Source organism: Plecotus auritus, assembly GCF_963455305.1.
Source record: "Plecotus auritus genome assembly, chromosome: 7".
In the NCBI taxonomy this organism is placed as follows: domain Eukaryota; kingdom Metazoa; phylum Chordata; class Mammalia; order Chiroptera; family Vespertilionidae; genus Plecotus; species Plecotus auritus.
In genome coordinates, this window is record NC_137774.1 from 129,566,332 (window position 1) to 130,143,047 (window position 576,716).

The 576,716-nt window shown below is 37.7% G+C and overlaps 1 protein-coding gene across 2 annotated transcripts; it reads left to right on the forward strand.

The window, feature by feature from the left end:
- The first annotated feature begins 67,341 nt into the window (after positions 1–67,341).
- EDIL3 (EGF like repeats and discoidin domains 3) lies at positions 67,342–464,447 on the forward strand. 2 transcript variants are annotated; one of them, XM_080682025.1, is made up of 11 exons: positions 67,354–67,981; positions 186,272–186,400; positions 207,479–207,508; positions 244,838–244,966; positions 286,661–286,774; positions 318,429–318,610; positions 350,815–350,970; positions 352,938–353,082; positions 357,673–357,857; positions 433,442–433,597; positions 462,740–464,447. In XM_080682025.1, the coding sequence occupies exons 1-11, from the start codon at positions 67,915–67,917 to the stop codon at positions 462,887–462,889; spliced, it is 1,443 nt and encodes a 480-aa protein (XP_080538151.1). In that variant the 5' UTR covers positions 67,354–67,914; the 3' UTR covers positions 462,890–464,447. The 2 variants fall into 2 exon arrangements, with proteins under 2 accessions (XP_080538152.1, XP_080538151.1); XM_080682026.1 differs by lacking the exon at positions 207,479–207,508 and having other exon boundaries at positions 67,342–67,981; positions 462,740–463,024.
- Positions 464,448–576,716: the final 112,269 nt, after the last annotated feature.

Sequence of the window (576,716 nt, forward strand, 5' to 3'; positions counted from 1 at the left end):
CCTCTAAAATGACCATTAGATTCACCTTTAAAAAGTGACTAAACTTGTGTTTATACTTTGTTAGTAAGTGTTTAGGGAATAAGTAGCTAGAAAGCTACATGTTGTGCATGATACAATAGATGAACAGGAAGCCCTGATGCTCTCTTTGTGTATGGGAGCCAGGAAACACTTCTGATGCTTGAGATTAGGTATATTATTGGCTTCGTTATTATTGTTAATAATAGAGGCCTGGTGCACGAAATCTGTGCACTGGGGGGAGAGGGGCATCCCTCAGCCAGGCCTGTGCCCTCTCGCAGTCTGGGACCCCTTGCTCCTTACTGCCTGCCTGCTGGCTGCTCCTTACCGCTCGGCTCACTGCTCCTTAGCGGTGCTGCGGAGGCAGGAGAAACTCCCGCCACTGCTGCTGCTCTTGCCAGCTGTGAGCCCAGCATCTGGTTGAATGACGCTCCCCCTGTGTAAGTGCACTGACCACCAGGGGGCAGCTCCTGCATTGAGTGTCTGCCCCCTGATGGTCAGTGCACATCATAGCGACCGGTCATTCTGGTCATTCCGGTCACTCAGGCTTTTATTATATAGATTTGTTGGGCATTTTCTTTATAATGTCAACATTTGTGACATTTTTATTGTTTACTGTATACTTAATGTTTATTTAAAAAAACATATTCTTCATTGATCCAAGGCACTAAGATATAGTATTTAAATGTGAAGTCTTATGGTTCCAAAACTGTGCATATAAGTCAGCATATTTCAAATAAAGGATGCACATTACAACCTCTGATTTCCAGCCAATGGTAAGTAAGCAGCCTAAGATGAAACAACGAATGACTTAGGGAGCAGCCTAAGTTGAGGGCTTTGCAAATGTCAGTTTGTTGTCTTCCTCCCTAGTGTGAAAGTGCCATGTGAAACTGCTTTCCTGATATGCCACAATTAGAGCAAAATATAGGAACAGCCATACTGCTGTACCTCATGCAACAATTCAGTGCACCAATAATCTTGCTCGTTTAAAATACCTTCTCATAAAAAAATATTGTTAATATTTTAATTTTTATACCAAAAATATAAAATGTGTGTTTCAATGCCTTTTGGACTTTTTTCTAATTAAATAAAAATGAGTTAACTTAAGTTGTATCTCTGTAGCTATAAAGTTTACTAAAAATTATTTCTTTTTCAATTAATTTTTGAAGACAGGCAATTTGCTGCATAACTTATTTGAAATAGTATTACTCTCTTCTGATAGTATTCTTTCTCCATGTTATAAAGTGAAAATGATCCTGGGGAAGCCTCCTGTGGTAGACAGAATGCTCTCGTGCCTCTAATTCTGGCTTCCTGGAGTTACATGCCCTTATAACCTGCTTGCCTACCAGGGAAAGGTTAAATGGAGACGGTGAAGAGATTTTGCATGTGGAATTAAGATCTTTAAACTGTTGACTTTAAGTTAATTAAAAGGGAGATTATTTTGGTGGTCCTGACCTAATCAGAATCCACTTAAATAAACTCTTAACAGTCAGAGACAGAAAAAATTTGAAACAGCAGAGTCCTTTTCTTATAGAAGTAAACTGCCAAATTGTGGGGAGACAAGGAACAGTGGGTGCCTATTAGGAGCTGAGGGCCTCAGTCCTACAGGCTCAAGGAACTCAATTCTGTCAACAGCCAGTAAGTTTAGAAGAGACCCTAAAACTTTAAATGAAATCACAGTACCAGGTGACAATTAGATTTCCACCTCATGAGACCTGGAGCCTATACTCAGAGTCCTCACCCAGGGAAACTGTAAGATGATAAACTTGTGTTGGTTTTAACCAGTACCTTTCTGGTTGTTTGTTACACAGCAATAGAGAACTCGTAGACCAAGCTACAACTATTTTCTCTGGTACTAAACAATAAAAGTTTAATGTGTGCTCTTTGTATTAGTGTAGGGAGAAAATCATCACAGGTGAACTTCCACACTCCTTTATTGTCATTAAGTAGCCACTCTTTTCACCTTCAGTGCTACTTATCCTTTTCCAGTTCACACAACAAAATGGTGTAATTGAAATTTTAATTCTCAATGAAGCCCCAAATCAGGAAACAGAAATATTAAAAAAGAATAAGAAGGAAAAAATGACCATAAAATCAGTGGTAGGAAGCCAATAATGTATATTAGTCCTCTATCCAGTAGGTTTAGGTCACATCCTGATTTTCTCCTAAGATATTTAACTGGAGATGGTTTTTTTGTTTTTGTTTTTGTTTTTTTCATTTCCAAAGTTCCTCAAACTATAAAATATAATATTGTCAAATACATTCATTTCAAACATTCAATTTCAACTGGACCAACCAATTCAAATGCCCCAGGGATTGATTACCGAGAGATGATAGGCTAAGGACATGATTAAAAATATGACTGACTTGTTGTGCTGAGAAAAATAATTTGTCCTTCTGTTTTCTAATCATGATAATATCTATGACTCACTCAATAATATGATGAGGGTTATTTTCTGTATGAGGATTCTGAGGCTACAAGGCAACTTCTAAGACATTTTTGAATTAAGCACTAGAATATATTTCTCAGTAGATTCTTTTTGTAAAAGCTCAATTTTGTAAATCAAGTATTATTTCTTCATTGATATTTTAAGTGCATTTTCAGAATGGGAAAATGAATATAAAATAATCAGACACTGAAAGATACAGTTGGTGTTGATTTTTTAAAAAGTCTTAATTTTAATATAAATAAAAAATTTGAATACATCTTTAAAATGACCCTAGGTGAGTATAATGTTCTGCATAAGTGACTATATCAAAGTCATATTAAATTATTTAATATGAAAATTTAATCTCAGACAGAATCAATTAAATTAATTTAGCTGCATTTCATTATGTCTCTATGTGTTAAATGATTTTGACCTGAGGAAAAGATTCTTTTGAACCCTGGTCTAGGTCAGGTCCTCAGGTACAAGTTCCTAAGCATCTTCTTCTATTTTAATAATTGGCTAACTATATTTTCCTTACTCATTAATGCTTACTGCCATTCTTCACCATAAACCTGGGAGGTCCATAAGGATAGAAACATATTGGTCTTGTTCACTACAGCATCTACCCAAACCAAAGAAATACTTGCTGGGGAGACTGTATGACCCAAGGAGGGGAAAAGAGGTTAGAGGAAGTGAGGGGAGGAAGAATAAAGGGAGGAAGAAAAGGAAGGAGCAAAACAGGGGAGAGGGAAGGACAGAAAGGGGAAGGAAAGCAGGGAGGGATGGGAAAATGGAGAGAAGAAGGAAAGAAGAAAGACTGGAAGGGAAGTAAGAGGAAAAGAAAAAAGGAAGGAAGAAAAGAACTAGTCCTGGCTGTTGGGGCTCAGTTGATTGGATGTCGTCCCATGCACGCAGAAAGGTTGCCATTTGGATTCCTGGTCAGGTACTTCATTATATTGAGGTGCATTCCCACTATACCCAGTTTGTTTAGAGGTTTTAGCACAAATGCATGTTGAATTTTGTCCCATGCTTTTTTTTTTTTTTTTTTTTTGCATTTATTGATAGGATCATAGAGTCAACAAGGTCCCCCTAGAGTCAACAAGGTCCCTCTCCTCAGTACCTGAAAGCATTCTCACAGTTCTCTAAGGTGGCAGTTTCTTTATTCTAATTATTTTCTGAGACAAATGATGTCAAAACGTGGTGTGAAGTAGGCTCCTTAGGTGTCAAAACCTTTTTATCCCTCTAAGGGCTGTACTTAGTGCCTTATATGTTCTAAAAACTGTCCAGTCCCTGCGCCACAGCAGTACCCAACAGCAGTGCTTGTGAGGAGCCTGATGTATTCTCTTCAGAAGCGCCCAGTCCATCTCTGTTTCACCTCCAGTGGGATTTTGGGGTCCCAACTTGCTACTTAGCAATGTCCCTTGAATAGTGACATTTATAGTGTATTTCCCTATTTCCTCATATTCATCAAATATGTGACATTTTCAGTTTCATTCTTTTTCTTTTTCATTCAGCTTTTCTTAGAATGGTTAGACCTTTCTTTTTTATTTTCTTTTTAAATGCATGAACAGTTCAAACATGAGTAAACAACCCTTAGATAATCATAACAGGCTAATGTTTCCTGGTGCTATCACTGATATTTTCCAGAATCCCACAGTGGCCCTTCCGTTCCGCTTGTGTTTTCTCTGTTGAGCCTCCCATCTACTTAGCAGGAACGTAGTTTGGTTGCTAAGGCTATCCTATCGTATTCATTTTATTCTTCTTTATTTCTTACTGTTTCCATAAAAATCTTTTTTTTTAATATATTTTATTGATATTTTACAGAGAGGAAGGGAGAGGGATAGAGAGCTAGAAACATCGATGAGAGAGAAACATTGATCAGCTGCCTCCTGCACACCTCCCACTGGGGATGTGCCCGCAACCAAGGTACATGCCCTTGACCGGAATCGAACCAGGGACCCTTCAGTCCGCAGGCCGACACTCCATCCACTGAGCCAAACCGGTTTCGGCTGTTTCCATAAAAATCTTGATGAAACATGCATTATCCACAGTCATGCACCCACAGATGTGAAATTACATTAATAGAAGTTTTATTTTTCTATCTGCTCGGCACGATGATCAATCATATTTTATCAGATGTAAACTTAAGAGCTCTTTAAAAATATATATTTAATGGTTATAATTATCAGCTCTTACCAGTTCTCTCTACTCCATTCCTAACCTAATCCTGGTCCAGACATCTTTGGGACAGATACGGATGCTGATTTCCCACAAAACGGATTAATTTGTTTACATTAACACAGGTGCTTACGAATAATCTCCCTTGTCAGCTATTTGGAGACAATGAACACATTGTTTTAGGGTCATTTACTCTGTGCAGGGCACTGTACTACGCTCCATGAGGGAGAGATATACTCTCATTGACTTATTAGTTCTATGCTGCTGCCCGCGCAACTGATAGGTTTGCTTCATGGGTGGAAGAGTGGAGCTTGGGAGAGGAGATCTAGGATCAGAGCAGCTCGGAATCCTTCTACTTAAAAAACAAACATTTAATTCATGCATAATAGTGTATACACTGACTTAACTCGCTCGTGACATTTCTGCTTCTCTGCTCCCATAATTAAATCCCCTTTTATTCCCTCTTATTTTCCCTGTGCAGCTGGGAAAGATGAACAACAGAGAAGGAAAAAAAAAAAATCTTCAACACTCAACTTTGCTTTCATCTCTCCGTCAGGACATATTCTGTTGCAGAGAGTAGGAACTCATTCCCTCAGTAACCTGCATTGTCAACGGAGGAAAAACATTCTTCAAACCGCTTCTCAGAGATCAAAAAGCAACCTCACTGGATTTCCACCCCATGTTAACACGCTGTCTGGATATCATGCTGCTTCTCTACTCACAATGAGAAGAGCACATAAAACACCCGCACAAAACACTAAATTTGGCAACTTTACTGATTCATTCGAAAAGTACAGTTTGAATGCCCTGGGATCACCTCGCAAGCAAGACAAACAAGGTCATAATTTTTATTAAATATTTGTTCCTGAGAGTGAGGCACAGTGGTTTTTTAAACAAATAAATAAAATAGCAGATAGATATACAAAGGTGACCGGTTTGCAGAGAGTTTAAACAGAGTGCTGTGAGGGTGTGAAGGGTGGTCCTTCCAGTTTGTGGGAAGAGGAGCCTCTCCGAGGGAATGGTCCTTTACCTGGGATCTGCACCATGGGAAGCAGCCAGCCTCTACCTTTTGCTGTAAGATCATTCTGAGGAGAGGGTAGGGCTAGTGCAAAGGTTCTGAGGTAGAGTGAGCTTATTATTGTTAAAGAATGGAAATAAATTAGTGTCCTTATAAGAAGGATGTAATCCCACCACGGGGGCCCCATCCTCATGATGTCACCTAAACCGAATTACCTCCCAAAGTTCCCATCCCCTAATATCATCACGTAGGATATTAGGACTTCAATATATGAATTTGAGGGGGTCACAATCATTCATCACATAACACATGCCCTTCAGGTTATTTACATCTATGTCCATATGGTAGAAAGTCTATTGATAATGGTATGATACTGTGCATTTCCTGAAACTCCATGCTCAATAAGGACATTTTGCCGATAACTTGAAATCAGTCAGGGTGAGCGTGTTTATGCCACAGAAAAATGCTAAAAGCTAGGCTCTTTCCCCTCCCTCCCCCAAATCCCTAGAAAACTTGTTTAACATTGGCTGGCATGTACTGTATATACAACACTGGGCCAAAAGAAGTTTTGTTTGCTTTTAGGATGTAACATACTCCTGGTTATTTATATGTTGATACTTGTAAAATAAGTCTTTTTACCTCTCTAGAATAATTCTCAGGCTTACCAGTTTAATTTTATCAAGATAAAATGTAAGTCAGTAAGGATGGGGTTCTTGAGAGAAAAACCATACAGGAGAATATCACAAAAGCAATGCTTTTCAGAGGGTAAGAGTAGATGGGATTCAGAACCCAAGTGAGATAAGTAAGAGGCATCTATAGTGACATTGAGAAGACCAGTGCAAGTCGTTTGATGTCTTGTACAGGTAATGATGGGGACATTGCTGTTTCTTTTGCTGGACGGAGAAGATATCCCTGCCAAGACCATATTTGAGAAAGACATCTCATTTTTGACCTAGTTACAGCTTCCATATCTCCCCTTACCTGGAATCATAATGTCCAACAGCTTGCTCACCGTTATATTTCCTCATTATACCAGATCTCCAGAGATAAAACTTATTCAATCAAGAGCATTCTTTATAATTATTTTTGAAAATTAGATGTCTTAGAAATGAAAATGCCAACCAAGACATATTTCCTACACTGCTTCTAAAAATGAATCTCTGAAATAATATGCAAGTCACAGGTCTCACAAATCCTCCAAATGTAAATTAGAAATAAACTCATGACAAATTTCTCTAAAGTTTATATAAATCCAAAAATACTGTCAATGTTTATGAGTGGAATGTTTAGGCCTCAATATAGCCGATGCTTAGAAGCTCAATTACAATGTAGAGCACTTGATAAAATAGTCTATTTCTTGTACCTAAATATAAAAATTAGAATCTGTTATCTTTAAAATGGAGCAATCTTCAGCCACTGTGTGACCACCAAGAGGATAGGTAATTTCTGAAATAATTAACCTCAAAATCCCTTAGAGTTTAAGCCTCATAACTGGAACTGGCTGTCAGAATAACTCAGTTGAGCACAGAGTAGCCAAAATGCATTTCCTGTTTCATTAAATTGCTTCTTGCTGATGACTAGAACCCAACATGGATATTATGATTCTACTAGAGGCCCGGTGCACAAAATTCGTGCACGGGGGGGGGGTGTCCATCAGCCCAGCTTGCACCCTCTCCAATCTGGGACCCCTCGAGGGATGTCCAACTGCCTGTTTAGGCCTGGTGGGATCGGGCCTAAACGGGCAGTCGGACATCCCTATCACAATCCAGGACTGCAGGCTCCCAACTGCTCGCCTGCCTGCCTTCCTGATTGCCCCTAACCGCTTCTGCCTGCCTGATCACCCCCGAACCACTCCCCTGCCAGCCTGATTGATGCCTAACTGCTCCCCTGTCAGCCTGATTGCCTCTAACTGCCCTCTCCTGTAGGCCTGGTCACCCCTAACTGCCCTACCCTGCAGGCCTGGTTCCCCCCAACTTCCCTCCTCTGCTGGCTTGGTAACCCCTAACTGCCCTCCCCTGCAGGCTTGATCACCCCCATCTGCCCTCCCTTGCATGCCTGGTCCCTCCCAACTACCCTCCCCTGCTGGCCTGATTGCCCACAACAGCCCTCCCTTGCTGGCCATCTTGTGGTGGCCATCTTGTATCCACATGGGGGCAGGATCTTTGACCACATGGGGGCAGCCATCTTGTGTGTTGGAGTGATGGTCAATCTGCATATTACTCTTTTATTAGATAGGATAGAGGCCTGGTGCATGGGTGGGGGCCAGCTGTTTTTCCCTGAAGGGTGTCCTGGATCAGGGTGGGGGTTCCCTTGGGGCGTGGGGCGGCCTGGGTGAGGGGCCTGTGGTGGTTTCAGGCCGGCCACACCCCCTGGCGACCCAAGTGGAGGCCGTGGTATCTGGGGTTTATTTATCTTCTACAATTGAAACTTTGTAGCCTGGAGCAGAGCCAAGCCTTCTGCTTGCTCCAAGGTGGTAGCCATTTCTGTTGGGATTTATGTATCTTCTATAATTGAAACTTTGTAGCCTGAAGCAGAGGCCTGGGCTGGCCAGGGCTGCAGAAGCTTGGCTTCCTCCATCGCCGGGGGCAACCCTAGCCTCCTGCTCTTTCCAACTCCATGGTTGCCGCCATTTCTGTTTGGATTTATGTATCTTCTATCATTGAAACTTTGTAGCCTTGAGTGGAGGCCTAGGCCGGCAAGGGCAGGCTGAAAGCTTGGCTTCCTCCATTGCCAGGGAAACCCAAGCCTCCCTCCTGCTCTCTGTGGCCGTAGCCATCTTGGTTGGGTTTATTTGCATATTTGCTCCTGATTGGCTGGTGGGCGTGGCTGGTGGGCGTGGCTGGTGGGTGTAGTGGAGGTATGGTCAATTTGCATATTTCTCTTTTGTTAGATAGGATGATTGTGATATAAATTTCCACCAGAAAATATTCTGATATCTCCAGATCACACACAAGATAAGCAACATAGTCTACATTGATTTTGAACTACTAGAGTTTCACATAACTGGACTGATTTCATTTCTTACCGATTTAATAAGAAAAATATGTCATTTCTCTGAGGAGAGGATTTTTAACACTTATCCTGTGTCACAGATATTGTGATACAAGTCACTAAGGGAGAAACTCATGAATCAAATAAGGTATCCCAGTAGATTGGTTACATTATTTAACTTGAAGAAATCCAGTTTAGCTAAAGAGAAGCATATTATACTAGAGATACATATGGGAGAGGAAAGGAGGCAGAATCTCACAGAAATTAAGTATCCTATATGATAAAAGAGTAATATGCAAATCGACTGAATGGCAGAAAGACCGATCGCTATGAGGCGCTCTGACCACCAGGGGCAGACACTCAATGCAGGAGCTGCCCCCTGGTGGTCAGTGCACTCCCACAGGGGGAGCGCCGCTCAGCCAGAAGCTGGGCTCATGGCTGGTGAGCCCAGTGGTGGTGGCGGGAGCCTCTCCTGCCTCCACTGCAGGTGGGCAGTAAGGAGTGAGGGATCCTGGACTGAGAGAGCCCTGGATTGTGAGCGGAATGTCTGACTACTGGCTTAGGCCCCCTGGGGATCAGGCCTAAACCGGCAGGAGGACATCCCCTGATGGGTCCTGGTCCTGGACTACAAGAGGGTGCAGGCCAGGCTGAAGGACACCCCCCACCCCCCGCCGCCCCCCAGTGAACGAATCTCGTGCACCATGCCTCTAGTAGGATATATAATTGGGCTGGATCTTATGAAGAAGCCAGTGTTCTGGGTTCAAAAGATTTTTCAATGTTAAGGGCAAGAGATTATAATCTTCCTTTGCAATGCAAATAGGATTAACCTGACTAACATATTATCTGTATGTCACCTGAGTTCTCCTCACTACCTGCAGGCTTCTTCATTCTCTATTGTCTATATCTCTTGTGTTTTTTTGTAGTTTGCTTCATTCCCCTCTTTTATGTGGCAGGATTGTGCATGGCAACAGTGAAAAAGACAGATGACTTTGCCCTCACAAAGTTTGCCCATAGTGAGCAAAATGAAGATTAACCAGGAATTTAAGGTAAGTGAGATGGGTATAGGTTATGAAAAGTTCTACAGGTTCATATAGGTTTCAAGTGCAGATTTCTATGATATAAGATCTGTATATTGCACTGTGTCCCTACCACCCAAAGTCATCCTAATAAATTTAACTAAAAAAATGAAAGAAAAGTTGTAGGGAGGAAAAAACTAGGACTTGCAGTTTAAAAAAGAGCCTGAGTGGAATAAAATGGGCATGAGTGGTGGGGATGATCAGTACTGCTGTATTTATTTATTTTTTTAAATATATTTTATTGATTTTTTACAGAGAGGAAGGGAGAGGGATAGAGAGTTAGAAACATCGATGAGAGAGAAACATCCATCAGCTGCCTTCTGCACACTCCCTGCTGGGGATGTGCCCGCAACCAAGGTACATGCCCTTGACCAGAATCGAACCTGGGACCTTTCAGTCCTCAGGCCGACACTCTATCCACTGAGCCAAACCGGTTAGGGCTGATCAGTACTACTTTATATATAGGGAGGGATTCAAAGGAGTCATCCATTCAGAGAGTTGGGGATTGAGTAAAGCAGCAAGGATGTGAAGTGGGAAGAATTTTGGCTTAATAATTATTGCAATGTTTAATCAGAACATCCAGCTTACTGATAGCTCATATTGGCAAAGCACATTGTCCAGTCATTTATCTTCCCCTCAGTTCTGGGCAGTGAGTGAGTTGACCTAGCCAGGGAAGCCCTGCATTTTCAGTTTAATTCCTTTATTGATCTTGTGCTTTACAGTTTCATAACAGACTAAATTATATGATTACTAGAGGACCAGTGCACGGATTCGTGCACATTGAAAGGAAATTAATTAGAAGGTGGCTGGTGAGGTGGGACTGAGCAAGACGGGCCAGACATGCCCTGGAGCCAACCTCCCACAGTCCCTCCCTGGCCAGCCGCACCTGGGGTGGCACCAGAGCTGGAAAGGCATCTGTGGAGTGAGTGGGGTCCCTCCGACAGGTAGAGTCCCTCGGCCTGGCCTGCGGGGATCGGGCCAAAACCAGCAGTCTGACATCACCTGAGGGGTCCCGGAGTGCAGGAGGACACTCTGCAAAGTTGCTGTTGCTTGGCAGCTCCTGCGTTGAGTGTCTGCCCCCTGGTGGTCAGTGCACATCATAGCTACCAGGTAGCTGGCCGGTCGGCCGGTCGCTTAGCCTTTTATATATATAGATGGTGATGTGTGTCTGATTTTGTTCACTGCTGTATCTCCAATGCCTGGAACACTCAGAACAAGGCAGGACTTAAGAAATATGTATGGAATTAAGGACTTAATAAATGACCTACTGGCAAATAGGTGGATTAGGGAATGAATTCAAATGTAATCAATCTACATAGTAATAATGGACTAGAGTGTCACTGAAGAGCTTTCTCCATGAGCGAGTTTGCTTGAACTGTCTTGGATATGCAGTTTAGATTTGCATGATGTAAAAAACAGTTTAACATTTCAATTATTGCTTGCCTTCACCTAGGTATATATACATGAAGCCATCAGGTTTCAAAATAAGTCAATGTATAATTTATATTTTAAAATTCTAAACACTGAATACAGTGCTTGTACTTCACTTAAGTAGCTGTTGAATAAACGAATGAATGTGCATATACTTTTTTATTTCTTCTATTTTAATGTTGGCTTGGAAATTTTATAATATGGATTTCTTGCTACCAAAATATATAGAAAACCTGAGATGGTTCAAGATCAAGCATACAAAATTTTTTCAACCATAGAATTAATTATATTGTTCAATTTGAGGTTATTTTCCCTTCCAACCATAACTTTTGAATGTTGCTTTCAGAACTTTTTGCAAAGTTATGTGTCATGTGAAATGAAAAATTATTAGCACAAATGTCACCCACGGAAAAGCAGTCACAGAGCAGATGAACCTTTAATTAGTTTTTTGATATATTTCTTGCACTATATCTTTTATTTATTATTCAGTTAAAAATAATTTTTTGATGTTACTCAGACCTCCACACAGTCAAATTCTGGTGGGGATATATGTTTTTCAGACTGACTCAGAAAGCAACATCTATTATAAATATATAAGAAAATGATTTTAAACTCAAACAAATCATGTTTTCTTTTGACAAATTGATGTAGGCTTTCTCTACAGACTCTGAACATTTCAGGTTGTAAATTATAACACAATGAGGCAACTTGTTCCCTTATTCTCTGGAGATAAGGATGCTAATTGGACTAATAATGTCTAGCTCCTAATCACAAATAAGCTCAGGACTAAATATCTGTTGCTGCCACCATTGGGAGAGAGGAGATGAGGCATACCAATAACCATCTGTCTGAAGGAGAATCTTACTTCTCAGACTGTCCAAACAGGGTAAGCACTTTGATACATGCTGCGGTTCCATGGAGAACACAATTGCATATTAACAACTTAACTAGCATTAAACTCTGCTTAACATGGTAGACTTTTAGCAACTTGTTCTAATAATAATTGAGATGATTTCCACTCACTCATTCACTTTATAAACCTCTGTTTGGTGTCCAGTCAATGTCAGACAATGTTCTAGGTGCTGTCTGGTTTGCTGAACATTTTAATTTTGGTCTGATTTTCGCATACCACCAGATACCAGTTTATAGCAGGGTAAATATATATATATTCTGACACCATCGTGGAAAATTAAAGTTGTGTAATTACACTATAAAGTCACAAATATGTCAAAATGAAATTTCCTAAAATAAAATTTTAAAGCATAGATGCCTCAGGCTTTCTTTTACTGAGATACTTTGAATGAACAATTCTTTAGAGCACCCTACAGTGTTGATAAGAAAAGTAAATAGTGATTCTGATTCAATGTCAATGTAATAGAGTGCTAAGTTAACAAAGTTACTGGATATGGAAAGACATTTCTTCTTGACCTAGACTTGGCATTCTGTGCAGGACAATGTTATCTAGCTGGATTCAATATTAATGCAAAACATTGAAATTTAATTTGCTGAAAATATTTCAAGAGAAACCCTCAATGAATGATGAAGTAAATGAAAAAGTGTAGTCTCATTAGACCTGCATTCATCTCAGTTATCTCATACTACTCAAGGCTTAGCAACTGTGTTCTTACTCAGAAATAAACCACATTTTGTTTTTTTTTTAAATCTTTGCAGTGTAACTTAGAAGTTGTCATATTTCCAAAGATCTTAGGTTAAAATATAAATATTAAATATTTAAACTTGTAAAGAAAATATCTAATATATACTAAAAATATCAAGTTATTGCAGGAAATATATTCTCATATACTTTTCATTCAATGAACAATTTTATTTTTATTTATTTATTGCTGTGCCATAACTCAGCAAGAAAAAAAATGATCATAATCAAAGATCGTCATCCCATAGATGAGTGAGATCATGTGATACTTATCTTTCTCTGACTGGCTTATTTCACTTAGCATAATGCTCTCCAGTTCCATCCATGTTTTTGCAAATGGTAGCAATTCCTTCTTTTTTAGTGCAGCATAGTATTCCATTGTGTATATGTAACACAATTTTTTAAACCACTCATCTGCTGATGGGCACTTAGGCTGTTTCCAAATCTTAGCTATGGTAAATTGTGCTGCTATGAACATAGGGGTGCGTATACCCTTTCTGATTCGTGTTTCTAGCTTCTTGGGATATATTCCTAGAAGTGGGATTACTGGGTCAAATGGGAGCTCCATTTTTAGTTTTTTGAGGAAACTCCATACTGTTTTCCACAGTGGCTGCACCAGTCTGCATTCCCACCAGCAGTCATTCCCACCAGCAGTGCACGAGGGTTCCTTTTTCTCCGCATCCTCGCCAACATTTGTCGTTTATTGATTTGTTGATGATAGCCATTCTGACAGGTGTGAGGGTAACCGAATTTTCATTTTGATTTGCATCTCTTGGATAATTAGTGACTTTGAGCACGTTTTCATGTGTTTCTTGGCCTTCCTTCTGTCTTCTTTCGAAGTGAAATAAGCCAGAGAAAGATAAATATCACATGATCTCACTCATCTATGGGAAATAATGAACAACATAAACTGATGAACAAAAACAGATCCAGAGACAGGGAAGCATCAATCAGAACGTCAAACCTCAGAGGGAAGGTAGGGGAGGGTGGGGATAAGGGGAAGAGATCAACCAAAGGACTTGTATGCATGCATATAAGCCTAACCAGTGGACACAGACAACAAGGGGGTGAGGGCATGAGTGGGGGGGAGGGTTGGGAAGGTAATGGGGGGATGAGGACAAATATGTAATACCTCAATCAATAAAGAAATTAAAATGGAAAAAAAAGAGATCATCATCCAAAGCCACTGTATTTCTTCCTAGAGGATGCGATATCCAGCAGGCTGGGAAAGGAGTGATGAAGTTATGCCTTCTGCTAGGATAAGTTCTGGCACCTTTAAATTCCTAAAGCTTTTAGTGATATTGGCAATAGTGGTAATAGTAACAATAATGAAAGCCTATTTGCAAGAGATTTTTAGAGTATAAATAGACATTAGAAGTATCTTTTCTAACCTTACTTCTTGGCAAGTAATGAAAGTGAACCTAAGGAAGTTAATTTACTCTCATGTTAACATAGAGTTTGAGGTTGACACTTTCTTAGCTTTCTTTCTAAATTCCACATTATGGTTATTTATAGTTATTTTAAAAGTTGTGTAATCTATTGTCCTCACTTTGAGGACAATTTTGCTAAGTTAGAGATGCAATGACTATGTTTTATGAGAAACAAAACCCCATGAAGAATTTAATAGTAATGAAATGATAAAATATTAAATGTAATATACTCTTTTACTAAAATGCAAATCAGTCCTAGCCTGTTTGGCTCAGTGGATAGAGCGTCAGCCTGCAGACTGGAAGGTCCTGGGTTTGATTCCAGTCAAGGGCATATGACTGGGCTGCTAGCTTGGTCCCCAGTGTGGGGCATACGGGAGGCAGCCGATCAATGATTCTTTCTCATCATTGATGTTTCAATTTCTTTCTCCCTCTTGCTTCCTCTCTGAAATCAATAAAAATATATCTTAAATGAAAATCAAGGATTATGACATTTCTGTTTATATCATGTCTTATTTTTAATGAATTTCACTTTGTATTTGTGTTGAGGATTTCTCATTGCCAGGGATATGAGTCTTAGAAACCCTAAACTCACCCAAGAGTATATTTCCATTACCGTCTTACCTAGAAAGCTCCTAGCCTATTTAGGAATTATTTTGGTTGACATAAAATGATATCCATCTTTGGGAAAATGAGTCATTAACATAAATTATGATCTTCTGAATAATATGTGGGGAACACAGCATGGCTGTCAAACCCACTGGTTAGCTGTACATGGCAGGGTTAACATTAATTATACTTTCTAAAATTATGTTATCTAAATTATAGTTAAAAATGATCAAATATATTATGTAAAAGAATTTTAAAAATTCTAGTTTTATTTCAAATGTATAATATGCTAAAGCACTTTGCACAGCTAAAGAAAAAATAATGTATATTAGAGTTATAACTTGTAAATTCTTCAGGACACTTGTATGTGAATTCATCTATTCATTTGATAAGTATTTATAAAGATACTATGTGACAGACACAAGGGACATGGAGGATAACCCTTTGAGGGATAAACATTTCTTTGTAGTATAAAACCTTCCTTTAAATTTATGAATACCTGGCTCAGGAAAGATTTGAATAGCCTAGAACAAGTTGTGTAAGAATTTTATTAAATGTGAACTTCCAGACCCCATTTGAGAATATTTGTGTCTCTAGTAAAACCAACCTTATGGCCATGAATGCATATGGGAAAAATACATAATAGTATTTTCTAACAATATAGATATACTTAAATTAAATTTGATGAGATACATTTTCATATTTTACATTGCTTCCCAATAATAAATCATGACAAATTATTTTTCCTTCACAAGGAGCTTCTTCTTTCACTGTGAATTTGTATAAACTAATTAATTATTTTAGATTTATATAAGGAATCCTAGATTACAAAACATAACACATTTTTGGCTTTAAAGGTGTTAAAATTCCAAGAGTCAATTGCATTGATTTTCTTATTAAAATGGAGATACATTTCTATAAAAAAATAATAAGCTGGAATTCCACAACTCACTTGATTTTAAATCCAATAATTTAGTTTCAAGTAAAATCAATTATTTGCCATAAGCCAAAAAAAATGTTTTTGCTCCAAATTTATTCTACCCTAATTTTTTTTAAAACAACTGCATTCAATTATTTAAACACATGAAAAGCTAAAAACAAACAAACAAAGAAAAACAACATTCATTCTAATCAGAAAGTTCCTTTTTTTCTTTTTTTTCTGAATTCTTATTGCAAACAAGACCAAATAAGTCCATGTACTTATTTCACCATTTCCTGGCACTGTTTATGCTGCATGCCCATAAAGGTAAGCAGAGTACTCAGCAAAATGCCTAGAGCAGCAGAAAGTAACCATAGTACAGTGTCAAGGACATTTGGTTACTTCCCAGGGATCCACTACTGAATGTAAAAATGAAAGTTACTAAATTTTTTTCAGTCTTGTGCATCTCATGTTTTGATGTTTTGATGTTTGATGGGTGATAACATAACCTTGAAAAATCCCTCAACTATAACAAATCTTTTTAATGTGGCCCTTTGGTGACTAAGAAATTTATATGTGTCTTTTTCCTCTTGTTAAAAATGTTTCAGAGTCATTCTACCAAAATTTTCCATAAGACTCTCAGGTTTATAGTGATGCTTGGCTTGGTGGTTGGTGCCCTGGAATCATTATTTCTTTCATTATAGTATTTAAATTATTATTTTTTGTCCTACCTGCTTTGGCTTAGTGGATAGAGTGTCAGTCGGCCTGTGGACAGAGGAATCCCGAGTTCAATTCCAGTCAACTCAAGGACACATACCCAGGTTGTGGGCTTGATCCCCAGTAGGGTCATGCAGGAGGCAGTCAATCAATAATTCTCTCTCATCATTGATGTTTCTATCTCTCCTTCCCTCTTCCTTCCTTTCTGAAATAATATATATATATATATATATATATATATATATATATATATATATATATTTAAATTATTATTTCTCATTCCCTGAGGAAAAATGTCTTGGTTCAATTGCTCTCAAAAAGTTGTGGAGTACATGTTAAAACCAGTTCAGAAGAAATAATAATGTTCAGGAAATTTTTGCAAAGACAATGGATGGACAACTAGGTCTAAAAATAATTATTACCTAGTTTTCCAAAGAAAACTGGAAATAATCACAACTGTATATAGACCAAATTTCAAATATCAATCTGATCCTCGTGATCCATCTGCCTAACCGGGAGCTTACCAAGAAGTTACACGTACTAGTCTCACCTTTCACTGAACTGCTTGACCAGGTGCAATTATTTTTGTTTTTGTATATGTTTTTTTTAATTCATTTTTATTGATTTCAAAAAGGAAGGGAGAGAGATAGAAACATCAATGATAAAAGAGAATCATTGATCAGCTGCCTCCTGCACACCCCCTACTAGGCATCGAGCATGCAATCTTGGGCCTGTGCCCTCAGAAGAATCAAATCATGACCTCCTGGTTTATAGGTCAACACTTAACCACTGAGCAACACCAGCTAGGAATGACCGGGCACAAATGTATAAATAGACCATCTCTCTAATTACTCATTGCATGTTTAAATCCTTTTAGGTTAGTTTAATGATTTCCATTGGATGGCACCTATCCCTTTGAGATCTCAATATTAGTCTAAGGATATTTAGCAAAATAAGCACCAAGTATGTAGAGCACACTTTGTTGTAATTGGTTAAATATGAAATGTCAAATTTTCCCCAGTGCCAAATTGTAGTGCTCTTTTAAGTGCTTAGGGAAGCACATCAAATTTTTCAGGTCACTTGGGTATCATTTAGTATATTGTAGCCATAATCATTTAGGAATAATTAAAAGCAATAACCTGGAAGTTTAAAAGGCCTTTGTTCCTATGGGGCACCTTTGTGTCAGCCCTCTAATTTTTTTTTTTTTTTTAGTTAAAATAAACTATATTATAACTAAGATAAATCATTGGCATCCTATATATAACAAATCATGGTATAAATGACTTTCTAACATTTGCACTGCAAGTATAATTCTGTAGTATATACTGTTAAAAATGTATATGTAGAAAAATTTAGTGTTTGGAATATGAGAGATCTAGAGGTATTTTCTTTTAGTACTAGAGGCCCAGTGAACGAAATTCATGCATGGGTAGGGTCCCTAGGCCTGGCCAGCGATCAGGGCCAATCAGATTCTCCACCTCCCTGTCTCCTCCTTCCCTTGCTCCCTCAGTGCCCCCACCACTGCCACTGGTCACCTGCCATGTTCCACGCCACCCCCTGGTGGTCAGCACACATCATAGCAAGCAATCAAACTCCCGGTCTTCCAGTCGAACTCCTGAGGGGACACTTTGCATATTAGCTTTTCATATATATATATATAGATTATAGGAGTTTTTATGTCACTAGATCTTTATCACATTATGTAATACAATATTTCTAGTCTTTTAAAATTTATTTTAACAAAGGAGAAATGCACAACCATGTGTATGGTTCCAGAGTCAGTTAATAGAACACAGATCTTTCTGATTTCTGTATAGTTGGGCTTTAATTCCTTTTCATAGTTTAATACACCATTAATTTATTGCTACTTGGAGATGAAATGGAAATAATTACGTTATGAGGAACAATTTTGATTAGATGATTTTTTTATTGGTTTCATTTGGTTGGGAACTATAAACTGCATCTTATTGATAAGTTAATGACCAAATCTAAGAAGCATAAACATTAATCTCAGAATAAACATGAACCAGGTGGATAGCTTGAGCTATTTACTTATTTCAGGCCTAATTCCATGGATTAAATTAATTAAGCCTGATAAATCCTTAACTCATTAATAAATTTTGGGATGAGTGATAGATTTCCTTAAACTTTTAAAATTACATTTTAAAGGTTAACCCTGGGACAGAATTATGCAATGCCTCAAAAATCAGTCTAACCTACTGTTGCTTTTCTTTGTAAATGGACAAGCTTAACCTATGTTTATATCAAAAATATTTTTAAAATTAAAAAATTTCTAATGTAATGCTGTATAGTATTATAAAGTAAAAATCAAAATAATAAATATGCTAATGTAGCTGAGAATACACATTCTATTTTAAATTTTTTGGAAGATAATGAATGCCTCCTGATATCACTACATTATCATTCAGCATCCACTAAGGAGCCAGTGTGCCTGCAAGTGCAGTGATCAGTAAAATTTCCTCCTCCTCTCCTCATTTTTTCCTCCTCCTTTTCCTTGTCATTTTTCTTATTCTCTAATCAAATTAATGCCACACCATCTATCCAGTCACACAGGGAAAACTCAATAATTACTTGATGTCTCTGCCCTGCAGCCAGTTAGTATTGGCAATTGCCCCTTGTCTTGGCAGTTTTGTCTCCTAAATATTTCTTTAATTTTTCCCCACTTCTTTATCACTGGTATTACTGTCCTTGTTGAGGTTAAAAAAAAAACAAAAAAAAAACCACCAAAAACACAAAAGACCCACATACCTACCCCGGACTACTTCAACATTCTCCTAATTATCTGTTTCCCCTGCTTCTGATTTTCTGATCTCAAATCTGCTTTCCACACCATTGCCAGGGTGCACTGTTTAAAACAGAACTATCTCTTAAAACTCTTCATTGGCTCTCTAATTTATGTAGAATGAAGTTAAAACTACTTTGTATGCCATAGCTAACTTACCTTCATCTTAACCCTTTTCTATCTCTCCAGACATGTCTTCACTCTTCTCTGCTTGAACTCTAATTTTTTTTAACCACATTGAGCTGCTTATAGTTCTCCACCTACATTATGTTGTTTTGTGTCTTCATGAGTGTTCAAATGAAGCTCCCTATGATGGGAATGCTCTCACCCAGTCCTTCATCTTGTAGGATAATTCCCATAAGTTTTTTTTTTGTGCTTTATTTTATTTTAAAGATTGTCTATTACAAAGTTTTCATTTTTAAATAATTAATTGTGGATATGTTTTCTACCCCATGGCATCTTACCTATCTTCAGCTCTCTAGAACCTACAATAGTGACTATAATAAAAACACTCAGTACAGCCCTAGCTGGTTTGGCTGTGTGGATAGAGCGTTGGCTTGCGGACTGAAGGGTCCCAGGTTCGATTCCAGCCAAGGGCACATGCCTGGGTTGCAGGCTCGATCCCCAGAAGGGGGCGTGCAGGAGGCAGCCAATCAATGATTCTCGTCATTGGTGTTTCTATCTCTCTATCCCTCTCCCTTCCTCTCTAAAATCAATAAAAATATTTTAAAAAAACCACTCAGTACATTGTTATGAATGAATGGTAGAGTTCAAATGAGTATATCAATTTCAAAATGTTTATCCATGTTAATGGAAAATGTGAATAATTCAACTTAATGTTCATAATTCAACCAGAATTTAGCTATTTGTTAATAATGCCAGAGTAGAGCCCAGGGATTATCATAACTCATTTACAACATTTTAAAACGTGGTCACTCTATGCTAGGTGAAGGAAATGTAAGAATGTGTTGCAAGTTTATCTACTTACACACGTGTGTGACATACTCTTAATCTGGTTGCTTCTGACTCCTGGCGATTCTATGAATGAGTGATGTCTGCAGTGTCCCGTCCTCAACAGCCCTGCTCAGCTCCTGTAGACTCATGACTATGATGCCTTTTATGGAATCAATCCTTCTCATTTTTGGTCTTCCTATTTACCCGCTCCTCCTATCCCCCCCCCCCCAGAATTATTGTCCTTTTAAAAGATCCCTACCTTCTCATGATGTGCCCGAAGTAACACAGCTTCAGTTTTGTAATTTTTGCCTCCGGTGATGTTCAGGCTTAATTTGCTGTAGTGCCCACTTGTTCATCCTCTGGTGGTCTGAGGTATCTGTAGACCTTTCTTCCAATACTATATTTTAAATGAATTAACTTTTTTTCTATTAGCCTTCTTCACTCTCAAACTTTTGCATCCATCTATAGTTATTGGAAATTTCTATGATCTTAGTAATTTGTTGAAGATCTTAGCCTTACTTTCATATAGGAGCATGCTATTCTGTGCTCTAAAATGCAGCTTTTAAACTGTGAGTCCTTTCAGGCTAAAAGCAAAGACCCTCATCTCTCTTCAGTGGACATATTATGTATTGATAGAATTCTTTCAAACTCAGTTGCAGATATATAGGGGTTTCATGTTTAAAAATACTAAAGTTTAATTATCTTTATAAACAAGAAAATTATATTCATTTAACTGTAGCTAAAATATTAGCTCTTTTCTTTCAATCTTATATTCTTTACTAGAGGCCCGGTGCACGAAATTCATGCATGGGGGGGGGGTCCCTCAGCCCAGCCTGCACCCTCTCCAATCTGGGACCCCTCAATGGAAGTCCGACTGCCCGTTTAAGCCCGATCCCACCTAAACGGGCAGTCGGACATCTCTATCACAATCCAGGACTGCTGGCTCCCAACTGCTCGCCTGCCTGCCTTCCTGATTGCCCCTAACCACTTCAGCCTGCCAGCCTGATCACCTCCGAACCACTCCCCTGCCAGCCTGATTGATGCCTAAATTCTCCCCTGCCAGCCTGTTTGCCCCTAACTGTCCTCCCCTGAAGGCCTGGTCCCCCCCAACTGCTCTCCCCTGCAGGCCTGGGTCCCCCCCAACTGCCCTCCCCTGCAGGCCTGGTCACCCCTAACTGCCCTCCCCTGCAGGCCTGGGTCCCTCCCAACTGCCTTTCCCGGCAGGCCTGGTTGCCCCCAACTTCCCGCCTCTGCCGGCTGGGTCACCCCTGACTGCCCTCTTCTGCAGGCTTGATCGCCCCCAACTGCCCTCCCTTGCAGGCCTGGTTCCTCCCAACTGCCCTCCCTTGCTGGCCATCTTGTGGTGGCCATCTTGTGTTCACATGGGGGCAGGATCTTTGACCACATGCGGGCAGCCATCTTGTGTGTTGGAGTGATGGTCAATCTGCATATTACTCTTTTATTAGATAGGATAGAGGCCTGGTGCATGGGTGGGGGCCAGCTGTTTTTCCCTGAAGGGTGTCCTGGATCAGGGTGGGGGTTCCCTTGGGGCATGGGGTGGCCTGGGCAAGGGGCCTGTGGTGGTTTGCAGGCCAGCCACGCCCCCTGGTGATCCAAGCGGAGGCTCTGGTATTTGGGGTTTATTTATCTTCTACAATTGAAACTTTGTAGCCTGGAGCGGAGCCAAGCCTTCTGCTTGCTCCGTGGCGGCAGCCATTTCTGTTGGGATTTATGTATCTTCTATAATTGAAACTTTGTAGCCTTAAGCAGAGGCCTGGGCTGGCCAGGGTGTGCGGAAAGCTTGGCTTCCTCCATCACCAGGGGCAACCCTAGCCTCCTGCTCTTTCCAGCTCCATGGCTGCCGCCATTTCTGTTTGGGTTTATGTATCTTCTATCATTGAAACTTTGTAGCCTTGAGTGGAGGCCTAGGCCGGCAAGGGCAGGGGGAAATCTTGGCTTCCTCCATTGCCAGGGAAACCCAAGCCTCCCTCCTGCTCTCTGTGGCCGTAGTCATCTTGGTTGGGTTTATTTGCATATTCGCTCCTGATTGGCTGGTGGGCATGGCTTGTGGGTGTGACAGAGTGATGGTTAATTTGCATATTACTCTTTTATTAGATAGGATTGAAAATTTAAATTCTCTTCATAAGCTTCAACATGTAAGAAACGTATTTATATATTTGAGGTCTAATCATATATCCCTTTAATAGTCAATATTATGGTCAACTTATACAGCCCATCAATTCTCTGGTCTCATCACTGCACCACCTTGGTGGCTTAGTAACATGTAAAACCATCACAATATTTGCTAACAGCTGTGGATAAGTGTTCCAGAATCTATGATTTTTTTTTTCTATCTGATAGAGGTCTTGCCATTTCAGATCTTAAAGGCAGTAGAACTTTCATTAATAGAAAAATGAGGATTATATAAAATCTTCCTGCCATTGTAACTGCTAAGGTTCTATTCAGGTTGAAATGCTCTTCGACAAGAAGTTAATGTGCCGGCTGAAGCGTTAGTACGACACAGCTTCAGCACAGAGCCTTTCTTTTCAGCTTTCAGACTATCCTGCAGTGAAGGTGTTGATGTTAGGGGAAAAAAAATTTCAATTCAAAGAAGAATGTTTAATTCACATAAGACTTTTATTTCTTGGTGAATTATGCTTTGTAGGGAACATGAATTGAAAGTTGAAGAAGTAAACTCTATTCTCAGCTATGTCACTGTCTTGTTGCTGAAGGTTATGTGAAGTCACCAAAGCAATTATCTTCTCTGTTTTGCCACATGTACAAATAAAGATATTAATTTTCCCACAAGTAACTAGAGAGAATTAAATTAAGGGATTGAGAAAAAAGAAATTGGTAGGAATTAATGGGAGTTCTACAGGCAATTGCTGAAGAATATATGAGCTGAGAAACTTTCTGGACCTTTTCAAAACAGCAGATAGAGCCCTGGCTGGTGTGGCTCAGTTTGGCCAGCATTGTCCTGCTTACCAAAAGGTTGAAGGCTTAATTCCCTGTCAAGGCACATGCCTGGGTTGCAGGCTCGATCCTGGGTATGTTTCTCTGTCACATCGATGTTTCACTCTCTCCCTCTCCCTTCCTCTGTCTTTAAACCTCAATAAGAACATTTTTTTAAAAAAATAGCAAATAGATGGGAATTTTAACCGTTTGTACCACTGGACTTGGGCCATTCTGAGAGAGGGTGCTCCCTGAGTGACCTCATAGTGCCCCTTGTCTATGTACCCATCTCCAAGTTACAATTCACTGGTTCAGGGATACTTTCCTAACTCAAGTGCTGAACTTGCAACTCAAAGTATCTAGTTTGACTTTGTTGCGCCCTTGAACTTGGAACTGTGGGCAGCCACATGTAGGCTAGTAAAGCTAAAATAAAAAAAGTTCATTTAGAAAGACAATAAAAGAAGGTATTTAATGATTAGCAGAGATGAGGGACTCTTTAGCCTTTGGGCTGCGAAGGTGGGAGAGATAGATAGGAAAAGAGACAGAGGCAGAGGCAGAGACAGAGACAGAGACAGAGACAGAGACAGAGACAGAGACAGAGACAGAGACAGAGGTAGAGATAGAGATAGAGATAGAGATAGAGATAGAGATAGAGATAGAGATAGAGATAGAGATAGAGATAGAGATAGAGATAGAGAATGAATGCCAATAAGTGGCAACTGCCTAACTCTGGGCCTGGGAAAATTCTTTTACTTGCAAGCAAATAATTTCTGCCTATAGCAATGGACCCTCACCTATTCAGCACTAATTTTTCCATGAAAATGCCAAACTATTTAAAAAAATCAGTTTAAAATTATCTCATGTCATTCAGTGATCAAAACACCTAATTATGAGCTAATAACTCCAAATATATAAATTGATAAGAATTATAATTCATAGCATTAGAGTTAAAAATGAAATATGTACTTCAGTGTTGTTTTCTTCTCTGCTTATTTCCTGTTTATCATTTCTCATTAAAACACCTAAGCAGGTATGGGAGAAACACATTAGTATTATTTAGTAAGAATTTAGCTTTGTTTAGAAAAATGAAAAGTAATGCCTTGCCTACTGAAATCCTTTTGGCTTTGAAAGTACTTTTTATTAAAAAACAAAAAGAAAAAAAAACCATGCACAACAACTTTGTTATAGACTTTTGAAAGTTATTTTGTTTATACCCAAAAAATGATAAATGAGGATTTTTATCCTACAATTCAGTTAAATGTTCTTTATTTAACAGATGTATCCAGCCCTGTGTTTTGCATTATATTAAAAAACATGACTGTTTTAAACATTAATATTCTCTCCTGGTTCTGTAAGAGATTGTATCAATTTCTATTCTACCCAGGAATTTTATCCATTGCTTTAGGTATAAATATACAGAATCTCAGAAAAGGTGCAATTTATTGATGTATTACTAGAGTTATAGCAGTGACAGCTTGTCATATGCTTTGCAAAAAGAGTCATTAGCCAAATGGAAATTTAGGTCAGCTAACAATTCTGAATGATATTTAGGGGATCACTGAAATTATTGAAAATGGGCTTCATATTTCATCATGCACATGTCAAACTCGATGCCTCATTCATTTATTTACAGTCATGCTCCCAAACTTACCTGAATATGCGACCAGAGAAGATCTATCATTTAATAGAGCTTTCCTCCCCCACAGTTCTGATTCTTAGCAATTCAGGTAAATCACTCCATCTCATATCTTTGAATAATCTCTCTCATTCTCTGGCACATCCAAGTAAATATTTATGCATATTATATATACATGAACACAGTGACAGGTACTAAATATATGAAAGTATAAGTACTTACAACATTTTCCCACTGATGCCTTTTAAAGAAAATGTATGATCTGTGCTGTATAATGTGGGATGATACAAATGGCGGATATACCAGGAGCTCCAAATTGCCTTAAGGTTTCATCAGGGTGACCAGACAACAAAAGATGTTAGTCAGTTAAGAGAGAGAGAAAGAGAGAGAGAGAGGTAAACTAGCATAAGAAGTAAATCAGAAGTAAACTAGATTTTCTTAAAGAAAATATAGATTAAAGAGATACTGTAATATTCAAGTTTTTCAGAGTCAGAATTATTTTTTTCTTTGCATATGTCTCCATGTATGATGTGTTAGCCTTCCATCATGCATGTGTCTCCATGCATGGTGTGTTAGCCTTCCATGCATGATGTGTTAGCCTTGACTCACAAAAAAGACCACCTAATATTATTTGGGATACACACATATGTATATGCATATATATTAATACATATGAATACACAGTATATTAGAATGATTTTATATGCTTTAATTTGAGTAAAATTATGTAAATGTCAGAAATTCCTATCAGTTCTCTCAAAGTATGGTAGGATCAGGGCAAATACTTCCTGATTATTTCAATCTTTCAGTAACTGATCTCTGCAAAATTCTGGTATTTGGTTACTTTGACTTTCTCATTTCCAGTGATCTTATTCTCCTTTCCTCAGTCAACTTATTCCCATGATCAATTTTTTTTTTTACTAATAATTGCACTCCTTCTATACTCTCAATTTTAAGCATCCAACTCTCCATTTATAAGCATTTATCATTCAGCTCATTCTCTCTAGTGTTCTGAATACAATAATTCTTTGACTCCATTGGAAACTCCAATTCATTGTTCCTACCCTATATTCATTCTCCCTCAGCCACATCTTTTCCTCAACCCCCTCTTTATCTGACTTCAAATCCACACCAATCATTATTATTACTCCTGTGCATGGACCCTCCACACCTTATTTTTATCCATCCAGATATTTGCTGAGGAAAATCTTGCCATAGTTTAATCTAACTATGCATTTCACATCTGCTTAGAAAAATACATACAAGCACACTCAAAATCAGTTTATGAGCACAACCCTGAAACAGATTTTCAGTGTGTCAGTCAACCCTACTACCCTCTCCTGGATGAGTATTGTCATGCTCCTCCCTGTGATCAAGCCATCTGTCAACAGCCTTCTCCTACCACATGACCCATTGCTTATCGCATTCTCTACTGTTTCACTGAGAAAATGGAAATGGTTACAAGAGACATTTTTCATCCTCTCGTCATCAAATTAAGTTCTTTAATACAGTGCCTTCTGATTCTTCCCTCAGCAGTATGTTTTATGAAAGTAGTTTGTTCTGTTTCTTTTTTTCACTTTGTTTCTGTGTCCCCAGCACCCCAAACAATGAAGGGCATATAGCAGCCCGTAAATAATTGTTGAATGAATTCAATATAATCTCTGATGCCCTCTATAGCTATGGTACTACCTTTCAATACCTATTATTTATTCTTTGTCTCATACTTTTAGTACCTAGAACAGTGCCAACACATGACATTTATTTGCTAAAATTTTTGAAACCTAAACATGTTTGAATATTCAGGATATTTAATCATAGCTATTCCAATAACATCAAGTAACAGCTCTGGCCATCTCTTACTGGGGCATTTTCTTATCACAGTTTAAGAAATTTGCAAAACATAAAAGTTGATCTTCAATTAATCATAAAATTTAAAGTATTATATTCTATTAGAATTTTTACATATTCAAGTTTAATAATTATGTTTATTTATAATTGATTTTGAAGGAAGCACTTCTTTCTTCAAGAGCCATATTATTTCATTTTATATATCCTACACTAGAGACGGAAATTTTAATGGCAATAGACAAAAACACAAAAGCATACTGAATAGGGGTCAGCTTCCTCCTTGTGGGTTCTTCTTACTTCTTCATAGACTATTTTTTTCATATTTACTAGTAAGAGGCAAAATGGAAGCTCACAAATCACAAAATTTATTCAGATTCCAGAATTCAAGCTTGAATTCATAACTCAGGCCTTAAAGATATTTTATAGTCTTTAAACTTTTATCTGTTTATGAACATCATGACACAAGATTAAACTTTAGTGGTTGATTTCTCACTGTAGCAAACTTTCTCATCTTTACACTTGATAGTTTCTAACTCAGATTAAATTTTCTATTGAATTCATTGATGAAAATAGCAGAAAAAGGACAACCTATGAGACTATCTTTGCATTTATTGACATAAATTGTTCAAAAGATTTGATTCAATAATAATCATTTGCAATTTTCTTGTTTTTCTCATCCATTTACAGTCCATAATGTTACAGACAATCAACATCATGTTATTCTGCACATAAAACTAAGAGCAAAAATGCACTCTCAATAAACATATTAAAGCAAGGCAGCTTGGTTTAATTTATATGTGTATCTAAAAGCAAACTCTACTTTGAAGGCAAAATGAAATCCTGGAAACCATCTTAAACATTATATTGAAATAAATTGTATCATATTTTTTCATTAAAATATTATACTCAAAAGTTTTGTGTCAAAACAAGGCATTGGTATAAATCACAGACATAAGCAAAAAGGGTAAAAAAGATATGTCGTAGTCCTGCTGGTTCAAGCAGCATGGAATGCATCTATATCCTCTTCCACATCATAGTGCTTTTCATATTTGAAGGACATTAAAATGCACTATCACCAAATATTCTGTGCTCCAAATGAAAAATCCACACACCCTTTCTATGCTGGCCTATCATTTTATGTGCTAGGATTTTACTCATCCTTTAAGATTCCGAAGGGTATAGCTGTAACTACTGTCTTGTTAAAGTTTTTCACTTTCAAAAAAATAATAGCCTCTTCTGTGCTTTAATTGGTACAACTCTAAAGTAGACGTTATTTCCCTCTGACCTTGACCTACAATTCCTGATATCTGTGTGGATGCTTTTAAGGCAGATTCTGTATCTCCTCATTCTTGTCCAAGGTTTAGCAGGGGACATATGGCACATAATAGATGAGTACTCAGCAGTGCAGGAGGCAACCAATCCATGTGTCTTTCTCACAGTGATGTTTCTCTCTCCCACTTTCCCCCCACTCCCTTCCACTCTCTCTAAAAATTAATGGAAAAAAATCCTCAGCTGAGGATTAACAACAACAACAAAAAGAAATATGGAAAATTTTTTGATGATATCCCCAAATAGGTTGTATGAATAAAGAGATGAAAATATTTAAGGTAGTTTAAATTTACTCCTCAAATACCATATTGAGTGAGAGTAAGAATATGTGGCTTACATTTTTCAAGGTAAATATTGGGAAAGAAACTACTACATTGTAGGTATTTATGTAGTAGCATTTGGGTAGACACTGGTGATCTTGAATGGCATTTCTTATGTGCTTTTATGCTGTGTTATTAAGATGATGATACTTACTGTGTTTTTAAAGTCTGATAACCTTCCCTTGTTATAACTTATTCCAATTTTTAGCAGCTCACACTGTCAGGAACATTTTCTTTATATCTAACTCACATCCCTCATACTGTTCTTAGAGTACACAGAGAAAAATATGTGCCTATATGAAGCCAAAGTGTTATTTCTTAGACCGAAGATTATAGTGGAACAGCTGATATGACTAAGAAGTAATTTCTCCAAAATATTTTAAAAGAACATAGAACATGATTGGGAGAAGAAGAACCGATACCTAATATTCAATTGATATAGTGTCACTCTACTCCCTTCTGTCACTGTCATTATTGAATTCTTCTTACGCAGAAAGTACTGTTATATACTAACAATCCAATTAAGTATCTGTTAATTATTTAACATGGATATGTAGACTAGTACATAAAAATTTACAGTTCTTACTAACTCAATCTTATGACTTTATACTGCTGATACCTTTTAAAGTGTAATATACTAAAATAGTTATATTCCTTCATTATGTTTATATCTGTATATGCATACATATAGTATAAATATGGGGTAGGTAAAATTAGGTTTACAGTTATTAAGCCATCGTTACCTAAAAGATAAATCATAAGTGATTATATGAAATAAGACAAATAATACAAATGGATAACAATAATAAATTAATAATAACACAAGAATAAACTATTTCATGTACTTATAACTATAATCCTACTTTTTCCCACTCCTGTATATACATGATAAATGTAAATTAAATAATTTATGCAGGAAACACATATTAAATGCCTTAAATATAGGGTACTTTAGTAGGTACTAATATTGGTATAAAGAAAAAACAGGTGTAATTCAGTATAGTTATCAGTATAGTTGGAACAATTTCATAAAACATTGAAATATACCTGAGAGATCAAGAGACCATAGATAGAAATGTAGTATATTATGAAGTGAGTCCTAATTTTACTTGTAAGAATGGGAGGCTAATGTACTTTACACACAAAAAGATAATTCTATAATATTATTACTTTTTTGTTAAGTAAATTAAAACATGTACTAGTAAAGCATTCAGGACAGAGCCTGGAGTGAAGTAGTTACTAAAATTATTTATTAATTGCACTTTCCATTAGTACCTCATACATCTCAAGTTACAAATAGCAAGGCACATTGATTCATCTTTCTAAAACATGTCTTTTATCATTTTATTTACCAAATCAAGATCTTTTTAGATCATTTCTTTTTTGTTCTAAAATCAAAGTGTTTTGGTCAGAATCCACAGCTCCCCATATTCTATTCCTCCCCAGATATCTAACATTATCTCTAATTTGTCTAACATTTGCTCTCCTATTCTTTTGTCTTGCTGCTTTAATGAATGCCGCATTCATTTCCCCTTCCCCACATTTCTCCACTTCTCCACCTTTACTCATGCTATTTCTGGTACCTGACATGCTTTCACTGTATAGTATCCATTCATGAAATCTTACTTTCAATCTTGTCAATCACAGTTTCTACCACTGTAGGAGAACATTTATTAAATATTTTGCTTGTAATCACCAAGATAATATTCAATATTTATTGAGCCATAAACATATGAAGAGGATTTGGGATGAGAAAATAGATTAAATAGTAACGTATTATTAAGTATGATTTTAAAAGTTTTCAGGAATAGAAGGAAAGAGATGAGATACTTGGTCATTCATTCACTCACCACCTATTAATTGAATGCCAATTGTGTCAGTCACTATTATAGATACTTGGGATTAAAATATCTGTCTATATAAGACTTCTATGAGAGGAGACAAATATCAACTAATAAGTATGAAAATTAATAGACTAATAAATTACAAATGATAAGTATTATGGGGATAAAAAGAGTAAAGTAGGATATGGGGAATGTAGAGCTGTATCCTGGTTGAGAAAGTTGAGCAGTGAATGAGTTATTTAAAAAGTAGAAATAGAATAAACAACTCTTTTAAGGAGTTGGACAGTAAAAGCAGAAAGAAATAGGACACCAATCAAAGAGGAGAGCAAACTTAGAAATAATATGTTTGTTTCTTTGTTAAAGTTAGGAAATAACTGAAAATATGGACTAATCTCAATTGTCAATTGGAAGTAGAGGCAGGATATATATTGATTAGTTCGACAATAGAAGCAGATACAATAGTGGGAACTGACCACACTGAAGCAAGTGACTATTTGACATTGAAATAAACAAAGCATGATATTCTGGCCTTGATTTGATCTTATCAATTTGTAATTGTGTATACACTTAGGTTTTTCCTCCTTTGTTATGTTATAAAAGGTTAATACAAGATAAATGAAGAAATTGAGTCTATGCACTATTCATGTAGACTATTGGCTCAGAGAACTTGTTAAAGGTAGTGAGAGCTGCAAGCACATTTGAATATTTTTCTCAAAGTAGGGATTTTGGACACATAAAAGCCTAGAGGCCAAAGCAACTCTGTTGACAGTGTTGAACAGTGTACACAGACGTTTGCCTAGAATGACAAAGTGTGATGCTTGCATCACTGTGGCGAATGGGAATCATGACCAGTAGGATGGTTTCCAGACTAATAACTGAATGTGTTGGCAGATTAGCAAAAAGGCACTTATGACCCCAAGTTCCAGTGCTAAGAATCTAAGTATAAAAGTATTTTTTAAATATTTTAATAAAATCCTCAACTATAGCCAAAGAATTTAGGCACACTGAAAACTTAATGAGGGACTGGATGAGCAATTACATAGATTGTTAAAAGATCAACCAGTAATTTAAATATTTCTGCAATGTGACTGGAAAATTCAAATTAAATTTAATGAATATGTACATTTCTTTCTGAAAGCTGAAGGGAGGCTTACATATCTATAATTTTAATAAGAACGCCTACACAGGGAAAAATAGAGAATGCACTATTTTTGGAATATTCAAAACTAGTATGGAAAAGACTACAGTGTATTATATTTGTTGCAATCAGACAGATTTGAGAACTAGTTCTGACTGCCAATTTGCTAACTCTAAGACCTTGAGTGAGTTACTTGGCGTCTTTGAGGTTCAGTTTTCTCATCTTAAAATAAGGATACTAATATTAATTGTAATACATATTAGTTATGAGAATGTATTGCAATTAGAATTCAGTAGTGTGGTCCATGTGAAATAATTTAGAGGCATTGTAACTGCATTGATAACTGTATTGATACCGGTGTTGGTATTTGCATTTATAGTAATGTTAGTGCTCATATTGGTATTGGTGTTGTATTGGTATTTGTGTTGGCATTGGTGCTGCTGGTGATATTAGTATTAGTATTAATGTTGGCATTGGTGCCAGAGTTAATATTGGTTCTGGTATTGATGTTGGTATTATCTTTGAGGTTGGTATTGATGCTGATGTTGATGTTGGTATGTGTACTCATATTGGTATCAGCATTGGTGTTGCCATTGCTATCACTACAAGGTGCAATCTGAAGACAACTATTAAGATAAGAGGGGAAAAAATTAGGCCCAAATTGTAGTCAAGTGTTCGAACTACTAAGAAATATTATAAGAACAACCCATCTTCAATAACCTGCGAGATGAAGATCTTTGCACTGAGAGTTCCCAAAGTCTGACAATAAAACTATATCAGGTTCTTAGGCACATAAAAGAGGGGAGTGTGAACTAAAATGCATATAGTTCATTTAAATTGCACTGTGGTCCTTTCATTTGAAAGGACCACAGTGCAATTTAAATGAAATATATATAGCAATGATGCCGATCACATGATAGATTATTATTTCCCCATCAGCCCGCTTTTGCCTATTTTAATTGATCTGTTCTTTTTCTTTCTACATCTAAAGAAAAGATTCAAATGCATCCTGTTTTTTTTCTGACACTGTTTCATTTTCTGTGGAAATAGGTTTTATTCATCCTCTTAAGAGTAAAAGAAGTCAATAAATATGAATAAAAATATAACAAATTCTGAAATCAAAATAATTTTAAATTTTTTTATATAAGGACATGTTCTTTAAAAAGGTACAATCAAGAGAAATAGCAACTATAAAACTTTCATTTATTCTCCTTTTCTTCACTAAGATGCTGAGAAACAAAGGCATCTGTTAATTTTTAAATACCTTAAACAAATTTGAAAGATGTAGGGGTAAAAATGTAGCTGCTCAGAGATCATTTCTAATTGCTATAAAAGCATGAATTGTTTGATTCTTTTAGAAATCGGGGAATACAGATCATGGATTAGAAATTTAGTGGATTTGTTAATTTCCTCCTGAAAGCTAAAAAATGGTTATGATTTTATTAGTATTGAAAGGAATAAATAAATTCATCTTTAGTTGCAAAAAACCTGATTTTATACTTAAAAAATCATTAAGTACCAGATAGACTTTCAATATAAATATGAATGATAAAATATTAAACTTTTAGAAGAAAAATATTAAACATTTTTAATATGGTGGCATAAGTAACATTATTTTTAATAGGATACAATAAGTACCAAACAAAAAATTGAGAAATTGGATTTTATTAAAATTAAGAACTTCTGCTCATCAAAATCTCCACTAAGAGAATGCACACTGGGAAAATATATTTATAATACAAATAAATGTCATTTTACCTTTGTATACTTCTCCTTTGTGGCACTTATCATAAGGCACAGTTTTTCATTCATTTGTGTAATTTTTAGGCTAATTATCTGTCCTTACATAAATCTTAAGTTCCATGAAAGCAAAAGTGTTACATGATTTTGCTTATCATTTTGTTCTATTGTCTAATACAGTGCTTAATGCATAAAAGGCAGTCAATAACTATTTGGTAAATGAATGAATTTAATTGAAAACAGTTACAAAATCAATGAAAAAATAAAATTAAATGATGTATTTGTGCATTTAATTAATTAATAAGTTAAATTTTATTTGTTAATTTCCATCACTTTTATAGCAAGAAAACTGAATTTATTTAAAATTTTACCAAAAAAGCAAAATGAATGGTAAAAAAGTTGGAGATAAGCCTGCAGAGTAAAGACATAAAAATTTGAGGACTTGAACTATATTATAAAGATTATTTATATTTATTGAAATGTAATGTACTTCTTCTCAATAATTGTTGAAAATAAAAAAATTGGCAAAAAACCTACATATCAAATTAATAAATCTAACCCAGACTCATTAAATTACTCAGTGGTAATTTAATAATGGAATAATATGATATTCATATTAAAATTTAATATTATACATAATCACTTGAGTTCAAAACAAAGTTTTTAAAGCATTTTTTGCCATTTAATATCAATATATGTCCCATTCCACTTACAGTTTAATTAGGTTTTTAATAGAAAATTGAAATGGAGATTTCAAATAATTATATAGCTTACGTAAACAACTAAATCAACATTGTCAAGACTAACTTAGATATATAAGAAAGTAAGATACAAGTTTCAATATAGCTTTTAATATTTTTATGTTATAACTAGTGGCCCAGTGCACAGATTTGCACACATTGAAAGGAAATTAATTAGAAGAAGTATTTTAATATAACTTTTTGCCCTTTCTCTATAATACAAGTGTCAGAGATGAAAGAAAATTAGTAATATGTATATAAAATAATATATAAATTAATAAATAAACAATATTCTGTCCAAGATGTCACTTTCTTTCAGCTTCAGAGATACATTGTGCCAATAGTCGTTCTTCAGACATATTCTGTTGATGAATGTCAACAAAAACAACCAAATTCATGATTGACAATGACAGATTGAAACACCCGCGTGCGATTGGCACCAGTGAGAACTTTATATGTATCGTGCATGCATGAATCAACGTTTATTTTTAAATCGCCAGTGCACATCCGACGTATGGCTGGTCACTTAGCCTTTTATATATATATAGATAGGGGTCCCGGAATGTGAGAAGGCACTCTGCAAAGTTGCTGTCATACAGGATGTGGAATACAAACACAAGTGTGCAGTAAACCAGATTCGGGCTGACAGTGCCTCAGCAATAACATAACCCATGGCCAAAGGTGGGATCGCGCAGGCCCGCAAGGAATCGGGCTCCCTCCTCTCTGGTTCTGGGTGTGTCACCCAAGAACCGCCGCTGCCAAGTCACCACAGCTTGGCAGCTCTTGCATTGAGCATCTTCCCCCTGGTGATCAGTGAGCATCATATGTACCGGACAGTCAGACGGTTGGATGGTCAGATGGTCACTTAGCCTTTTGTATATATAAATGTATTATATGATAGAGTATGATATTATATTATGTGGTAATATTTTTCTGCAACTGCTTGGAATAACACTGCCTATTAGGTGACATTACAATATCTATATATCAATATGAATTTTTCTGAGCCTATAATATTAAGTTGCAAAAAGCATTTAACACAGTGATATCAGCAAAATGGCTGAACACAACAACCCTTACACATATCTCCTCCTCAATAACAATAATTTGTTATCTGGACAAAAGCTCAATTATTTTCTTACTAGAGGCCCGGTGCACGAAATTCGTGCACTGGGGGGGGGTGTCCCTCAGCCCAGCCTGCACCCTCTCCAATGTCGGACATCCCTCTCATAATCCAGGACTGCTGGCTCCCAACTGCTCGCCTGCCTGCCTTCCTGATTGCTCCTAACCGCTTCTGCCTGCCAGCCTGATCACCCCCTAACCACTCCCCTGCCAGCCTGATTGATGCCTAACTGCTCCCCTGCCAGCCTGTTTTCCCCTAACTGCCCTCCCCTGCAGACCTGGTCACCCCTAACTGCCCTCCCCTGCAGGTCTGGTCACCCCTAACTGCTCTCCCCTGCAGGCCTGGGTCCTTCCCAACTGCCTTTCCCTGCAGGCCTGGTCGCCCCCAACTTCCCTCCTCTGCCGGCTTGGTCACCCCTAACTGCCCTCCCCTGCAGGCTTGATCTCCCCCAACTGCCCTCCCTTGCTGGCCATCTTGTGATGGCCATCTTGTGTCCACATGGGGGCAGGATCTTTGACCACATGGGGGCAGCCATCTTGTGTGTTGGAGTGATGGTCAATCTGCATATTGCCCTTTTATTAGATAGGATAGAGGCCTGGTGCACGGGTGGGGGCCAGCTGGTTCGCCCTGAAGGGTGTCCCGGATCAGGGTGGGGGTTCCCTTGGGGCATGGGGTGGCCTGGGCGAGGGGCCTGTGGTGGTTTGCAGGCCGGCCACGCCCTCTGGCGACCCAAGTGGAGGCCCTGGGATCTGGGGTTTATTTATCTTTTACAATTGAAACTTTGTAGCCTGGAGTGGAGCCAAGCCTCCTGCTTGCTTCGTGGTGGCAGCCATTTTTTTGGGGATTTATGTATCTTCTATAATTGAAACTTTGTAGCCTTAAGCAGAGGGCTGGGCTGGCCAGGGTGTGCGGAAAGCTTGGCTTCCTCCATCGCCTGGGGCAACCCAAGCCTCCCTCCTGCTTTCTGTGGCTGTAGCCATCTTGGTTGGGTTTATTTGCATATTTGCTCTGATTGGCTGGTGGGCGTGGCTGGTGGGCATGTCTTGTGGGTATATCGGAGTGATGGTTAATTTGCATATTACTCTTTTATTAGATAGGAGGATTAAGTTCTTAGAAATAGGTGTAACTTTCAGGACGTAAAGTAGTCTGGAATGAAAGTTTAAAACAAAGTGAAAATATGAGTGGTATTTTCACTTTTATTATAATGTGTAAAATTTTAAAGTCTATTGTTAGCAGTCTTTTCAATTAAGGGACACTGTTATAGTCTTTATCTTTGTATTCCCTGCATTTTAATCAACACTAATGGGCTTATCCAGGCACATCAAGGTTTCATTTGACTCAGTAAATATATTAATCACATCTTATTAAATCCTTACCATCTCACAGAAAGACTAAACCTATAGGAATGTAGCTTACTGACATATGGATGTGTATGCCCAAACACAATATATATCTATATTGTTCAGTTCTTAAATATTCCTTTGCTCTCTTTGCCATTGTAGATTTTTCTTTCTCTTTATGATCCTTCTGAGGAAACAGAGGAAGCTAGGTAGTCAGGAATTGGGACCATGTGGGGGAGGGGGGGAATAGAACCTGAAAACTCAGTTGGGTGGAGTTACTAAGACAACCAAACTGGGCTGGGAAAGAAGGGCTCCCATAAGAGACATGAGCTTTAAAATGTGTGAATGTTGCTAAGATAGAAAAATTGCAGATAACCAATCACAAGGCAGTAAGGTGTATAAGCCAATCCCAAGGACATTACTTAGGCAGAATTCTTTGAAAAGACCAATCAGGAGCTAGCAAGGCTTTCTCTACCCCCTAAATTAAAAATTGTACACTTCCTCTCACTCTCTCTCTTCTTTCTGGCATTCAGTGGGTCCCTGATGTTCGTTCCTGTGGTGGGGGAGCACATCCCTGCGCCCGTGTGGCTTATGACCATGTGGGTTTCCACATATGGACTAGTAGACTTTAATTAGCTTGGATGCTGAACTACTCCTGACTGTAACATGAAAAGGAAGCTCTGGCTACCAGGCTGCTCCTGGAACCTCAGCTACACCTTTTCCAGGACTGGCCTCTCCCAATAAACTTTGGTTCCGCTAACTCATTTTGTCTGTGACTTCATTCTTTTTTTTTTTTTTTTTAATATATTTTATTGATTTTTTACAGAGAGGAAAGGGAGAGGATAGATAGCTAGAAACATCGATGAGAGAGATACATCGATCAGCTGCCTCCTGCACACCCCCCACTGGGGATGTGCCCGCAACCAAGGTACATGCCCTTGACCGGAATAGAACCCGGGACCCTTCAGTCCGCAGGCCAACGCTCTATCCACTGAGCCAAACCGGTTCCGGCTGTGACTTCATTCTTTATTTTCGTGAGACAACAAACTCTGACTCAAATATCCACATTTTTGTATCACTTCTACACTACTGTACTCACCTGATAAATAACTTTATTTTAATTTTGTCACTACTTCTAAAGAAAGGACCTGAGTATCCCTATCTGTTTTACAAGTCTCTCATCTTTCTTAGGCCAGCATTTACCTGAGGCATGTTCTCACAGCCGAAGGCAGTACAAGAAAGCAAACTCAACCTCAAAATGATTTTCATCTTTTTTTTCATCATATTCACTAATACCTCGCAGGCCAAAGAAAGTCATATAGTCAACCTGACATCTGTAGGGTAGAAAAACATATTCTCCCATGACAGTGAAAGGAAGAGGCATTGATTATTTGCTGCAAAAATAATCTCATCTACCATACTTACTAAGCAAGGGATTATAGAAAATGGAAGCAAACACAGGAAGACTGCCCCTTTATTCAACTCCACATATCTGAAGGCTATTCAAATCCATAGTGTCTAGTACATGCTTTAGCACAAATTTAAACTCATCTCTTTTTACTCTAAGTTGAAATATGCTTAAACAAGTAGTAAAGCTAAAAATACTTTTTAAAAATGAGATAATTAAGCTCCCAACCAATCACCACATACAAAAAACCATTTTACCTCTTTGAAAAACAAGATAAGATCTATCATAAATAGGTTCATAACAAAAGGATAGTCAAGTGGTCAGTTCTAAGAAATTTCTCTATTTTTACAAAGAATTTAAAGCTGTGTTTAGTCAAGTAAATGCTTAGATAGAAGAATGATAGTTGGTGTCTATGAAACTTCAAAGTCAAGACAAGGTCATCCATGCTAAGAATTTATTTCTTTAGTTCATTTCATTAAAGACCATCAACTCATAATACAATGGTCTAGTTCAACTTACTTCTTAAGTTCTTAATCATTCTAACAATTTTATTTCTACATACAAAATGAAAAGTGACACAGAGAATAAGATCCTCTACAAGCAATAGATTTCTAAGCTTAACGTTTAGTTTGTTTTTGTTTCTTTCCAAAACATTATGCCATACTGGGTTTCTGCTACATGTTACTTGATTTCAGTACATATGATAAGTTAATAGTTTGTAATTTTCAGTCAGTCAGTATTCATTGAGTTGTTTACCTATCTTATTGCTCAATGATACATGAAAATCCAGGATAAATAATGGTTTCTGCCATCTTCACAGACTCTAAACAAGTATTTGAAAACATAGGCTTCTTTGGAAAAAAAACAAAAAACACTTTGATGAGAAGTTTTATTGGGCATATCCAATCTACAGTTTAGATAATTATTTGAAACTTTTAAGCCTGATTGATTTTCATTTCCATGCTATTAAGCAAGCACAAACTTCTGTAATAATATCTCTTTGCATTATTTTTAAAAACAATTTCATACTTACAAGAGAGTTGCAAACGCGGTACAAAGAACCTTTCCTTTTACTAAAACACTTCAGTGGACGCATGCTTCCCCCCAGAAGGACACTCTTACCTGACTCCCCTTGCCTGCCTTCCCCTCCACATGAAAGTCAACATTACTTGGTCCACCTAATTGCTTCAGAATGCAATTACTAAGAAAGGAAGGGGAGGAAACAGCTGTTATTATACCTCTGGATTTCTTCTTTAGTCATTTTGGTTAAAGAGTACAGAGTATGTCAGCAGTTATAGCATCATATGGAGGAACCTTGGGAGTTATTGGTCCAGAAAATAGCAATTCAGAAAACCTTTGCTTTGCTTTATGTATTTGGTTACCCAACTCTGAGATTTCCTACATAAACAAACAGCAAAATTAACTGTACAATAGCATAAATCATATCTAACGTTGAGTGCTATATATTTATGTATTATTTTAGTTGGCAATAGTCTAAATTGATAGTTTGTACAACATTGGAGATGTGCTCTGACCAGAATCGCACTGAGATCTCCTGTTTCATGAGCCACACTGCTGGGCTCTTTAAAAAAATTATCTAAATTCCAGATTATGTATACTAAACATTAAAAAATGGAAACATTGTTTATGGGCTTTTTTCCCCTCTGAAAAAAATGTTTAAAATGTAGTGTGGGACAAAAATAGGCTTACAGTTGTATGTGAAACAGTTTATTATTTTTTTAAATTTATCCTTATTGCTAAAAGTATTACAGATGTCCCCTTTTTCCCCCCCTTGGCCCCCTCCACCCTGTCCCCCCACACTAGTCCTATGGCACTGTTGTCTGTTGAAGCATGGAACAGACTAAAGAATCTCAGAGGGAAAGGGGGAGGGTGGGGAGAGATTAACCAAATAACTTATCTATAACAATAAAAGCGTAATATGATAATTAGACTGGACGTCCTTCTGGACATCCTTCCAGACAACCTTCTGGATGAAGCCAGGGCTGCAAGGGAAGCCCAGGTCCCAGGTGCCAGAGGGAAGCTTGTGCCGGCAGCCGGGGGAAGGAAGACCTATTCTTGCACGAATTTCGTGCATTGGTCCTCTAGTATGCATATATGCAGGTTAATTTATTTTAAATAACCAGTCTTAAAAGATGTTAGGTCTTAAATCAAATGTAAATACATAGGAGGAAAGAGATAGTCTATTCCCAAATAACTGTGTTTAGTTCTAGAAAAATGACCTATTTCTGTAACATCAGGGATAAGGAATAAGCATGTTAATCATACGAGGGGCATTTTCTACAAGTAAACCACACAGTGCGTTTGTGAATCAATATGCTCTGAAAGAAAGAGTTCAAAACCTATCCAGAGGGGAAATCATTTTCAAAGTCAAAGGGCAGTAGCAATGGACCATTTTCTTTCTTTCTGTTCAGATGCCCCTGTGTCTTTCTCCCTGAAGACAAAGGCGTTCGGCACATGGACCATGCAGTGCAGGAATAATAGCCCAGAAACCTGAGGCAGAGAGCATGGCCATGGAAACTGCTACAGCGGTGGGGTAATATTTGGTTTCCCTTTAATCCCTTCCAGACTTTTTAGAGATTTTTCCACTGTCTTGTATTATAACTTAGAAATACTTTCCTCCCATTTTTTATTCTGATTCTCCCTCAGTAACATATTTGTGTGTCGCAATTTTGATAAACAAAATCAGTATATATGTTTTGAAAATTTTTCTTCATTGGTTTTTATTAAAAGGCAACCGGGTAATGTATTTTACTTTGGGCAAACTGCACGTCAATATTTTTCTTGTTCTGTTGTGGGAAGGACATAAGAGAGGGCAGATCACTTTAGTTCAGAATCATCCAGCTACCAAGAATCTGGATTATAAATATTTAGATTGAACCATTATCCTCTGATCATTTATTCAGCAGGCCAACACTGATTGAATAACCGCCTCCGACATAGGACTGCAAAATGTCAGCCCGGGATCCCAGTGATGAATGAGAAAGTACCTAGGCCTCAGAGATATTCAGAGTGTAAATGGTGCCTCCACGGGGCAGCCTTCAAAATGTTTGGAGAATTAAAAGTGAAAGTCATTTTATCATGTTCTGTTAATGTCTATGAGAAGAGAGCATTCACTTTAGGAAGAAGTAAATTGTAAGCGTCAATGCACCTAGAAAACATTGATTAAATATTTATCAGTTTCTATGATACTTTGAAAAGAAGTATAAGTAGGCATCAACATTTGCTGGTCTAAATCACCAAGGAGCTTGAATGTTCAAAAAGTGGAGTTATAAATTCTCTCAATATAGACTTCTCTGTCTTAACATATGCAGTTGTATTCCAGCTGTCAAAGAATCCGAGAATTAATGCAATGGATGATGATTGACAACTTGGCTCATTCTAAGTCTCTTCTGTTTCCTTAATGGAGGACGTTTTGAAACACTTGCTTTTAACAGAATAATTGCTTTCACCCTTTGCTTTACTTTTCCTTTGTAGACATTCTGCATAATTGTCTGAGATGATGGTGTACTTCATTATATGTTTTGTTCATTTAAAAATACTGACGGAATATATATCTTCTACAAATAATAAAACTGTTTACATTCCATTTGGCTGATGGATAGCTTCTCTTTCACTTTTGCTGTTGTACGTCTCAGCAGAGTTACAGGTTTATAATGTCACTTTAAAAAATTAATAAATTTTGGATTGATTTTCAACTACTATAACTTCTTCCATCCTATTATATGATATAGTAAAACTAAGAAAATGTATCAGTTACATATTGCTGTATACAAAACCTCCTACCTCTTACAGATTTGAAACAAGAACAGTTTATTATTTCGTATAATTCTGTGAGTTGATTGGGAAATTCACCCGCTGATTTTGCCTGGACTCACTTATGCGGCTGAAGTCAGCTGGAGGTGACTGGGCTGGATGGTCCAAAATCGCTTCAGTGACATGACTAGGAGTTGGAGCCACCTCTCAGCTGGGGCACTGGTTTTCTGCCAGTTTGCTTCTCATCCTCAAGTAGGCTTGACCGCACTCCTTCCAGAATACTGTATTTCTTCATGCATCCATCCATTGAATGACGTGTTCTTTTGATATCTTGGCTATTGTGAATAATGCTGTAATGAATGTGGGGGTGCAGATACCTCTTCGAGATTGTGATTCCATGTCCTTTGGACATATTACCAAAAGTGGGACTACTGGATCACAAGGTAGCTCTATTATTAATTTTTTTAGGAAACTCCACGCTGCTTTCCAAGTGGTTGTTCCAAAGTACATTCCCACCAACAGTGCACAAGGATCCCATTTACTCCACATCCTCACCAACACGTATCTCCTGTCTTTTTTTGCAAGTGAAACAGCATTATGTTTTAATGTAGGAAATTAGTTTTAATCTCATTGCAAATGAAATTGCAAACTTCTTATCTAAGTATCATTTTCAAAAATTATACTTTGCCATGTTTGCATTGGACACATCTTAACAAGAGGATTTTCATTGTAGGGAAGTAATGGAGCATGTTTAAATATATCAATTCTTTCATGAAGAGCTGTGTGACAAAGAACTCACCATTTGGACAACTCTGAATATTGAAACCTTCTTCCCTTTACTGGAGTGAAATCTGTTTCCTGGTAACTTCTTTTCAGTATTTCTCCCCTGAGCACTTTCGAGAATGATATCCAAAATAGGACCCACAGCTCTCTATATCCCATCGGATGTTTCTTCCCTTTCCATGTGAAAGGAATAGTCTTGATGCCAGTCTTTATTCTAATGGTTTGAAAACTCTCGTGATGGAAGCTGATTAGGGTTCTCTGAACTTCTGGATATGCCCTTTGCTTTGGGCATATACTTAAAACAACAACTTTATTTTTATTGTTGGCACTATTACATGTGTCCCCATTCCTATCCCCCATCTTGTATCCACCCTCACCCATCCTCTGACCCCTTCCCTCTGGCCATCACCACACTGTTGTCTATGGCTATGGATTATGCATATATGCTCTTTGGCCAATCTCTTCACCTTCTTTCCCCCGGACACCCTTCCTACCTCCCCATGGACAGCTGTCAGTTTGTTCCATGTATGCATGCCTCTGTTTCTATTTTGTTTTTCCGTTTGTGTTGTTCATTAGATTCCATATATAAGTGAGAATGTATGGTATTGGTCCTTCCCTGACCGGCTTATTTCACCTAGCATAATAATCTCCAGGTTCATCGATCGTGTTGCAAAAGGTAAGAGGTCCTTCTTTTTCATGGCCAAGTAGTATTCCATTGAGTAAATGTACCACAGCTTTTTCATCCACTCATCTATTGATAGGCACTTGGACTGTTTCCATATTTTGGCTATTGTAAATAATGCTGCTATTAACATAGGGGTGCATATATTTTTTTGAATTGGTGTTTCAGGATTCTTAGGATATATTTCCAGAAGTGGGATTCCTGGGTCAAAAGGCAGTTCCATTTTTAATATTTTGAGGAAACTCTATACTGTTTTACAAAATGGCCTTATCCAGCCTGCATTCCCACCAACAGTGCATGAGGGTCCCCTTTTACCTACATCCTCGACAGCACTTGTTTGTTGATTTATTGAGGATAGCTATCTGGCAGGTGTGAGTTTTAATTTGCATTTCTTTGATGATTACTGATGTTAAGCATTTTTTTTTTCCATGTCTGTTGGCCATCTGCATGCCCTCTTTGGAGAAGTGTCTCTTTAGGTCCGTTGGCCACTTTTTAAAATTGGATTGTTTATCTTCCTGATGTTTAGTTGCATAAGTTCTTTATATATTTTAGAAATTAACCCCTCATCACATGTATAATTGGTGGGTTTCCTTTTCATTTTGTTGATGATTTCTTTTGCTACACAGAAGCTTTTTAGTTTGATGTAGTCCCATTTGTTTATGTTTTCCTTTGTTTGCCTTACCAAGGGGATATATCAGCAAAAATATTGCTACAAGAGATGCCTGAGATTTTACTGCCTATGTTTTCTTCTAGGATTTTTATGGTTTTGCAACTTACATTTAAGTCTTTTATTCATTTTGAGATTTTTAGTTTCATTTTGTTTGTTTTTTAAGGTTTGGGCCTATTTTTTGTTTTGTTTTGTTTTGTTTTTTATTCTACGGGGATATATATACCCCTGAGGTGATATTTAGAGCCTGAGAGATATTATCAGTTATATGATAACCTGTTACTGCTCAAGATGATATCTTAGAATAGATTTTTCTTAAGGAGTGGTTTATCAGTAGATAATTTGAGACATATATTAATTTTTAAAAGTCCTCTCTGAAGGTAAAAGTTTATTATTTCATGTGTATTTTTAAATGACAGTGAAAGATCTATTTTAGATAAACCAACTGGATTTAATTAAAAATAAGAAATAAAGCTTATTTGAATGATTATGAAACCTAATGAAAGAAATGCTCATATAAGCACATCTTCTAGAGAGAAAAAGGTCAGATATACATTCTGGAAATTCAGACAAAAACATGGTTAACAATTCTTTTATCGTTCCATTTCTTATATTGGCCAATAAAATTTCCCTTTCCATTTGTAATTTTAAACATCATATTCTTAAGTATAATAAAGAAGATGACTAAACAGTAAATGGAGAATTAAGAATCAGCATCTTGTGTCCTGGACAGAATTTCTTGAAGGGTCATCAAAAGTAGAATAATGAAGGCAATCACCTTTTTAGTATTCCTAAAGACATGAGAGATTGATCAGTTTTAATCTGAGCAAGATTGGAAGAGTATGAATAGGGCAGTCTAATCAAAACCTCGTATACACTAGTCTCTTTATACATATTACCTCCAATACATATAAGCCTCATGAACACTCCCAGGTAAACATTAGTCATTTCATTTAACAGATGCAGAAGTGAGGCCCAGATAACTAACATGCCCAGTTTACATACTTAACCACTTGTGAGAAAGATCAGCTTGTTTGACTCAAAGGGTCCACTGTTTCCTTGACACCACAAGCCAAGTTTCTGTTTTTCCAGACCCACACTAAGGAAAATCCAACAAATTCTGGGCTCATTTGTGGTTGCCTTAGCAGTGTTGCATGACAGCAAAAGCAGCGGGCAGTGAATCAGGTGAACTGATTTTGAATTTTCCTTCACTGAGTTGGAGGTTTCCATGAGTCATTTTGCATCATGGAATCTAGTTTTTTATATTTATGAAATACAAAGTTTAAATTAGATGTTTCTAAGACTTATCCCAGATTAGAAGTTCTGTGATTCTCACATACTTTTTAAGTTATATTTTCCTTTTAAAACAAGATTTATCTGCATTTACTGTATTTACTTTTTATGTCAGGTATTATAAATATTTGTAAATGTGATGAAGGTTTTACTATGCAAGATATTGGCATTGAACTGCAATAAACCTTTTAACATCATCTTATACTGATACCAGGTATTTGATATCAAGCTGAGCGATGCCTGACTGAAGGTCTTTTGATGTTAGTAATCCTAATTTTATTTGGCAATTGCAAGGTCTTTGGCTTATATATACAGTTAAATTTCTGAAGTAGAATGGCAGTGATCCATTTTATAAAATTTAGTGATTTGGTCATTGGAAGAAAAAGCTGACATTTGGTTAAAACTAATAATATAAAATGAAATCTCAAACATTTTTAGAAAGGAGGGGTTGTGCACATGTATATGCATACATATATGTGTATACACGTATATACACAAGCACACACAGGTAGGCCAAATCACTTTTTTTGGGGTCTGAAATACCATATTTCTCATAAATTTTAAAGGAGTAAAACTAATAAATTTCTCATACATTTTAAAGAAGTAAAACTATTAACACTAACATTTTTATGTCATTAAAATTAATTTTTAGTTTGTAACTAAAAAGTGAAGAAATTTTCCAGTCCCTCTTCCTATCATTATTTATTTTAAAATTATAAATTTTTAATTTTACAAAATAGAAAATATAGCTAAACAGAAAGAAATCTGCCTTTAACCCTATAATATAAATATAACCAATTTTGTTGTTGCTTGCTTGTTTGATTTTTAATCTTTATTGTTGAAAGTATTACAGATGTCCCTTTTCCCCTCCTCTACCCTGCACCTGTATCCCCAGGCCTTCACCACACTATTGTCTGTGTCCATGGGTTATGCATATATGCATATAAGTTATTTATAGATATAACCAAGTTTTAATTTCTTGATTCATATGCCTGCACTTCCAAGCTTTCTCTGAGCATTTTGATATATAAATACAATTACTGTTTTTTAAACCTGATTAATTTTGCACCTATTTCATATGAACAAATAAATACAAATTAAAATAGTCAATGTCTTTAAAGCATTTGACAATATGGATATAATAAAATTTATTAATTCTTTATTATTCATCATTTCATGATTTTTCTCATTTTTATATTATTAATAATGTACAATAAGTATGAATATATCCATCTGTGTTTGACTAATTTTTCCCTTTAAATTAATTTCAAGACATGAATTTATTAGGCAAAATGGTGAGGCAGTGTTAGAAGTTTTTATACTTATTGTTAAATTTCCCTACAGATTTTTAAAAAATCACTTTACATTTTTTTCAACACTCTTCCAAACACTGAAACCCACTTCTTTAAATACTTTGACTACCTTGTTAACATATTTCCATAAGTTCATACAAAACATACACCTATATGAATATACAAGTATTAAAGACAAAGCCCCTCAGTGCCTCAATTGATAATTATTTTGCCCCATGAAATGCAAGCCTAATACTGTATTTATTTGTTTGTTTGTTTTTGTAAGAGGACATTTATTGGGTAAATTACAGAGGTATAAAAAGTAATTCTTAGAAGCAATAGGCTTAGGAAACAAGTTATAGAGGTAAAGGAAGGGCCCTTGGAGCTTGTGAGTGAGGAAACGAAGGGTAAGGTGCCTGGGGCAGGGAGGAGAGGGAAGGGAAAGGAAGAGGCATGGGCATGCTCCCTGAAGAGAAAGCGCACTGGATCCTTGTCAGAAGGTTTTAAGAGTAGAGATTTTAGAGGAGGTCCCAGGAGATCTTAATAGAATATTCAGTAGTTTTCAGGTATGTCCATTCAGAGTTGTGGTCTCCACTGATTGATTGGCCAGCACCAGGGCAGAAGGGAGGGGGGTCATTATCCAAATGCATCTGGTGGTGTCAAAAGCATACTATTTTTTTTTAATCATCAAAAAACCATTTTACACTCTTTTATTTTCCTGTGGGGACTGACCCACCCTAACGTTTAGTTCAGCGGCCTCGGTGGGGCTGGTTCATTTCTTGTTTCAGGCTGTGTATGTGACCCAGGCCTCAGCCAATCAGTGCATTTCATTTACCCTTCAATAGAGATTGGTTCAGGGATGGGCACACTTTTTGATTTAGAACACTGACCATGAGGATTGGGAATTTGTTCAAATCGATGGAAGAAGAGATATAGTTTGAGTATACTATAACTGCCTAATACAAGGCTGAAAGTTCTGTAGCCATCTTTCAGCACATGGATGTACTTGTCTGACTAGAGCCAGTACATCCTGAGAGTGGCAGGCAAAATCAAAAGAATGGGAAAAGTCAGTGCATAACCCATGCCTGGGTTGTGTAAGATCCCTGGACTTTAACCACTAAAAAAGAAATTACCATTTAGGTTGAGTTTTTGGTTGCCTATAAGTTAAGGACACCAAAGCCAACTGATATATGTTCAAATAAAATTTTGAAGCTTTAAAAAAAATATTTTTTTTATTTCAGAGAGGAAAGTAGAGGGAGAGAGAGATAGAAACATCAATGATGAGAGAGAATCTTTGATCAGATGCCTCCTGCATGCCCCACACTGGGGATTGAGCCCACAATTTGGACATGTGCCCTGACCGGGAATAGAACCGTGACCTCCTGGTTCATAGTTTGATGAACTGAGTCATGTCGGCTGGACAATTTTTGAATCTTTAATAGCTCAGTCTTCACTACACATTTTCAGCAATACATTTATTACTAAGTCTTCCAAAACTTGGTGTTTCCTTCTTGTTTCTTTCTTTTTACAATTTGCGCTTCCAACCATATTAAAGATGCACATAGTTTTACTCCCTGCTCTATCTCCTCTCTCATCTCTGGATACTGAAACTGTTATATTTCACTCTTGGTAAAAACACATAAATAAACAGCAACAAAATGACAATGACAAAGCCCTCAAAATCTGTTGCTGAACTACGTTTATAAATTCTTCTAATTATCGCAAAATGTTATAGCTCCTCCACCTGCACACAGACCATGAGCTTTTAAAGAACAGGTTGTGATCCTTACATTTCTTTTCCTCAGAGTTTTGCTTTTAGCAAAATAGAAACTTAGTACAAAATATGCTGATGGATTGGAAACAAGAATTTAATGACAAAGGGAAGTAGCAAAAGAGGGTCTTTTCATAGGCTAGCAGAGACCCCTAAAAGCACAGAAATCCATATTAAAGATAAGATAAATTGAACAACCAAAGTCTGTAGGCCACACTGGCTATACAGTATATCAAAGAGGAGTAACATCATGTTTCTAAATAGTCACACATAATATAAACTATAAAAAATATAATCAGAGAATTACACTAGCCCAATTCTATTTGGGTATGTTATTTTATTTGCTTGTCTTTTAACTTCAAAGTATATTGCTTTTTCTTATCTTTGAAAATAGAAAAACAAATTTTACTGGAATCCTGCCTTGGTATATTCTTTACATTAAAATAAGTAAGTACTTCACATAAATTCAATATGTTATAAAGATATTATTTATAATCATATAAATAATTTATATAAATAATTTATATAATCATATTAGTAATTTATATAAGTAATTAGTTAATAAATGTTAGTCTGTGTTTAAAAAGAGTTCCATTTATTCACTCTAAACACATATTTTTAGAAAAGGAGAGCTGAAGCCTTTATTGCAAGCACAGTGGGGTTTTCACAATATACCAGGCAAGCCTCAGATTATCATCTGTTTTATCAAGATTTAGCTCAAAAAAAGTAGGAAACCCAGGGGCTTATCAAGACGTACAGAAGTGCTTTATGACTGATGCTGGAGTCAAATAACTGCTATGAAAATAAGCCCTGAATAACAGGAGGTTTATATGAACTAAAATGGATTCCTATTATACGAAACCTTCATATTATTATGTAGCTTACATACTGAGCATCATATATTTTATTAAAAATAACCGTTTTATAATTTTACAACATATTTCAAAAAGCAATCTATATACTGTTAAACATTTTTAATTAAAATATTTTTCAATTAAATTTTAAAATATTCATAATGACATGTTTTAGAGATAATTTTTGTTAATACTTTAATGAAAACTTTCTAAAATGTTTCCCATGCAACTATGAGCACAAAATTGCATTATTATGTATAATTTTGAAAATTGCCCTTTTGCTCACTGAATCATTATTTTTTTGTATTAATGAATATTTTTCTATTATACAGTATTAAGGGTCACATGTATCCCAATAGTGGGAGTGCTGTTATTTAATGAATCAAGCAAATATTTACCTGTAATTAGCCTGTTAACATTTATTAACTATTAGAAATAAAACTTTGATGAATAAAAGGATAAAGTTTCCATCTCTCATTAATGAGACTTGCTTTTGTTTACCTCTGTTAAGTAGTGTGGTTGGTGGCCAGCATGAGGCAGAATTTCTAGAATCAGTTTGTCACTTATTCTGCCTTTCCTTTCCGAAATGGTAAGAGTAGTTTCAGGTTACTCCACCAATTACTGAGCAACTAACTGACTGATTTATTCCTGGAAGGACAGAGCCATTTTATAGGTTGATCACAGTTCTCACTAGAGGCAGATTTACCTTGATGCTAGTGAAGGTTAAGTTTTAGGGATTCTCATTTGTACCAGCTCTTTCTAAGGTCCAGGGAGGGACCTAGCAATGTGTTCATATGTCTTATGCTATTTAAAATGTTGAAAAAAGAAGGTTTGTAACTGCTATTTCTTTCCATACAACTCTCCCTTTGTCAGCACCTTCCTTTATGAAGGGTGGCATTGGAGGGACAATGAGACTTTTGGAGATATAATTATGAAAAAGTTGAGTCAAGGATACATTTATTTTGGGTTCAGGGGCACATATTTCTATGATTTGTAATCACTTTTACCTATAGCAACTGCTCACTGTTGACATGTAGCCATGACTCTATGACCATTATCACCAGGGACTAGCCTGACTAACCCAGGGCTGTGGCAGGAAGCTAGAGGGCTAGACAGACCATCTGGAGGTAACCAGCATCCCCTCTATGTGGATAGTGAAAGAGAAACCCAGTTTGACAACTATAGATCCAGAGATTCAGTCTGTGGAATATTTCTTGAATTGTTATACCTTGTTTATAAAAGAAAGTTGATGAAGTTTTATTAACCTTAATACTAATTTTAAAAGATTTTTTATGTTACTGACTATGAGTTGTGGCACATTATAAAAACAAGAATTATGAATTTAAAAATTTTGATCACTCAGGCCTAACCAGTTTGCCTTGGTGGATACAGCATTGGCCTGCAGACTGAAGGGTCCCAGGTTTGATTCCAGTCAAGGGCACATACCTCTGTTATAGGCTCCTCCCCGGCCCAGGCCCTGGTTGAGATCAAGCAGGAGGCAACCAACACATCGATATGTCTCTCTTGCTTCCACTCTCTCTAAAAATCAATGGGAAAACATCCTCAGATGAGGATTAAAAAATCAAAAATATTTGATCACTCATGCTAGAGAAAATATCAAATTATTTTTCTCTTGTCTCTATGGAAACTCATATTTAAAAATTGGTAAAAAGAGTGACAGAATAGCAGACACATGCCAAGCTATTAATAAATTAAAATGTTTTATTTTGTGATGGTTGAAACTTTGAGATATAGTTCAGCTTGTTAAGACTTAAAAATAATCTTGGTCACTCTAAAGGAATAGTCACTTACCTATGTAAATTTTTTATAATTTTGTATTATGTTTTGTAGCGAGGGACAGCTATGTCATATAAGCTTTAAGTCCCACAAAATCTGGATCTACTTCTAGCACTCTCCCATTAGTGCAAGCAAGAGGAAAAAATGACTAAAAATAACAGCATATACTCTCGCCCTCCTTCATTCCTTTCCTATTACATGTATGAAGGAAAAATGATTAAGTGCTACAATGCACAGCTCAAGAGTGTAGCTAAGAATTACAGTACTCTTCAGATCAACAGGCATTGTCAATCTCCTTGGAAAGTAAAAGGCTTTCAGAAGTTTTGTTAGGGTTGGAAAGTGCAGGAACATATGACAAAATGCTAATGTCTGGACAGCTATCAAGTTACTTCTAAAGCAGGAAATACGCCTCAGTGTTTCTTCTAAATATAAAAGTAATATAGGTTCTCTTAGGTGGTTTTAAATACTGAATGTATGCAAAAGAAAGCATATATATATATACTCTGTCTCCTTTTAATCTATATAAGCCTAATATCCAAAGTGTCCCCTCTGGAGTTCGACCGACCGGGGGTTCGATCGCTCACTATGATGTGCGCTGACCACCAGGGAATGGTGCCTATCGAGGGAAGGCCCCAGCCAGCAGCCAGCAGCTGGGAAAGGGAGGCCCTGGCTGGCAGCCGCTAGGGACCCTACCTGTGCATGGATTTCATTCATTGGGCCTCTAGTCTATATAATATAAGAGTAATATGCAAATTGACCCTAATGGCAGACCTACTGGGAATGACCGGTCACTATGATGTGCACTGACCACCAGGGGGCAGACGCTCAATGCAGGAGCTGCCCCTGGTGGTCAGTGTGCTTCCACAGGGGGAGTGCTGCTCAGCCAGAAGCCAGCTCATGGCTGGCCAACGCTGCGGCAGTGGCGGGAGCCTCTCCCACCTCCGTGGCAGTGCTAAGGATGTCCAACTAACGGCTTAGGCCCGCTACCCGTATCCCCTAAGGGCTCCTGGGCTGCCAGAGGGATGTTTGACTACCAGCTTAGGCCCACTCCCCAGGGCCTAAGCCTTTAGTCGGACATCCCCTGAGGGGTCCCAGACTATGAGAGGGCGCAGGCCAGGCTGAGGGACCCCTCTGAGTGCACGAATTTTCATGTACCAGGCCTGTAGTATATACATATTAGATAATCTAACTTTATGCACATATGAATATATCATTTTATGAAATGCATAAGGATCAGGAGTAAAATAGTCTGAATTTTTCACTTAATTTTGTGCACACAATATCAATAAATGAAAAGACTGATGCATTACATAAAATATTTAAAACTTCTGTTCAACACATTAAAAAAAAAACTAAGAGACTATTGAGAACTACTTAAGAAAAAATATCTCCATTATATTAATTTAAAACTTCTATGGAATTATGTTGAAAACAACTTCTCAATGAGAAATGGACATAGTAATAGGTAATTCAAATAAGATGAGAGTTTTGGGTAAAAAAACACACAAATGGAGATGTTTAATCTTACTAGTAGTTTGAGTAACACAAAATAATATGGATTTTTAAAAATATGTTTTTATTGATTTCACAGAGTGGAAGGGAGAGGGAGAGAGATATAGAAACATGAATGATGAGAGAGAATCATCAGTCGGCTGACTCCTGCACTTCCCCTACTGGGGATTGAGCCCACAAGATATGTGCCCTGATGGGAATCAAATTTTGACTTCCTTGTTCAGGAGTCATCATTCAACCACTGAATCACACTGACCGGGTATGGATTTTTTGACTATCAGATTTGAATAACACAAAAAGCCTGCTCATATCTAGCATTGTTGGGGAAAATGGGTAATCAGGTGCACTACTGGTGAAAGGTTAACTTGATACAAATTTTCTGGGAAATCTACTAGAATTTAAAATATGTATGCTTTTTCACCCAGGAACTTCTCAAGTAAGAATTTTGCCTAGAGAAATAATTGCTAGAGTTTATAAAGATATATTTACCATACTGTTTGTTACAGCATTATCTATTATAGCAAGATAATCAACAACAAAAACAACGGACAATCTCAAAACCAATCAATATGAGATTGGATGATTGTGTTGTATTTGTCATACAAAGGGATGCTATATAACCATTTTTTAAAATTACTTTTAAACATCCAATGAGCCATAAATACATCAATGATATGTTGATTAATATATAATTAGAGAAGGAGAAGTGGATGATGATAGAAAGGGAAGGAGGAGATAATGTATACATATTTATGTATTCTGTTCATATACATTTAGGATACATTCCAGGAAGGTATATTGCAAAATGTTAACAGTCATTAAGAAGTAGTGTTGGATTATGGATGAGTTTTTCTAACACTTAAAAAAAATCTAGATTAGACATAAGCATTCACCTAATGTCTTAAAAACTAATTAAATCTTCATTTTATGAAGAGCATAAGATGATTTTTATTGAATTAGTTAAGATTACTTAACCTTTAGTTCATGCTGCATATTTAACTTATTTAGAATATTAAATATGATAAATAATGTGATACATATTATATTTGATATAATAGTCTAAATAACCACCTTTGTAACTGAGTTATAATCATATATAAACTATTAAGTGAACTCCAGATAAATTTATAGAAATTATTTTACTAGGTCTATGCTTATATTTATTTTTAAGTTTCCTCATCTATATTGCCAAATTGGTTTTTAGAAGGTGGAAGCAATTAACATTTCCATTAGTGTATATGAGAGTCAGTCATCACTGGGAAATATTCTTCCTGCTTTGATATGTGCATTATAATTCTATAATTTTATGTACATAATTTTTTCATATTTATGTGGATATAAATTATTTCTAACTAATTTCATTATTTTTATGTTTTTACTTGTTCAGAAATTAGATTAAAATATTGGCTAAACTTTTCTATTCGATGTCATTTAATAGTAAAGCTAATTAGATTGGTAAACCATATTTAATTTATTTTAATTATTCAAATATAATTTTTTTCATTTCCAAAAATACCTAAGCACTAGAAGTATGCCTACTTTATTTGATTTGCAGAAATGTTGAGTTATACCTGCATATAAAAATTGGGAAATTTTGTATTAAATTTCAGGGGCTGAAAATTTGGAGTCTGGCCCTGCTGGGCCCATATCTTTACAAGGCAACAGTTGACTGTAGTTGGGTAGCTGCTATACCCTTTAGATTGGGCCTGCATTTTCCAATTTTCCACCTTATTGTATGCTGCTAGGTCCATTTCACTTCTATATGTGGCTTGCCTCAACATAGTAAGCATTTACTGTAAATTTTCATTTTTAATAATAAATTAGATAGATATTCATAGAGAAGATTTACCAGGATTGACCTGAGCTTTGGTTTCCTTGTGAAATTGTGTTGTCCATAGTGTCTAGAGTTAAATGGGTTCCAATATCTGTTGCATTCAAGTGGATATATAGTGTTGGCTGACCATTGTTATAGGTATATATGTGGAGTATGAGAGCTCTACGCTGGTGAATTTAGTCAAGATGAAGAAGTTACTGGAATACTGGGGATGTACAAGATTACTAGTGAAAAAAAATCTTAGTATTTCACAGTCCTTAAAAATAAAATAAAAGGAACTTCTTAGTATAGTATCTAATAAAGTATCACTAGAGGCCCGGTGCATGAATTCATGCACAGGTGGGGTCCGGTCGGCCCGCCCCCATGGGGGCTAATCGGGCTGGGCTGGAAGTGGGGAGGGGATGCAGGAGGTTGGCCGGCCAGCCCCGTCCCCGATCCAGCTGGTTGGCTGGCCGCATATCGATCAGTTGTTCCGGTCATTCTGGTGTTCCGGTCACTTTTATATATCTAGATAGCATGTGATAAAACAATATTTTTGGGATGCACTAATGAGTAAATGAATGACTGAATGTCTCATGATTAGAATTTATTACTGGTGAGAGGAAGGTTAGTGAGTGTGAGAATCAATGTGAACTTCCTGAGAAAATGTAAATAGAACTCAGTAAGTGAGGAGGAAAATAGTGCAAAGTGACAGAGGAGCTGGCAATGCTTATTGTGCGCTTAACTCTGCAGATTGACTGAAGAAACAAACTGATCAGGAAATTTAATTGATACAGATGTTATTAGGTGACATTCCAAAAAAAGGAATATAAGATATAATGTTTAGGTCCCTTATGTTGATCTAATTTTGTGAGGAAGCTCATCAATGCAAAACCAGTTCCCTGTTCACCCTAAGAGGTATAGTCATAGTACATTTAACCATTTATTTGAGAGAATCAAACTTCTCTTGACATGTCAACAATGAAGTAAAATTTAGGAAAACAATTATACTGGATAACCAACAGTCCTCTTTGTAATAATTTTAATAGAGATGTATTGTCTACAATGAAGTCTAATTAGCACAAAATGATTCATACAATCTGAAATTTTCAGAATTCAAGTGAAAAGCAGGCAGTACCACTTTCACTATTTTAAGTTCCCTGGTGGTTGAAGGAGTGTTGTGGACACTAAGGCCTTTGCTTTCCATAATATGCTACCCGGGTGTTTGGCTTCCTAACATCCCTGAGCATTTCATTCAGGCCCTTCTAGGACCATGGCACCCCACCCCCCAGCTCCATTCTTCCACTCCAGTAGTATGCTGCTCTGAGAGCCAGTTATCCAGACATCAGCATCTATCCAGCAGGCTGGCCTTAACATTATGTTGGAATACTCCTTCTCTCTCCTGGGAAGACATCCAAGTGTTCTCCCCCACTCCTCCTCTCCCCCTCCTTCCTTTTCTACTTTGCCTGTTTCTAAAGAAGAGACAAAAATCAACCTAGAAATTAATGTCTGTTGTTACATCACTTTACCACAAAATTGTTTAAATGGTCTTAGAGACAGACTCACTATTTTTTTGTTGTAAAGATCTACATGAAGAGGTATAATATATCTCCCTTCTCAGCTTCAGATAGTTAGGAGGGTCCTGCAGGAGACAGAGACCAGCCAGCTTTCTATAAGTTACTCATGTTTGCACACCTCTGGCATTGCAGTTGGGCTAGCAAGCCACCAGAAGTTTGAACCATTGAAGAGTTATGTATATTTGTTTTAGAAGTGCTAGACAATGCACCTAGAAAAGTAAATAAAACAAAGGAATTATAATGATTTCCAATTTCCTTTTCATCCCATGTTGTGGATCGAATGGAAGGCTTCATCACTGTCAGAAAATTATCTTAAATTCATGGATTTGACTATTAAGGACTGAATGGTCCTAGAAATTAGAAAGCAACAATACTCTAGTCATTACCCTGGGCTGTCTGAGTTGATGCTTATTGCTCTCGTGGGAATGAGTCCTCAGCCAGCAGTCTCAGTGACTGCCAGGAACAGTGATTTAAGCTCTGCACTAACCACTTCCTCCACAAGACTGCCTTTTAGGGCAAAGGTGCCATCTGGGACTGAAAAAGCAGATCTGTTTTATAGCATTAAAAGGTATTTTACAGAACTAATTAGAAGCAAAGAGCTGTCCATCTCTCTTGCTGGGAATGTAAGCTATTCAGAGAATTCATAAGATTATTCTTCTGCATCTTAAAAAATTAAAATTAAAAATTAAAAAGCTGAAAGAAATATAGTAATAATAAAAATGTAAGTACAGTAGACTAAAAAGCAGATAAAACAATAAAAGATTTTGCTGTGGTTAAAAAAAATAGAAAAGTTAAAAAGGGCCAAGCAACTCCCCTTATTTAAATAATCCAGCTAAAAGTTGTGGATCAATAGTCTATGTACTTGTTATCAAAACCAATTCCCTTCTAAGGGGAAGACTTTCTGGTAGTTTCAGTCATCACTCAAGATCCCCAGGCAGAGTCTTGGACAGAAATGAGTCACCAGCTTGAGTCATAGCCCAGTGTGACACATTATTTAACAGAGGAAAGGAAAACGTTAAAATAGTACAAGGGTGTTTTCAGCTGATGCTGAGTCAGATCCTAGGCAATACTGGAAACACTTCTCTTCCACTATTATGATGTCCTCTCATAAATAGAACTACAAACTAGTTTACATATTAATATCACTGTTAATTGTATTTTAACAAGTAGAAAAATGCATTTTAAAACTTTTTGGCAAGAGTACCTGTCTTCCATTTGGAGGCACTTTTAATTCACTCATGTCCTGTTTGTCAGTTTAAGAGATCCTCTAAATTCATCATTTTATTTTAAAAAGTAAATGCTGATTGATTTTATAATATGTACTTTCAAATTCATGTTAATTTTTGTCATATTATTTTATAGTAAACATTCAGAAATGTATTCCTTATGATAAATTGTCAGCTAAATAATTTTTTACCAATTTTATCTGCTGATTGAATGAATGAAGGCTCACATTGCCAAATGTTTTTATATATAAGCTGCTACTTTCCAGTTCAAAATACCCATATTATTATATTTCAGATCACACATTGCACTACAAATCAAGTTTGCATCCCTATATATACTTTAAGGAAAAAAAAATTATTGAAATCAAACTAGATCCCTACCTTGTTTGGCTCAGTGGATAATGCCAGGAGCCAATTCTAGCATGTCATAATTACAAGAGTTTTATCAAAAGGTTGGTGAAACTTGGGGGATCAACAAGGGCTGAGTCACATATATAATCATATATGTTGGAATGGCTAATAAGCACTTCCCCCAAACGTGAATAGGATTATTGTTTGCTGCCAGGCAGCTCAGGGCATCTTAATCTACATGTTATTGCCTCTTGTTGGCCAAACACCTGAACAGCTGTAGGCTATTCCCCAATCTGACAATGCTTCTGTACCCTACCCTTTGAAGTGTATTATCTCCACCTTGCCTTAGGACAAATTGTATTAATAAAAAGCAAGGGGTCCTGAGACAAAGAGAATCTTTAGCTCCTTTAGCTGAAGCTCCTCTGACCCCCAATGCCTTTCAAAACTATCTTTCATCTTTGGACTCCTACTTAATCTATGCACAGCCTTTCTCCAGATTGCTGAACCTTTCATAATGCTGGGACAAGAACCCCGGCAGATAGAGCATTGGCCTGTGGACTGAAGGGTCCCGGGTTTGATTCTGGTCAAGGGCACATGCCCAGGTTGTAGTCTCAATCCCCATTAAGGGGTGTGCAGGAGGTAGCCGATCAATGATTCTTTCTCTTCAATGATGTTTTTATCTCCCTCTCCCTTCCTCTCTGAAATCAATTCATAATAATAAAAGGGTAATATGCTAATTAGACCTGATGTCCTTCCGGACAAAGTTGCAGTAGGCGGGGCCAAGGCACAGGCAGCAGCCGCAGCAAGCAGGGGCTGAGCCCCTTGCACGAATTTCAAACATCGGGCCTCTAGTAAAAATATATTTTAAAAAAAGAAATTAGCCCTGGCCGGCTTGGTTCAGTGGATAGAGCGTCAGCCTGCAGACTGAAGGGTCTCAGGTTCGATTCTGGCCTAGGACACATGCCTGGGTTGCAGGCTCGATCCCCAGTGTGGGGTGTGCAAGAGGCAGCTGATCAATGATTCTCTCTCATCATTGATGTTTCTATCTCTCTCTCCTTCTTCCTTCATCTCTGAAATCAATAAAGAAATATATATATATTTTTAAAAGAAATTAAACTAGAAATCTTTGAATTCTCTAAGGATGTATTGATGCAATAATGTAATTTTCCTTCATAGTCTCTTTAATATATATTTCATAATTTTGTTTTTGAAAATGAAAGCTTATTTATGAATCAAAGTTCCCAGGATCACCAAATAAAGCAAAGGAGGCATGCTGTCATTGTGCTGGGGAAACCTTATTTAACATCTCTTGGTTTACATGTGAACTCTGCCTGTCAGCAAGTCACTTGACTTAACTAATCTTGCTTTCCTTAGGTGAAAAATTAAGAAAACAATAGGATTAGCTATAAAGCACTGCTGAGAAGCTAATTAGGGTAGTGTACTTTAAATTATTTTATATTGAAATTATTTTAGACTTAAGGAAGACAAAAAATAGGTACTAATGCTCTCATATACCAGAGGTCTCCAATTTTTTTCTGTAAAGGGTCAGATTATAAATATTTTAGGCTTTATGGAAGAGATAGTCTCCTATTGTGCATTTTTTTTTGTTTTACCATTCAATAAGTGTACAGTGCTGTTACTTTGTGGCTTTAATTTGCATTTCCCTAATGAATCCTGTTGAGCATCTTCCTAAATGCTTGTTTGCTGTTTGTGTGTCTTATTTGGTAAAGTGTCTGTTCAGATTCATTGTCTACTTCATTTTTTGAATTGACTTTTAAGTTCTTTATATATTCTGAAAATAACTCCTTTATTGAATATATAGTTTCAAATATATTTTCTCAGTCTGTGGTTTGTCTTTTTATTTTTTTAACCATTGTATTTTGCAGGGAAAAAATTTAATTTTAATAAAGCAAAAGAAAATTCCTTGGTTTAAATTTTTATTTGGTCACTCTCAAAAGCATAATATCAAGATATTATAATTTTCTTCATAGTGAGGATCATGATGTTTCATCCTCAGAATTGTAATACAGGCACTATGGTTGTGCATTGTCTTTTTTTCATGGAAAATATGAGTTTAAAACATTTAAACAAATAGCTAACAATATGAACTAATTCAGTAATAATTTAAGACAAATTACTACTATATTATGAGGCATGCATGATATTTTATTTTAGTGTAATATTTAAAATTACTATGGAAGGAAAATTGGTCTAGTAGTATTTTATCTATGGACAGAAGTAACAGAATCAATGTCAGCATTAAACACAAAATTAAATGTTATTCTTCCCTTGGCTGAAGAAACAAACCATATTTTAAATTGGCACTTGCCAAAATACTATATATTGAAATATATTCTATTGGCATTTTCAATTTTTTAAAATAAAACAACAATTGTGAAAACAAATTTTTATTGACAGAGTTTTCTCATTAAATTGCAGTCCATTTTGGAACCAGGAAAATCAAAGAGGATCTAATGTATTCATAATCTTTACCATTTGTTTATGGATAAATATTTTTCTCTATGTTTTATTAGCTTTGGTCCAATTACTTTGCTTGATGTAGCAAACCAGAAATCTTGTGTAGTTTAAATAAACAAATCTCTGACTAAATTTTTAACAATGCTAGAAAAGGAGAAAGAGAGAGGGAAATGTCAGTGAAAACAATAAAAGGGGAAAGAGTCCAAGATTGTCCTTTGGACAGTTGCGACATCTCCTTTTCCCCAGTTAATCATATATTTAAACTAGAGGCCCGATGCACGAAATTCATGCAAGGGGCTTGGTCCTCATAGCCATGGCAGCTTGCTCAGCCCTTGCAGCCTCGGCTTTGTCCGGAAGGACATCTGGAAGGTTGTTCGGCTGTCCGGTCTAATTAGCATATTATGCTTTTATTATTATAGATAGCTATGACTGTGATGGGCATAAAGCAAGTTTTTGTCATTTTAAGTCCAAAGACACTGAGTGCCAGTGTTCAGTCAAAAGCAACCTCCAAGTTTACAGCATCCAATCCTGACAAATCTTCACAAGTGTCTTTGTCTTTCTGTAAAGAAAATCGTTTTTCTCTTACCCTGTCCTGTACATTCACAAGCACTTATTTCCTTTCTACACTGACAGTAATGGCTTGGCTCCTTAAATTTATTTTTCATTATTTTTCAAGCAAGCACTTGAAAAATAGGAAATTACTGTAATGTCTGCACTGGAGGCAGAAGACTAGAGGACATGTGCTGCGTCTGCAAAAGGTCACTAGACTGGTCACATTAGCAGGGGTCCTCAAACTTTTTAAACAGGGGGCCAGTTCACTGTCCCTCAGACCGTTGGAGGGCCGGACTATAGTTTAAAAAAAAAAACTATGAACAAATTCCTATGCACACTGCGGGCCCGGGACGAGTCGGCTGCTAAGCAGGACAGGCAGCGGCACCCAGCGGGCCGGATAAATGTCCTTGGCGGGCCGCATGTGGCCCACGGGCCGTAGTTTGAGGACTCCTGCATTAGAGTCAGGAACAGTACAAGTGTGTCCATTCAATTAGCACTTATTTAGCAGCAGTTATAAGAATGTGATTAGGAAAAGAAGTAACTATGAAAATCTGAAAAGAGGGGATAAAACAAATATTATTTTAGGTGATATAATTGTATATCTGGAAAACTCAAAATGAACTGAAAATCTAATGTAAACAGTAAAGATTTTGATAAAGTGACTAGGTATAATATTGGGACACACACGTACACACACATCCAAATAGTCTTCATATAAATATAAAACAGTCAGTTATAAAATATAATGGGAAAAAACTGTTATTAGATGGGTACATAAAAAGATAAAATACCAAAGTAGAGACCAAAAAGAGAGATATAAAGGAAAACTTGGATATATAGATAGGAATCCTAATATTATAAACATGTTTATTACCATTTCAGCTAGACAAATTCATTCTAAAGTTCACACGGGGAAAATAAGTATACAACAGTAATGAGGAAATATTTTTAAGACAAGTAAATAAGGGCATATTATCTTAGAAGTTATTAAAAACATTTTAAAACAACCATAATTAAGAGTATGGTGCTGGCACATGAATAGATAACCCAATAGGTGAGTCTATAAAAGCAATCAGTAGAGCCAAATATATGTTCACTGAGTGATTGAATTGGCATGCCGCATCAGTAAAGAAGACATGCTTTTTTTTTTTTTTTTTTTTTTAATGTAACTGGTAGTTTTCTGGAAAACAAGTAAGATCTATACTCCCCCTTACACAAAAACACATGAAACCATAATAACCATAGAAGTACTAAGAGAAAATGTAAGAGAATATAAGTGCAGAATAGTAAGAGTATAGTAAAACATAAAACCTAGAAATCATAAGCAAAGATGGATAAATGTTATCATTCCAAATATAAAACTTATAGCACAATAAAAATCAAGCAAAACAGCTATACACTAACTGGGGAATTTTTAATATAAACATGATACCCAATGAACTAATTTCTTTAATATATATAGAATTCCTACCGATCAAGAAATAGGTCAGCAATCCAGAAGATAAAAGATCAAAAGGCATGAGATGTCATGACATAAAGGTAATATAAATAATGTATAAATTATTGCTAAATATGTGAAAAGTCACTAACACCCAATCATAATAAGAGATATTCAAAACTATGTGATGCCAGTTTTCAACTACAAGATTGACAAGCCCCAAAATTGCAAACACACTGCATTGGCCAGGATGTAGGGAGACAAGCTCTCTGATGCATTACAGGTAGAAGAATGACTTCATACATCTTTATATGGCAAGATCCACCACAATTTTAATTGTGCATACCCTCAACCAACAATGCCCCTTTAGGCATTCTATTCTAGCAACTTTATTTTGCTCACGTGTCCAAAATATGTGTTCATTGAACATTGTTTGCAATAGCAAAAGATTGGAAACAACTTAGTAAACGTCCACTAAAAAAGATTTATGTTTCACTACCCTTGATATAATTTCAGAAATACTTATTTTTGTGATAAAAGCAAGATGCATAATGTTTATATAATTTAGTAATTGTTATGAAAAACATGTATGTATATATACATACACACCTATACCATATATACACATGCATATATATGTATACATGTGTTTATGTGTGCATGTATATAGTGGTATATATATTATATATGTATATATCTTTAGAAGGTTACACAGCAATAGCTGCTAACTATCAGCAGTTATTCTGGGGAAACAACCCTATTGTAGGAGGAATGGCACTAAGAGGTAAACTTTTATTTCCCTGTATGCTTGTGCCTTTGAACTTTCATTACATGCATGTATTAATTATTCAAAAATAGTTTAGGGACCTAAAAATTAAGTCACCAAAATGGCTGGGAAACCAGAGGGCAGGAATTAGAGACACCAGAAATTTCTTTTATCTGAGTCAGACTCTGAAGGCAAAGCTTATTCTCACGTAGTGACCTGCATGTTTTCTGGAGACAGCATCCCTCAGGGAATCAAGCCGGGGAATACTGGTAGCTGGGAATTTACTATAAAATGTGTAGTCTTAACAACTAACTTTCCTCGGTGCGCATGGTGGGAAGACTACAGAAATTTTAAATGTTAGCACTCTCTATGTCTATGGTGCGCAATTATCTTTGTGGCAAGAACTATTCACAATGCAAGCAAAAACAACTAAAGAGAAATCAAAAGTGTTAGTTCTAAGAAATGATGTTTCTGTTGTACTGGAATAATTTTGGAAGATCTTATGGGGACATTCAAATTCAGATATTAAAATTTGGAAGAGGTCCTTTCAGGGACTCATATCAGCATGAGTAGAGGGTTAGAGAAAAGAATTAGCTTGGTGTTATGGAGAGCAATGCAAAAAGTATTTTGAGTTATGCAAATATTTTGGATAATTTTAAAATGTTCTTGGAACTCTACATTCAAGCAAAGTATACTCTAAAATGATAGATCAAGAAAGTCAGAGAGAATGAAGACTACACTAAAAAATGACAATTACATATACTTTCTTCAATTGAAAATAAATACATACAGTAAGTTAGATACTTGTAAATATACCCTACAACATAACAGTTATGGAAATCACTCCTGGAATCAAATCAGGGCTCAGATCCTGGCTCCTGGCTCCATCCTTCAGTAATGCCTTAATCTTGGGCAAATTACGTCAAAGTTTTGATCCTTGATTTCCTCAACAGTTAAGTGGAGATAATAATAATGGTTACCTCATAAAGCTTGTTGGAATGATTTAAAGCAATATTACATGTGAAAATGCTTAGTGTTTAATATACAGTTGACCCTCCATGATTGCTGCCAGTGGAGTGTGGTTGGCTCTGAATTCAGACTGTTTAGGTTCAATTACTGGCTCCAACACTTACTAAGTTGAGACCATGGGCACTTTACCTAACCAATCTGTGCCTTATTCCTCCCCTCTAAAAAGGAGTAATAATAGTGATCTATTGTATTATTTTTTCCTTTCTGCTTAACAGGTTACTGCAAATTTACCAGATTAAAATAACACCAATTTATTAGCTCACAGTTATGTATGTCAGAAGTCCAGGTCAGGACTTGACTGGATTTTCTTCTTTGGGTCATACAAGGCTGAAATCCAAAGTTTAATCCAAGGACATTTTGGATATTAAAGAAAATAAAGTTTTTGAAATGCAAAACAACATTTTTAAATGCAAAATGATAAAAAAATCATAGTACCAAGTACCATTTGATAAAATAATCTATTAATAAACTATTTATTAATATTATTCAATAATTACAGAAATACATTTAGTGTTTTTTACTGTTTGACAAATTAAAAGGTGAGTTTAAAATTTTTCGATAATTTAATGGAGGTGGTGGATGGGGAATGAAGGCAATTAGTTATTGAGATAATTTTGTTTGAAATTCCATAAGGGGTTATTGTTGTACTCATTTTCTCCTCCTCCTCCTCCACCTCCTTCATCATCATCATCTCCATCATCACCATCGTCACTATTGTTGTCGTCGTCGTCGTCATCATCATCATCATCATCATCATCACCGTGAAGCCACTAATGGGCTAGGTTTTGAGACAGTAACCTATCACTACTAGTATGTGTTTAGTACTTTTATTAACTCCATTTTACAGATGAGAATAATAAGGCTTGCCAATTAACAGACTTGCCTATGTTAAAAGTTATAGTGGTAGAGACAATATTTCAATTCATATATGTCTGATCCAGAATCCAAACTATAAGCAAATAAGAACAATTCTTGAAAATCAGTAAACTTTCCACAGTTCCATTTTTGTTAGTTTTGCTGATACTTTATTCTGCTTTATTTTCTGGCAATGTTTTCCAAGTTCTTTTCCTTGTAGCACTAAGTGTACAATATGTTAACAGGTGTTCTGAGAAAAAACTTGTCCTAGTGAAAAAAGAAGTTTATAAAATTCTGGATTAAACGCTTCTGGAAAAGTTTCATAACCACAGGACCTTTCAAAGTTTCATATGCTAGTGTGCACCATGAATCCTCAAGATGCTGCTTTGATATGCAATGTTACCCAAATTATTGGACCATTACAAAATTTGTTTCCCCCCCAGAAACCTATTAATAACTTGGGGGAAGTAAGCTTGCAGAAAGTATTTGGGAAGTGCTGTCTTCAAATGATGTATAGATTCATTTTTGGTATTTTAGGCACATATGTGCAGAAGCTATAAAATGTAGCCTGGATCATATATGATTAGTAAAGGACCCTTAGCATTTTATGTGAGCTAAAAGATTCATAACAGAATTTTATCCTTTTACTTTTTCTTCTTTTTAAACTAAATCTATATCTTTTGGTCTTCTAACATTTCTTCTATTCCACTTTTGAAGAGGCTAGATATGAATATAGTTAGAGTGAAATGAGTGCTATCAATGTAAATTAGGTAAAGTACCTGGAACCTTCAAAATGAAAGCTGATTGGTACATGATCATTATCAATAAGTGAGAAAAAGGGGGGGTAACTAAGCACAGGGAGCTATGGATCTAAGGCTATGTATCAGAATGAGATAGGAAATGGGACTTGTGGAAGTAGAGGTATTAAACTGGCAGCATATATTACAAGTTGTCTCCTAGGTAAAACAGAATGGCATGTATAGTCACAACTCCAGGTATTTGGTCACAGAATATGCATTTAATGTAGTTTTATGCTCTCCTGGAGTTTTTTTTTTTTTTAAGAATTTAAATTAGAATGAGAAACCTTGCCCAGCTGGCGTGGTTCAGTGGTTGAGTGCAGACTTGTGAACCAGGAGGTCACAGATTGATTTGGGTCGGGGCTCATGCTCAGGTTGCACACTTGATCACCAGTTGAGGGCATGCAAGAGGCAGCCGAGCAATGATTCTCTCTCATCATTGATGTTTCTATTTCTCTCTCTCTCTCCCTTCCTTTCTGAAATCAATAAAAAATATATTTAAAAAATGAAACAAGAAAAACTTTTAGTAACATGCACTGTAGCAAAAAAATTATTTAACTTCTTAACATGCTTAATTAAGGTCATATATTATCAAAAAAGTTGAAATAAATGGGAATTAAATAGGAAAATAATATCTCATTACAGAGACACTGTTGTTCACTTTATATTTTCGACATTTAGTACTAACCTTTAGAAATAATACCTTTACACTAATACTAAACATCTCATTTCAAAAAAAAAAAGGTACCTTATGGTAGACATGCCATAGCATGACTGAATGCACACTTTCAAAATTCAGTAATAATGATGTGCTAGAAGGTTGGAATATCACTGTTCAAAACTTCTTTGCTGCAACTCTGGACAATGATGTCTTATTCTAACATCAGTGGCTTTAAGCATGAAAATAGACAGTGAATAAACGATTCTCCCTCCTTCCCTTAGCAAAGTCATTTTAAAAAAATGATTTTTTCACCAACTGGGTGAAAAAGGAGAAGGCATTGAGATGCACAGATTGGTAATTACAAAATAGTCATGGGGATGTAAAGTACAGCATATGAAATATAGTCAATAATACTGTAATTATGTATGGTTCCAGTTGGGTATTGGAAATATCAGAGAGAACACTTTGTAAAGTATATATGATTGTCTAATCAATATGCTGTACACCAGAAATTAATACAAAATAATATTGAATATAAACTGTAAACCCTATTCTTTTACCCTCCCACCAAACATATGATCTGAACAAACCTTGTTTTGAAAAAAAATTTGTTGCCATTGTTTTTTATTTGCCAGAGGTACAATACCTTAACTCTTCCATAGCAATATATATGATACTTTTCCATCAGTCTTTTATCCCTGATCTCACTTCAAATTCCAAAAGGAAGGTAGAAATTAAAGTTTAAAGAACCCAAACAGGCAAAAGGAGATGGAGTTTGCATGGCCAAATGTCCTGTTATCCTTTTCTTAGGACATACAGTCTCCTTTCATATCATTGCCTTCAAGAATATTCCCTTCAGTTTTTCTGTGTCTGTTTTTCTATCTCTCTTCCTACCACCCTCTCTGGAAGGAAAGAAGAAAACAAAACAAGTATTTCATTTTGGTACCTGCAACTGCCGAAACTGAATCCATGTACACTAAGCGATCATTCTAATCAGAGAAAGAGGAGAGCACTATTGTAAGCCAAGGGCTATATTTTGGTTCAGCTATTTTCACTGCCCAAACCAGTCCATTTATACTGTTTTTGTAGGTAGTAGGGTGATTTGATCCACTTTAGTGAGGCATCAAGAATCTGTCATTGCAGGGCACCCAAATTCGCCCCATATTTCTCATCTGAAACAGACGCATGTCTCCTGTTCCCTTGCCCCCAGCCTTCACCTTTCGGTCCCCTGGAGGAGATGGAGCCCACAGCCCTCTGCCCCAGCCCCAGGGCTAAGGCAAGTGCAGACTGACAGTAAAGCAGCCCCGTCTTAGCTGATTAGCTCTAGCTGCTCAACCGGTCGCATTTCCTGAGAATCCAGGACAATTGACTTTGCAGGGTTCTGTCTCTCCAGCAGCTTTGTGCCCCAAGAGCTACTTTTCAAAACCTCTTAACTTATTTTCCTGGCTGTGCTGAGAAAAGGACTTCGGGGGAATCCTTAACGTGGTTAATTATAAAGTCAGTGCTGGAAACCACGAGAATCTCAGACACCAAAGTTGCCTCCCTTTACCCCAGCATCTCTGGGGCGTGTGGAAAAGGTACAAGCTACACAGGGATGCAGGAACTTCAGAGGCGGTGGCAGGTGCCAGGGTGTGGCTGCGGTTGTCTCCCTTTTCCAGCAGAAGGAGCCACCTCCGAGTGCGAGAGACAGACAGACGGAGACAGAGAGAGGGGGGACTGGGTGGGGGCGGGGGCGGGAGACGGAGGGAGGGAGTAAGAGGGAGGACAGGGGGCGGGGGCGCTGGGGAAGCCTGGGAAGCTCAGGCTCACACGCACGCCGCCTCTGTTTGTACACAGTGCGCTCAGGCCGCCGGCTCGCCTGCTCCCCGCCCTCACGCTTCATTGTTCTCCAAGTCAGCAGCCCCGCAGCCGAGCCCCGGAGAGCAGCACCAGCCGCCCAGCGGAGCGGACAGTCTGCGATTGCCGGAGAGGGTGACCTGGAGCCCCGGGCTCCCCCGCCCCACCCCGGCCGGCTGCCAGCCTCAGCTGGGACCCACCCGCAGCGGAGGCTGAGACCCACAGCTTCCGAAGCTCGCCCACCTCTGCGCCAGCGCGCAGGCGAGAGGAGAAGAGAGATTCCTCTCTTCGGCCACCCACTCTTTCTCGCCCTCTCCAAGAATTTGTTGAAGGAAGCGCTGCAGGAAGAAGACATCTTCCTGAATTCACTGCCAGGGGCGGGGTTGCTGCTGCCCTGCGGTGCTACCTCGGGGACCTTGCCCCCCGGCTGCATCTCCTGACCAGCTGGGGTCAAGTCCCGAAGAAGGGATCATGAAGCACTCGGTGGCCGCTTGGCTCTTGGTCGGGCTCAGCTTCTGTGTCCCCCAGTTCTGCAAAGGTGAGGAGTCTCCCCCACCCCACCCGCGCCGCCATCGCCGGGGGCAGGACACAGGGAGGGGCGTGCTATGCCTGGCGCTGGAGATGCTCCCCTGGACTTGTCAGGGGTGGCGGGCTGCGCGGAAGAGGCAGCACGCCCTGGGTTCTCCTGAAAAGTGCTCCTAAAGTCAGAGCAAGTGCGTGGGGTTGAGCAGGAAAGAGGGTGCGGGTACGGAGGTGAGATTGAGGAAAGAAGGGAAAGAAGGGAAAGAAGGGAAGCAGGAGGGAAGGGCGCTCTTGGGCACCACAGATTCTTACTGGGCCCGCTTGAACCCCCCCTGAGCAGTGCCGGCAAAGGACAGTGCTGTCCAAAGCCTGCTGAGGGCACTGGGTGGGCATTTCCTGGGGTGGGTCTGGGTTCATCTACTTGAAAAGGGAAGTGGCTGGAGAGGCGCGGGACTGTGTGCCCCTGGGGTGCAGAGCTTTGGCACGAGACTGGGCTGAGCCTTTTGCAACCCAAACCTCACACTCGGAGTTTGGGCTGAGAGTGAGAGGGAGAACTGTCTGACAAGTCAGTTCCGCTTTCTTCCTCCTCTCCACCCTCGAAGGCAGCATCAGGTTTCAGAAAACCCCTGGGAATCCACCTCTCCTCTCATCCTCGGGGCCTCAAGCTCTGCTCAGCACTCCCTTCTGTACAAGCTTTAACTCCTGGAAATGGAAAATCATGCGGTGCGAGATGACCCTCGTGTTCCGCGCAAGAGCGGAAAAGTTGTAAGAGCTGGCCTGCTGGTGCTTTCCATGATTTGTGTGAAATAAACCAGCCTGTTGAAAAAAAAAAAAAAAGGACCAGGACGAGTCTCCTGCTGAGTTGTGACTTCCAGGTCCTTTGCAAGGGGTCGCTTATCCATACAAGCCCTGGGCGGGCCCCCTGTCTCTGCACCGGTGGGGGTTGAAGGGGGCATGGGAAAAGGGCAGAGGGAGCAGTGGGGTTTGGGGAGGCGAGGGAGGGGTTGCCCCTTGCTGCACTCCCGGATGCTGGCAGCCCCTTCTAAAGAGTCCTCAGCCTGCTTCGCGGAGAGCTGAGTGCCCTGCATGGTTTAAAATACTCTGCCTCTAAAAATGGATAGTTGGATGGAAAATGTGTTGACTAGAATTCATTTGAGGTTGTATACTGAATGAATATTCTGCACCATCCGTCCATGCACCCGTCCATCCATTTGTTTCCCAGGAAAACTGTGTACTCTTGGGTGACTGTTCGCCCAAGAAGCCCGTGTCCCTGGCCACATGCCCTCCCTGCCCCGCCAGTAGCTATGTGCTGCCTCTCCTTCCTCGGCCTCCCTCCCTCCCTCCCTCTCCCAGAATGAGGCTATTTTCCCCAGCAGGTAGGCATGTGTGTAGGTATGTACCTCCCTGCATTTACAAAGTGCCCTTCCAGTGATCAGGCAGAGGCAGCCACTCCACTGAAGGCTGCGGAATGGTAATGGCTCCATAGTTGCTTGGTCGAGTCCCCAGCGATACGAAAAAGACTGTGTTCCCACCACCAATATTTTTCCTTTCTCTTATTTCCCGTCTGAATTGCTTTTGCACTTTGATCCTTTAGCTGGAGGGAGGAAGGGGGAGCTGCAGGCACTCCGTCTTTCCTCCTCCCTTCCCCACCTCCGTCCCCGTTCCTACTCCAAACAGGAAAACACACACATTCACCCACTCACAAGCACCTACAAGGTGCCACCATCTGTCCCAGCGCTGAGGTGGAGGAGAGGGCGCCTTTAGCGTGTGTGGCCACTGTGCCACTGTAGCCTTGTTCGGTCCGGTTGAGGAGCCCTTGGCAGGATGCGTCCCCGTCCGCTGCAGCCCAGAGCTCTGCCTCCTGGGTACCAGGGTTAGGGCACAGTTTACCCCACCAGAGCAACCCACCTTGGTGAGGTTGCCTGGCCTCCCCATTCAGGCTCCTAGACAATGCCAGCAGCTGTGCACTCCAAAATCTTCAGTAGGTTTCTCTTTTTTCAGACAGCCTGTGGGGAGAGGGAAAGAGGGATTTAGGGAAAAACACCATTTTCCATGAGCAATTTATGTTAAACTTGCACATTTTTACTTTATTCTCCTTCAGCCCTGCAGAAGGCAGAGTGCAGCTTGCATGACAGCTCCAAATGATTAAACTTTGAGCAAAGTTATTAAGGCTGGTGCTAACACTTAGAATTTCCCTGCACCTTCCCCGCCACACACACACACACACACACACACACACACACACATACACACCATTTATCCAATGTATGCCTTTTAGAAATTGGAGTTTCCCTGTGTGGGTTGCAATTTCCATGCATTAATGCTTGGGATTTGATAAGAACGTGTAATTCCTTTTATTATTTTTATTTTAAAATTAAACCAATGGATCAGTCAGATTGAATATTTTATTAACTCTTAAATTATTCATCGTTATGGGTTGCTCTAAAAAATCCAATAACATGCATACAGTTGCAGCAAGCACATGACATCTTATGCAATCTGTCCCTTTGCCTGCAGTTTGTGCTTGAAGTCTTTATGCAAATGGCACTGTCTACAAATGTCTAAACATTTCCTAAATACTCTGAATCATCGGTATTTACATTTCCTTTTTTAAATAAATGGCAATTTTTAGTTAATTCTACGTGAAAATAAATTAGTAGCTGAGCGATCTCACTGGAGATAACAACACTATGCTTCTATGATTATACTAGTTTAGTAATATTTATGCTGAAATAAGTTTTTTTATGTGTTTTAAAATTATTACATATTGGTGTCTTTATTACCTAATTTACATGACCATTAATTTTATACTTTAAAAATACGTGCTAACTTTAGATTCCTGTTGAAACCTTTAAAAATAATTTTGAGATGTTGAAGTAATAATTAAGGGAATATTAAGTATCCTGCTGTGACTATTTCACACTAATGCAAAATCTTGGCCATGTCATCCACTGTCATGGTACAACGTACATCCCCCCCCCCCCTTCTGGGCATGAACATTTTTTCCTGAACATTATTGTTGAAATATTTCCTTATAAATGAAATGCATTTTGTTTTAAATTTATATGATTTGGGGAAAACATTTATAGTAATACAAACTAATGGTTAAAAAAATTGAAATGGTCTATTCTTCTCTCTAGGGTCTTGAAATAACAAAGATGTTCAAAACCAGGCAAATGTATAGCACTTCTCTAAATTAAAACTCTGTTGTAATTTTTCTCAAATATCTTAAGATTATTATTGATATAAAACATGTATTCAGGATTTAGGATATTTTAAATGTTATTAATAACATTTGCTTTCATTGCTGGATACATGATTTCTCCTCACAAAATTATAGCGGTATAAAGTATACATGACTAAAATAGCTTGGCTACTCACAACCATTATAAAATATAAGTTAATAGTTTTGAGAGCCTACATTTGTAGCCCAAACTCCTAATTTCACTTATATTAATTAAGATAAAAATGTTAATTAGGTAATTTATTTTTAAAACTTTTTATCTTTTGCAGGGTTTTGAATGGGATGGACTGTATATGTTATCATTTGTGCACTGTTTTAAAAACTTGCTAGATTCAAATTTCTAAAGCCCAAGAAACTAATTCTGATATTTGTTGTTCACTGAACACACTTGCAGGTGCAATATCATGGGGTATGATTTATGATGTAGTAGGTTCATTATGCTGTATCCTGGCCAAAACAAAACAAACAACAACAATGCAGGATTCAGAACGCAGTTCAAACCAGAGTAAATCAGAATGAATAGGTAGTGAGTAACAAATAAGTTTTGCAAATATGTAATCAATGGTATGGCTTCCATCACAGCTAATAAATTTACTCTTTATATAGTTGAGTTTATTGCCTAAGTAGTTTGCAAACTGGCATTGTGTTTTTGTGGCAGGGAAACAGTAGAAAATCAAAGCCAAGCCATTCCTATTATTCAGTTCTTATCTGCATTTTAATGAAGATGGCTAGTATGTTTTCCTCTTTTAAATCATGGCCTGTGTAATGACTTTAATATCTGTTGGTTAATCAAAGCAAACAAGTATTTATATACAAAAAGTCAAATGGTTACCCATGTCGAGTACTGAAAATTTTCTCATAGTTATGTGATAATGCTAGAAATTAAGTAAATACTTAAACTGAATGAATCACCACTTAATTGTCAATAAAAATACCTCCAAGAAGTCTGATTTGAGAGAGTTGTGGAAGGAAAAGTAGATTGGGATAAACTCTGCCCTTGCCAGCAGGTGTCAGGATAATCAGTGAAGATCTTTTAAAGGAAAGCTGGAGAAAATAAAAGAAGTAAACTAGTAAATGCTAATCTGCAAATCCACATAAAGGTAAAATGTTCCACACTTAATTTGTTAGATGAAGGGCATATGAAGTAATAGGTCAAGCTTAATTGTATGAAACTGGTGTTATTAGTTAGTGCTCCCCTGAAAAAGAGAGGACCCGCTGCTTGTAACGCGGGACTTTAACTTGGAAACAATGTTGCTCTCTGTGCCACAAACAAGCCCATGTCTAGGTTAAACTTTATATCTCAGGGGTCTCCTGAGTACATTCAAAGGAAATGCTTACAGATTTTATGAGGTGCTTACAGCAAAACAATTATTATTGAAATGTTTGGCATGCTTTTAAGCTTGTTCTCCGTACCAACTGAATGTATTATAAATAAAAATTCTGCTATAATGACTTATAGCTATATATTATACATATCTATAGTACTGGTAAGAGATAACTGCATATCCTTTTCTATCACAATAATGAAGTGTATGTTTTCTTAGAGTTTGCAACTTTCTAAATAACATAAGTCATGTGCCCAAAGGAGACTAAAGGACATGAAAAAGTTTTATTACCCATTTTAGCCCGTATGAAACCTTACATATGTGCCCATTGTGTATCAAGTTGTCAGTCAGTTGACATCATTTATTTGTTTTTAATTAATCCTTACCTGATAACCTTTTCTTCTGGCGTCTGCTGATACAGCCCTTAAAACCAGATTACAGATTCACCATAACACCATTTCTACAAGTTCTCTCAGTTTTTTATACAGTCGCTGACACCACGCAAACAGTCTGTCTCCAGTGGCATCTTTTCTGTCAGTCCTCCTAAAATAAAAATTTTTTCTCTCTCTCTCCACCTTTTGCCCTCCTCCCCCTTTACACCCCCAATATTTCCTTGCTTGATAGCATCTAGGGCATAGTATTCACTATAAAATTCTGTCATCATTCTTAAAAGATCGCAAATCTCCCAAACTAGAATTTGCAATTTATTCTCTTGTGAAGGGGGGAAAAAAAAGATGACAAGACGAAGCCCCTACTACTAAATCCGGAGGTTTAAAACATAAATGGAAATAAATTAGGATCTGAGTTACGGAGCAACTCAGGATTTCACACCTTGATTTTGAAATGGAATTTTTGGACTGGAACATGCGTTGTTCCTCTGGGCAGACTGGTTCCTGGGTTCTTTGTCCGTGGGAAACGAAGAATGACTCCACAGACAGAAGGTGGTATAGCAAAGCTGGAAATTCATTAAAGAATAAGTACAGCCGAAACCGGTTTGGCTCAGTGGATAGAGCGTCGGCCTGCGGACTGAAGGGTCCCGGGTTCGATTCCGGTCAAGGGCATGTACCTTGGTTGCGGGCACATCCCCAGTGGGGAGTGTGCAGGAGGCAGCTGATCGATGTTCCTCTCTCATCGATGTTTCTAGCTCTCTATCCCTTTCCCTTCCTCTCTGTAAAAAATCAATAAAATATATATTTAAAAAAAAAAAAAGAATAAGTACAGGCTTCCACATGGGGAGGGGGAAGAGTCCCACTGAGTCCCTATTTCTATGGTTTATAAAGGCTGTAGATCTTGGTGCCTTGATATCCCCTCTGATTGGTCACTATTTCCTTGGACTGGTTACTATAGTAACTTCTGAGCTCAAAGGTTGAACCTCATATGAGACATGTGAGGTTCCCTCCCTCCCCCCCACTTCCTTATCGTTTTCCTATTCTCTTTGGGGTTTCTTCTCCTTCTGGATGGAGGGCTTCCTTCCCTTTATTTTGTAAATATAGACCTTTTGCTGTTCCCAGCTCCCTCATTCTATGGAAATGTACCTGTTGCAGCTTTTCAGCTCCTCTACTCCAGAGGTCTGCCAATCTTTCCAACCTCAGGGACCACCAGCGGTCCGTGGACCACAGGTTGGCAACTCCTGCTCTATTCTATGGAAATATAACTTCTGCTGCTCTGCAGCCCTGTGATTCTCCCATGGTCCTCTTAATTTCTAAAATTCTAGAATTTCCTAAATCTGTCCTTATCACCCCTAAAATTTCTTGTTTCAGTTTGATCCCAGTGACCTGCCTAAATCTATCAGCTGGGCAAATATTTATATTCACTGTACTTGTAGTGAAGTTTTCTTGCTTTGCCTGTAGCACATAGCTAAGAACCTAGAAGAAAATATCAAAAAATTCTAAGCACCTCAAATAGATACGATATTAAGGCCTTAGATCATATAGAAGAGACTGTTGCTCTTGGTTTTTAAGTTCCTGGGCTCTCTTTCAACTAGATCCAGAGAATGAAGGGCATATGAAGTAATAGGTCAGACTTATTCAGAGCAATAAAAGGTGGCAGCTGATACAGGAGACTGAAAAAGTATATGCAAAAGCAGTGATAGCTTGCAGGGTGAAAACCTGGGGACATTTGTTGGGGGGTGGGTTTGGCTAAATTTAAAGGCCGAAAGGCATCACTATGTGAGAATATCATCGCATTTGGGGCCAGGATTGGTCTTGCATTCTAGACACAGACTCACTGCAATATGTTTAATATTTTGCAGTACAAAGGCAGTAAAATGTATGCATCATTGAAGAGATTTTGTAAAAAGTGTTTAAGCTTAAAAACCCACTTAATGGTGAAAGAGACAGAACTCTGAAGAATTTGTATGATTGAAAACTTTGTTTCCCATCATGCCAGAGAAAATGTTATTATATATTTTGTATTGATTTTCCCCCTACAGTAATGAATGAAGGTATCACAAAACATATTACTCAATTTTGTAGAGGAGAAGTGGGCCTCAGAATGCAGATAAAATGTCCCACACTTACTTTGTTATATTTTAGAAGAAAATGTACTGTTATTTTGTTGTGAAATATGTATTATTATATTGATAGTAACTGCGTAGGATTTGTTCAACAGAAGATTTAATAGTGCATGAAGCAGAATGGGAGATTTTATGTACAAGAATTTAAGTGAGTTTTTTTTAAGTACAAAAGCACTTTTGAATGTGATTATTAATATGGAAAAAGATTGACTCTATATCTTAGCTTTACTTTTTCAATTTTTTAAAACAAGCCTGTATCAAACTGGTTGATCTCTTTAAAAATAATTTAACAGTGAATAGTATGATATAAAATAGTATAACAGTGAATAGGTGGGAAGGCCAAGGTATTAACCTCTTGTTAGATGATATTGTGCTTGATTTGAAGGTAATCTCTTTAAGGTTTATGCTTGGTATTTGATAAAGTCATATATTTTGTGAATGTAAAATAATCTTCTTAAATCTCTTCTTGTACTGAGGTCAAGATGAACATTTACATTCTACTGATACTGGAGATTGTATGAAGACAACCAGGGTAAAATGGGCTCATGACTCTTGAGCAGAGAAAACTAGAATAGTCAAATGAACATTGGAGGATGTTTTTATTTGAAACTCAAGTTGACAAATCTCTCTTGGTAATGGCAAACAGTCTCCCACCTGTGTGTCTTCTATCTGTGCTCACACCTTTGATGCTGTTCTGTCCTCACATTTTTCTCTCCAAATGTGCATTGAACTCAGATTTTATCCATGCTACTTTTCCTGTTTGTTTATCCATCTTTTTCCTTTCCATAGTTTAACTATTGTAGACACAAGCTTTTTTGAAATGTTGTCTACAGACAAACAAAAAGCAAATTACCATTCAAAAATGCTTTAATATTTATATGCCAAGTTCTTGATTTATATTTTGTGCTTCCTACAGAACCAGGGCTTAGAACAGTATCAGGCAAAACAAACAACACTACTAAACAATGACAACAAAACCCAAAAGACACATTCCATTTATTGAAATGAATGGAGCTACCCTCTCTCCCCCAAATTAGTGTTCCTTACATATACATACATTTTAAACAGCAGTATATCTTTTATATTAAAAAAATAAACCAAAAGTAGTTTCAAGAACTTTGTTTTTCAGTTTTGATAATCTGTGTTGTAGATGCATCTACTTTGAAAATACTTCTCAGTGCTCCTGTGAGAGCTTGTTCAAGATGCAATGTTAACGTATAGGCATGACATGGAGTGCTTTTTATGTTCGTGATGCATCATCATTTAAAGAAAAGCGATCGCTAAGTGATATTTTGTTAGATACAAAGTTCTGACATTTCAGCTAACTTTAATTTTGACTTAGAAATTTTTTAGGTATCAGTTTCCCTTTTCCTTTCTTCTCTTTACTTGGGGACTCTCACTATATCAGGTTAAATATTTTGCTAGACAAGTTAACAAGGGGCATTCATTCTGATACATTTGTAAGTACACTTAATAAGTACAGTTTATAGTATTTATTGAGTGCATGCTATCTGTTTCATCTTTGATTCTCACAATAATTCTGAGGCAGATATTATTATTATTTACATGTGAATGGTATAATGAAGGGACAGAGAGGTTAAACAATTTCCTAAGAGAACGTAACTACCAAGTATCCTGTTAGAATTAGAATCCAGTTTAAATCTAAGCCTATTCTCTTAACTACTAAGCCACTCTGACACATTCTGTATGTCATGGGTATATTTTGTTAAATGATTTTATTACTTATAAAGCACACATTATGTCTAATTACTATGGTAGATTATTTTGAAAGGGGTGAATTATACTTATTCTCTTGGGACAATGTTTCTTAATTTTTCAAATTTAAGTTGGTAAAGTGTCACACTTTTCACACTCAGACATAAGGGTTGGAGTATATATACTCTGATCAGAAAGAGGTAATGTGTCTTTCACAATAATGTAACACTAGTAAGAATATGGAGAGATGAGAGCGCTTAGGAAGTGATTCAGAGCACATTGCCTTCAAAATCTTGCTACTCAGTTTTATTTCAACATGGTTTTCTGGGCGGCCAGTGGTCCTCGGCATTGTGCCGTTGTTACTCAATAAGATGTGGAGATTTCGCTTTCTCTGTTGTTTTCAGATACATAATGTAGGCCAGAGTGATCTTAAAGGTTAACAAGGTTTTTATTTCTGCTGATTAAATGAAGGTTTTTAATTTGTCTCACATCCCATCCTCATTTAATTTGATTTCTATGTAATTTATTAAGAAGTTTTAGCCAAACAAAAGCACCAAAGAGTCTCAAACCACATCAGCTAGAAAATTACATTTTCTAGTTTATTTTAATAATTACTTAACCAAAATATGGTTTATTTTTTTAAAAAACTAGAATTGGATTAACTTGAAACATTTTATAAAATAATGAAAATTGTGTCACCTACTAATAGATCACCTTATTAATATCTTTTGTAGAGCTGGTACAATATTTAATAGTTGAAATGGACCTCCAATGTTTTGTTATATTTATTTCCCAATAGTAGTAGTAATAATAATCCTATCTAGTAAAAAGGGAATATACTAATTTACCATCACACAATCACAAAGATGGCGACGCCCACAGCCAATAAGGAGGGAATATGCTAATTGACTGCCATGCCCTCAAAGATGGTGGTGCCCACAGCCACAAGATGGTGGCGCCCAGTAACCTTAGCCCCCCAGCTGCCCAGGGCCGCCTGAGGCTCAGGTAACCAGGGCCAGCTGAGGCTTGTGCTGCCGGCAGTGGCAGCAGCAGAGGTGTCATGGGGGCATCTCCTTCCCTTGATCACCGATTTGCCTCCTGCCCCTGAGGGCTCCTGGACTGTGAGAGGGGGCAGGCGGGGCTGAGGGTACCCCCCCTCCAGTGCATGAATTTTCATGCAACAGGCCTCTAGTAATAATAATAATAATAATACAATAGTTAAAAATTCTTAAGCATTTCATATTGTTATTCTAGGGAACATAAGCAGAGAAGGCATTCTTTTTTTTTTTTTTTTTTTGTCTTTTTTTAAATCCTCACCTGAGGACATGTTCATTGATATTTAGAGAAAGGGGAAGAGAGAGATAAAAACATTGTTGTGTTGCCTCCTGCATATGCCCCCTGCCTGCGTCTACCAGGGATTAAACCAACAAACTAGGTATATGCCCTGACTGGGAATCAAACCCATGACCTTTGGGTATACAGGAGGTCACTCCAACCAGCTGAGCCTCACTCTCCAGGTCCAGAGAAGGCATTCTTAATCTCATTTAACAAACAAGGAACCTGAAGTTCAAAAAGTCACATGACCTATAATTCAGCATGACCTGTAATTCAAGCAACCAGTGACAATTTGAACTTGACTCTACATGTTCTGATTCCAATGTATTTTTTACTCTTTTCTGTTATACCACTTCGCTTGTGTGAATTATAGTTGTGTTTTTTTCTCAGTTCTTGGACTCACAAAACGAGAAGGAGGAGTTGGTGTACTGCTATTTGCCTTTTGGAAAAATATTTCAAACTGCTCCTCAGCCCAACATTAGTACTTTTTTGCCATCAGCTTATACCACTTCCTTTCCCTTTGGAGCCCAAGTAACCATCATGATATCTTGAACTTCCTCAGTGACTTCAAAACCTTCTTTCTTCTCTCTAATATTTGTTCCCTTAAAAGTTTTAACACATGAATTTGTGACCCTTATAACATCCTGATGTTAAACTTCATGGAAGTTCCCAACACTAATGATGCCCATCTTCATTTTTAGGTACTTACTGGCAATGCTATTTCTTAGATTTTCTTATCAAGGGAGTTGCTCATGTACCAGTACTTTAAATTCATCAGACTTTCCATCTCTTATCAGAATCTCCTTTCTACCTCTTCTTGCCTTCATTTCTATTGAACCCAGTCTCATCACTGCTCTAATTTTCAGTCCTCCTTATCCCTCTTCTTTTCCAACCTAGTCTCTGTGGTAATCCATTTCAAGAGATATTCAACTATTTATGGATTTGTCAGCTGTGATGCTTTAACCATTTCTGCTTCATTAAGTTCCAAACTCAGGTAGTTTCCAAAGTCCCTTTCCCATTTCTGGCACCAGAAAAGTGGAGTGCTGCCAAAAGGTAGTAGGATCCACTGGAAACCCTGGTGGAGCTGAAAGGTTAAGTTGGGCTCGTAGAGGAAATGGGCAACAAAGATAGAAAGTAATGGTATGAGGAGTAAGATGATGGGGGATTGAAGTAATTACACTGGTTACAATTATTAATAACTATATATTTGGGAGTATGACCATAGGAGTAATGATTGAGGCAGGATAGAAGACCATTGGAAGAAAAGAGTCAAGACACAAATGGCCAGGTTTTGGAAAAATCATCTATGTGGGTATTGAAATTCCCACAAATTATGCCAGGAGAAATGTTGGAGAGAATGACATTGAACCAGGAACAGAGATCTTCAAGGAATGAGGGCATATGGTAAAGAAATCAGGAGATAACTATAATAAGGTGGTAGGTTTGGGGATTCGAGGTGTATGATGTGAGATTAAAACTGTGTGAGAGAACCTTCAGGAAGTCTCATTGAGGAGCAATAGGGACCTATGCCACCTCTCAGGTTTAAAAGCTATGGGAGAGAAACTAGTATTTAGTTAAGAGGGCTACAGGGTAAGCAGTGACCCAGGTGAGAGCTGAATTCCTCTAGAGCAGGAACACATATAATAGCCCAGTCCCAGGCATCATGCTCTTTGAAGGTCCTCATTCTACAGGGTTGAACACATTGAGCTCATTATAATAATTGATATGTCTCACTAAGGGGAACACATTTCAGCACATAAAATATGTTTTTGTATACAACAGCTCTTTTAAACCTCATAACTACCTCAGGGGTCATTATTTCCCCCCACTTTACAGATAAGGAAAAAGAGAATAGAATAAGTGATCTGCACTAAAAACAAAACAAAAACACACAGAAAAACAAAACAAAAAAGCTAGGTGTATGTCTTAAGGACGGAAGTCCAGGACGCTACTATAACACAGCTATAGGAGGATCCCTTCTACATTTAAAGCTCAGCAGGGTCTAGGAAGATTTCTGCAGTTGTGCCCTGACCTACTTTGTCCTATTCAGACAGGCCTCTAGGTAGTATTTTGAGGTCTGCATAGTTTAGGTTCCTGGGAATGTCAGTGTCTGCTTGGTGGCCTTAATCCTTGCCCATGTTTGAATTGCTTGTGGTCCTGATTGAAAAACAACATTATTACTAGGGGAATATTTATTTTTCAGTTTTAACATACTCATAATTGTGCAACCTATTACACAAAGAATTCTTTTTCCTCTAATTTACATGTTTCAAATACTTATAAACCATGATGTTTTTTCTTTAGTGTCTGACTGCTAAAGTCATACATATTTTTTTTCCCTTTAATCTGGCCTTGTAAGCCATTCCTCTCAACATTTTAGTTGTTTCATTTGCAATCTGTTCAAGTAGCCTACATATTTATTCAAGAGGTTTGGGAAAATCTCAACAAAGAATTCCAGGGATGTGTTTCCCTAAATAATGCCACACACGTTAGTCTGTACGTTTTATTTTGCAAATATATTCTTAATTTTTAATCTGTCGCTTTGCTAATTATGTCTTTCTATCAGAACACCTTTTTCCAAATAATACTTGTCCATGTCTTTTTTTCATGACTTTATTTTGCATTTCTTTCACTGGAATTTTACTTTAATTTTTTGATTCTGTATTTAGTATAATAGTTGTTACTATGATATGGTGAATGCTCTGCCCACAGAATCTCGCAATAATTTAACTTCATTTGCTGACAATTATACTAATACTAGAGGCCCGGTGCACAAAATTCGGGCACTTGGGGGGGTGTCCCTCAGCCCGGCCTGCGCCCTCTTGCAGTCTGGGAGCCCCACGATCGATTGCCTCACAGAGGGAGGCCCCGCCCACCTGGCCAGGGTTCCGTGAGTTGATCAACCTGCAGAGGGAGGCCCCACCCACCTGCCACAGCAGTGCCGGCCAGGGGGCCTGGGCCTCCCTCTTTAGGGAGATCACAGAAGCCCCCCAGTAGATCACCCTGCTGGCCGTTGGCCTGGGCCTCCCTCTGTGGGGCGATTGTGGGGCGGTGGCGGGGCCCTCTGACCAATTGCATCGCACTCACCTTGGCTAGCCTGGTGCCAGTGCTTGTCATAGTGTGGTTGTTTGGATGGTCGTTCTGCTGTTCGGCAGTTCGGTCAATTTTCATATTATGCTTTTATTATTATAAATGCTATTTATTGCTGTTTTTATGTCATGTACATAAATGTTCAATAATAATGTAATGCACACATTCCTCTCCTTAGTTTCCTTTTTTACATCTATTCCTTTTGAGGTCTTTAAGTATTTATTATTTTCTTGAATCTATCTTCTATCTCTATTTTTATTTTTTCCTACTTCTATATTTATTTCTAGCTATCTCCTTCTGTCTGTTGCCATTTTCTGCCCGTAGCTTCTTTCTCAGTTGAAACTACACACCTCCACACAATCTAATATCTCTGATCACCTTCTCCAAGTAATCAATGCTCCAACACATATACATATACACATCATATACCCTTTACTCTCTATAACTCTATTATCTTTTAATTATAGTATTTTTTTTCAAAAATCATAGTGATATAACCACTTTTGTATTAGCTTGTTTATTTTCTGTCCTGTTTCCAATATATTGTAAACTCCACATGGTCAGAACGGACATCCATTTTGTTCCTTAATATGTATTCAACTCCAAACATGGTGTTGTACACAGAGTAGGTACTCAAATGATATTTGTTGACTGAATTTACACATGTATCAATGAATGAAAACCATGAATGGAAACAACGATGCTGGTATATAAATCTTTCCCTGGTTAAAAAATGTGTTCCTTTGATAGATCCATTAACTTATTTAGTACATTCTTATCTATTTGATGCACTGATGCACTGACCTGTGATTTACGGCACAAGCGATACACTTTGAGAAAGCAATAAATACTTTAGTAGTGGCAAACTCTAAGAGCTGACTGAATAATGACCTACCTGTTTCCATAGCTGTCTGATTTATAAACACCTTATTAGCAAGATTCAGGTTGTACCTTAAATGAGCAAATTCAACAAAATAGTTGCAATTGTATATAGAAGATAGTAAGCTTTAGCCAGGGGTCCTCAAATTTTTTAAACAGGGGGCCAGTTCACTGTCCCTCAGACCGTTGGAGGGCCGGACTATAGTTTAAAAAAAAACAAACTATGAACAAATTCCTATGCGCACTGCGGGCCCGGGACGAGTCGGCTGCTAAGCAGGACAGGCAGCGGCACCCGGCGGGCCGGATAAATGTCCTCGGTGGGCCGCATGTGGCCCTCGGGCCATAGTTTGAGGACGCCTGCTTAGACTGTCATTGTATCATCAAGGGTTGACAAGAAAAATATGTGCAAAAAATTTAAAGCACTTGGTATTTTTAATTGTCAGGTGGGGGACCTGCAGGTAGTCCTTTGAGCAGCTAATTTTCCCAGTGCACCTGTGATCAATCCTATACGCCCCTCCAGCAATAACTGTCCTAACAACCTGTCCTCCAACTGTAACTTCTTACCCTCCTGCCACCGTGCATTCACACCTGCTGAACCCAGATGTACCTGGCAGAGGGGAAAAGACAGCACCTGGGAGCTGTCTGCTTGGGAGCCTCCGAAGCAGTGCAATGACAGTGTTCATGTCACGGCAAACTGCTGTTTATTTCCCTTTGGGCTACTCCATTCTACCGTTCTCAAATGCCTCAGTGGTTCTGAAACAATTTGTATGCTTGTGACCCCGTAACTGTGTGATTTCTACTCCTAGCCTGAAAGCTCTGAAAGCTACATGTCTCTTTTAAAACAGTATATACAGCAAGGGATTGTGTTGGGTAAAAATTGTAAAATCTAATGCTTTGCTCCTTTTTTATGTGATAGGGAAAACTGTTGGCAATTTATTTTGAGGAGCAGTTAATTTCTTATTCTTGTTCTAAAGTTTTAATTATTTTTAAACCTATAAATATATACTCATTGAGGAAAAGTTTTAATGGTGACATTTTGGTATCTCTATTTAGAGACTTGCTTCAAGTAATAAATACCTTGGATGGATCATGTCACATAGTTGTATAACTTATTTACCCAACAACTTTTATTGTGCAGGGATTGATGCCAAAGACTGTTCTGGGTGTTGATATTACAACAATAAACAAAACAGACCTAGCTCTCTTTTTCCCAGAGGGCTCACATCCTAATGAAGGGGAGCAGAGAATAAACAAAGGAAGTTAGTAGGTTACAAGGAAAGGCTACAGGAGTGGATTTAACTTTTATGTAGTTGTGCTCAAGTCAAGCCTCACTATTCAAAAAGTTAAGGAAGTGTGGTATATGTTGCAAGTATGTTGTCTTAAGCTTCATTTGTCTTTATATTGTATTTATTATTTTATGTGATGTTAAAATAAGTTTATTTTGTAAGATATATTCATATTTTTTCATTATGATTTGCCTTTGGCATCATATTTAAGTGCATATGAATTGCTCTTTGTTTTTCCCATCAAATGGTTAGCTATGTGCCCCAACACAAATTACATCAAATGTTAGGAAATGAGGCATGCATCATATATTAAATTCTATGATATATTTGAATCAGTTCAGAGACTTACCAGGGTGCTTCTCTATTAGTGTGACAGTAGCATATAGTTTTAATTATTCTAAATTTATAATGTATTTGTGCCATCATATACAATTATTTAAAAATACATATGAATATGGTTTGCTAGTATTTTGGTTGGGATGCTTGCATATATTTTCATAAATGATATTTTAAGCTATGTGTATCAGGCTCGGGATAGGGGGAATGCTAAATTTGTAGAATTAACTAGGAAATTCTGTTCCCTGGAAGACTTTAAATATAAGAGTTTTATGTTTCTTAAAGTTTTGAAATAAGTCAGCTATTAACGAGTCTGATCTGCTTGCTGGGTATTTTTGTGAATACTATTTCTAGGGTCTTTCTTAATCAATAGAGCACTCACTTGTTATCTATTTTCCATGTTTGATGATTTGTAATTTCTGAAACAATAGAATACTTTAAGGATATCATCTAATTGATTAGCATATGTTATATATAGCATTAAAATGTTTGTGAAGAGTTTCATATTTATAAGAACAAAACATAATATAGTAATCTATATATAATCTGATCATTACACAGCAAAAATCCTAACTAATAAAAGAATGATATGCAAATTGACCATCACTCTGCTACGTCCACAAGCCACGCCCACCAGCCAATCAGAGCGAATATGCAAATAAACCCAACCAAGATGGCTACAGCCACAGAGAGCAGGAGGGAGGCTTGGGTTTCCCCGGCAATGGAGGAAGCCAAGCTTTCTGCCTGCCCTTGCGGCCTAGGCCTCCACTCAAGGCTACAAAGTTTCAATGATAGAAGATACATAAACCCAAACAGAAATGGCGGCAGCCACGGAGCTGGAAAGAGCAGGAGGCTAGGGTTTCCCCCGGTGATGGAGGAAGCCAAGCTTTCCACACACCCTGGCTGGCCCAGGCCTCGCTTAAGGCTACAAAGTTTCAATTATAGAAGATAAATAAACCCCAGATACCAGGGCCTCCGCTTGGGTCGCCAGTGGGTGTGGCCGGCCTGCAAACCACCACAGGCCCCTCGCCCAGGCTGCCCCAGGCCCCAAGGGAACCCCCACCCTGATCCAGGACACCCTTCAGGGCAAACCAGCTGGCCCCCATCCATGCACCAGGCCTCTATCCTATCTAATAAAAGAGTAATATGCAGATTGACCGTCACTCCAACACACAAGATGGCTGCCCCCATGTGGTCAAAGATCCTGCCCCCATGTGGACACAAGATGGCCACCACAAGATGGCCAGCAAGGGAGCGCAGTTGGGAGGGACCAGGCCTGCAAAGGAGGGCAGTTGTGGGCAATCAGGCCAGCAGGGGAGGGCAGTTAGGGGTGACCAAGCTGGCAGAGGAGGGAAGTTGGGGGTGACCAGGCCTGCAGGGGAGGGCAGTTGGGGGGCACCCAGGCCTACAGGGGAGAGCAGTTGGGGGGGACCAGGCCTGCAGGGGAGGGCAGTTAGGGACAAACAAACTGGCAGGGGAGCAGTTAGGCATCAATCAGGCTGGCAGGAGAGTGGTTAGGGGGTGATCAGGCTGGCAGGCAGAAGTGGTTAGGGGCAATTAGGAAGGCAGGCAGGCGAGCAGTTGGGAGCCAGCAGTCCTGGATTGTGAGAGGGATGTCCAACTGCCTGTTTAGGCCCGATCCCGATGAGCAGTCGGACATCCCTCGAGGGGTCCCAGATTGGAGAGGGTGCAGGCTGGGCTGAGGGGCCCTCCTTCCCCCCGTGCACGAATTTCATGCACCGGGCCTCTAGTGTAAGCATAAAACAAGATAAAGCTCCTAGGCTCAGTAGTTAGGGTTTTCAATTTCAACAGATAACTAACCTTGGCTTTTGAAAAAGGAGAAAAAAAATGAGGATTATAATAATAAGGTCTTACTCTTAGTGTTATTGTGAGGATTTAATACAGATTAAGTGCTTAGAACAATGTCTGTAGCCCAAGGTGGGCCATTATAATGATCAGATATAACCCATGTAATATGCTTATAGATCCTGGCACAATATAAACCCTCCATAAACACCAGGTATTATTTTCTTAATTGTGGTTGGCTATTACTGTAAAGAGGACAGTTACCACAGGACACATTAAGAGGAGAATGATATACTAGTAAGGAGAGGGTGGGAACTTGGATCAGTTTGACAAATTGGCTGATCATCAAAGTTGAGCAATCCTTGAATTTATCTTAAATATATTTTGGTTATATTCTGGCTTCAAAATATTTAATTTTGGGATATTTGGTTGCCATAGTACATTAGGGTTGTAATAACAAAAAATTCCATAAACTGGGTAGATTATAAAGAAACAGAAATTTGTTTCTCATAGTACTGAAGGCTAAGATCAGTGTGCTGGAAAATTCAGTGTCTGCTGAGAGCCTGTTTACTGTGTCTTCACAAGGTTCATGAGCCAAGGGAGTTCTCTGCGGCTTCTTTTGCAAGTGCACTAATCTCATTTTTGAGGCCACCAGCCTCATGATGTAATCCCCTCCCAAAGGCCCACCTCCAAAACCCACCACATTGGGAGTTAGGTTTCAACAAATGGATGGAGTGCACAGAGGTCCATAGTATTGTCTTTGATAGAATATCCTTCTATGTCTCCTTACTCACCAGGCGGTCCTTGCTTCCTTCATATTCTTCCCACCTAGATGCACTTATTCTCTACACTGAATATAGGTTATAGGTGTGTCCTGATTTATAACCTGTAATAGAAACTTCTCAACTATTTTAGGTTATTTTTACCTCACATGTTGACTTAGCAGTCTCAATTGTAAATACTGCATATAAGAAAGCTGAGAGCCTGAAAGCTCTTTGTAATCTAGTTATTCATGACGAGAGTGTGTGTGGTCAGTACTTAGTATTCAGAAAACTCTACTATGTTTTGGCCTTTAAGCAGTTCAAAAGTGTTTAAATATTTTTACTCAAAAATAGATAAAATTAAGTTGATGTTGGGTTAAAGGTCTTAAAATAAAAGAATTCTGTTTGCATTTTAAAGAAGTGACTATTATTATTGCTCATCCCCTTTCCCCTGTTTCAGGAAAAGCAAAAGAAAAAAAAACTTTCTATTAAAACAAGACATTTAGGTCAAACACAAGATATAGATATGCAAGCATGTGTTAAGGATTAGAATAAAACTATATGGTTTTTTACAGAATGAATCAAGTGGTTTAGATGAATTAAGAAATAAATGATTATTCAGCCCAGGCAGCATGGCTCAGTGGTTGAGCTTCAACCTATGACCCAGGAGGTCCTGGTTCTATTCCAGGAGGTCCTGGTTCTATTCCTGGTCAAGGCACATGCCCAGGTTGCAGGCTTGATCCCCAGTGTGGGGCATGCACCCAGAGGCAGCTGATCAGTGATTCTCTCTCATCATTGAAGTTTCCATCTCTCCCTTTCTCTCTCTATTTTTTTTTTAAAGAAATAAACAATGATTCAGGGTAGAAGACTGCTAGGTCAATTTGAGTATTACAGGAGTGTCTCCATAAAGGAACAATTGCAGCATGCAGATTCAGGATTATCTTCCCCATTTTAAGCTAACTTTTGCATTGAGAGGTATCAAGAAATTGCTAATTCAAAAAATTAGTGATGGTTCATAAATAATTTTGAAATTGAGCTTTACAGAAACAAAATAAAGCATGCTTCCCTAGAAATAATTAAATTAAATAATACTGAGTAGCAATCTTAATTGCATACCAAGTCCTTTGCAATAGAACATAACATATTTAATGGACATAACACCAAAGGATAAAGATCATGGGACAAGAATTCCACTATTATTTATATGTACAATTTCATGTAGATATAGCTTTATGTAACTCTTCATCTGTATTAGCACCGTGGACTAGTTTAGGTATCAAAAAACTTAGTTTTGGCCCCACCAAGAACTCATCTGGTGACTTTAAGCAAATGCCAGTCTCTGAGCCTAGTTTTCTTTTTTGGCAAAAATCGAGATAATAGCCTCTATACTGTTTGTGAGTGGTTGTTTTTTTTTTTTTATTTTTGACCTATTATAATGATCAGCATGTAAATGAAGCGATATGTAAGGAGTTATTTTGAAACCTGAAAACTGTCATACGAATTGTCTATTTTGGTGGTGGCTTCAAATTCTTGCTTTGTTTTCTTTGCCTTTTATAGAATCAGCTAACACTGGAAGTCATGACAATTCCCAGTTTTTAGATGATATCCCCTCATTTATCTTTGCATGTTTATTAAGCATATTCTGATGCCACAAAAACATTTTTTAATTGATTTGAAAAGAGAGAGGGAGAGAAACATAGCTTTGTTGTTCCACTTATTTATGTGTTCATTGGTTGATTCTTTTTTTAAAATATATTTTATTGACTTTTTACAGAGAAGAAGGGAGAGGGATAGAGAGTTAGAATCATCGATGAGAGAGAAAGTGAGAGAAGAGATCAATCAGCTGCCTCCTGCACACCCCCTACTGCGGATGTGCCCACAACCAAGGTACATGTCCTTGACCAGAATCGAACCTGGGACCCTTCAGTCCACAGGCCGATGCTCTATCCACTGAGCCGAACCGGTTTGGGCAATTGGTTGATTCTTGTATGTGCCCTGACCAGAGATCTAACCTGCAATGTTGACATATTGGGACAATGCTCTAACCAACTGAGGTACCTGGCCAGCTGCTCCATGAAAACTCTTGATTACAATTATTTGGAAAAGGAACATAAACACACTTAAAAAATAACGACAAATCTGACACATAGGTAGTCACTGCAATGTGAGAGTTTAGCTGGTGAAGATCAGACTATGGACAGCTCTCACATGTTAAAATGGGCATATTCGTATCTGATGTCCCTCAGTGTCCATGATTTCACTCACACTTTTAAACCTAAATTGAGAAATGAAGTGACTGGCTTAGAAAATTCTTTTTTGTTCATACATATGCAGAAAGTTAAGTTATTCTTTTACCCCCACTGACAAAATTTCTATCTCCAGAGGGTCATCTTCTTTTCTGCTATGTTCCTGCAACCCAAAACTTCAACTTCTAATCCCAATGTCAGTCCACAATATGAGATTAATACGACTTTTCTTAAATATAACTATGTCATTATAGTGTTAAATATAACACTACTTAAAATATTTAACAAGTATTATTTAATTACTTCTAGAGAAACACGCCTTATTTTGTTTCTGTAAAGTTCAATTTCAAAATTATTTATGGACCATCACTTATTTTTGAATTAACAATTTCTTGATACCTCTCAATGAAAAACTTAGCTTAGATCCCAACACTAAAATGCAATCATATTATTGGGATCGCTCCCCCTCCTCCCCTAGGAACTGTAATGTGTATGTAGTTGTAAATTTCTAATGCTTTATTATAAATAAAAATATTTAGATAAATTAGAAAGATAAATACCTTAATTAAATGACCTCTTTAGTTATAGTTAGTAATATAATTCATATGGTGATTGCTTTAAAAATAATATTTTTTTGAAACCAAATTTACACAAAAAAAATAGAAGCAAAATTGTTGCAAAAAATAATTTCTGCATGTTCTTTGGGAAATGGCATAGATCAATTTGAAGAAAACTTTCTTGATTATTTCTAAAGGGGTTAATTTATTTTACTTTGTATTTCCCATAATTCAAGAGTGCCTCAAAGTATTTAAAATGTTATTGCTGATAACAGCTATATAAAAAACCAATCTAGGGTTGGAGGTTTTGGGTTGCTGATTTAACTTTAATTGGGAATATGTTATAAATTAAGTCAATTGACTTTGGAATAATGAGAGGTATGAGGAACTCTTCCAGGATTAATTGTTTGTGAAAGCAATTACTATGAGCAAAGCCTAGAATCTGAGCCCAGGCAATTGGAGCATACAAATTTTAATAGTGACTTCTCAGCCTCTTTTACCTTGGTGTATCAATCTTAAAGTATGCATTTTAAGATGAACTGCATTTTAGAAAACTTAATATTTAGGTAATTTGGCAATATTAGAAATGCAAACCATCACACCATAACATTTAATAGAAGGAATACATACTTATGCAGTGTAGCTTGGATCAACCATTTTTTTTAATTCAAGAAATCGTAGGAAGATACGACTATGAGGAAGATAGAATTCAACAATTTAAAGCTTATTCAGATGGTTCAATGGTTCCCTGACTCCTAAAAAAAAAAAGGGGAATTAAAGCAGAATGAATTGCTGTATAATTTGGTTGCACTCCAGGAACTTAAACACTGTTGTTTCTTTTGTTGGAGTAGTAACAAAGGTGTGCAGTAAAGCAAAAAGATACTGTTAATTTCCTTTCAAAGCAGGTAATTCAGAAATTAAAGTGGAAACCACCTCAGAACACTTATTAATAAATGTTTATAATTAAAACTTGGTTTCTTTGGCATTGCTGCTCAATTGGGAGTTTAGTTTATATGTATTCTACATTAAACTCATTTTGTTATATATCTATAGAAGCTTGTTACTATAGGGTGTTGTTACTCAAACTGCAGCTATGAAATAACATACAGGAAACTTGTGTAACCATAATATTTATGACTTCCATTTTAGGTTATTAGACTATTATGCTGAGATGCTTAATATTGGTTCTTTTGGTTTGTGAAAATCACTGATATTTCTACAATGACAAAATGGTACTATAAAATGTTAGAGGCATTATTGATACGCAAAATACACTTTCTATTTGTTTAGTTCAATGAGTTTTAAAAATTGTATCTCAGCACTACCTAAAACAAGTTATAGAATGTTTCCATAATTCTAGAAAATTCTCCCTTGTTATTAAAGTACATTTCTTTTATCCCTGAATAGTGTTTCATATGAATATACCACAATTTGTTTATCTTGTTCTCTAGTTGATGGATGATGGAGTTGTTTCCACTTCTTATTTATTATGAATGAATAAAATCTGAAAAGTCTTATCCTATATAATAAAGAGGTAATATGCAAATTGACCTTCACACCCTCACAAGATGGCTGCCTACGACCAGGCTGCCAGGGGGGTTAGTGAGGGACGACAAAACGACTGAACAGCAGGCTATGTGGGGTGACCAGGCTGGCAGGGGGTGGGTAGTTGGGGGCGGCCAGGCCAGCAAGGGGGGCAGTTGGGGACAACCAGGCCGGCAGAAGGGGCAGTTAGGGGTGATCAGACCAGCATGCAGAGGCAGTGAGGGGCAATCAGACTGGCGGAGGGGGGATGGGTAGTTAGGGGTGACCAGGCAGGCAGGCTGGTGAGCGATTAGGAGCCAGTGATCCAGGATTGTGAGAGGAATGTCCGACTGCCAGGATCGGGCCTAAACTGGCAGTCGGACATCCCCCGATGGGTCCTGGAATTGAGAGGGTGCAGGCTGGGCTGAGGAGACCCCCTGTGCATGAATTTCGTGCACCGGGTCTCTAGTAGAAAATATTGTAATATAATTTTATTTATATTAAATATATATAATTTTATTTCTCTGTGGTAAAAACCTAGGAATGGAGTTCCTGAGTCATAGGTAGATATATGTAAACTTGATGAAAAACTATTCAGCTGAGCTGCAAAGTGATTGTGTAATTTTGCCCCCTTTTCAGCTATGTACAAAGGACTCTATTGTTCCATATCTTCACCAAAATTTGTCATTATTATTATTTTGATTGTAGCTATTATACTTGATATAAAATGGCAGCTCACTGTATTTTTAACTTATTTTTCCTAATGATTAAGGATGTTTAGAATATTATCATGAGTTTATTGACCATATACTAGTATATTCTTTTGTGAAGTATTTAATCTTTTGCAAATATTACTTTTTTGTTATTGTTTGGGTATATTAAAGTTGATTTATGCTGTATATATCCTGAATATGGTTAATTTGCCAGATATATATTACAGATATAATTCCTAGTCTGTGGCTTGATATTCTTTTTCTTAATGGTGATTTTTGATGGTATCTAATTTTAATTAAGTGAATTTTATTGATTTTTTTCATTTACAGTGTTTGATATCATAAAAAGTCATTGTCAGTCCAGTGCCACAAATATATTGTCTCTTTTCTTCTTCTAGAACTCTCATAAATTATGATCCTTCTTGAGTCAATTTTTGTATGTATCACAAGGTATACGTTGAGGTTTATTTTTCTAATAGGGTGAATCACTTATTTCTGCACCATTTTTGGAAAGACTGCTTTTTCCATTGCATTGACTTGGTACCTTAGTTATATCTATTTCACATCTTTAATCTATTTCTCTGTCTTTATACTAATACCAGAGTGTCTTGATTACTTTACCTTTAGTAATGTATGAATTCTAAATTTATTCTATTCTATATCTTTTGTATTTTTGTATAAATTTTAGAATTTTCAATTTCTTTCAAAAGCTTGCTGGTATTTTGATTAAAATAGCATCAGACCCATTAAAGGATGAAATAACAAAACTTTTAAAACACTGGAAGTAGTTAACAGAATCAGAGATGTTTAAAATACCTATGATCACTTTAATCTCCTAGAAGTAAAGATTGTACTTAACTTTAGTCACTTTGGATAGATAAGTGACTCTTCTATTTATAAAGATACTAGAGACCCAGTGCATGACATTTGTGCACCCGGGGGAGGGAGGGTGTCCCTCAGCCTGGCCTGCGCCCTTTAGCAGTCTGGGAGCCCTTGGGGGAAGTCCAGCTGACGGCTTAGGCCCGCTCCCTGTTGGACATCCTTAGCGCTGCTGTGGAGGCAGGAGGCGGGAGAGGCTCCTGCCACCACCGCTGCGCTCCGCTTGTGGCTGAGCAACACTCCCCCTGTGGGAGCACACTGACCACCAGGGGGCAGCTACTGTATTGAGCGTCAGCCCCCTGGTGGTCAGTGCGTGTCATAGCGACGGGTCATTCTGCCGTTTGGTTGATTTGCATATTATCCTTTTATTATATAGGACTAGGGTCCCAGTGCATGAATTCATGCACCTTGAAAATAACTGTGAGCTACCAGGCTGTGGTAGGCACAGGGGCGGGTTTTGGCCCATCCTCCACACCCCCTCCTAGCCCCTCCCACCACGGTCCCTGGCAGCCCCGCTCCCATCACCACCGCTCCCACGCACTGACGGCGCCGGCCCCGCTCACACCCACTGATGGTGCAGAGTAATTGGGGTCAATGCCAGCAGCGGGTGCACGTGGGGCCAGTGCCGTCAGCAGGGGTGAGCAGAGGCTGCTGCCCTGATCACTGCTCAGGAGCAGGAAGTGGTGGAGAAGCCCTCAGGGGCAATCAGGGCCTGCAGCCACCATTTGCACCTGCTGATGGTGCTGAGTGATCGGGACTGGCGCTGGGCACCGGCAGCGGGTGCGAGCAGTGGCTTTGGCGCCAGCTGTGGGTGTGAGTGGGGCTGGCGCTGGCAGCAGGTGCAAGTGCTGCACTGGGTGGGACCACAGCGCATGGGAGCAAAGAATTTTCAGTAACCACCAGAGGCTCACCCTGATAACAGTGACCGGCACCCCGCCTTGGTCTGGCACCCCCGCTCACCTGCTCTATCATCCCGCTGTGGCCAATGTCCGCCATATTCCACACACATCCCCTGGTGGTCTGTGCACATCATAGCGACCAGTTGTTCGGTTGTTCCACCATTTGTTCTATTTGCATGTTAGCCTTTTATTATATAGGATAGGATTGGTAGTTATGGTTATTCCTAGCTTTTTATAGACTAGTCAGGCTCATGAGACAGGAAGACATTATGCAGAGCTTCATCTGGCTTTAAAGCTTAAAGAATGTGTGTGTGTGTGTGTGTGTGTGTGTGTGTGTGTGTGTGTGTGTGCGTGCGCGCATGTGAGTATTTTGATGACTATATCCCAGAAAGGTATTATCAGAAAGTTTTTGGTTCAACTAAATCTCTTTTGGTTCACATCTGGAGCAAGTCCAAACTAATGAGATTTTCTTTTAAACGGGTTAAGCAAAATCCAGTGATTAGCTATCTTTTTTATTACTACTTATGTTGCAGAATTGACTTAGGAAAGTGGAAAAAAGCTATACTGAAAAGCAAGATATATGCTTTTGAGCTATTCATTGCTGGCATTTTGCTAGCATCTTAAAAATATGTAACATGTTAATATGGTACCTACAACATTTTAGGAAAATATATTTTAGAAGAATCTTGCTATAAAACTCTAAGCCACTCTCCAAGTATATTATTTTTGCTATTTTATAAGAAAATTTATAACACTAGATTGGGTTATTGGAAAAGGGAGAGCATTCTTTGCATTTGAGAGGCCATAATTAGCAGCATAATTATATTCACTGCCTCATCCATGACTTAGACACACCATACATGATTACAGTGAAATGAAATAAAAATCTTCTAAAGGATCACTTTTTGCCATGCTATTCTGTTAGGATTTCTTAGCTCTGTACCAAGTTCTACTTTGAAATGTGCTTAGGTTTCTTTTCCCATCAGTGTTTACTGAGGTTTTTATTGAGATAATTACCATTCTGGAGGTTATAACCTACACAGGTGATGACATTATTTATTTCTTCTTAAGAGTCTAATAGGAAATGACTGATAAAGGGCATTCAGTTTATCTACTCATTTTATATTAGGAGATGTTTCTGGGGGCAGTGAATTTATTCCCAGGTTTCAAACACCTTGGCCTTTAAGTTGTCAAACTTCAGTCTTTAAGTGAATTAGCTGGGTTCTGACTGAAATAATTTAATTCAGAGAAGGCTGTACAAATAGCTGTTCCTATATTTCCTCACACATTTCTGTAAGGTTCAAATGGTTGGAAAGCAATTAGATGCTGAATTACTCAGTTATCCTTACAACACCTGTTCTTTGACCTCATAAAATCACCACGTTTTCTCTCCGGGAGCCCCTTGATCGCCTTCCCTTACTTTTCTATTCAGCTTCTATCACTTTGCCCCTTATATTAACCACTGCCTTGTGACTCTTTAGCTTCTCCGATCGATTTGTCTTGGGCTTCTCCTTGTTGGTCGTTGTTCTAGAAACAGAGTCCTAGAAACATAGACGATACAAAAAGACACATGAGATTTCTGGTCAGTTCACACATGAGATTTCTGGTTAGTTCACTCACTCCTGGTGGATCATGGAATTAGAAGAGAGGCATTAGTTGAACAGTTTGAATGTTTAATGGTCAGAGACCAAAATGGTCTGAAGTCAACAGGGACACATCTGTCCCACAGTCCGAGCTGCAGTCCCCATTCTCCCAGTCAGTGGCCAGTGCTTCGGCGGAGCCTCTACCTCTCTGGTTTGAGTGTCCAAATTACTGCCTAACCTTTTCTCCCCCAATCCTGTTCATCTACAGAAGCGCTTCTGACTAACACATACTTTCTTTGGATATGTTAATATGTTCCCTTAATTCCAAGTCAACTCTTGCTGTCCTAAAAAGTCAATCTTTTCTATCTGTTGGGATTTTATAATTTAACCATCAGATGGCAGCTTTATTTTTTCAGATTGCCAAGTTCTTAGGGGATTCCTAACCTGTTCAAAATTGTAAGTTCGGTGTTCATGAGCTATATAACCAAGACTTAAATCATGAGATTTAAGTCTTGGGTTTATTTATTTCAGAAATAAAATTGCATATTTTAGAAATGTATTTTGTACTTTTATGTTTAATGATTAGCAATGTGTTATAATAAATAATTTATCTAATTAAATGCTTATATGACCAAATTTTTGGTAAAAGTTGGGTATTAGAGAGGACATTTATCCAGATCCTTGCTTTGTTGAGTATAGCTGCCTTGCATGTTTTATGATAATGCTATAGAGGCAGACATGCTGGGTAATGTTTTATGCAATCAAATGGTTGATTTAAAATTTTTATTTTTCATGTTTAAGTCATCTTAGATTGAAACAACAACTATAAAATATAAATGTTAATTTGTATGGGATAGAACAGCAATAATATTAAAATTGCAGTTTTTAATAAACAAACTCAAATTCCTATACTTAACATAAGTATTCTCCTTCAAAGTAATTGCCCTGAGAGGTTTATCCCACCCCCCCCTTTTTAAAAAAAAAAAAAAAAGCTATACCATGATTGTTCAGTTGGTGTATTAAACTCCTTTTGAAACTACCTGCATAGCCATAGGGTAAAAATGGGTTCCATCTTTCTCACGCCACAGTTAGCTTCTATCCCAAAACTGCTTATCTTTAACTAGTTTAGTAGGTTTGATAATCAGAGATGTTTTATGTCTTTTAAAAATTGGATGTAATATCAAATGACCAAAATCTACAACTGTTTATGTTTTTTCATGTATTATAGCCCAAGCTGTGAAAGCAATTTCAAAAGGGAACTTCTTGCTCTTTTAGAGCAACTTCTATGACACCTGCTCACATCATATTTTTGTAGATATTTACAATTATGAATAACTCTTGGCTGTAGCCTTTTGACTTATATATGATTACAGGAAACTGGCCCATTTAGCTTGAATGAGAAGAGAAGATGAATAAAAAATTAGGTAAGATCAGATGTATTTCCAGAATGCAGTATCATTTGTAAAGCATTCACTGCAACTGCCTCTAAACCCCCATATTATGAGTTCCAGGGTATACCAGAGCTAACTATTGCTTGTGCAGAAAGTTTGTTGGCTTTGTGGAGGATTTTTGTGGTTAGTCCAGGTTTTCTGTGTGAATTCTGCTTTTCTTGTGGCTTCTGTCACTGATCTGGCTACCCTGGAGAGAAAGAAATGAGTGATGTCAGTATTCCTCGTGATTCTATATTTCCATTTTATTCACCAAAAATAAGAACCTGATGGGAGTTCTGGGATAGGGATGGAAGGCTACAACAAGAAATGGGAGCATACATCAGAAAGTTTTCACAAGGCCCAAAGAGCTTGATACTTGAAGAATCAATCCCTGAATTATTGATATAATGGACAGTAGAAGAAAATGAGCATGATGGGTTAGATCCAATATTATGTGGGAGAGGAAATAACAGCACTGTATTTATCTGACGTGTTAGGCAGAATAGTCCCCCAAAGATATCAAGTGAAATACCTTAAACCTGTGAAAAAGAAATTTTGCAGATGTAATTTAAGGATCTTGAGATGTGGAGATTATTCTGGATTATCTGGTAGGCCCCAGGGTTCTTAAAGCGAAAGAGAGAGGCAGGACATTCAGAGAAGGAGATGTGATGGCTGAGGCAGAGTCAGAGTGAAGATTGTGACTTTGAAGATGGAAGGAGGTGGGGGCACAGGAATCAAGGAGTGCAGGTAGCCTCTAGCAGCTGAGAAAGATAAGACAACAGATTCTTCCCTAATTCCCAGAAAGGCATACTGTCCTGGTGACACTTTGATGTTAGTCCAGTGCAGCCCTTTCATATTCCAATCTTATAGATTACAAAATAATAAATGTATGCTGTCTTAGGCCATTAAATTTGTGCTAACTTGGTACAGCAGCAATAGAAACTAATATACCGATGGAAGAACTTCTCTCCCAGTTATGTAATCCTAGCCATTCCTCTTTATCAGCATCCTTGCTTTGGCATACTAAATTAGGAGATAGTTTATTTTCACATGATCTTTTATGCAACTGGATAAGATTTTTAAAAAACACTCAAAGAGTGAATTCATCTGAATTAAAAACTAATTGAGAGAACAATATGTTTAAAATATGTTTATCAATTTATTTAAGATATGTAATAGTGGTGGTGAACTGCATTACAATTTTCACCCAAAAGTGATTCTTTTTCTTAATTTTGATGTGAAATTATGCTTTCTAATACTTCTGTAACTTCATTAAAATTATCTTTAAAATTGTCTATATAATTTAACAGTTCTAAAATAGAATATGTTTAATATTATTAGAGATAAATGGGCCATGTGCTCAGATTTGGAGCCAACCCGGTTAGGGTGTGGCAGGAGATTTTATCTCATTCTTTCAAAATGGTAGTACCTGCCTTTCAAGTCTTTATAATATAGATAATATAGATCTGGGCAAATGTATCTGAATGTATGTCAAAAAGAAAAGTAATTCAATTAAGTAGATATTGACTTCTTTCTAAATGGAAGGAACTATGGTAAATCTGCAAGGGCTAACACTTGTGATACATTATCTACCTGCAAGAAAACTGAAGTTTAATATTAGGCCAGAAGGTGAATATGAGGATGATTATAAGTGTGATATGTGGAATCAAGTGAAACAATTACTCCTATTATGGTTAGAATTTTCCTCACAAATTAATCCAATCCTGTGTTTAGAAGTTATAGATTGTATCTGAGATTATAAGGAAAAAAAAACAAAATATAGTTATGTACATTTAGGTAAGGAAGATCAATAGAAAGTCACCTGCATTTAGTTGTAGTTACTATAATTAATGAGGTGGGCACAGTGCATTATAATAAAATTAAAGGCAAATTTCTGCAAATGTCAATTAGCTATTCCCAAATGGAGCATAGCATTTCTTTCCTCTTATACATACTCAATTTTTGTCCTCTGCACAATGATACAAGAACTGTACATTTTTTAGAGCAGTGAGAGATGAGAAACTTTTCCAATAAGAGAACAGATAAAAATAGAACTTTGTATTTCATGTGATTTGAATAGATTCACAGTTTTACTATCTACTTAATGAGAATATTCATGAAAATACCATGATTAGCAAAATTAAATTGGCAAAACCAGTAGTTCAAAGATAGTGTAGGAATCAGCCAACTATGACCCTTGAGCCAAATTAGCCCTCACAGCCTGTTTCTGTAAATAAAGTTTTACTGGAACACAGTCAAGGCCATTGGTTTATGAATCGTTTCAGGCTGTTTTTGTACTAAATAGCAGGGTTAGGTAATATCAACAGAGACAGTATGACCCTCTAGTCTAAAATATTCTTTATCTGGCCTTTTATAGGAAAAGTTTGGTGACTCTGAAATAAATATTTAAGAGAAAAATGATAGAATTCAGTGGATCCACTTAATAGAGTAAATAAAATTTGTACAAGCATCAGTTTCTTTTTTTTAAATTTTATTTTATTGTTGTTATAAAGTGTCTCCCGTTTTCTCCCTTGTTGCCCATCCCCGCTCCCCCCAACCACTGTCACACCCCAGGCCTTCCCATGCTATTGTCTGTGTCCATGGGTTATGCATATATGCATATATGTTCTTTGGTTAATTTTTTCCTTTTCCTCCCCTTAACCTCCCCACCTCCAAGGTTTGTTATTCTGTTCCATGAATCTATAAACAACAAAATAGACAGTGTTTTTGAACCTATTCCAGGAGGCAATCTTTTTAAATCATCCCCTTCTGTAGTTCAGGAAATATTGCTGTGGTTGCATAGGGATTTGCTGAGTGAGATTCTCCCATACATTTGAGCTTATTCAATCTGCACCTATTTTTAGTAGTTTTGAACCAGCTTTTACTAGCTTGAAATTTATCTCTTCCTTTGTAGTTGCATTTGACTACATTTTATTGTTTGAAAGTTTTGCAAAATGCTTGGTTAATTTTACCATATTTTTATATACAATGATATATAAATTATTATAATACATAAATATAATTTTTTCTGACCTCTATTCATCTATGCATATAAATGAAAAAATGGAACATAGCCCTGACCAATGTGGCTCATTTTGTTGGACATCTTCCTATCCAAAGGTTTGCAGGTTCTATTTCAGGTCAGGTCACATGCCTTTGTTGTGGGCTCAATCCCCAGTGCAGGGCATGCAGAAGGTGGCCAATCAATATTTCACTCTCACATGTATGTTTCTCTCTCTCCATCTCCATACCTCTTTCTCTAAAAATCAATAAAATAATCTTTAAAAAAAATGGAACATAAACACATTACCTCTTTCTGTACCACCCTGAGTCCCACATAATTAGGGAGCAATTAATAATGTTATGATCTTCTTTTAAAAGTGGGCTGTCTATAGGAGATGCTCAGATGATTGATATTTTGTTACACAGTGACTCAAAGTCAACATTATAATCTGAGAGTCATAGTTCTACTTTAATTCACTTCTTAAATGGAACCTAATTGATAGCTTTAAGTTGGAAGAGTATCTGGCTTTTTTTGATAACTTATATTTTATTATTGCTGTTTATTTTTCCCCACAAAACCACCCTAAGAATAATAGGTATTTTGAAAAGAATATTTGAGTAATTCCTCTTTTTTTTTTCTTTCTGTAAGTAGGAGAACTCAAGAGGACATTACCTTGGCAGAAAGTGTTTCAGAGGTCTCTAATCAGTAGGGTTCCATCTTTCTATGGCAAGAAAATTAGTGGCATGTGTTACCCAATATTATAATTACAGAAGGATTTAAGTGGTTAGGTATTTCCTCTGCGGTGAAATGTGAGCTATTACAAGAGATTTATACTGTCCTGTAGAATTTTATCTGTGTGAGCCAAGAAAATGAGCCACAGGAAAAGATGAGAGAATAACAGCTTGGTTTTTCAAATGTTTATGTGAAAATACATAATCCTTTTAAGATACTTTGTAAGCAATTGCGAGAGTTTTTAGAATGGCACCACCAGCTTGCTTTAAGTGTACTATATGACTGATTTTTTGAAAATGCTATTATAATTTTGAAGCCATGTAAACTGTTTAAATCAAGAGCCATAGTCTTTGACATAGTACATAATTTATTATTGTCTCAGGCAGCTCTATTTAATAGAAATGTATAATTTAAATTTTTAGTAGCTACATTAAAAAACATTAAAAATGTTATATTATTTTTAATAATATATTTTAATGGCAACTATAGTTGATAATATTTTATTGTATAACCAAATTTGCTAAGAAGTAGAACTGAAGTGTTCTGACAGAAACAAAACCTTAGGTAACTGTGCAAGGTGGCAGACTCCATGAGGGTAGGGATCCTTTTGTTATCAGATCAATGTGTGGATGGTCTTTCTCCGTTTTTAGTGGGAGTGGAGTTTTTGGGGTCCTGCTGGAATAAGCATTCCTGGAGGTCCCCACTGGAGGATGAAATGTGGTAGAAAGCTTTGTTTTCATAAAATTATATCCTTGGGTTTCTAAAGTCCATTTCCCTTAATCCAGTCCCGGAAGATGTGCAGCTGGAGATTCTTTAGAGCTAGAAGCAAAGTCAGCATCCAGAGTTTCCTTTCCATGGTGGAGCTGGGTCGGTACAGCATTCGGCTAGTTACAGTCCATCCATCCCTGTGTGGACCCCATGGCTGTGAGCCATGTGGACTAATGCCGGGGAGCCAGGAGAGCACACCCGCTGCAACAATCTCCTTTGTTTAGGAGCCTAAGTATCGCAGATGCTCCCCATGTTTGCCGTGACCACACCTGCTGTGACTAGTGACCCGTTCCCAGGTATGACTGACAGACAAGTACCTTCTCTATTTCACCCAGACTTTGCTGGCCATGCGTCCATTCTTCCCCTGCGCAGTCCCTTCCTGGGGAATGCTGAACTGAAGCTTCCTGGCAAACAAAGCTAAACAAGTGGCATGCCTGTATCACGTGGCCTTCCCCTTGCTCCTTTCCTGTTAATTAATAACTGGGTTAGTTACAGCAGGATCACTTTCAAATGTATATGGATATCAAATCACAACATTATGCAATTACACCTCCAAAAAAGCTGAGGAAATAATATATATATATATTTTTTACTTAACCCAATGTGTAAAAAATATACTCATTTAAAAATGTAATAGTATAAAATTATTGATATATTTCATTGTATGTTTTATTCTCAGTGTTTCTAATCTGGTATGCTTTACATTGATAGTGTACCTTGTGTTTAGATTTCATAAAATTTACATTTGAAAAAGCAGAATCACATGCCTAAGCTATTGTTAACAAATTTATTTTTTTCTAATAGCTACATGAAATACTAGATTTTTATTTAAATTAAAATTTATAAAATTATCATTAAAGTAAAAAATTAGTTCTGCTGTCTCACTAGTCACATTTCAAGTGCTCAATGGCCGCATATAGCTGGTGGCTACCATTGGACAGTGCAAATGTAAGTCATTACTCAGTCATGCAGGTCAGAGTTTTCAAATACTTGTGATTTATTTGCTTATAATAGTGAAACATGCATCGGAATGGCTATAGTGTGCCAATTTTAGCAAAATACATAAAAATGAATCTCCATACTCAGAATTGACTGGCACATGTTCTGTGGCGTTTTGGATTTTTCTAATGCTGAATCTGTACTAGGTTACCTTTTTTTCCACATAGTAGCTCCTCATCCACATTTGCAGAACCTCTGCTAGCACAAGTTTCAGAGATGAGCTACATTTCCCCCCCCCACCAAAATAGAATTACTTCACTGAATATTTTCCAAATATTAAAGATATAACAGTTTCATGTTAAAATCTTGGTGGGACTTCAATCTGAAAGTTTTCCTTAGCCTTGGCCAGAGTGACTCTTCGGTAACAGAGGGAGAAGGCCTGGGTCTTTAGGACCAACCCTAGAGCATCTCCTATAGGAGAGAAGGGTCCTGCTAGGGAAGGTGAGTTAGCATGAAACCAGAGTCCACAGAGAGCAGTCTTGATTCTGCATCTCCTATGGACATATACGCATAAATAAATTTATAGTTACTCGTGCAGTGTATATGGAATAGACCTTAATGAGTGCTTGTTTCGGTTGACGTTCTAAAGTCATTAAATAGAAAAAAAATTCTTATGGAAATATTACATCACTTGGTATTTCTCACAGTTGTCTCATATTAAAGTGAATATGAGTATATTTCCTGCTCCAGTATAGATGAGCTGGCTCATCTGAATATAGATAAGCTAGACAATTTTGTTACTCTAAAAAAAAGGCAATTTATTAACAACATAACATGAATGTCAAGAAACTATTTTTACTTCAGGTTGAAAGGACTTAAAGACCTGACCCATTGTACAGCAAAGCAGTTCAGGAACAGAGCCAAGAACAGAAATTATGCCACCACATTTTTTTTCCTCATTTTAAATGTACAGAGAACTCAGCTTGTATTAAATAAAAGAAAAACAAATAATTTCCCAGTGTTGAATTTTGTCAGATGAAAGTTTTTAAGTTAGGAAAAAAAGTACCAGCAGGCAAAGAAGGTACACATGACATTTAAAATGGGCCAAATGTAAATGACTTCTCCTTTTCAGTTTCTCTCTAAAGAAAATAGAAGACAGAAAAATATTTTGTTCCTTACATTTTAGTCATTGAAAATTTCAAGACATATATTTACAATGAATCTGAATATTGAAAATGTAGAAAGATAGGATTAGGAATCATGAAGATTTAAAGTAACTTATGAGAGTAGAAAGAATTTGGACAGGGAATTTTAGTCCTGAGTTTGCTTTCAACACCTTGAATAGGGAAGATTGTATAAAGGATTCATGGCTACTTAACAGCTGAGAAGTTCAAGGAAAATACTCTCTTTTGCTATAGAAAGTACTATTAAAATTTGAAGGAAATTTGATTACAATTGTATGGGTAGACGATTTCTACATTTGCTTTTAGCTCTAGAAGTTTGAAAGTCTCTGAAATAAGAGGGGAAACAGTGAAACATGAGGAATAACATTCTGGCCAACAGCTTGATCCTAATCAGTATTTGAACTTAAAACTGAAATGTAATACTGAACAATCATGAAGGGTAGAGAATTCATCATACAAAGATTGGCTTGCTGTTCTGTGTTCAAAAAAAGAAATGCTTATTTAGTTCTAGGAAACTGAGTAATGGTGGCCCATAAATTCTTTGATAAAATTTCTTTCAAAGGGAAGAAATCAATTCACCCTGCAGGGCCTAAAGAAGGGTTGTAATCCTTCTTTATATAGAAAAGGGGAGAAAGGCTGGTATAAGGGAAAACACAAGCATTGATAATGCATTTGATGCATATTGGGCTTCTAGGGACAAAGAAGCTTAAACAAATAAACTGTAGTATTTGCATGAAAGTCCTCTTTATGAGAGTGAGACATAAGGATACAAAGAAAGGATTTTATACTATGCTCAGTTGGGTTTTCCATATGAAATGTGACTGTTTGCAGTAGCAAAAAGAAGGGCACTTCCCAAACTCCTTCATCTACTAGAAAATTAACATGGTTTTAAAAGTAATTAATTGAAAGGGATGGATTTCCTAGTTGATCCTATTTCAGATTATATTAGTTTGCTCTGATCATGAATTATATTTTTTAGGGTCTAGTCTCTGAAGGATTTGAGGTGATTGTGTGAGACTTCTAACCTGTACAATAACATGACAAAAGAAGCTGTTCAAGCTTACTTCTAAAAAACCATAAAAATATATAATAAAACCTTGTAGAAATATCAGGAGCACCTATCTTTTTTTGTTAATCTGAATTTTTCCTTATACATTCCTTTGGTTTCTATAAGACTCAGCTCTGTTTTGATTATTATAAATCTTTCCTTTATATAAGCAGGCATAGTGGCCAAACAGCTACTCATTACACTAGAATGTAAGTTCATCAGAGCAAGGATTGTTGTGTGTTTTATTGACAGTAGTCTAGTATATTGCATTTAGTAAGAGCAGATTCAGTGTTTGCTGAAAAATGTGGGGGGCATGCTATGTACAAAATATTGAGCTATGTGGGAAATAAAAGATAAATGTGTCTGACAATAAGTAGCCTCTTGTACAATATGGGAAGGTGGGGTAGAACTTTGTCAATCATTTCTACTGTATCCCCAGTACCTACCACAGTTCCCAGCAGTTAGAAGAGCAAGGGGGGAAAGAGAGGGGTAGAGAGGAGAGGAGTAGAAAACTATAGGTCCAGCCACATAATGTGTGGGCCCAATGCAAAATGAAAATATGGCACTCTCTGTTTACAAATGATGAAGACTTTTAATGCAGCAATAGAAAAACATTAAACCACGTGAGAAGCACCTTAAAGTGTGACTTCACAGGTCACATGCCCATGTAGACGGACTTGGGGAAGTGCATTCACTTTGAAAATAAACAGTTATTTCCTTTCCTAGAGAAAGGTTTTGGTGGATTGGATTATTGTCTTCAATTCTGCACTTTCTCCTGTTATGTGACCTTACAATGCCTGAGATTGAGAGTTTATACACAACCTCCCCCACACCCCCTGCCGGGAAGCTGGGTTTTGTCATGAGACTTATTTAGCCAAAGGCTAGAAGTGACAGTGTGCTGGTTCCTAGCTAAAGCCCCAAGACAGGGCAAGTTTCATCTGGCCTTGTCTTGATCCACCATGAGAGTAACATGCTCTGATAGTTCTGATAGCAACTGGTCTAAGAACTTGAAAGCACATAAATCAACCTGAACTTGATCGGCAGCTTACAGTTTAAAGCCAAAAGCCTGGGACTTTATCCAGCCTAGTCATAAGCAACCTGCAGTCCCAAAAGAAAAGAGGAAAAAACCCCGCAAGCGTATTGTTTCAAGCCAATGAATTTTAGTTGATTTTTGTTAGTGTTATGACAATAGTGGAGGAAAATGTAGCTGTGATATTGATGGTGGGAGAAAAACTGAATGAGTTGTGGGTGATGTCATCTGGGAGACTAATCTACTGAAAGTAAATGTGGGTGAAATGAGAACTGAATTTTATTGTGTATCTACTGTAGTGCTGAGCACTGGGCCGGATGGTGCAGGTCGTATGAAGAAGTGTGAGGTGCTCTTCTTGCAGTGGAAAATAAGGCACACCCTTGTAGTTAGCAACAGTGCGTTATAGGAAAGGAGTATCAAATAAATAACAAAAAATGTGCAATGGAGTTGGGAGTAATGTGAGAAGAAAAACTGACTCAGATGGTAAATCGTGTCAGTTTTCTCTATTAAATGTAATAAGCCAAGTAGGAAGCAAGAGAGAAGAAAAGAAAAGTCTCCCAGGTCAGTTAGTCTGGGAGCAGCCCCCCCCCCATCTTGCACTTCCTATCTAAGGTGCTTCTGAAGCTACAAAAGTTGGGGGATAAGGTAATCAAATTTGACCACCTCTAATAATTGCATACGAGCAAAAAGTCGGAAGGTATTTGGATAAAAGTACTGCTTCAATAGTTTCACCATGGAGCAGAGCCAGGGTCAATCTGCCTGTTAAATTGCTTATGGGAAGTAAGACATTGAAGGCACAATGCTAGTAATTTTACATATTTTATCTCATTTAGTTTTGGTATCATCATCATGAATCAGTCATTTTTTTTTGTCCAAATAAGGAAAGTGAGATCCAGAGAAGTTAAATTTGTTGATCAAGGTTATATGGCTGTTGTAACAGTCAGCTATTGACAAACTTAGCTGCATAACAATGCAGCAGCTTAAACAAAGAAATATTAGTTTTTTGCTCACATGTCTGCAGATCAACTGGTGTTCAGATCTACACTGAGCTTAGTTGGGTGGCTCCTCTTCCTGCTATAGGTTATCTGGCCTTGACCACAGGCTACAATTTCAATTCATATTTACTTCATGTACTTTTATCTTTTGTGGAATGGTCTTCTCATGACAAATAGCAGGAGTTCATGAAGCTAGTTAAACAACACAGCACATTTTATAGTTTCTGCTTATGTCACACCTGCTTGCATTCTGTTGGTCAAAGGAAGTTACAGAACCGGCCATATTCAATCAGAAATGGGCTAATTAAGGAAGCGTGTCTTTAGTCCTTCCTGTCCTCTCCAGAATTAGTATAACATCCAGTGGTGGATGGTTATGGAGATTTCAGCCTAAATAATATCAGAAAAGAAAATAAGAATAATTTTAATTAACATAAATCTAGAGTTAGCTTTCTAACTATGTTTTTGTATCCAATTTTTTGATGATTAGATGTAAGTATTGAACAACAGAGAAGCATGGAGACATGCTGCAAAGAGAAAAGAAAATGCACATTCTTATAAAGTGGATGATCGATAGCCTTGTATTTTATTATGGTCCAAAAAGGGCAACCTCATAGCTTTTGCATGGTCTTGCATATGATTATGATTTCTTGTTCAGTGTGAGATTGGAGATTATAGTTCTGTAATAAAAATGAAATATTTGCATCATTATAGAAGAAGTCACTTTTTTTTTTATTGTGATTCATTATTTACCATTGCCAAAAATAGTTGTGGAAAATATTGAAGGTCAGCCAGAATATAGTGATTTAGTCATAAATTTGTAGGTAATATAAAAATAAGACCTAGATGGTAGCAGGAAAAAGGTTTCATCCTTTGTTCTATCTGAATCATATTCCATGTTATTTGCTTTAGAGCCGTGCCCTTGGTGTGGAGGCTTTTCTTGCTCTGCTTTCAGAACAGTTGTGCCCTGAAGGAGCACTATGTATATTATATTGCAGCATATATATATTGTACTTCATTTTAGTCATGCTAGAATAACTACAGTTTTTATTAGTTGCTCATGTTCTCTAATTTGGGGATGCAGCTACCATTTGGAATTGAGTACAGGAAATTTCCAGCTCAATAGTTTCTTACACGTAAATTTAGCATTACTCCAACCTCTTTCCTTCAGCTTTGGTTTCCAGTTAACTGTTTTCCAAAGCAGATCAATGTTCACCCTAGATAAAGTTCTTAAGATATAAAGGGCAAAGAGAGACAGTAACATAAAGACAAGGTGACATGTCTGTGCAAATTCCAACTATTTATTCCTCTAAAATGATAAAGCTCTGAGGGTGCACATTTCAATTATCAGAAAGACTTTTCTATGAATTAGGAAAAGGGCCTTCTTCAAAGTTTATATGCAGGCTTGGGTCCATGTACAGGGTTAAGTTTGGAATCCAGTCCTCCAAAGACTAGGACTTAGTCACTTGTCCTGGCACCCTTGTGTGATGAGCAACCTGTGCAACTGTGTGGAGTTCCTATGATTAAAAACTATCCCATCTTGGCGAGAAGTAAGTTGGCTTTCCAGCTCTGCTACTTACTAGGAAAGTGACATTGTGCAAGTCCCTTAAACTTCAAAGGTTGTTTGTTTGTTTGTTTTTTATCTTAGGGTCCGGAGATAAGATATTACTTCAAAGGGGAACTGGAGATATGTCCTTGACATTTTTTTTTTTTTTGTCTAAAGTTTTACATATGTCTCCTTTTCCCAGATTGACACCCTCCAACCCCCACCATTCCCACCCCTGAAGGCAAGTCCCCACCACCCCAGTGTCTGTGTCCATTGTTTATGCTAATATGCATGCATACAAGTCCTTTGGTTGATCTCTAACCACTGCCCCCCCCCCACCTCCCCTGCCATTTGTCTCTGGATCTATTTTTGTTCATCAGTTTATGTTGATCATTATATCCCACATATGAGTGAGATCATGTGATATTTATATTTCTCCGACTGGCTTATTTCACTTAGCATAATGCTCTCCAGTTCCATCCATGCTGTTGCAAATGGTAAAAGTTCCTTCTTTTTCATAGCGGCATAGTATTCCATTGTGTAGATGTACCACAGTTTTCTAATCCACTCATCTGCTGATGGGCACTTAGGTTGTTTCCAAATCTTAGCTATTGTAAATTGTGCTGTTTTGAACATAGGTCATATATCCTTTCTGAATGGTGTTTTCTGGTTTATTGGGATGTATTCCTAGAAGTGGGATTACTGGGTCAAATGGGAGTTCCATTTTTAACTTTTTGAGGAAACTCCATACTGTCTTCCACAGTATGGAGTGGCTGCACCAGTCTGCATTCCCACCAGCAGTGCAGGAGGGTTCCTTTTTCTCCACATCCTCGCCAGCACTTGTCATTTGTTGATTTGTTGATGATGGCCATTCTGACAGATGTGAGATGGTATCTCATTGTTGTTTTGATTTGCATCTCTCAGATGATTAGTGACTTTGAGCATGTTTTCATATGTCTATTGGTCTTCTGTATGTCCTCTTTCGAAAAGTGTCTATTTAGGTCCTTTGCCCATTTTTTGATTGGATTGTTTATCTTCCTTTGTTAAGTTGTATGAGTTCTCTGTAAATTTTGGAGATTAATCCCCTAGCATTAGCAAATATTTTTCCCATGCAGTGGGCTTTCTTGTTGTTTTGTTGATGGTTTCTTTTGCTGTATAGAGCTTTTTATTTTGATGTAGTCCCATTTGTTTATTTTCTTCTTAGTCTCCATTGTCCTAGAAGCTGTGTTGGTAAATTGCCACTACATATGTCTGACATTTTGCTGCCAATGGAGTCTTGTAGGATTTTTATGGTTTCCTGTCTTACATTTAAGTCCTTTAGCCATTTTGAGTTTGTTTTTGTGTATGGTGTAAGTTGGTGATCTAGTTTCATTTTTTTTGCATGTATCTGACCAAATTTCCCAACACCATTTGTTGAAGAGATTGTCTTGACTCCATTGAATACTCTTGCCTACTTTGTCAAATATTAATTGAGCATAATGGCTTGGGTCAATTTCTGGGTTCTCTGTTCTGTTCCATTGGTCTATATGTATGTTCTTGTGCCAGTATCAGGTGGTTTTGAGAACTGTGGCTTGGTAATATAGCTTGATATCTGATATTGTGATCCCTCCAACTTTATTATTCTTTCTCAGGATTGCTGCAGCTATTCGGGGTCTTTTTTTATTCCAGATGAATTTTTGGAAAGTTCATTGTAGGTCTGTGAAATATGCCATTGGTATTCCAATGGGGATTGCATTGAATCTGTAGATTGCTTTGGGTAGTATGGACATTTTAATGATGTTGATTCTACCAATCCATGAACATGGTATGTTCTTCCATTTGTTTATGTCTTCCTCTATCTCTTTTTTCAATGTCCTGTAGTTTTCTGAGTACAGGTCTTTTATGTCCTTAGTTAAGTTTATTCCTAGGTATCTTAATTTTTTTTGGTGCAATGGTAAATGGGATTTTTGTTTGTTTGTTTCTCTTTCTGTGATTTTGTTATTGGTGTATAAAAAGGCCATAGATTTCTGGGTGTTAATTTTGTATCCTGCTACATTGCTGAATTCATTTATTAGGTCTAGTAGTTTTTTGATGGAGTCTTTGGGGTTTTCTACGTACAGTATCATGTCATCTGCAAATAAAGACAGTTTTACTTCTTTTCCAATTTGGATGCCTTTTATTTCTTCTTCTTGTCTGATCTCTCTGGCTAGCACTTCCAGTACTATATCGAACAGAAGTGGTGAAAGTGGGCATCCCTGTTTTGTTCTCGTTCTTAGGGGAAATGAGTTTAGTTTTTGCCCATTGAGTATGATGTTGGCTGTAGGTCTGTCATATAAGGCTTTTGTTATATTGAGGTATGATCCCTCTATTCCCACTTTGCTGAGAGTTTTTATCAAGAAAGGATACACTTCCAGTACTATATCAAACAGGAGTGGTGAAAGTGGGCATCCCTGTCTTGTTCCTGTTTTTAGGGGAAATGTCCTTGACATTTTGTTTGGAATCATATTTGCATTATGTAAGAGAAAGCTACAGAATGTTGTTATTTTTGATATTTGGCGTTCTCTCAACTATATTATGGATTTAACATATCTAAGTTAAAGACACCACCTTCCACTCTGTGGACCAAGCCTGAATCTAAAGCTTTGTATGAACCACCTTCCACACCCTCTTTCCCCTCCAGTCATAGTTACCTAGCCTATTGATACCCTTTCTTAAACAATTATTTATATTTTAATCTCTTTTCTCACCACATACACTGCCTTGGTCCAGGCTCTCATCATTCCTTCCCTGGATTATTGCAATTACTTCCCAGTAATTTTGAATCAATTTCAATTTTCCCTAGTCTGCACTCCATACTGTCCCAATAATTACCTTTACACTGGCTGAATCCTTCAGTGACAGACTGTAGTTCACAATAGGAAATCTCAGCCATAGCTTCACCTGTGTGCTTTTCATGCGCGGATCCCTGTTTGGTTTTCCAGTCTCATCTCCCACCCTCCTGTTCTCAATTGTAGACCAGATACATGAAGCTTTTATACTTCTGTGCCTTTGAACATGCTAGTGTCACTGTCTCAAAAGCTGCACTCTCAGTTCCTGTGTCTTAACCATTCATTACATTTTTATTTCTATATCATGGATCAGTTCAAATATCCCCTAACCCTTGCTTCTATACTCCACTTCCTTCCTGAGGCATACACCCTTTCTTGTTTATAACAATTAATGTCACGTGCACTGTAATTTTTTCCAGTACAAGCTGTGGTCTCCATTGGATTGTGCAGACTTTGGGTTAGAGGACAGGCCATAGGTTCCTTTTAATACCTGCAGATTCGGGAAGACCGGCCTGAGTGCCGGTCGCCATTACTGCTCTTGCTGTGAAATGATGTTGCACATGTTTATATAGTTTGTGTACTGTAAAATAGTTACTATTTGTTGTATGAGTATATCTGAAAATGTCCAGTTTAACAGATTCTGGAGGAAAAATGTCCCCAAACAAATCACTTGCCACTAAAATCACTGGAAAGGAGTTGTGTTACAATGATAAGGGCTGACAGTTTCCAGGGACTTACATGTTAGAAGTTGCATTTAGGCATTTATAGGAATCTTCTCATTAATTCTCACAACACCTCTCCATGGTTGTTAAGGTTTATTGTTATCATATTCCTGAAGAAGAAGCTGAAGTTTAAACAAGATAAACCATTTATTCCCAACCATGCAATATGTGGTAGAACATGGTGAGCCCAGGCTGTTCACCAACAGTCTTTACTGGAAATCCGTAGGCCAGTGAATGACATGATTGCTTGATTTTCTGTTACGCCGCAAACATGCTTGTTGTGAGGAAAGTCCTTTTACATTGACGTTCCCAGTGTGGACCGCATTGGGTACAGTAAAGGCTAAGGCCCAGGCTGTGATCACAAATGGACTTTCCCTGGAGGCACTCTGCCTGCAGGGCCTCTCTCAGTCACAGCTTCTTTCCTTGACCACCTCCCAGCACTAATATCCTCTGCTGTTAGAATTAGGAAGGACCGGCTGTGGACTCCATTGGCTAGGAGATTTTAAGACCTCTCCTCAATTTTGGTATAACTGAGAGAATCATGAGTGAGAATTACAATGAAAAGTAATGAGAATTACCTTATTTAAAATGTTTATTTATCTCTCAGCTATTGCATGTTCTCTGATCTGGAGAAAGAGCTGGAAGAGATTGAAGACTCCTTTGACCCACATTTAATTTAAAATGTTATTGCACAAAAAGTCATGTGAATCAAATGTTTTTCAGTGGTTAGTAATAATGTTAACAAAGAAAAAGAGAAAACAACCAGTGTCTCTTAAGGAAGGATTTAAAAGACGAGATGATTTTACAAAGACATATTGAAGGTGACAGTTGAGGCAAAAATAAATAAAATTTAAATTAAAAGAAAAAAAACTTTAAAACCTTTAAGGGTATCATTAAAAAATAATGGGATTTCATGATGGTGACATGTTAAGGTCAATGAATTGAAGAGCCAGGTTTGTTTTCCCCATTTTTGCCCATGCCCTTGCAGCTCATAAAATGCATATTTGACAAATTAATCAAATAGGCATGTGCCTCTGAACAATAGATAGGAAAGTGAAAGCTAAAGATTGAAAAGGCACAATGAATCAGGGCACATTGGCAACAAACTCTGAAAGGGATGCTTGGATTGAGTTTAAAATGAAGGAGGTAATAGAACTCGGTTTCTTATACTTGAAGAAAAATCTCCCCTCTTTTTTTTCAGTTGCAGTATTTGAAGAATAAACTATTTCCTTCTTCTCACATGGCCCCTGTGCAAGGGCACCACTCTTACATGAAAAGATTCAGGATGAAAGACATTCAGTGACTACTGATGTCTACTCCTGTTCTTCTGGGCAGGAAGAAACATATTGCAGAGTTATTGCCCTTTTTAAGTCTGGCCTTGCTCCGTTTCCCCAGGCACCTGAAAGGTTACATCCTTGGTATCTCTGGTTTCTTTATCTTCCATCAGGCAGCATTCAGAAATTATTCTAAATACGAACTCTGAATCTTAATACATTTCTAATATGCGTTGGTTAGTTTCTGAGAGAAAAGTTTGTGTCAATATAATTTTCCTATTTAGTAGATTACAATAGGAAATGGGATATATTGGTATAATATTTATTAATATTTTACTTGAATATTTGTATAACAAGGCTTTTTGGTCCTATTGATTGATGAAATGTGTATGCTTCAAATATTGAAAAACATAAGACAAAAAAACAAAATTTTAGCATGAGAGAATTTTGTGCTCTAAAATTATTTATTTATTTTTTGACACAGAAATTTATCTTTCGATATGAAGTAACTCATCCATTAAGTTTGTGCTTGATCTTTGTGATGGATTGTTTTTTAAGGAATTATAACTAATCACTTTATTGTGAATATTTCAGTTTCTCGGAACTATTTTTTTAAAAAATATTTCTCAATGAAATATTAATTTTATGCCCATAAAAACTTTTTTTTTGTTCCCATTTAGGAATCTATGAATTATCTTTTTAGTAGCTACTTCATTATAATAAATTTTAATTTGCACACACTAGTAATATATTATTTGGTGATATTTTAATGTTTATAATTATTTCACTATTGAATTTTAATGGTTTGTGAATGCATATAATTTATCTTCAAAAGTCACTTTAGAAATAGTTGTTAGTGGTCTGACTAAAAAAATACACTTATCTCATAATATTCATTTAGAAAAGAATGAAAATTTAAGAATATTACACAGATTTTTTCTTATTATATGTATGTAGTTATATTATTAGCTTGTTCCTTTGAAATTAAGCAAGTAGAATATGTGTTAATGCATTTATTTGTTAGAAATCTTCATTAACTTTTTTACTCAAATCACTTTTTATTCTTAATTTTCTCTATCAAAACCTGAACTCCTCTCAACTTCAATTTCAAATGCCAAATTATGTTACTTGTCAAGTGGGGATAAATTACGGTGTTTAAGCAAGTGATGCATATAGCTTCAGTTGCTGTTAGGTTCTTATTATAGCTTCAGCTCTGGGTGATCAGCCATACTGTTTACAACTTAAATATAAGAAATTCATTATAATTACTAATAATTCACAATATGAAGTAAGACATACCAAGCTACATAATCAGGGAGGTTAGCCCTAAACTTTATAATTCTGTGTCCTCTTTTCATAAGTCTTTTTTTTTTTTTAAATTTTCTGTTTTCTTACTGGCCGCTCTCTTTTCCCTCTATACTTCTCAATTCTCCTAATTATCTTCATATATCTATCTGTCTATCTATCTATCTATCTATCTATCTATCTATCTATCTAGTTATATCTATCTATTGCCTACCTACCTAACAGTATGTCATCTGTTTATGAATATGCATACACCCACTTAAAATAGCCTGGCTATTTCTCTCCTCAATGCAATAAAAAAGAAGTACACTGTCAGTTTCACCCCCATTCTGCAATGTGCAGATGGGAGTTTCAAAGTGATCTTTACCATAGAAGCTCTTTGCGTTCATCACAGCCTTTTGAGAAACCATGGATTTACTTATGAAGCTGTACCTCTGCCATTAAATGTTTTTATTGAATCAATGGCAAACACCGACAATGCTATTATAGCAACACTGTCCCTAGACCCTCCTCACATGCGACTTCTCATGTGTCCGCCAGTTGAGATCCCGGCCTATCTTCCATGTGCTTCCGAGGAGAGGGTTCTGTTAACTCCAGTGAGGAAAGAAGCACCTTTGAGCTTATGAAATCATGCACTGAAAACAAAAAATCTATAATCAGTACTTTATCTTGAACTCTTCAACGGCTTTCAACCATAACCTGAGGTAGGAAATCATTTACTGCAGTGTTCTGTTCTCTTTATTTTCCTAGAGTGAGTCTGATATTAGATTGCCTCTTGACTGGAGAAGCTTTCATGGAGTTTTCTAATGGGAGCACGTATCCAGCCTTATAACATATTTGCCAGTTTGCCCCCAACTCCAGAGGTGAATAATTTGATTTCTTTGAGCTCATATAAGTTTACTTCTTTATTCATTAAGTATTGACTGAGAAGTCATTGTTCTGGGTCTGAATATATGTAAGGAGATACTTAAAATATATATAAATGGATAACTGCTATATCCAGGCAGATCCTACTGTTAAAGAAAGATAGTATACAGAAAGACATTTATTTAATAGTTCGTATAAAGAATCTTTTGTCGATAAATATCAGTGAGGAAACAAAATGAAATAAAACAACAGAGAAAGTTGCTGTAAGGGCTGGAATGCCAACCCCTTCCTGATCCATTTTTCTTTGCTTCACAATATTCTAAGAGCACAGAACCAAGTGCCCTCTGTATTGGTTTTAGCCGTAGGCAGCCCTGCTCTGCAGGAAGGGAGAGTTTGACCACAGGCATGCATGCAGCCCTGGGGGAGCCTCCTCCATAGCCCTGTCTACATAAAAGATAAGCAGAGCTGAGAGGCTAGATTGTAAATTACATAAAAAGGACTATGGAATTTTATTGATAATTGATCTCTGTGTTGTAAATGTTGGTCACATCTATATATAAAAGCCTAAGCAACCATTACGACTGCTGGAACGACTGGTTGACTGGTCGCTACGATGTGCACTGACGACCAGGAGCTGCCCCCTGGTGGTCAGTGCACTCCCACAGCCAACCTCCCGTAGCCTGCCAACCTCCCTGCCCCATCAGCCCTGGGCCTCTAGTTTTTTTTATAAGCATATACCTGCCTATAAATGACATATTTATTGACTTTATTCATTAAACACAGATAAAATAGTTGAATGGGAGGAAGCATACTATTAATAAGAATAATATTTTTTAAAGATCTATGCTTTTCAGTTTTTCCTGCTGGGGGTTGACAATATATAGGATACATATCTTTAGTTTATTTAAAAATAAACTGCTGCAGATAAATTTGAGAGCTAAAATTTACTAAATCTGTCATACCAATTGTACAGACTAACTGAATTCCATTTTTTTTAAATAAAGAGTTTTCTGACTGTAACATGTTAAGCGCCCAGTCAGTCACTGGTGACTGACACTATACTTTCCGTCCAGAAGACAAAACAGGCTGGGTGCTTAATGTGTGAAGAAAAGAAAATACATAAAAATATAGATTGTGCTCTTTTAAACATTGAAATTAACCATCTTAAGGCTTTATTCTCTAAATTATCTGAGTACTTAAACTCAGTTGGCAATACAGGGCCATGAGCACTGTAGCCTGCTATTCCTGTTACCTGTCTTACTCTTGCTTATTTGTTCTCATCTAGATAATGGCAAAAATGCACTCTTCTACATTTCTGAGTTCCAAGCATTACAGACTAGTTTACAACTAAACCTTTTCTCTTTGCCCTGAAAGGAAAAAGGAACTCATTACTCCAGGAGAAACTGGTGATTTTTTAGGAATCTCAGGCTTTTTGCTCATCATACTTACTCATATTTCATATCTGTTTGGGATGAATTAGTTATTTGCAAATTAATGTTAGAACTTAATCTTCTTTAAAATACAGCTCTGGAAAATTACATACTCACTTTCTAACAAATCACTTCAAGTAACTAGATCTCTAAGTATTTTGATATTTAAATTGGATATTTGGAAATCAATCTGCTGGTAAGTTTGTACTCTCTGATGTGGAGTTTCTTCTTAAAAATCTATAAGTAGGTGTCTGAAAAATTATACATTATGTAAATTTGGACAGATAATTCTAAGTCTCTGTTTTTTCTTTTGTGCCAAGGCAGTAATAGCCTTCTCTTCATATTTGACAATATTGTTATAAATAGGATACATAAGAATGCCTTGGCTAATGCTAATTATTGTAGGTTTATAATTATAACAAGAGGCCCGATGCACGAAGATTCATGCAAGAATAGGCCTTCCTTCCCCTGGCTGCTGGCACTGGTTTCCCTCTGGCACCCGGGACCCAGGACTTCGCTCTGGCCCTGCCACACTCCTGTAGCTCCCTCCACCCCCCGCACCCATCGCACCCATTTCATAGCAGGCGTCCTGCCCTGCCCCGCCCTTCTGCCCCTGTACACATGCGTTGCCCAGAGGCCCGGAGCGGCTGGGGCAGGGCAGAACGCCTGCGTCATTGCCATGGAGATGACGCAAGAGTCCCGGCCCGGCTGCTGCCATCATTGTCACGTCAATTTGCATATTCCCTCCTTATTGGCTGTGGGCACCACCATCTTTGTTGCACAGTGAGTCCATTTGCATATTCTGTCTTTATTAGATAGGATTATTATTATTTTAAACATTATCTTTTTCATTATTTAAAAATACTGGTAAGTGGTGATTATTAGAAGAAATTGGTGAATAATTTATACAGTGGTATAAAGAAGCAAAATAATAGCAATAATAATTTATGAATTTTGAAGTAGTAACAGGATATCAAACACAGACATAGAGGCAAGCAGTGTACACAACAGGTGGTATAATCATTATGCTAACTTCTAAGCAACTCACATAAATGAGTAATGTGGCACAGTGCCATAGAATGCAGTCACATGAGCTGCACATCTCTGGGAGCCCGACCTGGCAAGCACCATGTAACAGGAACTGATGAAGTCTTCATAGAAGGCATCTAAAGCACATATAACATATCCACAGCATTAGAAAATAGAGTTAACATGTTTGCCTTGAGTATTCATATCCACAGCATTAGAAAATAGAGTTAACATGTTTAACTTGAGTATTCAGGAGAAATCAGTATTGCAGAAAAGCATCAGTATTCACTTAATGGAAATTGCCTGATTTTTACTTCACTTTTGTTGATTTCCTTGTAGTATAAGATGCTGATAACATTCAGCTAGCATATACGGCATTTAGGTTTTCCAACAAAGTGTACTCGCCATGGAAAAGAAACACTAAAGGCCATTTTCCTTTTCATGCCTTTCTCTTATTATCAAGAAAAAGGAAAGAAACTTAATAGCAATTTGTCTGTTCTCAGAGTAGATATGCTCTTTTGCATTTACTATAAGAAGGAAATGTGCAGAATAGAGATACTTAGCATAAGTCATTTAGTATGCAGATAGTGAATTTGCATAAGTGGTGAGAGAGGTTCAGTGCTGACAGCTTTGTAGCAGGGGTAGGACTGAGGGTTGTGTGGAAAAGAACTGTAGTTCTTTCAGAAGATGATCTCTCTCTGAAGGGTCAGACATCCAAGTTGAAAGTTCCCTGAGGAAAATTTTAAGTATTTGTAGGAAACTTTACAAGTATTTGCCTCTTCTCCTTTTCCCAACTGAAATTATCTCACAGATGCAGTTGAAAGGTAATATGAACCCCTGACAGTTCCTTGAATTTTACTTCATTCAGAAGTAAAATTTCTTTTACTGATGGGATTATAGGCATTTAACCTCAGGTAAATTCTGGTGTTCCTAGAGCTGAAGGAATTTGCCATTTTCTGCACTGAAGCAGAGGCATGATAAGGAGATCATGGGGTGAACTTTGTATCTCTATAGAGCCATTTATAATATACACTAAAGGCCCTATGCACAAAAATTTGTGCAAGAGTAGGCCTTCCTTCCCCCGGCTGCTGGGACCCAGGATATGGGGGCTTTCCTCCGGCTGCTGGCAGGCACCTGGGACCTGGGCTTCGCTCTGGCCCTGGCTTCGTGTCCAGAATTATGTCTGGAAGGACGTGCAGTCTAATTAGCATATTACCCTTTTATTACTATAGATGGGGTGACCAGCATATAGGAATTATATGTCCATTTCAGAAATATGTGATTCAGGTTTCAGAGATCAAAAATCACCTAACACATTTGTTTTTAGATGAAGTGCACCATTCAGTGTGGATATCCAAAGGTTTATTCCCTTGAGGGTACTAGAGCTCATTCCATTATAGTAATAAGCACACCTTTCTAGAGAAAGTTGCAGCACAGAGATGGAGGAGAGGAAGGGCTGTGGTGCTGGGGAGGATTTTCTGCATAACCAATATCACCTGGCAGAAATGTTCATAGAGTCTTATATGCTTGGACTGATCCCATTTCAAGATACCACTTTAAGAAGCAAGTTCTATATATAGAACTTCTAGTTCTACAGCAGAGGATTGCTGAGAAAGGCTGAAATGTTTAATTGTACATGACATGCTTCTACAAATATGTTTCAGAAAAGTTTCCATGCTACCCATCTTTTTGAAAATATATTGTTCATTGTTGGCTCCTTTCTTACTCTAATGAAGCAAAAGGAAGTTGTACTTCTAAAAAAAACATTGATCAACATTATTTAAGTACTAATTTAATATTAGAAATAAATTCTCTTTGAAAAGCATTCTTTTTTTCTGAAATGACTTCGACTGCTTCCAAGCTTTCTTGGAGTGCTCTCATGTGCTGCAAGGCCTCCACGCCCTATCCCCACAGAAAACTGAGATGAATTAAGGCTTTTCCTCAATAGGAAAAATAGAAAGAAATTCCAGCTTTCTTAATCTTGCCAGTCAGTGGAAAGAGGTAAAACAAGAAAAAGAAAGAATCTCCTGGAGAAATCCTTATTGTCAGCCCTTCTTCATAGTGCATTAGGACTGCCATTCATACCAACGGTATGGCTCCCAAACCTCTAACCCTAAACTTTAATATAAAATGGTCTTGGGAAGAATTGGTGTCTCAGGTGTGTAACTGAACCAAATGCAAAACTTCTCTGTATGAAAAATGAATATTAAGTAAATAATGCTAAGTGTTCTCACAGAAACTGTTCCAAAGAACATGAATTAAACCAAATAAACAAAACATATAGAGAAATAAATCACTATGAAAAATGTTTTAAAAGTGCAGAATCAAATTTGCAAGACTGTACAAAGTAAAATTATTATATGAGGAATATATTTTTAATCTCTTTAAACAAATAAAGAGCCAAAAAAGAAGAAGTTGAAAGTATGACAAAGGCAATATAAGTGGCTATAAAAGTATATGCCTATATATGACTATAAACTATGACAAGTGACTAAAACCTGGTTAGTTATATTTGAAACAGAACTAAAATGAACTTAAAGAAATGAAAAGCATAGTAACTAGAATTCTTTATAGTAAATGGAATTATTAAACTGACAAACTCAGTAGACACAATTGAAGAGATATTTGAGGAACAGTTAGATATAACTAAAGACATTTTCTAGATTACAGACTGAGAAAATGGGATGAAAAAATTGAAAGAATTAAAAAGAGTGGAGAATAAATTATGAAAGATTTGGGACACACAGGAAACAAAAGCAAAAAAAAAAAAAAGAAGAAGAAGAAGAAGAAAAATCCATGTTTAAATACACCATAATGAAACTACAAAATGCTTCATACAGAGATCTTACAGGTAGCTACAGAGAAAATAGAGAGGACCAACAACATAAAAAGATTGTATTTATTTCTAACTTTTGGTGGCAACAATTAAAGTCAGAATATAATGGATTATATTTTCTAAGAGCTAAAAGTTCTTCTAATCTAGAATTATATCCTGTAAACTTACCATTCAAAACTGAAGACAAAAGAAAGCTATTCTCAGAAAAATAGAAACTGAGAGAATTTAAAACCACCAAATGTACAGGAGAGAAACTTCTAAATTATGTACTGCCAGATGAAAAAAACATAATAATGTTAGGACAGTTTGCACAAAGGAATAGTGAGCAAGTAAAAAGGTAAACAAACATGGAGGAAAATCTATAAAATCATATTAAAATATGCAATCTCTTTCAGGTTAGAAAAATCAAGTTACAAGCAAAGCTTTGGAAAGTGATTGCTTGTGAGGTAGATGATGATAGATAAAGATTTAAAGATGATTGTTTTATTTTGGAAAAGGACAAAATACTGACTAAACTAACACATTGGGGAAGTTATGGATTTTCAAATTTATAGTCAACTAATCTAAAGCAACAACCAAACAGTAACAACTTAGAAAGAAACTTAGACAGTGACAACTTACTAAATAGGGAAATGAATGGAAGGAGGGTGATGTGGGGGTGGGGATCTTGGTCATTACAAGAGAGGAAAATAGACTTCTCAGCAAAAGCAAGATGCATGAAAAGCACAAGGTAAGATGGTAGAATTGAGTCCAAACATATCAGTGATCTCAGTCAATATAAATTGATTCTCTAGTACAAAGACAAAGCTGCTACATTTTAAAGTAATGCATTTCAGATAGCAGAGTATCTTAAAAGTATTCTTAGAATAATTCTTTCAAACAGCATATTGCATCGAACTTAAAAAGAGATTCAATTACAAGAAAATGATGTATGGACAACATTTTCAGAAGTACTACATTAAATTTGTTTAATCAGCTGTTTGATATAGTTCATATCAGAGATACATTGAAATCAATGAAGTGTTTTATCTTGTAAAAAATTCTAGCATAAAAGGAAATGTCATGGTATAACAGAAAATTCACAAATAAAAAACCCTGGATTTGGTAATCATAAGACCTAGATGCTAATCTCAGCTCTATAACTACTTGGTTATAATTTAAATTGTCCAAATCTCAGTTTCTTAATGTGAAGAACTAGGAGTTGAATGAGCTTCATGATTTATCTGGATTGCTGAAACTCAAAACTGATATGATTATAAAACTTTCATAAATTCAAGCGTTTTTGAGGTAGCTCACATATGAAATTTCAAATCATTTATATATAAGCTAAGCAGCAAAATGCAGAGTTGAGTCCAAGCAATTATTTCAATCATTGAGAAACATAATGAGTATTTTCAGTTGGGTCATTAGCATTAGATGATCAAATTCAATGGAAATATATCAGTTCACCTTTTATCTTTGTAGTCATAGCCATAAATTCTGTTAAACCAGAGTTAAATAAAGTGAAAAATTGCAATAGAAAAGCAGTCATGTACTATGAACATTTGATAACATCACATCACACTCCTCATTATTCAGTTTTTACAACTATAATTAAAAGAATAAAAATAAAAAGATATTTATATTTTCAATTAAGTTGTTTGAACTACTTGAAATAATGGGGTTAGCATAATAATTTTCTTGAGATGTCCTTGATTCTTTTTTTTTTTTAATATATTTTATTGATACTTTACAGAGAGGAAGGGAGAGGAATAGAGAGCTAGAAACATCGATGAGAGAGAAACATCGATCAGCTGCCTCCTGCACACCTCCCACTGGGGATGTGCCCGCAACCAAGGTACATGCCCTCGACTGGAATCAAACCCGGGACCCTTCAGTCCGCAGGCTGACGCTCTATCCACTGAGCCAAACCGGTTTCGGCAAGATGTCCTTGATTCTTGAAACATTGATTTTGAAAAAATGAATAAGCATACGTAGTCATTAAATTAAAAGTGGATTTTAAAATGAAGTATCTTGAAGACTTTTCAAAAATGTATATTCTATAGTGTCTTATTTGGGACATTATAGAAAAATTATATTTTGTAGGTTTTAAATACTTCACATTATAGAACAGGAGAGATATAGTGGAAAAAATAAATTTCGGCATTTTATCTTCTACTAGTAATTGTTTTGGAAGGAAGGTTGATGTTCTTTCCTGCAAAGGAAAATTGGCCCAATAATTTTAGCACGGTGAATTTATGAAATCTAAGAAACCTTTTAACTTACATTCCTATACATCTGTATTGATAAAAAAATTCTCTCTGTAGCCTAAAATAGACTTGCCTTTGCATGCATTTATTATATAAAAGTCAAACACTAAATTAAAAAGGAAAAAGAATAAAGCAAATTGGGCATGAAGATAGAGCAGATGTTTCTCTGACACTGAAAGACCTAGCTGAGAGAGTCACAGTTATGATGCCAGAGATTTGTCATTGGAGCCACTGCCCTACCTGTTCCCCATGACCTGTGCATCTCAAATTGCTTTATCTTAATGCAGACTCCCTCCTGGTTTCCACTGCGGTGTTCCATTCCTTTCTCAACTACTGGACCCCACAAAATGGCACCTGTTATATCTTTAGAATATGGATCCTTTGTAAGTATCTATAATTCAGTTGCAAATTTGGAATTACCGAGGAGCTATAAAAAAATATTGGTGCCTGGGTCCCACTCCCAGTGATTCTGATTTAATTGGTCTGAGGTGTGGCTAGGGCACTGGGATTTTTAAAAGCTTTCCATGTGACTAAAGTGTAATTTGAGAACTACCAAAATGTACCAGGAAATCTATCTGTCTCTCTGGAATCACCATCTACTTAATGTTTAAGTTATCCTTCTAGGTTGATATTATATACTTTGTAGGAAAAAGAGAAATAGAATTTCAGAAAGAGCAAATGGCTATTACGGACAAGGAAAAATAATTTCCTTACTTTCTGACATCTTAGTTGAAATCTCTATAATAAAAGATAGATTAACAAGAGAAAAACAAACAGAAGTTTACTACTATGTGTACCTCATTATTACATGGGAGATACCCAAAGTGGGGTGGGGGAATAACTCAAAATGATGGCTTTAGAATTCAGGCTTAAATACAATCTTAACAGGAAGGAGTGTGTGGGGAGATGTAGGCCTCCTTGGAAGAAGAAATGATTTTTAGGAAAGATGAATGGTCCTTAGGAGGTATGACAGTTTGTGACAGTTGTCTGGATGTGGTGTCAACTTCTAGTCTCTCTCTTGTGATAGGAGTCATCCTCCCTGCTTGATGAAACTCCATGGGAAGGGATTTATGACAATTTTCTTTTGGGGGATCTGTCTTTACGCAGATAAGGGGAGTTTAGAGAAAGCCTCTCCCGGCATTCGCTGTTTTTCAAGTGCCTAACTGCTCAGAATAATCAGTATAACAAAGTGGCATGATTCGGAGTGGCATGTCCTGAACTCCTACAGTCATATTTTGCAGTAGCATATTCTGCTACTCTTTCCTTGCCTAAAGCTGATATCACACATACATGAGAGCTACAGGATTCTGTCCATGTTGGCCATGTTTGCAGGCTTGCTCCTTCTCTTTATGTTAGAAGTAGCCCTAACTTTATGGTGTGTACCCAGATTCTTCACAAAGCTGTGGTCTCTTTTCTTACTATATTGGAATATTGTTAACTGAATAGTCGCCTAAAAAATTAAGAAGCAACATTTTCCATGAAAATCTTTCTCTCTTAACAGAGGTTTCCTCTTTCAAATTTGTGAGACATCTCTGGAATTGAGGGGAAGCAATGATAGCATGTAGTGACAGTGTGGGCTTAAGGGACTGTGGGGAAATAAGTACACAACTGCTAGTTTGAGAAACCAGCAACATCTTTTAAAAAAGGTTTCATATAAATGGACCGGAGAGGGTACATAGGGAAAATCTGTGGGAGATACTGATCTTCAACATAATCGTGAGTTTGAGCTAAGGTAAAATTGTCTTCTCAATATGTATCTCTGCTTGTTTAGCTCATGAAAGGAAATGTAAGTATGTTGTATTAAGTCCTATATCTTTATTTAAATTATGAAAAACAGATTTGACAAAGCTGTGAATATATCTCCTTTTATATGTACTATAAAAATCACTCAGCCTACATAAATTATTGTTAACTAATTTTTATGGTTCCAAAATAAGAAACTGAATGATTGATGATATAATTTTGACCAACTGCATGAGCAAAAGGTTGTATCATTTACACTAAGGAATCTTTATTTGAAAAATATGAAATATAACTTGAAAATGAAGTATCAATTTAATTTTTAAAGTCCTATCAAGTATGTGTCAGAACAATAAATTGATCTTTTTATACAAATGATATTATTTTTAAAAGATGTATTTTAGTCTTGTATCTAATATTGTGAATTATCTTATCCTATTAGAATATCAATATTTATCTTATAAAATCTTAATTCTAAATTAATAATTTACTTTTTATCTGATTTCAGTATTTCTAAAAATTGCTAGCCAAAATAGTCCTAAATTTACCTTTCTACATGGCCAAGAAAATAATAATCCTTTTCAATGAAATTGAATCAAATTAAAATACAATAGAGGGCATGTATCCATCACATAAAAATCAATTACAATTAAGGTGCCACTAATTAGGCTGCTCAGCCGATGATTAGGAGAAGAGTTCATTTGGGAAGCCAGCACAAGAAACGCTAGGAATACTCATATGCACAAATCACCCTAAGCTTTGCAGTCCTGTGTACAAATAGCCACGGCTGCACTCTTCCAAATTCCAGTTACAGGTACCTGCCGATAGCATATCTTCACACTCAGCATTTCCAGTGCATACTTTGTAATCTCCCCTCTGTCTGTCCAAGCTGTATCATTTTTTTTGGTAATAAAGGCCAGAACACTAGGAGGCTACTAGGTCATATTGATTCTGCATCCCAATTGTCTTAAATTCCTTTCCTCTTTATTCCTTTGTCCACCCCTCTCACATTGAATATTGTAGGTGACCCCTCTCTGGTCTCCCTGCCTTCAACTTCCTTTGTCCTCTAGTATTTCATTTACACTGTTAGTCAGAATCATTGTTCTAAAATATAGATCTAATCGTCATTGTTTCCAATCTTGTAGGTAAAAGGAAATGCAAGAATCCTACAAGGTTCTGGCCTCAAACTACCTTTCTGATTTCACTTGCCACCCTAGCCACTCCTTTCAAAATCCACCCCCCCCCCTTACTTCACATCCTCTACCACTTCACTAGAGACCAATTATTTTTAAATCCTCATTCCCTCACTCGAAGATTTGTTTTATATATTAGAGCAGTGGTCGGCAAACTCATTAGTCAACAGAGCCAAATATCAACAGTACAACGACTGAAATTTCTTTTGAGAGCCAAATTTTTTAAACTTAAAACTATATAGGTAGGTACATTGTTATTAACTTAATTAGGGTACTCCTTCAATCGCACTGTACGTGCGTGCCCACATGTGGTATTTTGTGGAAGAGCCACACTCAAGGGGCCAAAGAGCCCTTTGTGGCTCACAAGCCGCGGTTTGCCGACCACTGCATTAGAGAAAGGGGGAAAGGGAGAGAGAGAAGAGGGAGAGAGGGAGGGAACATTGACATAGGGGAGAAACATTGATCAGTTGCCTCGCAAATGCACCCCCATTGGGGATCAAACCCACAACCTAGGTATGCGCCCTGACCGGGAATCAAACCTGCAACCTTTTTGGTGCACGGGACAATGCTCCAACCAATTGAATCACACCAGCCAAAGTGAGACCAAACTTTTTTATATATTGCACCTTCTCATTTCTCCTATATTTTTTATAGCTCTCCTGTACAGGCTCTAACTAATGGTGAACTTTCGTCAAGTTTGGCCTTGCCCTCTGCTTTTTCCCCTCTAATAACTCCCTTAGAGAGAGTTCATTTGCTCTCAAAGTTTCAGCTGCCAACTCTGTGCTCCTAGTGTTTCTTCAACCCAGAGCATGCAGCCTACAGCTGTTGGCATAACCTGTCTAAAACATAATTTTTGACAAGTTATTTTCCTCTTCAAGAACCTATAGTGATTTTTTTATTGCTCATGTGTATAAATGGATAAAGCTTATCTAAACACCTTTTAAAAAAAATAACTATAGCTTATATGACATTACCACAAATGCCCCTTTTGTTTTTGTTGTACCTCCTTATTTTTCCTTATCCAAATTTTTCAGCACTGATCTTACCCAAACCACGTTTTTTTTCCATGTTACTTTTTTTTTTTAAATTAGTCTCTCTACCAGTCTATGTAGAATATCCTTCCCAATTTTCCATTCATTCACAGACGTAATTTTTAACCTCAAGATGAAGTTTGGATTCACTTATTCCATGAAACTTACTTAGCCTAACCCTACTTCTCTCCTATCACTAAAATTTGGAATGATTTGTTATCTTTTTGTTTTTTAAATGTGTTCTTGTATTTCTTTTTGTTAGTTAGATTACATATTCCTTATAATCATATCATTTATGTCTTTTGTATCTCTATCACCTAATACACAAGAGATGAATACTTAGTTGATGCTAAGTGGAAGTTTATGAATAATAATTTTTAATTGAGTAATTATTATGTATCAATTATTATATAAAACATTTTACATGAATAAGCTCATATGTTTTCCATAAAGCTCCTCTGATTGGTACTTTTTGCAGATAGGGAGACTAAGGCACAAGGAGGTAGAAGGGTTGGTCTAAAGTCATATGACTGGTGAGTAGTGAAGCTGGGGTTTGAAACTTGTGTTCATAAATAATCACTAACTCACTTTAGAAAACAAGAGCTACATAAGATGCTTCTGCTGAAGAAATCTCAGGAAATTACTTGTTCAGAGTAATTTTACAACTCAAAGTTTTGCTACCAACTTTGATACCACAAAATAATAAAACAGAGGCACTGGGGAAAATACTTTCATTAGAAATAGATTTGTGTTCACACTTGACACATGATTTAGGACTAACTTACTGAGCTCTAAAATTTTTCTGATGCCATCAGAACACTATTGGTCAAGAGAGAGTTGCGGATAATTTGACTGCAGAACACAACTTACCTATTTGCCACAATCTCAGATCGCAAGGAAGATTGTATTTAGTTCATAGAAGGTGGGAGATGATCCTATATAATAAAAGCCTAATATGCAAATCGATCAAACTGCGGAACAACTGGCCACTATGACACGCACTGACCACCAGGGGGCAGATGCTCAACGCAGGAGCTGCCCCCAGCCCGCAGGCCCCAGGCCAGCCAAGGTGGGTGCCAATGGGGGCCCCTGATCACCCTGCCAGTCTCACCACAGATTGGTCCTGATAGCCAGCCAGGCTTAGGAACCCTACCTGTGCACAAATTTTGTGCACCAGGCCTCTAGCAGTAAAATAATATTATATAACAATAATGTTTACTGGTATGGTGTTATCAGTACAGTGTGGCATAATTTTAGAAATATATTATGAGCATTAGATTTCAATTAGTTCAGGCTACATTTAGGATATTAACCAACTGTATGAATTTAAAGGAATACAGTCCCAACTGTATCATCAGGATGGTTGCTATTGTGATTGGTCTTCCTTTTTTCAAGCCAGGGCTCAGCCTAAGTCAATGACCTTTTTACATGGAAGTGGATTCTAACATTTTGCTGCCAACAGTGAAAGAAATGTAAGGAGAAAGGGGCTCATTTTGCCTGGTGACTATTACTAGGATAATTTATTTTTATTGCTCTTGCTTTGATACCTTTGTCCAAAAAAAGTAGAAAGTTAGAAAACAACAACCCTTATCACAAAAGAGAAGGAAATTCTATTCCTTAAATAAATCTGAAGAAGAATGTGCTTGAATTTGCTGGTCAAAGACTTTGGAGGACATGAGATGAATGTAAAGAAAAATGAACACAGTGTATCTGAAGTTATTTTTTTTACTAATGAGTAAGAGAACTCACAGCTTGGAATTGTACAACAGAGCACCAAATCAAACTCTTTTGAGAGCTGTGGAGAGCCCTTGCCTCATTTAGCTAGTGGATTACAGCCTATGTGTAAACAGGCTCCTGGGACCAAGGGCAACAGAGCTAATCTGAACTTTGGGAGTGATTACATAAGAAATGGTAAGAGCTAGATTTTGTAGAACAAATCATATACAAGGTAAGCACAGAAAATAGTTGCAAGGTGGCCCAAAGAAACAGTTTTACCTTATGAGAGGGAGGAGGTAATTAATATAATTGTTCACATATGTACCCATAGGGAAATTACTAGAATTAAAATATATGTTAATAGCATTTAAATGCACGTTTTCTATTCTTAAAGAATTATGAAGTCAGGATTATTTAATTAATACTTAAGCCCCAGATTTGTTAATTCTAGATTTATTTTTATGTTTGCTTAATTTTATTTACTTCTTAAATACTGAGTTGTTGCCCTAACCGGTTTGGCTCAGTGGATAGAGCGTCGGCCTATGGACCAAAAGGTCCTGGGTTTGATTCAAGTCAAGGGTCCTGGATTTGATTCCTTGGTTGCATGCTCCTCCCCCGCCTCGGTGCTAGTCTGGGCTCATGCAGGAGGCAACCAATCAATGTAGTTCTCCCACATCAAACTTTCTCTCTGTCTTTCCCTCTCTTTTCTACTCTCTCTAAAAGATCAATGGAAAAATATCCTTGGGTGAGGATTAACAACAACAAAAAATGTAATACTGAGTTTTATTTTGTTAGTTTATCCTAAATATTTCAAGTTACTATCTACTACCATGTTTTGAACTCCTAAAAACCGTATATTTATTTTTAGCTACATTGAAGTTACATTAAAATTTTCCCCATCTCTGGATTATATTGATGATGACCGTTTTCATTTTTAATGAGAGAGATCCTTCCTTTGACACATTTCAAAAATATATCACCATATACAAAGTGAGGGCTCAATTTTTGTGTTTTAAAGGGTCATAGATTTTATCATTCCTAGTATTCCTTGGCTTATGTCCATTGGTTGTATTTCAGGGCTGCTTAGATTTATTAACAATGAAATAACTTTTCAAGGATTTAATCATAAATATATAAAGCTAATGAATTTCAATAAGGCTTATCCCAATATAATATTTATCATCCATCAGATCTTCAATATGATATTCAAAACATAATTTCACCTTGATCACTTAATTGATCTTTATAACAATGTATTCTAAGGTTTGGCTTCAAAATAAGATATATATGTTTTTCTTTTTCTGGCATTCTTGTGTCAACCCCACTAAGTAAGAAGAGTGGAATTGCGGCTACATGTTCACAACGACAAAATGCAAGCTGGCATTCAGCATTTTGTGGCCTGTCATGCATGACAGTTAAGTGACAGAAATGCCCCAGATGTTCTGTATCACATTGAAACAACTTTATATTCCAACTAACACAGTTTTGGCACACCCTAGATAACTTTGAAAACCCTAAATTTGACATTCTTGCCAGTCCATTAACATATACCACAAAATATAGTCATGCTTGTTGCATTATGTTAAAGCCAGTTATTCTGTTATCAGTTCAGTTTTTACCTAGAAAACATCCTTGTTACTCAATGGTGAAAACCAGTAAGGATGAGCTGTAGAGTTTACTGGACCATTTACATCTGTGTATCTTTATATATTTACTATTATAGCAGGTTTTTCCAAAAGCATTTAGAGTCTCACCTTGTTTAAATAAATTATGGTTTGTCCACACCAATGAATACATGACTCTGTACCCATTAAAATAAAGTAATAGGCATTTTTGGGTTGTCATAAAAAGATGCCCAAGATATGTTGTTGAGTGGAAAAGCTAGGTGCAAAAAGTATATATGGCACAATCCACCTTATCCTGAACAGATACACATAGACACACACACAAACACACAAATATCTCAGGGAGGTAGGATTTAAGAGCTGGAAGAATAGAAGAGGGAATTTAAAATTGTCATTATATATTTTCTTGTACTATAATTGTAACTATTAAAAATAGTTTAATTTAACCTATTAAAAACTTAACTATAACTTCTTAACTATTAACTTTAGGAATAAAATCTATTTAATGAACTGTAAAAATTAAATTATTGACTGTGTACTATATGCCCATATATACCCATGTTAATCACTAAACTAGTTGGGGAGAACAGACTATCACAAATAAAATCGGAACACAATAAATTACTAGTTCATGTGTATAGTTTAGAATGTTAGCAGACTAGCAGTTCGGAAAATGGAGAAAACAGAGAAGTTTGGAGTACTTCAAAAGTTGTGATCACCGTGTTCATTAGCATAGCAAAGCCAGGATGAGTGGTATGGTTAGCCTGATACTGACACTCAGTTCTCTAGTTCTGTTAGAGGGATGGGATGACTGTAGAGTCAGGACTGAAGTGGTAGAAAGCATATTTCAAATATATTGCAGCCATTTCTTAGATATCATAAATAATGAAAAGAAATGGAGGGGAGGGGGGAAGGAATCTGACCAAACAGCTAAGAAAGAGAGCAGAGAGTAGATATCAGAAAGAAGAAGGAAAATGTCAGCTCAGACAGAGCACAAACGCACAGGTTTACTATGATGTTACAGGAACGTCAGAGCCAAGTGAGGAGATAGAAAAGGGCTAGGTAGTTAGGGATGGGACCATGGGATGGGAAGTAGCACAGGAAAGTACAAGAGTAACACAATCTTGTGGAATAATAAGATGCAGCCTGCTGACCGGCCTGTTCTGGGAAAAATCAGAGACAAACAAAAGGACCTAGAACTGGACCCAGCTGGTGGGAGTTGCTAAGGCAACCCGCTGGGCTAGAAGGAAGAGCACATGCAGGAGACTTGAGCTTTAAAATGTATGGATGTTGCTAAGGCAGAATTCTTTTAAAGGACCAATCAGGAGCTCACAGGCAGAATTCTTGAGCTAGCAGAGCATATTTCCACCCCTAGACAAAGAGCTTCAGTGGCAACCGACTTTGGGTCCCCTCCTTGCTAGAGGGAGTCCATCCACCTCTCAATAAACTTTGCTTCTGCTTACCCTCTTTGTCAGTTATGATTTTGCAAGACCACAAACCCGGATCCGATCACTGCACTTCGGTTTCACAAGTACTCAAAGAGGAGTGCTAGGGGCCATGTTTTGTTGCTCAATTGTGAGAGACAGGACTGTGCTGATACTGAGGGAGAGACACAGCTTACCTAACACAGAGACTACTCCAAAAAGTACTCAAGAATGCAGAGGGAGAATTTACATAACATAACCAGAACATTAAGGAGACCCAGGGTCACTACATTATAAAACTGCAGGGAGCACAATTCACATGCTTATGTGTGGCCCCCCTGGAGCTGCACAGTACACAGCCTACCCAGAACTGCACACTGTCCTGAAAGACTTTTCTTGATGTGATCAGAGAATTGCTTCGAGGAAAGTATCAGTATTTTTCACTTGCTTTTAGAGACACTGTCACATATCCCAAACTATAATAGACATAGCTGTGATAAGCACAATGTCTTGCATGTTTACTGAAGACAGTAAAATAAAGGATGATTAAGTGATTTTGCTTCATTCAAAGGACCTGAGATAGGGCATTGAAATGGAGGTTACAAAGGCCTCTGTTTTGAAGACATCAATAGAGAATTTGATGAGATATGAGGCTTAAGTCAAATACTTCAATTTTATGGTTAAGAAAGACCTGGAAACGTCAAAAGAAAAAGTCCATGATAAGAACCTAATTAAAGATGCTGAAGATGATGACTGCAGAAATAAAAGTCTGGCATGTATGGCAAGAAATGAGACCCAGACTTCAGATGGAGGGTTTTCTATAGAGAAAAACCCCTCTACCTCTCTGAGATGGCTCAATTTGAAGTTTCTTAACTACATTGTGAGCATCATGATGGCACAGTGCAAAACACATAGGAGGCATTGAGTGAAAAATTTTTACCCTGAGTAAAAATAAATGGCATTCATTGGGTTTCTGCTAGACAATCTGTTCTCTCCATAAATTTGGGGGATTGGCTATCTTCTATTTTGATTGAACTAGCTTATACTGTTTTCCCTGTGGGCTCAAAATTTCCAGCAGGTAAGATGACGATATTGCCTAGAATAGAAGACATGTAATAGAGATAGATAACACAGAAAAGACTTTAGAAAGTGACATTTTTTGGAGGATAAAAAGGATAAATTCACATTGAACCTTCTACAGGATATAAAGATTCCTTTTAAAATAAAGCACTTGAGATTTCAAGTTTATTTTATTAAACCATGTACAGTTATTAATGTGCTAATATAAGCTACAGGAAAAAAACTAATAAAACATTAAAATGGAACTGATAAAAGAGTAAAATCAAGGTTCTATAATTAATACTAAACTCTCAGGAAAATACCAGATTTATGATTGCTGTAAAACACTGATTTTTGAGACAAATGTTATACAAATATATTCTCTATATAGTCAATACTCCTTATAGAGAGAAAATATTTGTACCAATTTTTAAAATGAATGTAATGTTCACCTCTGCAACTATTTCTAGTCAGTAGAAGACACAACTTCCTGTGTCTCACACTTTTGATAATATGATGAAAGCTACGGAATCTCTAGTCAGAAAATCTCTAGTCAGAAAAAGAAAAAAGAAAAAACGCACACATCTGGAACCCAGTTGAAGAAACACTCAGAATTCCTTTTTCTTTTTTTATCTTCTTCATATCCTTTTTATCTGCTTTGGACCCATGAGGAATTCCCCAGAGGCCTTGAAAGATCAGTAAAGAGTATCACAAAAGGAAGAATTTGGTCTTGTTGTGTTTTTCTTTTTTAATGTAGAATTTATCTGATTAATGATTGCTTCACAAAATCATCATAAGTCACAGTGGCCTGCAACTTGATGATTTGAAGCTGTAGTCTCATTCTTTAGTACAGGTTTGACATGATTTTGTTAAAATAATGATCATTGTGATTTACATGACAAGATGGAGGCTGACACATTTTAGCAGAGAAGGATTTGACCATTCTATTTCTGTATTTGGTTCACTACAGCAGCAAATACTAAGGCTTACAAGAATAATAGCATACTGTATTACATATGATTTGATTTAACATGATTATTTTGAGATTGGCAAGTCTACAATTTGTTCTGTCATAATAGCTATCGTTTGTGGTTCATAATATTGGACTCATTTTCCTTCATGAGTTTGCATTTGACTTTTTCTTACTTCTGATCCCATATGATTCTTTGGAATAATTCTAAAATATTATGAGGGTTATGTGTATGGATGTATGTGTATGCTCACGTACACATGCACCTGTGAGCATGTATGATTGGCTAGGAGTCAACATCATTGGATTCTAGTCTTAGTCTAGGAGATGGCATCAAAATATTGCCATCTAATAATTGCATGATTATAAGTGTGCTATATAACCTGTTTCCTTGTCTATGAACACATACAATACTTTACCTGAGAATGTAATTTTGTTTGAGGTGGCACATAAAGTTTCTTTGTAAATAGATTCACTATGGAATTATTATTTTAATTAATTTTTAATTAACAAATATTTCTTAAAGAAGGATTTCTTTCTATATTGTTTCTTAAAATATAACTTTATTTTCTATATAATTATAGTTCATTATATATTATAGACATTTGTCTCAGGAAATAAAATAATTTCCTTAGCTCATAAAACATATCATTGTTGTTAGAAGTTTTTATTGACTAGATTACATTAATAATAGAGGGTGTGAAGGCAAAATAATGGCCTCCCTAAGATAGACATCTATATATATCCTTCCTAAACCATGGCACCTGTGAATGTTACTTTTCTTGGCACTTTGCATATGTGATTAAGGTTAAAGACCTTGTAATGAGGAATTGGAATCTGCCCTGTAATATTCATGGGCCCTCAAAATCAGAGAAACTTTCCTTTTGAGTTCAGAAGAGAGGATGTCATGACCATAAAAGAATGATCAGAGAGGTGCAATGTTGCTGACTTTGAAGATAGAGAAAGGGGGCCAAGAGCAAAAAAATAAATATAAATAAATAAATAAATGCAGTTTCTACTTCCTGTAGAAACTGGAAAAGGCATCCAAACAGATTTCTTCTTGGAGCCTTCAGACGGGATTGCAACTCTGTTAACACCTTGATTTTAATCCAATAAAAACTATGACAAACTTTGAATTTATAGAACTATAAGATAATAAATTTGTGTTGTTTTGAGCATTAAGTTCCTGGTAATTTGTCACGGCAACAATAAAAATCTAATATACTGGGAAATGTTGATAAATTTAGACCTAGAAGTATAGATTTAATATATATATTTATATGGTAACATAAATTTCCAATATTTTTTATGATATACATCATGTTCCAAATGTATTGCTTAATAATGACTGTTCTATAGACAAACATCAATATTAGCTACTTTGGGGTTGTTAGGTTTGGCTGGTGATGTGAGCTGTGAAAGAATTCACAACTAGAATAAAAGGTAGATGCAGAGAGAGGGAGTTTCTTTTACTTTCCATGAAGGGAAAGGGCTGGTGCATTGCTAATCAATACCGGGCAAGAAACAAGTGCTGCTCTTTTAAGCAGAGGCGGTTGCTAGGTGATAAGGAAGGGAGGAGGATTTTGGATTGAAGTTGAGCAGACATTAGGCTGGTTGTCTTGAAAAGTGATAGTTTTGCTTGTTTTTTCAGGAGACAGTCCAGGCAGATGTCCTAGCAAAGTGTCTTATCAGTATTTTTCCCAAGCCTGTAGAACATGCTTAGAGCAAAAGTTATGAAGAGTTCAAAAGAGGCTTGTTTGAAGGGGAAGGGGAAAGGGAACTTTCTATTAACTAGAGACTCCTTGGTGTAAAATATCCCTGAGTTGTAAAAACAGCAGGGAGGAGGGGTATGTAAGAATGTAGCCTTGAGTGTAGCTTATCTTGTCCTTCAGTTTGAACAGAGGGGCTGTTTGAAATAGAGGAGCTAACAATCTTGCGGTTTAATTACCAGGTGCTTCTCATAAATTATGGAAGGCTACAGCAAAGTAAAAGAAAGGCCTTTTTTTTTCTGTCCTTATAGGGCAGTGGTCGACAAACCATGGCTCGGGAGCCACATGCTGCTCTTTGGCCCCTTGAGTGTGGCTCTTCCACAAAATACCACGGCCTGGGCAAGTCTATTTTGAAGAAGTGGCATTAGAAGAAGTTTAAGGTTAAAAAATTTGGCTCTCAAAAGTAATTTCAATCGATGTACTGTTGATATTTGGCTCTGTTGACTAATGAGTTTGCCGACCACTCTTATAGGGGTCAAGGCCATTACTGATTATATATGTTCACCTCCTATCTCTTCTTAGATGTAATTGAAATAGAAGTATACAAAAATCACTAAGCATATGAAAAAAATGGTAATTACTAACTCTAAGAAAACCTGACTTCTGTACATAAAAGGTAATATGATCAATAGAGGCTACTTAGAACAGCAGAAAATAATGATTACAGTAATAAAAATGAAACAATTCCATATAAATTTAGTTAAATTTATTTTGGGAGAATGGAGGATAGATTCAAAAGATAGAGAAACGATTATCTGCTATAGGGGAAAAAATCAATTTAAGGAAGTAGATTATTGAGCTACCCTTAATGGTAACATAAATTTTTATGTGTATCTATCTATAGGTAATAGGGGTCTTGAGGAGACAACATCTTCAAAGAATATCATACTTGGATTAATTTGTTTTCCATATATATGAAAAAAAAATCATATATAGATTTATAGTTTTTTCAGTTAATAATGCATAACAGAAGAAAGAGAAGTCCCCTGTCACCCAGCTCTAGATAGCACCTGCTTTAGCTCCTTCTGGTGTTAGTCCACAACATTTTTAAAAATGTAGGCCTACTACTATCTCTTAGTTCAACAACTTGGGATTTGGAGTCCCACCATATGTGGCAAGGATTGTACTTGCTTTTCTACTTACTACCTGTCCGTAAATTCCAGAGGCAGATCCTCCTTACCTCCACTGCAACTTGTTAATAGATTATTCTCAACTAAGTTGTCCTTCTCAGTATTTAATTTCTCAGCACCAGCTCATAGGTTTTCCAAGCGTTTGTTAAATATTTCAACTGCTGGTTCTGACTCTCTGTTGGAAATTTAAGTGTTATAGTGAAAAGCAGGCAGCTTGCAAATGAGGCTATGAGGTGGCCTAGAGAGGAAGTGGTAGCTGAGTGTAGCAGCCACAGAGCTGAATCCTGTAGCACCCCAAACAGAAAGTCTGAGAATCACTAGTCAGTGAGACAAGAGAGAAACCAGTAGGTAGTGGTAACCATGAGAGAGACTGGTTTCAAAGAGAATGAAGAGGTCAATTATGCTCAATTTGAGTGGAGAACAAGGCTGTCACCATTGCTTTAACAATGCAGAAATCAATATGAACTCAGCAAGAGCAGGAAAGAGCAGTTTCTGGAGAGCCCGGTAGGCAGTTGGCCCATTTGAGTGAGTTAGAGAGGGCAGGCATCACGTGGTGGTGACAGGGTTCCTTCCGATGCCTTTATCTAAAACATCAATCTACACTTCACTTTCTTTCCAGTTTAGACGACATAAAAATTAGCTTGTATTAGTTTTATCAGTTTTTACTCAAACACTCTGTACTCTTCAGATACAGAAATAGTTTCATTTTAATTTTAAAATAGGCATTTACTGTTCATTGAGTTTGTGCCACTCTCCTAGATCCTGGGGGAAATGCAGAATAAAACAAAGTTATTCTGAAATATAAATTTTAACCATAAAAATCACTAAAATACCTTACTAAAGGGGAACATTGAGCCGATAGTAATAGGGTGCCTGCTTAGCTAGTCTGAACTTCACTGCCTGGAGCTCCCAGTATGTAGAGCTGGAAAGGAAGATGATCGCCCCAGGGCAAGGAAGGAGAGAAGAAGTTTAATATCTTTTCTGTAACTACCTAATGCTTGTTAGAGTTGGAAAAAAAGAAGAAGAAAAAGAAAGTAACTGACAGGTATAAATTGCCCACTGTGTGTCCGATACTAAAGTTGTTGCTTTTTGTGTAGTATAAATTAATCCTTACAGCAAACTGAGGCAAATTTTACAAATGAAGAAACCAAAACTAAAAGTCAAGTAGCTATAAATGTGGACCTGATACAAAGTGGTAAAACCCAACTCTGAAGTAAAGACACATTAACTTCTGCCCCTGTAGACAATTAGTGTTCTCTCCCTATGTGACTGCTGGTAGCTTGAGTCAGTGTTCACCTGTAGACAGTCTTGGGCCAAACTGTTTCTATTACCGTATAGTAATAGTAGCAGTTAAGAAACACAGAGAAATAAATCAACCCAAGTTTTTGTGTAAATAAACAATGGCAGTGACTATCAGTCTGCCTTATTGTGTTATACATAATTTGGGAAACTTGTGTAGTTGTGTCTTTTAAGAGTAGTAAGTTTAAAGAGCCATATCCTTAATCATAACTCTAATCACTATTTTTAAAATACAGCAATTAGCTTTCAGAAATTAGTCATTACATTAGGGAAAGTTAAGTCTGTATTTTTTCCCACTTACACATGAAATATTTTTGAATATTCTAAAGAATATTTAAAACTTTAATTTAACTTAGTTAATCTCTATGATAGGCATGCTTTAATATCCACTGCTATAATGACAAATGTTCCTCTTGCTTTAGTAATAATGCCTACATTTGTTATGTGTAAATATAATTTTCTGAATTACTTTAGATAATTTCCATTAGTGGTTCATGTTCTTAGAGCATGAATGGGGAGTAACATCCTTCCTTCAAATGACACACTAATCAAATATATGAGTTAAAATTGACACACCTACATGTTCACACTTATAGAGCTGTTATTTTTAAAAGTTGTATATACAGTGATATTATTATGTATGGCATAGGAAGAGAAAAAGTACTAAAATATTCCATTTTCTCGTGACTGTTGAGTCTTCTGCCATTTTCTGTTCTGGCCACGATTCTTGAATTGAATTCTCTGTGCAACATTTATGGGAACTAAAAAAAAGTTATTCCAGATAAACTTACACTTTATAGACATGTATAAATAAATATTAAAGTAGATTGCACTGTAATGTATGCTACATTCCATTTTCTGGCATCTCAATTTTGCCATTGCTTCTGTGTAGTGACATAATGCCTTGAAAGTGTGGGTTCTTCTGTGTAGATTCTAGAGTCAATATGTAGCAGCAGTGTAACCTGGGCAGGTTAATTATTTTATTTTTTTAATATAGTTTTATTGCTTTCAGAGAGGAAGGGAGAGGGAGAGAGGTTGAAACGATGAGTGAGAATCATTGATCATCTGCCTCCTGCACGCCCCCTACTGGGGATTGAGCCTGCAACCTGGGCATGTGTCATTTAATCGAACCCAGGACCCTTCAGTCTGCAGGCCGATGCTCTATCCATTGAGCCAAACCAGCTAGGGCACCTGGGCAGGTTATTAATCTCTGGATGTGGTCAGATGAGGATGATAATGGTGCTTAATTTATTGTTGGAGTTTAGGGAGGTAATGCACATAATGTGTTACCACAGCAACAGAAACCTAGTAAGCACTCAAGAAAGATTAGCCAATAAATATTGACTAATATATTTTCTAACTGAAAAATCCACATTAAAATGCTTTAAAATGCTTTCAGATTAATGCATTCTGGTTTACAGGGTATGTGTGTGTGTCTGTGTGTTTTAATATAAGAATCCCTTTAGTTGGTGTAGTACTTGAGTGAGATATAGATGGATGGATGCACAAATGGATAGATGGATGGATAGATATATACATCTGCCAAAAAACTAAACTTTGATGATGTTAGTGACAAATCATTTTATTTCTTATGAATATTTGTGGAGCATATATGGCCAGTTGAAACTTTTCACAGCACTTCCATCTGGATGAAGACTTGCATTATGGTTATTATGGCACATGCAATTTTTAAAAGTTATTTTTAAAGCATGTAATTTGGACCTACATTTTGAATGCTGTCATACTTCATGTATTTTATATAAACACTTGCAGATGGGATATAGAACATTTTTCTGTTTCCAGAAAATCCAAAAGAATATGTATTTACATGTCCATATAAATATATTAAGAATTTTTGTGAAAAATAATGTGTACACAGAATAGTGAATAAAAACAAATATCTATAGGAATGAATAAATTATTTAAAAGAGAAAATGTATGCAACCATCACCTGGTCTAAAAAGCTCTAAGCCAGATGGGTTATATCTGGTTTCCCTTTCTTACCACAGCCCTCTCTGCCCTCCATCTTTTCCACATTTGGCAAAGGAAACATTATCTTCATTTGTATGGTAATCGCTCCCTTGATTGTTTCACCATGCTACAATACAACCTGAAAATATATCCCTAAAGGATTATAGATTTGCCAGTTTTAAAATTTTTCCTTTATGGAAAGATTTAACTGGGACACATGTGGATTGAACCTGATATGGCTCATTTTCCACTATTTATGGGTAAGTGCATGCTTGATAACAAGAGATGCTTGTGATGAAACTAACACAATGTCTAAGAGCATGGATTCTAGAGCCAGAGAGTCTGGGTCCAGCCCTTCGATCAGCTTTAATAACCTTGAGAAAGTTGCTCAGCCTCCCTGTAACTCAGGTTCCTCAACTATAAAATTAGGTAATAACAGTGTTAACTCAGAGTTACTAGGAAAATTAATTTAATTAACTTTGTAAAATACTATGGATTTGTTAAGAAAATCTAACAACAGTTGTAATTGTGTTGTTAGCAATAACCCTTGGTTTACTCATGAACCCATGAGTTTCTAGTATCTAATGCATTCATCAGTCTGTGAAATCACTATGAGTATATACTATGAGACCCAGTTATTATAATGGTAGTTTATTTTTAAAAAGTACTTTAAAATAGTGTGGATGCGATTGTAACATCATACTTTATCTTCAGCCATTAACGATAGACACAGTCTCTCATCTGCCAGGGACAGTTTATATAATTGATGACGATGATGTGACAGTATGTTCCACAAGTCTGTGCCATGCTTTTATCTTGTTTCTTCTGTGCACAGCTGAGAGAACTAAACAAAAAAGCACTAATAAAGAGGGAATACTTTTTTGGTTCCAGAACACTACATTCTATTCAGCATAAGATAGATTCTGAAATTCTGAGTTTCCTTTAAAATTTGATTCTGAAAACAAGCTCTGAGTTTTGAATGTTATGATTTTGAGGCTTTTTAAAAAATGATGTCATCAGCATATTGATATTCACAATCATTCTTAGTAGATGGGTATAAGACAGAGAGCACTGTGTAACAGAAAGATATAAAGCTGATGTATGAATTTGTTAGGGCTGCATTTATAAAGTACCATAGATAGGGTGGTTTAAAACACATAAATTTATTGTTCTCTTAATGTCTCGAGGGTAGAAATCAAAGATCAAAGTGTCCAGAGGGTTTGTTCCTTCTGAGGATGGTAGATGGCCCTGTTCTCCCTTGGTCTTCACATGGTCCTTCCTCTGCACCTTTCTGTGTCCTAATTTCCTCTTCTAATAAGAACACCAGTCACTGGATTAGAGCCCATCCTAATGACCTCATTTTAACTTATTTTCCTTTCTGAAGACCCTATCTCCAATACAGTCACATTCTGAGGTCCTGGGGGTAAGGACTTCAACATACAGTTTTGGGGGACACAAATCAGCCCCGAACACCTAGATATCAGGATACAAAGTTTCTGATTTTGTTTTCTTGTAACACTGAGATTTTAGTAAGTCACTTAACTGGTCTGGTCTGCAAAATTTTTTTTCAGCAGTGATATATATATATATATATATATATATATATATATATATATATATAACTTATGTAAATATAAATATCTAAGAAATTAGCATTCATAGAGTTGTTTATTAAATTGCGGACCAGTAGTTTTATTGCTAGCTTTACCCAGTGGCCAGATACGTTTCTGTTGAACAAGTACAAAAAATGTTTTACATAAATGTTAAAGGCACGCCTTAAAATTAAATACCCATTGCACTTTGAAGTTAATTATTACATGTTCTTACAAGCTAATATCTTTTTAAAGTATGATACTTTGTAAAACACTGTGTAATGTGAAAAAATTCCATCATCTTGTGATCCATCAGCCATGTGTTATCTGTTCTGTGAGGAGTGGTAGTTCTTTTTTTTAAAGTAATTTTAACTATACAATTAATCCACAAATACAGTTCTTTAAAAAATATTCAAGTAACATTGAAAAGCAACTCTGTCTTCAATAACTACCCTAATCCCTGTTTCTTCTCTGTTACAAGTTTGATTTCTACCCCAGAAAAGCACTGTACAGGGCTGATGAAAATGTTCTATAGCCGATGTCTATAATAAGATGGTCACTCAATACACATGGTTCATTGAGTACTTAAAATATGGCTAGTGTGATTGAATAATTGAATTTGTAATTTTATTTTTAACTTTAATGGATTTTAATATAGATAACCACTATGGTTAGTGCTGCTATGTTGGACAGTAAAGTTTTACTTTTTCTGAATTGTTGTTTTTTTGTTTTTGTTTTTTAAACTAAATCTGAGCATATCTGTGATATATGTGTGTATGTGTGGTAAGGAGGCTATAAAATATAATTAAATTTCACTACATTTTATTCTATATAGTTTTTCAGTTATTTTCTATATATTCAGACTATGTGTTTATGTATATATATATGATAATAAATTATCTAACTTCTTGGTTGATTGTCACTTATGTTATAAACTTTGTATAGATTTTTGTCTAAAGTTCAGTTTGGTTTGATATTTATATTACTTTTCTTTAAGTAGAATGTCTTTGATATAAATTATATTCCAGCATATTATTTTCTCTTTTTCAGGTTGTTTTGTTTCAGATGTATCTTTTGAAAAGGGCATATAGCTGGATTTTTAAAAAATTTAATCTGATAACTTCTGCCTTTTAAAAAGTGAGAGTATCCCTTTGTTTAAGTACTCTTTAAATATATTTGATGGCCAGAGGGAGGGGGAAGGGGGATAAAAGGGGTCCTAATATGAAGTGACAGGTGTAGATTTGAGTTTGGGTGGTGGGCACATGGTCCTATATACAGATTTTGTAAATTAGTAATCCACACATGAAACCTATATATAATGTCACCCCAATAAAATTGAAAATAATGGAAAAAGAAAAAAAAAACTTGAGCAGGCCAGTTGAGTGTGTATGTGTGTGTGTGTGTGTGTGTGTTGTGTGTATGTGAATAGAGCTAAATTATGATTAGAAGTCTCAATATCACTTGCCTAACATTCCTGTGCAGATAATGAAAATCACTTTAGTAAAGAAAAACAGTAACTCTTAATTGATTTAGCTGACTATAAAGTTGTGACATCTTTTCTCTCTTTAGTTCTATTCATTTCTACAAGCAGCTGCTACTTGTATGATTCTCAATGTCACATATCCTCACTCTTGGGCAGACATTACCTTTTTTTTTTTTTTTTTAGTACCATATATTGAAATTGTAGTAACATATATTGACATTTTAAATTGGGTTATCAGGCAGATTATAATATAAGCAAGGTTTCCTGGTTATAGTATTGCATTGTAGAGAGTATTTTATTTTCAATGCTATAGTCAGAGTGCTACCAGTGGAGAGAGGCCCACGTCTCCATCTGTTGCTAGTGGGAGTGGGCTTCTTGCGATATCTCAAGAAAAGGAATTTTCTGAGACTTGTATGGGAGGATGTGGTATTGTAAAAAGCTTTATTTCTGTGGACTCATACCTCTGAGTTTCCAAGGTTTCATTTCCCTCAGTCCTGTCAAGGAAGAAATCCCATTTTGCCTTTAGCATGGCTAAAATCAGAGACATTGTCCAGAATTTCTGCTCCATATTTGCACACTCCAGTCCAGCATCAGGTTAGCTTAGCTTGTGTTCCCAACAGCAGCCTATTTATTAGTCTATTGCTTGTGGGGTCCTCATGGCCATGGCCATATGGGCAAATGCAAGGAAGTAGGTGCAAAAGAGCCCCGTGAGCCAAGAGCCAAAAGAGAGTGAATTCCTTGTTTAGGGAATTTATTCCCAAATTTTCATGGGCTTGCATTGGCTCCACCCACTCTGGCCAATCCATGGTTCCCCAGATTTGACGGACAGCCAAGTACCCTCCCTAGTCACTCTTAACTTCACTGTATATGCATCTATATCCCCTCTCTTTGAACTTGCTGACCCCCCCGCCCTCCCAGTGTTCTGCAGTGAATCAACCAGTGATTCCCTGGGGAGTGCAAAATTGCAGCTTCCTGGTAAAGCTGCCCAAATGGCCATGCTTATAATATCTGGCCTCCCTTTTGCTCCTTTCCTATTATTAGTAACTAGCTAATTACAATGGTATCAAGAGCAAAGCAAGTGTTTAGGGAGCAGTCTGTTTAAGGATAGAAACACAGCTATAAGAAATAGCACATATATTCAGTATCTCATGTATTAGAGATGATGTATGTTCAGATGGGACTCCCCATACAGCAGACACTGAAACAGAGCTTTGCATGTAGGAAGAACACTTGCAGGGAGTAAGGGAAGCAGGAATGGGCAAAAAGAGAAGGTGATCATGATGAGGTTGTAAAAGAGGTCACGGCTGCTCTGAAGCTGGCATGGCCCTTCCAAGCTTTCTTGCATTGAAGCCAGGTCTGTTTTTGCACTGTTAAAAAAACAAACAAACAAAATTCAACTGAGTAAATTTGAAGATCTAATTGACTTTATTCAAAGATTCATAAATTGGACATCTAGCAGGTGGACAGGAGCTCCTAGGAGCTGTAAAAATGGAAGGCTTTTTTAGGCAGAAGAGGGTGGAAAAGACAGTTTCTAATAAAGCATGGATTATTTAAGATAAAATCACCTTTCCTTGGGTGAAGGCGTGGGGAGGGAGGCTATAGTACAGATTACCTCACTGATAGTGATCAGGCAATTCCAAAATTAACTGGCTAAAGGTCACCCGGGAGAGGTTGAAACTGCAATTTTTTAACCCTTGGTTTGCTGACATGGAGCACAGGTGACTCTATTTTGGGGGAGTTGTTTCTTTTTTGATAGCATTGACCACTCCCTGAATGTGGGTTGTCCCCAGGGAAGGGGTGCAATCTTCAATGAAGCAGTTCCCTTGGCCGGGACAGTTACTGGCAGGAACTAACTTTTGAGCTTTCGGGAGACAATACTCCCAGATGTTAAAAAATGAATGCTTTGTTCCTGACAGGGGATCTGAGATGCCCACTAATATATCTTCCATAGAATATTACCTAGAAGGCAGGAAGAGTTTGTTTTTAATTCTTTTATTAGGCACTGGGGTATTAAAATGACATTACTTATAGTGGGCTCTCAGGATGTTTCTGTGGAAGAATATAAAATTTATGTGTTAAAGTTTTTATTTCCTCAATACACTTTAGTGCTTAAGCAGCTTCTTAACTTAAAAGTTAGAGGTGTCTGGTAATAATACTATCAGATAGTGTTACTAACAGCTTCAGTATATGCATTTGTTTCTGGAAAAGAAATAACAGGAGAAAGAATACCTAGAGAGATTAGTCTGAGGGATGGAAGGATGAAAGGGAGTGAATGCTGTCAAAAGGAAAGTAGTATTCTCAGAATCAAAGAGCCAACCATATCAATTACTGACAGTGAGTCAGGTAAGGTACGGACTGAAGAATACCCACTAGATTCACAACCTAGTGGTCCTTGGTTCTTTTTTAGGTGAGTAACTAGGGACAGACAACAGCTTGCAAGGAGTGAATAAGTGATTGAATGAGTCATAGTGGAGGAAGTATATATGACAATTTGAGCATGTATCAGTGCTGACCAGAAGGAGCTTATGAAAAGAAAAATGAACAGAACAGGGAAGTAGGAGTAACATCTCCCACCATTGAGGAGGTGGGAAAGGGTATGTTCCAGAAAGAAGACATAGTGTGCAAAACTCAAACAGCAATGTGTTTACATAATTGAGCTCTTTTGTTGATTTAAGGGAAGAAAAATGTAAAGAAACAATTATATTAATGGCTAAGTTTAAGGAAACTTATTTAGATAAAGTAACAGGATGTGAAGTGTGTAACATTAAAACCAAAGCCAAGCGTACATTGTGGAACATACTCTATTTATTATTTTGCTTGTTTGCTTATTTTATATGCCAGCTTTATTTAGAAATCTAGAGGGTGTAAATTTTTGAATTTAACTGTTTTCCTGAAAAAAACAAAACACACACACACACAACAAAATAAAAATAAAGACATTGTGTCAACCTCAAAAAAATAATTACTTTATAAAAGCAAAGTTGAGTTTATTTGGGAATAGCAGAACTGAAATTTAGGATAAGCAAGCAATGGCAGCCATAGGCAATTCTGGAGAACAGGGAGTAGGGCTTGCTTTATAAAGGGAAGGAGGGAGTCAGGAGGGGGGATTATAAATGACAGTCCATTGGAGGGTAGTGAGTGTGGAGTGGTGATGACTTCTCATTGTCTGACTTACAGCAGCTCTCAGGGCTGTGCTTGTTGCTAGGCAAGAAGAAGCATCTTTTGTACTCTTGCTGGAAGTACAAAAGATGTTTCTTCCTGTTATGGTTCGCCCAGATATGATGAGTGGTAGAGCATAAGAGATCCCCTATAGGGCTTCCTAACTCCATATTAAATAAGAGGTTTCTCTTATTTATTTTCACAATTGTTGAAATGTGGCAGTCCAGGATAGGCAGGGATGTTTTAGTCACAATCCCCAAGTCTTGGTCTGCATTTCTTAGCTCTCTACATTTTACATTTCGTTTGTTCATTCATTCATTCATTCATTTAATCAACTTTAACTTAAAAATTAATTATGGGACACTCAGCTGCTACACAAAAATTGCTTGTTAGTATGGGAATTCCATTTCCCACATCTCACTCCCCCACATTGGAATTATTAGAATCATTTTCATGGGTACTTATCCAGTCTTATCAGGTTAATGCCAGAATCCATTTCAACTGTCAGGGCTAAGTTATACTTCATATTAAAGTTTTTGAATATCATCCATACAGTGAGAATTCTGAGTAGAGGGGTAACATGATCTGACACATTTTGACAAAATCTCTCTTCTGACATGTGATGAAATACTGAAATGGGGAAGGGTTAAAGTAAAGAAACCAGTTGGGAGGTTATCAAATTAATCTAGGCAAAAGATGGTCGTTGATTGAACTCCAGTGTCAGCAAAGGAGGGGTGAGATATGGTCAAATTCTAGATGTAGTGTGAGGTTAGAGCCAACAGGAACTGCTGACAGAGAGGATGCGGGTATGAGAGAAAGTAATGAGTCATGACTGCCTCTGAGGCTTTTGGCTTGAGCAACTGGAAGAATGAAGTTGACATTAACTGAAATTAGAAAGATAGCAGTGAAAGGAAGCTTGAGGGAGATGTTCAGAAGGTTGGACATGTTAAATTTAAGATGCCCATTAGTCATCCAAGGGAGATTGTAATTAGAAGTCTGGAGTTTAAGGGGATACAGGCTGGAGGTAAAATGTTAAGAGTCATCATTCTATAGATGGCACTTAAAGATGAAATCACACAGGGAGAATATAGATAGAAAAGAAGTCCAAGAACTGAGCCCCCGAGCACTCTAAAATTAAGTGTTAGGAAGGAAAAGGAAGAGCCTGCAAAGAAGGAATGACCAGAGAAGTAGGAGGATAACTGGGGCAGAGGGGTGCGGGGAGCAACTGCTTGGAAGCTAAGCAAAGAAAATAGCTTACATAGGAGGCAGTGCTCAGCTGTGTCAAATGCTGCTAACTGGGCAAGCAAGACAAGGACTAACAACTGCATTAAGCAATGTTATCAATTTCAAAGGGTTCCCTTGAATTTTCCCATATGACCGTGTAAACACCAGGCCTGTGACTGTGTCCTTCTGTTATCAGGGAAATTGGGATATCCCCTTCCCCACTAAGTGCTGCGGGGGGGGGGGGGGGGGGGGGCGGGGGGCTTTGATATCTCAAGAAAAAGAATTTTCCGAGACTCCCACGGGAGAATGAGTGATTTTTATTTGCATGGCATTATATCCTTGGGTTTCCAAAGTCCGATTTCCTTTAGTCCAATTATAGGAGAAGTACAGCTGGGGTTTCAGTAGAACTAGAAGCAAAACTAGTGTCCAGAGTTTCTGTTTCATGTTGCAGCTGGGTCCAGTTCAGCATCAGGCTCATTGCAGTCCATTTGTCCATTGTGTGTGGGGTCCACATGGCCATGGGCCATGCCGCTGAATGTAGAGGAGCAAAAAGAGCGAACCCCAAGCAACAAGAGTCCCAGGAGAGCCAAGCGCACAGGAGCACACAAGAGAGAACTCCTTTGTTTAGGGGATTAAATATCCCAAATGTCATGCCCTTGCGGTAGCCATGACCATCCTGGCCAAAGACCTGTTACTAGTGTGACTGACTGGTAAGTACCTTCCAACATCAGCCCAACTTTATTGGGCATGTGTCTACCTTCCCTTTGTCCAGAGTCCCTTCCCCTAGAGAGCTGCAGGGAATAGACTGGTGACTCCCTGGGGAGCATAAAGCTATAGCTTCCTGGCAAAGCTGTCTAAGTGACATGCCTATAATACTTGGCCTTCTCTTTGCTCCTTTCATTATTAGTAACTGGTTTATTTACAACAGTATCACTGCTAGGAAACAGAAATTCTTGCACATTAACAACCATTGTTCATTAAGCTTATGTGTAATTTTGTAGATTACTATAAAAATCCACCCTGAATTTCAAACAGCATTCAAACTTATTTTGACAGTTATTTAGGTGATGACCTCACGTCCAAATTTAGTATACCAAATATTCATAATTTGAAAAGAAGTGTTATTGTTTTCTTTTTTTTTTTCAACTCAGTTCTGCTAAAGATCATCTAAAGAGATGCCATAGAGAACACCAACACCCTTGGAAGCCAAATGCCAACATCTGACATGCTTAATAAAAGGTTTTCCTTTTGAAATAAACTCACAAATCATATTACATACAAAACTAATCTCTCAATTTTGTATAAAGGATCAAAATAGCAGTTTTTTGGGGAAAATATATATTTTATAGAAAGGCAACTTGATTAACACAGGCTTAAATCAATAGAACTCTACAATTTATAAAATACTAGAGGCCCGGTGCATGAAATTTGTGTGTAATTTGTGGTGGGGGGGTGTCCCTCAGCCCAGCCTGCACCCTCTCCAATCTGGGACCCCGCAGGGCATGTCTGACTGACCGTTTAGGCCTGATCCCAGCAGTTGGACATCCCTCTCACAATCCGGGACTGGTGGCTCCTAACCACTTGCCTGCCTGCCTGCCTGATTGCCCCTAACTGCTCCTCCGCCAGCCTGATTGATGCCTAACTGCTCCCCTGCTGGCATGATCATCCCCAACTGCCCCCCCCCCTGCTGGCCCAATAGCCTCCAACTGCTCTCCCCTGCTGGCCCAGTTGCCCCCAACTGCCTTCCCCTGCAGGGCTGAGGGGACTGGGGGACTCGGCTGGATGAGGCGGGGCTGAGAGGACTGAGGCTGGATGAGGTGGGGCTGAGTGGACTGGGGGACTGAGGCTGGATGAGGCAGGGCTGAGGGAACTGGGGGACTGAGGCTGGATGAGGCGGGGCTGAGGGGACTGGGGGACTAAGGCTGGATGAGGCGGGGCTGAGGTGACTGGGGGACTGAGGCTGGATGAGGCGGTACTGAGGGGACTGGGGGACTGAGGCTGGATGAGGCAGGGCTGAGGGGACTGGGGGACTGAGGCTGGATGAGGCGGGGCTGAGGGGACTGGGGGACTGAGGCTGGATGAGGCGGGGCTGAGGGGACTGGGGGACTGAGGCTGGATGAGGCGGGGCTGAGGGGACTGGGGGACTAAGGCTGGATGAGGCAGGGCTGAGGGGACTGGGGGACTGAGGCTGGATGAGGCAGGGCTGAGGGGACTGGGGGACTGAGGCTGGATGAGGCGGGGCTGAGGGGACTGGGGGACTGAGGCTGGATGAGGCAGGGCTGAGGGGACTGGGGGACTGAGGCTGGATGAGGCGGGGCTGAGGGGACTGGGTGAGGCAGGGCTGAGGGGACTGGGGGACTGAGGCTGGATGAGGCGGGGCTGAGGGGACTGGGGGACTGAGGCTGGATGAGGCGGGGCTGAGGGGACTGGGGGACTGAGGCTGGATGAGGCAGGGCTGAGGGGACTGGGGGACTGAGGCTGGATGAGGCGGGGCTGAGGGGACTGGGTGAGGCAGGGCTGAGGGGACTGGGGGACTGAGGCTGGATGAGGCGGGGCTGAGGGGACTGGGGGACTGAGGCTGGATGAGTCGGGGCTGAGAGGACTGGGGGACTGAGGCTGGATGAGGTAGGGCTGAGGGGACTGGGGGACTGAGGCTGGATGAGGCGGGGCTGAGGGGACTGGGGGACTGAGGCTGGATGAGGCGGGGCTGAGGGGACTGGGGGACTGAGGCTGGATGAGGTAGGGCTGAGGGGACTGGGCACTGCCATCTTGTGCCTGTGGGTGCTGCCATCTTGTGAGGTAATGGCAGTGAATGAGCATATCCCTGCTTTATTGGCTGTGGGCACCACCATCTTGTGAGGGTGTGATGGTCAATTAGCATATTCCCTTTTTATTAGATGGGATGGTGCTGGCAAAATGAGGTTTATAATTGTTCATATGGAAAAAGACCTACAAGTTATAATTATTACAGTAGTTTTATTAACCCTGCATTTTGTGTACTCACAACTGTAAACCTATCTTTGCCAACCCCTGTATTTGCATATATAGCATCATCTAACAATAGCATGTAAACTATCACCAGCCAAAGGAGGCTGCCTTGTGCCTCCTGTTATGTGGCTGCCTTCCCCTTTCATTACCTGGATTAGTCTTTGGTCACAGACATCTTAGGTAGGGTGCTGTTTTCAGAAGAGTACTAATAAAATGTTATGTAAAACATGAAATAGGATTCGTACAGTCCTCCCTAGTCTTCTGTACTAACATGACTGAGGCACTGTGAGTGGTCAAAAGGGTGGGCAGAGTTCCCAAAGTTCAGCTGAAAACCCCGTGGGGAGAAGAGGCGCCGTTCGTTACAGATGCTCTGCTGGGAGCCCTGAAGACTGAACAGCTGAGGATAGCCTAATTGATTCTAACCTGAAGCACAGGGCCATTTTATGAAGGCAGGAGAAAAAAAGTCATGAATAGAGAGAGCATTGTATCTCAAACCTTTAAAAGAACAAATAGATTCTACATTATTTTATATATTCTGTTGCCCTATTTAACTCCATAAGTTACAAAATATACAAGGAAGAAAATAAAGAGTCCCTTATATAAATAATCCAAGTAAATGTATAATGTGGATTTCTGGCTTAAGTTTATCAAAACAAGCAAACACACCAAGAATAGATGCTAAATATATTGTCTTGATTCATAGTGTGACTGCTGAATTCTTTCAATAGGAGCTTGATAAGACCTTAAGCACTGCATATCAGCCTATACTGCAAGATTTATTGTTGTCCCCTTTTCTATACTTAAAGAGGATTTCATTTATTCTGTTTTCCATGAATAAATATTCTGTTCTTTCTTGGGGTTATCGATGTATTTTTTTATTTTTTTTAAATCAGGAGCATACTATTACTCCTTACTCTCCTTTCCCTCTGGACATATAGAATGGAAGGAGTACAACGAGCTAAAACACACATCAGTTTTTGTGGAAATACATGATATTACAGAATTAAAAACATTTCCAGTATCCTAAACTGCAATCTACTGCCTACGCGAACCTCAAGAGAGCTTGCGCACAAAGCAAAGCTCAAGAATAACTCTGCAGTCTGACTATAGAGTTCACAGTAAGCCTAAAGCTAAAGCAAGAATTTAAAGAGATAGGCAAAGAGTTTCATCTTAGGTAAATCCATGGCAAAAATTCCCATGGAATTAATACAGGTTGAGATTCTGGCTGCCAGCAATTATGTTCAAACAGGTAAAAAGAACTCCATGTATAATACATTTTCAATTTTGAGCTCTGTGTGTCTCCCATTTCCATATAAAGTACTGCCACGAAATTAATCAGTGCCACTGGATCCCTCATGCCACTGAGAGAGCAGTCACCCTGACACTTTTCCTGTAAAGGCTTCTATCAGAGGCCCTCCACAGTCCATCACTTCCCTTCATTAAATCCATGGCGAAGCAGCGGCCATCAATGCAAGTGCAGCAATGCATACTAAGTGGGTTCAAACATCTCAGTAGCTTCATGTGGAATTTATTTCAGCAACCTGGGAGCCTCAGTCTAACATGAGATCTTTTTACTATGGTTTTCCTATATGGATGTATTTTTTCTTAGGTAATATGAACAACATTAATTTTCCACTATTGTAAAGTTAAAGTGTTTTATTTGGTTCACTCAACTGGCCATGTATCGCATACCTACTGCATGGCAGGCATTGCACCAGGCATGAGGGATGCAAAGCTCCCAAGACATGGTCCCTGATTTCTAACCAGTAATTCTTCTTATTTAAGAGGTATTGGTAGCTCTCAATTAACTTCAGATTAGCAAATGTATATGTAGGCAAAGTAGCATTTGAAGGCTAAATAAATGTAGTTCACACCCACACTCACATACATATATACAATTTTTGAAAGATGTGTGGGCACTATTGGGATTAGAACATTTAAATTTAGGTTAATTAATGGTAGCATTTTGTCATTAAGGTTTTTCTTAATCAATGAGCCTCAAAATTGCAACTCAGATTATATGAGAATTCATGATTTTTTTTACATTAAAATGAGCCTGCTTATTCAGAAGTGTTCAAATTTACTGTATATATATATATATATATATATATATATATATATATATAGTCTATCTATACTTTCTCACCATAGTGCTGTTTAACACATATCCACTTACATGTGCCTTTAGAAACATTCTTGTAGATATTGACTTCTTGTGACAGTTGTTTGGTTTGTTTGTTAAATTAAATTTCAACCCATCACAGTGCTTTCTCTGGTATACAGAATGTCACTGAAAATAATAGTTTTTATAGATTTTTCCCCATTGTCTTCTGGATGGTAACTGGTACTTAGCTACAAATCAAAAAATATATATCTTTCAGTAAGGAATGGGACAGCATTTTCTTTGTTGTACTAGAAACAAAGGTGGCATTAAAGCAATAAACTGTAGCATCTATCTCTAATTATGCTTTTTGGTCTGAATTTCTCATGACTTGTTTTTATTAAATTGCTTTTAATTAGGATGTGAGAACAAAATCATTTAAAGACTTCTAGAAGTTAAATTTACTGTTATATCAGTCAGAAACATTTCTTAGTCAAACACAACAAAAGAGGACAAGCAACCAAGCAACTCTAAGACTACATTTCTTAATAACGTCCATCTCATTAGGTTTATAGAAAACTAGAGGCCCAGTGTATGAATTCGTGCACTCAGGGGTGGGGGGGATTCCTTCAGCCTAGATTGCTAGAGAGCGCAGGCCAGGCTGAGGGAACCTACTGGTGCAGGATTGGGGCTGGGGAGGGATGTAGGAGGTTGGCCAGCTGGGAAAGGACCACGGGAGGGCTCCAGGGAATGTCTGGCTCATCTTGCTCAGTCCCAATCCGTTGGACCCCAGCAGCAAGCTAACCTACTGGTCAGAGCGTCTTCCCCTGGTGGTCAGCGCACATCATAGCGAGCAGTTGAATGGCCTTAGCATATCATTAGCATATTATACTTTGATTGGTTGAATGGCTGACTGGACGACCAGACACTTAGCATATTAGGCTTTTATTATATAGGACAGTTCTTGTACATGAGAATGGCACTGTACCATACTAGGTGCAGGTGATAAAGTGATGGATAGGCCTTTGCACTCAAAGACTCCTTGGCCCAGGGGGAAGGACCAGTAAACAGAATGGATGCATGGATTGAGTAACAATTCCATAGGAGATATACCATGGTGTTTCTGAGAGGAGTTTTCTCACCAGAAATGAGTGTGGAAGGAGGGCAGAGAAGGCAGCTTGGACTTGGTAAAATCAGCTCATAGTTAAGAGATGAAGACTGACAAGGGTGGAGGTGAGGATTCTTGGCAGAGTGTCAAAAGGGTAGAGGTATGATGATGATATTGGGAGTGGAGGTAGAGAGAAGGGAGTAGATTTCTGGTGACTTAGGAGGTAGAATGTGAAAGGTACTTGGTGGTCACAGATTTATTGCTGAGGATGAGGGAGGAAAGGGCTCTTGTACGTGGTCCTGCTTGTGAAACTGGATGAGTGATCATGATCTTCACTGAAGAGCCAGGTTTTAGGGGGTACTTACAAGGATGTTCAGTTTTGAATATAATAAAATTGGGGTGCTATAGAGACATATGAATTGAAATAAACAGTTGGGGGAAAAAGACAGAAAAAATGGCCAGAGAAGTAGGAAAAAACCACATACCTAGGAATATATGTATATGCCAGGAAACTAGGAATGTATGTAAGTGGTTCTCCTGAAGAGACCATATTCTATGTTGCTGAATGATGATGAGAGACTGAAATAGATTTGTGAATTGCAAGTAGTCATTCAACATAGTCAGGAATGTGGATAAGAATTTGTGTTTAATTGTAAATAATCATGATTTTTCTTTTAAAGTAAATGGCATACCTTTGATAGATTTTAAGTTGTAACCTGGTTTAGTTTAAAATGGCCTTTTTTGATGGATGGAGACGACTTGGAGTGGTAAATACACAATACAGTGTACAGATGATGTGTTATAGAATTGTGCATCTAAAACTGTATAATTTTGTGAACCCAGTGTCACTCCAATAAATTCAATAAAAAGGAAAATAAAATGGCCTTTGAAGGTAAACCTGGGGTCTTATTTAGCTTTAAAAATTAGAGTACTTAAAGATAATTCTGCAAAACCAGAGTAATTTTAGTTTGGTTTTATGAAATAAAAGTGGAGTTAGGGTGAAGAAAATGGCTTATTTAAAGAGAGCAGCCAACCATAATTAAAACAGTTTCTAACTCTTAGAATATATATATGAATAGTTAACTGATCATATAATTATTTTAATGGTTAAAACTGACATTATCATTATTGTATCATCAGTGGCCATTTCTTAATTATCCACACGAGATGGCATAATTTGGAAGAACTGTAGCCTTGCTCAATGGAGATTTATAGTCAGTTATTTAATGTGTTTCTTAAATGCCATATTTGCTCTTATAAATGAATACTGAATGTACCAGCCCAATATATAATTTCACCAGCTTATCTTCTTTCACAGAAGATAATGTTTATCTCTTTAAATGTTGGTTTTAAAAAGAAGAAAAGAAAAGAAACAGACATGATTTATTTGTACTCTTTTATCTTTCTTACATTACATTTGATTAGGTAATCTCAAAAACAAATTCATTGATCAAATATACAATATTCACTGGTTTTTCAAAAAGTATGTAAAACAGATTAATAAATACATAATGGAGAATCAGTCATTGTATATCAATATTGGATACTTAAGTAGATGGCAATTTTCTCAGTTTAAGTAGAAGAAAACAATAATTGGGGAAATTAAAACTAAAACAATAAAGTCGTACAACGTTATACCTATCAGTTTACAGAGAATAAAAAGTGTTAGCAGTAATGTGGAACAGGGAGACTCACGCTGATGGTGAAAAGATAAGTAGATGCCACTGCTTTGAAGAACGACTCAAAAATAGTTTAGTAAATGTATATCATTTAACCCGGGAACTCTACTTCTAGGTATATATCCTAAAGTCATTATTGCACAGAGTATAAGGAGAAACATAGTACAATGTAAGAGCAAAATTAGTAAATCAAACAAATAAGAAACAAAGCAGGAAAAACTTATATTCCAAATATCCATCAATGGGAGAACAGATGAATAAACTATGGTGTACAATAGAGTGTTACAAAGCAATTAAATGTACAAATTGGAGTTTTGTGAGTAAATATGAATGACTTTCAAAAACATAATTATAAGAAAACAATGTAGAAGGATACATTTGGATAATACTATATGTAAAGTTGAGAGAGTAAAATGAAACTCTAGATTTATATGGATCCCTACTTATATAGTAAAAATTAAAAGTATAAATATAAAAATTGTACTAGTGTTTTCCTCTGCAGGATGAGCAAGAAACAGGGATGGAAACAAGGAGGGGTGAACACAGACTTACCACTATGACTTTAATGCTTTGATTCTTTGAAACAGAGGGAAATTCAAAAATTTGGCATAGTTATCTGGTAGACATATGTTTCTTATTATACTAATTCTCAGACATCTCTGTTTTCTTGAAATAATTCATAACTTGAAAAAAGTACTTGCTATGCCTGAGGTTACAGTTTTCTGTTAGCACAGCCAGGGTTAGGGAGCGTCTGGTTGTCATCCCCAGAAGGGAACAGGCAGGAGTCAAGTGCACAGGTGTCTCCAACTGCCTGAGCAGAAAGAGACCAAGTGAGCATTTGCCATCCACACTGTGATCACAGATGTCACTCACAAACTGTGTTAATAGCTAACATTTTAAAGCACTGATTAGATATTTTGCTGTTTTTTATGTGGATTAATTATAGCACTGCCTTGAAATTGATAAGATGAAACAAGAGTCATATTTAAGTGAGACCTAAAGTGCTTTCCAGTGGACTGCACATTCCTGAAAGGGAGTGTGGGTTGCAAAGGCATCCAAAAGGCCAGTGCATAGTGCGCTTGAAATGAAATGATGCCAGAAGAATAGATACCATTCTACTCTATTTGTAGTCAAATTCTTTTCCAATTTAGACTGATTTAGATGGTAGCCTTTGTATAAAATATCAAAGCTCTTGAAAGTCAGATAAAGTCTGTTGATCACAGTAAAGGAAAGGATTAGAATGAGAATAAACTGATAAGAAGAAAGTAACCTATTACACTTCAGAATGTATATCAAATCCCTTCAATAGATCATGGGAAGTTTGTAGTTAATGACGATAATGGTCATTTATTGAATGAACACTTACTGTGTGCCAGCCACTGTTCTAAGAGCTTGAAAACATTAATTCATTTTATCTTTCACAAAGACCCTGTGAGGAGAAAAATCCTTACACAGATTTTAAGTGATTTTCCCAAGTTAACAGAAATTGTTTGTAATGAGGTCAGGATTCCAGGGCTTAAATTATTATCCACAATGCAAAATGCTGACAGTCATGGTTTGTGAAAGTGATACAAAAAAATAAACTCCTCACAAGTGAAAAAAAGACAACATCATCATTAAATAGCCGTAAGAATATACTCTACCAAGAAAACCCATATAGACAACTAGTAAGAAAATGTACTAGTGAAATAGTAGCCATCATTGAATGAAAGCCAGCTGAATGGTCATTATCTTATTTAATAACATCAAGTTAATAACATCAAGGAGATGAAACTGAACCCTAAAGAAATTAATGAATTGGTGCAAGGACACACATCTCATACCTGGTGTAGCTGGCATTTGAACACAGGTCTGTGACCCCACGTTCATGTCTTTGTACCACACCACACACTCTTTGGGCATTCATGTTCGCATTGTGTCCAGTAGGAATATTGTGAGATGCTATTTTTATCCCTTATTGCATTTCTCAATGAAACCCCTTACTACTCAGTAAATCAGTAAAGGTGAAGTGAAGGGAACTGCAAAGAGGGACATGAGTCCTGGACTCCACATGAAAACAGTTCATTGCTGGGCATTGTGTAGAGAGTGAAGACACAGAAACATTGCATTTTGCCTTTCCCTCACTCAGCCGTTGCCCTTCAGTGATACGAGTCATGTGGGAAGAATGAAAAGCAATGTGGCCAAAGGGTCAAGCACCTTAAACCGATCGAAATGTGTGGCTTTCTGTCTTCTGGGAAAACTAGACTGCATCAAATCTGGAGCAGTGGCACGTTGAATAGCAAGAAAGAGTCCCTGGGGAGTAAGTACTGGCCTATATCAGTCCACTGGCAATAAAGGAATACTAATTTTAGTACAGAATTCCCAAGGGTCAGGAGAATGTATCGCAGCAGCAGAGTATTCAAACAATTTTGGAATCGGAGCTGGAAAAGAGAAGATGTCAGCAGAGAGGGCAGGGAAAATATCTGACAGAAGCTTCAGTCTGTGATTTCACTGTGCGTAGGTGGGTCACGAGAATAACAAGGAGAAGAAGGTGGAGCAATAGGGAAGGGCAAAGCTTTTTTCTGACCAGTGCATCCATCCAAATTAGACCTGAGAGGCCCTGTTACAAACAGCAAAGTGCTCTGCAAATAATAGCCTTGACTACAAATTAAAAAGAAAAGGAACAGCTTTAAGATATGCACAGTATATCATAATCTATTCATAAAGCACCAGCCATTGCAAGTTTAGCAGCACAAAGTGATAGTAATCTCTGTAAATACCATTGCATACAAGTAAAGAATGCATATGTAGAATGCAGATTGCAGCCTTTATGCTAATCTATGTGGCAGGATTCCTAAGGAAAGTCGAAGAAAACAATTTTTAGCATGTCAGCAGGAAGCTGAGGGAACTCCTCTAAGGAGAGTGTAGGTTTTCATTTTATTGATAGGATTGACTAATAGTTAAGACAATGTTTTGATGTGATTACTCCACATACATTTAAATTATTTCTTCTCACTGGAGGGAGTTGGACTTAATAACCTTTATTCTCGAGCAGGATTTAAATAATTTATTTCACAAAAAGGAGAAAGGAAGAATACTGATTATGCATCAGGCATTGTGCTAGTTGCTGTACAGGCATTATTTTGTTACTCAATTTAAGCCTCTCAGTTTAAGAATGGAAAAGCAACTGAGGTAGAGAGGGTTTTCCCCAGGTGATAAGGCTAAAAGTAGAAGAACTGGGATGTAAAGAGGTTCACCTGGCTCCTACATCCTATAGCCCTTGAATTATGCAACACTATCCTTCACATGCTCTCCGGAAGAGCAGGGAACCTGGGGAGGGAGTGATTAGCCACTTTCTGTCAGAGATGTCAAGGAAAACACCGGGAGAAGGATGGGGAATCCCTGCTCCTGCAGATTAGGAGTCAGCAGATCTGCATTTACTTATGCAAAGGCACTCCAGCAAGGCAAATGTATTATGAACTGACAGTCTACACTGTTCTTTTTCATTCTATGAAGAATTTCATTCTCTTCCAGATATGGTTAGACTCTGAGAAGTAATGGTTCATTTCCTCAATGCTGCACCACTGGTTTGGGCACTGGTCTTGTCCCCTATACGTGACATAATATGTGGCACACAGTAGGTTTTCAATATGCTGATTTGTGTTGAAAGAATGAATATTAGATGATCACTGTTTTCAGCCATTACTGCCTAAGTCTGTGACTTTGAGAAAGTAATTTTATCCATCTGATTCTGTAGAAGTACAAGTAATTTTTGAGTTCCTGTTTCATGCCTAGTATGCTCAGGTGCATGCACACTAGTAACAGAGGCAATTATTTAAATAGATTAGAGGCCGGTGCATGAAATTCGTGCACTGGGGTATGTGTGTCCTTCAGCCCATCCTGCACCCTCTCCAATCTGGGATCCCTCAAGGGATGTCTGACTGCCCATTTAGGCCCGATCCTGGTGAGATCGGGCCTAAATGGGCAGTTGGACATCCCTCTCACAATCCAGGACTGCTGGCTTCCAACTGCTTGCCTGCCTGCCTGCCTGATTGCCCCTAACTGCTTCTGCCTGCCAGCCTGATCACCCCTAACCACTCCCCTGCCAGCCTGATCGATGCCTAACTGCTCCCCTGCCAGCCCGATTGCCCCCAACTGCTCTCCCCTGCAGGCCTGGTCCCCCCTAACTGCCCTCCCCTGCCGGCCATGTTGTGGTGGCCATCTTGTGTCCACATGGGCATGGCCATCTTTGACCACATGGGGGCGGCCATCTTGTGTGTTGGAGTGATGGTCAATTTGCATATTACATCTTTATTATATAGAACTAGTGGCCTGATGCTCGAGATTTGTGCAAGAATGGGCCTTCCTTCCCCTGGCTGCTGGTACTGCCTTCCCTCTGGCCTGGAGCCGCCTTTCTGCCTTTGCTCTGGCCCGGAGCTGCTTTTCTGCATTCCCATGCTGCCCAGAGGCCCGGAGCTTCTGGGACAGTGTGAAACACCTGTGTCGTCACCATGGTGACGACGCAAGCATCCCGCACCACCCCCGGCTGCTCGACACCTGCATATGCAAATTAACCCACCCTCTTTGTTGGGTTAATTTGCATATTCACTCCTGATTGGCTGGTGGGCATCGCAAAGGTACAGTCAATTTGCATCTTTCTCTTTTATTAGTGTAGATGACTGCAATACGCTGAGAGAATACATGAGAGGGACAAAAATGCTATTGTTTTCATTTATTTGTACTTGTTGCTTGAAATCCTCCCCCTTTCCATGTACTCTTATTTTATAAAGTATTACTCATTTTTAAGATCATTCTCAGTTCTTTCCTTTAATGTCAGTTTGCATATAGCTTTTTTATCTAGACAACAACCTCTAGAGTATGTGATTGATAAAGGCTATTGGGAAAAATACATTTGTATAACTTCTTTGAGTTATTGGAAGGACATATGCTACACACAAATATGTATTATTAGAATTCTAGTCACACTGATGGAAACATTAAATGGTTGAGTCTGCAGGGATACTACTTCAGGGGATTAGCCCCAATAGAAAGGCACACATTATTTTCAGTAACTATATTATGGTATGAATTAACTTTCAAAGTAAGGGGTTAAATTTTATGCTTTGAAACTGAGTTCTACATTAAAAGAATCAGTTTTAATTTCATTTTTATTTTCCAATGTTTTCAAAAAAGTCATCAAATATATCACAAGACCTCCCTATAAATGGTAGAAACATTACCTGTGATGTTATAAATGCTATTTCATTACATAAGGCACACATAGGTGCTTAAGAGTATAGTATATGTTGATGCTGAACTATGTTTAATAAAATGTAAGAAGTACACATATAAGAGATATTTCAAATTCTGACCATTACTTTAGCATGTAAATATGTAAAGGTGAAGTAAATGAATGGTAATATTTTTACAAACAAATGCAATTTTTATATAACAAAATAGCAAATAATAATTAAAATTTTAATTAAGCAAAAATAACATCAGCCTTTTAATTTAAAAACAAAGCTTTACTTTATATAACAGGTAGTATTTTATAGACTACTAGTGTTAATGGACCCAGGTTAAAGAATAACAACATTGTGACTATAAAAGGTAACATGTTTAAAAATTTATATGTTTAGAAATCTGCCTGATTCAATATATTTATTCTTAGAATGTGCTATGTAAAACCAATAGTATTTGACTTGAATGTAAAGTCAAGAGGTATATCAGCAAAGTGATGCCAAGGAGGAAATAAAGACATTGGTAAACAAAATAAACAGATCAAGAAGCAAATAAATGAGTGTTGACAGATTATGAAGGAAAAGATTAAAAAGTTACAGAAAAGCACATATTGAGATTAAATAAAGGGAGAATTAACAACCAAATCTGAAAATATATCTTGTATTTTGAAGATTCATCAGCAAGATAATGGAAATATTTTCTAATATTCATCTAACTTTAAATTTAGGTATATCTTCACACTATATCCTTTAAAAACTGGATTAGAACTAGAGAGCCATCTTTTTACTTATTTTTATATTATTTTACTTTTTAATATATTTTTATTGATTTCAGAGAGGAAGAAAGAGGGAGCTTGAGATAGAAACATCAATGATAGAATGTCAGCTGCCTCCTGCACACCCTCTACTGGGGATCATGTGCTCTGACTGGGAATTGAACCGTGACCTCCTAGTTCATAGTCATTGCACAATTACTCAGCCACAACAGCCAGGCTATCTTTTTATTTTGGGATTCCCAGTATCACATTAAGCAAACTAAAAGCTCTATGTATAGATGCATATGAATGAGCAGCCAACAAAAGAGATGATTTGCAATAGTATGAGAAGGAAACGAACCAGCCTGTAAAGGCCCAAACATGTGTTTAAAAATAAAAAGAGTGGGTGACTCCTCACTGCCTTTAAGAGACTCAGCATGGTAAGAAAGTGAGATCCCACCAATACAAGGGGAAAACTTAAGAGTATGCATACATGAAAAATGCAAACTAGGAAACCTTCCTGCAGCAAATATATAAATCCAATGAATAAAAAGTAGTTTACCCTTTTCATAATGAAACTCTGAGCTAGTATAAATAGTTCCATTTGACAAGAAAATTGTTGAATTTAAGATTTACTTTTGCATTTTACCTATCAGATCTTTGTGAGCATGCATTAGTCAAAAGCATTCACTACCTCCCTCTCAGAAATTAGTTAATATATGTGCCTAGTTGTTACAGTTCTCTCATAGCCACTGTCTGTAAATAATGATACTTCTTTAATCACTGATTTGAGCTAAAAGTATTCTAGATTATCATTTCTCTTTAGATTGCCTTAGGAATAAAACTGAAGAATTCCAGAGTCTTCTTTTCATGTCTAACAGATATTACACACTAAAACCAATTTAGTGGAGAATCAGAAAAAAAAATTCAATGGGAATTCAGTTTGTAAATGAAACCAACAAATTATGTTATACATAATTGAGAGTGACTGCTAAGAGTACGTTAATACATTTTCTGTAGATCTCTCTGATTTCCTTCCTGTACTGTTAAATGAACTTACTGTATTTAGATGAGCAATTAAGGTAGGAAATAAAAAACCTGAGACTTCTGTAATAATTAATTATCTTGCACATTGGACAAAAGGAAAGCTCTACTGAATGCAGAGTGGAAAGTGCATTTTGTTATGTTCTCATCTTTGTGGCTTAGCAGATAGTAGAAACTGTGTGGAGTTTGACTCATTAAAACTATGTTCTTGTCACTCATTAGCAGTAAAACTTCAATTTTTCCTCCCCCCCCCCAAAAAAAATAATAAAATAATAACTATGGAGTAGATGGCAGGGACAATTAAAAAAAAATAGACATTGGTCAAGGGATCAGGAGATTAAGATTCCAGCCCAACATGTGCCACTAGTTGGCAGGCTGGCATTTCACATTTTTAAACCTCTCTTTACTAATTTCAAGTTCAAAGGAGGTAGAATGTACAGCCTCTGGAGTACTCTCTACCTCTAAAAATTTTGTGGATCTATTCCATATTAAGGCAAAAGCTTGTTATGTGAGATTAAAAATAATTATTTTTGAGAATATACTGAAATAATTAAATTGTGATAAAATGCAATTAAGTATTATTACCACTTTGATGACTATTGTGCTCTGATCAATTGGTGTGTGTGTGTGTGTGTGTGTGTGTGTGTGTGTGTGTGTATGTGTGTGTATAGTTGTTCCTGCTGTTATTTATATTTTCACTGGTGTATAACCAGGCTTTTACCACCATTTGTATGTAACAATTGATATTTTCTTTCAGTCATCTCAGATTTTACTTAAATAAAGCTATCAATAATATCCATAAAGTACATTTTACTAGTTTTATTTGTTATAATGCATAGTAAAATAGATACATAAGTTTTTAATGTACTGCTTAAAGTAATCTCTCAATATTTGTGAAAATGGCTAGAACGTAATTGGAATATGGTGAAGTAGAGAGGTTAAATTTTGAGGACTAAAAGTGATACTAAAATATTTTAGAATGTTCAAATTCAAATGCTACTTTTAAAGTCAGAAATATAGCATCCTGAGGGAAAGCAGATGTGTATCAAAGACAAAAGGCATGGCATATGAAAATGGAAAAATAGGTCCGTTCATTTCTTCCTGTTGTCAAGCTCTTGGCCTTATTTTGATCATAAAGCATCCTTTATGGGATGAATATTAACTCTCTTAATGTTATAATCAAGCAAAATGATTGCACAGGTATGAAATGAGGTGTCCCAACCTCTTCCCATATTTTAAAGACCTGGAAATATAAGGAGCTGGTAAGTAAAACTTTTTAGAGGCATGAAAGGAAGTGGTGCCATGGTACTACTACCATGAGAAGTCACCATATGTAAGGATTGTGGTGACCTCAATGAAGTAAAAAATAGAAATGAAAGCAAGGCAAATCTTGCAGTTTGCATTAGGAGGTAACTAAAATACAAAACATGTGTTTTGAGAACTTTCTGGACACTATGACAATGTTGCATCTTCCACTATTTAAATAGATTTTATGGGTATATTTAATATTCAATTATTGCTTATTATTATGTGCTTGTTATTTTTATCAGTGTTTTAGGAATAATAACATTTAATTCTCACACAACCTTATCAGATAGGTACCATTATCATCCCTACTTTATATATGTGGAAACTGTAGCACAGAGATGTTAAGTGACTTGCCCAAATATGCAGAAAGCTAGATTAGAACCCAGAAGTCAGGGTTCATCATTCACAGATTCATGTTGTTCTGCCTATCCCACAAGTGGGCATGATTGTTCTAAAGACAATTTCTTCCTTTTTAGCTGATTGATTCAGGAACTCAGGTTTGAGGTCATCAGCACAAGATATTTGCCGAAAGATAAAAATTGGATGAAAAAATGTGCACTGCACACACACAGTTAGGACCAATAAGTCATGGGGAAAATTCCCAAGTCCTCTTGGAAAGAAATCCTCTTCCTCTTAATAAAAACCGTTTTTCAGAGACTCTCTCTTCTTCTAGGTTATCCTAGTGTGTGGCTTCAATCCTATCACTGTTTTGGTCTCTTGGGTCCTATATGGAAAAACCATCTGATACCTAACCAGATACTAGAGACAAGCAAAACCAAGAGAACTGTAGAGAACGTGAGAGAGAGCCACTGGCCACTCCGTAGCCACCCTGTGACGTGTTATCATAGACACAGACTTGGATGCTTCTTGAGCTTTTAACTCCATGCCCTTACACTACATGAATTGTAAGTCCCTTTAGATTTTCTTTCTTTTGGTTAAAGAATAAAACTAAATTAAAAATAATAAATCAAGAAGAAGAAAAGCTCCAAGAAGGCCTTCTAAGGAAATAGGGATGAGAGTATGCAAACCTGAATCACTTCCCAGTTGAGGATGTGGTGTGGGCTTCCTCTGACTGCTGTGGATTAGGTCATGTTGCCCGAAGAGTTTTTGTATCGACTCTGGAAATGCTTCCACGTTGTATCATGCCAATAAAGTTACTGAAATTGAATTCTGTTCCCCATGGTATTAGAATGTAGCTGATTTAGTAATTAAGTAATTACTTTAAAAAGCATGAGACATAATTTTATTAAAGTGAAAAACCTGATAAGGGATTTGAAATGAACATAAAATAGATTCTCTTTCCAGAGGTAAACTAAATCTCACTAGCTTACAAGCTTACAACATATTAGTAACTAGTGGCTACATGGGGAAAATCAAAGGCACATAAATCATTCATGAGAAATCCTTGAACATCAGCATAGGTTTTCCTTCTATAATAAACTAAGTCCCTTTTTAATTCTAAATGACAGTTAAGGGGCATTTTAATTCCACATTAAAGTTCATATTAATAATGCAATATTTCAAAATATAATCAATTTTGTCTATTTCTCTTCTTTTAGAAAGACCCAGGAAAGGTGGATTTTAAGTGTCTAGATAAAATTTGAAGAATAAATTAGGTAGACCAGTACTCTGTCATAACTTTGTAGTTTAACTTTCATGGTAATTTACCTTGTGCCTTGAATCTAGTAGAAGCTCAATAAATTATTTTTGAATGAATCAAGGGATGGATAAATGACTGACTTTTTTTTCAGGATTGGGCTGTATAAGTAATACAAACCATTACTTATGTTTGCATAATATTTTTATTTCTGTCTACTTCAGGGATATCATTTCATTCCTCTGTCAGGTTCTAAGTCAGAGAATAAGAAATCAATTCACGTGAAGTTGCATATAGATGGCAGTACTTATTAGATGTGGAATCTTGAGTGATTTATTTAACCTTGCTTTTTATTAATTTTTTTTAATTACCAAAAATGCTGGTAATAATAGTATTCATGTCATATGGTTATTGTGAAGTTTATATGAGACAATATCTATAAAGTGCTTAGAACAATGCTTGGTATATCATTAGTACTTAATAGTTAGCTTTTATATTTGTTGGTGTGACCATTATTATTGTTTTGAAAATTAACTAATACAGAAATAAAGATTTTAAACTCTCGGTATATTTCAACCAAAATAAAATGAATTATAATTCAGTTCAGCATTAATTTTATCATAGCAATATTGTAAGTTGACAAATAACAACACATAAGGTAAGCAAACAGTGTCAGCACATTTACTGACACATACCTGTATATCCTCAGGCTCATGAGTTTAACAGCCGCGATAACCCTTGAAAGTGTCTTCCGTGTCTATTATGAGAACAGGTTGGGTTCCTAAGATCACATTTTTAGTATTCCCTGCATTAAGTGTACATTAAACATTCATGGCCTTTCATAATGCTCACTAACCTCTGTTTCTTTTAATTTAACCTTGGTAGTTATCTTTTCTGTTTCTACCTAGCTGCTAATTGGATTTTTAAATGTGAGTTTTTTTAATTAAGTTTTTTTTCTTATTCCAAAAGAGCAGTTTATATAATTCCATAAAACATTCTAAAATAAACACAATGAATAATATTTAAATACTCCCATAACTTTCCTATCTAGAGATAGCCTGGTCTCTTTGCATATATCTTTCTAGATCTTTCTCCCCTCAAAGAGTATGTCCTGTGTTTTTTTTCCACTTAAACAAGTATTTTGACAAGATCCAGCAGCATTCCTGTATGGATCCCATGCTTACAAATTCTAATGGCCTCCTGCTCAGAGATCCCAAACTCCAGGGTGGGGGCAGAGAGCAGAAAGGAGGGCAGTAAGTCCTTTGGAGATACTTTAGTGTCTACTGATATGTCCCGTAGGTTCTTTAACCCGAGGTCTGGGAAATTTTCCAACAACAATCACACTAACTTTGCAGCCCACATTCAGAATAGAATGAAAGCTTTAAGAGTCTCCAAATTTGTGTATCTTTTGGATTAGTTATGCAGTTAAACACTGAGTTCTTCCCAGGTGACGAGAACTCAGAGTTTTAATTGTTGGAACCAATGTTGTAGTCTGCTCCTACTAATGAGGGACAGAAATCATATATACATATTGCTTACAATAATGTAAATTAGTTTGGTAACAGTCCAGGCTCAATGCCACCAATCATAAAGAAGAATGGTAACCCTAGCCAGTTTGGCTCAGTGGATAGAGTGTCAGCCTGCAGACTGAAGGGTCCCAGGTTCCACTCCGGTCAAGGGCACATGCCCGTGTTGTGGACTCGATCCCCAGGAGGGGGACATGCAGGAGGCAGCTGATCAGTGATTCTCTCTCATCATTGGTGTTTCTGTCTCTCCCTTTCCCTTTCTCTCTGAAATCATTAAAAATACATTTTTAAAAAAAGAAGAATGGTATACTACTAGTGATTGAGGTAATATTTTTAGACAGCATTAATATAATTTTTGAAGGATATGCCACTTCTAAGGTTATATTTCCAGTACAAGTAAAAGTTCACAAAGATGTGTATACAGAAGTGATCAATTAATTATCATTTGTAACAGGAGACAATTGAAAACACCTAATTGCATATGAATTATGGTGTACTTAGATATTCAGTGTCCACATATTTGCTAAGCAGAATGAAGTGTCTTTGCTGACAATCTCTGAAATATTGTGAAGCAAAACAGACAACTGATGAAACAATGTGCCATTTCTGTCAATTTGTGTATGGAACAAACAAACAGTATTTGTGTATAACTTCTCAGAAAGAATACAAAAAAAAAAAGCTAACAGTGGCTATTTCTAGGGTTTGAGAATAAAAAGCAGAGAATAGAGGCATTTAAAATGCATGTGATAACTTTTAAATCTTTTTTAAAATGTGCCTTTGTTTCTTTTTGAGTTAAATATTTGATTAAAATGTAGAGCTAAACAGAGTAAAGTTTTCAGGGATGTAATTCAAAGTAGTAATGGCACAGGATTATAGTAATGTGTTTTCTGCTTTACGTATTGCCATATTAGGGGCCCAGTGTATGAATTCATGCTCCTTGAAAGGAACTGTGGGCCGCAAGGCTGTGGTGGGCACAGGGGCGGGTCTCAGCCCATCCTCCATGCCCCTGGCCGGCCCTTCTTGCTGTGGTCCCCTGTCCCGTGTCTGCTGGCAGCCCCACTCCTGCCACTGCTGCTCCCACGCACTGATGGTGCCGGCCACGCTCACACTGGCTGATGGTGTAGAGGGATTGGGCCGGCGCCAGCAGCTGGTGTGAGTGGCAGCTGCTGCCCCAATCGCCCCTCAGGAGCAAGGGGAGGTGGAGAAACTCTCAGGGGCAATTGGGACCGGCAGCTGCTGCTTGCACCCATTGACAGTGCCAAGTGATTGGGGCTGGCACTTAGTGCCGGCAGTGGGTGCGAATGGTGGATCCGGTGCCAGCTGCAGGTGCAAGCAGGGCCAGCACTGGCAGTGGGTGCGAGTGGGGCCATCGATGGCAGCGGGTGCGAGAGGCGGCTGCCGGCCCCGATCGCCCCTCAGGAGCTGGGGGAGGTGGAGAAGCCCTGAGGGGCCATCAGGGCTGGCAGCCACTGCTTGCACCCGTTGATGGTGCCGAGTGATCTGGGCCGGTGCCGGGTGCTGGCAGCAGGTGCGTGCGGGGCCAGTGCCAGCAGCAGGTGGGAGTGCCGGGCGGGACCGCAGTGCATGGGAGCAAAGCATTTTCAGTAACCACCAGAGGCTTACCTTGATGACAGTGACCGACACTCCACCTTGGTCTGGTGCCCCTGCTCACCTGCTCCACCATCCTGCCGCGGCTGACGCCGTCATGTTCCATGCTCTGCCGCCTGTTGCCAATGTCCGCTATGTTCCACGTGCACCTTCTGGTGATCAGCATACGTCATAGTGACCACTTGTTTGGTTGTTCCGCAGTTCAGTCTATTTGCATATTAGCCTTTTATTATATAGGACTAGAGGCCTGGTGCACGAAATTCGTGAACTTGGGGGCGGTCCTTCAGCCCGGCCTGCGCCATCTCTCAGTCTGGGAGCCCCGCGATTGATTGCCCGCAGAGGGAGGCCCCACCCACCGCTGCCGGCCAGGTAGTCTGGGCCTCCCTCTTTGGGGCGATCGTGGAGCCCCCCAGCCAGTGGCCTGGGCCTCCCTCTGCAGGGCGATTGTGGGGCAATTGTGGGGTGATGGCGGGGCCCCTGACAAATCTCATTGCATCCGCTTTGGTGACAGCAGTTAGTGCTGGGTTGCCACAGCGCCCGAGACCCAGGAGGTGTCAAGAGGTCAGCAGTTCAGCTCGCTCGCCAGACCCCACCCACCTGAGCCTGCGGCACACACAGCCTGGCGTTCGGTCGTCCGTTTGGTTGTTTTGGACATTACGGACCCGGCTCTTTATATATTAGGATTATCTGAACTTTTTGCAGTGACTATGCCCTGTTTTTGTTTATAATATTTTCAGCTTTATCCTATATAATAAAGATGGAATATGCTAATTGACCCTCACACTGTTGCAAAGTTGGTGGCACCACAGCCAATAAGGAGGGAGTATGCTAATTGAGTGCCCTGCCCTCAAAGATGGTGATGCCCACAGCCACAAGATGGCGGCGCTCAGTCCCCTCAGCCCCGCCGCGTGCCTGTCTCTGGAGTCCCCCAGTCCCCTCAGCCCCCCAGCCGCCCAGGGTTGGCCCGAGGTGCAGGCAAGCCTTGGATGGCGGCTGCTCAGCCACCCAGGGCCGCCCGAGGCTCAGGTAACCAGGGCCGGCTGAGGCTTGCATTGCCGGCAGTGGCAGCAGCAGAGGTGTGATGGGGGTGTCGCCTTCCCCTGATCGCCGGGTCGCCTCTTGCCCCGGAGGGCTCCCGGACTGTGAGAGGGGGCTGGCTGAGCCGAGGGTCTCCCCCTCCAGTGCATGAATTTTCATGCACCAGGCCTCTAGTTGAGGTATAATTGACATATGACACTGTATAAGTTTAAGCTTCACGGTGTTTTTACATAATGCTCTTATGTATTGCAAAATGATTACCACCATAGTGTTAGCTAATATCTACATCATGTCACACCATTACCATTTTATTTATTTATTTATTTATTTATTTATTTATTTATTTTTGGTGAGAACATTTAAGATCTACTCTTTTAGCAACTTTCAAGTATATAACAGAGTAGTATGAACTATAATTACTATACTTTATGTTAGATTTCCAGATCTTATTCATATGATGACTGGGAGTTTATACTCTTTGACAAACAATTTCCTATTTCCCTCACTCCCAGTCCCTGATAGCCACTATTCTAGACTGTTTTTATTCATTGGGCTTTTTTTAGATTCCACATACAAGTAACATTATGCAGTGATTATATTTCACTGACTTATTTCATTTAGCATAAAGCCCTTCAAGTTTTATCCCTGTTGTTGCAAATGGAAGTATATTCTCTCATAGTGGAATAATATTCATTCATTGATGGATTGATGGACACTTAGGTTGTTTACATGTCATGGCTATTGTGATAAAGCTGCAGTGAACATGGGAGTGCAGATATCTCTTTCAGTCCTGTTTCATTCCCTTTGGATCTATATTCAGAAGTAGGATTCCTAGATTGTATGCTAATTATGTTTTTAAATTTTCGATGAGCCTCCATACTGTTTTTCAGTGAATGTACCACACGTTACATTCCCACCAACAGTGCAGAAGTCTTCCCTTTGCTCTACTAGTACATCCTCACCAACTGGTGCTTTTTATCTTCTTTTTTTAAATTTTATTACTTTAAAAATTTTTATCTCTTGTCTTTTGATGATAGCCATTCTAACAGGTGTGAGATGATATCTCATTTTGGTTTTGATTTGCATGTACCTGATGATTAGTGATGTGGAGCACCTTTTTATGTACCTGTTGGCTTTTGTATGTCCTCTTTGTAAAAATGTCTATTCAGTTTCTCTGCTCATTTTTTAAAAATATTTTTATTGATTTCAGAGAGGAAGGGAGAGGGAAAGAGAGAGAGAAATATCAATGATGAGAGAGAATCATTGATCAGGATCAGCTGCCTCCTGCAAGCCCCACACTGGGAATCGAACCTGCAACCCAGGCATGTGTCCTGACCGGGAATCAAACCATGACCTCCTGGTTCACAGGTCCACCAAGCAATGCCAGCTGGGCCTCATTTTTTATTGGATTATTTGCTTTTTGCTACTGAGTTGCTCGAGTTCTTTATATATTAGCCCCTTATGAGAAGGATGACTTGCAAGTTATTTCTCCCATTCTGTATGCTGCCTTTTCATTTTGTTTATGGTTTCCTTTGCTGTACAGAAGCTTTTAAATTTGACATAGATTCACTGGCTTATTTTTGTTTTTGGCCTTTGCTTTTGGTGTAAAATTCCCCAAATCATTTCCAAGACAACAATAAAAGTGCTTGGATCATAGTAGATGCTCAGTAAAATGGAGTTGTTATCTCAAAACTTAAAAACTATGGTCAGAGAAGCTTTATGTACAATACAAATTGCATCATTAGATTTCAGTCATATCAATGTCTGAAATGCTCACTGTGTTATTTTAAATTTGCATGATCTTATACTTAAGTTTCCAAGGAACCTTTTTACGCCCACATTTAAGTAGGCTATAATCTCATCTTTGTAGACATAACATGGATTTAGAGGGGATTGATATTTACACAGAGAAAATGCATAACTGACTTTGCTTAAAGTGTATTTGACAACGGGAAAAAACTCACAGCAACTTGTAGTCATAAGCCCCTTAATCCAGAAGTTGCTCATTCCTCCTACTTGTAGCTCTATTTTAGTGACTCATTAGAAAGGACAATGAGCTATTTCTAACCAAATTATTACTGAAATAAGAGAGAGAGAGAAAGAGAGAGAGAGATGGTTATAGATGTAGACATATTTCTGCTTTCTAAGACTTTTTTTGCTGTAGATAAAGATACAAATTCTAAAATTTTAGGGAGTATCACAATTAGAGCATTCAACAGTGAGTTTGTAAAGTGTTTCCTTTATGTGAAAACATTGCTGTGAAAAAGTGAATAAGAAATCATTCACTTTTTACAAAATTTAATCAAGATCTTAACCTTATTTTTTGTAATATGACTTCCATTCCATAAATTAGACAGGTGTCTATTAGTTTTTTTCTCCCTGGAAGAGGCCTATTTTTTGTTTTTTATAAATGTACACCTTGGTGGCATTTAGTATATTAAAATGTAGTGCAACCATCACTCCTATCTAGCTTAAAACATTTTCACCCTCCCAAAGAAGACCTCATGCACATTAAGCAGTCACCCTCCATTCCCTCTTCCCCTGCCTACTTCTTTCTCCCCACGCCCAGCCCCTAGCAACCACTATGCTGCTGTCTGCCTCTGTGGATTTACCTGTTCTGGATATTACATATAAATAGAATCATATAATATGTGACCTATCTGTTTGACTTCTTTCACTTAGCATATTTTCAAGGCCCATTCACATGGAGCATGTAACAGTATTTCATTTCTTTTTATGGCTGCTTATGATATCCCTCTGTATGGATATACCATCTTTTGCCTATTAATTCATCTGTTGATGAACATTTGAGTTATTTTTACCTTTGAATAGTGTAAATAATGCTGATATAAATATTTGTGTACAAGTATTTGTCTGAATACTTGTTATCAATTCTTTTGGGTATAATCCTATGGTTAATGTTTTTTATTAAATTGAGCTTATTGGGGTGATGATATTAGTTAATTAAATTATACAGGTTTCAAGTGCACATGAAAAGATAACCCACTGAATGGGAAAACATTTGCCAATATCTGATAAGGGATTAATATCCAAAATTTATAAAGAACTCATAACTCAACACCAAGAAGATAAACTATCCAATTAAAAAATGGGCAAAGGACTTGAATAGACACTTCTCCAAAGAGGACATACAGATGGCCAACAGATATATGAGAAGATGATCAACATCACTGATAATCAGAGAAATGCAAATTAAAACCACAATGAGATATCACCTCACACTTGTCAGAATGGCTATCATCAATAAATCAACAAACAAGTGCTGGCAAAGATGTAGAGAAAAGAGGACTTTTGTGTATTGTAAGTGGAAATGCAGATTGGTGTAGCCTCTGTGGAAAACAGTATGGAGGTTCCTAAAAAATATATATATAAAAAAAATTGAACCGCCTTATAACCCAGTGATTCCACTTTTGGAAATATATCCAAAGGAACCCAAAACACACATTTGAAAGAATATATGCATTGCAGTGTTATTTGCAATAGCCAAGATTTGGAAGCTGTGGATGTGTCGATTAAAAAAACAAAACAAACAAACAAAAAAAGCCTGTGGTACCTTTACACAATGGAGTACTACTTGGCTATAAAAAAGAACTAATTTTAATTTTTATGATTTTTTATCCACCCACCAAATGGATTTTCAGATACAGTCAGGTTCAGTGGCACAGTTTATAAATATGTTATGTAGTACAATGATTGACAACTTTAAACATCCTGGCAATAAAATTGAGGCTGCACTTAAGTCAGTAAAAGATATTCCTTCAGTTTTTACATGCAACTGTCATTCTGCTGCTTTAAGTTATAAACATTTTAAACAAGATTCAAAATAAAACACAAAGTTAGACTTTGCAATTTTTTTGGTAATTATTACATGCCATAGCCTTTCTACCTGAAAAATTAATTGATAAAATGGATTATGTAGGGATTAACAAAGTGCCCTTTCTTCTGGTTACTTTGTTTATTAAGAAATCAAGTTATCCAACTTGTTTTTGACTAGTTTTCTGTGCAGGTTATTTTTATACTGAGGCTGAGCAGTTTTACATTTAGAAAAGGCAGAATTCACAATGTATGATTTAAATAAGAAGGTAGCATGAAACTTCTACAGTGGAAGTTTCTTTTCTTTTCTTTGTATCACCTGATTGTTTTTATGAAGTCAGTGTGAATTTGTGTTCTTGACAAAGATTGATGGACTGTGTTACTATCACGATCTACTGCATTACTTATATACAGCAGCCAAATTCTATCTTTTAGCTTGTCCTTTCCTGTCTACTGAATAATTGCATGATTCTCTGAAAGAAGACTTCACTGGGCTTATAGTTTTCTCATAATTATAAATATGTATAATCTTACAGCATAAAATTCAGTAAGCTAATTGATGCATTTATCAAGAATCCTGAAGCTTTCAGGTGTCTCTCCTTTGCTGTGTTGACCCTCACCATACCTATCTGGTAAAACAACAAACCTGAACCCTGCCTTCTACTTCTGGCAGGACCCCAGCTCTTGACTTCTAACCAAATACCTAGTTGGGTATATGTTGCCACTATTAATTCTCATCTGCAAATGCAGCTGGTTCCTTATGCTTTCCCTCCATATTTTTTTCTATTCTTTTTCAGGCAGCACCCTTTCATTCACTGCTGGTGCATGCTACCTTCCATCTTCTCAAGCCTCTAATCCCATCATATTTGTAGCAGCCTATTACACAGGGAAAACAGCAGGTGGGAATCCCTGATGTGTGTAACAGCATCTACAAACACACAGGCATCCAGTCCCACACTTCCAGTTACCATGGTCTTCCTCCTCACCCCAAAGGCGATCCTCCCATATGGACCCTGAAGCCCACCTGTCCTGGTTTTTCACACTCCTGGCCCTCTGAGTAGTCCCTCTGCACTGTATCTTTAACCCCTTCTTTCAGTAGCTGCTTCTCATCAGTACCAACATTCTATCAGGTTTCTGCCATTTTATTTATTTTAAAAAATATATATTTCATTGATTTTTTACAGAGAGGAAGGGAGAGGGATAGAGAGAAACATCAATGAGAGAGAAACATTGATTAGCTGCCTCCTGCACACCTCCTACTGGGGATATGCCCGCAACCAAGGTACATGCCCTTGACCAGAATCGAACCTGGGACCTTTCAGTCTGCAGGCCAATGCTCTATCCACTGAGCCAAACCTGTTTGGGCAGGTTTCTGCCATTTTAAATGCATTTCCGACCTGTCTCCTAGGCGCTTTTTATTCAGATAACATTTTATTTGGATAAGGAAGCCAATGTGCCAGGCACTTATCTTTGGCACAGGGCAGAAAGTAAGTTGAAATGATTCCAAACTTTAAGGAGTTTACATGTCTGCTTGTAGATCACCTTTCCAAACACTCTTCTCAGATTTTTTTTTTTTTTTTGGTTCTTTGATTAAAAAGAACCCGACTCTATGTTAATTCCCCCATCTCCAACCTGAATCTTCTTCCCCAAGTTCAATTCCATAAAACTGACTTCTCACTGACTATCTCCATGTGGATGTCTACAGGGACTTCATTCCAAACATTTCCATCACCACCATTCACCACCATCCCCTAACTTGTTCCTTAGACCATGTTTTCTTTCAGAATGAAAGGCAGAGCTTTTCACTGAAGTTTAATTTGAGTTATAGCCTTAGTTTTTCTCTTTCCTTCCAAACATCCCATTAGACCTGTAAATGTGTCTCTCAGTATATACCTTTTGGAGTTCACTTCTTTCCATTTCCTTTGTTAGTATTCTAATCCAAGTCAGCATTGCCTTATATCAGAAAAACCTTTGCCACTTCCTAACTGGTCACTTAAACTGAGATTTTGCCTCCCTGTAATCCACTCTTCACTGCAGCCAAGGTGACTTACCCAATTGTCCAAATCATATTACTCTCCCTTGATAAACACCCTTAAATGGCTGTCCTGTATACTCAGGAATGCCCAGACTCCTTTATGAGTTTCTTAGAGGCACTTAATATCCTGGCCACTGCCTACTCTTCAGTCTTATCTTTTGCCCGTTACGTTTACTTTCGTCTCTCTAGCCAACATGAGTTTCATCCTGTTTCTTAAACATATGCTCTGGCTCTGCTCCTTGCATCTGCACATGCATTCCCGGAAGTGTTGGATCTCTTGTCCCACCTCACTGCCTGGCTGATTCCACTAATCCTCTGGTCTTGAATTGGAAGTTACTTGCTTTGAGGCAGATTTCTAACAAGCAGTTCTAAATTTGGTGCCTCACTCAGGTGCTCCATTGTTACCAGACATTTCCTTTTTGGCAGACTTGAAATGCAGTGATAACTACCTGCCAATTTATTTGTCTTTTGTTAGACTCTAGAGAATAGGTAATTGTCCATCATGAGCCCCAGAGTTGTGCAGCAATTATCACTTTTAATGGCACATAGATGGGCTTCAGTAAATACTAACTAAATGACTAGAGTGATATTCTTCATAGGTAGAAATACTGTAGTCATAAGGTATGGTTGAATTTTCTGGTAATTTACAACATTTTATCAAATTATTTTATAGGAATTCAATATATGTTGTTAGTATTAAGTAATATCTATTCTATTCTCCCTAACATACTGGGTGCCTTTATTTTCAATTTGCCAATTCCAGCTTCCTGCAAACTATGTTTTCAAAATTCATAGTGTATTAACAAAGCTGGTCAAATAAATATCTTCTTTCACGTCCCTTCCTCTCAAATGAAGGCAGAAAAATACAAACTTCCTTCCTGTCATTCTTCCTTCACCCTTTCTTTATTCCCTTCTTCACCGTCTCCTTCTACTTTAATAAATTAAAATCTTCAAATGAGCTTTAAGGAAGCGTGGTGGGCTGAGTGCACCCCCAGTGATTCTAGCTTAATTGGATTGGGCATTGGGAACTTGAAAATCTCCCCTGTGGTTCTAATATAGAGCAAAGTTTGAGAACCACTGGGTTAGATCATCTCTAATATCTCTTTCAAGTCTTAAAGCTCTAGATGTTATTATTTTAAGGGACTCTCCAGAGTGTTTTAAAATACAAAATATGCCAAGGGATTTTCTTTCAAAATGCAGAGCCCAAAGTATTTTTGTCTTTTCATGCAGTTAACTAGTCTTGATTGAAGCTGGGTGTTAAAGATGTAAAATTCAAATAGTCAACACTCAACAATTGTTGCTGATTTTCTTCTAATTCTTTTTATCCCAGTATTCCCTTAGCATTTAAAAAGTTATCTTTGTAAAAAAGTTATTTAAAAAGAAAAAATGTTTTTAGAAATTGTGCGATAAACCACTAGCTAACAGCTGAGAGACATCCTGCTTTAAATTAGCATTAAGATGACTCTGAGTCAAGGTTTCTTTGTTTCTTCCATGGCTGAATAAAATCCTTGGGGGACCTTTGAACACCAAGGTATAGAATTGGATGATCTTCTTTTACAAGTATCACTAATGATATTACAATAAAATGGCAGATCCATCCTGTCAATGCAGAGAAACTATTAGCATTTTATTTAATTGCCTTCTCTAATCCAAACTGTAGGATCGTCTGAAATATCAGCTAGAATTTACTATTGCTCACTTGTATCAGAATCGGCTGATTTTTCCAACTACTTACTCTGTTTACAGCATGGTTCAAATTCTAATTCATGCAACTGAAGACAAAGCTTTTATTTTATTTTGATTTTAAATGAAATGATAGGAGGATAGCTGCCAAGTTCAGTGGGAGAGCAGTAAACTGAAAATGAGGTTGTAATATACAGATCTGCATTGCCATGGTTGCAGAACATCAGTTTAAATGGTCTCTGTGTTTTACTTTGCTACATATAAATACATATTATAATGTCCTTCACATTTAGTTGTGGAGATGTTGAAGAATTAAATAATATCTTCTGTTAGTGATATACATGTTTGATTGACATGTTACCACCTTTTCTTTTGTTTTTAATTTTACATCGGTATATGAAGTTTTTTGCAGAAGTGGAGGTAGAGCAGGCATGAGGGTGCAGAAATATTTTGGTGGCTTTTAGCATTGTTGAAGGGACAGAATGTGAAGAGGCATATAGTCATCCAAAAATTAGTGACATATTTACATTATTATGTAAATACATGAATAGGTTACCAGTACCATCTAAATATGTTCATATGTAAAAGATATTAATAAATAACTATGTAAGTACATTAACCTGTAAATATAAAAATATATTTCCAGTAAGATGTTTGAAACATATTGAGAATAAGCTTAGCAGAAATTCATTTGATTATCAGAAGGACAGATGTGGGGCTTTAAATTATAAATTGGTTCCTACTAAAATTGTGTTGCCAACTAAATCATTTTAGTGACATTCTGTTACTGTGTTCCAGATACACGAGGCCCCTTTCCATTTTTTGAATTCACCATTCTCTTGCCTGTCTCTAGGGCCACACACTTACTGTTCCCTCTGCCTGGAAACCTCTTCCTTAGGTTTTAACATGACTGCCTCCTATTCATGTTTCGGGTTTCAGCTCAAGTAGCTCCTCCTCAGAGAAGGCTTCTTTGACTGTCTTTATTAAATAGCTAGTTTTATTTGCTGCTCTTCTCATCATCCTGTTCTCCTCCTCCCCAACCTCCCAAAAGCTTTTATTACAGTGGGAAATACCTTGCTTATTTATTTGTAACCTTTGCATTATGCAGTCCCTTCATTGTAATATAAATTCTAAGAGTGCAGGAAACTTCCGTGTCTGTTCAGGCTGTATCCCTGGTGTCTAATGTGCTTCCTGAAGTATCAATCCATGGTGAATGGATCAGCAATTCTCTGATCTGGGGATTGGACATAGGCACTAACATATAAAGGAGACTGAACACATAAACCATTGAGAGCTGAAATATCCCTGAGAGAAATAGCTCTTCTGTCAACCCAATTCCCGGAGTTGTGCCAACATAGAACTTTCTCCTTTACCTGGCATTAGAAGTTGCATAGGTATATACTGAGCTCACAGAAAAAAACACAAAGTCAAGCATAAGGATACAGATTTTAGGTTTTTAGAGTTTTTAAATTATTATTTTGTTTTGTTTTGCTTATCTTCTGCAGTGCTGCAGGGTATTTTATAGATTTTGCTATCTAAGCTAAAAAAGATCATGGATTGTAAATTGATAATGAAGTGAAATAGGACCCTGAATCACCTTGAACAGGAAGTAACTGGCAAAAAGTGGTGTGCCAGTGAGAAAAGTGAATTGGATGCTGAACACAGACAGGAAGGTCCCTGTACAGGCAGAACCAGAGTAGGAGGGGGATACGGGGGAGGGGGAGGGGCTGAGAGCAGGCAAACAGGAAGTTAAATTTAGCCTGCAATGATTTCTTGCCCCTGGGAAAAATAATTGCTTCATTCTATTGCCAAAAGGTAAATCGGCATCAGCTTAATTTGCCTGTCTGCCATAAACTGCAGATGGAATCATAAAATATAGTTAGATTCAAATTAAACACATCTGTCCTAATCTAAAGCAGGTGAGGCCAGCCAGCCAGGAAGCATCAAATATAACACTGCACACAGATTATAATGTGCAGAGGTGTATTTTTGGAGCCTGCTGACAGTAGAATAAAGACTCATGATATCTTGTATTGTCCTATTTTTCTTTATTGAGCCCACCTCATACTACGGGTTGCCATCTTAGTTTTAAAAGTCTCTACCAAGACATCCACTGGGAAACAAACAAACAAACAAACAGAACAAATACACCGATTTGAGGTTCAGGAGTCTGATTACATTTGATCAGGATTGTTACCTGATTCTCAGTTTAATTGAAGTGACAGGGAATCAGAATTCCCTACAGTGCATTTTAATTGTACTTGAAATTCCAGCCAGACAGGATTTATTTCTACTTCAAGGTATCAGCCTTCTTCTGTACCATAATGGGTGTGCAGAGAAAATAATCAGTGTGTAACTTACCCAAACCAGGGCTGTTTTGAAGTGAATGGGGGACTGTGGCACCCAAGGTGGTGCCAGGCTCCTATCTCCCTTTCAGAGAGAACGAGGAATGCAGTTAGCTCCCCATCATTCCGCGGCACTTTCAGGACCCCACTGGAGCTGGAGAGCTTCACTGTACTTGGACCACCTCCAGACAGGGTTTGAACACAGGGAGGGCACTAATGCCTGGCCATTTCTGCCTTGGAGGAATTCCTCTATGACAGCCTTGGGCAAACTACGGCCCGCGGGCCGGATCCGGCTGTTCTATCGGGTTCTCTTGCTCTCCCCTCCGCTCCTTTACTTTGAATTTATATTAGTTCACACAAACACTCCATCCATGCTTTTGTTCCGGCCCTCCGGTCCAGTTTAAGAACCCATTGTGGCCCTTGAGTCAAAAAGTTTGCCCACCCCTGCTCTATGATCTTTGCTCCAGAGCTCCTCCTGTGGATTGACTAAGACTTGTCATGTCTGCCTTAGGGACTCAGGTTCACCTGATCAGTGTCCGTTGTAACAACCCCCATGCCCATTTCTGTGCACAGATGTCAGATCTGTGTCACCAGGTAAAGGCTTTGCCTGCCCATCTCTGCTTCCACCTCATTTTATCTTTCACAGGCATTACTTCTCAGTTAACTTCTTGCACGCTCACCTTGGTCTCAGCACTTACTTCATGGAGAAGCCATCTGACACAAGGGTACTATTAATAATGAGGGATAGGGAGACAGATTTAAAGCATAGCCTGTAATTCTAATTATGTTTGATAGGCTTCTGTTGTCTACCTGCTATGTATCCAAGGCCAAAACATTGTTTTCTGTCGGCATTGTCCATCTAACACAGCTATACATGGGACCTTTATTAATTTCAGGCAGACCTCGTACTAGCCAGGGGTGGGCAAACTTTTTGACTCGAGGGCCACAATGGGTTCTTAAACTGGACTGGAGGGCCAGAACAAAAGCATGGATGGAGTGTTTGTGTGAACTAATATAAATTCAAAGTAAAGGAGCGGAGGGGAGAGCAAGAGAACCGGATAGAACAGCCGGATCGCCGTAGTTTGCCCACGGCTGTCTAGACCCTCAGTGAATAGACTAAATATTTGTCCTGGAATTGAAAGAGCTTAGCATTGAATTCCTTTTTTTCTCCTCTCTCTCTCTCCCTCTCCCTCTCCCTCTCCCTCTCCCTCTTTCTTTCCCTCTTCCTTTTCCTCTTTCTTTCCCTCTTCCTTCCTTCCTTCCTTCCTTCCTTCCTTCCTTCCTTCCTTCCTTCCTTCCTTCCTTCCTTCCTTCCTTCCTTCTCTCTCTCTCTCTCTCTCTCTCTCTCTCTCTCTCTCTCTCTCTCTCTCTCTCTCTGTCTCTCTCTCTCTCTTTCTTTCTTTCTATTGTTTAAAGTATTACAAATAGTAGTACATATGTTTTCTTTTCCCCCCATTGACCTTTCTCTGGCCTCCCCTACCTCCCCACCCCCGCTGCACAGGCCCTTACCAACCCGCCTCCCAGTGTCTTTGTCCATTGGTTATGCTTATATGCATGCATACACTTCCTTCGGTTGATCTCTTACCCCCCACCCAACCCTCCCCTACCTTCCTGTTGTAGTTTGACAGTCTGTTCGATGATTCTTTGTCTCTGTATCTATTTTTGTTCATCAGCTTATGATGTTCTTTATATTCCACAAATGAGTGAGATCATGCGATATTTATCTTTCTCTGACTGGCTTATTTCACTTAGCATAATGCTCTCCAGTTCCATCCATGCTGTTGCAAATGGTAAGAATTCCTTCTTTTTCACAGTTGTGTAATGGAAAACAGTATGGCATTTCCTCAAAAAATTAAAAATGGAACTCCCATTTGACCCAGTGATCCCCCTTCTAGGAATATATCCCAAGAAACTAGAAACACCAATCAGAACGGTGCACCTCTATGTTCTTTTCTTTTTTTTTTTAATGACTCTTCTTTTTGGTGTTCCCAAGGACCTCTCCTCGCCTCCTTTTCCCTCTCTGCTCCCCTCTCCTCTCCTGTTCGGCCCTCCTTTCAAACTCTCTTGCTGAAATACAATTTCCACATTCATACTTAACAATTCATGTGCTGCAAAACCTCTCCAATTGTGTATCTGCTTCATTAATAGCTTCGTGGACATTTTTATTTTCGATATCCCACAGACTCCTCAAACACAATAATTTCTTTAAACTGAAACCTAATATATTTTCTTATAAAAGATGGCCACTCAGTCATCCAGGGAGGAGCTCTAGAAATCAGTCAAACCAGATTTCTTGCTCTCCCTCAAGCCTCACATTAATTAGGTCACAATATCATTTTGATTCTACCTTGTACATCATCTTTGTCAAATCTGTTACTTCTTTTCTATCTTTCGAAAAGATGCTAGGCAAATATCAATAATGAGGCTAAATGAATTTTTGCAAGTACATAATTTCTTAGAAATAAGTGGACCTAAGCAAAAAGAACAAAAAGTACAAGGACGTGAAAAAACAGGTCGGCTCAACAGCAGCTGGAATCTACAAGATATAATTAGAGGTAAACAGATCATCCTGTCTCATTTTGACCACAGAAGCATTATATGACTGGCATACACACCTGGTAGAAAACCGGTTAGATTAAATATTATCACCTTGAAAGGGCAACAGAGTAACAAGAAAGATTTCTTCGGACACCAAAACTACCCATAATGATGGGATAATCCAAGGAACCAGACATTATAGCCTCAAGTGGCCCTTGGGGTCTGGACTGTAAGATCACATCAGTGAATAACTATGCAGGAACTGGGCTGTAGGAGTGAGAGGGGTCAGAATGAGAGGTTCTTGATTTTGGAGAAGTCTATACATACAGAGAGTATGCTTGAGAACCTCTAGGATTCTGTTCATGCCTTGTCTTTCTTCTGGAGACATTGCTTCTGTCAGTGTAAATAAAGCACTAGAAACAACTTCAACATGCCTTGATCTGGTCACATTGCTGCAACAAGAGATCTAGTCTGGGAATGTAGAATTCCTCTTTATGTAGTATTTACAATACACAAAATTTTGACTGACATTTCATCAAAAAATGTTCCCTCATTCATAGTCATCTGCATTCAGTGCACAGAGTTAGGAGATGATAGTGTGATTCATCTGACTGTACAAAGCCATGCTGCTTTGTTCACACCAAAGGCAGAGAGACATGGTTTCATGTTAAATTGGGTAATTCAGTCTTTCTATAAAATGTCAATGCCAATTCCTGTGCTCTAGAGCAGTGGTTCTCAACCTTTCTAATGCCGCGACCCTTTAATACAGTTCCTCATGTTGTGGTCACCCCCAACCATAAAATTATTTTCGTTGCTACTTCATAATTGTAATTTTGCTACTGTTAATGAATCGTAATGTAAGTATCTGTGTTTTCCGATGGTCTTAGGCGACCCTGCTAGCGGTTCTCAACCTGTATTGTCTAGGCAGTGGTCGGCAAACTGCGGCTTGCGAGCCATGGTTTGCTGCTCTGTTGACTAATGAGTTTGCCGACCACTGACCTAGACTCTCGATTCCAATAATTACAGATGTTGTTGTTCCTTGTGATTAAGCCCCTATCCCAGTGGTCGGCAAACTCATTAGTCAACAGAGCGGCAAACCGTGGCTCGCGAGCCGCATGTGGCTCTCGAGCCGCATGTGGCTCTCGAGCTGCATTTTGCTGACCACTGGTCTAGAGTAATTATCTGGGGGGGAGGGTTGGTACTTATTTGGGAGAATTGCTCTCAGCCTCGACTCCTTCATCTGACCCAACGCAACGCTGCCTTAGTCATCATTCTAAAACACAAATTTGACCACATGCTTTGCCATGCATTAAGTTCTTTTATGATTTTTCCACTGCTTAAAGGTGAACTTAAAAATTTTGACCCAAATAAGCCTTTGAGCTTATTTCTCTCTATTGCTCATATACAACTACTAGAGGCCCGGTGCACGAAACTCGTGCACGAGGGTGTGTGTCCCTCAGCCCACCAATTTATATAATAAAACGAGGGTCCCAGATTTATTTTAGTATAAGTTGTTCTCTCTATGGACTATCAGACAATATGATACGGGAATGCATAAAACATTAACCTCTATCAAGGGGTTATCCAATTTAAATGAGAAGCTATGTCATTCCTGGTGTAGTCATGTATTCATTCAAAAATATTTACTGTCTGCTATGTAGTATACCTGGTCCTTTTGTGGGTGTTTGGTTTGGATATATCTTACATAATAAAATGGTAATATGCAAATCTGGGACCCCTGGAGGGATGTCCGACTGCCTCTCACAATCCAGGACTGCTGGCTCCCAACTGCTCACCTCTCTGCCTTCCTGATTGCCCCTAACTGCTTCTGCCTGCCAGCCTGATCACCCCCTAACCACTCCCCTGCCAGCTGGATGGATGCCTAACTGCTCCCCTGCCAGCCTGTTTGCCCCTAACTGCCCTCCCCTGCAGGCCTGGTCACCCCTAACTGCCCTGTCCTGCAGGCCTGGTCCCACCCCAACTGCTCTCCCCTGCAGGCCTGGGTCCCCCCCAACTGCCCTTCCCTGCAGGCCCGGTCGCTACCAACTTCCCTTCTCTGCCGGCCTGGTCACCCCTAACTGCCCTCCCTTGCAGGCTTCATCGCCCCCAACTGCCCTCCCTTGCAGACATGGTCCCTCCCAACTGCCCTTCCCTGCTGGCCATCTTGTGGTGGCCATCTTGTGTCCACATGGGGGCAGCCATCTTTGACCACATGGGGGCAACCATCTTATGTGTTGGAGTGATGGTCAGTTTGCATATTATTCTTTGATTAGATAGGATTAGATAGGATAGAGGCCTGGTGCACGGGTGGGGGACGGCTGGTTTGCCCTGAAGGGTGTCCCGGATCAGGGTGGGGGTTCCCTTGGGGCGTGGGGTGGCCTGGGCGAGGGGCCTGTGGTGGTTTGCAGGCCAGCCACGCCCCCCGGCGACCAAGTGGAGGCCCTGGTATCTGGGATTTATTTATCTTCTATAATTGAAACTTTGTAGCCTTAAGTGGAGGCCAAGGCAGGCCAGGGCAGGCGGAAAGCTTAGCTTCCTCCATTGCTGGGGAAACCCAAACCTCCTGCTCTCTCTGTGGCCACAGCCATATTGGTTGGGTTAATTTGCATATTCACTCCTGATTGGCTGGTGGGCATGGCTTGTGGATGTAGCGGAGGTACAGTCAATTTGCATATTGCTCTTTTATTAGATAGGATGCTCTAATTGTGGGGGCTTATTTGAAGTTCCTGGAATGATCCATGATCTTTTCCCTTTGTGTTTATAATTCCTGTTGCCTGGAATGTTGGCCATGTACCTCTTTTGCTACATCACCTGACAGCACTGAATCTTTTTAGAAGTCTCCATTGACCCTACAATTTGGATCATGTACACTAATCACAATTCTTGTCACTCTGTGCTGTAATTGTTACTGATTATTTTTTATCTCCCCTGGTAAGCTCTATACTTCTTCATGGTAAAGTCTGTCTTTAATTCTGTATGTCCAACTTACCTAAGTGCCTACCATAAAATAAGTACTCAAGGAATAAAAGAATAGATGGACAAATAAATGGACAAAAGGCGGGATAGCTAAATGACTAAGCTAGCTAGAAATATAATGAGGTAGAAAATATATTGAAGTATCTTTACCAGTTGTCAACCACCCCATTCAACTGTACTCTATAGAATGCTGCCACAATAGTCTTCTTAAAATATAGATATGAGCATGTCAAAACTTTATTATACATGTAAAAATATCCATTGGCTCTTCATCTTATAAATTACATTGGTCACTTTTTAATCTTTTCTGATCTGATCTATTTACACTTTCACAGCTATTTCTAAACAAATACTCCATGATCCAGCCCTCCTACAGTTGGTGGTGTTCTCAAAACATATTAATTCATTCATTTATTCACTTATTTCATGACTCTTTTCTAATATCTGCTTCAGTGCTAATGTAGTATTTTTATATATTACTAGTATAGCTAATGACTTACTTTATAAATTTGACAATAATCTTAACCTCCATTTTCATTTTTCTACAATTTTAAAGTGGCTAGCTGAGAAAAGATATGAATTAATTCAAGGGAAAGCTCCTATCTATCTATAATAATGAAAGCATAATATGCTAATTAGATTGGATGTCCTCCTGGGAAGTCCTTTGGGAGAAAGCCGGGGCTGCAAGGGAAGCCCGGGTCCCAGGTGCCTGCTGGCGGCTGGAGGGAAGCCCAGGTCCCAGGTGCCAGAGGCTGGAGGGAACCCTGGATCCAGAGTACTGGAGGGAAGCCTGAGTCCTGGGTACCAGAGGGAAGCCGGCACCAGCAGCCAGGGGAAGGATGGCCTACTCTTGCATGAATTTTGTGCATCAGGCCTCTAGTAAGAGAATAAAGTTCTTAAAAAATATAAAGTGTTATGGAGTTGGGGCCAGATGCATTTTTAACTTTTAAAAAGCCTTATTCTCTGTTCTAGTCAGTTTGGCTCAGTGGATAGAGCATTGGTCTGCAGACTGAAGGGTCCTGAGTTCGATTCTGGTCAAGGGCACATGCCTAGGTTGTGGGCTTGATCCCCAGTAGGAGGCATGCAGGAGGCAGCCTATCAATGATTCTCTCTCATCATTGCTATTCCTATCTCTCCATCTTCCTTCCTCTCTGAAATCAATAAAAATATATTAAAAATAAAATAAAATAAATAAAAAGCCTTTTTCTCTTAATCTAGGAGGTGTTACTTTCACCTTGCAAGCTCCCCTAAAAACTGAACAGGCTTTTCTGATTCTAATTCACATTCTCTCTGTGCAATAAAGCCACATCCATGACTGTCTGAAGCCTGTTTTCACACGTTAAGCGCCCAGCCTGTTTTGTCTTCCGGACGGAAAGTATAGTGTCATAGTGTCAGCCACTGGTGACTGACCTGGCGCTTAATGTGTTCACTTGAGATTTAATGCTTGGGTCTGCCAGACAGCTCAGGCATAATATCCTTCAGATTTCTAGAAACCCTTTGAATTACCTGAGAGAGTCTTTCAAGTTGCACCTGAATTATTTATAATGTTTTCACAAAGAATCTTATAGTCATATCCTTTATTTGATACTTATATTGAAGCCATGTCTTTCTGACCAAGCCCTGGACTTGATTTTTCACTTGTTTGAGAGGCCAGGGTTGAGAAAGAGCTTTATTTTCTACCACAAGTTCTGGTCCCTCCATATTACTTTTCTGTACCTTCAGATTCATCAGTTCTTTATTTAGCACACCTCTTATAGTACCTTCTCAAATGAGACTACTAAGAGCCAGCTGACACTTTTACATTTAGCCTGGAAATCTCATTACTTGTATACAAAAGTTCATTAGGTGCATTTCCCATCACTGAAGTTTCCTCAGGTGGTAGCTTTACCAACTGCTTCTCTCTACGTAACAGGGATAGCCATTTTTCTTGCTCCCTAGAGCTGTTCTCTCAGTGCCTTTCCAGATTTTATTTGCTACCCAGTACCAAGCCAAGGGCACATATTTTAAGTCTTCGTTATGGCACAACTTATTTCTAAGTAGCTTCTCTCTTATCCTTACATGTTTAACTTACCTCTTTCCAGTAAGCTAGTCTGAATTTATTCTCAAAATATGGTAGGGTGCCAAGAGAGGAAGTGGAAATACTCAAGAGCATTTTCCAAACTCTGCTGGCTTCAAATCTGCTAGCTTCCTACTAGCCAAGGCAAGTCACAGGAACAAGCCCAGAGTCTAGGATCCAGCAATAAACCCACCCATTTAATGAGGGGAATTGGAAAGTTACAGAGCAACGTATGTGGATATTGAAAGGTTATTTATTAGAGTAATTAATAAACCAGTCTACCATACATATTTCAGTTTATCTTTAACAAATTAGATAGTATTTCATTTACATGTAATGAAGGAACTCGAAACTAAATTAATAGCTTTTAGTGTGCAATTCAGTATGAGTTGTTTGAATTATAAATGCTAACATTTGCTATGTTACATACCATCTTCCTTAAAAGCACATGGTTTCAAATGGGTCTTGCATACATTATCTTTAGATCTGAATTGCATGGTGACTTTACCAGAGGAAGATGAGAGGGGTATGAGAAATAGAGCATTTCAGCACTAAGACAAAAATAAAAAAGTAAAAGTCTGTTTCTTTATTCCTCAGGTGATATTTGTGATCCCAATCCATGTGAAAATGGGGGCATCTGCTTGTCAGGCTTGTCTGAAGATTCCTTTACCTGTGAGTGTCCGGACGGCTTCTCAGATCCCAACTGTTCTAGTGTTGTGGAGGTTGGTAAGTGCAAGATTTACACATTTCAGTAGTTATTCTCTTTGTTTCCATGAGTGGCTAACAAAGTTGGCTGTGGTGCATTGTAGGTATTCTGTGTAAGAGTGCCGTATGTTGCTAATTAAATATTCCTCTGTAGGACTCTCAATTTTATCATTTCTATTTTATATTTAAATTATATTTTTATTGGTGTTCTTAAAAATAATTTTAGAATGTTTTAATGGTTAACACTATACTTTAAAGGCACTACAAGTACTACTGGAGTATGATAAATTTCTTATCTCTCCAATATTAATATACATTTATTCACATTTATATTCACAATAGAAAATAATGCCTGTTAATTTATTCAAATTCAATAGTCACTCTAAATAAAATTGAACTTATTTTAGCAACTGATAATATTATCAGTATTTTGTAGCTGTTCTAATTTTCTAACATTGTAACTCTGTGAAAGAAGACAACATTCTAGCTGCATTGTTCTTCATAGTCCTCTCAAAAAAACTTTGTTTTACAGATACTAAATAGTCATCCGTTGATCACACTTCAAAATGTGTGGTGTTTTTTCATCCGTGAAGTACTTCATTGGCATGTATAATTATGGATTCAGGGTAACTTCCATAATTTCCAAATAGTTCCTCATTAAGGAAATAACTGTGCTTTAAATAACTTACCACTATGTAAACTTGTATAGAGACTTTTCTCTCTGGTTAAAGATAATACCATGATTAAGTTTGATAGATTTCTTTGTGTTTCTTTCAAGTCAATACCAAGAAGCATAAGGTCTATATCTGATCTATATAGGAATACCAAACATGTTTTTCATTTAAGTTCTGTCAACTAGCATAAACCTTGGGAAACTTGGAGATCTCTATGACTTCTGAAAATAGTTTTGAAGCAGAAAAGTAATAGTGTTTATAAGAATCACCTTTATGTATAGTAGGAGGCCAATCATTATTGTTTCAATGAATGAAAGGATAATTAAATAAAACCATTAACTACTGTTTTTGGCCACTAGTTATTAGATTTTAATATGCTTTATTTTTAAAAAGCCTTTTTATATTACATTAGTATGAATGTATTATATCTAAAAAAGTTAATTATATATGACTGCTGAAAAGTACCTTGTTCATTAATTCATTTCAAAGATAATTCTTTTTCAAGGCTTATATTAACTTGCTCCTATTTAAGAGGGTTTGATACAGTGCCATAGAACTTAAACTGCTGTAACCACTTTGACCCAGTCTCCAAATATGTACAGTGAGTTTTAGAGTTTAATCTGAGAACCATATCCTTAGGAAAGTCTATAGCTCCGAAGAAAATTATAGACATAAATATTTCTAACAGGAATTTATAAATAAAATAAAAATTTAGTTAAGCCCACTAACCCCAGATATGGCAGTGTCTTCGATTTGTAGTATATAACGCTCTTGTTGCTACTGTGTAAGAGTCAAATCTACAGTTGAAGAAGCAAATGTATTTAATTAATTTTAAAAACAAGTATCTTCACACAATTTTCAAAATAAATACTTGAATACTTTTGGCCATATTTTAAAACATTAATTCCATATTTATCATTTTATCAGAATTATAGTATTAGCAGCAACAATTTAAAAATTAAGCAGACTATAATGTTTCATGTATTTCAGTGAGACTTAGGGAATCAAATGCTTACTGAATTAAGTTTTATTTGGATTTATTATTATAAGTACCTCTGAAATAGGGCAGTTATACTATAGTATCTTAAGCAATATATTTTTTTTGTGATATGTTTCAAGCAACCTCATTCTTCCATGAGGTCTACTTAGGAGTTCTTGGAAGAAATACATCCAGCTTTTATTTGCTTTACCATTTAGCATAGTATATTTGTTATGCCATTTGGTTCTATAAGATTAAAATAATATAAAACAAATGCCCTAAAAGTTTAAAATGTCTATAGTTTCTTAAATATAACTTTGCTATTTTGTGAAATAATATTTTTAAAGGATGAGGGAATAGTAAAAATATATATATTTTTATGTTAGATGGTTCTTCGGGACAGACATGTTACCTTATTTGCATTTCTATTACCCCTTTCTCAGCTCCATATTTTCTTACATAGAACAAGGACATACTAAACATTTATTGAATAAAAACAACAACAATGCCTCTAATATCTAACCAACTTTAGATTTTTTTTTTAATATCTTAAAAAGTAATGGAACAAAATAAAGGAAACTTTAGATTATTGAAGATTATCCTGTCATTTTAGTTTTAAAAGTCTACTTCTTTGCTGGGACCTTTTTGTTGTTGTTGTTTCCCTACTGTTAGGTAGCACCAGTGCAGAAAGCATAGTGTGCTAGAATTTTATTTCTTTTAAACACAAAAGTCATATGTATTTTAATGTAAGATATTAAAAGACAAAAGTTTGAGCTGTCACTATTGCTGTATTTTTACTTTCACATTAACCTGCCAAAGATGGAGGTGTATCTAAGGTTTTTTCTGACCTTTTAAGCCATATGAATTTTGTGATTATATGAAGTTCTAAATCTCCTTGTTTTTAATTTCTAAAGGAAAGAAATAAATGTGTCTGTATTTGCTTAGGAAAGTTGTGTTTTGATACTAATTTAAAATTATTTTTACTCTTTATTCTATAATTAAACATATACTCACTTTATTATTGTACATTTGATAAGGAAAATTTCAAATACATGCTATTCTTAGAGGTAAAAAACTGCTGTTTGATTTTACCTCAAACCTCATTATTTTGTAGTGTCCTTGTTTTAAGTTCTTGATGCTACTTATTTCAAAAGAGATTCTCATCCCATTTTGTACTTTAATTCTCCCCTCTCAAAGCACCTAGTGTCAGATAAGTACAAAACACTTAACCACATCTGCAATCAATCCTCACCTCACTTACATTCCCATTGTATGGGGGAAGCTTGGGGATGTTGACTTGCTCAGATTTGTGAACTTCATTTGCTAGACACCATTACTTGATCTGTCTGTATATTCTTGATCTGTCTGTATATTCTTGATCTGTCTGTATATTCCAATATCCATCTTTTACCTCTCTCTATTTCTGTTTCTCTCCTTCTCTCTTTGTCTCTTTCTTGACCACACACACATCCCTTATACAGACCTATCTCCCAATCTCAATGTTCTCAGCCTCTTAGTGTTATTAAGACTCACTTCTGATATTTATAAAAGGCAATCTGAAGACATGTCTCAGAGAAAAGGAAAGTAAAAGAAAAACACCTACTACACATCTTCAGATTTGAAGAGATTGACAAGATTAACCAGTGTTTGCACAGATGTACACATGATGCTAACTCATTCCCCAGGGGACTTGTATACAACAACTGTGAGATTAAGCCCCAAATTACTTCCCAATTACCTCCTCACATTCCTGGTTAATTCTTTGTAATGTGGAGCCAAATTCTGACACATTTATGTCATATAGAAATTTCCATTGCTAGTGAATATTCTAGAGTACACATATAAAATTTTTTGGAATTATTAAATTGTTCAAGTTTCATGACATAATTCTCTAATAAACTAATGATAAATATAATATTTTACAACACAAACACATAATATATTAATGTAACCAAAGAGAACAAAATAAGTGCTTGTAAGTCTAGTAAACTAATTATAAATATAAACTTTTACAATGTAAATACATATTATATTAATGCAACCAAAGAGAACAAAGGAAGTGATTTGACTTAAAAAAGATAAAATCTTAGTTTTTATTGATTCTAAAATATATATTGAGTACCTACTGGGTTACCTAAATGTTAGAATATAACGGTAAGCAAATTTACAGAAATTGCTGTCTAGCTAGGAAAACAGAAATAAATAAATAGATAAAGATGATGGGTGTTGTGATAGGAGAAGTATATGGAGCCATAAGAATGTAAAGCAGGTGTCATATCTTAAGCGAGGTGTCAGAAAATGCATGCCTACATGAAAAAATTATATCTTGAGATAATTCTTAAAGATAATTTCAGTCTAACAGACAGAAAGCTAAACATATTCAAGACAGAGGATATAATTCTTAGAAAAGCCAGGAGATAAGAAAAGTCATAATTCAATGAGCTGAAAGAAATTCAGTGTGGCTAGAGCTTAAAAGGGAGAGATGCGGAGGCAGCAATGAATTTGCAGATGGTGATGATGGCAGATTCTGCAGTCTTGCAATTGTTTTTAAGGAATTTGGACTTACGCTGAGAACAATGTACTTTTAGAAGATCACTTTCTTTGCCACGTGGAGGTGTGGGTCGGGGGGGATAGAACAAATTAAGGCAAGGAGACAATTAGAAGGCTACTGTGGAAGACCAGGTCAGACATGATGTTCTTGGCCTGGATCAGTGTTGTAACAAAGGGAATAGAAAGGAAAGAGTCAATAGATATTTAACGGAAATAGTAGATAATTACTGGTAACTTATGGGGTAACTGAGTAGAAGAAGTTTGGAGAAAGTAAAAAGCAAAGAAGAAACATTACCAGTTTCTGACCTGAGCAACTCCATGCCATTTACTCAGATAGTGCAAACTGAGGATACACTGGATTGGGAACCAGAAAATGAAGTGATTATTTCACATATCGAGTTCAAGGAATTAGCTAGATATTAGGTAAGAAGCCAGACATAGATTTGTAAGTTATAATTATACAGATATTTATCAATGTTCAGGAAATGTATGGATCTTCCCAGCAGCACAAGAACTTCTAAAAAGAGTAGAGGACCCATAAATGGAAATTGATAAGAGGTTCATCAATAATTAAGGAGTAGGTAGAGAGAGTTGAATCTATAGAGGAGACTGAAATAGAGTGGTCAGGGAGATAGAAGAGAAACCAGGAAAGTGTGGTACTCCAAAAGTTAAGGAAAAACAGTGTTTCAAGAAATGAGTGATCAGCAGTGTCAAATACTGTGGAGAAGTTAATCAAAATAACATTTACATTGATTACATGTGACTTACGGATGACATTGCCAAGGTCAGTTTTGTTGGAATTTTTGGAGAAAGAACTTGATTGTGGCATCTGGAAGAATTGGAGCAAGCTTTTAAAAGGTGGCTAGGGATACAGGAGAAATTAATCAACTTGATAAAGAATGCCTACAAAACTTTGTCTAAAATCATACTTAATGGTAATAAGCTCGCTTTTCCTCTTGGATCTGAAACAAGACAAGGGTCCTCCCTATCACTACTCTATTTCAACATTGTACTGGAAGTACTAGCTAATGCACTAAGATAAGAAAAGGAAATAAAAGGTTTACAGATTGGGAAGAAATAAATAAAAGTCTGTTCACAGATGACATGACCATCCCTGTGGAAAGAAATCCTGAAGAATCAACCAAAAAAACTCTTGGAACTAATAAGCAATTTTAGCAAGGTTTTAGGATGCAAATTTGATATATAAAACTTAATCATTTTCCTACATACCAGTAATGAGCAAGTGGAATTTTAAAATACCTTAGGAGGAGCATAGAGGAGTTTAGGTAGTGAAAATATTCTGTATGATATTATTATAATGATGGATCCAGGTCATTATATACCATATTTTCCAGACCCATACAATGTATACACTAAGAATGAACCCTAGTGTAAACTACAGATTTTAGACAATTTTGATGTGTTAATGTAGGTTTATCAATTGTAAGAAATGGTGGAGAGTGTTGATAAAGGGGGAGGCTATGCATATGTGGGGTCAGGGACTATTTGGGAAATCTCTATACCTTCCTCTATTTTGCTGTGAACTTAAAACTGTGCTGAAGAATGTCTTTAAAAAATGGCTCTAATATCTCAAAGGGAAGGGGCAGGAAGAGATTAACCAAAGAATTTATATACATATATACATAACCCATGGACACAGATAGTAGTGTGGTGAAGGCCTGGGGGGTGGAGCTGGACGGGTGGATGGGCCAATGGAGGACATTTGGTCTGATCAGTGTAGCTCAATGGTTGAGTATTGACCTATGAAACAGGAGGTCAGGGTTTGATTCCAGTCAAGACACATGCCCCATTTTCAGGCTCGATCCCCCGTAGGGGACATGCAGGAAGCAACCAATCTATGATTCTCTTTCATCAATGATGTTTCTTTCTCTCTCCCTCTCCCTTCCTCTCTGAAATCAATAAAAAATATATATTTTAAAAAGGAGCCATCTGTATTACTTTCAACAATGAAGATAAATTTAAAAAAATGGCTATAATAAATATTCATCAATTTATATTTTTAGTCATCCACCCATAAAATACTTATTGAGTATATACTATATGCCAGGCACTCTTGGCATTGATAATATAACCATTAAAAAATAGACTTTGCCTTCATGGATATTCTAATCAAATGAGGAATAGATAATAAATTATCACACTTATGCTAAGTTCTATAAAGAAAAATAGAAGCAAGTGTGAGGTATAAAAAGAGGAAGTATTTTTTGATAGGGATATTAGGAAAGATGGAGAGTAGTGTTTGAACAGAGAGTGAACTGAGATAACTTCATGTATAGGGATGGGGAGAGAGGACAGTAACTGGAATGGGAATTTGGGACAAGGGAGGTTTTTTCCTTTAAGATGGAATTTCAAAGTCATTATGATTCAGAAAAAAATGACATAAAAACTGAGCTCGTGTTTCATTAAGAATAAACTGTGTTAAATGACTCAGAGATATTTCAATAATATTTATAATAAATTTAACCTCTTAAAACTATCTGTCTGAAACCAAAGGACGGAAACATTGGAATTTGGTAGTAATTTAAAATCTAGCATCATGTTTACAAGAAAATTCAAAGCACTGACGTTATTGAGAATAATTCAGTACAGGATAACAAAGTCAGCATGCCATTTCATTTATAATTCTTTCTCTTTATTCTCTCTGTAGTTGCATTGGCTTCTGGCCAGGTTTTCTTAATTTGGAAAATATTAATAAACATGAAGGTGCTTTATGCTGTTCTATCTTCTCCTATCCTCTTCTCTCTATTATAGTCCATCCAAATGTATTTGCCTTTGATGGTTGGTATCCCTTTGCTACATGAATTTAGGTTCTTCAAATCTCATCACTGCTAAAATGTCCTCTTGCTTTCATTTCATTATAAAAAATTGGTTACATTTAAGCCATAAACATAAAGTATCTCATAACAATTTAAAAAACAACAATTTTCACTGTACGTCTTGCCCATGAATAGCCATGTTCATGTTTATCTTTTAGAAAATGATCAGTGTCAGAATAACAGGTAGTGTAGCAGAAACTGTCTAAAAGACTTCTTATCAGTGATCATGGGATATCAGATTGTTAACAAGCTTTAAGTAGACCTCTTCAATAGAGTGAGGCTATTTTTAAATTTTGATTACCAAATGAGAGATTTGTTCATTTCACTTCAATGATTTATATATTAGATGAAATTATAATTCACTTTTTCCCCCTTAAGAATATTTTTTGGAAAGATAACTCATTATTGAATCCACACTTCTAGAAATTATTATAATGAAATATATTCTAAATGGACTAAAACACTTTCTCAAAAGCTACTAGCCATGATTGCTAAGAAATTTCTCAGTTGACTAGAGTCAAAGGGATTTATTATCAGAGTCATATCTACCTACTTTCTCATTTAATAATAAGGATTAAATATGTGTTCATACAAACAAATATGATTGTACAGCTACAATGACAGAGTTAAGGAAAAAATGTTGCCATTTAATTTGCATACATTACAGAAATGTAATTTTGTTTTATTTATGTAAATATTTCTACTGTAACTTAGCTAATAAACTCCTAGTTTATTAATTCAAGCATGTTTCTACTTTACTGTTAATTATAATTATTAGAATGTGTTAACTTGTACTTCCTAACAATTATATATTAACTTCAGAAAAAAAAAACATAGAACATCGAAGAACCTTAGAAAATATCAAGTACACAAATCCTCTCTTGCTCAGAAGGAAGAACTAATTTGTAGTAAAGCTTCAGTTTGAAAGAAAAGACAATGTAACACATTTTTTAAAAGTTGATATATACCATTTTACCCATTGTATTTTTTTCTGAGTGTATACCTTTCCCATTGCTAGGGGATGGATACTTTTGTGAATAAAGTGATAGTGGATGTATATCATTAAGATTTTTCTGCTTAACAAATCATCACAAATTTAGTGGATTTACACCTCAAGGTAAATTTGTGCTATATGACATTTTATCGTCCAACATATATCAAAATATTTATGTGAAGGCAAATTCTATAATCTGTTATTTAAAGGACAGTGGCAACACATAATGAGAGAGAATATGGTCAGAATTATTTTCAGAATATGTTTAGTTTTTCCCATTGGATGTGCAAAATTTACCAATCACCATGATACCCAGGACATTTTCTTCCTTACCCCTTTCCCTTTACTAATGTCTTGCATTTTAGAGTACTCTATTCATTAAAATGCTAATACATATATTAACCTTGAAATAAACAGTTGAGCTCATACCAGTCTCAATGTTAAGTGAGAAAGTGATTCTGTGATAATCGTAATGATTAGAATAAGGTCATATATTTCTTCTCAAAAGCAGGCAGAACAGATGTGAAGCCTGAAATTTTATCCCATGCTTTTTACACAGTTCAGTATTTTTTGTTCAAATTTAACAGTGCTGGTTATACATATAGGAATGGATGGTTTGAAATAATGAGAGAACTTGAGGTAATCTATTAAAATAAAAGTATAATATGCTAATTAGACCGGACGTCCTTCTGGACCACCTCTGGACGAAGTTGGCAGCTGGAGGGAAGCCCCGGTCTCCGGTGCCAGAGGGAAGCCGGTGGCGGCAGCTGGCGGAAGGAAGGCCTACTCTTGCACGAATTTCATGCATCGGGCCTCTACTACTACTACTACTACTACTACTACTACTACTACTACTACCTATAATTCCACTGTTCATCAGATGCTGTCTTGGAATTCTGTGGAAACACATTCTCTAAAGAATTTCATCCTGGTGGTGTGGTTAAGAACTCAGCCACACTGAATTCAAATCCTAGCTGTTCTGTGTACTGTCTAGATTACTTTGAGCAAGTTGCTTGACCCCTCAATGCCTTAGTTCCTTCCCAGTAAAATTGAGATAATAATAGCACCAACCTCAAAGGAGTTTTATTCAAATTAAATAAATTAATATACGTAAGACTCTTAAAACAGTCTTGCTATAGTTAGAACTATATAGAAGTTACAAAATAAGTAAATATATATGAATCTTATAGACAATTCAAAAGCTACATGCAGAAATCAAGCTTTCTAGTCTCTGAATATTTTTCCATCATTTCAGCCATAGCATTATAGAAATGTCCAATAAATACTGACCTATTATATTTATTTTAGGATTTTTTCAGCTGTCCTTGAATGTGCAAATTGAGGGCAATTGAGCTGTCAGCTTTTAATTTTTCAAAAGTTTCTTTTCTTCAACTGGGGAACAAGCCTGCAACCCAGGCATGTGCCCTGACCAGGAATTGAATTGTGACCTCCTGATTCATAGGTTGAAGCTCAACCACTGAGCAACCCCAACTGGGCTCTATTACATATTTATTCTGCCTCTAAGATAAGTCTATTTTTCAATTCATTATTTATTATGATTGTTTTCAGTAAGACTTGATCTAATAGGTTAGTTGATTTGGAAAAGTTTGAGTGTGGTTTATTGACTGAAATTAGTGCTAATTTCTAACCTAGATTTTCTAACCAGAGATTAATTGCTGGAAGAAACAGCTATAAAGTTTAAAGAGAGTTTCCAGGAAACCCTTCTATGACTGAAATGTCAGTTGATATGTAGAAAATCCCATGAGAAAAAACAAAATATTTATATTGACCTGAATGTACACCTAGTCTTGAACACTAAGGAAACTGTTGCAATAAAGTAAAAAATTTGGTTTTTCAGTCTGTGGACTTAATCAACTATATATGAAATACATGCAAACTATATTCTTTGCATGTAGAAAGTGAAAGGTTGGAAGAACAGCATTAATGCTTTGCTTGGTTTTGAAATTTTGCATTATTTCCTATTGCTAAAATTCTTTTAACATTGATTGCAAGCCAGTCATATTCTCCCTTGACACCCCACCCTAAGCGTGACCTCCCCATTTCTTATCTCCCTTTTTTACCTACCCAGTCTGGCCCTGAGACAGGAAGGAGATAAGATTTAGTAGTCCCCAGTGTTCTAGAAATTGGTCTATAATGTGGGGCTGGAGGAAAGAGGGAAATGAAATTAATTCTTTATTCTTTTAGTAGCTGATACAATTGTGGATTGTTAGTTGTGACATAGTAGCCTAAAGAAGGCAGGTAACAATGCCATTGTGTTTTGCAATAGTTAGATCTTAGGTGGAGAACTAATTCTTGTTATAAGATCTTTTTGTTGTTATATTAAAAGACTATGACATAATTTAATTTATCACGAGGAGTTTAACAAATATGATGACCAGGGTATCTAATAAAAGAGTAAGATGCAAATTGACCATACCTTCGCAACGCTCACCAGCCAATCAGGAGTGAGTATGCAAATTAACCCAACAAAGATGGCAGGTTAATTTGCATATGCAGGCACCGAGTGGCAGGGAGTGGGGCTGGATGCTTGTGTCATCGCCATGGCGATGACTCAGGAGTTCTGCACTGCCCCAGCCGCTCTGGGCCTCTGGGCAGCATGGGAAGGCGGAAAGACAGCTCCGCGCCAGAGCGAAAAGGCTGCTCTGGCTGGAGCGAAGGTGCTGCTGGCAGCCAGAGGAAGGAAGGCCCATTCTTGCACGAATCTTCATACATTGGGCCTCTAGTATACTATGATATACGAAATTAGGTGGAGATGTTTATCTCAGTTAACAAGAGAATTATGGGAAATATCATAGCTGTCTTCAAATATCTGAATAGCTGGTCTGTCAAAGAAAGAGCCACATTATCCCCTTATTCACCAGAGGCTATCTCTGGGAGAGTGATGTGACATGTTTCTTTCTAAGGCTATGAATTCCCTGCCACTACAAGTTTTGAATCAATATTTAGATTTTTTAAAAATTCCTCACTGAGGATATGCTTTTTATTGTTTTCGAAAGAGAAGAAGGAAGAGAGAGAGAAACATCAATTATGTTGCCTCTTCTACATGCCCCAACCTGGGATATGGTATATATGTAGGTTGATGCTCCAACTAGCTGAGCCACCCAACCAGGACAATATTTAGATTTTTGGTTGGTAGTTTGGACTAAGTGACCTTTAAGTTTTGTGTGGATCTCACATTTAATTTTTTGAAGTTGCTTGACTCCTGTTTTCTGAATGGGTTGTTTCCTAGACTGTTCTTGATTGTTAGAAGAGTGGAAGTTAGTAGTGTGCATTCACAACTTGAAAATAACCTCAAAGATAAGAAGAATGGGGTTCGGCCCTCCCTAAATAGCCCTGAACCTTTATTCAATTTCATTGTCTTAAAGTTAGACTTGTCCACATTTTTATCAGTTGAGTTCTTTAAAGACATTCCAATTTCCAATTATGGAAAAATTTAGCCCAGGGAGACAAGTTTTACAGATAGGGAAATTACATTGTCAATGTTACTTGATTAACACCTGAATGTGGAGATATGCTGACTCCTTTCTTTTAAAGAAGGTCCTAATAATTCTGAAAAGAAAGTATTTAATTTTAGTTTCTGTTTTAACAGGCAAGAAAAAAAAAAACTCTATAGAAGTCATCAACTCATTGCTGAATAAGTCAGTGGCATTAGGTTAGTGGAGTTCATGTAAGGAAGCAGAGGCTATGCTTTCTCTCTTTATTTAATGTCCTTAGGATAGTTCAAAGTGCATGAAAAAAATTCATAATAATTTCCCCTGACCAAAGAGAAACAGATCCACCAGTGATAGCTCAGCTCCCTTTAACATAGACCTGCTCACTGTTGTTGTTTTTCCCTTCATCTTTTATCTTTCAAAAGATACTATATTTTAATTAAGTCAAATATGCAGATCTATATTCTGGGAACCCATCATTTCAAAGCCATCATAAAATTTCTGAATTTATCTTTGGAATATAAACAGTGCAAAATGAATGATATTTTACTAAAAGGCTTCACAGATTTCAAAAGTAGTAAAAATGTCATGTTGCAATAATTATAACATGTTAAATACTTGATTCTGTGCACAAACATGCACATGAATTAGATGCTAATGTTTTGTAAGAAGGTAAATCTCTGTCATCGATTAATTACCATTTATTTAAAAAAACATTAAAGTTCTATAATATTTATATCCCAGAATGTACAGAATATTCAGTATTCAATGTCCCTAGGTGGAGTAGGAGGTGATGGGCAGGGCAATCTGTTAGCCTAAGCCTGTATTTGCACAAACACAGAACTCAGCAATTTTTTTTTAATGTTGAAATATTTTTATTAAAACTTTTTTCAATTAGATTACTTTCAGTATTATTTTGTATTGGTTTCAGGTGTACAGCATAGTGATTAGACAGTCATATGCTTTACAATGTGTTCCCTTCAATATTTCCAGTCCCTACCTGACGCCATACAGAGTTATTACAAAATTATTGACTATATTCGCCATGCTTTACCTTACATCCCCAAGAACTCAGCAATTTGTCTTTGTGTCTTGTGCTATGTAGTCTTGGGACACTGGAAGTTTTATTTGATCTCTATTAATAATAACTATTGCAAGGGAGTAATTTTCATAGGAAGAAGACACATATATAAATTGTCCAATATATTTAAGAAGAATATTAATAAAGGTTGGCTGATGGCATAAAAAACAGGATCATTTAAAAGTTTTATGTAGTCTGGGCAGTGTGGTTCAGTGGTTATGGTCTCAATCCCTAGTGTGGGATGTGCAGGAGGCAGCCAATCTATGATACTCTCTCATCCTCTCTCTCTCTCTTTCTCTCTCTCTCTCCCCTTCCTCTTTGAAACCAATAAAAATATGTTTTAAAAAGAGTTATTTACAAAAGTGAATATTTTATATTGTATGTAGAATGATGTGCTCCTATTTATTTAATGAAATTATTTGGCCATTCGTTTTTGTTTCATGTTTCTACCACTATTCAAATGGAGTCTGATTATTATTTGAAATATTATTTATAGGAGAGGAGTCCCTAAGTCTATCCAAATAGCACTCAGCAGAGAGTTAAATAAATTATTTCAATAAAATAAAACATTTTTCAATACTGCCCATAGTCATTGATTATATTGACATAGGGGAATGTGCAATAAATTGATCGAAAAGCATATATTTTATAATCCTCTTTTATTATATCATAAATGTTAATAATTATATACTAGGTATGTACACAGGGTTTTGCAAAAGAAGGTTTATAATTATTCATATGTAAAATAATACAATAATAATAAAAGAATAAAGTCTGTCTCATGAACTCACAACTGTAAATCTACTTTTGCCCCACCCTGTATGTAGTCTGATGTTTAATAATTTTACTTCAAAATGCACTTTGAGGTGAATCTTTAGGTGGTAATTTAGATGATTTATTAAACATACCTCTATTTTCTAATGCAAACCTTAACCCATTATAGCAATGTGGGTTTTTGTTTGTTTTTGCCAATATCCTTAATCACACCATCTCTTTTGACATGAACATTTTCTGTGGTTTCCGTAAGTGGGTTCTGCCACTGAGATTTGTGCCAATATTGCTGATCTACCCATTACCTTTTAGATTCTTGTTCTTTTGGTTTTAGCAGATTTACTTTTTAGATTAGCTCATTTGCCCAGTTTTATGGGAATGAATTGAGGTTGAAGTGAGCAGTCTCCACACATAAATAAACAGAAATCCACAGAACATAAGCCTGATGGTATCAGGGTCCTTGTGTCAGTTGCTGTGGACATTCACATATGATGAACAGGTAACCTGAGCTTCATGGCTTTCCTAGTCTCATTAAACAACATTCTCATTGCAGAATTATTCCCTTTCCTATATTAAATTTTCAGATAGATTATGTATTAATTTTGCTGAAATTGATAAATCTGAGCAATCACTTATATTAACTTCTAATCTGCTTTATTCCTCACAAGTTTCTTCTATTTATTTGTGAATTTTCTTTATATACTTTAGGTTTACCTTCCAGTTCTCGCTTTACATGGCTCACAATAATGTAAAGCCAGTCATTAAGTTTACTTACTGGACTTCATTTTCTATGTAAAATTGAATAGCTTTCCAAAAGAATTTACTCAACACTAGTTACAAAATTAAAATATAACCATTTCTCTTAAAAGAAGAATAATGGATAATATTCAGTTAGGGAACAAGACTGGAAAATATTGTTGCTATTTTCTTTAGAACTCGATTTCAGTTGCAGTTTAAAAGCCAGTGGGAATTGGAAGAAGATAACTATATAAATCTGGAGATTGAAATAAATACTAGGGAATTGAGGGTGCTAGAATTTGAATTCAGTTCACAAGGATGGGATGAATTTGGATAGTGAGGAAGGGCACATTAAATAAACAAAAGGTATTTGAGGATAATTGAATAGATACATGAAATGTGAATTATAAGGCTTTTGTAATGTCAAATCACCAAAGTAAAAATCTTTAGTGCTTCCTTTAGTCAGCAAATGTGTCCCAGTCATGTCCCTGAAATCTTTTTTTAAAAAAATATATTTTATTGATATTTCACAGACAGGAAGGGAGAGAGGGATAGAGAGCTAGAAACATCGATGAGAGAGAAACATCGATCAGCTGCCTCCTGCACACCTCCCACTGAGGATGTGCCCGCAACCAAGGCACATGCCCTTGACCGGAATCGAACCCAGGACCCTTCAGTCCGCAGGCCGACGCTCTATCCACTGAGCCAAACCGGTTTCGGCCCTAAAATCTTTTTAATACTAGCTGGGATATGAATATAGGCTACTTGAGTCATATTATTTCTTAGCTTCCCAATACTGTGGCCTAGTTTTATAAACTATGTAGTTTTTGTAACTCAGTGGCAAAAAAATGAAACTAAAATATCCATTCATTCTTTATTATTTTGCCATTCGTACCTCTTTCTAAAATGAGAAAATTGCACTGGCACTGGTAATTGCTGTTAGCATGATTCACTGTATAAGTAGCTTATAAAACCCATGTGAGCTATATAACCACTAAACATAGAAAGCACATTTTGCACTTCTACTTTAATGTATCTATTTAATTAATAAACTATACTTTGATGATTTTTAATTAGTTTAAAATCACAGACTTATTTTTTCTTGAGATGATCAAATGATCATTAAAGCAACCATTGTCTTTAAACCATTGCTTCTTTTCTCTCCTACCCAAGAAAGAAAATCTGATTTACATTTATGTAAATTATTACATATAAAATTACGTATAGATTTATATTACTAAAACATAGATGAAGATATAGGCTTTCTTTTTTGGTAAGTCAAGTAATGTAGCATAATGAAAAAGCTAAAATTTATTGAGTAACAGGACTTAAAAGTTGCTATTACCAATTTCTGAGGATTGTATTAAATATTTATTTTTTATATTTCTATTTTTTATTTTTAAATATATTTTTATTGATTTCAGAGAGAAAGGGAGAGGGAGAGATAGAAACATCAATGATGAAAGAGAATTATTGATTAGCTGCCTCCTGCATGCCCCCTACTTGGGACTGAGCCCAGGCATGTGCTCTGACTGGGAATCTAACCTTGACCTACTTGTTCATAGGTTGATGCTCAACCACTAAGCAACACCAGCTGGGCTTAAATATCTATTTGTATTTTATTTCTTTTAACAAATATTTATTGAGCCCTACAATGTTATAGACACTATTCTAAAAGCTGTAAGTATAATGGTAAGCAGAAAAGACACTGCCCCGTCCTTACGAAACTCCTAGTCTAAGGGGAAAGACTACTAAACATACAAATAAATATATACTTATATATTAATTGCACGTGTACATAATTATATTTTATGTATTGCATATTATTAACTGTAATCAAATATATGGCATCCTACAAATATAACACAGGAATCAAAATGCATGTAAATACTGATAAAATAGAGAAGACTAAATAATTCTCTGAATATTTTCTATGCAAGTAACATTGTCTACTGCTCCAAATAACCTGCAATTCAGAGAGTTTAGATGTGACCACATCGTATGCTGTCTGAAGTCTTTGGCCATGAGAGACTTACACTTCTCTTTATGCTTTCAAAAAGAAGTTGCTAATAGCAATTTTTAGTCCTGAGGCATGTCTACATTGAGCCAGGGGCCAAGAAACAAATGAACAAAAAAACAAACAATAAAACATTGAGCATATAAACTGAACTTCTCCCTAAATAATTCTTTGAATTCTTCCAGAAGCAATTCCATAACCTACTTAAATGACTGAATTCACAAATTTGAAATGATAATGTATTCTCCTTTGCCTTAATAAATACACACACATTTATAGCTTTTAACATCTGGGCAGGCATGAATAATCATGCATAAATATTATCATTGTTATTTTCGCATTCCAGCAGTTGAATAAAAACATTCTAAAATATTGTCAGAATACAAGAATACATATTTATTTGCTGCTTTGCTTATGGAGATAATGAATTACATAGATAATTGTATACTTTCAAAGCATATTCGGTATATAACTAACTTGACTTACGATATAGCAAACAAAATGATCCATAAGTCAATATGAATTGAGTAATGTCCATATATTAAACAGATATTAATGCTAGAAATATCTATAATAATAAAAGTGTAATATGCTAATTAGACTGGACAGCAAGACGACCTTCCGGATGACCTTTTGGATGAACCCGGGGCTGTGAGGGCCAAGCCTCTTGCATGAATATTGTGCATCACGCTTCTAGTGTTTTATATATTTCATAATGAGCTTATTCTATTTGATGGTGAGCCACACTGGGTATAGAATTATTTTCAATGGTTGGAATTTCTAAATTATTAAAGTTTATTTAAACACCAAGGATGAAATGAAGATGGGAGGTATAAGAGTTGTTGAGACTACATTAAGAGAATAGAGCCTATCCATAATTAAGTATGTGTTTTTAACTATCATATATATATTAGGATAATATTCAGCCCATTGGATTTAAGTAGTTCTAGTACTTGACCTTTGATACCATGGAAAAAGGAGAAAGAGAGAAAGGAATAAAAGGAGCAGGGAGGGAAGGGAGAAGGAAAGTTAGTAGATACCAATATAAACCTGAAGAAAGTCTACACGATGCCTTCTCCTTTCTCCAAGCACCAACCCAGTTCATGAACAGGTACACGCCAGACTGTCCAGAAGGAAACAATGACCATCTTCAAAGTTAGATAAATAGGTTTATTTTATCAAAACATGGTGGCGAGAATCCAATCCCAGCTGCCCTCTGAAAGCGCAGCCCAAGGCTGTGTGTATTTGGGTCTCCCCTGCCTCAGAGATAGTTTAATCCTTATGCATTCTAACATATTTTAAATGGGAACAACAAGAGTGTTTATGGTTGTAGCAGAATGTTATTTAGTTGCAAATAAGAGAAAGCTCCACTAAAATTAGATAAACAATGAAGAGTAGAACTCCAGTCCAGAGTCAGTGGCTCAAACAATATCACCAATATTCTAGTTGCTTTCTGTTTCTCCACTCTGCCTTTGGGTAGGATTGGCTTTTCCCAAAAGGTGGCATCCATCATGGTTGCAAGATGCCTGCCAACTTACCTCCGGGACCACAGACTTCCTTATCCATATCTACAGAAGAAAGAAAGAGGATTATTCCCAATCACTTTCTCAGAAACACAAGGAACCCTCCTTTCTGAAAGCCTGTCCTCCAAGCACACACAAACCTGCTCTTACACATTCTTGTATCCAGTGGATCATATTCCTACCTACACCAGTAACTGTGGTCAGGAAAGGGGGAAGATTCACTCACTTCAGAGATACAGACTTCCTCTTGAATTCAAAAGAGGAGTCATCTTCCCCAAGGATTGATGTAGACCTGAAGATGTTCTGTGGGAAAGAGCATTGAAAACTGGTGAAGTAATCACTGCACATTGCAAGGGCTTTCCTGTAAGCCTGGTAGTTTACTCCTGCGGTTCCAGCAAGTGCACCATGCCTCTTTCCACGACAACAAACTTGGATGGGTAGAGCCATAATTCTGAACATTTAGTGTTCCTAGCAGTCACCTGCTGAACTTCCTAAAAATGCAGACACCTGGGCTGACACCCCAAATTCAAATTCAGTGGATCTGAGGCATTTTAACAAACACCCAGGGTTATTCCCCATGGGCAATGACAGGACCACACTTAGCTAAATTCTGTGTATCATGTGTGTGTGTGTGTGTATGTATGTGTATATATATATATTGCCTTTTTTTATCACCATAGTTTCCATTCATCCTCTGCATTGGGACCAGGCAGAGCAATACAGAATCATTTGCTAGTTTATGTTGATTCTGCTTGGTGCATGTATTTTCAAATTCCAGGATTAGAGGAACTTGAATATGAAACAGGCTTTTACACCTTCTGTGATACTTATTTCACTTAAATATCACCAAATAGGCTTCTTGTGTCCATTTTGAGGCTTACATGTACTTCTGGGGATCTAGCTGCCATCTGTTAATAGTTCATGACACTTTGGTTGGTAATTCAGTTAGCCTACAAAGCCATCTTTGTCAGAGATAATGGAAGCAGTGAATTAATACCAATGTTAACCCTTTTATGTGCTTTTGTGAGTGTGTGTGTGCGCACTCACACACACGTATTATAATAGTATAAATATTGGCTACTGACATCTGCATATTATAAGGAACCAAAACCATGGAGATGATGCATAGGCATACAATTTTATGCAGACTTGTGTACCTGTTGCCTCTAATGTGTTAATTTGTTAAAAAGAAGCTTTCAGGTATTACTGGTTCAAGTGTAGGTTAGTATACTACTTGCCCCAGGAGCTTTAGTTTTAAGACATTTCTAATTGCCAGGACTCCTATAAAATTGAAACTGTGTTTACTTCAGCGCTTGCTAATTCTTTCCTAAAATTCCTTGTATATTCATAAATGATTAAGGAATAAAACTTTGGCTTAATCTTCCTTAGGCATCACATACTTAGGATATGTTATTTAACTCCATAGTCACGATTTCACCTTCCTATATCTGGATGGTAGGAAACAAGAAGTTTTCCAGGGGAGCTTTGTTTTTCAAGGGGTTTTCTCTCTCAGCCCTACATCCAGGTGTTGTGTGTGTGTGTGTGTGTGTGTGTGTGTGTGTGTGTTTCCCCATGAGCTTACATTTGACTTAACATTATCAGAGCTCTATTCAGTTTTGGTTTCATGACCATTTCTGCCTTCTTCACTTTTTCTCCGTGGATATGGAATCAGCATTTTTGAGACACTAAGGCAGAGTGGAAAGAGCTTGGTTTTAAAGTCACACTGACATGAGCTCAAACGCAATTGACCTTACCCGAATTGCCAGTCACTCTGACATCATTATCGTCATCTTTCAAATAAGAGTAATTTTCATCTCATCGGTTGCTTTATAAATTGAGTTCCACACATGAAGTGAATCAGTCATAAGTGGTCCCCTCACCTCCCATTTTGAATCTCCAGCCTCTCTTACTGACAACCACCCATCTAAGTCAGCACTTCCACGAACTCCTATGGCCTTTTCTTAAAAAAGGATTTCCTGGAAGTTACTAATAATTTTCCTCTTTGAACATGTTATGATATATTTTGGACATGATAAAGAAGCTTACAGCTTTTTAAATATTTATGTTCTGCACGCCATGCATGCCAACTGTGCTTGCTCTCTTCATTTCTTAATGTGCCAAGGAGACGAGCCAAACAGCGTGAGAGGAAAATACTGTCAGGACACAAAGTGAGCTTGTCTAATGTGGACTCTGCAGACGCAACCTTAACGGGAAAGCGTGGAGACTGCTCCCTGGTTGCACAGGGATACCTTGATTAACGAATCACCTGGGAACAAAGCTCCTTTATAAGCAGTTCAGCTGAGTAAATTTTTATTTTAAAACTTCATGAATCAAATGAAATAGTGCTGGCTTGTGTCACATATTTCAACAGTAACATTCGGGATAAGCTGCACTTGCGCACGGAGCAGAAATACCTACTCACAGAGTGTCTATTAGGATAAAGGCGATGGGGTGGATTCTAGGAAAAATTGCAAAGCTACTTCAGATAAACCGTCTTTCACTGTTGTAATCACCATGCTTCACCCCCATATACACCCACCCTGGAGTCGTGCTGTTCTCAGAAACATCTCCCTTTAAAGACAGGAATCAGAATAATTCACACTTTGAGTTACAGTTCATGTTACTTTGTATGGATGTTACTTAGTCATATCTCAATCCTGGCTAGAAGGTGGTGCTGCCGGAAAGAGATTCTGACTTAACTGGCTTGAGATGGGACCCAGAGTTGGCATTCTAATACAGATTCAGGGTTGAGAAGTACAGCTTTAACATAAAGTTGTATTTTCATCTTGTGGCCTCTCCTATCATAATATCCTTGTTTATCTGCTGCAGTGGGCTGTAGAACTCTGTGTCAAAAGCACATGGGGTAAGTTTATAATGAAGGTTCCTGTGGCCTCAGCAAAGAATCATTACTACTGAATCCTGAAATATCTGGTAGACATGAGTGTGTTGTGTGTGTGGTGCGTATATATGTGTGACAGGGGCCCCAGGGAGAACTAGAATATTTCTGCTTAACCAACAACAAAGTGATTCTGTCTCTCTCTTAAGGTTTAATAACTTTTATCTTATTTGTAATTCCTACCTCATGGAACAATTTAATTATTTTTTGCTAATAAAAAGTTCTGACAAAGTAGTTGATAGTGGGGTATTTTCATGATATATATAACATATTGTAAACAATATTATTTATAATAATTACACTCTAAATAAGGTCAATCTTATTTGCAAAAGGAAAGAAAAATCAAATTTATACATCTGAATGGTCTTTTCCAATATATACATATTTTGAAGTATGAGTATATAAATGTTAATTTAATGTAAATACCCATTAATCTGTCATTACCTAATTATCTAATGACAGATATTTAATATATACACTGAATTTCAAGTTAAGAGCTTGTGGTCATTGTTTAGAAATATGAAATCTCAATCTCTCTCTTTTTCTGTTTCTCTCTCTCTCCCTCTGCTCCCCACCCCGCACTGTAGCCTCAGATGAGGAAGAGCCAACTTCAGCAGGTAAAGTTACTATTCTGTAAAGATTATTCTTATTTAACTTAATGCTATTAAAAATGGAGACACAATCCTTTGAAGTGCATGTCCTAAAGTTTCAACCAGAAAACTAGTATAGGTTTACTTATTTACTCTCATAATTTCTTGAATCTACTATTCCAGACTAAATGATGTTGGAGTTATAAATAAAAATAGGAAAGATCAAGAAAAAATAACAGAAAATATCACATCAACATTAAAGAATAAAGGAAATTAAAACATTCAATAAAATGCCTAAAACAATAAGCCCCACCAGTGTTGCTCAGTGGTTGAATGTCGACCTATGAACCAGGAGGTCATGGTTCTATTCCTGGTCAGGGCACATGCCCAGGTTGTGGGCACGATCCCCAGTGTGGGGCCTGCAGGAGGCATCCAATCAACGAGTCTCTCTCATCATTGATGTTTCTATCTTTCTCTCCCTCTCCCTTCCTCTCTGAAATCAATTAAAAAATAAGGTTAAAAATGTCTAAAACAATAAAATGAGGAGGGAAAAAACTAAAATGATAACATGCAGAAAAAATAATAAAATGGGGAGGATAAAGTAAAATGATAAAATATACTTTCAAAACTGTGACATTCTATATAGAATACTGCATTATAAAATATATAACCAGCATTGAACATGATATTCCTTTAAGTTTAAGGATAAAAAATACGCTGTTGCCTTAAATACTCACTTTATTTAAAAACAAAATTTTGTATAACGTATGGCATCATGACCCTGTTTCTTATTCAGAAAATCATCTATTTAGTAAGCACAGGCTGAAGTGAGAACTGAGTATCATGAAGAATAAAAATGGTAGAGAAGGCATGGTATTTTGAACATCATTAAAACAATGATTCTGTTTAGAATATTTTCATGCTTCATTTGGTCTTGAGCTATTTTTTTCAAACATGCCTTATTCTTCTCATTTGAACCTCTAAATTGTCATTGCAGAAGTAAGTGCTTTTTTGTGTAGATTTGTAGAGAAGGTACATAATACATCACATCTGCATTCTCTTCATGGAGAAATGTTCTGCTCTGAATGTTCTGATGGGTTGCATTAGCCAAAGGAACATTTTTTTGTAGCAACTAATTTACTAGAGCAGTTTCACCTAACACCTGTAACTAGCCAAAGCTTCTTTTATCTTAGTTGAATATTATGTTCAGGTATTTAAACATCTTATTTCATTGAGTGTAACAACACATTTATGAACTATACAAGAAATTCCTTCCAACTAGGTTACATCCTAATATTTATTTACAAACTAATGAGATTCATAGTTTTTGAAGCTGCCGTAACAGATATGGTGCCTCCAAAGGAATCACCTTTAGAGGTGATAAATGAAATCCAATTATGTTGCTGTTACTCAAATAATTTTTCAAAACACCCTTTTGAAATTTTCTTCAGAATTTGTTTATGAGTTAGCAACATCAATTATTTCCTTATAGTTTCAGAAGTGTGCTACTGAATTCATCAGACTTTGTCTAATAAATATGTCCACAAAAACCAAAGATTTGCAAATATTAAGAGTGTGTGTTTGTGTGTGCATCTATAGGTGTGAAATGCAGCTCAGTTTGTAACTTTGAAATCAAATCAGTTTACAGCTTTTAAAGGGTGATCACATTAAGGTAAAATTTTATGAAATAACACTCTATAATAAAGTTAAGTCAGTGGCTGCTTCTTCCATGTTCCACAAATCCAATTATCATTTATTTAAGTTTCATGATAGTGAGAGGCTTCATAAACTGATTATATCAACACTTTTGTCTGTCATTTAGAAAATTAGGATATTTACATTAGAAACTGGACTGCTACAAATGATATAATAAAAATAGAATTTAATTCATTAACTACTAGAGGCCCGGTGCACGAAATTCATGCACAGGGGGAGGGGAGTGTCCCTCAGCCCAGCCTGCACCCTCTCCAATCTGGGACGCCTCGAGGGATGTCCGACTGCCCGTTTAGGCCCAATCCCAGTGGATAGGGCCTAAACGTGCAGTCAGACATCCCTCTCACAATCCAGGACTGCTGGCTCCCAACTGCTCGCCTGCCTGCCTTCCTGATTGCCCCTAACCGCTTCTGCCTGCCAGCCTGATTGATGCCTAACTGCTCCCCTGCCAGCCTGTTTGCCCCTAACTGCCCTCCCCTGCAGGCCTGGTCCCTCCCAACTGCCCTCCCCTGCTGGCCATCTTGTGGTGGCCATCTTGTGTCCACATGGGGGCAGGATCTTTGACCACATGGGGGCAGTCATCTTGTGTGTTGGAGTAATATCTGCATATTACTCTTTTATTAGATAGGATAGATGCCCGGTGCATGGGTGGGGTCCAGCTGGTTTGCCCTGAAGGATGTCCCGGATCAGGGTGAGGGTTCCCTTGGGGCATGGGGCGGCCTGGGTGAGGGCCCTGTGGTGGTTTGCAGGCCAGCCACGCCCCCTGGTGACCCAAGCAGAGGCTCTGGTATTCGGGGTTTATTTATCTTCTACAATTGAAACTTTGTAGCCTGGAGCGGAGCCAAGCCTTCTGCATGCTCCGTGGCAGCAGCCATTTCTATTGGGATTTATGTATCTTCTATAATTGAAACTTTGTAGCCTTAAGCGGAGGCCTGGGCCAGCCAGGGTGTGCAGAAAGCATGGCTTCCTCCATCACCGGGGGCAACCCTAGCCTCCCTCCTGCTCTCTGTGGCCGTAGCCATCTTGGTTGGGTTTATTTGCATATTCTCTCTGGCTGGTGGGAGTGGCTTGTGGGTGTAGCAGAGTGAGGGTTAATTTGCATATTACTCTTTTATTAGATAGGATAAGGTATATCAAATCAGGCTTATTGATATGTAAATTTACTCATTCCTGTTAATTTATTTGATCTTTTTAGCTATTATTTTACTTTTTTAGAAATATGACTTACGTACCAAATTGACAACATTACTATGAATTAAAACAGAGGCAAAAAAATAGGAAGATTTGATTTTGGGTGATGATAAGCACAATGAGGTATACAGATTATGTTATCATAGAATTGTACATTTGAAACCTATATAATTTTATTAACCAATGTTATCCCAATATATTTTAAAAAACAAAGTAAAAAATGGAAAATATTGAATGAGATCAAAATCAGTCAAAACTGACAGTGGGAAGCTTGTGGCTATATGGAAATCAGTGGCAATAATGAGTCAAAATACAATTTACTGTTTTTGTTCATACTACCTAAAAACAAATATTTAATTTTCTGTCTCTCTTGCCTAAGGGGAGATTTTTTATTGCTTTAATTGTCTTTTTTTAATATCAAAGAAAGAGACTGAGTTTGGGTTTATATAAAACTAGCTATTAATACTGAGTTAACATTTAGGAAAAATTATGATTAGAAAAATTAAATATTCAGATGAATGTAAATGGTAAAGTCTTTTTAGCAATCAGCTAAATTAAAATAGTAAACTACTAAAGTCATAGTGTTCTTCATGTGTTTATAAAGTTTATCATTTATTTAAATGTAAAATTGTATTTGTGGCCTATTAACATCAGATACTGATTGGTGAAGATGATAGAGGTTACTTCCTGGATACAATAGCTTATTGTAGACCCATTTCAACCTCTGTGATTCCCACCAGAGATGAAGAAAAGAGTGGTTTGGTATACCAGAGCTTCAACATTCTCATTGGTTTCTTCCAAATCTTTTGACATGTTTAATCTTTTAAACGCTCAGTTTGGGCATTGAGGAAGTACACCTAATAACACTAATAATCTGCACTTCTAATGTAACATTGGCTAGCAGTAGTAAAGATTTGAAAGTATAGTTTTATGTATAAATATATATTTATAGCAATAATTTTATATCTATATATTTTAAATAAGCCATATATATGGATTAAAACAAATGTGTTATATATCTATACAGCTAAACACAGCACAGATTAGATATTCATCTCTAATTTAGGAACTATTAAATTTTAGTTTTATAAAACATTTGTATTTACAGTGAATATTGTGATTTTCTCCACTTTGCTACAGATTTCTTTCAGATCTTTTTCCTGTTTTTGTATGGAGTTTAATTCTACATGGCCGACTATACTCAATTATTCAACAGTTCATGCATTTTGAAAAGGAATGATATCTTACCACATTATTCTCTAATGAATAAGAGTTGCTTTTGCATTCTAATCTTAGCACTTTATTTTCTTGGGGGTCTGAAATAGAGCTTGGCATTCTTGTTTTTACATTTGTTAAAAATTTTCTCCATTTTTATACAGAAATGAATATTTCCCCTCTAGTGCCTGGAATAACTTTTCTAATTATTTTATCAAGTATATTCTTGTTCATAAATATATGCTAAACAGAATTAACTATTAAAACCTAATATGTAAAAGACCAGAGTTTATTTCTACAGTCTCTTGAAAACAAAGCCATTATTTGTAGATTCTCAGTGCAATAGGGAAGAAAACTTTGCTGCTTAAGATTTAGCTTTGGTCAGTTTCATGAAAAGACATTAGTGAAAAGACCAAATAGTGCTTACCTTTTTTAAAAATATATATTTTTATTGATTTCAGAGAGGAAAGGAGAGGGAGAGAGGGGTAGAAACATCAAAGATGAGAATCACTGATTAGCTGCCTCCCGCACACCCGCTACTGGGGATCAAGCCCACAACCCCAGCATGTGCCCTGACCTGGAATCAAAACATGACCTGCTGGCTCATAGGTCAATGCTCAACCCCTGAGCCACAAGGTCGGGCAGTGTTTACTTTTTTTTGAAACAAAACTTCCTTATTGGTAGGTGTGTGATAGTAATTTTGAACTGTGAGAAAAATTGTTTTTTAAGTCCCTGTTATATGCAGATAGTTTTTTTTTTTTAATATGTTCACTGAGATAAACTTCACTGTAGTACAGAATTCTGATAACAGTAGGAATTTGGGAGATTAAATACTCCATATTTTCTTCTATAAACAGGTTTAAAAATTAAAGTAATAAAAGAGGGAAAAGTAATATCTTTATATCTTTACTTACATATCTATGAATATAGATATAGATATGTAATCTATCATTTTTACCCAAAAGTATAAAACTGGACTTGAAATAAATAATTAAAAGTCTTAAGATCTTATTCTTAAAAAATATGTAAAATAACTAAAATCCTTCATAATGAAGCTTGAAGCTATCATTTCTTCAGTAATGTTTGTAAATATCTAGCAATGCACATGTTTAAAAATATTTATGTATAGTGACATGATTATTTTAGTTGTAACTGAAGCACCAATTTAATGTTGCTTAAATAATAAGAGATTTTATTGGCTCACAAAATTTAGAATGAGGAGCTCATTTATGTCACTAAAAATCTGTGGGGTTTTTTTCTTTCCCCCGGTTTTTCTTCTTTGTCTACTGTGATGTAAAATTTATTTTCATCTTCAAACTGGTTTCCCTCGTGGTGGTGATATATCTGCCAACAGCTGCTGTGGCTGTATGCATCTTTATTCATGTCCAGTGAGGACAAAGAAATGACATTTGTTCCCCTGCTTTCAAAGCAAGTGTCCTGAAATCCATTCTAATTGGACAGGCTCAGATCCCATCTGCCACCCCTGAAACACCCAGCCAGTCAAGACATCCCCCTGTACCAGACCATGAGGTTGATTTTAGCTTTCTCTTAAGATCAGAAGCCATGTGGATGAGGGGCAGGGTACGCCATAGAAAAGGAAAGCTTGATATTCATACTTGGTGGATGATTAGTAAAGCCAACAAAAAGTAACCATTATAATACCCCTTTGTCACTTTTTAGTATCTTCTTAGCTTTTCTCCTACAGTTTATGTTTTTGATATTATTTTATAAAAATTCTTATGAGATCTTGAAAGTCTATGAAGAAATAAACTTGGTGCACATCTTAGTAATACTAACGTACATAAACAGAAAAAAAGACTATATCAGTCAGGGAGAAGCAGAACAAAAAGGATGCATGTACATCTACAAATATATAAAATGAAGAGATTTGTATTTAGGATTTGGCTCACATGATTATTGGGGTTGGCAAGTCCAAACTCTGTAGGGCAGGGCAGCCAGCTGGAAACTCTGGCAGGATCTGTATGTTATAGTCTTCTTCTCAGGGAAACCTCAGTTTTGTTCTTAAGGCCTTCAACTGATTGGATGAAGCCCACTCATGTTGCTGGTAATCTGCTTTATTACCAAAGAACTTGTATTCATATATGCATAACCCATGGACACAGACAATAATGTGATAAAGGCTTGGTGTGGGGGGCAGATGAGGGCAAGAAGAGGTCAATGGGGAAATGGGGGACATCTGTAATACTTTTCAACAAGAGAGATAAATTAAAACAAATAAATAAAGTGAACTGAATGTAGACATCTATAAAATACCTTCACAGCAACTTCTAGAGTGGTATTTGACCAAGCAACTGGACACCATAGTCTAGCTATTATTGATAAATATAATTTTTACATTTTAAATATCAAATTTAAATATTTTTATATTTAGCTATATAGAGAATGAGTAAAAATTATATAAACACAAACGGTTTTGCTTTTCAACAAGTCTATTTCAGAAAAAGAAACAGATCAAGAATAATGTGCAATGTTTAATAAATTGCTGCCTCACTCTCTGTATGCACCTCGGCTTCCAGGTTTCTTTAATTTCTAGTCCTCCCTGCATTAGTGGAATTCATCTTCAATGCCATCTTCAATTATCTGCGTCGATTTTTTACTGTCCCAAGTTTCAACTCAAAGTCTAATACAAATAGAACACTGAGAAATATTAATTTAATATTCCAGTGATTTATTGGTTCAGGGAAGGCATTAAACTTTCTGTTTCATGATGGGTAGGTTAAAACTCCATGGACTTGCAGCCTTGAATCTATGCCTTTAGGTGCTTTTATTTTCAGATAAATAACTATCTTCTACCTGTGAAGTTTTTTTTTTCTTTTAAAGTTTAATTTTCTTTATTTGTAAAATGGGATAATAATAATGCCTACCTTAGAGTTCTCTGTAAAGATCTAACATGATGATACATGTAAAGTTCTTATCACATGATGCCCATCCTTTATACACAGAAATAAATTATTGTTCTTATTTTCATTTTCATTGATGTGTTTTGTCATATTGTTATTGTGATTTTGATTATGATTATTAGTCAGACAATATATTGAGTGTTCTATTACAGCATTTTATTTAACTTCACAATAAAGCAATACAACTAAATATATATATGTTATTATTTATCACTTTAAATATTTAAAGAGAACACTAAATTTTAAAATATGAATAAATATGCCCAAATGTAACACATAATAAACAAGTAGCAGAAGCAGGATCCAAATTCAGATTTCTCTGGGGAAACCTTGTGCTTTTCTACTGTAACAAACTCTGTCCTTTTCTTCATTTATAAGGGGTTTTAAATAGAATATATTTCTTTTCATTATAAAACTTATAGAATTATTCAAGCATTTTTGTTATGCATGTATTAGAAAGCTGTACATAATAACATGTGCAAAATTTTTCCTATTATTTTAAATGACAATCTGATTACTGTTGTAATTTATGGACCATGCAGACATTTTTGAAAAGATAAAATAGAAAATGAAAATCCCCCCTGCTGCTTTCATCCATATTGGAAATTTGCATTTTTAAAAAATACTCTGCCGCAATCCAGCTGCTCTTATGGGCTTCTCCATCTCAGCTGCTCAAACTAAAACCTTCAGGGTCAACTTCGATGACACCCCCCCTACATCGCATCCTCTCCAGATCTTTTAACCTCTTCAAAATAAACCTAAAATTTAATCCCTTCTTTCCATCATCCTACCAACACCCTAGGCTCCATCTTCCCAAACTTGGCTTATTGTGCAGTGGCCGCTCAGCTGGTGTTGCTGCTGTAATGCAGGCCCCTCCACAGGCCCTTCTCAGCAGGGAGGACAGGGCGATGCTCCTACAAGGCCCTGCGATCTTATCACTGTTCTGCCCCAGGCCCTCCAGTAGCTCTCATCTAACCCACAAATAGATTTAGGATTGAAATGAGATATAATTTTCACCCTTCTCCCTTACCTCCCTGGCCGGATTTCTTACTGTTGCCGCTCCATCCTTCCTTTTCTTCAAAGCAAACATAATACAGACCCTGTCTTAGGCTGGGCTTTGCTCTCACAGACCTATTGTCTGAGGGCTTCTCGTAGATATCTGCATGGCTACTTCATCACATCCTTGTGTTTTGACCCAGAGATGCCTTCTTAGAAAAACCTTCTCTTTATTTCTATAAAGGTCACACCTTCTCCACCCGGCCATGGTCCCCTGATTTGCTTTATTTTTTAATATCAGCACTGGCTGTGCACTCTACACATATAGTTTGTTTATTGTCTGTCCAGATTAAATATAAACTCCCCGAAGACTCGGGGTTTTTTGTTTGTTTGTTTGTTTGTTTTTGATCTTATTTTATTCAGTATTGAATCTCCAAGGTCTAGAACAAGCATTTGGTCCATAGTACATACTTAATAAATATTTGTTGTATGATTGAATTAATGAGTAAATTAAGCCACACTGAATCTATGCTAATTTTAAAGCCTTATCAACACAAGAACATACACAGTATTTCTTATTAGATAATGTAAAGAGAGGGGTGATGATAGATATATTTTCCAATTTAATAAATAAATGAATAGGATTATATTAATAATTTTATGAGAGCCTTAATGCTGCTTTAAAATTACTTAAATCCCTCAGCAAAGAAAAAGGCTATAGCATTGATTATTGTTTTTCTGTTTTTGTTGCAGTAAAGTAAAACATGTTTTGCTTGGTGATTCTTTTCTTGCGGTGTCATAACAATGTCATTAATTTAGCCATTGTTAGTAATTACTGGATGGAAACCACAGCAGTGATTTTAAGAAGCTTCAATCACAGTGTAGTGCAGGGCATGGTAAGGAGGAGGCTGGCTCCGGGCAGGGAGGCCCACAGAGTGCAGCACTCAGCACGCAGGGCCGGGCAGGCTGCAGGGCCACCGGGCTTCCTGAGAGGAATGCAAGAGGAGAAGGAAGGAAAAGAAAGGGCCTGCTTTCCTATTTTTGTACAATGTCTTCCTCCTTATTGCATTATCGATTCATATCTCATTAAGCTCATAGGCATTTTCAAATAATGTTATTTTAAAGTTGCATGTATAGTATATTGTTTAAGTCTTGGAGTAATGCACCTATAATAATAAAAGTGTAATATGCTAATTAGACCAGATGTCATTCCATATGTCCTTCCTTCCGGACAAAGCCACAGCAGTCGGGGGCGGCGGCAGAGGCGGCAGAGGCCCCAGCAGCAGTGGCCACTGGCGGGGGCGGGGGGCCAAGGCCCTTGCATGAATTTCGTGCATTGGGCATGAATTTCATGCATTGGGCCTCTAGTTTTAAAATAAAATGAAATGTACCTGAGTATAGTATTTGGGAATACATTTTTTTAAGATGTTACCCAAAGCAAATTTTCAACTGCTGGACTTCACCAAGATTTAAAAGACATGTTTCATATCAATTCAGCTAATTTTTTGCTTCTCTAGACATAAATCTAAATGAGAAAATATTCAGTATTTATTTCTCATACAATTTAAATAATATGTTACAGCATTGCTGATTGTTTTGAAAAAGAATGAATAAAACCATTCTCAAAAATAAAAACCAAGAATAAAAACCACTGTACATAGCAGCCAGTAGTTTGTGCAGAGGCTTTAGATGTTCATCAAAGGACATGATGATACCCATCAGAGACTGAGGCCCTGAAACAATTGCATCCATAACTCAGTGTTTGAATGTGTTGAGAATTGTTGCAAGTACTAAGCTGCTATAACCAAAGCTAAAATAATAAATTATAAGTTGACTACATAGGGATTTTCCCCCTAGAATTTTAACAGTTTACACTTTTACCATTAAGTTTTACAGTAAGTTTTATTTGTAAGATCATGAAAAAACCATTGGGGATTCCGATTCATGTTGAGTTCTCACTAATATTCTTTAGACCAGAGTGCTCAAGCAAGTTGTCCAACTTTGTGAAGATTTCTGAGAATTTAGAAAGCTAGAGAAGTGGGATATTAGCATATTTTTAAGTAACTTAAGTTTTTGGCTGTGATTGTTTTCAGTTACCTGTGTTTATATCATCCAATTACTCTATGCTCCTTCTTTCTACAGGGGTGGGTGGTAGAAAGCTGAGAGGTAAAACTATTGACTCACACTAATTTTATCCTTATTCTGGAAATGAAGAAACCAATAAACTAGTCCCTGAAGGCATTCTTTCATTTCACTCCATGAAACCTGTGCCTGGTTTTATGACCCATCACACCCATATTTCTTCTCCCTAGGAGGCAGAATAGTCTCCTCTATTCCAAGTCATACATGCTGTGCTCATTCTTACTTCAAGCTTTAATTCACATTTGTCTGTCTGGGGGCTGCTTTCCCTTCCCTTTCTACCTCTAACATCTATCCATCTTTTCACACTCATCTCAAGTCTTACATCTCTCATCTGCTATAACTCACATTTATTTCTCTTTTCCCAAATTCTAACTTGTGTATCTGTCAGGAATGTTCTCTGTGGCCGGTAATTGAGATTAGCATGATTGGGGAAGGGGTCCGTTTCCTACTGCCTTTCAAATAGGTCGTGTTTAGTATGAAAGAGGGACAGAATAGAGGTTGGAGAGCCAACATTTTCTATCCTTTAAGCCTTAAGGGGTTTGTGTTCCTTTATTATGTACTGGATGTGCATTGGAATTGTTTCTCCCCCTGGACTGGGGCTCACTCTTGACTATCCTTCTAGTGCATTCCCTTATCTCCATTTCAATTTTATCATGTGTTGGCAGAAAAAAAAGTAGCTGAATATGAGTGATCTGTTTTGAATAAAACACAAACATTAACTATGGTAAAGACAACAGTCTTTTATCCAACTTTGTTTTAGCAACTTGGGAGTCAAGGCTTAAACTTACTATAATGAGTACAGAAACTTTTAAGCTATTCCTATTTTAAATTTTCCTTTTCTGATCATTTTGACGTATACATCTCTTTGCTCCATCCATTTATTATACCTGGAAAATGTTCTTTGAGGGGGCTGGCAATAAACAGTGAATTAGAATGTGGTTAGACACTAATCTATAAGCTCTTTCTAGGTTCGGGTAACAGAAGGCAAGTGTCTCACTGTGATGCAGAAAGAACCCCTGGGAAATAATCATGTTGAGTAACTTGAGAGATAGAGCAGAAAACACCAGTAGATTGCTGTGAAAAATGTGTCAAGAAGCATTTTAATGGAATTTCTTCCACTTTATTTACCAGTGAGCTGGGTACTCAATAAATGTATTTATTGTCTTGAGTGTTACAGCACTGCCAACTTCTCTACTCCATGATTGATAGAAGTTGAAAATAACCTTACTGTTCACCAACTGTCATTAAAAAGTCAAGCTTTTCAGGTTCTTCATGTGGACAAGGCTTCTTTATAACATTTTAAATGTTATGGCCATTTCTCACTTCATATTTCCTTCGTGAAAGAAATGCAGCCTTTTGCAATGACACATCTAACTTTATTGTTTCTCTTGCTCCTGGTCAGATTACTGTCCATCCTTATTTTGTACTCTATTTGAATGTTTCTTGTTTATTTCACATACTTTGGAGCTATGTAAAAATCTTACTGGAAAAAAGTGGCACACAGATAGGTACAAACATATATACATGACTGTGTAGAAAGTTACTATTTTAATTATCAAGGCTACTTATAGGACACACTAGAGGCCCGGTGCACGAAATTCGTGCACGGGGGTGGGGGGGCAGGGGATGTCCCTCAGCCCAGCCTGCACCCTCTCCAATCTGGGACCACTTGACGGATGTCCGACTGCCTCTCAAAATTCAGGACTGCTGGCTCCCAACCGCTCACCTGCCTGCCTGATTGCCCCTAACTGCTTTCGCCTGCCAGCCTGATCACCCCCTAACTACTCCCGTGCCAGCCTGATCAATGCCTGCTCCCCTGCCAGCCCAATTGCCCCTAACTGCCCTCCCCTGCTGGCCTGGTCACCCCTAACTGCCCTTCCCTGCAGGCCTGGTCCCCCCCGCAACTGCTCTCCCCTGCAGGCCTGAGTCCCCCCCAACTGTCCTCCCCTGCAGGCTTAGTTACTCCCAACTGCCCTCCCCTGCTGGCCTGATCGCCCACAACTGCCCTCCCCTGCCGGCCATTTTGTGGCAGCCATCTTGTGTCCACATGGGGGTGGCCATCTTGTGTGTTGGAGTGATGGTCAATTTGCATACTACTCTTTTATTAGATAGGATTACATTAAAAATTATACAAAATTGCCGTGGCCCCTGTGGCTCAGTTGGCTGGGCATCGCCCCACACACCAAAAGTTTGTGGGTTTGATTCTTGGTCAGGGCACATGCCTGCATTGCAAGCTCAATCCCAGGTATAGGGGCCCTGAAGGAGGCAGCCAATCGATGTTTCACTCTCACATTAATATTTCGTTCTCCGCCAAAGCCGGTTTGGCTCAGTGGATAGAGCGTCAGCCTGCGGACTGAAAGGTCCCAGGTTCGGTTCCGGTCAAGGGCATGTAACTTGGTTGCGGGCACATCCCCAGTGGGAGGTGTGCAGGAGGCAGCTGGTCGATGTTTCTCTCTCATCGATGTTTCTGACTATCTATCACTCTTCCTTCCTCTCTGTAAAAAATCAATAAAATATATTTTAAAAAAAATATTTCGTTCTCCCTTTTCCTCTTCTCTCTAAAAATCAATGAAAAATATTAAAAAAAATAAATCACACAGAATTAACATTTCTCTTTTAGGTCATGCAGCCATTTTTTGATAATTGGCCTTATGTCAATTAATTTATTCTTATAAATAATCACAATAGGAAAGAGAGGCCCAAGCTGGTTTGGCCCAATGGATAGGGCACCAGCCTGCGGACTGAAGGGTCCAGGATTTGATTGCGGTCAAGGGCACATGCCCGAGTTGTAGGCTCAATCCCCAGTAGGGGGCGTGCAGGAGGCAGCCAATCAATGATTCTCACCATTGATGTTTCTCTCTCTCCCTCTCCCTTCCTCTCTGAAATCAATAAAAATATTTTTAAACAAGAAAAGAGAGAATTTGAAGAGCTATTTTGAGATCACTAATATGTTATTTCAAAGAAGAGCAGAAGACTTCAGTAATAAGGGGCCTGCTGAATTTCCAAGTTAATTAGAATTGAAGTTGGCAAGAAGGGAAGGACAAGTTACATGTAGACCTACAAGAGATAGAAATAATTAGATAATGAATTAAAATAGGTGTTTAATAGAGATGCAAATTTTAAAACAGAATTGAAGGAAAGGGCAGAATTTAATTAAAGAATGGCCGAACATTGAAAACATGGAGCTTAGTTATAAAATGTTATCTTGATTGGAAAAATTGAGTTTCATTTTACTTACATTTTGGTGAAAATAAAGGAAATAATTAAGATAAACAATGTTCAAAATGTTTTCATTTTAAAAATGACCATGTTCTGAATTGTTAGTTTTAAGGGACATACATGCAGCGGTCATTACTCCCTGAAGTATCTGAAAGTGAATTTGACTAAAAGGGCTATGTAAAAATGTAGGTTTTGCTTGGACAACTCATAAATTATAATGAAGTATTTTAAATAAATTTTGTAATCGCAATGATTAGGTTTAATCCCTATCTATCTACCTAATAAAAGAGTAACATGCTAATTGACCAGACCTTCATGACACCCACCAGCCAATCAGGAGTGAGTATGCAAATTAACCCAACAAAGATGGTTGGTTAATTTGCATACACAGGCACCTAGTGGCTGGGGGTGGGACACTTGCGACATTGCCATGGCGACAACGCAGGTGTTCTGCACCACCCCAGCCACTCCAGGCCTCTGGGCAGTGTGGGAAGGCAGAAAGGCGGCTCCGGGCTGGGGCAAAGGCGCTGCTGGCAGCCAGGGGAAGGAAGGCCCATTCTTGCATGAATCTTCATGCATCAGGCTTCTAGTATATATATAAAAGGCTAAGCAACTGTCACATCCGAAACAACTGAACGGACTACCAAACAGGCTGTGTGGGGTGACCAGGCTGGCAGGGGGGTTAGTGAGGGACAACAAAACGACTGAGCAGCAGGCTGTGTGGCACAACCTGACCCACAGGGGGGGCATTTGGGAGCCTGCAGGCTGGCAGGGGGTTAGTGAGGGGCAACCACATGACTGAACAGCAGGCTGAGTGGGATGACCAGGCTGGTGGGAGGGAAGTTGGGGATGACCATGCGGGCGGGGGGGGGGCAGTTGGGAGCAAGCAGGCCAGCAGGGGGGCAGTTAGGGGTGATCAGGCAGGCAGGCAGGTGAGCAGTTAGGAGCCCGTGGTCCCAGATTGTGAGAGGGATGTCCGACATCCCCTGAGGGGTCCTGGATTGGAGAGGGTGCAGGCTGGGCTGAGGGGGACCCCCCCCCCCCGCTGTGCACGAATTTTTGTGCACTGGGCCTCTAGTTTGTACAATAAAGCTGTAAGCATTCTTCTATAAGGTAAAATTGTACTTGATGTTTTACTTTCACTAGTTATTTTAGAACACAAGTACAAAGTAACAAAAGTAGAAATCTGTGGAAAAAACAAACAAACAGGTAAATCAAAGCTGTTTTCTAATGATAGAATCCAATATTTCCAAGAAGCATTGATTATATCTCAGGAATTGGCATAAGCATATAACAATCTAAATTTTAAAAATATATCTACAGATATGCACTTTCATTACTCCAAATCCTGCCTTTTTTGGGGAAATAGTTAATATGAGAAATTCAAGTATTTTCTTTTTAATTATATATAAAGAGTAGCTTTTTTTTTTCACCTTAGAGAAATATTGACATTTTTTATGAGTATTGCCTTGCTATAAGTCTAGAAATGTGATGAGCCCTTGACCTAAAGTTCTTACCTGACGCTTGTGAGGGGAAAACTTCCATTATGTTATAGATTTTATAATAGTCCCTCACCTATGTGACCTATCAATTAAATTTTTAAATTTTTAGAGTGCATTCTCATTTTGGATTTCCCTGAAGATCACTTTGAATATATATCCCATTCAGAGGTTCCCATTCATCTCATTAAGTATTATAATCCCCCAGAAACATGTGCTATTGGCACATCAAAATCAGCACCGAGATTCAAATTTCTTTTGAGAGCAGTTTGTGAAATTAATTTACCTATATGATATAGGCCTGTTAAGGGCTTCATTCAACATCTGCTGGGTCATCTTCGCTAGACATTTTTATCTGAAGAAGTAAAAATATATTCCTAGTAGTCGCATTTATTTAATCCCCTAGATTCTAATTCAGGCAAACATGAGATGTGATGCTCATAAAACACCCCATCTTTGAGATTTGTTCAGTTTAATGTTCTTCAGAATATTAATATATTAAAAGCTGAGTGTTTTTCACAGTTTGCATCTCATAAGTTAACCAGAGGTAAAATTCCAAAGATGATGAATCTAGTTAGTGTTCTCTCCAGATCCATTACTTCTTGACATTCCCTCCTTGACTTCTTTGAGGCTGTTCTCAGTTAGCTTTAAAAATGTCTCTTCCTATTTAGTGTTCTGCTTCCTTTGCCTTTCTTTTGTATATAGTTTTATTATCTCCTTGACCCTCTCTTCTGTAATATCCCCGCCTTCTTCTAGTTCCTTTATGGCTAGTACTCCCAAATCTGGATAACTAAACCTCTTTGTGACTCAGTTCTCTTGATGAAATGGTGACATTGTAATTATTATTCAGAGGTTATATGTAAAAGACCCAGTTTAGAGTGTATGTGAGGCTGATTTCTATTCTCCCTCTTCCCTCTAGTCCTGGCCTCTCTCCTGAATTTCAGATTCCCATTTCCTGGCATCAACTACACACAAAATTAATGGCCTATGTGTAAAAAGCAATATTCTTAACTTTATTTCCCTCCGCCCTTATGTAATCTCACTCTCGGAGGCATTGCCCATTTCCCTGTCAGGCATAAGACATCCAAGTCACCTTTAATTTCACTCTCTTCTTCAACATTACCTTCTACAATCATTTACTTCTTACTCTGAAATATTGTTAAGCCCATTCCTACTGTGTGTGCCAACTGGCATTCTGTAGTAGTAAAAAAGTTTTGTGTTTGCACAAACTTTTCTTAGCACATTATAGTTTTAAAAATGTCACCCCATGATGGCATTGAACTCCCATTACCCTTTTCTTGCTCAGTTAGTCAAGATGAACTTGGTTATGCCTGAGGAACAAGCCACATCTAAATCTCAGTGACTTAATGCACTGCAGAGGTGAACAGGGGATCTCTTCTCATTGCAGACAGTAGGGACCAGGCTAACAAAGGCTATATTTCAACAGTTGCTTCTATAGTCACCAAGGCTGCATGAAACAAACATGGTAAACCACTCATTAAATCTTAAAACATGTATCAGAAGTGACACATATCGCTTCTTATGCTATTGGCCAGAGAAATTCACATGACCAATAATTACTTGAAAAAAATAGAGAAGTGCAATCCTGCCATATGTCTGTGAGGAGAACTGGAATATTTATGAAATCATAATGACTCTCTTTTGACAATTATAAGGACTTCCACACTGGTTTTCTTGCCTACATTGACATCCTCTTCCTCAGACTCTTTACAATAAAATCTCTCCATCATAACTCTATAATTAAAAAATTTTATTTACTTTTTTAGTGCCTGTCATTGTTTGTACACCACATTTTACATAATTGTAGCATGAACTGTGCACTTTCATTTTGCATTTAATAGAATTCCTTGCAGATTTTTGCATAAACTAAATTGCTTTCATATTTTTAATTTAATTGGCAGTATCCTAGTCTACTTCATAGCTATGTTAAAACTTGTCTATACAACATTTAAAAAGGCTGACTAAGTAAGGTTAAGCTAATTTAAAGACTGGATCGTCAAATCAGCCTTACACAAATCAGATATCCAATATCAAAGCTTATTAATGATTTTAAGAATACAAGTAGTCAAGAGGCACAGGTGAAACAAGGAGAGTTTTAGGATTTTGAGAATAGCTCCCCAGGTCTTTCTTTCCTGCATTGGATACATGCTCTCTGACCCAGAAAAAGAGATGAGGTTTCTAAGTATGGTACATGGATTACCACGTGTTGGGGGGATATTCAGATAACTTTATCTTTATGTAGTTGTATGGCTTGCACAACATTTGCCATAGAGCTACACCTTATAAATTCACAGATTATAGATTTGTTTAGCAAAAACAATCATAAACTAGAGACATCCTGCAAAAAATATTCATAGATAAGATTTCTCCTCCTAAGCAAATATTTGCTAGCAGATTTAGTTACCAGTATGTTTACAAAGCATGGAAACATCTACCTTCCTTTCTTTTCCTTGGATCATACCCCTGATAAAAGGAGAGAAATTGATTATAAACCGATTGTTTAGCTGATTTCTACACAAGACTCAAGTGGTATATATTTGGGAACTAGTATTCACATTTCAGATTATTTCTTTGAGATTTAAGATACAAGCAATTAATTTTCTTCATTACCCAAACAAATATATATACATAAATAAACACACACACACACACACACACACACACACACACATACATACTAGAGTCTCGGTGCATGAATTCATGCACTAGTGGGGTCCCTTGGTCTGGCCTGCGGGATTGGGCCAAAACTGGCTCTCCGACACCCTGTGAGGGGTCCTGGATTGCGAGAGGGCGCAGGCCAGGCCAAGGGACCCCACCGGTGCACAATCGGGGCCAGGGAGGGATGCAGGAGTTTGGCCAGCCAGGGAGGAACTGCGGGAGGGCTCCAGGGTGTCTGGACAGTCTCGCTTAGTCCCGATTGGCTGGACCCCAGCAGGAAGCTCACCTACCGGTCAGAGTGTCTTCCCCCTGGTGGTCAGTGCACATCATAGCAACTGGCCAACTGGTCAACTGCCTGCCCCCTGGTGGTCAGTGCACATTATAGCGAGCAGTTGAGTGGCCTTAGCATATCATTAGCATATTACGCTTTGATTGGTTTAACGGCTGACTGGACAACCAGATACTTAGCATATTAGGCTTTTATATATATAAAAGCCTAATATGCTAAGTATATTATGTTTTATCCTTCCCCTGAGAATATGTTTTTATTGAATTTTAGAGAGAGAGGAAGGGGGAGAGAGAGAGAGAGACATTGATGTCAGAGAGAAATATTGATCCATTGCCTCCCCAAGCACCCTGATGGGAATCAAACCCGAAACCTAGGCATGTGTTCTGACCCAAATTGAGCTTTTAACCTTTTGGTGCATGGGATGATGCTCCAACTAAGTCAAACAGATATGTATATGTTTTTAAATGTTATAAAATATCCAGCTTTACCCCACTTCATGTCTGAGTGCCTTATGCCTGGTAAATAATCTTAGGTTTTCCTGTGAAGAAGAATTTTAGTGGAAGTCATGGAAACTGAAAGATTTGTCACTGTCTTTCTCCATATAACAAAGTATTTCCAGTTTCTTTCCCATTATCCCAATACTTTCAAAAAGTAGTTTTCTTACTATCAACGTGTAAATAAATAGGAATGCCTGTCGCTATATTGGCCTAATTTGGACTTAAGAATTTTATTTTTGTCTCTTTTAAAACCAGCTTGAGTTATATTACAATAATTATATGACTAATCACTGGTTTTGTTAAGACAAGTATAATATATCACAAAAGTTGTGTAGCAAGTTTAATAATTTGAATGTCTCAATAAAATATTCTAAATCTGAAATCTCATCAAATATTTACATATGTAAGATAATATAGCTATGATTCTTGTTTTGAAATGACTTTTTTAACAACTGGGGAGAAAGATCTTTATAATCAAGATTTTTATAATCATGATTAATCCCTGAAAAAATTTGAACTCACTAGATGGAGAGATTAATTAATACTCTGCCTTTTTTTAAGAGTGATTTTATAGAGGCATATTTAACCTCAGATACAAATCATACAACACTTATAATTCATATTTTAAACAAACTCATTCAAGAAAATTAATCCCTGAACATAATCCTGATTGCAATCTCCTGGTTTTCCCTAATCTTTCAGGCTTCTGAGAGACTGTACCAATATTCTACTAGAAATCCCCAAACAAAAATAACACCACAAATAAAAAATAAACTTGATGTTTAATAGGACTGTTCTTTACATTAAGAGGAAAAAACAACAGAAAGTTGAACCTTGTACATAATTTTCTCTCCGTTGGTATACTCCATAGATTTAGAAAGGGCTTGTTTTTCTGTCATGACAACAGCATGGGCTTTAGTTGCTCTCAGCTTGGCTATCAGCCCCTGTTCATTTTGTAGTTGGTCAGAGGATAAATTTCCAGGGCTCCTCCATATGTTCCAGCTAATGGAACTCTCAGCTGAGCGGAGGTGTGCTAGGAGGATGCTTGTATTTCCTTTTACTGCTCGCAGCTAAAGTACCTCAATCCCAATGACACAAAAGCTTCCCATGGCAAAGATTTTACTGGAGATTTGAGGCTGCCAAGAAGAAGTTAAAATGCCACAACAAATAAAAAATAAACTTGATGCTTAATAGGACTGTTCTTCAAATTAAGGGGTGGGGGGACAGAAAGTTGAACATTTTACATTATTTTCTCTCATTGCAACACTCATTCCAAAACGTGCTCCTCTATCTCAGTCACCATGTTTTCTTTCTTGCTCTGAAATCTAACCCATTGTTTAATTCTCCCTTTGCAAATCTCATGCTTTCTGGAGATGGCAGACATTTATCCAAGTGTAAGAGATCAAGTTCATTAGAAAACCTTGTCAGGCAAACAAACAAACAAAAACCCCACCTCTCTAAGCAGTTCTCACTTTGGGCTGTATGATCATGTTTTGGGGCCTAATACGTTTAATTCACTGATGTTTGAACTCTCATTATATGCAATATAAGGATTTTTCATCTCTTCCAAAAATTGTTAGAAAGGATGAGGAAGAGTGATTGTTCTTCTGGTTGCATGTGACTGGAAAAGGAAAACAGGACAAAGGAAAAATAATAAGGTAGTCAGATTGAATGAAATCTGGGTGAAGTCTGTGTTTAAAGTTTTTGCGCACTTATAGCATAGGCCTGCATCACGTCTATCTTAAGGGCTGTGGCTTTTTATAAAAGACCCTGGACCATCTCAGCACTACCCTCCAGAACAAAGACTTCCTCAGAAGCAAAATTAACACTTGTTGCAATTTGCTCTTTACACAGAGGTCTGACTCTCTCCATCAAGCGGGACACTGTTGGGAATAAATTATTCTGGAAATCTTACAGTCCAGCAGTCTCATTCCTTCCTGGAAACTGTAATATCTTTGGTGACTGCTGAACTGGAATCTTGTCTGGCTAGTGCTCTTCACTAGTCCGTGTTCGCATTCAGCTCTGCTTGTCTGGTCAGCTCCACATTTTCGCTGCTCACCTTTCTCTTGAAAATGAAAGGACCCCATTCCATGACCCACGAATTTCATGATATGCTCATCATCTTCGCAAACAACTCCTTTGTCTTAACACAATATCTCTCTAAGTACAGTACTTACTGTGGATGATTTTAAGTGGTGAGCAAACAAGACATCAATAACCTTAAATGACATAGTTTTGCATAGAATGTTACTTTCTTGCTAATACTCCTTTATTCATTCTGTACATGTCAAAAAGAATGGCTCCATATGTTGATGATCATTAACACTTCCCTAATATATCCAAATCGCATGTATGCATTTAGTATGTGATCGCACTATAGTACCACTTTTTTTTTTCAGATCTAGAACTCATTTAATTTCTTAAACTACGCCTGCTCTTTCATCTCAGCCCTTCAATTCCTTTCTCTTTCAGCTCCTTGAAGCCTTTTACTAAGCCAAAAACCACAAGGTCCATGATCACAGCCACTCTCTTGCACACATTGTCATTTTCTTTGGCTCGTTGTGCCTGAGCTGTATACATATAGAAAACATCTAACTTTGGATTAATGGTATCATCCTCCTTTTCTGCTAAACACAGCAGAAGAAATATCACACTGCACAGACAGTGGGACCATTACAGTTTCCTTATCTTCAACCCCAGCCAAACATCAACACTACCTAGAAATCCACTGATTGCCTACTCAGATAGCTCCTCAACCCCACCAATGCTATTTAAGATGCTCCTGCTTCCTTTCCTATCGCACTGCCTCCTGATATCCTTTCTACTAAGGAGACAGATATGTACTTTGGAAATAAAAACCATCCTCCAGTACTTCATCAAATAGCTAATCCTACACATCCGGTCATTCTTAGCTTAGAACTCCTATTAATTTCCCATTACCTTCAGGATAAAGTCTAAATCCCTAATCTGGCTTATGAGGCTTATCATAATCAGTCTCTGCTAATCTCTCTTTCTCTCCTGTCAGTTTTTGTCTTGTACTTCAGGTTGAAATTATATATTGCATTTGTTTTAGCTCTACAAATTAGCCATGCTTTGAGTATTCATACATGATTTAACTCTCCTCTGCCTCGAGGCGATACCCGATAACCACCCTTCCTTATTAGCCATCTTCTGTTTATCCTGTAGACCTCAGCTTTGGATAGTAATTATTCTAGGCTGTCATAACTGAGTCCTCAGTATTGGATTAGTTCTACATTCTCCCAGAACTCTCTGCACTTGCCTTGCATTAGCACTTATTTCATTATGTTGAAGTTTTCTATTTCCTTGTCTGTAATCTTCATTGGCACGTAAGATTCTTGAGGCCATTGATTGTATTTTGGTATGTTCACTGGACCCATCTGAAGACTGCCTGATGTTATAAGTTCAAAAGGGCATTAGAATAAACTAGATCTGTTTCTTATGATGAGCAAAACTATCCTTGGTCTCATCTTCAGAGTTACCGCTTCTTGGGTCCTGGATAACATAACTTTTAATAGTAAATAAAGCAGGGTAGTTTTTTCTAAAGTCTTTTTATGTAAAGGTCAATAAGATAATAGCAAAATGTAATTCTATAAATGTACTTCTGTATTTATCAAAATTATCTTATGTGTTTGGGTAACTGTTGTTCTGACATAGTGCAGGGATAAATACAGCTTTGGGTCAGTATTTACTAAGTTTAATGTTTCATTGCCTGATGAGTTCTTGGAAAAGTTAGCCATTTAAATTCAGAATTCTATTCTGTCAGCAAAGATAAGTGAGTACTTTATTGCCAGGCACTTGGGATATATTAGTGAACAAAACAAAGCTCCATGTCCTCATGGGACTTACATTCTAGCAGGGGTTCTCTCTGGCAAACAAAACAAATAAACAAACAAACGAATGAATTTGTTATATTAGAAGGTGGTAAATGCTATTGAGAAAAAAATATCACTGTAAGGGAGAAATAGGAATATTGGGATCGAGTGTATGGTTTGCAATCTTGAGCAGCAGGGGCCATGTAAGACCCCAATCATTTCATTGTTTTGCAGCCTAATAACAAATAAATCATTTTTTGAGAGTGTTCATCCATGTATGCTGGCTCTAGAGACACTCAGCATTTTGGAGGTAGAGATAACACCATTTCCTAATGAGTCGGATGCAAGGTAAAAACATACATAAGCTTATGCTCCAAGGGGCAGCCTAGACAGAGGTAAGAAAATTGAGAGGCCTGATGATCCCAAGTGTCTGAATCAGACTGCACTTTCCAGCCCAGAGGTGGATGAAGGTAGCTCCTGAGGAAAGAGCTGAGATTCTCCTTAAAAGTTTCAGGTTCCCCTCTAGCACATATATCAAAGAAAATTTGGAGCCCTCATGTTCTATGGCATAAAGTATTGTCAAATTATTTTATCCAGAAAAGCATCAAAGCAATTGTAATGAAATTCCTACTACAGTTATGGGGGTAAACCATATCAAGAAGATATTTAATCTTGAACAATATGGTTATCCTCAAATAACCAAATTAGAAAGGAGTTAACTGTCTGACAATCTTTCATCAGAAATCAACACATTCTTCCTATCAAATTACCACTGTGTCTTATACAATGCTATGAGGACATTGTTCAGCTGCTTCTTTGGAATTTACAACGTCTAAACATTCACAACTGAATTTTTAGCACTAAATAACCAATCATAAATCTTTTTATTTTATTGTTTGTGACCTACTTCACTTAGAAGCATAATTTATTTTAAAAGGCTTTTTGCAAAAAAAAAAAAAAAAATCACACTAAAAGCTGTGCTATATTGACCAAGTGGCAGCCACACATTCTGTCACTTTTAGTAAGTTGTTGGTTACTCTGAAAATATTTTATACTTGATAAGCTGATCTTAAAGAATGATCTACTATACTTAAATGTCAACCTATATTTAAGTAGCATGTTGGAATAACTTCTCTAATTAATTATTTAAAGTTTTCATTTATGAACTTAAGACTCCTCTACTGAATATAACTTTTCTGCACGATAATATTTCATCTAATGGAAATTGTGTTGGAAATAAGAAAGGGTAACAGCAGAAATAACCTTAGGCATTTTGTACTGAAGATGTGAACCTCAGCTTTCTAGTCCATCCAGATGGTGACATCCTGATCACGTTAATCAGCATACTTTATTTGGATCATGGTAACAGTATAAATATTAAATCACAATGCAGTCGTACCTGGATTATTGCCACTTTTTTTAATGACTGTATGACCATAGTCTATGTAGCTTTAAATACAGTGTCAAAGTTCTAAGATAGTGCTATTAAAGTATAATATTTATTTTTTTAATTATTTTCATCAAGTGGAGGAAAACTTAAAGGTCTAGTGACTTTTGTGAAGGAAACCTTGCCTTTTAATGAACTATAGCCAATCTTTAATAAAATTCACCACCAATTTTACCACTATTTCCTTTCTAGGGAATACACTGATAAACAGAGCTTCATAACTAAAAATTACCCATCTATATTCATGTGATTAATGTAACATGGAATTTACAAATTGAAATGCATAATGCTGGAAAAGTAGGAATAAAGGTTTTTATAGTAATGCAAATCTGTGCTGCATGAATTAAATATTTTCTCTCATGGGTTAGAAAGTGAATTGTGTTTAATAGCTCAACATCTTTAATTGGGTTCGCAGTGATAAAAATTGTTAAACACATTTTAAGTGGATTTTGTGATTTCTCAAATATTTAACTACCTACTACATTTTCTTGTCTACTAAAAAGAATACAGACAAGTACTTTATATGAAAAGGGATGTTATTATTTCTAAATGGCTTTTTGTTATTTTCATTGACATAGTGTTTATCCCTAGTCAGAATGTTCATTCAGGAACCATTTTATGATATATGCTTAAACAAAAGGACTTCTAAGGTTAGTAAAATGACAGTACACCATCAAGAATAGCACCAGAGACACATCATGGAAAAAACAAAAACATCCAAAAGACTTCAAATCTGAAAACATGTATATTTTCTCAGAAGGTACTTTTTATATATTTTTTTCATTTTCATATCTCTTTTATTCTCTCTGTTTTTTCTTTCTTTTTTTCCTCAAAGATTCCAAAGGAATTGAGGTTGCTGAACAATTTGTTACTCCTTAGGCCAAATAAGCCTTCTTTTGGAAGCAAAAAGTATTGGCAGTTTCTCCAAACTTGGCTTTTCCTTTAGCTATATGAAAGTGAGTCTGTAGATAAAGCAAAGGGATACACCACAATGTCCTTTAGGGATAAAATAATGTCACTTAAATAAGAATACTTCCCTAATCTACATAGCCAGTATATTCAGTCCATGAAGTTATGATAATTTTCCATCCACCCAGCAAGCATTTATTGTGTACTAGGAGGTATATAAAAACAGGGTGAATTATAAAGGTAATATAAAACAGAAATTCCATGTTTTGGGATCTTGAAGTCTATTCAGAATGATAAAATACATACATGTTAAATAGTTCATCAATAATACAGAGCAATATGTTAAATGCTACAATTATTCACTTTCCTGCTAAATTCCCCCCCCCCCCCCAACCACTTTGGCTGCTGCTTTCTCTGGACCATTGCATTTTCCATACGGCCATTAAATGATGGCATGTCTTGAGTCTTAGTTTTGGATTCTCTGTATCATCGGCAGTCTTTCAATAGGTGACTACCTCCATACCCCTTAAGTTTCACCTATACCCAAGGTGACTACATGTATATATCGAGGCCAAACTCTTTTCTGCCTTCTTAATACTTCCTCTTGAAAAAAAGATCCAAAACCTGATTCATGATCTTCACTTCCAATTCAGAACCCTGCCAGTATTTTTGTCTTAGGGAATGACACCAACATTCATCCATTAAGATATGAAATCTGGAAATCTCATAGTTTTTCTTGACCTTTATTTCTCAGTTCTGTCTACTTCTCTCGATGTCTACAGCCCACCACTCTAATCCAGGCTTCCTATCATGCTTCACCTGAGCTAGAGTGACGACCCTCAACTGGTCACCTATGCAGATCCTTTTCCTAATATTGTCTGTACATCACATAGGATGATCTTTAAAATTGAAATTCCAGTCCTGTTATCCTATTCCTTAAACATGTCAGTATACAGGGTGGGGCAAAAGTAGGTTTATAGTTGTGAGTACACAAAACAGAGTTTATTTTTAAATTATAATTTATTAATGATTGCATTATTTTTATATGAACAACTGTAAATACACTTTTGCCCCAACTTGTATGCCATAAAGCCATTTTTTCTTTGCCACGACCTGTGACAGTCTGCCAGTTCTGGTACCAGTCCATCTCTGTCCTTGCTATCTTCTCCAGCTTTGCTGTTTTTCATGAAGATCCTTGTTTCTTGTCCTGATTTTCTTTCCACAGACCTATGAGTATAAAACTCATTTACTTTTTACCTTAGCTCTTCCTGGTTTTTAGCTCCTAGCTTACACATAATTTTCTTATGGAACCTCCTCTCAATAGGTTCTCAGGATACATGATTCATTAAACAGTTGCATTTCTGTATGTGATTATTTGCTTGTTGTCAGTCCTTCCACTTGACTAAAGTTATGTGACTGAAGTTACATGATAGCGGAAAGCATATCTGCTTTGCTTACTATTATAACTCTAGTATACTTACCACTGTGTCTGGAATAGGAGCTTGAGATGTGAAATGAATGATTGTGTTGAGTGAATGAATGAATGAATGAGCAGTGACTGTGATAGAGAACATAAGAAGTTGTTGAAGGAAATAAGAACAAATGATAGGGAAGAATTAATAGAGGATATGAAACTTGAGGTAGTCTTGGAAGGAAGGGAGATTTGGAAGAGACAGTGGGGTTAAGAAAGGCATCCTGCAAAGGGGAACCTTATGAGTAGAATCCTAGGAATAGAAATTTTCTTCTTTAGGTTGAATAATTATAACTTTTCAGATGAACCATTTTGGTTTATTTTTGTAAACAGTGGAAGTAACATTGGCCATATAAGATTAGTCCAAATTTATGAACTTTGGAATTCCAGGCTGTAGAAGATGGTCCCAATAATATAGTTTATTGAGTATATCATTACATATCCACTTAGGGGACTAAAAAGTTTAGCAATTATTTATTGTTTATGATGGAAAACCTGCTGCTTTCATAGAATAGGATAATTCAACTGATCTTTAAAAAAACAAAACACAGTATTTTGAGCAATCTGTGACTACTTAGTGTTATTCTGGGGAATTATTTAGAAAAGCTTGATGATAATGGCTATAATCTTAAGTGTTTTGATTCAGGTCAAGATGATAAAGCCCCTCACCCATTTACATAGTTTTAAAGTTATTTCTTACTTTGTCAATATAAATTGATACGTGCATAATGGGATAGTAGAAACCATGATATTACCTAGCTTCCTTAGAGACCTACGTTTTCTATTTGACATAGATGAAAATGATCAAAAGTAAAAATGAAAAAGAAATCAATTGTTGCTCTTTCACATCTACTTCATTTTTCTTCTTTTTTAAAAATTATTGGTTTGTCTTGGTGACCTGTTCTGTGTTCAGGCAAGTATCCCCTAAGCTTTCATCAGTGATTAAGAAGCATTCATTATGTACTCTGTTTGACATGGTCATTACTTAATGCTCACTTAACAAAATTCTACATGACTGAATTATCACAGTGGGTGAGGGAACAGATGGCCAGCTGGCCAGAATCCATGCCTGCTTTGTTTTATGCTTTCTCAAGTCTGCCACAAAGAAGCCACATGCGAGATCTGAGTGGGTAATCTAAACAGTAACTGGGCTGTCCAGCTGTGCTTCCCTGTTCTCAGCTGTGAAGTCTGGGTCGGCACTCTTGCCATCTGAGCACAGCTGGAACAAGAGGGACATCACTGCTCCGTGATTGAGATGGCAGGCACAGAGGGCAGATCCAAAACTAAAAATAGCAAACCTCTCCCCCACCTTCTGTCACTGCCTTCGGAATCAAAACCACTACTCTAAACTTCAAGAGAAAGAGCTGTAGTTTTGTAGAAATAGTGCACTTACTTTTAATACCTATTGGTAATTATAAGTTTACCCCCAATCTACTATTTTACAAATTGCCAGACTATTCAGCAAAGAACATTGGACTTGCCCCAGGCTTAAAATTGGATCAATGAAACCCGCTATGTGCGGATTAGAAAGGCTACAGATTGGAAGCATAAACTTCAGGTTTTTGTTATATACTATGATTAGTTTTTTGGATTATATGCTGATATTCCTACAATTAATAATACATAGTAACATCAAAGTATCTAACACTGTAATTCATCCTGGTCTATAGGGGTACAAAAATATAAGGAGGAGGGGTTCCTGTGCACACAGAGTGTATGATCTCATCAGGGAACAAAAGAGGCAAGTTCAGTGGGAGCCTGAAAAAGGTGAAGAACTGTCAGAGAGAGACTGATGAAGAACATGCAAATTCTGTAGCTGTTAAGAGACACCATGGGAAACAGTAAAATTGCTTGTTGCTCCTGAAACTTAGGCTCAGACACTTGCTTATTATAATATACATAGAAAGCACTGGTCTCTGATCTGTCTTTCATCTATGCCCCATCCTATTGATAGGTAGAAGAGGAAACAATCCATGGTACTAAGCTTGAATATCCTATTACTTTGTACCACCTGCTGATGTGTATTCTCAAGCTTACATAGCATTTTGACACCCATGGCATGAGAGTTCTGACTGTTGCACTTCTTAAACAAGTGATTTGCAGAGAGTTCTGTTTGCAAACACCTCTCTGATTAAGGAGGGCTTTTTAAGGAGTTAGAGATAAATAGTTATACAGGTAACCAGAGTTGGTTTTCTATAATTACCAGAGGCAGAAAGAGATTTTTTCTTAGATTGACAAAAAAATTATTGAATGTCAGCTTTATCATTTAGCTTGGGTTGTATTCATGGTTTCTGACGTTTCTCAGGAATTTTCACAGGGAAATCATTACTCTTACTTTAGTGACCATCTGCAAAAATAAAGGTATGACGCCGATTACCATGATAGCTTGTACTTTTGATATTCATGTTTCTCTTAAATTTTGTGAGTGTTTAGCCCATTGGCCCAAGCTTTCAAGATGAATGTGGGCCTTACATTACTAATTACTAAACATACCATTTATTGTGACTGAAATAATAATTAATTACTCAACATCATATGGCATTTATTAATTTCCACAGGCCTCTAATGCTATCCTTAATATTCATTGGCACATTATGTCAGATTTAGTTTCCTTTGCCTTAGGAAAAAAAAATCAAAGGGCAAGATTGTCTTTTGTTTTGTGTTCACCACCTATTGCTCTGTTAACAATAATATCCCACAATCAATCAGTCAGCAAATATTGGCTAGCTAAAAGGTACCCCAAAATACCCAGCATGTTTTGGAGGATTAAAAATGTATATGCAGAGTCATGAGACAGATTGCTATTTGGATAATAAGACATTCAGAGCTGAACATCTCCATTGTGCACACGGTGGTTTAGGAAGTTTGTTTTGTGGTGATGTGCGAGATGAATAGACATGGCAGAGAATGGGAGACTGTGCTCCATGATAAGATGCAGCTGTAGCAATACTTGTCACTTTGTAAAATAATAGGTCCTTTTGCTATTTTTAAAGTTCTACTAGTGTTTAATAATACAATTACTTATTTGGTAAAGAAAACATACCATTTATTGTGACTGAAATGATTACATGTATACATAGAAATTATATAAAGACTTACAAGTTCAGAATGTTGGCTGACTACATCAAAAACACTGCCATTGGCAAGCCCTACTCTAAACAAAAGTTTTAAGCGAATAAAGATCAACCCCAAGACATCTATATTCTTTCTTCACTAGTTCCCTCTATCTTGCTGTGCAGATCGTCCTGGGTGCCACCTAAGAAGGCATCTCGGGACTCTTCCTAGGCACTGTTTCAAAATTAAACTGCTCTCTGATCTCCAAAACCTTCAAAATATATTTACCACTCTCTGTAATAAGAGGCAAGTGAAATTAGTTTTAGCTAAGATGTTAATTGTTGATACAAAGGAGTGCTTTGTCAGTCAACACTAACAATAAATGAGGGCTTTGTTTTCCTTGAACTCCATTGCTATAAGAAAACAACTACCTGGGGACTATAGTCGGTTAAATAGAACCTCTCCAAAATTCATGTCTACAAGGAATCTCAGAATGGGATCCTATTTGGAAATAAGTATTAGTTTGCTGAGGCTGCCGTAACAAAACACCACAGCCTGGTGGCTTAAACAACAGACAGATATTTGCTCATAGTTCTCGAAGTGTAAGATCAAGGTGTTGGCAGGTGGTTTCTCCTGAGGCCTTTCTTGTTGGGTTATAGATAGCAACTTTTTGTTTTGACCTCAAAGGGCCTTTTCTTATGCATGCACATTACTACTGTCTCTTTTGTTGTATCCAAATTCCTTCATCTTATAGGAGACATTGGATTGCATTAAGGCTCATTCTTTTGGCCTCATTACTTTATCTCTTTAAGTATCCTATCTCTGAATACAGTCACATTCTGAGAAACTGGGGGTTAGGGCTTCAACATATGAGTTTAGGGGGAACACAATTCAGCCAGTCCTGAGGGTTTTCCAGAGGGAAATAAAGATCCTGAGATGAAATCACTGTGGGTAAGGGTGAGCCTTAAATACAATGGCTGGTTTACTTACAAGAAAAGGAAAAATACAGGTAAGAAGATGTGAGGATGGAAGTAGAGATTGGAGTTATGCTGTTACAAGCCTCAGATTGCTAGGAACTATCAGAAGCTTAAAGAGACAGGGAAGATTTCTCCTTAGAGCCTTCAGAAGGGTGTGGCCCTCATGATGCCTTGATTTCAGACTTTTAGCTTCCAGAGCTGTGAGAGAATAAATTTTGGTTGTTTTAAACCACCACGTTTGTGGTAATTTATTAGAGCAGACCTGGGAAACAAATACAGGTACTCTATATAAAACACCTTTTAGCACTAGTCACCTCGGTGCCTTCCTGTAGACAGCTGTACAGAGTTTGGTCTTAACTCTGGAAGAGAAAGTTCATGGGTAGGTCTTTAAAAAATCTGTTTAGCTCCAGGTTTCAATTTTAATAATCTTTTCAAATATTTTTACATTCAAAGAACAATTTGTCAAATTTGGTGGTTCCTAAAATTTAAATATTTTAATTTATTTATAGTTTACCTCTCTCTCTCTCTCTCTCTCTCTCTCTCTCTCTCTCTCCTAGAGGCACAATGCATGAAATTCATGCAAGGGGCTGGGCCCTTGCAGCTGCAGCTTAGTCAAGAAGGTTGTCCGGCTGCCCGGTCTAATTCACATATTATGCTTTTAATATATATATATATATATATATATATATATATATATATATATATATATATATATTAAATACCCATAAACACTTTTCCCCCTCAAATGGCTTAATTTGCCCTTTTCATTTTAAAGGGAGAAGGAGGAATAGGGAGGAGAAGGAGGAAGAGGAAGGACTAGTGTAAAGCCTGCTTTGAGAGCATGAATCATATGAATGTTCCTAAAATAATTCCTTCGTTTCCAACTGGTTTTAAATTTGAATGGCAATGGTTCAAAATGGAAACAGCCAAACTGTGTAAAACTTATTAAATGCAAAACCAAACTATAAAATAAGAACTTGAATGTAACTTTAAGAACAATATTTGGAGTGAATTTTTGGTTCATAACTATTTCTATTTAATTGTACTGCTAGAACAATTAGCCAAATTATGCTATTCCCTCATTGGCATGCTATTGTATAATGTGCATTCATTTTTAATATCTAAAACCAATGTTTTGGGGCATAATTTGTAAAATTGACCAAGTCTGTGTACACATAATCACAGGAGAGTCTTAACCTATTTACTTCCTAATAATCTGTGTACACACTATAAAGAATTCATGATTTGGGGCACAGTCTCTAAATATGTGAAAAGCTAACCATGTTATACATATGGGAATAACTTCAATTCTCTACTTTTGGAATTGTGAGAAGGGATGAAGAAAAGGAGCAAACCATATAGATCTATTGCTTTTGTGAGCAATTCATCTTGTTGACATACTTATATGAGCTTGCATAAAAATGCCTAGAAAGCATGCTGTCGAATTCAGTTGTTCATTAATATTGATCACATGCTGTCCCCATTGTGTGAGGAGCTACTTAAAGATTACCTACAAAAGTATTACAGCATTATCGATTTTAAAACTCCCTGAAGCCTCTTGTATCTTGAAAGTCCACTTATACTTTCACTGTTAAGAGTGATATTACCAAGTGTTGTTGTCTAATCAGATAATTGGACTTTTATGAATACTAATTAGAACTGAAACTCGTGATCAACACACTTCTTTTGTATAACTGAAACACCAAAAAAAAAACAAAAAACCACAGACTTTTAAAAAGAGATTTTTGAAATGGAAAGCATTTGAGATTGCCCTTGTTTCTACAAGCTCTGAGTGGTTGGATAAAACCTGTTTTTTAAATGTTGCTCTGCTATTAAATTATTTGACATGTTATAGAAAAGACATGTGCTGCCCCAAATACAGCAAAGTTTTAGTCACAAAAGTTAAGAATGTAGGTAGCCATATTACAAACATTTGCTAATACCCTGTAACTAAGGAAATTCTAGAACTAAATTTCCAGAAGCCATTACATAAGCAAAAAATACATATTAATTCTGAGCATAGCATATTCACAGTAAAGGATAGCCATTTAAATTACCTTTAAAAATGAGGTACATAAACTGAACAACTAAATATTTTCTTGCGTTGTGAGCTTACTCTTCCAGCTGCTAACAATTTCATTCCATTTACATTATTTTTCACAATTTACTAGCCGAGTGCTCAGCCATAATAGATGCCTAATGAATAAATTATATTTAACCAGAAATTAGAAAGAATAAAAAAACAACGTCTTTGTCCAACAGGATCAGGGTCAGTTTCTCTACTGTCCTCATAGTACATGCAACAGTACATGCTATAGGTGATGATTAGTATTTATTAGTGAACCAAGACCTTAAAGTAATACTTTCAGTATCAAAAGCAAGATGACTATTGAATGGGGAAAACACGAAAACAAATAAGAGTTTCCTAGGATCTGTAATTCTCATATGATTAGCCCACTTACCACTTGGAGAAAGAAACGTGAAAACTGTTATATGTTTTAAAAGTTTCCATTTAGCCTCAAAAATAAAACTCTGTCTACCAAGTAAATTTTGTGAGTTGAGACTTTGAGCTACATATGTTATGTAGTAACCTGCATTCTGATTAGTGGCTATAATTCTTTATTGCCTTACCTTTGCTTATTCAACATATATCACGTACCTACTATGTGCTGACCATGACTCTTACCTACAGAGAATTATGGTCTAATGGGAAAAAGCAACATGCAAACCACTCATTTTGACACTCTATCCTGAATACAGCAAAAGAGTATATACAAGAAATATAATATTGGTCCACTATAAAATGATTAGGGACAAAAACAATAACAACAACAACAACAAAAAAAACATAGCCTGCATGTTGGGCAGGGCCCATTTATTTCTTATTTTCAAGGTATAAGCAACAATCTAAGTATATAAAATACATTATTACAAAATAGTACTGGGAAATACTTTTGACAATTGTTTTCAAACATAGCTGAACTAGAGTCCTGTTAGCATAGCAGAGCCTATCTGTATTCATAATATATAATACGCCCTGACCCTTTGCTGGAAATACTCTGAAACAGTTCCATTTAGGAAGGCTTTAGAGGCCTGCATTATTTATAGGAATGTGTTTAGTGAATTCATGTTGATTCTGTGCATCTGTCAAGACTAACATATAAATAAATACTCAGATTTTCAACATGGCAGGAAGTGTGGCTTCATTGGAAAGGATGTAGATTTGCAGTCAGGCAGATTGTGTTAAAACTTGGATTTTCCAGTTAGACATGTTACTTAACCTCCTGAGCAAGGCTGTTTTCTTTTCTCTAAAACAAATATATATATATAAGATATCTATTTCATGTTGCCTAGCATACAAGGCACTCCAGACATTAAATCATTAAATCCTTTTCCCATTTGCCTTCCCTCATCCTCACCTTTTAATGAAAATCACTGAATTTCTTGGGATAGGAGAAATACAGCAGTCACAACCTCTGTAATAGGTAATCTTTCTCTGAGACCCAGATGTCAGCTGAAATCATGATGTCCTTTGGGGTGTAAATAAAATGAGCTCCAACTCTCTAATTCATGTTTTTTTGGGGATCCCAGAGGCAGTGCCCAGATTGCTGGGCAGGCTTCACCTTTGCCCTCAGGAAATATCTAGAGTGTCTAGGACTTTAAACACCTCTGTCAGCTCTGTCTTCAGGCTCCTGTACCCGATGAATTCTTGCCTCCCTTGGCATCATATGCTGTAACACTTGTTCCCTTCTGCCAGGGTGAGCCAGAGGAACAGCACACCCCTCCCCCGCTTGGTTTCCCCAAACACCACACACAGGTCTGTGTCTGGCGGATTTGAGTGCCTATCTGGATACTCCAGCAGAGAGAGTTCACATAAGAGCTGTGCAGACCATGTCAGCTTGAATTGTAGGCATCACAATTGTGTACTAGCTACTTTTCCTGCCATATTACACCTCACAACTCACTGTGGACCCCCTCTCTTCTGAAGTCTCTGTCCAGCTCTGCCTCTGGGGTCTTGGCTCCTGGACTTCCCCGCTCACTCCTATGCTCTTCCCTCGTTGTCCAGGCCCACTAACTCATCCGCAGCTCCCAGCTACCTTCTGCTTTCCCACAGAGGCAGCAGGCTTGAGTAAAGAGGATCCTCTCTCCCAGGATCATATTTGCCCTTCTGCCAAGTGACTTCCATCAGCCACGGGCCTTGGAGGCACAGCTTTAACTGTTCCCCAGGACTGGCAGAGGCCTTACTGGTTCTTTTGTTGTTTTTTGAGAGGGGTGGTTGTGTGTGGGTTTTGTTTTTGGTTTTGTTTTTTTCCTTCCCTCATCCCACCAACTCTGTGGAAGGCAACATGGAAAATATTTATTTTCTTTCTCATATAAATTGCATCACTCTCTTGAGGGGTCGGGAATAGCTTAATCATTTTTGGTTTTAATAACTTTTTTCCTCTGAGATTCAATTCCTTAAACCCAGTTTTCCTCGTATTAACTGCCCTTTTTGGGGGGAGGGAAATCACTGAATTCTGATTAGGTTTTGTTTTCTCATTGGCAAAAATGGAAAGATGGGAGTAGGTATCTCTGAGGCTCCTTATTTGTTTGAAACTATGTGATTCTTTGGCTATAATTATTTAGATTTATATTTAGTTTAGCCGTTATGTTTCCAGTTAATAAAATAGTTCTACATCATCTATTTTTTTTCTTATTTTGAAGTGAAATGGTGAATATTTTTTATTTTTTTATCTTATTGTGTTGTTTTTTTTTTTACAGAGAGGAAGGGAGAGGAATAGAGAGTTAGAAACATCAATGAGAGAGAAACATCGATCAGCTGCCTCCTGCACACCGCCCACTGGGGATGTGCCCGCAACCAAGGCACATGCCCTTGACTAGAATTGAACCTGGGACCCCTCAGTCCGTAGGCCGATGCTCTATCCACTGAGCCAAACTGGTCAGGGCTCTAATAACATTTTTATTCTCTTTTCCCTAATTAGTTGATTCTCTAAGGAAGGGTCTCTTTTAGAATCACACATTCTTAGTTTGCGACCTAAATGTATCACTTATAGATGTTTATTTGAGAAACATTATCTAATCTTTCTGACCTTCACTTTTTTAAAATGCAAAAGAGAATGGTAATGACAACTACCTCATCAAGTTACTGTGCAGAATCAGTGAGATGATTTATGTGAAAATAAATTTGTGAATTATATATAAGGCATCATCAAATGTTAATTCATTTGAAAGGACAAAACAAGTAGAAACTGAGAAAGAAGAGGAGAGATATGTTCTGGAGCATGATTGGTATCTCTTAGTAACAGAAGAAACGATTCAAATTGCCACAAACTGATGATTGGTAATGCACCTTCCTCCCATCTCAATCATTGGCGATGCATTTCCTCATGGGCTGGCATTGGTTTGTTTAATTGACATGTACTTCACTGTACACAACTGCCCACTTCAGAAAATGTGTTGGTATTGAGAAATCTGGAGAAAGATCACAGATACATTGATTTCTTTTCACTCTATAAAGCCAGCCCTATCAAGAAGTAAAGATCCAGCCACTATAGAGCTGCCACGTTGCTTCCTATTTCATGCATATCTTTATTCGGTCCTTTAACCACTAAATTTCACAAACTTTTAAACTGAAAAACACCAAGTTTCAAAGACAGCTGCTGGAGAAAGAAGTAGAGTTAGAAAGTCTTGCCTCGGTGCAAGATGACATTGCCCAACCCCTAAGTGGTTCCTGTTGTTGATGTCCTGTCCCCCTGCTCAAAGTGATGACGGTAACTTTCCCCTTCTCTCCGTAAGCCTTCAGCGGCCTTGACCCTTGCTTGAGTACCATTCACTATTGCACACTTCCAACAGCCTTGCCTATGAAGCTCCTACCGGTTGTCTCAAGTTATCACTATTCTTGTGCCAAACCCTTTTGCCTTCACTCTAGTCTGTGCTGAAACTATTTGCTCTTGACTGATATCCACCAGCACTCTGGAATTCACCCTTCATGCATAATCAGACACTGGGTTACTCCTGCTTTCTTTTTCTGATATATATATCCTAACTTTCTCTTCAGCGATTTCTCTTTCACTTACACAAGTATTTTACTCTCTCCAATTAAAACAAACAAACAAAAAACAAAATTAAAGTATACTATGTTTCCCTTGGCCTTTCTTCATCACTTTGGATAAGCTTTTTCTTTCTTCCACTTGTCTTTTCCCTTCTTCAGAATCTCCATTCTGGAATCTCCCTGAGTCAATTAGCATCTTCTAAAAAGCCAACTACGCACAATTAAAGGTGCCAAAGATTCATTGGGAGATGGTTGTGATGACCAAAAGGGGAGAGGAAGCAGAAGTAAGTAGGATGAACCTCATACTGTGTCGCAAGCCTGTTACCTCTGAAGGCTAAAAGGAAGGCGGCGGATTGTATAGAAAAACCCTTAGTTTGTCATGACATTTGAGAAAAACCTCAGCCATAGCAAAGGAGCACCCGGAATAAAGAAGGTGCATCAGGCAGGTCCAGGTCTGGGTAGACTGGCCCAGCTCTACCCCCCACAGTGCTGGCACGGTTCTCTCCAGGAGAGACTGAATACCACATTGTATTGGCTGTCACAGGTACCAGTCACTGGAGTGAAGTCACTTTCTTAAAGCTTATAATTGACTATTACCCTTTCTCTATATTTGTAACTTTTGATGAGCTACTTCTTATAGATTGGCAAGACGTATGATTCTCAAGAGGTATGCCCCACCACCAGCTCTCAATAAATAATCTATAAAGTATTGCAGCCTGCTATATCCACATCACTTGGCCTATATGGTTACAGTCATTTGCAAGTTTATTCTCTCACCGGCAGGGTACAGAGCTCTTCAGTATTCATAGCTGCAGGAAATGCCATCCAGTATTAGTTTGTAAACATGAAAAAGGTATGTTACAATTCTGAGACCTTAAAACCTACACTTAGTGCTAATTTTTGCATGCTTAGTATGTGTGTCAGACACTGCTCTGAGTATTTTATATGTATGATTTTAAAAAACCTGTATCATTACTCTTTGAGGTAGATTCTATAAGTATCACCTTTTAATAGGAGGTGATATTGAGGCTAAGAGAGGTTAAATAAATCCTTCAAGACCACATGGCTAGGGAGTGGTTCAACCAGGACACAAGCCCATTGATCTCCATAGCCCACACAACTCATATATTTTGCTATACCATTAATATTCAAAACACTTCTCTATAAGACAGTTAACTGTATAATGTTGACCTAATGTCTACTTTAGAGCATATGCATCATGCAGCAATATTTTTTTTTTTCTGTCTTTCAGGTCCCTGCATTCCTAATCCATGCCATAATGGAGGAACCTGTGAAATAAGTGAAGCGTATCGCGGGGACACATTCATAGGCTATGTTTGTAAATGTCCCCGAGGATTTAATGGGATTCACTGTCAGCACAGTAAGTTATCCATGGCCATTGTGCTTTTATTGTTATTGATTGCAAAGTATACAGGTCATTATCATTTTCGTTTGGAGTGGAATAATAGAATCTCCGAGCAGCAAAGAGCCCTGGCAGTTGGCTAAGGCTGCTTCTTGCACACTGAATACACCACCTTCCCAGGCAAGGACTCCTAGACTGTGTTCCGTCCCCTCTGTGGCATGGGGGCTGTCAGTCTTTTGTTGTCCTTTTCATTATTGTTCAGCCACACTTGCAAAATGTTGCTCTTTATATTAAATGGATACCTGTCTCTTTCTTTTATACTTATCCTGAAGCTACATTCTTCAAGCTTTCAAAATATAATTTTGTGGACTAGGTTCAGAGATGAAACCCAGGAAGTAAAACCCCCTCCTTCCCCCTGCCCTACCTATAAGCCAGTTCCTCCTTCTTAACATGTTGACATTTTTGCATGAAAATCTTTGAAAGTTCAACAAGTGTGGTATTTGCACTTTTCTCCTTTATCCCCATTCTTATTTATCCTGGGAAGTTAAACAAAATATACCCACTTGTGATGATTTCTTCTCAGAAGTGAAGCTCAACTTAAATGCCAAATGAGCGGCATAGGCCATTAACTGCTGCAGGAGTTCAGCAAGCAGGGCGGCCACACTGGCCTGTAAGGGAGGCTCTTACCGAGGCTGCAGCCTGTGAGCCGAGTCTTCATGGGGGATAGGATGTTGGTCAGAGGGAGGAGAACAGGGGGATGCATGGCACATGGCGGGACTCGTGGAGACAGGAGCCCTGAATAGTAGTCATTAAGACCTTGGTGTTAGGAATGCATAAGCCCGAGCTGGGTGTGTCAGTCAGAGCCAGATTTCCAACCACCAGTAAAAAATATAGTGTGTCTCCTGGCTCTGAGACTTTGGGGGCATTCTATATTTTTCTGAAGACTTGCCATCCCTGGGAGTTTGTGGAATTGCTGTGAAGCCTGTGAGAGGACAAGGGGCTTTTGTGCTCCTTACAGCCGGCATTTGTAATTGTCTCTGAGCTCAGATCACCGAAGAGGAACTGAGAGCTACTGTTTTTCTCAGCCTGGGTCCTGACTTGCTGAGGCTGATTCTCCCCTATGGTGGCATCATTGCTCAGCCTCCACACATGAATCCCTCAACACATCCCCAGAAAGACAGAGCTGGGAGCCTAGAATCCTGGTCACCTTTCATTTAGTTGATATTTACTCAATCCCATGAAGATAATATTCCTAACTCACTTATTGACAAAACTACACGGTGTGTCAGAGCAGTGGCCAGAAGGAGACAGTCAGGCTACCCAACTTGAGCTCCTTAATTCAGAGCTGCCTGCATACAGCACACACACCTACAGATCCTGCCCCCCCCCCGCCCCCCTTAAATTAGAACAGTGCTCAGAGGTAGGAATTGCACCCAAGGTCATATCCGCCCAACTTCCTCTTTTCTGTGCTGCAGGACCTCAGGAGAGAGAGGGTAAAAGTATACAGAGGCACATTCTTAACTGTTAGGAATCCTTAAAAAGGCAGTATCTGGAAGGCACCTGTAGATCCTAATGTCACTTAAATATTTCATATTTATTAGCCACTTCACCCTAAACTACTGATGTCAATGAGAAGTTGGGGCTGGCCCTTAAAGCAAATGTTGGGAAACTCCAAATCTAAGTTCCAACTCATATCTGTACAACAACACAAAGCGTTTTTCACACCTCTGGGCTTTGTTTTCTTCCTGTTGTGAAGAAATGTTTTATTTCCAGTTATCGTCATAGCCTGGAAGTCCCGTGGGAGACATCAAAACATCCTGAGTGACACACACAGGTGGGGGGGGGTGTCCACCTGCCTCTGCCTCCCACACGTTGGCTGGATGGGAGCCCTTTCAAAAGAACCATCATGTGTGGAGAAATAGAACCAATCATTGTTGTCCCCATTCTCTACAGTAGCATATCCACATCTTTCTCTCATAGATTACACCATACTCAAATAAGCTCATTAATCCACATAAAATGTTGAATTTCAAGGCTTATTGTGAAGCACAAAGAAACGCCCCACAGCAGCTGGTCTCCCACCGACCTTAAACTCATGTTAGGAATTTCAATGGAAAGCCCTAGGCTTTGCTATTCAGTTCAGAACTGAGATTTTGTGGTCTAAACAAGTTGATCCCTATTCTCTGAAGTACATCACTATTAGAAGCAACAGAGAATGAAGGGGAAAAACTGGTTTTGGAATCAGAGACCTGGACTTGACACCTGACCTTTACAATGATTGGATAAAGTGACCTTGAGCTAATCACTTGACCTTTCTGCAATTGAAGAAATATAAGTTGAGGAATTGAATTAGAAATAGTTTATCTTTGTTTCACACCAGCTAGGAGAGTATTCTGACAAAATGGGTAGCTTGCTTACTGTATAAAGGTTATCAAGCCCTCCTCTTTATAGATGAAATTGAAAGGATTTAAAAGTCCTGGGAACCCTGAGAGCTTTTCCAGGTAGGAGAAAGCCGAAGCAGCTCTTTTAATCCCTTGCAAGAACTGGTAGGCATTTGGGTTTTCCCCCCAGTGGTAATAGTTTTATGGCCCAGATATGTTCTAAAACCTTGATACTCAACGTGTGGTTATGCATCAGCAATGCCTGGAAACTTGTTAGGAATGCACGTTGACAGGTGCCACCTTAAACCAACTAGAATGATCCCCAGTAAACCCCCAAGCATATTGAAGTTTGAGAAATACTGCCCAAGACTCTCAGTAGCTAAAAGTAATCATCTCATAAATTAAGGTAGCAACTTTGCATTCAGTTACGGAATAGTAATTATAGGCAAAATATTTAGTTTGGTTTTTGCAAATCAAAACGTTATTGAAAATCAATGAAAATGAGAGATATACCACTAGAATATGACATTCATTATGGAAAAGAATTTTTAAAATTCTTCAGACATCCACATATGGGGGAACTATTTAATTTAGTTCTATATGACAGAATGTGAATTAAATATCTTTGGGAATGTAGCTAAGTTAAAAAATTTTAGGTTTCATGACACGGACATGACAAATACATAGTTTAATATGTATACTTTAATGATTAACTTGTCAATATGTTGCAAATTAGGAAAAAAGGTTTTAGTGCCAGCATTGATATTACCTATACTAGTATATGCTTTTAAAAAATAGTAAATGTTCATTTTTAGAACAATTTTTGGTTTATAGAAATATTGAACAGAGCATTACCATATATCTCTCCTCCTACATAGTTTCCCCTATTATTAACATCTTGTACTAATATGCTATATTTTTATAATTGATAAAATAATGTTAATACATTATTACTCAATATTTTGGTTTACTATTTATATTTTAGAGTTATTTGGTTTTTTAAAAATACAATGTATCCACCCTAGCTTCATACAGAATAGTTTCACTGACCTAAATGCTCCACCTTTTCATCCCTTCTCTCATCCCTGAGCAACCACTGATTATTATTATTATTATTTTTACTATTTCTATAGTTTGTCTTTTCTAAAATGTCACATAGTTGGAATACTATAGCATGTAGTTGGAATCATATAGTATATAGACTTTTAAGACTAACATTTTCACTCAGCAATGGCATTTAAGGTTCTTCCATGTCTTTTTATGACCTGATATCTTTTAATAAAACACCACTGCATAATATTTCATTTTATGGGTATACTGCCGGAAACCAATCATTGTCTCACTTATAGAAAAAAACTAGACGCCCGGTGCACGAAATTCGTGCATGGGGTGTGGGGGGGTTGACCCTCAGCCCAGCCTGCACCCTCTCCAATCTGGGACCCCTCGAAGGATGTCCGACTGCCCTTTTAGTGGGATCAGGCCTAAACGGGCAGTCGGACATCCCTCTCACAATCCAGGACTGCTGGCTCCCAACTGCTCACCTGCCTGCCTTCCTGATTGCCCCTAACTGCTTCTGCCTGCCAGCCTGATCACCCCCTAACCACTCCCCTGCCAGCCTGATTGATGCCTAACTGCTCCCCTGCCAGCCTGTTTTCTCCTAACTGCCCTCCCCTGCAGGCCTGGTCACCCCTAACTGCCCTCCCCTGCAGGCCTGGTCACCCCTAACTACCCTCCCCTGCAAGCTTCATCGCCCCCAACTGCACTCCCTTGCAGGCCTGGTCCCTCCTAACTGCCCTCCCCCGCTGGCCTGATCACCCACAACTGCCCTCCCTTGCAGGCCTGGTCCCTCCCAACTGCCCTCCCCTGCTGGCCATCTTGTGGTGGCCATCTTGTGTCTACATGGGGGCAGGATCTTTGACCACATGGGGGCAGCCATCTTGTGTGTTGGAGTGATGGTCAATCTGCATATTACTCTTTTATTAGATAGGATAGAGGCCTGGTGCACCGGTGGGGGCCAGCTGGTTTGCCCTGAAGGGTGTCTCGGATCAGGGTGGGGGTTCCCTTGGGGTGTGGGGCGGCCTAGGCAAGGGGCCTGTGGTGGTTTGCAGGCCGGCCATGCCCCCTGGTGACCCAAGCAGAGGCCCTGGTATCTGGGGTTTATTTATCTTCTATAATTGAAACTTTGTAGCCTGGAGCGGAGCCAAGCCTTCTGCTTGCTCCGTGGTGGCAGCCATTTTTGGGGGGATTTATGTATCTTCTATAATTGAAACTTTGTAGCCTTAAGCAGAGGCCTGGGCCGGCCAGGGTGTGCGGAAAGCTTGGCTTCTTCCATTGCCGGGGAAACCCAAGCCTCCCCCCTGCTCTCTGTGGCCGTAGCCATCTTGGTTGGGTTTATTTGCATATTCACTCCTGATTGGCTGGTGGGCATGGCTGGTGGGCATGGCTTGTGTGTGTAGAGGAGTGATGGTTAATTTGCATATTACTCTTTAATTAGATAGGATGGGGACAGGAAACCCGGAAGGTTGGTCAACAACCTTAATTGCTCTAATCACTAACTGATTAGTTGAAACATTGTTAGCTGAAGCAGCCGCCCCCTCTGCTTCTCCTGTGTAAATCTCTGTTATTGGAGTTTTCTGCCTAAGGGCTTTGGGTGTATCCCATAGTCTCAATAAAAGGGATAGCAAGGCCAGAGCAGTGGGTAGTCCTCCCACTAGAGGTGGGCTCCCGCCTGGTCCCCAATATTCCCAAATTAATACTTTTCTAGTCTTTTTTCATTTGTGTGTGGCCTTCTCCAGAACCCGAACCCTGAACCTGAACCCTGAACCTGAACCCTGAACCACGCGGGACGTGAAAGGGGTTCCCACAGTGTACCACAGTTTGTTTATTTGTTCACCTATTTGAGGAACATTTAGTTGCTTTCATATGGGGAATTTATGAATAAAGTTGCTATAAACATTCAGGTGCAGGATTTTGTTAGACCTGTTTTCCACTCATTTGAATAAATACCTGGGAGTGTTACTGCTGGATCAATTGGTAAAGTACATCTATTTTTATAAGAAATTTCAAACTGCCTTCCATAGTGGCTGTGCTACTTTGCATACTTATCAGCAGTGAATGAGAGTTCCTTTGTCCTGTATTCTCAATAGTATGTTTTTGTCAGAGTTTTGGATTTTAGCCATTACATATACTTTTTGTGGTAATGAGAATAGCATGAGGTTATAACTTTATTAGACTAAAAATGAGTAATAATTGTTTTAGATAGAATTACCAAATTATACATGTTCTTAAAATGCCATACACTAATATGAAACATGTAGTATGTATATATAGATGTGTGTGTATGTGGGTGGGTGTAATTATAAAATGTAAATTACAGAACGAATTAAACACCAAAATTGTCTAGAGTTTAGACTTTTGAAAGGCATTCTTAAGCTGCCAGTTTTCTGTTGGCAGCCACATTTGGGGCTTGTTAAGAATAATCATATTGTATTTGTTGCCAGTAACAAATCTAATGCCTTAGGGAGGGACCATTTCTTTGGTCCCAGAACTCTTGCCTGTCTTACCAAGGAAGGCCTTCTGAGCATTCTTCCCAACCTACACAGCTCGACAGCCTTTGGTTCCTTTTAAGAGCACATTTTCACGGTTCCTATCCTTTGAGGAAGAGGAGCTGTTCCCGGTGCCCCAGAGGCCCAGAAAGAAAAAAGGGACTGCTTTAAGAAAGTGGTCCATTTTATCACATTAGATCAAGATAACATGCTCTCTAGCCCCCTTTCCCACTGAGAAGGTTGACCAGAAGAACATCTAACCTAAAACTTTCCTCTTTGTTTACTATAATAACTATTGTAAATCCATTTGTTCTTAATGGTATACTGTTGATTAATGGATTTACACATTTAACAAATACTTATTGGGGCCATGAGTCATTTTATTCTTGTACCTTACATATTTCACTTTTCTCAGTGTTAGCCAATGATATTTGCTGCTTTAAAGAGCACTGCTAATTGGATTAATTACATATTTGGCAATTGCATGTTTTATTTGTGAGGTGGTACTTGTTAAACACAGAATCTGGTCCCACCTCAGCCTTATGAGATTAATATCTTTGGTCAGTACCCTGGATATAGTTAAAAGCATCTATATGATCCTTACATGCACCAAGCTTGTAGGTCAACTGGCTTAAAGAATGACCTTACATTTCCAAATTATACTGGAGGAAGCATGCTATTAGGGCAATAATTCTGGATTAGACCTGGGTTTTGATGCTGTTCTATTTTGATCAAGTGATGGAAAGTCAGTTAACACTTAATGGTTCTGAGCTTCAGTTTTCTCATACAAAATTTAATTTAATTCAATTCAACAAACCCTGAGAACTTTACATTGTGTTATGTTCTGGAAATAACATGCTTATGAAAATTGGAATTAATAATTATTTGCCCTGCTTCCTTATGCCAAATGGACTAATATTTCTTAATTTATTGGTAATTCTTATTGGCTCTTAATATTTCCCTTTCTTTAAAATAATTTTAATAGTAGTTTTTTAGAAAAAAATAGTAGGAAGCTCCATTTGTAGTTTTATGCTTTTCTATAAGAATTCCTATTTTAACATGCTTAATTCTAATAGGTAATTATTTATTATTTTTTAAAATTACTCTTTCCAATTTTAGCTTGATGGCCTCTTTATTTTCACTTTTCCACTAGAGGATGAATTTGCCCTAATAAAGTATTAACTTCAAAACTGCATGGAATTACTTTGAGTTAAAACTGACACTTGCAAACTATATAACTTACATGGGTTAAATATAAAGACCTCTAAGAAAACTTGCAAAGTAGACTCATCTCCAACCCCCAAAGGGTTTCTGACTGTGGACTGAGATTTCAAATTGTCCTGTTCACTGTTGTTTTTGCAGGTAAATGTTAGCCCCCTTGCTCTATAAGGCAGAGGTTCTTAAACTTGGTATACATATAAACCATCTGGCAGTGCAGATAAATATTCATATTCCTTTTGCTCATTCATAGATATTCCAATTTAACAAATTAAATTTGGACCTTGTTCTGACTATTAACAAGTACCCTAGTCAATCTGATACCAATGATTCTAGAACGCTGGTTCTCAGCCTTGGCTGCACATTAGAGTCACCTGGGGGCCAATGAAAAATACTGATGCCTGGCTCCCACCCCAGAGATTTTTATTCAGTTGGCCTGGTGTATGGTCTAGGCATTAGGAGCTTTAAAACCTCCCCAGATGATTCTAATGTGCAGCCAAGGGTGGGAGTCAGTGTTCTAGAACCATGCTGTGAGGAATCACTATGCCTTAAAGGAGGTAAGCAGAGAGATACTCAAAGAGAAACCAAGCTTAGGCTACACACATGGAATCCCAGACTAAATGTATAATCATACAACCCTATTGAATTTTATCATTCAGCCTTTGCTTCCTATAATGCAAATTATCTTACAGCAAGAACCCTTAAATGATTGAAAGAATCAGGCCAGAGGAACATATTAACATACTGTTTTTAAAATATATTATCCCCAAACCTATCTTCAGTATCCAGAGTTCCAAGGTATTTTTATTTGGCTGTTTTCATCCTTTGCGAGAGTCTCACAAAGAGCACCCTCCTGGCAGATGTATGGAATGGATGCTTACACAGAGACACTATTCACATGCAGACTTTGTGATATTTGCAACAAAATTCTCAGATATTCACAAACTCAAAATATTTTAAAATTGCTATTTAAATAACAGCTGGACAATCTTTCCCCCCCTGTTACTTATTGAAAGAAATCTGATTGTCAATAAAACAAACTCTGAACAAAAATATGTTAAACAAATTTTACCAGAAGGTTATACTCATGGAGGTGGTGTATTTATACTAATAGAACTGATTCACCTAGGACTTTATAAAGGATCTCTCCAGGAATAGAGATGGTACCACAAATACAGATTTTTAAAAAATGATTGTGTGTAATCCAAATTTCTCAGGCCTCCCAGCTTGTGGTGAAGTTAAAATTGATTTCCAAATTCCTGTTGCTGTTAGCTGCTATTTTCCACACCATTTGCCCATGTAGAACCTCCTTCTCCCCTGAAGTCTTCCCAAGTCCTCAGGAAATAATTTTTTTTCACACATGAAACACATATTTTGTGAGAGCTTACTTATTATTCTAGGTTGCCACAAGTGCTTAGGAATGAATACAAACTGAGGGATATCAGGGCAGTCTGAACCAGTTTAATGAGTGTGGGTTGTGTTGTGTTTCTTGGGATTGGAAGGTTGTGTGGCTTTTCCTAGAGACTCACACATCCTGTAACGGCTCAGCCTTTCTGCTTCTTGCCCTAACTGCCCTTTCGCTCAGGGCTCAGACTGACACCTCAGGCAGGTTGGGGGACAGGTGCCATGTCTGCCATGGAGAGTTTCTGCACTCATTTCACCGCATTCAGTTATAAAAGCAGTAGCACTTGTGCACATGGGAATGCATCTCTGTACGGCTCTGAGGTGTAGCCATCCAACAGGCATATGCTTACACCCGACTCTGTGCTAAGCACTGTTCTGGACATTGGGATATAGCACTAAACCAAAGGAACCTGTCCTTGGTATCATAGGACTTCCATTCCAAGAGGGCAAAGGGATCATAAAAATGATGACAAGCATGTTTACTATACAGCCCAGCAATTCCACTCTTGGGCATTTATCCAAAAGAAGTGAAAACTCAAGTTCACACAAAAATCTGTATATGGATGTTCATGGGAGTTTTTTGGTAATACCCCAAAACTGGAATGGACCCTGGTGTCCTTCAACAGGTGAATAAACAGTGGTGTGTGTGTGTGTGTGTGTGCGCGTGTATGTGTGTGTGTGTGTGTGTGTGTGTATGTGTGTTTAGTGGAATACTCACTGCTCAGCAATGAAAAGGAAGGAACTGTCTCCATGAAAATTAAGCTGAGTAAAAAAAGCTAATCCTAAGAGGATATTTCCTAGATAATTCCAATTATAAAACATAGTTGAAATAAGAAAATTTTTTAAATTAAGGACAGATTAGTGGGCTCCAAGTGTTGGAGAGTGAGGAGACAGAGGTCGGTGTAGGACAACATGAGGTATCCTACTTGGAACTATTCAGTATATTGACACAAACCTACAGATGTGACAAAATTATGTAGAATTACAGTCACACAAATAAGCATAAGGAAAACTAGAGAAATATGAACAAGATTGATCTGTTAATATCAATATTTTAGTTATGCTTTATATCATAATTTTGCGAAATGGTAACTAATTAGGGGAACTGGGTAAAGGGTACACGGGATGCTTCTGTGTTATTTTTTGACAAGTGTACATGAATCTAAAATTATCTCAATATGAAGTTGAACTTAAAAAGATAACTTAGTATTGCATTAATATCAAGTACTAATATATATTACCAGAGGCCTGGCCCACGAAATTTGTGCGTGGGTACAGTCCCTAGGCCTGGCCTGCGATCAGGGCCATCTTCCCTGGCTGCCCGCAGCGGCCCCGCCCCTGCCGCAGGTCACCCTCTGTGTGTAGGGCAACTGGCAGGGTGGGGGCCTTGGCCTGGTGCCACCCATGTCCCCTGCCACCCACCCCCAGTTCCCCGTTCGCCATTGGGCAATTGGAGCCTGCCAGCCAGGGAAAGGGGCTGAGAGGTGGTCAGTGTGCCTTGTAGTGACTGGTCGAGTGGTCCTTCTGGTCGCTCCACCATTAGGGTCAATTTGCATATTACCCTTTTATTATATAGGATAAGGATAGGGACTATGGAGCAGAGTTATTTGAGTGCCATTTTAGAGCATGGCCAACGAAGTCCTCTCCTGCCATGTGACCTTTGAGCAGAGACATGAATGAAGTGAGAGGGCCAGGACTGAGGTGGTCATGAGGATTTGGAAGAAGCTGAACAATGTTCAGATTGTAAAATAGTTTGAAGTGAATTATACTGGGACCATAAATATTTGGTTTTTGTTAATGAATTTCAGTAACATTATAATTTTTTTACTTTGTGTCATATTCAGGGGAAGTAAATATATTATTATAATTTCCAGCATGCCTCATTATTGACTTTTGTTTCCTGCTTTTAACAGCATTTTTAGGATAGCATCTAGAATTTTAAAGAAAAATATGTAATTTACCCACATATACATATATATCAAAAACTTAAATGTATATGATGTTATTTAAGATACTGAATTTTCAAATTTGGTATTTTTAAATGTCCCACAAGATTGGATGCCTTTAGATATATACTGTTGCTTTATCTTTCACATTGGCTGAGTCTTAATAGTAAAATACAGAATGTTTTAAAGAAAACATTATAATAGAAGGATATGTAAATCAAACTAATATAATTACATACTAAAATACAATAATGATAATGAAAAAGAGAACATCATTTACATTTTAATTGGATATCTGAAAATTTCAATTGCATTGAGTAAATATTTACTAATAGCAGCTTTTAAAATGTAAATTGATCGATTTTGCTCTCACTATTCCTAATTGATTTTGCAGTCATGCCATAACCTTTAAGTTTAAGAAATTTAAGCCAATATCCTTTGGAAACAAACTATTCTTAAATATTTTGGAGTTCTTATTAATTGTATTAGATATATCTTAAACTAGAACATTTCTAAGAGAATTCTTCCCCCTAACATTTATAAAAGGCTCTTTTAGTGGTAAGTAAAGGAATTGCTTCAGCTTCTACATAAAATGAGTATAGTTTACTTGGAAAATTAAGGCATGAAGTGGGTTTAGTTCAGAAATGTAGAAGAGACTCAACTTTTAAGTCCTTCTGTCCTATTAACAAGTCATATGAACTTGAACTAATGATTATGCTAAGCCTTGGTGTTCTCATGTGTAAAATAGAAATATTAGATTCAGGTCGATGATGCCCAGGCAACTTAATATATGTGGTGTTATGTATAAATAGAACTTCTGTACATCATTAACTATCATTATTATTTCTATGATTGGTTTTCTAAATATTTTTTCTTTAATAATGGTAGAAAAAATTGGTACTAAAATAAAAATAAATAAATACTCATTTTATCTGAGCTAATTTTGCAGCAGAGAAGATGATACACTAGCTGTCTTAAACAGCTAAGTTTTGGAATTAGGTGCAGTGAGAGGGGAGAAGAGATGAGGGAATGGAAGAGAGAAGAAGAGAGAGACTATTATTCTAACTGTCTGCTTTTCAATAAACCTCCATAGAAGAGTCATCTAAATTCAGTGTCTCCGGAATGCTCTGAGATTACTTAAACACTTATCTGTATTCTGATCACCTCTGAGCCTCCACTTCTTCCCTGAGGCACCATTATCCACTATGACACACTCGTAATGATTGTGCTGTCTTTACACTTGTCCTTAGTCTATTTTAAAGACGACAGCCAGAGTAATCCTCTTCAAATACAACAGGTATTAGGTCGTTCTGTGTGCAAAGCCTTCCATGGTTTCCTACTTCACTTGGAGGAGAGTCCAGGGTTTTGTAGTGATTAAAAGAGCCCGACACGTTCTGTTCTGGCATCTCTGACATTGTCTCCCCACCCTGCTCCATCCTGCTGATCCCACTCTGGTCACACTGTTCTCCTCAAACTTGCCAAGACTGCCTCTGGTCGGGGGCCTCTGCCTCTGTGTTCACTTGCCTGTCCTCTCTCTCCTGGATAACCACGAGCCCACTCACTTATTCTTTTTGTTAGATCTTTGAACAAGTGATGATTCTCCAGAATGCCCTTCTCCAGCTTCCTCAAATAAAATGTCATTCTGTAAACCCTTACTCCACCATCTCTTTACTCTTCATTCCTCTCCCTTTTATTATTTTAATTACCTGCCATATATTTATTTTGTTGTTATTCTTTCTAAGAGCAAGAACTTGATTTGTTTAGGTTTTGCTCTATTTTCTATGCCTAAAAAGTCCAGAGTAGGTGCTTGATAAATATTTGTTAAATAAATAAGGGAATAACTCAACCGTGGTTAACCAATTACCCCATTAATGTGTCATTTACAAAAACCTTATCTTCCATGATTGTTGGGCTCTGCAAAAGACAAAAACAAATGAACAAAAAGCCTCTAGGAAAGAATATATGCCTTCAATCGCTTATGAAATTTGTGTGGATAAAATACTGCTTCATCTAACAGGAGTCCTATGGCCAAATAAGTTAAGAACACTGTACATTTTTCCTTCCTTTTGGAATCTGTCAATGTTCATTAGTTATTGAAGGCGCTGGGGAGCCCTGCAGTTTATAAAGAAAGCTAGATAAATAATTGTAGTTCATTTTAAAACTTGTTTCATATCATTTAACTCAATTATCTGGGCGTGGGAGTGACACCCTAAGCTAGATGGAGAGTTTAATCTTGAGGCAAAGGAGAGAGAACATATGAAAACAAAGTCAGGTAGAGGAGCGAGAGGTGAGGGAGTTATTGTCAAATGAATGGTCAGCATGTAGGAGGCAATGGTTAATTCAGGGATTTAATCTTCAGGGATCTTTTTCTGCACAGATATATGTTTTAATGCCAATACACATAAGGGGGAATGTCCACCCCTGCCTCCAGTGCAAGCATTGATTCAGCACTTATAACTCTCTCCAGAAATAGTGATTATGTTTAATGTTGCACCGCCTATGGTGGCTTCTTCGTCTGAGGGATAAAGGAGTGATGAGCAATGCTTTGTGCGTCATGGTGACCAGTTGTTCCGCCGTTCGCACGATTTGCATATTAGCCTTTTATTATATAGGACTAGAGGCCCGGTGCACGAAATTCGTGCATGAGGGAGGGTGTCCCTCAGCCCAGCCTGCACCCTCTCCAATCTGGGACCCCTCGAGGGATGTCCGGCTGCCCGTTTAGGCCCGATCCCAGTGGACATCCTTCTCACAATCCAGGACTGCTGGCTCCCAACTGCTCGCCTGCCTGCCTTCCTGATTGCCACTAACCGCTTCAGCCTGCCAGCCTGATCACCCCGTAACCACTCCCCTGCCAGCCTGATTGATGCCTAACTGTTCCCCTAACATCCTGTTTGCCCCTAACTGCCTTTCCCTGCAGGCCTGGTCACGCCTAACTGCCTCCCCTGCAGGTCTGGTACTCCCCAACTGCTCTCCCCTGCAGGCCTGGGTCCCCCCACAACTGCCCTTCCCTGCAGACCTGGTCACCCCCAACTTCCCTCCTCTGCTGGCCAGTCACCCCTAACTGCCCTTCCCAGCAGGCTTGATCACCCCCAACTGCCCTCCCTTGCAGGCCTGGTCCCTCCCAACTGCCCTCCCCTGCTGGCCTGATCGCCCACAACTGCCCTCCCCTGCTGGCCATCTTGTGGTGGCCATCTTGTGTCCACATGGGGGCAGGATCTTTGACCACATGGGGGCAGCCATCTTGTGTGTTGGAGTGATGGTCAATCTGCATATTACTCTTTTATTAGATAGGATATCTAGCAAGGTGCTGTCACATAGAGGGTGCACAATAAATACTTGTTAAGTGAATTTATTATATTATCAGTATGTTTTATACATTTCATATAAATCCAAGGAAGCACATAATATCTAACAGACTTTGGCTCACAGTTTGAATTGATCAACATGGTGATGACATATTTTCATATCCATCATTATTATTGATGAACTCACCCAGACTGTTTTGAGATATTACTGGTATTATAAAGCTAGCCATCACAATTAGGAAGATGCTTTAAAAATGTTTATTGCAACTTTTTCTCATTAAAAAATATATTTTACATTATAATACAGGGTGGGGAAAAAGTAGGTTTACAGCTGTTTATATGGTAAACAATACAATAATATATGATAATAAAAGCATAATATGCTAATTAGACCAGATGTTCCTCTGGGGCTGAGAGGGAAGCCCGGGTCCCAGGTGCCTGCTGGTGGCCAGAGGGAAGCCCAAGTCCCGGGTGCCAGAGGGAAGCCAGTGCCAGCAGCCGGGGGAAGGAAGACCTACTCTTGCATGAATTTCATGCACCGGGCCTCTAGTTAATAAATAATAATACAAGAATAAACTCTATTTTGTGTACTCATAACTATAAGCATACTTTTGCCTCACCCTATATACATTCATTTAGAAATAATTGTATGTAATTTAAAAGCACTTTTTAAAAATATGTATTTTTATTGACTTCAAAGAGGAAGGAAGAGATAAAAACATTAAAGTAGCCCTGGCCAGTGCATCTCAGTGGTTAGAGTGTTAGAAAAGCTGCTCTTTCCTGAGGTATAAAGAGGCTCCAATATTATCATGTACTGAGAACTATAAAAGCCACTTTGCTTGCCTGACATAGAAAAATTTAATGTTCAAATCCAGTATTCTATTGTAGGTTCCTATTGCTCCCACTCTGCTATAGATGGTTTTGGATCATCTATTTTTATTTTCAACTATCTTAAGATGCAGGGATTTTACTGCAAGCTGTTTCACAACTTTGTGGAATAAACAGGATATATATTAAAAATAAATAATTATTCCAAATTCTCCCCAATTGGCTCTGTATATGTAATGAGAGCAGCAACGCACAGTGCAGCATGCACAGCAGTAACGTAAATCCCTGTGGTCAGCTCCAGAGGTCCCAGGCAGCCTTTTCCAGAGGCAGGCAATTACTCCCCATTGCCACCGAGCTGTGTGTAAGTGAGTCACCATTTTGAGTAAATAAAGCAATAGAGTCCACTTAGATGTTGATAAGGCATCACTTAGGTGACAATATGGCTAGCATTTTTTAGAATCATTTTCTGTGTTTTCGTTTAGGATTAAATTCACTGTCTATCTGCAAGTCTACATGTGTGGATATTCTTTCTTTTTTTTATGTGTTTGTGTGAAACTTTCCATGTGCATTTTCTCTAAACGATAACAGAGTCCATGTTAATATGCTGCTACCAACATGACCCTAAATTACATACTGGGTTGATTGACTCAGGATGGCTTATTGTTATCTCTAGATACAACTGGTTAATCTTTTAAGCTTATTAAATTAAGTTCCTGGACTATCAATTACTTTGTAATTAATAAAGTAATCTAAGGTATTTAGTGTATTATTGTGTTAATGATCTTATATATCAAAAACTAAACAAACTTGAAATTGCCTTATTTCCTTGGGTATAGTTTAACTGTTAATGAGCTTATTTTTTAATTGATATTTCAAAGTCATAGGTAAAATAACTTATTTCAATTTATCTTTGAGTATAGTCCAGTGATGACATTTACTCAAAATGACATTTTTATCAGAGAACATAGTCTTTTTTTTCCCCCTTCAGAGCAATTGAATTGAAGAAAAATGTTTATTACCAGCTCTCTTTCTGCTGTAGTTTATGGCCTGCCTTTCTGAAATGGTTCAGAGAATATATTTAAAATGAACCTCCTGGTCATTTTTTCCTTTGCAAAGACTTTGGACATGATTCGGTTTTATCATTTGAAAGTGGAGTCACCCTTTGTGGTTCAAAATTTTTGCCCAACTTTTAAAGTGTTCTCTAGTGCAAAATTCAAGAGCCTTTGTGGATTTTAAAAGCAGACTCTCTTCACCATCCCTGCCCCAAATAGTTTATTTTAAAAAACATGATTGATATTAAGTCTCAATAGTAAGGAAAGAGACTATAGATCAGGAAGAAACAAAACACTGTTTTTCTTTTGGTGATTTGTAATCACTTTTTATTTTCAACTGCATACAAACTGGTGATTTAACACACCTGTATGGGGAGGTCCAAAGACATGAGGCTGTGACTCAACCTGTCCCCTCTGATACAGAGCAGGCAGGGAAGTGTTTGAGGAATAGACTGTGCTTAGAGAATATGGCAGAGAAGGAATGTCATATATGACCCAAAGTCAAGCATCTGTGTTATCTTAAGAGGGATTCTTAAGAGGGATGGAGGCCGGCATAGCTCAATGGTTGATCATCAACCTACGAACCAGAAGGTAATGGCTCGATTCCCAGTCAGGACAGCTGATCAATGATTCTCTCTCATCATTGATATTTCTATCTCTCTCCCTCTCCCTTCCTCTCTGAAATCAATTAAAATATATTTTCAAAAAAAGAAGAAGAAAAGGGGGTAAAACTAAGAGGAAAGCCTAGAGAAGTTCCCTGACCCACCAGAGTGGTGGTTCACGGGAACCAGGGGACAGAGTATAGTGACCTATCAGAGACAGCAGCTGGAGGCAGGGAATTCCAGTGATGAATTGTCTTAAAAAAAAAAAAGACAAAATTGCCCCAAGAGGGATTGAGCCCACAGTTGCACATGCACCACCTCCAAGGGTCACCAGTGCCACATTTCATTCTAAACATCAGTGAAAACTTTCATCTCATTTACTCTGATAATGAAAAGTCCAGGTACGGTTAGAAAGTAGAGGATGCACTGGAATGAGAAAGAAGCTATGACCCCAACTCTCTGCCCTGCTCTTTCCTTGGACACTGCCAGGGACACTGCCCTGTGTCTCTCACACGAGAGCCTTTGCTCTAGGCTTTCTCTTGCATTCACCCTCTCGAAGGGGCAAGAAGTCAGTGGGAACGGAGGGGCATGCCCACATGGAGGCAGATCTAGACCGCGCTCACGGTGCTCAGAACCCAAGAACACCCTGTCCAAATGGCGTCCCTCTTACTGCCAAGGCCCATGCAGGCTTCCCATCCCCAGGTGGGATACATATGGGAGGCAACCAATTGATGTGTCTCTCTCACATCGATGTCTCTCTCTCTCTCTCTCCCCCTCCTCCCTCCCTTCCACTCACTTTAAAAATCAATGAGAAAAATAGCCTCAAGTGAGGATTAAAAAACAACCCCCCACAAACCACTTAACTATACATATATTGGAAGTTCATACTGCTTTTTAAATTTTGCGGATAGAGATAGAGGATGAAGAGTTTTGAGATCATGGTTAGAAAGGACTAGAGAGTATTGAAATTTTTTGAGAGGAGAAGTATACTTACATCATATAACCCATGTAAGCTTGAATTTGTAAGAGCAACCAAAAAAGGAATGTTAACCCATTTTCTCTGCTTTTAGCTAGGGGCTTAATCACAAGGAACAACAACAGCCTGTAATTATTGGAATCGAGAGTCTAGGTCAGTGGTCGGCAAACTCATTAGTCAACAGAACGGCAAACCGAGGCTCACAAGCTGCATGTGGCTCGCGAGCCACGGTTTGCTGACCACTGAGCTAACCCAAAAGGCACCACTTTTTACCTATAAATTGTAATCTACTTATGATTATTGAAACAATATGAAACCTCAATAAGAAGGATTTATGCAGCTCCAGGAGAAATACTTGTGACAATGTCTGCACCCTGGCTTTCATACGGATGAGTTTACTCATAAATGTACTGTTCCTTTACATTGGATAGTAGTTGCCTTTAACTATTTTTGTTAATGGAAGTTTTTGCCCATTAATTTGTATTGCAGAGTGGCAGGCAGTGGCTCTCTGGAGATGCCTGTGGCTAAAATGTTTCCACTTGGCTGTGCATGTACAGGCAACTGAAATATTATTAAAATATAATAAAAATGTTCATTGTTTCTTTCTGTTGTTGTTTGTTCCTTTGTTATAGGCACCAGAGGGGCTACTTTGATCTGTTTTGTAATAAATAAGTTTTGGGGGAAAATGACTGTAGATATTGGGGGAGTAGAGTATGATTATTAGATCAATACTCTATATACTGAAAATTAAACTGAAGCACAAAAGCATGGAATACATAATTGAGTTCCTTGACCTGAAGGTTGCAAAAATTAAGGTAAACACCCTGTTACAGAAAAATGGAGAATTTATCACAAATACTTTTTCCAAAGTAATAGTTTTCCTACACATTTTAGGATGAAAGGTTTCTGGACATAAAACCAAATGTTTTTATATTTATGTGTTTTTTCACTTTTAACTATCCTATTTTACCATGTGATTGGGGAATAAATAGCAAATAGATGCAAACCTTACTTTATAATAAGGTACTACTGTGCACTACATAACTATGAAATGTATGTGTCTTGAATATGCTGGAAGCATTTTAAAATTATGTTTTAGTGATCGATGTGTTTCTATATTGATGTTCTAAGTGTTCTTTTATTTCCCAGGTATTCTATTTTGTAGCATAATTCTGGGCATCTCTCAGAAAAAAAGCTGACATATTTAGATATGTAGGAATGCAGTTGAATTTTTGTGTGTTTTGCTAGTGGGACTTGGATAAATTATTTTCCTGGTATTCACTTTAATTTACTCCAGTGCAGATACTATTCTTCTAAATATGAGAGTAGCGTTCACTTTCAGAGTTAAGATGGAAAATTGGGAAAGCCCTAAGGTTACCTATTTTTATGAATTGCTTTATAAAAGTAGAGAAATGAGAATGTCAAAATATTACTTGACTCTGTTCCATATAATTGATAGATTTATAAACCAGTCAGATTTCAATTTATTTTTGCTTTTACTTACTAGGACATCTGGTTTTTCCAATGCATTTAAAAAATCTTTCCTCAATGTAATGAAGCTTGCTGTTCCTAACAATTTTGTCTAAATGCTATTGTAATATTTTAATTGTATTCAGCATCCTGCTTCATTATAGCAAGACTTCTTTTGTTCAGTAATATATTGTAGCTATCATGGCCTAGAAAATTTTTGAAACATCATTTTTATTTGGCACCAATATATGCAATATTCCAAGTCTGAAGTATTGTCTTATTTTAATTAACCTTTCTGAATATTTATGCATTTAGGTATTTATGCATTTAGCTTTATATTTGCTATTATTTTTAATGTATGATACATCTTTATAATAACTTCCAATGGAAAAGCATACTTGCCCACAAAAATTTAGAATTAAAAATATTCATTACCTTCTATGTTATTCTCTCCACTGGCCTCCTTACAGAAATCCACAGGTTGGCAGCTCTGTCACTGTCAGAAACACTGTTATGCAATGTGGGAAGAATGGAAAGGGCCCAAGAAATTGATTTGGAAAAAACAAAATACCAGACTTCGTGATTTTTAAAATTATGTTGATATGTGCAAAATTTGAACATTCAAGAAAACAGAGTTTGAGCAGATAATGCCATAAACCATGTGTGTTTGTGTGGGTTGTATATATTTTTGAAGAGTTTGAGCATATCTTGATTCTTTTTTTTAAATATATTTTATTGATATTTTACAGAGAGGAAGGGAGAGGGATAGAGAGCTAGAAACATCGATGAGAGAGAAACATCGATCAGCTGCCTCCTGCACACCCCCTACTGGGGATGTGCCCGCAACCAAGGTACATGCCCTTGACCGGAATCGAACCCGGGACCCTTCAGTCCACAGGCCAATGCTCTATCCACTGAGCCAAACCGGTTTCGGCATATCTTGATTCTTAATAGCTCTTTGAATGTTATTTATTGCTTTAAATCTGGAATGTATATAAAACTGCTTCCAAATTATTAATATGAATAAATCTAATTCATTTAAAGAATAAAACCAAGGTTTATTTAGACATTCTTGTCAAATACTCTTCAGCTCTTTAGTAGAATCAATAATGGTTAAAGAACTATTTTGAGAGCATTATTAAGAATCTGCTATTCTTCTAAGGAGACTTACAGAGAAAGGTTTTTTTTTATCATGTCTCATTGCTGGCATGAACATTTTGATAAGGATGGCAGTAAGGAAGGAGAAAGCTCAACTTTGTTTAACTTTTTCTCCTTTTCTCTTTCTGTCTCTATGACCTGTGGTGAAGCTACTCTGGTCTGGTGTCTCCAATGAATATAGGCTGGAGAAAGATTTTTATCTAGTGGATGCTAGAAATTTTAAAAAGAATAACTTCTCCAGAAGCTTTCCTAACAGTCTCTAGGACTGAACTTATTGCTCTCACAGGGAATATGCTCTCCTGTAACGTCACAACTAGTCAGAAGGAAAGAGCCTCGTTTCACAGAGAGCCATCTGTAAGTCAAGGGGCTGTAGCAGCTTCCCAGCGCTTAAAAGCTTCTTCATTAACAATCTTGGAGTAAAGAGTCAAGATTTCAGTTAAATTTGGAAAAAGATGCCTTAATGAATTGTCTCCTTCTTTTTCCCATGTTCTCACCTAATTTTATATTATATATAATTTAAATTTAGCCTTTCAAGATGACACACTGAACATACAGATTTATCATACCTTTATTCTTAAATCTCATTAAAGTTACAGTGAAGCTTAAATAAAGAAAAAAAGAATATGTTTTTAATACTCTAAAAATAGTGAGAAGGGACTATTAGTCCAAGGTGATTTTTGACATTTCTGGATGAAAGAATAGGGGAAAGAATCATGTTGATAGAGAAGTGACCAAGAGTCTATATCCCTGACCCGGAAAAGTCTGAATGGAGGTAGGGCCGTTCTTCTCCTGGTGAAGAGTCCAAGCTGGGAGTCCTGAGCATACAGAAATTAGATCACCGTAGTTCGTTAAGAACTTGCTACAACAGCAATGCCAGTTGCACAGCTCTTTCCTTCACTATCCTACCTACTGGAAGGCTGCTATCTAAAATCTTTAGCGCTTTCTCTGGAGGGAGCTTGGTTTCCTAATGTGGAAGTAGGCAGAGCTGAACAAAATTTTTATTTTCCAAGATAGAGGTAGTCGCACTGCCCACTCCCTGCCTATGCTCCGCATTTGTTGGGTCTATAGCCAGCCCTTCCATGCAGGAGAGAAGACTGTTGGTGAAGATAAACTTATAAAAAGACTGGAGAGACCTCAGTGGTTAAGTATATTAATCTAGTTTTTCATTCATGTAAGTAGACAATACGGAAGATCTATGAATATGTAGAATAAATGATATGAGAGGAAGCAAGCATGATTCGTGAAACAGAGAGACCTTTTAAAATCATCTAAATTGCAAATATAAAGAAAACATAATATACATAAAAATATGACACTTTGTGAAAAAGTTCACAGAGATGAAAAATATGACTGGGAGAATTTTTTTTTAATACGATAGGAAAATGAAGTCAGAGAAATCTTCCAAAACTTAGATCAAAATATAATAAACTGAAAAATATGAGACATACATTTAATAAACAGGAAGAATCAACTTATGAAATTCAACATAGGACTAGTTTTATAGTTCTGGGGAGAATAGAAAAATTGGAAGTAATAACAAATGAGTCATCATATTGAAATAAATTAATGAATACCAACTCAATGAATAAAAAATAAGATCTATCCAGACAAATTCTAATAAAATATGGTATAGAAAAAATTACAAAACTCCTAGGAGAAGCAAAAATTAACCCTAAAGTTAACCCTAAAGAAACAAAATTGATATTGGTTTCAGACTTCTCAGACAGCAACTCTATATAGCAGAAGTCAATGAAGAAATGGATGTACTTTATATTTCTAGGGGTACATGAATTTGAACTTAGACTTCTGTTATTAGCCAAATTTTATTCAAGTTTGGGGACAGTTTTAAGACAAAGGGTAAAAATAATATTTCCCTTACTTCTATCGTGAAAATGATATGAAGATATCCCATGGCAAATGAAAAAGAAGAAACATAAGATCCAGGAAAGTATAGACTAACCTAGGAGAGAAAGAAACACAAATCCTAAGATGCAGCTGGTACCAGGCCTGGAAAACAATCAGCCAAACTCAGAATAACGGATCAGAGGGCAGGAGAATGTTCTCAAGAAGCATGGGAATACATTTCAATCTAAATATTGAAGACTGTGATCATTTCATATGTCAAATAAGTTTTTTCTTATTTCAACAACAAAAAAACAGTATGTTAGTATGGGAAAAAATAAGAGAGAGAGAAAGAAGCTCTTATAAATGTGAAGCATCTGAAGGTGACATGATTTTGAACAATTAGTAGAATATATCAAAAGGAAATCCATTTGAGTGTGTTGCTAGAACAGCCTCCATAGTGTTTTTTTGCTGAACCACAGTGTTCATACATGGTTTTACAGTGAATAATATTTATAAAATTCCTAGAGGCCCAGTGAAGGAAAATTCGTGCACTCGGGAGGCAGGGGGTGTCCCTCAGCCCGGCCTGCGCCCTCTCGCAGCACCATCCTGTATAATAAAAGGTAATATGCAAATTGACCCTAACGGTGGAACAACCGGTCACTATGATGCACACTGGCAGCCCAGGAGCCCTCAGTGGATGTCCACCTGCCAGCTTAAGCCTGCTCCCTGGGGGATCGGGCCTCAGCTGGCAGTCAGACATCCCTCTGGCAGCCTGGGAGCCGTGGGGAATGAGCCAAAGCCATTAGTTGGACATCCTTAGTGTTGCTGCAGAGGCTGGAGAGGCTTCTCCCACCGCCCTGCTGCACTGGCCAGCCATGAGCAGGCTTCTGGCTGAGCGGCGCTCCCCCTGTGGAAGCGCACTGACTTCCAGGGGGCAGCTCCTCTGTTAAGCATCTGCCCCCTGGTGATCAGGGTGCGTCATAGCGATCAGTCTTTCGCTGTTAGGGTCAATTTGCATATAACCCTTTTATTATATAGGATTATATAGGATGGTACTGTAAATACTCTTTAATTTCCAATGTTTTCAATCAGTTATATAGAGGGCATTAAAGAATTAATATATAGGTGGCATTATTGTCTCAATTTTTCATCCTTCCCTATATCCTTACTCTTTATTGTGTGACTTTGAAATTCTTTCTATAAAGGAGGAATATATTTCTCTTACACCCTCAACCTGGAGTTTGGAGATGCTGCTTGGTTTTGGCAATTGAATGAATCAGAATCACAGTGAGCCACTTCTGAGCCTAAGCCTTAAGAGACTTTGCATGTTTCACTTGCTCCTTTGATCTTCTGTTGTTCCCATCACAGAGGTGCACAGTAGCTGCTGTCTCAGCTTGGATTTCAGAACAATCACGCAGGGAGAGACTTGAGGCCAAACCTCAGCAAGGAGCCAAACCTGTCAGGATCTTGAGTTCAAAGCAGAGCACCTCAATGAAACCTACCTTGAGATCTCCTGACACCAGCCCCCGTCAGTGACCTCAGATGGTGCAGAAATAAATATCATACACATATTGGATACCGGGGAGGTTGGTGATAGTTACACAGACTAACTGTAACTTTCCTTAATACATTTCCTTGATACATTTACCACAATGGGACAAGAATGTATCTGTATTGCAAAAATAAATAGCATTTTGATAGTAAATAAAAGAAGTAGAGCAGTAGAGGTAGGAAAGAGATACATAGAAAGGAGATATATAGCCTTAATGTCTAAAGCTGATGAACAAAGTAGGTTTAAATATACCGTTTAAGATTGTAAAAATAATCAATAGAAGACCTAAAATAATTATATAACTTACAGAATTCAGAAGAGCATAGAAAGATCATATTATCATTTAAGAAATATGAGTTTTTTATTAATAATGTAAATAATAAAATAAAAGCCACAGACTAAATTGTTGTACCTCCACAATTATAATATATAGCAGACAAATAAAAATAAGGTGTCAATCATTTTCACTATGCACAATTATAATAACCTCTATATTTCTTTAACATAAAAAATGTATAGTTCAGTGGTAGTACCTATAAAGAGCTCTGTGGATTTCAAAAATACATTTGCACACTTAGAAAGAAAATTGATCATCAATAGATCTTGGTCCTTTTCCTCTGCAGAACTTCACCAAAATATTTTAAATTTTGCAGTACCTGTGGATGGATTCTATTTTGGAAAAATATTAATATTACTTCTGAAGAAACTGTAGTCCATTAGGTTGAGACAACATAATCCTTTATTTATCCTCTGAAACACCAGACAGAGATTTAATGAGTATAGGGAAGTAAGTTGCTGCATAAACTCAAATCATTATCCTCAGGGCCAAATTAAATAACCAAATTAAGTGGGTGCAGTTACATTTATACTTGCTATTTACAGATATTAAGTCAGTTCACAGTCATTGAATTTTATTAAAGGGAACTAAACTTTTTTCCAGCATTCATTTTATAATAATCAGACCCATTCCTCTCTGACAGATTAGGACCATTTGTTAATGCTCTTGTTATGGAAATAGTCAAATGTTTTAATCAGGTTCATTGGAGATGATGGACACTGTTGTCCTGAAGGCTTACTTTTACAATGTGAAATTACATGGGAAATAATGATTGGAACTGAGATTTCCATTTTAGTGTATATTAACAGAAATCAATAAGGAACTTCTCCTTTAAATATATACATCTTTAAAGCCATACATCTCATATAAGACTAAAGAGAACTAGAGAGAATTATTTCGTAGTTCCTAAATGAAAATTGCAGTCACTTAAATAGATGCTATGGATGCAGGAAACATACACATTAATATACTTTATGAGCCTCAGAAAAATTACTGAGAAATAAGAACTATTAGGGGAGGTCTGAGTAAACCCAGTTATAGTTTAATAATCGTCAGATTTCTTATAGTCAGAGACATCAGAAATAAATCCAATCTGAAACCAAAAACATATGAGCAATAGAAAATCTTGCAGTTGTGTTACTATTTTTCCATTCATCTTCATTTAAAGCTTCCTGCAAAGCCTTTCCTGAATGATGAAAATAACCTGCAAAGTAGGAGGTGAACTACCATGAAAAAATTAGTATTTTTGTCATTTTTATGAGTACAGCTCCTTCTATTAGTATGTTTTATTAAACTACTCAGTCTTTCCAATAAGACCTGCCTCATTTCATTTGGGCTGCATGGTTTTCACTTTGAGGTTTAAGTATAAAAAAACAAAACTCTCTCTGATGTGGATTTGAGAAGGCTGATGTTCCTGGATTACTGTGTGATTGTATTGCAATGTGTGTGGATTGTGTGTGTGTGTGTGTGTGTGTGTGTGTGTGTGTAGTTGTAAATGCACAATTGATAAATGAATTATAAAAAGAATGCTGACATGATCATTTTCTTCCATCATCTTTGTTCAGGTATAATTACCATATAATAAAAGATACATATTTAAAATGTACAGTGTGAAACATTTTGATATATGCATGCACTTATGAAACCATCATTTTAATCCAAACACTGAATATTTTATTACCCACAGAGTTTCTTTTTACCCCATTGTAATTTTTCCCATCTGTCCACCAACTTGTCCCAGAACACTGCTGATCTGCTTTCTATGTCTGCAGATTCATTTGCATTGCTAGGAATGTATGTAAACAGAATCAGAAAATATGTTCTCCTGTGTCTGGTTTCTTTCACTCAACATATTTTGAGATCCCTTTTAGTTGTTGCTTGTATCAATAATTCATTCTTTCTTTACTAAGTTGTAGTCAATTGTGCGGGTATACTATAATTTGTTTATGCATTCACTGATTGCTGGATATTTTAGTTGTTTTGGGCTCTTATGAATAAAGCTGCTATGAACACTCACACACATCTTTGTATGGACATAAGCTTTATTTCTGTTTTGTAAATATCTAGGGTTTGAATGGTAGATGTATGTTTAAATATTTGAGAAACTGCTAAACTATTTTCTGAATGGATTGTATTATTTTACATTCTGACCAACAGTGATGAGAGATTAATTCATGCACATGCTCCCCAACACTTGGTATGATAATTTTTTTTTCTTAGCCACAGCGATATCTTTTTTCTTTGTTTTAATTTTCATTTCTCTAAAGACAAATGATGTCACATCTTTTCATGTTTATTTGTCAAATATTCTTTTGTAAAGTGTCTGTTCAAATCTTTTGCCAAGATTTTTTTTTGTCATTTGTTTCTTTCCCATCGAGTTTTGGAATTCTTTATACATCCTGGATACAAGTGCTTTATCAGAAATTTTATTTGAAAATTTATTCTTCCAAATGTGGTTTGCCTTTTCATTATCTTAAAATTGATTTTGAAGAGCAGAAGTTTATAATTTTGATATAGTACAATTTATTAATTTTAATGGCTCCTACTTTTGAGGTTATAGCTAAGAAAACTTTGTCTAAATTGAGCCCAGAACAGTTTTCTCCCATAATTTCTCCTGTAAATTTTTTATGGTTTTACCTTTCCCTTTAAGGTCTACAATCCGTTTTGAGTTAATTTTTGTACATAGTATTGAACATGCATCTAGGGTTTTTTGCAGATAGATATTAATTTGTAAAAAGTATTTGTTGAAGACTACATTTATCTGCAGAATTCTTCTTTTTTGTGTAATCATGATGTGCCTTTGTGTACTTTTCTTCATATTTCTGGTGCTGGGGATTTATTGTGTTGTCTGGATCTTTGGCTATACTTTTCATCATATTTGGAAAAATTTGGGCCATTACCTATTCAAATATTTTCTGCTCTCTCATTTTCAGGGACTCCAATCACCTCAGTTTTAGGCTATTTGTAATCATGTTCCACAACTCATTAATGTACAATTTTTTTTCTCTGTTTTATTCGTTATACTTTCTATTATGTCTTTAATGTTCACTAATCTTTTCTTCTGCAATGTCTAACTGGCTTTATTCTAGTGTATTTTTCATTTCACGCATTATAGTTTTCATCCTTGGAAGTTCAATTTGGATATCTTTTTAATTTTCCATGTTTCTACTTAACATTTTCAATATGTAGAAGTGAGTTATGATAAACATTTTAATATCTTTGTCTGCTAAATCTAACATGGGGTTTGCTCCTGCTTTTTTCCATCCCTATTAATCTCAACTGGATTCTAGACGTGAATTTAAACTTGTTGAGTGCTAGATACTCTACTGGTATAGTCCTACGCATCTTCTTGAGCTCAGTTCTCATACACTAGTCACTTGGAAACACTTTGGACCTTCTGGGTCTTGCTTATAAGATTAGCAGGCAGGACCAAGGAGGTGTTTAGTCCAGGAGTGATTATTCCCCACCATGCAGGCAAGTCCTTTCCAAGTCCTCTGCCCAAAGCCCCATGAATCAGTTCATTTTCCAGTCTAACTGAAGGGAGTTTTCCTGGCGTGGTGTGATCTCCAAGCACGGCTCCCTCTGGGGCATTTAGATGGTTCTTGCCTCAGTAGTTTCCTCACTTGGCTGAGCTGATCCAGACTCTGTGGCATCCCTGAGGGGCACTCCAGTGCTCACGACAGGCTGCGCAGATGGCGGTGGGGGCTGTCTCTGTGTAACCCTCTCCTCTCAGCACTCTTCAACGCAGAAAGTTTTGCAGGCTCCTCCTGGGTGCTTCCTCTCTGTGCTCTGGCCTGGAATCCCTCTTAAGGCAGTAAACCTGGGCAATTTTAGGGCCACCTGGCTTATGATTGTCCTTTCTTTCCTATTGTTTAGTGTCTTGAAAAGTGTTGTCTCATATGTTTTGTCTGTTTTACTCACTGGGTTGTTTCAGACAGGAGGGCAAAGCTGGTCTCTGGTATTAGGACTTGGCCCCAAACAGAAATTCTCTTGAATGCCAACCTTATCACCATATATATATATATATATATATATATATATATATATATATATATATATATATATTTCAGAGAGGAAGGGGGAGGTAGAGAGATATAGAAACATCAATGATGAGAGAGAATCATTGATCGGCTGCCTCCTGCATGCCCCACACTGGGGACTGAACCTGCAACCCAGGCATGTGCCCTGACCTGGAATCAAACTGTGACCTCTTGGTTCACAGGTCCACACTCAACCACTGAGCCATGGCAGCCGGGCCAACATTATCACTTTTAATGAAGAAAATATGTCCATTTGGCATACTTAATAAATATAGGAGAGAAAATGAAATATGAAAAGGAATGGCATGTCGGCAGCACTTCTTGGCTCTGAGTAGTGAGTTGGTTGCTTGAAGCAGCTTCTTCCAGGGTGGTCTGGAATGTGGCAGAGGTTTGCTGCCTCCAGCTCTGCCAGGCTTCCAGGAACACTCCTGTAATTATGTAGATGAGATTCTGGAATTGACAGGAATGGAGCCACCCAGCTCTTTCACCTTGGTGGGACATAGTGGTGAAATGAGGAGGAAATTAAGAAGGCTCATTCTCTGTATTTACAGGCCATTTATATCTGTCAGTCCTAGGTCTCAGTGACCTGTCAGGCAAAATGTATAGAGACTTGATGTCCTTGATTTTTAAAAAACAGTAAATGTTACCACTTTAGGATGAGATATATTCAGGAGTTTCTGTTGAATAATTCCATTCAATGGATCAAAATTTCCACAGGCTTAGCAATTATGGGAATAAATACTGTCTTTCATGCCTCTCCAAGGCAAGGCCTCTCATCTGTAGAATATTTATGAAAATGCTACCCATTTATTTACTCTAATGATAACCCCAAAAGTAGAAGTCTCTGTATACTCTGTGTACAGAAATCTCATTAAAAATTACATACATTTTCATTCAGCTGCATAACCAAGAAATATATTACAGAACAATATGAATATGGATTAACCAATATTCCAATAATGTGGAAAATTTTTCACAGTCCTAAGAGTTTGCAAGATATTTTTCCCATAAATTACCTCATTTAATCCTGATAGTTGCTATAGAAGTATAATAAGATCCAGTCTTTTTAGACATATTTTTAATTATGCTTAAAATATAAAGGTTTAAAGATATCAAAATGTGGTTGTAGAAAGTATTCTTATTTTATCATCTGAGTCTACATGTATCTGTAGGCGATAATTGATTTATACAGTTATTTTTAAGAAGTTAATTCTAAGGTTAAGTGAAATTCTTTTTCAGGATATACAAAATATAACCGGATCAGTGCCTGTTATTTAAATGTGGCAGTGCTTACATGTTTTCAGTAGTTCATCTTTCTTAGTAGAAGTTATCAGTCTATTTGTTTGAAGGTATGGTCATTGAGGAGAAAAATAATTCAACCTAGTGAATTTAAAGTTGTCATCATTCCCTTAAAAGCCTCTCTTGGTAAAAATGTATAGTAAAAAGACATATTGGCCTGGCCAGTGTGACTCAGTGGTTAAGTGTCGACCTATGAACCAGGAAGTCACAGTTCGAGTCCCAGTCAAGGCACATGCCCTGGTTGAGGGCTCGATCCCCAGTGCGGAGCATGTGGAAGGCAGTCAATCAATAATTCTCTCTCATCCTTGTTGTTTCTCTCTCTCTCTCCCTTTCTCTCTGAAATCAATGAAAAAAAAAAAAAAAAAAAAGACATACCGGTTTTTAGCTCTTATACTCTACAGCTTGTATATGAAGTGAAATAAGTGGTTACCTACAAGTTTCATGCAGTTTGTATCTTTAAAAAGATTAGGAATTAAATTGTTGATGTAGTGCAAATTGATACAACTGCTTTAGAAAACATTTTAGCATTATATACCAAATACATAAATAACTCAGCCATTTCACTCCTAGGTATATCGAGAAAAAAGCAATACACTTATGCACTGAGACACGTACAAGCACACTCACTGATCTTTTATTTCCAGCAACCACACCAACGCCATTGACAACATAAAGGGACACGGGTAAGTTTCAGGGGGTTCTAAACACCCTAAGACAGTGGTCAGCAAACTCATTAGTCAACAGAGCCAAATATCATCAGTACAACGATTGAAATTTCTTTTGGGAGCCAAATGTTTTAAACTTAAACTTCTTCTAACGCCACTTCTTCAAAATAGACTCGCCCAGGCCATGGTATTTTGTGGAAGAGCCACACTCAAGGGGCCAAAGAGCCGCATGTGGCTCACGAGCCACGGTTTGCCGACCATTGCCCTAAGACAATGAAAAATTTGGTAGTTTGGCATGAATGTACATTTTTCCAGAGAAAGTGTCCATAGGTGGAAAAACCTAAATTAATGGATTTTATTTTGAGGCCTACCACAGGAAAAGCTTTATTTTAACTATATCTACTAAGATAGTTTCTCTAAACCTGTCAAATACTAGTATAACTGAATTCATAGTAAGTTTCAACCATATGGGACTAATACTTGCTTCTTCTCTTTAATTCATTGTACAGATTTGCACAATTCTGATCTAATATTTTCACCAACACTGTAAGAGAATAAGTTATAAATAATATGTTCAGTTTATAAATCAAAGATTAATTTGTATTGTTTAGAGATTAAACTTCACTAGCTTTAAAAAAATAGTAATTATTTTTTATTTAGAAACAAAATTTAGCTATAAAAAGACAGTGATAATACTAATATTTTTATTCTATCCTCTGTACATGTAGCTTTTGCCCCTTATCTTAATTAAAGGAGTAATAAACATTGAAATGTTAACCTATGTTTTCTAAAAACAATAGAAATATAAAGTGCATTGTGGTAACTTTTATTGTGAATAACTATAAAACAATGAAAATTAATTCACTGCGACACGATTGTGAATGAAGCCACAACTACAGAGTCCGTACTAAATGATTTTTTTTGCTACAAAGTTCAAACATAAGAGAGAATAAACGATAATGTTTAATAATGTATATTTAAATAATGATACTACTAACCTATACGAAGAGTGAGGCTGTGATTAGCATTGTGAGCAGGAGATTGTTACCTTGGTGAGGCTGGAGGGCGTGTTGTATACGGATGGGTCAGGTGAAGGCTGTTGGAGTGCTGGCAGTGATTTTGTGTTTGAACTTGGTGGTTGTTACACAACTTGTCTTTTAAAGATAATTCACTTTACTCCATTATTTGGTGTACCTTTTTTTGTATGTATGCTATCTTTAATATAAAGGTTTGAGAATAATGTGAATTGTTACCCCTGAAAAAGAAAAATTTCAATTGTACAGATATAAAATATATTTATGCCCTCTATAAAAAAATGTGTCCCTTTCATCTGAATGCACAGTAGGAAGGCATATAAAACAAAATGTAAGAGCCAAAGAAATCTATTTCTAAATAACAAGTGGTTGTAGATTTCAGGGATAAAAGAACAGATGCTCATTAAGCCTAAACCACTGAAGTTTTTGAGGAAAAGTACTAAGTGGGATAAAGGAAAAAAGTATTACAAACTAAGATTTTAAAAAATGAATGTACATTTTTCCAGAGAAAGTGTCCATAGGTGGAAAAACCTAAATTTTGGATTTTATTTTGAGGCCTACCACAGGAAAAGCTTTATTTTAGCTATATCTACTAAGATAGTTTCTCTAAACCTGTCAAATCTAATATGGGGTTTGCTGTCCCAGAACAGCAATGTTAGTATTTGTAGAACATTATAAATGTTCTGAGATCAAGGACCATGTATTATCCCATATCTATTGTCCCCAGCACATTGAGTTGTACCTTGAAGGCAAGTAGGAAGGGAAGGTGAATTGGGAGTAATAATCTTCCATAGTGGTGGTTTAGTGTACTGGTGAATAGCTTCTTGAGAAAAATTATCCGAGTTTTAACCTCATTTTTACAACCTTCATGACTCTTGGCAAGTTTTGTAAATTTTCAAACTCCCTCATCTGTAAAACAGTTATGATAACAGTAACTAGCTCAGAGAGTGTAATGTTATATGTAAAACATTTAGAACAATGTTTGGCGCATACTAAATAATGTGCAAGTGGGTAAATGTGCTAATCGTTGTCATGTTATCATTCCAAGGTGTTGGTTATTCATACTTGTATATTGAAACTTGAGTAGAAGTAAACTCTAATAAGGTGTCCTCAAACTACGGCCCGCGGGCCACATGCAGCCTGCCAAGGACATTTATCCGGCCCACCGGGTGCCGCTGCCTGTCCTGCTTAGCAGCTGACTCGTCCCAGGCCCACAGTGCGCATAGGAATTTGTTCATAGTTTTTTTTTAAACTATAGTCCGGCCCTCCAACGGTCTGAGGGACAGTGAACTGGTCCCCTGTTTAAAAAGTTTGAGGACCCCTGCAAAAATCATGCATCAGTTTGCAGAATGCAAGTAACAGATTTTAGTTTGAGCAAAAGCCTGAGGAGCACTCCTTGGCCAATGGTGATTTTCACTGCAGGTAATTTTCCTTGGGGTCTGCTGAAAACAGAAAGTGAAAAACATGACCATATGCTGAAAATTAAAGTGCTCATATAAAAGGCAAGAAAGGAAATATGGAGAAATCAGATTCTAGTTGAGAATTCAATTGGGATTCCCAGATAAAGTACAGGATTTCCGAGTAAATTTGAATTTCAGATAAACTATTTTTGTATTAGTATGAGCAAAACATTGCATAGGCATCATATACTTTTATTTGCTAAATATGCCAACCCTAAATATTAGGAAATCTGTATGCATTTCAAACTAAGCTAAATGCTTAAAGATACATGGCTATAGTCATAATATTATGTGATCTTGGTATTGAACTCAACATAATTTTTTCTTGTGATATTTTGAATTGTTTTTCCCAAAATGTTACCAGTAATAAAATTCTAGAGTATGTGAATGAACTTTCTGAAAATCAAATCTGTTCAATTCTATGCTCCCCTTCATATTCTTGAATTCTCTATTCACTCCCCAGTACCCAAAGACTAAAGTTCACACTCCTTAACTTGATTTATAAGGCCATAAAAGTCTAGTTCCAGACTACCTAGTAACCACCATCCCTAGTAGTTCTATGCACATAATCCTTGTGAGTATCCAGACATTTAAAAGGGCTCAGGTTTCTCTGGAAACATTGTGTTGTTTTATGACCCTTCCTACTTCTAATAACTCTACAAGACTCCTGCTAATCCTTTAGGCACCAATGGAACATCACCTTCTGTAAGTGATCTTCCACATCACCTCTAGGCTAGGCACTGCCTCTTCTATGATCACAGTGCATCCTGTGCATAGTGGTATTTAGAACATACTTCACTATATTTTATCACAATTACCTCTTTCCTGAATAGAATTACAGAAAGTGAGATCGCTCAGAACAGGACCTATCCCTATTTACTGACCTATCCAATCATATATTTTGGAGCCTACTTCATAGAATAAGCTCATCAAATTTTAATGAGTGAGTGAGTGAGTGAGATGGCAACCACATGCATCACAGCTATTCTTCCCAAGTGAATGTGAATCTCATCTCACTTAGTCAGTTTGGGTCTGATGACTCAATACAGAAAAAATTCAAAGTAGCTGATTGTTAATATTGACCACTAAAAATAGAGAGAAATAAATGAACTCATTTAATATGTAGTTGACAGAATAGAGCTGTTAATTTTGGATAAAGTATTATGAATAAATATGCAAAAATATAAAATAGCATACCACAGTAAAAGTAGAAAACCAGAAAATATATGACTCACAGAACTGCAGAATAATGAGATGTATATTAATTCATAAAAATAACCTTATAAATTATTTGTAACTCCAGATAACTTAGAAGCATTTCCCCTAGCCTGTAAGACTCCTCCTCTAAAACTCAACATTCTCTAGCCTGCTAGATTGACTTAGTTATTGATGACGGAGTTCCTTTGAAAAACTGTGCATTCATTCTCCTAGTAGAGCTTTTTTTCACTTTGCATTGTACCTGATTATTTCCTTGTCCATTTACTGCAAGGGCATTGAGAAAGTAAAGGACCATGGCATATTAATATTTGCATTCTTAGCACCTAGCACAGAAAGTAAGGATAGATGGATGGATGGAAGATAGGCTTTATACACAGAGGTTTAACTCAATGTTTATCAACCCTGGTTACACTTAGAATCACCTGGACTACTATATAAACAATAGCACTGCCTTCATTCCATCCAAGACAATTTGAATCAGAAGTTCTGGTGTGGGTCCTTTGCATTGTTGCTCTGTGCCATTGAATCAGCTCCATCTCCTAGCAACCCTACCAATGAGTGATGTCCATAATTTCCTGTCCTCAATAGCCTACTCAGCTCCTGTAAACTCATGCTTATGGGTTCTTTTATAGAGTTAATACATCTCATATTTGGTCTTCCTCTTTTCCTGCTGCCTTCTATTTTTGTCAGCATTATTGCTTCTCATGATGTGCCTGGAAGTAGGACAGCTTTAGTTTTGTCATTTTTGCCTCCAGCAATATTTCAAACTTAATTTGTTTTAGGACCCATTTGTTCACTTTTCTGATAGTTCAGGGTATCCATAGAGCTCTATTTCAACACCATATTTCAAGTGAATTAATTTTTTTTCTATCAGTCATTGGTATAGTTTTAAAGTTATAACTTTTAAAAGGAGCATTGTTTTAACTCATTTTCCTTAATAGCACCCCTTTAAATGTAGTTTGGTATAACTGCCCCAATCAAGGGATTCACTGTACTTTTACAGTTAATGATTCCACAGGTCTCTAATATTCCCAGTTCTTTCTTACTAATGGACAAATACTTATTGCAGCTACTATACTGCATGCCTTTGAGGTAATGTCTTTTTTAATGAAAATTTTCACCAGAGACATCAGTTCTTTTGGCTTCTATTTTATGTTCTTCATATAGCTTCTATTTATAAAATGTTAAGGCTTTAAATATTTGAGTTAAGGCTCTATCTCATTACCTCCTCCCCAACCCTTCTTCTATCTCCCCTGGTTTTAGCTTTATACATACCTTGGAAAAGCTATCTTGTTCTACTGGCCAAATATCTGGTTAAGGTAAATAAGGTCTTATAAGAGTAATTTTACATAGAAACATCCTAAAGAATTGGACTCTGTCTCAATTCTTTGTCTCAAAGGATTTTTGCATCTAAATTGAGATATTAAATGTTAGGATTATAGGATAGACATGGGAAAAGAGTATAATCTCTGTTAGAAAGTTGTTATGGATAGATACCTCTTGGATTTGTTTGTTTTTTGATGCTATTATTCTTAGTAAATGAAAGTTATCAATACATTATTATAAAAATTTTGCATGTGATATGTTCTGATTAAAAATGCAGAGTTTAATTTACTTCTTTAAAATGAATTACCAGTTTTATAGCAGAATGCCAGATCAAAAGGGAGTTCAAGCACACAATATTAAAAATATACTGAACTGGTCCCAGAAATGACTGGGAAACCCTGTAGATAATTCTGCATATGACATAATTAAATTCAGTATCTAAGTAGGTGAAAGAATTCCTACAAATTCATCATAATTTGTTCAGCCTTAAGAGAGAAATTGAAAAACAATAGGCTTTAGATAAGAACAAAACTAAAAGGTCAAATTTCAAAAGGCAATCACTCACAGGAGGTCTGGAGAATATTTAATAGCTATTGGGGAGCCCAGGGAAGATGTGCTGTTAAGGATCAAATATAGCAGGCTCTTGAAAAAGCTCTGGCTGGCTAATTAACAGTCAATAACAATATTGCAGGGAGGAAAGACAGCCCAAGGGAAAGGAATCAGGAAGTTGAGAAATTATTTCCTTGCAAAGGGAAAAAAGGCTTTGTCATGGTGTCCTTTCAATATATAAAAACGAGGTTGCTCAGCCTGAGAATCAGTTGTTCCTTCTTGATGCTCCTGGGGCCTAGATGTACTTGGGGATGAAAAGGAAATAGGTTCATGTTTGAATTGAGTTGTTTTTATCTCCACTAACCAGAAGATTAGGTGTCCCAAGAATGATTGGATGTCCTGGTCTAAATGGTTGTCAGTGCTCAAAATATTCAAAGCCAATATCTTTATGAGATCCTTTTTTTCCCCGATTTATTTGAATCTATAGCCAGAAGATGGATGGCTGGATCATAAGGTAGTTTTATTTTGGTTTTGGGGTAATGTTCATACTGTTTTACATAGCAATACTCAATAGACAAGATATGGAAATGACCAACTGTCCATCAGTAGATAAATGGGTAAAGAAGATCTCTCTCTCTCTCTCTCCCCCCGCCTCTCTCTCTCTCTCTATCTCTCTCTCTCTCTCTCTCTCTCTCTCTCTCTCTCTCTCACACACACACACACACACACACACACACACGCACACACACACACACACACACACACGAATATTGCTCAGCTATGAGAAAGAAGGAAATTCTGCCATTTGTGACAACTTGGATAGACTTTGGGGACATTGTGTGAAATGAAGTTAGAGAAAGACAAAGTATGATCTCACTTATACGTGGAATCTAAAAAGACAAACTCAGAGAAATAGAGAGTAGAGTTGTGGGTAGGGTGGGTAGGGAAATGAGAAAATATTTGTGAGAGTACAAACTTCTAGTTATAAGATTAGCAAGTTTGGGGACCTAAAGTCCAGTATGGTGATTATAGCTAATAATACTGTGTTACATACCTGACTGTTTCTAGGAGCATCTATCTTAAATATCCTCACCACAAAAAAGAAATGGTCACTATCTGACCAATTATTCATTAGCAAAAACTCAAGACAAAGCGGGTAGACTATGAACACGCCTTCACAAATCTGAAGAAAATGGGCTGAGACATAATGGTAAAGACAGAGTCTAACTTATACGTATACAAGTGAGTAAATCTGTGTAGCAGGTTTACAGCAGAGCAAAGGGCATGGAAATCCTCCTGGAGTACCTCTTTGGTTCAAAGAAATGCATACTGTTGTGACCATCTGTCTACTCTCTCATCTCTTCTGGTCTTTCTTTATCTTATTTTCTTCTTCCTTCACTGCTCCTCTCCGCCACTCTCAAAGAAAAGGTGTATATGCATTTACATCTGGAAATCCAGATTTAGCTTGTTACTATGTCTCAGACTAGACTGTGAACAGTAATGTTTTATGTGTTGAGAGAAAGAAATCAGGACTAAGCTGGTGTATTGATAAAGTCCAATTTTCAATTAGGTTTTAAAAAAAAAGAATTTTCTTTGGCAATCATAGAAGCAAAAACTTCAAAAAATGATAGCTATTTTAATAATACATGGACTAGAAATATGACCAAATATGGAAATTTCTATTTTATTTGGGAACTGCTGTGTTAAGTTTTTCTTAGTTATAGAAATAGTCTAGTATAGTCTAGTATATTATTGCTAGATATGAACTTTTTTCTGGAAATGATAATGCCTTAATCTGTGAAAAAGAGAAATATATGTGATTTATTACAAAGATGTTTAATTTTCATTTCATTACATTATGTTCTGTGAACATTTATATCTAGTCTTTAATTAAACATGATTTATTTAAATTGAGATCTATTTCCATTTAGATTGCTTGCAGTGTTAATCACAGTGCAAATAGCCTTCGCCACTGAAAGAATCCCTATATTATACTAATGTATAACCGCTTATGTGTAATTTGCATCTGTTCTCTGAGCCTGCATGTTACCAAATATGCACATATGTAGAAATGTGTTACTTATCTTGCTACTATATTAAAGAACATAACTCACTTAATATAACATTTATGTTTTTATGAATTTAGATTTAAGGTAGTTCTTTAAATTAAAAAAAATTTTGAAAAGTGCCCAAATAATAAAAGGTCTCTTTTTATCACAAATTGAGTATGACTATAAAGCATTTTCAGGAATGCAATTCCAGTTTATCTTGCCTATGTTCACGTATGGATAAAAGTGTAACTGTTTTTGTTTGTTTGCTTTTTTAGAATCAGATGTTCTTAATTATAACTTCCTTTGTTGGCCATTGTAGATCTGTCCTGAAGAATAGGCAGAAGGTTTAAAAATTGATTAGATTCATATCAACATGTGTACATACAATATATTGTGTAAAGTCTTGGAAGATGCAAGGAAACTATGAGCAAGAATGCCTGCACATTCCTAAAGTATGTGTTTTAACTCTTGATTGTTCTCATGTCATGCACTGTAAAAACTTCCTTCTATTAACATACCCAAGTACCAGAAGCTGGGTTTTCTCTTACTTATGACTCAGTTCAATCTTAAAATGAGAAAGTGCTTAGAGCCTCTTACTTGAGAATTAAAATATATCCTGTGCCCTGGTCAGTTGGTTTGAGCACTGTCCCATATCCAAAAGATTGTGGGTTCAATTCCCTGTCAAGGCACATACCTAGGTTGCGGGTTTGATCCCTGCTTCAGGTGTGTGGGAGACAAATGATCAATGTTTCCCTCTGACAACATCTCCCTCTTTCCATTTCTCTCTCTCTAAAAGTAATGGGGGAAAAACAAAATATCCTAAAATGAATATTAAAAAATATATATTGGGGTCCCCCCCCAAAAAAATGCACACACTTTGAATAATTATAAAGGCAGTGTTTATTAAAATACATTTCATTTTCAAAATTGAGTTATAAGCTGTTAACGTGTATACATTTTGGGGGGAAATATATATATATATATATATATATATATATATATATATATATATATACACATACATACTAGAAGCCCAATGCATGAAGATTCGAGTAAGAATAGGCCTTCCTGCCCTGGCTGCAGCATGCGGCGGGCTCGCTTTGGCAGCCTGTGCAGCGGCAGGGGCCGTGGCAAGCCCTGTGCACTCCGGCACCACTTCCTCCTCGCCCTCCTTCTCCTGAGAGTTCCTCTGTGCAGCGCTGGTGCTCCTGGGGAGGTGCGGAGGGGAAGAGGTGGGGGGAGCAAGGCAGGTGGGGAGGACTGGGGAGGTTGGGTGCGCTAGTGCATTTCACTTTCCCATTGTGAAAGTGGGATGCAACTGACCCCCTTCCTCATCCTCTTCCTCCTCCGCCCTCCGCCCTCCGCCTTCTGCCTGCCCGCCCTCCCTCCACGCCCATCGACCCTCCCCTCTTGGTTTGGAGAGATAGGGAGGAGGGAGATCTGATAATTTGGGTAACTGTGTAGGTGGCCTCTTTCATCTATTCAAAACAAAGCTGAGCCGCCTGCCACTGCTGCCACAGCCTCCACCATCGCCCCTTGGCTGGCCCGGGGCTTCTGGGGTGTGCTTACTGTGCACTGAGTGAGCTCACGTGCACGTCCGTGCCCCTGGGGCTGCTCCAATGCTAGGGTTTTGTTTACCAGAGCAGTGGGGCAGGGGTGGGGTAGAGGGAGAAGCCAGACACTGGGAGCTACGACCTCAGGCACCAGAGGGTTGCCTCTGAGGCCGGGGACTGGACCACAGGGAGGCTGCAAGGATGGTTGACAGGTGTGGAGTACGGCAGGGAGGCCCTGAGGAGGCGCACTGCCCAGAGGCCCGGAGCGGCTGGGGAGTGGGGCCACCGCCATCTTTGTCAGGTTAATTTGCATACTCACGCCTGATTGGCTGTGGGCATTGTGAAGTGACAGTCAGTTTACATATTTCTCTTTTATTAGATAAGATATTTATGTATATATATTCTATTAACATCAAATCTTGTGTAGGTATTCATTCTGCCTTCCTTTACTCATTTCTTAAGCCCATGCCATGTATGATTTAACTAGGTCTTTCTAAAGTACAAGGGTGCAGAGATTACCCTCCATCTGTTCTCAGGTCTTCAATGCCAAAAGGTAAAAGCAGCTCCCTCAGCTAGCAATAACGGTTCTTCATAATATGCTCCCTGTATGCATCCTCAGATGTGGTCACCAGCACTCCTCTTCCCATTCTCTGCTCCAGACAGACTAGGCTATTCCTGTACCTGAACACGGCATCACACCATGGACATTTCTCTTCAAAGGTGTGACTCATCCTGGTTTCATGCTCAGAAATTCACCACCATCTTCATCCTGCCCTTACTAATCCTAAGTAAAACTTTCAAGTCCAAAATGAAGTTATATTTCCTTTATATGATCTTCAGATATCAATACTTAGTTTCTCCTGTATCATTATATAAAAGAATGACATGTGTCATTTACAAAATAAGGTAATGCACTCTTTAAGACGTGAAAGTTTAATTTAGCCATGAGCATATTCTCATCTAAAACAAATTTTAGTAGATATGATCAAACAAAAGACATATCAGGCATGTTCCAAAGTTGCCAAACATCGTCATTACTTTACACTAAGCTTGCAAAAATAAAAAAAATAAAAATCACAGAGACTGTTGTGCACTTTCAAAATTTAATGAAAATATTTTGCATTAGTTTAATATGAAGACTAAGTGAAATGTTGACATGACTAAAAGAGCTAACTATTACATCAGATAAGAAAACAAATGACTCCTTCCTTCTTTCCTTTTTTCTTTATTTCTGGAGAGTTTTAGTGTTAAATATTTAGGAGCCTATTGTATTTTATAGCACACAGCTATTTTTTGAGACTATCAGATTTTGGTTTTATTTTATTACTAGAGCCTTGGTGCACAAATTCATGCATGGGTGGGGGTCTGGTCAAGGGGACAATTTGCATATTAGCCTTTTATTATATATGATTTGATGATATAAAATACTTAATTATTTTTAATCTTTATGAACACAGTCATGAATTGGTTTTACTCTTAAGTTGTAACAGTCAACCAGAATCCAAAAGAATGCTTTTTCAGAGTAAGTCATCACCTGCCTAAGGAAATTTAGACCAACATTTGTACATTAAATTTATAATGAGAGGTGGACAACTTTGCTTCCTGGAGGAAATACTATTTAGAAGAAAATGATAAAACAAAGTGCAAATAGAGACTTTCCTAGTATTTTGCCCTTGTTTGGTCTTGAGGGAGTAACTTAATGATGATATATATTGCTTTAAGTACTGTGAAAACCCAGGACTTCACAAATACCTTTTGATACATTGTAGTGTATCAGAAGGCACAAAACACATCTGAAATTAAAAAAACACACACATTTACTAGTATATTGTCTGCACCACTATTTCTAATCTTCTGTTAGAACTATCAGGAAACATTTATTGGGCACTAGTTGTCACCAGATAGTGTGTGGCATTTGCAGAAGTACAAAGAACAGTGCAAGGCAGGACCTGAATCTGTAAAGTTCACAGTCTGACTAGGTAAAAGGGTGAAAGGTGAGTGAATAGACAGTTTCTAAGTTAACACCATTTAGGACAGTAAGAAGGTTGGGGAAAAAACACAGAGCTGTGGGAAGAAAGGCGGAGAGGGAGTTCATTGGAGTAGATGACAAGAAGAGAAAGCAATGGAAGCAGTGTGTGTCCTTTGACTAATTCACTGGCTCCCATGGAGCCCAGTGTGGTGCTGTGCTTAGAGGGGATGATTGGTAAATATTAGTGACTGATATTTGACGGAATTAGTCATTATTACTTTTTCATTTAAAATCATACTCATTATTTCTGTTGTCCAAAATTAGCATGGAAATTAGTATAATTTAAATGTTTTATATTTCCAATGATTTTACATCAGGTATAATAATGGTATATCAAGGGGTAAGTCTCTTTAGTTATCCTAACTTTAGAAACCCTTGAATGAGATTAGGAAGTGATCATCATTTACATTTATTATACTTTGCATTTAATGAGCTTTAGCTTTTAACTCTAATTTGCTTCTCATTGCATTCATCAAAGGCTAACTATTTAGAAACTAAAACATCTCTGTCAGAATTTTAATGAATTAAGATGAAATGAGACAGTGTTAATTGGCAGTTGTTGCTGCAGGGGAAGTTTCTAGATCTTGTAAGTGATACCAATTCATCCCTTTATCAGAGTTAATTTGTTTGATTTAATTCTAAGAATACACTGACTATTTCCTTACACTATTCATATTTATTTTTTTTATTCAAGTATAGTTTAGTTCTGCTGCTCTTTCACTTAGATTCTTAATTCCATATGAACTTGATTTAATTTGATTGTTAATAAATTTAAGCAGCATTTGTATTGTTGACTTATGATTAATACACAAAGCTAATCATTTTTTTACCAATACTTTACTTCTTATGTTTTTTTCTGTTTTCCTCAGACATAAATGAATGTGAAGCTGAGCCTTGCAAAAATGGTGGAATATGTACAGACCTTGTTGCTAACTATTCCTGTGAGTGCCCAGGTGAATTCATGGGAAGAAATTGTCAATACAGTAAGTATTAATATATATGTATATACAAAGTTTTATTTGTATACCCTGCATTTGTTATAGGAACTGAGTTGACATCAATATAGTTTACTTCCAGAATTCATAATTTATTGAAGTGGCATATTTAATATTTGTTGTTTAAATGTTATTAAATTCCAGGTAGGTCTCAGTGCATGATAGGCACAGAAGTGGTCACCTTGTGGTCTGAAAGTAGGGCAACAGATCCTCAAACCCCAAGTGTATCTCTCTCATGGATACTATTTTGGCTTTTGAGTGGGTGTATGACCTAAATTTTCACCAGAGTTGTTACTTTGGTTTAGATCAGTGGTCAGCAAACTGCGGCTCATGAGCCACATGCAGCTCTTTGGCCCCTTGAGTGTGGCTCTTCCACAAAATACCACCGCTTGGGCGAGTCTATTTTGAAGAAATGGCGTTAGAAGAAGTTTAAGTTTAAAAAATTTGGCTCTCAAAAGAAATTTCAATCATTGTACTGTTGACATTTGTCTCTGTTGACTAATGAGTTTGCCAACCACTGGTTTAGACAATACATTCAGCACACTGTGGCCAGATAGCCTCTATCACAAATAAAAGGTAGAGATAAAGGAGGATTCATGTTGAGTTGGACAATATATTAGTAGAAATTTTACACACAATTTTTCTTCTTGGAATCCTAAGCCAGTCTTGAGATTGTGGATCAAATGTTAGAACAATAATTTACCTGAAGTGTTAACAAAGAAGCACAAAGCACCCCTTTATTCCCACAAACAAACAAAATACTAGGAAAAGATAATAACAGAGTTATAGTCTCATGGGAGGAGGCCAGAATTGGACACAAATATATATTAATGAGAACAATAATGATATAGCTCAATAATTATTGAGTATATATATATATATATATATATATATATATATACTTCATAGTGCTACTTCTTTGATGTGTATGCTATTAGAGATCACAATACTATAGATATTCAGAAGGCAAATGCAGATTGGAATTCAGATGCAGAAACTGGCACCTAGGCTATGTGGTTTGCCCAGGCTCTCACAGTTAGCCATAGTAACAATTTTATTTTTCGCTTTCCTTCTCTTCCTCCCCTTCGACAATGGTAATTTATAAAATAAAAAAAAGGAAAATTATTTAAGAGTTTCATTCGGTTGTGCATATAATCAAAATGATGATCTAGGAATGCTCATTACCCTAGTTCTAATTTTTTTTTTAATAGTGAAATTCTGAATATCAAAGAAATACCTTGGATTGGGGAAAATTTTTTTAAGTTTAAAAATTATTGGAGAAGGACATTGAGCATGAGTTGATGAAGATGCTGCAGGCACAGATAGATGGAAAGAAAGGGCAGTCTGAGTAAGCAGGTTGATCATAGACAAATAGCCACCCAGTCAACTGTCCTAGTGACCTTCCTACTAAGCATGTAACTACCCAGCCATTAGATGAATTTAATTTCAACTGGTCCTTGGCCTACCCCAGGCACAGTTCTTGCACCCTTCTTTACTTTTATTCATGAGTCTTAAAGATGACTGCCCAGTCAGCACTGGAAGTTGTGCTAAAAAGCATTCCCCCTAAGGGGTCTGAAAAGGAACACTTTATTAATATGATGAAGAACAAAAATAGATGGTAGTCGACTACTTGACTTTCATGCAACAAAAACAGAGATGTGGTGCCAGAATGAAGGGCTTTCAGGAAGTACTGGAACTTTGACAGAGCTTAAAACTATGCCTGGATAAGAGCATGTCCAGGCTTGGCAAGGCCACCCCTAGGAGGCCTGGCAGGGGAGAAAGAAGATGAGACCTTTGGAAGAATTATTCAAGGGACACGTCATGAGAATCCTTCTTAGGAATGAGTGCCTCTCCAAGGTGGTCAAACCCTCGCTATTTGAGTGACCTTAAGAAGTAGTGTCTGAGGTTGTAGACAACCTCCTGTCCTGGGAAAGGAGACCTAAGACTTGGAGTTATTTATACGGCCTTGCCTTCCCCCATTCTCCCTTCATACTGACCAGGGAGCAACTAGACATCAAATTGCTTGCTTGCATGTTGAAAATGAAAGGAGACCTGGATGTGAACTAGACATTGAAACCAATAGCTAAAGCCTGTCCATCCTCCCTTTCAGAGACTTTTGCTGAGGTCACCACCTCTGAAAATACCCTTAAAGAAGAAAAACCTGATTGATTATAGAAGGATGTATTGAAATAGACTTTGATAAGTGCCCCCAGTTTGTGCCTAATACATTTCAATCAGTTTTTGATAGTGTGTTTACTGAAATTCCTTGGTTTTCTTTGACTTGGTTTTATATTCATGTAATATTTATATTTAAATGCAGATTTCTCTTTGAACATGAACGTGATAGTGAGGTACTCTCCTAAACCCATCATATGCTCTGACATCCTCCCACGTCCTCTGTCATCTCTGTGCCCCAGTAAAGAGAACACTTATGGCACACTTGTAAGAGTTGTAAGAAATCAGGATTCTTACTCTTTGTAGTGCCTGAGAGATGGCTCTGCCTTTTTCTGTGACTTCATAGAGTTCTAAAAATTGAGAGTAAGAAAGTGCATTCTGCCCCAGTGATGATTTAGTTCTACACACTGAGAACTCAGAGCATTCACTCATGACAGTGCACATAGAAACACCTGCAGGTTATAAGTAGTGCCAGCTCTGAGCTGACGGAGATTAGGATCTTCAGAGTTGACATGACATAGATTATAACCAATGTGCCAGCTTCCACTCTTTAGTGAGATTGATAAACATTTTTCTGGGCTTTGTATCATGTCTCATAGGGACACCATTGGGTTGGCTTCTGCCTGCAGTAATGGTAGAGAAGCCATTTGCTCAGGCTGCTATTTCAGGAGGAAGAGGGAAGGGAGAAAGATAGAGACTACTTGGTGGGTCAGAGGATGGCCATACTGAAATGCTATTATCATTGTGTTTAAATCCAAACTGCCTTTAGTCTAATCGTGGGCTCCTGCACTCATATTTGCTTTACTTGACCTACTTCTTTCTTATTTCTACTGATGGATTAATTAAGTTCTGGTATATTTAAAGGTGAAATCATTCTCAGAACACCCCCCTCCCAAATTATAAATAATGGCAGGTATTGCAAAGGAATACAATTGATGTAAACACTGAAATATCTGTATAAAATAGTAAAAAATAAACTGAGAAATATTACAATATCCGTGGAAGGCAAATAATATTTATCCTTAATTTATTATTTCTCTCAGTTCAATAGAATTAAATATAACAGAAAAAAAAAAAAACAGCAGCAAGAATGTGAATAGAATCTTCTCACAAAGAAGTAGTTTAATATTTATATTACTAGAGGCCCGGTGCACAAAATTCGGGTACATGCCCAGCCTGTACCCTCTCCAATCTGGAACCCCTCGAGGGATGTCTGACTGCCAGTTTAAGAGCAATCCCGGTGGGATCGGGCCTAAACGGGCAGTCGGACATCCCTCTCACAATCCAGGACTGCTAGCTCCCAACTGCTCACCTGCCTGCCTTCTTGATTGCCCCTAACCGCTTCTGTCTGGCAGCCTGATCACCCCCTAACCACTCCCCTGCCAGCCTGATTGATGCCTAACTGATCCCCTGCCAGCCTGTTTTCCCATAACTGCCCTCCCCTGCAGGCCTGGTCACCCCTAACTGCCCTCCCCTGCAGGCCTGGTCGCCCCCAACTTCCCTCCTCTGCCAGCCGGGTCACCCCTAACTGCCCTCCCCTGCAGGCCTGGTCACCCCAACTTCCCTCCTCTGCCGGCTTGGTCACCCCTAACTGCCCTCCCTTGGAGACCTGGTCCCTCCCAACTGCCCTCCCCTGCTGGCCATCTTGTGGTGGCCATCTTGTGTCCACATGGGGGCAGGATCTTTGACCACATGGGGGCAGCCATCTTGTGTGTTGGAGTGATGGTCAATCTGCATATTACTCTTTTATTAGATAGGATAGAGACCTGGTGTACGAGTGGGGGCCAGCTGGTTTGCCTTGAAGGGTGTCCTGGATCAGGGTGGGGGTTCCCTTGGGGTGGGGGGCGGCCTGGGCGAGGGGCCTGTGGTGGTTTGCTGGCTGGCCACGCCCCCTGGTGACCCAAGCAGAGGCCCTGGTATCTGAGATTTATTTATTGTCTACAATTGAAACTTTGTAGCCTGGAGCGGAGCCAAGCCTTCTGCTTGCTCTGTGGCGGCAGCCATTTCTATTGGGATTTATGTATCTTCTATAATTGAAACTTTGTAGCCTTAAGTGGAGGCCTGGGCCAGCCAGGGCTGCAGAAGCTTGGCTTCCTCCATCGCTGCGGGCAACCCTAGCCTCCTGCTCTTTCCAATTTAGTGGCTGCCTCCATTTCTGTTTGGGCTTTATTTATCTTCTATCATTGAAACTTTGTAGCCTTGAGTGGAGGCCTAGGCCGGCAAGGGCAGGCGGAAAGCTTGGCTTCCTCCATTGCCAAGGAAACCCATGCCTCCCTCCTGCTCTCTGTGGTGGTAGCCATCTTGTTTGGGTTTATTTGCATATTTACTCCTGATTGGCTGGTGGGCGTGGCTGGTGGACTTGGCTTGTTGGTGTAGCGGAGTGATGGTTAATTTGCATATTACTCTTTTGTTAGATAGGATAGTTGTGCCTTTATTATGGTTTTTCTAAATATTCTGATTTTTTTTAAAAAATGGACTTTAGTACTTTTTTGAACTGGAAATAAGAATAGTATTTTAAATGTCTATTTAATGAGAGCACTTTATATATGAAGAAAACACTGGACTGACCATGCCTCACTCTGCTTCTACCTCTCACCATGTATCTCTACCCCCTTTCATTACACAAGTGGAAACTGGAAGATGAATGGCAGAAACACATGGCAGTATAGATCAACACAACAGGATGAAGTTCTAAAGAGGAGCAGAGGCCAGCTTGCAAACTTTAGACAGAATATGAAAAAGACAAAGGAGAGAGGAGGGAGGGGAATGAGAGCTGTTAAGCCAGGGCTCCATGCTAGCTAACTATGAGGCTCCTGGAAGCTCCAGCACACACACACACACACACACACACACACACACCAAACCACACATGCACATGCACACACACCACACCACACCACACACACACACACACACACACACCACACCACACCGCACACACCACACCACACATGCACACACACACACACCACACCACACCGCACACACACACACACACACACACACACCACACCACACACATACCACACCACACCACACCACACACACACACACACACACACCACACCACACATGCACACGCACACGCGCACACACACACACACACACCACACGCACACGCACACACACACACACACACACACCACACGCACATGCACACTCACTCCATAAGGAATTTGTCTTATGGGTAGAAAATTGTAAGGCAAAGGAGGTGACAAACAGTTTTTTACAAACAAAAAAGCTCCCACGAGGCAATATTACTTAAGAGAAGTCCTTCCCGCCTTCTGCCTGTGTTCCTTCCACAGTCCGTTCCTAACCCAGCTCTCAGAGGGAACCTGTGAAACGGAGTCAGAGTGCATCACCTCTCAGCTCAGAATCTTCTACTCGCTCCTGACCTCCGACAGTGAAAATTACAGTCCCATTCCAAGGCCTGCAGGACCGGCCTGGACTTCCACCTTCCCCCTCACCTCTCTGACCCCATCTCCTGGGACTCTGACTTTCCTATGCACTGCCCCTGCCTCTAGCAGGTTCAGGTACTCACCTGGCACATTCTTGCCCAGAGCATTTCCTTTTCTATTTCCTTTTTTCTATAGTATTTGCTATGAATACTCCCACACTTCCTTCAGGTTCTTGCATAACTGACACCTCTTCAATGAGGCTTTCCCTGACTTCTCCACTTCCTTACCAAAACACCCCAAAACACACACTCAGCCCCTTCTCTGCTATAGTTTTTCTCCTTAGCATTAATCACTAACATATATTTTTACTTTTAAATATTGTTTGTTGACTAATTCTCCAGTGGAGTATATCCTCTATGAGGGGCAGATTTTTGCTGTTCTAATCACAACTGCCTAGTTAGAACTGACAAATAATAAGTGTTCGACAGATATTTGCTAAGTGAATGACTGAACCTAGCACTCTGAGTTCTTTACGCATAGGGAAGATATCTGACTTTTCAGTGCCTTCAACCACTATCAAGTTCTTTTTTTGCCCGACTTTCTATTTTTAAGTAGTATTATAAAGCTGCTTTTGCCAGTATAATAATATGTAATCTGGTATATTAGTTGGTACTCACCAAATAACATTGCAAGTTGAATTGTTTCCCTTTGACTTGATAGGACCTGTTATAATTCTATTTTGCAATGGGGTTATGCAGATGGATTTATAATGAGAGAGATAAACAGGGAACCTGTTTCTCTTTATATGCCAATTCCGCATGCAGACATTTTGATAAATGATCTTAGATAACTTCTTTATTTCTCATCCATATCAATTAATCAATAGACATGTGAATGCAAAATGTTTATGTTGATTGCTACTTGAATAAATATTATATAAAAATCAATGTGATTTCTTTAGTGTAATATATATTTTTAATTAATATAGCTATTCAGCACTTTATAAGGAATAGATTTATATCTAACCCTATCTGTTATTAACATGATGCTCAATTATGTGGTAATAATATTATGTAAATCACTTATTAAACATTTTCAATAATAGTGTAGTTATATCAAATGTTAATAACAAATGTTTTAATACTTGGAAAAATATACCTATAATTTTACACTAATCCTATATAATAAAATCCTAATGTGAAAATTGACCGAACGGTTGGAACAACTGGCGGAACGACTGGTCGCTATGATGCGCACTGACCACAAGGGGACAGATGCTCAATCCAGGAGCTGTCCCCAGCCTGCAGGCCCCAGGCCAACCAAGGCGGGTGCCAGCGGGGGCCCCCCAGATCGCCTCGCCGGTCTCTCCGCAGAGGGAGCAGTGGCGGCAGGGGGCCCGGCAGGCGAGCGGGTGACATCAGGCTGGCCAAGGCAGGTGCCAGTGGGGGGCCCCCCAATTGCCCTGCCAGTTGCCCCACAGGTAGGCCCTGATCGCTGGCCAGGCCTAGGGACCCTACCTGTGCACGAATTTTGTGCATTGGGCCTCTAGTTATTTAATAATTATGTTTATAGGTTGGTGAAGGGAATAATATTATCATTTAAAGAGTTTCAATTTAGGTTTCTAGATAACCTATCTTTGAATTGGACAGATTTCAGTTATTTTTTTATGTTTGTTTGTTTTTTATTCATTATCTGGGATTTGATTACATTTGACTATGTTTTATTTTAATTAAAGTTACTTTTGATTGATATGTGAACATCATCTTACTGTTCCCATAGTATTTATTATAGAATTCCAGCAATTGTTCTAATTAAAGTTTTAATTTATATTTTCTTGTTGCTTGTAAATGACACACACTTCAGTGTTCAGACAGCCCTTTTCATAAACAGCTTGCAAGGAAAATGATGATGAACTGGAATGGGAACCAATTCTCATAAGAATAGATATGCTGTGCCATGTGCATTTAACAGAACGTGGTGTTTAAGCTAAAGCACATGCAGTGGAAAGTGATAGCACTTTAGTTAACTCATCTAAAAATAACTGGGATTGTTTTCATTTATTGGACTATGTGGCCCACAGTAGACATCTACATTTCCCTCCTGGGTGTTTAAATGTAACATGATTAAGTTTCAGAAATGGTACTCAAATTCATTCCAGTGCCGCCTCTATTTGTGGAAATTAAGATAGTTACCAAGGGGACTCTCATAATGCAACATCCCCAAATTATTTTGCTGAAAAGTATTAAGACTTATATGATTTCAGAGGGTTTTAGTAAAAAATGAAAACTAAAATCTTCAGCTGAGAATAAAGTTATGTCTCCAAATGTCAAAATTATCCAGGTTTTTAAAAATTTAATAAAGTAACCTAAATAAGTCTACAACCCTTTCCTTTAAGAGTTCTATCTATAAAGTTATAATAACAAAGGCAATAATTCATGTGAATATATTTTGAAAACTATAAATATTGTCCTAGCTTCATTTTTTGAGCAGCTGTAACTATTTAGGCCTTCATTACAAATAAGCTAATATTTACAAATACACAGACATATACAATATATGCTATATAAGTGTCCATGTGCTCTTTTGATATCAGTGTTCACTGCCAAGTACATTTGTATAACTCTAAGCTTAGTGAAAATTGATAAAATAAATTATGTGATATGTGTTTTTCTATGCTCAACACTTCATTATTGCATTTCTAAAGACAAATTTGCAAATAACTATAAACACTCAACTGTATCTTAATATGTTGCCACCAATTGTCATATGATAATGTTGATGTTAATTTAGACTTTTAACTTATCATGTGCCAAGCACTCTCCAAAGTACTTTAAATATTAATTCATTTAATCCTCTTAACACTCTTTGTATTAGGTTTAATTTATCACTGGCTCCATTTTACAGAGAAAACTGCTATGGAGCAATGAAATGATTTGCGTAGCTTCACGTGGCTAGTAAACTAGAGAGCCTGGCCTTAGCCCAGGCATTGCAGCTGTATGATGACCCTGGCCCATGCAGGGTGAAAGGAACACTTGATTACACTGTGCACTTTAAGAACACTTGCACTTGAGATAAGAGTTTCAAAAGAGCTTAGGCTTTGCATACATATAGAACTGGGGTTTCAACTCTGGGCTTTTTCTCTTTGGAACTATATGTGTGAACAAATTAGTTGGTCTTTCTGAGCCTCACATTTCTCATCTGGATATGGAATTAGTAATACCATTTGTTTTACATCAATGGACAGATTAAAATTAATAGTATATATAAAGTACCTAGGAACATACCTAGGCCAATAAATGTTGTAAATAAGCAAATAATTGCATAAATAAAAATAGACAAACATATATTTGAGTTATTTGAAAAGCCAATATTAATGTATCCCACCTTTGGTTATAAACTTGTACAATTTAAAATTTTTTATTATATACTCAACTTGCCTATCTATAGTGACTGACTATGTACTTGAGAATACCTTGTGTAGAAATCAGTTATAATGCTTTATAAGTGAATAACTTTAGGAAATCCTGTGATATTAATATAATTTTTAATAAATAAATATCATTAATCCAACCAAAACCATTATAGGAAATGGGAGTTGCTTCGGTTTTTGAAAAATATGATATCACAATATACTTCTGAACCACAAAGACCTCATATTATTTTTTAATCTGTCTTTATGTTTGTAATTATCATAAGCTATCTCTGTTACTATTTGATCAAGTATTTTAATGAATGGTGAACAGAAACTAACCATGGAAAGACAATTATAGTATTTTCTTACCCTATATAGATGGTCAAAGATTATATATAGTTCTATACTGTAAGACACTGAATTCATACTCTTCTATATTCAGGTATGACATAGTTATAAAAGCAAAAAGATATTCTGATATTAAATAGTTTTTAATAAGAAGTATTTATAAGGAAGTCAAAGTTGGGATTACTGCCCACATAAATTTAATACAAAAATTAGATAAGTCCAGTATGTGAATCTATTCAATTATGTGATCAAATAAAGTAGTCACAAATATTTATTATTTTATTTTCTTAACATAATTATGTAGGGGGTTTTGGGAACATGTATGAATGAATGAATTCATTCACCAAATTACATCGAAGAGTAGCCACCATCTACTGCTGGGGCAACATTGGTAATTAAAATAAATTCAGTTCCTACTCTCATGGAGTTTATAGAGTGTGAGAGAGAAAAACAAGAATTGCTTAATATCAAATTATAAAACATGGCGAGTGCCACGCATGAAAAGAAGACAGAGCTGGGACAGGGGTGTGTCTTCTGTTTGGGGGATTTAAGGAAGTGACAGTCATGCTAAGACCAGAAGAATAGATAGTAGGTACCAAACAAAAATCAAACAAGAAAACACAGAAAGCATGGTGGAGATGAGGATTTTAGAGAAGGACAATATGCTCAAGGATAAACAGACCGCTGGTCCATATAATCTTAATATTTAGTGGATGATTTGATTATTGTGTAATCATAATGTGATGAGGTTTTTAGGATAATCATTTATTTACCTTTTAGGCCTTGACAATGTGGGGTCAAGATCAGTCAATGGACTATGTATAGTGATGGATGTTACTAGACTAATTGTGGCAATTATTTCACAATAAAGGCAAATATATTAAAAAAAGACCACTTGATAGCAAGGAATATTTATATATTAAAAAGCCACCTTATAAACTACTTTGATCGGCAACCACAGACACTTTTAAAATACCAAAATACAATCTAACTTTTCTAAATGTATCAAGAAATCCAAGAAAAATAAAGAAAAGTAATCATTAACTCTAATCTTATTTTCATTTGAGATAAAACATATCTGCTTTGTTTTAAAAATTTGAAATGGCATGCCTTCACAATGATTTTTGTCTTTGAAAGCATTGCCTAACTTAAATGTAAGTTACTTTCCTTAAATACATAAAATAGGATTAATCCTGAACACCAATAGGACAGGAGGACAGCTTACCTCAGGCTGTCGACTTTTGTGAACATAATATAAAATAAATAGACTATGAATTGATGAAAGTTTTATATTCAGAGTTGATTGTATATAATGTTAAATCCAAGGTTCATAATATTTAGAATCTGCCCACTAATATACACAGATATAAATGGAAACAATCATAACTATAAATATTTGAGAATAGATACTGATTATAACAATTTTCCACATTCTTTTTAAAGATATAATCAGTTTGTCAAAACAAATAAACAGAATACTTAGCAACTTTATCAATAGCCTTCAAGGGAGAAAATGATTTCAGCATTACAGCAGAATGAGGTCTTTGCAACAATAAACGCAAAAAAATTTGACTCAATGACAAAACCAAATTGGATTTTCTGTATCTGACACAGAAGATCCATCTTCAATCTGATGCCTCTGGGTATATTTTTCCAAATGTTGCCCAGCATTTTTGTACAGACATATTACACTTTAAAAGTTCACCCACCATACCTTAAAGTGATAACCTAATAAAGGAAAGACAGAAAAAATATCAGCAAAATGCTCAAATAGACCCCCTAGGACTTGCTAAATGCCTCTAACAAATTGAATCAGATTCTCATTACCTGACAGTTTGGTATTTGATTGCAAATAATTATTGAAACATCCGGTAAAACCTTCTTGATTTTCAAATTATTCATTCCCATTGTGTGTTAAACTGCTAATGTTCAGGGATTAAAATTTAGTCTTGCATTTATACTCCAGGCTAAAACTCTACTACATATTTCCTATTTCAAAGACAAAGATGAAGCAGGCAGAGAGAAGGGGAGTGTGGGAACAGGATAGGATAACTTGATATCACCCTCATAAAATTTAAAATTGTATGGCATGATTGGAAAAATATCCCTCAACCTTTAAAAAATGGGCATAACCCAATTACAATATGTATAATATAGAAAAACAAAAATTTATCTTTAAGGAAACTACTAGAAAAGAAGTCACCCTAAGACTTTATTGGGAACATGGTTAAAATATATTCTCTGGGTCAGTAATTAATTATCCTCTGCACATGTTTACATAGCATTGTGGGGTATTTAGGTGAACTTTTGGATCTGAATATCAAGTGATGCTGAAAATCGTTATTTCCTAGTGTGGATACAATAGGCAAAAAACCACAGTGGTTTCTGCCTTTATCTCATCCACTGAACAGCAGAGATAAATACTTTTCTCAAGTACAAGAAAGGAAAGAATATAAATGGTTTCTGATCTTTTGCTAAATGTGCACAATTCTTTTATGATTTCCTGAAAGCCCAAGGATTTCAAATAGTTGCAATAAAATCTTACTGGCCACCCTGGAGATAAGTGGAGTAGTGCCCCTTGCTGCAGTTTTCAGTCCTCGCAACCTACTTGGAAGCGACAGCTTCCAGCTGCATGCGAGACAGAGAGCCATGTGCATGGATGGGGTTTCATCTTCAGAGCAATCTTCCACCAAAGGATAGGGTCATAACAAAGCTCCTTCCTGCGTAGGCATATTGAATTGTATGTGCATTTGGCACATCTGCAAAGGTAGTACAGATAATACAGCTAGACATTAAAATGCAGGTGCTAGCTCAGCAAAGCACTGGCAGTAAAGAGATTGAGATTTAGGGATCAGACGAGAATGGTGCAGTGGTAAGGTTGAATGTTAGTGCCAAGGGAGAGAGTGAAAAGAGTAAAAAGCACAAGATTGTTAAAGATAGAATTTAAGGCAAGTAAAGAACTTCCATCTGCAAAGATACAAAATAAATAAATAAATAAATAACCTAAAAGAGTAATCAGAGAAATAGAGAATAAAGACTTAAAGCATGAGAAAAAAATATTTCAAAACAGAAGCTGGTCAAGGAAATGGATACCTAAAGAATACTTTTTAAACTTGGAGTCTCAAACCTTTGAGACTAAGTAATTGCAGTGGGTGGTTGAAGAGATACCAGACTGCAACCATTTCAGACTGAGCAGGTTCTGAGAAAGAAATAGCAGCCACAGAACGCTCCTCTCAGGTTATGGTGCACTCTACTTTGAGCGTATCTTAAACCCCAAAGAGCCATTAAAATGTCCAAGGACCTAAAAATAAATTTCATAATAGTTACCTTAATAGCTTTATCTGGTCAATAATACACATACTTTATAGAGCTCCAAAGGGAATGGACACATAAAGTACCCAACTTAAAAATAAATTGAACTTGAGGAATATGATTCTATAAAAAGAAGTCGAACCAGAGCAGTCAGTAAATCCAATACTAAAATTCAAGGAAATCAGGAGCGGGGACAGAAAATAAACTATTCTGACAAGAGAAGTGGATAGAACTATAGTTATATAAGGAAGCCTATAAATACTCAGCACTATTATCTAACTACAAAACACCCAGAAATTGTAACCGCAGCTCTTAGCTCCAGGAAACCCAAGGACATCTGTGGTGGTGTCTTCAAAATGAAATTCAGTTTATGTTCTCTTTGGTACACTCACTCCAGCAAACACACAATTTTTTAACCATCCATAAAATGACTATTTGGCATCTAAATATCACCACATATCCACTCAGCAGTAAATTAATTATGCCATTTTCTTTCCCATTAGAATTATTTCTGAATTCTACCATTGTTAATAGTTTCAGTTTAACAGATCATGAGCATCTTGCAACAGGGATTAACATAACGACTTTCTCAGTCCCACCCTTTAAGTACTTAACATAAAATTTTAACCTAAGGTACAGGACCTCAAGGGATGGGTGGATAGAAATCAAGGGGTCTGTATTCTTTGATGAAAAAAAATCGTATGCTTATTTTTACTAATGGCTACCTAAAAATTAGAATTACAAAGGTGAACAAAAGTGAATCATAATATTAGCAGTACCAATGGCTGTCATTAATAGAAACCACAGACATTTTCATACCACATTATACATATCTGAAAATATAATTTACATTTTTCACTAATGTGAAACTATAGTAGAACTGCCAATAACTCTATTATTTAATATGTTAATAGAGGACACATATTACTATATCACACATTTTAAAGTATTTTGATAATTATGTTTTGCTTCTGTTAAAAGCTTCATCAAACTGATAAAAGGATCCATAGCATAGAAAAGGTTCAGAATCCTGAGTTAATAGCTTATTGGTTTCAAAAGATATTTTTTTCCTTCTGTATAATATGGATGAAGCTTTGAAAATTAAAGATATAAATGAGCCATTTTCACTGAATGTCTGTTCCTGGACTTTCTGCTGAGTATTGCTCTCTAGCTCCATGTGTAAAAAATATAAGTACCATTGCAGATGATGCTCTTAAGCTACATTTTTGTCATGGGTTTGCAGAGGAGTATTAGCAGGGTTGTGTTTATGAACCCATTGCTGCTTCCCACCAACAGTACATGTTTAGAAAGTTTGTAACGTACAGTGAGGTGACATAGTCTAAGTTACCAGTAGACACTAACTTGTATTTAAAGACCAGGGAAGATAATTGTACCATTATTAATAGTTTTAAGTTCAACACAACATGAGCACTTTCTGTTAATCCATTTTATCAATCTTGTAATAATCCCTCAAATGCTTGCTGCTTACGTGACCTAAAAGAAGGAATTTTGTCATTCTGGGTTACTGTACTGGCTGCAGGGCTGCTTCACGGTAGCGCATTTGGTTATGCCAGGAATATGGGAATAAGAAATTGCTAAAGTGAACAAAAGCACCCTTAAGAAAAAAATAAACATAAATCATATATACTTCCTCATTTCTAAAATACCTGCTTTTTATTTGAACATATTAATGTCTCTGAAAGTGTGAGGCATCTTTAATTCCTAAAATGATATTCACAATGGTACACAATAATGGGGCCTTTGTCTCACTGAAGTCTATTAACAATAACACAGACATTTATGTAACATGACCATTCCAAAAATTGTACTGCCAGCAGGCATTTATATCTAGGCTAAGCCATTAAAGTAATTATTTTTAGATATATAGAAAAAATATAGATTAATGCTAAAGCAAGTGGTGCATAAATTCAGGTTGTCCAGTTGTATTTCCCTTAGGGGGTGTGAATACTTTACCATTATTTATGTCAGGCCAGATCTGTAGAAGCCCATGTGTTTGCCCAAAGATTATCCTACACAAATGTGGACATGTGTTTAGAATAATTTAATAAGATTATTATGCAGCATTTCAAACACACACACACACACACACACACACACACACACACACACACACACACACCTCCCTTATTTGAAAAGTAGCTCAGTTATCTTAGGCACAATTACCTGTCAAGTAGTTCTTAGTGAGCATCTCTATGCCACTTAGCAACAGGTGACAGCATCTCTAATTGTCCACTTAGAAAACTGTTGACATTTCACGTGCTTTGAATGACCCTTTGGTTTTTTAAAGATTTTTTTCTTAGTACAAAAGTAATATACAGTATATATTAAAAAGAACATTTAGAAAACATAAAATTAATGTTTTAATTTTTTTAAAATGGAGTTTAACTCCACCACATGTAGCACACTACCAAAGGCTATGCTTATAACATTTATTTCTTGTTACTTTATTCTTTCTAGATCTGTCTTCTGTGTGTCTAGTTGTCCAAATCCAATTTCAGATCTAAAGTTTTTTTTTTTAAGAATAGACATTCTCTTCAATGTATTTTTTCCTTGTCTCTGTAATACCTAAAATCTCTGCTTAGACAAATTGGACATTTGAAAACCTTGGGCATTTGAATGGCCAAGATTTACTTGAGTTTAGTAAGAATTATTTAGAGAGAGAGAGAGACAGAGACCGGGGAGATGTGCGCCTTCATCAATTTGATTAACATAAAACAATGGAAATTAGATTATCGTTTATTTAAACATTATGAACAGACCACTATATACATTTAATTCAAATTTAAACTGAATTTTTTAAAATAAAAATATCAGAAAGATTTTATAAGGTTGGTCTTACACTTAACAGCACAGAAGTAAAAAGGAGTTACTGATTTACATTCTAGTCACAGTTTTTCTATAACCAACAATATAATAGTACTTCCAGTTTTGAAACAGCAGGAGCCAACTAGACAAGTAAATTGTCTGCAAGATTGCTTTAATTACTAGTAGAATGGATTTTTTTTTAGTATTCCACCTTAACCAGAGAGTATTAAAATAAGTTAAAACTTGCAAATATCATGTTTGAGTTAATAACTCATGTTATTAATTAGTCATGCTTATGAGAAATGGGATTTAAAACTGAATTTCAAAGTGATTGCAAGGTATGTGAGTCAACATAATCAATACATTTATTTATGTTTACTTTTTAATCTGTTAGCATAGGCAATTATCTTAAATCTACACTAATGTGAATATGATAGAAGAGAAGTATACTGGGGAAATCCAAGTTCATGTGCATGAATGCTTAATTTGTGTTTCCTATTGTTTAAGGATTATTGTGCACCTATAATACAACGCTATCGGAAACAAATTTAACAGCAACTACAAAAACAATCCTGGGTTAGATATAAAGTTCTTGATAAATTAATAATAAACATTTGGGAAATTATCTGTACACTCTTTACCTTTGTTTTCTAAATTAGACAATGTGATACGTACCCAGATGCTAATTTTATGTTTGAAAATGTTAACACTGAAAACCAGTGCTTCCACACTCTATGCTGAAGCACTTTGTTAAACTGAGAAGGGTGGCCTGTGCCTAGTTGGCATTTTTAAAAGTGAAAATTTGAAACCAGTTCTTATTTTGTAAAGAGAAAATAAACAGCAAAAGAGAGCAAAATTAAAGCAGGAGAAGTCATTGAGGAAGGCCATTCACCACAGTCCTTTTCTATAGGCCTCTAGTTATAAAATGATGCTAACTTGATTGAAGTATTTTGTTCAGTGCAGTCCTACATATCATGGTAATGGAAATATCTTTTGCTACATATAATATATAGAAGACCTCAAGTTACTGCAAATTATATATTCTAACTTAATAGATATTCTAGGTCATTTAGATCAGAACATTGAAATCTTCTATGTATAAGATGTTAACACTTATTTTTAGAAACATTTTTACCTTATTTTAAATCTCAGAGTACTTGAAAAATATGTTTATTGTATGTAATTAGAATTTGTTTAGAACTGCGATTGCATATTATATTTATATGGAGCACTGAATTGAGCAGGTAATGGGTCCATTGTCATACGCATTTTTAAAATTGTTCACATAGTGACTTAAAATATTTGGGGATATTTTCAGTTACTAGGCTCACTATACTTTGTCTTATTTTCAAAAGATCAAAATCAGATGAATTTATTTTATGAAGTGAATTTGAAAGTGACTTCCTTTCATGATAATGTGAAAACAAATTGATTCTAAACTAATGCTGAATTGTGTGTGTGTGTTTATCAATGTGAATATATATGATATGTAGGAGCCTGTGAATACACACATTTATGTTAACTTGTCTTGAATATACATAAATAAAAATAATAGGACAGACAACTTAAAAAAAAAGAAATTAGTTTCTGCTAATCTACTACCAGCTAATCATCATTTTGAACCTTAAAAGACTAAGGACTGAAATGTTTGTTATGCCTCTGCCTTGCACAGAAAAGAAGTTCAAAATATATTTGTTAAATGTTCAATGAATAACAGTCGGTGTTATTTTCTTAATTCAATTTACAAGCTGTGGCAGAAACACAGATGAAGATGAGCACAACCTGACTCACGTTACTATTCTATCTACACTAATAAAAGAGAAACATGCAAATTGACCATCCCTCTGCTATGCCTACCAGCCAATCAGGAGCAAGTATGCAAATTAACCTAACAAAGATGGCGGTTAATTTGCATATGCAGGCAAGGAGCGAAGACTAAAGACAGCATAGAAGGAAGCCAAGTGCTGAAGAAGGGAGTGAAGTGGAGAAGGGAGCAAGGCAGCAGAGAAAGGAGGGAGCAAGGCAGCAGAGAGGGGAGGGAGCAAGGCAACAGAGACAGGAGGGAGCGAGGCAGCGGAGGTGGGAGGGAGTGAGATAGCAGAGACGGGAGGGAGCAAGGCAGCAGAGAAGGGAGTGAAGCCCGCCTCGGCGGGCTTCGCTCAGGCCGCAGGAAGCCCTATTCTTGTAGGAATAGGCCCAAAGAAGCCCTATTCTTGCAGGAATCTTCCTGCAACAGGCTTCTAGTATCTTTATAAACATGGTGACCAAATGCCCTTCTTGTCATTTTTCACTAGTTCCCCACCCTACTTAAGTCATACACAGCAAACAGAATGCCCCCAGCATATCATAGTACAATACTTATCAGGGCATTTTGGTAATAGATATATCTAGGCCAAATCCTGGCTCTGTGACTTTAGGGAAATTACTTAACCTCTCTGAGTCTCAGGTGCTTCAATTAAAATTGGAAATAAACCTACTATTCCAGAGGTTATTTTGAGGCTGAAATGCCTGGCATATTTTCTTTGTAACAAATACATGCAGGCTTTAATTTTATTCTTCAGGAATGTCTGTGAGAGAAAAGAAGGATTCATACCTTCAGAGCAGAGAAGTTTCTTTATTTTGCTTTCTGTATATGACACTTCCTAAGACACCAGTATTATGCACAGTTTTCTTATATCTCAAAATCAGATCAGGAAAAGAGTCAGCTAGGAGCTAAGTGGCATTTCATGATTTTCCTTCCACTACATCCCCTTTATGTCCTTGGAAATCTGAAAGAGTGAATATCAACATTTTTCTCACATTGATTGGAAAAATAAGTCATGATGAAACAGAAAGGTTATGCTGAAGATATGGGAAGCAGGTATTATTCAATTAAGTGGAAATGGTTTGTTACTTTACTCTCAGTTATAGACTTGAGGAAATGAGATTTCTTTGATTATTGCAATGAAATTGCCGCCAGCTAAAACTTCATCTCCATCTAAAGTAAAGATAGGATTACTCAGATATTAAATTGGGAAAGAAACTTGATTATAAAGGTGCTTCTCAGAGTTGTAATCCGGTTTTACCAAAGAGTTAATATCAGACTTTTCCATAGGAGATCCCTATTTTGCTCCACAATGAGGAAAAGTGCCTGCCAGACACAGACCAATTTTAAAAACAGATTATTTAATTAGTGATTTTTATTTCCAGTGAGTCTGAAATATACTGTAGTTTATATTTCCCCCAGGCAAAGATTTATCTGACAGTCTGAATGCTTTGGTGACAGAAATACCTGATGATGAATATGATAATAAAGATATGCCAAGTGAATGACATTTTGAATCATTTTCAGTAACTTTTCATGATTAATAATTGTGCTTATGTTTGTATTTTAATTTTTATTAAAGAATATTTTGCATAGAAAAGGGGAGTAGAACTATCTACTTCCTGAATAAGAAGGGGATGCATGTAAAACCTGGCTGAGCATGTGTTTACTCCATGGGTCTCCGGGTAGTCACAGTGAAAATAAATTTCCCACATCTATGACTTTTAATTTTTGCTTTATAATAAACTAAAGGCCCGGTGCACGGAATTCGCGCATGGGAGGGGGGGTGTCCCTCAGCCCAGCCTGCACCCTCTCCAATCTGGGACCCCTCGAGGGATGTCCAACTGTCCATTTAGGCCCGATCCCAGTAGGATCGGGCCTAAACGGGCAGTCGGACATCCCTCTCACAATCCAGGACTGCTGGCTCCCAACTGCTCGCCTGCCTGCCTTCCTGATTGCCCCTAACCGCTTCTGCCTGCCAGCCTGATCACCCCCTAACCACTCCCCTACCAGCCTGATTGATGCCTAACTGCTCCCCTGCTGACCCAATTGCCCCTAACTGCCCTCCCCAGCAGGCCTGATCTCCCCCAACTGCTCTCCCCTACAGGCCTGGGTCCCCCCCAACTGCCCTTCCCTGCAGGCCTGGTCACCCCCAACTCCCTCCTCTGCCAGCCTGGTCACCCCTAACTGCCCTCCCCTGCAGGCTTGATCATCCCCAACTGCCCTCCCTTGCAGGCCTGGTTCCTCCCAACTGCCCTCCCCTGCTGGCCTGATTGCCCACAACTGCCCTCCATTGCAGGCCTGGTCCATCCCCTGCTGGCCATCTTGTAGTGGCCATCTTGTGTCCACATGGGGGCAACCATCTTGTGTGTTGGAGTGATATTTGCATATTACTCTTTTATTAGATAGGATAGAGGTCTGGTGCATGGGTGGGGGCCAGCTGATTTGCCCTGAAGGGTGTCCTGGATCAGGGTGGGGGTTCCCTTGGGGCATGGGGTGGCCTAGGCGAGAGACCTGTGGTGGTTTGCAGGCCAGCCATGCCTCCCAGTGACCCAAGTGGAGGCCCTGATATCTGGGATTTATTTATCTTCTATAATTGAAATTTTGTAGCCTTGAGCAGAGGCTAGGGCAGGCCAGGGAAGGCGGAAAGCTTGGCTTCCTCCACCACCGGGGAAACCCATGCCTCCTGCTCACTCAGTGGCCGCAGCCATTTTTGTTGGGATTTAATTATCTTCTATAATTGAAACTTTGTAGCCTTGAGCGGAGGCCAAGGCAGGCCAGAGTGGGTGGAAAGCTTGGTTTCCTCCATCTCCGGGAAACCCAAGCCTCCTACTCTCTCCAGCTCTGTGGCTGCTGCCATTTTTGTTGGGATTTATTTATCTTCTATAATTGAAACTTTGTAGCCTTGAGTGGAGTCCATGCCAGCCAGAGTGTGCAGGAAGCTTGGCTTCCCCCATTGCTGGGGAAACCCAAGCCTACTGCTCACTCCGTGGCCACAGCCATCTTGGTTGGGTTAATTTGCATACTCACTCCTGATTCGCTGGTGGGCGTGGCTTGTGGGTGCAGCAGAGGTACGGGCAATTTGCATATTACTCTTTTATTAGATAGGACTAGAGGCCCAGTGCACGAATTCGTGCATGGGTGGGGTCCCTCTGGGTGGCCTGCAGGGATTTGGCTGAAACCCGCAGTCCAACATCATCTGCAACTCCTACCTGTTGCTCTTGCTCATCCCGGCCCCACTGTGCCTACCACGAGCTCTCGCCCAATCAATCCTGATCAGGAGAGCCCTGAATCTGGCGCTCTCACAAGGGGAGTGGCCTGTGGGATCGGGCTGAAACCTGCTCTCAGACATCCCCCGGGGGGTCCCAGATTGTGAGATGGTGCAGGCCAGGCTGAGGGATGCCCATCCCCACCGGTGCATAATCAGGCTAGGGAAGGACCGCGGGAGGGCGTGTCCAGCCCATCTTGCTCAGTCCCAATCAGCCAGACCCCAGCAGCAAACTAACCTACCAGTCGAAGCATCTGCCCCCTGGTGGTCAGTGCACATCATAGCAAGTGGTTGAGCAGGCTTAGCATTCATTAGCATATTATGCTTTGATTGGTTGTTCAGTTGTTCTCCCATTTGGTCTATTTGCATATTACCCTTTTATATATAGGATAACAATGATGACAACAATAAAAGAGCTACCGCTCACTAAGTGCATATTTATTGTCATATTGTTTATCATGTGTGTACCATCCATTGTTTCTGACCTATGCATAAAACTTATGGTGGATATTACTCACCCTGTGAACATATGATTAACTCATGGTTTTCATACTTTGCTATACATTATCATCACCCATATATTTTTTAAAAATGAACATATCTGTTACAGCATTTTCCTTCATAGCCTTACCAGAATTACAATGAAAACAGTGTTGATGAACTGATATAATTGAAAATTTGCCAAGACTCAATAAGTCACTTTATATACATAAGCAATCCTTAGTCATTACATTTATTGTTACCTTAATTATTTCTCAAATAAATTACTTATATTTGTAAATTTTATATTCTACTCAAATCGTGAACCTGTAAATCTATTAATATAAAGCAATTTTTTCTATTTTTTTTAACCTATGCAGTTTTTTAGCTGAGCAGCAAACTTTTAAAAGTACTAAGCCACCCAGTATATATTGTCACAACACCTGAGCTGAACAATTTATTGTTCACACAGTCATTTCTTTTTTCTGTAGTTAAAGAGGATTTGGGCAATGGAATAAAAATTTATAATTAATGAAATATTGTCTTACTAATGTCAGGTAAAATTTATATCCTTGGTTCTCTCTATTTTTGTGTAATTTATAATTCCTGTATACTAAAAATAATAGCTGCATGATGCTATATCCTTATGACTATTAAGTTATAAAATAACTGCTTTTACTATTTTTTTAAACATTTGACTAAAGTGAAGGGTTCCTAAGAAAATCAAGTCACTATTCTCCTTATTTGTATGGGAATTTTTATAAATGCTACTACTTCTTCCATCTCTACTTTGCATTATTTTATGTGTGTGACTTGATGGCCTTTACCTGATTCCTGGTTGAGTCTATAAATATATAACTAGGGTGATGAGCTATCCAAGATTAGAATAATGGTAAGATGGAAGAAATTAGTCTTACATAGTTCCAAAATGATAGAAACATTAAATTCTCTTGTGATTAAAAGCTTAAGGAAAAACATGAAATTCCTTTTGACCAATTTTCAAAACTTACAAGTTCCTAATGGGCAATCATAAGATTATCTGTTGTTTAAAACTTTATAGTTATCATATGTTTTTAACATAAGTTTATAAGATACATATTTATTTACTTAATCCTTAGGCCAAACTACATAACAATAATGTATTCTGTTTGAGCAGACTAGGGAATAGCAGTTTATCCCATTATGGATATTTTGTTGAACATAGCAAATATTCTCTACTTATTTTAGCATCTGAAGATTTAAATCTAGGTTTAAGAGTTTTAAATATCTTTACTTTTCTGAAGTGTTTGTATGCATTATTAGTTAGCTATATAAATATTGTCTAATGAAAATGAACATTTAACCTGGAGACAATATAATATCAAGATCTAGTTTGTCATTGAATATAATAAATTTGAAAATAAGCAAAAGTTAAATTTTCTATTTTAATAGGCTGAACTATATTCATTATGTTATAAAACATATCCAGTATGACTCTTATGAATAAGGGGTAATATATGAAAAGCTGGCTTAGCTACTATAGGCTTAAAATAAAATTGTTATCCTGTTAAATTCTCCTAGAATGTCTTTTCTATAAATTGATAAATCATCCTTTGTTTTAGTAGCTTTACATTTGTTTTGTTTTAAAATTCTGCATTGAATCATCCCTTTCAGAACTACCAAAGGCATTGCAAATACTATGTACAAAGCCTTAGTGATACTTTCTTCTTTAGGAATGTAAGCGTGTTCTCACCAAGAATTCATCTTCTGTCTCAGCTCTATCCTGAAAATGCTGGCAAAATATATGTTTGTTTTGTGTGTGCGCGTGTGTGTGTGTGTTTGTTGTTTTTGTTGTTTTGAAAGAGAAAAAACTATGTAGCTGAGGTTTTCATTTAGAGGGCAGACTTTTAAAAATCATTTGCAGGAATTTTTAGTTCCCTTCCCCAACTTCAATACTTCTCTGACTATATGGGTAAACCTATTAATTTTCTATATAATAAACATTTCTCTCTATTTTTAGGAGTGAATGCATAATGTAGATGTCTCTAGAATTCAAATAAGTAAAGCATTTACTATGTATTTCCAGGTTCCATCTTGCTCTTCGTCCTTTTTTTTTTAACTGACTTTCCAAAATATTCTAGCCTTAAAGAGAGACCATTATGCCATACCTTGCCATCTGCAACAGCTTCCTGTTTAATTTCTTGAATTCCCTTTGACCTCTGGAACTCTGAGTCTTCATACTTGACCTGAGGTAACATCCAGTGTGAAGAAAAGCATAACTGCATTGTACAAAAAAAAAAAAATAGCTAGATAGGGATACTTGGATTTGGGACTGTGATTTATCTCTCAAATAAAATGAGTATTTGACGACATGCCTAATATTACTTAAAACAAAACATCAGAAGTGTTCCTTTGTGGTACTTATCCTGATATGCATTTACAAAACAAACAAACAAACAAAAAGCTTAAAAGGTGTGTCCTCTGCATAGAAGTGCTTGAATACTTACATTTGGTATTCAACTCATGTCTTGAAGCAACTGAATCCCACCTTTAGCATTTACCTTGGCATTATACCCCTTTTAGCTCTTTCAGATAGATCTTTTGTTGGAAGCCAGAATACATCTGCAGTTTTTGAATTGCAGGCTTTTGACTCCACAGACAACTGTTTCATCAAACCATGTTGTTATCTTTATACTTGGTGGGAGATGAATTGTGCAGACTAAGTGGAAGCCCGAGTACAACTCACTGAAATCTTGCCTGGCTGCAAAAGTGCACACAGCACTCGAATATCCCATATGCTGCTCTCTTTGGAAAGAATGAACCTTAAGTAATTAAAATGCACTCTTCTTTTGCCCTGTAGCAACACTGTGTACCGCAATAGGATGATAATTTCATTCGATTTTTTTTACTTTCATAAATTATCTCAGTAAGAATTTTAATTTTTGAATACTAGAGTCCATAGGCCCTACTGTTTAAATAACACCAAACACCAGCATTCTTCATCAATATGCTAAAAAATTAGCTTCGGGAAATATTATTGGGCAGTTTTCTATTATAATTTAGCTTATTCATGAGTTTTATTTTTTCCTGAATTCAAAACAATTAATTTAAAACTGATAATATATCATAATTGACTTGAGATAACACAGTGTGAAGAAAAAAGCATAACCACATTTTACAGGAAAATAGCTAGATGGCTGATAATTGAATTTGTAATTTTATTATTGCTGTTTTTTATATTTCCCCTGCCTCCAAGAGCTAATTCTTATATAGTTCAAGCATTCCAGCATACCAAGAAAGCATTTTGGATTTATATCCTCACGCAGTATGTTGAATCCTTAGAGTGATCATATCTACATCCAGAAGATTAATTCAGTTTCAACAAAGGAAGAGAAGTAATTCAAAAAAAGCAATGATTTATTTTAATTTAATTTACTTTAATCCACAACATTGAGAATAGACAAATGTGTAAGGCACTGAGTTAAGTGCTTTGTAAATATAAATAATGCAAAAGGCATGAAATAAGACAAGTTTATTATCTAAGAGAAAAATATGCCCAAATAGTTGTTTCTCATCATTTATCTTGGACACCTTTAAGCTTTACAATATGGAAAATAATAGAATACAGTTTCTAATCACGTGGGGAAAATTCTTTAGTGGCCACATATCACAGAATCGGTCTTGAAGGCTGTAAAGAAAATTAGCATTTATCTAGGCTAAGCAGTCCATCTGATGCAAACAAATAGCCTTTTCTCTAAGGTACACATGCATTTTTTGTGCAACCTAAATAAGCTTAACTAATTTTTGAAAACTGTTTTGATGATCTTGCGATTACTAGTTTTTCTAAGCAAGGTTACTATGGCCATATGTGAAGTTTATACACTCATATAAAGAAGTAGTCCCTAGGTGTGGAGAGAAACAAACACCACCAATGGAATTTTCACTCTAAGTCCTTTTAAGGTGATCACTTTCAGTGCCTTGACAGGGGGCTGACACCCAAGGGTGCTCCACAGGAATTTGTGAATGAGTGAGCCAGGGAAGGCTGTGTGCACATGTCCACCTTCACATTCTCACTGTGTGCAGGGAGCTCCTTCGCCATCTCGCCATCTCCCCATCTCCCACAGCCAGAGCAGTGCATCTAAGCTCTCTACCTGATATCAGCCTATCTTACCCTTCCTGTCTTCATTCCCTCCCTTGTCCTCTTTCTTCTGACACCTTTCCTCAACACCAGAACATAATAGCCTAAGACAGTGGTCGGCAAACTCATTAGTCAACAGAGCCAAATATCAACAGCACAACGATTGAAATTTCTTTTGAGAGCCAAATTTTTTAAACTTAAACTTCTTCTAACGTCACTTCTTCAAAATAGACTCGCCCAGGCTGTGGTATTTTGTGGAAGAGCCACACTCAAGGGGCCAAAGAGCCGCATGTGGCTCACGAGCCGCAGTTTGCAGACCACGGGCCTAAGAGAAATAGCAAATGTGTGAGGGCTTAGATGACACAACTCAGAAGAAAAAAAAATCGTCAGGACTTATTTTAACCCTTGGGCCACAGTGTGAGGAATAGTGGCCTTGTCCTTGCCCTCATCAATTTAGAGCCTGGTCTCAAGACAACTCTAAAATAAAGCAAACACCAGGAAGAAAGGGAAGGCTGCAATCCAAGTGGCACAGAGAGAAGTTTATGCTGGAATCAGCACTAATTTCTGCATATTGGAGATCATCAGTAATCTATTCGCCAGCGCTTGTGTTCAGCACAATTATGGTGATAAGCTAAGCACAGCAGAGGACTCCACTCCTGTAAGAAGAGGAGATGCTCAGAGAAAGAGAGGACTGGAGATGTTTAAAGGAGATTTGTTTCTTACATGGCTTTAATTTGAAACCCTTTCATTCTGAAGAGGTCTGGAGATTGAGATAGAGCAAATGAAAGCAGTAGCCTGTTACGGATTCAGCCGTGCATCTCCCTTATTTGAAAGGCTTAGTCAGCGCACTCAGGAACAAAATGGGAGACATCTTGAGGCACTGCTTACTTGTCAGCTACAAGATCAATAAAATGCAGATGCCATTCTTTGCCACACTCCAGAGGATGAGTTTGCAGAGTGAGGACTTCACTTTGAAGCTGTTTTATTCACAAGGATTTGGCAAAATTGGGGAAGTGCTCTGCGGTGGGCACGTGAGGCTTGGCCCCAGCTGGTCCAGCTGCTCTCCTTGCTCAGCCTGCCAGGTGACATCACACACTTGCGCAGTCTGTATGAACAGCTGAGCAGCAGGGTCTCAGGTCAGAAGGTATTTCCAGGCCGCTCAGATGACTCAGGCAATGCAGTTATTTTAACTGGTTATATAAATGATGCCTTAAAACCTCTGGTAATCAATGTTGATTGGAATCCTTAAATTAGGATTATTGTCAGATCTGACAGAAGAAAGCATAATACCAAAGATGCACAAACACAGATCTAATGATCAGAAATGTTGACTCCTTTATCCTCCTGCAATAGTTGGTGCTGATCAGATTGCCACTGGGCCCACTCTGGGGATAACAGTAGACAATTTCAGAAACACCTATTGGCTGAGTGGCAGCTATTTGAAAGAAGTAACCCACTCGACTGTCAGTTTGTTTGTTTTTCATTACAAAGACATGTCTTTCCTCTTCACTCAGCATATGGACAATTTCTAAAGGCATCTATATCTGTTTACTCTTGAGAAAGTAAACGAAATGATATTTTTAATTTATAAAATGAACTAGAGGCCCAGTGCACTAAATTTGTGCACTCGGCTGGCGGGCGGGGGTGGGGGGGGAGCTCAGCCCAGCCTGCGCCCTCGCAGTTCGGGAGCCCTCAGGGCATGGCCAGCCAATGGCTTAGACCCACTCCTATTGTGGAGGCTGGAGAGGCTCCAGGTGGGAGAGGCTCCCGCCACTACTGCTGCTCTCGCCAGCCATGGCCCGGCTTCTGGGTGAGTGGCACTCCCCCTGTGGGAGCACACTGACCACCAGGGGGCAGCTCCTGCACTGAATGTCTGCCCCCTGGTGGTCAGTGCATGTTATAGCAACCGGTTCCACCATTTGGTCAATTTGCATATTAGCCTTTTATTATATACTAGAGGCCTGGTGCACAAAATTTGTGCATGGGGGGGGGGTTGGGGTTTCCCTCAGCCCAGTCTGCACCCTCTCCAATCTGGGACCCCTTGGACATTCCTCTCACAATCCGGGACCACTGGCTCCTAACCACCTGCCTGCCTGCCTGCCTGATCGCCCCCAACTGCTCTCCCCTCACTGTCCTGATAGCCCCAATGGCCCTCCCCTGCCAACCTGATTGCCCCCTAACTACTTGCTCCCCTGCCAGCCTGATCGCTCCTAACTGCCTCTGCCTTGGCCCCCACCACCGTGGCTATGTCTGGAAGAAAGTTGGACATCTGGAAGATGTCCAGCCGACCCAGTCTAATTAGCATATTACCCTTTTATTAGTATAGAGGATTATACAAATAGAGTATTACAATGTTAGCTGAAACTTTTACTGTTTAATTACCTTTCATATTTATTTCATAATTAATTTCCTCTATAAGTACTTATTAGGTGTCTGCTAGGATCAAGGCTTGCTGTTAGGTACTATGAGGGATGTAATTCCTGACTACTAAGGGGCTCCCCATTTTATGGGGCAACATATGGACACACATGATACATATGGATGAGCTGTGGGGCAGGGAAGTTCTGGGTATGGTTTGAGCAAAGAAGCAGGTTTTCACTTTTCAGTTCTGTCCCTGCAGCCTGGTTGATGTGACTGTAGCCCACCAGGTTCAGCATGGCAATAGCAGGTAGGACAAAAACAGGTCATTCCAGAATCAGCTTGTGAAGAATTACTGAACTCTTTGCTTTATCAATTGATATGATTTTCTGTTTATGAAGCAGAGCATTTTGGCTTAAATTCCATACTCACCTTTTATGAGTTTAACTTCTCTCCTCACAAGCTTCCTCATTTATTATATAGTCATAATAACTTTTTTCCTTAAAATATCATTTTGATATGTGAGGAATTACATGTGCATACTCTTTTTAAACTTCAGAATGCTCATGTAATATTAAGTTCCCCATTATTTCATACCCTTCCCTCCTTTATTTGATAGTGGTACCAACTACAGCTCCATAATATCTTTCTTTTAAGCATCTTATTGTTCACTGCTTAAGGTCACTTAATCTTAAGTGTATGATCATTTGCATTCTGAATTGCAACTCCATTAGTTTTCATAACTGTTGACTTTAATAGGACATTGGGGAGGTGGATAGCATAGGCAAAAGGAAATTGGATTTTGAACCTTTTATTATGATGACATCCGTTTGATGTGGTCCAAATGATTGGTGAAGAAAAGCTGCTGTCCTGATAACTTTCCAGGGTGAAGTAATGAGACTTGGATTTGCTTATTAGTTTGCTGTTTGGAAAAAAAAAAGACCCCAATACCCAATACTGATATTCAGCCTTCCTGTGTACAAGACATGGTGAACATTTAAGGAAGTAACAGTGTAAACAGCCAGCTCCTCCTCCATTGGAGCTAATGGTCAGGGTCTCCTCAATGCTAAAGAGAAACATGCGTGAGACTTTACAGACCCCAAGCTCATTATTTTTTAACAGTGGATAGTTATCAAGGCAAAACACTTTTTTCCCTTTTATTTCCTCACAACTGGTGAATTAGGTGTTATCATAACCTCAGTTTTTAAAATGAGGAAAATTGAGGAGCACTAACCAGTAAGGAAATAAGCTGATGCCTCGCGGACCCATGCCTCATTCAAGACCCCCAACTCCTCCACCTCCACCCCACCTGCCATAGTCAGGTTTCTTCGTTTGGGTTTTACTGATTGGCAACATACAGGATATAAGTGAATGTTGTAAATACTTACTTTTTAAAAATCATGTGGAACTGAGAACTGAGTAAAGAAATATTCATAAATTTGACATAACAACAAGGCAGCTTATGTGAAACACTTTGTAAACTGTGAAGCCATATATATTTGTATTTTTTTGTTTGAATGAATGACTAGTGAGGACGCGGCAAAGATTTGGAGTCTTATGGCTTTTGGCTTATATGATAATGCAACAGTTCACAGCCAATAAGGGGCGGTTGGTTGGTCAAGAGTACTGATAAAGTAGGCATTAAATAGTGTGGTTTGAGGACTAATCACTTTTTAAATGGTTACAAATTCGGTGAAGGTGTCCAATTCAGTGTAGGGTGTTTAGAAGTACACGACTAAATGGTACAGAGTTCTTTCTAAGGCTGTCATGCAGTCTAATTAATCAAAGCTGGCTCCCTAGGTCAGCCATTCTACTGACTGGCCTGCAATAAATGGCTTTCCTGCCTGCAGCATTTTTCCACCCAAACATTGCACAAATCAAGGACAAGGATACTTGAGTTGCCTTTCATGGCAATATTCCTAAAAAGTCAGCTTCCTGAAGTTGTTTAAAATCAAAGTGTCATCATGAACGTCTCAGTACTTTCATGAAGTCTGTAAAAATCTTACAACATGGAAACTAAAGCAAGAATCCAAAGGCATTTGAGTTTTCTACATTAATTATTTTGGAAAGTGGAAATCAGATAATCTGTAACTCCTAATACTGCAATTCTGAAAATGAATGGCTTCTTGATTTAATGACTTCAAAATGATATAGTACACCTTTATGAAGTGCTAAACAGCTCTAATTACACGTTTTATAAAAGATCTTAGTATCTAAATTTAACTTATCGAGTGAATGATTTATTAATCATTAGTCACAGAGAGTCAATTTTTGGTGTATTAATGTCATTTTACAAATAAAGTCTGATTAAGATGGTTACTTATCCACATACTTTTGTCCTTCTTATAAACAGTGTTTAAAGGTTTTAAAGCAATGGGAGAAATGTTAGTGATGTGCTTAGAGCTACTTATTCTCTGCTCATGAGATAGAAAAAAAGAGATGTTTCTGCTTAATGAAAAATGGTTCCCAGTGGGAAACATCTTTGTAAATTTTAAAAATATGATAATCCAGCTGAAGATTTCCTTTTTTCATATTTTTAACCTCAAAGTGATGTATACATTTAATAACAGGCAAATGCTGGACTTCAATAGTAATTAAGATATATAAAATATGCTTGGTGGCCATCACTGACCAAGTTGGCTTCTATAGAGTGGCACTTAATAATGGCAGTGTGGTCCTTTAATATTTTCAGAAATTCTGAAAAATTATTGTATATTTTATAATAAGGTTATTATATTTATTATACAAATCTAATTTGGCAAAAGTTGAGTATATTGTATGAAATGTTAATGAAATTAAGAAAACAAGATGTTACCTTTTATTATTTACTAGAGGCCCAATGCACAAAAATTCGTGCAAGAATAGGCCTTCCTTCCCCTGGCTGCTGGCACCAGCTTCCCACCAGCACCTGGGACCCAGGCTGCTTCCCTCCTCTGGCCGCCCGCAGGCACCTGGGACCCGGGCTGGCTTCCCTTGGGCCGCCCGCAGGCACCCAGGACCGGGGCTGGCTTCCCTCTAGCCCAGGCTACATCAGAAGGACGTCCAGGATGATGTCTGGAAGATGTCCGGTCTAATCAGCATATTACCCTTTTATTATTATAGATAATATTACTTAATGAATTTCCAAAACTGAATTTAAAATAAATGTATATTCTGATGAAATATTATAAAAGGCAAATATATGTAATATATTTGTAAGTTGTTTAAATATATATGTAAGTCTTAGATGGATTTAGCTCTAGTTCTGTTTTTAAAATTTAAACAAATTTGTTATCTGAGATCATACATTTGAGTATTTTATGCTTTAATCTTAGTATTTTAAATTTTTATTAAGAAATTCTCCTAAATTTATAAGTCACAAATTTAAAGAAAAATAAGAGAAGAGAGTTAAAATATACGTGCAGAATCCCAATATATAGTTGTGAATTTAGACATAAAAATTAGAAATATAAGTATTTTAATATTTGGATTTAGTGAGTGGTATACATATGGTTGTGTATAATGTCAGAGAATTTACCTGTTTACTTTATAAAAACAATGTGTCAACGTGTTTTCTATTATTTATAACATAGCACAAGTTATTATTATAATGTTTTTAAATGTTGACAGATTTACACATTGCTTATTTTTTTGTGAAATCATAACTGACACTAGTTATACAAATGTAAGTTAAAAAATTTATAGTAGTGCAAAATGCTAAGTCAGTGTGAAAATGATTCTGATACAAACTTAGAGGAAGGCTAGGAAAAAAACAATAGATCAACAGATATTTATTGAGAACTTATTTATGAGGCATGCCAGTCCCTAGGAGTATGAAATATGAGATAGGCCTTTTAAGGGAATTATTCTTTTATTGACATGATCACCAGCCAAAGGGTAATTGTACATAATGCAGTCATAACGCAGAAGGGAAATGTCCGTTCAGTTGCCATACTCAAAAAAATGAAGAAGAGAGTGTCCTGAGGAACAAGACATATTTCTTTCATGTAATGATTTGTAACATCTGTAAAGTGTGTGTGTCCTAAGTGGTGCCGTGGTACAATTCAAAATCATTTTTAAAATATCTCTTATCAAATCTAACTGCCGCATTTCAAATGTGGCTTATTTCTAATAACATTCACCTTTCTTTCTGATTTGTTTCCAGAATGCTCGGGCCCATTGGGAATTGAAGGTGGAATCATATCAAATCAGCAAATCACAGCTTCATCGACCCACCGAGCTCTTTTTGGACTCCAGAAGTGGTATCCCTACTATGCTCGCCTTAATAAGAAGGGGCTTATAAATGCCTGGACAGCAGCAGAAAATGACAGATGGTCATGGATTCAGGTAACAGATGAGATGGGATAAGGTTACTGCTAAAGAATGACCAGAGTCACTTCAGAGAGAACACAATGAGAGCCCAACGTGGCTTTTCTTCATGGTCACAGAGGAAAAGACAATTTACTTAAGAGTCCAAATTGGCTATCAACTCTGAAACTGTGAAAAACATGCATTCCATTGGTAAGAGGGTTAAAAATTTTAAATCTATGGGTTATGAATTTCACTATGTAAGGTACATATAAAAGAAAAGGTTTTTTTACAATAACTGAAGGTGTTTTAATACATACCTTCATTTATTATCATCAACCAGCTATTTTTCAAAACAGGAGAACACAATGAGCAACTGAGTTAGTAAGTGATTTTCCAAAGATGGAATAGATGGTAGCAATTCCAGTTCCTTATATTAAATTCAGTTAAATGCTTTTTGGCCACTTAGCTGAAGTGAGACAGTAAATTAGATATTAGGAGGACACAAAAGGTGCTCAAACCTGTTTTCTGTGAAAAGATTATTGCTCTGTTGGAGGGAGGGTGAGCACATTAATAATATCTAACAAGTCATTGATGAGTGCTAAATAGAAGGAAAATCCAGTACACAATGGAGTCAGAGAAAGAAGTAATTAATTATCATGAGAAGCATCTCAGGAAAGATAGATTTTGAGGTAGGCCTTAGAAAAATGCCTTTCAATAGAGCCTAGAAGCCAAGGGGGTAGCATGATCAGAGAGGTCAGGTGAGAATCTGGGGAACGTCACGAAGAAAATCATGCTTTTTGTATAGGCTGCTGGAGGAATGTGTTTACATTTAGTGTGTGAGTTTAGTGTGCCTTAGGGTTTTTACATACTAAAAGGTTTGGCCTTATTTCTTTGGAATAGGAAGCTATTACAGAATTATGATTTGTTTAGGTAGCTGATCTGTTTTATTTATTTACTACATATTTTGTGCCAAGGTAATTTTTAACATGGGACTCTTCGATGTGACATTATTAGGTGCAATGTATTGGGGCTGCTTTACATGCAGTTGATAGGAAGGAAAATTGATTTATGGCCAAATAGAGTATTTTAGGAATAGGGCCATAATCTCCTTCAGATGATTTATTTGTTCAGGTTTCTTGTGAATTTTTACATATCCTGTATATGTTTATTTCATTCATATGACTCTACGTGGTTATCTGATTTTTTTTTGTTTTATGAATTTATATTTGCATGCATTTGCAGAAATTGCTTCTTTTAAAAAAAAATATTTTTTATTGATTTTTTACAGAGAGGAAGGGAAAGGGATAGAGAGTTAGAAACATTGATGAGAGAGAAACATTGATCAGTTGCCTCCTGCACACCCCCTACTGGGGATGTGCCCACAACCAAGGTACATGCTCTTGACTGGAATCGAACCCCGGACCTTTCATTCCGCAGGTTTGATGCTCTATCCACTGAGCCAAACCGGTCAGGGCCAGAAATTGCTTCTTAAATTACACATTATTTTTCTAATCTATAGCCATATGTGCAGTGAGAATTCCAGATAAAGGAAATGGCACATCCATATAGTTTTGATCCCAGACTAATGAGTAGCCCATCATAGTTTAAAATAGACCCTCTCCCACCCCCCAAAAGTGCTTGCATTCTACTTGCTAAAAATTAATCCAGAGACCATTTTTATTTGACTATTATGAAATGCATTAGTGGAATTTAGTTCATGATAAAACTTTAGAAATTAAGATTTAGAACAGAAATTGCAGGACAATTGAGAGATGGGATCACCAGTTTGCATAAAGGTTTCTGTTCAGCAAATTATGCTTGTGAGCTTCAGTGACTGCCATGTTTTCGATAAACTATAAATAACAAACTTTTCCAGTGGTTTCTCTGAGAAACTCTGCATTAAAGTTTCTGACATTCTGATGTTCTGGTAATTCATTTTAGTTTGTTCCAGTTTGTTGCTTACTTAATGCTAATGCATCATTATGCCTTTCAAAGTATAAATGAACATTTTTTAAGCCCATGATAATAGGTAGATAAATATAACTTGGTCAACTTACATAGAATATTTAAATATTTCTTTTACTTTTAAGGGAAATTTATTATGATTACCATTATTATAATTATTTTGCTATTACTGTGCAGATGATAATGAGGTCTTAGAGAATAATAGTAAAAATAAATAAAAATGAAGATATCTTGCAGATAATGGGAGGAAAATTGAAAGTTCACTATTGTTATTAACTAGAGGCCCAGTGCACAAATTCATGCATGGGTGAGGTCCCTCTGCCTGGCTGGGGATCAGAGCCGATCAGGACTGGTCAGCTGTGGGGAGGACCACAGGAGGTTGGCTGTGGGAGCTCACTGACCACCAGGGGGCAGCTCCTGCATTGAGCTGATGCCCTTTGGTGGTCATCATAGTAGAACACTGCCCTTTGGTGCACAGCATAGCTACCTGCTGGTCGTTCAGTCATCCGGTTGCAACAGTTGCTTAGGCTTTTATATATATATATATATACACACACACAGAGAGAGAGAGAGAGAGAGAGAGAGAGATTTGTGATTGTGTTCAGAGTATATATTGTGTATTGTATTATTTAATAACTTACTTTCTAAGTTATTTTTTGAACATATAAAAGGTTATCCCTTAAAAATAATCATATTTAAGGGGCTCTGGGAAGACAGATCATGTACCAAATTTTCTGTGTTGAACATTATTTATTTTCTTGTCATTTAATTTTTAATCAGTCCTTCAAATGAAACATTTAAGCTCTTTGCTTAAACTCACTTAAAAGGAGCATAGTATTCCCTTAGTTTTTCAGGTGAATGACTCACATGCACTAATTAGTATTCAATTCCATTTTATTCCTTGTCTTGATGAATAAAAATTGAAATTACCATTTTAATTTTAACACACTCAAAAAGCAATCATTGATGGCACCATAATGTTCGTAGTTGGTTCTGGATGTAAAGGATTGGTCTAGTGAATAAAGTTAAACAGAAATATGTTATTATTTTCAAGTTTTTCTAATCTTTATTTCCCTAAATGATTTTTTTCAACTAATGAATTGCCACCTTAAACACTAACTGGTTCATTAGAATATCCATTTCTCTTTCTGACTGACATGTTAGAAATAGCAACTTTGCACAATTATGGGAATACTAGAGGCCTGGTGCACGAAACTTGTGCACTTGCGGAGGGGAATCCCTCAGCTTGGATTGTGAGAGGGTACATGCCAGGCCGAAGGACCCCACCGGTGCACGATCAGGGCCGGGGAGGGATGAGGGAGGTTGGCCAGCCAGGGAGGGACCACAGGAGGGCTCCAGGGCATGTCCAGCCCTTCTCACTCAGTCCTGATTGGCCGGACCCCAGCAGCAAGCTAACCTATCGGTTGGAGCATCTACCCCCTGGTGGTCAGTGCATGTCATAGTGAGCAGTTGAATTGCCTTAGCATATCATTAGCATATTATTCTTTGAGTGGTTTAATGGTCGACCGGACACTTAGCATATTAGGCTTTTATTATATAGGATGTCTTGGGTTAGTTCATATAAAAATGCAAAAACTTATTTAAACCTTCTGGGTACTTGGCTACCTGACTTAGGTGAGTCAGGATGACTGTTTATTTATTTTGAAAGATAATTATTTTCTGTTCTTTTTCTTTTTTATAGCTACATGTATTAAAATACTATATGTTTAAAATTTTCTGAGGTAATTGTGTTTTAATGTATTTCCAGTTTCATTTTTCATTAGTTCAACAAACATGTACTGAACAAATATCTCCACTGTGTTCTACTAGGCACTAGAGAAAAGACAGCACTTGCCTTCAAAATGCTCTCAATATAAGGTATAGAAAAGTAGTCCTGGCTGGTGTGGCTCTGATGGTTAGGTGTCATCTGTGCACGGAAAGGTTGCCAGTTTGACTCCAAGTCAGGGCACGTGCCAGGTTGCAGTCTTGATCTTTAGTGAGGGGGTGGGGGTGTGGTTTGCAGGAAGCAGTGGTTAGATGTTTCCCTCTCACATGGATGTTTCTCTCTCTCTTTCTCCCTCTCCTTCCTCTCTCTGAAAAATCAATAAAAATACATTTTTAAAAAGATATAGAAAAGCAAACGGGGTAAATATAACCACAAACTTTTGTGGCCTGATCTTACATCATCTGCTAACCATTTTGTTTGCACAAATAGCCTATTTTTAATAGAACTTTTGTTAAACTAAAAACTAGTTGAACATAATGTATAGAATATGAAAGGAGAGAAATCCCCGTTACACTATGTATTACATAACTATATTATTACCTGCAAATCAATTTGATGTGTGTACCTAGGCAAAGCCATAATTTTCCTTAGAAAGTTAATTTACCAGTAGTTTCAATACTAGTATTTTATCACTGAGAAAAATTGGTTTTGATCTTTCTCTTTTAATAATTTATTATCCTTTTTAGAAAATGTGAATATGATCTTAATATGTTCCTTTTCCATATGCCACAGAGTCTGTGGGGAAGAGAGACACTAGTTTCTCTGTCTTGAATGTGCACAGGAGGGCTCACTGGGTGAAAATAGAAATGCGTGCATTGCCCCACAGATCTCCTGCAGGTCATTCGTAGACTGCACTGTAATAACGTGTTTCATCAGCTCATAAAGCCTGGATTTGTACTGCTCGAGTTACATTAAAACATCAACAAATGAAATTTAAAAACACCTTTGCTTGATGATGTGGCACTTTGTGGTTGGAATTGCAGGTAGGGATAACCTCACAGGTGGCAGGAAAGGAAAGAACAGTGAAGAAAAATGAGGAAGGATAGTGGGAAATATGTGACCCAGAAAATCTCAGAACCATGTTCTATAGCCTGGTCAGAAGTGCATCCACTTTTAGTAACAAATCATAAGTAGGCAGTATATTGTACAATTTATAAGTATTTTCAACTGTTAATGTTCCCAAATGGCTATTCGATTCTTCATTGTTAGAAAATTTAAAATATCTCAAAGCAAGACTATCTGACTTTTGCATTTTTAAACAGAATAATAGTGTAGAAAACATGGGCCCAGAAAAGAATTATGCAAGTGCAAATTATGTTACAAATTTACATCCTGGAGTACAAATTCCATAAATAGTGGGCTTTTTTTCCTAAAACTTTGTGAACAGTAGAATTCAAAATGGTGCAAAAAGTAGAGTAACATTTATTTCACTGAAAAGCCTGTATATAATATCTGTGAAAAGTTCTTTGGTTCTTATAGATACCTGGAGTTCCTTGAGACACAGAAACAATTTTTAAAAACACCAAACTTAAGAATAGATTTTATTTTTCAGGTTGTTTCCAGTTACAGAGCCTAAATTACATATGTATATGCATTGCATATGCATACACGTATGTATAGATTCTAATCCATCTTTACTGCTTCTTTATTCAAGCAGAAAATATTTTAGACTTTTTTTCCTGGAAAAATAAAAGCTACATTTCCCTTTAAACTCCCATCCTTTTTAAACACCTCTCTAAGCCAATTACATCAGGACATTAATATATTGCTTTTCTAATTATATCTTTAAAAAAAACAATAATCCTGGATGGAAAACTACTGTTTTAAGTTGTTTATTAGAAATAAGCTTTCATACATAGGCAGGTGTGCTTAAAAAATTTGTTACTTTTTTGTTTTAAAAACAAGTCACTTAACATTAAGTAAAGATGACTTCTTGCCTCTGTACTAAAATAATATATTTAGTCTCTAATTATTTGGTCATTTACCACATTCATACTAACATAGCAGCTTTAAAGGATGTGTTTGTGAGCTTAACTTCAGATTCTATGAGCTATGGAATATACGATTAAGCATGTAGTGATTATTCTCTAATTTAAAATTAGCTGTACAGGGAATCTCTTTTCTTTCCTTTAAGCTGCTTCCTCTCTGACTTCCAGCACCTAAGGCCTCATTGGCCTGGATTTCTTGCTGATCCTCAAATTCATCTGGCTGTTTTCTGCTCCTGTGCTTTAGGCATATACTAGTACACTTTAAGGTTCATCTATGGGGACCATCTACCAGCCTTCTTTAAATTCTGCTCCTTTATCCCCTTCTCTATAACATGATTCCTGGAATTCCTGCTTTTTATCTCCAAAGATGGAAGTGACTATAGTGTCCTTTTTCTCCATTCTGCAAGCTTTTATTTTAATCATAGTAACTAACATACCTTTGTAGTTACAATTTACCTTTCTCTTTCTTGTCCTTTATCCACTTGAGCATAGGAATTACATCTGATTTAAATGGATTTCCATAGCACCTTGAATTTAAAAAATTCAATAGATGCAGATTATTGAATAATAGAGGAAGAGAGAATATTGAACAAAACAGATGGAGGAGAGGTAATGTTTATTTTCACATGGTCCCTATACTGCACTGAGTGGTACTGAAAATGTCCAAACAATTCAATTCACTGTGTTCAGCTATTATATACTGACTAGTGGCCCTGTGCATGAAATTTGTGCACATTAAAAGGGAATTAATTAGAGGAAATATTTTAATATTGCTATTTGCTCTTTATAATAGAAGTGTCAGAGATGAAAGAAAATTGGTAAAATGTATATGAAAATCTCCCTCCTGTCAGAATCTGGGGCGCACCGCAGGACCTAGAGTCAAGTCCCTGCCCACCACCCACACGCTCTTCAAAAACACAGGAGACCCAGACCCGGCCGGCCCCACCCCTGTCAAGCCCATCTGGGTGTGTGGGTGGGTGCATCCTCAGGTCTCCTGGCCCAGCACCGGGGCGGGGGGTGCAGCCTGAGGTCCCCCATCAAGCCCCACCCGGTGAAGGGCATGGCCTGAGGTCCCCGTCAAGCCCCACAGGGCGGGGGCGCGGCCTGAGGTCCCTTGCCCTGGCCAGGCGCCACACAGACTCAGGTTCCTGCTGTTTGGTCATGATGTTACGGTGTCCCGGCTAATTTGCATATTCCTCTATTATATAGATATTTGGATTGTGCCATCTAAGCAACATACCACTGCTGTCATATGTGGTACATCTCCCCACAATACAGAGACTGCCTTATCCATCTGTGCAGCAGGAGGGTCACACTTTCTGCAAATCGGAACAGCCCATACTTTCCTCTATAATCAGTGCAAACCACTTACCACTTACTAAGCAACATTATTTGGGCATGGGTGATATTTGTAAGGTGTTCGCCCAGAGGTCTGCTAACTAAGCCCTGAGTACCAAACACCAAAATATCCATCTTCTTCATGTATACTGTGTTCCTGAAATGTTAAAAATTAAGTTTGTTTTATCTTCCTGCATATTTTTATGAATTTGTTATCATAATTACACTATCATTGTTTGAAATGTTTGTTATAATTATTCATAAAATATAAAATATAAAAACATATAAAGAGTTACAAGGAATAACTTTAACACAATTTTTACTGAATATTAAACTCTTAGTAGATAACTCAGTAAAACACCCTATAAGAAAGACTTTTTTATCATATTTGCTATGTATTTTGGCCACGAGAAAAACAATTTTAATTTAACTCTTGTATTTACAAATGTTGAGACTTTGAATGCCTTGTGCTTCATTTTCATGAATTACCGGGGTTATCTTTTAGCTTACAATACTGGTGGAGTGAAGTGACGATAATCCGAATTGATTGAAAGTAACAAGTCACCATCGTCATGGAAAACAATTACACATTCAGAGTTCAGAATCTCTACTTTCATAATCTACTTGGATCTAATTCATAGTTCCCTCTTCAAATCTCTTCACAGGACTATCCAAACAGCCTCTGGGCTATCCTATATTCCAATATCTGGCACTTAGGACTAAAGGAGATAGTACACTGATTTCCTATCATTTTTCAGAGTTTCTTATAGTAACTTTTTTCTACATTGTGAAATGCACTCCCCAGTATTCCTGTGACTGTGAATTCAGCTTCAACCAAAGATGCTAAACTGACTTATGAGACCAGCCCTATAAAGAAATGCTGCTTATGAATTAGTCTGCCAGCTACTGCCCCAATGCAACAATTCATCCTACTATGACTGCAGGGGTACCTCCTGCATGGCAGAGGGTCCACTGACCGCATGTCCTGAGTCCCTAGGGGTGAGGAATGCAGGGAAGCAGGGGGGAAAGTGAATCTGAGCTAAAGGTTTGATTGTGTCTTCATGTTGATCTTCTGGGAACTAGTTGGGTTATTATTTGGATTGGGCTGAAGGAATCTCTTATTTCCACTGTAGACACTGAGTGAACTTGTTCTGCTCAAATATATCAGTGAAAACCTCCTTGTGTTGAAAATGTGACCAAGTACCAAGCCACCTGGCCTGATTCTGAAAGCTTTATTTTCTTGAGACAGTAATTAATTTGAAACCCTTTCCATTTGGGAGCATTTGTTATTGTTGTTTAAAATTAACTGACAAGTAAAAGTTACTTTGGTAGTTAGTAAAAGTTACTATATTCACGTATACATATGTTACAAGTGAATCTCATTATCCATAGTATCATATATTAGTGTTAAGGTACTCTTAACAGCTATAACTATGTGCTATTTCAAGAGCTTTACATGTATTAATTCCATAATTTCATGTAATTGGTATTGTTATAACTCTAATTATTCAGATGGGGAAATCTAGGCACAGAAAGATAAGATGTCCAAATGCAGTAAACTAGTCATTGGCACAGTTGAGATTCAAATGCAGACAACTTGTGTGAGAGTCCAGCTCTACACCATCAGTAGCCTCTGTACTATCCTTTTTTTTAATTTAAATTCTTTATTGTTGAAAGTATTACATATGTCTCCTTTTCCCCATTGACCTCTCCCAGCCGCTCCCACCTCTCAGCACATGCCTCGCCCCCTTGGTGTCTGAGTCCATTGGTTAGGCTTATATGCGTGCATACAAGTCCTTCAGTTGACCTCTTACCCGCCTCCCCACCCTCCCCTGCCTTCCCTCTGAGGTTTGACAGTCTGATCGATGCTTTTCTGTCTCTGGATCTATTTTTATTCGTCAGTTTATGTTGTTCATTATATTCCACAGATGAGTGATATCATGTGATATTTATCTTTTCTGGCTGTTTTTTTTTTTAATTAGCATAATGCTCTCCATGTTCATCCATGCTGTTGCAAACGGAAAGAGTTCCTTCTTTTTTATAGCAGTGTAGTATTCCATTGTGTAGATGTACCACAGTTTTTTAATCCACTCGTCTGCTGATGCCCATCAGCTATACTATCCTTTCTTTGGAAGCTCTTGGAAGTTCTCTTATACATTTGGGGGTGGTAGTTGGTATGGTGAAGTCTTCGATTTTCATAAGGCTTTTAAGGTGCCTACTCTGTTTCATAAAATGTATATTTGCTCATAAGCAAGCAGTTTGCCTCTAGCCTGAGATAGTGGTTCTCAAACTCAACTACATAAAAATTACCTGGAGAGCTTTTTAAACGTGGTCCCCATCCTTAGTTTCTGAATTAGTCGGTCAGAGTTGGGGCCAGGGGACCACAGAGTGAGTGGTCACCCCCGGTGGGTTTCGGTATTGGTGGTGCTGAGAAAGAGTAGTAATCACTACCCTGGTGGAGACCTCAGTCTAGCCAGAGAGACGTACCTAATCATGCCCGAGCCCTTCTCATTATCAGAAGCAATTTAATTAAATAAATTAAGATGTTGCAGAAGTGTATTTCACGCTTCAAAATGAGACATCCGTGTGAAACATTTCACACCAATGGAAGGCATCAAGTATTCACAAAGACCTACCTCTTTCAGCTGCTTTGGTGACATTTTATCATCAACCTGCCTGTATGGGCATCTGCCTGAAGTGGGATCGCCCTTCCCCATGAACTGGATATAGTAATGCTTAATTGTTACCAAAGGATTTTTGTCTATAACATGAGGCCTTCCATAATTCTCTTAATTAAATAGTGAAAGGGTTGTAAAAATATCCACCTCCTTATGAGACCAGGCTTTAAATATGGTTTATTGTTAAATCCTCAGCCAGGTCTTAGGAATATTTAAGGGATAAATACTTATTTTCTATTAATTTTAACCTAATAAAAACATTAAAAAGCCATTTACATTTTAATTATTAAAGGTGAATTTAGCATATTCACCATTTTTGAGGATGACATTGAGGACGTTTTTCCTTTTTCCAGAGAAACTAAGATAAAGAAAGTCACAAGGAAATGGAGGGAACTCCAGGTACATTAGGGACTGGTCTTAACTCTACTGAAAAGTTGGGTATATGTAACAGGAATAGGAGGGTAAAAGTCTATGAGTATAAGGAGATACTAGAATATTGAATACATCAATGCTAGACAAAAGTGGCCCTTCATGGTTATTGAAGGGTTTTCAGCAGGGTATGGACACTGTCAGAACTGGAGTTTAAGAAGATGACATGTCAGTGGTATGTATTGTGAATAGCCAAAAGAACGCCCAGTGCTTACGAGGCATTTAGTAAAATGGTATTGGATGAGTATTGAGCTGAGTGCAGAAGTGAGTCAAGGAGCAGGCACACCAGTTAGGAGGCGTTTATTACTAACTGCCCGGAGGAGGACCCGAAATAGAACGGCAGCTGTTGAAATCAAAATAGAAAATGACATTGCAAGAATGCTTGAGGGTGAAGCATTGACAACTGATTGAATTGTGTGTTAGCAGAGGGGAGGAAGGCAAAGAAAAATTAAATTTCAGGGTTTTGAGCTTGAGCATGGTTTTGGTACCATTAATCTTACCTAATAATAGACAAACATGTAAATTGACCATACCTCCGCTATGCCACCAGCCAATCAGGAGTGATATGCAAATTAACCCAACCAAGATGGTGGGTAAATTTGCATACACAGGCGGGGTGGGAAGAGCCAGGCCCCAACCGCAGGGTCCTGATCCATCAGGGGCCCAGGGAGGCCGTGTGGGCAGCGCCAGGCCCTGTCCCCAAAGTCCCTTTTCATCGGGGGCCCAGGGAGGCGGGACAGGTAGCGCCAGGTCCCAACCACGGGGTCCTGGTCCATCGGGGGCCTGGGGAGGTGGGGCGGGCAGCCCCAGGCCCTGCCCGAAAAGTCCTGTTCCGTTGGGGGCCCGGGGAGGCGGGGCGGGCAGCGTGAGGCTTTTTAGGCTGCTGTAGGGCATGAGGGAAGGCCCACATTTGCTGCTGTTTCCAGCAACACAATTGTCTATTTATTGTGCCTGAATTCTTCTGCCCCCTTACAAGGACTCTAAATTCCCTTGGGGGTTGATTTTTAATGATAGCTGTTCATGGGAATTACTTGAGGAGTGTGTGTGTGTGTGTGTGTGTGTGTGTGTGTACAATATTCCAAACAACAAGTCTACCCCTTCAGAAATTAGTGTTCCAATTCTGTTCAATTTCCATAGATTCTGATTTTGCTGATCTGGAGAGTATCCAGCCAACAGTAAATTTTAAGTGTCCCTGAATGATTCTAACCTGTGGGTTAGAAGCCACTGCTTATGTTTATGCAAACACAAGAGCCAAATGTCCAGGTAAAATACAGAAATCTCAATTTTACAGCTCAATAAATGTTTACCTATGTCTACACCCAGGTAGCCACCATCCAGAATGTTCTGTTGAATCTTTCTCCATTAGCAATGAAGGCAGAACCAGCTACTTATCTTTTTTTTCATTTCTTTATTGATTAAGGTATTACATATGTGTCCTTATTCCCCCATTACCCCCCACCTCCCATTCATGACCTCATCCCCCTGTTGTCTGTGTCCATTGATTAGGCTTATATGCATGCATGTAAGTCCTTTGGTTGATCTCTCCCCCTTACCCCCACCCTCCCTTACCTTCCCTGAGGTTTGACGTTCTGATTGATGTTTCTCTGTCTTTGGATCTATCCTTGATCATCAGTTTATGTTGTTCATTATATTCCACAAATGAGTGAGATCATGTGATATTTATCATTCTCTGCCTGGCTTATTTCACTTAGCATAATGCTCTCCATCTCCATCCATGTTGTTGCAAATGGTAAGAACTCCTTCTTTTTTACAGCAGCGTAGTATTCCATTGTGTAGATGTACCACAGTTTTTTAGTCCACTCATCTGTGATGGGCACTTAGGCTGTTTCCAGATCTTAGCTATGGTGAGTTGTGCTGCTATGAACATAGGGGTGCATATATCCTTTCTGATTCGTGTTTCTAGTTTCTTGGGAGCTACTTATCATGGAGAGAGAAAACAAAAGAGAATGTGTGGGAATATGTAATACCTCAAAACAGTACCTCCCAATAATTTTATTTATCAGATTATAGGCTCTTACTCATCTGTGTTGTACTTACTGGCAGTCAGTCGGACATTCCTGAAGGGTCCCAGATTGGAGAGGGTGCAAGCCTGGCTGAGGGAGCCCCCCGCCCCAATGTGCACAAATTTTGTGCACTGGGCCTCTAGTAGAAATATATAAACCAGGGAAAGGGGTTGCCGGGAAAATGATGAATTTATTTTGGGTTTTAATGTTTTATTTACTTGGAGGAAATCCTAATAACAGTGTCCAGCAGAAAATTGGAAGAGTGGGTTTGCTATTCTGCATAGAGAGTGGAAGTGGATTAGGTGGATACTACCACCATGTGACACATGCATGCCATTGGCCATTTGTGAGTCACATGGCCACACTGAGTGGAATGGAAGGTTAAATGGTGTCAACTTTGAGTTGAAATAGATATTTAGGGGGCAGATGGGAACTGCTAAATAGAGTATCTTCTCATAGTGGTGAACGTTTCTTTTTTTAAAATATATTTTTATTGATTTCAGAAAAGAAGGGTGAGGGAGAGAGAGATAGAAACTTCAATGATGAGAGAGAATCATTGATCGGCTGCCTCCTGCACGCCCCCTACTGGGGATCGAGCCCACAACCTGGGCATGTGCCCTGACCAGGAATCGAACTGTGACCTCTTGGTTCATAGGTAGATGCTCAACCACTGAGCCACGCAGGCTAGGCTGGGCGTTTCTTTTATTTCCATTTCCATTCCCATCAAAATAGTTTTTAAGGCAATAGCTTACCTAGAAACACCATTTGCAGGACCCTTAGGAAGAAAAGAATTGAACTTTGAACTTCTGAATAAGTCCTCTCTGCATTAACACCTTTATCAGGACATTTTAATTTTATAGCATACATTGGTTACATTTTCTCCACCTATTGTTTTGTTGTTGTTTTATTTCAGAGAAAGAGGAAGTGAGGAAGAGATGGGAGGAAGGGAGGGAGCGGGGGAAGGAGGGAGGGGGATCCATTTGTAGTTCCAGTGATTTATGCATTCATTGGTTGATTCTTTTATGTGCCCTGACCAGGGATCAAACCCACAACCTTGGCGTATCAGAATGACACTCTAAGCAACTGAGCTGAATGCTATTATTGCTGCAACTGCCGCTATTTTCTCCAGAATAGATATATTTAATCAAAATAGTAGCTGTTTCAGCCTAAGATTGGTATACTTAGTATAGATTGGTTTATTTTGTTCTGATTTTGGTTCTTGAAAAAAATGATAAAGATTCCCTCCCCCACTCCCCCCCAAAATGGGCTCTTAAATTTTGTCTTCTATTATATATTTAAAGCTGCGATAGCTTTGAAGTATTTCTTCTCTGAATTCATGATACACAGGCTATATTTTTATTTTTCAGATTTAAAAATATTATCTTAAACTGATGTCTCCTTTGTTTGTTACCATTATTAGTGCTGTTAAAAGATAGAGTGCTGAATTTCAGAAGTAGATGTGATTTTTCTTTACATCTCAGTTTTCCTAGCAAGAATGCAACCTAAACCAGTATTTTTACATAAAGATAGCTTTTAGGAAGCTCTTAAGCTTAAATATGATTATCTTGAAAAACAAAAAGCAAATAAGACATTTTAATATTGCCAGTGGATCTTTGCTCTTCTTTTCTCAGGAGCATTAACCCAGAGATGGAAAGTGTACATAACGTTGAAAGAAGAGTACATTATCTAATATTTTTTAGAATGCTTTTCTTAGTTTCAAATCTGCCATAGATGAACTAGTATTTATTGAGCAGTTACTATTTGCGGAGAGCTGTTTGGTCAGTAGACATGTTTTCTGTGCCCAGGTGGAACTTGTTTAAGTAAAGAAAACACTTTAAATTATCTTATGTGGGACGCTTCCACTTTATTGTGTGGACACGCGAGCGGGGGGAAAAGCTGTTTGATTTAACTCCGTGAACTCGGGGCCCATAACCATGTGCCGGGAAGGGCACAGCGTTTATGCTGTGAGTTCCAGTTGGGCCATCTGCTCCCGTCTGCTTCTTCAGGCTTAGGAACAAAACAACAAACAAAAGGCGTCTTCCAAAGGGATGTCCAACTTCATCCAAGTTGATCTACTCATTAACCCTTTAAACATATTCATTGAGCATTGCGATGTGCCAGTTGCTGTTCTAGATGCCACATTCTCAAGGAAACCTTTCCTAACGTCACCCCACACCTTTATAGCTGCTTTTTATTTTCTTGTCTGGCTTTCCTCATGGGTTATCATAAGGACTATGTAGGAGATTATTTTTTTAGAAAAGCTGTATAAAGTAGGGGTACTGTCTCTTGGCTTACTTTGTATTCTCACCAACCACAAAGACTAAACAGGAAATAAATATGAACAGATATGCTTCATAATTCTTTTGGTATCCCCAAAAGTTTATAGAACATTCTGTATTTCCTCAATTAATATGTATTCAATGAATAGCGTGAAAATAAATAAACCACATTACTTATACATCTAATACAAGTGAAACACATTTGCATCAGCTGTTATATTCCACAGTGAAGCAATACGGTGATTAAGATCAGTAGTTCTGGGTTCAACTGGCCACTATCTCTTTGAATGGCAGTACTGAACCACTCTAAGACAGCGATTTTCAACGGGTGTGCTGCAGGAGACACACTGCTGTGCCACAAGAAGTTTTAAAACACGCAATGCCTGTTACTCAGGGACACTGACCTCTTTTCCCTTAGATTATCAAATAAAATAATAACAACAGCCAGTGTGAATGCCCTTTCTTGATCCATAAATACATAGGTCAGATAATATAATTAATTGCGTATTATTGGTCATGTTGCATAATAAGTTTGTGTCTGATTGGTTAATTATTGGTACCAGAAAACCTTATATACAAGTACAGGCACGTGATTATTTTTTAAAAAGTCACTTTGGAGAAAAAAGTGTAGGTAATTACTATTATTAATTTTTGTAAATCAAAATCATACTATTTTTTTTCAGATCAGAAAACAATGTTTTGTTTTTTTGTTTTTTTTGGTGTGCTGCAGAATTTTGCTAAGTAGTTTATGTGTGCCATGAGATGAAAATGGTTGAAAATCACTGCTCTAAGATATAACTTCTTTAGATACAAGGTGGCCAAAAAAAAGAGAGTGGCTTCTTAGGATTGTTGTGAAGATTATATTATAGGTGTTTAGTCACATATTGGTCATACAGCTAGTGATTAATAAATTTCACATTTTTACTCATTCAACAAATATATATTGAGAGTTATAGCCAAGACTTTCAACTGTCTCCCAACATCCTTTCCTCCTGTTCCCATAGCAAGATGATTATTAGCTAAGCATGTTTTTACCTCAGACATAGTCTTATTCCTAATTGTTAACATCTGGTCAACAAAATTATATATTCTATTTTATTCCTTCTAAATTTTAAATAATTTAAATTTTGCTATTCGAAATTGTTTGGTATGGTGAAACTATGTTTTTTTGAAAACATGAAAAATATTACTTTTCTACTTGTTTAAGAAATAGATGTTGGACAAGAGGGGTATGTGGGGAGTAGAAGTTTTTCTATGGTTGGTTTTGGTCTTTGTGAATTTTTCTTCTTACTTGTAAGGGAGCAGAGAGGACCAAAATGTCCCCACCATCTTCCCATGTTGGCTCATTCAGAGACCAGAATTGTCCAATTCATTTCTTAGGGTTAAGACAAAGAGCAAATGAAATAATCTATCATGTGTATAAAAGCAATTTGAAAAGGAAAATTAAGTAAAGAAATAGTTTAGCCCTGGCAGAGTGGCTCAGTTGGTTGAAGCCTTGTCCCTTACACCAAAAGGTTGTGGGTTCACTTCCAGTCAGGTTGTTAATGGTGGGGTGTCCTCCATGTCTCCACCTGTTACTGGTGGAAGTGGGATTCTTAAGGCCCCCACAGGAGGAGGACGTATTATGGAAAGCTTTATTGATGATGGAATATTAAGGGAGCCCCCTTCCAAGGTTCCATTTGCCTCCGTTCCACCATGGAAAAGTCCCATTTTGTCTTCAGCAGGGGGGGGAATCAAAGCTAGTGCCCAAAGTCTTTGCTCCACATTAAAGTCCATTCCAGTCCAGCATCTGTAGCTTAGCTTGTGTTCCCTGCTGCAGGCCATTGAATATAGACTTTGCATGGTGGCTGTAGGGCCACGTGGTGGACTAGTGCAGGTCACAGAACAAGCAAGTGCAAGGAAGCAGGAGGGGAGCAAGAACAAGATAGTGAGAATTCTTGTTTGGGGATTTTAACTAGGAGCTTAACCAGTGAATCCTTTAAGATTTCCTGCACTTGCAGTGGCTCCCCTGCCTCTAGCCAATGATCTTTCTTCCCCAGGCTAGATTGACAGGCAAGCACCTTCCCTCATCACCTGGACTTCACTGCACAGGTGCCCACTTTCCCTTTTGTTTGATCCCCTTTCCTAGTGATATGCAGGGAAGGTACCGGTAGTTCTTTGTGGGGAATGAAGTTGCAGCTTCCTGGTAAAGGTGACCCTGCTTATAATGTCTGGCCTCCCGTTGCTTTCTTCCTACGGTTAATATTAAATAGCTAGTTACAACAGTAACAAGGGCATCTACTGAGGCCACAGGTTCCATCCCCAGTCAGGGCACATATGGGAGGTAACCAATGATTTTTCTCTCTCACATGTTTCTCTCTCTCTCTCTCTCTCTCTCTCTCTCTCTCTCTCTCTCTCTCCCTTCTCTTCTAAAAATCAATAAAAACATATACTTGGGTGAGGGGTGAGGAATAAATAAAAAAAAAGAAATGTGAATTAAAGGATAATTGTGTTCTTTTTGTTATTTTTCTACATTTATATATGAAAAATAAAACTTCCCTCTTCCTTGGAAAGAATGGTAATGAGAGCAAACACACACTGAATGTTTAAGGATGGTAGGCAACATCACCTTTAACACTTAGACCACCTGAGAGTCAGCATCTCATTACCATCGTGTGGAAGAATAAATTTTGGTTTACAAAGGCTAAGGAACTTGCCCAAGGCCTTGTTAGGAAGTACAGTGGCAACCTCAGGTTTCCAGCCTGGGTTTTCAGAAAACAAACATCTTGCTTCTAAATACGGGGATCTATTCCTTCCCTGAAAACACACACACACACACACACACACACACACACACACACACACACACACAAACCAGAGCACTGCTGTCATTCTTTGAACTCTACCTTGGTGGAGACAGACCTTCTGAGTCTTAGTGGTCCTTGCGGCTGAGCAGCACCTGGAAAGGAGGGACCTGTCAGCACTCCCTAAAGATAAGTGGTGCAGGACTCCCAACGTTGGATTCTTGCCTGTCATTGTTTCTCTCAAAGGCAACAAGTCTAGTCCCAGCTAGTTTGTTGTGAAAAAACTCTGACTTCAATTTTCAGGACTTACTTGCTTGTAAAGGCACCCAAAATGTTAAACCCGCTTAGGAAATTGTACCGTCCATATTTTATTCAATATAATTAGATATTTAAAAGTATTACCCATAATTTCCATAAAATACAATGCAAATTACAAATTAATCCTTTCTATAAAAACACAAGGTGGAACAATGAAGATATGTTGCTTGCTTTTCTAGAAAGACTTCAGTGTAGATTGCAGTGAATTTGTATCAGGTAACATTTTAAGAGACCTTGGAGTTTTCTCCAGCGTTTACCTAATTTTGGAGTCATATTAAGAAACTTAGTTAAGATAATCTGGTTAGCCCAGTTAATAACCTTCCTAGTAGCTGCCTTTAGGTGTAGAGTAACAATTTAATAATGAGAACAAATAACCAAGTACTATTTAGTTTATCTATTTATGCAAAATTTGTGAATCATGAAGTAAAGTTCTCAAAAAAAGCCATAAAATGTAGATTTGTTTTGTTATTTTTCAGAGCATATGCTAATATATTCTAATTTGACAATACAATTTCATTTCTACAATATATTTATTTAATTTTACTTTTGAAACACAGATGTAGGAAGATTGTACTTAGATTAAAATAAAGCCAAAAGTACGCAAAGAACATAAAAAGCTAAGTTATTACTTGGTAATAGCTATTGCATCTGTGTCCCAGAGGTTTTAACTCCTTCTAGTTAGCCCTCTTATTTCTCTCTTTGATTAATTCTTTTGTATCACACAATGCTGGGAAATAATATCCTAGAAAATATGCCACCTTTAGCGCTAGAGCATATGTTTGCTTTGCAGACTTCTTTTTTCTTCAGTCCATAAAAACGAAGAGTATCACACAATTCTGCTTCCCAGAAGTACCTTTTAAGTTTTTATTATGTGGTATTTGCTTCTATCTTTATGTTTAATTGAACCCATGTCAGCATTTAAAATTTCAGGGCACTTTCTGCCACTCCCAATAATATCCTCATACATGTAAAAGTATAAAGTGTGGAAACTTCCTAGCAAGATGTGGAAACCGTTCTATTGTTATTTACATGCTACAAATAATACAGAAAAATTAGATACCACAGGGGCAAAATGCATTCGCCTCCTCCAGGTAACGCTTCACTGTCCCAGATAGAGATACAAGCATCAGGGAAACTCAGTTAAAGTGATTGCATTTCCCAATTTTACTTTTCTGAGGCACTCAGCACTGTTCTCAGTTACACTCTGAAGTCCAATCAGTGAAATGACTGGTGCAGAGCAGAGCATTCAGGTGGACCCTACAGTGAAATTTCTCCTCCACATTCCTGGGCCAGCTACTAGGAGGCATGCACCTCTCCTGACATCTGTCTTTAAATTTTTTAATTGATAAAACTTAACATTTTTTTCTTTTTTTATTGTTTAAAGTATTACATGTAGTAGTACATATATCTCCTTTTTTTCCCCCATTGACCTTCCCCCCAGCCTCCCCAACCCCTGTCGCGTGCTTGAACACTACTTATTCATCTATTCTCTTTCTTTGTCTCTTCTTTCCTCTTTCTTTTTTTATTTTTATTTTTTGCTTTCTTTCTTTCTGTAGAAAAGGTTTGTGATGATTCTTTTGATACTAGAGGCCCAGTGCATAAAATTCATGCGGGGGAGGGAGGTGTCCCTCAGCCCAGCCTGCACCCTCTTCAATCTGGGATCCCTTTCACAATCCAGGACTGCTGGCTCCCAACTGCACACTTGCCTGCCTGCCTGATTGCCCCTAACCACTTCTGCCTGCCAGCCTGATCACCCCTAACCACTCCCCTGCCAGCCTGATCGACGCCTAACTGCTCCCCTGCTGGCACGATTGCCCCTAACAGCCCTCCCTGGCCAGCCTGGTCACCCCTAACTGCCCTCCCCTACAGGCCTGGTCACCCCAACTACACTCCCCTGCAGGCCTGGTCCCCCTCAGCTGCCCTCCCCTGCAGGCCTGGTCCCCCCTCACTGCCCCCTGCTGCAGGCTTGGTCCCCCCCAACTGCCCTCCCCTACCAGCCTGGTCACCCCCAACTGCCCTCCTCTGCAGGCCTGGTCCCTCCCACTCCCCTCCCTTGTAGGCCTGGTTCCTCCCAACTGCCTTCCCCTGCTGGCCTGATCACCCACAACTGCCCTCCCCTGCTGGCCATCTTGTGTCCACATGGGGGTGGCCATCTTGTGTGTTGGAGTGATGGTCAATTTTCATATTACCTCTTTATTAGATAGGATTATTAAATAGGATGTGCCTTTCTATTGCCCACTTCACATCCTCATAAGAGCTATTGCTTGTCAACGTTGGCCACTTGTGGGATTTTAAGCAAGTCTGCATCCCTTGCCCATAGCCCAGCCGTGGGCAAGCTACGGCCCGCGGGCCGGATCCGGCCCATTCGGCTGTTCTATCCGGCCCGCGGAGCCGAAAGAGTGGAGGGTTCTCTTGCTCTCCCCTCCGCTCCTTTACTTTGAATTTATATTAGTTCACACAAACACTCCATCCATGCTTTTGTTCTGGCCCTCCGGTCCAGTTTAAGAACCCATTGTGGCCCTCGAGTCAAGAAGTTTGCCCACCCCTGCCATAGCCTCTACCCTTCATAGCACACCTGTGCTTGTGCATCAAGGATTCTTTGCTTTCAGGTAGCACATCAGGCTTCTTTGAGAAATATAGGTTAATAAAGATGCCTTCTTTTTATTATTTCTAATGTATTTTAACTGGGGTTAACATTTCATGTACTGACATCGTTTTCTCTTTTTATTCCTCTTGTTTTGTATCGTCTATCTGTTCACGCTTTCTCTGTCTTTGTCTTTGTTCCCTCCTTTCTATTGCCCTTCCCTCCCTCCCTTTTCCCTTTTTTCTTATTTCCATCTTTTTACTGGATGTATTCAAGTTGCCAGGTTTCTTACAATCAAGGACTCCTTTAATTCTTGCCCAGCTATACAAAGCAACCAAGAAAAAACACAAGAAAAATATAAAATTCAGAACATATGGATTAAAATATATATCTTAGACTATAACAGCATACCTAATATATACTTTTCCACTTAACTTAATATACAGGTTGAAGTCTTTAAACAGAATACCCACAGTTTAGTTTATTTCTGAATGTGAAGCTGTGAATATTGAAACGTGAAGAACCTCGAATCACTGCCAGTACCAGTAAAGGGCAGATGAGTACAATACAGTGAAAGCTCTCAGACACAGGTGGAGATTCAGAGGAAACTATTACACCAGGCCAGGGCCCTTGGAACAACCAGCAGATTATGCCCACGATGGCGTGCTGCTTCTGCTCCATGCTCTTTAGTGAATGAGGTGTTTCACGCTGAGTGGAAGTTTTACCAGGTGCAAGGAGTCATGAAGTGATTAAGGATTTTGTTTACTCACCTGTGCTATTTTCCCATCCTTTTCCAAAGCAGGCAGTTAACTGAACACATGGCACAAGCTGACCAGCATTCAGATGAGTGAAGGACAATTTAGAAACCCTCTTGTCTGGAGCTTCATAACTAGTTAAGAAAAACTGATTAAAAGGGAAAAAAAAGCATTTAAATGTTGTGTCAGAGTTCTTGGATGAACCACACCCGTAAAGCGTTATTGATACTTCAGTTTTTATTTCTTTGCTTACACATGCTGGTGAACTTATTCAAGCATAGAATCTAGAGATTAATTATTGTTCCCCAATATTATTAATTGTTTTCTATAATGTGCCTTTTTTCAGGTTTTTCAAGCTTTTTTTTTTTGTAGCAAAAACCTCTCCTTTCCCAGTCACATTTCAGAAATTATGTTTAATTAGATTACATGATTAAAACAACAAACACAACTCGAGAAAAACAGGTTGGGGACCAAGCACAACTGACTCACAGTGAGTGCGCAGTTCATTTGGCAAAAACAAGGAGAGCGGGCCTCACAGAGGAGAGCTCCAAGTGCCAGGGTGTGAAGAGCAGCAAGTGCGTTTTTCTGGGTGTTTTTTGTGTGTGTGTGTGTGTGTTTTTTTAAATATATATTTTTATTGATTTCAGAGGAAGCAAGAGGGAGAGAGAGATAGAAACATCAATGATGAGAGAGAATAATTGATTGGCTGCCTTCTGCACGCTCCCTACTAGGGACTGAGCCCACAACCTGGGCATGTGCCCACAACCTGGGCATGTGCCCTGACCTGGAATCAAACTGTGACCTCCTGGTTCATAGGACAAAACTCAGCCACTGAGCCATGCCAGGTGGGCACAGCAAGTGTGTCTAACAGGGAGAATGAAGAATGTTCACTGGTTAGGTTGTTGGTGATATGAAGGTTGCTTAAGAGAAATCCTATTATAGCAACTAGGACCAGTCATATCAGCACTCTGAGCTGTGCAGTTGGTCTGAGTTACTTCTTTCATTCTGAAGCACCTCAAAGACCTTCTTCCTTGGATGCCTTCCCACTACCCACGTCTCCACAGGAAATGTTAAAAGATGCATTTGCCAAAATACTTGATATTAATTAGATAATGTGAAAGAACTGGGGAGTTTCCATTCCCTGTCATTTTTAAGTAGAAGCTTTTGGTGATCATGTTCCTGTTGGTGTTCTTTTTTTGTTTGTTTTTTGTTGTTGTTGTTGTTTAACTCCTAAGTGACATCTTTGCAATCCAGCTATTTAGAACTGCCTGGGAAGCTCAAGTAACTTCTTGTATCACATGAAACAGATGCTTACCTACTTGTTTAGCCTGAGGTTTATTTGTACTGCCAGCTCCTAACAAAGCCCTTATAGGGGACTGTCTTCTCTGTGACATGTAAAAATACTTAAATGAGGTTGATTGTGAACAATACTGTGGATAGAAAAATCTCATTCACAAAATTAAAAATTCATTTAAATACTGTCAGTGTAAATCATTATCTGGAAATTTCAAATATCTGTACTCATATATTTTCAGACCCTTTGTGTGAGGAAAAAATGCTCATCAAATGCATGTTTTGGGCATCATCACCAGAGGTAGAATGTTAGGATATAAAATAAATTTCTGTTAAGATACAAGTATCATGAAAAATTACACCTTACAATTTTTAGGTACTTTAATTTTCTCTGATTACATATTTTTTAAATATTAATTGTATTAAAAATACTGGTTTTATTCTCTAGAAGGATGGTCCTGGTGTTCAAGTGAAATATTCATTTACTGAAACTGAAAGGTGGTTGTAGCTTGGTTGTTCTTTCTTTAAGAAATGTGCTTTTTTTTAGTTTAAGCATGAACGTCTGTGCATATCTAATATACAATAACAGCAAATTCTTCAAGGTATATTTTTAGCAATTCCAGTTATATATATGTCAGTTTCATATTGTCTAGCATGTGTTTTTATTATTTAATCTTTTATGTAATACTTTTATTTTTTATATAAATACTAGAGGTCCAGTGCACCTCTAGTATTTATATAAAATACTCATATTTATATAAAATACGGAGGGGGGGTCCTTCAGCCGGGGCTGCACCCTCTCACAATCTGGGGCCCCTCTGGGGATGTCCAACTGCTAGTTTAGGCCTGATTCTGCAGGCAGTCAGACATCCCTCTCACAATCCTGGACTGCTGGCTCCTAACCGCTGGCCTGCCTGCCTGCCTGATTGCCCCTAACCACTCTGCCTGCCTGCCTGATCACCCCTAATGGCTTCGTCTGCCTGCATGATCTCCCCTAACTGCCTCTGCCTGCCTGCCTGATGCCCCTTACTGCTCGCCTGCCTGCCTGATCACCCCTAACTACTCTGCCTGCCTGCCTGATCACCCCTAACCACTTGCCTGCCTGCCTGCCTGATTGCCCCTAACTGCCTCTGCCCCTGCCACTACAGCTTCGTCTGGAAGGATGTCTGGCTGTCTGGTCTAATTAGCATATTACATTTTTATTATTATAGATTAATAATTCTCTTATTAAAAGAGAAAAATTAGTACATCAAAAGTCTCCATTCACTAATACTTAGTAGTCAATTTAAACAAATTGCCTGTGTTTTGTGCAAATTATGGAAACAATGGTAGGCAATATGATTGCTATAGATTATCATTATTTAAGCACTGCATATTTGTGTAGTACTTTAATGTAATATGCTATCTAATCTTCAAATCTGCATTTTTATATAGCAACTCAAAAACCACTATTTGTGTATGTGTCTCAATAATTATGAAAGAAATAACTACTGTTAGATTTTAACATGATTTTCCTAAGAATAAGTTATGAATTAGGCATTAATTTTTCTTACTAGTTGATCTTGCTAAATTAATTAAACTAGGAAACCATTAGACTGAGTTGGCTTCAGTGCCTTAGCAACCTACTTAAGCAAACCGAAACCTAAGCCTGTTTGTCTCAAGGTTAAGAAATCAAAACCTAAGGACAATCTCCAAGAGCCAATGAGGCTTTTCAAAATAATGCAGCCACTTAAGCTATAGCCAATCAAGCAATGCCCTGGCTGTGCCTCCACCTCTTCTCTATCCAAGTCTCTTCCCTAGCTCCTGCTGTTGGGGCATTCCTAACCACTTTTGATTTGGTGCTGCCTCATTCAAATTGATTTTTGCTCAAATGAACTCTTAAAATTTCAATATTCCCCATTTTATATTTTCTCAGCCTTCAATTGTCAAATGTTTCCCAGAGTTTCTTAAAAAACTAAATCTTCCTCTTTCACTTCCCACATATTACAAATTAAAAAAAAAAAAAGCTGAATGATTGCCTTCATTTAAATATAAGAAATTTTTTGCAAACTGTGTTTGTTTGCATTTTATGTTTGGAGGTGTTTGGTTTTGTGTTTTTTTTTGTTTTTTTTTTATAAACTGACACCAGCTACCAGTCAAACCCACCCTTGAATGCTTTACTTAAGCATATCATGACTTCTCTAACAAGCTTGAGGTAGAGAAAAAGAATTAGCTATTCATAGAGCTACTCTTAAAGCTAATTGCTTGTTTAATGCTATCTTTTGTTTAAATTACAACCATAAATAACTTTAAGTATGTTATTATATATTAGAGGCCCTGAGCACGAAAATTTGTGTACTGGAGCGGTCCCTCAGCCCAGCCTGCTCCCTCTCACAGTCTGGGAGCCCTCAGGGGATGTCCTACTGATAGCCTCCCTCTGCGGGAGGTGACCAGCAGATCAAGGGAAGGCACCGCCCTCATCACCTGGCTGCTGCTGCTACTGCTGGCTGCAGCTGCCACGGCTGCCTGAGCCCTAGGCCTCACAGCTGCCTGAGCCCATGACTGCCTGAGCCCTGGGCCTCTGCAAAAGCAGCCACGACTCTGGACCAGCCCACTCTGCCAGCCCGCCTCTCCCCCACGGGCACGGCCTGTCTCATCCGCTCGGCATCGCCCACCCAAGCCACCGGCCCTAGGCCCTTGCAGCCGCTGTGGCTTTGACCGGATGGACATCCGGAAGACATCCTAATTAGCATATTATCCTTTAAATGTTTGAAATGCTTATGCACTGTATTTTATACTAGGGAATGAAGCTCAGAAAATACTTTTATATGTAGCAGTACTATTGATATCATTGTAATTACTGGCTATTAATAATATAAAAGGAGCAAAGGGGGAAGGAATCCAACAAAAGGAAGATAGATGAATACCCAGTAACGTTGGGGGGACTAGGGAAGGTACTCGCCTGTTAATCAAACCCGGGGACAAAGATGGTTGGCCAAAATGGGTGTGGCTACTGAAAGCTTGCAAAACTTTGAGAATACCTAATCCCCTGAACAAAGGAACTCTCACTCTTGTTGCTCTTGTTGTGCTTGAACCTTGGCTTGTGGGTTCTTTTGCTCCCACTTCTTTGCATTCACCCCTCTGGCCCATGGCCATGTGAACCCCCCGACACAGTGGACTAATGGACTGCAGTGGGGGAACACAAGCTAAACCAGCCGGATACTGGACTGGACTGGGTTTCAACATGCAAGGAAACTCTGGACACTGGCTCTGATTATAGGTCTTCTGAAGCCCCAGCTACACTTCTGCTATGGCTGGACTAAAGGAAATGAGATTTTGGAAACCCAGGGGTATAATTCCATGAAAATAAAGCTTTCTACTATACGTCATCCTCCCATGGGGTCCTCCTGAAATTCTTATTTCAACGTTACCCCAATAACCCCATACCCCACAGGCAACCAGGGCAGACGAGCTCCTCTCCTATCCTGTAACACCACTACATTAGATGGCCATACTTAAGTAAGTTTCCTGGAAAATAGAGGAATAAATGGAAGCAACCAATGATATCTTCCCCCACATAAGATATTTGCCAGCACTGATTTGAGGATGAATCTCCTTACTTCATGGCATTGTTACTCATTTCCTACTTTCTTTCCCATTTTTCTTCCCTTATAAAGACACCCAAACTACTAGAGTTAAGGTATAACCTTTATTTCACCTTCAACGGGGTGATTTAGACAAGTTGATTTAGACCAGTGGTCAGCAAACCACGGCTCGCGAGCGGCGGTTTGCCACTCTGTTGACTAACGAGTTTGCCGACCACTGATTTAGACAAATGGAACTTACATTACGTTATGTTGTACATGTGTGGTTTTAAATTTACATAAATGGTATTGTGTGTATTTCATTCTGTTCTTTTTCACAGGTTCTTATCTTTTAAATAGCTATGTATAAATTCAGTTAATCACTTCTGACTCTTAGAAAGTATGCTTACATCTATTATTCAAGGGTACACCCATGCATGCACACACATATATATTTTATATTTTAAAATCTCTATTCCTCTATGGATATTCACTTAATCTGCTCTTTTTTACTAACATAAAAATTCTACACTAAACATGTGTGTGGCTCTGGCCAGGTGCCCATTTGGGCATCGTCCAGATACTCCAAGGGTGCAGGTTCAAGCTCTGTTCAAGGCACATACAAGAAGCAACCAATGAATGCATAAATAAGTGGAGCAACTAATTGATGCTTCTCTCTCTCTCCCTTCCTCTCTCTCTAAAACCAATAGATTTAAAAAATTAAAAGTATGTATGTGCATTCCTCATTGAGAAATTATGCAAAAGTTTTTTTTAAATATCGAGGAATAAGTTGCTTCATTTTATTAAGGACTAACAAATTAAAGTGAGTATGCCAGTTTATACCCCTCCCATCAGCAGAGGAATACTTCACCAATACTTGATATTATATTTTTTTGTTTTTCCATTTTGACTGAAAATAACTATCTTTTTATTTAATTTACATGTGTTTAATAATTGGTGAATGTTTAGATATTGATCTTTCCTTTTTTTGAATTGCCTTTTACTGTCTTTCACTCTGTTTCCTATTGGTTTCTTTATCTCTTTTGTGTGTATGTGTGTGTGTGTGTGTGTGTGTGTGTGTGTGTGTGTGTGTGTAGCCCTTCCCCTGTATATTTCAGACTAGTAGTTGTCAACAGAATGTGTAGTTCACATATTTATTGTGGAGGCAGGGAGGCCCAAGGACTCATTCAGGAGGTTCACAGGTCAACACTGTTTTCATAAGAATTCTAAGAGTTTCTTTGCCAGTTGTTATTTTTCATTAAGTAATAAATACTTCTAGAATCTGTCAGTATTAATTTCTAATTATATACATATCATATATTAAAGGCCCCAAAGTATTTTATATATATATATATATATATATATATATATATATATATATATGTGTGTGTGTGTGTGTGTGTGTGTGTGTGTGTGTGTGTGTGTTATATGCCTGGTGTGAGTGTATTTACCCTTGGGGCCTTTAATAATTTTTATTAAAGGAATCATGAGACCTAAAATTTTGAGAACTAGTGTACTAAATAAGACCCTGTCAGTTTTTGACACTACACTTATCTTCTCCCAGATTGACACCTTTCTATTAATTTTACCTGTGATGTACTTGATTAAAAATAAATCTTTAAATTTTTATGAGACAATTCCCTTTACATTTTGTGCTTTTCTGATCTTCTTAGAATAATAGCTTCTTCAACTTTGAGGTCACAAAATATATTTCTACATTTTTTTTCTATTAGATGAAAAGTGTTACTTTTCACATTTGGCCTTCAGTACATTCCAATCCAAATTAATTTCTCTCAATATAGACAATCATTTTTCCCAACACCATTTACTAAATAATCTATCCTCTCCTCACTGACTTATAATGCTCCCTCAAGTATGGATATATATTAATATATAGCCTCTTCCTGGATCTCCCTTCCAATTCCACATGGATATTTATCTGTTTATGCTAGTACCACATGCTCCATCTAAATGGTCTTGTAGTTTTAATATATGGCAAAATTCCTTCCATTGTTTGTACCTTTCCAGTATTCCTTTAGCTATTTATTAATGAAGATTTATTTTTGAATATATAATTTAAAATAAAAACAATCGATTTTTAGAATAAACTTATCATGACACAGAATAGTATATCCTTCTTGATGTTGATGAAAACTGCACAGAATCCTATCTAATAAAAAAGTAATATGTAAATTGACCATCACTCCAACACAAGATGGCTGACCCATGTGGTCAAAGATGGCTGCCCCCATGTGGACACAAGATGGCTGCCACAAGATGGCCAGCAGGGGAGGGCAGTTGGGGGTGATCAAGCCTGCAGGGGAGGGCAGCTAGGAGTGACCAGGCCGGCAGAGAAGGGAAGTTGGGGGGGGGGGGACCAAGGCCTGCAGGGGAGAGCAGTTGGGAGGGACCAGGCCTGCAGGGAATGGCAGTTAGGGGTGACCAGGCCTGCAGGGGAGGGCAGTTAGGGGTGACCAGGCCTGCAGGGGAAGGCAGTTAGGGGCAATCACGCTGGCAGGGGAGCAGTTAGGCATCAATCAGGCTGGCAAGGGAGTGGTTAGGGGGTGATCAGGCTGGCAGGCAGAAGCAGTTAGAGGCAATCAGGAAGGCAGGCAGGAGAGCAGTTGGGAGCCAGCAGTCCTGGATTGTGAGAGGGATGTCCGACTGCCTGTTTAGGCCGGATCCTACAGGGATCAGGCCTGAATGGACAGTCTGACATCCCTTGAGGGGTCCCAGATTGGAGAGGGTGCAGGCTGGGCTGAGGGACACACACCCCCGTGCATGAATTTCGTGCACTAGGCCTCTAGTTTACAAATAAAATTGAGGGAACCAACTTATTATGCTGTCTTATTCAGTATGCTGTCTTCTGTTTTGTCTTTTAGTTAAAAATGTTCTCATAAGACCATAAGAATAATTTATTAGGTTAATTTCTAGATATTTTATCATTACTTTTGCTATTATAGATAACATCATTATCAATGCATTGTTTGCCCTTTACAGTAGTAAGGACAGAAGTATGCAATATATACTGTTTTGTTGCTAAAGTCTTAGTGCTCTTTCCACATTATTTCCAGATAATTGTGGAATCAATTATTTGATGCCACACCAAAACTTAACAAGCAGTAATTCTTAAAATCTTATGCCAACATCTCTCTCTCTCTCTTTCATTCTCTCTCTTTCCTTTATCTTCTCCCTCTCCTTTCCCTGCTTCCTTCCTCATCCCTGTTCTTTTGACAACTGTATAGTATTTTATTTTCTGGCCTCTCCTTAATGAAATGACTTAAATCCCTATTGATAGGGATTTTAACCTATTTGAAATTGTGTCCTATTATATACTAATATAACACTGTGGGAAACAACTTTGTATCCACATCAGTTTGCTTATGTGTGGTTATACTGGTAGGCTACATTTCTAAAATGAAATGCCGAGCTTAGGAAAATGTACATTGGTCATTTTGTTTCATGTCACTAAACTGTTCTTCATGAAAGATTGTGTTATTTATACTCCCACCAGGAAGTACAAGCTTTCCTATTTTTCTATACTTTTTCTCATATTGTATAATTTATTTATTTATTTATTTTTGCTTTTTGATTATGTGAAATGTGACTTATAGTATTTTGGGATAGATTAAAAAGGCAGATCACCTTTTAGCCAATGCTATTTTGCCATAAAATACTGTTGGAATAGGATAAAAGGGAATTACTTGCAGGAGGTCTCGTGGTGGAGATGTTTCTAAAATCATTCTATAGCCTTCTTCCAGGGCTTACTTTATTTCTCATAGCAATATAGATTTCTCATATTAAATTTGAGTATGACCATGACAGTGAAATCTTAGCCTTTTATATTGAGGTCCCAACACCTAGTAATTGTTAATAATCCTGTATTCTAGAAATCACTTTTACAAATTATTTTTATTGTTATGCATCTATAATTTGAGCTTTAGAAAATTAGTCTATGGTTCATCAGCTAAAACTCTGTCAGAGATAATTGGGCCATCCATAAGAGGTATAAACAAGATAACTAAAATGAGATCAAAGATAATTGTGAAAGGAATAATCAGCAATATTGTGTGGAATTTGACTTCTAAAATGGGAGGAAAATTATTAAAACTATATAGTATTTATGTTGTATATATAGAAAGGTTCCAATTATGAAGAGTCTCATAAAAAGAAAAAAGAATTTCATACATTAGATACTAGAACAATATTTCTCTTCTATAGCCATATGGTAATTTACCTAACATAGTAAAATGAAGTATTTTTCAGAGGTTATCTATTCCAAATTTCACTGTTAAAATTCTAAAATCAATCTTTAAAAAAACTAATAGATATCAATGTTAAGAGCAATAAGTAAAATTTACCTTTATGGTGGATATTCGCTTTTTTGAGCCTCCAAACAATATTTTTACATAAAATATATTTATGTAAGTAAATTTGATGTCTGAGTATTGAAATGAGAAAAGCAAAATTGGATTCAGAATTAACTCCATTAGTATTATTGGTGAAAAAAGGGTACCACAGACCCAGAATTTAAAAGCAAAAATATTGTTTATAAGGTCTGCATTGCAAGAGTGAGAGAGGGATGTACTCACCAGTCAGAGGCTGCGGACTACCTTCGCCAAGTTCTTTAACATCAAAATTCCAGGATTTTTTTATACATAAATAAGACTGAGGATCGCTCAGTGAGTGAGCACCAGACTGTGAGGAACCTCGTGCCATTCAGAGAAGGAAGGTGAGACTAGGAAACAGAATCAACAGGACGGCAGACCTTACCATGTCGGCAAATTTTCAAAAGCCTAAATGGATGCTGCCTACATGCAGGATTCAGGATTGCCCACAAGACACTAACATTTAAAACATATAAATCCAAGGAAATAAAACATTGTAAGCCTTTCATAAGTCATGGTGTTTGCCTGGGGTGGATTGCTTTCTTAGTTCCAATTTTCAACTTTTTGAATATATGACATGAAAATAGGTAGGTAAATAGATACATAGATAGATGAGAGAGAGGGGGGGAGGGAGGGAGGGAGGGAGGGAGGGAGGGAGGGAGGAAGGAAGGAAGGAAGGAAGGAGGGAGGGAGGGAGGGAGGGAGGGAGGGAGGGAGGGAAGGAAGGAAGGAAGGAAGGGAAGGAGAGAAAGAAAGAAAGAAAGAAAGAAAGAAGAAAGAAAGAAAGAAAGAAAGAAAGAAAGAAAGAAAGAAAGAAAGAAAGAAAGAAAGAAAGAAAGAGAGAGAGAGAAAGGAAAGAAAGAAAGAAAGAAAGAAAGAAAGAAAGAAAGAAAGAAAGAAAGAAAGAAAGAAAGAAAGAAAGAAAGAAAGAGGAGGGAGGGGGAGGTGATGAGGGAAGAAAGAAAACTGATTACAGAGGGGCAGTTTCTTCACATACACATTCTATCATTTCAAATATTAACTCTCAGAGTCTTCTTAGAGAGTGAGAAAACATAATCACATGAATCTGAAGATTGTCTAATTTTCTCTGGAAAATGGTCTCTGAATTATTAATATTATAGCATAAGACATTTAAATGTTTCGATTTGTTATTGGTGGAGAGGGAAACTTTACAACAATTCTTCTAGAACATAAAGGATTTTGCATACAGCATAAAGGCATTTTAATAGGAATGACACAATTTTTAATAATTTCCAGATATGAAGAAAATATTTTTGTTTTATAATTAAATTATTATACATTAAGTGCCAAAATATCAGAAGAATATTAGAATTTTTATTACAAGGCTGTAACTCCTGCAGCAAACTATTGTTGGGTGATTTATAATGGGGAGAAAATATGAAGAGAAAATATCAGTTAGAAAGTCTCCCCATGATGAAATGAAGAGAAAGCAAATATTTGATGAAAAACCCTCTATAACTTATAGTGGAGACAACTTTGTAAAAATCTAGAAACTGAAGATACTTCTGTTTGTTTTTGTCTTTTGTCAATTTTGTTGCCTTTAGCTTTCTTTTCTAGTACTCAAAGATCTCAGGGAGATTTTCATGTTTTATTTTCATGTTGAAGCCTAAAGCATTTGAGACTCATTTACAATTATGTTGACCTTAGAGTTCCATTGTAATGTCACTGAGGCTATTTTGACAAGGTAATATTCCGTTTTCAGTTTACTAAGTCGCATCTTCATATCATAACCAACCAATGTTTTCTATACTTAATATTTTGGGGCACATTGCCCTTTTCAAAGTTTGTCCACAAATATTGCTTTACTTGAAAACAGGTATTCAAGAAAGATTTAAGATTTTAAACCTAAACTTGGTATATATATATATATATATATATATATATATATATATTTAATATTCATCATTTAAATTATAAGAAATTACTATATTTTTGTATTATTTTAAATATATACTAATAAATAAAAATGTTCCATTTCCAAAGTGGATAGTGTCAATATTGTTATCCTGAAAGCAATGAGATAATCATTGATTTTCCTCTTTCCTCAGATAAATTTACAAAGAAAGATGAGAGTTACTGGTGTAATTACCCAAGGAGCCAAGAGGATTGGAAGCCCAGAATATATAAAATCCTACAAAATTGCCTATAGTAATGATGGAAAGACTTGGACAATGTACAAAGTGAAAGGCACCAATGAAGACATGGTAAGAATGACTTAACATAGTTAATTTAAAAGTCAAATTCCATTAATAATCATTGCTTACCAAATGAATAATGGGTCTTCAGCAGAAGCTTTATGTTGTTGCAAATAAATTTATGGTATTTTAATAAATATCAGACTAGTGGGGTGAAAGGGGTAAGGAGTTTTTCCAAGTTATAAATGCACACTGGCTAACATTTAAGACTTTCTCTGATTTTAATTGGGGATCTTATAATCACTTTATCACAAGGTTAACAATATTGGCATGATAATTGTTTTATTTTAATAATAGTCAGTTTTCAGTTTCACTGTATTGCTTTGACAGATTAGCACTATCCATAATCAAATAACCATAGATCAAAATTGTTATTTGTAAATAAAAATATTATTTGAAAAGTAAAGCACAAATATAGAAAAGATGTATATTTTTATATATTTCATATTGGGAGAAAATTTTTTATTTAGCAGAATAAAATATTTTAGTAATGCATTTTTATTTATTGAGAGAGAGGAAGAAAGATAGAAAAAGAGGAGAAACATCAATTTGTTGTTCCACTTATTTATGCATTCATTGGTTGATTCTTGTATGCACTCTGGCCAGATATTGAACCCGCAACCTTGGCATGTTGGGATGACACTCTAACCAACTGAGCTACCCAGCCAGGGCTATAGAATAAAACATTTTAGAGAAAATAAATATTCAATGTCTCCTTTGTTTTTCTTATAATATTCCCAATTTTAATGAACTTTTATTAATTTTTTAAATTTCACAACTACAGCTCATTCCATTTAAAGACAAGTCATTAGACTAGACTTAACAAATTATAGTAAAAGATTTTTTAAATTACCTTCTCAAATAAATTTAAATAAATTTATCTGTTTACCAGATCATGTAAAATAACAATGAGATTAAAAGAATTTTAAAATAGAATGTTTAATCCTCAATTTTAGAAGGAAATATAGTTTTTCCATATATATAAAGAATTATGAGTCTCCTATCCAATGATGTGGGACAGACCAATAAGTCGTAATCTTAGGAATCAGACCCTAAAGCATCATAAGTCTGATCATAGCATTAGAGAGACTGAGTGAACAGGAAGCATAGGAAAGACTAGTTCCTAAAGAAAAAAAAATTATCATTACTAAGTAGTAAAATGGACAGACTAGATTAAGTTGAAAGGCGTAAGTGCCCATTTTTCAAAAAAAGAGAGAAGCATTCCCCTGATTCTGAAGGACTGACCATAAAATTGACAATACCTTGCCCTAATCAGTTTGGCGCAGTGGATAGAGCGTTGGCCTGCAGACTGAAAGATCCCAGGTTTGATTCCGGTCAAGGGCATGTACCTTGGTTGCAGGCACATCCCCAGTAGGAGTGTGCAAGAGGCAGCTGACCGATGTTTCTCTCTCATCGATGTCTCTAACTCTCTATCCCTCTCTTTTCCTCTCTGTAAAAAAGCAATAAAATACATTTTTTTAAAAATTGACAGTACCTCATAATAGAGTATAGATTATACCGTAGGCTACATTGGTTCATAACATTAATTCGCATTTTAGTTCTAGGTTTTATGTATTCAGCTGATGGCAAGGTCTTCCTAAATGCTCCAGACCCCCAAATTATTTTTTTCCTTTTTTAATATATTTTATTGATCCTTCACAGAGAGGAAGGGAGAGGGATAGAGAGTTAGAAACATCGATGAGAGAGAAACATCGATCAGCTGCCCCCTGCACACCCCCCACTGGGGATGTGCCTGCAACCAAGGTACGTGCCCTGACCGGAATCGAACATGGGACCTTTCAGTTTGCAGGCCGACGCTCTATCCACTGAGCCAAACCTGTTTTGGCGAGACCCCCAAATTATTTAATCTAATTTTGGAAAGATTATGTTGGGTAGGACATAAGATCAATGTATAAAAACAGGTAAAGGAGCTGCTACAATTAATAATTACAACTCTATATCATCTCTTTACATAGGTGTTCCGTGGAAATGTTGATAACAACACACCCTATGCTAACTCTTTCACACCCCCCATAAAAGCTCAGTATGTAAGACTTTATCCCCAAGTTTGTCGAAGACACTGTACTTTGAGAATGGAACTTCTTGGATGTGAACTATCTGGTGAGTCCCATACTATCTATTTTAGTATTTTCTTTAAAGAAAAAAAAATGGTGTGTAGTCTACTACTAACCTGTAATTTTTCAACACCCATAGATATTCATTCCTGCTATAACATGTCAAGGGCATGGTTCAGTGATAAACTCGTGTGTGTGTGTGTGTGTGTGTGTGTGTGTGTGTGTGTGTGTGATAAACAATCTAAAACATGCTACCTAAGACAACTAATGTAGAAGGAGCAGTGCATTTCTTTGAGTGGTCAATGAAAATACAACAAATTCTCACTGGAAACTGTTTCTTTAAATGTCTCATTGTTTTTAGTATTGACTATGATTTATGTTTTGTGACAAAAGTTCAGTAAAAACTGAATTCTGCCTGACTTTGTAAATTACAGTTACTTTTAGGCTATATGGAATAAAAAAGTAAGCTTTAGCTCTGTCCATCTACTGTAAGAACTTGGCTTTTGAGATTTTTTTTAATGAAACGTACATTTTATCATCTCTCCCAAGGAGACAATACTTCAATACCAAGATTGCTACTATAAATTCACTCTTGGATCATTCTTATCTACCATCCTGCCTATTGTATAAACAGTGGTTATCCAACTCAGGATTAAGTAATGCTTCTCTTCCAGGAGCATCAGTATTAGATATAAAGATGAAGACTTGATGTGTAGCTCTCACAGTGATCCCGTTTCTGTATAGCTAGATTCTGAACTAAACAGACAGTTTTGTCTAGGCATGTCACTGTGTTTCTTTTTGGTGGTTGTCCTTATTCTAGCATCAACATTTACATAAAAGTAATTGTTTTGTTCAAACAACTGTGTTTTGAAAAATGAAAAATTAATGTGTACCTCACTTTTTAGAATAACCTTCAAAAAATAAAGACTTTTATCAAATGTACAATGATACTGTTTAGTTAAAAATAGGAGGACACATGCCCTGGCCAGGTGGGGTCAGGTGGATGAAGCATCGTCCTGTACACCAAAGCTTGCAGGTTCAATTCCCAATGAGGTCACTTACCTAGGTTGCAGTCAACTGATCTATGTTTCTCTCCCACATCAATGTTCTCTCTCTCTCTCTCTCTCTCTCTCTCTCTCTCTCTCTCTCTCTCTCTCTTATTCTCTCCCCCCTTCCTTTTCTCTCTAAAATCAATAAATATATCCTTGTGTGAAAGTTAAAAAAAATAGGAGGACACATCCCTAGAACAGAATAACTGGGAACTATTTATGCATTTCAAGAGGTTGTGTATTGGTTATAATGTATACTTTATATTTATTTCCCTTCTTAGGTATTTTTGTGATGTTGAGAAACTGAATTATTTTTAAGCAGATAAAAGTTACTATTAAAAAACAATCAAACTTTTGCCCCGCCAGTGTGTCTCAGTAGTTGAGCATTGACCCATGAATCAGGAGGTCACTGGTTCGATTCCTGGTCAGCACACCTATCTGGGTTGTGGACCCAATAGGGGGCGTGCAGGAGGCATCCAATGATAGATATTTCTCTCCTATGTTTCTACCTCTATCCCTCTCACTTCCTCTCTCTCTAAAATCAATAAAAACATATTTTAAAAACAACAAGCATACTTTAAATGAACCCATTATATTTAAAGGAATCAGAGACATTTAGCTAGATGAGTGAATTAGTTTTAAGAATCATATTTCATATTATATATGGATGTCTTTTATGAAACAGCCAACATATGGTTTTAGTACAGTTAATTATCCTAACAGGGATGTTTTCCTTATTTTCTTAGTTCAAACCAGCTTACTGACTACCAGTAAATCTGAGCAGAATTGTTGTACAGTGTTTTTATTGCATGTCACTATATCACCACAGGCCGGTGTCAACCCTAACTCATCCATCATAAAGCAATCAAGAAGAAGCCACAGATGATGAGGTTTGCTACAAGCCCCCGCGGTTTTTAGTTGCTTAACATCACCTTCCCCAACTTTTCAGCCATTTGATTTGTGAGGGTCAGTCTCTCATACATGGCACAGTTATACCCCTAAGGGGTGAATATATTTTACTTTCACGTTTGACTTGAGGTTACACCTGACACTTTACATTTTTTTATGTTCTCAGAAAGAAGCCATACCCATCTCCCACACCCACACATTGATTTTGAACTTGCATGCCGAGAGTAATATCACTTGATGGATACTTTTAAAAGCTGTGAAATAATCAATTTCATTGTTAATATTTCATTTGTGTAGGTGCTATCCTTGCTGGTAAAACAGTTAATTTATACTTATCAAATCATATGGATGAGAAAGAAAATTTGTGAGGCAAATTGGAAGAGGTTAGCTGTTATATTAGGAAATAAACAGTAATACAATGTATGGAACTATTTCCCACAATCCAGTGCAACACTATAAAGCCTCAGGCTGCCTTATTGTATTCAATAAACTCTTATAAGATCTCTCAGCCTGCCTAGAAGATCAGCAGCTAATCTTTTACCAGATACTTAAAAAGAAAACCCCTAAATTCTCTGAGAGAGATATGATTTAAGATGTTTAGATTGAAATGGATTATGACTGTAATTAGGGGAGGAATAGTCATTCATTCATTCTTTGAATAAAATATTGAGAACTTCCTCTGGGCTAAGTACTAGACAATGGAATGGGTATGAAATGAATTCTATGACTGAGCAGAAATGGTCAAAGTAAAGGTATCCCTTTTCTATGCAATATTTAAAATACTATGTTATATCACAAAAGGAAGAAACAAACAACCTTTCCTTTTTCCCTTGTATCTCTTCTGCAAGTCCATTAGTTTTACAAAAACTCCAGTAGCCGTGCAGGGTGGGGGTGAGGACTTGATGAGAGCAATAGAAGAACAAGTCAGAAATCTATAATTTAGACAAAGCATGTTATCGTATAACTGCCTGAAGATAAATGACATGTCATTAAGACTTAGAACTTTCTACAATCCATGAGATTTGGTCATAAAACTTTTCTCCCCAAGAATTTATATTTAGGAGTTAGTTATTTTTATCATGGGACTTAAGAGTATATGTCTCCTATCCCTGAAACCCAACAAAACTGGTACTAAGACATAATTGGCTAACCCTCCATCACCGTTTGGTAATGTTTGCATAGGATAGGCATTTCCTAGAAGGTGGAGTTGAAGGTAGACATGGAGGAGCCTCAAGAAGGAAGAAGTAATCTACATGGACTAAGACAGGAAACAATTCATTATAGTTAAGAACTATTTATCAAGAAGAGTTCTAAGCCACTTCTCTTAGAGCCTTGACTTCAAATGGCTTAGTTTTAGAAACTGCAGCCAGTCATAAGCTATTTAGTACTCCCCAATATGCTGATTTGAGGTCTTAACATTGATATAGATATAGATATGGATATGTGTATATATATATATATAGATATAGATATAGATATAGATATAGATATAGATATAGATAGATATAGATATATAGATATAGATATATAGATATAGATATATCAGAGAAGAAGGAAGAGGGAGAGAGAGCTATATCAATGATGAGAGAGAATCATTAGTTGGCTGCCTCCTGCACACCCCCCACTGAAAATCGAACCCCAAACCCTGCCATGTGCCCCAACCTGGAATCGAACCATGACCTCCTGGTTTATAGGTTGATACTCAACAATTGAGCAATACAGGCCAGGCTTATTTTGGATTTCTTGATAATCAAACTTACTTTGTGGAGGCCTCAACCACTGATAACAGAATCATGCTTCCTATGGATGGCTTTATGGATGGAATTTTGTCACAATTATAATTCAAGATTGGAAATACACATGTGCACATACACACACATATTTCAAGGACAGACAAATCCACAATTTGCACCATGTCCAACCTAAAACCATATGTGGCAAATTTGAGAATCTTCCAAATTTACCCAATACTAGAGAAGTTGTAGAATGTATAAAAGGCTCGTCCCATGATGGCTTTTGCTAGAATTAGTTTACTTTCTTCTGTTATATATTTGTTTAAATCCTATAGTTGTACAATGCCTCACACATGGTGTACTTTGAATAAATATTATCTTCTCACCTTCCAGAAGAAGCCATGTTGGTGCTATAAGAATATATGATAAAGATTAACAAACATTTCTTAGAAAAGAAAATGCTGTCCAAAATATACCATTGGAGCACTTTGTGAAAATGACTTTGTACTGAGGGAATTTTCATTTGCAGTATTATGGAAGCAAATAAAAGAAAACCAAATATACTTCGTGAGAAAATGTTCCATTTTTAAAGGTGCAATGAAACTGTTGAAAACTCAGGAACAGTCATGAGGCTATCATTAATGAGACAGGGAGCATTGTTTTCATTTTGCAGAATCATCTATCGTAGAAAAGTAATTTGAATTCTGTCTTGTTTTCAATTTTTCCAAAATATATTCAGACAAAATAACCTGAATTGGCTATTTTGTTTTTCAATTTTGTTCCAGATTTATTTCTGATTATAACCTTTTTTGAATTTAGATGCTCTCTCTTTGGGGGAATGAATAGCATTAGACTTAATCTGCTCTTGCCTATCTAAAATGAAGACATAAAACTTGCAGGGTGATAAATTCTTTTTCTCATGGAGCCCTTCTCATTTTCTTTCAGGCTGTTCTGAGCCTCTGGGGATGAAATCGGGGCATATACAGGACTATCAGATTACTGCCTCCAGCGTCTTCAGAACTCTCAATATGGACATGTTCACTTGGGAGCCAAGGAAAGCTCGGCTGGACAAGCAGGGCAAAGTGAATGCCTGGACCTCCGGCCACAATGACCAGTCACAGTGGTTACAGGTAACAGTTTTCAAAAACTTTCGCCACCCACTGTGCCTCTTCTTTTAAAAGATTTCCTGTTGGTTAGATGCTTGTTGGAGTTATTACCTTCATACTAATATAAATATGCCTCTCTCTTTGGCTTAACTATATTGGTAAAGCCAAAATTCCTCTGAAGCTATGTCTGTGTGCTATTTTTCTTCCAATGTTGATTTACAGATGCTACTGTCAGATTGATGCAGCAGGCTGTACCAGATCACACTATATATAGATCAATTGGATTGATCATGAGAGCATTTGCATTTTAACTCTCATCTATCCTCACGCTAGTAGTCAATATTGGTTTGAAAGTGTCACAGCAGGAATCTAAAAACCTTGACATCAAGCCACTGACCTGCGGATTGTTCCCATAGAATCATGAATCATGACTTATTAGCTCTTTCCCTGTGGTTGCTAAGCAATGGAGCAATTTGATTACATCTCGTAAGAGAGCTAGGTTATAGAAGGAAAGCAGAGATGGTCTTTTCTTCACGTGGCCTTCTTTTCCCTTATTCTCACAGTTAGAAACATTCTCCTTTGTCTTTCCGTTTTTCCAACCCCGCACACTCACATTAACAAGTTAATAAGTATTGATTATTTCAACTGCTCTCAAATTACTTCACTTCTCACCATCCCACGGCCACTTTCATGCTCTAGGCCAGTGGTCGGCAAACTGCGGCTCTGTTGACTAATGAGTTTGCCGAACAAAGGGATAGGGTCTTAATCACAAGGAACAACAACAGCCTGTAATTATTGGAATGGAGAGTCTAGGTCAGTGGTCCGCAAACTCATTAGTCAACAGAGTGGCAAACCGCGGCTCGCGAGCCGCATGTGGCTCGTGAGCCGTAGTTTGCCGGCCACTGCTCTAGGCTACCACCACCTTCTTTCACCCTGGGTTTTTGCAGCTTTCCAATTTCTGTTCCTACTCTACAAAGCTGTTTCCCAAGTTATAATAAGTATGGTATTTTTCCAAAATACAAAGGTGATTTTCTTACTCTCTTTTGAAAACTTTTCAATTGCTTTCTATTAGCCTCAGAATAAAGTACAGATTCTTTAATATAAGCTAAAAGTGCATGATTTGGCCCTATTCCCTCTTACCCTTTTAGTTTTTTCTAAATTTGCTTCAGTTTTTCAAACCAAACACTCTCACTTTCTTTCCATTCCTTTATAAATGCCCCCTTCCTAGAGGAAAAGAATGGAGAAAGAACACCTCTGCCCAGAGCACCCCAGCCTTTTATTGGTGTAATCCTTCAGGTACAATGGGGTATACATTCCTCTGGTGCATCCAGAGTAAGCCACCAACTCCATCCCCTGCCAGATTAGGCTTAAGTTCTCTCCTGTACACTACTGAGTCATCTATAATTATCTCAAAACATTATCACACTATTATTGAAATTGTGTTTTCATGCTTCATTGTTTGCTCCAAGAGGGATGGGACCACATCTGTCTTTTTCACTTTCTCAACAGTACCTAACTAAATACATGTCACAATACCTGACACATAGTAGGCATTCAATAAATATTTGTTGAATGTATGAATGGATAAATGAATAGTTCAAAATACAATTGAATTTATTGATTTGGGCATATACAGCATAGAATTTTGATCCACAACTTAAGAGGCCAACTGCTAATATCCTCAAATTTCAAATTAATATTAAAAAAAAAGAAACTAAAAGCTCATACTAAACATCTGGCCTTTATGATACAGGAACTAAATTATTATCATACATAGTCTTTATGAATTTTTAAGTTCTTAATTTGAGGAATCCATGGAAGCATTTTTTTCGATTTGTTAGAATTGAATGGTAAAGTTAAACTTGCTCTTTGTTGCTGTATAATATTTTTTAAATTGGAAATATTCCAGTCATGCCTCAGATTAAATATCACTTTTGAGTCATAATGCCATGTGGAATAGTACAAAATATTTTACACTATAACTAACTCAGGCTGGTAGGCTCTAGAAATATCCACATGAAGGAGTTGCCAATGGCACATTTCCTTAGAAAGATAAAAATAAACAAATATTTTTACATGAATCAGGGTGTACTCTTCAATGCAAACCTCCATCCATCACATATTTTAAGATGGCTTTTCATCTATCTTCTTAACGTCACTTGCATGCTGAAATTTATTTATTCTGTTGGTGACAGACTTTCTATCAACTCAAGGACCAGTTCTTGCAGTATACTGTATGTCTATTTTTTGTTGTGTCAAAACATACTCAGAATCTTGAAGGCAGGGTAAATTGACATCTTTACTTACACTTTTTTTTTTCTTTTTTGACATCATGCAAGAAAAAGAATTGTTACTATTTTTAGTATTTTCTCATCAAAAGAATAGAATCTGTTCAACTATATATTGCCATGGCTGTCAGTGTCTTTGTTGAAAATAAGATTAACATTTGTATAGATATTGTATAGGATGAGTTTGTTTATAAATTGTTTATATAGAGTCAATTTTTTATCCTTATTTGAGGCTTCTGAATTTATAAAGTTTAGTTCTGTTTTTAACCTAAGATGCATCAATTCAGTGTAATAGCTCTTCAGAAGAGAAACCATGTCTCTCATTTAAATGTCTCTCCTTCACTATCAATCTTCTGCTTATTGAATTTTTAAGAACTTTCTTTTATATACTAACTATACATAACCCTCTAATGATGAGTTTTATTTCAGTTTAATAGGTTTTTCCAAAATTTACTCAATAGGTAATATCTGGAAATGCAATTGTTCTAAATGAAACCCCAAAATATTTTTAAGGAATTCTTATTCAAATATCACTTTAACATTTTATTCTTCTTATTACTCTACTAGAGGCCTGGTGCATGAAATTTGTGCATGGGGGGTGTCCCTCAGCCCAGCCTGCACCCTTTCCAATCTGAGATCCCTCGAGGGACGTCCGACTGCCCGTTTAGGCCTGATCCCAGTAGGATTAAGCCTAAACAGGCAGTCGGACATCCCTCTCACAATCCAGGACTGCTGGCTCCCAAATGCTCGCCTTCCTGCCTTCCTGATTGCCCCTAACCGCTTCTGCCTGCCAGCCTGATCACCCCCTAACCACTCCCCTGCTAGCCTGATTGAAACCTAACTGCTCCCCTGCCAGCCTGATTGCCCCTAACTGCCCTCCCGTGCAGGCCTGGGTCCCCCCCAACAGCCCTCCCCTGCAGGCCTGGGTCCCCCCCCAACTGCCCTTCCCAGCAGGACCGGTCGCCCCCAACTTCCCTCCTCTGCAGGCCTGATCGCCCCCAACTGCCCTCCCCTGCAGGCTTGATCGCCCCAACTGCCCTCCCTTGCAGGCCTGGTGCCTCCCAACTGCCCTCCCCTGCTGGCCATCTTGTGGTGGCCATCTTGTGTCCACATGGGAGTAGGATCTTTGATGGTCAATTTGCATATTACTCTTTTATTAGATAGGATAGAGGCCTGGTGCATGGGTGGGGGCCAGCTGGTTTGCCCTGAAGGGTGTCCCAGATCAGGGTGGGGGTTCCCTTGGGACGTGGGGTAGCCTGGGCAAGGGACCTGTGGGGGTTTGCAGGCCAGCCATGCCCCCCAGTGACCCAAGCAGAGGCCCTGGTATCTGGGATTTATTTATCTTCTATAATTGAAACTTTGTAGCCTTGAGCAGAGCCAAGCCTCCTGCTTGCTCTGTGGTTGCAGCCATTTTTGTTAGGATTTATTTATCTTCTATAATTGAAACTTTGTAGCCAAGGCCAAGGCAGGCCAGGGCTGCAGAAAGCTTGGCTTCCTCCCTCCCCAGGGGCAACTCAAGCCTCCTGCTCTCTCCAGCTCCCTGGCTGCCATGATTTTTGTTGGGATTTATTTATCTTCTATAATTGAAACTTTGTAGCCTTGAGTGGAGGCCTGGGCCCGCCAGGGTGTGCAGAAAGCTTGGCTTCCTCCATTGCAGGGGAAACCCAAGCCCCCTGATCTCTCTGTGACTGCAGCCATCCTGGTTGGGTTAATTTGCATACTCACTCCTGATTGGCTGGTGGGTGTGGCTTGTGGGTGTAGTGGAGTGATAGTTAATTCGCATATTACTCTTTTATTAGATAGGATTGTTGTTTCCAGTGCTTCTATAAGGGCAAAATATCAGGTGCTTCTTAAGCACGTGTTCTTGTATTACTTTTCAGAAGTGATCTTACCTAACTGATGAGCAGTTTCCATGAGCTATTGTTTATCACAAAATCATTATGCTATTCCTTTATAAACATGGCAAAAATGTGTGAAGTCCACAGGCAGCAGTAAAGGAGAGGCATTTTTTCACACCTCTGAAAAACTGTTTCATCACTTTGATGTGTTTGCTGTTCTCCAATATTTTGAGCAAGAAGCCCTACCAATGTGTTTTTCAAAAACACAGAGGTTTTTTGGTATGTGTGTGTGATTTTTGTTTGTTTGTTTTTGTTAAATTGCTGTTTCAGCCTTGAAAAATAACTTACAGCTAAGTTAAAAGGTCATAAGCTAATCATTCCTGACTCATAGCTGAACATTTCTAACATATGGCTGGACTAAATGTTAATCCCTGTTATAAAATAAACATTAAAGTAACAAAAAAGCAGACATTTTGTTGGGTTTTAAGTTTAATTAAATAGGACAAATGAGGAAGCATATAGAAGGTACCCAGTATCAGGTAGCTCCCTCCTTTCTCTTTCCTGTCGCTTGTGAAACCTTAGGAGAACATGACCTGACACCACCAATTTTAATCAAGAATGAAGGTCTGCATACATATTCTTTGCTTCTTTCAAAAGGGAATTTTTAATAAAACTATGAAAGATAAAGTAATATATTGTTAGATCAGTTGCAAACTGTGAGAAATGTTAATAAATTATGTAAATTTGCATTGGCAAACAAAAAATTTTAATTTTTTATATAGATGACATTATATTTTTCAAATTCTTTACCTGGGAATAGTGGTAATATTAATAACTTTAAATGAGCATTATGTTACTTGGCAATGTTCTCTACTGAAACAATATTCTTATTAGAATGTTTATGTGTTTTATGTCCATATTCAGTGGCTTTCAATACATTGAGTAAATTCCATTAGTATTTATACTCATATTACACAAACTGATTAAAATGCAGCATAAAATTGTGGTGTTTAACAACATTCTATCAGGGGAAGGAGCACTACTGGTGATAATCTTATTAATTGTGAAGAAATATTTTGGTATAGTAGATGCAAGTAAACAATGAGCACTCTCCAAGAATTAACTTGGATTGACTAACCAACTTTTAAAAAAATCTTATGATTAAAGACTGTAAATTATCTTACAATGAATACGCTCTGTGTGTATTCATTGCCTTATAGGTGGTAATTCATCCTCTATAATTGAATCTATTGAAGGTTTTTTTTTTCATATTTCACAAAGGGAAGCACAATATAAATGAAAATGTCACAATGTCACCTAGTAAATGACCTTTTGGTCTATTTCATGAAACAATTGCTAATTTAAGGTAGTCCATATAGTATTTCATCCAAATTAGTAGAATTAATTGAGTTGTTAAAGTGCACACTTTAGTGTTGACCTTTGTCAGAATTGCAGCTAACCCTTCACAACTTCATTTCAATACTAATTTTGTGGAAATGTGCAAAAAGCAATTGAATTTGAGCTTTCTAATTAAATAAGCCGTATTTAATTTAGTCCATTTTAGATTTTTTAAAGGGCACATTTTAGCCATAAAATTCATAACTTTTTTAAAATCATTAACTTATCTTGTCACAATTTATTTACATTAGAACTAAAGGAAAAACATTTTCAAGGATCAAGGGTCCCTCAATATGAAGGAATAGTCTGATTTCCAAGTCACTCTTTCAAAATTTCAAATAGAGTAAACAGTAAGCCTACATGAAGCGTTCGGTTATAAAGCTGATCTGAAAGAGATCAAGTAATGATGTCTTTATTTTGTGTGATTATGAAACAGTTTCCATCCTTCATAATGTTAATAAATGTTGAAGTATATCAAAGGATGTCCATACCTTGCTTGTATTGTAAATCATCTTTAAATTTTTATAATTTTATGATATCAAAGGGAATCTCCACTATCCAAATACAAAAGAACTAATGAACAAAGAAAAATTGAATAGGCTATTTATACAGAGAGTACTTTAGAGGGCAAAGCGTCAGTATACTATGCAGCCAGGATCAATGTACCATGCTGACTGCATGACAAAGTCCAAAAATCTGGTTTTGAGGGCTGACAAATTACATTAATATTCTGGGACTCAGTTTTTTCTCTTTTTCCTCTAAAATGTGGATATTACAAAAATGATAACCTCCCAGGCAATCTTCCTCTTTTAAACTTTCATACCACTAGGATTCTAATATCTAAAGGATGATTGACCCAATTCAAAGTAATAAAAAAATTATCAGGACCTCCAGCTAATTTCTGGTAGTTAACAACAACAACAAAAAAGACATCATATAACTTAATGAGTGTTATAGATGTAGCCATCTAACCTCAAAATTAATCTTTTTAAAAGTTAACTTTTATATCATTCATAGTTTATCTATTTACTACCCAAAATATTGCTTTTATCTTTTCACTCATTTTGAGTCATTTTGGGGTCAGTGCTCTCTAATGGCTTTTCAAAAAACCATTCCCTTAGAAAAAAAGCAGTAATATATGTTAATCCATTATTAAGTACTAATACTCTAGAATTTACATATAGCACATCATGGAAAATACACAAAGCAATAGCTTCTGGTGTAGATTAAATTAAGCACATGGTGCAGTTTTGGAAAGGCTAGCTTCGAAGGTACACAAAAATTAGATGGAGGCTTTGTGGTTTAAAGGTTATTTAAGTGGCTTTATCATTTTTAAAACAAATATTTTTGAGGTACCTGTTGTAGCAAAATACAGTGCCAGGCGCAAGGAACTGAAAGATATATTTGGCACCGACTTTCTGTATGTATGATTACTGATGTCCTAATTGTCATGGATTCAATATTACAAAAGAAAGAAAAAGAAATATGGGAAGTTGGATACTTCTTCTTAGAAGCAGTATTTGAAACCATTGAAAAACTGAACAGCAGGACCTGTAAGAATTGTATGTGCACAGCAGATCCATTCATGTTTTTATGATAATGAAAATTAAATGACTTCTGATTCCCTTGTTTGCAAATAAATTTTAATTTTTTACATATTCATTATCTTTGTATTAATGAAATACAGTTATAAGAATGACAACCATTCTCCTCTAAAAATATGAGCTGAAAATATGAGCCAATGGGTAAAATTCACAGCTAAGGAATACAGTTTCAAATAAGAAGAGCATTTGTAAAGGCTTTCAGATAAAATGGGAATCAACTTTCACTGGTGATCTCATTTTGTCTTGAAAACAGCCCCCTCAGATACTAAATTATGTCTGTTTTATAAGGCTACAGAGAGTCTGACACATTTATAAAGATTTCACAGCCAATCAGCAGTGGAAGGGGAAACACACCAGGAAGCTCATATGATGATTTTTATCACATATTTCGTAGACTATTTGTGACTGAGGTGACTCCCTTTGTATAGGAGATGTTCATTGGACTAGGAAGCCCTTCTAGTGCTGAACAACATAGAACTGGCCATACCTGAATTGAAGGAGAGCTTCTGGTACATCTGTGGCTCCAGCCTACCTTCTAGGTTTGTGGTTCCCCGCTATAAAAATTGTATAACCCTTTCAATGTTACTGAACATTGAACACAGGTTAAATATTTGGAAAATTCAATTTCAAAAAAAAAAAAAACACAAAAAGAAAAAGTTGATAGGATGGAAATTCTAATTTTTTCTTCCTATACCTGGATGGCTTGTCCCTTGGGCACATACCACATTTTAAAGAACACTGCTCTCCACAACAGTCCTTTTATTTATTTATTTTTATTTTTTAAAGTAATGTTGGTTTTTTTTTTATTTCAGAGACTGGAAGGGAGAGGGAGAGAGAGAGATAGAAACATCAATAATGAGAGAGAATCATTGATCGTCTGCCCGCTGCATGTCCCCTACTGGGGATTGAGCCCACAACCTGGGAATATACCCCGAGTAGGAATCAAACTGTGACCTCCTGAATCATGGGTGGACACTCAACCATTGAACCACACTGGCCAGGTTCCCCAATAGTCTAGATCAATTAAGCTCATCTAGTCCAGGTTCTTTGGTGTATCCTAGAGACTTTGTCATTTTTCTTTAAAGCCAGTGATGCTGTGATGAGTAGGTCATCCAGTTTTTATTTAATGATTAAGATATTTCTTATTTATGAAGTATTTATTTGCTAGCTAATGTCAACATAAAATAAATGTACTTATTGCAAATATTGCACTTATTTTCTCTTTCACTTTTAAAATAGCATTTATGTGGGAAAACATGGCTCAGTGAAGTGAATTTCAAATCTCTAGTGTCTTAGTTTTATGCTGCTATTATAGTTCACTGCCATAGTATGTCTCTGGCAAGTGTAGGTCCACTTCACCATGCCCATTTCTGTATTAACATTTGGTTAGACTCTTCTCTGAGATCCTTTAAGATTTGCCTAAGGACATATCTGCCTACAGCTTCCAATTGATTACTTTCTGGAATTAGTGTATATTTTAGAGAAAAATAGATATAAATTTCTTTTGGTATGGCAGACTGTGGCCTCAGTATCAAGACCGAACAGAGTTTTCACTTAACTCATGGTGCAGGCTCTTTGCCCAGGTCTGTCAAGATAGCTGATGCTGCTCCCTCCCTGTGACCTACTTCACTTCCTGTGAGTCTGGTGAGTTTCTGACTGTCCTCTTGTGCCCTCTTCTCTTTCCTGGGTCCTTGCTGTTTGATTTATTCACTCTTTGACCTTGCATTCCAGCCTCAGCCCACCCTCTGAAAGGTGCCTGTTTATCACCAGCTCACCAGATGACTACCTGCTTCTCAGTACACCTATGTCTAGCTTGTTACTGTAGCTGAGCTAAATCTTAGCTCTCTCGGTTCCTGGTGCTGACACTCAGTTTCTACTTTTTCAGATGCTCGTTTCCTTTAGATATTTCTACTACCAGAATTCAGTCCTCCTGACTACAGAGCCAGTTTCCAAAAGTTCCTCTCTTTCTCAGTCTGATTATAAAATGATAAAGTTAGCATGACATCATTCTTTCATCCTTAAGATTCAGAAATCTAAAACAAATTAGGTTTCCTTTCTCTTCAAATTATCAGTTTATCACCATTCCCCAAAATGTGTCCTGAAGAACATCTCTTCCACTAAGAACCCTATAGTAAAGAGATTTGTTTTATTTAATGATTTTCAAACTTATTTTATCACAGAGTGTTTTTTAAAAATAAGTATCTTAACATCCCCAGGTACTACATTAGAATATTCTGTATTGATCTAATTATATTTCTGTAGCACTATTTTTTTTTCTCAAAGGGTTTTCTGATAATTTTCATTGTATCTTCATAATAATCTAGGTACATGTAATTATTTGTATAAAGTATTCCATCTCAAAACATATAAAATACAATTTACAGAGGTTCTATGACTTAATCCTATAAATAACAGAACTGCATCCAAAAATTAAGTTTCTCTATTTTCCACTGAGTGACATTTTTCATGCCTCTTTGCATCTGACATCTTGTATACATCTTGTAGAATGAATCTAACCTTAAGAGTCTTTTTTAAATCAAATTTTTATGATTTTTTTCAGTACAGAAAAATATATGCAAAATATGTGTATTTGGAAATACTTTTTTTCAGTTCACTGCATTTCCTATTTTTGTGCTAGACCTATTCGATATCACAAATAATTTTATCAATCCTATGTCTATATCTGCACAAGCCAAGCATTTAAAATTGTCTAAATGAGTTCAAAGTTTTATTTCAAGTTCATCTTCAGTAAGAATGTTGCACATAAGCTGAAGTTAGTACCTGAAGAATAGTCAACCCATGTCATGAATAAAATGGGCTCTATACATTGAATACTCTGAGCAAAGAAAGTAACGTGAAGTTTTATTTGTTAAGAAATAGTTCCTATGAGTTAAAGGGCTTAGCTAGAGAAGTTTATGTTGGTATACAAACATTTATTCATCACTCTAATGGTAAAAAAAAAATCTTCAGTTGTTGAAAAATACACTTGATAATTTTCTTTAAAACTGTTTTTCTCTACTTAAAATGACGGAGGAGATTGAAACTTAAGTTTTTAAATATTTAAATTATAAAGTTTTTGTCTTGCAAATGTTTATACATTTTGGCTTTGCCTTCTCTATGTTCATAGTGTCAAGTTCTCTCCATTCATTCTAATGAGAGAGGATTTTGTAATTGACATGCAATAAATTTGAGTGTAGAATTAATATTAGAATGTTTTACAGTAAAATGGGACACTAAACATGAGGAATAGCTATTTTGTAGCATTTCCTGCTGTTGAGCCACAGGAACTTGGAACTATGAAAGCATCATTATTTTACAAATACGTTCGTTGCGGGTATTCCTCACTGAAGAAGTCAGACTATAATCCTATTGATAGTATGATTTCTGTGGACTCAGACATTTCTTATTGTACATGCTCAGGGACTTTTTATAGAAAAAACTTTAAAAGAGGCAGCATTATGTGTATCTATATATATTAAATAGAATGGGTTCATGTGCCCATTTGTACTATTTTATTTATGCTGTTAGAAATATACAAAAAACATTTTTTCTAAGGTTATCCATATAAGAAAGAGAAAAAGCAATAGATATTTGCCTATGGTCATTATTAATTAACATCTATTTATATGATATTTTGTTCTATAGTTTTAAATAAAAAATAGAGTAAAGTTTTATAGAATGCATTCAAAATTGGATGAATTATCAGTGTGGAAATGTGTATGATTATTATCACATTTTATATGCAACATAATTAGCAAAACCAAATAAAATTAGGAGGGCTTAAAGTAAATGAATAAAATAAAAACAAGGGTAATAGAATAACTGTTATTCCAGTTGAACCCTGAGTCACCTGTCTTCCCTCTCCTAACATCCCACCACTTATTTGAGGCTGAGCCTTTGTTTATTTCATGACAAGCACTGCAGACTTTTAAACCCCAAAGCTATAAGATTTGATGGCCCTTCATGAGTACCCCAAGACCCATCTGTTCCCTCAGGCATATGCCTGATGGTATGGGAGGAGCAGAAAATGGATGTCAGAGTACTTTAGAATGTAACACTAACTCTATACCTATGTATGTTTCTACAACTGCCTCTAAACTCTGTAATGGGAAATAAGGGAAATTCTAAAAACAAAGCAGCTTTAAAGCCCTCAGTGGGAAAAAGCACTCCACCAGCTGTTCGTACCTTCTTGCGTGTTATTGTCAAATCAGAATCTGCTGGCATGGGCTGACTGAAAATGGAGATTCCCCAATCCTATCCACATAGATAGGTGCATTTTTTGGATAGATATCCTGGGATTCTTGCACAAGGTAAAGTTTGAGAGAAAAGAAATTGGTAATTTATGGCTTGACTGGCAGACATATTCATTTAGAGGCAACCAATTTAAGGGACTAGATTAGATATGTCGAATTGAAAATGATTTGAGCCTGAATTTAATTGCAGTTTAGGAGTAGAGTATCAGGATATTTCAAATTAAAGAAATGTCATATATGCAGAGTTTAAAATTTTAGGTATATATTTGATCTTTTATTAAATAAATGAAACCAATAACAAATCTTTAGTTTCTCCTGATTTTGTAAGAAATAAGGTATATAAAAATACACATGTAGAACCAGATCTAAAATTTGAGAAAGAAGAGCTGTGTCTTCAGTGTTCTCTGGCTAGGGACCATACTGTGTGTATATATGTGCATGTGCGTGTGTGTGTATGTATGTATATGTATACCTATATTCCAAATAAAAAAGATATTGGAAAGCCAATAGTTTATTAACTCTCAAACAAATATGCTTAAACTAACATCTACTTCAATATTGTTAATTTCTGTGTTGTTCTTGGAAAAAGAAGCTATTCTTTTGGCTTATCTGTCCACAGTGACTTTCTAGAGATAAGATGAACCCTTTGGGATCCACACACAGAGTTGAGTGATAAACTGTAGAGGTCAGTCTCTTACAATAAATATTTTCTATCATGGGAATGGGTTGAAGTTGCCAGGAATATCTCTGAGTGACTTTTAATGACATTTGGGATATTGTGTCTACAGTTTATAAAAATTGCCACTAGATGGCATTTAAGATCCTCAAAGTTTTTGGCTCAGTGAATTCATATTCTAAAAGAAACACCCAGTCTTTAGGATCTAATCTCAATCTTGATTCCCCATAGGTACTAGCTGTATGGCATTGAGGTTGGTATTTTCCTGCTGAGCATCAGTTTCTTCATCTTGGGAATGTTGTAAATGTCCACTCCACAGGCACAACCTGCCACATGGGGAGAGCTGCTCCCTGAGCATAATGTGAAAAAGAGAATCCCAACATGTCTTGCAGTTATTTAAGTTTACCATTCAAGCTAATGGACCACATTCTTTCCATGTACTAGGTCACACTAACCAATAAGAGAAGAAGTGGAGGATGCCAAATGTTTAAGAAAAATTAATAGCAAAAGACATTAAGTTTTATAAAAGGCTATCCATTGATTGTTTTGGGGGTTGTTTTTGTTTGTTTATTTGTCCCTGGAGATTTGTGGGAACACAGTAATAGAAAACATTCTGCCTATTATTCAGGTCTTGAAAAAATGCAAATAGTAAATATAGCACTTTGATAAATTCTAAATATAAATAATATCATGAATTAAAATGCTAATTGGATTTAAATATAGAAAGTATAGAATCTCTTTAGGAAGTTTTATTCTTCAAGTTATTTTTTAATATACTAAAATCTGTTTCTATGGAACATAAATATATTCATTTCCAAGGTAGGTTTTTAATGGCTCAAATAAGTGCAGAACATATTAGAGAAATCTATCTTATTTCTTAGTATTTCCTTTGCAATTTTGAAAAGTTTGCCTACTTTTCAATATCTCCAAAATAGACTAGAAGCAACAGTTAAACGCCAAATAATTCAGGCTTATTATTTTTCTGCTACAACCAAATACACAAAGAATCACACAGAATATTAGGAAACGAGCAATAGCATTAAACTAGCCAATTGATGCTAATTAGAAGATAGCTCTATCCATAATCTTCAAGTTTCAATCATATTGTGATATTATGATACTAATGTGTCAAGAATGTGAAACATATGTATCTCAGTATGTTAAATTACAGTTTGTTTTTTTACATGGGAATTTAATTACAAAATTTTGGACTACAAAGTATTGAATCTAGCCCATGAGTATATGATGCATGATAGGTACTGAAGAGATGAAGTATAGAAGATTATATGATTGCTCAAAAGATTTGCCGCTGCTACTTCCTATAGTTTTCCCTCCTGAAAGAGGACAAACCTTCTCACCAACTGACTTCACACTTTGCATGTGACTTAGGTTGGCCAATGAATGCGAGTAACATGATGCTTCTCTTCTGAGAGGAAAATTTTGGAAAGAGGAAAAGAGATAAGTGGGACCGATTTCCATTATAAAACCAGGCCCAGGAGCAAGTCACTATCATGTATATTAATCTGACATCTTCAGCAGTCTCCTGAAGCCAAAAGCAGCAAATTCTTTAAATGTCTGGAAACCAGCGCATAGAGAATGTACATAATAAGACTAATAGTATTTATTAATCTCTAGGGCTGTTCTATACTTCCTGTTACATAATGCAGGTATAGCACTTCTCAAAATGCCTTCATTAAATAGCTAATGGTAAGGAGAATGGTGATAGTGGCAATTTAGTAGTGCAATGCTGGACCTCACCCAGTGTGGAATTAATAAGAACTGGATGAGCAAGCAAACATTTTATATTATTAACAATAACAATGGCCCAGAATTAGTTGACTTTGCAAATAATGCTTCAACAGAGGTTGCAGACCAGTAGCAGAGGGCTGGATTCAAACTCAGGTCAGATTCTTTCAGACAGCACACGGTGATGTTAACTTTTAATTTAAATGGCCGAAATGAGGCCTATGTCCTTTCATTCACCACAATTCACCTCCCCCTTTTACCTTTTTGACCCATAGTTGTTATTTGATATGTTGCCTATAGGCCTGTGAAGATGTTGAGTTTGCTCAAGTTGACCAAAAGTATTTTTATTTTAGCTAATTTTAAAATCAGAACCTCGAAGAAGACATAGTCCCCCAGCTTTAGTCCAGTCTTGAGATATGACTTAGAGAATATAAAGTTCTTTAACAAATTCATAATTTGCTCTCGTCATTCTGTCCACTTTCAAAGCACAGGGCAGAGAGAAAGGCAGAGTGGCCAAATGGCTGAAGAGCTGAAGATGAGGGCTTGGGCCTGGGGGTTGCTGCAGAGCTTTGCTCAGTTATGAACAATGACTATGCAGTTCAGGTAAGGAGAAAAGAAAAAAACGATAAGTTAAACTTAAAGATCAGGCAAATAATTGTGATGACAATACAAACACACACACACAATAGCTCATGTACTGGCCAAGAATGAGCCCAGTGACTGGAACACTATTGGTGGCAATTTTGTAGTCTGAGTCTAATAGGAGTAAATGTTCATTAGGAGAGATGTATCCTGAACTGGACCTCAGCTGTGGAACCACCCTTTGAGGAGCAGACCTAGTTTCAGGATCATGAGTGAGTGACACAGTAGCTGACTCACTGACTCGAGCTAGCCTGACACTGGGAGCTGGCATGTGAGAGCCCAGTGGAGAGAAACAAGGGAACATCGCAGACCAGCAACAAGAGTGAGTTTGGGCCACTGCATCCCCCAGGGTGCATGTCTGCGGAAAAGGCCCTCCTCTGAGCAGACCAGTGATTCCAGGGCCCTTGGTGAGCAGAACAGAACCCAGGAAGCTTTCCATGTAGGTCTCGCCCTTGCAGCTGAGTACCCTGCGCAGGATACACACTGTACAGAGAGTGATACACTGCAAATCTGAGGCGACCTGATGGGTGATGGAAAGGGAAGCCTCCTGCTTCAAGTTAGATGCAATCTATTTTTCATTGAGATGGGGTTCAGCTACGGGATCTGGGGATAGCAGAGTCATGTAAGTTTGGCTTAGCCAAACTTCTCTGTCAAAGATGTTGATCTCATACTGAAAAGCAGAGACTAAAAATCAGGAGAAAGAAGCAGTTTAATATAAGTGAAGAAACTGTTAGCTATCAAGCAACTCTAAATAAGACATGTTTTCACACAGAACTCAGGTTTTACAATTTTGCAATTGCATTTTACTAAAATTTAACTTCCTTGGTGGCTTTTAGAGTTACCTCTAATCAATGCCCAATTCATGACCCTTTAAAATCTCTACCTGTCTAAGATTTCTTGGCCTAGGCAATCAGGTATCTGATGCCAAAGAAACATGTTAAAACGAGGTGTTTAGAAAGGCTAACCTTACAATGTGCAAAGGAGTAGAGTTTTTGTCTGTGCTACTAACATATGGTAAACTCCTCGACAGATTATCTGCCTTTTCTGGAGCCCAGTTTCCTTATTTTCAAATAATGGGGTATCATTACACAAATGGAAATATAAATGCCTTTGTTTCTTGATACCTGCTAGGTATCCAGAGAATGTTTGGTGCCTATGGTTGAGCCTTAAGATCTTAGCTGATCCAGACAGAAGCCTGAATGGTCTTCTCCAGTGAGAAGCACAGATGTGATTGCACTGCATCTACACATACCTTCACTAGAGCCACATGTTGTGTTCCCCTTTGCCATCCTTGGAAAGACAGGGCTGCTGGGTATTTCACAGTATCATCAGAACCTTCAATTCAGGTTACTCAGGAAGGAAGGGAACAAAGAATGACCATTGGCTCTCATTTCAATAATGTTTATCACACTATATTCTATGAGGTTGTTTGTTTTTTAAATGAACATTTTTGCAAAATTACTCAGTATCACCCACTTGTTCAGCAGATATTTAGTGAATGAATCCTAGGTCCACATTTTGGGGACTTAGGGGTAAAGAAAAAAGACAGGTTCCTGCTCTTACGATGTTTATTGCTCATAAATACAGAGCTATAAACAATACATAAAAGAAAAGAAAGATTCTAGGAAAATAGAAGACTCCATTAGAACATACAGTAGAGATCTAATCGAGGCATCAGGTAAAGGTATCGTGTGAAAGTGAAATTTGAGCAGAGACCTAGAATATAAGCAGGAGTTGGTGTCTGCAAATAGGAGTAGGGAGGTGGAATAAAAAGAATGTTTCAGAAAGAACAGTATGTGTAGTCCTTGAGATAAAAAGAAGCATGGCATATCAGAGAAACTGGAAAAAAAGTTCCTGGCAATATGATTGAAACTTTAGGTACATTACTCAATATACTCTCTGGATAAAATTTTAAATAAAGTGATAGCATAATAGTAAGATTCAATTTAGAATGTTTAATGGAATAGTTCTATCAAGGAATGACCCCATTCTAAGAAGTATTCACATAAATATTTATAATGAATTAAATTCTAGGGGATCATCATTATTTAAAATGTATAACTGGTTTTATTTTTTGATTCTCTAGCTAAGAAAAGTTGAAAACACATTTAATATTAAACTGAAAAGTTTCTATAATAAGAGCTACAAAGAAGGGAAATAAGAAAGCTGAATTGATCAGCAGGACTTTTGCTGAGATTTACTCATTATACCAACACATGAGGTGAACTCTGCTCCCTGTTGCCCCTAAAGTTTCTTCAAGTCTAGAATAAAAAAAAAAACTTTATTTATAGAGATGCTCAAATGAATTATTTTTACCTACAGCTAATATGAGTGTGAATTCTCATGTGGGATTCAGTTTGATCATTCCTAAGGTCATATTGGTTTGAGAAATTTATTCTAATTGTGTAAGATCAGTTTAGGAAACCTCAGTATGGTCTTACAGTCTATGATTTTTACAAAAAGCAATGTTACAGAAAAATAAAAATAAATCACTATAACATCTGTCTTCCAAAAGTTCAAGCAGTGAGAGGGCTCACTCCCTCAGACCTGCCAGACTTACAAGTGATGTGGCCGGTCTGATCAAAGCTATAAAAGACTTTGTCTTCTGAGAATTTATTGACTGGTGAGGATATGAAATACCAGAATAGATTCCAATGACTAGTTCAAAATCTAGCTCTGCTTATTACTATCTTTATTAGCGGGGCAAACGAATTCACCATCCCAGGGCTTCCCATCTTCAATGATGCCAAACTTACCTCAAGGGATTTTTGTGAAGGTTACATGAGAGGACATCCATGACAGTTGTTACTATATATACTGCCTGGGACATAAGCAGTGCCTTTCCCCATGTAGATACAGGAGGCAAAATTACAGCAAGCCCATTCTAGGTAGGTTGAAAGCATGTTTGCTTCTTGTGGCATCTACCGTGTGGGGTTGATTACCACGTGGTGATGGTTATTATGACTGAAGGAAAGGAGGCCTAGCTGAGGGCTGATAACATTTTTCTCCATCACCTCCAGAATGACCTGATCAATAATTCCCACTAAAATGTAGAAAAAAATGTAAAACACTGAGGGCCACAATGTCTCTTTGGGTCTTTGAGAAAAATCAAAGCTTAGTTTAATTTTTTTTTAACCAAAAATGAGAAATGGGAAACAAGTGTCATTCTTTCTCAATGAAATGATTGCATCTAATTTTGTTGCCTGCATCTGTGTTTGTGTTTAATGGCAAGCATAATTATGCACCTGCAATGTGCAGCTCTTCTAATTTTAGTAAAATTGATTCAACTATTTGGAAAATACATAACCCATTACTCTTTTAGAATGAGTAAATTTAAATGCTGAAGCCTTTTTAACTACCTATCAAATTTCTGGTCTTCTGCCTTAATGCAGTAGCTGCCTTCAGCTTTTGTGTCTAACCGTAGAGCCTGGAATCTTTCCAGTGAGTTCAAAGTCTTGGCCTGCGTTCTGCTGGGTCACAGTGGATACCAGCCAGCTGATGCCCCCGCTTCCATCCCTAAACAGCTTCCCCTCCAGATAGGACATGCAGGGAGAAAGGGAACTTTTGTTCTTGTGTCAGAAAGATAGCTGTGGTGACTAGGAGAGCAGACCCCTTTGTCTGGCTACTATGTTAACATGCTGTTCCAGTACAACTCAGAGTCCAGATCACTAAGTTAGTACATCTCGCGGAGAGTACAGTGGTCTAGAGGCAGCTGCTGGTTCACAGGAAAGTCTACCAGAACTCTAGACACACCAGATCTTTTTTTAATTTTTTCCCCAATCCTTACTTTCCTACCTGTTGCATGGCAACTGTTAATATTTTAATATATTTGAATTATATAAATTTTCTAGGTTGCTGTAGATCCATTTTTAAATAATATAAAGAAAGAAAGTATAGAAAAGATGAAGAAAAAAGCTACTATTGGTCAAGTGATCTGATTTTTCATAGGCAAAATTGGGTTTAGTCAGGAAATAATAAATTTAAATGAATCACCAAAATAGCAAGGGTACAATGAGAAGATAGAAAAGAAAGTGTAGGAGTTAGGAGTTCTCTCTCCAGAGAAACATCCTACACTGGAACAATGGATCAGAGAAGCAAATCATGCAAAAAGAGCCTGAGGGTAAAGTCCTGGCAAGTCCCTGATGGGTACACAGGCTGGGACTAATACCCTGCAAGACCTGGAAATAGACCTTTGGAACCACGGAGCTGTTTTAACCAGAGGGTTCCGAACCTCAGCCACATCTGGTGGCTTGGCTTTCCCCAGTGAGCATGCCGGAGACCAGAGCCCTCTGAGGGTTTGCTTAGCCCACCTGAGCATTTTCAAATCTTACATGTAAACATCTTCTCAACCATTCACCTGGTTTTCTTAGAGCACATTTCAAAATAGTTTTCAGATGAGAAATAGAACTGCATATATTTGGCAGCAAACAGTGTCATATATATTTTATATTTGTATATATTGTATATATGTAATATATGTATATATTAAAGTATAGGGCATTTAAAAGTTCCCATTAATAATCACTAGATCACAAATTAGTGGTCAAAGATCATTTTGATATTTTTTCTTCTTTCTTCTGGAAATTTTCCTGGCTAGTTCATGAGTACATGAAAATACAAGCTTTCTTTTCAAATTATTATTGGCATTAGTAAAATTTTTTCTATTTCTACATAAGCTGTGCAACTCAGAAATGTAAAGCAAATATTTCAAAACTCTGACTAAATAATATTCAGTTTTTTAAAATGAATGTGTAGACTCAAATTCTTCTTATATTTGCTCAATATTCCAGTTTCCTAAACTAAAATTCAATTTGCCTTTTTTCTATAAGTATATATATATATATATATATATATTTATATTTCATGCAGAATTCTCAAATTAATCAAAAGTGCCAATTGTCAAATAAGATATATTAGTTTTATTTTTAATAATTATAATTTTAAAATGAGTTCTAACATTAAACTTAGAATATAATTTTTCTATTTAACTTTCTGAATTTTTAATGCAATGCCATATAGATATGTTGTGAAGGCCAAACGTATTTTAAAGGTTATGCCAGTGAATTACAAGAATTGGTTTTCTAATTATGTTCAATATGGAACAAAATGTTAATTGATCTTTTTGGAGTGGTCCTCTTAGAGGTTCTTGTTTTAATTAAACATTAGTTGTATTTAATCCATTTCAGATAAAACTTTAGTTTTAATTAAATAGGGAAGCCATTTAGCAATCTTACATAAGTCATTTTCTGAGAAGCTCTTTCATAAGAAAAACACTGATTTCTCCATATATAAAGAACAAGTATGCTTTTCAAATACTACTTTGCATTTCTCTCTATTATGTTTCAGTGGGCATGTTAACAAACTTCATTGGGATTTTATGCTAATAATTCCAGCAAACCTAAAATTATAACTGAAATTCCCCTGTAATATTTTTAAGTTTTTGAAAAGGCTTTTGTGACATCCTTAGTTAGAACTTGTCTGATAATAAGTAATGGATAAGTAGAATTACCAACTAAACCACAACTCCAAAATAGTTTCCAGACTTTTGCCTAAAAATCCATTTTGCTAAAACAAAAATTGTTTTTTAAGTTATCTTCTTTACTTTAGCAAAATTCTGTAATGCAAAAACAGCCAATCAAAACTTGACTAGGAGTGGTAAACTCACAATACAATATACAGATGGTGTATTATAGAATTGTATACCTGGAACGAGTATTATTTTATTAATTAATGTCATCCCAATAAGTTTAATTAAAAAATAAACAAAAAAAAAACTTGACAATAACATGTCAAAAAAGCATTTTATATAAAACAAATAACTTTTTAAATTACTGTTGTGGGTTGAATTAAGTACCCCCAAATTCATATGTTGCAGTTCTAACCTCCAATACTTCAGAATGTGACTATATTTGGAGACAGAGTATCTAAAGAAGTAATTAAAGTTAAATGAGGCCACATGTGTAAGCCCTGATCATTTGATGTCCTTGTAAGGCAAGGAAATTAGGTGAAACCTATTGGTGTCCTTGTAAGGCAAGGAAATTAGGACACAGACGTATACAAAGGGAAGACTTTGAAAATACAGGGAACAGTCAACCATCTGCCCACATCTTGATTCTGGACTGACAACCTCTAGGACTATGAAAAAATAAGTTTCTGTTGTTGATGCCAGCTAGTCTGTGGTGCTTTGTCATGGCCACTCTAGAAAACTAATAAAATTACTGAATCTAGTCAATCTGTGACAGGTGTTATTGAAGTGACATGGCCTGAGAGAAGTAGAGAAAACTATTAGGGTTGTGTGAGAAGCTCCAGGAAGGCACAGTCAGGAGTAGAGAGGCACAGGCTGCCACAGCTCATTCTCCTCTGATTCTGCTGCTCCAGAAATCACAGTGGTATCCCAGTGTCACTTTATGGATATAACCTGCAGAGGACAGAAAATGCTTCATAGTTCATGGTAAAACCAAATCCTAGAAGCTGAAAATCACAGCATTGTAGCAGTCTATTAGGTGCTTCAAGATATATCTTTAAATTAATATTCTTTAAACCCTTCTATATGATGAATATAGAAACACAGACCTAAAAATAAACACATGTCTAGTTTGCATGCTCTTCTGTTACTTATCTTATCCCAGCTATATATTACAAAATTGCTTTGCTTAGTAGATACGTTTAGAACTCCTGATGCATCTATTCCTTAAGAAAAGCCATTTGACCTCAATTTTGATGTTTGTGAAGTAGAGTTTACAAGATTGAAAGTGGAAAAAAAAGAAAAGTAGATAAATGGTTTGAACTTTGAAAGGTATGTAATTAGTATTTAAGAAAATTATTACTTACCTTTAGATATGCAAATATGTGTTAATTATAAAGTATGTCATATAAGATTTTTTTAAAATGCGTAAACAAAAAAGAAAAACACTAACTTTATACCATCAACTCTTTATCCACTGAAAACACTGTTTATCCTAATAACTGCATTATAGATTTAGAAAGGGACTGTAAGATCATCATGATAAAAAAACAGACTCCATGAGTCAGACCTGATGTTTAGAATGGTTTCAATATAGCCTTCATAGATGTATGGTCATTGGGTCTATACCTATATAATTCCAGTTACAGGGAATTCCATCCCTGGATTAGTAAATCAATTGCTGGATTATTCAAATTATTAAATTTTCATTTCTTAAAAAAAAAAAAGGCTTTCCTGAGTTTGTAACCTTTACATTGTAAATAGAGTATGATACCTCTAGCAACTCATTTGTCTTTTTCGGGGTGCAGTCTTTAATAGCTCTTTTAAAAAGCAGTTCCCATAAATAAACACAATGCTTCATAAATATTCTAATCAGTATGGAGTGAGTTGGGTAGAGCAGTCTGTGAGGGTGTACCTGCTTCTGAGTTTATACACTTTAATTAATGCAGCGTATCACTGCAGAAGGTGTTCTTATTATTGTTCTTTTAGTATTATCACTCTGTTGGAGTATATTACCTTTCTTACTGGAAAGAGATGAAAGAAGTTATTGAATGTTGTTTGTATACCCCAACATCAAATCTTAAGATTTTTTTTTCCCTCTATCAACTAACTGCAGGATACCAAAGCAACTCTCAAGGGAACCCTGTGATAAAGATCACTTTAGCATTAGGAAAATTGAATATTTCCTTTTGGTAAAATCATTAAACTAGGTTTTTATTTACATAAATATATAAACTATGTTCAGAAGGTCAAAACGGATGAACATTATTTACTCAAATTTAAAATTATATGGAAGCCATATATATTTAAAGATTCTGAATGTATATTTATATGTGTAACTTTATATGTGCACATACATATATACACATTTATAGGATTATTGGAAACTTTCAGAAATATTTTTTAAGTTAAAAAATTTCCCAGCTTCTCATTAAGATGGTGGCATAGGTACTCACATCCTCCCACAACCACATAAAAATTATAACTACTCTACAGAATAACCATCATTTGGAACTGCCTGAAATCTGGCTAAATGAAAGTTCTACAACTAAGGATTTAAGGAAGAAGCCACATCAGGACTGGTAGGGAGAACACAAAAGGATTGATCTCACATCTAGATATAGCAAATAGTAATCAGGAGGGATATCTCTGCTACAGAGGTCTACCCTGAGCAGCGAGGGTTCCCATCCCCACACCAGAAACCCCAGCCCAGGTTTCCAGTGCCAGGAGGTGAAGACCCCATAACTTCTGGCTATAAAACTAGCAGGGATGTGGCTGAGTGAGGTGGAGGCTGCTGGAGTCCCAGGCAATTTCTCTTAAAGGGCCCGCATACAAACTTATTCTATTCAATCCCTCTGAGCTCCAGCAGTGGAACAGCAGCTGGAAAGCCACCAAAGACATATGGGGAGGAACTGAATTGTCTGGCATCAGGGCAAGAGCTGGCAGGGGAAAGGGGTGTCAGCTTTCTGCAAGACAAAAGTGCTGGCAGAGGCCATTGTTCCTTTTCTGAGAACCTCCCAAGAGAGCCATTCCTCAGTCTCCACCAAGAAATAGGAACAATAAAATAGTAGTAAATACATATCTATCAACAATTGAATATAAAAATCAAAATAAATGGACAAGCAGAACAGAAACAGATTCATAGATACAGAGAGCATTTTGACAGATGCCAGATGGGAAGAGGGCTGTGGGGGAGAGTAAATAAGGTGAAAGGAATAAGAAGTACAAATTGGTTGTTACAGAATAGACATGGGATGTAAAGTACAGCATAGGGAATCTAATCAATAATACTGTATTCTAATAGCTATGTGTGGTGTCAGATTGGTATGAAATTTATTGGGATCATCACTTAGTTATATAATGTCTAATCACTGGGTGTACACCTGAACCCAATATAATATTGTATGTCAACTGTAAACTGAAAAATAAAAATAATATGAATGTTTAAAATTTTCCAATAAATCTCCCATTAGTTGTATATATGGATGTCCCCCAAAGATGTATACACACTTACTATACACTAGAGGCCCGGTGCATGAAATTCATGCACAAGGGGGTCCCTAGGCCTGACCAATGATCAGGGTCGATCAGGTTCCCCACCTCCCCGCCTCCCTGCCTCTCCACCTTCTCCTTCCCTCACTGTCCGTGTGCTGCCCCATATGGTTCCCCCCTGCCCCCTCCTCCTTCCCTCACTGCCTGTATCCACTGCCACCCACTCCCGGTTCGCTGTCACGGCCCCCTGCTGGCCAAGGGGGGAAGGGCCAACTGCTACCACACCTGGCAGGCGGTGGGCCGATCAGAGCCTGCCAGATGGGGGGGAGGGACCCAGGAGATTGGCTGCTGTCCCTGAGGAGGGAGCCGGCCCACAGCCCCCCCAGGAAAGGGGCTGAGTCTGCCACCAGCCACCCTCAGTTCCCTGTCCCAACCCAGGGGCCTGGCCCCGATCAGGCGATCAGGGTCTACTGGCCAAGGGAAGGAACTGGGAGGTTGGCCTGCAGGCCCCATCAGCGATCGGGGCCTGTGAGCTGGGGGCAGCTCCTGCATTGATTGTCTGTCTCCTAATGGCCAGTGCACGTCATAGCAACTGGTTGTTCCAGTCATTCCATCGTGAAGGTCGCTTAGGCATATATATATATATATATATATATATATATATATATATATATACATATATATATATATATATATATATATATATATATATATATATATATGGACTAGGGGCCCAGTGCACGAATTCATGCACCTTGAAAGGAACTGTGGGCTGCGAGGCTACAGTGAGCACAGGGGCAGATCCCAGCCCATCCTCTGCACCCCCACCCAGCCCCTCCCACCACGGCCCCCTGGTCCCCTCTCTGCTGGCAGCTCCACTCCTGCTGCCACTGCTCCCACACACTGATGATGCCAGCCCCCTCACACCCACTGATGGCGCAGAGCAATTGGGTGCGAGTGGGGCCAGCAGTGGGTGCGAGTGGGGCCAGCGCCGTCAGCAGGTGCGAGTGGCGCCTGCTGCCCTGATTGCCCCTCAGGAGCAGGAGGAGGTGGAGAGGCCCTGAGGAGAGATCGGGGCTGGCAGCCACTGCTCACACCGCTGATGGTGCCGAGTGATGGGGGCTGGCGCCAGGCGCCGGCAGCAGTTGCGAGCAGCAGGCAGGACTGAGGCCCGCAGGAGCAAATAATTTTCAGTAACCACTAGAGGCTCGCCCCAATGACACTGACTAGCGCCCCGCCTTGGTCTGGTGCCCCTCTCACCTGTTCCACCATCCCTCTGTGGCCAACGCTCACCATGTTCCATGCTCCACCACTTGCTGCCGATGCCTGCCATGTTCTGTGCACGCCCCTGGTGGTCAGGACACATCATAGCGACCAGTTGTTCGGTTGTTCCACTGTTCGGTCTATTTGCATATTAGGGTTTTATATCTATAGATTATTAATTCCAATGTCTTAAATCTGAAAAGAAAGAAACATCAGTTGAGCTATCAGCTGTTACAGTGTGTATATATATTTTGGGGGACACCCTGTTTTTTTATCTATTATGTTTGCCTAATTGTGCTTTCCTGTATTAGATGTTTTATGTAGCAGAGTTACAAGTTTTGAATAAAACTATAAATTCATAATTCATACCAAAAGAATAAGCTACATAATTTACTTTCTTTACAGTGCCTTTTTTGTTTATTTGTTTGTTTTCATGTTTTCCTTGTTTTTCTCTATGGTAGATGCCAGCAGGCACATTATATTCCTTGAGCAATCCCTTCTTTCTGAATCAGCCACCCTCACTTCCAGTAAAAATCACCTTGGGGATTTGACAGCAGGTGGATGGCTCCAGGAAGCTTCTCTTCCTTATGGGGTGTGTTCTTGATGTCTTTAACTATTTCTTCCCACATATTAATGTAAACAGAAGCAGTGCGATGAGAAGTAGAAGACATTTACGTAACCTTCAACTGTTTCTCTACCCCCATCTTATAAACACTTTCTTCATCTTGCAAAATATTGTACTTTTTATTGCTACTGAGATCAAGATGAACTCCCTAATGTCATTTATTTTTCACTTTATTTCCTCTATCTCAAAGCAACTCTATGCACTTCAGCCCTGGCTTCACATTAAAATTAGCTCGGGACTTCAAAGAATTCCCATGTACATTCCTTGTCCATATGTATTCGATCAGAATCTCATGATAGTGCCCTGTTATTGGTCATTTTATAGAAGTTCCTTGGATCATGCTAATGTACAAACAAGGTTAGAAATCAATAAGGGCCAATAATGTATCTCAACTACAGAATTCTCTCTTCCTTTCTTCCTATTTCAATAGAAGAAGACTCTTCCTTTTTATCAAGACTTAACTTTATCTAGGGTTACCTTTACTAAGTATTCTTCCTTTTTTTTTTTTTTTTTAGCAAAGATCCTTTATCATGTATTGCCATGTTATCCTCTAATTACGCACCCTTCTACCGCATCTGATGCTTCAGTTATATACTTCTATACTATAGATAGAGTCATTCACTTCTTCCTACTCATCCTATATAATAAAGAGCTAATATGCAAATGACCATCACGCCCTTGCGCCCTCACGCTGGGGCTGGGGGACTTGAGGCCGTGCCCTCCAGCACCAGGATGGGGCACCTGAGGCTGCACCAGGGGACCTGAGGTTATGCCCCCCGCCCGCCGCCAGGCCGGGGACCTGAGGCTGTGCCCCCGGCCCTGTGGGGCTTGATGGGGGTGGGGCCAGCCAGGTCTGAGTCTCAAGCCATTTTGAGGCATGCACGGGTGGGCAGGGACTTGACTCTGGGTCCCGTGATGCACCCCAGACTCTGACAGGAGGGAGATTCTCATATACATTTTACTAATTTTTTTCACCTCTGACACTTTTATTATAGAGAAAGGGCAAATAGCAATAATAAAATATTTCCTTTAAATTAATTCCCTTTTAATGTGCATGAATTTTATGCACCAAGCCACTAGACCTATATAATATAGAGCTAATATGCAAATGATAGTCTCACATCATCACACTATCATGCCGTAACTGCTCAGAGACTCAACACTGGGGAGAGAGGAATGAGGACCAGCCAGGCACAAATAAGCTCGTGGGAGAGGAATGGGGTCCAGCCAGACTGCGGCCCAGGAGAGGGACAAGCCACCCACCCCACTGTCCTGGGCACCAGCAGCCTGGGAGAGGGACAATCTACAATCCCCATGGCCTCCATGGTCCTGGGTGCCAGCATCTGCACCTGTGGCCTGGGAGAGGGACAAGCCACCCACCCCACAGTCCCAGGCACCAGTGGCTGTGTTTGCAGCTGTGGCCTGGGAGAGGGACAAGCCGCCTGCGTTGCGGTCCTGGGTGCCTGCAGCTGCGGCCTGGGCAAAGCCACCCTCTCATGGTCCCTGCAGCTGCGGCTGCCTCGGGTGAAGCTGGCCCCGGGTCCTGGGTGCCTGCAGCCAGCCAGAGGGAGGGAAGCTCGGGTCCCAGGTGCAGGGCAAGGCAGAGGCGGTTATGGGCGATCAGGCCAGCAGGGGAGCAGTTAGGGGTGATCAGGCCAGTAGGAGAGCAGTTAGAGGCGATCAGGCAGGCAGGCAGAGGTAGTTAGGGGTGATCAGGCAGGCAGGTAGGCAAGCAGTTAGGAGCCAGCAGTCCTGGATTGTGAGAGGCAGTCAGACATCCTCTGAAGGGTCCCGGTCTGGAGAGGGTGCAGGCTGAGCTGAGGGACCCCTCTCCTGCCTGTGCATGAATTTTGTGCACCGGGCCTCTAGTTGCCTATAAAAGAGGCTAAGTCTGTCCTAATTCTAGAAAAAAAAAAAATGAACTCAAGTCATAATCTTAGACTTATTTTCCTCCCACGATCAAAAGATAAATCTCATTTTATTCACTTACTTAACTTTTTCATCACTCCTAATTCTCTTTCCTTCCAATGGTGGCCACATGTTGTGTCACATAAAGACAGCTTCAGGTATTTAATTGATTTGAAACAAGTATTTGGAGCTGAATTTTTCTAACTCATAATGACAATTACAGTTATAAATAATCAAGTAGAAATAAAATTGGCTGTGGCTAAAACCAAGTATAATAAAATTTGTATTGTCTAAATGTTAATGCAATAATCAAAAGTTAGAACTGCTCAATTTAAGCCAGGAAAATTGGACTTAGTAGAAATGCCCACCCCTCTCCCCACCCAAAAAACAATACATAGTGGTAGCAGCTTAAACCCTATAATTTTATATGGAAAATAAAATATGATAAGTGAATTGACTTTTTGTTGTAAAATTTACCTAGAAAATAATTGATCCAATAAAATAATTTAAAGAAAAAAAAGAATGAAACACTTTCTGATAAGAAAATTGATTAAAGAATTAACTTGGCTCCATGCAATTTGCCGTAGAAATGCTTCTGTATGAGAGCATCAATGTTAGCATAATTTTGATAAAATGTTTGGTTTCAAAACATCTGTGGAGTGAAAACAGAAATCTTATATTCCGTTTGCAAGAATGATGACTTGCGAAATTTAGTATGCATGTGAATCACCTAAGCATCTTGTTAAAATGCAGATTTTGAATCAGTGTGTCTTGGGGTGAGGCTAGCTATTCTGCATTTCTAACCAGCTTTCAGGTGATACCAAAGTGAGTGGTCCAGAGGCCACACTTGAGGTAGCAAGGTACTAGGATTTCTCATGGAATCAAATTTATGTCATCATCAGGCAATGGGTCCAAATTTGTCAGCCATCGCTCAGTCCCAATTCCTTTGAGAAAATCTGATTAACCCAGTTTGAGTGAAGTGAAAAAAAGTACAAGGGACACATAGTAAACTCATGGTGGCAAAAGTCCAGTTTTTTGTGTATAATTACAAAAGAAGGGACAACTCCTCCTCTTTAGTTAAATGTGGTTTTGCTGAATACTGAATGTTGAATGTTGTTGCGTTGGTATGTCATGTGGCATGAAATTGAGGGATCCCTCTTGGAAAATTGAAGGAAGATAGTTGGAGGGATAAAATCAACATTTTGAAGATTTTAGAGTGAAAAAATGAGAAGAACCTATGTTTGAGAATGCTGATGAGCCCCTTAATTAACCAACCCTGGAGTTCCCCTATTTTAAAACATCATGTTATATGAAATAATAAATTTCACTAAATATGTAAGCCATTATGGATGAAGTTTTTCTGCTACCTAAGCTCAAAGTATCACAAAGCTAGAAAGTAACAGATTCATGATTGAAACCATGGAATCTGACTCCCTGTTCAGTCTCCTTTCTTTTCACACCTGGTTTTACTAGCCGCTTAATATCATGTCACCCTTTCAATAGAGTAAACTATAAGGTAACCGGTTCTGAACATAAACATCTATATCCTGAAAAGTACCTAGCCCAGGGCTTTATATATGGTGGGTGCTCAGCACATAGTCATTAAATGGATGAATAAAAGATTGAAAGCTTGAGGTATAACAGGACAGAAGGAAAAAGCAAATGTAACACTGAGGCTAAGGAAGGTTATTAAAACATTTTTCTTAGCTATGCTAAACAATGTTGGATTTTAAGTAGGCTATTAAGAGTAACATCAAAGGACTCTATTGTACTTAAAAAGTGGAAGAAAATGAATAACAAAGGGTATTTTCCAGAAAATAACTATGGTATCTTTGTGAATAACATACATAAAGGGTCTGCTTAGTTAAAGCATGCCTGAGTCAGGCCAGTGAAGTATAGTTACAAATTTTGCATTTTTCTGAGGTGTGCATGGTATAAACACCAAGGCTAATCCGTGTAGAAATAATCTCCAAAACCTGGAAATTGGGTTATAGTCCATCATTAATGGCTCAGAACAAGTAAAATTTTAATGCACTGCATATAAATGAAAACATTAAAATTAATTATTCAAATTTAATCTTTTTAGCTCTATGGAAAAATGTAAGTTTAAATTGAGCAGTGCTATTGTGTCATTTGAATTGTAATCTTGCAAGTTATTTAAACATTGAAATAATTTTTTGGGTTTTGGGTGGTTGATAATGGGATGGTTTGTCATTTTGCTCTATGTCAGTCAGTAATTGGGTCCCCAGTACACAATAAAGAAGAAAGACCTAATGAGACAGGTTAATAGGAACCTTGACACACAATTGGTTTTTTGTCAAGAACACATGTCTTAGCTTGAAATTTGAATGCAATTTAAGTAGTCAAATACATTTTTGCATTTACATTAAGCATATTATTACATGGTATATATTGCAACATGCAGGCAAATAGCCTGTACTTAAACTTATTGTATAATTTTGAAATTGCTAAATTGCTGGTAATATTTATGTCAAAATGTTTATTAATACTACACTATTCCAAGGATAATATTTTATGATGCATTACCACTGTTAAGAATAAATTCATGCTTTCCCATATATATTTATTCTTAAATTCATGTAAGATTAAAATAAACTTAAATATTTGCAAAAGGTAGTGTTCTACTTCAGACATTGCTGTACAATATAAAGAGCATAAATAATTTCCACAATTCACTAGGTCTTAGAATATAACAAATTAATTTGTCAGTCATTTCTTTAGCTCATTTTAAAAATTCACTTATGTTTATCTTTAGTTTTCATGCATTTCTTTTCATTTGACATTTTTTCTCCTTGACTTTTAATTATTTTTAAAAGTGCAGGCAGTACCTGTTTTTTAATTCTACATAAACGTAGAAACTGTTGCCATGTATATGCCTATGTATGTGAGACTGTTTAGTGGTGTATTTACATAGTCTTTTCTTTTAGTAAGAAAATGTAAAGGAGATTTAGAAAGGTATGTCTCTGTGTAACTGTATTCTGTAGGGGGAATATAATTTATGTATTTAGTTCTTTCCCATCAAATATTACTGATTTGCTAAGAAATGTAGGTATTTATATAGATAGATCAATCACAGGAACAGATATTATATAGTGTGTGTGTGTGTGTGTGTCCGTGCGCGTCCATGCACATGCGCTTAACTGATTTGTTATATCCCATCGCCAAGTTAGCCATATTGAAGGTCAAAATTTCCTTAAAAGAGAATGACAGCTTTAATTCAGTGAAAAGTATTCCTCTAAAAGTTAGAAGGATGCAGAGAAGGATTGATTTTAAGTAGTCAAAAAACCTGTTCCCTTGTAAATGTAACCCCTCTGGACTTACCTCAATGGCTGCCATTTAGATTGCTAGACTGCAATAAGAAATGAGTTTGACCTGACATTTTATTCCTTAATTCAGGCAACTATCTCTGGAGAAATGGCCCATAAGAAAGCAATCTTCTTAATCTATATTTCATTTGGGTGACTATAAATTTGAGTCATTCACAATACATCCAAGTCCCATAAATTATTAAAGAAATTAGTAGCTGAATATAAGGCTCACATGAGGGTAAAATCTGCTTTCAGCATCTAAAAATGCTTCTCAATATGTAAAACAGTGAATGGTATACCGTATGCACTAAAAGCATTCTATAAAACATTACCTTTAGAAGGCTAAAACTGGAGGGAATACATGATATCATAAAAGGAAAGCATTTTTTGCAGTTAAATTTACATTTTAATACACTAATACTCATTATGAATATTTATGAAGGGCCATTAAGCGCAGTGTTCCCCACACTGATTTGGCCAAGGAACTCTCTGGTTGCAGAGCGCATTGCAAGACTGTGCTCTATGGGGCAGCCCCAGTACCTCCCAGAACAGCCTTACCAGAAAGCTATAACAAAATCAGAACACAACTTTCAATACTAGTTCTTTTGGTTCTATTCCTGAATAAATCAGAACACAACTTTCAATAATTCAGGAATAGAACCAAAGAACTAGTATGATTAGCCCAATTTGGACCTCTTGCTCAAACTTACGTTGCTAGGAAATAGGATGAAAATAGGTCTTGCATATCCAATCCTTCAGATATAATTACTTAAAAGCCCAGGTTCCCTGTGTTAGGTTACTGTGTTCTTTCTCTCCTTTATATTTCAAGAGAATAATGAGTCTTTGCAAAGTATTATTACAGCTAGCTCCAGGGTCAGAGTTTTCTTTTGCCTTCAGTGGTGGTGTGTAGGGGGTGTGTGTTGGTGGAGTGGGGGGTAGTTTTGTAATTCCAGAGTTAATAACTTTCTAACACCAAGGCTAGCCTCCAAAGGCTTCACTAGTTCTTTGAAAGGGAAAATGTATATGTTTCCAGGATTATCCCAACTGAAAACGAATGATGCCACTAGGAGTGAGGGGATGCAAGGGACTGATGGCACTTTATGATTCTTGAGAGTAGAACAAAGACTGAGTGAGAGGGCAAATGTGAGAGGTCAGCTGTGGAGACATTCATTGAGCATTTTTTTCATGCCCCTTGACCTATTAGTATGTTAAACCCAGAGAGATTAGAGGAAACAAATATCCCTCCCATTATTAGTCTGCTGTGGAAACAGGAGTTAAAACATCAGGGAAGTAAGTGTCTTAACCGTCCATTCTTCACGAATCTCATCAAGGATTGTATGATTGCCTAATAAAGCAGATGCTGTGTTGAGGCAAAGGTTGCATAGAAATATCAGATGTGAGAGCACATCTAGATGTAGAGTCAGAATTTATACTTTAAAAGATGCAAAACAGTGCAAGCTACTATATACTGATTGCCTGTTGCCTACTTTAAACAACCATGCTATAAGGGCTCACAAAAGAGTTAATTATGAACTTGGGTAACCAGACTTTAGAGAGGAGGAGGAATTTAGTTAGACATAGAAGAGTAGGACCAATATATTGCAGAGTAGAGATAATAAATGCACAAGTAAGTCAATGATTCTTCCTCTCATGGACAACTTTTTATATGATGAGCAAAGAAAAGTGACATCCATGATGACTCAGTGGAATAAAATAAACCTTTTGGAGGAATGTGTTATTTGTTCCTCTGGCTTTATAGAAAGTTTTTTTTTTTTGGCAAGTGACACAATATGATCAATACTAACAGATGACAGAATAAATAAATAAGTAAACATTTATACTAATAATAGAGGAATATGAAAATTGTCCAGGATGCTGTCACAGTAACGACTGAACAGCAGGCTGCATGGGGCGACCAGGCCCACAGGGGGGTTAGTGAGGAACGACCAAACGACTGAACAGCAGGCTGCATGGGGTGACCAGGCCAGCAGGAGGGGTAGTGAGGGATGACCAAATAACTGAACAGCAGGGATGGGGCCTTAACCGGCAGTCAGACATCCCCCAAGGGGTCCCGGATTGAAGAGGGTGCAGGCTGGGCTGAGGGGACCCATCCACCCCCGTGCACGAATTTCATGCATCAGGCCTCTAGTTACAAAGAAAACGACAAAATGAACTTTGTCCTATTTGTAATTCATGTCGTATTACCTAGTGAGTACATGATGCCATTTTCCATCATGCTTCTTCGTATTATCCAATGAATGTTGTCCCCACATATGTTACACATTTATTTTAAAAAAAAGCCCACATAATTTTTTTAAAAAGTTAATATTTTCACTGGTGACTATAATGTGTTTCTATTCATGAATTGTTAAAATAAATCATGAATTAAAAAATTATTTTGATCCCTCCACAGTTTCACAAGAATAAATATAGCTGCCTATGAAAGATGCTTCCAAATTTATTTAAAAACTCAGAATATTGTGCTTCTTTTGAAGTCACATAGTATTGTTTACACATTTATAAAGTGAAACTGCCTTTTAAAATAATAATTATTCTCACTGACTCTTTCTGTGGGCCATACTTGACATAGCAGCCTGGTACATAATATAATACCTTATATTTATACTAGAGGCCTGATCCACAGAATTCATGCAAGGGACTCAGCCATCGCAGCCGCAGTCACAGCTTTGTCCGGAAGGTCGTCCGGCTGTCTGATCTAATTAGCATATTATGCTTTTATTATTATCGATAGTAATTTGGATTTATAAAAAAAAAAAGACTGTAAATCTTGGCAATAGAACTAGGTTGAGTGTGAGGGTGAATATGAGAGTAAGAATAGCAATAGAGAGAAGATTTATTGAACATTTTCTGCATTGATCCTCATAAAACACTGTGAAAGATGTTGGGTGGATATCATTACCATTTTTAAAATGAGGAAACTGAGATTCATGATGGTTAAGGACCAGGTCCAAGGTTACAGAGCTACTAAGAAAGATTGAATCTGCCTGCAGATAACCAACCTATGTAGAAGCTGAATTTCGGCAGGGTTCACAAACAGCTTATTTCCTTGTAAAGACAGTTTTTTGATAACTTTAAGAAGGCTTGAATAACAAGATGACATTGTGGAAAGAGCATAGACTTTCCCTCCCTCCTAAACCCCCTCCCACCCCCACCCTCACCCTCCCCGCACACACACACACATTTTATTGAGAAAGGGCATAGAGTTTTTAGAGTTTTGAACAGAAAGGTCCAGGTCTGAATTCAGATTCCGCCACAAAAGTTTTCACTCTGTATAGTCAAATTAATCACATTGAGATAAGGTTTCCTCATCTGTCCTTGAGATAATTAAATTTGGCTGTTTGTATGAAAAGTGTTTAACATAGTATCAAGCCCCCTGTTGTTGGTTCCTTCTACAAACACCACTCATCTTGATTCACACTTTGGCATCTATAGCAGCAGTCAGGTAACCTTCAGCAGGAGGAGTAGCAATCCAAGTGAAACAGATACTTTTACAGCAAATGGATTTCATGAGTCCAGATAGCAAAGGCTACAGGTACCACACCTTTACCATAACAAAGCCCACAATGCTCTTCCTGTTTATTCATTTGAATTGTTCTTTGTTCCCAGTAAACTATCTTGCATTCACCTTGAAGGCCAGTAGAAAATGGTTTATTTATCATTTTTACAAAGTTATAAGCTTCAGAAGTTCAGCGATTCCGGACTACTGAAGTGTAGTATTAAGTAGATCAGAATTCAAGGGACTTCAGTTTTAATCTTAGCCCCACCAACAAGTACAAAATTTTTAGGCAGGTTCTCTATTTCTTTATTTTTTTTAAATAAGAAGGTTGAACAAATAATCTAAGACATTTTTTTAGCTCTAATAATATGATTCTTAAATTATCTGTGATATCTTATATCTGTTAATGCAAAGCCTTTATACTCAATACTAGAAGTGTGATGCATGAAGATTTGTGCTAGAATGGGCTTTCCTTTCCCTGGCTGCCGGCACCGCCTTTCCATTCCAGCCCAGCCCCTTTCCGCTCAGGCCCGGGAGCCGCCTCTTTCCACTCCAGCCCCGCCTTCTCACGCTGCCCAGAGGCCCTGAGAGACCGGGGGTGGGGCAGAATGCCTGCATCATCGCCATGGCCCCATCACTCAGTGCCTGTGTATGCAAATTAACTGCCATCTTTGTTGGGTTAATTTGCATATCACTCCTCATTGGCTAGTGGCATAGCAGAGGTATGGTCAATTTACATGTTTGTCTATTATTAGGTAAGATATTTTGAACTAGATGAATTACAGCATCTGTCAAATATGAAATATAAAAATGCAGAACATCCAATTCCATGCATTTCACAACACTGGGATCAGAATAAGGGTTAAGCAGAGGAAGAGGAAGGAGAGAGAAAAGCTATAATTATTAGAGCTAACCAGGGTTTTGGTATACATGAAGATAAACTAGACTTACACTGAACACTGGCTTAAACATTCTCCTTTGGCTAGAAATCTCATCACACACCACTTAGAGCAGATTTGCTCTACAAGCTGTAACACACATGGCAATAAACAGCTTTACAAGATGACAAAGGTATAGAAGAAATGTGCTCTCGAGAAAAGCTGTAACTCTAAATGAAAATTCTCAGGGCTATTGCCACAACTTGAACATTTACTTCTCAAGAGTGCTTCTGCTATTCATATGATTTTTTTTTTTTTTTTTTTTTTACTTCTTACAGACTACTCAGTTCATGTTTTGATAGAAGTTCCATAAGGTTTTAGTGCTGATGAAAACCTTATTTTTCTCACTCTATTTCAATACCAGACATCCATGTTCCCATCCATGGACTCTTGTAATATTTCTCACTATAAATTGATGCTATACATTCTTATTTGCTTCATCCTAGCCAAGTGATTTTTTTGCATACAATACTGAGAAATTGGTTAGGAAAATGTGCATTTTTTACATAAAAACTATTTTATTGTTTTTCATTTTTAATTTCCATTTTAAGTATCAAATATTTTTATTTAATTGATACCGATTTCTTATGTGCAATCTTTGAAAAAATAGTAAAAAGGAAATTTATGAATAAATTCTAGAATGAAGGTACCTAAAATACTGGTCTAAGAACCAGAGTTGCAAACATTTCAGTCCAAGCTATTACACCTCTTATACAATAAATCTTTCTCATTCCCCCTTTGGACTAGATGACTGTACCATTTATCTATCTCTGAGGTTCCGTTATATTATTAAGATGTAACTGCTTTTTACTTCAGCTTTGATATTGCCCTTCAGAGCCCATGTGGCTTCATTCCTAGTGTTTTCTGCTTCTCAGATAGGCATGCTTACAAAGCAGTCAGTAGTCATACCCTGTTAGGTCCCAAGGGGTCCAATACTGAAATCACTCCTTGGCTCATCAGATTGTTCTGGTTCATTCATTTGTAAAAGAAGAACAGTTTATATTATGATCACCAGGGGAAGCACGTCTACAAAGCTGCTCATGGGTACAGAGATCGCTGTGCTCTCTTTGTCCAACCCTTTTTGTTTTTAGTAGCAAACCATATTGTAGCCAAAATGCAGGTCACATCAATTTCTGGTATTGCTCGGTTATCCAAAGCAACTTATCTGTCCTTCAGTTATTCAGGATGCATAGACAACTGACCCACAGACACAGAAAATTAATTGCCTTAGTTAGTAGTTAGTTAGTTTTCCTTTTCTTTTTTTTTTCTTTCCTCCTGGATTTCTTGTCAAAGTGGCATTTCATTTCGCATTACACTTCATTAAAGAGTCTGTAATGTTTAGTCACAAATGTGATCAAAGGCTTTTTAAAAATGACTTCACAGCTTTAGACAATTGATATGCCAGTTCCATGCTCTCAGAAAGAAGAGTAAAGGTAAACACACTGAAAAATTCTAAGCATAACAGAGTCAAGAGTTTTATGAACCAGTTAAATTATTATCATACATTGTAATTTAATAGTGCTGGTCCAATTCTTAGCATTTCAGAACTTGAAGATTGGAAATTCAAATGCAATATATGCAAGTGGGGCTAATTCTAAGGTACACCATAACCCATTGAAAACAAAACAGAAATAAGATAATAGCTTTCAATTTATCCATAATTCAGTCTATAAGTTAGATTATAATTGCATGGGCCAATTTTTCAACCAAATTAATTGGCTGACTGAGTACTACAGCATTTTGTCAATTCTGTTTAGGACTTATTCCCCAGAAAATGGGTTAGATATGCAAAATGTTATATATTCTGAGATATATTTGTGTATCTTACATCATTACACTTGAGTTGAACAGTACTTACACGTATTACATTATTCTTTCTTCACCTGCATCACAGCCTTCATAACCATGCTTACCACAATGTTGACAATCAGTAAATATGTGTTAAATGAAGAGAGAATGAGTGAATCATGTGTATAGCTCATATTTCTCAACAAGTCTTCACTTAATATATTAAAAATCACCTCCCACAAAGAAAGAATTTCTATGCTTGGCAGCATAATATTCCTGAAGTCTTTTTTTTAAAAAAAATATATTTTATTGATATTTCACAGAGAGGAAGGGAGAGGGATAGAGAGCTAGAAACATCGATGAGAGAGAAACATCGATCAGCTGCCTCCTGCACACCTCCCACTGAGGATGTGCCCGCAACCAAGGTACATGCCCTTGACCGGAATCGAACCCGGGACCTTTCAGTCTGCAGGCCGACGCTCTATCCACTGAGCCAAACCGGTTTTGGCCTGAAGTCTTTTAATTAATCTACATGAATGAAAGAGAAACATGCAAATTGACCATCATTCTGCTATACCCACCAGTCAATCAGGAGCAAGTATGCAAATTAACCCAACAAAGATGGAGGCGGCCACAGAGCTGGAGCAAGCAGGAGGCTTGGGTTGCACCTAGTGATGGAGGAAGCCAAGTTTTCCACCCACCCTGGCCGGCCCTGGCCTCCATTCAAGGCTACAAAGTTTCAATTGTAGAAGATAAATAAATCCCAGATACCTGCTTTCAGCCGGCCCTGGCTACAAAGTTTCAGTTATAGAAGATAAATAAATCCCAGATACCTGCTTCCAGCCAACCCTGGCCTCTGCTCACGGAGGCGCTGAAAAAAAAGAAAAAAGAAAAAAAGAAATAAAGAAGGGGCTGGGAGCTTGGGTCGCCAGTCTGAAAACAGCCTTCAGCCCCTCACCCAGTCTGGCCACACCCCCATGGCCCAATCCCTATAAATGAGCAGTCGAACATCCCTTGAAGGGTCCCAGATTGGAGAGGGTGCAGGTTGGGCTGAGGGATACCCCCCCATGCATGAATTTCATGCACCGGGCCTCTAGTATTAAATAATTTCAGACTTCATGATTACAGAACTCTTTAGAAAAAAATGAAAATGTTGGCCATTTCAGCTTTTAATCTCCCTGCTGTGAAGCACAAATCGTGCTTATTACTTCAACTGGGTTTACCTAATGGAATGGCACTTTTTAAATGAACAATATCCCTCTTGTTTTCAGATTAAAGGTTTGAAATTTAATTTTGAAGTTGCCTTAATGTATATTATACTTGTATATGAGATTATCTAAAAATGAAAGATGTACATTTTTAGCCCCTATTCCTAGAAATAAAATAAGCATAATAGATTAAAAATCATTCCTGAGAGCATGGAAAGTTTGTATTATTATTTCAAAATTATATTTATAAAGCAATTTAAAACATTTTTAGGTTCTTTAAATCTATTGGCCATATATGTTCTTTAATTAGGAGGAAACTCTAGTGAGACTTGATGTGCACATTTTATCTAAGCACAGTAAAATCTTCATTTAAATGGAAATGTACCTAATAGATTTTATATATTCAATTAGAGTCATGTAAAATGAAAACTATTTGTAGGGTAATAAAGTCATAGGGGGAAAAGATTAAATCATATCTGGAAAGATTTGGATTTTCTTTGATTACTTTATCATGTCTTTCAATAGTTTTGGGTAGAGTAATTATAATTAAAAAATATGCTCAGATCATGGAGAAGAGCAAATTGAGAAACTGTGCTTACAGGTACAAATAAAATGTTTTTAACCCAGTGGGAAATTAGTACACTGTGCTGAAAATCTGTGTAATCTTTTTTAAAATGCAAGGTAAAACAAAGCCTTGTACAGTCAATATTAAGCAGGCATTATTCCAAATACCATTGGACTGCATTTCTAATGGGAGCATGAACATTTGCTTAAATCCAAACAGTTTGTTTTATTGAATTGATACTTGTCACTAGAACTGGGAATGAGATCAACCTCCTGACCTCAGGACTATATACCTGACTAATGATAGTCCTGTAGGAATTAACAAATTGCAATGGTAGGCAGAAAACTAGGATTTCAATAGAAGTTATCTTTGATCGTTACAAAAACTGTTTAAAATAGTCACCATCACTGTTATATCTGAGTCAAAAAAAGAAAAACAACAAAAACACAAGTTTATAGAAGTAAGTAGCTTGCCTAAGATCATACAGGTTATCTATTCCAGCCAGTCCAAGTTTATCTAACTCCAAATTACACCCTTTTTTTTTTTAATCTATCAGGCTGATTCTTAGAGTGACACTTCTTATTGACCTTCATTTTTCTTTTTTCCTCACCTGAGGATATTTTTCCATTGGTTTTTAGAAAGAGTAGAAGGGAGAGAGAGAGAGAGACAGAGAGAGAAACGTTGATGTGAGAGAGACACATCAATTGGTTGCCTTCCCACATGCCCCAACCATGGCTGGGGATCAAGCCTGCAACCTAGGTACATGCCCTTGACCAAAATTGAACCGGGGACCCTTTATTCCCCAGGCCAACGCTCTTTCTGCTGAGGCAATCAGGCTAGGGCCCTTCCTTTTTCAAATCCTTCCTGCAAAGATGGATATGAATAAGAACAGCTTATTCAACCAACATTGACTGAGTATATTCCATGTGCTGGGTGGGCATCATGCTGAGCACTGGGAATCGAGGGAAGACCAAGGTAGACCAGATCCCCACCCTCATGGAACTTATAGTCTGGTGGAAAAGATGCCAATCAACAAAGAATTTAAGTTAATGGTAACACCAGGTAGTGAAAAATGTAAACCTTAAAACAGGGCAAAACAGATAAAATTAAGTGAGTATATGTGTATATACATGGAAGTGGGGTTGCTATTTTATTTTTTTTAATATATTTTATTGATTTTTTACAGAGAGGAAGGGAGAGGGATAGAGAGAAACATTGATGAGAGAGAAACATCGATCAGCTGCCTCTTGCACGCTCCCCACTGGGGATGTGCCCACAACCAAGGTACATGGCCTTGACCAGCATCAAACCGGGGACCCTTCAGTCTGCAGGCTGACACTCTATCCACTGAGCCAAACCGGTTAGTGCAAGTGGGGTTGCTATTTTAAATAAGGTAATCAGAGGGTCCACATCTCTAACGACTTGAGTTTCAAATAGATACTTGAATGAAGCGAGGATGCAAACCATGCCAATAAATTTTTGGGGAGAAAGGCAAAGTCAAAGGCAAAGTCAAGGCCCAAAGGCAGGGATAAATTTGGTGTGTTAGAGAAAAATGAAGGCCATTGTGTCCAGAGCAGTGGGAGCAATTAAAGACACACAGTAGTAGAAGTTGGAGAGGTGGGTGGGGCCCAGGCCACAACTGCTTTGCTTTGCTTTGTGTAAGATGAGAAGTCATTTGAGACTTTAAACAAGGAAGAAGTCTGACCATCTATGTCTATGTTTTTAAAAGGTTATATCGACAACTATGAAGAGAACTGACTATAGAAGGGCAAGAGTAGAAACAGTGAGATCAGTTAGGAAAGACAATAGTACAACGTTCACATGAGAAATGAGACAGGATTTTGAATGTGGGTGACATTAATAGAGATAAGTGGAAAGAGTCAGTTTAAAATTTGAAGGTGCTCTTAAGAGATTTGCTAGAATGAGTGTAGGGTGTGAGGACAAAAAAAAATCAAGTATAGTTTCTAGTTTTTTTGGCTGATGACTAAGGGAAGACTATTAGGGAAAGAGCAGGTCCAGAATTCTGTGAGTTTGTAGTAAACAGTGATGTAGAGACTAAAGAAGTGTAAAGGCATGGATGATGTGAAGTGTCACTAATGGCAAAGGATGTGGGAACTAAAGGACATGTTACATAAAGCAGTAGGTGACAGAGCATGCCACAGGCACCAAGGTTCTCACTGGAGTATCAACAATACCTTCCGAATGGAGATGTGATATGGAGCCATCTCATATATGATACCTCTCCCCCTTGTTCTGGACCCTTTTGTATATGTTGTCTGTTCACTGGGTGGATTTACTTTGGTTGGATAAAGTCCAGGTTTGTTTCCCAGAAGTAGCCTTCAACTGCCCCAGACTTCACACCTGTCTGAAAGTCTCTCCTGTGTGAGAGAATGTGATTGAACATAAGTGTGAACTGGCTACTAGATAGCTATTTATAAAACCGCTATTGCCCCTGACCCCACATTTATTCAATTCAGGAAGAACATAGAATTGGCAATACCATGAGGGGTATTATCTGTGTGAAAAAAGAATAATAATTTGAGATAATGTCTGCTTTATAAACAGAGAAGCACAAAATAGCACACACCATTGTTAACATTAAAATCACCTGTGAAACTAGACAAAGATATAAAAGAAATTGTACCTTATGTTTGTAAAACCAACTACAAAAAGTGCTTAAAATTTGGAGGAAATAGAACCTGTACTGAAAGGTAATCTGGAAAAATTAATGATTTTGAAGGAGAGGAGAATGTAGTGCAGCAAAGAAGACAAAGGGGAGAAAATTAACCTGACATATGAGTGGAAAATACAAGCAAACTGTTACAAAGGATGAGATTGTGAGTAGAAAAGCTACTGTTGTAATGTCCCCAGACTCCTGATTAAGAAATGTATGTGAGGTAATTGTAGAAAAGGGTTACCTTGACACAAACATTACTCAGCAAGACATACTTTAGTATAAGAAAGAGATAGAGACAGGAAATTTGGATGTTAAACATTATATTTGAATACAACCCCACTCATAATCCTAAGAAGTAAGTTCTTCATGAATTTCTGGGAGGCAGGGGCCTTGCTGTTATAACCATGAGCCCAGGCATCTGCCAGACTGGACTTTGAATCCCAGCTAGGACACCTGTTAGCTGTATGCCTTGCTTACCCTCATGCAGCTCAGTTTCTGCCTTGGTTGAATAGGGATAATTATGCCTGCCCTAACAAATTATTGCTCATGAAATAAAGCACTTAGCAAAGAACTTGGTCCTGAGCCTGAATAGGTGGTCGTGGCCGTGGTCTGCCATCTGGGCCAGGAGCAGGGACAATGCAGTGAAAGGGAAGAACTGTGTGTGGCATTTGATGACCATCCCACCTGGTCGGTGGAAGGTTCTTTCTTCCCACCACCTATAGTACTTCAAATATCTGGCTACAATCAGTTTTCATCAATTCCTAGAGACCTTTCAAGTTTCCAGCCATCTGATTCCCCTTTATTAAGCCTTGCACTTTTATAAAGGCTCATTCTGATGTTTTTGCAGCAGCCTATTTGTGACAGTGTTCTTTACACTTGACATTTCTCAATGTAATTAATCCCGCAAGTTTCTAATTCAAATGTTAGCCTCATTAAGTTAAACCTTACTATGCCTGGAATATTGCTTAATTGCCTGACAATGATGTTAGCATGCTCAGATTATTTCTATAGATGATCATATGACAAATAGATGGTGACTTCGATGTGTTCAATACATTTATTACTTAAGACAAAAGCTAAATAAAGCCCAGGGAGTGAGAAGTCCATCTCATTATATTGCAGTCTGGATCTTCCAAGTTTGGAAAGAATGTCAGGAGATCCCACTGGCTCTATCTGTTCTTTTTTTTTTTTAAATATATTTTTTATTGATTTTTTACAGAGAGGAAGGGAGAAGGATAGAGAGCTAGAAACATCGATGAGAGAGAAACATCTATCAGCTGCCTCCTGCATACTCCTTACTGGGTATGTGCCCGCAACCAAGGTACATGCCCTTGACCAGAACCGAACCTGGGACCCTTAAGTCTGCAGGCCGACACTCTATCCACTGAGCCAAACTGGTTAGGGCTGGCTCTATCTGCTCTTGGCCTTATAGCAAGATGGTCATCAGGTTCATGATTATCACTTCCATAATTTCCCAGTTATGATATTTGAATAATGTGAATAAGCTCAAAGAGAAATAGGCCTCATTAAGCAGAATTTTGTAAAGAAAGTGGCTGTCTTTATTTTGCCCAATTTGGGAAATAAAAACATAAATCAAACAAAACAATCAAACAAATAAACCAGGGTGGGAGGCATCAAGTTCACATAGGTAGATTCAGCAATCCCTAAAGCAGCTTTTAAGTGTGCAACTCCATTAAGATAGCTCCACGTGCCCTTTCCATCAATAATCAGTCAACTGACTTCATTATCTTCTCTTTTTCACATTCCTCACCCCTCCTACTCACTCTTCTGCCCCATCACTTCTCTGAAACTGCTTGTAGCAAGATCATATCAGCAATAAAGATTTTATATTGGCCATTGTTAGAAAGTTTTTTCTAGTTGTGGAAATAGTAACACTATTTTCTTCCAGTCTTTGACCAATCTTTTCTGGTATGTTTTTAATCTATTTTTCTTGTTGCTTAATATCCCTTCTACTTTCTTTTCCACTCAAATTACATGCTTTTCCTGGGGGATGCACTCCACTCTTGATTGCTTTGTTCACAATTCTATGTTAATACTCCCAAATGTATAGCTCTTGACCTATATGCCCAACTATTACTAGATATTATTGTCTTACAGATATTTCAAACTCAATGTGTTCAACAAGTTGCTTAATTTTTCTATCTAAATTCAATCCTTATATTCATGGATTGGTCCCACAAACTACCCAAATGCCCAAGCCAGAGGTGTAGAAGCATCTGTGATTTCTTCTCCCTTACTCACACCCTCTCAATGTCCTGTATTCAATTAATCAATATGTCTGTTCAAATTTTTCACATTGCTCTTCCTTATACTGGTATTGATGTACATCTTTCCACCCTCGTGGCCACTGTCTAATTTAAGTCATCATTTTTTCTTCTTAACTACTACAATAGGGTTCTGAATTATCTCCTTGCTTCAGTACTTGCTATTCACCTAAAATGTCTCCATGTAGCAGCTAAAGGAAGCTTACTAAAATATGAAACTGATCCTCTCAACCATTATCTTATATAAAATGCAACTCCTTTATATAGCACTGTCTATCTGTCATTACCTAGACTCTGCACATTTCTCCTGTGTCATTCCTGGTGACTTCTCCCATTAAACTCTGTCTTCTGGCAATACTAACTTGTATGTGCCCATGTTCCCAGTACAGGACAAGTTCTCACCACTTCCAGGCCTTTGTCTATGCTGTTCCCTCTCCCTGGAAGGGACCTGCTTGTTCACTTAGCTATTTACAAGTTGCCTTCCAGAACACTGCTTCCCAAACTGTGTGTACAGTTCACCTGGAGATCTGGTTAAAATACAGATTTGTTCAAGTGGGTTCATGCCAGAGTACAAGATTCTATGTTTCTAGCAATTGCTTCTCAGTGATGGCAATGCTCTTGTGGATTACACTCTAAGAAGGTTCTAGAACTCATTTCAGATATCACCCATTCTGGGAAGAGTTCCCTGACTGTCCAAGGTTGGAAAGTGGCGTTTGTTGTAACATGTGGAGCATTTTCCAAAATCATAGCACTCATGACCCTATGTTGTGATTGCCCCTTTATTGTAACCTTACCACAGTTGAATGTCCTGACGACGTTATCACACATCACAGAACACCTGAAACACCCTGGAGCCTCTGTAATGTGTCCAATGGGATATTGGTGTCTCATACTGATAGTGCTCCCTGCCATCAGTGCTGCTATGTGTGCTCCTTGCTCAAAGAACAAGTAAGCCTTCCCCAAACAAGCCGGCTCCCAGTTAGAGCATACCCACGCTCTCCGTGGTGACTGCTCTGTTTGGCACCACCAGTGTTTTCTGCTGTGCTGACAGCCATGCTTTCTCTGCTGTTCCGTGTTCTTCCACACATTGAGATGGGGGCGGGGTGGTACTTCTTTTTAGTCACAGGAGATTCTTCCTGCTTGAATATCAAAGTGGAAAGCATAGTTATAATTATCCAGAAATATAAGCATCATGAAAATTCTTGTTCAGTACTAGAGTGTGAGGTTTTACTCTGTGTCCAATATTATTAGAAAAGTTTGTAATTATCCAACGGCACTTACATAATATGTTGGCTGATATGCTTGTAGGAACACCTAAAGGTAATCAGAAATACCTTGCTCTCCTTTCATCTCAAAATATCTTTAGATTTAGCAGGCATCATTAAATTTGACTACTGAAATGAAAGAAGCCTAAGATTATTCATAAATAGGTCAAGGGGAAATAAGAACATAGTGGCTATACTTTATGCCTCCTAATTGATCAATCACAGAAGCTGAGGTAAATTTAGGGTACACATTGTCTTAGCTCATTATGGATAAAAATATGTCTGTCAAGAACATAATCAGACTCATAGTCTTGCTTACTGAGTAGGAGGGAGAATGAGCCTTCATAAAAGTTAAAGTATTTTCTGTCCTCATTTGGAAATTTTGAGCAAGAGAGAAATAGGCAGATGAATAAAACATGGTAATGGAAAGTAATAAAGCAGAAATTGAGACATATCCACTAAGTAAGATCACAGACAGCATACCAATTTCACTGACCATTAAAATGACTCATCAGGCAAGATTATGATATTTTTAATCCCTAAAGTGATTATGTGATAAGTCTTACAGAGTTTGAATTTTATTAAAATTTTAAGAGTATATGAAAATGAATTAAAGTTTCAACTTCCTACATTCCACATTCATTTTCAGCATGTAACAGCTCAGCAGTTTTAATGATTATTGCCAGATAAGTCTACTCTTTGGACTGATGTAGAAATAACTTTGCAAACGGTTCATGAGTTGTATGCTAGATAGTAATAAAAGGCTAGAAAGGGACACGATAGAAAGATAGTTTTGTGGAATAAATGCCTTCCCTCAGCCCCTTACCCTTCTTCCCTGAAACATGTTTATACACAAACTAGTAACTCCCAACCAGATTTCTTCAAACCCCCTGGTGTTGGGGAGCAGGGGAGCAGGTAGGAGAGCTGGAGGGTTTGCTAGGGTATTATAGATTCCTAACATACTAAGTGTTGTCTCCATGATAAAAAATAAATAAATGTGTAGAGGCACAGCTGTTAGGAATTACATACAAATGCATTTAAAGTGTCATTGAATTTTTAAGCACTTATTTTGTCATGTATCTTTTATCAATAAACAGGTATTTAAGTAAAACTGTTTCTATAAAGAAAGAAACAAGGCAACCAAACTGCATGTATTTTAATCCCAATTGTTCCTGCAGTGAAAGAGACAATATCTTTCACCTACCAACCATCTAATCAAATACAGATAAGATACAAAAGAATATAAAAGGAAATAAATATGAAGTTGGAGACTGGGGAATAAAGAGTTTTGCACACATAATTATGTTTTCTCATTGGGCTAACTTTTAGGAAATTCCAAAGGGAAACAAGTTTTCTTGGAAAAGAAAATGAGAATTGTTTTTTGTGTGTGTTTTTCCTGCACATAATTTAGGTGGAAATACATCCAGTAAATCCAGGTTTTTCTCTCCAGGCAAGCAGTAATTTGGAAAGAACTAAACAATATGGTGTTGGTAAATAGTGTTTCTCTCTCATAAAATGCCAGCCAAAAAGAGAATCTATAATAATTACCAAACTCCAAATTTAATACTTTTATTCAGATCTCTCTTTCAATCATCCAGTAAAGAAAAAAAAAATGTCATTAAACAGGTTCTTTTAATGCAACTTACATGTGTTGCCTGAGTATAGAGGAAAAAATGGAACTTTAAAAACAAGCGATTTTTTGCTAAGTAACAACTTTTACACAATAGCCTGAAGTGGTAGAATAATTAAGATGGGGAAAAAAAGTCTTGTGAAATTGTTCCCAGTGGATTTCTGTAAGTTTAGTTTCAAGAACTTTTCCAAAAAGTAACTTGATAAAGTAATCAAAATCTCTTCTATGTAACTTAGTCTACTGATGATATAAGTATAGCAGATAGTTATTGGAAAAGAATATGGTTACCTGAAAGTATCATAAATACCCTAGCTCTGTGGGATGACCTAAGAACTGTTTGCATCACAAAGGATGCATAAAATCCTTAAATACAAAAAATGACGAAGATATACAATTTGCAGGGTTTCCTACTATGTCCTAATTTAAAGTAATCTTGTTGTAATGTACTATTACCACAGTCCTCTTAAGGGAACTGGACATAGTTATAGATAGCTTTAGGGAGTTCAGTGGCCAAGAATTGAATCAGAGAGGAATGGGTGTAATATAAGCAATAATAGGATATGTCAGAAGTATTTTGTTACTGGTTTTCCAATTATATTCCTCAGAAACCCAAGGTTGTCTTGGGTGCAAAGTGGGAGCTAGAGAGCAGAGGGGAAGACTCAACAAATGAGTCAGGGGCAACCATGTTCCTTCCCAGGCAGTCTGCATAATCCAACTTTCACCATATTGCACATTCAGGTTCCAGGGAAGATTATGTTTACAAAAACAGGGTGTGACCTAAATTATCTGTAAAGAAATTATTCCTTATTTTGTTTTTCAATGAAACTGGTTTCCCATTGGGATTACTTTAAAATTTGATGTGCTTGAATACCACTGGTTTAGAATTTAAGCACCAAGTCTTGTAGCACGTAGACTAGACAATTCAGTAGCTATTCTCTGAAAATTCTCTCCAATCTTCCCTTATTGTAATTAAAGGATGTCATTTGCAGAATGAAAGAGTAAGGGTTTTGATGAGAGAAAGTAGTTTGTGTGTGTGTTTCTTATTTTAATGAGGAATAGAGGACCATATGTATGGTTTATAAGCAAAACATTATTTTGTCACATTGCTTTGATTTTGTTTTATGCATAAATTTATTTTTTAAAAGTTTAAATATTATTAAGAAGGTTGTGAAATCTTTATGTTCAGTAAAGCGGGGTATGTTTTTTTTATAAAGTCAAGAAATGCTGCCTTAAAATAATTAAAAAGGTTTGCCTACTGTGCAGTTGACTACCAGTTGGGCTCTTTTATTTCTTTCTTACTGGAATTACTCATTATAATGTTTCATAGTAGTTAAATCTTAAAAGGTTTCACTATTTTAAGATTTTTCTCTTGTTTAGAGTGGAATCTTCCAAAACAACAACTTGTGTTTCCACAGATGCTTAAGCAGTAGTTGATTTGGGTAAACACTTAATCTGGTCCAAAATTTGAAACTTTATATATGTGTATTACTAATCCAGAAGAGAGAACTATAGTAAATAATCATTACCTCTCATTTAATTTTATGGTCATAACTTTCAGAATATAATATATGATAATATTAGTCAACAATAGTATTTTTATAACATTAATAAGAAAACATATATATGTAAAACATAGTTTCTTTCTCCAGGCTGTACTTTTGTTTAAAATAATTAGTAAAAATACTGAAATATGTGTAGAAATCACAGTGTCTTCATTGAAAAAGTAACTTAAAACTGGAATTGGCTATAAACTTAATTTAATAATTTGAATATAAACACATTTTAAGTCTGCGGGGCTTGTAAAAATTTCCTTTCCAGCTATTTATTTACTTGCCTTCATCTTTTTCTTGCTACTTTTTTAACCAGTGTCTAGATGCCAATGTTTTGGATCTTTTATTGAAATGATCATTGTAAGACCTGTATTATGAAGATACTCTTGCAAATTAATAGTGCATTGAGTCTTAGTTATGAAGACTCGTGGTATTGTCTAAATCAACCTGATCATTGCCAGTCAGTATTTTGCCTTACTGGTGTCCAGGGAATAAATACAGATTTTTTTAATCTAAAGAATTTATAGGGTAGCCTTCTGAACACAGTTATCATATCCTTGCAATTTGCTGTCTGAACTGGCTTACACAAAGGCTGTGTTTAGGTGCTTTTATAGGTCTGTGTTAGGAACTGCCATCTAAAATGCAGCACTGTGACAATAGCTCTTAATTTCTACACTCATTCTTTCATCATTGAATCCCTGTTGCATCTGCTAAGCTTTATGAAGCCTCCAAAGCCCGACTAATAGATTGCAGAGCATAACATGGAAATTAGCTGAATCCACAAATTTGCTAAATGTGGATGGCATATAGGTTCACTGGAGCGGGGAATGTGAATACATTCACATTTTGACATAGGAATCTTTGGAGAAACAGGTGCCTTTCACCAAGACAGCAGGGGGGAAAGAGAGCAGTGAGGGAAAACACCCAATCTGCCTATGATATGGGGGGCACATAGTCAAAGTAGGCCAGCATCCTGCCAAACCCAAGAGATGCTATTTATAACTTTGGATGAGATTCCATACAATTCTATTTTCCTTTGCCTCCCCGCCCCTCCCCCCCCCGCCCCCCGCCCCACAAGCACACAGTGCTATCAACGTCAAGTTGTCCAAATACTGCATTCCCTTTGCTACTTAACTCATGGCCAAGATTAATTGGCAATGAATGGCCTAGAGACTGTGTGCAGTGTGGAGAGTATTAACGTGTTAATTTTCATAAGGTTCATGTGAATTTAAATACAAGTGAGAAAATAAGAGGTGTGATCAAAGAAAAACATGTTGTTGGATGAAATTTGGAAGCAGATGGTGAATCGATGAGGCAAGATACAGTAGGAGAGAGTGATTGGTTACCAGAAAGTACATCTAGATTTTTCTAATTAAAAAGATTTAACTACTTCATTGTACTCTTACCCTTAATAAAAGAGACTTTTACAATGTCAAATCTCACTGTTTATGTTATTATAAAAATAGAGTTTCTTGCAGTTCAACTAGTTAAGGACAGGAAGTGGGCATAGGCCAGTTGCTATAGAGATTTGAAACAAAGCTGTGAAAATGAAATATGTACTACAGGGATAACACTCAAACAGGCAACATAAATGTTTGATAGAAAGGAAAGCTTTAGAATCAGAAAAATATAGGATAAATTGAAATGACTTTGCATTCTAAAGACATGCTGTGCAGGAATGCTTCATATTCCATTCACAAATCCAGGTCTTTACTCTTGTAAATAATGCAGGACACTTTTTGCCATCCATTCCCCATGCAGCCCGTTTCCTTCACTTCATGTATTTTCTCCATCCTTTATCCTATTCCTCGACTTCTAATCATTTCACCAAATTGTGTTCTAACTTCCTCCTATTACCTGGTATATTAGTTTCCTATTGCTGTGTAACAAATTACTACAAACTAAAACAATGCATATTTATTATATTATATCACTGTTTCTGTGGGTCAGAAATCCAGCCATGGGTTAGCTGGGTCTTCTGCTCAGGGCCTCAGAAAGATGCAATTGAGTTGTCAGTTGGGCTGTTTTCATATCTGGAAGCTTGAGTGGGGGAAATCTGCTCCCCAGCCAATTCAGATTGTTGTCAGAATTAATTTACTCGCTGCTTTATGAGGGCCCAGCTGTTTTGTTGGCTGTCGGATGGAGGCTGCCCTCCTGTCCGAGGACACCTTCAGTCACAGGGGTCACATTTTTCTTCTGGAGGCAACTCACAGTTTCCTGCTGTGTGAGTTTCTCAACATGAATTTATCAAGCCAACTAGGAAAAACTCTAGCTTCAGCCTGCTAAGACAGAGTCTTAAAGTGATCAAGAAACAGAAATCCCATTATCTTTGCCATATTCTGTAGGTTTGAAGAAAGTCACAGGGCCTGCCTACACTCAGTGGATGGGAATATACAACAGTGTGGAGAACAGTGTGGAAATCATGGGGCTACCCTGAAGTCCACCTGTCATGACTAAAGTCCACACTTTAGTCAAATACCTCTTAGAAGATCTATTTATCTCTTTAGACATTCTGTATCCTTCAGTGTCATCTGTCTCCTTTCACTCATTGGATTCATCTTAATGTACATTCTAGAAAGAACCCAAAGAGCCATCAGGGACACTGCAGCACCCCTTCCCAAAGGACTAACACATAGCTTAAGATCACATGAGCAAGGAAAAAATCAACACAATCTTCTGGCCTGGATAGCTCCTCTATCTGGGAGCCATCTCCATTCTGTAGAGCTGCTGCTGGTAAAGCTTCACTTTGGACAGTGGGAATGGAGGGAACCCAAGCACCTGGTGGTAGGGGAGGCTGCATGGGGGAGCATAAAGGAAGGCAGTGAGATTCCAGAGCTGATCTAGTGGGACTAATGTTTTCTTGTATCTGAAAGAGCAGATAGGGAGGAGCTGCTGCTTCTCTCTGCTTAGCATTTGTTAATGTAAAAGGAATTATATTTCCCCACAAACTCAGTTTCTAAACTTTAAGTACTCAAAGAAGAACTATTATTCCAGTGCTAGGGATTTATCCAATTACCTGAAACCACATAGAAGCAAAAGTAAGCAATCTGAAGTTTACTCTGTAACCTTAAATCAATTTGTGAATAAAAGCCTTAATCATTAATTTTGGTTTTCATTAAAATCATCTTCCAATGACATAAAAATAATCCTTATCAAGAGTCTCAGCCCAAAAAGATGACCACTTCTACAAATAGTGATACTTGTTCTAGGATTATGAAATGTCATCCTTGCTTATGATTACATAACTGCTATTGCTCTTTATCACATCTTTATGTTGGATTTTAATTTGGTGTCATTTTGTTTCTAAGAAACTCAGCTTATATTGCTCTTTCAGAACAAATGTGTTTTAGACTAAATCTAAGGGCAAATTATTTTAAAACTAGTGGCCTGGTGCATGGATTAGTGCACATTGAATGGAAATTATTTAGAAGGTGGCAGGCAGGGCAGGACTGAGCGAGAGGGGTCCTGGAGTGTGAGAGGGTACTCTGCAAAGTTGCTGTTGCTCTGCAGCTCCTGCATTGAGCATCTGCCTCCTGGTGGTCAGTGCACGTCATACCTACCAGCCAGTCAGACAGTCGGTCGGACGGTTGCTTAGCCTTATATATATATAGATTTATCTTGATATAGCACTTTTCATATTATTTACAGAAATATTTTCATATCTCATTTGACCCTGAGAATAGCTGTATAAGAAGATCAAGGAAAGTTGCTATGAACCCCACTTTATAGGAAAGGAAATAGTTTCAGAAAGGATAAATGATTGTCTAGGGATGCACAGGCAAGAAGAAATGACTGAAGTCCTGTTGAGTACCAGCTGTTAGCTCTACAGTGGGACCTCTGTGCAAAATGGGACACTAAAGCTAGAAGGGAAAGTTTAAAAAAAGGGCTATTTCTTCTTGATCTTACAGGAGCATAATTTTAATTGATTTTTTTTTAATTTCAAAGGGAAATAAATCTAAATTTAATAAATATAAAACTGACTGAATGCCATTTACCTTTAAGAAAAAAGTTGCCTGAGTCAGAGAAATATGCCTAGTTGTATGTGTTGGTAGATTCAGTCATTATGCATTATTTTATTGAGCAGTCTGATAAGCACATAAATCACTTGAAATGACAATATACAAATGTATTGATTTTGCTGCCTTAATGTTGTCATTACTTTTCTCCTCGAATATGAGAAACAACCTACAGTTTTAGTGTGGATGTGAAATGGTAATTTCTAGCCAAGTAGAGTCATTTTCAGTGGGAAAAAGCAAGTGCAGTCAGGAGACCATACCAAATCTCAGAGAGTTCTGGAGATAGTCACTGTGTTCCAGTTCAGTACCTCAGCCCAGTTCCCATTTTCTTTCTCATAGACATCTTTCCTAATAATAGAGAAACATGTAAATTGACCGTACCTCCGCTACACCCACAGCCAATTAGAGTGAGTATGCAAATTAACCCAATAAAGATGGTGGTTAATTTGCATACATACCTGGGTCCCGGGAACCTCCTCAGCACCTAGGTCACTCCCAGCCGCCATCCCGCAGAGGCTTTAAGCTTGGGGGACAGGGGTACCCGCTTCCCAAGCCTACAGCCTGGGGCAGAGCCTGCCATTGGAGGGGCGTGGCGTGCCTGCTTCCCAAGCCTACAGCCTGGGGCAGAGGCTGTAGGCTTGGGAAGTGGCCGAGCCTGGGATTGGAGGGAAGGGGAAAAAATCAATGGAAACATATCCTCAGGTGAGGATAAAAAGAAATATAAAGAAAGAAATGTCATATCTTATGAAAGGCACATCTTGAAAATGCCTAAAGAAAGTTGTCATTTTTTCATGTTGAAGGGACTGGAGTCCGTGTTGATGAAAATAACTTGGTGGCAGTTGCAGTGACTGGCAGTGGCTGCAGTAACAGGGTGATGGGGCTGGTGCCTTCCCCTCATCAGCCCGGTCGCCTCCTGCAAAGGGAGGACAGACTGCTCCAACAGGAAGCGGGCCTAAGCCATCAGTAGGACATCCCCTGAGGCCTCCCAGTATGTGAGAGGGAGCAGGCTGGGCTGAAGGACCCCTCCCCCATGCACGAATTTCGTGCACCGGGCCCCTAGTTGTTTAAATAATAATACAAGCTATTTGAGATTTTCTTAATAAACTATGTAATATTTTATGACATATAGTTAATTATTATGTTACATATAATAAGATAAATGTGCTACCCAGGGATATCAAGATATGTATTCCCTGATATGATCTGTCAAAAAATTTTAAGCCAAAGAAATACAAAAAATAATTTGTTACATTATTATATGCAGACTCTTTGTTGCATATGTAATGATTCCTCCTTGAAGTCTATCACAAAAATGGGGAGGTTTGGCACAGTGATGAGGCTGCACAGACTGAACATGTCTATGGAAAATGAGACCAAGTTGCAGTGACCATTTAAAAGATTAAACTGTGAGCCCTACCGATTTGACTCAGTAGGTAGAGTGTGGCCTGTGTACTGAAGGGTCCCAGGTTCAATTCTGGCCAAGGGCACATGCCTGGGCTGCTGGCTCAATCCCCAGTAGGGGGCATGCAGGAGGCAGTTGATCAATGATTCTCTCTCATCATTGATGTTTCCATCTCTCTCTCCCTCTCCCTTCCTCTCTGAAATCAATAAAAATATATATTTTAAAAAAGATTAAGCTGTGAGAAGCAAACACTTGGAAATATAAGCTGCAGATACATGAAGGATCTGCACTTTTTAGAAATGGAGAATTGATTTTTAGCAGCTCCCTTTTTTTCTAGCACACTTAAAAGGTGCTATAGAAAATCTCTCCCTTGGTGAAAAATTGGCTGCATATTTTGACAAATAGCAAACATTAAAAAATCAGCATACTAATGTCACTTGAAATTAAAGATAGAATACTATTTGGTAGTCTGGCTATGTGAAAAAATTCAAATTTACATCAAGCTTCATGAATAACTGCTACTTTTAAAAGGGCATAAAATGCTACTGAAGTGCACATTGGGCTCACATGTTAGGTATTGGTAATATACTTTTATATTATTGGAGACAAACAAGAAGAAACCAAGCCATTTGCAAATGGGTGGTCGGCAAAAAAAGCTGGGGGTATAGGGACTGCCCTAACTCAGAGATAAAACGTAAGACTGAAGAACAGAGACATGCTGTTGCAGGGTAGGCCTAGGCATTTTACAAAGAACCTACCATCCAGAGAGGACTAAGGATTTGTTTAAGTGGAATACATAATGTAAACCATATTACTAATACTTTTAAACCAGCACATTTGAATTAAAATCTTAATTTCTTAGACAGTAAATTTCTTCATTTACTAAGTACGGCTAGTGACTAAGAAAAGCCCTAACAAGTTAGGTCCACCCTTCTGTCCCAGCCTCCTTCTCCTCCATCTCTTCTGTCCTGAACCACCCACAAGGAAATTCTTTGTCTCCAAACACAGAAAGCTCTTCCAAGGTACATTTGCAAGTGCACTTCTCCTACTTTGGAATGGCCTGCCTTCCTTTCTTCACTGGTTCCTACTAATCCTACAATAGTCAGGCTCAGCTGGGCACCCGCAGGTACTTTGTTCCCACATCTCAGGGGGCCACACCCTTGTGCTGTGATCTGTGCATACACAGGTCTGCTTCTCCTGAGACACCAAATCTCCACAAGAGGATGATGATAACCTGGGGGCCTAGCATGTAGAAGGCACTCAATGAATATTAGATTGATGTTTGGGTCAGAGTATCAGAGAAAAGTTAACAGAGGTGGTTATTATTGATTAACATGTAGCATAGGGCAGTGGTCAGCAAACTCATTAGTCAACAGAGCGGCAAACCGCGGCTCGCGAGCCGCATGTGGCTCTTGAGCCGCGGTTTGCCGACCACTGGCATAGGGAATCACAGAGATTTTTAAATGGAAAGAACTTGGGAAATCTTCTAAACTGTGCCTCTCATTTTACAAGAGAGATTCAGAAAGGTTAATTAACTTACTTTAGGTTACCAAGCTAATGTACAACAGAGTCAAGATCTAAGTTCATATTGTCTAGTTTTAGTTTTATATCATTAGCAGCAGATAGAAGAAACTTTGTTTTATAAATTGTCCTGTTTATTTGGAATTTTGTAAAAATTTTCTCAAATATTGGGAGTATTTGATAACTGCACTCTTTCATACACGCCACTGTTTTATTTTATTTTTTTATTGTTAGAGTGGTTTACTGATTATATTCTCTTTATTTTGTGGTTCAAAGGAAGAGGTAAATATTTTACACACTCATTTTTAAATCAAGGCACTTAGCCTCTCCTTCATGTTTTTCAATCAGCATTAATCTTGTTTCCAGTTTTCATTTTTATATTGTACAGTGCAATAATATGTTTTTGTAAACGAAACTTTATGTTTTACTGTAAACCTTAGTTGACCTTAATTAAAAAATGCATCAATTCCAACACTAGGGTGACCGAAAATGAGTCAAATCTTAGTACTAAAAATAATAATAGAAACTTATTTAAGCAGATTTAAAATTGCATGGATTAATTTACTGAATTTTAAAATAATTTCACCTAGCACTAGACAGGTAAAGTACATAAACAATCAGCAAAAGAGTTCAGGCAGACATAAAATCAAGGCCAATTATTTTTTAAAGGTAGGTGTTGTTGTTTTTTTACCTTTTCAACCAAAAATTGATTTCAGGTACAAGAATAAGCAAGAAATTTTAGCACAGTGCATGCATGTCCCTTATTTATTATTTTAGTATACAAAAAGATTCCATCCCCAAAGCTTTCTGGGCACTGCACCAACATTCAGACACCACAATTAAATCCAATTAAATCTTGTCACTAAAAGCCCACACTTCATATTCACAATCAAGAGTGAAGAAAAAAATGAAGGTATTTAAAGAATATTTTGTTCAAGCAAAAGAATGTTACATTTTTCCTAGCAGTTATGTAATGTCATAACAAGACTTGTAAAACTATAGAAATTATTATGCTAGAACAGAGAACTAATTCAATGCCCTATATTGATCAGTAAATATGTTAATTATATTTATTTCTGATTATTTTTCTTGGGAGTAATTAGCATGCAAGTGAATATAGCATATAATTAGCACCAAAAAGGATCTACAGACACAAAGCAGAAAGAGCCTTCTCCATGTCCTGCATTCTTTCTTTTAGTTAGTCTGGAATGTAAGGAGAGAATCCAGGGCATGTTTGTGGAGCAAATCAAGGAAACTTTAGTTGTAGAAACCATACTATCCTTGTTCAGTGTGTGTGTGTTTGTGTGTGTGTGTGTGTGTGTGTGTGTGTGTGTGTGCGCGCGCGCGCGCGCGCGCGCGCGTGCGCTCTTCGCTTAACGCTATAATGTGTTACCCATGCAGGTAAGCCCTACTTCACGCTGACCTTTCAGCATCATATCCAGTCTATATAGACTGGGTGTGAATGGGTTGCATTTTATGCCAGGGACAGGTGCTGCAGGACTATTCAGGACCCTCAGCTCTTCAGTGATCTGGATGGTACTCATCAACATAATGACCTTTCCGGCTTCTTACTTCTATGTACTCTGAGCCAACACAATTGGGCACCTTGTTCATACTTACAAATTCATGCCTTGACATTCCAAACTTTGGAATTAATCTTGTTCAAGACAGTGGATATGTGAAGCCCTGTCATATGAGTTTTGAGTCAGGCATCATTAGAATTGCTGCTGTTCCTCTCTGTTCCTATCTGCCACTTCGGACCACAACCCTATTTGTTCTACAGTTGATTCCCTGCCTGATATTCCATTTCTTCCCAAATTTTAACCTCACTACTATTCCCTGAGAAGAGAGTCCAACCACTGAGGGAACATAGTCTTAGTCACATGTATCTGTTTTGTGATATAGAATGTCTGCATGCTTTGAACTTTACCTCCCAAACCACCCGCAGTCCCCATTTGAAACCGTCTTTCACAATGTTCTGCTTCCTATGCAGCACTTCTTGCGAGACTTCCCTAAGATCTGCAACTTTCTTTGTCACTCTCAGTCTCTGAAATTTCATTCTAACCTTATTATCCTGCTTCCAAGATACTCTGGACCAACTGGCCTGACTTAGTTTCCTTTCCTTGCTCTTTTTAGATATTCCTCTGGTCTGACTTCTTCCAACAGTGTTGGATTCAGATTTGCATAGTCTACCTTTACAGCCCTAGAAAATCCAAGCCATACTGCTTCCCTTGGCCTCCTAATTCTGAAACTTACTTGGCAAAATGTCATTGGACTTGATATTCAAGTAGCTTCTACTTGTCCCCAGCTCCTTATCTACCATTTCTAACCTGGACATGGTAATCCACTCTTATTCTTGAGGGCTGACATTGGCTGTCAGTTTGACACTCTTTATCTTTAGTTAAGCTGTGATTAAATCAAGAGAACATTGCAAAAAAAATCTCTGTCCTTTCACCTGTCTGATTGCCCCTGGGTTTTCCATTCTCATTACCAGTGTTTGAATCTAGGGACCTTTACCCCATTCTGCATTCCTGACAAAGCATTAAAGCCATTCTCACTAACTTTAATCTTTTCTTGTCAAAGTTTATGCATACTGCACAATACTGCCAAATTCACAGTGTCATGGATAAACATGAAAGTCTTAACACACAACCTTAAAGCTGCTTTCATGGGGAAATCTTTTTCTTCACTTAAAAAGTGCTTTAGATATTTACACGTCATTTCTCCTTGCTACTTATCTATGGAAAAGAGTTCACTCTGCTAGATTTTAGAAACAAACTCCAACCTATGCTCCTGACAGAATCGCTCTCCACTTTCTCTGTCCACCTATCTAATAAGCATGTGCCTGGATGCCTCCTACGTGCAGACCATGCAATAAACCTGGAAGATGCAAAGATCACAAGCAGGCATGTGGCCCACCGGCTGCGAGTTTGACATGCTTGATCTAAAACATGATTAGAACATTCAAGAAACTCAAAATCTACTAGAGGACGACACTCATAAACAGATTAGTGGGAACATATGTTATAATGGAGGGATATGCTAAAGAGAGCAGAGATTGACAGTTGAGAAAAAAGGCTTAGAGCCCTTTACATTGGATTTTTAGATAAATATCAAATATAGATGTGTTAATTTTGATGTATTATGAATTGACATATTAATTTTGATCCCATTCAGTAATGAAAAAAAAATTTGTTGAGCATCTAGTTCTGTATTAGGCATCTTGCAATACAAGAAAAGACAGGTGCAGAGGGTGGTAGAGAATGTTGGGAAGGCAATAAGTATATTTCAATTATTTTCATTGTTTTGTTACTCTTATGCATGGTTTTAAAAAATCTTTAAGGTACACAGGTTAGATTCTGTTTTTTTGTAACACCTATAAAAGATTTTGTTTTTTGTAACACCTATAATAAGAAAATGACAAAATTTGTAGGAGACAATCCTATATAATAAAGCGGTAATATGCAAATTGACCATCACATCCTCGCACAAGATGGCCATCACAAGATGGCCGGTGGGGGAGGGCAGTTGTGGGTGACCAGGCCAGCAGGAGAGGGCAGATGGGGGCAACCAGGCCTTCAGGGGAGGGAGGGCAGTTGGGGGAACCAGGCCTGCAAGGGAGGGTAGTTGGGGGTGAGATCAGGCCGACTGGGCAGGGCAGTTGAGGGCGACATCAGGTCGGTAGTGGAGGGCAGTTACGGGCGATCAGGCAGGCAGAAGCAGTTAGGTGTGATCAGGCCATCAGGGAAGAGCAGTTGGGGCAACCAGGCAGGCAGGGGAGGGCAGTTAGGGGCAACCAGGCCAGCAGGGGAGGGCAGTTGGGGGTGGGTAGGCCTGCAGGGAAGAGCAATTGGGGATGACCAGGCCTGCAAGGGAGGGCAGTTAGGGGCGACCAGGCCAGCAGGGGAGGGCAGTTAGGGGTGACAAGGCTAGCAGGGGAGGGCAGTTAGGGGTGACCGGGCCAGCAGGGGAGGGCAATTGGGGACAACTAGGCCTTCCGGGGAAGGGAGTTAGGGGCAACCAGGCCAGCAGGGGAGGGCAGTTAGGTGCTACCAGGCCAGCAGGGGAGGGCAGTTAGGGGCGACCAGGCCAGCAGGGGAGGGCAGTTGAGGATGACCAAGCCTGCAGGGGAGGGCAGTTAGGGGCGACCAGGCCAGCAGAGGAGGGCAGTTTGGGGTGGGTAGGCCTGCAGGGAAGAGCAGTTGGGGATGACCAGGCCTGCAGGGGAGGGAAGTTAAGGGGTGACCAGGCCACAGGGGAGGGCAGTTAGGCGTGACAAGGCTGGCAGGGGAGGGCAGTTAGAGGTGACCAGGCCAGCAGGGGAGGGCAATTGGGGGCAACTAGGCCTGCAGGGGAAGGGAGGTAGGGGTGACCTGGCCAGCAGGGGAGGGCAGTTGAGGGTGACCAAGCTGGCAGGGGAGGGCAGTGAGGGTGACCGCGTCAGCAGGGGAGGGCACTTGGGAGCGACTGGGCTGGCAAGGGAGGGCAGTTGGGGGTGTTCAGGCCGGCAGGGGTGGACAATTGGGTGCAATCGGGCTGGCAGGGGAGCAGTTAAGTGTCGATCAGGCTGGCAGGGGAGTGGTTAGGGGTGATCAGGCTGGCAGGCAGAAGCGGTTAGGGGTAATCAGGCAGGCAAGCAGGTGAGTGGTTGGGATCCAGCAGTCCTAGATTGTGAGAGGGAGTCTGATTGGGCCTAAACCGGCAATCAGACATTCCCCTAGGGCAGTAGTCTGCAAACTGTGTGGCTCGCGAGCCCCGTGGTTTGCCGCTCTGTTGACTAATGAGTTTGCCGACCACTGCCCTAGGGGTCCCAGATTGGAGAGGGTACAGGCTGGGGTGAGGGACAACCCCTCACAGTGCACAAATTTTGTGCACCGAGCCTGTAGTGTAATTATATTTAGTTTCCTTACCTGTTTATCATTATGAAAACTTAGTTTTGTAATATAATTTATGAAATATTGCAGATTTCATTGTTTTTATGTGTTTACATGATTTTTCCATAGTTATTTTATGCAAAAGGCAGCAAAAATGCAGAAATATGAAAACAAATTATACAAAATAAATTCAGCTAACAGGAAAAAAGGCATTCTTTAAAATGAATGGCTCAATGTTAGTGGTATAGCTGTAATAATAAAAAGAAGCTATGTGAAGTGCTGAAAAATAAAATAGAGCTTAGATTTTAAGTACTTAAGTACCCTTGCTTTTGTTAGGCCTAGAGTTACAATATTGTGGGCAAGCAGAATTTCTTTAAAAACATTCAGAAATGGCCTAATTGTGTTATTTTTCACTCTAAGATTTAATGTGTTTTAGGGTGATATTGCAAAGCTAAATATATAGTGTTGTGGACAAAAAGGGTCCACATGCTAACCTGACTAGTTCAGGAAAGGCCTTCATGGCAGCCTTGCAAACTCTGAGACCTAAAGTAACCACAAAAGATGGTCTGAAATGAAAACTTTTTCATTAAAAAGCAGTCTATGGTGGGTAGTCATGTCCTAGGCTGGTATCTTACCTAATAAAGGTCAACTCTGATCTTTGCATCTATTGTGCTTTTGCATCTGTGATAACATACCTGTGTAATGTCAGGGTAACCTGTAACTTCCCTTTTTCTGGACCCCTCAGGGAACAACCAATGAGCCAGGGGGAGACCACAAATTCCCTCATTGTTATTGTTATCATGTTCGTTGTTAACTGTTAACTATCTTGTACCCACCTATGTAAAAGAAGCATGTGTCTATCATTTTACTTTTTATGCAATCCCAGAGGTTACACCCCCCCCTCCCGCCACACACACACACTTTGCTTTCTACCACCTCCCTAATCTATCACCAATGGATTTCATTTAACCCACTGATGTCTCTTCCTTTGATGGCATTTATAAAAATAGGTGAAAAACCACCATTCTCCAAAGCGTTGTCTCAATGCGTTGAGACTCTGCTTCCTGTCAATTGTCAAAAGTTTGGCCCAAGTAAACTCACAAAAATTCTTTACAGGTTTGAATGTTTGTTAACATCAACAGTGTTCATTAATGGAGAAAATTAGGTATTCTTTTTTTTTTATAAACCTTTATTTTTGAATGTATTACATATGTTCCTTTTTTTTTTTTTTTTTTTGCCCCCCTGTTACTGGTAGAAGTAGAATTCTTGCAATGTCACAAGAAAAGGAATTTTCTGAGACTTGCAGGGGAGAATGAATGATATGTATTTGTGTAGGTCTCCAAGGTCTCTCTCATTCCTGCCATGGAAAAAGTCCAATCTTGTCTTCCACAGTACCAGAATTAAATTCACTGCCAGAGTTCCTACTCCATACTGGACTCCACAGTCCAGTCCAGCATCTGGCTAGGTTAGCTTGTCTTCCCAGCTGCATGTCATTGCATGTGGGGTCCACATGGCAGGCTAGTGCATGGGCAAGTGCAGGTCGTGGAGCAAGTGAGAAATGGGAGTACAAGAGCATGCAAGAGAGAGATAATTCTTTGGGGATTATAACTGGGAATTTAACCAACCAACCCTTCAGGATTTCCTGCGCTTGCAGTAGCTCTGCCCTCTAGCTAATTATCTTTTATACAGGTTAGATTGACAGGCAAGCACCTTTCCCATGTCATGCTAACTTCACTGCGCACGTGTCCATTTCCACGTGTCCATTTCCCCCTTTGTTTGATTCCTTCCCCAGTGATCGACAGGGAATGGACTGGTGGTTCCGTGGGGAGTGTGAAGTCACAGCTTCCTGGTGCAGCTGCCCAGATGACCATGCTTATATTGTCTGACCTCCCCTTTGCTTTCCTCCTATTATAAATATTAGCTAGCTAATTGTGATGATAACAGTTTCATTGTAAAGAAATTTCTGAAGTTATATTTTTATTGTCATTCTATCTAATAATTTCTACATGATTTCTTTTTAAATCAGTATTTGAACTTTATTAAAATACATTTGGCTACCAGGATCCTTAAGTACTTATAGTATCTCTATTTTCTGTTTGTGTCACTTTCGTTTTTGCAAATTATATTTTAAATATCAGCAACTTTGTGTCTCAAGTTCCAGATGGGATATCAAAGACAGTTATTGCAAAGATGTTCAGCCATGGAGGGGTGTCTCATGAAATTTATTTAAATTCTGGACAATAGTGGTGATTGCTAAAGCAAGAGGTGGTGGTGGTGGAAGAGGGTATAGGAGGGATAAATGGTGATGGAAAAACATAAAATAAAGAACAAGATAAAATAAATCTATAAGAGGTTCTTCAATGAAGTGAGCTCTAACTTAGGGAGTGTTTAAAATCTTGAATACATATGCAAAAAAATAACAATCTTAATATAATGAGTTTGTTCTGAGTAATTTATTAATTCCATACCTAATTTAAAACTATGGTTTATGATCTATTTTACAATAACTGAAAATACAGTGCATGGACAGTTTTAGAGTTTAAGAATGAGATTTTAAAAATATGAGATTGTTTAGAGCTGATTGCACACAGAAATAGCCCATGTTCTGACACAAGCATATATACAAAAGTTCCTTCAATATAGTTACTTCTCCAAAGAAGGAAAGAATGAACATCTTTATTGTTCAAATGAAATCAAGAAGAACATTACATTATGAAAGTTACATATTGTATAAGCAAACCATAACATTATAACTTGTAGGGATAGTCCTACTTTCGGCTCTATTATAGATATACTAGAGGCCCAATGCATGAAATTCATGCACGAGTAGGCCTTCCTTCCCCCAGCTGCCGGCTCAGGCTTCCCTCTGGCACCTGGAACCCAGGCTTGCTTCCCTCTGGCTGACAGCAGGCACCTGGGACCTGGGCTTCCCTCCAGCCCCGCCTTTGTCCAGAAGGACATCTGGAATGATATCCGGTCTAATTAGCATATTACTCTTTTATTATTATAAAGGACACATTGTACTGTGGAACTTAATTAACATTCTTTAGATAGCATTCAGATTTTATCAGCATCCAGCACCCATTTTATATTCTGCCACTTAATAAGCTTAAATGACCTTGGACATTATATTGAGGAAAATAAATGTAAATAAATGTAAATAAATATTGACACCTAAAGGAGAAGCTTGATGAGATTGGAGTTTCCTGTATACAACAGCTGCTCCTTATTTCCACTTGGGAACAAAACAAGTGGAAATTAGCATCAATAACAGTGGAAGAATATAGGTAAGGTTTTTATACCATAAATAAATTAATATAAATAAATAGAACATGCTGATTTTATGGAGATTCAGTGAGAAAATCTATAACCATGGCCTTTAATGACGCTCTCTCAGCTGACACTTATAATTTGTAGTGACTGAAGTACTGATGAACTAGACAGCCCTTCCAGATCCATCTGAGCCTGACTTGACTTTCCTTCTGCAAATAAAATGCTGACAGTGTTACCATGCATTTGAATGGCAATAATTTTTATTTTCTGTATCATATATATATTATTCTGTGCTTTGGACAAAATATTTTTTAAGTCACCCTTTAGGGCATTCCACTTTGTGTCAATGGTTCTTAACTCTGTAATCCAAAGGCATTTATTGCTCTTCCTGCTGGGCCATCTCCCCTGCTCTCCCCTCCAATCACTTCTGAGCAACATGCTGACATGGGCTGTTTTTCAACTGTTGACATTGACAATTTCCTAAAGCCATTTGAAGTAGGTACCTCATGCCTCATTCCTCAGAGGCTATGGGGCTATAGCCCTTTCCACTTCCTTTTGTAAAGACGAAGAGAAAAAAGTGACATCTAGGTTTCTCTGCATCTTGTTTCTTTGTTGTTGTTTTAGCCTAAAAATCAGTCACCACAAAGTGTACACATATCCGGGTCAGACTGGAAAATCTAGAACTAAGGTTTACTTGGGCTAATGAAACTAAATGATGTATAGGACTCTATAGATGATTTACAAATTGTGAGAATGGCAACATTTTATATAAACATAAAATGTGCAGTTCCTTTCGGCAAGCATGGTGCATAAAATTGCATTGTGTATCCTGTCAACTTTCCTATTTTTCAAGGGTCTCTTAATATTTAAAATATGCAGTGTGATTTGCCATTATGGCAGTGTACTTTGCTCTGTGGATGTTTTATTTTCAGAGTTCTCATGATTTTTATTATTTGTCACAGAACAAGAAGGTTTATGCAAATATACATATTGGCACACATATTTGTGTATAGATGTGTTATGTTTGTACATGTCAGACTTTAAAATATATAATGGTGTACAAAATACAAATGTCCTTGGTAAAATTATACTAAGTAAAGTAGCTGTCAAATATATATATTCAAACAGCTTTTCAAGTGAATAGTCAACTGAATTCTGAGTATTGGAATACATGCAAGTTTGATCACCAGTTCGGTGACTCTTTAGCTTTATAAAAGATTCTGACATAATTTTTATCTAGGTTGTCCTCTTGCTGTGCTATGAAAAAACACTAAATAACAAACTATTTCAATTTCTACTTATAGTTGTGTCATTCTTTTCTAAGTTACATGCAAATCATTTACCAGTAATTTTCTTTGTTTTCTACTTAATTTGGGCTTTGGTACTGCTGTAATTAAAATATTTAATAATGTTTATTGGATATCACTATGCTCTTTGATCTAAGACTTGTATTATGTCTCCATTAACCAACTAATAATGACTCTATCAATTTCAGACTAATTCAATTAGCCACTGTCTGAATTCTTATTCATGAAATATGTTAAAGTTCCCAGCCAAATCAAAATCACACCCAAAAGGTATATAAAAGGTATGTTAATTCTGCTCTCGCAAGGTGATCTTATTTTTTATGAGTTCAGCAGAAAGTCACTTTCAATGAATTAAAAAGAATAGTACCATTCTTTTCCTTAAGAATTTTCTAAGTTTTATATATTTTTTCCAAACATATTTTACTCTTTCCAAAATAGAATTTGGAGAAATTGGGTAAGAGCTTATCTGTTAGCTTGATGTCAAATTTAGTTAATTTTAACTATAATGTTTGAAAATAATTTTTCAAACCAATTAACAAATTAGATTTATACAGAATATTACAAAGATCTGTTCATTAATAAAAGAACAGAAAATCAAATTATTTTCCCTTTATATGTCGTAATTTAAGTGAATTAATCAATGCCAGGCAATAGATTCAGTCTTTAGAATCTTAATTTATTAACTCAGAATGTGTTTATATATTTGGTTGTTTCTACCTTTTAAACATATTTGAAATGTAATGAAAAAATCTTGAGATATAGACTTCCATTTAGAACTATTTCACACATAGAGCTTTAATGAAACCTAGTTTATTTTCTCAAATGTTTCCTGAGAACTACAGTTGGAAAGTTCCTCGGGAGCCTAGAAAGAAAACCTGATTTTAAGTGTTCCTATGCTGAGCTTACCTCATTTTACCACGTTCAACTTCTAAGTTGTGACTGCTGCAGCCCTTGATTCCTTCCCATTGTCCATGAAGTATGTATTCAAATATATGTCAGATGATGACTTTCCAAGCTATCTGGACAGAGTCCCCTGTAACTGCCGTGTGAGGATTCCAACCTCTGAAGCAGAACAGTGGTAGCCAAGACCCAGAGTCTGCCCTGTGGCCTAGGGGACCTGATAGGCACTTTACTCCAAAGAGAAACTGTGTGCTGTGAACAGTACTCTACCTCCCAGAGTCCCATCCCACCCATTTCTCCATAATACAAACCTGGCTGAGTAGAATAGAATATATTTTGCCTATATGTTAGATCATTGATTCACTCAGTACTGTATGTGTTTATTGAAACAGCTTGTGTATGCCAGGTGCATGGTGAACAATGAAAACCAAGTTGCCTATCTCTATGATTTTACACATGACAAGAGAATACTTTGGATTCTCTATTTTTAAGAAAATAAGTTATCCTTCCTATGTTAAGAGGAAAAACAGCAAGAGTGGGAGAGGCTCATCTTTCAGACTAGCTAAGCTGTGGCGCCTAAATGTCTACTGAGGCTTAGCATAACGCTGGAGGCAGTGTTGATAGCTGAAGGTCAGAAAGGAAATTCTCACAACTTCCTAATAGATTGTAAGAGACAAAGGGGAACCCTTATGACTAGTGTGCTGGCAAACACCCGGACTGTTCTCTCTCTGTTCAAGTAAAGGGAAAGAAAACGAGATGACATGGGGCTTATATTTAAATATGCAGCATAACAAAAAACAGACATTCTAAAGGTATGAAGAAAAACTATAAAAATGGAAAACTGTCTGCAGAAACAACTTTCTATCTATCTATCTATCTATCTATCTATCTATCTATTATCTATCTATCTATCTATCTATCTATCTATCTATCTAAATGCAGGTTCCATAACGACTGAACAAAGGCTCAACCGAACCCTGGAAGTCAGTCCTGCAGTCAGTACTGGGTTGCCATGGTGACCCAGCACTGACTGCTGCCAGTGTGGGTGCAGCCACCCAGCACTGACTGCTGAGGGGGCTGTGGATCAGGCCTGGAGAGAGGCCCGAAGAGAGAGGCAGTGTCTGATCCGCAGCCTCCGTGGCAGCTTTAGATCAGCCACTGTCTCTCTCTTTCTCTTCAGGCTTCGCCAGCAGCCTCACCTCTGTTTCTCTCCGGGCCTCCGCAGGGGCTGCTGATCAGCCCCGCCATGCTGATCAGGCCCGGAGATAGGCCCAGAGATGCTGACTGTCATAGAAACTGACCAATCAGAACCAAATCTGGGTGAACCTTGAGGAGCCAATGGCTGCCTAGGAGACGGAGCTTTTGACGTTGACTGGCATAGAAACCCACCAATCAGAACCAAATTGGCCGGCAGGGGAGGGCAGTTGGGGGGCGAGATCAGGCCAGCAGGGCAGGGCAGTTAAGAGTGGGCAGGCAGGCAGAGGCAGTTGAAGGCGAGATCAGGCCAGCAGGGGAGAGCAGTTGGGGGCAAGATCAGGCCAGCAGGGCAGGGCAGTTAGGAGTGGGCAGGCAGGCAGAGGCAGGTAGGGGCGATCAGGCCAGCAGGGGAAGGCCGTTGGGGGCGAGATCAGGCTGGCAGAGGAGGGCAGTTAGGGGTGATCAGGCAGGCAGAGGCAGTTGGAGGCGAGATTAGGCCAGCTGGGGAGGGCAGTTAGGGAAGATCAGGAAGGCAGGCAGAGGCAGTTATGGGTGATCAGGAAGGCAGGCAGGTGAGAGGTTAAGAGCCAGCGGTCCCAGATTGCGAGAGGAATGTCTGACTGCTGGTTTAGTCCTGATCCCACAGGGCAGTCGGACATCCCCCAAGGGGTCCCCGATTGTAGAGGGTGCAGGCTGGGCTGAGGGAACCCCCCACCCTGTGCACGAATTTCATGCACTGGGCCACTAGTAATGTATATAAAGATAGTTTCTCTATGAAATGAGCTAAATGTTGAGATGATGAGGAAGCTATCTTTAAGAATAATGTACTTCAAAGAAATTTTAAAGGTTAACAGTAGAAATTGCATTTTCAAAAATAAAATCTACAATATTAAGGACAAAATGCAAAACTCTAAGAATGCAAAGGAGAATAGTTAAAAAATAAAAATGAATGAGAAATATTATGAATAGGAAAAATCAGAAGAGCTGGTGTTTGGGTAATTGACCATCCAGTGAGAGATGCCAAAAGAAGCAGAAGCAACATTTTAAAATATAAGACAAGTAAACCTTTTGAGCACACTTGTTTCTCCCAGAAGGAGTCCACAGCTTGAATAGGCCCACTTTACCAAAAGGAATAAAAGAGACTCTCAACAAGATCTCACTTATATGTGGAATATAATGAACAGCATAAACTGATGAACTAAAATAGATCGAGAGACAGAGAAGCATCGAACAGACCATCCAACCTCAGGGGGAAGGCAGGTGTGTGTGTGTGTGTGTGTGTGTGTGTGTGTGTGTGTGTGTGTGTGTGTGTGGTGCCTGGTGGCGGGGGGTGGTGGTGGTGAGAGATCAACCAAAGGACTTGTATGCATGCATATAAGCATAACCCATGGACACAGTCAGTAGCGGGGCAGAGGGCATGTGCTGCGGGGCGGGGGGGGGTGTTGGGAATGAGTGGGGAGAGGTCAATGGGGGAAAAAGGATTCATATGTAATACTTTAAACGATAAAGAATTTTAAAAAAGATAGATTCTGGTATCCTAGTATCTGTTGGTGATGACAATGATGAGTAGTAATAATAATTTTAAGAATAAAGAGCAAACTTTGTAACTATCAGCCAGGGTGGAAGGGGGACAAAATGGAATATTTTATTCAACAAAATGTTGAGAAAATTACATTCTAATAAATAAATTAAGTATGAACTTTATATCACATGACATATAGATATAAAGTGAAGATGGATTAGATGTAGAAGGAAGAAGGAAGAGAAAGGAAGGAAGAAAGAAATTTAGAAAGCCCAGAGGAAATTATAGAACATATAAATAATTTTAACTGATCTAATTGTGTTCTTTTTAGGCATACACAAATATACAATCCCTGAGGAAGTGATTAATAAATTTGAACATAGAAAATTTAAAAACGAGTGTAAACATAAAATGAATGACTATAATTTGGGAAAAAAAGCAACAAATATATCAGAAGCCAGTATTTATGCTATATAAGTAGTTTAAAAAAACAAAAACAAAGAAAAATATCTAACCTAATAGGTAATGGATAAAAGATATTAAAGAGACTCATCTACTAGTGAGAGTGAAAAATTAGAAATATGTAAATTTCAATTATAATTTATATACTAAATGTAAAATATTTCATTTTTCAAATTGTCAAAAATGTAGAATTTTATGAAACATAGGAATGGTGAATATGTAGAGAAAAAATGTTCATATACTGCCAATAGAAGTGTATAATCTTTCTGGAGACACATGAAACAACATATATCATTTTAAAATGGCAGGTTCTTCATACCTTTAAGGAAACAGTTGCACCAATGAGCAAAGTTATGTTCATTCCAGATTTTTACTGATGAAAAAGAATTGAAAACAAATGAAAGAAATATCCATTGTATACTGGTTAAGTAATATCCCTATGTATACATGTATCCATAATAGAGAGTATTTCACAGCCATTACAAGTTGTTATCCTAATAAAGAGGGAATATGCAATTGACCCTCACATCATCGCAAAGATGGCAGTGCCCAGAGCCAATAAGGAGGGAATATGCTAATTGACTGCCCTGCCCTCAAAGATGGCGGTGCCCAGAGCCAATAAGGAGGGAATATGCTAATTGACTGCCACGCCCTCAAAGATGTTGGCACCCACAGCCACAAGATGGTGGCGCCCAGTCCCCTCAGCCTCACAGCAGACCTGCAGCAAGGATGGGCCCACTCCGCGCAACTGCCTCCAGAGTGCCCCAGTCCCCTCAGCCCCCCAGCCACCCAGGGTTGGCCCGAAGCACAGGCAAGCCTCAGATGGCGGCTGCCCAGCCGCCAGAGCCACCCGAGGCTCAGGTAACCATGGCCGGCTGAGGTTGGCGCTGCCAGCAGTGGCAGCAGCAGAAGTATGATGGGGCATAGCCTTCCTCTGATCACCAGGTCACCTCCCACCCCTGAGGGCTCCTGGACTATGAGAGGGGGTAGGCCAGGCTGAGGGACCCCCCTACAGTGCATGAATTTTCATGCACTGGGCCTCTAGTTATATATAACATACAGTAAGTAACAAAACACTAATTACAAAACTACATTATATTGTGAATTTCTTGTATGAACACATATGGGAAGAGCAGATGTCTAATATAAATATCAAGATGTCAATAAGAATTAACTCTGGGTAACAGAAGTATAGGTTATTTTATCTGAATTTCTTATATCTCTTTGCATCACCTGAAATTTCCACAATGAATGTTTATTACATTTATGTTTCTATAATGAATCTATTTTTCATATCCTTTGACCAAGTAACCTTAATTCTGTTAATTTGTCTTATGTAAATGAGATATGTGACCAAATGAAAGGACTAATATTTTGTGAAACTATTGATTTTAAAGGAAAATGAATTAAGGGTACAGGGAGAAGTAAATAATTTACAGTAAATAAACGATTCTGGTAAATTCTTAAAATAGCTTGTTAGAACAAAAATATCTTAAAAGTAGTTTATTGATATAGAGAATTACCAGTGAAATATTACAAAAAAAGAAGAACAAACTAATTAACCTATAAATATGGACTAAAAGTGCAACCAATATCTGGTAACCAAAATTGTTCAAATGCCAAGTTCAACAAGTTTGTCTAAAAAAAAAAAATCCATGTTTATGGGGGAGTAAAAAACATTGATTATATTTGCTAGTGAGGTAGAGATTTTTAAAATATTTTATCTTAGTATTTCTCAGTATTTTTCATAGCATATATTACTTTTATAATGATAAATATTATTACAAAAATATGAAATATTAATAATTATTATGCTATCTCTCAATCTTAGTTAAAATATGCAGTTGAACTACTTGCATAAGTGAACTTTAGAAAAGTTAATAGTCATGAACTGACAACAATCATGGGGTGCAGCTCAGTTGACATATGGCGCTGTTCGTACTATAATTGCAGGTAATTGTTAAGTACAGAATAATCTCACTTTTGAATTGAGGGCAGATGATGCCTGGATATTTGGAATGTCTACAATAGGCCAGGTGTCCTACAAAACACACTCCTGGGTGATCACCTGGGCTTGGAAAGCTTGTTTATGACACTATCCACATGTTATAATGGTTTCATATGTAAAAGCCACATTGCAAAACATCAGTAAAACTGTAAATTCCCTCTATCCTTTGAAAGGTTATTTTATGGTATCTTTTTTCTTTCATAAAAGTGGTCATAGTTTTAAAATTCCATAGGGAAAAATCAATTGCTATATTAAAAGTTTAAAAATATTATCGGAATTTAAAACTTTTTTAAGGGAGGAATGCAATGATGAGTGTTAGAATAAGTGGATTTATCCGGCCTCATATAATATTTTAAGGTTCTGAACCCATAACGTTAGAGTTACAAAAGCATATCAGATAAGGGATTGGAAAATAGTTCATAATAAATTGATGACATTTACTAGTAGGCCTGCAAATATGGACTGAAAGTATAACCAACACCGATAACTAACAATATTGTTCAAATGCTAAATACAATTAATTATGTGCCTTAAAGTAGCTAGGATTATATACAATTGTTTTATGTAAAGTTGAGATGAAAATTCTTTGTTTAAACCAAAATGTTACCTAAATATTTTACCCATAATTCTATCTTAAATACTATATTATCATATTAGATTCAAAGTTATTCCTATTTAATGAGTTAATCTTGCAAATCTCCATGAACTTATCAAATATATAATCCAAAATAATTGATACAACATAAAAGCAAAAACTAGAGCATTTTAGATGCAGTTGACTGGCATATTTCTGTGATAAATCTCTTTGGCCTTTTTGTTCACTTCTCTGCACACTTATTTATCTGTAGCACTTTTCATTTTCATCACCCCTTTAAAAACATCTCCATGAAAATCATGACTTTCCTAGTCTTCCCTATCTTCTTCCAGGGAGCCATCTGTCAGGGTGTTATGCAGATATTTGAAATGTAGCTTATCTGGACCTTTTTCAAACAAATGTTCTTAGTTATTCTACACTGTTTTTCTAAGTTAGACTCTACAAATATGCTTTGCTAGGAAATTACAGGACATTTTACAATAAAAAAGTTATATTCCTACATAATCCTCGTGCAATACTCATATATTATCTAAGCCTCCCTATATATCTATTCTTTCATTTTTCCACACTTACAATTAAAAGAAAAAATCACTATAATTTATAATCTAATTTTCTCTTCTAATATTCTTTTGGAACCATTCCCTATTATAATATAATCAATTTTCAAGTGGGGGTACACAACATTCCATACAATTAATAATATTATGTTTAGTTAAGCATTTTATCCATGAATGGGAATTTCAGTTGATTCAAATTTTCTCTACTTTAAGTAAAAATAAAACAACTGTCTTTTTATATAGCCTGAGAATGTGACCAAAATATACTACAATCTAGAAGTTGCTCTTAGGACAGTCTGGCCACCCAGTTTTTCTATTTCTGTATTTATGCTTCTAATAAGTTGTTCAAAAACTCATACTAGATTCTTTCCTCAGATTTATTCGCTGTTTGTTATCAAAGCCTTATATTGCTCTGACTATATTCTATATATTATTTTACACACTTAATACATATTAACTCATCTAATCCAATTACTAGTAAATCCTATGGACTATTCATATGTATATATGTATCCATAATAGAGAATATTTTCAGATGAGGAAATTGAGATGCAGAGAGGTAAGGTAACCTGCCCAAGGGCAGATAGACAGCTAGTAAGGGCAGAGCAGGTTGGGAAGGCAGACCACTGCTCCACTATGATACTAGTGTGCTGCCTCTCACAGTCACATTCCTGAAGATCAGAGACAATTGTAACTAGTTGCCTTCACACTAAAAATTGGTTGTTACCACCATGACTTTGTGTTTCCTTCCTTGACCAGTAATATTATCCTGGGTAGAGAAACAAGAGCAAGGCTATTAGCATTTTCTGCTATGCTACATGGCGGCACTTTTAGCCATGGGTTGATTCTTGTCCACGGAACATGCTTAGGAAGCAGTACTTTCTCAATCCAGCAAAACCTTTATTGAGGGACCATTACTTACAAGGCATATTTACTAGTAATACAGATCCGGAGAGGAAGTGCAGTGCACCAAAGCCAAAAGTCTACCCTTGTGCCAGGTCAGAGCCCTAAATAACCTGCTCTACTTGAACCAAACCTTGAGAGGTGAGGGTTTGAAACAGCAGAAAGTACTTTGTCCAACACGTTTGCAGTACAACTTTAACTCAGAAGATCTGCAAGAGTGCAGAGTGGTCCTGGGCTCGGGGTAAGCAGTGGTCCAGAGGAACGGGCTTTTCTGGGATCCTCCTGCATGCTGAGCATGAGGGTGATATGTGCATGAGCCTATCTCGGGGTGAGATCTGAATATGCCCTGTTGCCGCGACCTCATGATAAGTGTGGGATGCTGATTATTTTTATAGTGAAAAGGGATTTGCTGAAGCCTGATATTCTAAGTTTAATGTAACAAATTTTAGGACAAAATCCAGCTTGAAACAGATTGCTGACTAAGTCAAGAAGTTGACTTAACTGAAAAAGAAAAAAAAGAAAAAGATTTCTAAATTAAAAAAAAAAAAAAAAACAACTGGAGCAGTTGAGCAGGAGAAAACCCTATCTGTTAGAAAGAGCCAAGACATACAACTGAAGGAGAAAACATCTCCACCCAGCAGGAAGCCCAGCTGACTTTAAGAAACACCACAGAAAAAGGGATGCTATAAGCCTCCTCATTGTGTCACGTTAGCTAACGACTATATAGGAATTTTAGGAAATGAGGAATCTCGCCCTGGAGGTGTTCATATTCTTGGAGGCAGTTTATAGCCTTGATGGCAAACAGTGACTCAGAGCACAGAGAGAGGGAGAGAGAGAGAATGTTTCCATTTATTGTGTTAGCAGCATCAAGAACACTTTGAAGATCAGCAGCTATGTCTACATGTCTCAGCGCAATTAGATTTGGAATTAAAACAAGAAAAGCAATCCATATTTTTAAGCCCCAACAGCTGAATAACAGAGAGGAAATTCGTGTTAGAAACAGGGCTGCTATCCCAGTATTGTAAAGCCAGGATTGTTTTTGTCTAGGGCTTAGAGTTGCTGTAAATTTGATGAGTGTGGTGAGAAAGCTTTGAGATGCCTCAGAAATTCCTGAAATAGTCACAGAGAATGGGAAAAAAATCATTGGCTGAGAATCTCTATGTATGGCGGAACTTTGAATGGGAAAGACATGGATTTGAATCTGGGATCCTTCCTTTACTCACGACTTATCTTTGACTAAAGTTATGTTAGACATCTATTCCCTCATCCCTAAAGTGAAGAGACTGCCTCATCGTACAGGGTTGTTGAGGGGGCTCAATAAACACATACAAGAAAGCACTTAGTATAGTGTGAGCAACAACAGTTCCCTTCCCAGGTTACACAGTTTTGCCACCCTGCATTGCTATTGGATGCACAAGGTTTTTAGATGGTATAATACATGCTTGGAAAATAGCAAAAACAGAAGCACAGTATTTTGTAGTTTTTGTTAGACTTTCTAAAGTATTTTAATAAAGGATTAAAGCTCAATTTGAGCATCGTGTTTTTAATTAAAGAATGTCTTAAAAAGTAAATAAAAGTTTATATGATTTTTAAAGGAAATATTTCTAGGCTGTGAAACATTGGGAACTTTGTTCATATTTTTATTTGATGAGCATCTATGTTATTAAATATGCTCCATTCAATGCATTCTCCTAGCCCTCTCTTCTCATTCATGACCTGTATCTGACCCATGACTGTCTATTTGTGGCTATGAACATCTCAGGATGGAGAATCTGAAATAGAAACAAAAGGACACAGTGGTTGAAAGCAACCAAGGTCACACATGGGATCATGATAGTTAAAGATGATAAGATCAAGGATGTAACAGGGCACTTAGTCATAGGAAGTAGGAGGAAGTAGGTGGCTATTGTAAGAGGAGAAAGGAAGTCATAGATCAAGAAATATTAAGGAACAAAAAGTAAAGGTCTTATAAGAATTGTCCACATGGAAACAAATTGTTCCTTTTTATTTAATGAGCATCACATGATGTAAGAAAAGATGCATGAATTAGGAAATGAAGAGGGAGAATACTAAATTATTCAAGGTAATGTATCCTTTGATAAAAATTATCCCTATCTTTTGTATTTCAATTTGATGAATTTAATGCTTACTAAACCACCATGGGTATTTAAGTATATATTTGTCCTTTAAGTATATATTTTGCAGGAACAAACACATTATAAACACAGATTCCACAAGTCATGGATGTATATTTTAATCATCCTTCATCTTTGAACAATACTCGACTTTCTCCTCAATATTTTCAGGATTGTAGTTTTCTGAAAGAGGATTTTCATTGGATAATGATTACAATAATTTGTTATATATTAATGAACTGACTAAAATTCATGGAAACAGGATTGGCTTTTTATTTAATGTTTAATTTTGAAACATCTAAGACAATTTTTGTTTCTTTTTTATATATCTTTATTGATTTCAGAGTGGAAGGGAGAGGGAGAGAGAGATAGAAACATCAATAATGAGAGAGAATCATTGATCGGCTGCCTCTTGCATGCCCACTACTGGGGATGGAACCCAAAACCTGGGCATGTGCTTAGAATTCGATCAGATTCGAACCCAGGACCCTTCAGTCTACACGCTGATGCTCTATCCACTGAGCCAAACTGGCTAGGGCAACACTTTTTGTTTCTGATGTGTACATAGCAACAACTTTATTATTATGAATTGACCAGTAAAGTCAGGAAATTGAATTATAATACAATATCTGGGAGATAATGACCAGTCTCAAGAAGGTCAAGCTTTCTAGTTCGAAACTGTCTCAGTTACACAAAACTGCACAGTTGGATGAATCAGTTTAATATAAAACTGATTAGTATGCTAAAATGACCATCTTTTTATTTTAAAATGGTCAACGTGGTTGTTCAAGTTTTAAACTGTTTACCCCAGTGGCAAAATCCAAATTACAAGCCATTAATAAACTTAGTCATTACTTTCCAATTACATATAATCAATGGAATTTTGCCTTTAGCTTATATGTTTCTTAATCTCCTGAGTTAAAGAGACTTGCAAATGTATAATAGACTCTATTGTGGCATTTAAATTATGTGTTTTCCTTTTTTTAGGTAGATCTTCTTGTCCCTACCAAAGTGACTGGCATCATTACACAAGGAGCTAAAGATTTTGGTCATGTACAGTTTGTAGGCTCCTACAAACTAGCTTACAGCAATGATGGAGAGCACTGGACTGTGTACCAAGATGAAAAACAAAGAAAAGATAAGGTAAGTCATCCATGTGGTTTATAATATGCCGAGGTGGAGGATCAAATTGTATCCAAGTTTGATTGAATGAACTGCTTATATATATGTAATGAAAATAATAGCCACATGCATTGAAAAATATATGTTAGATAAAAAGCTTTAAAGAATAGCACTGTAAAGGAGTTTATAGTCAAATATGGTAATTGTGCAGGAAAACAAATTACTTTACTAATAACAATTTCTAAATTATCAATTACCTAATATCCAACTAAGTAAGATTCAGCTTATATTTTATAAACGTAATAGAAACTTAACTAATTTATCATAAGGCACATGTAAATATTGTTCCAACACATGATGCTATTATTTTTATTATTAAAATACATTACTGGTATTAGAAAAATGTTCTTTGGAGAAAAATAATTCAAACATTAACTAAAATGTTTTTTAATTTTTGTATTTTATTATTTTAACAATTGGGAATTTTAGAAATACACAAATTTCAACTCTTCTACTAGTTCATCAAAATTAAAATATAGGACATTCCTCTGCTCAACTTCCTAAATTAAGTTTTGATTCATATATTTGTTTAATTTTTGACCTGTATAATTTATTTTAATATTACAATGACAGATATATATTAATGCATCATACAATTCTATCCCATATAATTTCTAATTGTTTTTCTAAAAGTTGTTACCATTTTGAGCAACTTTTTCTGGTATCTACTGGTCTGGATTTTTATGGACCCTGGAAAATGGACATGCTCTGGGGTAATATCAATAATTAGTTGGGTCAAATATTAAAATATGGCCTCAGCTGAACTAATGAAATTAATTCATTGCTTGGAGTCTTTTTGCAAATAACCTTAGCTTTCTGAGAACATCAACAGAAACAAAATATCTTTGTTTAAGGATCTGGGTGAACATATACAACAATTTTATACACATTAAATATTTCTGAGTTAATAATTTTTTTTCATTTTATATAATAGTTCTTCCTGCTGTTGTGTTATTAGCCAATAGAGAGTTGAGAATATCTTTTTTCTTCAGATATTCTGGCAGAAAACATAAAATTTTCTAGAAATCTAACCCTGCAATGGCTTTTTAAGCGAGTCAACAGAGTCTGAATTCAGTTCACAGAAAATTTATTTTAGAGGACCATGTTTTAGTTTAGCCACATCTATTTACCTTTTAACATTTTAGAGCAAACTCATTTAGCTTCTTGATACATTCATTGAATATCTCAGAACACACACACATTTTACCATCTAAGAAACTGTTGTATCTTGCAATGTCACAATTTGATTGTCAACACTTACTATTTTCTAGAACATAAAATAATGTCATGTTTTATAATTAGCAGTATCTTAGATTGAATTAATATTGAGTATTTTGTAAAACTCTGTTCAAATTTATTTTTGAGCTGTAGACAAATACCTGCCCTCATTTTTTGCAAGTAATGATTTCAGTTCCTTTCTTTCACATTTTACAGTAGGCAGTCTGATGCATAGAAAATATTTATGTTCCATAGGTGAAGATTTATAAACTTCATAAAGTATACAACTCTTGAAATTAATTTTAAAGTAGATAAGTATTTTTATTCATAATCCATGTCTAAAAAGCACAATTATAATAAGTAGAAAGCACATTTATAATAGTGAAATCATTATATATGATGATTTTGGGAGAGGTGTAAAGAAAAATATGGTGAAACCACTGTAGTGGTGAAATACTTCTTTGTCTTCATTTACATTGTGATTTAATGATTATATGTGAATAATTTAACATTTTTTTTCTTAATAGACTAGAAAATTTCATATTAACACATTTTACTTCATTATCTTAGTCTGAAATGTATGTAAAACTTTTGTGTTATGTTGGCCAAGTTACTTGATAGTGTTGTTCAAGTGTTCTAGATCTTTACTGATTTTTTATCTACTTGTACTCTCAATTACAGAGAGAACAATGTGTCAATCTCCAACTATAATTGAGAATGTCTTCTTGCAGTTATATCAGTGTTTGCTTGATGTATTTTAAGCTCTGTTAAAAGATGCATGAGTAGTTAGAATCATAATGTCCTCTTGCTCAAATAACTCCTTTATCATTAGAAAATGCCCTTCTTTATCCTGATAATACGTTTTACTCTGAAATCTACTTTATGGGTATTGATAGAGGTACTTCAGCTTTCTTTTGATTAGTGATATGTTGGTATATGTTTTTCCCGTCCTTTTACTTTTAGCCTAATTGTACTTTGTATTGGAAATGCATTTCTTCTGCGCAGCATATGGCTAGGTCTCCTTTTTTAAATCCAACTTTCTCTGCTTTTCACTGGAGTATTTATATTTGAAATGAGTATTGATGTAATTGAGTTCACATCCATCATCTTGCTGTTTATTTTCTACTTGTCACATGTTTTCTTCATTTCTTTCTATTTTCCTACCTTCTTTTGGATTAATTGAATGTTTAATGTTTTCTTTGTTGACTTATTTTCTATAACTTTTTTGTTTTAGTGATTGTATACATTTTATACTTATCAATCCTACCTTCAAATTAATATAGAGCCTCAGAAACTTACCTCCATAAGCATAAGTAAAGTAGATTATAACTGTAAGTTCATGTACTTAGGAGCTGCATTTATTATAACACATGATTTTGATTTTGACATTTCCAAAATAAGTCTTATTTTAAAAAATAAATAGGCTCCCATTAGGCAAGTCAGAAAATTATGAGTGTATATTGACACAGTCAGTGAAAAGGGTGTAAGCCAGAATTCTCATATGAGACAATGTTACAGTGCTATCTATCCAATGTCAAAATTTCTGAAAAATTAAACCACTTCAATATTATAAACAGGGCAATTAGCTAAACTCAGCTAATGTAACTTGTAGTTTTGAAATCTAATTTTGCCAGTTTGTTTATAATATTAGAACTAATTCAATATAATGAAGAAAAGACTTAGATAAGTTTACTATGTATTACTGACAAAACTAACACCAATAAACTATACAAAAAAACGCAGCATTTACTATTATAATAAAGAAATACATTATGTATAAGAAGAAACTTCAAGACATAAACAGCTCCATTCCCACAGAGAAGGGAATTTTATAAAATAAATGAGAAAATGTATTGCATAAGTTTTTTGAACATTTGTGAATATATGTATTTATGTGCATATATATACACACACACACACACACACACACATACACACTGAGTGGCCATATTATTATGATCTCTGAACGCATGTATATCCTATATAATAAAAGGCTAATATGCAAATATATATTGGAGGCCCAGTGCATGAATTTGTGCATGGGTGGAGTCTGGCCAGCCTGGCCAGGGGGAGGGGACATGGGCAGTTGGCTGGCCTGCCTGCTGGTCAAGGGGACAATTTGCATATTAGCCTTTTATTATATAGGATATACACTGAGTGGCCAGATTGTTATGCGTTCAGAGATCATAATAATCTGGCCACTCAGTGTGTGTGTTTGTGTGTGTGTATGTATATATACACACATGTACATACTAGCAGCCCAGTGAACGAATTCATGCACGGCTGGGGTCCAGCTGGCCTGCCCTGATGGGGGCCGATTGGGCCAGGCTGGCAGGCAGAGGGGCCAAGGGAGGTTGGCCAACTGGCCCGGCCCCTGATTTAGCCAAAGCCAGCTGGAGGAAGGGGCCGCCCCCTGATCAGGCAGGTTGGCTGGCCACAGTGCGTGTCATAGTGAGTGGTCATTCTAGTGTTCCAGTTGCTTGGCTTTTATATATATAGATACCTTTTATATATTCAAATTACTATTTTGCTTTCTTGTTTTCATTACTATTATTACTAGGTATTTTACTTATAATTTCATATATCCTTTATAGATGTGCTCATTTTCTTTAGAGAGGCCCTACACAACTTAGCAATTAATATTTCTAAACTTAAACAAGCCAACCCCTGTTGACTCTTAGTATTATTTATGTCTTGTTTTCCATGGTTACTTTCCATAAGGGAAAAATGTCCTTATTCTTTACAAGTGCAAATTTAACTACAAGCTTTTGTCCTAATAAATATAATAAGTGAACTGAATGTTTCAGGGAAAAATATGTGCCTGTGAGATGTTTTATTGATGCACATTTCAAAAGGAAATATTTACAGAGTTTTCTAATTCCTTTATTTGTGCCTTTCTGTTTGTTGTTGTTGTTGTTGTTGTTTTAGACTGCTGGCTCTAATATATTTTTGGAGTATGTGTATGGAATCTAATATAGATCCAGAAATAAGATTTATTATTTCAGCAAAACAATATTAACATAATAGCAATATTTTAGATTTACTGTAAGTGGCGTAAGTTAACTTTTTAAAGTGTATGAATGCCTTTTCTGTTTTTCATTAGTCATAGCTGACTAAGCCTCAGGAAAGCAATGCCAAGGAAAATTATATATGTGCATAGGAGTGTCTAAATATATGTATGAATATATATATGTGTGTGTGTGTGTGTGTGTGTGTGTGTGTGTGTGTGTATTTGCACACCAGTAGTCAATTGGAAAAAAAATAGATGCTTTGTTCTTTTCATTTAGATTCAGCTTTTCACTACCCTCTCAGAGCATTTATAAAAATTATAGTTAACTTCAGTATTCTATTTTTTACAAAATTCCACATTAAACCTTTTATAATTGAGCATGCGATAACAGTCTCATCACAGTCCCTTCATTCTTACTTTTTCTAGTCTACAATATGTATTTTCTAACATTTAACCAACATTTATATTTCTCTACAACGTGGACTCAGATACATTTTTTTTATTTGAAAGTCAAATGTTCCTTTGCTCTCATGAAAGTGACATTTGTTTTATACTTTTGGAGCTGTTTTTTACTGCAGTTAGCAGGAAAATTGCAAAATTTCACAGAAACTTTCAGTATTTAATTTTTAAGGTTATAAGCCAAAGTAAAAACAATAATAAATTTCAGGAAGAGTACTTATATGGAAACATTACAAATTAAGATGGATTTTTCATCCAGTATATTAGTCATAATATCATAGTGTTTAAGTAAACCTGAATTCACATTTTGGGAGCTTTCATCTTTGGGGACGGGGAATGAAGCTTCTAATATTCTATTTTGTCTCTCTCCCTGAAAAATTATCCAGGATTTTTAAAAGCTTAAGTCAAAAACATTGCAGCTTTACTCTGGATTCTCTATAAAAGAAAATCCAAAACCCCATTTCCAATAAGATTTTGTTGGACCTTAAAGATTAATGACACATATTCATCAAGCACAGTCTATAATACCTTGGTGAACTCTCTAATTTAGTTGTTACCAAAAACATCTGATCATAACACTCATGAGAGAGTTTATGAATAAATAGAGATTTCTGGGCCCTGCCTCTGCTCTGGGGATGAGCTAGGAATCTAAATGTTTACAGAGGCCCCAGCTAATGTGAATAATAAGCAAGTGAAAAAGATGACTCTAATTGACACCAAAGTCAAAAGTAAGTTTTTGAAACTAAGTGTTAATTTTAAATTTTTCCAAGTCAAAATGGAATATATTCTAATTCATTAGAACTTTGGTTGGCCTCTAATTTGCCAATAGAAGTCAGTATGAATCAATGTCTCCAAAGTAAGTTTAGATTTTAATAAGCTTGTCAATTCTCTTATGAACACTAGAAAGTAAACACGTGTTAGTTTTCAACAATTTTTAAATTTTAATAATATATTTAATGAGTTAGGAACACAGGTTATTCATTCACTCATGTGTTCAGTAGGCAGTTATTGTCTACTCTATGCCAGATGTATGGAGATAAGGATCTCAGCATGACACAGAACTCCCAATCTAAGGAGGAGTTCAAGACAGGTGGAAGAACTTTGTTTTCAAGTCAGCTTATTTTGAAGAATCAATACATAACCTACCCAGTGTACTATCTGATAAGACAACTCTGGGAAATAAGTAAAGCATAGGTTATGTCCATTTCATAAAAGTCCATGACTCTCCAATGGGAAAACAGAGTTCTTGGTCCTTCAAGACTTCCTTAGTTTTCTCAACATTAATGTGAAAAACAAGCAGCAAGTAACAATTCTCATTCATACAGCTTCTATAATGGGTATTGGAGGATATATTCAAATTTGACAGTAACTACAGGGCATCCTTCATTCCTGCTGAAGCTGGCACCCTCCATTAGCTGAAATTAAATTTGAATATTTAAAGCCTGGGAAGTCCAGCTCATCAGTGAGGCAGACTGAAGCAGACATGGGTCCAGTAGTAGTCAATAGCCATGCTCTTCTTTTGAAGTTCGACCTGGCTCAGAAATTTAAAACCTGCAGAAGCCCTTTGGAGGAAAACATATGGAATCTTCAGTGGCAACCACTGAGGAGGATGCTAGCAGGAGGAAAACAAAAGGGGTGAATTAGCCTTGCAAGGTGGAGCAGCCCCCCGTTTTTGAGCTGCAGGAGCAAAGAGAGATTCTCTTCGTCTCACATGGAGATCATGAGTTTCATGCACTCAGAGCCCTGTTACTGCTTTACGTAAAGCAGGCAGGGAAGGAAAGTAGCTGCTTTTCTGAAAGCAGTTTTCAGTAACTACTTGACTGCACAAAACACTCAACTTCAAAAATAGCAAGTGAGTTGTGCCCTTACATGATGGAGATTTATATGTAGCCACAGTAGAGTGTTTACTGAGGTATTTGGTGAGTGAGTTAATTAGAACTAAGTTAAAAAAATGAGGATATAGTTTGTTTTCTAAATATAAGGACAGTCTTATTTAAATAACCACCATCTGGTATCACGGTTATTTAGAATTTTATCTGCTTTTTTCCTTGTTGTAATTCAATATTATGGGACCTGACTAGGATATGGCTGGTGTAAAGAATGCGAAATTGCCTATATTTACATAAATGTGGTGGTATTTTCAAACTCCAGATATCACCTGAGAAGGTTGCTATTTTGATATAATGTAAAGTTTAATGATGAGCTGACCTTTTTTAATTTTAAATTGTAGGGTGGGGCAAAAGTAGGTTTATAATGGTTTGTAGGGAAAATAATACAATAACTAATTAATAATACAAGAATAAACTCTGTGTTTCATATACTCACAACTGTAAGTCTGCCCAGAAGTGGAGAGAGGGAGATAATAATAGTTAATGTCATGATTCCACTTTTAGTGCCATAAAAACTACATAGAATTAAAGATTTAAAAAATGGTGTTCTTTAAGACTGAATGGAGGTCTGCTAACTGATGCAGAGACAAAATATTTATTGAAACAATGTAAATAAAGAGGCTAGTTATTTTCATAATATATATACTATACCAATTACAAAACTCAAGGAAATCCTATAAGTCCTCATTTAGCATTTGTAATTCATGCTCCTGCCAAAAATAGAATGGGATCTAGGTAAATTTTGCCAAGGTCTCTGAGCAATAAGGCCACAATCTCAGGAAATATTCCAGTATAGAATTGATATGGCAAAGTGAAAGTTGTTTGCACTTCTAGATCTACCTGCTGGATTGGGAAAGGATAATAACCACATTGAACAAATTTAAATTTGCAAAGTAGCTTATTGTCACCAGTGAGCAGAGTGACAGTTGTTAAGGTGCACAGAGAATAACATTATGGAGACTCTTATCAGAATCAGTTGTGAAGTGGGGGCTTGGGTCAGAAACAAGGCAAAAAACCGGGTGCAACTTCAGAGGCAAATAGACAGGACTGTCTTTCCATTGTCACATTTAACATGAACTACAAGTGTCCTGCCTACCTAAAGATGTTTGTTCCTGAACCTAGCCTAAAGAAGGATTTAAGAGCAGGAGGGGAAGAGAGGAATGGGAAGTGGGTTTATGGGTTGGAGAGGGTTAGTAGCTTAAATAATTACAATTGAAGAATCAAGTAACTAGCTACATGGTAGAAATAAAAGATAACCTAAAGTGACAGACTAGCTATAGGAACAATCAGAGGCCATTGTATGTTAAGGAGCTTATTAAATTTAAGAAGTCACTTGGTTTATTTGGAGACAGCAATATAAAACGAGTTGTCTTTCTTCAAGGATTGATTTTAAAGTTGCAAAGGAAATTTTTGTATGTTATTTTATAGTGTATAATATTAAAGATTAGCAATGTGAAATATGGTTAATTTTGGCCAATGAAGCCTTTACATTTCTTAGGTGGTGTTTGGATTTTTTTAATCTTCTTTATTTAAAACAAAATTAAAGTGCTTGTTTAAGGACGCACCATCAGGTAGTAAAAAAAACCACACACACAAACAAGTATATATTAAGCACAAAATCCATAAAACTCAACAATTTGGGGGTTGATTGCTCTTATGACTCATATTTTGTGACAGATAACATCCCAGCACAGATGCTGTGAAACATCATTCTCAATAAGTTTATGGAGAAAAGACAAAACAGTGGAGAAAAGACAAAACAATGTAGGAAATACAATGAGTAATTAATATGTGTTTCTTCTTTGTGTTATTTTATGTCCCAAAAACCCAGAACACCTTTATTTTAAAAATATATGATGAACTACCTAAAATGTGAAAACATGTATTTTTTGTAAGTTAACAGATGTTCTGCATGAATGAAAAAAAGATGTGTGAAAAATACAAAGAATGTGTATAAAATAGTATATAACATTTTTATTATTATATGCTTTGGAGCCTTAACTTCCCAATGCTTAAATGCTGAAAGTCTTAAAATTTTCTAATTTTTGTCTTCCTAATCAGCCATCACTCATTAGAAATTAATAAAAATGTCTGCATTGAAAATTCTGAATATCTCACATTTATGATTGATTTACATATTATTAGACACAATCATATAACAATATTCCTCAATAGAAAAGAATTACTCATTATCTTATTCAGATTATCCTTGTATTACTACTGTGAGTGACCCATCAAGTGTTAGACCAAGTAGGACACTATGCAATGACCAAACTGTTAACACATAAAAAAATATATATTGGTTGTTGATATACTTGGAATGGTCAAGGAAATAAAACTTTAATAAATGGTTTAAAATTCAAGTATTTTATCATTTACTAAATGGCAGTAATGAACCCAATAAAGAACTTATCTAAGAAAAATAGTTAATATTTTTGTTAGAAAAATGAGAATGTCCTATTTAATGGAAATCTAGTAGTTATCTGTCCAGCCATGAAAATGAGTACTTGATCAGTCTGAATAAGATAGAATCAATTCATTATTTTGGTACTTGAAACTATGCATTGACTATTGGCTAGAATACAGCAAAAAATATGAATCCAATTCATTTCTAAGAAAAATTCCAAGCAAATAATATTTTAACTTTTTAATATAATATTATTTTGAAGGTAAAAGGAACCTTTCAAGAACACTAATTCTACATGGTGCACATGCCATTTTTACTATCTGCCATCACACCATCAGCTGCAGTATGTTGAGCAATTAAAAGTCTTTACCACTTTCAAAATGAATTAATATTCCAGTCTTTTCTACTTTTCTATAGTTTAAATCTAAAAAAAAAAAAACACTAAAAGATACTTGTCATAGTTCCATGTTTATGAGGAACTATAACAAGATTTCTAACTCTTGCCACACCCTCTAAAGCAGTGGTTTTCAACCTTTCTAATGCCGCGACCCTTTAATACAGTTCCTCATGTTGTGGTGACCCCCAACCATAAAATTATTTTCGTTGCTACTTCATAACTGTAATTTTGCTACTGTTATGAATCGTAATGTAAATATCTGTGTTTTCCGATGGTCTTAGGCGACCCTGCTAGCAGTTCTCAACCTGTGGGTCATGACTGCTGTAGAGCCTAAGACCATCAGAAAACACAGATATTTACATTACGATTCATAACAGTAGCAAAATTACAGTTATGAAGTAGCAACGAAAATAATTTTATGGTTGGGGGTCACCACAACATGAGGAACTGTATTAAAGGGTTGCGGCATTAGAAAGGTTAAGAACCACTGCTCTAAAGTGACCCACTGCAATGATTCTGATTTATTTCCTTTTATTGGATCTCAAAGTAAAATTGCATTAGGATGCATGGAGTGCTCTTGAGACACACATTTGTATTAAGCCCCTTAGGGATCTTATGAAAAAGGCATCACATTTCTCATCATTACAAAGTTTCTGGTGTAACTTGAAATGCAAAACTGATTAAAAGATAACTGAAAAATAAAAGATTAATCCAGTGATTATACCTGTTTGAGGGGACACTCTCCCCAGTTTTTCTGCAGCTGTGAACAGGTGACCAAACCTGAGAATAGTGAACACAGGAATTAACTTCCAGCTCTGCATTAAAGTGAGAAACAAACTTAATTTTGTACAGAGAAATGAAATATTAAATAGTTAATAATAGTTAAAGGAAGACATTTTTCAATAGAGTGAAAATAATATTACTTTTACATAGCAAAATAGCACTTTCGTGTCTTACTTTTGGTAGTTCACTAATATCTATAAGTAATAGCAAAGTTGATGTTTCCCTCCTAATAGCGAGTATATTTTAATAATCAATATACCCTCAAATCTTTGAGACAAAATCATCCAGAATTCAGCTCAGACCAAAGCAGAGTTTGCACCTGCTCAGCTCATGTAAGGATTCCCTATGTTCTTCACTTAGGGTTGTCAGATTTAGCAAATAAAATAAAGGAGGCCCTTTAAATGTGAATTTCAGATAAACAATGACTAATTTTTAGCATATGTGTATCTCATATCTTACAACCCCATTTCCGTTAAAGATCTCCTAGATCTTCCAGTGGGGTTAAATGGTCTCACAGAAGAACAGAGGATAAAGGAGAAAGCCTTCCCTCTTGCCTAGGTGCACACACACACACATACACACACACACACACAGTCTGTTTCAGCTCTGAACTCTCGCTTTGCTGCCTCATCACTCATCTCCAGGATTATCTTCTGACACTCTCTGACACTCTTTTCTCCTCAGCACCAGTTTGGTTGAAACACATGCTGAATGCTTAAATTACTGCTGTGCTCATATATATATCTCTGTACTAAGTCACTTCTGACCAAGACAGTATGAAACCCTTCAGAGATGTGGAGTGACAAAAGGTTTTTAATGTGAGATGAGAATTATCAGGCACCAATTTCTCTACTGCCCCATCATCTACTATGAAGGGACAGAGTCAGACTATAGATTATTCTGATAAAATGTAAATGCCAGGTGTGATTTAGGAAATTCTAAGAGATGAGCACTGAGCTTCCATAGAGAGGCAGACTACCCTGTACTTTTTAGAAAAAAAGGAAAGGCATTTCTGCATTTCTTATGTTAGACTGAAAAGAAAAAGTTAGATGCTCTTAGTTTCTGACAACACTTGGTAATATCTCCTGGAGATATCTTTGAAAAGGAGATGATTTTCCAGCTCTAATTTTTCTGCAGGAATGTTTCTTATGGCAGTTAAAATCTGAGTGCTAGAGGACAGATAGTGTAAATATATAGCCACAGTTTAGAATGACTTACTTTATGTTCCATAAATCTTTACAGGCAGTCATTCTATGTGATATATTTCCAAGGATATTCCTGTTACTTATGGAAGCTTTCATCACAAAAGGAGTTAAATATGGTGGTGTGTCCCACCTACTGACTTTTAGACTGAGCATTTAAATGTCAGCTAGCTTAGGAGAAGGAAGATAACAGCTGATAGAGTTAAAGTCTCCTGCTTTGATTTTTCTCTGAGGGATTTTCCAGGGTCAACGCCTAATAACAAGTCATGTGAATTTCTCAGGGAGGCTCTTCTGGTTCTTTCTAGGAAGCTGCCAGGTCTCCAGCTCCCTGGAGTCCAGGTTATGAAAGAAAACCACAGATGGAATGGAGGTGGCTGCTCTGTCCCCAGTCCCTTTCCACTTTCACCTGACCGGGTTGTATTTTAGCAAATCCTTTGCTCAACTTGTCGCTCTCACACTGGACTAGGAAATTACAAGTGTAACCTATGCCAGCTTTCCAGTAACAGAGAAGTTGGTATGACTGTACAAAAGTAGACCCTTAATCTCATATCTCTTTGGGTCAGCTGACCCCTTCTATGTGAGGCCAGAAGTTACAAGTTCTCAAAAATACTCCCAAAGAGTGTCATTTCCTCCTCTTTCTCAACACTTCAACCCCCAGATAGACCAGGAAAGAACAAATTTTAGAAAGAGATTACAGCTCTCTTTACCAATCCAGAATTGTATATCAGCCAACCAGCTTTCACATCAATTACAGGAAAATGACAAAGAACATGTGACAATTTAAAAAGTAATAAATGACCCTTTATAGCCAGGGTAGAAAAAAATACAACATATTTGCATTTGGGGCCAATTATATTTAAAATATACCATTGGTGCATTTTAAAGAAAAAAAAAGTCTAACAGAAAGAACAATAGATTGCAAAATAGTACTGCAAGAATTCTAAGTGAACATCAAATTTGTGGCTAAGTAAAAATTTCTTGGAATATAATCAAAGATTTATATATAGTCAAAGCCTGAAGCAAATCCAGATCAGTTCAGTGAAATGTAGCATTCTCTTAAGCCAAAGACCTAGATTTTTGCATAATAACAAAGAGAGCCCATTTCAGAATCACCAGAAATCTCCTGAGAGCAACAATGGGAGTGGAAATAATTTTCTCAGAGAATCCATATATTAATTTCAGTGGTTGAAAATGATTCATGCGCAGGTAGAAGAAAGCCATGGAACTTATCTCCATGTTTTTCTTTTCACTCCCCCATCAAACAAAAATGTTCTATAATTGGACCTTTGAAGTTAGATCCTTGGATGGGCAGTTTGAAAGCTTTATTTAATTTCATTGAGTGAGCTTGGAAAGCAAAGAAATCTCTGAAGCAACCAGGGTCCATCCAGACTTTTAAAAGGGCTTAGAAACAAAACAACATTTTGAAAGGAATACAGAAAAATGGGCATCCAATATGAAATATGATGCAGAATTATTTATATATGTCACCATGCTCTACAGCTTTCAGAAAACCTGACTACAGTTTCTTTGATTTTAAATTAATCCTCAGTAGATGGCCAAAGTAATATTCCCCAAAGAATGGGTAAGCCTTGGAAAAAAAATGACATTAAGGAAATGTAGAAGAATAAAGGTGTGGAGTTGTTTTGTTACTAAAATATGAATGAGAACAAGTAATATTAGTTATTTGATATATTTATTAAGTTTATGTCCATGAGAATAAATATTACCCAGAAAATAAAAACAAGAGCAAGTAAAAATAGAATAGAACCTAAGAGTAGAAAATGTAGACATTATACTCCAGGACTACAATAAATACATTGCAATAGGTTGTCAAGTCAGGATTTAATCAAAGAATCAGAAAAGACTGAGATAATAACTAATCTTGTCACAAGTATGGCACATGATATGAGAAAGTTTTAGATACAATCATCTCAGACAACTGAGGTCCCTTTTCAGACTAATCAATATTACAAATATAAAAAGTCAACTAACCTTGCAACATTAATTGCTCATTGCAAAGTTTGGAAGTCCACAATTCCACTTATTTCTGACACCAATTGCAGGTTCAGAGGTCTCTAAGACCACCTCAGGTTGGGTAATTCACTAGAAGGACTCACAGAACTTGTTTAAAACTACACTCACAGTTACACTTCATGACAGTGACAGGTTTCAGATAAAAATTAGCCAAGCTTATGGAGCAGAGTCCAGAAGAGGTCCAGGCTTGAGCTGTCTGTTCTCTCTCAGTGGAGTCCGGGACAGTGCTACCAACCAGGGAAACTCACCTCAGCCCTGATGTGCAGAATGTTTATTGAAGCTCAGTCACATAGACACGGTTAAATGCTTCCATGGCTGACTTTAGTCTTCAGCCCCTCCAGTACTGGCGCTGGTCCAAAGGCCCCATCATAACTCACATTGTTGGCGTGGACTATTTGGTGTGGCCTAAAGCCCGCACATAAACAGAGACCCTCTTATCATACGGGACTTTCCAAGAGAGTTCATTTTTCCCCAGTAGCTGAAGACAAAGGTCAAAGATCCCTTTGGGTAAGGTTAGTCTTTTATGACACAAAGTTGTATGAACTATACACTGTTCACTGGAATGACATGTATCTGCAGATGCTGTGACTAAACTCGATTTGACACATCCTGAACTATGCAGAAATTTTCAGCTGCTAACACATTGTTTCAGGAGGGTATGGCCTTACTTCATCAGCACTTTTGCAGGGCAGCAGTGCCACTCAAGATGCTTTGGGTTGGAAGACACTGTGACAGCCCCTGAAAGCTCCCCGTCCCTCTGTGCTGCTGAGGATTTTTGCTGCAGCATTGTTAGGGTGTCCAATAGTGATGGCTCACCCCCAACTCATTCTTCTGCAGGCTGGTGATCAATATAGACTCTTGTTAATACAATCTACTATCTCCAACAATAGTCTTTCAGGATTTTCTGTTGTTTGTTTATTTATTGGGGGTATGTCTTAGAATGTGATTCTTTTCTGGATAGGCACTATTTTCCAAGGGACATTTCCTAGAATATTGGAATTTACCTGAAAACTGGTTTCTTGTTTCCTTATTACATCTGAAAGAATGTACTTATATTTAGACTAATTTTGTTACAGTTTCATTGGTTTAGTGGAATTGATTGTAGAGAAAACCATCAAGAATGATATACTAGCCATTCAATCATGAAATGGCTTCAGGATGCTGGTAAATTTTCCTAGAAAATTGAATTCACTGAAAATAGCTAGAGTCTATGTCAGCTAAAAGAATCAAACTTTGTTTTCAAACTTTTTATATCCAATCACTAACAGAAGTTTCACACATGTGAAACTGCCAATAAGAATTTTTTAAATCTTTATTATTGAAAGTATTACATATGTCCTCTTTTTTCCCCTATTTTATACAACTAACAGAAACTTTCTTAAAAAATAATTTACATACATTTAAAAAATAATTTTTATTTTATTTTTTAATAAAAAGCTTTGTTTTTTAAATGCTCCAAAATAGAGTAAAGTAGGTATAAATTAAATTGCAGCTTAGCTTAAAATATATTGATAATCTAATCATAGAATCAGAAAAAAATGAAGTCTCTCTTATAAACCCTATCCAAATGGATAAATATTATGTTTAATACCATTTGTGCATACTTATTCTGTGAAAATTTCCATAAGGCATTAAGTCACTTAAAACATTGATTCAAGCTATCCTATCTAATAAAAGAGTATTATGCAAATTGACCATCAATCCAACACACAAGATGGCTGCCCCCATGTGGTCAAAGATAGCTGCCCCCATGCGGACACAAGATGGCCACCACAAGATGGCCAGCAGGGGAGGGAAGTTGGGGCGGGACCAGGCCTGCAGGGTGGGGCAGTTGGGGGGCACCAGGCCAGCAGGGCAAGGCAGTTAGGGGTGACAGGCCTTCAGGGGAGGACAGTTAGGGGCAATCAGGCTGGCAGGGGAGCAGTTAGGCATCAATCAGGCTGGCAGGGGAGTGGTTAGGGGGTGATCAGGCTGGCAGGCAGAAGCGGTTAGGGGCAATCAGGAAGGCAAGCAGGTGAGCAGTTGGGAGCCAGCAGTCCTGGATTGTGAGAAGGATGTCCAACTGCCTGTTCAGGCCCGATCCTACCGGGATCAGGCCTGAACGGGCAGTTGGACATCCCTCGAGGGGTCCCAGATTGAAGAGGGTGCAGGCTGAGCTGAGGGACACACACTCCCATGCACGAATTTTGTGCACTGGGCCTCTAGTAATAGAAATATTTGACAATCCAAAAATTCAAGGAATGTTGATACTAAGTACATAAAAATGAATTTTATGATGCTGAACTGTAAAGTAATAAGTATAAGTCCTTTATGTCACCACAAAAATCAGATTTTATACTTACAAAATACATAAATGGTTACTTTATGAAATAGATACTTAAATTCTAATGTCCACTAAATTTCCACTACTTTTTAAATACATCATAAATTTAACTAGGAATTACTATTTTAAAATGTCATAAATTCAATAAACTGAAATGAAATTGAGATAAATATAAATTTTTACATCTACTATAAATCTATTTTACAGTAAAAAAATTGGGACAAATCCTGGCTTTAGAGAAATTTTATGAAAAAGTTCAGAGTTTATTTGACCATAAATCAATTAGTCATGACCCAAAATGTAGTATAATAGTTTTAAATCTTAGGCTGCATTGATAGAAAGATTGTATCTGCAACAAAGGTGTACTCTTGTGAGCCACTGCATACTGTGTCCAAACAAATACCACAGTTTAATCAAGTTATAGTTTAACCAGAGGGAAACCAATGGAATGAAATCAAGGTAAGTTTGAAATGCATCTTACTTGGGAATTTTTTTTAAGAACTATGAATGTTTACCCTTGAATTTGAATTTGAAAGGTTTGTGTTAGTTATTATTAAATATGTAAAAAGTGATGTGGGATATGTTTTTTTGTTTTTGTTTTTTTGGATAACTAGATTTCTATACTCATTAAGAATATGGCACTCTGCCCTAACCGGTTTGGCTCAGTGGATAGAGCGTCCACCTGCGGACTGAAGGGTACCGGGTTCGATTCTGGTCGGGGGCATGTACCTTGGTTGCGGGCACATCCCCATTGGGGAGTGTGCAGGAGGTGGCTGATTGATGTTTCTCTTTCATCGATGTTTCTGACTCTTTATCCCTCTCCCTTCCTTTCTGTAAAATAATCAATAAAATATATTTAAAAAAAATTTTTTTAAAAAAGAATATGGCACTCAGATCAATAGATGGAACTTAGGAAGAGACATATTCCAGTGAATAGATAGGCAGACTTTTGAAGTGTCTAAATACACACCTGCCCTGTTATATTAAGGCTTACTACAGATAGGTGGACAGTTCCATTTTCGAAATAGATAGGGAATTTGGTGCTATGCCTTCTCTTCCAAGTCTGTTTCTTCCATTTATGGGTAGAATTAAATAAAAACAGTTTCCCGGGAATCAGACTGTTCTCTTCTAACTTCTTTTGTGTGTGTGTGTGTGTGTGTGTGTGTGTGTGTGTGCTTTTTTTTCTTTTTTTTTCTTTTTTTATTGTTTGAAATATTACATGTATTAGTACATATATCTCCTTTTTTTTCCCCATTGACCTTCCCCCAGCCTCCTCACCCCCTGTCGCATGCCCTCATCCCCCTACCCCCTGCCCAGTGTCTTGTGTCCATTGGTGTGCTTATATGCATGCATACAAGTCCTTTGGTTGATCTATTTCCCTCCCTCCCCAACACTCCCCAGCCTTCCCACTGTAATTTGACAGTCTGTTCGGTGCTTTACTGCCTCTGTATCTATCCTTTTATTCATCAGGTTATAATGTTCTTTATTTTCCATAAATGAGTGAGGTCATGTGGTATTTTTCTTTCATTGCCTGGCTTATTTCACTTAACATAATGCTCTTCAAGTCCATCCATGCTGCTGCAAATGGTAAGAATTCCTTATTTTGCCAAAACCGGTTTGGCTCAGTGGAAGAGCTTCAGCCTGCGGACTGAAAGGTCCCAGGTTCGATTCCGGTCAAGGGCATGTAACTTGGTTGCGGGCACATCCCCAGTAGGAGGTGTGCAAGAGGCAGCTGATCGATGTTTCTCTCTCATCGATGTTTCTGACTATCTATCACTCTTCCTTCCTCTCTGTAAAAAATCAATAAAATATATTTTTTTTTAAAAAAAGAATTCCTTCTTTTTTATAGCAGCATAGTATTCCATTTGTGTAAATGTACCATAATTTTCTAATCCACTCATCTGCTGATGGGCATTTAGGCTGTTTCCAAATCTTAGCTATGGTGAATTGTGCTGCTATGAACATAGGGGTACATATATCCTTTCTGATTGGTGTTTCTAGTTTCTTGGGATATAATCCTGGAAGTGGGATTACTGGGTCAAATGGGAATTCCATTTTCAGTTTTTTGAGGAAACTCCATACTGTTCTCCACAGTGGCTGCACCAGTCAGCATTCTCACCAGCAGTGCACGAGGGTTACTTTTTCTCCGCATCCTCACCAGCACTTGTCATTTGTTGATTTCTTGATGGTTGCCATTCTGACAGGTGTGAGATGGTACCGCATTGTCGTTTTGATTTGCATCTCTCGGATAATTAGTGACTATGAGCATGTTTTCATATGTCTCTTGGCCTTCCTTCTGTCTTCTTTCGAAAAGATTCTATTTAGGTCCATTGCCCATTTTTTTTTATTGGATCATTTATCTTCCTTTTATTAAGTTGTATAAGTTCCCTGTAGATGTTGGAGATTAAACCTTTATCAGTGATAACACTTGCAAATATGTTCTCCCATACAGTGGGCTTTCTTGTTGTTTTGTTGATGGTTTCTTTTGCTGTGGAAAAGCTTTTTATTTTGATGTAGTCCCATTTGTTTATTTTCACTTTAGCTTCCATTGCCCTAGGAGCAGTATCAGTGAAGAAATTGCTTTGGCATATGTCTGAGATTTCTCTGCCTGTGGATTCCTCTAGTATTTTTATGGTTTCCCATCTTATGTTTAAGTCCTGTTTCCATTTTGAGTTAATTTTTGTGTATGGTGAAAGTTGGTGGTCTAGTTTCATTTTTTTGCATGTATCTGTCCAATTTTCCCAACACCATTTATTGAAGAGACTGTCTTGACTCCATTGTATGTTCTTGCCTCCTTTGTCAAATATTAATTGAGCATAGTGTTTTGTGTTGATATCTGGATTCTCTATTCTATTCCATTGGTCTATATGTCTGTTCTTGTGCCAGTACCAGGCTGGTTTTTTTTTTCAAATTTTTATTAAGGTATTATATGTGTACATATCTTACCATTGCCCCCCCACCCCACTCCCATACATGCCCTCACCCCCCAATGTTTTGCATCCATTGGTTACTCTTATATGCATGCATACAAGTCCTTCAGTTGATCTCTTATTTCCCCCACCTCTCCCTAACCTTACCGCTGTAATTAGACAGTCTGTTTGATGCTTTACTGCCTCTGTAACTATCTTTTGGTTCATCAGTTTATAATGTTTTTCATTATCACCAAATGAGTGAGATCATGTGGTATTTTTCTTTCATTGACTGGCTTATTTCACTTAGCATAATGTTCTCTAATTCCATCCAGGTGCCTACAAATGGTAGTAATTCTTCTTTTTATGGCAGCATAGTATTCCATTGTGTAGATGTACCATAGTTTTCTGATCCAGTCATCTGCTGACGGGCACCTAGGCTGTTTCCACATCTTAGCTATTGTAAATTGTGCTGCTATGAACATAGGGGTGCATATATCCTTTCTGATTGGTGTTTCTGGTTTCTTAGGATATATTCCTAGGAGTGGGATTACTGGGTCAAATGGGAGTTCCATTTTCAGTTTTTTGAGGAAACTCCATATTGTTCTCCACAGTGGCTGCACCAGTCTGCATTCCCACCAGCAGTGCACTAGGGTTCCTTTTTCTCCGCATCCTCGCCAACACTTGTCGTTTGTTGATTTGTTGATGATAGCCATTCTGATAGGTGTGAGATGGTATCGCATTGTCGTTTTGATTTGCATCTCTCGGATAATTAGTGACTTTGAGCATGTTTTCATGTGTCTCTTGGCCTTCCTTCTGTCTTCTTTCGAAAAGATTCTATTTAGGTCTGTTGCCCATTTTTTTATTGGATCATTTATCTTCCTTTTATTAAGTTGTATAAGCTGCCTGTAGATGTTGGAAATTAAACCTTTATCAGTGATACCATTTGCAAATATGTTCTCCCATACAGTGGGGTTTCTTGATATTTTGTTGATGGTTTCTTTTGCTGTGCAAAAGCTTTTTATTTTGATGTAGTCCCATTTGTTTATTTTCTCTTTGGCTTCCATTGCCCTAGGGGCAGTATCAGTGAAAAAGTTCTTTTGGCATATGTCTGAGATTTTGCTGCCTGTGGATTCCTCTAGTATTTTTATGGTTTCCCGTCTTATATTTAAGTCCTGTATCCATTTTGAGTTTATTTTTGTGTATGGTGTAAGTTGGTGATCTAGTTTCATTTTTTTGCATGTATCTGTCCAATTTTCCCAACACCATTTATTGAAGAGACTGTCTTGACTCCATTGTATGCTCATGCCTCCTTTGTCAAATATTAATTGCGCATATTGGTTTGGGTCGATATCTGGATTCTCTATTCTATTCCATTGATCTATATGTCTGTTCTTGTGCCAGTACCAGGCTGTTTTGAGGACAGTGGTTTTGTAATACAGCTTGAAATCTGGTACTGAGATCCCTCCTACTTTATTCTTCTTTCTCAGGATTGCTGTGGCTATTCGGGGTCTTTTTTTATTCCAGATGAATTTTTGGAGAGTTCTTTCTAGGTCTGTGAAATGTGCTGTTGGTATTTTAATGGGGAGTGCATTGAATCTATAGATTGCTTTGGGTAGTATGGACATTTTGATGATGTTGATTCTACCAATCCATGAACATGGTATGTTCTTCCATCTGTTTACATCATCCTCTATCTCTTTTTTCAGTGTCCTGTAGTTTTCTGCATATAGGTCTTTTACCTCCTTGGTTAGGTTTATTCCTAAGTATCTTAATTTTTTTGGTGCAATGGAAAATGGGATTGCTTTTTTTAGTCTCTCTTTCTGTAAGTTCACTGTTGGTGTATAGAAATGCCATAGATTTATTGGCGTTAATTTTGTATCCTGCTACATTGCCGAATTCATTTATTAAGTCTGTTAGTTTTTTGATGGAGTCTTTTGGGTTTTTTATGTACAATATCATGTCATCTGCAAATAAGGACAGCTTTACTTCTTCTTTTCCAATTTGGATGCCTTTTATTTCTTCTTCTTGCCTAATTGCAATGGCTAATACTTCCAGTACTATGTCAAACAGGAGTGGTGAGAGTGGGCATCCTTGTCTTGTTCCTGTTCTTAGGGGAAATGGTTTTAGTTTTTGCCCATTGAGTATGATGTTAGCTATGGGTTTATCATATATAGCTTTTATTATGTTGAGGTATGATCCTTCTATTCCCACCTTTTTGAGAGTTTTTATCAAGAAAGGGTGTTGGATTTTGTCAAATGCTTTTTCTGCATCAATTGATATGACTATGTGATTTTTATCTTTCAATTTGTTTATGTGATGTATCACATTTATTGATTTTCGGATATTGTACCATCCTTGCATTCCTGGGATAAACCCTAGTTGGTCATGGTGTATGATCTTTCTGATGTACTGCTGGATCCAATTTGCTAGAATTTTGTTGAGGATTTTGGCATCTACATTCATGAGGGATATTGGTCTGTAATTCTCCTTCATTGTGTTATCTTTATCTGGTTTTGGCATTAGGGTGATGCTGGCTTCATAGAAGGAGCTTGGAAGTGTTCCTTGCTCTTGAATGTTTTGGAACAGTCTGAGGAGGATAGGTTTCAGTTCTTTCTTGAATGTTTGGTAAAACTCTCCTGTGAAGCCATCTGGCCCCGGGCTTTTGTTTGCCGGAAGCTCTTTGATGACTGCTTCAATTTCTTCCATAGTTACTGGCATATTGATCTGTTTAGATTCTTCTTGATTGAGTTTTGGAAGGTTATATTTTTCTAGGAATATGTCCATTTCCTCCAGGTTGTCCAGTTTGTTGGAATAGAGTTGTTCATAGTATTTTTTAACAATCCTTTGTATTTCGGCGGGATCTGTTGTTATTTCACCTCTTTCATTTCTGATTTTGTTTATTTGGGTCCTCTCTCTTTGCTTCTTGGTGAGCCTGGCTAGAGGTTCATCAATCTTGTTTATCCTTTCAAAGAACCAGCTCTTGGTTTTGTTGATCTTTTGTATTGTTTCTTTGGTCTCTATGTTGTTTATCTCTGCTCTGATCTTTATTATTTCCTTCCTTCTGCTTACACTGGGCTTTTCTTTTTGCTCTTTTTCTAACTCTTTGAGTTGTTGGGTTAGGTAATTTATTACCATTGTTTCTTGTTTTTTGCAGTAGGCTTGTAGAGCTATGAACTTCCCTCTCAAGACTGCTTTCGCTGTGTCCCATCGATTTTGGATTGTAGTGTTTTCATTGTCATTTGTTTCCATGATGTTTTTTATTTCTTCTTTGATCTCTCTGGTAACCCAGTCATGGTTTAATAGCATGTTGTTTAGCCTCCATGTGTTTGATTTCTTTGGGTTGTTTTTATTGTAGTTGATTTCCAGTTTTATGCCACTATGGTCTGAGAAGATGCTTGATATGATTTCTATCTTCTTGAATTTGAAGAGACTTTGCCTATGTCCCAACATATGGTCTATCTTTAAGAATGACCCATGTGCACTTGAGAAGAATGTATATTCTGTGGCTTTGGGGTGAAATGTTCTGAAGATGTCATTTAATTCCATCTGGTCTAGTGAGTCATTTAGGATTGATGTTTCTTTGCTGATTTTTTGTTTAGAGGATTTGTCCAATGGTGATAGTGGGGTATTAAAGTCTCCTACTATGATTGTATTGCTGTCAATCTCTCCCTTGATATCCTCCAGGAGTTTTTTTATGTATTTGGGTGCTCCTGTATTGGGTGCATATATGTTTACCAGAGTTATTTCTTCTTGTCGGATTGCTCCCTTTAGTATTATGAAGTGGCCTTCCTTATCTCTTGTTATGTCCTTCAGTTTGAGATCTAATTTGTCAGATATAAGTAATGCTACCCCAGCTTTTTATTCAGTTCCATTTGCCTGGAAAACCTTTTTCCATCCCTTCACCCTCAGTCTGTGTGCATCTTTTTTTCTGAGGTGGGTTTCTTGTAGACAGCAGATATATGGGTCATGTTTTCTTATCCAATCCATTACCCTATGTCTTTTGATTGGGGCATTTAATCCATTTACATTTAAAGTTATTATTGATAGGTACTTATTTGTCGCCATTTTTATTCTTTACCCCTGTGTTCCTTCTTCACTTCCTATTTCTTTTTTTTTTTTTTTTTTTTTTTTACAGCAGACCCTTTAGCATTTCTTGCATTGCTTGTTTAGTGGTGATAAATTCCCTTAGTCCTTTTTTGTCTGTGAAGCTCCTGATTTCACCTTCAATTCTGATTGATAGCCTTGCTGGGTACAGTATTCTTGGATTCAGACCCTTCCTTTGCATGACTTTGTATATTTCATTCCATTCCCTTCTGGCCTGATGAGTTTCTGTTGAGAAATCAGTTGCTAGTCTGATGGGGGTTCCTTTGTATGTAACTTTCTGTCTCTCTCTGGCCGCTTTTAAGATTCTTACTTTGTCGTTGGTATTTGCCAATTTAATTATAATGTGCCTTGGTGTCGGTCTTTTGGGGTTCATTTTGCTTGGGACTCTGAGCTTCCTGGATTTGTGTGAGTTTTTTCTTCCCTATATCAGGGAAGTTTTCTGTCATTTCTTCAAACAGGTTTTCTATTCCTTGCTCACTTTCCTCTCCTTCTGGAACCCCAATTATGCAGATGTTGTTTTGTTTCATGTTGCCCAAAGTTCCCTTAGGCTCTCCTCCTGCTTTTTAATTTTTTTTTTTTCTAGAAGCTGCTCTACTTGGGTATTTCTTCCTACCTTGTCTTCTAGCTCACTGATCCGGTCTTCTGCTTCTTCTAGTCTACTCTTGATGCTTTCTATTGAGTTCTTTACAGAAGCAATGTCATTTTTCAGTTCTTCTTTGTTCTTCATTTCCTCTTGGTTCTTACACATATTGTCGAATTTATCTTCCATTCTTTTCAGTCACCTTATGACCATTTCTCTGAATTCTTTCTCTGGCAGGTTGCTTGCCTCCATTTTGTTTACTTCCTTTCTGGTGATGCCTGCTTTTCTTTCATATGTGGGCACTTTCTTTGTCTCCCCATGGTCTCTCTTCTCCGGGTGTCTGGTTATGTAGATCTCTCTCTCCTGCGTTGACTTAAAGGCCCAAAATACAACACAACCAGTTACAAAGCACAAGGCACTTTCCGTGGTGGAGTGTAGAGCTCCTCTGAATCCGCATGTTTGCGCCAACTGGGGACCGGTGCTCTGGGGTTCGCAGCTGTTCAGTAGGTGCCGCAGTTGTAGATTTTCAGGCTTCCGATAACATCCACTTTCCCCTTCAAGATGGCGCAGTCTCTGCGTCCAAGCCGGTCGCTTCGGGAAGGAACCCAGCGGCAGTGATGCCTGGTCAGAGGAGCACCATCAAGCAGTCTCCCACCGTCTCCTGGTATAGCTGTCCCTTAACTCACCAACAAACACACCTCGTGTGACCCTCAGCTGTTCTTTCTATCTGCTCTGGGACAAGGCTCAGGACATGTCTGACTATTCCGCCGCCATTTTTTCCTCCCTCTCTTCTAACTTCTTTATAAGCATTCCAGATGAAGAGGATACGTAATTGAAATTATGTATGCTAAATAAAGTATTCTTAGCTTTTACACTTCCCTGCTCCTCCCTCCCCACCACACACACACCATGCTGTCGTAGAGAAATGGATTTTTTTATCTTTGTCCTTTCTCTCTCTCTTAAGGACATCAGTCAATGAAGCCAACAGTATGTTTGAAACTATTAACAAGGCAAATGCAAATACAGAAAACTTGAGAAAGCTTTATTTAACCTATTTATTTCCTTAGTATCTGGAATCCCACACATGGTTTTAGTCTCCGCATATCAGAAAAGAAGTACTGAAATGTAGAGAGGGTGACCTAAAGGTCAGAGGGATGAACTGATGGCCACTTGACACCTTGCTAAAATACTGAGTTGTTAGCCTTGCAGAGCTCAGGGAGGCTGTAAATAAAGCTTATGAGGTAAGATATGAAGTAAATTCCAAAAGCTTTGAACAATGGGAATCTCTTTAAAACTTTTAATGACTTAAGTTTAGGACAAGTAAAAAGAATTACATCTTCATAAACCAGATGAGTTGTTAATTAAATAGTATATGCAAGAAATTCCCCAAAGGATTTCTGGGTATTTGTGGAAGGCAGAGTTATAATACATGACTGCCAAGAGAATCTGAGATATGCCCAGCTCTAGGACTTTGTTATGGAGGATACTGCCTCCCTCCAAGATCCTTGGCACCTCCTATTAATGACATCTACTCTGGCCTTAATATACCATTGTCTCTAACAAAGAATGACAAATCTCATCTTATAAAAATATTAAGTGTTGCTAGAATATTAAATTTTATCCGATAGTCTCTGTGCATTGAGATTTGAATCCTCACTTGAATCTGATTTGAATTTTAACTAGTAGAGTTGATATTAGAAAATAAAATCCAAGATCTCAGTCACATTGAGGCAGCTACATTTTCTCCTATATACTCCTAGGTTGTAATTGTGCAAACCTCTCCAAAATACCTTGAGTGCTTTTTTCTTGAGGCCCCATATGTTGGTTCAAGCTTAAGAGACCCCTGAGCATTATCATGTTTGAGTATATCAGCACACTTGTCATCAGCTAATTAAGTCTCCTGAAACTGTAACTTGTGCAAATTCCTTTAAAAAACTTCTCAATAAAAGCCATTTTCTCACAACTAATGTTTCCCTGCTATATGGAGATTTAAGGTTCTCCATCAGCCATTTCAGGCTTGATTTCAATCAAGGTGCTTAAATCTCTAAAGTGTGTATGTGAAAGCACTCTTCTAGAATTCTTAGGGTTCGTGAAGCTAACTAAAAATGCTGAGTTAGCATTTTGGGCCAGGTGAAACATTGAAATAGCATTCTTACGCAGGCTCTTCCCAGTGCTAGAGACAAGAAAACAGCATATGTGCCACATGTTTGCACAGCAAGTACAAGATGTCATGCTGGAATTTGCAAATGTGTGCTTTGTGTTCTGTGCTGTGTCATTACTGAGAGAACTCTGAAAATAAGACTGTATTTTCAGAAATTTTAGATCACACTTTGGGTGATTCCAATGTAGATTTTGGCTGTTTTTCTGTGGACATTTTGGTTGTAAATCATCCTGTTTTGTGAAACTTCATTTAATTTTTTTAATGAGCATACAAATATTTATGATATTTAAAATATGTTTTATACAATAAATCAGAAATGTCCTAACTCTGTGCAGTTTCAGAGCTGATGCCATTTCTCTATGTATTCTCCATGATAAAGAGATGAGTATCCTATATAATAAAGAGGTAATATGCAAATTAACCATCACTCCAACACACAAGATGCTCGCCCCCATGTGGCCAAAGATGGCCACCCCCATCTGGACACAAGATGGCTGCCACAAGATGGCCAGCAGGGGAGGGCAGTTGTGGGCGATCAGGCCAGCAGGAGAGGGCAATTGGGAGGGACCAGGCCTGCAGGGGAGGGCAGTTGGGAGGGACCAGGCCAGCAGAGGAGGGCAGTTAGGGGTGACCAGGCCAGCAGGGGAGGGCAGTTGGGGGCAACCAGGCCAGCAGGGGAGGGCAGTTAGGGGTGAACAGGCTGGTAAGGGAGGGCAGTTAGGGGCAATCGAGCCAGCAGGGGAGAAGTTAGGCATTGATCAGGCTGGCAGGGGAGTGGTTAGGGGGTGATCAGACTGGCATGCAGAAGTGGTTAGGGGCAATCAGGCAGGCAGGCAGGTGAGCGGTTGGGAGTCCGTAGTCCTGGATTGTGAGAGGGATGTTCGACTGCCCGTTTAGGATGGGGCCTAAACGGGCAGTTGGACATCCCTCGAGGGGTCCCAGATTGGAGAGGGTGCAGGCTGGGCTGGGGGACACACACCACCCATGCACAAATTTCGTGCACTGGGCCTCTAGTAGGTAATAAGTGGACTATTGCTTCGTGGATTGATAGTTTCTTATGGAAACGTGTGCTGAAAACCAGCAACGTAAAGAAAATTGTTTCTTCCCATATTTCCTTCCCAACAAGTGGCATAAGGCTATATTTTGGACTGTCATAGATTTTGTGATGAAAGTTAATGAATTTAAACTCTATTAATCCCAAAGATATACATTAAGATCTCTAGCAGGGCTATGAAATTGGATTTTAGCTTTTGTATTAAATTGTAACACCACAGTGTCAATGAAGCATTTGAATCCAATATCATATGTCAGAGAGAAAGTCAGGAAACCGTAGTGTGTACTCTCCTATTTTCTGCTGTTGCAATGACAACCTCTCAAGATTTTGGTAAGTGTTTGTATGGTATGTCCTATACATGTGAACTTGTGCCAACAGAGGCACTGTTACTTAGTAACACATATTAATCCATAGCTAATTCCTCCTTGGTCAATGCAAGCCAGAGCATTGCTGAAGATGAAATTTTTATTATATGAATGTGAATTCAGATATGCCAGGAGGATGAACTCTAGATGTGGCATAGCTCAGTATTCTCTTCTTCAGCAAATATTTTTCAATAATAGCCTTTGAGATATATTTGGTGTCAAGTTGAAAAATCATTCCCCCACCAGATGTCAATGGCACTTGTGTTTCCCCTCATAATCTTTCCATGAAACCAGCAGAGAGATTACCCCATGTTGTCTGTTGCTTCTATTAATCAGTGTCATGCTGTCTAATGCTTTAGAGAAGAATATCTTTATTTTTTTTTCTTTCCAGGGAACCTTTTTGATCATGTGGGACTGAACCAACTAATAATAAAAGGCTATTTTTAAAACATTCCCTTTAGTTTTAGGATGTTCAAAGATATGGGCTAAATATTGTCATGTGATGATGGGGGGGGGGGTTCCCTGCTTTGGGGAAATTTTATTTTCAGGTCTCCCTTTAGCCATATAGTTATGTTTTGATCTCAAGTAAGAAATGAAATTGTCTTCTCATTATAAAATGCCTCATAAAGTTAAAAGGGAAACCTTGAAGTTATTTTTACTATCCTAATAGCTCTAAACCAAAAGTGTAAATATGAAACAGTTAGAAATACTTAAATAATAAATGTTCAGAATCCATGGTTTAAAATAGTAAAATCTTTAAGACTAAATATTATAGATACATGAATTTCTCCAAAAGTAATGTATCATTTTATGTCATTCTTATCAGGATCCTAATATCATTTTTTAATAATTTTTTTTAATTCTCACCAAAGGACATTTTTTTATTGATTTTTTAGAGAGAAAGGAAGGGAGAGAGAGAAACATCGATGTGAGAGAGAAACATCAATTCATTGCCTCCTGTACATGCTCCAACCAGGGATTGAACCCCCAACCTCAGTATGTGCCTTGATGGGGAATCAAACTCCCAACCTTTTGGTGTATGGGACAATGCTCCAACCAACTGAGCCACCTGGCCAGGGCAGGGTCATAGTATTGATTCGTTTATTGTGAAGCAGACACTTCTCAAAGTTATTATGAAGGTCTCTTGGGAGAAAAATGCTCAAAAAGGTTTGAAACAAGAGAAGAAAAAGGAGAATAGTCATGTAATGGCAATATCTAAGAGCATATGAGCCCCAGTGATCACAACAGTATTGTATGGGTCCAGGAATTAATAGAGAAGCAAAGAAAAAAAAGTGTAGTTCAAAAACATCATTGATTAGGTTGTCTCTTCTTGAAGATGGATTAATCTTGCTCTCTATGGAGAAGTGAGCAAAAAGACACTGTGATAGAGACTTATGCTCACCAAATATCCATGTTCTCCTCTCTACTTCCCCCTTTTCAGTTGGGCCAGGTTCATATAATTAAGGCCAATGAGATGTATTCAGAAATGATGCCAGCTGTTTCCATACCTTGCTCTTTCAAATATCCTGCACAATCTAGCAACACTCTCCCGCCTTGTCCTTTGTGAGTGTGGAGGCCACATGTTTCAGATGTGGCTGAAATTTGCAAGCAATCTGGATCTCTGCGTCACCTCTTAGAAGAGAGCACTTTTAGCACAAACTGCCTAACCAGCAGCACTCCGTGATAAAAGCAAAAAACAAATATGTGTTGTATTTTTAAAAATTGATAGGCAGATAAAATGATAGATCTACATAGATTCCCGCATAACACAAAAAAAATTTTTGTCTTATTTAACTCTTTTCAAAGATTGACAATTTAATTTTAAAATGATCATTAAAAAGAAGCTGTATTTGGGCTGGGCTTTGAGAGCAGGGTGGGTGGGTAGGAAGAGATCAACCAAAGAACGTGTTTGCATATATGCATAACCCATGGACACAGACAACAGGGTGGTGAAGGCCTGGGATTGGGGCGGGGAGGACTAGAAGGGGCTAGAATGAGGGAAAGAGGGGGACATATGTAATACTTTTAACAATAACGATTTAAAAAAAAAGAAAAAGAAAGAAGCTGCAATGTTTTTAAAAACATAACATGATTAAGTTATCAGATCTCACATTTGGGGAGGAAAAAAACTCCAAATAAGAAAATAATATAAATAATTCCCAAGAAGAAACTATATGATTGATGTTCTTCACTCTCCTTTACCAGGTGTTCCAGGGCAATTTTGACAATGATACCCACAGAAAAAACGTCATCGACCCTCCGATCCACGCACGGCACATAAGGATCCTTCCTTGGTCCTGGTATGGGAGGATCACGCTGCGGTCGGAGCTGCTGGGCTGCACGGAGCAGGAGTGAGGACACCCACACCCCACAACCCTCCTCTCTGTTCCCCTCCTCTCTATCTCCATGGAATGAACTGTGCTAAATCTGTAGGAAACTGAATGAGGTTTTTCATGAAAAAGTGCTCAAATTATGGTAGGCCACAAACTGTCTTTTTAAGGAGGTCTAAGCCTGCCTTTTCAATGGTTTAATTTGATTTTTATTATTTAAATTTCTTAAGCAACATCACATTAACTGTGAATTACTTTTCTCTCGGTTTCTAGAATTATTCACAAAGGTTGAAATATATTAGGGAAAGAAAGTACAAGGTTAAAAAATCTCATAGTTATCAAGTAAAAGCAAGAGTTGATAGAGCTTTTATAATCAATGCACAACCAGTTCTTATCAAAGGAATACTACAATGTTAGCAATAAGTTTTTTTTTCTTTCTGTAGTGACTCTACATTATCTTAATTGTTTCCCTGTGCCTACCAAATACTGTCAGTGTTTATAACAGAATTTTTAAGAAGAATTTGTAACATGCAGTACTAATTGATATTATAATTCTCATTTTACTTTTACTAATCAGACATCATGTGATCTTTTTTTGTTCTATTTTATATTCTTTATATTGTATATTGCCTAAATGAGTTCATATTTTTCCAATTGAGTTTTTTCCTAATATTTGCCTAAAAAAAAGTATCATTGCTTATATATAAAACATGACTGAAAAGGAGTAGATTGATCATAATTAATATAAGTAGATTGAGTATGAAATCTATTTTTGAAGGAGGCTATACCTATATAAATTCCAGCTACTTCCTTTATAAAAAAATAATATTACCATTTTGGAAAATAAACAAGAACAAACTTGTATTATGTTCCTTTAAACAAAAATTTTTATCTTCATTTCCATGGTATTTATATAGCCTCATCTTTACTTTAACATAATAGAATGCTGAAGCCTTTGTTTGTCTATTAATTTTTTTTTTAACAAACAGATGTTAACATAGTGCTGCATAGCTTGGCCAAGCATACTCATTATTTCTTTGTTCATCTCTGCACTTTCTGTGAAACCAGAATTCTATTAAGATTTGAAACTGGTGGTGGTTTCCCAGGAAAGCACATTGTGTAGTTATTTGTGAGAAGAAAAGTACTTACTAATGGCAAAGTAGTAAACCATTTTCAAGATGAAAATTGATTTCTATTTATTTTGCTTCAAAGGTCCTGAAAAATAAGCAATTATCATAACAATTTGTTATTGATAATGGAGGTTTCATTGACACATTTCTCAAATTAAAGCTCACACTGCCTCCATAAAAGTCCTCAATATCTAATTTATAAGCTTTACAATTATTTCCTTTATAAGGCTTAGACACAGAATTATTGGAGTTTTAAATTAAGGGTCCTGGAAAAGAAAGTACAGTGTGTATACGAAATGTTGAGGTCCTGTGCAACAATCCTAAGTTTTATTTTTTCCTTTTATAATTTGTGCTGCATAACAAAGCCACTAGAATGTTACTGTCTTGTCTGTCCATGTGTTATTAGCATTTCTTAATGATGTATATATGCAGTGGTCTTATAGTAAAGGATTTAAAGAGAAAGTCAATCGTAATGGTATCCTATCTAATAAAAGAGTAATATGCAAATTAACCATCACTCAGCTATACCCACAAGCCACGCCCACCAGCCAATCAGGAGTGACTATGCAAATTAACCCAACCAAGATGGCTGCAGCCACAGAGAGAGCAGGAGGCTTGGGTTTCCCAGGCAATGGAGGAAGCCAAGCTTTCCACCTGCCCTGGTGGGCCCAGGCCTCCACTCAAGGCTATAAAGTTTCAGTTATAGAAGATAAATAAATCCCAGATACCAGGGCCTCCACTTGGGTCGCCGGGGGTGCGTGCGTGGCCGGCCTGCAAACCACCACAGGCCCCTCGCCCAGGCCACCCCACACCCCAAGGGAACCCCCACCCTGATCCGGGACACCCTTCAGGGCAAACCAGCGGGCCCCCAACCTCCACCCATGCACCAGGCCTCTATCCTATCTAAACCTATCTAATAAAAGAATAATAAGCAAGTTGATCATCACTCCAACACACAAGATGGCTGCCCCCATGTGGACATAAGATGGCTGCCACAAGATGGCCAGCAGGGGAGGGCAGTTGGGAGGGACCAGGCCTGTAAAGGAGGACAGTTGGGGGCGATTAAGCCTGCAGGGGAGGGCAGTTGGGAGGGACCGGGCCGGCAGAGGAGGGAAGTTGGGGGCGACCAAGCCTGCAGGGAAAGGCAGTTGGAGGAGACCCAGGCCTGCAGGGGAGAGCAGTTGGGGGGTACCAGGCCTGCAAGGGAGGGCAGTTAGGGGTGACCAGACCTGCAGGGGAGGGCAGTTAGGGGCAATCAGGCTGGCAGGGGAGCAGTTAGGCATCAATCAGGCTGGCAGGGGAGTGGTTAGGGGGTGATCAGGCTGGCAGGCAGAAGCGGTTAGGGGCAATCAGGAAGGCAGGCAGGCGAGCAGTTGGGAGCCAGCAGTCCTGGATTGTGAGAGGGATGTCTGACTGCCCGTTTAGGCCCGATCCCCTCGAGGGGTCCCAGATTGGAGAGGGTGCAGGCTGGGCTGAGGGACACACACCCCCATGCACGAATTTTGTGCACCGGGCCTCTAGTTTTTAATAAGAGCAAAATTAGTACTGTCTGGCCACATATTTGTCCTATGCCCATATACTTTCTACGTAAGGTTCTTAATACAGTTGATTTGAAGCATCTGAAATAGTGATCAGTTTTCAGAATCTTTCAAAAACAAAATTGTCTTGTCCTCAATATTGCTTTTAAGTGATAACTTTAAAGTTAGGAACTTAAATATTTTTAATTTGCTAAATTTTAAAGTCATGTTGCAAATAATTACTTAAGTCCAAAAATATACACATATTTTTGTGTATATTTTTGGACTTAAGTAATTATTCTTCTTTAAAGTTTTACTGTCCCACCAAATTTCTAGATGTTTTCCTTTGTAGATGATGAATAATTATTCATTCTTTACCAAATGTTTTAAAAATTATAATTCTTTGTAATGACTTACTTTTTCAAAATTATTCATGGCTTCCTATGATACTCTGATTTCATTCTATTGATAGCTTTTTAAACAAATATTTTCAAAGGGAATTTATTAAAATTATATTTGTTACCTTTTAGAAATACAATGAAATGAATTTCTCTTGCTTGTGTGTTTTCTCTCTGCTGCTTTAAATGCTCTTCACCAACATAGCACAATGAATGGGATATTTATTTGTCCACAATGCTCAAAATTCAAGACAATGATGGGATTTTGACATGTGGAAATGTTACTCGTTATTGCAAAGTGATCTGTAGCTTTTATGTCACTTGTATCAGTGACATCAAAGTGAAGTAAATTTACTCTATTTAAATTCACCTTAAGACAAGTGAAATTACATAAGCATAATGCACAGAATTCCCTCGTATTCATCACATTGAGTAATTATAGTATGGTAATTTTATAATCTATGAAATTAACATTTTAAACATCTCCAATTGTATTTATGTCTTATTAAAAGCATTTATCATAGTCACTAATTTTAATTTAAAGATTGACTTTCTCTTTCTGAATGACTTCATAAGGACTGTTGTGAATTTTGAAGACTTGGGGTACTAATGATTATACCTTTGCTAGCCAGCAAATTATGAAATATAATACTGCTGGCATCTGATGTGTCAGTAAGTACAGAAATAACTAATACACAAATAACCTTTGCAAACATTCAAGCTGTGTAATATTCCAATGTTGTTGTTTTTCTTTGTATATATACTTAAATTATGTAGGATGTTGTAAAATCAGTATGACCTTGTCTAGTCTTCAAACTTAAAATAAAACTTTTGAAAATCTGGGATAATTTTGGAGCAGTTGTAGTTAACACATTTTTAAGAATATGCAAATTGTCTGAATATGAATGCCCATTACTCTTTAACTAGTTGCTTGGTTTACTTTTTTCCTTTTTGTACAAGACAGTTAAAAAATACAGAAAGGTATAGAAATTACAGTAGGCTCCAAATATACATTAACATCAGCAAAACTGGCCTATCCAAAACCAAATCATTAAGATGTGTGCATTTCTTTTTGCTCCTTTTAGCTATGAAAATTTTATGGGTATTCTAGTCATCCAAAGTCCTTTCGTTACCTAACACATATTTAAAGTATGGATCTGCTTATTGTTAATCAGATGCTATTATTTCAATTGTTTTTTAAGTTCATGATTCTCAGTAGTATAATGAAGAGATCCAGTCAAGTAAGCAGTAACACAAACATTAATATGTATTTACCCATTTAACTCAGTTATTGCCTAAGGAGAATCATAACACGGCTTTTTCATAAACCCTCTTTCTGCCTCTCTGGAAATCACTGTAAAATATTAAGTCTGTGTACTTCCCACAGTTCAGATATTTTCTTAGATTTCAAAAAAAAATAAGAAAATAACTTAAGATATTAAGTGTTGACTCCTTAGTTGAGCTTCAGTGGATCTCTGATAGTTCTCTAACTTATTATACATGTTTATGTATCCATATATGTTCCACTTAACTGCACTTAATGTGAATAGTTCAGTGGGGTTCCATTGCTTGCCTAATTTTTACACACACAAAAACCTACAGAAGTATGCTTTTACTAAATAAAATCATTTATATATATATATATATATATATATATATATATATATATATATATAGTTTTTTAATAAGACCAATAAAGAATCATGACAACATGTATACAGATTAAACATTCATTGTGATAACAGAATAATTATTCAACAGAAAATTTTCAACTATGAGGCTTTTAAAATTACTGATTCATTATGTAAAAATAATAGAAACAGAATTTTGAGAAGGAAAGTCTGACTATGTTAAAACTTGTTTTTAAAAATCTATTAAGATAAGTTCATGAATGGGAAATATTGTCTCTATAACCTAACATTTTAAAATGTCTAGCACTTCAGCTTTGAATACACGATTTTAAGTAAAGATTTTGGTAAAGATACATGAATGTTTACTGTCAGAAATGCAGTGCTCTCTATTTCTCCCTTCCTGAAGGATAGTTTAAACAATATTGGCAACTGAGTTAGTTGGTAATTTATTTGTGAAAAAATATTGCCTCTTGCCTTTGAGATTCAATAGGACCCTTTCACCTGAGCCCGTAAATGGAGGATTAAACCACATTGCTAGTTGAGAAATATCTGGACTACCCTGGAACAAAATGTATTGTCATTTTTCTTTATGAAGAAAAAATACCTAGTGCAAGTACCATTTTTGTCTATTGATTTTGAAGAGGGGAATAGGGTTCTTTGATTCTGTTGCAGTAAGTGGCTGTAATTTATATTGGATGTTTCAACATTGTCACCAAATAGTGTTTTCCACAGTAGGCAAGTGGCACTTACTCCAAGAGATATTTCTACTAGATGAATTTGGTAGCAGAAATGGGAGAACATTTTTGGAAAAGGCTCTTCATTTAGTTGTTTTTGCACATCTTGGCAGGGGTGGCTCGAATCATTTGCAAACAGTAATGTTGTGGAAATACAGGATAGTGCATCAGCAAATGGTCACCATATTACCAGATTAGGTACTGCATATGGTAACTGCTTCTGATTTAATTTTATTTTAATGTTCTCAAAGGCATGGACTACACTTTCATAGTTATGTAAAATTCCCATAGCACCATTCATATGCCCACACATGGATATGTTAATAATAATGATGAATTGCGACATAAGCTCAACCTGCTGCCACCTGGAAAAGAAGTGGTGGCAATGAGACGGATGGTGCATTCAAACACGGCATCCCCTATGGCCAATATGGAAACAGCTTTGTGATGACTTTTATAAGCATCAGGCCAAGACACTGAGGAGAATTCATGGCAAGACAACTGGGAATAAACTATATGCATGTGACAGAAAAGGAATGTTTTCAGTGATAAGAGACTTAAATGGCATGTCCTTTTAAACATGGATTTATACAGTTTATAATTGTTTCACATCTTAGAATATGGCAGAAATTTAAATTAAAAATATTATAAGGCCTTGTCTTTTAGTAAAAGGACCACAGCAGGCAGCTGCTCTGACAGGCATGATCATTACGGCCCAGGAAAGAGGAATTGAATTGAGAGGTTTGAAATGGCATATCACAAAGGAAGCACTAAATAATCAACCTGAAGTCATCTAAAGTCCTCAGTTTTCAAGTTTCTTAGGTAATAATATGGAAGAAGGCTATTTTTTTTTAACAGCAGAAGCATCCTGCTATGGTCTGAATGTTTGTGCCCTCCACCAAAATGTATTTGTTGAAATCCTAAACCCCAAAGAAGATGGTATAGTACAGTGGTGGGCAAACTTTTTGACTCGAGGGCCACAATAGGTTCTTAAAATGGACCGGAGGGCCGGAACAAAAGCATGGATGGAGTGTTTGTGTGAACTAATATAAATTCAAAGTAAATATCATTACATAAAAGGGTACGGTCTTTTTTTTTTATTTCAATAGTTTTATTCATTTCAAACATTTTAACAAGAAGAATGTAAACACTAATTATTATAATTTGAAACTTCAAAAAATGGAGGAATCATAGCACAATAACATACCTTATATTGAAGATGGCAAAGGCAAAATAAAATTGCCTAACAAAGGAAAGGTACAAAAGCCTTTCAAATTAAACTTAAATATAATAAAATAATTTAAAACTAAAACAAATAGAAAAGAACAAAATGTATAAACAGTAAATTAAACATTTTCTTTAGTGCAACTTCCAAATTATGCCCGGGATGTAGATGTAGATGGCAATGTAGACTGGGTTGAAAGGTTTTTGGTCTTTAAAACATCAACTTCAGTGGGAACAGTGTTGTTGGTCTCCTTTTTAGCTAATGCTCTGATACTGTGCTCTCCAGGGGCGTGTCTCCCTACATCACCACGATAACATGTCTACGCATTCCCAGGGTGATGTCGGGGGACGCGTCCGCGGGCATTACAAGGAGCCTCTGGAAGATTGAGAGGTTGTTCCTTCTACTGAATGGGCGGATATAAATCCGCCCACTCAGAAGAAGGAGCTGCAGCCGTGTTTCCCGACGTTGCCATGTTAACACTGCTGCTGGTGAAGGAGCGGAGGGGAGAGCAAGAGAACCCTCCGCTCTTTCGGCTCCGCGGGCCGGATAGAACAGCAGAACGGGCCGGATCCGGCCCGCGGGCAGTAGTTTGCCCACGGCTTGTCTAGTAGATAGGGCCTTTGGGAGGTGCTCAGGTCATGAGGTTAGAACCCTCACAAGTGGGATTAATGCTCTGAGGACACAGCGAGAAGTCACCAGCTATGAACCAGGAAGTGCTTTCACTTGACCATGCTGATACATTGAACTTAAACTTCTCAGCCTTCCGAAGTGTGAGAAATGTATTAATTTATGTTGTTTCTAAGTTACCCAGTGGGGTATTTTGTTATAGCAGCCTGAATGGACTTAGACACATCCCTGGAAGGAACCTGTTTTTCGTATTTTAAATAACTTTATAAGCTGCTTGGGTTGTGGACTGAGACTAAAAAAAGCCATATTTAAACAATAGTAAAATGTTTTTGTAACTTTCAGTAAAGAGAAATTTGTTGGTTAGAACTAGTATTTTTTATTATTATTAAGTACACTAAGAGAGGAGTGGAGAGCAGCAGAGGGGAGGGAGAGGAGGAAGGAGTCCATTGTGAAAGTCTATCATAAGACATTTTTATTTCAATTATATCCCAGTGTATATATGTATTCTAGGTTAGAGTGTAAATTATTGTTCTTACTCTGGGACACAGGTATTAAAGTTTGAAAATCACTGCAATACAGGCACTTTTAGAACAGCTTTCTAAATGGGTGGTCTCCTAGCCACCTGATATGCTTGCTGATGGCCAATGTGAATTTAAAGCCAGAACTAGATGGATCTTGTCAATACAAGGCATTCAAAGGCCTGGTGGGGACAGAAAATTGGTGTGGGGCTAGAGGCCCGAGAGGCTTTTTAAGAAAAATTGTGTGAATTTTTTCTCTGTGATGGATACAGTTCTTTGCCCTTCTCCCCATAAAATGTGTAAGAAAATATGTTTTTCCCTACTCCGTTTCATTGTCTATTCTGCTTGGGAGGATGCATCCAAGTATTGAATACAGCCTTAAGGTGGGTTTGCAACACAAGCAGTGGCTGCCTACAGGGTACCTGCCACTCGGGGTTCAACATAATGCAGATCCCTGTGTTGTTTTGTTTCTTTGTTTTCATACGCTTTGATACTTGTTTGTTCTTCATGAATTTTTCTACCATCACTTCTGGTTGAAAAATTCATATTCTGATTCCACACACACCCTCATTCTAACCTTCTAACCCTATCTTTCAGAAACTCATACTACTAATTTCTTGGTTGAGAGTTTTCTTAAGTAAACCTAATAACAAAATCACTATGACTCTAAATTGCAGCATTAGTTGTAATTCAGGTCCTGTAAAATAGGAAAATGATTTCACTTTCACTGGAGATATAAATAAAAGCAAAATTCTATAACTAACACTGTAGAAATTACTATATTAATATTAAGATTAACCAACTTCTTTTTAAAAGTCATTCTTTGAGCAAAATTTAAGCACTATTCAAGGTCCTGAAAATACAGATATGAAAAGTCTGGCTTTCAGGAGCTCACAGTCTGGAGGCAGGAGGTGGATAGACAAGAAAGTAACAATGATAGAGGGCACTATGATAAAAATATACTCCAAGTACAAAGAGGACATAAAACAGAAGCACTTACACCAGTAAATGAAGTAGGTCAGGGAAGACTCCCTGGGGGAGAGGACATCTGAAATGACACCAAAACTGTCCAATTTAATATTCATGACATCTGAATCATCCGGTTTACTATTGTGTCAACTCCAGGAAGAATGGATTAAATGTCCTCTTTGTGAGAAGAGAAACAGAGGCTGGAGGTAGGTAGGAGATATTTTCTGGTTGCATGGCTCTCATTTGTGCCTAGATCTTCTGACATCTGCCATCCAGTTCAATCTTCTTTTCCTTCTTCCCAGCCACAGGGTGCTGAACCTGGGTTTCCTTGCATTCTAGTACCTTAACAACAGGAGTGATTTGCCTCCCAATCAAGAATGCATTCTTTATTCTGCCATTTCTCATATGGTTATGGTCCTAAGTAATTTAATACTCCATGATTACCTAATAATATATTTGAAATAATAAATGGGTGAAGTTTGATCATCGTATGACTACATGAAGATCCACAAATTATTGAAAAACTAATGACTACTATGAGGTATATGATGCATTAATTTTTTTAAGGTGAGTAATATGCCTCAAATATCAAACCATCTGCTATCCCTAGACACAGTAAATGGCTATCCCTATGTGGAGAGCATTAGATATTTAAGCAACATTAATAAAAAAATATTTATATTTAAGAAAATTTTAAAAATATCTTCTATAGTTAAGAAAAACCACAGGTATCTCCACTTTTTTAAAAAAGAATTCCAAAGACAACAAAAATCACCCATTCTTGGGTTCTAGTTTCAAATATTTAAGAGTCAACATACTCTTGCCTAGAAAGGAAGCTGAGTAGTGAATGTCTTAGACAGCACAGTATGGGTGATAATGTAATGCTGTGAAGGCAGCCTGAGCCCCCGCAACCTGCATTTCAATGTGTATGCTTGCTAGCCCCAACCCCCTTTCTGCTTGTGTCTTAGCGACCCTTGCAAAGGCTGTTTCTCTTAATGCTTATCTTAACAGAAGCTATAAACCATACACAGCCCCACGAGGGGTCTGACTGCAGGCACCAGATGAGGTCTTGGTCGCTATCTCACTCCCCCGGCCCTTACAACCAACACAGGGGCTGCAAAAGCCCGAGAAAAGTCCAGAATCCTGGTCCATATTTGGGAGACAAAGAAACTAAGGGTATAAAAGGATAAGCCCCCCACATTCGGTGCTCAGATTTGGGAAACTGATTCCCCCGAGTCACAGCACCAGTGCTCCTGCAAATAAAGAGTTTTTCCTGAATCTTACGAGTGCCCATTGTGTGTCTTCTGGTCGCCTGATAATTTCTGCAACAATGTAAGGAACAATAAATAAGTGGCATTATCCTTTTCATTTCCCAGTGACTTTTCAATTAGTAGAATTAGGAATTTAAGCAGTGACAAATAACCTTGTGCAATCTTATGCAATCTGTAAATTAAATTTCTATAACTTGATTTAAATAGTCAATTACCTATCAATTATTCATCAGTGAACCTGAAAAGGCTGAGTTTTTAGACAACTGGAATTAAAGGACTGCCAATTCTGAGATGCATTTGTTTAAATGTTTAGTCCTCCAGGTTGTAGTCATATAATATCTAAATATGTTCAAAAAAGGACAGTAGAGCCTAAGGAAGTCTTTAAAATTATAATGGCTAATGAATCTTACCCCTAATATTTGAATTATATCCTTACTGAAGATGAATTCACATATTTTACTAAAATCAGAAAACTGGTATTATGATCTCTTTACAATTATTCTGTTCTTGTTCTTTCCAGGAAAAAGAAAATACCCTTGCTCTTTCATTTCCTTTTAATTTATTAAACCTACTCAATGTTTTTTTTTAAATATATTTTATTGATTTTTTTTCAGAGAGTAAGGGAGAGGGATAGAGAGTTAGAAACATCGATGAGAGAGAAACATCGATCAGCTGCCTCCTGCACACCCCCTACTGGGAATGTGCCTGCAACCAAGGTACATGCCCTTGACTGGAATCAAACCCGGGACCCTTCAGCCCGCAGGCTGATGCTCTGTCCACTGAGCCAAACCAGTTAGGACAAACCTACTCAATGTTTTAAATAATCTTCTGAAAATATAAGGTGTCAGACCAGTAAGTCACTTTGAATGTAATGAAAACCTCATTTACAAACCTTATCTTGTTTATCCTTTAAGAGGCTTATTTTAGAGCAGAACCTATAAGCTTGAAGGACGTTCTATTTGTAGTCTAATGTGAATACCTGATTATCTCTAATGTATTTCTGTACAGTAAGTTATTCTGGGTCTTGGTTTGAGCAATATCCTTTTCCTTCTTAAGCACAATGTCATATATGTGTTCCTATTTTTCAAACCATTTTTACAATAAATAATGATTTGAAACCTGTGCTTCAGGTACTCTCTCATTTAGAAAATGTATTTAATGTCTACTAAAGGCAAAGCAAAGGAACCCAGGAACATATCAAGGATAAATTTACATCCAGGGCATCTATGTGTGGTTGAGTAGGTTGTGCTATGCACAAAACAAACAGGCCAGGGTATATGCATGCAGGTTTAAACCCAGCCTCTTTCCACTTGGCAAGCTGAAATCCTGAGAAGGTTTTGTGCACAGAAAGTGTGTATCATATTCCCAAAAGAGGCTGCTTTTTCTAATTATAATTAGTATCTTATGATGCTGAGGATGGAGGTTTGACTGGTTCCAATGTATGCCTACTGTTTTTATTAAATAAGGCAATCTTTGAGTATGGGAGACTATCAATATTTTAGAGTTTTGCAATACATCTTGCATATTCTGAAAATGTCCTATTCTAAAAATAACCTAAGCATAAAAGTGGAAATGCCAGCTTTTGCTTCCATCTCCCCTCCTCTGATGGTGCTATAGAACACAAGTCGTACATAAAATGAGAATAGAAGTCCTCTTTCTATTCAATTTTTTTCCTTTTAAAATGGCTAGAACAATTATACTATGGCTGTATTGGGCAAGTTGTATATTGGACAGAAAAGTAAAACAATAATCCTAGAATCGTTATTCACTTAATAAGTTTCTACTAAGTGGCTACTCACTGTTGCTTGCTTGGACTTGGGTGTCACATAATTAAGCTGACATTCTGCCTGCATTCAGAGGGCTTGTTAATAATGGTGGAATTGGGGCACAAAAAAACACAATGAGGAACTGATGCAAATTGCTGCCCACCATATTATTGCATTGACATCTTTGCATAAGTGCTAGCACCTTATTTCTGATTCTTCCTGAAGAAAATGATTTTAGCTGATGAAATATCGAATTTGCCAAGATTCACTTTTGTATACTATATTCAAAATACCTGAGTTACATTATCCTTCAAAGCATGCTCATTAGAATATTTCAGTCAAAAATTTATTCAGCCCAGAACACAGAAAAGGTATAGGTTGATCCCTAATTGGGCTCGTGGGAGAGGCAACTGATCAATGTTTCTCTCTCGCATCAATATTTCTCTCTCTCTCTCTCTCATCCTCTCTCTCTCCCTTCCTCTCTCTACATAAACATATATCCTCAGGTGAGGATTAAAAATACATTTAAAATTTATTCAGTAATTCAAACAAAACTGCATATTTGTGCATTTGTTCTAGTTTAGGGTATGTATTGCATATTACTAAAAAGAGTATGGACTGAAAGGCAAAGTGTTGTGCTTTGCAAAATTGAATTGATAGCTGATTCCACAGAAACTTCCATTATAACACTCCCCTAAGTTAATGTGCATCACTGATTTACAGTCTAAAATGATTGTTAAAATATTAAAAACACATATCTCCTAAGTTATCTTCTAGTTTGAGTAAATATACTCCTCACAATCACACAAAAATAAAAGCAATGATTTCCCTATATGAGTCCAATTTCTTTCTGTTGGCATATCTTCAAGTGTTCAGCATTTCTGTAATGCTGCCCAAATAAAAATGTAATTGGCCTCATCACAAAATCAAGTCCTGAAACAATAACTGTGGCTCAGCTGAAATTTACTTTAGTTTAGAGAACATTTATTAGAATAGATTCATTCCAATGGAGTGGTTTCAGTATTATGGGTTAATTTGTAATAAAAATAGTAATCCATTTGAGAATTGTATTCTTACATCTGCTACCTATTGTGTTTCCAAAGAAGGACTTAGTTATTCACAGGCTTAAACATTGACATTATTCAAGGAGTAGAAATACATAACCTTGAGTATTATTAGCACATTCTAAGTTTGGTGTTTTAAATTGCAAATTCTATTTGCAAACCTAAGTCTCCCAGTCTATCCCTAGACAAGCACCAGGATACAGGATTCTGCGGCATCTGTTGACAAGTGCCAACTTCTTCCATTTGGTGGATATACCTTCTTTAGATTGATATATCCAAGGCACCCATATGTGCAAATAGTTAATAACATGAGTTAATGAAGCTGGGCTTGCCCCACACCCCACCTCCACTATAAAAATAAATAAATCTCTAATTTGAAAATCAGAGGGACCAGAGTTCAAATCCCAGATCCTCTCTGGGAAGTTAACTAGAAGATTTTCCTCTGTAAGTTTTTCTTCTGGAAATATGTACACAGTTGATCTTTGAACAACATGGATTCGAACCAATCCCCTGCAGATATGAGGGACTTTAATTAAGTCTTGGGGATGTCAAATATTATGTGTGGATTTTTTACTGCACAGGGGTTGCACCCCTAAACCCTGTGTTTTTCTAGGATCAACTATACAGGTGCTCAGTAAATTTCAGGGTTTTGATGTTATAATTTTTTATTTTTGTCACTGTGACAGGCATACATTTCATAGACCACAAGCTTAGATGTACAAAATGGTAGTTTCTTTATATTTCACCTATCCAAAAAAAAAAGTAATTCAGTCATTTATAAGAAAACTCAGTTACTTCAATGATTTCTAAATAATTTTATGAAATTATTAATTTCTTCTCAGAGTCACTACTTTTCCGCTGCCAGTCTTTCAGCCTGGGGTTAAGCTTAAGCTGCATGGAATATAGAAGGCCACGTGAGTTAGTGGGATAGGGGATGTCCACGTCTCAATTTTACCTGACATCTATTGGGATATATAGAATCACACTATCCTGTTGATGGCATCTGTACTACTTGCACAGTGATGGCATTTTCTGCTCCATCTTAGCCCTTTACCATGACCCCTCAAGCTGTTGACCTGTGTCCAAGCTGACAGTGAACCCTTCTTCGGGTGACTGGGGCAATTCACTCAAATACAAACTCCATTAGGGTTTTTGTGCATTGCTAAAGCTCAGTCAATTCTCTGGGATATTTGATGAATGAATGAATAGATGAATGAATGTGAACAAACACAGCTTCTCCTGAGACTCTGTAGGGAGGAAGACATGAAGCTGTTCTCAGAACTCTTTGTACCCTGACTCAGCCACACCCACTCTAGGCACCGAAGACCGTGTAGCATAAGCACTTTTGTGAGGCTGCCAACTCCTTGAATTCTGGATTGACAGTGCATCTAACATCCCTTTTGCTCTTGATGGAGGTCTTCTGCATCACCAAGTGGAAGGTGGGGACTGTGAAGGCCATGTACCAATACAGAAGAGCCGTTCTTCTCTCCACCAGGCCTTCCCTCCCAAGCTCCAAGCATCTTGGTAATTGTCAAGTGTAGAGGAAGCAGAGCTCTCCCCAAAATATTACTATGTGACACCTAGACTACGGCTTTTTTACTTTAACTTGAAATTTAAAAACTTGGAGAAGGTCATGACCAGAGGCATGAAGTCCCATGGGCAAGGGACACATCAGTTAATAATTCCTGTATCTTTAGCCACATGCATAAACAAGAGAACAATAAACCTCTCTGAGCTTCAGTTTCCTTCCCACTAAAATGAAGGGGCTGAGGAACTTGCAGATTGGTAAAGCATTCAGGAAATTTTATTAAGTTAAAGCACAATGGATTATGACACAGTATATATTTTTATTTGAAGATCGTAATGAAATTGGCACTAACGTATATTTAGTAACTATGTAAGATTAAGTATTGAAAATATATATGAGAATTCTTAGTAATTATATTCTGTAGGGAAAAGATATGAAAAGTTATTTCTATTTTGCTGAAATAAATTATTGTAATTTTATAGTTATAATGTAATGCAGTGGGAATTGATAAATAAATGAAAATAAACTAAAAGAATAAAAACAGTTACCTTTAAAGTATTTCTATAAATTTCCCTTTGATTTTAGTATTTGTCTCTTCTCCTATCTTTATTGTCCCATTTCTCTCTCTCTTCTCCCCCGCTCTCTATTATTCCTTCACCTCTTTTCTCTCCCTCTCCTTACTCCTGGACTCATTTTTGACTTGGAACTTTTTTTCATTCCTACATCCAGAAACACCTGGTTAGGATAAAAAAAAAATCAAATAACATTTGTAAAGGTCTAATTTATTTAAAACTACCAGTCTCTGAATTCACTCCCTTTTTGGAGTAGAAAACATGTTTTGAAAGGAAAAATTCATGTGGCTCAACTGTCCTATTGTACTCAACAAGATGTCAAAACGCAAACAGAAAGTTTAACTTATGAGAACAACAGCAACAAAAAGTTGCATGCAGCTTTTTCTTCAGCCCACAAGTCAGGAAAAGCCTGCTGCACACAGAACTCCTTCAGTTCAGCTGTTCCAACGGCAGCCACTGAGCTTTCAAGGAGCCATTCATGGAGCCACAGGAGTGTACCTTGTGGCGGCATCTTTCTAACGTTCGCAGTGCCGGGCTGTGCCAACCAGAACCCACGGCTGGCCAGAGCCATCATTGACGCGCCTGCCATCACTCTGCCACACAGAAGGCCACCACTTAGTCTCAAGCAAAGGTCCTCTGGAAAACATCTTGGTGGGAGATTGTCAGCAGTGTGACTCCTGGTGAACGTGGCATTTAGGGTGGAATTCTCTCCCAGGGATCTGAGGCAGAGAAAAGCTACTACACCTTGTATTTTGCTCTTGTCTTTTCTCACTCTTATTTTACCAAAGAAAACACGGTTCAGGTGAGGAAAAAGTCATGATTTAGACATTTTAGAAATGCAAAGTGATCACATTTGACCCTTTCAATATCTTGTTTTTGAGACAGATATATAGAGACTGTTTGATGTGTTGTGCAAACAAAACATTTAAGACAACATTTCCCAAGTCATCCTAGATGATAGGGTTGTAATAGGACATCAGAACAATAAATCCCACTCACCTACTTTGAGCAAAATCTTTGGAACCTCTGGTCTCTTCAGATCCCTTCTTTCTGCCTCAAAGAGGTCTATACTAGGGTTCATGTATGCTTTATTCCTCTCCTTCCATCCTGTGGCATCTGATGGCTCCTGCATTGTTCTGAAACAAATAATCTCCTCTTTTACGTTAGTATCATTGTGGCTGCTCCTTGATTCTGCCCCAACAAACCCTGCCCTGGGGTCAACAAAAATATCTTTTGTGTCTTGCTCCCCTGTATGACTCCCTCCATTGGTAGACCACCACCTGATGCTAAGCCGACCTCTGAGGCTGCAGGCTCATGCTGGGCCCCTCTCATCCATGTTCCCAGGTCTAGATTCCTAAAAACTATGCCTGGAGCTAACAGGAGTGCCTACTAGGCTGTACTCAAAAGTCCTCTTTCCACCCAACCATCAAGCATTGCTCCCAGGGCTCACCTTTTAAACTTTGACCATTTTCTTATTTCTGTTGGGCCATTCCTTTGCCTACCCAGCAAGCTTGGCGGGAAGATGGGCTTGCTTTGTGGCTCCTGCATGTAGGGACTTAGTCCTGCAATCTGCCACCCTCATCATGTCCTGCAGTGTCTTTTTCTGAGACCACCGAAGCTCACTCAAAGAGCTCCCCCTGATGGCCTTGCTCATTAAGACAGTCCTGAAGCATCAATGGATAAACCAAGGACAAGATTTAGTTCAGGACTTCTTGCTACACTGTGGACTATTGCTGGGAGGATTAGAAAAAATATAGATGTTGCAATGGCATCTGAAAGAAACTAACAAGAGAGAAGAGGTCTGTTTGTTCTTTAAAAGATGGAATTAATAAATATCTCCCTTTAAGACTCCCCTCCTCCAGCACATATTTTGTCAGATATCTTTTAGGCAAGGCTAGCCCTTTCAGTAGTTATTTCAGTGCTTTATCCTGGAAAATTATGTCAAGAAGCATGTCAGTGTTAAAAACGACTTAAACATTTTTAAATGGTTGGGAGAATACATAGGGGAGGGCAGGCGAGGTTAGGATGATAGCCCCATCAGTAGGGTATAAGGGAGTGTTCTATTTTATAAAAAATAGTTTGATCATAGTGATAATTTTGTATTCTGTGAGTAGGAGGAGGTAATGTGGGAAATATAGAAAATAAAGCCCCATAAAAATCTTCACGGTGGAGTCATCATTGGGGTGGGATAGAGGGAACAGTGAGGGAAGGGAAATAGCCCTAAGTGAGGAGGATGTACCTGAGAAGTGCATGTTTATCAAAAGCAGGTGATAGTTCAATAGTGGTTGACAGACACCAACCGCAGTATTGCGTTCATGAGGTTTTTCATGGCCCTGTACATCTAGGTGTTTATTCCTCAAGCTCCCTGACTGATTTCTAACATCCCCACCAGCACCACCAACAACGCCTGCATCTGGAGCAATAGAAGCTTCTGCTTCAAGTAATGAAATTCTCTATTCTGTCCATTCTGGTGCTTTGCAATGATTTCTCCTCTTAAAGTGTTCTGCTGGGGAGGGATTCAGCCACATACAGCTACTGAAGCCAGTTCCCAGGGAGAGCGTGCGTGTGTGTGCCTGTTCTGCACCTGATTCACGTAGTAAAGTATATTTATTATATCTCCTCAGATAAAACAGAAAGACTGCCATTTTGTTCACAGAAAGGCTTGGGGTACAATGCTAAAAACTCCTGTTGAGGATCTTTCGGTTTGTAATGTATTTTGACCGAGTGAGCTTTTTATCTCTGCCTCAGTAACCTCAGAGTTATCACTCAGCAGGGGCTGCCTTCCTTCAGGTGCCCTCCTGACAGACACAAACAGCCCTCCCCTTCCTATCACACACGCTTATCTAGACTTCCTTGGTGTGAGGAAGCTCTCTCAGGCTATTTACTCAGAGGCAGAGGAAAAGTCTTTGCTTCAAAGATTGAGTTGCTATTTCCTGCAGTCAGCCCCACACAGGCGGGAAGAACACTGAATTTTTCATGCTCCACATTAAATAGTGAGATACATGGAGTCATCCCAAAGGTGCACACCCCAGTGTATTTCGTTGCAGAATCTACTCCTTAATGCGGTTGAAAGTGGATTTAGAAGTTGGTGTTGGACTGAAAGCACAACCTCATGATCTGCATGAATTTGACGGGTTTAGACCTGTTTGCTCTGCTTGTGCTGAACCACAGCAATAAACAGACCATTCATAAAGCATAGAGCATGTGTTCACGGTGGCAACATATTTTGCTTAAAATCTTTTAAATTATGCCACAAAGAATTTGGGCAGAAATCCACTTCAACCCTTGTACTGTCTCAGGGGTGGCCAACGTAAAGATATATGCCAAAAATGCTGCGTGGGTTAATTTTAAGAGCCCTTCTCCTGCGCCAGATTTATGATTTTATCCACCACCACCCATAAAAACCTACCTACAAAGTTTCACCATATGCCAGTTGGAGCCACACTTTCACAAAAACCAACACGAGAGAACCACTTTCTTTTTCTAATTTCAATCTGGATTCATTACTTAGACATCAGGTTATATTCTCCCAATTCATATCCTAGCATGCCACAAAAGAAGATACTGAATCCTTGACATTCCCTTTTTATAAGGTCACCAATCCTGGAAATATAATAGGATTTCTGAAATAGTCCATTGTCTTGGCCTGTGTAAGAGGTCAAGGACAAGGATTATTAGTTGGCAAATGAATGTAACATGTGATAATAATGGAGAGCTCTAATATTTATTGTGCTTACCGTGTGCCAGCACTAAATGAAGATTTCATATTTTCCCCTCATTTCATTCCCAAAAGTGCTCTGTGAGGCTACAGTCACATCATCTCCATGCTACATGTGAGGAAACCAAAGCACAGCAGATTTAGGGACCCTGCCATTGTAGCATGGACCCCGGCCATCAACCATACACTGGGACCTCAGAGCACTATGGTTAGGAGACAGTGTCCCATTCATTTCCTAAATGTTCTGCTTTTCTACTCTAGTAGGCTTATTCAGACATTAAGAAAAAGAGGAAAAGACAAGAACAGAAGTTGTAGCTTTGTTTTTCATTTCAAAGTTTATTTTTAAAGCCCACTTGCTTTAGATATGTGCATTGTTTTCCCAATATCTCCTGCTTTCACAGAATTAGAAGTGATAAATGTCTAGTCCAAAGACCTTCTCTTGGGGGTTGATGTTAGGGTACACACTGGAGCAGAGGAGTATTTTTCAAAGGAAATTTAAACCCAGACAGAGATTTTCATTCATAAATGGTGAAGAGTGAGGAGATTGCAGGATTCTTTGTTTAAGGCTGCACACGGGACACAAGCAGCTTAAACCAAACACGTTGGTGTGACTTCTTGCCTTCAGCACCCAGTGGGCCTGCGGTAGCCAGATATGTCAGGAACAGCAGTGTCAAAGGGCAGCTGTCGATGTCAGATACATGGGCAGACATGTCCACATCCAGTGAGACAAGACATGCCTGTTCTTGGGGGCACGCTGGCCCAGTTCCTTCCTATCCCTAGGGGGCTGCTCTGCAGGCTTCCTCCTTTATCTTTCAAAGTTTTAGAAACACACAATATTGACTGTAGCCTGTCAGGGACTGTTTTTCCAGCTTGAATCCAGTAACCAAAGGCATCTGCTGTTTGATTTCCTGGTCTCACCACCTTCCTCGGGCATTTTAGTTGAAAAGAACATAAAGCAACTCCAACCCTTCATTCCACTCCTCTTTGCTAATACAACGTGGATTTCATTTATGGCTCCACTCCTCAAAAAGGAAAGATAGCTTAGTTTTGTGTTCAACCTGATTACCCACTGTTCACTGTGCCTGTGACCAGACTAAGGGTAGAGAGCTGGAATATAGTCTACTTCTGGCCAATATAATAGAATGAAAAAGTGAGATAAATACAAATTTTAATGCAAAAAAATCACAAGGAAATGTGATACACACACACACACACACACACACACACACACACACACACACACCAGGAAATACTCTGAATCCCCTGAGAAAGAAAACATTAAGTCAGCCAGGGAAAATTGTTGAAACAAGTCTAGGAAGGCAGCACAGTGGTGTGGTGACATTAGAGCTAAATCTTTTAGACCTTGAAGGGTGATTGCAAAGCTTTTGTTAAATGGCGAGAAGAGGAAACAGCATCTGTGAAGGAATCAGATGAAGGTATGTTTGTTGAAAAGGGAGGACTAATGTGCTAGGGGAGTGTAGCCATAGGGCAAGTGACAGGGAATGGAGCTGTCAAGCTGGACTGAGCCTAGATTTGGAAGAACCTTCATGCCCTCCTTAGAGATGTGGACTGACCTTTAAACAATGGGAAGCTAATACAGGCTTTTAAATAAATTGCCTTATAATATAGGTTTTACTGCCACAATAAAGACCAAAATAATAGTGTCTTAAGCAATAGGAAAGTTCATTCCTCTCCTACATAAACATCTGAGCGTATGCAATCCAGTGCCACTAAGGCAGTAGCAAGCTGTTGGATCCCCAGTCCTGTTCGATCTTGCTGCTCTGCTCTCTTACCCAGGGAGCTAAAATGATTGATCCAGCTCCCTCCATCACCTCTGCACCAAGTCAGCCAGAAAGGGAGAAAGGGCCACAAGGGGACATAATCCTTTCCAAGTCCATACACCAGAGCTTACACCCACCCATTCTTTGCATTTCCCCTGGACAAAAATCTAGTCACATGACCACAACTAGCCATAAAGGAAGCAGGGAAATGTGTTCTCAGCTAAACAGCGACATCCTCCTTACAAAGGAATGAAATTATCCCAACTGTGTTTGAGAAACATTCTTTTAAAAAGCAAGTCGAGTGTCTGGAAGGAAGGAGGCAATCGGGAGAATATGAAGCAGCCTGGATGTCGGCTGATGAGCTGAATCAAAGCGTTGACTGTAGGAGTAGCAAAAGAAGGGCAATGCTGGAAGCCACAGATCAGAAGGACTTGGCACCTGGCATATCCAGTATCCAGGCAAGTATCGCGGGTTAAATCACTCCACTGAGCACCCACTTCAGTCAGCCCTCTTTTGTGATCCGACATTCACGTTTGCTCTCTTGTGGTCACTGTGAGCTCAGTGGCGGCCCCTTTGCTCAATAGCACCGTGCCCTCCTGAGCCGCATCAGCACACGGGCTCAGGCTTGCTTGATGAGCATGTTGGACAGAGGTGGCAATTAGGAGTAAGGTCATTATGCCTCACTGCTTTCAGGCACTTCACGCTACACAGTGATTCCAGCCCAACCGTTACCAACATTTTTATTTTTCAGACTGGCTGATACCATACACTGTGAATCATTAACTCATAACGCCATTTGTTCATGTTCTGCAGCGCACAGAGGGAAAAGCAGAGCCTTCGTCCAGCTGCCTGACGATCCCCAGGATCTGAATTAAGCACATGCATTCATGTTTCACTGCTAATAGTATTTGGCTACAAGTCAAGAGTTCCTTCTCCCTCTACATGTGCATGAAAATAACAATCCTATCTAATAAAGAGGGAATATGCAAATTGACCATCACACCATCACAAAGATGGGGACACCCATAGCCACAAGATGGCAGCTCCCAGTCCCCACAGCCCCACCAGAGTCCCATAGTCCTTTCAGCCCAGCTGGGTAGGCCCACAGTGCAGCTGGACCCACCCTCAGCCCCCCAGCAGCCCAGGGCCAGCCTGAGGCACAGGCAAGCCTTGGATGGTGGCTGCTCAGCCACCCAGGGCCAACCAAGGCTCAGGTAACCAGGGCAGGCTGAGGCTTGCGCTGCCGACAGTGGCAGCAGCAGAGATGTGAGAGGGGGCAGGCCAGGCTGAGGGGCTCCCCACTCCAGTGCATGAATTTTCATGCACCAGGCCTCTAGTTTAGAATATAACTACATTAAAAGTGTTAAACACTTTCACATAACTTCTCAAACTTTTAGGGGATATTTTTATAGCCAATGTCCTTACATTCACAATTAAGTGAGTTATTTTTTAATTGTAGGCAGAGATTGATCTCATGCAAACATCTGAAATCACTAGATATATTGAGAAGCTGAGAGAGAGAGAAAGAGAGAGAGAGAGAGAGAGAGAGAGAGAGAGAGAGAGAGAAGAGAGAACTTCTACCTAGGACACAGCTTAAATTCTCTCATCCCTTATGCAAACAATTCCTGTTGTCAGTATTTCTAAGACAACAGCTAGGCTAGTTTGGCTCAAATGGTTTTCATACCACTGATCCTCTTGACACTATTCCCAGCCTCTTCTTTTCATCTGGAAGCATCCTACTCATCCTTAAAGGCCTACCCCCAAAAGCAGTCTTAGTCAGCTCACGCTGCTTTAACAAATATACCAGACTGGTGCCTTAACAATAAACATTTATTTCCCAAAATTCTATAGGCTAGGAAGTCCAAGATGAAGGAGCTGGCAGATCTGGTGTCCAGTGACCACCAGACATTGCAGATGAATGTCTCATTGCATCCTCACATGGCGGGAGCAGAAAGAGAAGCAAGCTCTCTTGAGTCTCTTCTTATAAGGTCACGACCCTGTTCATGAGGACTTCACTCTCATGACCTAATTACATCTCAAAGGCCCTACCTCCTAATACCACATCACCTTAGAAGTTAGAATTGCAACATTTGAATGTTGAGAGAAGACAAATATTCAGTCTACAGTAGTCACCTTATCTTTATGTCAGGCAAATGGAAGGTTCAGGAGGATCAGATAAATATGAAGTCTGGCCTAGAGTTCCTTGAATTCCTTGTGCCTACCATTTCCTTCACTTCTTTAAAGATAGTGCCTTCATTTTAAGACCTGTCACCAACAAAATATTTAAATTCTTTGAGATTTTAAACCGTAAGATCCCACTCTCATGCCACAATCTCCCACTTGCCAGGATCTCTCACTTTCTTACTCATATAATTATTCTTTGTTCTCATTCAGACCTTCCTTCAGGAGGGTTTTGCAGAACCTTGTGTATGCTCTGAATCAGCATCCAATATATGGTGCCTACTTTTTGTTGGGCAAATTTTTTAGGTGATAGAGAGAGCAGTGATCTAGAGACAAATACCCCTGCTTTCACTGAACTTAATTCTAGTGGATTCCTACTATATTACTTATAACAGCATATTGTTATTTGGGGTGAGGGGTAAGTTGCCTTAAAAATCTATCTATATTAGTTCTCCAGAAAAAACAGAGCCAAACAGCAGAATGAAAGAGAGAGAGAGAGAGAGAGAGAGAGAGAGAGAGAGAGAGAGAGAGAGAGAATATGTTAGGCAGGCAGGTTGAAGACCCAAGAAAGAGTCAATGCTACAGTTCAAGTTCAAATGCTGTCTTTTGGAATAATTCCCTCTTCTTCCAGAGAAGTCAGTCTTTTTCTGTTTAGAACTTCAACTGATTGGATGATACCCATTCATATTATGAAGAAGAATCTGCGTTATTAAAATATACTGATTTAAATAATAATCTCATCTAAAAAAATACTTTCACAGAAACATCTAGAAAAAATATCTGACCAAATGTTTAGGTACTGTGACCTACTCAGCTTGACACATAAAATTAACCACTACAAGTCCACTCTTTGTCAACTTGTCACCTAAATGCATCTCCTCAATCCACAATCTCCAAATAAAGACAATAACAAGGTCATACTTCCACCTCCTAACATGATACAAGTATCCTGAATACAACTGAAAGTGCACTAAAACTTTCCCCAGACGAGGACACAAGGTCTTTGGATAATGTTTACACTTCTCCTTGATATCCTGTAACTTAAGTACTCTGGCATAAAGTTAATACTTAAATACTATGAGATGAACTGAGTACATATCATGATACATAAGGAGAAAGAAAAAGAGAAAACAAAGATATTCACATAAATATGTGTGTATATGAATACACACAAACATATTCATAACAAAATAGGAGGAAATCCTCATGATAACTACAGTTTTTGTTTCTACAACTGATCACGTGTTCATCACTGCTATTTACAACCACCTTCTTCATGACTCGTTCATATCCCCTTTGCCCTCAGCAAGTGATGATTCTGTACCTGGCAAAGTGATCCAAACTTTTATGCTTGAAGGGGCTATACCATTAGCAGGCCTGCTTAGATTACGATGCTATAGTTTTGCAATGACATTAAACACAAGATATGGTAATACTAAGAGACACCCACTAGACTAAATGTTACCGTGTAGTTGGAAGCTGTGAGGATTAGGCAATTGTGGCATATTGTGTGCAAAGAGGTAAAGGGTAGTACTATGGGATCTCCTGTATTCTAGATATATTTTTTCTTACCTCCCTTTTGAAGTAGCCATCCAATTTCCCCTTGGTAGTCAGGATTAATCACCCCAGCCGGCAAAGTAACTCCTTTTCTTTGTCTGTTGATTCACAGAAATGTGGAACCCCAAGTGGCCTGGTGTGTCTTCGATTTCTGTTCAATGTGATCGTTATTATGTCTCCTGGTGGAAGCATTCCTCCCTTTGGAACTAAGACTGCTAGGCTAGCAAATGATAAAGCTCCAGGACAAGAGCAAAGATTTTGCTCCTGGGTTACCAGGTATAATAGTGAGTGGTACCACTCTCATTTCCACACCTTCTATTTCTGGACCCATGAATCCTGGCTATGGGAGAAACAGCACCGTGCATTGAATGCTGATTCAGAGCCTATATAGTGTTCTGCAAAACCTTCCCCTAGTTCTGCAAGGTACTACCACCTCGCTGATGATGTAACTGAATTTCCAAAAGATCATTTCATCATTCTGACAAACCAGCTGCTTCAGGATAACAGGGAACAGGCATGGTAAGACCAGTGGATTCCAGGAGCCTTGTCCCATTGCCACATCCTAGCTTTTGGTAATACATACCATTTTTGGGGTAATTCATGTATTGCTCCACATTTTTTTTGTTTTTGTTTTCAGTTTGCAAGTGATATAGTTATGTAAGTGCACTTATTATCTCAACACTGCCCTAAACTTTGTGAATCCCAAGTAAATAGAATAAGGTCAGTTGTATCACTACATGAAGAAAAAAAACCCACATTTTTTGAAATAATAGAGTCCTTTGAACTCCTTTAAATAGAAACAGCACAATATAGTCAGGAAACTTGATTTCAAATCCAATAACCAGGCAGCTTAAAGACCCTCCATATTTACCTTCTGCTAAAATATGGATTCTGATAATTTTCTCCACATCACCACACCATTTTCAATGCAGATTTGCTTTAATAAATAATAATCATGGAACATACAGTATCTTTCATACAATGTCTTATCATTGACAGAAATGGAGTGTATGCAGTTTAAAATCATCACATTATTTGCATTAAGTAGTCTAATTTTTTATAAAAGAAAATTGTGTAACCACAGGAAAAGGATCTGTTGACACACTACCTTTTGCTCAGAGTAAATTTAATTCTAAAGGTCACATTCTTTAAATATTTCCTACAAACTAAATGCAGACTTTTATGAACCAGAGCAAACTAATGGACTCTCTGATGTGAGAAAAAATAATCTGTAAACTGAGATTTAACCAAAGGGTGTGTGCAGTATGTACCTATAAATACAGAGTAGGGAATATGAACTGAAAAATCAAATAAACTCACTGTGACTGAAAAGAACTTGCATGAAGAGACTTACACAAAGACATTTTAGATGTTTTTAAACACTGAGGTAACTTTGCCTAGAGGGTTAGTCACAAATATTTTTCATTTAGCCAAAAAGATGTAGTGTGTGTTTGTGTATGTACACATCTTGAGATAAGAAGAAATTATTACAATTTGAATTAAAAGAGTAAGACAAGAAATCATCTAATAAAAAGTATTGGATCTGTTTCCCTTTCAACAGAATAGCTAAAAAAAATTACAAAATCTCTAAAAGGCACCATCTTATTTCATAAGTGGCAATGAAGCATGATAGAGAAAATGCTAGATGAAGATCACGTAGCCTATTAGTGCTGGGAAGGGAATTGAATTCAGGTCACCTAACTGCAAGTCCTAGACTTTATCCTTACAATAACACTTGTACACTATGAAAAAATGCAATAAGAGAAAGCCCAAAGCTCACTGAACTAAAGGCAACAGCTGTTCTTCAGTCATTAGTTTAATGAGAAAATGTTACATTTCATGGGAAGGCTGTTTTCAAATTTCATATAACATTTCCAAAAATCTGGCCTTCAGGTTTTGTCCTTTCTTGCTCTGCAGGGTGAAACACTTACCCCTGAGCCTGCCAGAAGGAGAGCCCTGCCCGGGTGCCTGCCTGTGGGGCCCCGGACTGTGCCCTCCACGCTGCCTTAGTGTCAACCCGCTTCTCTTGAGAATTAGCAGGATCCCCACAACAGCACACAAACAGCCAACCTACTACTCTTGAGCCTAACATTATGTATGACTTCTGGAAATTAACCGTGGGTATTACAAACATAATTTGAAATTAAGCAGCCCATAGACTTCCAAAAATGTTCAGAGGATATAAATTACACGTGTGACAATGAAAAAGCATGCTTGACATATAGCTTAGGTGTGGTCCAAGGGATTCAATTTATTAAGATCACTACACTCTCAGGGTCCTAGTATAGAGGAATTTGTCTGAGGATTCTTAAAAATATATTTATTTCTAAGAGAAATGTAACCAAGTTTCATTTAATGTATTTCATTTACTAATGAGTATATAGAAAACCAAAATGAACATTTTAACATTTCTGTTCGCATCTTTTTCACATGTTGCCTGTGGTTTTGATTTTTTATCTTTGCTGGCTTGTGCAGTTACTGCATCAGCTTACCACAGTTTTCATTATATCTATAATGATTCAACAATTTCCTTTATAAATATATAGCTAACAAATATATGCATAGAAATGTACAGACATTACAACTGCCACTGGAAGTTATGGTTTACCAAATAAATTGATATTTATGAATAATAATTACTTAAAACAATACGATATTTCTTTGGGAAGCTTATTGCTAAAGCTGATTTAGAAGTTTTTCCTGTTTAGAGTGAAACAATTTTGCTTTCATTAAAATTTACTTACTTAGAAGCTTACTAACTTATTTCTAAAGCTTCTGTTTTTCCATACACTTCACATGTTTCCATATGATAAATCTCTCATGCTTTTAAAAATTCAAAATGCTGCCCCTTTCAATTCACTTAACAATGGGAACAATGCATCCAATATCACTTTTGAAAATCTTACTATTTTCAGTGCCAAATAAATGGTTTCTTTTTAGGCAAAGTATAGATCTAGGTAGAAACCATTATATTGTTTACTGTTGAACACTGATCCTGTAATATTTCTCAGCATGCAACCTGAATAGAAAAAATGACAAAGGGAGAATTTGATCCGCTATTTGGCAAACTGGATTTTGAATAGAAAACTACCTGTTCAATCAGAAAAGGCAAGTTTTCAATATTACAGTAATCATTGTTCATGTAATACCTTATTTGCCCTTACAGTGTTTACTATTATGTGTAGCTAGCCCTGAGGGAGTTTGCAGGACTGGGTGAAAAATATGAAGGAATTAAGCAAAACAGAAAACAAAAACTCATAGACACAGAAAACGGTATGGTAATTACCAGAGGGAAAGGGCGTCGGGGAGGTAGAAGAAGGTATAGAGGAGATAAGTGGTGATGGAAGAAGACTGGACTGGGATAGTAAACACACAATACAATATACAGATGATGTACGATAGAACGGTACACCTGAAACCTATATAATTTTATTACTCAATGTCATCCCAATAAATTCAATAAAAAGAAAAAAAAGGAAAAGAATGAAGCTAAGGCCTCACAGAAATCCTTAAGCCGCCAAAGAGCAAGCCACTTTCATTACCCTAGATTTCAGGTGCTATGAAACCTTGCTGTGTAAGGTTACTAGGAAGTAAGAGTGCATCTGGGTCATTGGAATGATGCTGGACCTCCTGGTTAAATGCACACTTTGTAAAGCCTGAAGCTCAGTGTTCTTCAGTGGGAGAAGACATGGGAACGTCTTTGAGATGAAGACAAAAGGTGGGTGCCTTTGATCTATGCCAGCATTTCATACCGTGAGCAGTATTGGCATTTGGGGTCATGTAATTATTCACTGTGAGGACATATCGTGTGCATTTGCAGATGGTTAGCACCATTCCTGTCTCTACCCACTAGATGCCCATCCCCTCGGTTCCCCCTACCTCTCACTAGTCAAAAAAAATATATATATATCCAGACATTACCAAATATCCCTGGGGGCAAAATTGCCCCAGGTAAAAACCAGTAGTCTATGCCATGCTTGAAAATATTCCTAATTTAAGAATAACTGACATGCAATCCATGAATTAATTTTCTCATATAAATATCACATTCAATAAAAATGTCTAACTACTATACTGTACACCTGAAATAATATAAAATAATATTTAATATCAACTGTAATTGAAAAATAAATAAATAAATAAATAAATAAATATTTCCTCTTAAAAATAGTTTTCAAAATTTAATGCAGTCCTATTTCCTTCAGTTACATGATTTGGGGGCAAGCTAAATTAAACCAGTAGATAGCAAAGATTTTAGTTTTATTCATTCTCTAAATATAAGAGTATTATTACCCACATTAAGAGTTTTATTAATATGTAAATGGCACACAAAAAACTGCTTAATGCCTTTCAATGCCTGTGGAAGTACCTTAAACAGCAGTGAGCATTTCTCTTCTGCATCTTACATGGTTGCTGCTTCTACATACAAGAGTTTGCTAGCTTTGAAATGGCTAGAGGATCTTTTGTTGGTTTTTCAAGGTATAAACCTAAGACCATGTTCTTGCTCATTTTATTTTTCAATGTTGCTCATTTACTGATGAAGGAAAATAACATAACACAATAATGAACTCAATAAGGTTTCCCACTGAGCAGGGCAAGCTCAGTTTGAGTCTCTGGTAAAATCTTTTTCTCTTTTCTTTTTCTTTTTTATTTTCATGAAACATTAAGGATTGATTTAGGCTTTGCTGATGGATTACTGAAAGCCTACACTTGCCAACTGGTGATTTTAATACCTTCAGGCTTAAGTGAAAATGAGACAAGAAATCTCAGTTGAATTTTTCCTGATGTTATTATATTCTTAATGTAAATCATTACTACTAACCATATGTACACAGCTTAAAACATTAATCTTTAGTATTATGAAGAATTTCCTTCAATGTTAGTTACCTTGTAAAATAATGTAATATGTCTACTTACCCCCAAAGTCTCCTTTTCCTATCGCTAACCTCAACCACTTAATTACACAATAAAAGCCATTACCACTGTGGAAACCATCTACATTCTAAGAGATTGTTCACACTCCCTAGACTCTTTATCTTTCTTGGTGGAATCATCAAGGATTGGCAGAGAGCTTTTTTTATACAATCAGAAAATATTTAATAAACAATAATTACAATCTAGCAGTAGATTACTATAAAGAAAGGAAAGACACAATCAATGTACTCAAATGATCAATAACTGGATGCAGAACTGGCCACATAATTTACAGGCCTAGTGCCAAATAAAAGTCAGGACCCATTTTTCAAAAAAGAGCATTTTAAGCCCAGCTTGTGTTGTTCAGTGGTTGAGCATCAACCTAGGAACCAGGAGGTCTCGGTTTGATTCCCTGTCAAGGCACATGCTCCGGTTGCTGGCTCCATCCCCAGTAGGGAATCTGTAGGAGGCAGCCTATCAATGATTCTCTCTAATCATTGATATTTCTATCCCCCTTTCCCTCTCCCCTCTTCTCTGAAATCAATAAAAATATATTTTTTTAAAAGATAAGAATTTTAAAACACAACAGCAGAGAATTAATCCAAATGGGAGGTCCTTCTGACAAGGAGTCCTGTGTAATTAACTGCATGTGTCACACCCCTTCTAAGTCAACTCTGGTTCAGTGACGACATAGTTACAAGGAGGAAACTTTCTGAGAGGATATCACCAAAAAGGTGTTGAAAAAAGATATTTAAAATCTCTTTAAACCATTGGATACTATGAAATTTTAGGTTCAGAGAAACAGAAATAAAACAATCTAGTAAGATGAATATCAAAGATATTCATAGAAAAACAGGGGCTCTCTTAAGAAAGCTGAAAATCAACCTTGCAAATGCAGGTCTCCACACAAATAGTTGTCATAAATCAGGAGGAGGATGGATCATTCTTAACTGGAGTAGGAAAAAGATGTTAGAATGGCCTTCTCTTTGACTGAAGAATTAGATTTAGCTAATTTCACATTGACTTCACATGTAATATGGCTTTTATAATTGGCATTTTTATTTTCTAAATAGAAACCCTTTCTAAAACCTTTAAGTTATTTGATGGGGTTATAAAGTCTCCAAGATAAAATTTATAAATATTAAACTATAATGAAATAAATATGAACTAGCCCTGGCCAGTGTGTTCAGTGGTTTGGGCATTGGCCCATGCACCAAAGGTTTACAGATTCAATTCCCGGTGAAGGGCATGTACCTGGATTGCAGGTTCGATTTCCAGCCTGGTCTCTCTCACATTGATGTTTCTCTCTCACTTTCTCACTCCCTTCCATTCTATCTAAAATCAATGGGAAAATATCTTCAGGTGAAGATTAAAATAATAAAATAAAATAAAATAAAATAAAATAAAATAAAATAAAATAAAATAAAATAAAATAAAATAAAATAAAATAATAAAAATGAAGCTAATTTCTATTAGGGGTTGCAGTAAAACTTCTATTCTATGTAAGAACTTCATAAAAAATAAATAAATGCAGCCCAGCCAGCAAGGCTTAGTGGTTGAGTGTCAACCTATGAACCAGGAGGTCATGGTTCATTTCCCTGTCAGGGCACATTCTGGGGTTTGGGGCTTGATCCTCAATGGAGGGTTTGCAGGAGGCAGCCAATTAATTATTCTCTTTCATCACTAATGTTTCCATCTCTCTCTCTCTCTCCCTTCCTCTTTCAAATCAATCCTATATAATAAAAGGCTAATATGTAGCCCTAATCGGTTTGGCTCAGTGGACAGAGCATCGGCCTGCAGACTGAAAGTTCCCAGGTTCGATTTTGGTCAAGGGCATGTACCTTGGTTGCGGGCACATCCCCAGTAGGGGGTGTGCAGGAGGCAGCTGATCATTGTTTCTCTCTCATCAATTTTTCTAGCTCTCTATCCCTCTCTCTTCCTCTCTGTAAAAAAATCAATAAAATATATATTTTTTAAAAGAAGTCTAATATGCAAATCGATAGAACAGCGGAATGACCAGTCGCTATGATGCACACTGACCACCAGGGGGCATATGCTCAATGCAGGAGCTGTCCCCTGGAGGTCAGTGTGCTTCCACAGGAGGAGCTCTGCTCAGTCAGAAGCCGGGCTCACAGCTGGCAAGTGCAGCGGCAGTAGCGGGAGCCTCTCCTGCCTCCCTGGCAGCACTAAGGATGTTCGACTGATGGCTTAGGCCCACTCCCTGTGGATATTCCCCATCACCAGCCATCCCCCTAGGGCTCCCGGACTGCAAGAGGGCACAGGCTGGCCTGAGGGACGCCCCCACCTTCGAGTGCACAAATTTTGTGCACCGGGCCTCTAGTAAAAAATAAATAAATGAACAAATAAATAAAGGCATAGCAATACATTCATATGTAAAAGCTTAGGTTGAGCTTGTAGACCCTCTATGAAATTTTCAGGTCAAATATACCTAGCACCTATCTTTGAATAAACACATATGAAATATAAAATACAGACATCACTTTTCTCTTTTTTTCTTTATGTTCCCCATCCTTTAAAATGTATCAGGAAGAAGTAGCATTGCATTCCATCTTCAACCAAAACCTGGAAAGTATCTCTTAAGTGAAATATTACCTTTTCTAGTCAGAAACATTCACATCCTGTGTAAGCAGTTTGGGATGCTTAGGCAGAGATGTGCAGCTAAATGTTTAAAATGGGCTTGTGGGTGGGGAGTAGGGACAGGGATAGAGCTCTGATTTTAGCATATGCTGATTTTTGTGGAGTTAGAAAGTCCCACTAAGGCAGTGGTCAGCAAACTGCGGCTCGCGAGCCATGGTTTGCCGCTCTGTTGACTAATGAGTTTGCCGACCACTGCACTAAGGTATATGCGAGAAATTCCTGTTTTATCTCGGCAACTTTTCTGTACATCTAAAACTACTCTGAAATAATACTTAACATGTAATCTGCCACTTGTTGCACCTTGGCCTCATAACTGCCAGTGAGGATGGGCAACAGCACCAGGATTGTAGACAGATCTGGTTCAAATCCTCTCTCTGCTATTCACCAGCCATGTGACTTTTAGCAATTCACTTAGCCTGTCTGAGTGTCTTCATCTGTGAAGTGGAGGTACCAACTGCAACTTCAAGAGTTGTTTTGCTGAACAAACAAGAAGCTATATGTAATGCATTTAGCAGAGGCCAGAACAAAATAAGCACCGAGTATATGCAGCTAATAAGATTTAGACAACGATTTTCAACCTTGGGCTGCATGTACATATCACCTGAGGGGTTTTAAAAATCCTAAGACCCAGGCTACACACTAGCCCACACAAATTAAAATCTCTGATGATGGGATCCAGGCATCAATATTTTAAACTTCCCCAGGTTATTCCATGTGCAGCTATTGTTAAAGAACACCGAACAACCAGCTCAGACATTTGCAAGGCCATCCAATTCAGCAGCTAGATAGCTTTTATTACTGCATTGTATTTCTGTTTAAAGAAGCAAGCTACAGCAGTCATTAGTATTCTCAAGAAGCAGTTTAAGCACCCACTGTGTGGCAGATAATAAAAGCCCCTTTTCTGGAAGATCTTTGAAACACCAGGAAGATATTAACATGGATAAACTCTTTGCTTAAGCTGCTTATATATTTTCATCTTTATAATTTCACATTCTTAGATAACTTGTTGTCACATCTGTGTTGTCTGTGGTGAGTTGCCAGCTGAGCTCTATCTCCGGAGAAATCACTGAACACAGTTTTGATCCCCATGAAGGTAGCCAAGGGAAGGAAGGAAACATTCTGAATAATTAGAAGTGAAGAGAGAAGAGTGGGACTCCCTTAGGAAAGTGCTCCTGTCAGAGGCAATGGAAGCAGATGCTCAAAAAAACAGGGCTCAAGAGAATCCAGTGGGAACCTTTTTCCTGTAATAAGGGATGATCCAAGAGGATCAATTTCACTTACAACCATTAACACACAATTTTTTATCAAAGGCATTATTCTAATTACATCTGTCCCTAAATCTTGAGATAGGTATGACATAGCCTATAATTAATCAGCACGACAATCATAATTATGGGAAAATGGAAATTCAAGTGGTTTCCTTCTATCGGATTTCCTCCTGCTTCTATCACGTGTGGCTGTCAATTCAACCCTCTGTGAACACTGGATTGAAAGCTTGTTTCATTTTTCAAATCCCCTTACACCGTCAGACTCTGAATCAAAAGGCAGCCTGCCTTTGTGTTTAAGTTAGAGTGATAGTAATTAGAGTGCCCTAGAATTCCCTACAAACTATTTCATCTTGCGAAACACGGGTTTACACTCTTGCTGTCTGCCTAGCTGTCAATCTACGCAGAGAAGACACTGAAAGGATAAATTAACTTGATGACTCCTTCCAAATGGTATTGATTCAAAGATATATCAGTTGACAACCCACCCTCAGAGGACAAAAGAGCGGCTGCCATTCAGGGAGTAAATGAATACTTTATAGGTCAGTAACACTGATGTTCCTAGAGGCCTCCAAGAACCTTGCTTTTTACAAAACTGTTGCAGTGTTTAATACCTAGTCATTATGATCATTTTCATGTATTTTGTTTCATGAGTTTTATTGTAAGCATAGATTTTTTTATCCTTCTCTGGAAGAAAATAATACTTTACAGCGGGAGAAAAACCACTCAGATGAAGTAAAATAGCTTTGATTTGGGCAATGTTTCCAAAGGCAAATCAAAGCATAGCAATAGCAATTTTGAGATGTAGAGATCATTTAAATCACTCACAAAGGGCAGAAAATGTAGGGGTGGGAAGAAGGTAGGAGAAAGCTTTAGTGCCCTGACTGGCCCACATATATACCAAGGGATCAATAAGGATTACTTAAGCTGATAAATCAAGGAACTACAGTTCAACTGCATTACTTAAGACATAAATGCATGCTTTGATTTCTTTAATTTTTACAATTAGCTTCTACTCACATAAAGTTTAATGACTCGATTGATTGCCATCTTGGAAATATGTAATTTTTATATAAATATAAATAATAACAATTTAAAATATTTTAATATATTGTATTGTTATTTTATTGTAATATATTTATAACATTCACATATAATTTATTACATAAAATAGATCATGTATGTATGTGATATATTATACAATACATTTATGTATAATAGATCAACAATATTCACATGCAAATCATACAACCAATCATGTATGTGAAGAAAAGTCAGCTATTGAATTTGATGTCTTTTTCCAAAAGCCAACTTACTCTCTTTAGCATCTTAGTGGGTAGAAACTCTACAAGTTTTATTCTTTCACTTTTCCATATTCATTCTATAATCATATTTTATTTGTTGTTACTAACCTTATTTCCAAAATGAAAACACCAGGTATATGCAACTCAAAATTTACGGAGTGTCAATTCTACTCCTCTACTTACTGATATATTTAGGCAGTTTTTGAATCAAATAGTTGACATATATACTGGGAAAATATAACAAGATAGATATTAAAAACAAAATAGAGACAAGTATCTTACTAATTTATCATCATAACGTTTCTTCTTCTGCTCTGATTATTTTTTATTTGTAATTAAATTTTTGATGAGCTGCTATATTGTTATCTGTAAAATAACAATGCAAAAATTATCTGGAGGAAAGATGAAAAAGTCAAAAAAAGGTATAATTAATGACAAAATAAAATGGTATCTGCCCTATAATTATAGCATTTGAAGATATTTACTCAGCAAATTCAGAATGATTTTTTTCATAGTGGAAAAATTTTTGTTTGTTTTTTAAGTAATTGCTACATTTCAAGGAAAAAATACCTCTTGAAATAAATTATACAGGATGAGAGAATAAATAAGAAATACTTTGAAGATAAAGGATAGCATTTAAAATTAGAGTAATAATGCTTATCTAATTCTATACTTGGTTTTTAGTAATTAGAGCAACTAAATTAAAAAATGTCTCAAAGTTTATTTTGAAATATTTGCCAACTCTTGTAGGTCAAATCAGCCATTCTTTGATATAAAATCATGATATTCATTCCCCAACTTCCTGCACTTGAGAGTTTGAGGCCAGCCTCCAGGTGATATCTATATATATAAAAGCATAGCCACCAGAACAGTAGAATGACCAGAACAACTAGAACGACCAGTGACTATGACACACACTGTGGCAGCCAACCGGCCTGATCTGAGCCCCAATCGGCCCCTCCCCCCGGCCAGACTGGCACCTGATTGGCCTCCAACACCCTGATTGGGGGCGGGGCTGGCCAGCCAACCTCCTGCAGCCCCTACCCCCCTGCAGGCCCAGCCCAATGGGCCCCCATCAGGGCAGGCCGGCCAGACCCCACCCATGCACAAATTCATGCATTGGGCCTCTAGTTTAGAAATATTTGTCAATTTATTGTACCAAGGCACTTATCTGCATGTGTTTTTCCTACTCTTCCTGCCCATATTTTAGGTCTGGCTCTACCATTACTTATATACCTGATCTTCTTTTCTCAGACTCATTTTGTAACATTGGCTTTTGGATGATTTTAAAAGACAACTTTAATGCCCTAATAGACAACTATGTAAAATACCACTAAGCTTTTTTTTCTGCAGGTAAATTAGTTATTTAAAAATAAGATAGATTTTTAAAATATTCTCTTTGCACTTCTCAACTCAACTACTGTAGTGTGCAGACTATGATCCTAGGCTATAAAGACAGAAACTTTTCTATTCACAAGAATTCTTATATTTAGCTGGTGATTCAAATAAGTAAACAATATTTAAATATGATATAATAAGAGCATCAGTAGAATTCTGTTCAAGATACCATAAATTAGAGGGTAAATGATTAGTGTGTCTGGGAGGGTTTCCCTGGGGAATTGACCTCTGCATTGAATTTTATAGAGTGAGAAAGGGTTCACAAGGAGGGCAGAAGTGAAAGTAGATTCCAAACAAAAGGGCAAAGTATGAAGATATAAACCATGATAAAGTGTTCAGGTTCTGCTCCAATGGAGGGTAACAATTAGGCATCTGATAATGATGTCATAGATGGAGCTGGAGAGCTATCCAGGGGCACAAGGATGAAGGTATTAAACTCCATGATGGAGGGCTTAAAGGTATGAGTTGAGGAGCCAATGAGTCGTAAACAAGGACATGTGTTGGACCAGTCACTCTAGCAGCTCATGTGGCAGAGGAGAGAGAAGTACAGGAATAGTGACAGATTTAACAGCTAAAGGCTATTCAGATAGTCAAGCCAAGCCTTGACCAGGCCATGGGAAGACAAAGGCTTTGGAAATATAGGAGTTGATTTTATTAAGAACAAACCCAAAACTTTTAGGAAATGCAGAAATATTCAGCTGTGTGCTTCCTTTACTCTCAAGTGTTCTTTGTATTCCAACAGTAATTATGAGGCATGTGGGTTGTTAATGAAGGGAACACTAACAAGCAAGTCCAAGACAAGGAAAGGGTCCAAAAAACTGATGGAGAGTCTGCTTACAGGTTTTTTTAAAAAAAAAAGCCTAAAACTGTTTATGTGCATTTTTCTAAGAGAATTCATGCTTCCATCAAATTCTCAAGGGGTCTATGATATAAAAAGAGTGAAAGTCAATGCTCTGTATACAATTCTCAAGTCTGGTCCAGTCTCATTCAAAGTGACTCAAAACACTTTGGAAATTTCTCCTGACATTCATCACATAGTGACCACACCACAACTTTGAATGGATTGCAAACTTCACATTATTGTTTTGAATTATGAATTGTTTCTACTTACACAGATGTGAGACTAGATCTCAATATTCCCTAAGTGTTAATAACTGGAAGAAAAGATCAACTAGCACTACCAAGTGTTTACTTCCTATAAGTCAATTAGTAAACGTGGGAAATCTGACTTTGAAGGCAACTTGGTCTGGAAAGAATCTTTCTTGAATGGGACTTCTTGTTCAGGTTTCCCTTTACTGGAATTGGGTTGTTCTAGACTTCGGAGGTATACTCTAGTCTAGTGGAACCACTTCCCTGGGAGATTGTGCTCTGGTTCCTAAAGTTAAAAGCTGTTTTAAAATGCCAATATAGTAGGAGTGAGTAAAACTTCTCCATTTCTCCATTTAATGATATCTCTTGATATGCTCCACTCTGAGTGGGCATGATTCCTAGTAATAAGACAGCAATCCTCACACCTATTTTCATGGTTATGTTTTCCTAGACTGAGTTCCTTAAGTTCAGGGACTGAGGACCTTTGCTCACCTCTGGACCCTTAGTGTGTAACTCAAACATTGTTAGGGACAGCAAAAGAGTATGTTATGTAAAACATAAATAAATGCCTACAAAATAAAACATTTCATCAAAGAGTGGTAGAGACATATGAATGAGGAAGAAGGCGCTTCTGAAAAACGAAGGTGTAGTTGCACTTGATATCAGAGGGGCCTAAAAAAATGTTTACAAATTTGTGAGTTTTCAGGGTCTTAGTGCTCTGCATAGCTGGGTCCTTTACTCATTTACCCTGTTAGCTTTCAGAGGTTTTCAAAATTCCACGCCTCAAGATTATTGCTCTAATTCTAGGTACCCCATGGATAGCTTTTGTTATGAGCCACCTGTATTCCTTTCCAAAACTCAATATTGGGCCATTTTATTATAAATAAAACAACAACCCCATAGTATTGAAAGCTAGGACAATTGTTGTGGTACTTTCTTTAAACACAAAATACTACTATTTTGTTCCATATTAATAAGTTAGAGGATAATCATGGCCAATTGGGTTTGTCCAAGGTCCCCGATGTTTGAGAGCAGAGGGATTCTTTCTATCCTAACGTTTTAGTCCCTCAGGTGAATAGTGTAATTCTTAACTGAAATCCTCTTTTTTAGTAAAAGAAAATGTATGCCACATGCATAACATGAAAACCATTCCACACAAATCACGATCTTAACAAAAATCAAAATAGCCTCTCCACAGGATGGGCTGTCAGAAATGAGATACAGTAGTACTTGACAGGAATTATCCATCAGCATCTCTGTTTCACCACCTCACACACGAGAAGCCACAGAGCGATTACCATTATATCTAAAATGAATATGAAAGAAAATGTCTGCACCATGGGAGAATTATAGAAACAAAAACCATGAGGAAATGAGGTCCTTTCATAGTCCAACATTGCCTAGTAATGAGACAGCATTTCAAGACTTTTGGCAATGTTCAAAGATTTTTGTCCTTCTTCAATCTCTGCCGAGGGACAGGGCTCTACACATTTATATAAAGCTACGTGGAGCAGAGAGAAACAGCCGCTGGAATTTGCATACTGGTGATAGGAAGTGGCCTATCCACTTAAAAACAAAGAATGTTGGAGGGTGTTAGAGAATGTTAGAAATTTGCCATTGTGTTTTTGAGAAAGAAAACACTAAGAGACAGTAGAGAGTAGAGCACTGAATATTTGATGTCAAAGATAAGATAGATAATTACTCCATCTTCCAATTTTTAATAGTAACTACAAACATCTTTAGTGTTTTCAAAGTGCTTTTTCATACTCTAGATCACAGCTTAATGGCAGTAATGAGTTTTGTTTCAGAATTGTAGTTTATTGCCTGCATAGATAGGTGCCCAATAAATTGTTATTGAGTAAATCAATGATTACATTTAATCCCCAATAAAATTTTAATTTCAAGTCATTATTCTCAGATCCCCTATGAGAAAACAGATACAGAATGTCTGCCCAAATAACAAGTGAACAGGATTCAAAAGTTTTTAAATATGTAGGTTTTCTACTATAATGATGGCATCGTACTGTGGTAAATAAAACCTCCAATTCTCCTCTACAAAGGCTGTTTCATAGAAAACTCATTTAATACTAGTAGACAAAAAAAGTATGGGTTCAAAACATTCTAATTAATGTATACTTGTCACAAATGCCATTAGAATTAATGATAAAGTGTGAGACAGTTTCAACATTACATTCTTGTGGCAATATATTTTTTGAAGTTAAATTTCATTAACTTGAGGACTATGAGTCTGAAAGGAAAACATTTCTCACCATCTGATTTTTTCTTTCACTTGGAAAAGCTTTCATCCAATTGACATACAGTTGACACTTCTAGCAATTAAATTCAGCATTTAATATTGCCAGTCCTTTTTAGAAGATTACCATTGTCCTGTACTAGACTCAAACGACCATTTACTTTCTACCAAATAGCACACATTAATAGGATTGACTCAGCCAGCAAACTGCTGAATTGTTTAAAATGACAAGGGCATCTCTGTGAGTAAAGGAATAGCCAATTTTGTAGACCTTTGATAATGCCAGGTATCTAGAAAAATAATCACAGAAGAATCTGAATTTTTGAATAACAATTGACAAGGGTTTCCTGTTTGTTTTTTTGTAAGAGAAACTAAAATGTATGGAAGTCCTCTACTAAGAGCTGCTGCTAGGTAATTCTTTAAAAATACATGTCCAAACACTTCAATGAAGCCTAAAGGTCTATCACCCAGTAATTTCTTGCATTGGGAGAGGAAAATGGGTGGGCTTTCCATTCTTGCTCATATCTCAGTTTCTCATATTTTTTTTTCAGTTTCTCATACTTAAAGATAATTAGAATCAAAAGAGCATCAAAAGGAAGTTCTAGAAGAACTCAGTCTTTTTCAAAATACAGCCCTGCCTGCCGGATCCACTTAAGCAGCCCCAAACAACACATGATTGGAGAGAGCTTGCAGAGCCCCTAAGAGAGGGGGCAATTGCTCTGATTTGCCACTTAAACACACTGCTTGCCATTGGCTGAGCAATGCACTAGGTTTTAGGTCTGCGTTTTAAGGAGAAACTGAGAAATTCAAGGGTGTGAACAGATGCTCCTCATCTTGAAGGCTCTATCCAGATGCTGCCACTTGAGGAGAGGAAAGACGTGGCTAATTCCGCAGGGCTGGGGAACTGGGTGTTTCATGCTGGGCCATAAGATGTTGGCTAAAATCTCAGGTTTCCATCCCAGTAGTTGTGCCTTGTGCCGATGCCAGATCCCATCAGTCTTTGAGCATTCCCCAGATGCTGCTGGCAGTGGCTCCAACCTCCGCAAAGGAAGCTCTGGATGCATGAAGTGCACACCTCTGGGAAGGAACAAGTTTAACCCTCTTCTTACATAGTGGTGATGGTGGGAGGATGCCAATATATTTACTGGTGCATTTGATGTTAGTCATATAGAAAATCAAGTGTCACATAGAAAATCATTTATTCCTTCCCCACAGACAAAAGCTCTCTGTCTTGCCCAGGGAGATAAGTGGTTTCTGTCCTCTGCTAAGAGATTGAATGAACAAGATAAAAAAGGCAAGGGAAAGAGCTGATTTATGGAAGCCACTGCCCATGAAGAAAGCAGGGCAGATATAGTGGTATAAGGAGCCCTGGGAATCTGAAGAATGTCTCACTAACAGGAATCTGTCTGACCCTAGGAGTCTCACTTCTGGTTAATCCCCTCTTGTTCCTTCCCATCACTCTCCCTTGCTCTATGCAACTCTGACAATGATTAGATATTTGCAACCCAAACATTTAAGGAATTTAATCTGAATGTCTGCCCCTAAGGATGTCACACATCAGATTCTTAAATTATTAAAACATGTGCATATTCGGACCCCGGTGACAGATACTGTGACTGGCTCACTCAGCGATCATCCCAGCCCTCTTCTAGCCTGACTTCCTGTCTGCAGTGGCTTGAAGGCTAAAGGCTAAATTTCCCAAATTCCTTTGCAGGTAAGATTCCAGACAATTTAGGTTCTGTCAATCAGATGTAATCCCATGTGACTCTGCATCTAAACTGAGTCTGCTAGAAAGAGAGCAGTGGGTATATGACATACAATTTTCTAGTGCAGCAAGTGACAGAGGTTGCATGGGGCTGCAGTTGACACTTGTGGCAGTAGTTTCACGATTCATCAGGTTTTTGAAAGTCATGTGCTCCCTTTGCAGTGCAGCTCTACTACACAGCTTGGAAACATATCCCTGGCAATGCCCAGTTTCTGTTTCATCGAGTCTACTAGTGATTATGTGAGCCATAATAATCTCTTGAGTTTAAACCAGCTAAATGGGTTTATTTTTTCTGCAGCTGAAAACCTGACAGATAAACTTGCTCTGTTTTATAATAGGGCCTAGAAACAAGGGAAGAGAAATAAGTTGATTATGTGGGAAGAAACCAGACTATTTAAATATACTTCCCTCTCTCAGACACTCCATTCATGCTAATGAGAAATTTACTAGCAGATAAATCGATACTACTGTGGATGTCACCATCTTAATTCCCACACTAGATTGCAAAAAATTTACGGGCAGATAAATCTATACAACTGTGGGTGTCACCATCTTAAATTCCCATTCTAGATTGCACTAAGTTTATAAAAACCTTTTTGTAATTCAAGCTACTAGGTCATCTTGTATTCTATTCTAGAAAAATTATATTTTTATGTAGCATTGACAAAAACATTTAATGGACTTTTACCCAAGTGGTAAAAATAATTGACCAATTGGGTAAAAGTTGTTAGAAGTGCTGCCTGGCTCATTGGTTTTCCCATGCTATAAAAATATTTCTCATATTTGGAGTCAGTTGTAGACTTTTGTTTAGGGTGCTAGGAGCTCAGACCCTGTAAAGTACAGTAGAAGCTGTTCTGTTTGAAGACTTATAAATAACATTATTTTCTTCAAAATGATTGCACATTATTGAAGTTTTGCTGGAATATAAAAATGTACCAGTCACACACACCAAGTCGCATTATGTAAGAACAAAAGAAGAGTAATTGGTAAATCTTGCCTTAGAAATTCCTTATTCACCCAGATTCTCTTTAACTACACAGTAAGGAGAATATAAGGAGAGTCTGGAGTTACTATACTTATTAAACTCTCACTGCCTGGTTTATCTTATTCTCCCCAACATGTGGTCCTTTCTAATAACTTAAAAGTGTGCTTCTGGTACATGCTAACACAAAGTGATGAAATATAGTTAATGTAGATGCAGAGAATTTCAACTCCATGAATAGCGTAATTGCCAAAAATGAAGATAAATTTTAAGTACAAAAATATATATGAAATTGTTCTATCGGTACACAAGGGGTTTATCCTTGTGAAGAAGATAACATAATTGAAAACATGGAAAATATCTATTTTTCTACCTGTTCTAACATATTTCAAAAGTATAAATGGTATTTATTAAGCCAAAATATGATTGGGATCTCTGAAAATGAAACTTATAAGAAGCATCTTTAGAGAGTGCATAAGAACAAATTAGAAATAAAAATAAATGAATCAGTCACAATTTCTCTGAGCAGGTTGTCCATTAAGTAGCCTGGCAGAAGGAAATCAGGGCAGGAAATGAAATCCCTGAAGGGTTTTTTGAAAACAACATCAAGAAAGGAAAGCCTAAAAAAATCATTGCCTAAATACAGGTGACAAAATTGAAAAAGGAACAGAATTATATATTTTTAAAAATGTGTGAAGCAAATACTAAGATTTAATGTCTGATTCCAAATTAAAAGAGTCTATTTTTAACCTACCATTTAGTTAGCAATGATTCTATGCTGGACTCATGCTAAACAGTTAAGACAACATAATATTAATCGCCATGGCCCACCTTCAGGGGTTATCCATATGCTTGGCTCTGTTAGAAGAGAGTTATAGGAAATTACTGAATGTCTTAGAAGTAGGAAGGGGATTTGAGCTCCTGGTTTTCTATCCCAAACTTGATGCTATTAATCTCTATACATACTAAATTTTAGTGGCCTTATCATTAGAACTACTAGTAGAGAACACTTCTTCCTGGGACTGGGAAAAAAACTGGAAGTAGCAATGTGTCACTTGAGTGCCTACCTTGAGTCACGCTGAAACCATCAGTGTGTCTAGGGAGATGGCTTCTGGTTGGGTTAGGCTGAGGTCTCATCCTCTACCCCTGATGTCTGTGAACGGAGCCCACTGCGCCACAAAAGCTGGGGATTAAAAGGAAAAAAAAAGGCAGATTCCCTAAACAAAACTCAGAGCTGGTTACCAAAAGGAAATAATTGACATTGAATTGTACTAAAACCGTAATAATTAAATACAGTTCTAGCAATTGACCATAGTCAAGTTGCCAAATATTTCTCTAGGCCTCATTTTCTTCATTTCTAAGATGAAAGGTTGACCTAATTCCTAACATCTGAATTTACCTTAAAGTTCTATAAAATGTTATAAATCATAAGCATTATTTTTTGGCAAACCTTCACTTCTGTACCTGACTTCTACTTCCCTTCAGTGCCTGCCTACCACATGTTCTGGCCTCTTATGTTCTTCCCAACTTACCCCAAGTCCTCTCCTTGATAAAACCAAGACTCCTGAAATAACACTATGCTCCATCTAGACTTCTCTCAGTCCTTAGCCTCTGCCTTCCACAAATCTGATCTTCTCCCATGCCTCTTCTAATTACTTTGTGAATATAGATACAGGTAAACTTAGTACATAGTAGCTTCAATCAAAACTTCTAATGACAATGAATTATCACAAGTGTCATTGCATTAATTAATCACCAACTCCTGCTAACAGCTTTACATTCAGTATTTCTGATAGAAACAATGGCTTAAGTCATAAGAGTAACTCTAATCTGGGATTTGTAGTGGGTGTCTTTTATGACATTCAAATTCAACCTTATACTCTGTAGGTAAAATAAGCTCTTCTAGTTATGCAACCTTAACCCCCAGGAAATTAGATTAATGTAATGTTCTATAAGTTGGTAAGTTCTGTGTGAGCAGGGATTCTGTCTTATTCACCTTCATTTATCCTAATGCCTAGCACTTAGTCAGAATTTAATTAGTGCAGCTTAAATGCTGAAATCTACTTCCCTGGAATTATCAAATTATCAAACCATAAGGTATATATACATATATATACCGCTTCAAAGATCTCACAATCTTATTGATATTGGACAAAGTGGGAGGTCCTCTTCCCCACTGTGTGCTGCTGGGGTGGACTTCTTATGATCTCCTGAGAAAAAGAATTCTCTAAGACTCAAATGGGAGGATGAATGATTTTTATTTGTGTGGAATTAAATCCCTGTATTTCCAAAGTCCCATTTCCCTTAGTTCAGTCATAGAAGAAGTGTAGCTTAGGCTTCAGTAAAGCTGGAAGCAAAATCAGTTTCCAGAGTTTCCTTTCCATGTTGGAACTGGGTCAAGTTCAACAACAGCAAGCTAGTTATAGTCCATTAGTCCATTGTGTGTGGGACCCACATGGCTATTGGGAAGCAGAAGCAAAAGTGTCCACAAGCCCAGAGTCACACGAGTCCCAAGAGAGCCAAGAGGATAAGAGAGTGAACTCCTTTGTACAGGATGTTATATATCCCAAATCTTCCCCCACACCCCGCACCTGCAGTGGCCATGCCCATTGTGGCCAATGGCCTCTGTTCCCGGGTGTGACTGACAGCAAGCACCTTCCCTATGTCACCACAACTTTACTGGGTATGTATCTACCTTCCCTTTGCCCAGTCCCCTTCCCCTAATATTTTTGCTGGGAACATGCCTGTAATGTCTGTTCTTCCTGTTATTAATAACTAGTTTAATTACAACTGTATCACTATCATTTATTAATAAAAATGTGCCAGAGAGTGTTTTAGTACTAAAATTACAAAGGTGAATAAATAGACAAAACCCTATTCTCATAGTGCTCACATTCCTCTGGAAAGGCAGAGAGTGATCTAATAATTAAACATTATAATGTCAAGGAGTGATGTGTGCTAGAAAGAACATAAATCAGGGAAAGGAAATAGAGAAAGATGGGGATGATGTTTAGAAAGGGTGTCTAAAGTTTGCCTCCAATGAGGTAATTTTAAGCAGATACTTTTTTTCTAGTCCTAACTGTACAAAGCAGGAAAGTTTGCTTGTCATATTTCATATCAGAAGCTCTACAAAATCAAGAGTCACAGTTGAGTTAGACAATATCTGAATTGCTCCAAATTCCAGTCTACTGATTCTTTTGTAATTACTGATAAAAAGTGTCAAAACTAGATGTATTATAGTTATAGAATGAATAAAACTCATTCTCAGAGAAATTTAGGATGAAAAGAGCAATGAAAGTGGTGTCAAAAAGGTAATGATCCTTGCAGTAAAAAGCTGATTGCAGCTTTGTTCTGCTGGGGAGGGAAGTCTGGGATGTCACTCAGGCAGTGGAACCTGGACAGGGAAGGTTCGCAAGGTCTGTGGCCCTGGGGCATCCACTATAGATGCAAATACATGTTCTTTCCTCATTATTATTCATAATGGTCCCCAACAGACTCTTATAAAACAAAACTTTATTCACTAAGCTCAGTCTCCATTAACTTAAAATATGGTTTTTTACTCATGTGTTACTAATTACAATGGAACTAACTAAAATGTTTTTATAAACCATTCTATAGAGCTTACATCAGGCCATTTTAGGAGGTTCTTTCTCAGGAAGTGATGCTTTTATAAAATTTTAAAGAAAAACCAAAAAACCAAGGAATAGATAATTTTTCCTTTCTCATTAAAATGTCACAGAAAATTCTGAAAGTTAAAAAAAATTCCAACACATTGGTGTCAAGTGTTTTGTTTTAATTTTTATTTATTAAAAATGTCATTACAAACCTAACTTTAAAATATCATATAAAATGAAGTAGCTCGACTTATTGACCTATAGGATTCACTGAAACTCTAGAATTTGGTGATTCTGTTTGCTGGGCCTTTGTTATACTTAAAAAAAAAAAAATGGAGACAACGATAAAGTTAAATTCAAAGGCTCAATATAAGTAATTAAGTAATATGTCATGCCCGGCCAATGTTTCTCAGTGATTAGGGCATCAGAGCATCAGCCTGCTCACTGGAGGGTTGAGGGTTCAATCCCCAGCCAAATCATGTACCTGGGTTGCAGGTTTGGTCCTCCATCCTGGTGAGGGCACATGCCAGATACAACCAATCCATGTGTCTTTCTCACATCCATGTTCCTTTCTCTGTCTCTCACTCTCTCTCCTACCTCTCTCCTTTCCACTCTTTCTAAACACCAATGGAAAAAATATCTGCTGGTAAGGATTAAAAATATACATGTGTACACATATATGTTATCTCAAGGGACATGTATTCATTTTTCAGGGTCTTTCTTTTAAAATATGGTAAAACTACTTGGCATTATAATAAATATTAAAAATATATCCTGTTGCATTGATATAATTGAAAAGTTGGTATAGAAAAACTCTTTATAATAAGGTTGTATTGTATTAAATAAATTTACTCCACAGATGCACACAGACACAAATGCACAGAGGAATATGGAAAACTAGAGCTTTTAGCCATGTAATTGAAGCTAAATAAAAATATAATTACTTATCTAGTTTTTTTTTAATAAAAGGTAATATTCAACTGAATTACATATCTATATAATAAAGAGCCAGGGTTGTAACAACCTTTACGATCAAAGGCTCTACCAGACCAGAAGTCAGTGCTGGGTTGCCGTGGTGACCCCACACTGACTGGGGCCACTGCCAGTGCCCCAACCCAACACTGACTGCCTATGGGGCTGTGGATCAGGCCCAGAGAGAAGCCTTCAGAGAGAGAGGCAGGGTCTGATCCATAGCCTCTGTGGCATCCATTGATCAGAACTTGCCTCTCTTTCTCTCCCAGCCTGACCAACAGCTGTGCCTCCATTTCTCTCCAGGCCTCCACGAGGGCTGCAGATCAGCCCCACCTTTCTGATCAGGCCACGTTGATAGGCCCAGAGACACTGACTGGCATAGAAACTGACCAATCAGAATCAAATTGGCCGGCAGAGGAGGACAGTTGGGGGGAGATCAGGCCAGCAGGGGAGGGCAGTTAGGGGAGATCAGGCCAGCGGGGGAGAGCAGTTGGGGGCGAGATCAGGACAGCAAGGGAGGGCAGTTAGGGGTGATCAGGCAGGCAGAGGCAGTTGGGGGTGAGATCAGGCCAGCAAGGGAGGGCAGTTAGGGGTGATCAGGCAGGCAGAGGCAGTTGGGGGTGAGATCAGGCCAGCAGGGGAGAGCAGTTGGGGGCTCGATCAGGCCAGCAGGAGAAGGCAATTAGGGGAGATCAGGCAGGCAGGCAGAGGCAGTTAGGGGTGATCAGGCAGGCAGGCAGAGAGGTTAGGGGCAATTAGGGAGGCAGGCAGGTGAATGGTTAGGAGCCAGTGGTCCCAGATTGCGAGAGGGGTGTCCAACTGCCGGTTTAGGCCCGATCCCACAGGCCTAAACCAGCGGTCGGACATCCCCTGAGGGGTCCGCATTGGAGTGGGTGCAGGCTGGGCTGAGGGAACCCCCCCTCCGTGCACGAAATTCATGCACTCGGCCTCTAGTAAGTATATAACATTCTATCATATATAGTATATATAGTAATATATTAATTCCTCTATATTTTATTTGACTGTGTGTATATACACATATGCATGCACATGATATATACACAAATATATATAGCACAAAATACTAGGATACACAAATGTATATACAAGTATATACACAAATATATATATATGTATATATATATAACAAAATATATGTTTACACATATATATTTTAACTAATTATGTTTCTTACATATGTGTATATTTTAACAAATGAAATTTTGATGTGTAAGGGGTATTGCCAGAACAATGTCATTAAAGAAATTAAACAAGTAGTCTTTTGATCACTGTTCCTAGCCCTCTATTCCAAAAAAAAAAAAAAAAATTTAGAAAGTCAAGATACAATAATCAAAGAGTTCCAGAACTAGCAACAACTATTCATTTCATTTTTATAATGACCAGGACTATCCCTAGGACAGAATCACTTTCATTTACTTGAAAACACCAAATACAACTCAAATTTACAAAACTTCATCATGATTTGTATCTGTGTATAATACTCTGGGCATTAAGAAAAAATGACCCATACCATGAGATAACAAAGGGCTATGCTCACCATGGAACAAAATTGCTACAATGCATAAATAATGATTAAGAATATGCATGAAACATCTTATATAGACTATCTGAGCTCTAACATATTTTTCCTGGGAAATGTTATTGTGTATTTTAGCAACATGTAGAGACTGAGGCAAATAGTTAAGTAATATGCACAGCAACATAAAAATTATATTATGTATATTCTTCACTTCCAGAGTTTTATGGTGGGAAATGAGGATGAAGTTAATAAAAAAAAGAAGTATCAGAAGTCTAGAGATATGAATTGATGTTTGAGAAATTAATCAAGTCAATGAAAAGTTTCATGAACTAGGCACAGGATGCCTAAGGAAATTTTATGGGCCTGGGATGGTAAATGACCCATGTATACTTAAAATAGGAATAGAATTGATTCTGTACACCGTATTAGCATCTAACTGTTGAAAGGTTAAAATCTGTCAAAAGTATTTGTAACTCCAGAACAGTGGTCGGCAAACTGCATCTCGTGAGCCACATGCAGCTCTTTGGCCCCTTGATTGTGGCTTTTCCACAAAATACCACGTGTGGGCACGCACCTACGGTGCGATTGAAACTTCAAGGCCCATGCGCAGAAGTCAGTTCTCGGCTCTCAAAAGAAATTTCAGTCATACTGTTGATATTTGGCTCTGTTGACTAATGAGTTTGCCGACCACTGCTCCAGAAGATTTGATGGTAAAGAAAAGTACTGAACTTAAAGTCAGAATTAAACCAAAGAAAAATACATGTCATCAAAGATGCTAATACAACAATAAACTAAGCCAATGGTAGGTTTAAAATTTCAACTACCAAGATAAGCAAAAGCTCATTAACGCCAGTATTAAATTCTGATCATTCAGAAGCCTCTTATTGAATATCAAAGCAATGATGATATTTAATTATAGCAGTCAATTATTGAGTTTTTATCAGGCTCCAGGCAATATTCCTTTTTTTTTTTTTTTTCAGTCTGACTGACAAAATTTCAATCCTTTCTGAATTCAACAGGAGTATGATCTTGAATATTATATAACTTTCTTAACTTCAGTTTTGTATCTATAAATATAATAATAATGATGCCTACCTTAAAAGTTTGTCATAAGGATGAAGTAAAATAACATGGTCCTCAACACATTGCAGGGAGAGTGGACACAATAAAATGATTACTAAATGATCACTTTTATTATCAGTAATTTTCTAAGCAATTTATAAGGTAGTAATTATTATCTCCATTTCACAATTCGGCTAGTAAGAGGTAAATTTTGAAATTAATACTAAGTATGTTTGGCAAAGGAAAAAAAAAGTCCAAGTTTAAAAAACAAAATGTATACTATCACATAATTCTTGTACTTATGATACTATTGTCAATTGCATTTGGTCATTTACTTACAAAGTTTTAATTCATTTTTATCTTTTGACCCTGTAGAATAATTACAGTAACAAAATGGTAAATAAACAACTTTGAAAATACATAGAAAATGTCTGTTAACCTTATTAATAGAAGTACATTTTGGTATAAGCAAACCAGAACTGATAAATCAATGTTTGTGTAAAAATAAGTGCATTGAAAGGCGGATTTTCTACTGGAGTAGGCAAAAGAATTAAATTATTTACCATTTTTGCACTACATGAAGTATATAATCACCAATTTTTATTTTGTCAGTTTTTCCATGTCCATAAAGTTACACCATTAAAGTTTCTTTATGGGATTAAAAAAGTGTGTTGTCCTAGAAACAGCCATAACATAATCTTTAAAAATAAAAACTGTTGGTTTCATTATGGCAAAACATTTAAGGGTAGAGGTCCAAATTCTTTCTGACTTAAATTCAGGCTATATATTTCCCTAGAGGTTGAATAATTATATTATATTGGGTGATCCCAAGTATGACATTTTCCAGTAAATATAATTTTCCTCTTTGATCAACTTTGGGAGAACATGATAGAAGAGCACAGAGCAATATACAAATCATTTTTTTTTATTTAGTCAAGTAGACTTTCCCCAATTAATGTAAATCAAGCATTGCCAGAACTCTGACCTTTGAAATTATACTTGCGTAGTCAGATTTCCCTAACAAAGTGCATGTTTACAGTATCTTCAATTTAAATCAATATTCTTTATGCATGAGCAGAGGAAGGAAAAGAGAAAGGCCAACAGCAAATAAAGAGAACCCAAATGATTTAGCTCAGCAGAGTGGAATAATGAGCCAAGCTTTCCCCAGTGTCCAAGTCACTCTGTGATATTTAGCGAAGCACTTACAGAAGTGTATTAGCTCTTTCAGGTCATTAAGATGCCATTTTGTGCACTTCCATAGTCAACTTACTCTCTGAGGCATCCAAGTTGTTATTGGGGAATGGCTGCAGCAGGGGATGGTAAATAAACTGCATGATTAATTTATGTCTTGATTGCAATGTTAGTTAAGAGGTAGACTTAATTTTCAGGAAAGGATCAGTTATCAGATGTGTGTTGGGTTGAAATGAACTGGAGCACTGAGTTGATAGCATGAAATGAAAAAGAAAATCTATTAGTATTTCTCAAACATAACAGCATATGTAGAAAAATCCCTGAACTGTATCAACTTATATAGCAAATTATACTTTGGGTACCACTAATAATGATGCTATAGAAATATTAAATCCTTGTCAGCTTTAACTACAAATCAGGAAAAATTACACATGCACCACCTATAGTTAAAAAAAAAAGAAGAAGAAGCTTGTAATCATCATGCTTTGCCCATGTTTTGGTATCAAACTTTATAGTATGAGTCAATTGAATCACAGATTTAGATTCATTTGGGACCTCTACTTTGTCCTAATCTATCAAAGATATGTCATAAAAAAAGTTGGTTGACATAGGAGACTGGTTAGATGAGAAAAACATCAGATTTGGGGGAGAGGGCTTCTTGTTATTTGTTTGTTTGTTTAAGTAGAATCTGTGTCTAGTCTCTGATCCACATTTTAAACATATTAAAGCTCTGGAATCAATTTCCATATTCTTTCCCCAAACAGATGCCCAAATACATCAACCTGACTGCCCCTATAGGAATGGTGGAGCTTCCAGTGTCCCATTTGCTCCCCAAAGCCTCCCTAGTGAAACACTCTGGATAACTAAATTATCTAGTAACAAATTATTGTAATTCACCAGTGCGTTTTTTTCTCCCCACCATTTATCTAGTTACTAAAGTCATTAAGTCTGGCCCAAGAAAAATTCATTGGAATTTTTATACAACTCATCCTGGATAAGCAATTTTTACTTGCAGTATGATGTCAGCAAGACAATGAGAATTTTAAGAGAAGTTCTTATTGGTGTCTATTTCACATAAATAACAATAAATATACTGTACTTATTTGTAGTGTATTGAAATTAATGCATCTTTTTATTTAAATATATTTTATTGATTTCAGAGAGGAAAGGAGAAGGAGAGAGAGAGAAACATCAATGATGAGAATCATTGATTGACTGCCTCCTGCATGCTGCCCACCAGGGATTGAACCTGCAACTTGGGCATGTGCCCTTGACCAGAATCGAACCTGGGACCCTTCAGTCTGCAGGCCAATGCTCTATCCACTGAGCCAAACCAGCTAGAGTAAAATCAATGCATCTTAATGATAGCATAAGCGCTAGAGACCAATTTTCTTATCAATTGTATGATATTTGACCTTACTCCTCACTAAGAAAATAAACTATGGTCGTAAATATTTATATCACCTAGCCCCATGGTCGGCAAACTGCGGCTCGCGAGCCACATATGGCTCTTTGGCCCCTTGAGTGTGGCTCTTCCACAAAATACCACGGCCTGGGTGAGTCTATTTTGAAGAAGTGGTGTTAGAAGTTTAAGTTTAAAAAATTTGGCTCTCAAAAGGAATTTCAATCGTCGTACTGTTGATATTTGGCTCTGTTGACTAATGAGTTTGCCGACCACTGACCTAGCCTATATTTCAGGTATGTTCTCAGGACTCTGGCTACATTAACTTACATATTCAATCTTATTTACATTTTTTAGCCTTTGTTCTATTATTATCTCCATTTTGCAGGTAAGAAAAGTGAGGCATAGGGAAGCTAAGTCATTTGTCTAATGCCATACATCTAGTAAAAGACAGATTTAGGATTCAAATTCATCCAGCACATCATCAAGTTCAGGCTCCTGGCCACTATACTGGGACCCTCTCAGTGTCCTTGTCGTCCTCCTGCAGATACACCGCATGGGCTTTTATACCAAAACACTACAAAACAGTACTTCCTGAATATTTTCACAGCATGGCACACACACAAAATGATCACGTTTGACCAGCAGACTGGAATAAAAGTATGAGACTGCTGCCAGAGGCACTATCCTGGGCCTTTCTTCTGGCCACCATAGGGATTAAAATCTGGTCAGCATAACACTGTGGTATTCTAGACACACAAATATGCCTTAACACAATGGTCAAGAAACTCTGATATAATTCTCTATAGAGGTATAGTTTTCCAAGGCAGAGACAGATCCTGAAATTTTCCATATAAATTGCTACTAATTTTAGGCAAAGGAGCGTCTCACACAGTACAAAGAAGGAATGGGGAGAGCAGGGGAGGAAGAGTTCACATGCTGATGAAATCAATCAGGGTATGGGTCAACTATGTTACTTTGACTCAGAATATAATCTTCAGTAGACATGCTGGTGAAGACCCTAAGAGGGGACACATATTTACAGATATCCTTTAAGTGCATGTTCAGTTCATTTTCATTAATACCTAACTGGGGACCTGAAGGATTTCTCTGTGAAATCAAAGACATTCCCTATTGTATAGACAATCTGTGATAAGTGCAGTGCTGATGAGTGTGACCAATGCAATCCAGTATAAGTAATTACCATTATTATTAGTGGATCACAGATGGCAGGGAAAAATCATACATGCGCACCTGCTATGGTTCTTAATTTATGAAGCACTCAGAAGTGGCATTATGGAATATGCTGCAGGAGAAGTATATTTTATTGTGGTTTTTATTTCTCCCCTCCTGGGCCTCCAGGTTAGCCTTTTAGGTTATTGTGAGTGTTAAGAAAGTGACAAAATATGTGTTATGCCAGTGACCTTTTTATACTCAGTCTTTCATCATCAATCCAAAAAAACTTACACCAGTAACTTATATACTCTTTTAGAAGGGACTACTTACAAATAACTTTGTTTCTGATACAAATTTAGCAAAAACAGGGACTTTTTAATCTACAAGGTGAAAACATTGTCAAATGCCCAGGTGCACTTGAATAATATATGTCTCTAATTTTATAATGGTCTAAGCTCATCTCCCATAGGAGGTATAGCACTTTTGTTTTAAATCCTCTCCTGAAGTCATGTTTTTATTGATTTTGAGAGAGAGATAATTTGATGCCAGAGAGAAACATTGATCAGTTGCCTCCCAACCAGGGATCAACCTCGCATCAATGTGCCCTGACCAGGAATCAAACCTGCAACTTTTGGTGTATGAGAAAATGCTCCAACCAATTGAGCTACCTGACCAGTATATCACGCTTAAAGATTTTTTTTTATTTCTGAGTTGAATAAATGCAGTTATATGTTCATCTTTCTTAGACAAATAAATTTAATTCTATGTTATGGAGGTAAATCTAATATTATAGCATTGCTTTCTTTAGTCTTTCATTCATTTAGCCTCGTGGTCAGCAAACTGCAGCTCGCAAGCTACATGCGGCTCTTTGGCCCCTTGAGTGTGGCTCTTCCACAAAATACCACGGCCTGGGCGAGTCTATTTTGAAGAAGTGGCGTTAGAAGAAGTTTAAGTTTAAAAAATTTGGCTCTCAAAAGAAATTTCAATCGTTGTACTGTTGATATTTGGCTCTGTTGACTAATGAGTTTGCCGACCACTGATTTAGCCTATTGTAGCTTCTACTAAAGAACAAGCATATTTAAGATACTGGAAATGCAAAGAGAAATGGGACAGGCTTCAGGCCTCAAGGAAATTGCAGTCCAGCAGGGAGAGATATGAAAAATCAAACAATGCAGTCGGTGCTGGGAAACAAAATGCTGGGCTTGGTGAAGGTGATGTAGTGTTGAGGGCACAAGAACTATAGCAACCTTTACTGTTTACTTACAGTTGGTGAGAAAATTCGGCAGAAGAGGGGACATATGTACTGGGCCCTGATGTATAAGGAGGGGGTTTTTAAGGTAAGCAAGAATGGGAAAGCATTCCAACCAGAGGGATTAGCATCTATGAAGGAACAGTGCTATGAAAAGAAAAGTGTGTTCAGGAAATGACCCACAGTTTATTGGAGATAGACCATAGGATATTCATATAAGGTGGTGAAGTGGGAATGAGAATCTCACTCTCAGCAAGTAAACCAGAGACTCCCCAGAAGGAGCCAGAATCTCAAATGTCTTTTTGTGCCCCATCCACAAAAAGGAATTGTTTTTGTTCCCCAGGCTACTATTCTCCTAAAAAATTAGCCATTCTGAAATAGCCTTCCTTCTCACTTCTTTATGGAAATCTTAAGTATCATAAATATTAATTTTACAGTAAATCAACTATTAATCTTGACAAATTGTACTAACTCAGTAACTGGATTCTACCTATTAGTCTCAGGCTCTCAGCTCAGTACTGAATTATTTACATTCCTATGATGTTTCCCAGGAGTTTTACATCTTTGCTGGATTTGCAGCCAATGTTATGGACTTGCTAGTACTTCCTCAGAAGCCTGGGATTCAGTTGCATTCTGTAGAATCTGTTTTACCAAAGGTACATTACATTGATAAATCTAAAAGTAGAGAAACATCAACTCTGAAATACATAGGATAGAAACAAAGAGTTTTAAAGTCCTAGGTATACCACAATTCCCTAAAACGATTCTGAACTTTCAGCTTCAAACAATAATTCTTAACCTGTTCTACTACCTCTATGAACTACTGTGGGTGTTCTCTCTGGGACCATAAAAGCTATATTTCCTGAACTGGTCAAAGTGCTTTTTTCCTGGTCTCCTCTTTTATGAATGCAATCATGTATAAACTTTAAAATCCTAGGTCAAGAATTTGTTACAACAGTACCCTTATTGAGACTCTTACATGAATTCCTTTAAAAGAAAAAAAATAAAACTGCATAGATTCATTAACTATAATTATTTAAGAGCTTCCTTATAACAACTGCAAATCTTTAAATTTAATATAAACACACATATATGCACACCATTGCACACATAACGCCCATACACACCCATCCCTTGCTTATCAACACTTCTTTCAGAAATGTGCTTAATGAAAGTAAGAGTTTTAGAAGTTCAAATTAATAAGAAGCAGAGGATTTGGTCCAAGATAATGATATGAGCATAGATGTCTTCCTACCACCCTCATGGGTGTCTATAAAAAAAGGACTGAGGAAAACTTCTACCCATCTGGAAACTAGAAAGGATGCCATCAAAAATTGGAAACTTTAATGAACTTCTTAAATATGGAGTGTAGACAGGAATGGACCAAAAGAGGCAGGAAGAGCTTCAAAAATTCAGTTTGTCTAGAAAATAAGGATACAAGAATTTAAAATACCCTACATAGTTCAATTTATAAAGGATTTGGGTGCAGGGAGAGAAAGAAGGTCATGGTAGACCAGATAGCTACTCCAAGCCGAATGTCAATATTAATAGGATTTTTATCCCAGAGCAGGCAGCCACAGGAAGAAATATCAGCAAACAAGGACTTTCTTCAAGCACAGAATATTGTCCCAAAAAGAAAACCTAATTAATCAAACTTTTACATGGAGTGAGAAGCTACAAAAAGCTGATAGTCATCATGGTTGGCAGTGACATGACTAGCATATTTGATAACCAGAGAAGATCATTTTTAATATATATTTTTTATTGATTTCAGAGAGAAAGGGAAAGGGAGAAAGAAATAGAAACATCAATGATGAGAGAGAATTATTGATCAACTGTTTCCTGCATTGACCTGTTGGGTATTGAGCCTGCAACCCTGGCATATTCTCTAACCAGGAAAACAACCATGACCTCCTGATTCATAGGTTGACCCTCAGCCACTGAGCTACACCAGCCTTGTCAGAGCAGATCATTTTTTAACTCTCTTTCCTCTACATGACAAAAATAATAATTGTGTAGCAATCAGTAATAATCATTATTTTATAGATTTATGTTTTCACTTTAAAATGACCATCATTTAAAAGAATAAATTTTTTTCATCCCAATAAAAAGATAAAACATTTCTTAAGAAATCACAAAATCAATAATAAATATTTTTTTAAAGTTTAAGCTATTGAAAGGCCTGAATCTTTATCAAAGTGATTTGGAAAATTTAACATGTAAATAATAAAAAGAGACTATATTGAAATTTATCCTAGCTATGACGCTTAATTTTAAATAGATAGAGGGATTAGAAACATTCAACTACTATATAGAAAACAGATAACCTACAAAAAAACTAAGTTTAGATATCTTCTTCCCAACACTAATGCCAGAAGACAACTGAGGGTATTTAAGAGGTTTTGAAAAGTAAACAATATCAACAAAAAATTAGCCCAATAAGTATTTATCCATCCTTGATTTTGTTCATGTGAAAAAGCTATAGTAAAGCATTTTGGATCATTCAAGTGGTCAAAAAAATATAACCACCCACATACCCTTTATTTGATATGACTGAGAAGTGGTATGGAAGAGGAGGTGATAAAATAAAGGCTAAATTTTCATCTAACATACTCCTAACTACTGTTTGACTCTTCATATTGAATATTGAAGAAAAATAATAAGTTCCAATACTTTAATTCTCACATATAACCACTAGTAAAAACAAAATACAACACATACAAATTTTCAAATCATGAAAGCAAGAAAAGACACTTTAGATTAAAAAAAAAAAAAAGAAAGGCTCATTAAGTATGAATAGAAAGGTAGGATGGAACAAGTAAGGATTAAAGGGGCATAAAACAATATGATGGTATAAACTCAAATATATCAGAAATGATGATTAACATAAGTAGACTATGCCTCCTATAAAAGGGCAAAGATTGCCAGGTTAGGCTAAGCAAAAATTCCAACATGTGTAACCCAGATGTCAGATGGGATCATATATTTCTGAGTTTAGGATAAACAAACACTCATTGTGTTATCTCAATATTTTATAGAAAGATTAATTATCTGGGTGGTATATGTCTATAGTTATTGCTGGACTCCAGGTCTTTTAATTTCTGAACTCAAAGTCTCCCTTGTATCTGATCTCCAACCTCTCCAGCTCTTGTTCTTGCCCCTTTCCAGGGTTTCTTCAACCCCAATTCCCTCGACAGGCTGTGGTGTGGGTTGCACACATCCTTGTGGCTTTGGGACCATGGGAATGTGTTATGTCACCCTATCGCATCCTTCTTTCATCCACAATGCTCCCTGAATATCTCCAGGCCTCTCAGATTTCCAAGAGCCCCTCACCATTGTGCTTGCAGAAAATTCAATTACTCTCCTTTTATTAAGCAGAGCAGTTTATTTAGCTTTTGAACCACAAATTGTCTTCTATCCTGTCTTTGCTTTTCCAAAGTTTTATTAATATCACTACTCAAATAGCCCTTCTACTTTGGGTCTAACCTTTTAGCAACCCAGAAAAATGGGCTTTGCGATTTTACTACAGAATTTAATTTCCCTCTTCTGTAAGTCTATATGGATGCAAGGGAGCTATAGATTTTACTTTCCCACAAATATAAATTATGCCATCACCTGCCTCCACGGTCTCCCTCAGTTCCTCAAGACAGATGATATTTCATTCAGTCTCTTTGAAATTTAAACTATCATTTTTAAAAATGCTATTTACAAAAGAAGAATCTAAAACAAAATTAGGTAAAAGATTCAAGGTAAAAGAGTGAGCAAAGACTTATGAAGAAAATGCAAAAGAAAGTGATGTAAATAGCCTTCAAAAAACAAATTCAAGTAAAAATATTATATGAGATACAAATTCATGATTTTATATTGCTAATAAGTACAGTTCTCAATCCTATATAATAAAAGCCTAATATACTAAGTGTCTGACCATTCAACCATTCGACCAGTCGCTATGATGTGCACTGACCACCAGGGGGAAGATGCTCCAACTGGTAGGTTAGCTCGCTGCTGGGGTCCAGCTGATTGGGACTGGGTGAGATGGGCTGGACACGCCCTGGAGCCCTCCCATAGTCCCTCCCTGGCCCCGGTCATGCACCAGTGGGGTCCCTCGGCCTGGCCTGTGCCCTCTCACAATCCGGGACCCCTCAGAGGATGGCAGAGAGCCAGTTTCAGCCCAATCCCCGCAGGCCAAATCCGTGCACCGGGACTCTAGTAAATATATAATAATAATTGACATTTATATGTCACTTAATAAAATATCAACATAATGGTGTTAAGCTGCCAGAAATATATGAAATTTACAAAACACAATCATGGGAAGATCAATATATCTTATATACGTTACCCTGGCTTTTTTATAAAATAGAAAAGGTATTTGACAAAGTGTTCCAACACATAAAGGGATGAATAGGCATCAAAACAACAAACATGAAAGTGATTGTTAGTAATAAACTAAGAAATGGTAGGGGAGAGCAGGGGAAAAATATAAAAATTTGGGTAACAGAATTAGTAATAACTACCAAAAAATATATATATTATTTTAGGTATTTATGAGGTACTTATAGGGAGAACCTCATTAAATTTTAAAAAACAGAACTCATTCAAGACATAAAATTATAATGCAATAGAATTATAAACTATTATAATTCCAATACAAATCCCAACAGGGATTCTTTTTTGAATGTGTTGGTATGATTCTCTGGTGTATCTTAAAGTATAAATGAAGGAAAACTCAAGAATATATTTTTATAAGAATATTAATGAGGATAACATATTGTATTTGACATAGAATTATGTTATGAAAGAGCAACAATTAAAATAGAGTGACACTGGGATAAGTATAGAATATATAAACTATAAAATAAAGCCTCCAGCCTGGCTGATGTGGCTCAATGGTTGAGTATCAACCTATGAACCAGGAGGTCATGGATTGACTCCCAGTCAGGGCACATGCCCTGGTTTCAGGCTTGATCCTCAGTAGGAGGTATGCAAGAGTCAGCTGATCAATGATTCTGTCTCATTGATGTTTCCATCTCTCTCTCCCTCTCCCTACTTCTCTCTAAAATCAATAAAAACATATTTTAAAAAAACAAAGCCTCTAAGTCCAACTGTGTGTATGTTTATATATATAGTCTAATTTCATATCAGAGGGAAGAAGATGAGTGATTATTCAATAAAGCATCTTAACTGATTTACTATTTTATACTCCAAAATATAGACCAAATAGAGTATAACCTTAAATTTAAAGAAGAAAAATGCTAGAAGAAAATGTGAGAGAATATAACTCCACTGTTGATTTTGGCAAATATTAAAAATAGGGTAGAACAGTATTAAATTTTAAAATTTCAGGTAAACCCAGAGTTTTAGATGCAAAATAGTAGTCAAATGCTAAACTTCACAGAAATATCTGCAACATATATAACAAATAGAAGGTAATGCTCTTAACATACAAATATTTTTACGAATGTGTGTGTGTGTGTGTGTGTGTGTGTGTATATATATATATATATATATATATATATACATTCTCTTCATTTTAAGAGGAGAGATAATTAAAGGACTTGAAAGGCTGACTACAAGAACATTAAAAATAGTCAGTAAACACACCAAAATGATCAGCCTCACTACTAGTCAGGGTAATATAAATTGCAACAGTAAGATACAATAAGCAGTCTATCAAAGTGACCAAGTTTCTATTTGTTGTTTTGTGTTGTGCTGTTCTAAGGTAAATTCCAGTGTTGGCAAAGCTGTTGGGATATGTCTGCTCTCTCACACTGCCCCTGGGATTGTCGATAGTAATAACTCTACAGTGAAGTTTTCAAACAATTAAAAGCCCTAAAGTTTTTCCATTCAGTTTGTCTCAATTGTTTCACTTTTAAAATGCAAGTAATCCTATCTAATAAAGAGGGACTATGCAAATTGACTGTCACGCCATCACAAAGATGGCGGCGCCCAGTCCCGTCAGCCCCACCAGAGTCTCCCAGTCCTTTCAGCACTGCTGTGGGGAAGAAGGGGAGTGACAGGAGCGTGGTGTGGCCGGACCCACCCTCAGCCCCCCAGCCACCCAGGGCCAGCCCGAGGTGCAGACAAGCCTTGGATGTTGGCTGCCCAGCCACCCAGGCCTGCCAAGGCTCAGGTAACCAGGGCCGGCTGAGGCTTGCACTGCCAGCAGTGGCAGCAGCAGAGGTGTGATGGGGGTGTTGCCTTCCCCTAATCGCCTGCTCACCTCCTGCCCCTGAGGGCTCCCGGACTGTGAGAGAGGACAGGCTGGGCTGAGGGACCCCTCCCCTCCCCCCCCTCCAGTGCATGAATTTTCATGCACCGGGCCTCTAGTTAAATATTAAAAAAAAAAAAAAAAAGAAAAAAAAAGAAAACCAGTCTAACTTAACCAAAACCAGGAGATTGTTTAAATAAATGATGACATGACAGGCAAATATGACATTTTAAACAAAAGAATATTCATTGGTGGTAAAAGAAAATGCAGGATTTATTTTACATTGAAAAAATATTTTCAGAATGGTCTGATGTTGTCACAGCAAAAATAGAGTGGTGTACCAAGAACAAGACAGTGGGAGTGGGCCACTTTGGAGAGAAGAAATATTTACTACTGACATTGTTTAGAATTGTGGGTAAATAATGTAAATAAAAATCAGATCTCCTAAGTGTTTTATTATTATTTTTAAATTATCCACAGACAACGGATCCCCACCTATACATGGCTCTGAAAATGTATTCATGTGACTAACAGGCAGGAAGGAAGGCTTTACAATGAACATGTATTTACTTTTAAACAAAAGAAATATCTATTTTTACTTTTAATATAGCCAGATATTATTACTACTAAAGTTTTGACCATGAAGATGCATTAAAAACTGTGAATTCATAAAGACAATATTTCCCCCCCCAAATCCAGAGTTTGGTACAAGACCCACTTACTGAGTTGAGTGGTACAGGTATTACCCCCTCTTTTCAAAGATTCACATTACACTACTCACTTTTACAAAGAACCTACCTTAGTACCTGTTTTGCTAACCAAAAGAAATCCGAAGAAGACTTTTGGTGTTATTAAAACGGTGAAAGTGAAACTATCGTTCAGTGTTCGTTTTGCAGTGAGCCCTAGAGAGGCAGTGAGCATGCTGAGCAGCGAGAGTGGCGCTCCAAGCTGCTTCCTCAGGAATTACACAGCGTCTCAGCATAAAGCCAGCACAGCTTGGAACTGTGTCTGTGAGCATCTGTGCTTTATCTCGGATTATAGCGTGCATCGGTTAGAAAGATCTGTCCTAGGATTTCGGAAAAGCCTAAGAGAGCTCCTAAGAGTATTGCCCTTAGTGTAAAACTGGATGTAATTAAGCTTTCAATCGTGGCGAACAAAATACAGACATTGTGCATGCGTTGAATTTTGGTTCTGAGAACCTCAAAAAATGTTTTCATGTAAATTAATGGTAATTGCTTCTTTGCTTTACGCCTTGTAGGCTCATGAATGGTTTCAAAGGAACACTCTACTTTCAGACCGCAGGGGGGACCTGTGCTGTATGAGCAGCGGCCCTAGCCCAGCCTGTTCACTTCTCTCCCTTCTATTTTTTAAATCTGTTTTTATTGATTTCCGAGAGAGGAAAGAAGAGGGAGAGAGAAATAGAAACAACAATGATGAGAGAGATTCATCAATAGGCTGTGTCCTGCATGCCCCCTATTGGGAATGGAGCTCACAACTGGAGCATGTGCCTTGCCCAGAAATAAACCATGACCTCTGGTTCATTGGTGGATGCCCAACCACTGAGCCACACAGGCTGGGATCTCCCTTCTTTTTTAAAAATATATTTTATTGATTTTTTTTACAGAGAGGAAGGGAGAAGGATAGAAAGCTAGAAACATCAATCAGCTGCCTCCTGCACACCTCCCCCTGGGGATGTGCCTGCAACCAAGGTACATGCCCTTGACCGGAATCGAACCCGGGACCCTTCAGTCCGCAGGCCGACGCTCTATCCACTGAGCCAAACCGGTTACCGCTGGGATCTCCCTTCTTGATAGTATATTCCAGTTCTTCTCTAGGCCCACCCCAGAACTTTCATGCTTCCTGCCAAAACCAAACATTTTTTTAAAAATATTTCAAATTGATTTTAGAGAAAGAGGAAGGGAGAGGGAGAGAGAAAAAAAACATTGATATGAGAGAGAAATGTTAATCGATTGCCTCCTGTACGCACCTTGACCAGGTATCTAACCCACAAGCTGGCTATGTGCCCTGACCTGACCGAGAATCAAACCTGTGACCTTTCAGTGTATAGGAGGATGCTCCAGCCAACTGAACCACCCTGGCCAGGCCCTGACATTCTTATTTCTTGTCCCCAGCCTTTACCACCAGCATGCCATATTAAAATCTCAAAAGCCTATCTTTGCAAAGCAATAATGGCTGCCAGCACCAGAGATGGGGCTCTGAAAAGTGGAATGGAGTGCTGCTAAACTGCCAGTGACCACCACATCCCACTGTTGGTCCATTGATCTCCACGGATGAGAAGAGCCTTGGGCTTATGCGTGTGCACTGTATGGTTCACACTGTCTTTCCTTTGAGGCACTAGTAAACCTGCTTTCAACATACAGTGATTTCTCAAAATATAAAGATTACATTCTTGAAAAAAATGTACGATTGCCAAGAAGGGCACGATCTCAGTTCTTTTCTATTACCCACCCAGTGCCTCTTTTTTAAGTCTGTTAACTTGTTACCATCTTGCCATTTAATTGGGGGGCTTGCTTTCTCCTGGGAAGGGTCTTGGTGAGTAAGCTTCAGCAAAGCACATGTGCCTGGGTAGAGGCTTCCCCAGTTTTGACCAAACCCTACCTCAGGCACTTGCCTACAGGATATAAGGACACCTTTGTCATGTGGAGGGAGCTGCATGGAAGCACATGCATGCAAAAAAGGTACGAAAATTTTAATAATAAAGTCTTATCTCTTCTCAGTGGCCAACCAAACCCATCTTCTCCACAACTGGCCTAAGCATGACATAAAATTCAGAGCATAGCTAATGTATTCTAAATTTCTTTTAAAATTCTTTCTGAAGTATTGTTACTTCTCCCTTATACCTACAGGATATATGTGCACTTGCCTTAATCTCTCTTCCCTTTTTTTTTTTTTAAATAAACATTGCAAATAAAATTTAACTATTCCTAACAAAGCAAGCAAATGTTCTGGAGAAAATCCTTTATCTTTCACTTCAGAATGTGATTTGGTTCTTACAATTGAAAAATGAATGATCTGGAAATTCACTTCGAACTGAAGCACTGTAGTTTAGAACCAAAACCCTTGGAAACTAGTCTTAGATCTACTCCTGAGCAACCTCTGCAAATGATTGCCCCATGTCAGTCCTGTTTACTCTTAGGGAAAATGAAGACACTGAATCTAGGGTCTCTTACAGCATTCCCAATCAAAGTATGTTCGCATTTGTCTTTAAATAAGAAAGCCTTGCTGTGAAGAGCTGCCATCTAAATCCCACGGCACAGCTTCCTCTGATAACCCACTTCGAACTGGAAACAGTTCCTTTCTAAGGCTCATAAGGAACTCAGCTGAAAGCTGATTTGCACTGTTTCATTGACATTTGATAAATGTGGAACCTTAACATATGTCCTCCCGAAATGCAGCCCACATGAGATGTAAAAAAGTGAACAAACAACAACAGAGATAAACCAAACTAAGTAATTCTGACAGAGATGCGAGATTCCACCACTTCATTCCCAGCCCTCTCTCTCCAGCCACTGCAAATCTGGTCACCACTTTTTTGCTGGCAAATTCAGAAAGTGATAGCTGAATGCGTTAAAATCTGACCCTCTAGCTGTAGAGAGGATTTGGGGAACCGGCTCTTGCTATTCTGACTGGATTCACAAGAGAGGCCCAAGGCCAAGTCTAAGAGTGGCAGGTACATTTCCAGGCAATTAGCTATTGCGCCTAAGGACCAAAACATCTGAGCGACTTGATTGCAGCTTTTTGTGTGTGCGGATGATCCCTCTTGGTTGATCAATGAGTGAATATGCCCTCATTTATCCTCTTAGAGGATGCAGCTGTGGAGAGCGAACACATGGGCACAGTTTGTCTTAGCAAAATGCCTTTCTTTCCCTTCAGCTGCGTCTCTGCCCCAGTACTAAAGCAGCTCTCCCATGGAGAGCCCGAGGCCTAACTTCCAAATACGGTTGAAGGACTCCATTTTAACTCTTATTTTGCTTACTGTCACCCCAAAGTTGGACGCATTCCCAAAGCGCAGTTCTCAAAAGAGCAACTTGTTTCTCAATAACATGCCCATTTCACAAGATATAGTTTTCTTTGGCTGCTATTTCAAAACCCCTCCCCAAGCCTCATGCCTGTGGTCACTTGTCTTTGGATGTCTTACAAATGGCCTCCTGATTGAGGAGTTTGAGAGAGTATCTCCTGAGTCACTGTGTATTTAAGTTGGGTTAAATATAATAAATTAGATGTTTTAAATTAAAATGAGTGTTTTTAAATGCATACAGCAATGAGGTGAAGTATTTCCAACACAAGGTCAAATTTAGTTACAGGTGTGATTAAAAGTGTATATACCCATATTGGGAAGGTTTATAATGTTAAATGAGTAAATTTATCCTTGGACTTGAAAGGGCTTTGTTTGTAGTTTGTATTAATGGCTACAACTTAAAAGATTGCAAAATAGCAAACTACTTGTAAGAAGAGACAGTCTCTAGATACTGCCTAAGGTTAGCTGAATAGATCCTCTGTAACCCATCAATTGCTCATTTCAAGTGGCCCTAAGTTTAATGAATTTCTGCAATTGGAAAGGTTGTTTTTTAATATTCAAAAATAAGAACATTGTAACTCATTTTGTAATTGCACAGTATTTAGCCTGAGTACTGAAGTTAAAAAAAAGGTACCCTTATAATTGAGATGTTGCCATATATGCCAAATATAATGTTATATGCCAAAGCAGCTTTAGAAATAGATATTAAAAACAGAATTGCATTCCTGTACTGGGTCTACTACTTGCTACATCACATCATATTCCAAAACTGACTTGTGAGTCTCAAATTCTATGAAAACGAGAGAAAGATGACTAATAAAGCAAAGAATTTCTTAACCTTCTTAGAAGGAAATACTCAGAGTAAGTCATTCTTATTACTAATATTTTGTACTGCTCCACAGGGCTAGAAATGGTGGCCTTATAATCCAAGATGGATATAAGAATAAACCTCTGTATGATTTTCAAAGCAGATATAAAATTAAAAGTAAATTTAACATGATCTTAAAAATGCAATTTTGAAAGTGTAAAGAATGCCATTTGGTCCATATATATTTTGTCTTTGTGGTCTTGTGTATGTCATTGCTTCTCTTTCAATGCTTCCTAGGACCTAACCTTCACCAGTTTCCAATCTGAAAACTGAGACCAAGAGCTCTAGATATAAACAGGTAAAGACAAACACACAGATTAGGGAATTAGGCGTCTAAACAAATTCTTCATTTCATTTGGTTCTCAAAGTGTGGTCCATGTGCCAGCAGTATCGGCATCAACTGGGAACTTAAGAAGGCAAAATTTTGAGTATTATCTAGAAACAGGAACTTTGGGTATAGGACTCAATGATTAGTATTTTAACAAATATTCAAGGTGTTCATGATGCATACTGAAGTTTGAGAACCACATCTATAGGAAATATCTGAAGTTCTTCCAATGACTAATGAAATGTGCTCTAGATCCTAGATATGCTCACTAAAATGTGATAGTAGTGACCAGAGATAAAGTTAGAGAACTGGATTTGGGCAGAATGGCAGGGACATTAATTTGATCTCCAAAAAGTGTTCACTTGCAGCATTTTGCCAATCTCAATATCATTACTTGTGATATTGAATTGTAGAGCAAGCTCATTGGCCAGAAAATCACAACCATCACCCCCTTGTCTTCAGTAACTTGCTTTTCATTTAGCGTTACAACATTAAATCATAAAAGAAGTACTTTTTCTTTTTCAGTGATCAAATAAAAATTCATAAATATAAGAAAACATAATAGAGAATTGACTTGGTTTTTTCACAAGTTACCATTATTCTCTGTGGCCTTTTAATAATTAATTATTAGAGACCTATAACATGAATTTCTTGGAGTGACTCTTGTCTAAGCATTACTAAAATTCTGCTTATTCAATTTTCTTGCTATCAAAGAAGTCATATTATATCTGTGTGTATTCATGTTTTCTAGCCAGGCATTTGTATTTTTGGAGTTCTATATTGCATATATGTAAATTTCCTGTATTCTAAAAAAAATGTTTTCAGTAATATAATTAAGATAAAAATTTGTGTTTTTAAGATTAAAAGATATGTTCTGAAAGAATACAAGTGAATATCATTTTTTATCATTTTTAAAAAATTTATTTATTGATTTGAGAGAGAGATGGAAACATTAATTTGTTTTCCACTTATTTTTATACTTTCATTTTTATTTATTTTTTATTTTTTATTTTTTTATTGTTTAAAATATTACAAATAGTAGCACATATGTCTCTTTTTTTTCCCCCATTGACCTTCCCCAGCCTCCCCTAGCCCCTGACACATGCCCTCACACCCCCTCCTAGTGTCTTGTGTCCATTGGTTATGCTTATATGCATGCATACAAGTCCTTTGGTTGATCTCTTACCCTTTTAAATAGATTGCATAACATATTTTAAAATATCGAGCAAGTGAGAAGAATGAAACAGCAACCTAGCTGTAGATTTAATTCTTGAATAGTAATAGCAGTGGATTGAAGGGGAAGCCAACCCTTATAAAAGCTGGCTGTAATCTGATACTGCACTATAATTAATTATTTGGTTTAACCCCTTGCAAATATAACACTGCTTCTTGGAGTGAAAACTGGTTAGGAGCCCAAATAAAAAATTTTACAACTGCAAAGGTAAGTTCTACCTTCCTTCAAGCTTCCAGACTCAGGAAACAAACATACATACATGAATGTCAAGGACACATTCTCCACACTTTCTAGGTATAGAGTACTATGGGGGTTGGGGAGAGCATTAAATAATGCATACCTTTATAAGGGGTTTCTGAAAATGATTCTGATATGAGCAGTGAAAATTCATAGTTCCATGGGATAGAAATACTTATTCACATAGAAAATCATCTTTCATAGTCTCTTTTAAAGACAAAATAATGATTAGGTGACCTTTTAACTCAACACCTGCTGCAAGGTGTTGCTTAACTAAATAAGTATGTACTGACTATGTCCTGTAAATGAAACTCCGGAGGGACTCTGAGGTAGGGAGGAAAACCATTTCTTTTTTCTTTCAACAATAATTACTGAGAACCTACTACACACCAGGAATTGTTTTAAGTGTTCAGGATTTGGAGTAGAGTGAATGAAGAGACACAGATTTCCACCCCATAATGTATATTTTAGTGGGGGGGGGGTGGATGCACAGCTGTAATAAATGCAATGAAGATGCACAGCTGTAATAAATGCAATGAAGAAAGATAAGGCAAGAAAATGGGATAAGAGGTGATGTCAGGCGTAATTGCAGGTGACTAGCAAGGATGATTCTTCGATAAGAAGAGGGTGAAAAATAAAGAAGGGATCCAAAAGGACACCTGAGGGAAGATAATTGGGGAGGGGGGAGTGAATGAGTGCACAGGCTTAAGGCAGGAGACTTCTGAAGTATAAAAACAAAGAAGCCTGAGTGGCTGGAGTGGAGTGAGGGAGAGGAAGAGTAGTATGAGGGGAAGACAGAGGTGAAAGGGAACAGAAAACTTAGAACCTTGTCATAGATCATTGCAATGACTGTGACTTTTACTCTGAGTTCTAGGGAAACCATGGTAGGAGTTGCAGCAGACATGAGAAATGCTCTAACATGATTTTTAAATTTACATTCACAGATTCATCACTAAAATTTTATGAAGAAAACTGATCTATAACAAGTCATTACACTATCAAAAATGAATGCAATCACTAAAGTATCATTAGCTAATAAACTCTGAGTGCTTACTATGTGCTAGTTTCTTCACAAATGTGCATGGTCAACCAATTATATAATTTAGCTCAGGAAATGGAAGCATGCAGCGCTTCCTTGACTAGACCAGTATCACACAGCAAGATGTAGCAGAGCTTCAAGCCCAAGCATTCTGAATTTGGACTCTGCAAGGGAAAGCTTGTGCTTTCTGGCTTCCTCGGTGCTCAGGGGAGCACACAGAGGGCCTGATTTGTTCTGAATAGAGAGTTGAAGAAGTCTCCACAAAGAAGGTAGCAGTTGAACTGGGATTGAAAGAATGAGTGGTTTTCCTGGAAGGGAATGGGGGCAAAGTCATTGCAAGCCAAGGAAAGCATGGTATGTTCAGGAAGATGTTTTGTGTGGCTGCAACTTGGTAGCCCACAGCAGAGGCCTGAGATAGAGGTTTCCTTAAACCAGTGTTCGCCAACCTTTTGGACCTCACAGATCACCGGTTGGTGACCACTGGCCTAGACAGAGGGTTTTAACAGGTCATAGGCCAAAAGAAAGATTTTCTCTTTGCTGAGGTAATATTTTTCCTATAACCAAGCAAGGATAAAAAAAAAAAACAACTGAAATGCTTGCTTGTAGACAACAACCATGTGAATAGTTATACATTTACTATTTGATTTATTATATATAGAGCGAGCTTTCTGAGGGCAGGAACCTGCTGTCCTATTTACTGTTGCTTCTCAGCTCCTAACTCTGCCTACAATAAGTGTCTGAAAACTCTTTTGAAAGTTTAAGTCCTGGAGTGGGTGTGGATGGTAAAGTCAGGCTCCATGTCCTTTCTCCCCATAAGGAAAATGCAGCATGCACACAGCTAGCATGTGCTTCAGTAGAGGCAGCCAAACTCCCTCAGTCCAGCAGGCAGTGATTCACTCGACTCCTGGCTATCGCCCTTGGAGCAAAGTTCCCACAGATTCTAATACCTTGTTATCTGAGAGGGAAGAGTCAACACAACTAGGAAATGAATAGACTTTGTTATCAATCCTTGGCAAGGATACCCCCTCATCTCCATGTCTTGCTTGTCAGGAGTAGCAGCAATGATGTCATGCAGGAGACAATATAGGGATAAAACAAGTTCCTGTTCCCATAGTGTTGGCATCTGAAAGAAAATAACACTCTTCAAGAAAGGAAGTTATGTCTGATTAATCTGGAATGCTATGAAGGTCCCAAGTGAGCATGCGTGTCAATGGAACCATTGAAATTCCATCAGTTTCAAACATGTGTCTAGACTTTAAAAGGGACATTGACAATCTTCTCCACCAGAATTTTAAAGGTAAACCTCCATTGGATGAGATTAAATTTTCAGAGTAAAAAGTGATGTATAAATAGGAATCAATGGATAAGACAAAAATTGATGTTTTCTCTAAGAAAAAGCACAAATAATGTTGTTTCATGGAAGTCTTTCTTGGAATATTTATAAGTGATCTAGATATCAAAACAATAATTATTTATATAACTTGGTTTTCAGGGTTTCTGAATCACTTAAATATATATTCAAATACATATTTTGTTGAACAATGAATTAATCTAGTTGCTAAGAGTAGGTAAAATTTTATATCAGAAACTAGAGGCCCGGTGCACGAACTCATGCACGGGTGCAGTCCCCAGGCCTGGCTGGCAATCGAAGCACGAGTGTCTGGCATGGAAGGGCAGGTCCCAGCTGACCTCTGGGCCCTGAGCAGCACCTAGGTCCCCGGGCCCTCGCGCGCCCCCCTCCATCTGAGTCACGGTGCCCAAGACCCTACCTGGAGATGCAGTGAGTGCGGCCAGACGCTGCGGGCCAGGGCGCTGCATAGGCCTCTGGGCTGCCCAGTAGTGCTGCACAGAAGCTGGGTGTGCAGTGCGCTCTATCCCAGCCAGCCTCGCAGATAGGCTCCTGCGTGAACCCACGGGGAACCCGACCAGCCCTTGTGGTCCCAACAGCTGTGGCCCGGCTCACCCAGATGTCACCGCACAGGTGCGGGGCAGGCTCCTCTCGGGTGCCCGGCACCTGATTACAGTGCACGAGCCCTGGCATCCCAGGGGAGGGGAGCAGGGGGAATGAGACCTAGCTCAGGAGACACCCCGCGTTCTCACCGCACCTCCATCCCTGTCATTCCGGCCCACAGGTAGCCGACCAGAGGTCGCAGCATGTCACCAACGCTTGGCATGTTCAGTGCTGCACTTAGTGGTCAGCCCACATCATAGGGAGCAGTTGAACTCCCAAGGGAACAATTTGCATATTAGGCTTTTATTAGATAGGATGCTGGGGTTCTAGTCTCAACTCCACAAATTACAAGTTAGGTGAAATTGGAAAACTAGTCAACATTTTCAGATTCATTAATTTTCTCATTTATCAAATGAGTACAAGAATACAGTTCTCACTGTTTCTCAGTACAGGTTATATAAAAGAATATTACATAAGTATACACTTGCACATTAGATGCTTTAGATAGGTGACAGCTATTATTATCACTATAGTTTTTTAATCAATTTATTAATATTACATTGTTTGTTTTTACTATAAAAAACAAAAGAAAGAGTAAAAACCATTGATCTAGAATAGTAGTTTTCAAAGTGTGTTCTCTGGAGCCTTCAATCCCTAAGACCATTTCAGGGTATCTGAAAGTTAAAAGTTCTTGTTATCATACTCCAAAGTTATTTTGTTTTTCATAGTTTTGACACTTGCACTCACGTCAAAAAAACAATTGTAGATAAACCTTCTTATGTATTGGTGCAAATCAGGGCAGCAGAACCAAACTGTACTAGTCACTGCAGTTTTCATCTATTTGTACTCCTGGTTGTTGTTTTTAAAGTCAGTTATACTTAAAATTAATTTTATTCCCTAAGGTTCTATCCTTGAATTCATATTTTTTCAATATTTTATTAAGTATTAACTGAATGTGAAGCACACATAAAGCTTCCTTACTGCACATAGAAGTGTGACGGTGGTCTCTAGAAGAAACACACAACTTTTTGTGAAACTCCATTTTTATTTATTTGAAATAACTGATGACAAATTATGGCTATACAGACTGGAGTTAGGGGCATATGTTGTTGTTGTTTTTAAGAATAGACTAAGTTGCCGAAACCGGTTTGGCTCAGTGGATAGAGCGTTGGCCTGCGGACTGAAGGGTCCCGGGTTCGATTCTGGTCAAGGGCATGTACCTTGGTTGCGGGCACATCCCCAGTGGGGAGTGTGCAGGAGGCAGCTGATCGATGTTTCTCTCTCATCGATGTTTCTAACTCTCTATCCCTCTCCCTTCCTTTCTGTAAAAAATCAATAAAATATATTTAAAAAAAAAGAATGGACTAAGTGAATCAGTCATTTCAGGAGAATAACTCCCAATATTTGTTGCAAGTGATAAAATATGATTCCAAAAAAAATTAGATTTAAAAAAATTGTAGCTACCACTCTGAACTTGAGAGTGTCCTAAAACTTAAAAATATTCCTGATTGGATTAGTGGGCATATTAGTGAATGTGATTTTTTTGATATTCTAAAGTGAACATGTCAGCATTTGAAAAATCTGCATAACTCAGTAAACTGATATTTTAAAATGACCAATGTTATGATATAACAATATTAATCATATATGTGTAACAGATCCACTTAAAGTGCAAGATAGTCCTTTGCATTTTAATATAACAGCATAAAAAAGCGTATTGATATGACTTCAAATTCTACATTGCAACTGACCTTTAGAAACTAAGGCAGGTCAAATGTTGGTATTGTATCAAAAAGAATTTCTACAATTATATGGAAAAGCTACTACAATGCTTCTTTCTTTACCAACTACAGAGCTGTGTGAAGCCAGATTTCTTCTACATACTTCAACCAAAGCAACATATGGCAGCAAGAATGCAGAAAAAGTATGAGTATCCAGCTATCTTCTAATTGTCAGACATTAAAGGGTCTTGCACAATTTTTCAAAAGGCCACTCATCTCGTTAATTTTTGTTTTATAAAATATAGTTATTTTATAAAAATATTATTTTAAAATATGTAATGGTAACACTTTTTAAATAAATAATTTGAAATTCCCCCATTTTCATTTTCAGTCTGATAAAATTGATGAATATCACCCACATAAACAAAAGCTATTTAGGTCCTCAATGACATTTGAGATTGCTAAGGGATTTCATGAACAAAAAGTTTGAGAATTACAGATCTAGAACATGGAGACTCCATTGGATATATCTTCAGTTTGCTGATTCCATGAGGCTTTTCTGATAAAATGTCAGCCCTGGATATAAAAAGTGTAAAAAAGAAATGTTTAGTGTTGAAGTAGAAACAACATTGTAAATAAGCAAACATTAAAAAAATCATCCAAGCTGTATTCATATGTAGAAGGGCTAACACTGTTGACCCCAGAAAGAAATCATCACATTTCTGAAGATATCAATAGCCAAGGATTTGTTAATTAATATATTTTCAGGTTAGAAATGGGTTTTACTAGATGAAAGTGATGGCTTTTCGGTCACCATCATAAATCTTAGAAATGGGCTTAATTAAAGGTATTCAACATATTCCTAATTTGGCTAAGATGTTTCTGAGACACCCCATCCTTACCAATCCAAGCATTTGAATTCAAAAGACTTCTGGTTGCCTGGTGCATCCTGAGATTAAGAGAATTATCTCTCTAGACTAGGGTTTTCTGTGGGTAATAAATTATATAAATTGATGATTAGATCTCCTTAAAGGAGAGAGAGTTTAAAGAAGAGATTGCTTGAACTTAAGTGTCTGTTTGCTAATGAAGGTTGGTTAAGCTTTAATGCATACCTGTGGGGCAGAATTTGGTAGGGTGGCATTATTAACCACCTGAAGCCATTTGACCAAGTGACAAAGGGTAACTTGCAAGAGTGTCCTGAATTGTTATTGCTTTAGAGTTTTCTCAACTGCAATTAATTACTTGATTGTGAGTGTGCTATGTTTTATGTTAAGATTTTTTTGAAAATGATATCATACCCAAGTGGGGGGTTCATATCAGCTTAGATAGAATTAAACTTTAATGGAAATTCATATGAAAAGAAAACATGACCAAGGGTTAAGTTAGTAATTACTAGCTCTTATAGTTAACCATTTAAAAATTTGGAAAACCTAATAATTATTCAGCAGACATTAAAGGGTAGGTTATAATATTACTACGGACCCTATGAATGAGGAAGGAAAGTGGCTTTTCATGAGTCAATACCTACTTAACTGAAAGCAGTTGACACTTGTCACATTATTCTTTTGTGTTTTTGCTTCCTTATTCTGAAGATATGGAAATAACTTCAGATTAGTATTTCATTCATATTGTTTTTATCTATGAATGTATTTATTAACACAGCAGATATAGCTCATAATACAAACCTACATATATACTTCAAATAATCTGATCCATTTAAAAAGAATTATATAGGATATTATAGCCAAATGACAGACTTTAACTTTAAAGTATTTACATAAAAGAAATGTTTAAAATGTGCTTAGATTTGACTTGATGTATTCTCATACTATTAAATTTAAAATTTCATTCTTAAATAAGTACTTTGAAATTGCTGCTATTACAAATAAGTATGATATCATTTTGTTCCTGGATATCAAGACAGGTAACAGTGTTTGATGATACTGCCTTGAAAATGAATTTCATTCTTCAATTTCATGATGGTAATTCTTAACAAAGCTATTTATCCTTCATTGTTGCAGCTATAAAGCTGAATGTCAAGCTCACAGTTTGCATATTTGTGCAGATTTTGTTTAGAAAATGGGCTGAGTTGTGAACTTGTTTTAAAATTGCCAAATGGGTGTGTAATGAAAACACATCTGCTAAACAAAAGAGAGAAATCAAGTTTGGAAAAGAAATTAGCAAGGAAACATTAGATTTAAAAGTTCTTTTATAATTAAACTGTATTGCAAAGAAAGTGGATTTTTTCCCAAACATGCTATTCATAGCATCCATAACCATCAAATAGCAGGTACTGCAGGCAGAGCCAGAAGTAAATCAGCCACAGACCATTAAGAACAAAGCAGAAGAGGAGGTGTGATAGCGCTGGCGTGATCTCCCAATATCAATTACCAAGAAAATTTTTCAGAATGATGTTTTAAAAAATTAACAATTAAGGCGACTCTGTGTGTCTTTCCCCAGTGGGTGAAGAAAAATGTTTAAATGGTTTCTTTTGACTTTCTTTGATTTAGTGTGTCAGCATTTTTAAAGGCTGAAGTGCCACCTTATCAGTGAGATTTTCTCTCAATATATATATATATATATATATATATATATATATATATATATATATATATTTACACACACACACTAGAGGACCGGTGCACACAATTTTTGCATGTGGAGTGTGTGTCCCACAGCCCAGCCTGCACCCTCTCCCTTCTGGGACCCCTCGAGGGATGTCTGACTGCTCGTTTAGGCCCGATCGTACCTGGATCAGGCCTAAACGGGCAGTCAGACATCCCTCTCACAATCCAGGACTGCTGGCTCCCAACTGCTCACCTGCCTGCCTTCCTGATTGCCCCTAACCACTTCTGCCTGCCAGCCTGATCACCCCCTAACCACTCCCCTGCCAGCCTGATTGATGCCTAACTGCTCTCCTGCCAGCCTGTTTTCCCTTAACTGCCCTCCCCTGCAGGCCTGGCCCTTCCCAACTTCCCTCCCCTGCTGGCTTGATCACCCACAACTTGCCCTCCCTTGCAGACCTGGTCCCTCCCAACTGCCCTCCCCTGCTGGCCATCTTGTGGTGGCCATCTTGTGTCCATATGGGGGCAGTCATCTTTGACCACATGGGGGCAGCCATCTTGTGTGTTGGAGTGATGGTCAATTTGCATATTATTCATTTATTAGATAGGATTAAATAGGATAGAGGCCTGGTGCACAGGTGGGGGCTGGCTGGTTCTGGATCAGGGTGGGGGTTCCCTTGGGGCATGGGGTGGCCTGGGTGAGGGGCCTGTGGTGGTTTGCAGGCCGGCCACTCCCCCTGGTGACCCAAGCAGAGGCCCTGGTATCTGGAATTTTTTTATCTTCTATAATTGAAACTTTGTAGCCTTGAGCAGAGGCCAAGGCAGGCCAGGGCTGCAGAAGCTTGGCTTCCTCAATTGCCGGGGGCAACTCAAGCCTCCTGCTCTCTCCATCTCCGTGGCTGCCGCCATTTTTGTTGGGATTTATTTATCTCCTATAATTGAAACTTTGTAGCCTTGAGTGGAGGCCTGGGCTGGCCAGAGGACGCGGAAAGCTTGGCTTCCTCCATTGCCAGGAAAACCCAAGCCTCCCACTCTCTCTGTGACTGCAGCCATCTTGGTTGGGTTAATTTGCATACCCACCCCTGATTGGCCGGTGGGCGTGACTTGTGGGTGTAATGGAGGTACGGTCAATTTGCATATTACTCTTTTATTAGATAGAATATATATACTGAGTGGCCAGATTATTATGATCACTGAATGCATAATAACCTGGCCACTCATTGTGTGTGTGTGTGTGTGTGTGTGTGTGTGTGTGTGTGTGTGTGTATATACATATATATATATATATACATATATATATATATATATATATATATATATATATATATATATATATTAGAGGCCCGGTGCATGAATTCATGCATGGGTGGGATCCAGCCAGCCTGGCCAGGGGAGGGGACATGGGCAGTTGGCCAGGCTGCCTGCTGGTCGAACTCCTGGTTGAGTGGACAATTTGCATATTAGTCTTTTATTATATAAGATATACACTGAGTGGCCAGATTATTATTCATTCAGAGATCATAATAATCTGGCCCCTCAGTGTGTGTGTGTGTGTGTGTGTGTGTGTGTGTGTGTGTAGATAGATAGATAGATAGATAGATAGATAGATAGATAGATAGATATATCTGAGGCCCATTGCAGGAAGATTCCTGCAACAATAGGGCTTCCTCAGGCCTATTCCTGCAAGAATAGGGCTTCCTGCAGACTGAGCGAAGCAGAGAAGGGAGTGAAGCCCACTGAGGCCCCTGGCCCAGCTGACAGGCCCAGACACTTCCAGAGGCTAGGGAGCAGTGAGGCTGGATCAGCCACCGGAGTGGGCAGATCCTGCCTCTCTGCTTGGTCCCCGGGACCCCTGGCCAGGCCGACAGGCCCAAACACTCCAGCAGCAGAGAGGCTGGATCCGCCATGGGAGTGGGCAGATCTTGCTTCACCACTCAGCCCCCAAGGCCCCTGGCCGAGCCCACAGGCCCAAACCCTCCAGAGGCTTTGGAGCAGCGAGGCTGGATCTGCCTCTGGGGGCGGATTCAGCCTCCTCGATCAGCCCCGGACACTCCAGAGGTGGCAGAGCAGCAAGGCTGGATCCGCTACCGGAGTGGGCAGATCCTGCCTCTCCACTTGGTCCCCATGACCCCTGGCCGGGCCGACAGGCCCAAACACTCCAGCAGTGGGGCTGAGGGGACTGGGCACCGACATCTTGTGGCTATGGGTGCCACCATATTTGTGACAGGGTGTTGGTTAATTTGCATATTACTCTTTTATTAGATAGGATATATATATATATGTGTATATATATATATATATATATATATATATATATATATGGAGAGAGAGAGAGAATCTTACTGGTAGTGATATTATAAGTCAATTTTATTTATAAAGTATCTATTTATGAATTACTTATGATTTATAAATAAATATATATCACATCCTTTAAATATAGTCTTGAAATACTACCCTCCTTCGTTTGCACTATCTAACATGTCATCTATTTCCTTATCTCTTTATTATGTGCCCCACCCAAAATATAAGCCTCTTAAAGACAGAAACTATTACTTTGGTTTCTCTATTGTATCTCTTGAACCAGTACCTGTTGTACAGTTAACACTCATAAAAAATGTGTTTAATAAATTCATGAATCAATAAATCAAAAATAACCTATTTTTAACACTAAGAGAAATATGATAAACATCTTTCCAGTATGTTTTGGTGTATTTCTGTCTGGGTAAATAGAGACTCCTTTTGATTTCCTGCTTCTACAAAACATCCACATTTCTTAGAAGAATATTCCACAGATGATTAGAATATCTTTGTAAATAAGGAAGTATATTATGTCTTCCCAGTATAACACTATATTCATTAGGGGAAGAAATTTGCTTCTAAGTTATAAATCTGTATTTGGCCACTGTTATTATTTATCGCTCTTTTTTCACACTTTGCTTGGGGAGTCAAAGTTTTCTATATATTTTTTTCAGTGAAGCTCAGTGAATGCCTTTTCCAAGCTTTTTTTGTTTTTCTATTTGAATAAGCCAGCTTTGATAGTATCAATTAAGGGAATGGAGAAAGGAAGGAGTGAAGGAAGGAGGGAAGGAAGGAAGGAAGGAAGGAAGGAAGGAAGGAAGGAAGGAAGGAAGGAAGGAAGGAAGGAAAGAGATAAATGAATTCCCAAATAATATTGCAGAGCATGTTCCTCATTCTTTTCTCCCATCAAACCTTAAAAATAACTGGGCATTAGAAAACAAAATTGATAATTGAGGTCTCTTTCACCAAGTCCAAATTCTTCCAGGAGCAGAAAAAAATATATTCAAAATGCAAAGCCAATCAATCAAATTATTCCCATGCTTAACCCTGCAGGACCTTCCCATTGTTCTTAAAGTGAACATCCCATTGTTCTTAAAGTGAACATCCTCAACACTGTTTCAATGTCCACCCAAACTGGCCCTTGCTTATCTCCCTAGTCTCATTAATTATCCCTCTCTCACTTGGTCTACAAGCCTTCTTCCATTCCCTTTCCAAATGCAGGCCTCTGATCTTGCTATCTTACCTAATAAAAGAGAAACATGCAAATTAACCATCACTCCGTTACGCCCACAGCCAATCAGAGTGAGTATACAAATTAACCCAACAAAGATGGAGGTTAATTTGCATATGCGGAGCGGAGTGAAGCCTGCTATGAAGGGAACGGGGGCGGTGGAGGGAGCTACTGTAGTGGTGCTTCAGACAGAAGCGAGGACTTGCCGGCACCTGGGCGGCCAGGGAGCGGGGACTTGCCAGCTCCTGGGTGGCTGGGAGTGAAGTCAGGGGAAGGAAGGCCTATTCTTGCACGAATATCGTGCAACGGGCCTCTAGTTCTATCTATGAGGCTCCTCTTCATCCCACTCCCTCATGTTAACACTAAGCATCCTTCTGATTCAGCTCTGAGGTCCCTTTCTCTGGAAGTTTGACTTCACTTTCCCAGTCTGTCAGAGAGCAGAGATACATCATTTGTTTTCTTAGGTAAAAAACAGTGCCTGGCTTATGTAATAGGAGGTCACTAACTCCTCTTGCTACATAAATGAAAATAGATAAACTTTCAAACTGCATGAATTCCCTTGCTAACAGAAGTCAACTATTGTTCTAAAATGCTCTTTGCTTAAGACAGCAATAATTATGGCCTTTCCTTGTTCCAATGTACATAGGTAAAGAGCAGTAATGCAGAAGGAATGTCAAACATTGAGAAATACCAACATTAGATAGTTGTTGTCCTTGTGGTGCCTAAAACTTTAGGTGCTTCTGACCTGTGCTACATGCCTGTAAGTCCATCTAATGCCTGAACAGTCATTCTGATAGGGAGTAGCTAATGCAGTGGTATTCATGAAAGAATGCTATATTCATTTTGCCTACAATCTTCAAAAACTTATACAACAAAATGTTGATAACAATAATGAAATTAATAAAAGGGGGAAATGTGAAAGCCAAGCACCCAGAACCTGCTGCACATTTCCAGGGAAATAAATACTTAGTTACTCCATAGGAAGAAGACCACACTTTGTGATGTGAAATGTGTCATGCCTCACAGCACAGAAGTTATGAGAGATCAGTCAGTAATCAAATAGTAACACCATTCTTTAACCAAAGTAAGAAATGACACAAAAGTGATAAATGAAGTGTCGCTTTAGGAATGGGAAAAAAAAATAAATGAAGACTTCAGACATTAAAATTGGTCTGGCTTCCCCCTGGGATTTCTGAGAGGATTTTATATTTAAGTCTTCTCACTTGGCTTCTTCAGTATTTTTATGTGGATTTGAGCCTAGAAGATGCCCATTAACACTTTCAGTACAAACTCAATTCAACAAAAATAAATAGAAAAGAGACTGGGTATTGGCCGAGCTTTTATCTTGGGTCTGATATTGAATAGTTGTGTGACTTTGAGGGAATGACTTGACCTCTCTATTAAATCTTACTTGCAGTACAGAGTTTAGTGAGAAACATATAAATGACTGTTACTGTGCCTCCTAACAGATGCTAGAGCAGTGATAAGTGTGACTGCTTCCTTTCACCTTAGTGTGTGTGTGTGAGAGAGAGAGAGAGAGAGAGAGAAGAGAGAGAGAGAGAGAGAGAGAGAGAGAGAGAGAGAGAGAGAGAGAGAGAGAGAGAGAACTCAAGGTGTGTCCCAGAGTGCTGATAAGGCTTTCTCTGGTGTCCCTCCAGAATCTCTTCCTAACCTGCCCAATGATGCAGAGAATGCCTCAAAAGGGACAGAGCTTTTTATTCTATAATTAGCATTAGAAATTAAAATACAAATCTCCCTGGGAGAGGTGACACAGAGAATTTCATACAAGACTTAAAAAGGTTTCAAAGAGCTCTTTTTTTCTGAGAGTAAATTTTGACAGGGTTAACAGAAGCTAAGTGGAATAAATGCTGATGAATTGGGAAGGATAAAAATGAGAAAGCTCAGAACACCAAAAGCACATATCACGGCTTCACATCTTTGCCTGGAGCTGGCCCTAGGGAGCAACTTGGAGAGGACAGTTATACATACTGTTGATAGCAAACACCTCACCTCCACCCCCAGGAGAAAATAAGTTTATAGAGTTATACCTTGGGCCCAGTTCACATTGAAAACATTTACACATGTGAACAACGGTTCTCTTATAGGAACCACACCTATAAGAAACCAACTGATTATAAAATAACAAATGAAATATATTTGAACAGCAGTATTTAAAATGTGAAGAGTGCCCTAGCTGGTTTGGCTCAGTGGATTGAATATTGGCCTGCAGACTGAAGGGTCCTGGGTTCGATTCCAGTCAAGGGCACATGCCCGGGTTGTGGACACGATCCCCAGTAGGGGGGCATGCAGGAGGCAGCCGATCATTGATTCTCTTTCATCATTGATGTTTCTATCTCTCTTCCTTCCTCTCTGAAATCAATAAAAATATTTTAAAAAAATAACTAAATACAAATAAATAAAACATAAAGAGCAATGACAGTTCAGGGAGGTTAATGCAACAACTTTGGCTTGTTTTTTCTTCTTACTGTGTTTTTATATAATTTTCATTTACTTATTTATTTGGCAGCAAGAATAGAAAGCATATCTTTTAAAAATATTCATGCAATATAGAGACACTCGGACACTTCATATAACCTGTACTTACTAATAACAACCTTTGCTAAGGATCACAGTATAGATGGCATATGCAATTACTAGGAGAATGCAGAGCTTCTGACAGTTGCATTTAGTCTGATTTTGCTAAAATAACAATTCAATGAAAATTAGTTTCTGTATGTCGAGGAGTCTTCTGACACATTTTAGTTCGGAAATTAAATAATAAGTGTCTTGTTCTGTATCTTACATTAGTTCCCAGTATATCTGTCCTCAACACCCTTCAAGCCTAGTTTTTCCTTGCTTTCATGAACTTTTATGTTCTTTGTCTTTTGCCATAGTCACTGAGAAAGGAAAGGTAAGATAAAAAAGAAGTTCAAGAAGCTGCTGAGTCACTACAAATGTATGTAATTGATATTATGTTGACCACATTCCAGAGATCTGCTGAAAACACAGAGATAGGTAAAAAATAAATAAATAAATAAATAAAATAATAAATAACCTGACACCGGGGACAAGCCCTGCTTGGCAACCAGTCAGAAGAGATAGCTATTTCAGCCAGAAAGAGGATTATGTCTGGGCCCACTTAAAGCATCTCTCCAAAGGCCCTTCACTTGAGTGCTACTTAGTAGATGATCCCCACTCTCAGAGGCTTTCGCAACGGGTGTCTGAAAGACTTTGCTGGCCTTCTGACACCTTCAGGTGCTTCGAAGTCCCTCTTCTCCTGCACCAAAAACATTCTTCTTAGCTTTAACAACTCAAGAATCCTTTCCAGGTGGTGAATTCCAAACTCCTATCAAGAATAACTATTCTAATTCTGATGGGGTTGCAAAGCAGGATAGGCAGGATGAAGAGAACAAAAAAAATAATAATAATCATAGTGAAGCCCAAGATCTGTAATGTGGCCATAACTGCTGATTCTTGGTATCATTCTGAATGTAATTACTTTCTACTAAACCCTCTTAAAAGGCTCCAGGAAGAACCTTCTAATATTAAAAACTGAATAAAGAGTAGTAAGAGACTAGTGTGCCCTGTGTATTTGTCTCTCAGCTACACAAAGCGTGGAGTCTATCAAGACAGAGATATAGAACCATAGATTTACCAGGGGGCCCTAAAAATCATTTACTTCCCACCTGTTTCCACATAAACAAGTTGTTCTGAAAATCTATAATAATAAAAGTGTAATATGCTAATTAGACCAGACGTCCTTCCGGACATCCTTCCAGATGACCTTCCAGACAAAGCCGGGGCTGCGAGGGAAGCCTGGGTCCTGGGTACCTGCCAGTGGCCAGAGGGAAGTCTAGGTCCTGGGTGTCAGAGGGAAGCCAGTGCCAGCAGCCGGGGGAAGGAAGGCCTACTCTTGCATGAATTTCGTGCATTGGGCCTCTAGTTTTTAAATAAATTGGTAATATCTTACCTAAAAGTCTATATAACATAGTTTTCTTCAATAAAATATTCCAGTTGGAATTAGATAGTTTCTAATATATAACACAAGTTTGTTTGGCTGCAATAAGTGATTTTTTTTTTTTTTTTTGGGGGGGGGTTGTTGTTGTTGTTGTATTATTTCACCATTCTTTTATATCACTTACTTTATTTTCCCCCTTAGCAGAGATAGGCATGTTTATAATATTGCTTTTCATCTTATACATATGTATGAATATCTTGTTATATTTTAGGTAAAAATTTTGGATTTTTTTTACCTTGTTTTTGAGATTAAAAGTACTTAGGACTGCAATTCATTTTTGATGTCTGAGTTAGAGTGACAAATTCTTTATAAACATGCTGCTTTATGTGGTGTGTACCTTGGCGGTTGTAGTACCAGGGGTGGCAAGGAGGAAAATTCTTGAAGTCAAAGCTCATCTTGTTACTTGATTTCTGAGTCATATTCAGTTTTCACAACAATTCTGTGTGGCAACTTTACTTCCCTGTTGAGTGTCCTACTTGAAATTAAGCCTATGGGGGGAAATGCCTCTTATTTAGATGTGGATAATATACAAGGAGATAAAAAATATATGGATCTTTCACGGATGGCTCACTGTTTGCCTCAAGGACAGTTTTGAGAATAGAAATTAAATTCTCAAGACCAAAAACACCTGGAACCAGGGCTTTGCTGAGTTCCAGACTGGGCTTGTCTCCCCACAGCCAAGCTGGGATAGCTTTCAGTCTGGGCAAAGTGGCCAAGCAGACTATGCCAGGGAGGTGGGGCTCTTGGTCAGCCTTGCTGTCTCCCAGAACACTGCAACTGAAAACTCTAAGAGGATTCCTGAGAAACATTAGACCAATCAGTGTGCCCTGCAAGGAGCTTGCGCTCAGGCACTGCTGATGCCACATTAATCTGAAGAGTAAAAATTTAAGGCTCCTTTAACTCACATCCCCAGTGAAGCTAAGGAGAAAACAAAAATGATCAGTGTTTCCCAATTCCTGGGATATTCCTGTTCCTCTTGCACTGTGAAAGCATGGCCTTGCACAAGCCTTCAAAATGCCATCTAACCCCCCTGCCTTTCACATTCCCACTGTCTTGTATTTACTTCTGTAAAGGAGGTTTTGAGCAGGCAACACCTGTGTAACTAAACTCATTAGCAACACCCAGCTTAGGTCTCATGGGACTGATATGTAAAAGGGTGGTTCCAGACGTTGTAATGGTGCCACAAAATGGACATTACGTGTTTCCATTAGATAGTTGCAAACAGCCAAACCAGGTCACTCGGGTCACTTCTATTCCAGCCGGGAACTGGATTATTTAATCTGGCTGTCCAAAATAATCAGAGTAACTAGAAAAGTGCCATTTAGATTTTTGGTCTATAAACATAAAGCAGTAAGGAAAGGAAGTCCTCTATATAGCAGATCGCAGGGAATTGAAAGTGCCATTAGATCCCTCCCCGTAGTACTTTCTGGCAATCTAGAGGATATGCGGCATATCCTTGTCACCCTGCAGATGCAGTAACAGGGTAATGGTGTCTCTACCCTAGGGTACAGTTAACACCTCCCCTCTGGCAGATTTTGCATTAGGAGGGCAACCGACCAGCTGGAGATCTGATTACCTTTGGTGATCAAAGAAAATACAATTTGGTCCTTTGTGGAACAAGAATTTTAATCTGTGTCATTGGTTTGCTATCCCACCCCCATCCCCCTCAAACACAAAGGAAATTTAGGGTAGAGTCTGGATCCTAAGATAGGTTGTACTTCTAGTCCTGTTGAGCTTACCGTTCATCTTACCAGCAGTGCAGAACAGGGATGCAGGCCTGAGGCAGGCTATCAATCCTGGGGAGAGCATCCTGCTCAGAAGCGAGGGTCTCCATGTCTCTGAGAGTGGTCTGGATCTGTACAACCATAAGGTTAATCATGACAGAGAAGGTCCAGATCCTGGGAGAAGGTAAATAAGTACAGAGCTGGAGAGAAATTCAGACCATCAGAAACAGTGGTATGCTCTGAGCTTGAATGATATCTTAGATAACTATTTCATTTTTTCTTTCTTTCTTTGAATGTGAAGAGACATTTTAATTGTAGAGCATACATTTGCAAGTCTCCACTTTGGCTATAAGAAAAAGGGCAAGAAATCAGAATTCTGAGCAGGTTGCGGCTCTCTCAGGATTGATAGCCTGTCGCAGGTCTGCATCCCTGTTCTGCACTGCCGGAGAGATGGACAGCGAGCAGTCAACAGGAACACTTCTTCTGGTCACCCGTGGTGCAGGAGCACATACATTATAAAATAGAAATATGTATTTATGGCAGGCTATAAAGAAAGTCCTAATCTGAGGAGTAAAAAAAAAAAATCAGTGGACAAGGTTAACCACAGGCATTCATCTTTTTATCCCCTTGCTTTTATTATTATTTTTTACTTTTTTGCTTTTTATTTTTCCCCTAAACTGGGGATTTTAGACATTTCCTATAATAGGCCATTAGTGTCCATAAGTGTGCACTTAGAAAATTTGTTCTAAAGCTTGAATTTGAACAAGAACATCACTTAAAGGGAAAAAGCTACATTGACATCTGCTGAAGTGTTAATTTCTCTGAAAGCACAGAGGGTGAGAACACAGACTTTTTCTTGCTGAATGATGTTTTAAGATATTTGAAAGAATGCCACAGGGTTTTCATGCAAAGAGTCTATCATTGTATCACTGAATGTCCTGAAATTTGTTTTTTAAAACTCTTTTGCTAAACCTAAAGGCTTTCTCTATTCATGTACATTGACAGCATCAGACAGGATTTATTCTTAGAAATTGGAGGGGAGTGTTTTCTCACAAGGAAAGCTTATTATGGAGGTGTAAAGGGGTTTTCAAACCAGCCTTGTTACTTAATAGGAGCAAGTGGAAGCAAAAGAAGTGAAGTAAGTGAAGAATATTTTTTCTATTTCATGACACACCCCACCCACTAAAAATAGGTCAAATTGTACATGGTAGAATTTTAGGTCCTTAAATTTTTACTCTTCAGTGATTTCTAGCATTCACAGGAAAAGCTAGACACTAAGGAAAACGCAGTTTCATCTTTACTTTCAGGACATCCCATTTTCCTCTCATGTTTTAGCGCAGGTCCTCCATAAAGCAGAGTCTATAACAAAGGCTTCAGTGGAGGTAGATTACTTGGGAAGTGACCCAAGGAGAAGGAATCAGAGTCAGAGAAACTGAAATATGGGAGGAGTGAAAGCCAATTGAAGGGCATGTTCCCCAAACCACATTTATGATGCATTTGGACTCATTTCTCTTGTCATTGTGAAGCAAAGCAACTTGACAAACTCATCTAGGTTTAAGGGCCTTACTGGTTCACATCTCTTAGGGGTGGCGGAACTTTAAAGAACAATGTCTCTCTTATGGTGAATATTGTGCATTATACAGGGGATAACTTCTATCAGAGCAGTATGCTCAGCACTGACTAGAACTGACCATGATGGAAACCATCTACTGCATCTGCAATGACATTTCCCAGTCCTCTTGTTAGAATGCATTATGACTCAGTAATAGAACAAATCTGGTTTTTAGAATGGGTTAGGAAACCTTTCATAAGGGTAAGTTTTTGATAAGTTAAAAATTGCTTTCACCCAGTGGGAGTGGCTCAGTGGTTGAGCATTGATCTATGAAGCAGGAGGTCACAGGTTCAATTCCCAGTCAGGGCATATGCCCGGGTTGCAGTCTCCATTCCCAGCGTGGGGCATACAGGAGGCAGCTGATCAATGATTATCTCTCATCATTGATGTTTATATCTGTCTCTTCCTCTCTATTCCTCTCTGAAATAAATAAAAATATATTTTTAAAAAATTGCTTTCATCTCTTTTGACTTACTCATATATTATTTCAATTAATTTTGGTAATTTTCTTAGAAAGCATTCATATCTATCACTCTTTCTCATTAGCTTATAATATGGTCCTTATCAGTGCTACTATTTACTGTTTCCATTTAATCCTATACATTTATTAATGATGAATATTCCTCCTAGCACTCCCTTGGCCAGATTCTATGTAGCTTCCTTATGGGTTGTTGATTTCTAAATATTCTGAATTGTAGTGACATTCATTTATACTCTGAACCAATTAATACTGTTATTTTAAAATTTCTAAATGATTCCATTTTTAACTTTAATCGATTTCTGAAAATTTCTAATATTACTTAAAGCAATTATTTTCATGGGGAATCTGACCCATAACAAGACTCTTTTATGAATTTATAGTCATACTAATTAATTGACATTTATAATAAAGTTATATTTCTGTTATAAGGCATGTATTTTAATCTATTTAAATAAATATTATTATTTAATTCCAAGCATATTTGTCATTATTTATATATTACTCTTTTGTCAAATGTTACATATTTTAGAATCTTCAATATTTTATATCTTTTAAGTCCTCCTTATATTATATAGCCTTTTTTTTACCTTATATAGTTCACTAAATTTTTATTTAATAGATGACTCAGAACAACTAAATCTTTTGCATAGATTATATAGTTTAACAATATAAAAAGAATGCCTTTATTCTATTTTGTGCTTCTTGTTTTTAATTAACTGACTAATATTATTATTGTAACTAATGCCTTCTTATAATTTGAATGTATTAGATATGCTTTTGTAACTGCTTTAATACTTAATCCTTTTGCATTTTAAAGGATTTTGTTTTAGTGTATAATCTTCCATTTACAATTATTATTATAATGAAAATATTTGATCTTATTTCACTTGTTAAATGATTGCTAGCATTTTTTAAATGATACTTTTTGTTTGTTGTTTCTTATTTTCTAATTTCTGCCATATGGACTCCTTTGTTAGTTTGTTTTTATATCTTCTGTTGTTTTAGACCATAATCATTATAACTTAAATTCTACTCTTGTTGGTATTTTTTACATTTAAAAATTATTTAATTTATATATTGAGTGAGATGCATTGATCAGAGAGCAAATTTATTGTGTAGTAAACATGGATAAGCATTAGAGTTTACCAGAAGCAATTGAAGGAGTTAGATATAAAATGAAGAATAATTATACTTGTCAGCTAGACATTGAAGGGAAAAGGGAAGAAGAACAAGAACAGAGAAAAGTGGAATGCAGGCAATGACTTGCGTCCTCTTAAGCACACAACAAAGACATTGCTGAGTTTTCTACCTGCCATAACAAATGATCTGACTTCACAGTTTTGGTAGGTCAGAAGCCCAGTGGGCTCAGGTCTCTGCTTAGAGTCTCAAAAAGCTGAAATTCAAGTGTTGGCAGTGCTGTACTTCTTTTGGAAGCTCTGGAAAGAATTTTCTTTCTTAGTTGTAAGACTGGAGTTCTGTTTTCTTGCTGGCTGTTAACTGAGGGCTTTTCTCAGCTTTCAGATGCCAACTTAATTCATTGGCTCATAGACCCTTTCCTCCATCTTCAAAGTCGGTAATGGAGGGTTGAATCCTCACACTGCATCTCACTGACTGACTCCACCTGGGAAGAGTCCTCCTTTAAAGGCTTGTGTGATCAGATTAGGCTTAAAGGGATAATCTCCCCATCTCAAGATCCATAATCTTCATCACATCTAGACAGTCCCTTTGCTATGTAAGGTAACATCTTTACAGTTCCAAAGACTGGAGAGTGAAAATAATTTTTTTATTGATTTGAGATGGGGAGGGAGAGAGAGAGAGAAACATTTACTTGTTCCATTTATTTACACATTCATTGGTTGACTCTTATATATGCCCTTACTGACGATCAAACCCTCAACTTTGGCATATGGGGAGGACTCTCTAACCAGGTGAGCTACCCAGCCAGGGGGAGAGTCGCCATTTTATGGGGCACCTTCTTCAGCCTATCACAGAAGGGTAGGCAAGAAAGTTTTAGAAATCAGACCAGGTAGAATTAAGAGTTCTGGTCAAAGCTTCATTGTATTGACCTGACAATAGGATCCTCCCTTATAAAAATTAGTTGTAGTAAGTAAACCATGTACTAATGAAGTGAACAGTAATTAGGGGTGGGACCACAGTTAGCCTGGAGAGTCTCACATTAGAGGAGAATCTGGATGAGTTTAGAAGGATTTTGGTCTTTGTGATGGAGACCAAGAATGCTTCACTGTAGGGGAAGAACATGACACCTGGAAAAAGAAGTATAAGACAGATCTGGGCATTGCACCCTCACTGTTCCTCCTTCTGACCAGGTTAGAGTAAGGTGCTAAGTAATAAATCATGCAGTTTTACATCCAAGTTGTCTCATCTAGTTATTGTGGCATTGTTGCCTTAAAGAGACCCTTATTTAGTATTGGGAAATGTTCTGTGAGCAAAAGCAGATGCTCAGTTTTCTGCTGCTCTGTGTAGGGGTCAGGGCAACCTGATCAGTCTCAGCCATGGGTTCTACTTCTTACCTTGACCTTGGGTTACACTCCATTCTCTTAAGAGTATCCTGAGGGTAGGGCCAATCCAGAGGAAATAGCATGGAAACAACACTTTTTTCCCCCAATGTCTGAAATCCTGTTGAAACATTATATTAAGAGTTCCACATTACCATTCGTCTTCTTCTAGATAAAATGAGTTAGCATATGTTTTACTTTTCTTATTCCATCTTCCCAGATTTTCAATATTTTTTATTATATCTAAATTTTGGCCCAGCTGGCATGGTTCAGTGGTTGAGGGTCAACCTATGAACTAGGAGGTCATGTTCGATTCCCAGTCAGGGCACATGCCTGGGTTGTGGGCTTGATCCCCAGTAAGGGGCGTGGAGGAGGCAGCCAATCAATGATTCTCTCTCATCATTGATGTTTCTCTTTCTTCTTCTTCTTCTTCCTTCCTCTCTGAAATCAATTAAAATATATTTAATAAATAAATAATAAATAAATTTTGCACCTAGATTTTTCTTAGTATATTAAGTTTTTATTTTATCTGCTCTTTTGAGTTTTGAATTTATATTTAGTTTTACTAAACAGATTCATACTTATATCTATTATCAGTAATTAGGACAGACCTTTTATAAAACTGTTTCTATTCTAGAAATACTAGTATGTCAATATACACTATATTAATATGTGCCCAAAGTAAAAACAAAAGAAACATTTTTTTCTGAAATGTTTATTGTCTGAAATCATTTTGCAGTGCTAACATTCAATCAAGATCTATATAGGAATGCTTTTATTTTTCAGCATATATTGGGTTTATCTTTTTCTCTCCATCCCAATTTTATTCTTCTTTTGACTAAATTATGAAAAATTTATGCTTTGCTTTCTATGTTAGTCTTCAAATTTATTTCCTCCCAATTCTTGATGCATTTCTATCAATCTTCATGCTGGTGCCATTCTACCTTACTAAAACATTTTGACCTAACTTATTTCTTACTAATTTCCATTAGGTCAGTGATTGTTTCTTCTTCTTTTATGTCCTGCCCAGCACTTGGCAAGGTGCTACACACACAATAAGTCTAAGAGTGATTTATTGTTCACTGACTAACAAATAAGTTTATGCTAGATGACTCAGTTCCATACTTTAATGTAACTTAAAATTTAAATGCAAAACTTTTAACTGTGTGCATGCTTTTAAAATAAAATCCTTAAAAATGACAATGAAAACTTTAGTGGTTCTTCATGTATACTTAAATATTTTTATTTATTTACATCATACTAACTAGAACTCTATTATTCACCTATATGTAGAGAAAATATATAGAAATCTGTATGTACATTGCTCTATACCTTCCTCACTTATACTTCTTTTTCACTTAATTTGATGATCCTTTCATGTCAACATTTTCATATATTTTATTACTTTTTTAATAACTACATAGCATTTCATTGCATAAATTGCCAAGTACTATCTTCCATTTATAGATATTAGAACTCTTTCCAGTTCTTTGTTATTACAAACAAAGCTTCAAACTATTAAATAGAAAGTACATATTTCAAGTAAAAATCAGTGTTAAGGGAGCCTGCTACAAAAGTATCTTTATTCACTATGTCAGATCTCATAAGCAAACCCTCATCTCCAAAACCAGTCATTTATATTACCCATGAGGACAAGAGCATGGGGGAAAAAAATGAGACGTGCTAAATTACACAAATTTTTCACAGTGAGAAAAGTTTAATTAAGAGTTCAGTTAGTGAAGGGACATACACTATGAGGAGCTCACTGCTAAAAAGCAGTACAGTTAATATTTGCACACTTGACTTTTATGATGGAAGTTATCACACTAGCAACTTTACTTTTCTTGGGATCATGGAAGTGAGAGAGGGATCGTGCAGATATCTGGAGGGAAACTATTTCTGGCAAAAGCACGAAGAAGACTTCAGGGTGGAAATCGATGTGGAGTGTTGGAGGAAGCCCAGGGAAGTCAGTGTGGCTTAAGTGGCATGAGGAAGAAGGAGAGTGGTAGTAAATAGTCAGGAAAACTGTATAGGGCTTTGTAAACCATTTAAAACACTCAGCCTTTTCCCTGAGTGCAATGTGAAGACATTGGAAGGTTTTAAACTGACAAGTACTTAATCTAAGTTACATTTTAATAGAGTCAACTGCTGTTTTGAGAATATATTGAAAGGGGGCAAAGGAGTAGAAAGATTTACCAGAAGGCTATGCAGTAATCTAGATAAAGTAGATTATAGCTGTGGACTGTGACATCTAAGCAACTGTGTAAGGAAAAGTGGAATTGAAAATTAAAAAAAAAATAGATAGGATCAATAGAATGTAGAACACAAAGATGTAGTGGAGTAGTGGTAGAAGAGGGAATGGTCTTGGTTCTTTTGGCAGAGAAAGCGCTGATTTAGAGTGGAGGGTAAGGTCATAAGGTCATTGAGAGAGAGAAGATTGGGAAATTGATAGACCAGGGAGGGTAATGCAAGGTTCATCTACATCAGAGCTGGGGAACATCCAGCTCACTGGGCCATATAAGGTCTGAGAAATCTTTTGATCTGACCCTGCCAAGGCATTAGGGGTAAGTTAATTAAGTATTTGACCAAAATAGCAGGCTAATTTTTAAGTTGATAATTTTGTATGGTTCTCAAATCCTAATATATAAAAACCCAGGGTCCGTAACAACCAAAGGCTCCACCGAACACCGGAAGTCAGTCCTATAGTCAGTGCTGGGTTGCAGTGGCGACCCAGCACTGACTGTTGAGGGGGCTACAGATCAGGTCCGGAGAGAGGCCCAGAGAGAGAGGCAGGGTCTGATCCACAGCCTCCCTGGCAGCTGTAGATCAGCCCTTGCCTCTCTCTTTCTCTCCAGGCTTCACCAGCAGCCGCACCTCTCTTTCTCTCCAGGCCTCTGCAGAGGCTGCTGATCAGCCCTGCCTCTCTGATCAGGCCAGGGGATAGGCCTGGAGATGCTAACTGGCATAGAAACTGACAAATAAGAACCAAATTTAGGTGAACTGTGAGGAGCCAGCTGTGAGGAGGTGGAGCTTTTGACACTGACTGGCATAGAAACTGATCAATCAGAACCAAATTTGGGTGAACTGTGAGGAACCAATGGCTGCCTAGGAGGCAGAGCTTCTGACACTGACTGGCATAGAAACTGACCAATCAGAACCTAATCTGGGTGAACTGCGAAGGCAGAACCTAAGGTGGGGGCTGAGGAGGGGTTTTAAGGGCAACAGCTGTTTGGTGTAAGGTCTAAGAAAGTGGTTCAATTTTTAATGACTGTTTTGGCAATATAGTGCATATGGCTGGCTATCAGTCCAGATATAGGGATTGTGTATTTTTGTCTACCAAGAGCATCTCCTCCTGCTGAAAAAGGCTCCTTCCCTCATTTAAGCAATCCTATCCTATATAATCTATCTATACTAACAAAAGGGTAATATGCTAATTAGACGGGGTCAACTGGACATCTTCCGGATGTCTGACTTCCTTCCGGACAAAGCCACAGTGCGGGGGCCGAGGCAGAGGCAGTTAGGGGTAATCAGGCCAGCAGGGGAGGGTAGTTGGGGGCGAAATCAGGCTGGCAGAGGATGGCCATTGGGGGCAAGATCAGGCCAGCAGGGGAGTGCAGTTAGGGGCAAGATCAGGCCAGCAGGGGAGGGCAGTTGTGGGCAAGATCAGGCAAGTAGGGGAGGTCAGTTGGGGGCAACCAGGCTAGCAGGGGAGGGCCATTGGGGGTGAGATCAGGCTGGCAGGGGAGGGCAGTTGGGGGCAACCAGGCCGGCAGGCAGAGGGGTTAGGGGCAATCAGGCAGGCAGGCAGGTGAGTGATTAGGAGCCAACGGTCCCAGATTGCGAGAGGAATGTCCAACTACCGCTTTAGGCCTGATCCTGTCAGACATCCCCCAAGGGGTCCCAGATTGGAGAGGGTGCAGGCTGGGCTGAGGGAACCCCTCCCCCAGTGCACGAATTTCATGCACCAGGCCACTAGTAATGTTATAAGTATCCAAGTGGCTCTTGGCAGAAAAATGGTTATCCATCCCTGATCTACATGAACATTAATATTTTGTCAAATGATAATCAGAGTGAAATTAGAGGATGTGCTACTGGACCAGGGGCTAGTAATAAGGAATGATGGGGAGGGACTCGGGGTGCTATGAAGACTGCAACAAAAGGGATTATGATGGTAGAGTCTGATGTGATTTTCCTTATTTAACAGAATAATATGTATTTCTTAAATTCTTCTTATATCTCATACAGAATATTTTTTTAAAGTGTCATGATTAGCACAGTCATAGCTACAAGAACTGACTCCTGGAGCCAGACAGCCTGGGCTGGGGGGCCAATCTGCTATTTACTACCTGGATGACCTGAGCCAAAATGTCTTATCTCATTAGTAAATTAGTACCTCCCTCACTAGGTTGTTGTGAGTATTGTTTGAGATAGTATTTGTAAAGCACATAGATCAGTGCCTGGTGCAGACTAAGTGCTATGTAAGTGTTTTCCATTAACAATGTCACTTTCTTCTCTTGGGAATCACAGGGTATGTCAAGAAAATCATCCTCGCATGCATTGTAAGTTGGCTAGAGAAAAAGTTGGTGGAGAGCAATCCATCAATGCCTTCACACTGCAATTCTATTTCTAGGTATATATTCTTTAGATACACTTAATGCATTCATAAAATGATGTACAAACAAATATATTCTTGCTGTACAATTTGCAATTGTAAAAAGTTTGGAAAAATATATCTTATGCAGCTCTTTAAAAAAATGCATTAGTTTCCTCTGTGATAATTGAAATTATTCAGGATATATTGTAGGGGAAAATCAAGTGAAGGACAGTATACTTAGTTTGCTAACTTTGATATGTACATAGGTATTTCACTGTGTGTATGTTTGTAAATGTATGTAGTATTTTTGGAAAGTTACACAGGAAGCCTCCATTTGCCTCTCAGGAAGAAAACCAGAAGATGAGGAGAGAAAGGTAAGAGCAGCCTTAACTTTTAAATGTATATCCCGTGGCAGCTTTTATATTTGTATTGTATATATGTTCAAAATATTTTTTTAAATAAGTCTTGATCTTATAACGCCAAATTCATATTATGGGCAAAGCTCTTCAGAAAATACCTCTTAACGGCTTCACTGTAGTCCAAGTCCACAGCAGTTGCCACAAGAGTCTGTTGAAGACTAACAGTAATCCCCCATTCAGAGTACTTATTAAGGAGGCAAGATACATCCACATGAATCATTACAGGATGGCACCAGAATGTGAAATTGAACAGTCTAGGGATTTAAGACTCTAAGAGTCTGACAGCTGTTTCAACCTGGGACTTTTGGATTTGAAACTAGATCTGGATATACATTTAATTTAGCCAAAATTGATCATGAAAAGGCCTAGCGTCTTTATATATTTACTAGAGGCCCGGTGCATGAAATTCGTGCACAGAGGGGTGTTTCCCTCAGCCCAGCCTGCACCCTCTCCAATCTGGGACCCCTCGAGGGATGTCCGACTGCCCGTTTAGGCCCAATACCAGGAGGATTGGGCCTAAACAGGCAGTCGGACATCCCTCTCACAATCCATGACTGCTGGCTCCCAACTGCTCTCCTGCCTGCCTTCCTGATTGCCCCTAACCACTTCTGCCTGCCAGCCTGATCACCCCCTAACCACTCCCCTGCCAGCCTGATTGATGCCTAACTGCTCCCCATCAGCCTGTTTGCCCCTAACTGCCCTCCCCTGCAGGCCTGATCACCCCTAACTGTCCTCCCCTGCAGGCCTGGTCCCCCCAACTGCTCTCCCCTGCAGGCCTGTGTCCCCCCCAACTGCCCTTCCCTACAGGCCTGGTTGCCCCCAACTTCCCTCCTCTGCCAGCCTGGTCACCCCTAACTGCCCTCCCCTGCTGGCCTGATTGCCCACAACTGCCCTCCCTTGCAGACCTGGTCCTTCCCAACTGCCCTCCCCTGCTGGCTATCTTGTGGCAGCCATCTTGTGTCCACATGGGGGCAGCCATCTTTGACCACATGGGGGCAGCCATCTTGTGTGTTGGAGTGATGGTCAATTTGCATATTACTCTTTTATTAGATAGGATTTGGTTGGAAAAAAAGTAATAATAACTCTCAAAATTATCCTTTACCTTACAGCAATATAAAAGCAACAGATCTGCTTGTCACTATTCCAGCTGCTTTCTAGTAGCACTGCAACTCAAAGACTGTTTGTTTAAGCCTAAATTTAGCAGGAGGTGCCTGGGCAGCTGAGGACACTGCAATGAAATGTTACTGAGTGGCACTGTGATGCATGGCTGTTGATGAGAATGTAGGACGTTAGTGTTTCCAACAAGTCTTAAGGCCATGACACACATGGAAAAGAAAATAAGAGAGAAGTAATTGAGATTCTGAGAGAGGACATTGAGAATTACCTACACATAGAAACTGACCTTTTTCCTTTTTCTTACTCTTCATCCCCTCCTAACCAGAAATCGCCGTGATGTGTTGGAAGAACAGGCACAATTTCTTTGCTACGGGCTGTAGGCGGTGTGTGAACCTAACACAGTTTCTAATCCTGAACCAAATATAAAATTAACTTAAAAAAATTGATTTCTGCTTCAATTTGTTTGCTCTTAAGTTACAAAGCCCTGATATTTGATGAAAATGAAAGTAATAGGCTCAAAGTTGGTCAACCGAGAAAAATAGCTGCTTTGTGACACTGACATTTCTGAGAAGCCTCTACCCTCAGCCCTCTGTGCGTAGCCCTACCTTCCCTCTGAAGTCCTACATAAAAGAGGATGTGCTGTGTTGAGCAATGCTGCCAGCCGGGGGAAGGCTATTTCCATGCTAGATGGATTCCAAAGACATACATTCTGCTTGAGGCTACTCCTGGAGCCTGCTTTCACTTGGAGAGGGCCCTTGTGGTCTTGAAAGCCAGAAGGCTCATCAGAGTTATTCAGAACTGAACTGAGGGTTTGGGTTCATTCTAGGGCAGACACAAGGACTAGGTTTGGCCCAAGAGTCTTGGACACCATTTCAAGTTAAAGCCAAATTCTGACCTGATTTCTCAGGAGTCTTTATGAGAATTTCCACCAACACTTGCCCAGCTCTAAGGCCAGTAACAAAGGAGTGCTGAGTGTAGGAGCCTGAAGCAAGGAGTCAAGTCTGGTAGTAGCCTGAGCTACCATCCCCAGCAAGGAATGCCAGGAATCTGGTCTGCCAACTGCCCCAAAAATTTCAGGATACATTTAGCTTTAAAGGTGTACACTTGTGAGAGCTTCTGACTTCCGGTCCCTTCATGTGTGTCTGATCAACCTAATAATCTTTCACCCAAGTCTTAGGTTTTTCAATCAAAATTTCTGCTAGGACCAGTGAGTGGCCAGCTCTGACCAAAGTGGCCACTATTTACTTTCTTCATGAAGTTCCTAGCAGGCCCTTTCTCTTGGGCTGAGCCTACTTTTCTGTATTTCTTGTACAAGGTAGGTTTGACTTTTTTTTGCATTGCTCAGATACCCTTCAAACAATGTGCATTTCAACACTAACCAGCATACATTTTGAATGTTTATACCTCTTTAGGTTGGCTATTTAGACAGTAGTTCTGTCATGAGATTAATTTGTCCCTCCCACTCTTATTTCAAGCTCATTGCCACTAGATTCATCCCCCTAACTAAGCTCCCAGGAAACCTAATGGTCAGGGAAGCACTATTTAGAATACTTTAATGGAAATGTACGCCCGCTGAGAGCTCCTGGGGGCTTAGCCTGAAACAGGCCCCCACTCATCCATGCTGTCTCGGAAACATCGGAACCAGATGGCCTCAGAATGAAAAGAGGAAATGGTAATACAGCTACAGGTCTACCTCCACAAATGTCACCCTAAAGGAAGCACTCACATTCTCATTCCATGTCTATAATCCCAAGAGATAATGGAAATACTATCCTTTTCTGTACTTGTAGGAAGAGTACTACTTTTTTTTAATGACAATATGAAATCTTGTTCTTGAGTTTTCTAATTCAAGTTCTAGAAGTTGACAGAGCATGACAAGTCCTCCTCTTCCCTGGTCCCACTCCGCTGCTTCCAAAAGGTCATAGAGAAGCCAAAAGATGCAGAAGCATTACATTTTTAAAGGACTGCCAGATTGTGTGATTGATAGCACTGCTAACTCAGTATATTGAAACAGTAAATAAATAAGGCCCATGTGCTCTAAGTTAATATAGCTCCCAGGAGTGCTTTGGTTTCAAGGGCATAGTTTATGCCCTGCAGAATCTCACTCAATTAAATAATAAAATAAACTAGCAGAAAGCAGACTCTCAATCAATGAGTTCCTCTTGAGAGCTCAAGCACTGCTTTGTGCTGAGGGTTGCAAATGACACGTTCCCTATCTTCAGGGGGCCCATGATCCAGTTGTGGAGGGAGACTCACACCAAAGAGCAACATAGCTGAGGACTGAACAATGTTCAATTAAGTGCTACACTTTTTCTGAGGCAAGTGAAGAGCTGGGCTCCCCAGAGAAGACTTCTTGAGAGACAGGACCCTGGAGAGCAGGAACAAAGACATGTGAAGAGAGGAACAGAATGACCCTCCTGGAGATGAAACAAGCATGGTCTGTTCATGGACTGTGAAGAGGCCAGGCTGATTAGAGCAGACCATCTGTGCTGTGTTAATATTTTCAAAACAGGAAAAATATGTTGATCTAAATATATATTTATATGCAAAAGATATATGATTTATTTTACTTTGTCCTTCTGTAATGTATCCATGACAGTTGCTTCCAAAATTGTACTATGGTTACAAGCATCAAGCTGGTGATAGGGCTTCAAAAATTTTTCTAATTAAACCCATTATTTTATAATCTTGTCTATATTGAACATAAAGCTTTTCTGGTGTTGATCTTTTTTTCATTTTATTTCTTTATTGATTTCAGAGAGGAAGGGAGAAGGAGAGAGAGATAGAAATATTAATGATGAGAGAGAATCATTTATTGGCTGCCTCCTGCACGCCCCCCACTGGGGATTGAGCCCACAACCCAGGCATGTGCCCTTGGCCAGAATTGAACCTGGGACCCTTCAGTCTGCAGGCTGATGCTCTATCCACTGAGCCAAGCCGACTAGGGCTCTGGTGTTGATCTTGGTCACTTAAATCTTTTTCTTTATTTCCAACTACTGAATTTCCAGCCTGAGTTCACAACCCAATACCGTTTCCCTTATAAAACTGGCAAAGAATCCATCAGACTAAAAATACAACATTCATCTCAGATAGGATTCAGAAAAAGAAATAAACCAAAAGTGGGGAAAGAAAGCACTTTTGTGCAATATGTTTCATGTTATATTTAAAATAGAATATAAATACAGTTAGTCTATAGAGCTCTGTCACTAATAAGGTATATGACCTTAATAAGAGGGAAATAATTATAATACTGTGATAAATGTGGTACAGAAACACTTTGTGAATATATTTTGAGCACAAATGTCTTAGCTTTTCCTCTTTCCTTTTTTTATATATAAAAAGAGGACTGTATTTTCCTGAAAAATGAATGATGTCCAAATTTACTCTTTTCCGTTTCATTAAAATGGACTTTTATCCTTTGCAGGAAAGCATAAAGCCTATTAAAATGTTAGGCAAAACTTGAAATTAACGAGTAAGAGCTGTATATGATTTTGGAACAGTCCTTGGGGAGCTGAGGCCATCTGGCTTCACAGTTCACAACCCTCCTGAGACATGTTCTTCCAGCTCAGCAATTTCAGGCGGTGAGCTGCAAAAAGTTTTAAAGCATGCAATAGTCAGGGACCTGACCTCTTTTCCCTTAGATTGTCAAATAAAAAATGACAACAGCCAACACAACAATAGCCATCAAGGTGTGGCTGAATCAGAATGATACCTATTTTTTTGTCAGATCGGGGAAAAAAAATTGGGGGGGGGGGGGGGCATGACAGAATCTTAGTAATAAGTTTTTGTGTGCCATGAGATGAAAAAGTTGAAAATCACTGCTCTAGCTGCACACTGCTCGCTGGTTTTGTACTTCCTGAGAAATTAGGAGTCTTCTGATCAAAATGTGAGGTCCCCACCCCTAACACCACAGATCAGAAAGTAAATGTGAACTAGTTCCCTGTCCTTTGACAAGCTATTCTTCATCAGCTGAAATTTGAGCTGCTCCTCAGACACCATCTGAGAATGAGTCCAGCAGCCTGTGTCCTGAGCTCACGGGAGATAGATGACCTGCCAGGATGGCACTCCAGCATCACAGAAGATGGGTGTGCATTCTTGCTGCCCCTCCTGAAACAGAGCAGATCCACATCCAGAAGAGACCCCAAAATGCCAAAGGAAAATCCGAGACAGCAAAATGCTTTTATTAGAAGTCTAGAAAGATTAAGAAAGCAAGCAAGAGTGCCCCTGTCATGCAGATCCATGAGACACATTAAGAAAGCCAGTAGATGGGAAACTCCTATCATTTCACAGAGGCTCTAGAGACCCCCAGGTTATGAAGGGAGGACAATGAGAGAGAGGGAGTTCACATCAGCAGTCTGGACGGGGACCCCCACTGCTAGTGTTGGGCAAGTCACTTAACAACTGAGTCTCAGAGTCCACATCTGTAAAACAGGTCAATATTTCCACATTTCCAGGTTGTTTCACAATTACAGGTAATATATTTAAAGGAAACAGCACTCAGAAAACCATAGCTATTATTGTCACCTTCACTGCAGGTAATGATTATATTAGTTCCTCTTTTATCATTGACACAACATAAATAAATTAGACTAGGAGAGACATGATTTGCTTCATTTTCAAAGCCTACCATCCTACAGGCTTTGAAACCAGGAATAGCCTGCCTTGCCACAGTAACATCTTTTTTCTTTTTTTTTTTTTTTCTGAGTTATTACTAGACTCTTTCCTGGCACAGAGCAACTTTTTCTTTTTATGGAAGTGAATGCTCTATTACAAAGATGCTTTTTAATCAGATAGAGGCCACCTAAGCAAGAAACACCTCCTCAATAGGAGATAAAATCCTATGGTTTCATCATTTTACCACGAGATGGGCAACAAGCTGGGAAGTGATTTTGCCCACTTTTCACTCCTTGTCTAATCAATTTTTATTCTTTTCATAATCACATGTAATGGGTTGGAAATTACTAAGTAAAGTGAAAGATGTTTTGAATTACATTAGTAAGTGATAACTGCATTATTTTATAAATGAATAGGGCTATCCATATTCATATAATTTATGAATTGAAATGTCATTTGGGGGGGAAACATCAGTGCCATAGTTTGCATTTAAATGCCCACATTAGCTGTCAGCTGTGCCAAGTCCCATAAAGACAAACAGCTCAGCAGTAGGCACACAGATGAGGGCATTCATGGCCCACATTGGCGAGCAGATGTGATACTGTAACCATGAAGTTTTCTGTAGTCAAGTCCTTTACAGCTTATCTAAATGTTCCTAACCTCTTTTCTGAAAACAGCCACATCTCCATGCTCATGCTAAGAGCAGAGTCTTTTAAAGCCATCAGAATGTCCTTTTCTTCTAATTCTATCTGTATACGAAATTATTATTTATTGTTAGAGTACTTAAAATACAATTTAATAAACTATATGAGATACAGAGACATATAACAAGTCTGATATTAAATTGCAAATTCTAAATCTATATTTCTGTGCAACTGGAACCGTCCAGATTAGTGAATACTTATAAAGTACTATTAATCTATCCAGTTGTGGTGGTGTGTGTGCATGCTTGCAGCCTATAGAAATCAGGGAAGAAAAGAAGGAGGAAGGGAAGAGAATAGAAGAAGCCTTGTGCCATCAAAGGTTACAAGTGTTAGTTTAATGAAAGTTACCAAGTGAAGCACAATTTAATAAGACAGAGAAATATAAAAGTGCATATTTTACTTCTCATTCACTTATTCAAACAGAGTTTATTCAGCTCCTACTACATACTAAGCACGTTGTTGATTGTGAACATGATGCACCATCCTAGCCCTCAAAGAACAAGTCGGGGAGTGGAGACACTAAGGGGCTATAGATAAACAAATCAACAAATGAACTCTAGGGCCATAAATTGAATAAATGTTTTAATAGAACTGTAGCCAAGGTTTCAATGGCACAGAAAAGGAGAGACCCCTAACTTTGCTGGTACAGGGCAGGCAGTGTCAGGGAAATGTAGCCTTGGTACTGATTCTTAGAGGATGACTAGATGATATCCAAGGGAGAGTAAGAAGGACAAGTGCATTTGGAGAAGATAGAACAACACAGGCTTAAGGAATTCAATGAGGTGTAACACCATATGAAACTTCAGAAAAGGACAATGGTGCGTCTGGAATGTGAAAATATGACAAAAGGTGACTATGAAAAGAGACAGAGAATGGACCTGCTGAAACAAACAACAACAACAAAATAGAACATTCTACGCGTAAAGACAGTCTAAGTAAGGCAGGGGTAGGGGATGGGGAGAGGGGATCAATAGGGAGGAAAAGGGGGGCATCTGTAATACTTTCAACAATAAAGATAAGTAAAATTGGTTAAGTGGTGTGGTTATACTATCAGCATATCAAGAGCTTAAATGGTGAGGGGAACCAAAATAACACATAGAAAAGAAGTCATAGATGTGAATGCAGACCAAGGTTAATGAGCAAAAGCGGCCAGGTGTGGAAGACCTAGAAAAGGTGGAGATGATGGGAAGCAAGAGTGCATGCCACACATTTAAGGAAGTAACACTGTTTGGTCCAGGCTAATTGTTGCTATACTTGAATATGGTCTCAGATTGCGTGATCTGTTGATTTATAAAGAAAAGCAAGGAATCCATATCTCTATGTGTATTGTACCAATTTTTAAATGTTGGTAATTGATTCTTTTTTAAATTCTTTTTTTGGGGAAAATTAGACCTAAAAGAAGTAACTATGAGCCATTGTTTTTCTTTGGTGTCCTCTGATCTCATCCAATGCTGTGCACACAGGAAAATGTTAGTAGACATTTTGCTGATGGTGAAACGAAGAGGTTTAGTCATATAAAACATGATTGGAGGCAGAAGGTAAAGATTAAATTAACGAGACTGTACATAATCCACATATTTGTACAGTGAAATATAATTTGGGTATAACAGGATGCCAGCAATTAATCCAGAAATATTTGGGAGAGAAATCACAAGACTGAGAAATCAATATTATTTTTCCCAAACCTTGCCAGTTTGGCTCAGTGGACAGAGTGTTGGCCTGGGGACTGAAGAATCCCAGGTTGGATTCCAATCAAGGGCACATGCTTGGATTGTGGACTCGATCCCTAGTAGGGGGCGTGCAGAAGGCAGCCAATCAATGATTCTCTCTCACTGATGTTTCTATCTGTCTCCCTCTCCCTTCCTCTCTGAAATCAATAAAAATATTTTTTAAAAAGATTATTTTTCCTGGAGACTACTTGATGCCATCATATTATTTTTAAATTATCTACACTAATAAAAGAGTAAGATGCTAATTGACCATACCTTCACCAGCCAATCAGGAGTAAGTATGCAAATTAACCCAACAAAGATGGTGGGTTAATTTGCATAAGCAGGCACCAAGCGGCCGGGACATTCTGCACCACCCCAGCCTCTCTGGACCTCTGGGCAGCATGGGAAGGCGGAAAGGCAGCTCCGAAGGCGGTGCCGGCAGCCAGGGGAAGGAAGGCCCATTCTTGCACAAATCTTCGTGCATCGTGCCTCTAGTAAATTATAAGACTATTCATAATGGTCAGCTAAATGCACTGTTTGATGCCAAAGAAGTAAAATACTATTTTATTAATTTTCATTGTCTGTCAAGTGGTTATTTTCCTTTCAGATATTTTGCTTCTCTAGAGAGAGCTGAGCCATTCTCAGGTCCACATGCAGTTAGTCCTCTGACTGCCCACCTGTGGGCAGCAATGGTTAGGGGAGACTTCTCTATTGCAGCTTCACCTTCTTAGAAGCTTTATCCTGATGGCACTGGCCTTGGTTGAAATTTCCCAGCAAATGATGTGTAGGATCATTTTGCTTTTTATTTAAATTCAAGTGTTTAGAATTTATGGTAGTAGATATGCCCTGGTGGACACCTATCAAAGTTCTCCAAGGTAATAGCAAAGTTGATCAGAAGCATGGTGAACATTGTCTGTATGCAAAACAATTTATGGAAGACAGTATATAAGGATGCAAAATGGTGCAGTAGGTGCATCAGAGTAGTGAAAATAGGATTGTTTTAAAATTACATTGCTTTTAATTTGCATTTTTATATATTTAGAAATTTATGTAATTCAGGAATGTATATAATATGTTCAAGGCATATGCATCTCTTATCATCTGAAAAATAAGATAAATAAAAAAGAAGAAATGATTTATAAAATGAATACTGGTTTAATGTATGAAAATGGAAAACAGGCTGTTTGGTGATTGCCACTCTCAAGGATGAAAGTAAGAAAAGAGAAATGCAAAACATCTGCTCTCTTCTATCCTTGAAGAGAAGAGGACAGATAAGAACGTGTGAAAGTCTATTTAAGTGCTTTCATTTGGTATCTCCCAATGTTTTCTTTCAGTTCCAATATATAGTGAGTAACTCTAAAATGTTGAAATGGAAAGAACCCGTGTGTTTGCCTTTCAGAGGGAAAGGTGAAGAAGGTAAGGCAAAAAGTCCCAAGGGGTAACTTCAGTTCATGTCGGTCAAACATGAAACAAAACAAAACCTTGGGAAGAGAAAGAAATGTGAAGGACAAATATTTGATAACATAACGATATATTAGTTTTGAATTTGAGCTATAGCTACTGTTTGTAAATATACTGAAATAAACACTTCAGGACACCAGCAAGTAGTATTCAAGTCAGAGTTATGAAATTCCATTGATGTTCAACAACAGTATCAGGAACTCTGACAACAAAAAAATACGAAAGAATATGTAAACAAATTTGTGCCAAAGTCAGCAAATCTGAAAAATTAGGAAGACTAGAAGTCAACAAAATGTTGGTCCATTTGGGCTATATGAATATTTTGTTATTAATACTTAGTGTTCCTTTGAGAAGGTGAATATCTCATTAAGGCTACAGAAAGGCTTGCTTATAAATGCAAAGGATTGGGAATAAAACTAGATTTCTTTAGAAACTGAAAATGATGCTTCTGAAGCTCCCGCTAGCTAAATAGTTCCTTCGAGTGCCTAATTCAGAGATAAATAATGCTAAGTGTGTTACCACTTTGGTGTTCCTGTTGCAATTAATATAACCCTCCACGGAGAAAAGATATCATGCAAAAGCTCCTGGTACCTAAAACTAAACATTAAATTGAGTCAGATCTTCTCAACTACCTAAACTACACTTTGAAAAGTATAACATTTGGGACATTAGGGTAACATCAAAGGTAGTTTTGATACTCCTGGGCACACTACTCCAGCCACCTAGAAGAATTAAGGGAACAATTTCAATAATGGGGCAATCTGGCTCATTATGAAAGATTCTTGCTAGAATAACAAACATAATGTTTGCATCAGTCAGCAAGTCCTGTACTCTCTCTTGGCCATGCATATGTGATAAACCATGCCTATTATTTCTCTTCTTCATAATTATATTATCTCCTTATATAGCATCATTTACCCATGTAACTAATATGCGCTTTACCCTGTTTCCAACGCACAAATGGTTTTTTACGGGTTTTAAATTTACAGGATTAGACATAGCATCACAGCCAGTTACATACCATATGGTAGGTTCTCCCAAATCAGTTTTAACCAGAGGCCACCAACTTGTGCTATTTAAAATCACACAGGATGGACTGAATTACATTTATCACTGAGTATATAAGATACTTTCATCCCATTTTAAAGAGAGGAGGAAAAACAGGAGTGAGATATTCACCTCATACCATATACAAAAATAAAACCAAATGTTTAAAGAGAAAAGCATTTAAGTCAATAGAGTGCAGGAAGTTCATGCTTTGATGAACTCCCTCTGATCCAGATACATAGGAATCAAATATAGAAAAACCAAAATTGAATAACAGGATCAAAAGCAAAATAAAACTTCTCTTGAAATAGAAATAGAAAAGAAATGCAAGACACTGAGTGAGTCCCAAAGCTATTGTACATCTGAGCTCTGTGTCCAAGAGCAGGCAAGCAGTCAAGAGTTCAGTTCCTAGGAGCAAGGAGCCAAAAACTAGTCCAGGTGAGTCAGGGACCACTGCTTAAAGCCACGGACAGGAAAGAAGTTCATGAAACATGCTCAAAAACAACAACCAAAATCTACTCCCAACATTTCCTAGGGTTACTGCTTCTATGGAGCAACAAACTTAAGAGGTAATGAACACAGATACAGTTGGGATTCAGGATTAAATCCAGAGACCTAGGATTAGTCTCCAGGTTTTTCTTAACCTCTGACATCACTCCCGGGAAGAAGCTTTAAACAGTAACTATAAGAGGTAGTTCTGGACTTTGAGGCTAAGTAGAAGCAACCTTAAAACTACAAGCCAGAGGTAGAAACTAGAGAACAGAGGATGTCTCAAAATATCTCAAATAATTAATATCACACATACTTTGTTTTCTACCCACAATGCAAGCAAATTAGATAGGAACGAGTAAACATGTATAAAAACACACACCTACACACTACACACACACACACACACACACACACACACACACACACACACACACCTCAAATGCACTCCTAAGTAGCTCAATGGACAATGAGGAAACTATGATGAAAATCATGAAACACTTAGGAGCAAATGACAATGAAAATACTTCAGAGCAAACTTTACAGGGTTGAATCATTGGTGTTTTATGGATGGAAATGCATAAATTTAATTCACTTATTTAGAAAGGAAAGTACTTTAAAACAAAGTGAGTTTTGTAATAAAGCTAAATGAGTTCAACATTTAAGTCAAAAAACTAGTAAAAGTAAAACAAAATAAACCTGAAAACAGTTGAAGCAACAAAATGATAAAGTTAGGAATAGGTATTAGTGAATTAGAAAACAAAGAAACAAAAGAAATAACTAGTGAAATCAAAACCTGATTTGCTGAAAAAAACACATAAGTAAATAAAAGTGACTAATCAATAAAATAAATAAAACACAAGCATTATTAGCAATAAAAAGGACCTACTGATATAAAGCACATTTATAAACCAAATCAAATTTAGGAACCAACCTGACATAAACATAAATGCCAAAATCATAATATATTATCTAAATAAGTAAAGTTGTGAATAAAATAATAATGATCTAATTATCTTTACCCTGGGGAAACAGGAAGAGTTCAGTAATTAAAAAAAACTATTAAGTATCACATTAGTGAACAGATGACAGGAAAAAAACCATGATCTAACAATAGATGCAGAAATAAAAGCATTTCATGAAATTCAACACTTATGATTTTAAAAAACACATTTAGAAAACAAATGTAGAGTATTCCTCTATTGGATTGTAAGTCTTAGCCAATGCAATATATTAGAAAGAAAGAAACAAAAGTATATATATTGGCTATCTATATAATTATCATGGCATTTTCACTAATCAGAGATTTTATAAAGTATACAGAATACAAGTTCAACATCAATTATTAAGGTTTCTACACACCAATAATAGTCAATTAGAAAAGGTAGCAAAAAAATTTCTGTCCATTATAGAAACAACAGCAATAGCAAACTCACCATGAAAGCAGGAAAAAAATCTAAGAAAAGACAGAAAAACTTTTAAAGGAATAATTCTTTATTGAAGAATATAAAAACAGATTTGAATACTTAGAGATCTATTTATGGATGCAAAGGTTTAATATTGCAAAAATGTCAATTATCCTTTTGATTTTTAAAATCATACAAGAATTATTTGAATTTTATGAGGACCATATGAAGTCATTTTTTTTGTAAACTCAGCTGATTAGTCTGTATTAGCCAGATTTCATATAAAGTCATACTTACTTCCCCAGTACCTAACTGACTTATTTGCTTCAATTAGTTTCCAATTGTGACTTCCCAATAACAATTCTAATTCTGTAATGTATCCACCTGGCTCTTGCAATTTTCAGTTCTGATCCCTGGTAACTGGCCTTGGCTAACCTTGAACTCCTGTCTCACCTCCAAGCCTAGACCATTCCCTCTCAGGGAACCAAGTCCTGAAGCTCTGCTGGTTCATAGTTATGTATCCGGTTCAACAAAGCAGTAGAGGACCACAGCCACTGAAGGCTCCTAAATTAGTTAAATTTCTCTGTTTTACATAAAAAATAATTTAGGGAAAAAATTAATGCTCCAGTGCTGCTAACATATGTCTCATAATGGGTGTGCCACTATCCATGTTGTTGTACCCCTGGAAATGGGACTTTCAGGCCAAAATGATGACTCACTGAGGCACCATTTCTAGAAATCTAGTCATTTTCACCTGGAAGATTGACCACTCTCAGGAAGTAGTGACTATGTTACCAAAAGGGAAGCTAAAGCTTCTAATGAATTGAAGTCTTGTGAGAATTTGATGAGTCAAAGCCATTTTTTTTAAAGAAAAACAAACAGGTAATTTTCAACATGTGAAATTCTGATTCTTTCAGAATGAAGAAGCAACAGAACAAACTGTTTTTAAACTTTTTTTATTAGAAGAAACCTGGAAAATGATTGCAATTTACTAAGTTCTTTCAAAAAATACATTGTACATATAAAGCTGTAAATTTAACTGCCAAACACTTTTATTGAAAACATTAAACAGGTCAAATAATTTGTTTACTTTGTGCTTCAGTCTGACTTATTTTTTAGCTGTACTTTATTATATGGGAAAAGTGAATCAAATATTGAATAGTAACTTCTTCCAAATAACTATTTAAAAACAATCTTAAAAATAATACTGTGTTTGTAAGTACAAGAAAAATAATAAAATAAGATTTGGTTCTATGATTGATATATCTGGAGAGTTAAAAATTGCATTTTGTCACACTGGCCTGGTGGGTCAGTTGGCTGGAGCATCTTCCCATACACCAAAAGGTTGTGTGTTCAATTCCTTGTCCCATACGTAGGTTGTGGGGTTTTATCCCAGGTCAGGGCATGTATCAGGGGGAGGCAACCAATTGATGTTTCTGTCTCTCTCTTTCCTCACTCTCTCTCTCCCTTTCTCTCTCTGTAAAATCAATGGAAACATGTCCTGTAGTAAGGATCAAAATAAAACAAAAGGTTGCGTTTGTCCATGATAAAAGAGAGAGTGAGATGTTAAAAAAAGCAGATTTCATGACTTTTCATATGACTAGATAAAGAGGACAGCCTGGCCAGTGTTGCTCAGTGGTTGAGTATTAACCTATGAACTAGGTCCTGGTTCAATTCCCATTCAGGGCACATTCCAAGGATGCGGACTCTATCCCCAGTGGCGGGGGGAAGGTGCAGAAGGGTGATTCTCTCTCATCTTTTCTGTCTCTCCTCCCTTCCTCTCTGAAATCAATAAAAATATATTATTTAAAAAGAAAAAATTAATTTTGATTATGGCTAGTTAGAATCAATTAATAACTTACAATAGAAATTAAGAATTTTGATGTTTTCTGATGATCATGAGGCATATTAAGTTTAGACTGATTTTCTTTCCAGTAAGATATATCAGTACATAAGCCCTTCTATTCAGAGAAAGGCTGTTTTTATCATTACAGAAAGCAAAATCCTGATTAGAAAAAAGATGGACATGGATATCCTAATCACTATTTTCCAGTAACATTTTCTTTCTAAGTCAGTCATCTCAATCTTTGGAGATAAAAACCTTAAAAATCTTGCAAAGAATTTAACTGATTCACTGATATTATTATGCTCTTATATCCTCCTAACCTATCTAATAAAAGAGTAATATGCAAATTAACATCACTCCGCTACACCCACAAGCCACGCCCACAAGCCACGCCCACAAGCCAATCAGGAACGATTATGCAAATAAACCCAACCAAGATGGCCTTCAGCCACAGAGAGCAGGAGGGAGGCTTGGGTTTCCCCCGCTATGGAGGAAGCCAAGCTTTCTGCCTGCCCTTGCCGGCCTAGGCCTCCACTCAAAGCTACAAAGTTTCAATGATAGAAGATACATAAATCCAAACAGAAATGGCGGCAGCCACAGAGCTGGAAAGAGCAGGAGGCTAGGGTTGCCCACAGCGATGGAGGAAGCCAAGCTTTCCGCACACCCTGGCCGGCCCAGGCCTCCGCTTAAGGCTACAAAGTTTCAATTATAGAAGATACATAAACCCCAGCAGAAATGGCTGCCGCCACAGAGCAAGCAGAAGGCTTGGCTCTGCTCAAGGCTACAAAGTTTCAATTGTAGAAGATAAATAAACCCCAGATACCAGGGCCTCCGCTTGGGTCACCAGGGGGCGTGGCCAGCCTGCAAACCACCACAGGCCCCTCGCCCAGGCCACCCCACACCACAAGGGAACCCCCACCCTGATCCAGGACACCCTTCAGGGCAAACCAGCTGGCCCCCACCCATGCACGAGGCCTCTATCCTATCTAATAAAAGAGTAATATGCAGATTGACCATCACTCCAACACACAAGATGGCTGCCCCCATGTGGTCAAAGATCCTGCCCCCATGTGGACACAAGATGGCCACCACAAGATGGCCAGCAAGGGAGGGCAGTTGGGAGGAACCAGGCCTACAAGGGAGGGCAGTTGTGGGCAATCAGGCCAGCAGGAGAGGGCAGTTGGGAGAGACCAGACCTGCAAGGGAGGGCAGTTGGGGGTGATCAAGCCTGCAGGGGAAGGCAGTTAGGGGTGACCAAGCCGGCAGAGGAGGGAAGTTGGGGGTGACCAGGCCTGCAGGGAAAGGCAGTTGGGAGGGACCCAGGCCTGCAGGGGAGGGAAGTTAGGGGTGACCAGGCCTGCAGGGGAGGGCAGTTGAGGGTGACCCAGGCTTGCAGGGAGAACAGTTGGGGGGAACCAGGCCTGCAGGGGAGGGCAGTTAGGGGTGACCAAGCCGGCAGAGGAGGAAAGTTGGGGGTGACCAGGCCTGCAGGGAAAGGCAGTTGGGAGGGACCCAGGCCTGCAGGGGAGAGCAGTTGGGGAGGACCAGGCCTGCAGGGGAGGGAAGTTAGGGGTGACCAGGCCTGCAGGGGAGGGCAGTTGAGGGTGACCCAGGCCTGCAGGGAGAACAGTTGGGGGGAACCAGGCCTGCAGGGGAGGGCAGTTAGGGGTGACCAGGCCTGCAGGGGAGGGCAGTTAGGGGTGACCAGGCCTGCAGGGGAGGGCAGTTAAGGGAAAACAAGCTGGCAGGAGAGCAGTTAGGCATCAATCAGGCTGGCAGGGGAGTGGTTAGGGGGTGATTAGGCTGGCAGGTAGAAGTGGTTAGGGGCAATCAGGAAGGCAGGCAGGTGAGCAGTTGGGTGCCAGCAGTCCTGGATTGTGAGAGGGATGTCCGATTGCCCATTTAGGCCCGATCCCAGTGGTGGGATTGGGCCTAAATGGGCAGTCGGACATCCCTCGAGGGGTCTCAGATTGGAGAGGGTGCAGGCTGGGCTGAGGGACACTCCTCCCGTGCACGAATTTCGTGCACCAGGCCTCTAGTAATACAATAAACCTCATATAAAAACTAAGGAAGGGAAGAAGAAGAATTGTCTTGGCAAGGAAGTAATGCAAACCCTAAGTAAAATTAGAAAAAAAAAAGAAATCTATTTTTATGGACTTTATCATTTTCCATCTCTTTTGAGTGCCCAGGGAGGTATATTTTCATCCATTCATCCATGTATCATTGCAACAAATATTTGTTTAGCACTCTATGCTAGAGGACACTATGATTTACATGGGAAGTACAGAAATATCTAAGATATGATCTCTGAAGAGAAAAATCAATATGCCAAGAAAGACAGAGCACATTCTGTAGTAAAATTGCTGTTTATGCATGCTGTAATAATAGCACATACAAAGAACCATGAGAAATAAAAACAGCAATAAACCTTGTCATGGTGGTGGACAAGGGGCTCTTGAACTGCACATTTAGGGTGAATACAACTTATTCAGGAAAGGAGGTAAAGGCAGGAGTAAGATCTTCAGAAGACTTTTACCTCTCTTGATGCCTAGTCTCTGTATATGTGATGTGGGTGGAAAAATTTTAGTACATTCCTCCAAATAGCTGTTTCATGTTTGCTATTGAAATCTATGCCAGAGGCATAAGGAGTGTAAGAAACAATTCTCCATTCATGAAATAAGTGATATTAAGATATGTGGTTGGTTAGAAAGACTTCGCAGACCCACCTCCCTGATGTGATTAAATAGTAAGAATCCAGCCCATCCAGCAGCACATCCCTCCACTTCACAGGGATTCTGTCCTGAGTCAACTACAAACCTGCTTTATAATACAATTGCTTATATGAAATGTAAATACAGGCATTTATGGGGATGAAAACTCAACAATTGTTGGAGGGGAATTGATTGGAAAGGGGCAGGATAAAAATGTTTTATATCTTATTTGGGACAGTGGTTGCATGGTTATATAAAATGATCAAAATTCAACAAACTAAGACTTATTATATTTTAATTATATATCAATAATAATAAAAGGGCAATATGCTGATTAAACTGGATGTCCTTCCAGACATCCTTCCTTCCAGACAGAACTGTGGAAGGCAGGGGCTGATGCAGAGGAGGCCGCTGCAATGACAGGGACCAAGGCCCTTGCATGAATTTCATGCATCGGGCCTCTAGTTTAACATAATAAAAACTAAGAAAGAATATCATTGCGTCCTCCTCAAAGAAATCTTCATGCATGGTACTCATCAGAGGGTTTAAAGATGGAAATGCTGTTTCCCCAGATGACCCGAACAGAGTCCCTAATAGTTTTCAACAGCTCACAGATAAATGTGGGTCTCTGGCAGACTTTGGTCTCAGACTTGCTTATATTGTAACTAACCATCTGGTCATTAGTTCCTAGAGATGGTGGCAGAAAATCAGTACCACCCCTAACTCTGACATTTACCAAAACAACCTGACATTTACTAAACAGTAAATTGGCTTACGGAAATTTGCAATCCTGAGTAATAGCGAGGCTCTCAAGGTGGAAAATTAAAGTCAGGCTAGAAAGGGAAAGCAGTGTGCAAGTGAGGCTGAGATTTTAAGGGAAATCTTTCTTATAGTACTTTTCTAATTGTTAGTCAGCCAATATTGCAGATATGCAAGTTCTCTTTGGAACAAGTACCATAACCACATATTTCTATCCTCAGGAGGCCTTATACACATTCTTACACTGAATATTTAAGAGCTTGGAATGAAGTACATAAGAAAGAAATACAGAAAAGCTTATTTCAGGTATGTGTTTTATAATTTGTCAAACTAGAAAGAAATGTGTAAGCCCAAATGAGGACAAAAGAAAAAGAGAGAGGATCTGTGTAAAGTACTGGCAATAAAAAAAAAAAAAAGAAAAATATTGGACCACGGGAAATTGTAAATTCTGTTACTATCATAGCCCTTTATTTCCTCAGTACCTCCCTCTTTCCTTATGATTCTTTCTTTCACCTCATAAAGACAATGAGCTTGATTTTAAAACTATTGTTCTTAAGGGACAATAAGAAAACTAACCAATCATATATAAGACTAAATCTATGTTTATTCCAGGCAAATAAGTCAGGTTTGATTTTATTAAAACCCTTAACATATCTTGAATGAGTTTCAAAAATACTATGAACTATAATGGAAAAGCAATACTTGCATTATATTTTCAATTTTATACACATATTTGGAAATTTGATTGTATGTGCCTTATTTCTCCACAAATAGCAATGAAATATTTTAGCCCTAAGTGCATTTTATAGTGAATCTGATCTCTGAGGTTATATATTTCGATCTCCTCATTGACTGAATAAATAGAACAAAAAGGAATACAATTGCAATGTGAATGCTGCATCATGAATCAAAAGATAGCAACCTAGACAACTAGTTTTCCCTATAGAACACTCAGAGGACAGTAGAGAAATAAATCATTATCACATTCATTTTTTAAATGTCAGTACACAGTAGTGATCTTTGATCATAAGGACAAGGAGGTGGCAGAGTTGGGGATAGTAATTCTGTTGACCTTTTAACAGACCAGCAATGTTTGATATGAATTTACATTTATACTTCTAGATACATAACATTTATGGTACCTCAAAAAGTTACAGTGTTTCTGGAACACCAATTTTTTTTAAATCCACATGATACTGGAATGTTCATAGAATACCAGGCACACAACATGCCTAACACAAGCTTTGCTTTTGTGCAATCTGTTCTGACTACTACACCATGTACCTCGGGACTTGGCTTACATTTCTAGAATGTTATTTAACCTAAAGATAAATAAAACTCTTTTTAAAAGAGTACAGAGGCTGCATTCTGAAGCTCAGGTCTTACTTTGTTCTTGGGTGCAACTCAACCCACAGAAAGATTATTCACACCCACTCATAGGCCCCAGCTGCACTCCCACCACCAGGTATGAGCACACCTAAAATGGCCCCTTTGTGAAACAGGAGGGCCTAGGAAGGAGGAACAGTATGTTCAGTCATTATGCAACCACTGGGTAAAAGTTCACCTTCAGTCCAAGTTTAAGGATGCTAATACCTATTCTATACAGTTGTGAAAGCCAGAGCAAATGAGCTGTTGTTGAAAGAAAGTCATGTTTTAGAGCTCGGAATCTTGATTTAAATACTTGAGATTTCCTTCTAATAAAAGGCATTAACTTGATATTTTAACTTATGGTAGGCAGAAGCATTCTGTTGTCAATTTAGAATGTATTTTTTTATGGATAACTGACCTATTAAGCTTATACAAACTGCATTAAAATGTTAATGCAGAGCTGAAATAAAACAAAAGATACATTTATGATGTAGTAGGCAATAATTTTACATGTAAGGGATGAACTTTTTGGAGTACTTTTACACTTTTACTACAAAAGTAGCCTAATGTAGAATAAAATTACTGGATAATACTTACTGAACTCCAGATTAGGAATAGCAGAGTACATGAGTTGGTAAGCATGCTGAAGGACAATGAGATGAAATTTTTTAAAAAATTAACTAACATTTGGGGCTATGTAATTATTTGTTGTGGAGGGCTGCCCTGTGCTCTGTAGTGCATTTTCAAGAATCCCTTGCCTTTACCCACAAGATGTCAATAGCAATCACCACCAGCACCACCTCCACCCGCCAGTTGTGACAACCAAAAATGTTTCTACATACTGTTTCTTGCAGGGAGCAGGGGCAGTCAAAATCATCCTCTGTTGAGAATTCCTGTTTAAAATCCAGACAGTTTTACAAAATCCTAAACATATAGTGACTAGTCGGGGAGGGGGTTAGGGGGGGATAAGGACACATATGTAATACCTTAATCAATAAAGAAAATATAAAATAAAATTAAAAAATATAGTTATTAACCAAAACAGTGCCACAACTACACATAATTCGTTGTCTTGCAGATGTTAGCCATTATCAATATGTTACCTGTTGTCCAAATTTTACCCAGTATATATGATTTAGAAAATGGCATTTTTATCTAGATAATTTTAATGAGAGAGAATCATTGATCAGCTACCTCTTGCATGCCCCCTGCTGGGGGCATGAGCCCCAAACCCAGGCATGTATGTGCCCTTGACCGGAATTGAATCAGGACCCTTCAGTCTGCAGGCCGATGCTCTATCCACTGAGTCAAACTGGCTAGGGCCAATTTATAATTTTTACATAGATATTCCCAGTGCCCTTTTTGTGTATTAACTATCTGAGTTTTTATAAGAGAAAGGTTTTCTTTTATAAAAACTCAGATAGTTAATACACAAAAAGGGCACTAGGAAGAATCCTTTCCTGAATGTTTCTTGTGATTTTTCTCAGATAGGGGAATTGAAATATTGTTCAG

Bases quoted from the DNA above. Each gene is read 5' to 3' on its own strand.
- EDIL3 (XM_080682025.1), top strand. From the start codon at position 67,915: ATGAAGCACTCGGTGGCCGCTTGGCTCTTGGTCGGGCTCAGCTTCTGT. The intron at 207,509-244,837 runs GTAAAGTTACTA...TCTGTCTTTCAG, and splicing joins GGAAGAGCCAACTTCAGCAG to GTCCCTGCATTCCTAATCCA. The intron at 357,858-433,441 runs GTAACAGTTTTC...TCCTTTTTTTAG, and splicing joins ACCAGTCACAGTGGTTACAG to GTAGATCTTCTTGTCCCTAC.